Genomic DNA, 576,716 nt, shown 5'->3' on the forward strand with positions numbered 1-576,716 from the left:
CAGAGACTATGATCCCTTGCTAAGTGCACTGTGTTGGAGAAGCACCTGCCCAGGGCATTCCTTATATGAATGATGGGACACAGACTCTTGCACGGAATCTCTTCATGAGATATCACAGGACATGGCGATACATGAGTAGAATAGATTCAATACCTCAGCTTCTGGCACAGACCCTGCCAACCACACTTGGAATAAGTGTCAATCCAAATTGGGGGTGTAGTTTCCTTTAATTTAAATTAAGCTTTTTCTTTACAAAAGTAAAACCAAAGCTTGTGCACTTCCAGTGTCATTTACATTCCAGGAGTACATTTCACCAAAAGTGTAACTCCTGCCAGTAAAAAGTGGAAATACTTCTGTTCCGTAGGAAACAATGTCATATGCAAAGAGCTTCCATACTGGATCACTGCTAAAAGTCCTCAGTTATGTTATCAGTCAGGACTGTGCTCATGGATGTCCCCAGTACTGGGGTCACAGGGCCTGGTATTTATAGAGCAAATCATTCTCTTTAGTCTGTGATTGTGCTGTCTGGTTCTGTGGCATCTGGCAGTTGCACCCCCATGCTTAGCAGGAGGTTGGAAGTGGGCCCTGCCAGTCCAGCCTGGGCACTGTAGGATTCCAGCAGGTTTGTCACAAGGTTCAAATTCACATCCACTGTCCCAGAATCCTCAGAGCTCTCAGATGCAGCTCTCTCCAACGAACTGACCTGTGGTGAAGAGAACACAGTTATTACAAGCTAATTGAACATTGCCCATTAGTATCAAGTTTATTGCTTTATTAATATTTTATAGTAACGCACTTTGACATCCAAAAGGAACGGCAGGAAATCAAGTATAAACAAACAAATACATAAATACTAGCAGAAAGGTAAAAGCATGTCATCTGGACCCTGGAGCCATTCCTGAGCATGGAGCTTTCTCCTTTAACGGCAGGGTAGAGTGCTCCAGGGCCTCCAAGGGAGAAAGTAACCTGGGCACTGCTCTTAGGTTGAGGTTGGAGCACCAGCTGATGTGCAGCACTAATATTCTGAAGAAATTTACATCCCACTTACTTAACCAGAGGGAGGCACCGATGTTAAAGATATGCAGGTTGGGAGTACAGAAACTATGGCTCCCCCATCCCAACTTACCAGACCTCATGTCACATGGCTCTTTGGCAGCCAGGAGTGACTGGGGAGAGAGCAGTGCAGACAACTGGGGAAGGAAGTGCATACATGGGAGAATACAGCAGAAACAGCAACAAAACCTCCATTTTATGAACAGATATAGTCATTATGCAACAGAGTTTTGAAGGCTACAAGTTCAAAATACAGAATCCATATTGCTGCAAGAGACACCTCCACAAAAATCAAACAATTCCTATTCAAAACCCCAACCTTCATAGGAGAGAAGGGCAGACAAAAATCTTAATTAGCAATGACATACAAGGCTTTGGAGCTTCTTAGAAGTGCTGTGCTAGGGAGGACCCTTATTGCTACCATCTTTCTAAAGTAAAGTGAACTGGTGTGAAATGTAAAATTACCATAGCTGACAATGTTCAACAAAATATGGATGTATCACTTTTCAGCTATTTTAAGATATATAATCTACATATTGGATGGTCCTTACCACAATTCCTAGTGAAATTACATTTTTATGGTATATTTTTTACATAGCATATTTTATTTATATATTTATTTTTAATAAGGAGCTTGAAAAGAATGAAGAACAAAAACCTCTTGCAGTCTGAATTGTTTATGAAGAGAATCCTAGACTAGGTACTCAGCAATTCAAACATTACATACCTCTTAATATGTATGTTACCTTGAAACCTGCCCTGAACTTTGGAAGGGTGGGTAACAAATATGTTAAAGAAAGAAATAAAGACATTTGCATCAGAGGCCTATATCAAAGTATATATATTTTTTTTTAAATGTTCTTTTTTTTTTTTTTTTTTTAATAAGAATACATTTTTATTTCAGGTCTCACCACCAAAAGTGTGTTACAATCAATAAAATGTCAAATCAATACAATTCAAGCATATCAAGAAAAAAAAAAAAGGTAAAATCCCACCCCCCTTGACACACACAAGCCCTCCTTTACCCTACCCTCATTTAACCAGTCAACTCTCCATAATAAAACAACATGCTAAGAAAAGTACTGTAAAACAATGGTACCAGCCAGCCCAAAAACCTTTATTCTAAAATAGAGCTTAAATCAGCTGAATGCTTGAGAAAACATCCATATCTTTAGATCAGAGAGGAAGACAAAATAGTTTTATTGCACAGAAAAAGGAGAAATTACTACTTACCTGATAATTTCCTTTTCTTTAGTACAGAGAGGTGGCTCCAGATCCAGTGGGTTATGCACCTCTACCCGCAGATGGAGACGGAGCAAAGATGGCATCACGGTATATATACACACCCATGCACTGATATCAGCCCTCCAGTATTCTCTGCAAAAGCCAACTGTGGACAAACTAACAAAAACTTGATTATTAACAAACAACCACTCAAGTACTCAGTCAAGAGGAAACCACTGAGCTCACACAAGGTGTGCAATAACATTAGCCTAGGGAGTGGCTTGACACCTACCACAACTACCTGGAACACGCAGCCACACAGGACGACCATAGCACAACCATTTGGCAGACAGGGGTGGGAAAGTGGATCCACCTGTCTGTACTAAAGAAAAAGGAAATTCAGGTAAGTAGTAATTTCTCTGTTCTTAGCATTCAGACAGGTGGATTCAGAACCAGTGGGATATACCAAGGCTACTTCCGAACAGGGTGGGAGGCTGCCCGCGGTCCAGTCAAAACCACATGTACGAAGGCTGTCTTCTGCCAGGCCTGCACATCCAAGCGATAATGCCTGGAAAAGGTATGTAAAGAGGACCACATCGCAGCTCAGCAAATCTCGACTGGAGACAACTGCAAAATCTAGATGCCCAAAATTTAGGAATACGAATTTAGGTATGCAAAACTGTGCCTTAATGAGCGTCCAAAAACTGAGCTCCTATGAGGCTGTTCAGATTGCACGCGTAAATAAGCACGTACGTGTGAACACCCTGATAGATGCCCCACCAGGTGCCCAACTAGGCGCATGCACTAGCATGAACCGATGGAACTGAAGAGGGCAGCCTAATACACAGGAAAAAAACGTGTAAAAGACCACTACGGCCTACCATGCGGTGAACAAGAAAAGCCTGAGAGCAGGGCCTAACCAAAAGGCTGCTCAATCCGCCAGCCTGCCCACGTCCCCTAAGCGCCCCCGGAGGCGGGAATGAACATTGGATCGGCACGCCGAGCACTGAGACCAGAGGGAGAAGGAATCCCTACAAAACTCCCCTCCTTCTCTGTTTTTTTTAATCTCTTTACCTGAGCTCAGTCCGTCCCAGCCGAGTATAGAGTCTGTTTCCGGCTTCAGCGGGAGAGGGCATATACCTTCACCGCCTCGCTCGGCTTCCTGCACCCGCTTGCCTTTCAGCTGTTTATTTTTCAGTCCACGTCAGCTGAAAACCAGCTACTGGACCAAGGCATTCATCTGAGGGAGGGATAAGAAAATTATTCCTTACCTGCTAATTTTCGTTCCTGTAGTACATAGGATCAGTCCAGACCGTGGGTTATGTCCCCCGTCCAGCAGATGGAGTCAGAGCAAACTTCCGAGGGTGCTGACATATAAGCAGGTGCACCCTCTAGGGATCCTCAGTATCGAGAATATCAAAGCCCAGAGAAAACAACACTAGACAGAAAAGTAGGATGGATCAAGCACCAATCAAATTGTAACCACAGAACATCTAACCAATGCAACTTGCAAGGAGAACTGTGAAGAACAACAACAAAACCTCAGAATGTAGGAGTTGGAGGGACAGGAGATAGAACGTACACGAGCAGGTGTCTGACCATTACTTAAGAAACCCGGGTGGGCGTCTGGACTGATCCTATGTACTACAGGAACGAAAATTAGCAGGTAAGGAATAATTTTCTTTTCCCTGTACGTACTAGGATCAGTCCAGACCGTGGGATGTACCAAAGCTTCCCTAAACCGGGTGGGTCCCTGAAGACCCTGCTCGAAGAACCCTGTCCCCAAAGGAACCCGAATCACCTACCGGCAGTTGCAACCGGTAATGCTTCGAGAAGGTATGCAGCGACTTCCATGTCGCCGCGCGACAGATTTCCTGAATGGGAACATGTTGAGACTCAGCCCGGGACGTGGCCAGGGCACGCAACGAATGAGCCCGGACTACCTCCGGGGGCGCCTTCCCGGCGCCGATGTAGGCTGAGGAAACCGCTTCCTTGAGCCAACGTGCGATAGTCGTCTTAGACGCCTGCTGGCCTTTCTTATGACCGGACCAAAGCACAAAGAGATGGTCGGAAGCCCGGAACTCATTGGTCACCTCCAAGTAGTGCAGCAGAGAGCGCTTCACGTCGAGACGCCGGAGGGCCTGAGGCGCATCCGACGGGAAGGCCGGCAGTTCCACCCACTGGTTCAAATGGAAGGACGACACCACTTTAGGTAAGAATGAAGGCACCGTACGTATAGAGACTCCCGAATCCATGAAGCGGAGAAACGGTTCCCGGCACGAGAGCGCCTGAAGCTCGGAGATGCGTCTCGCCGAGGCAATGGCGACCAGGAACACCGTCTTAAGTGTGACGTCTTTGAGGGAGGCCTGCCGTAGTGGTTCGTAGGGAGCCTGTCCAAGGAGACGGAGAACCAGGTTGAGATTCCAGGAGGGATAGGGATGACGCACCGGCGGCCGCAGGTGCTTGACTCCCTTGAGGAAGCGCGAGACGTCCGGATGAGACGAAAGGTCTGGATGTCCCGTGGTACGAGCCAGGGAGGCTAGAGCCGAGACTTGCACACGCAGGGAGTTGTAGGCGAGACCCTTCTCCAGGCCCTCCTGGAGGAAGGCCAGGACCTGACGGAGCGAAGGCGCCGTCGCGGAGGCCCCATGTCCAGCACACCAGACCTCAAATACCTTCCAGACCCGTACATAGGCGACTGAAGTGGATGTCTTACGTGCCTTGAGAAGAGTGTCTACCACGGCTACTGCGTATCCCTTGCGCAGGAGACTCTGCCTTTCAAAAGCCAAGCCGCGAGACAAAAGTGTTCCGCCTGGTCCGAAAATACCGGACCCTGATGGAGTAGCCGCGGAAGGTGTGACAATCGCAGAGGTCCGTCCACCACCAGGTTGAGTAGGTCCGCAAACCACGGGCGCCGCGGCCATTCTGGCGCCACCAGAATGACCTGCCCTGGATGATCTTCTATCCTTCGCACCACCTTGCCCACCAGGGGCCACGGCGGGAAGACGTACAGCCGAACATGAGGTGGCCAGGGTAGCACCAGGGCGTCCACTCCTTCCGCCCCGTGATCTCTCCTCCGACTGTAGAACCGCGGAGCCTTTGCGTTGTCCGACGTTGCCATGAGGTCCATGGCAGGAGTTCCCCAGCGCCGCGTGATGAGCGACATTGCCTCGTCGGAGAGAACCCATTCCCCCGGGTCCAAAGTCTGCCGACTCAGGTAGTCCGCCTGAATATTGTCCACGCCTGCGATGTGGGAGGCCGCCAGGCGGTCGAGGAACCGCTCTGCCCAGGCCATGAGGCGGGCCGCTTCGAGGGCCACCCCCGGGCTCTTGGTGCCTCCCTGTCGGTTGATGTAGGCTACCGTGGTCGCATTGTCCGAGAGAATCCGGACCGCACGCTGCCGGATGAGAGGCAGGAATTGGATGAGCGCCAATCGGACTGCTCTGGTCTCCAGGCGGTTGATCGACCAGGACGCCTGTTCCTGTGTCCACTGCCCCTGAGCTGAGCTTCTGAGACACACTGCCCCCCAGCCGGTCAAACTGGCATCGGTTGTGACCACAATCCATTCCGGCGACTCCAGGGGACAGCCCTGCGCCAGGTTCCTGGGATCTAGCCACCAACGAAGGCTGAGTCTGGCAGCCGGCGGAAGAGGTAGTATCGCCTGATAGTCCTGCGAGACCGGTTTCCACCGCGAGAGTAGCGCCATCTGTAGGGGCCTCAGGTGTGCAAAGGCCCAAGGTACCAGGTTGATTGCGAAGGCCATCGAACCCAGGATCTGCAGGTAATCCCTCGCTATTGGGACCTGGAGAGCGGCAAAATGGAGGATTTGCTCCCTCAGCGACTGGGCCTTGTCCGGCCGCAAGAAGACTTTGCCTTGAGCTGTGTCGAAGCGTGCTCCGAGAAAGTCCAGCTGCCGAGACGGAAGGAGACTGCTCTTGCCGAAGTTGACTACCCAGCCGAGAGACTGCAGAAATTCGACCACCCGGTCGACCGCCTGTCGCCCCTGCGAAAGGGACTTCGCTCGGATGAGCCAATCGTCCAGGTAAGGATGTACTAGAATGCCCTCCCGTCGGAGCGCAGCCGCCACCACCACCATGATCTTGGTGAACGTCCTGGGTGCCGTTGCCAACCCGAAGGGGAGGGCCTGGAACTGGAAGTGCTGTCCCAGTATCTTGAAGCGGAGGAGCCTGTGATGGGCCGGATATATCGGAATGTGTAAGTAGGCTTCCGTCAGATCCAGGGAAGCTAGGAACTCCCCCGGATGAACGGCCGCTATGACCGAGCGGAGGGTTTCCATGCGAAACCGGGGTATCCAGAGGACCTTGTTGATTTCCTTGAGATCTAAAATGGGACGGAAGGATCCATCCTTCTTGGGCACCACGAAGTAGATGGAATAATGACCCGAGCCCACCTCTCCGGAGGGGACGGGTGAGATGGCCCCCAGGGCTAGGAGCAGGTCCAGCGTGCTTTGTACTCCTAGACGTTTGTGACTTGACCCGCAGGGCGAGAAGACGAATCTGTCTTTGGGGCGATGCCGCAAATCCAACGCGTAACCGTGCCTTAGAATATCCAGGACCCATTGATCCGTGGTGATGTTGGCCCACTCCTCGTAAAACCAGGCTAGTCGTCCACCGATCTTCGGGAGGGGGGAGTGGGCCGGCCTGACATCATTGGTTGGACTTGCCGGAAGCTCCCTGCGCCGAGGAATCCCTTGGTGGTCTGCGGCCACGAAAGGACCGGGTCCAAGACTGAGACCTGTTCGAGGGGTTTCTCGGACCCTGGGGCTTGGAGCTCCGAAATCGCCGTTGAGAGCGGGACCGATTCCTGGAGAAGGAATTGGACGGACGATATGACCTCTGGCGGTCCTCGGGTAACCTATGTACGGAGTTTTCCCCCAGGGATTTAATGATCTGGTCAAGATCCTCGCCGAAAAGGAACCTACCCTTAAAGGGTAGAGAACCTAGGCTGGACTTGGACGAGGCGTCCGCCGCCCAATTCCGAAGCCACAGCAGTCGCCTGGCGGAAACAGCCGAAACCATGGTCCTCGCCAGGACCCGCAGCAAGTCGTGGAGAGTATCGGCCCCGTAGGCAATGACGGCTTCCAGCCTGTCCGCTTGCGCCGCTTCCTCAGGTGGCAATTGCTGTGAAGTAAGGAGCTGCTGCACCCACCGTAGCCCCGCACGCTGGGTGAGTGAACCACAAATAGCTGCGCGGACCCCCAGCGCAGAGACCTCGAAGATCTTCTTGAGGCAGACTTCCAACTTCCTGTCTTGGACATCGCGGAGGGCCGTTCCCCCTGTGACGGGAATCGTGGTCCTCTTGGTGACGGCAGAGACTGCCGAGTCGACCTTGGGTACTTTAAGCAGGTCCAAGAAGTCTCCGGGAAGAGGGTAGAGCTTGTCCATGGCTCTGCCCACTCTGAGCGACGCCTCCGGCGTGTCCCATTCCCGTACCAAAAGGTGTAGGAAAGACTCATGAATCGGGAACGTTCGCGCCCGGGGACGTAGGCCCGCCAGGACAGGGTCCCCTTTGGAGCTTGCTGAGGCTACGGAGGGAGCCGGAGGCCCAGGCGGTTCGACGGGCGGGTCGAGATCCAATTCCTGGAGGACGTGTGGGATGAGGTCAGACAGCTCCTCCTTTCGGAAGATCCGGAGCACCCGTGGGTCGTCACACTCCAGGTGCGCTGCCAGGACCGAATCCTCATCAGCCGTTGAAGCCGGGTCACTTCCAGGGTCCTGCGGTGGGGTCGCTCCGCTGGGTGGAAGAGCCAGGAGCGTCTTCTGGCCGGCCCCCGAGGGCGCTGGATTGGCCCCCCCCACCCCCACCAGCCGGGGCATCTTCGCGGGCGTGGGGTTCGCTTGGCCACCGCCGGGCGACCCCCCCACCGGCTGCAGGCTCTGGCGGTACGCCTGGTGCATTAGAAGAACAAAATCCGCCGTAAACCCCCCTGCCGGTGGGGGGACGGCGAGGGCAAGGTCCGTGGAGGGGCCCGAAGCGATGGGGGGAGAGGATGGGGCTCGAATCGGCCTCAAGCGCGGCGAAAATCCATGCTGTGACTCCTCAGCTTCCGAGTCAGCAGCGCTCTCTAGCTCCAAGATGGCCGCCGCTCCCGCCAAAGGAGGGGGCGGGGCCCTTCCCTTCAAGCCGCGGCGCTCCGAGCCTGACGGCGAAAAAGGCGGGGAAGACGGCCCGGACTCCCCCCCGGGGAAAGCGACGCCGGAGGAGACATCCCGCGATCCGCCCTGCCCCGGGTCGGCGCCGGGAGCCCCCTGAAAGCGTTGCATGGCGTCCGGTCGGGAGGGAGAACCCCTTCAGGGACTGCCCCTGGGGCCGGATCCGGGGAAACCGCGCCGCGGGAGGAGCGGGCTCGTCCGCCCAGGCTCAACTCCGCGAACCCTCCCCTCAGGAGCAGCAGGGGAATGGGACTTCCCTGCTGCCGCGGCCCCGGGGAATGAAACTTCGCAGGGCCGAGGGGGAGGGGTTCGAATCGCGGCGCTCCGAGCAGGGGAGAGACTGGCTCCACCAGCGTGCCCCTGAGCCGTTCGACGGCGAAGCTGTGAAGAAAAAATTAACAGCAACACAAAAACTTACCGCCGGAGAGAGGAGGAAACAACAGAAGAACAGAAGGCAGACAAATGAGAAAGTAGTCCCGCTGGCAAGCTAACCAGGGCTGCGAGACCCGGGCAGGGGCTCAGAGAGACTCCCTGAGAAGAGAAAAATTTTTTTTTTTTTTTTAAACTCTATTTAATAATTTAGAACCCAGGCCTGCTTGATCCTGTCCTGAAAAGAAAAAGATAGAAATAGTGGGGCAGAAGCCACCAACTGGGGAAGCAAAGGTTCCCCCACTCGCATCTGCTGGAGTCAGAGAGATACTGAGGATCCCTAGAGGGTGCACCTGCTTATATGTCAGCACCCTCGGAAGTTTGCTCTGACTCCATCTGCTGGACGGGGGACATAACCCACGGTCTGGACTGATCCTAGTACGTACAGGGAACAAAAGATATCAGCTCAAGAATTCTTGACTGAGGGAGTAACCATAAGGTATCACCACAGAAGGCGGGGCAAATAAATTTCCTTCTCTTTTTCTCCTTTTAAAACTTTTAAGCAATCCCCAGTAGGAATGCATGTCCACCATCTGCTGGAGACTGAGAATATTGGCAGGCTAATGTCAATGTAGGGGTGTATATACCATGACGTCAGCTTCTCTGTGTCTCTATCTGCTGACAGAGGTGCATAACTCACTGGATCTGGATCCACCTTTCTGAACGCTAAGACAGACTGTTTTCCAGGTTGATACAAAATTCACCCTCCTTAGAGAAGGGGGTATCAATCGTGCATCTTGGGCAGACTGTGTCTTTATGGTCATTTGTTTGGGATATATTTTAATGACTCTATGATTGTTTACTTTTTTTTTTTTTTAATTTTTATTGTTGTTTAGGACTGAACACTACTTTGGATAGTCCCTTGGAGTAGGGAAGATGGTTAAATATTTTAAAGAAATTTATATTAATAAATCACTAACATGGGACACCTCTGTCTAGCCCTTCACTCAAGCAGCACATTAAAGGTCAACTAAAGAAATATTCTAAACGCAACTGGTAACTAATACAGTTTGTTTAAAATTAGACAAATATGAACATGTCACCTGTTATCAGACAAAACTCTGGCAGCAATATTCTGCACCAATGTTCATTTGTAGCTTGTGAGTATAATGCTAGAGGAGCAAGGCAGCTTTTGAGACTTGATGCCCTGCTTGGATCCCTCCCTTGTGATGTTCCCTGGTCTTTGGACAGATGGGATGTGCTGTGTGACACAGCGCTGCCCATCTGGAAGGAATCCACCCCTGCCAATGTCTGCCTAGGCCTCAGGAACATAAAGATGGAGGGCTGCCAGAAGCAGTTCATTTCTTGTGTTTTGCCTCCAAAAGAGCAATCCAAAAAGGATTATTCTTCTGTGGGCTTCTTTGGAGGCAACACTAAGAGCTACAAAAGTAAAAAGTGTGCAAGAGGTGTGGTCATTGTTAAAAAATACCATTCTAGAAGCACAGTCCAGATGTATTCCACACATTAAGAAAGGTGGAAAGAAGGCAAAACGATTACCGGCATGGTTAAAAGGGGAGGTGAAAGAAGCTATTTTAGCAAAAAGATCTTCATTCAAAAATTGGAAGAAGGATCCAACAGAAGAAAATAGGATAAAGCATAAACATTGGCAAGTTAAATGTAAGACATTGATAAGACAGGCTAAGAGAGAATTTGAAAAGAAGTTGGCTGTAGAGGCAAAAAACTCACAGTAAAAACTTTTTTAAATATATCCTAAGCAGAAAGCCTGTGAGGGAGTCAGTTGGACCGTTAGATGATCGAGGGGTTAAAGGGGCACTTAGAGAAGATAAGGCCATCGCGGAAAGATTAAATGATTTCTTTGCTTCGGTGTTTACTGAAGAGGATGTTGGGGAGGTACCCGTATTGGAGAAGGTTTTCATGGGTAATGATTCAGATGGACTGAATCAAATCATGGTGAACCTAGAAGATGTGGTAGGCCTGATTGACAAACTGAAGAGTAGTAAATCACCTGGACCGGATGGTATACACCCTAGAGTTCTGAAGGAACTAAAAAATGAAATTTCAGACCTATTAGTAAAAATTTGTAACTTATCATTAAAATCATCCATTGTACCTGAAGACTGGAGGATAGCAAATGTAACCCCAATATTTAAAAAGGGCTCCAGGGGCGATCCGGGAAACTACAGACTGGTTAGCCTGACTTCAGTGCCAGGAAAAATAGTGGAAAGTGTTCTAAACATCAAAATCACAGAACAAATAGAAAGACATGGTTTAATGGAACAAAGTCAGCATGGCTTTACCCAGGGCAAGTCTTGCCTCACAAATCTGCTTCACTTTTTTGAAGGAGTTAATAAACCTGTGGATAAAGGTGAACCGGTAGATATAGTATACTTGGATTTTCAGAAGGCGTTTGACAAAGTTCCTCATGAGAGGCTTCTAGGAAAAGTAAAAAGTCATGGGATAGGTGGCGATGTCCTTTCGTGGATTGCACCTGGCTAAAAGACAGGAAACAGAGAGTAGGATTAAATGGGCAATTTTCTCAGTGGAAGGGAGTGGACAGTGGAGTGCCTCAGGGATCTGTATTGGGACCCTTACTGTTCAATATATTTATAAATGATCTGGAAAGAAATACGACGAGTGAGATAATCAAATTTGCAGATGACACAAAATTGTTCAGTGTAGTTAAATCACAAGCAGATTGTGATAAATTGCAGGAAGACCTTGTGAGACTGGAAAATTGGGCATCCAAATGGCAGATGAAATTTAATGTGGATAAGTGCAAGGTGATGCATATAGGGAAAAATAACCCATGCTATAATTACACGATGTTGGGTTCCATATTAGGTGCTACAACCCAAGAAAGACATCTAGGTGTCATAGTGGATAACACATTGAAATCGTTGGTTCAGTGTGCTGCGGCAGTCAAAAAAGCAAACAGAATGTTGGGAATTATTAGAAAAGGAATGATGAATAAAACGGAAAATGTCATAATGCCTCTGTATCGCTCCATGGTGAGACCGCACCTTGAATATTGTGTACAATTCTGGTCGCCGCATCTCAAAAAAGATATAATTGCGATGGAGAAGGTACAGAGAAGGGCTACCAAAATGATAAGGGGAATGGAACAACTCCCCTATGAGGAAAGACTAAAGAGGTTAGGACTTTTCAGCTTGGAGAAGAGACGACTGAGGGGGGATATGATAGAGGTGTTTAAAATCATGAGAGGTCTAGAACGGGTAGATGTGAATCGGTTATTTACTCTTTCGGATAGTAGAAAGACTAGGGGACACTCCATGAAGTTAGCATGGGGCACATTTAAAACTAATCGGAGAAAGTTCTTTTTTACTCAACGCACAATTAAACTCTGGAATTTGTTGCCAGAGAATGTGGTTCGTGCAGTTAGTATAGCTGTGTTTAAAAAAGGATTGGATAAGTTCTTGGAGGAGAAGTCCATTACCTGCTATTAAGTTCACTTAGAGAATAGCCACTGCCATTAGCAATGGTTACATGGAATAGACTTAGTTTTTGGGTACTTGCCAGGTTCTTATGGCCTGGATTGGCCACTGTTGGAAACAGGATGCTGGGCTTGATGGACCCTTGGTCTGACCCAGTATGGCATTTTCTTATGTTCTTATGTTCACATGGAGTGCTAATACTCTAACCATTTTTTAGTCAGTTGGGAGGCTAGCTTGTGTGGTTGACATGCTGGGGCACCAACATGCCTTATGTCGCCTTGAATAAGATAAGTGCAATTGCATAAGACATTTTTTGAGTGAATCAACGGACTATTTTAAATGCATACATAACATTTTTTTCTAAAATATAGTGGATAGCATTAGAGAATAAAATTGTTGAAAATTGACAAATTGATTCCTATGATGATAGTGTTTCCCCCCAGCGACTTCGGTTGTTGAGGTGTAATAGTTTCAGGAATCGGGTCTTATATAGATTAGATTAAATGACCCAAGCGGGCTGCATCATGAGGGGCCCATGAATTGGCCTTGCTCCCCTTTTCCTCTTCAGGACTGCCTGGGATGCTGTTTAGCCCAGCGATGGGCCTGTGCTGGGGTCTTCATGGCTAATGTGGATGTGCATTGATGGGTGAAGGGATGGGTTTTAGTGGTTTTCCTACCTCTCTAAGGGGAGGGAGGATAGGGAAAATAGCTGGACCTCTAGGAGTTTAGTTTTTCTTGGGAAGGTTGATATAATAATGATGTATGCATTTTTGTTCATATTGTATATGCATTCATTTTTTTGACTATTTTGTATTCAAAGCTGTATTATTTTTATGATTATGTAATGATATAATTATGCATTATAATGTTGATTTTGCTATTGTAACACATACAGAGTATAATGAGAAAACTGTAGAAAGACATGATCCAAACCAATAATAGAAGAGGAGGCTTGCAACTATCTATGAGACTGATGTGCAAAGAACATACCCCTTGTTTTCTGGTGATGAAGCTTTTGCCAATGTTGGTGCCTGCCAATTCCTGGTCCATTGACTCCATGTATGACTGGATACTTTCCATGGACTCTGCTAGTAGTGCAGCTCCACCTTCTTCTTCACTGTCTAACTCTGGATCTTCTTCCTCATCAGAGTCCAGCTCTTCATGACCTACCTCAAAGGACAGGAAAATTGGTTCTTACCTGTAATACCACAGATCAGTCCAGACACGTGGGTTTTGCATCCCTACCACCAGATAGAGGCAGAGAACAAAACCTTTGAGGCACTGTTACATAACAGAGTGCCACCTGCAGTCCCTCACTATTGATCTGTACACGAGCCAAAAAGTAATAGCATTCTTCTTTCTAGGATGAACCGGAAACACAGGATTAGAATCCCCTGACCTGGAAGCACACATGCTTCCTAACAAAAAACAACAAAAAAAAAAATGGAAACACTGACAACTGCTGAATTTAAAAATTCTCAACCCCTGAACAGGTCGAAGCAACTCTGATATAAGGTGTACAACATTACCAGGAAATTCAGTCTTTTGGCAGCAAATGGGACAGGTCTCTGGACTGATCTGTGGTATTACAGGAACGAAAATTAGCAGATAAGAACCAATTTTCCTTTCCTATTCATACCCAGATCAGTCCAGAAAAGTGGGATGCACCTAAGAACCCCTACATTGAGCGGGAACCCAGAACACCTGCTCTTAACACACTTTCACCGAAGGTCACATCTTCCTGTGCCTGAATGTCCAATCGGTAATCTTTGGTGAAAGAATGAAGTGAGGACCACTCCACGACCTCCATATCTCTTGGGGGTGACACCAACTGACACTCCGCCCAAGAGGTTGCCTGAGCTCTAGTCGAATGCGCCTTGAGACCAGTCGAAATTTCGCAACCCTTACAAATATAGGCCGAGCACATGGTCTCCTTCGGCCACCTAGAAATCATAGCCTTAGAAGCTTTCTCCCCTTTCTTCGCTCCACCGAACAACATAGAGATGATCCAACCGCCGAAAGCTATTAGTGACCTTCAAATAACGCAACAGAGTGCAACGCACATCTAGAAGATGAAGATCTTTATCCTGCAGAGTCTCTCTAGACCATTCTAGAAAAGCTGGAAGCTCCACTATCTGATTCACATGAAAAGACACACCACTTTCGGCAAAAAGGAGGGAACCGTATGCAACGGCACCCTGCATCCGCAATGCGCAAAAATGGATCCCAACAAGACAGTGCCTGAAGCTCGGAAATCTGCCTAGCTGAACATATGGCAACCAGAAAAAAATGTCTTCAACCTCAAGTCCTTCTCGTTTTAAAGGCTCACCACAGAGAACTTGCAAAACTAAGTTGAGGTTCCAATCCGGACACACCTTCCGAACCGGTGGCCACAAATGCTTAACCCCCTTCAGAAACTAACTATATTGGGATGAGAGGCCAAAGACCTTCTCTGCAATTTGCCTCTAAGTAAATCCAAGGCCAAAATCTGAACACGGAGCGAATTATAGGTTAGGCCTTTGGACAAGCCCTGTTACAGAAAGGACAAAATGCGAGAGACTCCCACTGACAGAGGGTCCAGCTTCTGTTGAAGACACTAGGACTCAAACACCTTCCAAACTCTAACATACACCATAGACGTAGAAGGCCTCCTAGCCTGTAGCATAGTGGAGATTACCAGTTCCGAATATCCCCTCAGGCGCAACTGCTACCTTTCAAAAGCCAAGCCGCGAGACAAAAGCGATCCTCCCAATCTGACAATATGGGTTCTTGCTGCAGCAGTCCTGGAAGGTGAGCCAACCGAAAAGGACAGTCTATCGCCAGATACACCAGATCCATGAACCATGGATGTCGCGGCCACTCTGGCGCCACCAGCACCACTATCACTGGGTGTCTCTCTATGCACCGCAAAATTCGATCGATGAGTGGCCACGGAGAAAACACATATAGAAGAACCCTGGTTGGCCATGGGCACACCAGAGCATCCAGCCCTACCAAACCGGACTCCCTTCTGTGACTGAAAAATCTGGTCATCTTTGTATTAGCCCGCGTCACCATAAGGTCCAACTGAGGAACACCCCATCTGGCACAAATATTTCTCCAGGCTTCTGAGGACAGTTCCCACTCCCCAGGATCTAGCTGTTGCCTGCTGAGGAAATACGCCTGCACGTTGTCCACTCCTGCAACATGCGATGCTGCAATCCCTTCAAGATGGCACTCCACACAAATAATAGTTGAGTCTCCCAAGCCACAGCGTGACTCTTCATCCCTTCTTGGTGGTAGATGTATTCCACCATTGTCACACTGAAAACTCTAACCATCCGCCCCTCGATCAAAGGCAGGAACACCTCCAGGGCTCTGTGCATTGCCCTCAACTCCAGGCGACTGATCGACCACGACGCCTTCGCCGATGAACAAAGACCCTGGGCAGAATGACCTAGGCACACCGCCCCCTCCCCCCCAGCACTTGAGGCTGGCATCTGTGGTCACTACCACTCAGTCCAGTGCCTCCAGGTCGACTTCCTTTTCCAGGTTGTGCCTCAAGAGCCACCACAAAAGACTGGACCTGGATTCTTCTAGAAGAGGTAACGGCAGATGATACTCCTCTGATAACTGATTCCACCTGGCAAAAGCACCTTTTGCAATAGATGCATGTGAGAAAAAGTCCATGAAACCAAATCCAATGTCAAGGCCATGAAGCCCAGCACCTGTAAGTAGTCCCAGTCCTTTGGTATTGACAGACACAACAGACATGTCACCTGCGCCTGCAACTTCGACAACTTATCCACTGTCAGAAACACTCTGCCTTTCTGAATACCAAAGTGGGCTCTAAGATACTCCAATGACAGACTGAACCAGGTGACTCTTTGCTACACTGATCACCCAACCCACAGAACTCAGGGTGTCCATCACTCGTTGCACGGACTGACCGACCACACTCCTCCTCCATCTTTGCCTGAATAAGCCAAATCGTCCAGATATGGATATACTAGGATCCCTTCTTGCCTCAAGGCTGCCACCACTACCATAAATACCTTGTGAAGGTTCGGGGAGCAGCAGTCAACCCAAAAGGGAGGGCTTGAAACTGGAAGTGTTGACCCAGCACCATGTACCGCAGAATCTTCTGAATGGGAATATAGAGGTAAGCCTTGGTTAGGTCAGAGGACACCAGGAACTCTCCTCTGTGGACCGTTGCTATCACTGTATGCAACAATTCCATGCAAAACCGTGGAACCTGCAAGGCTACATTTACCTTTTGCAAATCCAAAATGGGCCGGAAACTGCCCTCCCTTCTTGGGAACCATGAAATAAATGGAGTACCTCCCCTGACCTTGCTCGTCCGGAGGGACTGGAACTATCTTACCAACCTCTGCAGAATCCCCTCCACTGTTCCTCATTTGCTTTGCAATGAGCAGTGGGACTCTAGAAAGAATTTTTGCACCTGGTCAGGGAGGCCTAAGGCATAACAGTCTCTTACCACCTCAAGAACCCACCGGTCAAGGGTAATCTTGAACCACTCCTCAAAAGCGAGAATCTGCCCCCTACCGCTTCCACCAAGGAGTGGGTGAGCCTCGCTTCATTGTGAGGACTTTTCTACTCTGGTCCCTTGACTGGCCCAGTCTCTGGAGGATCTATGGGAACCCCGAAAGGACTGCTGCTATTCCGATGACTGTTTCGGCCCAAAAGCAGAGGCCCCCTTGCCAGAACGAAACCTCCACGAACCTTGAAAATGGGACTGGGATGGAAAGACCTTTTTATTGCTCTTATCCTCCAGCAAGCGGTTCCTCTTTGGATTTTCCCAAAGACTTCATCAACTAATCCAGATCCTTGCCAAACAGAAGCTTTCCTTTAAAAGGCAGATTATACAGCTGGGACTTGGACCACATGTCCGCTGACCAATTGCGCAAGCACAAAAGCTTGCATGCCACCACCACTGAGACCATGTTCCTGGCAGACGTATGCACCAAATAATACAGCGCATTTGCCAAATAGGCCACTCCTGCCTCTAAACGGATGGAATGCATAGGACTGAGCGCCCCGGTAGAAGCCTGCTCCTATGCCTTCTGAACTCAGCACAAGCAGGCACACTGCATCATGCTGCCACACACCATGGCCCGCAGACTTAAGGCAGACACCTAAAACATGCGTTTCATTTGAATCTCCAGCTTGCGGTCCTGAACATCCTTCAGAGCAGCCCAACCCGCAACCGGGTTCGTAGTCTTCTTAGTCACCGCTGAGACTGCCACAACCATTTTAGGAATCTTTAGACGATCCAGGTTCTCCTCAATCAAAGGAGAGAGCTTTGCCATAGCCCTACTGACCTTCAAGCCTGCTACCGGGAAATCTCACATCCAGCTGATCAGCCTGTGAATCCTCTTAGGCAACGGGAAGGCACTGGGAGGACCATGCAGCCCATCCAAGACCGGATTCACTCCCTCATTGTCCGACTCCTCCTGAGTCATCTTAACACCCAATTCTTCCAACACCAAAGAGATGAGAGGATGCAGTTCCTCCTTTTTAAACAGAGAGACCACCCGAGGGTCATCCCCTTCTGTCATGGATCCCTCATCTGGATCAGGATCATCCTTGCTTGCATCATGATTGGGATTCTAACCCCCATCCGGGTCCACCCCTTGCATCTCAGAGACCTTCAGATATCTGGAGTCTCCCTCAGCACCTGCACACAACCCCAGGTGCTTAAGCAGATCTCCAGAACCTTCCACTGACACCATCCTTGGTCTCTTGGACGGGGTATTTGACCGCCTCTCTCTGGATCTCTTCTGCACCCTTCCTAGCCAGAAAGGCTCTGTGCAACAGTAGGACAAACTCTGGAGAAAACTCCTCCGGACCCTCGGTACCCTGCATGAGGAGACAGTCATCTGAGTCCGCTCCTCCTGCCTGATTCTCCTCAGCCCCCTACACCACAGAGAAGAGGGGAAGAGGGGAATTTCCAGACTCCTGGCAAGGTGGATTCCCCAGGATGTGATCTCCCATGGGTGCGACTGAAACCGCGGCCCCCCCCTCCGGGTCCACAGCTGCGGCCCCCGAAGATCGGGATGCCCTCCTCTCCTTTGAGCCATCTGCAGAGGTTCCTTCTTCACCCGGTGCAGAGGGAGTAGGAATTAAGGTGGACTGACCAGAGCACGCAGACAGCAAACGCAACGCGGCCTGAGTGCGCTGAAACTAAAGTAGGCCACGCCACAAGGCTGCTGTGCTGATCCGGGCTGAGCTGCGCGACTGTGGTGGCTTGAGCGGCATGTGGCGGCCCAAGCGACGCACAATCAGACTTTGCCTCACACACAAGATTTCCCCACCGGAGAAAATAAACAAGCCGCAGACTCCTTTAGCTCTCCCTCCTGTGGGCCCTGGCCAACTGTCCCGGTCACTGAGCTGCAGACTGAATCTCCCAGCCTAAGAATAACTGCTCTAGTTCCCCCTTTACTTTATCTTCTTTTCTTTTTTTTTTAAACTTAAATTTACAAAAACAAAAGTGTACTTCCCTGAGCAGCAGCTGGCAGGAGGAAATGTCTGAGGCAAAGAAGGAGCCAGTCTCCTGGCCACAAGGCTCTGGAAGCAGCGGGCTACAGCAGACAGGAGTTTCCAAACCCCTCGGTCACCTGGCTCAACCTCAGGGATGGCTCACAAAGGAACCTAGCACCTTGGAGAGCTAATCCAATTTCTCGAAGTCAAAAACTCTTCACTATCTCCAAAATGTAACTTTCAGTCAGAACTGCAGGTTTGTACCTCTACCATCTGCTGGAGACAGCGAAATACAGGTAAATTCTGAGGGACTGCAGGTGGCACTCTCAGTTATGTAGCAGTGCCTCAAAGTTTTTGTTTTCTGCCTCCATCTGCTGGGATGTAGGGATGTCTGGACTGATCTGGATATGAACAGGAAAATAAAACTAGCACACACAGTGTAGGAGGCGTGCTGACAGCTACAGGTAATAGACATTTAGTAGTGGCCAGATCCTGCAGCCTGCCTTCAAGAAAAGGCCAGGTGCAGAACCCCTGGTTCTGTAGTCTTGGGGCAGTGCTGATAAGGGCTGAGTGTAGATGGTGGCTACCTGGGTCAAAGGTACCCTTCGTTCTATGATCTGAGGCAATGTTGATTGGCTGAGCCTGGAAGAAAGGTTTCCTGGGATCAAGTACTGTCCCTAGTTCTTCTGCTCTCAAGGCAGTGCTGCCCCTGATTCTATAAACTTAGCCCATGTGCACTATCCTAAGTCTGGAAGCATTCTGGGTCCAGCACTATTCTTGGTTGTGAGGTTTCAGGGCAGTGTTGATGAGCCAAGTATGGAAAGAGTTTTCCCAGGGTAGATGTTGTCCCTGGTTCTTCTAGGCTTGGATAGTACTGACAGGCTGAGCCAGAGATGGGGATTGGGGGAGGGTAGCTGGAGATGGAAGAAGGGGCGAATCGAGGTTTCCCAAGACAAGTTCTGTTGCAATTGCCTCGCAACATTCAAAGGCAAGGAGGGAAGGAACACTGCCTGTGAATGACCAAAGCCATACTGCAATATACCATAACATGAAACCGGAAAGCAGAGTTGCTTACCTAAAACAAGTGTTCTCCAAGGACAGCAGGATGTTAGTCCCCACATGGGTGACATCATCAGATGGAGCCCGGCAAGGAACTTTGATCTCAAAGAATCTAGAACTTTTAAACATGCCCTACTGAGCATGTGCAGCTGTAGTCATCACCCTGCCCCCTAGGCAGAGTGCCTCAGTCCATAATATAGCTAATATGTGGAGAAACCAACTCTCAGGGGAGGCGGGTGGGTTTCATGAGGACTAACATCCTGCTGTCTTCTGAGAGCACCTGTTGCAGGTAAGCAACTCTGCTTTCTCCGAGGACAAGCAGGATGGTAGTCCTCACACATGAGTAAATCCCAAGCTATAGGTTGTCTGAGTAGGACAAAATAGGAAACCGCACCGTGCTGAAAGCACCGCCTCGCTTCCCTTTTACCTCTGAGGCAGCCGACCAACAAAGGGATTTAAGTGGGAAAAGAGTTGGTTTTATAAAGAGTAAACCATAGAAAAGACTGAGACAAAATCCTGATGCGTAGCAGAGGCATCTGCCAACAAGAAACACAGTCCACACCACAGAAAACATCAGAAGCAGGGTTTCGGATCAGTTAATCTTGACAACAGTAAGTCGAGAACCTCCTGAATTCAGGAAAAAGTCTAGAGATGTAAACAAGAGAAAGATTCTTGGATGAAGGCCGGATAACCAAAAAAACAATTGGGGCTCGAGAACTCCCCAGAAAGAAACTGCAGTCCACTGACATCTGAAAGACAGAATGCTTCTGCAGAAGTGTGCCCATGTTTGGCTAACAGACATAATGGGCAGAAAACCAAAGCAACGCTTGGAAGAATAATCAGTAACAAATGCAGGGTCTGTGACAGACCCCTCGTGCCAAAACACCAGACATAGCTGACCAGCGGGACAGCATCAAGAATTTCAGGGGATGAAAGGCAATCCCTGAATGGACCCTGCCACCCTGGGGAAGCCGCTGGTTCCCCAACTCTCATCTGCTGGAGTCAGAAAGATACTGAGCTCCTGCAGAGGGTGTACTGGTTTATATGGTAACGCCCCTCGAAGTCTGTTCTGACTCCATCTGCTGGACGGGGGACATAACCCACCATCTGGACTGATCCTGGTACGTCCAGGGAAGGAAAAAATGGTGTATCTTTCCCTGAAGATATACCACGAATGCTTTGGCTTTTCCTCCCCACCACCTGAAATTCCAGCTGGAAGTTGGAAGGAGCAAAGAACACAAGGAGGCAGACTTCTGGACTGCTGGGTTAAGCTAGATGGTACAAAAACCCCAAGCGAATAACTCACTGTCAATTCCAGTAGGGAGTTACCTATCAAGATAGATCCCTCAACCTGCTTGGAACAGCTGAAACAGATAGCAAATTCCACAGGGAAGGAATCCAGAATCACCCCACTAAGAGATAGGAAGCCAGGGTGCCGCAAGTGCAAACTCCTGTCGAACAGGATTTCTTCACCAGCCTGGAAACTCTAAGGGTACTAGGGCAGGGCAAAGGTGATCTCGGAACAGATTGCTCCAAACCTGGTTTAGATATTAATAACTCAGGCATGCTAGCACATACTACCCCCAAAGAAGCACGTGGTTCAGTAAATAGAACAATTGTTGCATGAACCAGGACTCCCCTGTCTGCAGTCAGGGTTATTCCTAAAATGGGGAAATATAGCTTGCAAGCCACTGCAACCAAAGAGCACCACTTCTGTTGCGGGGTACCTCGTCCCCCAACTCCCTCAGCCATGGAATGGCGATAGGTTAGAAGGCATACTCGCCAATTAGATGAATTAGAACCCTCCTCATTGAGGTAGGGTCCCACAGGCAAGAATGACTGGCAATATAGTGGTCCTTATCACAAAAAATGCCCATTGAGCTCAGAAGGTATCAAAGGAGACTCCTGGATGGGAGAAACCCCTAATCTTCACTGGGGAGCTACTTGAGAAATACTCCCTCGTAAAATAGACCTGCTGTGCCTTAGGATGACCTAAGGAGATAGCTCAACCTAATTTGATAGCCAGGAATTATGACAAACATAATAAAGGAAACTTCAAACAACCAATCTTGTTCATTCTGTAATCTGTTCAACTCTTTGATTTTTGTAGCAGTATAAGCTTATATTGTGAATACAACCAATAGTTAAAGTTTTACTTGCAAAAGAAAAAAAAAGACTTTGAAAAATAGTGTTTCTTTAGATTTTTCATGCAAATGATGTAGTGATCCAGGCACTGATGTGAAGGCATGCAGTCAGGCTTGCTGATGTGTAACTAAAAGCTTTATTAAGTTTACATTGTTATATATAAGCTCATACTGTTACAAAAATCAAAGAGATGAACAAATTACTGGGTGAACAAGATTGGTTTTTTTTCGAATTTCCTTTATTATGTTTGTTGTCACTAAGGAGATAGCTACCATTTGACCAGCTCTCATATCCCACGAGAAACCAAGAGCGACCAACAATCAGAAGCAGTGTCATGCCTTCTCTGAGAAACAGAGAACAAGGGACACCCCTTGCAGGGGTGGACAACCAGATATCCAGAGGGGACCCCAAAAGAGTTGCCCTGGAACGCAGTCAAATCCCCCCTTCCTGAAAGAACAGGGAAAGCAATGGGAATCGGAATCTCCCAATCCCAAAAAACCTGTCAACTCTCCAGTTGACAGTTGAGATTCAATTACTGATCACCGAGATTCTGACACTGGCAGTCACCCTTGGATGGGGAAGGCCACCACGGTAATCAACGAAGAGGCCACAGCAAAAACGGTCAGATGACTGCTTGGAGAAGAGACGACTGAGGGGGGGATATGATAGAGGTGTTTAAAATCATGAGAGGTCTAGAACGGGTAGAAGTGAATCGGTTATTTACTCTTTCGGATAGTAGAAAGACTAGGGGGTACTCCATGAAGTTAGCATGGGGCACATTTAAAACTAATCGGAGAAAGTTCTTTTTTACTCAACGCACAATTAAACTCTGGAATTTGTTGCCAGAGAATGTGGTTCGTGCAGTTAGTATAGCTGTGTTTAAAAAAGGATTGGATAAGTTCTTGGAGGAGAAGTCCATTACCTGCTATTAAGTTCACTTAGAGAATAGCCACTGCCATTAGCAATGGTTACATGGAATAGACTTAGTTTTTGGGTACTTGCCAGGTTCTTATGGCCTGGATTGGCCACTGTTGGAAACAGGATGCTCTGCTTGATGGACCCTTGGTCTGACCCAGTATGGCATTTTCTTATGTTCTTATGCTGCTGCTGTCCCCTGGTCTTGGCCTGCAAGGAGATGCACAGATTCAAAGAATCAAGGCTCCGGTTCAGCGACAAACCTGTTAGGGATGGAGCACCAGGGGCTTCCCCACAAAGGGGATTTGTGACACAAAAGGGATCGAAAGACAAATTCCTCTTATGAGGAAGAAGACTACTCTCGACACTACTCTCCTGGGATCTACTCCCCTTAGGGTTGGACCAGGAAATCAGTCCTAGGTCAGTCCTGTGGCAGTGGTGCACAACCTGTTGTGCTCGCCACGAGGGAAACCCACACACACATCCCCATACAGTAGAGGACAACTGGAGAATTCAGCCCTCCTTTGTAAAAGCACGCTGACCAGAACGCATCCAGTGGTAGCCCATCCTATGGATGGCAGCACAACTATGACCCCACTCACCATGCTTGTGGGTAGAATCCCATGGCACAGTAAGGACAGAGCACCACTTGCCAGAGTCGGTGGCTGTGCACTGCCAAAGGCAGTGTGTGATGACGCCTTCCTCACCAGTGCTCCCCAAAACTTTGTGGTGCAGAATTAAGAACATAAGAACATAAGAAATTGTCATGCTGGGTCAGACCAAGGGTCCATCAAGCCAGCATCCTGTTTCCAACAGAGGCCAAAACCAGGCTACAAGAGCCTGGCAATTACCCAAACACTAAGAAGATCCCATGCTACTGATGCAATTAATAGCAGTGGCTATTCCCCAAGTAAAATTGATTAATTGCCATTAATGGACTTCTCCTCAAAGAACTTATCCAAACCTTTTTTGAACCCAGCTACACTAACTGCACTAACCACATCCTCTGGCAACAAATTCCAGAGCTTTATTGTGCGTTGAGTGAAAAAGAATTTTCTCTAATTAGTCTTAAATGTGCTACTTGCTAACTTCATGGAATGCCCCCTAGTCCTTCTATTATTCAAAAGTGTAAATAACCGAGTCACATCTACTCATTCAAGACCTCTCATGATCTTAAAGACCTCTATCATATCCCCCCTCAGCCGTCTCTTCTCCAAGCTGAACAGCCCTAACCTAAGAACATAAGAAAATGCCATACTGGGTCAGACCAAGGGTCCATCAAGCCCAGCATCCTGTTTCCAACAGTGGCCAATCCAGGTCATAAGAACCTGGCAAGTACCCAAAAACTAAGTCTATTCCATGTTACCATTACTAATGGCAGTGGCTATTCTCTAAGTGAACTTAATAGCAGGTAATGGACTTCTCCTCCAAGAACTTATCCAATCCTTTTTTAAACACAGCTATACTAACTGCACTAACCACATCCTCTGGCAACAAATTCCAGAGTTTAATTGTGCGCTGAGTAAAAACGAACTTTCTCTGATTAGTTTTAAATGTGCCCCATGCTAACTTCATGGAGTGCCCCCCTAGGCTCAGACCTTGACACAACAATGGCAGAACCCGGACCACCTGTAATCACCCCCAGCGCCCAAGAAAAAGGAGCAAATAGGGCCACCAACCCCTGCTCCGGCTATGCCTGCTACCAGGGGGGATGGTCCCACCGGAACCTGCCAGCCCCCTGGGAGGCTCAAAGTCCTGCTTGTCCTGCCTGCACTGCAATATTAAGGCAAAAAGGCAGATGCAGATTTTCTTTCTTGTCCTGCTGTTTCTATTATTTATTTTTTTAAAGTGAGAGAAGATAGTCAGAACTGCAGGTTATGCTACCTCCAACTGCTGGAGACAGAGAAATACTGAGAGGATGCAGGTTATAGCCTGGACTAAGAGGGGGTGCTCTCAAAGTTTTTCTCTGTCTCCATCTGCTGGAAGGGAGGCAAAACCCAATAGTCTGGACTGATCTGGATACATACAGGGAAAGGGACTGTGTCAAGGTGGCAGGGTGAGGACTACAGCTGCACATGCTCAGTAGGGCATGTTTGAAAGTTTTAGATTCTTTGAGATCAAAGTTCTGTGCTGGGCTCCATGTGATGATGTCACCCATGTATGAGGACTACCATCCTGCTTGTCCTCGGAAAAACTCAACTCACCCAGAATCCTTTCCAAGGCACTGGTGAACGAGTCTACATCAAAGCTGACAGGGGCCTGAGATGTAGTCCTGAGAAGTCAGACACAAAGAACATATAATGTTATGCTCTGAAAACTGACTGGTTTCCAATCGAAAATGGGGAAAAATTCACAAGCTATAGCTATCCCAGGGTCTTCTCTCCCACCATGCTCACAAGGTTTGTTGGAAACTATTTCCCAGCATGCATATAAACAGTATGAGGGTTTTATACACCAGAAAAATCTACATGGATTGTCTGCTTGCAATTTGTGAAACCCCTGCCTCCAGTGATATGCAGCTGGGCAGAAAGTTTGTAATGAGTCCCCTGAGTGAAGCCAGTTTTTTGAAGACTATGTACAGCAGACCAGCTTGTGCTATTGTGGCAGCTTCCTCCCTTTTCCCAGGGCTTCCAGCATAAGGCCCTGCTCCCAAGGGGGAATGGGGTGGGGTGTGCAGTGAGCATAGCTGGATCAGAAGCAGAAGACTCACAGGCCTTCCATTATGGCTACCCATTTTATTTCCCTTATATAGCTTTTCTATACTCTTCATTAAGGGCAGAGCTTTCAGTAATATTCCTCTCTTAGGGAGACAGAAACGGAAGCTTACTTCAGAAATCCATGTACTCTCTTATCCTTGTTGCAACACTCACAGCCCCAGCCAACATTTTTCAGAGAGAAATCAGCTGCTTTCTCGCCACCACTACCACTACATTCATTCCCTCCCAACCTTGCACTCCCACAGGAGCATTTATTACACATACAGTATATGTATTTATTTATGTTCCCTTTATCCAAAACATGCACATATTGATTGTGGTTGTAAAACACTATCAATACAATCCAGATAAAATTATAAATACATAACACCCCCCTTAAAAACAGCCACCTTAACATACAATCATAGAATCTCATCTAGCTCAGTCTAATCCCTCCATAATAATTATGATAGTACAGCCCCCTCACAAGCTCCTAACCTCTCAAAACCTCAGCCATATACTTGCTGGAATAACCACATCTTCACAGGTTTATGCATACTCCACAATCTCTCACCCACATCTTCCTGGTCCCTTTCCACAGCATTCACAGACCTGACCAACAGTTGTAACAGAGGCACCCAGAGCTCTCTACCCTACTCCTTTCCACAGATTCTATCCGTGGCACTCACAGCTCCAGGCAGCAGTTATTACAGAGATATCTAACACTCACAGCCCTGGCCAGGACAGACTTTCAGAGGCACATTTATTCCATCTCAGTCTCTGCTGTGAAACCAGAGAATCAGACAAAAATGAAACAGTTTACCAGGGCATTTCTGCTCCCTCGTGCATGGAGACTTTTGATATGAATGCTTTCATGCTCTGTGTCACATCTGCCAGATCACATGGCTGCTCATCTTCAGCCACAGAGGGATGAGTCTCCTCCAACCCTGTCGCCTCCTGCAGAATCTGCTCCAATTGTGCAGGGGAAAGCTCCAGCCAGCTGTCATCTGAGGAAGGAAATATAGTGCTAAGTGAAGATTAAGAAGGGGCAAAGACAGCAGTCAGCACAGATGCAGAGTTAAGAACTGATAAGGCAGAGAAAAATCAACACCAGCATGGAGCTAAGAAAGGGCAAAACAAAGAGAAGATAATATGAATGCAGAGCTATGCACAAGTGAGGAAGGGAGAAACCCAACACTAGTGCAGAAATAAGGGCAGGAAAAGCAAAGGGCAGCCAGCACTAGTGTGATGTTAAGGATGGGTAAGGCAGACAAAAGCTAATGTCTGTGAAGAGCTAAGAATGAGAAAAGCAGAGAGCAGCTAACACCAGTGTGGTGCTGAAAGTGTCCGATTAAGGTCAACCAAGCCTGTACAATAACTGTACGGTGTGCCACTGCAGCACAGCTCCTGCACAGCATATTTCCAGGCTCTCTACATCTCTTTGAGAGTTTTCTGGCTGATTTTAGTGCCTTCCCTCTAGCTTTCAGCTCCTATTTCTTTAATTTACATTTTTTTTCCTGGTAGACTCCTCCTACTCTTTGTACTTCCAGCTCAAGAGACATTTTTTTGCTCACTAACAAGGTCATTTATCATTTCACAATAGGGACTTAACATGCATGTTAAGGCATTACTGCATGTTAATGTCCTAAAGCATGCGATAAATAACGCAACGCAAATACATATGCAAATTCACAATGGGTACAGCAACACAATATTTAGTGCTGGAAATAACTACACCTATTTTTCAGTGTGTTGTGCTTATGATAATCTTGCATTACGGTGAAAATATTTTTAGCGCATGGGGGAGAGAGGGAGAGCCTCTGTATAGAGTCAGTCTGACACGCTATATATATGTACCAATGTAGAGGGGCACAGAAAAGCAGGGTTTTTTTTGTTTACGTTGAGCCCTTGACACACGGGAAGACTTTATGCCTGCTTAGTATCGTTGTGATACTAAGTAGGAAGAACCACAGAAAGCAGTACCATGCAAAAAACACCAAAATACCAGTCTTAAGGTAAAAAAAAAAAAATACATTTCGGGGTGCTCAATATACACGCTCAGGGCAGAGTATATTGTGTGTATTGTGCCAGTAAATTAGCTGCTGTAGAATAAATTGAGCATCCATTTTGCTAACCTGCACACACAGGGCACATAATTTATTTACTGCTTCACTTACTGCCTGTCCATTCATTGTCATGTCAGTGAAAGGAACAATACCCTTTCAGAAGCCTGTCCTGCAAGGGGAGTGGTCTTTTTCAATTATACTCGTCAGTGAAAAGGACCAATCAGGAACAGCCCAGCCAGGGGTGGGGAGGGAGCTCTGTCCAGGCTGTTGTGGACGCACAGCCACTTCTGGGTGCCGGATGCAGAGCGCTAGGGACGCACAAATTATCCATTGTGTCCCTTTTAGTGCAGCAGCTCATTTGCCTATTGCATCGAGCGCCCAGGAAAGCTAGATGTGCACGCGTTCAAAAAAACATTCGCCCACTTTGGACACGTTTTTTGCGCACGATATTTTATTGGCCCCTTTGTCTATGCAGAATAAGCTTAGTAAATCACGCCCTAAATTTGTGGGGATTATCTATTTATTTATTTAAAGAGATTGTTGGCCAGTCCTAGTTTTTGAACTCCTATCCCAATGCATTGTGATATGTGCAATACTACTCCTTCCATTTGAAGTCAGCACTACAGGTACCAGAAGATATTAGATAAAAGTCTGAAAAAGCCAGGGCAACTTATTAAAGTATCCTGCTAGGTATTGGGTTATTCACCATCCCTGCTATCCCCAGGTCACTAAAGGCTGGCTGAGTTTCTCCTGGTTCTTTAAAAACTTTTGTCTTGGTGCATTCTGACCAAAAAAAGTGCCAGAGTGGCAATTAGCACTGCAGGGATACTGAGGCTCAACGGATGCAATTGACATCCTGTGCTGCTCAGCACTCTTTTATATGGGATAGTGTCAAAGGTTTTACTAAAATCCTGATAAACACATCAACATCAACATATCAACATGCGTTTGATACCGTAAAACACTCTATCCTGATCGACCGGCTCTCAGACATAGGCATCTCAGGATCAGCCCTGGAATGGTTCAGATCCTTCCTACACAATAGGACTTTCAAGGTCAGAATCAGCAACAAGGATTCCCTCCCGGTCAAATCCTCTTTCGGAGTTCCCCAAGGATCCTCTCTCTCCCCCACCCTCTTTAACATCTATCTTCTCCCCCTATGTCATCTACTCTCAAGTCTTAAGGTCACACACTTCATATACGCAGATGATGTTCAGATTCTGCTGCCAATCACTGACTCCATCTCCAGCACCATCAACTTCTGGAACAATTGTCTACAGTCCATAAACTCACTCCTATCTAGCCTTAACCTAGTACTTAATACGTCAAAAACAGAACTTTTGCTTATCACTCCAGATGAGAACCTTCAGCCTACCAACAACCTAACCTCACCACCAATGATCAATTCCACTCAAGTAAGAGACCTGGGGGTCACCTTAGACAAAAGGCTGAACCTCAAAGAATTTGTCAAGAACACAACGAAAGAATGCTATTATAAACTACATATTCTGAAAAAGCTGAAACCTCTCCTGCATTTTCAGGACTTCAGAACAGTCCTCCAAACAATACTATTTTCCAAGATCGATTACTGCAACTCTCTGCTTATAGACCTTCCAACCATAACCACAAAACCTCTACAAATGTTGCAGAACTCCGCCGCAAGGATTCTTACTAACACCAGCAGAAGTGAACACATAACACCCATACTAAAACACTTACACTGGCTCCCCATCAGATCCAGAATCATTTTCAAAGTGCTAACTATAACACACAAGAACATCCATTCACAAACGTCGCTAGATCTAAGCCTTCCACTTCGCCTACACGAGTCTTCAAGACCAATCAGAAACAGATACTTAGGCACCTTACACGTACCTTCAACCAAGTCCTCACTCAAGAAACGTGCATTCTCGACTGCCAGCCCCCTTCATTGGAATGCCCTCCCCACGGACATTCGCCTCGAAACGTGTACTCGAACATTCAAAAAGAAACTCAAGACCTGGCTCTTTACAAAAGCCTACACTTAAAGGTCTAGCTCAGAACCACATCCCAGAACTTGAATCATTCTCGCTTTTATAATCATATCAAACAACTCCTAATTTTATCCTTGGTCTCACAATTCCAAATCATTAAATATTTGAGCATGCTACACCAATACCTCTTAATCCAGATGTAACCTCAGTTTTTGAAGTCTTCACTCCTATAGAAATAACCGCCAGTTCTTATTTACTTAACCCTATTCTGTAGACGTAAACTTTTCATGAAGACTGTAATTTGTAAACACCTGTATTTATTATAAGAATTTGTATTTACTATTTATATTTATTATTTAGCCATTAACATTGTTCTGTTACCACTTGGTACTATTTCTCTCCTTTACCTCAAACTCTAAGATCCTACTAAGTTAGCCATGTTATTTATACCCAATTGTTGGATGTAATTGTATATTTGTTTAATTGTTCAATCTGTTTGATGTAATTTTCTGTTCCTTGTTCTGTGTAAACCGAAGTGGTATGCACAAGTGCATGAACTCCGGTATATAAAAGCCTTTAAATAAATAAATAAATAATAACTGCATACCCTTTAAACATAGTTCTTTAGTCACTTCATTAAAGAGATCGATCAAGTTTGTTTGACAAGATCTCTATAAGAAAAAAAAAAAAGCTGTACCTGGGTCAAATCAATGGTCCATTGAGCCCAGCATTCTGTATGAGAGCCTGATGTAGTACTCCTAGAATAGTGCTTTTCTATTTGCACTTACTTTTCTTCTTTAGTGAACCACAGTGGGCTCTTAGAGCCTGATTTTCAAAAGCCATTTACATGCATAAAACATGGTTTTATGCACATAAATGTTATCACAGCCCTGTGCTTGGTGAGCATAATAGCACATGTGTAATTTGGTGCTGCAGACAGACTCCATTTGTCAGTAGCAGGTCCAATGTCACCTTGCTATGAGTGGGCTCCGCAACTAGCAGACAGCCCGAGAGATTTCTTGGGATTCCAGTATCCCTCTACGTCTGGTTGATCCAACAGCTGGCACTCTCCAGTCTACATCAGAGTCCCCCATTAACAGCACCTTACCACTGCAAGCTATTGTTTGGATTGCTTCTATCATAACCATATCCTCCATCTTCCTCTTGTGATGATGGCCAACAGATTACACTTTTATAGTTATTTGAAAGGTTGGAAAAATCCCAGGTGCCAGGTCAATTATAAATTGGAGCTTAGCACCTGTGCCCAAGCTTGGGAGAGGAGCTGCTGCCACTGGGCTGCCTCCTGCTGAAATGGAAAGGCCAGAGAAGATGGGGAGAAAGAAGAGGACTAGGAAAGATAATACAAAAAAGCAAAATAAGCAAAACAAAGACAAAAAAAAAAGTTCAAACAAAACATCTTCAAAAAGCTATAAACATGTTTTTTACCCTGGTTCTTAAAAGTTTGGGCTATGCCCAAATTTTCCAAAACATGTTTCCACACCTGGTTATTAGACAAGTAGACAGGAGGAGGAGTTCATTTTGCCAGTGATTCGAACAACCTCTGTACAGGGAACAGGGAAAAATTATCCCATCTCACCTCATCCTCCTTAGACTATCATTATGGTCAGGGCTTGCTCAGGTATAAATTGACTATCTATCCCCTCAATAAAAAAATAAATAAATAAAAATAGTAAACAGCATAAGGGTCACATGATATCGAAGGCTCTGATTTACTAATTGCCTGTGAGGGATAATTAATGAGCTGCTTATCATCCAGAATAATTAATTCACTTAGGTTGCTGCCAGATTCACATATCCTATATGAAAAATTGGATTATGCGGCCTCTAACCAGGGATCTATAGGAGTTTAAGGAGGAGAGACATTGCTCCATGTAGATCACAATTTGGTTCTTCCACCAAAGGTGCTCCAGCCTACCTGCTGATTGCTTTGCTTGGAATAGCCCCCCTCCTAGATCATACCAATGTCCTCCTTCTACCATGGTGGCTTCTAGCTTGTTAAACAGACTACAAGTATTTGCATATGATTCTCCACATTGTTTTTCTACCTCTGTCTTGTTTTCTATTTGTTCTTTCCTAGACATTGCACCAGTCTCCTCTCCTCCCCCCCCCCCACCAACTGTTACCTGACTAGCTCCCTTCCTCTCCCCAATCTACTCTCTTTCAATTTCCCTAGAATATTTTAAATGACTTCATATTTACCGTTGTATCCATCTGCTAACACAGGACTCTGAATATCTTCCCAATGCCAATATTTCATTTCAGTTACTATATGTCCTGCTTACCTGTGTCCTTTTTCATCATCCTCTATTTCTCCTCCCTGCAGCATCACTCACCGTTCTCAGGAGGCAGGCTAGCTTCTTCCTCCCTAAGTTTCTGCAGACTGATTGGCAGCTTCTGTAACATAGACTGGATCTCCTCCCCAAGGCTCAATGTAATGGAACTATGGACAACAAAAAGAAACTGTCACAAAGTTTGAGCTGAAACCATACATGCACTCAATATTTGGGAGCATGTATCCTAGGAACAGCAAGCACCCATTGCACTGTATGGCTCAGGCAACGGGAGGGACGGAGTTCAGACATTGGAAGATGTGAACTTTTTTTCCTTGATTACCTCACAATCCACCTATTATAATGTGGTATCAATATATAATGCTTATTTTTATAGTACTACTAGATCAAACACAATGCTGTAAGTGTTCAGGTGCGGTAAGGTCACAGAGTTTACAATCTAAGTGGGTACCTGAAGCAACATGAGGTAAAGTGACTTACCCAAGTTCATAAGGTGTCTCAGTGGGAGAAACAGGATTGGAACCCCTATTTCCTTGCTTCCCAACCATTGGTTTAATCACTAGGCCATGCCTTCTCCCCAAAAATGCTCAAGCTGTAGCCAGCAGCATACAAATCTGCACAGGGAAACCCCCAATGGATTTCCAGTCCATAGCCTTATTTTACTACTATTCAAGGGGACTACTATTCTAGTGTATGGATACATATTTCCTTTTTGCATTTCCCCCAGTCTAGGCTGGGCATTACAGGATTCTGATATTATACTTCCTGGATGATAAAAGCATGAAGCTGTAGTCAGTGGTGATCTAGGACAGCGGTTCTCAACAGGTGTGTTGGGACACAGTGGTGTGTTGCGAGGTCTTGGGAGGCGTGTCACAGGGCCAGTAGATGGCTGCCTCCTTATCAGCCCAGGTGGGAGTTGGCTGACTTCTTACATTGGGCCTGATGAGAGGCTACTCTCACTTCCTTTTCTTCTTTCTGGCCCAGTGGGAGGCTGTTTCCTCCTTCACCCAGATCAGAGCGAGACATTGCCAGCTCTGGTTGTTCTGGGCCTGATGGGATGCAAACTTTATCCTCCCCCGCTGAGGATGGGAGTGATGCTGCTGCTGATCTCTTCACCCTGTGGAGGGTGGGGGAAAGGAGGTTGGGGATGCTGGGAAGATGAAAGTGGAATGGAGAGGGAGTGTGGGGGCTTCTGAGCAGGAAAGGATGGGAAACAGGAGGTCAGGGGTAGCTGGGCAGGCAGGGAGATGGGATGAAGGGGTTAGGGAGAGTCAAGCGGGGAGAGAGAGAGCACAGGGAAGAGAATGTGAGGGGTCAGGAATATGAGTATGAGAGGATGATTGAAAGGGAGTAAATGGGAAAAGTGAAGGATGATGGAGGCATGGAAGGGAAATAAAGTGCAAGAGCCTTAATATGTCAGCTTTGGGAATGCATTTCTTCTATCTTTATACTCTGCTTAGTGCAGGAGGATATGTATTTCTGTTTCTAGCTCTTCAGTTTTGCACTGCATGCAGAGTGACTTTTTTTTTTTAAACTATTTATAAACTTTTACAAAATACACAGTAGGAGGCAACAAAAAAAGCCCAAAGAAAAAACAAAAATCAAAACATAATCCCCATGTCCAGCCCCTCCCCCTAAAAAGGGTTTCAAGAGCATAGTCATACAGGAGAACAATAGGCAATCAATACAGAGTATTGGTATAATTCTGACAGAATTCCCAGTAAGGATACAAATGATACGCTAAACCATACAATAAAGTAATGTACGTGAATCAGGGGTTTTGGTTATTTCGATATTTCCAATAAGAACTCCATATTTTTTCGTAAAGTTTTACATTTCTTTTAAGCTGTTTGCAATGGTAGGTAAATTTTTCTATCTCATTTATTTGCTTCTGCCAACAACTTAATGTAGGAATCGACTTCCACATCAGTACAATAGTGAATCTCCCAGCATGAAAGAGATGATTAACCAGACAACGTTGTGAAGTAGTAAGAGAGTGTGTTCTCCCCATACATCCATCAAACACAATTCAGGTGTTTTATCTACGGGTTTTAATATTTTATGACACTCAGAAATAATAAGTTATCAAAAGGAAGCGACATGTGTACATGACCACCAGACATGAATGTATGACCCCGGAAGCCCATACCCCCTCCAGCAAAGACCTGAAGAGATTGGCCAAAATCTTGAATAAAAAAGGGGATATCTATATGCCCTGTAGAGCAATTGGCCATTACTTCTCTATGACGCATACAAATGGAGACATGATGTGCTTTCTTCCAGATATGCGTCCATTGTAGAGGATCCCGGTCTTTTTGCAAATCTCTATTCCATAATTCTATTAATTTTAGGGGTGGATTGAGCTTAAATCAACAGCTCTGCAGGGCTTTGTAAAACAAAGAGACACCCCTACGAGGGATAGTATCTTGAATAAGAAGTTGTTCAACAGGATCTGGTGGTAAGGGTTGCCAGCCTTTGCTCACAAAGCTTGTCAGTTCTATATTTAATTACTGATAGAAAACTTCAGAGTGACATTCTAGTTCAAATTCTTCCCAAAGACCTGGGAAAGATTTGAAATTGGTACTGTCATTTTCCCATAGTTGCCCAGGAATTTTAGACCTATCTTACTCCATTCTGCGGCATCTCTGTAAAGCATGGAAGTGACTAACTTACCATGCCCCCGTATAGAGAAATTGCTGAGAGGTGCTGTAATGGCCATTTAGTTTTTTTCCTCACAACCTTCCAGAGTTTAAGGGTATATGGGATGTGAGGGCTGGCACCATCAGCCCACTTGGTTCCTACAAAGAGGTCTGGCTGAGTGAGGAGCTCAGGTAAATCTATGGCCCCAGCTAGTCGTGCCTCTAAAGCATACCAAGGTACAGTCTTTTCCCTATGAAGCCACACCATGACCTCAACAAGCCCACAGCCCAATGGTATACCTGCAGATTTGGAAGAGTCATTCCTTAGGGCGCCAGAGCGTTCGAAATTTTATGCGTGTGAGTTTGCCTTTCCAGATGAAAAACCTCTCTGGTAAATAGATACATGAGCAGACGAAATATGTTCATTTTTATAATATTGATTCTACCCGCCCAGGAGAAAAAGTGATTGCCCCAGGCTTTGAGGTCTTTTTAAAATTTTATTGACCACTGGTGTGTAGTTAAGATAGTACAAATCTGCTATCTTGTGTGGTACCCTTATTCCTAGATATTTAAAGCCTTCCCTAGCTTTCTTGAAGGTGGTGAAACATTCCAGTATCCCATCTACATCCTGAGGCCCAAGAGGGAATATCTCAGATTTTGTGTATTTAATCTTATAGCCAGATAGTTTGCTGTATTCTTCCAGGATAACTAATAAACTAGGGCCAGAGACCTTAGGGTTGGTCAAAAAGATAAGGACATCATCTGCATAAAGGGATATGCCATGCTTCGTACCTCCTACCTGAAATCCTGCAATTTCTGGGTCTCTTCTATTTATGTGAGCCAGGGTTTCTATGGCGAGATTAAAGAGTAGTGGCGAAAGGGGGCATCCTTGCCCAGTGCCCCTAGTGGTAGGGAAGAAGTCAGAACAGTGGCCATTAGTTAATATCTTGGCTCTAGGGTAAACATATAAAATATGCATGAAATCTCTATACTTGGGTGGTAGGTCAGACTTCTCCAAATCTTTAAAAAGAAAGGGGCATTGAAGATGCTTTTTCTGCGTCCAATGAGACCACGATCCCTGCCATTCCTGTTTTCTTAGCCATAGCAATAATATCAAACAGTCTTCTCGTGTTCATGGTCGATAAGCGCCATTTAATCCTCATGGACTAAGATGGGCATCACCAATTCAAGCTGCAGTTGAAGTAATTTCACCAAGATTTTTATATCAGAGTTTAATAGGGAGACTGGGCGATAAGAACCAGGATCTAGCCTGTCTCTGCCAGGTTTCTGTAACAGTATGACCACCGCATCGGACATGGTGTGAGGGACTGTTGGGTTATTCCTAAGGTAGTTGTATTCTGTTTTTAGCAGATTGATTTTTTTTTTTTAATTTCTATTTCAGATTGCCAAATTTTTCCTTAGGGAGGCTTATAATTGCTCTGAAGACCTCACCTTCAGCGATGAGGGCTTTACGCCTGTCAATCTGTCTTTCGGTTAACAGTGGAAATTCTACATCCCTCAGATACTCATCTATCTCTTTTTCTCTACTGTCTGTCAGGGCTCTGAACAGTGTTTGATAACATAATTTGAAAGTCTTATCTATAGTCTGTATGTGGTGCGTGACCTCTCCTTTAGGAGTCCTGATACTGCCTGTTACTATCTGAGATTTTCGTTTCCTTAACACTCTAGGGAGTAAGGCACCCATTTTGTTCCGGTGTTCATAAACGTTTTGCTGAGAGAACTGGTACATTTTTTCGATTCTCTCGACTTGTATAGAACTGAGTTCATCTCTTGCTGTCTGAAGACAGTGAAAGATTTTGAGAGCATGTGGCTTTATGTTGCAGCTCCAATGTCTGGATTTTACGTTCAAGGGATTGCTCCTGTACCCGCCGAAGCTTATTTACATGGGAGGCATAGCTAATAATTTTGCCCTTCAAAACGGATTTAAGTGTTTCCCATAGTATCAATGGGGATTGTTCAGTGTTTTGATGAACATCTTGAAATTCTTTAAGAGCATTCCTGATCATTTGGCAGAAAGTTTCATGGCTAAGCAGTGAGGGGTTGAAACGCCATGTTTTACTAGGCAGGGAACCCTGGGAAATGCACAATGGAAGCAAGACAGGTCTGTGGTCAGATATGTGGCTGGTAAGGATGTCGGAGGGGCCCAATTTTGTTACGATGGAGGCTAACCATAGGAAAAAAATCTATTCTACTATATGAGAAATGGCGAGGAGAATAATAAGTGTAGTCTCTCCCCGTTGGGTACTGTGTCCGCCACACATCCAAAATGCCAAACCTGGACATTAGACTTTTGAGACCATCAGCAGAAGCCTATGCCATGTCCCGTCTCTTTGAACGATCATATGCAGGGTCTAAGCATACATTCCAATCCCCACCCACCACCAACCAGGGGGGATGATGAAAAACCTAGTTGTAATGACAGATCCTTGTAAAATTCTTTCTGGCCTATATTAGGCCCTTATATATTCACCAGGGTATGCTTCTCTCCATACAGTGAACATTCCAACATGACATAGCACCCCTCGTGGTTTTTCTGGTGCTTATATACTTGCATAAGAAGGTTTTTATGAATTAAAATGCTTACGCCCTACTCTTTGTGTTGTAGGAGGAATAGAATGTTTGGCCCACCCACTCTCTCTTTAGTTTTCATGTTCCTTATTGAGGAAGTGTGTCTCTTGTAGAAACGCGATATATACATCACGTTTCTTTAAATAATCCAAAATACGTTTACGTTTTACGGGAGTGCCAATTCCCCTGACATTAAATGTAACAATGTTAATTTCTTGGCTAACCATGGTCACTGAAAATGAGACCCCCCATGGTGAACTGTATTGATGAACAAATAAAGCTCCCTTCCTTAGCTCTCTCGATCCCTCCCCACTCACCCATCTAAACAAAACCTCAAACCACTTTCCCCGAAAAACCTGTGTCAGTCGTTACAGGAAGCATATAGAAACCTTCTCTCCCCCCACTATGTTTTGTCCCGCATCCTAGGCCAGCTGGGCTAGCTACCCATAATATACCCCAATCCAGAGTTCTGAGGTCAAAGCCATTGTTTAGAATTAGTATACTTAAGTCCAGTCTTGAAAGACTACTGCCAATAGCCCACCAGAGTGTAGCGATCTTTCTCTGTTGAACCACTTATCCTTGCAGGATCTTGGATCGCATTGTCCACAGGGACCTGTATGTCATAATATGCAGAGAGGATTCAAGGAGATGAGCAGTAAAGTCAGTTGATGTGTCTGGTTGCCCATTTAAGTCAATTAGAACGCTCTGGGTAGGTGCTGCTGGACCTTGTGGCGTTCCACAGAGGCGCAGGTAGTGATAGGCTGAAACTTTGCAATAACATTTACGTCTAACCTCTTGGAATTAAGTCAACTTAGTACCTGAATGAGATTAGCAACAAGAAAAAAACAAACCAACCACTGGAAAGTGTTCCTATTGTTCCTAAACAATTCCCTCTTTCCCCCTCTCCCCCAACTAACTAAGCTACCGCCAAACCAACCCTCCCTCCCCCATTCAAATCAGTTACCATCCTTCCACCTCCCCGCCATCCCCTAAGAGCCCCATCACAAGAATTAGACTTAGTAAAGGAATCAAAAAAGAAAAAAAAGTAGAAAAGCATTCCCCATGGAGTAGACCAGGATCTTAATACAAGAACAATTGTAAAAGGATATAAGAATATGCCATGGAGTCATGGCCAGCTCATAACTGCTTAGGTTGTTGCATACTTTCACTGTTAGCCTGTTCTTGGACACGCGTTTTCCCTTACCCCTTATTCAGCAAGGGGAGGAAAACGCGTGTCCAACCCGTGGCACCTAATAGCGCCCTCAACATGCAAATACATGTTGATGGCCCTATTAGGTATGCGCGCGGGATACAGAAAGTAAAATGTGCAGCCAAGCCGCACATTTTACTTTCAGAAATTAGCGCCGACATTTCTTCCAGTGCCGGGAAAGTGCACAGAAAAGCAGTAAAACTGCTTCTCTGTGCACCCTCCGACTTAATATCATAGCGATATTAAGTCGGAGGTCCCGAAAAAAAAAAAAAAAAAAATTGAATTCGGCCTGTGACTGTCGGGCCGAAAACTGGATGCTCATTTTTGCCGGTGTCCGGTTTCCGAGCCCGTGGCTGTCAGCGGGCTCGAGAACAGACGCTGGCAAAATTGAGCGTTGGCTGTCAAACCCGCTGACAGCCACCGCTCCTTTTCCCCCGTTTTTACCACGTCACCTAATTTAAATACAGAATCGCGCGCACCGGCAAAGGGCCGGTGTGCACGCCGGGAGAGCAGGCGTTCGTCTGTATCGTCATACTGTATCGGCCCGTTTGTTAGTTGTCTCCCGCTGCTAATTCTCTGTAGTTAGGTCGCGAAGTTCCTCATCGCGTGGTCATTCCCTTCCAGCGTGTCATGGTCCCCACGACATGAAGCATCTTCTGCTGCCCGCAAGGATCCATTGCGTGCAGTCTAACCGGGTCTAGCTCCCAATCGTTGATTTCCGTCCCAGGCTCTCTCTGGCACTGGAGGCCGAATGGGGGCTGATGCATGATGCCCCCTGTGCTGTTTCATGCGAGATTTGTGGCTTATCTCCTCCTTTTCATGGGAGGGGGCGAGGCGGCACTATGTTTCTTCCCTAGGTTTTCCAAAAAAGCCATTGCGGCCCCAGGAGCCTCATATGTGCGCCAGGTATTTTCTGTCCATACCAGCAACTTTGCAGGGTATATCAGACAAAATTGAATCTTCCAGAAATTCCGATCTGCATTTCTGGGTAACCGCACTGTAATCGGGGAAGACTGCCACGTGGCCCCCTCTATAGGTAAGGGGCGCAAGTTTGCACGTTTTGCTTACTATCCAGTCTTTAGCCACATGATGCATTTTAATAATAAAAGCACGTGACTGATTATTATTTTGGCAATTCACCTGGGATATCCTATGGCCTCTGTCGATAGTCAACTTCGGGTCGGTTTCCCCCAGAGTAAAGATCTCAAGCAGGAAAGCTTCAAGGAAGCGCTGTGTACTGCAGCCCTATGACCATTCAGGAATCTCCACCACACGGATATTGTTCCATTTGGACCTATCCTCCAAATCAACCATTTTCTCTTCTAATTTTTTAACTTGTTTTTTCATGGCCATAAGAGAATTCGCAGCAGTGGATTCCCAATCCTTTACACCTGAAACTCAGTTCTCAAGTTCCTCCATTCTAGGACCCAGACTTGAAGCGCGATTTTAGCTTTTCTATGGAGGTTTTCATGGTGCCCATGTCTTGGGCCATCTCAGCCCACAACGCTTTAAGTTCCCGCAATATTTTTTCCAAAATATCTTGGTCAGGAGTGTTGGATAAAGTTTCACCGTCACAAAGCCCAGAATTGCTTATGGTGGGCTCTCCTGCTTCCCTGTAGAAGTCTGTTATAGGCTGCTCCAAGGTGCTATGCGTACGCCGGGTCATCATAACCATAAGATCTTTTGCCCTTATAAAGCTATAAAAGTCGTGGAGGATCGTGCGATCACTTGCGGTAGTTTCCTGCTCATTTCCAAAATATATAGAACGTTTATGAAAGATAAACCATGGGGTTTATAGCGGTTGGGGCACTTGGGTTAGTGGAGCTAAGCTAGCACGCGACTGCTTCCATCGAGATGTGATAACGCCCTCCACAAGTGGCTTTTTGAGGTTTCCATTCCAGTTTTTGTCTTCAGATTTATAATTTGTGGTCTTTTATTCTGTATTTCGTGAAGCTCAGTTCTTATATGTGACTGAGGTGAGGTATTTTACTAGTAGGTAGGGATTTGTATCAATCTTTGTTACGTTTTCTCATTCTCAATAGGACATGCATTAGTGCTGCACTGCTGCCAGGTTCTTATGGCCTGGATTGGCCACTGTTGGAAACAGGATGCTGGGCTTGATGGACCCTTGGTCTGACCCAGTATGGCATTTTCTTATGTTCTTATGAGTTCTTGGAATTATAGTTCATGGCATGGAAGGTTTGCTACACATGTGCTATGTGTTTTTATTTTTCATGTTTTGTATTTTAAAATGCACCTGGTAATAAGGGAGTTTGTGTTTCTGTTACTGAGATAGCACCAGATTCAGAATATCTTTTTTATATCGCTAGTTGTATTTGAAATATCCTAGTTCTGCTCTGCATCCATTGTTTGGGGACCAGGGACGGGCTCCTGTAGGTACAGAGTATATGTTTACATTTAGCCTCTTGATGGTCAAGTGTTTAGTGTGTCACGCCTGCAAGCATTATCTGCCAGGTGTGTTCCAATAGAGAAATGTTGAGAACTACTAATATAGGAAACTACAGAGCAATGAGCCTGATGTCAGTGCCAGGAAAAATGGCTGAAACTATTATAAAGAACAAAATTACGGAACATATAGTTTAATGGGACAAAGCTAACATAGATTTATCTTTTTTCTTACAATTGGGGCACATAAGCTTCCTATTGTATCATAGGTAAGACGTTTGGGAGTTGTGATTGATAACTTATTTCGTCCTCATATTAAGGGGGTGATTAAGAATTTTTTTTTTAAAACTCAGTTTCTTACAGGGTTTGAAACCTTTGCTGAACAGCTCTTTAATATAAGGCTTGGGAGTAATGTGCATGGAGCGGCAATTACTACTCTTAACAGAAACATGGGGTAACCTGCACAGTTACTACCATAAGAAACTTGCTGGCAAGACTGAATGGACTATTTGGTCGTTTTCTGCCATCATTACTATGTTTATTTAAGAATTTCCATAATTACAATTCCAAGAATACACTTGAAAGGCAATGCATATAACTAAGAAAATCATACAATAAAGAAAGAAAAGCGAGGTACATAAATGTTACATGCTTCTCAAGTGACTTGGGGAATCCAAGAACAATCCTCAGTGGCAAAATATCAAATCCTAATACCAGGAAAAACTAGCTCATGGGGTAGCTTACAAATTATAAAAGGACTATTTGCTGGATTATGTGCTCAACATGCAAAAACAGGAGAAGAAGCAAGACTGACTTCCTACTTTATTTGATAAAAAAAAACCTGACAATTGAGAAAATTGATAGAAAACCTCAGACATTTTAACCACACATTTACACAGAAATTTAAGCAAAAAAAAAAAATGCTCCAAACTCTAGAACCTTAGGCTTCATTAAAAGAAATGGACGCCAAACGAAATAACACTTGATTCCCTATGGTCTGCTATTGTCTCTCTCGAAACTGCAATAATAAAACTAACACAACAAACTACAGATGCAAATCTGCAAACAAAAAATTTGGAATCTTCATTAGAAAAAATGAACAAGGAAAAACAAGGAGTGGAACTAAGATTGAATGCGCTTGAAACCTGCCATCAAAGGTTTACAAAAACAGAGATATTACACAACAAGAGATTAGAGATGATTGAGAATCAACAAAAGTACTTAAACTTAAGAGTACTCAATTTCCCTAAGCTCAATCTAGTCTCACCCTTGGACATGTTTAAGGAATATTTATCATGTATATTGAAATGGCCTGAAAAATCAATGCCTACTATATCTAAAATATACTACGTGGATATTAAGAGTAATACAGCTGAGGGAAAGAAAGAGGAGGGATTGTCATTAAATTTATCAGAAGTGTTAGAAATGACGTTAGAATCAAAAATTGAGGATAGAACTACCCTACATGTTAGTTTTGTTTTTGCAACAGATAGGGATGCTATATTCAGATTGTTTATGAAGAAAAGAACAGAACTCTTCCACGGTGGAAAGATCTGGGTTTACCCAGATCTTTCCAGAACAACTCAATTAAGGAGAAAAAAATTCCTAGAATTAAGAACAGACGTGGAAAGTAAAGGTGGGAAAATGATTGTAAAATATCCATGTAGGTGTGAAGTTTGGAGAAATGGTCAAAAATATGTTTATTTTGAGATAACACAGTTAAAAAAGTTTCTTGAATCTTCCCCCCCGTGAAAATTAGCAACAGGAACGAAGCAGAAAAAAATATATATCTAGGTTTGTCTTTTCCTTTTTCAATTGTAAAAGGTATTCCTGTTTTCCTTAAACCGCTTAAATTTCTCTCTCAATCCTGGAGCATTACCTCTCACATTTCTTATTGCAGATTAGAGATATATACCTCAGTTATTATTGATAACAGTATGGAAAATCTGTAACCAATTGTTTATTTTCTTCTATGTAAGATTGTTAAAATCAGCATAAATAAAAAATTTAAAAAAAGAAAAAAAGAAAAAAAAAAGAAATGGACGCCTTCTCTTCTGTGAGGACCTGGCAAAGTCGGGGAAAATTTGAACTCATCATTACTATGTTTAGATGTGTATTGCATATCCTTATCCTATCTGTGTTGGATTATTGTAACGCTGTCTATCTAGGACTACCTTACTGCACTCTGAGGGATTTGCAGGCTCTTCAAAATGCGGCGGCATGGTTTATATTAGGCTGTAGTAGCATCAGGGCCATATCATGCTGTTGTTATGTAAACGCCACTGGCAACCGACTCATCTGATTACGTTTAAAATTGCCCTTGGGGTCTGTCATCATTCCTCTGTGTAAATGCAATGTAACATCTATAACCATTATCACATGTCCGCCACACTGAGGTGAGAGAGAGGCCATTTACTGTCGTTGCTCCTACGATTTGAAACATGCTCCCTGCTGAGTTACATCTTTCTACCTGCTCAAAATTTTTAAAGTCTTCATTCAAGACATTTTTGTTCTGGCAGACTTTTATGTGAGCATTTTTCTTTTAGTAGTGGCAAAGCTGAATTTACAGTGGCTGTATTTTCCTATGCAGTTGCAGTGGCTATAGCTGTTTCTGTTATTACCATTTTCCAATATGGTTAGTGAGTTTGTCTTTTGATATTTGTCCCTTTTTTGAATTGTTTTGACGTTATAAGATAGTGGTTGATTTTATGATTGTTTTTATGTACACTGCCTTGGGCTTGTGCAACTGGCAACCAATCTCTGAAATAAATAATTATGGTTAAGTGTGCGACGCCCTCGAGTGGCAATGGAATCTGAAAATCCTCTGAGAGCGGGCTCCATCGAGACAAAAACACCCTGAAACTGAAAATGTTGTCTGATAATCTTGAATTGTAGAAAGCGCTGCAAGGCTTGATGAATGAGGATGTGCAGATAAGCCTCAGTCAAATCCAAGGACGCTAAAAACTCCCCTTTGCAAACTGCTGCCATCACGGACATGAGGGTTTCCATTCTGAAACATGGGAGTTTGAGTGCAGCATTCACCTTCTTCAGATCTAAAATTGGGCGAAAGGTCCCCTTCCTTCTTTGGGACCACAAAGTAAATGGAATACCGCTCCTTGCAGGGCACTGGAACCACCGCCCCCAGGAGTCGTAGGCGGTCCAATGTATCTCAAACGGCTGCATGCTTCTCTAAAGAGCCGCATGGGGAGACTAGGAACAAATCGGACAGGATGAGCAAATTCTAACATGTAACCATCCCTTACCACACTGAGAACCCACTGATCCTGGGTGATACTGGTCCACTCCTTGTAAAACAGCGTCAGGTGACCGCCTATAGTGGGAAAGAGAGTGGACCAGCCTCGCCCCACTGCGGGGGTTTAGTACTAGAAGTACCCCCTCCAATGGCTCCTTGGAAAGGCCATCGAGCCACCCGAAAGGATTGGCCTCCAGATTGACCCCGATAAGAGGGCTGCCTTTGGTGCCCAGAAAGAGGTCTTGATGGCCGTGATCTTCTATCAAGCCAAAACTGTGAACATGTCTGAAAAAACCACTTGCCCTTAGGCTTATCCTCCGGTAACCTGAGGACTTTATTGTCCCCAAGAGACTGCATTTAATTGTTCAAGGTCCTCCCCAAATAAAAGATGAATTTGAAGGGTAGGAAGCCTAACTGTGCCTTGGAGGAAACGTCTGCTGCCCAATAACAAAGTCAGAGCAACCTTCTGGCAGAAATCATAGATGCCATAATACAAGATGAGGTAATGGCCAAATCATACAGAGCATCCGCCCCATAAGCCACTGCCGCCTCAATTCTCTTGGCCCTGTCTGCATCCTTGCCTGAGGTGGAAAGGTTCTCCTGGGACTGTTGTACCCATCGGAGACATGTTCCCTGCATAAAACTAGTACAAATAGCCACGCGCAAGCCCAGAGCTGAGACTTCAAAAATCCTCTTGAGGTGGACCTCTAAAACTTATGATCTTGAACATCCTTCAGCCCTGTGGAGCCTACCACCGGATTGGTAGTTCTTTTCGTAACCACCGATACAGCCGCATCGACCTTAGGAAGAGCAAAAAGTTCCAGCGCTTGTTCGTGTAAAGGATAAAGCCACGCCATGGTTCTCCCCACCTGTAACCCAGAATTGGGAGAACCCCATTCCGCTTCCACCAACTTCTGCACCAACTTGTGATATGGAAAAGCGGTGAGGGGACCCTGCATCCCATCAAGGTCTGGATCCACTCCATCTAAATCAGATTCCTCCTGGGGGATTTTAGCCCCAAGCACCTGAAAAGCCAGTGGCAGCAAGGCATTGAGCTCTCTCTTAAAAAGATACACCCTCTGGTGGCGGGATCGCCGTAGCGACCCCTGTATCCGTATCTCCAGAAACAGGATCCCCTGGGGTCCGCCAGAACCACCGGAACCTGAGTGACTTCTGACACTAGAGGAGCCTCAGAGTCATCTGAGGCATCCCCACCCTGACCAGAAGCCGAGGGTGGCCCCGATAGCTGTGCACAAGAGGGTCCCTATGCTGGTTAGATCGAGACTGTTTCAGGTCGAGAAGACGCCCCCCCTTTAGGCTGGGCTGCTAAAACTCAAGGGTCCCTGACTGTAGTAACTGCCTGCTGCTTGGCTAAATAAGCTTCATGCAGCAGCAGTACAAAGTCTGCTGAAAAAGGCCTGAAAGAACTAGCTTTCTCAGGCAAAGGACCCGAAAGCGGCAGCCCAGTGGTCTCCAAGTCACCCCAGTCCTCCCATTCACGGGCGGATATGGATCAAGCCGGTGACAAGAGAGGAAGAGCATCCCCCACCCCCGACAGTGTGGGAACGGTTGTATGCAAATCCAAGATGGCCGCCATTCCCACGCTGATTGGGAAGGGGATCAGCACCCCGGTCAGCAACTCCATGCGAGTCTGGGACGGGAGCGGGGGACCCCTGGCACAGTTTCGCAGCGGTCAGAGAGGCCCTTCCCCCCCACCCCCCTCGGAACACACAGCCACGATAAGAGTCATGCCGCATGTGCAGCTTGCTGACCCTCGGCCCATCACTGCACAGTGCCAGTGAGCACCAGGAACACAGCCAGCAGAAAAAGAAACAAAAAACAAAACCTACCGCTGTGCAAGTAAAGGAGGAAGGGTCTGCCACTCAGCCAGAATCAAACACGAACAGCCAGAAGAAAAAACTGCTGTTTCTCTTTTTTTTTTTTTTCAAACTTTAATGAAAAAGTACCAATACTGAGACAGAGCCTATAAGAAAATAAAACAGATAGGCTGTCTCAGATAAAAAAAAAAGCGGCCTTGTGAAAGGGAGGGATCTGGACCACCAGATTTACACCCCACAGGCGCATGGGTCAGGCACACACAAGGGTCAACAACCCCTGGCCTGCCCGTCTCAACTGGACAGGGAGAACCCCTTAGGATTCAGGAAAATAATAATAAACCCTCAGGAGGAAGGCTCAAAAAGAAAAAAAAATTGTCTCAGTCACAGAACTGCAGGTGTGCATCATCTACCATCTGCTGGAGACAGAGAAATACTGAGGAACTGCATGTGTCACGTGTAGCAGTGTCAGAAACACTTTATCTGTCTCCATCTTCTGGAAGGGAGGCACAATCCAGGAGTCTGGACTGATCTGGCTACCTTCAGGGAATGCCAGATCCTCCCATGTTGGATTTAGTAATCAGGATCTCTGCTTGTTACACAATGGACATGGGTCAGCTATGATAAATTGCTGAGAAGTAGAGATCTGGGGGGCTGGATTTACCAAATCTTAGAATCTACAATGCAACTTGCCAGTTTCATTTTATTTGGAAGTGGTTCTCAGATGAGTACTCCTATTGTATGATAGGGCTTTGGACAGAATTGATACGACCATGGTCACCATTGTATCTTATACATTTGAATACTATCAACATACCACAAGCAGTAAAAAAGAATGCCTTGTTTCAAATTGCCATGTTGGCATGGAGGTGCTTCAGAAACTGATAGGGCATGGATCACAAATCTTCTGTGCTCTTACCCTTAACGGGTAAGCAAGATTTTTTTTGCCAGGTTTGGAATCTGAACCTTTTTGTTTTGGTATTAAAAAAAAAAAAAAAAAAGAGCTAAAATTTATAGCATAGTAATTTGATATTTGAAATGTCTGTATGAAAGCTTTTTCACAAATATGCAAGGCTTATGATCTCCCAAATTCTCTGTTTCATGCTTACTTATAGATAAGACACTACTAGTTATCACTAGATATTATCAATAAAGAACAGAAGCTGTTAGAGGATAGGTATAGTGTAGGAGATGGAAAGAACTGAATATCACAATCACATACATTCTGTAAACAAAAAACATCGACAATGGTGTTCGAAGAGCTCAGAGTTTATTGGTCTTCAACACTAGGTACTACTTTTATACTAGAAGATATTCAAAGATATTTTACTAACCTATATGAAGACAATACTGAAACATATGAGGGAAATGATATTTAAAATACTGTACATCACAAAGATAATGTAATTGGATGAATCACCAACCTATACAAAATGCAAAACAGAGTGTGGGGATGTTGTACATACATTTTTACTATGTCCTGAAGTGTCAACTTTTTTTGGGGGGGGGGGGGGGGGGGGGGGGAATCTTATAGATGCTTCATAAATGTGCAGGGATACTCTTACCCACTACAGGTGACGTGCTTCTTTTGGGAAATCTCTCCAAACTTTCAGAAATTAATCAATGTGTAAAGGAGTTTACCATTTTGGCCTTGTGGATCGCATGTAAATGTATATTATTAACCTGGATAGAAGATGACTACCCTAATGTGATTACATGGCAAGATAAGATGGCAGATCTCAAACAGGTTGAGAGAATGGACAAGAAATTTACCTAGTAGCGAATGAATGATCAATATGAAAACTATTTTGAATCTTTAAACGAAGAAGTGAAGAAAACGTTGATGGGACTGGGATATTCGGTAAATGCTTGTTTCATTGTGATCAAGAATGGAAATTTAGTTCCACAGGACCAGGTGAAGGATGGGTGGGGGATATGCTTTATGAGTGTGACTGTGTTGCATGTGGAAGAGAGGATGAGGCAGGAAAATTGTTAAGGTCTGGATAGGGGGATGTACAGTAGGTTTATAATTTGAAAAAAGTGTTGCATGTGCATAATTATCTAGAACATTTTATTTTTTTGATTCAAACATTCAGTTGCTTTTCTTAGAAATTGTACTTTTATGACTCATACCGATAGTCTGCACTATAATGTTTGTGCTATTATGGAATAAAAATTATAATTAAAAAATGTTCATGTGTCATGCAAGAACAGAATGCACAATAGTTCTGTTTTTAAAATCTAGCCTTACAAAGTAAAATACATTTGATTTCAATTCATTTCTCCAAGACAGGATGTGGGAGCCAGCAGCAAGCCCACAATCACCTGCTCAAAAGCTGGTGCTCTTGTCAGGGAACAGTTGCCTTCCATGGTTCATGCTCCCTTCTCCCTTGCAGCAGTAGTGGTTTGGTTGCATACCCAACAGGCTTCCAAGTGCTTCTGGGATTATGCACACCCCCAGGCTACATTCACTGTATAACTATATCACATATATAGTTCACAAATACAATCATCTGCTAGAGAAGCAGTATCAGCTGTTGGATTAAATCTTAGAGGTGGCTGCTTACCTTTCTGATTTGACCACAGACTGCTGGAAATAGTTCTCTGCCTGTCGCAGCAAGTCCATGTACCTGATGGAGCCTTCTAACTCTCCCTGTGTGATACATAGTAGCAAAGTTAGTATAGAGCAAGGGGATCAGCCATGTTTTCAGCAAAGTGCCAAATAAACTCTACTTAAAAAATGTTGGCATGCCAAGCAAGTAGGGGAGAAGATGAGACTTGATGCTTTCTTTCCATGTGTAGCCTCCATATTCTGTCACCCTCCCCTCCCTATGCAGCTTCCACCTTCACTCTCCTCACTAGCAACTTTCCCATTCAGACTCCACATTCTCCCCTCTCATATCCTACTCTTGGTGGTTTTCATTAGTGGCTGTGGCTCCAACTGTTACAACTGAAGGACTAGCTGGATACAGAGACTTCCCCCATAGGGACAGTACAGAACTTCAAGGCAAGGCAGAGTAGGGTCTTCTGCCTGACCAGCTACCTCCCCCTTGGGTTAAGCCAGCAGGCGCTGGAGACAAGGCAGGCACAGATAGTGGGATTGGAACCAGAGACAAAACTGGAACTGGAGGCACAGGTTGGAACCAGAGGCAAGGCCTGGAAATGGACAGCAGGAGCTGGAGACAGGGACTGGAACTGAAGACCCACCTGGAGGATCAGGCAGGACAAGGACTAGACTAGGATGGGACATGACTATGAGAACAGGGAAAAAAAATATAATCCACAGGCTAATAGGAATTATGAAAAAGCAAGGTATAGAAGACAAGACAAGGGAGAAACATATAAAGAGGCCTAGGTAGGCCACAAGGCAAGGCAGAGTGAGACTAGAAGGCTTGAAGGCCACAAGGCAGGGCAAGAAGTCCACAAGGCAAGGCAAAACAAGAAGGCCACAGGGACCTTGCAGTGGCAAGGCAAGGTGGGCCAAGGCAAAGAGCAGAGGTGACTCTGTGAAGAGGCATAGAACTGGGGGAGAGCAGGGCTAAACAAGGCTGGCCTTGCTGAATCATCAAATCATCGAGGTGGTGGTGAAGACAAGAGAAAGTGTGGGTCCGTGAGGACTTCTGCTGGGGGGGGGGGGGGGGGGGGGGAAGGCTGCCTAGCAGCTAGAATAATTTCACCAATGTTCCTGCCACAGATCTGCTCCCACATCCAACGCTGGCCCTATTCCATAGCCTTCCTCTCCCTGATGGTGTTCCAAGGAAAATATCTTAATGTGCCACAGGATTCTGACCCCTGATCTAGAGAAAAGGTCAGTGTACAGGCAGAGAATGGTTCTTCTGCTGGGCAAGAGGCACAGATCCTATTGCCAGTTAATCTTGCTATGGCAATAACCAGGCTTGTATGTCTCTAAAGTCTCTATTTGGGTTTTACATTGCACATGGCTGCCTTAAAAGCTCATGATTTTGCTTCTTTACCAAACCAGTCCCTTTTTTGTACTGCAAATGAGGAAACCAGGCTTCCAAGAAACTGTATGCCTGTAATAACATGGTTGCATTTCTATGGCTTTAGCAAAATCCAGCGCCACCATCACAGCACTGTAATAAAAGTATGTTTCTAAATCTAAAAATAAAAATGAACTTATTTTAAAATCTTTCCAAAATCCCAGTCTCCTACACATGATTACGGGGTTCTTTTATAGCAATAATCTTAAAGAAATGTGTGGAGGTGCAGATGTCCTTGTATTCCTGGGGAGAAAAGGGCATCAAATTGCTTCCCTATCCCTGAATTGTACAAGAAATGGCAAAGCTTTCACCTTGAAATACTCGTTTTTCTGCAGGCTTTGCAGGAAGCCATCCCAGAGTGGACCTTGCAAAGTCTGGCTGGCAGGGATTGAGGAAGTGCAGCCACTCTGCCTCGTACACAGAATTTCAAAGCCATGAGCCTGGAACCATGATCAATAAAAAACAAACAGGGCAAGATGTTACTAAGGCATCATTCATCCGTCACACCCCCACATGCAAGACCTTATTTGTGTCTAAATCTTCACACAGATCCTACTATGTGAAATATTGTGTAACTATTTCATGATTAATTCCACAAGGTTCAGAATCAAGAAAGCCTGGAACAGAGAAGCCCTAGCAGTATGTACATAAAGATCAAATAGAGGCTTCAGTATTGCAGTTGGAAGGAACAAAGGACAGATTAGATGGGCCTGGAAGCTATTTTATTTTTATCATCCCCAAGGAGAAATTAATTATTACCTGATAATATATCTTTTCCTTGAGTCCAGCCAGACCAATCCATATGCAACATGGGTTTATGCCTCCCAATCAGCAGATGGAAACAGAGACTAACAGGCTTGCTAATTTCACGTTATATAGGCTCCCATGTTTTGAATACACTAAACCTTTCCCTCACCACCTATGCAAAAATCAGAGGGCTTTCAAGGAAGAACAAACAGAAATCAGGAAATGGATATAGGACAAACATATCCTGCATTCCTTGATAATGTTTATTACCTTAATATCCATTGCACTGACTAGCACATACAAGCTGTTATTCTAAAAATGAATCAGGAGAATAATACACTTGGTAGAAAATGGAGGATCCTGGACTAGTCTGGCTGGACTTCAGGAAAGGAAATTATCAGGTAAGAATAAGTTCCTCCTTCTTCATCTAGTCAGATCAGTCCAGACACATGGAAATGTACCCAAGATATCCCTTTATTGGGAGGGACCATGCCAAGTCTGCTATCAAGACTTCTGAAACAAAGGAAGCCTTACTCGAAGGTCAAGATTATAGTGCTTTAAAGAAGGAAGGAAGACCAGGTTACCACTCTGCAAATCTCCAAAAGGTGACAGTAGGCTAAGCTCTGCCCATAAAACCAATTGTACTCTGGTACACCCTCAATTTCTTGGGAAGAGGCAATCCTCAGACATGTAACCTTCCCCTTACTTCTTTAATCCAGCAAGATAATTGAAGCCTTTGAAGCTGCTCCACTCTTTCTAGAACCACTACAGAGAACAAATGTGATGTTCCAAGGTACTAAAACTATTAATGACCACAGAAGAATCCTAACATCTAAATAATGAAGTTGAGAGTACTTTTCTTCACCTAAGTCCCTTTTAAAGGAAGAAAGACATACCTTTCACAGTTAAGATTAAAAGAGTGAAACCACCTTAGGGAGAAACAAAGACCATGCAAATCTTCACTGCCTCATCTGAAAAATCAAAAAATGAGGCCCTTACACCTCAGAGCTGAAATTTAGCCAGTGGAACAGACTGCTACCAAAAAAAAAACCACAGCCTTAAGATTAAGCACCTTAAGCAACACCTCTGAGGCTCAAATGGATAACCAACCAGGTAGGTCCCTATATGGAGCAATTATAAAAGCATCATCCATGCAGCTTCCTTTTCTGAATAGAATGACTAGGAAAAACCATAAAGTGTTTGAAATTCAGATTCCAGGCAGGTACTGACTCTCTCACTGGAGACTGAGTATACTTCCATCCCAAAATGAAACAAGACTCATTCAGATAAAATGAGAATGGTCTGCCCATCAACCAGCCTCTGTAATGAGCAATATCTGTTATTTGCATCTTTAGGAAGTTATGGGCCAACCCTTATTAGTCCCCCCTGCAGGAATTCTAAGATAGCCGGCATAGAAGTTCCTCTCGCTGAGGTGATCTGAACCAAGCACCAAACCTCAAATAATTTCCAGCCTTATATATGCCGAGGGTGTGGAAACTCTTATACCACAAAAAGGTAATTACAACCTTCTGAGAATATTCCTTCTCTGTCAGATGAGCCTGCTCAAGGGCAAAGGAGTAAGACAAAACAAAGATGGATCCTTGCGAACCACTGGCACCTGAACAGTAGGCCCTTGTCCAGAGTCAATAACAATAGCCGATTCTATCCAGTATCCTCACTAGATCCTTAAACCATGGACACCTTGGCCAGGTGGGAGCTATCAATTAATAGTAGCCCCTGATGCGTGGGAATCATCTGCAAGACACTGTACACCTGAGGCCAGAGTGAACACCTAAAAAAGACCCTGAGATGGCCAGTCTTGAATCAGGGCATCCACACTGGATAATCTTCTTACTTTTCTTCAGCTAAAAGCTTTGCACCTATGCGTTGCTGTTGACCATCATCAAGTCCACCACTCCAAGTTCTCCCTATTTAGATACAACCTGGGAGAATGCCTCTTGAGATACACTCTTCTCCGAGGACTAGCCTGTTGCAACTGAGGAAGTCTGTTTGTATACATTCTACTCCCACTATATTAGCAGTGGAGAGCCCTTTATCATGCTTCTCTGCCCAGTCTATCAGCAGATCTACCTCTTCTGCCACATGCCAGCACCTGGACCTCTAGCCAGGAAACATGTCACCGATGGAGCATTGGTTAATAAGATTCTGACCCTGAAGATTGGGAGCAAACTGAAGGAATGTCCTTCCTTATCGTTCTGATTTTCAGTTGTTGGACCACTTGGTTTCTTTTGGATTCCAAGTGCCTTGCGGCACTAGGTCTTGACAGTGAATGCCCACCCCAAAGACTAGCATCTGAGGTCACCTTTATCCAGACAGGAGATTCAAAATTTGATATCCACTACTTCCAGGTTCTTGCATACCAGAGCAAAACTCTCCATGGCTTACATTGTCAAAGGTAGCCTCATGTAATACACCTGGACTGAAGAGACCACTTCAAGAGTAAGGCCCTCTGTAAAGATTTTCTGTGTGCCCTTTCCCAAGGAACTAAATCCAAGGTAGCCACCATTAAACTCAATACCTGAAAATAAATCCATAATGTGATCTCTGAATCCTCAATAAACCCATGCATCTAGTTCTGCAACTTCTGGATCCCTACAGTCTGTCAACAGGATCTGGCCTTCCAGGTGCCTAACTGAACTCCAGATACTCCAGGGACTGAGTGGGTAATAAGTTGCTTTTTTTGAAACTGAAAACCCAACCCAGGTCCTGCAGTAACTGCATTATTCTGACCACTGCTGATTTGTTTTCCTGGGCTGACTTCACTTGGGTTAACCAATCATGCAGACATAAATATACCAAAAAAGTTTTTCTACATAGGGACTGCATATGGCATGTAGTGCTATAGAAATGTTAAGTTTAGGGAAGCCACCATCAGAACCATTATCTTGGCACCATGGCCAACCCAAAAGAGAAAGCCTGTCACAAAGTGCTCCCCCCATCACAGCAAAGCAAAGAATTTTGAAGCTTTTTTTTTTTTTTTTAAATCAGGAAATGTAGATATGTCCTCATCAGATCTAACATTAAAATTCTCCTATGAGGAAAGGCTAAAGAGGTTAGGGCTGTTCAGCATGGAGAAGAGAAGGCTAAGGGGGGATATGATAGAGGTATTTAAAATCAGGAGAAGTCAAGATTGGGTAAATGTGAATTGGTTATTTACTCTTTCGGATAATAGACGGACTAGGGAGCACTCCATGAAGTTAGCAAGCAGCTCATTTAAAACCAATCATAGAAAATTCTTTTTTCACTCACACGATTAAACTCTGGAATTTGTTGCCAGAGGATGTGGTTAGTGCAGTTAGTGTAGTTGGGTTTAAAAAAAGGTTTGGATACATTCTTGGAGAAGTCCAATAACTGCTTTTAATCAAGCTGACAGAGAATAGCCACTACTATTACTGGCATCAGTAGCATGGGATCTAATTACTGTTTGGGTACTTGCCAGATACTTGTAGCCTGGATTGGCCACTGTGGGAAACAGAATGCTGGGCTTGATGGACCCCTGGTCTGACTCAATATGGAAATTTCTTATGTTACCATAACTGACTTCAGAGTCTCCATATTGATGTGGAACACTGTCAGAACCTTGTCAATTTGCTTCATATCCAGAATAGGTTCCTTCTTAGGCACCCAAAGTAAATAAAATACCAATCGTGACCCCTATGAGAAAACGGGACCCCTATATGTAGCAATTGTAAAAGCATCATCCAGTTGGCTTCCTTCTCTGAACAGAGTGACAAGAGAAAAACCATAAAGCTTTTGAAAAATTTCAGGAAAACTCCAGAGTGTAGCCATCCCTGATGACCCCTAAGACCCATTGATTGAAGTAATGTGAACCCATCTCCTGAAAAGGCAGGCAACCACCCATCTAGCTTTTGTACCAAACCGTGGCCTCTCAAACGTTTATTGGAAGTTTTGGGAACTTCCAGACCTCTCCCCGAGACTCCAGCCTTACCTCCCTTCTTGGAGTTCTGAAAGGACTAGCACCTACTAAAGGGTTCTAGACCATTGGCTACCTGCTGACCATTCCTGGCATCATGTGCAACACAAATGTAAAAGACAAATAAAAATTATGAGATTTAAGTAAATCCATACTCCAAATGAAAATCACAAAAAAACTGAAGTATTACTCATAACTCCTGATAACAATCTCACAACCTCTCTGCCAAACAACCTACAAACCACTCATGTAAGAGATCTAGGTGTGCTAATCGACAATAAACTAAACTTCAAAGCCCACATCAATAAAACCACCAAAGACTGTTTCTATAAACTGCAAGTTTTAAAAAGGATAAGACCACTCTTCCATGCCAAAGACTTCAGAACCATCCTCCAAGCCCTCATTTTCTCAAAATTGGACTACTGCTGCTCCACTTTACTTGGCCTCCCCTCCTCATACACAAAACCGCTCCAAATGGTCCAAAACGCAGCAGCCCGACTACTGACAAACACTAAGAAAAGAGACCATATCTCCCCAGTGCTACAAGACCTCCACTGGTTACCAATTCATTTCAGAGTCATTTATAAATCCATCACCTTGATATACAAAATCATTCACCAACATACCACAATCGATCTACAAATTCCTCCCCGCTTCCACAAATCCACAAGACCGACCAGGGAAGCCTACAGAGGATGCCTCATTGTTCCACCCACGAAAACCACTAATCACAGCACCTTAAGAGACCGAGCCCTTTCCACCGCAGGCCCACAGTTATGGAATTCCATCCCTCCAGAACTCAGAAACGAACCATGTCTCCTAACCTTTAGGAAAAGACTCAAGACATGGCTTTTCAGACAAGCCTTCTCGAACTCTACCTAATATCACCATAAACAAACTCTCTACTCAGAGACTGTACATATGAGACTCCATATTTATATTGAACTTTTGTATATAATTATTCTCCTCTATCTCTTTCTATTTCTTACATTCCCAGTTCATTAGCCCTTGTTAATTGTAACTGCTTCTCTTCATCACGTTATTTATGTTTTTTGGTTGTATTATCCGCACCCCTGTTTTCTGTAAACCGACATGATGTGAACGAGTTCATGAATGCCGGTATAAAAAAACCTTAAATAAATAAATAAATAAATAATTAGGATTAAAAATACCATATGTGAATTATCTTCATGGTGCAAAATATCTACAATATTGCAAAAAGAGAATGAAGTTTAATTAGGTGTTCATAAAAGATGTATCTTCAAAAAGTGTTTCCTCAGCACTTTAAAATGAGTTATCTTTATGAAACAAAATAGTTCTAAAGCATTCCTCCATGGACTGTGTTTCACTGGAATGACTTTTCAAGGATGCTCAACACAACTAATGACGTGAAGCTTCTTAACTGAGTTGTTTTCAAGACTATATATGAACTGTTATGCACAATAAGGGAATGAGTTAATCAATTCAATAGAAACATTTTTAAACTGTGCATATTTTGAATTGCATGATTATAAATTTCTTGAACTATCTATATTTAGTTTATTGTAATTTATTTGATAACACTGAAGTACCATTGGACCTTTTGAAGTAATCTTTTGTTTATTTACAGTATTGGTCTCTGCTTTATTACATTTTGTTCTGTATAACACAATGCCTGCTACAGAAGTTATGATATAGAACTATAGGAAAATGCCAGTGACCCTAAATAAGGATGTGCAGCCTTGAACTTGAGACCTCTGCTATGCATACAGACTGAACCAAAAAGTGGAGGCCAAGCAACACAAAGATGGAGTCGTCAGCCACATGATGATCTTGGCAACTTCATATAAGAATGTGATTCCCACGAGAAGAAATTGCGATTATTCTTCCATATCAGACATTTGTCAGCACCTCACCATGAGAAGAGAAGCTTGGACAAGAACTGTGCTCATGTCCTTGGTGAAAACATTGTATCCAATCATTAGACCAGCTATGAAATGGGTAACGTTCCACACGTTTGCTGTTGAACTCTATGAATTTCATTAACCCGCAATGGGAATATTCATAGGCATCTGGACTCTGAGAAAATTATTTGCATTCCACAAATCTTGTGTCTATAGAAGGTATAACATCCAATCAAGAACAAAGCTGGATCCTATATAATCGAATATGCAATGAGGTTTCATCAGAGACAATGACTCTGAATTATACAGATTGCGGATTTTCCCCACAATTTACCCCAGAGCTTTGCTTCCACAACTTTGCTTCCAGAACTTTGACAACTATTAAACAAAACATTGAAATAAAGGAAATAATAAACTCATCTTGTTCAAAAGTTTGCATACCCTTGAATGTTTGTGCTGATAATATACATTCAAGTTGACATACAGGCTGAGATGGCAATGAAGGCTAGGTATCCACACCTGTGCCTTGTTTGATTGTAATAAGTGTCTGTGTATAAAAAGTCAAGGAGTTTCTTAGTTCTTATTTATTTATTTTATTTATTTTGTGATTTTTTATATACCGCAGCACGTTAATAACATCACCTCGGTTTACAATAAACAATAAATCAGCAACAAGCTTTACAGTCAATATGAAATAAGGTGTACATAATGGGGTAGATTTTGAAAAACTGCGCGATCGCGTACTTTTGTTTGCGCAGCAGGCGCAAAAAAAAGTACGCTGGATTTTATAAGATACGCACGTAGCCGCGTGTATCTTCTAAAATCCTGGATCGGCGCGCGCAAGGCTGCCGATTTTGGGCAGCCGGCGCGCGCCGAGCCGCGCAGCCTGCCTCCGTTCCCTCCGAGGCCACTCCAAAATCGAAGCGGCCTCGGAGGGAACGCTCTTTCGCCCTCCCCTCACCTTCCCCTCCCTTCCTCTACCTAACCCATCCCCCCGGCCCTCCCTTCCTCTACCTAACCCATCCCCCCGGCCCTATCTAAACCCCCCCGCTACCTTTATCCACGCGTGCCAGCGGGCTGCTGGCGTGCCGAGACCGGGGAGGTTCCGGAGGGGGTGGCCACGCCCCCGGAACGCCCCGGCCCGAAACCACGCCCCTGGGCCGCCCCCAAAACGCCACACCCCAAAACGCTGCATCATTCGGCCCCGCCCCGGCACGCTCCTTCCGAAAACTCCGGGACCTACGCGCGTCCCGGGGTTCTGCGCGCGCCGGCGGCCTATGGAAAATAGGCGCGCCGGCGTGCAAGGCCCTGCTCGCGTAAATCCGGGCGGATTTACGCGAGCAGGGCTTTGAAAATCCGCCCGAATATATATCAAAAAAGAACAAAAAAGAATTAAACTAAAGGTAATCATATTCCATAGTTAATGGCAAGTCTAATAATAAATGGGAGGTAAGAGCCCGATAAAGTAAAATTTAGCAGCGAGAGAAAAAATAATATAGGCGAGTGGTATTGGATCAGGGAAACAGGAACAAGTAATTGGCATTTCAGAAAAAGAAATGATCATTGAGTGTAAGCTTGTTCGAACAGCCAGGTTTTGAGTTTTGCTTGAATTTCTTATGGCAGGGTTCTAGACGCAGGTCTGTGGGCATTTTGTTCCAGATGTTGGTTCCGGCAATAGTGAATGAGCGGTCTCTTGTAGCAACGTGTTTGATGTGTTTAAGTGAAGAAGAAGCGAGTTTGGCTTGGTGCATTTTTCTTATTGGTCTCTTTGATGTGCGGAAAATAAAATGGATCGAAGAACCATTGCATATCTTGGTTATAAATCGACTTATGAATGAGGGTGAGAACTTTGAATAAAATCCTAGATGCTACAGGAAGCCAGTGCAGGAACATGAGAGCTGGTGTAATGTGTTCATGGCGGTGAGTATTAGTGAGTAAGTGTGCTGCAGCGTTTTGTAGCATCTGTAATGTTCTTAAGAAACCCTTGTGCATTTCATCCAGAGCTGCTCTGACTTTGGTTACTGAAGCATGGGGAATGCAAAAGAACTGTCAAAAGATCTGCAAGCAAAAAGTAGTTCAACTTTATAAATCAGAAAAAGGATATAAAAAAATATCCAAAGATTTGAAAATGCCAATCAGTACTGTTCAAACTGTGATCAAGATGTGGAAAATTATAGGTCTGTTAATACAAAGCCACGGTCAGGTAGACCAAGCAAGATTTCAGCCGACTGCCAGGAAAATTTGCCGGGATGCAAAGAAAAACCCACAAGCAACTTCTTTTTTGTAATTTAAAGATTTATTAACAGTGGCAAGTATACAAACCATCATACAGAATAGCACGGATACAGTCCAGAACAGTATCAGAAGGCAAAACAGAACAAAAAATACCAGAATGCACCTGTAAAATTAGTGTCATAATGGAGCTATATGTACTGTACAAGTCCCACTGTGTTTTCCTTCCCTAAGCCCCCCCCCTCCCCATAGGTACTTCAAAGAGGAAGTTGATATATTAGAGGAAAATCACAAGCAACCACCCAAATAAGAGACCACTCTACAGTAACAACCTCCGAGCGTATCAGAAAGAAGCAGTAGTTTGAGTGGCTTTCCATCTGGTATATGACTGCCAAGTTTTGTCAAATTTAGGCTTGGTGTTATGTCGAAGAGCCGTAATTTGAGTCAATAAATAAATTTTTTCTACTCGCTGTTGTATCTCTGCTTTATTTGGGGTCCGGGTATCCTTCCACGCCCTAGCTATCGCCATGCGTGTGGCCAGTAGGACATAATGGGCCAATCGATTGTGGTCATCAGATAAACCCTGAATCCTAAGCCCAAGGAAAGCCTGAGCGGGGCCGAAAACTGGGAAGCCCGGCAACATTTCCCCCAACCAATGACGGATAGCCACCCATAAGGTCTGTAAAAGGGGACAATCCCACCACATATGCATAAAAGAGCCCACAGACCCACATCGCCTCCAACAGCAGTCAGGAACCCGAGGCATAAATTTGTGCAACCGTTGAGGATACATGTACCAGCGATACATAATCTTATAAGAATTTTCGATCAGGGAAGTGGCTATAAAACCCTTCCCGCGGCCCTGAAATATCGTTTTCCACTGTGGAAGAGAGATATCCATACCCAAGTCCTTTTCCCATGCCAGTTGGAAGCTCGCTTTAGTCCTAACCTCCCTCGCCAGTAGTCGGTAGAGTCCCGATAACAGCTGACTAGAGGTGTCAGCCTTCTTACATAATTTTTCAAAAGAAGAGGGACCAAGCGCCAAATATGACCCCAACTGAGTAATTCTTGCAAAGTGAGCAAGCTGCATATAGGGAAAGTAGTCTGAAGCGGGTAGATGATATTGGTGTTGGAAATCGGGAAAGGATTTAATCCCAGTCGAACCCCATAAATGACCCCATTCCGAAATTCCCTTCCTTTTCCAAAGAAGGAGGGCTGGATTATCCCGTCCAGGACGAAAGTCCTTATGGTCATATAGACTGGAGCTAGCATGATACTCTCTTCGCTCAACAAGTCGGTCGCTATGCTGGTGCCATATCGCCAGAGTGTCCAAAATAGAAGGAGATAAAGCAGTCCCCGGGTCCACTATCCATGTCCTCTTGGGTTGCCAGATAAGAGACCTCAAAGGAGTATCCCCAAATAGCTCCTGATTAATTTGTATCCATTGTTTGGGGTGCCTACCCTTGTGCCAATCAACCACTTTTTTGAAATGGGCTGCCCAATAATATCGGGCAAGTTCCGGCACACCGAGCCCCCCCTGCGCCTTAGGCCGAAACAGGACACTCCGGGCCACCCGCGGCCTCCGCCCAGCCCATATGAAATTCATACATTTCCGTTGCCATAGTTTAAGTTGGGGGGTAGGCACAGGGATGGGAAGAGTTTGAAAGAGATACAACAATTTTGGTAACAAGGACATCTTAAACACCGCCATCCTCCCCATCCAGGAGATGTGATACCTGCTCCACTCTTCCATTTCCCCAACCAATTTTTTCCATAGGGGCCCATAGTTTAGAGTGAAAAGATCATGAGACGCACTCAACTGCACACCCAAATATTTGATATGGGACGAGGCCCAGCGAAAGGGAAACAAGCCCTTCAAATGTGCTACACTCTGGGGGGTGAGATTGATGTTCAATATCTCCGATTTCTCCCAGTTAACCCGGAAACCCGAGACCCTGCTAAAGGCCTCCATCTCCGACATCAACTGAGTGAGTGAGAGTTCGGGCTTGGTGAGGGTAAGTAAAATATCGTCAGCATAAAGGGATAGCTTAGACGAAATCCTGCCCATCGTGAGCCCTTGTATATTCTCCTGCCCCCTAATTTTAATGGCAAAGGGCTCTAAAAACAAAGCAAAAAGCAATGGAGAGAGCGGGCAGCCCTGCCTGGTTCCTCTACCAACTGTAAAAGTGGGAGAGTAACCACCATTGATCTTTAAACAAGCCTGGGGGCCATTATATAATTGCTTTAACCAGTGTAGGAAAGAGGCACCAAAGCCCATGCTTTCCAAAGTGCAAAACAGATATGGCCAATGAACCATATCAAACGCCTTTTCGGCATCTAGGGAAAGAGCTATAGTGGGGACCCGATAGCGCTTTGCAAACCAAATGCTGTCAAAAATCTTGTGCACATTATCCGCAGTTGTCCGGCCCGGGATAAACCCTGATTGGTCCGTATGGACAAGCTGCGAAATGAAGCAATTTAACCGGGTAGCCAAAATTTTTGCCAAGAGCTTTACATCGATATTAAGTAGAGAAATAGGCCGGTACGAACCACAAAGGGAGGGATCTCTCCCCGGCTTCAATAATATGGTGATCCCGGCCGTATTGGTCTGGGGAGATAAAGCAGAACCCCCTCTCAGAGAGTTAAAAAAAACAAGAAGAATGGGTGCCAATATCGTGGCAAACTTCTTATAAAATCGAGGCGTAAAACCGTCTAGCCCAGGAGACTTATCCGCTTTTAGAGTGTTAATAGCTTCCGTAACTTCCAACAAAGTAATTTCTTTATCCAGAAACTGCCGTTGGACAGCTGTAAGCTCTGGTAATGGGACATCCGCTAAATACTGAGAGATAGTCTCAACCGAGACCTGAGCATCCATACTGTACAATTGGGCATAGAATTGAAGGAATCGCTGTCTAATCGTGGAGTTATCGGTCAACAACACTCCATCTGCTCCCTTAATTTTTTGAATAGTAGCTTGGGCTTGTTTACGTTTCAGCGTTTGGGCTAAATACTTCCCCGCTTTATTCCCCCCCTCGAAGAACCGCTGTTAACTGGTGAGCAATCCTAGCTGAATCCAATTGCGCTATCTGATCTTTGGTCTCTTGGATTGCCTGTAAAATCTGAAGATTCGTGGGGTCGCCCATGTGGGAGTGCTCTAAACCTGCAAGATGCAATAACAACCCCTGCCGCTCCCCCTCAGTTCGTTTTTTAACAAAAGTGGCTCGGGAAATAAACGAGCCCCGCAGAACACATTTCAGACACTCCCAGAGAATCCCTGGATCCATCCCCTCAGTGTCGTTAGTATGCATATAGTCCTGAATATCCCTGGCAATCTGGCGTTGGAACTCACCATCTTCTAATAAGGAGTCATTCAAACGCCAGAACCGTTGTCCTTTATCATAATTCGTGATTTGTAGGGTAAACCAAATGGGAGAATGATCCGACCAAACGATCGGCTCAATATCCACAGCCTGAACCATATTCACTCGCAACCTATCCACCAAGAACATATCTAAGCGAGAGTAGCTACTATGAGGGTGCGAGTAAAATGAATAGCACCTAGATTTGGGATACCGAGAACGCCAAATATCGATCCCAGAAACCAGGGATTGAAGGCGTTTCAAGGCTTTCCGAACTGAAAGGGAGTCAGCACTACGCCCCGTTGAATTGTCCAATACCGGGTTCAGGGTCGTATTAAAATCACCACCCAGGATTACACTCCCTTCTGCTTTAGTGGCTAAAGTATCATACAGGTGAGAGTAGAAAACTTCCTTATGAGAAGTTGGGCCATAGATTGAAACAAGGGAGTACTTCTCGGACCCCACTCTAATATTCAAAAGTATATAACGCCCCTGCGCGTCGGCATGAGTAGCCAGTAGCTCATATTGTAAATCCTTTTTGAGAAGGATCCCCACCCCGGCATATTTATGATCTTTAGTGGCTGCAGCCCAGTATTGGTGCGGATATTGGGCATTTTTTAATAAGGTCTCATATCGTTTTCTGAGGTGTGTCTCCTGGAGATAGATCACATCAGCCTGTAGACGACCCATTTCCTGAAAGAGAAGCTTGCGCTTCCGCCCAGAATTTAGGCCCTTGACATTCAGAGAAACAAATTTAAGAGTAGCCATGATAAAGAAGTAGAGGACCCGCCCCTGTAAGCAGACAGGGACATCCCCCCCCTGAGCAAAAGAATCCAAGGCAGACATAGAAAATGGTATACCAACTGAACCCCAGGTCGGAACCCTCGAAATACCTATGAAGAAATTGAAACCCCCCCCTCCCTCCCCCACCCCCTCTGAATCACCTGGGAAGGATATAATCGTTCCCAGCAGCTACTGGAGGAAGTACCCATCCTGAAGCGAGAAGGACGCCCCCCCCCCTCACCCTAAATAGCGTAAAATACTATTGCGTTCGCGGCTAAATAGCAGAATCAGAGATAAGAATGCTAAAATATGAAACCCAAACAGGTAAGAACCACTGCGTGTAAAACTGTAACCAACATAGTAATAACGCAGATATGTCCACTAGGAGCCATGCCCATAGCAGGGCCGCCTGAAAAAGAAAAGGTTAGATATATAGTCACAAAAGTCATGGTGGTACGTTTTCCACCCGAACATCACTGGGGTTTCTTCTTAAGCGTTTGCCCCCCTTAGGAACCCGCTGCCATCTGGGTGGTTCCGTGCGTCGACTCTTAGGAGCCTTGAGACCCGAAGTGGGTACCTCCACAGTCAAGCCCACCTCCTTCGCCGCCTGTACGCCATCCTCAAAAGTGTGAGCCTTGTACGACTTCCCCTCCACCTGGAACCAGATCCCAAATGGGAAGAGCCATCTGTACCGGACTTTCGCCGCGGTGAGGGCCGTGGTAATGGGCTTAAACGCAAAGCGCTTCCGCAGGGTGGTGGCAGCCAGATCCGCATACACTGCAATATCGTGGTCTTCCCACCGCCAGATGCGTTGTCGGCGCGCCGCAACAGCCAGTTTATCCTTATACTGGAATGAGTGGAAGCAAACAATGATGTCTCTGGGGGTATTGCCAACCCTAGGCCCCAACAACCGGTGGGCTCTCTCAATCTGAGTACTGTAAGCGGGCTCTCCACCTTCAGGAGCCTGCTCCCCCAGGATCATAGCGCAGATCCGCTGGATGATTGAAGTACAGTCCTGGTAAGCCTCACCTTCTGGCACCCCTTTAAAACGCAGATTACAGCGTCGATTTCTATTTTCAATGTCTTCAAGCTTGTCAGCAAGCTCTGTCTGTCGGGCCTGCAAGGCGGATAAATCTTTTTGCTGTGCAGCCCAACGCTCATCGTGGTCGTCCAAACGCGTGTCCGCCTCCGCCAGCTGGCGTGCCATGGTAGCATGCTCCTCCCTCATCTCCTGCAGGGTAAGGGCAAGTTCAGCTTGAAAAGATTTGATGTCGGCACGAAGCTCCGTGAACCAGGAGCGCATTTCTGCGCGAAGCGAAGAGTCCACATTTAAATCGGGCAGGGTGCACGCCAGCTCCTCCGACTGCCGCTGCCCCGTGTCCGCCGCCATTTTGGGCGCCTCAGCCCCCGCCGCTTCTCCAAGCTTAGTATAGGAAAATTGTTGGAGATCAGGGGAAGATTTTTTCGCCGCCATGTAGCCCTCGTATTCCGCTTCCGAATGTGCCCAGTGGTGAGAAAAAGCGCCGCGAATAACGCAAAAGCTGCACCGAAAAACACCGTCGGGTGAGGAGCTCCGTTCTCAAGCGTCCAGCATGGGAAGTGACGTCACTTCCTCCCCACAAGCAACTTCTACTGAAATACAGGCTTCTCTGAAACAAAGAGGTGTCAGTGTTTCAGCATGCATAATAAAGAGATACTTGAACAAAAACGGGCTGCATGGTAGAGTTGTCAGAAAAAAGCCATTGCTGCATCCAGTCATAAACCAGTTCGCTTACAAAACACCAGACAGCACCAAGAGAAGCCTCAAAACTCTGAACAGGAACAAAATAATTTAAAGTGATGAGACTAAAATTGAACTTTATCATAACCATAAAACACTATATTTAGAGAAGAGTCAACAAGGCTTATGAAGAGAAGCATACCATCCCTACCGTGAAGCATGGAGGTGGATCTCTGCTGTTTTGGGGATGTATAAGCTACAGTGGCACATGAAATTTAGTCAAAATTGATGGCAAGATAAATGCAGCTTACCAGAAAATACTGGAGGAGAATTTGTATGCAGCAGCCAAGAACCTGCACATGGGGTGTACTTGTGGACTTTCCAACATAACAACATAACCAGACTGCTGGTGCTAACCTTTAAAAAGGAGATAGAGCAGCTTTTAAACTAGAACAAAGGGGAAAGCTGGCAGTCGCTCAGAAGTGCATGGTTCGGAGAGAGGTATCTTCAAAGGATACTAATGATGCATTAGAATTAGGGCATCCTGAGAGTGAGGTTCTAATAATAAGAAAAGTAGTCCAAGTGCCTGTAACTAAAAACTCACTGGAGCTAAAAAATTCTAACTTATCCATATCAATTAAAAAGCAGAATGAAAATACAAACAAAAACAAACTTTGAAATGTTTGTATGCTAATGCCAGAAGTCTAAGAAGTAAGATGGGAGAATTAGAATGTATAGCAGTGAATGATGACATGGACTTAATTGGCATCTCAGAGACATGGTGGAAGGAGGACAACCAATGGGACAGTGCTATACCGGGGTACAAATTATATTGCAAAGACAGAGAGGAGCGGTGTGGCGCTTTATGTCCGGGATGGCATAGAGACCAACAGGATAAACATCCTGCATGAGACTAAATGCACAATTGAATCTTTATGGGTAGAAATCCCTTGTGTGTCGGGGAAGACTATAGTGATAGGAGTATACTACCGTCCACCTGGTCAAGATGGTGAGACTGACAGTGAAATGCTAAGAGAAATTAGGGAAGCTAACCAAATAGGTAGTGCGGTAATAATGGGAGACTTCAATTACCCCAATATTGACTGGGTAAATGTATCATCGGGACACGCTAGAGAGATAACGTTCCTGGATGGAATAAAAGATAGCTTTATGGAGCAATTGGTTCAGGAACTGACGAGAGAGGGAGCAATTTTAGATCTAATTCTCAGTGGAGAACAGGAGTTGGTGAGAGAGGTAACGGTGGTGGGGCCGCTTGGCAATAGTGATCATAATATGATCAAATTTGAATTAATGACTGGAAGGGGGACAGTAAGCAAATCCACAGCTCTCGTGTTAAACTTTCAAAAGGGGAACTTTGATAAAATGAGAAAAATTGTTAGAAAAAAAACTGAAAGGAGCAGCTACAAAAGTAAAAAGTGTGCAAGAGGCGTGGTCATTGTTAAAAAATACCATCCTAGAAGCACAGTCCCAGATGTATTCCACACATTAAGAAAGGTGGAAGGAAGGCAAAACGATTACTGGCATGGTTAAAAGGGGAGGTGAAAGAAGTTATTTTAGCCAAAAGATCTTCATTCAAAAATTGGAAGAAGGATTCAACAGAAGAAAATAGGATAATGCATAAATTTGGCAAGTTAAATGTAAGACATTCATAAGATAGGCAAAGAGAGAATTTGAAAAGAAGGGGCAGTAGAGGCAAAAACTCACAGTAAAAACTTTAAAAAATATATCTGACGCAGAAAGCCTGTGAGGGAGTCAGTTGCACCGTTAGATGATCGAGGAGTTAAAGGGCACTTAGAGAAGATAAGGCCATCGCGGAAAGATTAAATTATTTCTTTGCTTCAGTGTTTACTGAAGAGGATGCTGGGGAGGTACCCGTACCGGAGAAGGTTTTCATGGGTAACGATGCAGATGGACTGAACCAAATCACGGTGAACCTAGAAGATGTGGTAGGCCTGACTTTCAAACTGAAGAGTAGTAAATCACCTGGACCGGATGGTATACACCCTAGAGTTCTGAAGGAACTAAAAAATGAAATTTCAGACCTATTAGTAAAAATTTGTAAACTATCATTAAAATAATCCATTGTCCCTGAAGACTGGAGGATAGCTAATGTAACCCCAATATTTAAAAAGGGCTCCAGGGGCGATCCGGGAAACTACAGACTGGTTAGCCTGACTTCAGTGCCAGGAAAAATAGTGGAAAGTGTTCTAAACATCAAAATCACAGAACTTATAGAAAGACATGGTTTAATGCAGGGGTCGGGAACCCATGGCTCGCGAGCCAGATATGGCTCTTTTGAGGGCTGCATCTGGCTCGCAGACAAGTGTCGCCATACTTCGCGGTTCCCCGCTGACCCAGCTGCTCCCCGGTCCTCCGCCGCCCGGGCTTAAAATGCTGTCAGCCCGGGCGGAACGCGGCAGGACAGCTGGAGTCAGCGGGCACCGGCGTGCTCTCTTCTCCTCCCCCCCCCCCCGCGGCCCGGAAGGGGAAGTGGAGAGCATCGGGTGCCTGCGCGGGAAGAAGAGACCACACTAGCGTGGTCTCTTCTTCCGCGCAGGCACCCGATGCTCACCACTTCCTCTTCCGGGCCGCGGGGGGGAGGAGAAGAGAGCACGCCGACTGGAGTCATCCGGGTGCCTGCGCGGGAGTCATCGGGTGTCAGCCGGGTGCCAGCGCTGGAGTCATCGGGTGCCTGCGCGGGTCTTCCCGCGCAGGCACCCGATGCTCTCCACTTCCTCTTCCGGGCCGCGGGAAGAAGAGAGCACGCCGGTGCTCTCTTCTTCCCGCGGCCCGGAAGAGGAAGTGGAGAGCATCGGGTGCGTGTCCGACGGGAAGAAGACTGCAGCGCGGCTCGGAGGAAAATGAAAATCTTCAACCGCGGCCGATGGGACTCCGCCTTCGCCTCCGCGAGGGCTGAAAATGAAGGAGGTTAGCGTTGGGAGGTGGCTGCTGCTGCCGCGAGTTCCCGGGGGGGGAAGGGGGAGAGAGAGAGTGAATGAGCGAGCAAGCATGTGTGTTTGAGATCCTGTGTGTGTGAGTGAGAGATTGCATGTATGTGAATGATTGAGAGCCTGTATATGTGAAAGAGAGTATGTCTGTGATTGAGATCCTGCCTGTGAGAGAGAGAGCATGAATGTAAGTTTACCATTGGGACCCTGTATGTGTAAGTTTGTAATTGAAAACCTGTTTGTTTGAAAGAGTATGTGTGTATGATTGAGATCCTTTGTGTGTGAGAGAGATCATGTGTATGTATGATTAAGAGCCTGTGTGTATAAGTAAGAGAGAGATCATGTGTGTCTGTGTCTGATTGACAGCTGGTTTAGGTGATGGAGCATGTGAGTATGTGATTGAGAGCCTGTGTTTAAATGAGAGAGAGAGACCATGTGTGTCTGTGTGATTGAGAGCTGATTTAGGTGAGGGAGCATGTGAGTATGTGATTGAGAGCCTGTGTTTAAATGAGAGAGAGAGACCATGTGTGTCTGTGTGTGATTGAGAGCTGATTTAGGTGAGGGAGCATGTGAGTATGTGATTGAGAGCCTGTGTGTAAATGAGAGAAAGAGAGGACATGTTTGTAAGCATGTGAATGAGAGTCTGTGTGTGAGAGAAAAAGACAGCATGTATTTATGTGATTGAAAGCCTGTGTGTGTGTAAGCGTGAAAAGATAGACAGCATGTGTGTAAATGTGTAATTAAGAGCCTATATGAGAGAGAAAAAACATGTGTATATGTGAGTACTGAGAGCATGTGTGTATAGGTGTGTCATTGAGAGCCAGTGTGAGAGAGAGCGCTGGTATGTGACTGAGAGAGGAGAAAGTTCCAAGCAAACCACCCCACCTCCTGCTAATTCAGAACAATCTCAGGACACCTGGATATCAAACGTTCCCAGGTATGCAGAGCAAAAAAATTTTTGTATCCTTATTATTTTTCATTACTGGATCTTTGTGTCTGCTATTTTGAAATATTTTGTTGGTATCTGGAAATGTTTTATATGAGTTTTTAATTATTGGATATTCCACTCATCAGCTGTTTCGAAATATGTTCTTTTTGTTAGTACAGTTTTACTGCTGATGATTTTATATTTCTTGATTTGTTTTATAAGGATGTGTGATGTTTCTTTTTTCTTTTGTTACACTGCATACAGAGACTCTGGCTTGTTGCAGTTTCCAATTCAGTTTTTGTCTGCATGCTTCTTGTTATGCGTTTTGGTCTCTTTATTCTATGTTAGGTGAGGGACAGCACGTGATTCAGGTGAGGTTTTCTGCTGGCGTGTAGTTTCTGTGTAGGACTCTATAGCAGCCTGACTTGGTCCGTTTTCCTAATAGGAGATGTATTGGTGTCTTAAGGCCTGGTGTAATATTTTCAGAGACTTATTGTACTTTAAAAGTGTGATCTTACATAAAATGCACACATTTACTTATATTTAGTTTTAAACATATTGTATGGCTCTCATGGAATTACATTTTAAAATATGTGGCGTTTATGGCTCTCTCAGCCAAAAAGGTTCCTGACCCCTGGTTTAATGGAACAAAGTCAGCATGGCTTCACCCAGGGCAAGTCTTGCCTCAGAAATCTGCTTCACTTTTTTGAAGGAGTTAATAAACCTGTGGATAAAGGTGAACTGGTAGATGTAGTGTACTTGGATTTTCAGAAGGCGTTCGACAAAGTTCCTCATGAGAGGCTTCTAGGAAAAGTAAAAAGTCATGGGATAGGTGGTATTGTCCTTTCGTGGATTGCAAACTGGCTAAAAGACAGGAAACAGAGTAGGATTAAATGGACAATTTTCTCAGTGGAAGGGAGTGGGCAGTGGAGTGCCTCAGGGATCTGTATTGGGACCCTTACTTTTCAATATATTTAAAAATGATCTGGAAAGAAATACGACGAGTGAGATAATCAAATTTGCAGATGATACAAATTTGTTCAGAGTAGTTAAATCACAAGCAGATTGTGATAAATTGCAGGAAGACCTTGTGAGACTGGAAAATTGGGCATCAAAATGGCAGATGAAATTTAATGTGGACAAGTGCAAGGTGATGCATATAGGGAAAAATAACCCATGCTATAGTTACACAATTTAGATTCCATATTAGGTGCTGCCACCCAAGAAAGAGATCTAGGCGTCAGTGGATAACACATTGAAATCGTCTGTTCAATGTGCTGCGGCAGTCAAAAAAGCAAACAATGTTGGGAATTATTAGAAAGGGAATGGTGAATAAAACGGAAAATGTCATAATGCCTCTGTATTGCTCCGTGGTGAGACTGCATCTTGAATACTGTGTACAATTCTGGTCGCCGCATCTCAAAAAAGATATAATTGCGATGGAGAAGGTACAGAGAAGGGCTACCAAAATGATAAGGGGAATGGAACAGCTCCCCTATGAGGAAAGACTAAAGAGGTTAGGACTTTTCAGCTTGGAGAAGAGACAGCTGAGGGGAGATATGATAGAGGTGTTTAAAATCATGAGAGGTCTAGAACGGGTAGATGTGAATCGGTTAATTACTCTTTCGGATAACAGAAAGACTAGGGGGCACTCCATGAACTTAGCATGTGGCACATTTAAAACTAATCGGAGAAAGTTCTTTTTCACTCAACGCACAATTAAACTCTGGAATTTGTTGCTAGAGGATGTGGTTAGTGCAGTTAGTATAGCTGTGTTTAAAAAAGAATTGGATAAGTTCTTGGAGAAGTCCATTACCTGCTATCAATTAAATTCACGTAGAAAATATCCACTGCTATTACTAGCAACAGTAGCATGGGATAGACTTAGTTTTTGGGTACTTGCCAGGTTCTTATGGCCTGGATTGGCCACTGTTGGAAACAGGATGCTGGGCTTGATGGACCCTTGTTCTGACCCAGTATGGCATGTTCTAATGTTCTTAACAATGATCCGACACGTAAGGCCAAGTTGACTCTTCAGTGGCTGCAGCAGAAGAAAATGAAGGTTCTGCAGTAGCCACAGTCTCTGGACCTCATCATTGAGCCACTTTGGGGAGAACTCAAAAGGAAAATTGGTTCTTACCTGCTAATTTTCTTTTCTGTAATACCACAGATCAGTCTAGATCAGTGGGTTGTGAATTCCTACCAGCAGATGGAGTCAGAGAACAATCAGAACTTTGGGCACTGCTACATAACGAGAGTGCCACCTGCAGTCACTCAGTATTGACCTATACCCAAGCCTAAACAACCAAACTTTACTTAAAAGGCAAAAGGGGTTGGAACCCAAAAAAACTTAACCTCTCACCCGGAACAAAAAAAAAAAAGCCACTAGACCACCTCGGAACTTGCCCCTTCTGGAGCATTTGCAAAAAGACCAAATTGTATCTTCAGGAAATACCACCTCTCAAGGTAGTCTTTCGGAATCTGAAAAGGGGGACGGGTCTCTGGACTGATCTGTGGTATTACAGGAACGAAAATTAGCAGGTAAGAACCAATTTTCCTTTCTTGAACATATCCAGACAGTGGGATGTACCCAAGCTACTCTACACTGGGCAGGAACCTGAAAGACCCGCTCACAGTACACCCTCCCCAAAGGACAATTCATCTTGCGCCCTCACATCCAAACGATAATGCTTGGTGAAAGTGTGCAGGGAGGACCAAACCTCCGCTTTGAAGATCTCCTGAGGTGACAGAAGCTGACACTCAGCTCAGGAGGTAGTCTGGGCTCTAGTGAAATGAGCTCTCAGACCCATTGGCACCATAAACCACAGTGATAGCCTCCTTAATCCACCGCGAAATCATCACCCTTCTTAGGGCCCCCAAACAAGACAATCAGATGGTCCGTACGCCGGAACTCATTAGTAACCTCCAAATAGCGCAAAAGAACGCGATGCACATCCAAAAGATGAAGTTCCCTCTCCTGAGGAGAATTCCTGAACAGTTCGGAAATCCTGGCAGATCCACCGCCTGATTGACACGAAAAGGAGAGACCACCTTGGGCAGAAAGGAAAGAACCGTGCGCAGCAAAACTATCATCGTAAATCCTAAGACAAGGATCTCGACACAACAAAGCCTGTAACTCTGAAATGCTTCGAGCAGAAAAAATGGCTACGAGGAAAGTGGTCTTCAAGGTCAAATCCTTAATGGGAACCCTCCGTAAAGGCTCAAAGGGGGCTCCGCAAAACACCCGAAGCATCAAGTTCAAACTCCAGTCTGGACATAACGAGCATACAGGAGGACGTAAATGCTTTACTCCTTTGAGAAAACGCGAAATGTCTGGATGCACTGCCAGTGACAGACTGTAAGCTCTGCCCCTTAAGGCACCTAAGGCAGGCACCTGAACCCTAAGAGAGTTGAAAGCTAAACCTTTGGCCAACCCCTGTTGCAGGAAGTCCAACATCTGGGAAATCTCCGTTGACAAAAGGATCCAAGGAGCGCTGGCGGCACCATGTCTCAAATAACTTCCAGACCCTAACATAGGCCATAGAAGTAGAAGGCCGACGCGCCTGAAGAAGAGTGGAAATGACCTGTTCGGAATATTCCTTCAATTGCAATCACCACCTCTCAAAAGCCAGGCAGCGAGAGAGAAGTGATCCTCCCGATCCAAAAATATGGGCCCCTGACGGAGTAGATGCGGAAGATGTGCCAGCTGTAGAGGATTTTCCAAGGCAAATCGCACCATGTCCGCAAACCACGGGTGATGCGGCCACTCCGGAGCCACCAAACTGCCTGGATGCCGCTCTGTGTGTTGTAGAAGCCAACCGATTGTTGTGTTTGAGGCATTGTGGACCCTTGGTTGCAATGGAGATGACTCCATCCACGGGGAGGAGCCCCGTGGGAAATCACTGCGATAGGCTGTCACAGACACAGAATGGATAGAGTCTTTATTGTAAATGCTGTAAATAGATGGTAAAGCAGGAAGGTAAGGCACTGATCCACGAGGTGCCAATACGTTCAACAGGATCAGAAGTATAGTCTCACCCAGATGTTCACGATAGGCAGGAGCCCACAGTGCAGGTAACGCTGTGGCTGGTGGGTGGAGTTGGAGCGCCGGTTTGTAGAGGTACTCACAGAGTGAAGGTGTCTTCCTGATGGTAGAATGGTGGAACAGGATATGGAGAAGATAGGCCCATGAGGAGCGAGTACGAATGGTCCAATATCCTGGAAATGAATAAGAGAAAGGACTCCCAAGGAACGGTTGTCTAGGTTAGTGAGGACCCCGAAGGGAGTTGGAAGCGAGAGACCCCAGAGGAACGGGTGTCTAGAGCTTCTACTGGAGCAAGGCCCTTAGCGAACGGAGGCGTCTAAGCTAGCAGCTTAAAGCAGGTAGATTAGCAAAGCAAAGTCGTTGCTAACTCAAATTGGTAGCGGAAGCGGAGGCTAGTTACACCCGGAGGTACTGATGTCATGTGGTGGTGCTGCCCCCGAGGTTCCCGCCATGCCGTGTATTTGAGCATCAGAAATGTGCGCACTCGCACCCTAGGAGGCCACGGGAGTGAGCATGGCGGATGGGGACGCCCATGCTGGTCTGAAAACGCAGAGGCCCGCAGCACTCTTGCCCAAAGAGAGGGAAAGGGAGAGGTAAGGCAGAGCAGTCGCAGCCGTCTGCGACCGAGGGACGCAACACCGATGAGAGGCCAGGGAAGAAAGGCATAGAGAAGAATGCCCGTGGGCTACGGCCATACCAGAGTGTCCAGTCCTACTGAGACTATTTCTCGACGACGGATAAAGAAAAGCTCCGTCTTCGCATTAGCTCGAGTTGCCAGCAGATCCAACTGAGGCACGCCCCACCTGGTGCAATGAGGTTCCATGCTTCAGGAGCTAACTCCCACTCTGCTGGATTGAGCTGTTGCCTGCTGAGGAAGTCCGCCTGTACATTTTCCACGCCCGCGACATGAGATGCGGAGATTCCTTTGAGATGGCGCTCTGCCCTAGTGAACAATAGCTTCGCCTCCAATGCCACCGCGAGACTTCGTGTCCCGCCTTGCCGGTTGATGTAAGCTACAGTTGTCGCGTTGTCTGAGAACATGCGAATCGTTGTGTCCTTGATCAGAGGAAGAAATGCTCGGAGGGCCAGCCAGACAGCCCTCGACTCGAGGTGGTTGATGGACCAGGATTTCTCAGTTGGAGACCAAAGCCCTTGGGCAGATTTGTTGAGGCAGACTGCATCCCATCCGGATAGAATGGCAGCCGTGGAGATAACCACCCAATTCGGAGGGTCTAAGTCTACTCCCTGGTCCAGGTTGCTGCGAAAAAGCCACCATGATAGACTGATCCTGGACTCTAGAAGGAGAGGTAACGGAACAGTTCCATATACCGATACCAGACTCCACCGCGATAACAGCGCACGCTGCAACGGATGCAAATGAGCAAACGCCCACGGGACCAAATCCAAGGTGGAGGCCATGGATCTCAGAACCTGTAAGTGATGCCAAACCATCGGATTCTTCCTCTGAAGCAGGGCTTGGACCTGATCCTGCAACTTTGTTACATGGTCCGCTGCCAGAGAAACCTTGCCTCGGAAAGTGTCCAAGAGCGCTCCCAAGTAGACTACTGACTGCGTGGACTCCAAATGACTTTTCTGGACATTTATGACCGAGCCGAGCGACTGCAAGGTGAGCATCACCCTCTGAACCGATCTTACGCAGTCCTGACACTTTGCTCGGATTAGCCAGTCATCGAGATTCGGGTGAACAAGGACTCCCTCCTTGTGCCGGAATGCCGCCACAACCACCATGACCTTGGTGAAAGTACATGGAACCGTCTCCAGCCCGAAAGGAAGAGCTTGAAACTGGAAATGTTGGCCCATCACTTTGAAGCGGAGGAACCACTGGTGAGCCCAGTGAATCGGGATGTGGAGGTACGCCTCGGTGAGGTCTAACGACGCGAGAAACTCTCCTCTGTGTACAGTGGCCACCACAGTTCTCAACATCTGCATGCGAAAATTGGGAATTCGCAAACAGCTGTTCAACTTCTGCAGATCCAGAATGGGCCGAAAGGTGTGCTCTTTCTTGGGAACCACAAAGTAGACCGAATTCCGTCCCTTGCCCTGTTCCGCCAGAGGAACTGGAACAATGGCCTGGAGATCGAGAAGCCATTTTAGGGTCCCCTGTACTGCCTCGTGTTTGATCCGCGAAGCGACGCAAGACTCCACAAAGGCCTCCTGTACCGGGTGCGAAAATGCGAGTGCTCAACTGTCCCAGACCACTTCCAAGATCCATCGGTCTGAGGCAATCTTTTCCCAATCCGTGTAGAAGCTTGACAATCTGCCTCCGACAGCTTCTACGACGGGATGGGTGCCCCTGATTTTGTTAGGTAGGTTTCCCACGACCAGCACCCTGGCCCGTTGACTCTCTGCCTGGGCGCTGTCCTCCACGAAACGACTGCTGATATCCCGAGCCCGGCCTGGACCCCGAAGGAGCCGAAGACCTACCAGGGCGAAATCTGCAAGAATCCCGAAAACGAGCCCGCGGGGTAAAAACCTTTCCCGAAGGTTTCCTATCCTCTGGCAATCGGATGCCCTTGGACTCCCCCCAGCAATTTCACCAACTGATCGAGATCCTCCCCGAAGAGAAGCTTGCCCTTAAAGGGGAGGTTACAAAGTTGAGACTTGGAAAATACGTCTGCTGACCAATTACGCAACCAGTGCAATCTACGAGCCATAACCACAGACACCATACTACGCGCTGAGGTACTAATCAAGTCATACAAATGCATCCGCGACATAGGCAACTCCTGCCTCCAAACACGTAGCTTTCAAGGGCCCTCCGCCATCGGGACTGAGGGTTGCGGCCGCCTCCTGACCCCAGCAAAGCCAGGCTCTCTGCATGACGCTGGCGCAAATCGCCGCTCTGAGACTCAGCGCTGAGACCTTGAAGACTGGCTTCAGATGAATCTCCAGTTTGCGGTCCTGAATGTCCTTCAGTGCAACGGCCCCGGCCACAGGAATGGTGGTCTTTTTAGTCACGGCAGACACCGCTGCGTCCACCTTCGGTATCTTTAGAAGATCCAAAACATCCTGCGATAGCGGGTAAAGTTTCGGCATGGCTCTTCCCACTTTTAAACCAGCATCCGGCGAGTCCCACTCTCGGGTCACTAGCTTGCGGACCTTATTAGGTAATGGGAAGGAAGTCGTCGGACCCCGAATCCCACCAGGACCGGGTTGACACCTTCACTGTCTCATTCCTCCTGTGAAACTTTGATCCCCAGGACCTCCAAGATCTGGGCAATGAGAGGTCAAAGCTCCTCTCACTTAAACAAGCGCACTACGTTGGGATCATCGCCTTCCGAGGGTGGGAGGTCATTTTGGTCCGGGATGTCCTGTATCACATCACCCATTTCCTGGTTGAGTCCCGGATCCTGATCCGCCCCAGCATCTGAGGGATTCCCGATTGGGGCAGGCAACCTATCCACACCTTGAGCCCCTTGGTGAGCCCCTCCCTGCAGGGTGATGGCGGTCCGGGGACCCCGTGGGTATCCGCTTTGGTGGAGGTTCTGCCAAAGGGTCCGGCTACACTGCTCTCTTCAGGATCTCCCGTTTCCTAGCCAGGAACGCCTGATGCAGCAGGAGCACAAACTCAGGGCAAAACTCCCCTGAATCCGCAGGAGGGTCGGGTGGCCCAGGGTCATCCCCAAATGCAGGAATTTGGTCCACTGGAGAAAGAATGGGAGGGGCGTCCTCCCCCCGCAGCAGCCACCCCCCACTGGAGGAGGACCGGAGTCCTTGCCTGCTTGCTGTTCCCCCCGAGGAAGTTCCCTCCTGCTCTGAAGAACAGGCAGAACAGAGGGAACTAGCATTTATGGCCTGCCCTGACGCACCATACGCGCAGCAGGTTCCCAACTTAGGCCGGGGTGCCATTGAGAAAAACGAACAGCAACGCAGTCGGCTAAAAAAAAGAAAAAAGAAAAAAAAATTCCAGGCAGAAAACTTTCGTGTGACTGCCTGGAATCTCCCTGCAGGCACGAAAAAAAAATAGAAAAACTCCCTGCAGGCACGAAATTGCTGTGAGAAGAGCTGCTGGCGTGAAAATAAAAAAAGAGGCTTCACACGAGCACGAAGGCCTACCCCCCCCCCCCCCCGCTGACCTACCCAGAGCTCCTGGCCATCATGAGGACCTGCGGGGTTAAGCTCACCACTCCAGCTGGCCTGCCGACGAAACGGCACAGCCCGTCCCCCAAATGAACTCCTCCTACCTTGAAAGGCTTCTTCCTTGCTTTCTTTCTGAATTTTGTTTTTTGAAGAAAACGTTACCCTGACAGAGTTGGAGTCTGAGAGAAAGAGTGAGAGGAGCCTCCTCAGTGCTCAAGGAAATCAGGAGCCCCTGGTTATCGAGACACTGGCACCGATGCGGGCGAGACACAGGCAGGGGTATCCAACCCTCCCAGACGCCAGACTTCAACTGAGGGATGGCACACGATCGTACCTAACACTTCAGGAAGCTACATTACCAATTACAAACTAGTCTATCCTAGAAAAAAAAACCTTTCCCTAATAAAAAAAAAAAAAAAAAGTTAACTGACTAACAGACTGCAGGTTTGCATCTCTACCATCTGCTGGAGTAGAGAAATACTGAGTGACTGCAGGTGGCACTTTCCTTATGTAGCAGTGCCCAAAGTTCTAATTGTTCTCTGACTCCATCTGCTGGTAGGCATGCACAACCTACTGGTCTGGACTGATCATGATTCAGGAACATGTAGTTTTAGCAAATTCTTTGGTTGACTAGCATGATCCGGAGGATTTTCTCCAAGAGGAATGGGCAGCTTTGCCACATGAGAAAATACAGGACCTCAATCACAACTATCACAGAAGACTGCAAGCCATCATTGATGCAATACACAATATTAAGAACTAAGGGTATGCAAACTTTTGAACAGGCCCATTTTATTATTTCCTTTATGACTATGGTTTGCTTAATGATTGTGTTATTATGTGATGCATAATAGTTTAATTCAAAACATATTAAAAGTAACAGACGTGCTTGGTCTGATCACTCATATTTTGCTTAAAATGCTACACATCTTACAAATTCTGCCAGAGGCATGTAAACTTATTAGCACAATTATACCTCACAGAGATGTCTGTAAGACCTTTGGGTTCTGTCATGCGCCATACTGGATTTCCCTGTGGCGTATTGAGACAGAAACCTGGACTTAAAGAGTGACCTGAACGGTGAAGGGTGAGATAAAACTGGCTTAATTACCTTTCAGCTAGGTTAACTGGTTTGGCAATTGCATAATTAACAAGTACAAAGTTGGGCTTGGAGACACATAAGTTCTGTTTATCTTTCCTTACAGTACTTTGCACAAAGAAACTGTAATCAACTAAAAACAAGAACAAAAAAAAAGGTAATATCTGTACTGTATTAAACCTTGCATACTTATGCTGCTACAATAAAACTGATTGAATACCTCACAAAAAGGGTAAGCAACTGTTCCCTTAAAACTAATGAATTGTATCATAAAGTTATCAGATTATTTGCCTCACTTACTAAGCATTTTCCTATAGACACAGAATGAGAGAAAAGCCATAGTAAATCAGGCCCTTTTATTTTAATCAATTGTAGATATCCACATCTGATATTCCTACAGAACAAATGAACTTGGAAGCAGTAAGAATCCTGCAGAAATCCTTACCAGCTTCATGCCCAACTCATGCGCTTTGTAATTGGGATGGCACAGGGAGGGCAAGTTATAGCCACTCCGACGGTCTGGCAGGAAACGCTGCTGCATCAGCTGTGCATATAAACACTTTGTGAAAGTAACCTGCAAACATAAAGAAGCACACGCTAGCAAGTTCAACTGAACTGGAGATATTCACACTACTGTCCTACAAACACGCAATACTATGCAGAGTCACTTTGACTCCAGTGGCAACAGGTCCGACAGCAGAACTCATAGGAACAATTAGGGCTGCAATCAGAGGGATAAAGAAAACTAGGCTGTGTTAAGAGAAGGGCTATAGCTTTATGAGATGCGCTGGTCTTCTGACTGTTCATCCATGGGATTCAACTGTATTTCTTATTGCTGTAATTAACTGGTTACAAACAGGACAGTACTGACAAACATAGTAGTGTATATGAATTCTGATACTACCTTTGGCAGGAATGATGGGACCAGCCTAATGGTGACATTTTTTTCTTGAAAAGGTCAGGTAAGGATCCCTACAACTATGAGATCCTTCTGGCTGAGCAAATAGCCACTAATATCTCTGTTGTCATCCATGTAAAATCCTTTATGGATTATTTCTTCATAAGCTCAAATGGTTCCCCTGTCAAGACTAAAGACCAAGTCTAGATTCCCCAGCGGAGTTAATGGCTTCACTGGCTGCCTAATCCAGAGTGCCCCTTTCAGGAAACAGACTACAGGATGTAAAAATAAGGGGACCCCCTATACATTTCCTCCTTTAGCATATGATCGCCAACTGTTCCTGCAATGATCTCATCAATAGCCCTTTATCTAGTTCACCCTGTAAAAATTGCAGAATACTGGATATAGCATTTGCTTACTGTAAATGGTATTTTCCAAAGATAGCTTGATGAATTAGCCATGATATAGGTGGATGACATCATCCAGTGGCACTGGACAGACTTGTCTATTCAAGCTAGTAGAGCTTTGAATTCTACTGAGCATGTGTGGGAGGTCCCGTGCTGGTACTGCCTCAAGAGCCTCATTAGTCTGTTTAAGAGCTAATTAGCTATGTAGTCAGGGAGGAGGGTGATTAAATTCATCCTATCTACAGTAAACACTATTGCGGTAAGCAAACTTGCTTTTTCCATCGATAAGCAGGCTGAATTAGCTATAATGTGTGGGGAGGACTAAGTTGAGATTTGCAGCATGGATTTGTCATGAGCTAAAATAAGGGCCCTGTAGTCTTTTGAGGAACTGCTGTGTTAATGTTTTTTCCAAGTCTTCAATTTTTGTAAGAAGATTCTATTTTGGTATGCAACCTGATCTTATTGAAATGATTCATGTAGGAAATTGAATCCTATTTTTGAGGTCTTGCTTTCTGACTGCTATAATGACAGGTAAGTGCATTTCCCACATTTTCATCTGCAGATGGCATGTGTTAGAAGAGCTACTGGGTATGATGGGATGTCCAAAATTTATAGCAGTCCATTACCTCAGTGCGAGGATCTTTGTCCTTTCGTATATTAATATTGGAGAATTGCCTAACTTTTCAATAAATTCAGAATAAAAAAAGATTTTCCAGAGGAGACATGTCTGGTGAATCAGGAAGCAGATCAGAAGGGATCCCTGTCAAACTCCCAGTTGAATACATTGGAATGGTATGCTTGGTCAAGACTGTGGTTATAGAGGTGGCTCCTCTTGATGTCTTGGCAAAGGAAAGAGTAGATGCTTAACTTCTGAATAAGAAGAGACTGCTGCAACCAAAGAAGAGGAATCGTGGAGTGGAGGTTCCAAGGAGGATGTGGTGCTCATAGCTTGGGACAGTGCCAGGAGAAATGAAGAAAATAATGGGGAAAATATTTGGCAGATTCTGCAGAAAGTGATGCAAAAAAGTTCCCAACTATTTCCATCACTTGCTCAATAATTTGCTTAGTCCTCTGAGCTGAGGGACATCCTCTTCTGATGCCAGAACTGGCACCTGTTCCACTATTGGAGGCCTAATGGAGGAAAGAAGAATAATCAAGCAGATAGGATCCAGTGGCTCAAAAATGCAAGCCTTGCACCAGTAGCTGCGAGACCGAAAGAGCCCTCGTAATGGGAAGAAGCAGACAAAGCACATCGGTTAATATCACAGGCCTGGTTTGTGCAGCATAAAGCTGAGTGGGCAAAGCAGCACACAGAATTTGGAATTCCAAAATTTCTATAGGCGTACAATGTTTGGATTTGGACAAATGCACTGGTAAAACTCAAGCAGAGATGGAATGCTTCCCAGATTTGGATTGTTTGGAGCAATGGATGAGGGAAGGAGGCAGAATGTGTTGATGTTGCATGTGGTGGGTGGATATAGACTCTTCCTATATTGGGTTCATATGCTGAAGAGGTATAGAACGCATTTGTTGATATCTTTGAAGAGTGGTACATCGAGGACCGAGTGCAGTAGATGTTCTTGCATCGATTTATTATGCTGTGCCAATGTGCCATGCGTTGGGTGTGTTACTGCGCCATCCGTTGGTGCTTGCATTGATCCCGAGACCGTAAAAAAGACTTATTAAAAATGATGTAACAGCCTCAGGAAGGGTAACCTCAGAGTCAGTAATGCCTGAAAGCAGCTTATAGCCTATCAAAGCAAATCAAATGGATATGTTCAATCCCACACTACAGGTCCCACCCAGCCAGCACATGACAGAAAGAGGTGTTGCTTACTTGTAACAGGTGTTCTCAGAGAACAGCAGGATGTTAAGTTCTCACACATGGGTGACATCATCAGATGGAGCCCGGCAAGGAACTTTGACTCAAAGAATCTAGAAATTTCAAACATGCCCTACTGAGCATGTGCAGCTATAGTCATCACCCTGCCCCCTAGGCAGAGTCCCTCAGTCCATATAGCTAATACATAGAGAAACCAGCTCCTAGGGGAGACGGATGTGTTTTGTGAGGACTAACATCCTGCTGTATTCTGAGAACACTTGTTACAGGTAAGCAACTCTACTTTCTCAGAGGACAAGCAAGATGGTAGTCCTCACTCACGGGTGAATCCCAAGCTATAGGCTGTCCGAGCAGGACAAAGTGGGAAACCGCACTGTGCTGAAAGCACCACCTCTTTCCCTTTTGCCTATGAGGCAGCAGAAACACAAAGGGGTCTAGGCAGGAAAAGAGTTGGGTTCTACAAGAAAAAAAACCATAGAAAAGACAGACACAAAAACCTGATGCGTAGCAGAGGCGCCCAAGGCAGGGAAATGATGCAAGTGCCAGCAAGACACATACTCCGCTTCACGGAAAACATTAGAAGCAGGGTTTAGGATCGGTTAAACCTGACAACGACAGTAAGTCTAGAACCTCCTGAATACAGGAAAAAGTCTAGAGATGTAAACAAAAGAAGGACTCTTGAATGAAGACCACACAGTTTCCTTTCGTGTTGCAAGACAAATGAAAAACCAACTGGGGCTCGAGAACTCCCCAGAAAGAAACTGCGTTCCACTGACAGCCGAAGGACAGAATGCCTCTTCAGAAGTGCGCCCATGTTTGACTAATAAGCATAAAGGGCAGAAAACCCAAGCAATGCTTGGAAGAATAATCAGCAACAATGGCAGGGTCTGTGACAGACCCTACGTGCCAAAACACCAGACATAGCTAACCAGCAGGACAGCATCAAGAGTTTCAGGGGATGAAAGGCAATCCCTGTATGGATTACTAGCCCAAACCCGAAAGCAGGGAGATACTTTAGGCCTAAAGCTCACCCACACTGCATCTTGTCAAGGGCAGGGCTATCCATCCTGTCTACAGGACAGTTCAGGTAAGCAGGAAGACACTTTGGGCAACCTAGTGAAGTGAAAAAAGCTAAAGGCAGTTTGGCCAGAGCTTGCCAAAAATATAAGGAAAGTGATGTATCTTTCCCTGCAGGTATACACTAAGATATACCACAAATGCTTTAGCTTTTCTCCCCTCCCCCCTAAATTCCAGCTGGAAGTTGGAAGGAACGAAGAACACAAGGAGACAGACCACTGTACTGCTGGGATAAGCACAAGTCACTAGGTTTTATAGCTCAACACCAAGCAAATAACTCACTACTGATTCCAGTAGCGAGTTAACCACTGAGACAGAGCCCTCAGCCTGCTTGGAATAGATGAAACTGAGAGCGAACTCCAAGGGAAGAAATCCAGAAACATTCCACTAAGACAGGAAGCCAGGATGCTACAAGTGCAAACCCCTGTCGAACAGGATTTCTTCACTGGCCTGGAAACTTTAAAGGTGCCAGGGCAGGGCAAGGGCAATCTTGGAACAGTCTGCCCCAAATCTAGCTTAGATATTAGTACCTCAGCCATGATAGTATGTACTTACGCCAAAGAAGCACACGGTTCAGTAAATGGAATAATTGTTGCATCAACCAGGCCTCCCCTGTCCACAGACAGAGTTATCCCTAAAATGGGGAAGTATTGCTTGCAATCAACAAGCAGCACCTCTGTTTGCAGGGTCCCTCGTCCCCCCAACTCCCTCAGCTATAGATATGGAGATAGGTTGAAAGGTATACTCGCCAATTAGGTGGATTAGAACTCTCCTCACTAAGGTACGGTCTCGCAGGTGAGAATGACTGGCAACAGTGGTCCTTATCAAAAAAAAAAAAAAGACACCCAGTGAGCTCATCTGGTATCAAAGATGACTCCTGGATGGGAGAAACTCCTAATTTTCCGCGTGAGCTACTCTGGAAAGGCTCCCTCACGAGACAAAACTGCTGTGTCCTAGGACGACCTAAGGAGAGTGCTACTGCTCGACTAGCTCTTGGATCCCACAAAGAACAGAGAGCAACCACCAAACAGAAGCAGTGACATGCTTTCTCCGGGAAATGGAGAACAAGGGATACCCCTTGCAGGGGTGGACAACCAGGTGTCCATAGGGGAATCCATAAGAGTTGCCCTGAAACCCAGTCAAATCCCCCCTTCCTGAAGGGACAGGAAGCAAAAGGAATCGGGACCTCCCCAAACAACCTGTCACTTCTCTAGTTGAGAGCTGAGACTCACTGATCGCTGAGGTTCAGAAGAGACCAATCTGCTACTGGAAGCCACCCTCGGATAGGGAAGGCCACCACAGTAATTAACAAATAAGCCGCAGCACAAACGGTCAGATGACCACCGCTGCCATCACCCGGCTCTGGCCTACAAGGAGATGTACCGATTCAGAATTGAGGCTCCGGTTCAGCAATAAACCTATCAGAGATGGAGCCCAAGGGGCTTTTCCACAAAGAGGATTTGTGACAAGACATATTCCTCTTCTGAGGAAGATGACGACTCCCGACACTAACCTCCTGATGTCTACTCTCCTTAGGGTTCAACCAGGAACATGGTCCTAAGTAAGTCCTGTGGCAGCGGTGCACAACCTGTTGTGCTCGCCAAGAGGGAAATACACAGATACACACCCATACCATAGAGGGCAACTAGAGAATAGAGCCTTTTGTGAAAGCACACTGACCACAACTCATACAGTGGTAGCCCATCCTATGTATGATGGCACACCTATGACCCCACTTGCAATGCTTGTGGGTAGAATCCCACGGCACAGCAAGGGCTGAGCACTACTCGTTAGAGTTTGTGGCTGCACCCTGCCAAAAGGAAAATCACAGAGTGTGTGATGACGCCTTCCTCGACAGTGCTGGTCAGCACTTTGTGGTGCAGAACTGACGAGGAGACAGAGACCTTCACACGACGATAGTAGAACCCTGGCAAGGCTGATAACTGCTCAGACATGGAGAATGCCACCTGCCATTACCTGAGCCGCTTGGAATAGATGCTTTGCCGTGCCCGATATCGCATGCTGCGCTCCACTGTTACAGTAATTCCCAGTGGAATGCATAGGAGCAATGTGACGACAATGTCCCCAGTACCACTGGGGTTTTGGGTATGTTATGTTATTCCACCCTCTGGAACTCCCTCCCCACCCTCCTACGCCAAGAGACATCCCTGCAAACTTTCAAGAAAGGAGTCAAAACATGGCTTTTCCGACAGGCCTATCCCGACACAAACCAAACCTAATCTCTCCCCAGCCCCCTCTGTTCGAACTTTCCCCACACCTTCCTATGCTTCCCCCGCTTCCCCCCGCACCACCCATGGATACCCTAGAAGAAACATCATTCCCCCTACGGCTTAATTTTATTTTTGATCATGATCGGTCAATGTGTCCTTATTGTAAGGAATAGTATTTTGTTCTAAGGTTACATCGTTATAACTTTACTTTTATTTTATTCATTGTACATTGTTCTTGTTATAATGTTTCAGTGTATCACCCACTTGAGTTCTTTGTAAACCGGCATGATGTGCTGCACGAATGTCGGTAAATAAAAGTTAATAAATAAATAAATAAATAAATAAATAAATGGTGATGAGTGGCTTTCTGTAGCATTGCCCCCTCCTGTATCTGATAACACTCCAAGAGACAGGACATAGCCCTTGAAACTGTGTCGGGAACGGCTCACCACCATTTCCCTCATGGAACGACAGTAGCAAAGGCCATGGCGACCGAAAGTGCCCAGAGTGATCTGTGGTCGTGTCCTGTGGCATCCAATCACGTCCACTGGTGCCCACAGTGGTGACTATGCCCGTAAGGCCCATAGCATTCGTGTTCACCGATGGATCACATCAAGGGCAAACGATCCAGCACCCAGGGCTTCAATGGCACTTGACCAAATCTTGATCCTTTCGACAGATTATTGCACCATGTAAACAAAAAGGAGGACTCTTGAATGAAGACCACACAGTTTCCTTTGGTGTTGCAAGACAAACGAAAAACCAACTGGGGCTCGAGAACTCCCCAGAAAGAAAATGCGGTCCACTGACATCCGAAGGACAGAATGTCTCTGGCATGGCATGGTGCTCACAGACCTCCACAGTCCGGCAGCACCAATAGAGAGCCCGGTGCCCAAAGGCATCGATGGACTGGTGGTAGCAAGAATTCTAGGGGCACCTGCAGGCAGAGGCTCTGCAGCCCTGACACGCCTCATCGGTGCCCAGAGGAACTAATGACTAACAGTGCCATTGACTGTTCCCCCGGCTCACCTATCCATTCAAGGACATCGCTGCTGCAAGCTTGATGGCATCCCTCACCAGTGGCTATGGCTGACAATAGCTTTGATAGTGCTCATTAACACTGATGGTGCACGAATCCATGTGGGGCCTCCAATGCCCCCTGAACCCAGTGGCTCAGGGTCCCCAAGATTACTGGCATTTATGGTGCCCAATAGCTGTAGGCCAGTGATGGGATAGTACAATGCTCCTCAGTGTCCTGTTGGGACACCACCAAGGAACCTTGAGGGCACCAGACCATGGCACTCGATCCGTTCAAGGCCAAAATTCCTGTCACTTGAGGGCTTCAGTGGCACTCAAGAGCCCCAGCTGTCAATGGCCTCAGGAATGACCAGGGCGCTCAATGGCGAACCCAGGCCTTGGTGGTACTTGATGTTGTCAAGAGCTGCAACAAAAAGCATCAGTGGCCAACACGCCCGATGGCCTGCATGGTGGCCCCACACTTCGATGGCGTGGAGTGCATTGATGGTATCGGGGAGACCATGGCGCTTGATGGCAGACCTGGACCCTGACACTAGAGGTCGGTGTCACTACTCTGCAACATTGAGGCCCAAGGCGCTCGATGACTCCAGTGCATCAAGACTCCTCGTCCACAGATGCCTTCGGCACAGAAGGCCCTTACAGCATCGAGGACTGTCACGCACCCTGATGGCATCAAGGGTGCCCCAGCACCTCTACAGCATCAATGGTAACCATGGCACTCAATGGCAGTCTTGGTCCCTGACACAGTCCTAACATTGATGCATCAGGTGTGCATGGGCAACTGTTACGGGGCATGGCACAGATGGTACGGCAGCAAACTGCTTGCCCAGGCTCCTGCTCACCCTCTCTCACCAGGAGACTGCACTGCCATCATCGGCAAGCAGGAGGGGAGGCTACATCATCCAGGGCTCCTGCCCATGAAGACTAGTTCCTTTGAATGTGAGGACAAATTCTTTTCCCCCTCAGGAACAGTGTGGTCCTCGATTCCTGCACTGTCTGAGCCTTAATCGATGACTATCGATTGCTGAAACATGGAACTCCTGCCCAGGTAGAACTCAGGCGAGTCCCCAGGCTCAGTGGTCTACATGGATCACCCACAGACTGCAGTCAGTCCTGCCAGCACCTGACAAAGGTATAAAACAGATAGCGCAAGGAGAAAACACAGATACTAAACTGCTGGTGTGCTTTTTTTAAATAAGGGATAGAAATAGTCTCTGCCAGACTGGACAGCGACTAAGGCCCGCCGTGTGGCTAGTACACAGAGGAAAGAAGAAGAAAAGAAAAAAAATAAAATTACCACAAGGTAAAGGAAAGAAAACAGCTACAGCTCTAGAAAAAAATCACCTACAAAAACTGCGATGAGAGAGTAAAACTGAATACTGTGAGACACACAGCTCCCACGACCACACGGCTCTGTGGAAAAAAAAAGGGACTGAGGGACTCTGCCAAGGAGGCAGGGTGATGACTACAGCTTCACATGCTCAGTAGGGCATGTTTGAAAGTTCTATATTCTTTGAGATCAAAGTTCCATCCTGGGCTCCATCCGATGATGTCATCCCTGTGTGAGGACTAACATCCTGCTTGTCCTTGGAGAAGCTCAATTCACCCAGAATCCTTTCCAAGGCACTTTCTGCAGAGAACAGGAAAACCTGTACAATACAGTCCAAGTGAAGCTAATTTCAACATGGAACCAGAGCCAGAGTTACCCGAGACATAGAAACCTGAAGTCTAAAAGTCAGAGAATGCCTGTAAACTTCTCTAATATATTTTTTTAACTTTTTATTTATGCAATTTTAAATATACAAAGCATCATACATCTTTGTACAAAGCAATAAGGGTTAATAAATGGCAACATAATAGCTATCATTATTAGTGATAATACAGTAAACTTAGGAAAATACAGGAAACAAAAATTATTGCAGTATTATCACTACCCCATAGAATGAGAAACAATTAAAGAAAGGTATATAATTCTGGGAAATGAAAAAAAAAAAGGAAAAGGCAAATAGCAAGAACAGGCTCCCATCTATTATAAACAGATTCTAATAACTAAGAATCAGTCGGGATTGGAGAAGAAGTAATCATGTTCCTAGCATTACGAAAGGATTGTAGCTGCTCAGGAGCGAAAAACCCAGAAGTATCAGAATGTAACTTGACAAAACATTTGATTGAATAATGTAAAACAAAAGAAGCACCCAAATCAAGAGTATATTTCCAAGAGCTAAAAAACCTTTCCTCCTCTGTTGGGTAGACCTAGAGATATCATGAAAAATACACAAAATTTGCCCACAGAAAGGAGAATTAAGATTCTGAAAGTATAAGGACATTACTTTAGAAAGATACGCTTCAGATATAAAAGACACGAGCAAAGTGGCTCTAACAACTATCTCCTGGCGAGATGTTTCAAGAAATTCTGTAAGATTCAAAGGGGGAAATTGGTTCCCAGTAGAAGGATTCACAGAAGGAGAAGATGGAAGAAAATTTAGCTTATTAATAGGATGATATTCTGCAGATGGAATACCAAGAACTTGGTGAAAGTAATTCTTTAAGGTAGCAGACAGAGGTTCCCCCAAAATCTTAGGAAAATTCAAAATTCTGAGATTAAATCAATGAGAGAAATTCTTCATTAATTCTACTCTAAAAGAAAGAGCTCAGATATCCTTGATGAAGAAAGATTGAATGACATGAATCTTCCCAATATCCTGTTGAACAGCTTCAAGTTGCCTGGAATGGTCTTGAATGGAATTTTCATGATGCAAAACCATAGGAGACAGTTTAGAAATCACCAAATCCACTTTAGAGTCAGAGGTGGACAAGAGCCTGGAAAAGTTCTCAAAGAGATTCTAAAGTTATAACCATCGGCTTTGCTGGCATCTGGAAGACGTCTTGTGTCTGTGAAGCCACCGAAGAAACAAAAGCCAACAGAGAAGAAGCCGATCCACTGTCCAGTCCAGTGTTGTCGGAAGGCAAACAGGAAAAGACGGGATCAGAAGCAGCCAAAGATGTTGAAACAGACACAGCGCGCCTTCAGCTCGCCACCCGCACAGATGCTTGCAAGGAGTCATTTGCAGGCGCTTCCACGGCATCATCAGAAGGTACCCATCTATCGGCCAGTGGAAGAGACTGTTCCTGGGGGCCGAGGGAAACCTTGTCCCCTGGAAGCGCCAACGTCCCTTCATCAAGGACTTCAGCATGGAGCATACCGCCTGGAGATTGAGGGAGGCCCACAGCCAATGCGAAAGATGTAATATACTGCTGGCCTGGAAATAAAGAGGGTTCGATGGAGAAAACCCTTCCTTTCCCATTCCTCTTCGGGGCCATGGGAAGTCAAAAGTGGAAACAAACGTGCAAGAAAAAGCCCAGCAGTAAGGCATGTAGCGACTTGCTGCCATCTTGTCCCAGAGGGATTTAACTTCTCCAACATTTCAAAAACACAGAGAAGACATTGTGGCAAAACAGAGATATATCAAAGAAAAAAAAAAAGAAAAAGAAGAGGTTATCACAGCTGTTATGCAGCCCTTATTTGCAGGTTCCTATATTCCCTCTGAAGATGTTAGAAAGTAAAAAAAAAAAAGGATTTGTCAACACTTGTGTTTGTCTAGCAAGTGGATCACATTGTTTGCTTTTATATATATATATATTTTTTTTTTTGCTGTTTCTGCACCACTCACCTTCTCCAAGAGCCCTTAGTGCACCTCTGCCTGCTGAGAACCTTGTGCAATAATTTCCATGTTTAGAATGGCTTCACTTTCATTTAGTTCTTCACAATTTATAACTTCCTTTTTTCTCCCCTTCTTTCTTCTCATAGCACCTTATATATAATTTTTCAATTTCTGATATATCAACTATTTCTTACCCTAAAAATCTGTTAAGGAGTATTAACACACACACAGGGTCTTTTAATAAATTAGCTCCTCATTTCTAAATACAAAACATTTGCCAGTAATAAAACATTCAAGGCCTTCAGATACAGCAGATCTGAGGAGAAGATGTTTCTCCTGACCTGGGTTCTTCCCCCATGTACCTGGATCCAAGGCCATGCTTAGGTCCAATCAGGAATTCTCAGAAACATAACTTGCAGCATCTCTATTATTCCAGTTTGGAGAGCTCACAAACTGTTCTGCATATGCACTTCCGTCCTGCTCTGCAATATCACTTGCTGTATCATTGCTGAGACCCCTATATACCTCAATTCTGACCTGCAATATCCCTCACTATGCCAGGAAAAGAGTAAAAACAAAAAAAAACCCAATATGATAAAAAAAATTGGGGAAGGAATGATGCAGGAGATTTCGAAACAAATTCAGCAAAGGAAAAAAATACTACTACAGAGAAGAAAAAAATAAGAATGGAAAATGAATACAGAAATTATATACAAAAGGAAACGTGTGAATTCAAAACAGAAATAAAAATACAGTTTTAGCTATGTAATTCTGAACTTATAGTTTTTTCTAATAACTTTTTTTTGGTTTGAACAGAATTTGGTAACTCTCATGCCACAGACACATTTATTAAACATAGGTTTTATGGTGCAGCATCAGCAGAGCCCGCAATCTCTGGGACCCACTTACCAAGCTGAGAACACGAGGTTCAGGAGGAAAATTGTGAAAGGTAACACAGGCCTTCAGGTCGATGGGATCCCGCAGGTAAAAGGCTTGCACTGCTGGTGCCACCAGCTGGGGGCGCTCTTTCAGGATGGCTACAATGCTCACTGGAAGGTAGCAGTAAGCCCGGTGTAGGAAATGCTGAATTTTCTCAGGATACCTGAAAAAAAAAAAAAAAAAAAGGGAGCTTGTAACCATGTACTACAAGCAGAAAAGGTAAGTTTGAGTGCAAACCAAGGTTTTTCAGCAAACAAGGAAGTGTTTTGTTGTACTAGCCAAGCCTTCCAAGCCAGGCATTTCAGTCATTGAGACTATAGCAGGATTGCCTACCAGGTGTGGTTATTAATTAAAATCTGGAAGAGCCCGAGACACAAGGGTTAAACAAATCCTGCTCGAGAAAAAGGCAGGAGAATGAGCAGGTAGGGTACTAAAGGAAAATTGGTTCTTACCTGTTAATTTTTGTTCCTGTAATACCACAGATCAGTCCACACCAGTGGGTTGTGCATTCCTACCAGCAGATGGAGTCAGAGAAAAATTAGAACTTTGGGCACTGCTACATAACGAGAGTGCCACCTGCAGTCACTCAGTATTGACCTGTACCCAAGCCTAAATAACCAAACTTTACTTAAAAGGCGAAGGGGGTTGGAACCCAAAACGTAACCACCAACCTCGAGCCCGGAACAGATAAAACAAAAAAAAACCACTTTAACCACCTCGGAACTTGCCCCTTCTGGAGCATTTGCAAAAAGACCAAAATTGTTTCTTCAGGAAATATCACCTCTCAAGGTAGACTTTCGGAATCTGAGAAGGGAGACGGGTCTCGATCTGTGGTATTACAGAAACGAAAATTAGAGGGTAAGAACCAATTTTCCTTTCCTGAACATACCCAGATCAGTCCAGACCAGTGGGATGTACCCAAGCTACTCTACACTGGGCGGGAACCCGAAAGACCCGCTTGCAGTACAACCTCCCCAAAGGACGCTTCATCTTGCGCCCTTACATCCAAACCATAATGCTTGGTGAAAGTGTGCAGGGAGGACCAAACCGCCGCTCTACAGATCTCCTGAGGCGACAGAAGCTGACACTCAGCCCAGGAGGTAGCCTGGGCTCTAGTGGAATGAGCTCTCAGATCCACAGGCACCTGACACCTGCAGGCAACATAAGCCGCAGCGATAACCTCCTTAATCCAGTGTGAAATAGTTATCTTCGAAGCCGTGTCACCCTTATTAGGACCCCCAAACAAGACAAACAGATGGTCCATAACGTCGGAAGTCATTAGTAACCTCCAAACAGCGCAAAGGAACGCAACGCACATCCAAAAAATGTTCCCTCTCCTGAGGAGAATCCCTGACCCAGTTCGGAAATCCTGGCAGATCCACCGCCTGATTGACATGAAAAGCAGAGACCACCTTGGGCACGAAGAAAGGAACCGTGCACAGCAAAACTATCGTAAATCCTAAGAAAGGGATCTCAACATGAAAAAGCCTGAAACTCTGAAATGCGTCGAGCAGAACAAATGGCTACAAGGAAAACGGTCTTCAAGGTCAAATCCTTATTGGGAGCCCTCCGTAAAGGCTCAAAAGGGACTCCACAAAACACCCAAATCACCAGGTTCAAACTCCAGTCCAGACATAATGAGCGTACGAGAGGACATAAATGCTTTACTCCTTTGAGAAAACACGAGATGTCTGGATGCACTGCCAGGGACAGACTGTGAACTCTGTCCCCTAAGGCACCTAAGGCAGCCACCTGAACCCTAAAAGAGTTGAAAGCTAAACCTTTTGGCCAACCCCTGTTGCAGGAAGTCCAACATCTGGGGAATCTCCATTGACAAAGGATCCAAGGAGCGCTGGCGGCACCATGCCTCAAATAACTTCCAGACCCTAACATAGGCCATAGAAGTGGAAGGCCGACGTGCCTGAAAAAGAGTGGAAACGACCTGCTCGGAATATTCCCTCAATTGCAATCGCTGCCTCTCAAAAGCCAGGCCACGAGAGAGAAGTGATCTTCCCGATCCGAAAATATGGGCCCCTGACGGAGTAGAAGTGGAAGATGCACCAGCTGCAGAGGACCTTCCAAGGCTAATCGCACCATGTCCGCGAACCAAGGTCGACACAGCCATTCCAGAGCCACCAACGCTACACTGCCTGGATGCTGCTCTATGCATCGTAGAAGCTGACCGATGAGTGGCCAGGGAGGAAAGGCATAGAGAAGAATGCCCGTGGACTACTGAGCCTATTTCTCGATGATGGCTGAAGAAGTGCTCCGTCTTTGCATTGGCTCGAGTTGCCATCAGATCCAACTGAGGCACGCCCCACCTGGCGCAAATGAGGTTCCATGCTTCGGGAGCTAACTCCCACTCTCCCGGATCGAGCTGTTGCCTGCTGCGGAAGTCCACCTGTACATTTTCCATGATCGCGACATGAGACGCGGCAATTCCTTTGAGATGGCGCTCTGCCAAAGTGAACAATAGCCTCACCTCCAATGCCACAGCGAGACTCCGTGTTCCGCCTTGCCAGTTGATGTAAGCTACCGTCATGTTGTCTGAGAACACTCGAACCATTGCATCCTTGACCAGAGCAAGAAATGCTCGGAGGACCAGCCGGACAGCCCTGGTCTCGAGGTGGTTGATGGACCAGGATTTCTCCGTTGGAGACCAAAGCCCTTGGGCGGATTCGTTGAGGCAGATTGCACCCCATCCGCATAGATAACCATTCAATTCGGAGGGTCTAAGTCTACTCCCTGGTCCAGGTTGCTGCGAGAACGCCACCATGATAGACTGATTCTGGACTCTAGAAGGAGAGGTAACGGTATACGGAACTGTTCCGACACCAGACTCCACCGCGATAACAGGGCATGCCGCAACGGACGCAAATGAGTGAACGGCCACAGGACCCAATCCAAGGTGGAGACCATGGATCCCAGAACCTGTAAGTGATAACAAACTGTCTGATTCTTCCTCTGAAGCAGGGCTTGGACATGATCCTGCAACTTTGTTACACAGTCCGTTGCCAGAGAAACCTTTCCTCGGAAAGTGTCGAAGAGCGCTCCCAAGTAGACCAACGTCTGCGTGGGCTCCAAATGATGTTTCTGGACATTTATGACCCAGCCAAGCATCTGCAAGGCTGAGCATCACCCTCTGAACCAATCTTATGCAGTCCTCCCGAGACTTTGCTCGGATTAGCCAGTCGTCAAGATATGGGTGAACAAGGAATCCCTCCTTGCACAGGAACGCCGCCACGACCACCATGACCTTGGTGAAAGTACGTGGCGCCATCGCCAGGTCGAAGAAGAGCTTGAAACTGAAAATGTTGGCCCATCACCTTGAAGCAGAGGAACCGCTGGCGAGCCTGGCGAATCGGGATGTGGAGAGGTGGTTAGTGCAGTTAGTGTAGCTGTGTTTAAAAAAGGATTGGATAAGTTCTTGGAGAAGTCCTTTACCTGCTATTAATTAAGTTGACTTAGAAAATAGCCACTGCTGTTACTAGCAACAGTAGCATGGAATAGACAGTTTTTAGGTACTTGCCAAGTTCTTATGGCCTGGATTGGCCACTGTTGGAAAAAGGATGCTGGGCTTGATGGACCCTTGGTCTGACCCAGTATGGCATGTTCTTATGTACGCCTCTGTGAGGTCTAACAACGCAAGAAACTCTCCTATGCGTACCGTGGCCACCACAGTTCTCAATGTCTCCATGCGAAAACGGGGAACTTGCAAACACCTGTTCACCTTCTGCAGATCCAGAATGGGACGAAAGGTGCCCTCTTTTTTGGGAACCACAAAGTAGACCGAATACCGTCCCTTGTCCTGCTCCGCCAGAGGAACTGGAACAATAGTCAGGAGATCGAGCAGCCGTTGTAGCATCCCCTGTACTGCCTCACGGTTGACCCGCGAAGTGACACGAGACTCCACAAAGGCCTCCCGAACTGGGTGCGAAAACTCGAGACAATCTGCCTCCGACAGCTTCCAAGATGGAATGGGTGCCCCTGGCTTCACTGGCTAGGTTTTCCACGACCAGCACCCTGGCCCATGGACTCTCTGCCTGGGCGCAGTCCTCCATGAAAGGACTGCTGATTAGAGATGTGAATCGGAACCGGAATCTGATCGGTTCCGGTTCAAATCTTAAAATTTTTATTGTCCGGCCTGATTGGGTTTTTGTTATCGGCTGCGCTTGATCCGATAAACAAAAAACCCACCCCGACCCTTAAAAACCGACCCCTTAGGTTCCCCCACCCTCCTGACCCCCCCAAAAACGTTTTAAAATTACCTGGTGGTCCAGCGGGGACGCAGGGAGCGATCTCCCGCTCTCAGGCCATCAACTGCCACTAATAAAAATGGTGCCGATGGCCCTTTGCCCTTACCATGTGACAGGGTATCCGTGCCATTGGCCGGCCCCTGTCACATGGTAGGAGCACTGGATGGCCGGTTGAAAGCCAGGGAAGCCAAAGTTCTAATTCCGCAGACACTCCTTGTGTCCTTAGGTAAGTCACTTCACCCTCAATTGCATCATGTACAAACAGACTGTAAGCCCTCTGGGAACAGGGAAATGCCTACAATATCTGAATGTAACTCGCCTTGAGCTACCAACGAAAAAGTGTGAACTAAATAAATAAAACTAACATAATTCTGTTTATGAGAGGTTCATTCCTGTCATGGTATGCACAAAATAAACCCATCTGGAAAACTACCCCATAACAGAAACTTCTTACACTGTAGCAACAAGAACAAGCTGCCCTAATCACTGAGCAGGTACAAACTATTTCACTCACCCGCTGATGCGCCTGCTCACTGCAGCACGGACACAAGGTGCAGCCAGGAACTTCCCTGGATGCGAAGATAACAGTTGTAGGGCCTGGGAGAGTGTGGGGCCAAGGTCTTCTGTATCCTGAGCTGTAGAGATAATGCAGAGTTCTCCATGGTGAAAGAAAACCTGATCAGGAATAGAGAAGCAAGAGACAGAGGGGATGAGCACTTATAATGGAATCAGCAGTATGGGGAAGCTGAGAAAGTACGCATGTTGCTGCTAAACCTAGCTGGACTGCCCTTCTGCAAGCCTGCCATAAATCTGCACTGATCTTCCATCACAAGCCAAGGTTTTTTCTGGTCCTGGAGCTTTGCATCAGTGCTGTACCAAGGGCCAAGTCCAAATCCTAGTGGGTTTCAGGTGAATGAAGAAAGTAAGGCCCTAGGTTCAGGGATGCTCTAATCTTGTGCAGCTTGGATGTTCCCAGCTGAACTTAAAATTTGCTCTTATAAAAAAAAAAAAAAAAGTCTTCATTACCAGCTACCAGGCGTATAAAAGGCCCCACAGAAAATAGTTTGAGTATGGGTAAAAAAGCAGGGTTGAAAATAAAAGAAAAATTAAGGTTCCCTGTACTAGCCACAAGTTTTATACCAAAGGCACATTTTTCTTAGCAATATTGCTGATTACCTTCCAAATGCATGCACCAGAGCTGAGAAAAAATGGTGCTGGTGGTGAGATAAAGAGGGTGGGAAAGAACAGGTAATGACATTCTGCCACTCCACTGAGCTGCAGTTACACCCATCAACCCTACAAATCTTCCACATTCTGGTTTCTTACTTTCCCAGTCTGCAAAATTTTTTTGTGCATAGAAGATGTAAAATATATTAATATACTCACATCCACATTGTTTTCTTAGGGAACACCTACCCGATTGGAGCTGTTTTCAGGAGTCAGCCACTTGGGAAGAACCTCAGCTGCTTCAATAAGCAGGAACTCCCCATCATTGTCTTCCACCCTATGTCAAATAAAATGTAAGGTTTTTTGCTCTGTTGGTCTGGCTTCCCCATGATTTCCAGTTCATCAGCCCCTGTTTTAGCCCCATTTTCATGAGGCGGGGTGGAATAGAAGTATCAGTGCAAGGCCATGGTTTGCAGCCACGCCATCCTACTAGCTGTCCAGTCACTGCACCAGTAGATATTTTGACATTCTGCTTTTTCAGGCACTTCAAAGCAGATTATATTCAGGTATTTTTCTGAACCCAGAAGGCTCACAATCTAAGTTTTACCTGAGGCAATAGAGGGCGACGTAACTTGCCCAAGGTGCGGCAACAGGTTTTGAACTGTGGCTTTCTTACTTCACAGCTCACTATTCTAACCACTAGATTACATCTCCATGCTAGAGCCACTGGCCACAGCTCCCCTTAGAGCCCGGGACAGTGGTGCTCTTAACAAGCCATTAGATAGCTAGCCTCCCTCTCTTTCTACTAGTTAAAAAAAAAGAGAGAGAGATTTGCATATAGTAGCAATTCTGTGCTGGGGTGTGCCCCTGGTTGTTAAGGTTCCAGGAATCAGATATTTCCATACCCATTCTCCAGGAAAGTGATTTTTTTTTTGGGAGGGGGGGGGGTGTAGTTGTGTCAGGCGATCCAATCATCTGATTACTCACCCCTCCACGTTCTTTCTATTTTATAGGATCAGTTTACACAATTATAGTTGATAGACTATCAAAGACTACAAATCAGTAAACACAACTCATGCCTGTACCCTAATGAGCTATCATGGTACTTACTGTACCATGATAGCTCATTAGGGTACAGTAAGTAACATCACATGATAAAACCCTGGCGCTATTGTACCTGGCTGCTAATTCAGGAAACTCCTTGGTTATCTGTTGCAGGAGATACACAATGAACCACTCGTCTTCTATGTTATCTCCAAAGTTGGTAGAACCACACAGATGGGCCGGAATGTCTCCTATGTGCAGACAAGGAAAGAGGCAAAATGCTTATTACAGTCTGTCAAAAGAAGTGGCAAATTACATTTTGCATGGGCTGAGAATGCAATGCTGCTATCTGTTACAAATAACACCAAGTCTGGTTTTCAGGAAATTCACAATGGGGTTGATGTAGAAATCCCTGCACTGAAACCACTTCAAAGTTTCCGCGCATGTTTTTTAGCACGTGTGGCAAAAGCAAATGCCTCCGTGGGATATAATAATGGGATGGTGTGCAAATTAGATATGCACAAGACCAAATTCATGCGACACCTGCATAAAGGGCCCAGATGCAGAAAGTTGCGGGAAAAACCCGCACTAAAATAGATGCAATTGAAAAAATGTTGCAGACTCGCAAGAGGTCCAACTTTTGCTGATTATATCGGCCCCATGTTATTAAAAAATAAATTGTTTCAGCTCCTATTGGTCTTTTTACTCCATTGCTGGCATTAGTGTAGTTTGTCAGTACAGCTTTTTCCTTGCCAGGTGCCCAAGGCCGCTTGGCATGGCTCAGTCCTCCCATGAGAGCGCAAAAGCCAGGACGGATGGTTTGGCAATCTCTGGGGGCTACAGAAAAGTGCTGACAATGCCAGGAGCCGCAGCACTTTCACTTAACTGCTGCCCTGACCCAGGCACTAAAAAACCTGCACTAACTGATCTCCTGCTAGCATGGCTCCCTATATAAGCCATGAATAGATAAATTACCTCCTTTGAATGCCATTTGCATGCAATCGCACACTTGCTCATGTTTTTTCCGTGCTAAACCCATTATTACATATGTGCATATGATTAGCGCAGAAAACCACTTATAATTACCCATGAAAAACCCCGTGGCAGGTTTTGCACAGCTTCTTACATCAGCCCCAATGAATGTACGTGAATTTGTAAATAACGACTTACTTTTTTTTGGTTTTGTACTTTCCCCCTGTTCCTTTGGCCTTCCATTTCAACAGGAACTGGCTCGTACTGGCAGGTTCCCTAATGGCACCATGAACCTTCACACTCAGCTATCCGGGGTTTTCTTTATTTTTCTCCACCTTCTGTCTAGCCCAGTCATCATGACGAGTCCACTGCTGAGAAGCATAGACCGGCTCCCTCAAGAAACCAATACAAGTGCACTCTTAGCCAGTCAAGTGTTGCTGTTCTCTGATGCCTGGGCCTCCCTCCCCACTGGGTGCCATTATTACAGCTTCTAGCATCCCCTTGACCCAAAAGCCAAACTTGGTACTCAAATCTGGACTCACCAAATCATTGGCTGGTCCCATGATGAGTAATATTGCCCAGAAGGGAAAACCAGTTTTCAGCCATAGTCGGCTGGTGCTGTCTGTGCTTGTTGTAGACCATCCTCTGGACAGTAAAGGTATTGCCTTGTTAAAGCGAAATGGCTTGGGCCTGTTCAGAGTTCAAAGCTCTGTCAGGTAGTGCCCAGTGTGAAAAATCTTTAATAAAGAGATCCCTTATAATTCACTCTCTCCTTAACACACCTTGCTATATGAGTTTAAAATATCATTGTTCCTAAGAGATTATGTGTCAGTGAAAACAAATATTTAAAAAGACAGAGCAAATCAAAATCATAGAAAGCAATAAAAAATATATGCTTTTATTATATACGAGTTAATTTGTCAAGCCTTTAAAAAAATAGATAGAGAAAGATAAAAAGAAGATTGTTATGCTTACCAGTGGGTTAAATCTGTAGCCTCAGACTGCAATCTGCTGATGCAGTTTGGAGCTTAGCAATCATAACATTTTATACATTTCATTTGTTTACATAAGACACCTTATAATAGCATTATGTTTACACAGAAAGCCTAACAACAACAACAATCCTACAAATATTTAATAAACACTGCTTATAATGGCTTTGTTTTTAAATTCTCAGACATTAAGTCTACCTTTTATTGATTATTTATGTTCGATGCCTTATAATGTCCCAATACCTGCATAACTATATCTCTATTAGGGAGCTTAATTTGCATGGAGGATTTTGATGTAACCTGTAATCTTATTGCTGAGAAGTTATTGATTACCTTTAGAAGAACGTAACATTCCTGATTAGCAATTAATATAGAATCTAGTATTCCCCTGCTATCTGGGCCACAAGCCAAATCTGGGAGAGGAGCCTTCAGAGATAAACGTACTGGGGAAGAAGACACTAGTACCTTATCTGCAAGACATTCCATTATCTGCTTTCAACTCATTTTTTGTTTATGTCTCTAAGTGAAAATGAAGAGCTAACTGATTGCCTCTCATTGTTGACTTTAGGCTGTGCTGTAAATGATTCAGGGACAAAAGTTGTTCTCTTTCTGACAGCAAATGATTTCAGATGTGGGGACCCCTGGGTTATGGACTGGGGTGCCCACAACAATCCATGAGTAACTCTGAACAACATTGGGTGACACCATAATGAATAATGAGGCAGAGATTTCTGCCTAATTACCTAGATACATTTTCATTAAACATGGTTTCAAAAACCAATTTCATTACAATTTCACAATTTGACCCACCATTGCCTCTTTAATGCCTTGTAACTTTCCTTCCTGTTTCCCCTTTTACTAGTATAGGGGATTCCCAAATTCAGTCCCTCAAGACCCACCCAACATGTTTGGATTTCAGGAGATCTACAACTGAATATCCATAAGATGCAGACATACATTTCCTCTAACAGCCAATTAATTTGCAAATTTTGGTTAGTCTGAAAACCAGGCTTGTGAGGGTTTCTGAAGACCTGGACTTCTGAAGCAATAAACTAGGGAATACCTTCTTTAGTTATCATAAGACTGGAAGAAAAATTCCTCCAAAGTTGAAGCCTTCAGTGCTTTCTACCAGAAAATTAACCTTCTCCTCCAGCAGTACCTGGATGGTCTTGTGTAAGCTGGCATTTCTGTCCTCCCGAGAGCTTCCCTTTCCAACCCTCTGAACCAGACCTGTTATGGCCAATACTCCCTAAAAGAAAGATGCTGGAGGCAGACTCCACTCCCCATTGAAGGGCTGCACAAAAGGGTATGCCCTTTCGTGTAGATCAGAGGATGATATGAAAGACCCCTGTACAACACCCCTAAAATATTTGCTCTACTAGCTACATCAACCTTCTCATACACCATCTTTTTTTTTTTTTCAATTTTTTATTTTTGCATTTCAGATATATATTACATCATATCTCAACAAGGTAATAAGAGATCCATCAATAAATAAACTAAAGAAAAATTTAACAGAGCAATACACTTTAAATTCTGGTCTCTTAAACTAAGGAAATCCTGGGGGCAAGATGTGACTCTTAGGCAAAATCGAAGCTCTAAATACTTATACAATACATCAATATAGGAATATACCGATATAGGGAAGCACTACCCTTTATATTCTCATTTAAGGCTCAGCACTACTACTCTTACCATCTAGAAACCCTCTTAGTTGATCAGGTTCATAGAAAATATATTTATTTTCCTGATATTTTAAGAGACATTTACAAGGGTATCTCAACACTAAATTAGCTCCACAACTTTGTGCCTCTGTTCTCATTGACAAAAACTTTCTCCTTCTCTCTAGCGTAGAGCGGACTATATCCGGGTAAATCCACACGAGTTGACCATAATATCGAACAGTTCTATTCCTAAAGAAAGCCTTTAAAACAAGATTCCTATCTTGTTCAAAGGTAAAAGTTATCAGTAGAGTGCCTCTTGTTTTAATCTCAGTATTTATAGATAGCTCAATCAACTCCGAGGTATTCAGAGATTGAGGTACTTCCTTCTCCTCCTCCTGTAACTGGCATATTTTTCTTTGAAACAAAAAATGCTTTTGTGACAACAGGTATGATATCTTTAGGTATCTTCAAAGATTCTCTCATACACCATCTTACCAAGACCTGGACCACCTGCACTAATTCACAACGACATCACTGTAAGGTTTATCTGGTGGCTTGGCATCATCTACTTAAGTCGACTGCCCTTTAAGAAACATCCTATATCCTATCCTATCCAATGTCACACTGCTCAGAAAACTAGGAAAATCCCACTCTGCTGGCTGACCCCACACCATGATCATCCATTAGTCCTATACACCCATAGAGTGCTCCCACACCATGACCACTTCAGGCCCACAATCCCCAGACTCCTATTTAATACAAATCATATACTTCTGTACCACTTACCAAAGGCCATACCAGCCCTACATTACCTCGATCACTCTACCACTAGCCATATGCATAATACCTAAAACCTTGGTCACTGAGGTGCTCACTGGGAAAGGGTGATACTCTCTGGAGGCTACCGTAACCAAAACAGAAGTCTATGCTCGAGCCCAACAACTAATGCAGATTACTTCAATAAAATCTAGACTACAAAAAGATTCCAGATCACATGATCTTAAAGTAAACCTGATCAATGTCCAATCTGTTAAAAACAAAGTGACCATGATCCGTTACTTCACCATTCAACAAAGCCTGGACATTATGTATATTACAGAAAATTGCTTAGTGCTGCAGATCAAATCACACTGAATTATATAATCCCCCACTTCAGACTACATCACATTCTTCTACTCCAGAACAAAGTGGTAGAATAGCTATTTTATTTATTTATTTATGCATGCAATTCTTATATACCGTTACACAGAACACAAGGTTCTATCTTTACGGTTTACATAATACAAACTATTAAATAACAGTTGGAAAACCGAAGAAATACAATAAAAACTTCAATAAAAATAGTAAGATAGCTAAAATCTACTCGTAAAATAAAACTAAAATAACATAAGTATAGATAAGAAGATAAAAGATAGAATCATCTGATGGACTGCAGACATATCAACCTGAGCATTAATTCCATATGCTTGCTGAAAGCACCATGTTTTCAAGTCTTTCTTGAATTTCTTCAGGTTATCCTGCATTCTAAGTTCCAATGGTAATTATTCCAGAGCTTCGGCCCTGCAATTGAAATGGACCTCTCTCTCTCACTTCGCTATGATTGCTTTAAACAAAAAACAAAACAAAAACCAAACAACTCTCTGTCAAACAAATCACCATTAGTCACCGACTGGACTTTGAATGCTGAACCACCTTCTTTTCTTTGGGGGGGGGGGGGGGGGGGGGGGGGGGGGGAGAATTCCAATAATCAAACCAACATGACCTTAGCATGCAGCACACTAAATTTCATGACATAGTGCTGGCTTACAATTTCACAAATATCACTAGCTCCTCTCTGTCCCCCCCAAACTCCATACACACACACAGTAAAAGGGACATCCTAATCTGATATTTTTTGCACTACCCCAGCCCCAGTATAACAATCCACTCTTAAATAGTCTCTCGCTCTCTGTTTTCTCAACTTCTTGCAGGTTAGGGCTCTGGTCAACACTCTCTGGATTATGCTCTATTGCTGGGAAAATATTCAGTTTACCATTATCTCATTGAGGCTTCTCTACAAATTCATGAAACGTATCACATACTGTTTGCCTTTGTCCCATATCTTATCACTTGTACTTTGCTTTCAAACCTTTCCTTTGGCACTAACCATTCTTGAACTTCCTCAGTCCAAATTTGGATGAAATCTTTTACATTATCCCCAACTTCAGACTCTTTCCTTCTTGGAAATCTCGAAAGCATGTCTGCATTCACATTGTTATAAGCCTGACAGATCCAAACTTCACACTGCAGCTCCGCTAGCTGAGCTAGCCAGTGTTTTTCCACAGCCTGTATGTTGGCATTTTATAAGTATCGCAAAGGATTATGATAATTTCTTGCAAGTTAAGTATTCACCGAACTTTGCAATTGCCGGCCATTTCAGTGCCAAAAGCTCCAACTTAAATGCACTGTAGATTTTATCATTTCTCAGACCCTGGCTGGCATAAGCAATGACTCTCTTCTGTTCATCTTGCACTTTACGGAGAATCTCAGCCAATCCATGGAAGCTTGAAAGGCAATTCAAAGATGGGAAATGCCAATACTGGAGTAGTAATAAGCTTGGTTTTCAAGGTGTCAAAGGCTACTTGACATTCTACTCATTGAATAACTCTGGTCCTTTGTGTTTCCTGGGCTTCCCAGTAACAGCATGCAGTGGGACAGCTATTTTTGCAAACCCAGGCACAAAACGGTGATATAAGCTAGTAAAGCCCAGAAACTGTCTTGTCTGTCACTGCTGTGGGTACTAATCAATCTTTTACAGTGTAGATTTTACCAGCGTCAACTGACAATCATCTTTTTGAAAAAAAACCAAAAACAAAACACATGGCCTAAGAAGTCTACTTCTTTGCACAACAAGCAACACTTGGAAGGCTTCAACTTCAGGCTCCTATCTGTAAGCTGCTGGAACACTTGTCAAGACACTATGTGGTTTTCAAAGTCATTAAAAAAAAAAACCCAACAAAAAACCAAAGATATCAAGGTACAGGAGTAGGATGTCAAAAATATGTTCTCACTCAGCACATGAACCTTTGAAAACTAACTGGAGCATTACACAGTACAAATGGCATATGGGTCCATTCAAAGAGGCCAAATGGAGTAGTCACAGCTAAATTTCAGAAAGTCATCCAATTGCATGGCCATCTGAAAATAACCTGATGTCAAATCTAAATGATAAAAACAATGTGTTATGTTTTTTTGCTTTTTGTAGAAACTTATTTGACATATTAGATACTCCCTGATGAAGCCTCTCTGGAAGAAACAAAAAGGCCTTTGTCAGGGTTTTCTTTGATGATTTGTATTCTTGTGTTCTATGTTAACGTTTCCTTCTCAACCAGACCGCCATCATTCTTCATTGTTGTCAGCATTTGATACATCATATTATTGGACTTACACCATTTGATTCGTCTACTCTCAACATTGTGGTTTTTCTTCAGTTATCCCTCATCAATAGTTTTATTTACTGAAAACTTTAGTTTTTTAGTTTTTGCCTTTTTTATTGTGTATATATATATATATATATAATATCATTTGAAAATTAGGAAAATCAGTTTTGTAAGTTATAAAAGAAGGTCACTAAACCCGCACTAAATCATTTCAGTTTGCTTGCAAAAGTTCCCACCTGGCCAGAATAGCAGCATAAATTTCAGTTAAATTTCACAGGATTCTTTTAATCCTTTTAGACGAGCTACTCTGAATGCATCAATGCAGATGCTTGAAGTCCAGTAATGGGCACAAATTCAGGATTCACTTGCTTCATGGGACTGAATGTCCCGATTTTCATACACAAAAAATGATAATTATTCCCTCTCTACTCTACATAAAATCGCAACCAATCTTCCAGATTCTCCTGCAACCGAGTCAGCCTGATACTGAATGTGTGCAGATACTATTCATAATACTGCTTTTTTAGCAAGAAATAAAGAGAAAATATCATGCAATATCAACTTCCCTTCCCTTTCCCTCACTACAAAATAAACAGCTATCCATCCCAGTACTGCTGTATAAGTATTTTTCTAATGATTACAAAGAAATACCTATCAGGAACTGCTCTTACTTTTAATACCGGAGAGAAGCTAGAATTAAACCCTCAAAGCTCCATCTCTAGATCTCTTCCTGCCTGCTCCTAAACAAAGGCAGCATTATCTTTTATACCCAATTTAAAAAAAGTTGATTAGCAATTGCTCCCCTGATTGTCATTGGCTCCAGGCAGGTATTACACACCTTAAATTATAATTCCAAGACCTACAATTGGTCCATTTGAATCAAAATGTTCTCTTCCGGAAAAATATTTTATTCTAGCAATTGTAATCATGACCACTAGCTGTCACTGAAATCCAGCAGGTATCATCACTGGATTCCAGCCACAGCAACACCCCACAGCCCCCCACCTTGCTGGGAAGATGGGAGATGAATAGACATCAAAGACGGCAAGAAACAACTCAAAGAAATGTTAAAGTGATTCCTGTTGGCTTCAAAAGGAAACATTTGCCATTAACATTTTTCCGACTAATAAAAGGAAATGCTTTGCTTCCCTTTCCTTTCAGCAGCAGAAGAGAAACATATCTAACAAATACTTTTAAGGCACTGAGGGGCCGACGCAATAAAGTGGGCCCAGCCTAGCGCATGGGTTTAGATGCGGTTGGACACGTGTCTTGGATGCACTAGGCTAGCACCAGATACAGTAAGATTAGTGCGTCCAAAAGGTGTACCTTAAATGCGAACTCGATAGCGCTCATCAGATCTTAATTGCATGTAGATGAAGGTATTAGCTATTTTTCCAATGCAGAAAAGCACTGGGAGCCCAATGCACACTTTTAAATGCAGCAAATTTAACTCCAGCCTTGGAGGTGGAGTAAAGTCAGCTTGCAGTCAAGAGCTGATGAAAAACAAATAGGTTCTGTGCATTGTGATAAGTGTCCTGTCCCCTAATATCATTGTGACATTTTAATTTACTGCTTTGGGTGGAAAAAAAAATTGTAATTTTTCACTTCATTAAAAGAAACCTACTTTTCTTATTGCCACACAATTTGGTTGTCCATAGCAAGGGGCACTTAATATTTTGCTGAGGTTGCTGAAGTGAATTATAGCAAAAAAAAAAAAAGAGGGATCAAAAGAGAAGCTCATATTCAGCGCCTGTTGCAATAAACTATCGAGCGCTACAGACATTCAATTCTCCATTAACCCGCCTTTTTTGGACACTGCCTCTCATTTAAATATTGCGTCAGGTGCCCAGGGGATGTGACTGCACACGTTACTGAAACAGGAGCTCAATAGGAGTGCCGGTTTTTAGCGCACATCTTATTGCATCGGCCCATGAGTTACAAAATAGTCAGACCTTGTCACAAGGCAGCTGCCTCACCTCTTGCAGCTTTATATTTGAGATTGAAGGCCTGATTCTGCCAGATGTATGGAACCAATGTAGATGCCAAACTGGCCAGTATCCTCTCAAGGAGCTGAAGAAGAGTTTCTTTGTGCTTTTCTGGATTATTTGGTTTGTCACATACCAAAAACAGTTGGTACTGAACGAGATCTTCTATCATCGCCGTTTTTGTGTCCCCATCCATCTTCTCTCTGAGGCAAAGCTTACAAAAGAAAAATGTACATGTTTGTTTACAGCATGCAAGGAGATACAAAGAATCTTTCAGACTCCCACCTCACTAATGGCAGCAAGTCAGACTTGACCTATAACTTGCTTCTCACTATGGGGGGAGAGAAAGAAAATTCATCCATGAAAGTTGGACAGATAACACTTCGACTCTGCATCTGAAGGACAGAGGCAAAAAGAGTAATTTTTTTTTGTGTGAACCAGAAAAAGAAAAGAACGGCTTTAGTGCAAAGGTTCTCAAACTAGGGAACACATAGAAACTATCCTTGGGGTGGGGATGACGCCTGATGACGGCAGAAAAAGACCATACAGCCTAATCCACAACAACTACTCAGCTCTACAATCTCTATCAAAAAGAGTAGCTGTAGCTGCTGGAGCCCAACCTTCCTGCCACAAAACTGAAGCTGCAACCAGTGGAGTCAGACAGGCTTACGGTATCAGCTCAGTCTTAAGGAAGGCTGAAAGAAGCAAGTAATAAATACGAGATAAGTGAGGAGAATGCTGAGTAAGGGAAACTTAGTAACAGTAAAGCCATCCAGTCTCGGGAGAAATATTTTAAAAAGTAGGAAAGAGAGATGGAGAAGAGGTGGAACAAGACAGAAAGACAGCTCTTTGAGCAGGCTTTCCTTCGAGCCTTATTTTTTGCTTTATCATGTTTTATTGGTAGAGAGGCAATATGTAATTATCTTTTCCATTTGTTGTGGCTCGCTTGGAGGGCCGAGTAAATGGGCAAGTAAGACATCTAATAAAATAAACAGGTAGGCGAGAAGTCGCAGATAGAGAAGAGAACGTACACTTGCTGTGCTAGGGAACTATGAAGCACGAGACACTCCTCCCCCCTTCTATGAGATCGAAAGCGAGAGGGTCGGCAGCGTACCTGGGAAATAAGCGAAAGTCACAGCCCTGAAATCTCGCGCTGAAGAAGATGTGGAGGCTCAGGGCCCGATCCGGCAGCCAACGGGCCTGTCACCTCGCGCCAAGATATCAGGACGCGAGCCTAATACTTTCTCCTCCCCGTCACAAGCGCGAGCTTGCTCTTCAGCACAAGCCCCGCCCCGGGTTCCGAGCAGTACCGCCGCCAGGACCCCAAAGAACCGTAACATCGGGTTGTCGCTGACGCTCTACGCCATGCCGCAGTACGGCTAAACTTGACGTCCATTCTACGCGTCAATCCTATGACGTCTATGGGAGTCCAGGCTACCGTGGGAGCGTCGTTATGGCGCTCCTAGAGAGGATATAGGGGAGAACCGGAAGAAGAGCAGCGACAACGGCCAGAAACGAGGCCTGGCGGGGGAGGGTTATCTGGAGCAGCGGAGAATAAGCCTGTGATTCACGGAGAATGATTTCTAGGTACAGACGGAAACCAGTGATTCAAAGCCCGGAGAGGTAAGAATAAAATTCCTCACCTGTTCCATCTTATCCTCTGATATCTTCTTACAACCCTGTCATATCCCCCTAGTATTCTCACCCTATGCTAATCTGTCTACTGACATTCTTAGCCTCTCCAACCCGATCCACTGATATTCCCATCCTCCCCACCAACACTCTACTCTATTGCACATCTCGCTGAATTGACTAGACAGATAGCTAAACTTTGTTCCCAACTCTAACCTTCAAAGCCCCGAGATGAAAAGATCCAGAGTACCTGAAGGACCAGTTTATCTCCCTATACACCAGCAAGGCCCTCAAAATCCAAGGAGATATCACGCCAGCAATAAAAGACACCAAAAGATCCAGCATCTACGGTAGCTGTGGGCCTCGGAGGGACAGCCCCACCTTATGAAACTTTGCTGGAAGCGCTTCAAGAGCTTCATCAGATCTAGGACTACCTGCAGTTTGGAAAGCAGATGAAAGCATTACTTTTCTGTCCAGATCTTTAATGAGCTGGGCTAATAATGCATTCCAGAATAGTCAAATTCTGGGCAGAGCCAGGTTAGGGCAAATGGTGCTCTGGGTGAAAATCTTGGATGGCAACTCCCCCTCCCTCACCTCTGGGTCTTGGTGTAGATTAGCAGGGCAGGGGTGGGGGGTTGCATCCACTTTCCTGCTGATTACCCACCCCTATCCCTAGCATCCATTCTCCTACCTCTTATTTTCCAGCAGCCATTCCTCTGCCTCTCACTCCTCCATTCCCCAGCATCCGCTTCTCCGTCTCACTCCTCCATTCCCCAGCATCCGCTTCTCCGTCTCTCTCCTCCATTCCCCAGCATCTGCTCCTCTGCCTCTCTCTCCTCCATTCCCCCAGCATCCGCTCCTCCGCCTCTCACCCCTCCATTCCCCCAGCATCCGCTCCTCCGCCTCTCACCCCTCCATTCCCCCAGCATCCGCTCCTCTGCCTCTCACCCCTCCATTCCCCCAGCATCCGCTCCTCTGCCTCTTACTCCCATGTTTTAGGTGCTGTTTGTATTAAAAAGAGAAATTGTGCCTCTAAGATGTTTCAGCTTTTCAAACAAGCATTTGGGTGCTGTTTGTGTTAAGTGCAAGTCTGCCATTATTAAGTTTAAGATTTAAAATTTCCCACATGTTTTAAATTCATAGAAAATGTTTCAAAAATATGACTGTGGACTTAAGACATTAGGTGGGTTATGATGATTAAATTGTGATGCTGTAAAAGATGATATTCGGTAGCCTGTTATGTGTACATTCCCTCTGCCTTCTATTTTTCAGCTTTGTATGGCATTTTAAAGTGGTTGTTATCTAAGTGATTTCTTGTTCTATTAAATAATGAATTACGGAGGTTTTAGATCTATGAAGAATCTTGCATTCTACAGAAAAAGATTTTTTCATCTTTCCTCATCAAACATATACTAATGTCGTCTAAGGCAAGAATTAATGATTAATTACATGCTAAAATTGTTTTTTTCACTGTGCACCTGTGATAGAATTTTTAGATTGTTGGGCTCTGCTGAAATTCTCTTTTCATGCATAGTGCCTATTTTGTTGTTCAATTTTTTTGTAATGGGTTTTGTTTCCTTAGTCATGGTTTTGTAAAGAGTGATTTAGAGGCTCACCCTCTGCCGGAGAGGTTGGTCGAGTCATCGCCAGGTATCCTCAGCAATGAGAGTTACTACACAGGCTCAGAATGCAAAAGGTAAGTGCTGTTCTACTGACTAAAGTGTTAACTATAGGCATAGCCCCTACTTTCCAGTGATCTGGCCTTTGCCGTGAAATTGAGTAAGCCCCATGGAATTAAGGGAAACTTGGACTGGAATGGTGTCAAGGGCAGCCAAGCACAATTAAGAGTCTTCCCTTAAACCCTGCCCCCCCCCCCCCCCCAATTCTTTTCTGTATTCTCTCACCCACTGAACCAGACAGCAGAAGTTGGTGGAAAATGGTGAGGTCTCAGGCTGTGTTCTTCTTTGCTGCTATTGGAAGCCAGAGTTGTGCAGGATACCATAGTGGTGGATGGGATGGGGAGAGAGGAATGTGTGTGTGTCTGAGAGAGACTGTTCCCTTTCCCTCTTGATCCAGGATCCTTTCTCCCTTTCCTCTACCTGTTCATCCCTGACCCATCTTTTTTCTCTAACCTCCCTGCTTTTCTTTTGCTCTCCTTTCCTCCTCTTTAGGATGAGCGCAAACACTTGGTAGGACAGAATACAACCTGCTCAGGACATCTCCTGCTTCCCTTCCTTACTTCTCACACACAACTGCCATTGTACAAATTATTTGCCGCATACCTGGAGCTCTTTTTTACACTCCCAGATGTTCCACATCATTGCTTCTCCTGGTGACACTACACAATAACTAGTGAGGCTGCTACATCACACCCCGCAATCCAGTCATGCTCCTCTTCCACTCCCTGCCCCCGTGATGCTCCTTCTGCACACTCTGCAACTAGGGATGCTCTTCCTTCACATACCTCCCCTGCATTCCCACTTCCAACCTCCTCTTTGATTCCATTCCTTCCTCTCCCCTCGCCTCTAGTAATGCTCATCCTCTGCACATCTGCCTCTTGGTGATATTCCTCATTCACATCCCTTCCCTTCCACACCCTACCCTAACTCACCAGTAATGCCCCTCTTCCATCCCACAATGCTTCTCCACTTGTGACACTCTCCATCACTTCCCCTGTCCTAATCCGTGACATTTCCTTTTCAGCACCCACTAGCGGCACACATCTACCTACCCACTCCACCGTTGATGCTTCTCTTGCAAGCCATTGCTACTTTTCACTTCTGTGAAACTCCTCCAAATATCAGGGCTTGCCTTACTTCCTCTTCTTGGTCTGTCTTTTTTTAGTGGCTCTCTTTGAGTGGGGTTAGTGACTCAGTAAGTCTACTGAGTTCCCAATGGAACTATATTCAGGTCTGGCAGTGGATTAATAGGTGCAGAAGCAGGCGCTGGAGCTGTAGAGACAGCCAGAGCTGCTGGATTGGTTTGGCATGGAATTTTTTAATTTTCTGGCATGGCCTGTAGCAGAGTCTTCTAAGGAGCTGGAGCAGTGGAAACCAGTTTCATTTGGGCAAGAGCCGGAGCTGTGAAGATGGTCAGCATTGGACAGCCAGTGCTGGACTACATGCAAGATGGAAAGTTAGGGACACTGGAACTAGATAGGAAGCTGGCGCAGTCTGGACAGCTGGCACTGGACTTGCTGGAGTCAAGAGTGGCACAGGCAGCAGGCACTGTAGATAGAGCCTTAAGTGGAATCTCTGGTGCATGCACTGAGGCTGCTGGGTCAGCTGGAATTACCGATATACAGACTGAGGCTGGAGCTGCTGGGACACCTGAAATTACTAGTGCTGGGACCATCTGAAATGGAGTCCATAGATTTGCTGGTGCACCCTGAAGCAGAGTCACAGAAGACTCTTGCTGTGGGCAAAGAACCCATTTTGTGAAGCCAACTGCAAATATAGTTATGTATGGCTATAGCTATGTGTTTTCTCATACCTCCATAGGTGACGAACATAACTTAGAGGCCTAGCTAAGCAGCCATGCCAGTAGTCTATAGGGCCTAGTAAATGTCAAAACTTTGTTTTGACAGATAGCCACACCCACCTCTAGTTTAAGGCCTGCCCCTTTTCCTGCCCTCAGCCAACCAGCATTCACTTTCGGGGTAAGGCCCATTCCTTTCTCCACCTTAGCCCTATCCCTTTGACATTTGACCTAGCTCTGCCCAAGCCTCGCCCCTTTTTCCATGGGGCTGCCATCTTGGGTAACATGGCTAAAAGGGGGCAGCCATCTTGGATGCCATCACTGGAAATTACATCACGGCTAAAAGGAGAGGCATCACATTTAGTGAATGACAACACAGCAGTGCTCCTCTTCCCCATACAAAAGGCCAAGTCTAGGCACGTCTTTTGAGAGCAGTAGGAGGAGTGGAAAAATGTAGGGCTAAATGCAGTATTTTTTGTGGGGTGATGATGATGATGATTTTTTTTTTATATTAAATGATGATGATGATTTTGAATGATACATTTCTTAACAGGATATTTATGTTCAAATAATTTTATTGAGCAAAATGAAATACACCAGGTCCCCACTGTGTTGACACTTCCACAGCCGCAGACAGGATATTTAAAGGCAAACCCCCACTTTTTTTTTATTTATCAATTTTGCAAATTAAATACAAAGACCTCCTTTGCATATGAAACACAGAAATAATAAATCAAGGTAATAATGTACATACATTCATCCATGTATATAACAATCTTAAAGAATCATTTTCCTTCTCTTAATTATGTTGGAAACTGGTGGGGGGGGGAAGGAGATAATAGGGAAAAAAAAAGTTTAAATCACAATATTTCTTTAACAGAATTAACAAAGTCACAGGCTTTATACCTTTATACCTATGGGTCTAGGCCCTTCCATTTAAGAACTGTCTCAGCTGTTCTGGTAGAAAGAAAATATAAGTATTCCCAGCTAATTTCAAAATACATTTGCATGGGAAACATAAAAGGAAATTTGTTCCCTTAGCTATTGCTTCAGGTCTCATCACACACTTTTTTTTAAATTCACAGTTTTAACGTGTAACCACAGAGCAGAATTAGGAGCTTCCCTACAGCCTGTACCCCCATAGCTCTGTAACATCACTCAGAATATCAAATTTTGGTGTCCTCCCTGATCTATTAGTTAAAATTTGTAACCTATCGTTAAAATCTTCCATTGTACCTGAAGACTGGAGGGTGGCCAATGTAACCCCAATATTTAAAAAAGGCACCAGGGGCGATCTGGGTAACTATAGACCAGTGAGCCTGCTTTCAGTGCCGGGAAAAATAGTGGAAACTATTCTCAAGATCAAAATCATAGAGCATATAGAAAGACATGGTTTAATGGAACATAGTCAACATGGATTTACCCAAGGGAAGTCTTGCCTAACAAATCTGTTTCATTTTTTTGAAGGGGTTAATAAACATGTGGATAAAGGTGAACCGGTAGATGTAGTGTATTTGGATTTTCAGAAGGCGTTTGACAAAGTCCCTCATGAGAGGCTTCTACGAAAACTAAAAAGTCATGGGGTGGGAGGCGATGTCCTTTCGTGGATTACAAACTGGTTAAAAGACAGGAAACAGAGAGTAGGATTAAATGGTCAATTTTCTCAGTGGAAAAAGGTAAACAGTGGAGTGCCTCAGGGATCTGTACTTGGACCGGTGCTTTTCAATATATATATAAATGATCTGGAAAGGAATAAGACGAGTGAGGTTATCAAATTTGCGGATGATACAAAATTATTCAGAGTAGTTAAATCACAAGCGGATTGTGATACATTACAGGAGGATCTTGCAAGACTGGAAGATTGGGCATATAAATGGCAGATGAAATTTAATGTGGACAAGTGTAAGGTGTTGCATATAGGGAACAATAACCCTTGCTGTAGTTACACGATATTAGGAGCTACCACCCAGGAAAAAAATCTAGGCATCATAGTGAATAATACTTTAAAATCGTTGGCTCAGTGTGCTGCAGCATTCAAAAAAGCAAACAGAATGTTAGGAATTATTAGGAAGGGAATGGTTAATAAAGCGGAAAATGTCATAATGCCTCTATATTGCTCCATGGTGAGATTGCACTTGGAATACTGTGTACAATTCTGGTCGCCACATCTCAAAAAAGATATAGTTGCGATGGAGAAGGTACAGAGAAGGGCAACCAAAATGATAAAGGGGATGGAACAGCTCCCCTATGAGGAAAGGCTGAAGAGGTTAGGGCTGTTCAGCTTGGAGAAGAGACGGCTGAGGGGGAATATGATAGAGGTCTTTAAGATCATGAGAGGTTTTGAACAAGTAGATGTGAATCTGTTATTTACACTTTCAAATAATAGAAGGACTAGGGGGCATTCCATGAAGTTAGCAAGTAGCACATTTAAGACTAATCGGAGAAAATTCTTTTTCACTCAATGCACAGTAAAGCTCTAGAATTTGTTGCCAGAGGATGTGGTTAATGCAGTTAGTGTAGCTGGGTTCAAAAAAGGTTTGGATAAGTTTTTGGAGAAGAAGTCCATTAACGGCTATTAATCAAATTTACTTAGGGAATAGCCACTGCTATTAATTGTATCAGTGGCATAGGATCTTCTTAGTGTTTGGGTAATTGCCAGATTCTTGTGGCCTGGTTTGGCCTCTGTTGGAAACAGGATGTTGGGCTTGATGGACCCTTGGTCTGACCCAGCATGGCAATTTCTTATGTTCCTTTTTTTTTTTAAAGGAAAACAATATTGTAGACTTGAAATAGCCCAATATGTGTTAGAAAAGTATTTTATTGAAACCCATAAGCCATTTTAAAACCTGTGCATGTTTGAAAACTAACAGCATATATATTTTTATCATTTTAAGAAAATGTAAAAAAAAAAAAGTCAAATTTAATTGTTTTCCTTCCCTCTGTACTGGGTCACATAGTTTTGTAGAATTCCAGCTGGGAGCTTTTTATTGCACTCTGGATTCCTGAGAGATTTGGTTTTTTTGGGGTTTTTTTTGTTTGAAATCCCTTAGTAAATATTGTAAAAGTTTCATGTTCCTTGCATCCTCTCAGCTTTTTAGATATTTTTACAAATAAACAATTACACAGAGCAGTCTTTGAGATAAGCTGTAACTGTCTGCCCATGAGGTGGGGAAATAGAGGCGCCATTCGTCCCTTCATCTGCAACAAGTCTGGACTTGTCTTTGTGACATCCAGGGGAAGTCAAGAATAAGACATGCCGGGGGATGTAGTCTTTGTCACCACCCCCCTTTCCTCTCTTATTTCTTGGAATAGGTGGACCCGATATCTAATCGGAGCCCACGGATTACCTGGGCTCGTGGAGGGCAGCCGGGTGTGTCGCGTGACGTCATCGGGACGCGCCGCAAGAGCACGGCGCGTCCCGATGACGTTGGGGCAGGGTGCAGCCCCAGTGGGGGCGTTCCGGGGCAGCGTCAGTGAGGAGGGGAGGCGCCGACGGGAAACGCCACCCCGTCCAGGGCGTTGGGGAGGCCGGCGCAGGCCGATGACACCAGCCGGGGTTTAAAGGGCCGGAACCTTGTGGCAACCGGCCCTTTTCTCAGGAGAGCCGTTTTGAGGATGCAGACGACCCGTTTTAAAGAAAACGCGGTCCGATCGGCAGGCAAAAAAAAAAAAAAAAATACTAAAAGCTACCAGTGGCCCAAGCCACACAAAGCAAAAAAAAAAAAAAAGACTGGGCCCCAACCACAGCAGCAGGACCAGGTCACAGCACCACCACAGACAGCAGGAGCAGGACCCAGCACAGGACCCCAGCCGGAACCAGCCCAGGACCGCACGGTCCTTGCCCTGGCCCCCGGACCCCCAGAGCAAGCGAAGGACCACACGGCCAGCTCCCCGGCTTACAGGACACCCCGGTGCCGGCACAAAAAACTGTGAGTAACCCATCCCAACGAACCCAGGTGCCGGCCTGGCCCCCCCACCCCAACTAAGGGTCCAAAGAGCGTCTCCCCTCCCCCCCCCCTGCCAACCCCAGCCACTCGCCATCCAGTGGACAGGGATCCAGCTCCGGAAGCTGACACCACCCCAGACACCAGCAGGGGACCCCATACAGGACAGATGGGGGTACAGGGCGGATCGGACCCCCAACGAGAGAGCCGGGTGACACCACAAGACCCTCCCCAGGGCTCACCGCAAGTCCACGGCCCCCACCTCGCGACCCCGCCGACGCTCGAGCAGCCAACCGGCATGACCCCGGCTTACCCGGGGTTCCCACTACCATGGGGCATCCCCCCTTGGATGCAAGCTGCCACCTGCATCTCAGGCGTAAGTCCACCCGGGCAGATCCCAGGCCACCATGCCCACCTGCAATGGATCCCGCCAGCCTACCCATACCAGATGTACCCGTGGGGGTACTGGCCCGGGCAACCAGGGGATTGCCCCACTCCGTTGGGGCTAACCAGCCCAATAGAGAACCCCACCCCCAACGATTCAAGGGACCCACAGAACGGCTCGGGGAGCGTCAAGATGACCCATGCTGACACACCACAGCAAATCACACAGGAATCGCCACCAAACCATGAACAGTCCACCCATCCCAAGAACGGGACAGCAGAGATGACAGCGCAGGAAGATCGTTCCCGAGACGACGAAGGGGCAAATGCAACACAGGATACAAGCAGAGGTAAGTTACCTGCACAAGTCGCCCCACCCCCACAGCCCATTCAGGGACCCGTAACTTCGCAAGCGATTAAAAAGAAAGGAAAAGCGAAGCGTAGGAGGAGGTACAGCTCCAGCGAAAGCAGTGCCTCTACGGATACAGACAGCGCGGATGACAATAATCAGAATCCGCCGGTGACACTCCAAGGAGTGGAGTTAACAGCGGCTGTGGCGCAGGGCATTCCACTATGGGAAAGCGTGCCAAGAAGGTTGCGAAAGCAGATAAAGCAGAGAAAATACATAAACATTTTCCGACTCATGGAAGGGAGGAGAGGTCCGCGAGACAGGAAGAGAGCTAAGACCAGCGACCCACCGCCAGACAACAGCGAGAAAATTGCACGCAATATCGTGAACTGGACATGCGCATATTTCCGCATGATGAGCATCATCACAAAGGACGATCCTGGGCAGTGTGGACCCATGCTAACCTATGGGGACACTATCCTAGAAGCGTACTGGGCGTAGGAGGGATGGGCCTGGTTGAATTACGACGAGCGTTTCCGTGATCGAATGGAGGAGAATGCGCAGCTATCCTGGAGAATGCCCGATGTGAACCTCTGGCTCAAACAAATGACCAACAGAGCCAGTGACGCCGGTGGACGGAGTCGAACAGCTGCGAGGCCATCAACGTCTGGACTAGGCTACCCAGGAACCGGAGGTGCATCTAACAGTGCGTGTTGGAGATACAAGGCTTCATGTAATTTCAAAGAGTGTAAATTCAAGCACATATGCCTGATTTGTTCCTCACCGCACCCGGCGAATAAGTGCACAAAAAAATTGGGGAGTGGGAGTTCTCCTATGGAAAAATGAAGCCCAGCACTACCGAAAAGCCGCCTTGCCAAAAAGATTAGAACGAATGATGCATTGGCTCGACAAATACCAGAGGAGAGAGAAAGCAAAGAAGATTTCAGCAGGTTTCCAGGAAGGGTTCAGGATCCCTTATCAAGGCAACATCGACATCCACACAGCAGGCAATGCGCCATCCACAACGCGGCACCCTGACATCGTCCGAAGCAAACTGGACAAGGAGCTCGAGTTGGGCAGAATTGCCGGCCCTTTCCGGATGCCTCCCTTCCAGAAGATGATTTCCCCGCTGGCAGTTGTGCCGAAAAAGGAACCGGGCAAATACAGATTCATTCAAAACCTGTCCTTCCCAATAGGAGCATCCGTAAATGACCACATATCACGAGAAGCATGTGCAGTGCAGTATGCATCATTTGACAGTGCCATATCCTTAAGGAGGTGTGGGAGGTCTGCAGCGATGGAAAAAAAAGACATAGAATCGGCGTTTCGCCTGTTGCCCGTTAATCCAGACAGCTTCCCGCTACTGGGTTTCAAGTTCCAAGGACAATTCTACTTCGACAAGTGCATGCCTATGGGGTGCTCAGTTCCATGCGCCTACTTTGAGGTGCTCAGCACATTTCTCCATTGGGTGACGGCGGAGAAAGCAGTTTTGGACAACATCATACATTACTTCGATGACTTTTTGTTCGTTGGCCTGGAAAGGACAGGTGCAGCGACTCGCCTACTGAGGACTTTCCAAGGAGTGGCGAAGGATTTCGGCGTCCCTTTAGCGATGGACAAGACCGAAGTGCCAGGGACGAACATGTGTTTTTTGGGTATTGAACTGGATTCAGAAAAAATGATATCCAGGCTTCCAGAGGACAAGATACAGAATCTGCGGAACCTCATCGAAACTGCAATGCGGGCGAAAAAGTTAACGCTGTGGGAGGTACAATCGATAGTGGGCACCTTTTAACTTTGCTTGTAGGGTGATCCCAATGGGCAGAGTTTTCTTGAGGAGACTAGCGGCCGCGACCACATCCGTACGGAAACCACATCACTACATAAGGATAACCAAGGCAATAAAAGACGACCTAGCGATATGGAAAAGTTTCTTGAAGGACTTCAATGGAATATCCATATGGCAAGAGCCCCTGATGTCGAATTGTGACCTGGACATACAATCAGATGCCTTGGGGAGGTGGGGATTCGGAGTGTATTGCCAAGGTGGTGGGCGGCTGCCCAATGGCCGACAGCATGGGTGCAAGAAGGTACAATACGCAATATAACATTCCTGGAACTATTCCCAATTTGGGTTGCATTGGTCATATGGGGATCCAGATTACAAAACAAACACACAATTTTCTGGAGCGACAATCAAGCCATAGTATACGTCATCCACAGGCAGACGGCAAAATGCTTAAAGGTTGCAAACCTATTGAGACAAATAATACTGAGCAGCTTGCGCTTAAACACTACCATTTGAGCGTGGCATGTACCTGGAATTAGCAATGGCATTGCGGATGCGTTATCACGTGCCAAATGGTCTCTCTTTCGCAAATAGGTACCCAACGCAGAGGAGGAGGGGACTCTGGAACCGGAACACTTATGGGCAATTGGAATGCAACTACCCTAGACTTGCTACGGAGATCGGTGGCGCCCGCTACATGGGGTGCGTATTCCAGAGGATACAAGAAAGTGCGAGCCTTCCTTAATCAGCACGGTTAGGCAAATGGTCCGGTGCTGGAGGACTTAGTAGTGGACTACATCGCTTGGGCCAAAGAGTCCAGACTGTCGAGGGGCATCATGGTAAAGCAGCTGGCAGGTCTGGCCGCCTTCACAAATGCTCAAGGATGGGGCGATCCCACCAAGGGATTTCTTGTTAAAAGACTAATGAAGGGTTGGGGAAGGCAGTTAGGGCACGAGAAAGTTGGGAGACAGCCAGTTACACACGAGTTATTAGCTCAGATATGCTATGCGCTACTGGAGATTTGTGACTCACAATTTGAAACGCAGTTATTTCAGCTAGCATTTTCGCTGGCGTTTTTTGGGGCCCTGCGCATAGGCGAACTAGTGGCAGCATCTAAGGAAGATACGGGTGATATGGGGATGCTACTGCGGAATGTACAGATATTGGGAAACACACTCAGAATATTGATACCTTGGTCCAAGACAGACCAATCAGGAAAAGGGGCTGCGGTGACATTAACTAGGTTAGACAACCAAGTCACCTGCCCGCTGGCTAATTTAGAAGCAATTTTGGCAATCCACCCCAAAAAGGGGAACCATCTGTTAGTACATAACAACGGGGTCCCTTGGCCAAGGTATCAATTTTCGATGGTATTTAGGCGTGCGTTAACCAAGGAGGGGCGGAATGCAGCGAACTTTGGGACCCACTCCTTTCGGATAGGGGCAGTGACAAGCGCCGCGCAGACAGGTTTGGCTAGGGAGACCATCCAGCAAATAGGAAGGTGGTGTTCATTAGCGGTTAATGCATACGTGAGACTGGACAGAATTAGCTCACAAAGTATAGATAACTAACAGGAATTGTTCTTAATTGCAGAATCGTCCACTAAACCGAAAAAGGTTTGGATCGTGGGGCATTCGGGCAGCGCAGAGGGCGCAACAGCGCAAGCACGGCGTGCATCTTGGTTTGGCCCCGCGGGGAGTACAGGTTACATGGATGGGAAAGCGAGGGATGCGGTGGTGGCAACTACTGCCTATGCTTCATGTCAGGGGGAAGAATTGTCAGCCCCAGACATGTTAATAATGCACCTGTGAGGCAACGATTTGGGAACATGGACTTGCAGGCAGCTGCTGCAAGAGGCAAAAAGGGATATGCGCAAGTTGCAGACATTGTTCCCAGGTGCGGTATTATGTTGGTCAGACATTATTCCCTGGATAAAATTTGCGAAAACCAAGTTATGGGGAAGGTGTCACAAGAAGCTCAATAGGCAGTTGGGGGCCTGTTTGGGGCGCCTAGGGGGTTATCAGGTACACCATCAGTGGATGGATGAGCAGTGCGAGGGCTTCTATCGGGACGATAAAATACACTTTTCGGACATTGAGTATGATTTGTTTATTAATGACATAATCGAAGCAATAGAGGCCGCAGCTAAAATACTGTTTCTGGTTGGGAGGCTCCGTACAAGTGTAGACATTGCTCGGTGCCGGTGGCGGGCACCCGGGCCAATAGGACTTAGGGTAAAGGGGTCAGCCGTGGGCTGACAAGCAGATTGCCAGAAGAAAAGGGGGGCCACGCCCGGAGGCAGGGCCCCCCTGCTTACTACGCAGCGGGGGGCCGGTGAACAGAAGTATCCTTGCTTGGAGCACGGCAGGCGGCGTGGGGTGGGTGTGGCCAGTTTTACCCAAGATACATTTTAGAGTGGGCATTCAAGCAAAGCAGGTGGGCGAGCACCCGGGGACAAAAGGTGAAGTCACGGGTCCCAGAGTCAAACAGATATTCTCTTGTTGTAACATGCCTAAGGACATCCAGGGCAAGTCAGGAATTAGTAGAATAAAAGTTCTTAACAGGATATTTTAAGGGTAAAAAAAACAACTTTTGTTCTAAGCTAATTAAGATGTTTTGTTGGTCCACTTTTTAAAAGCATTAACATTTATGCCTTATGTCATAAAGAATGATATAAATACATGTATAATAAAAAAGTTTCAATTGGAAAGTAGAGATGGTATGAAAAGGTTAGTTTGCATTTGAGGAAACATGACATTTAAATTAAAGCTGTGTTCACAGACAGGTACAGGAATGTTGCATACTAGGTATTGTAGTTGCCCCATGACTAAGACCTCATACAGCAAGGGGGGGTGGGTAGGGAAAAAAACTTTACTATAGGCTTGTGGTTCTCAACCTTTTTTCTGTCGGGACATACTTGATAGTTCCCACATCCGTGACACACTGAGCACATGACAGTCACAAGGCTAACCCCACCCCTGACCCTCAGTAATGGGTATAAAGCAGAACTAGAATATTTCCCATACAACTCACCATACTAAAAAGATATTCTGGTGTTATCTCAATAACAGCAACACAAACTCCCTCTATTACCAGGTGCAATAGCCCTACTTATAAAAAGACAGTAGTTCACCACCAATGCATGACTTCTCTCTCTCTCGCACATATACTCTCTGAACAGTTTCTCTCTCTCTCTCTTGCGCACGCACATGTCTCCTCTCTGGCCAAGCTCTCTCTCACACACACATGCCCCCTTTCAGCCACAGCCAGCTAAAAACATCACCTATCTCGCGCACACACATTGATACACACAGAAGCACCCTCCCTTCTCTCTCTCTCACTCTCTCTCTCTCTCACTCTCTCACTCTCTCTCTCTCTCACTCTCTCTCTCTCTCACTCTCTCTCTCACTCTCTCACTCTCTCACTCTCTCACTCTCTCACTCTCTCACTCTCTCTCTCACTCTCTCTCTCACTCTCTCTCACACACACACACACACACACACACACACACACACACACACACGTACTCTCCCTGTCTCACTCACACATACACACCGGCCCCCAGCTGAACAGTTTGTCTTCGGCATGTGTTATTCAGCACAGCCTTCCGTGCTGTGGCTAGAGCCACAGCCAGTATCATTCACAATACTATGCGTCTGATATAAGCAAGAAAAATGTAGAAAGACATTGGTTCACAACCTTATGGTGATTCGGGAGACACTGAACAGCACCGTGTGCCGCGTGAGATAGCTATTTGCTAAATATCAACATTTCCCTGTACGTACCTGGATCAGTCCAGACTCCTGGATTTTGCCCCCCTTCTAGAAGATGGAGACAGAAGTTTACCAATAAAACTCCGCCTTATATAAGTTGGTGCCACCTACAGTCTGGCAGTATTCTTCTGTCTCCAGCAGTTGGAAGAGGTGCAAACCTACAGTCTGTGTTAGGGCCTAAGATAGGTTTTGTTTTTAGTGACAGTGTTAGTTAATTTAAAAAAAAAAAAAAAAAAGGAATAATAGCAGTGATTCCTAGAGTGAGACCGCAGTGACTGCCTGCAGGTTGGAGTCTCCTGCCTCCCATGGGGTTGTGAGGTCTTGAGGGGACCATCCTCCCTGGTTGAAAGAGGCAGCTGAGGTACTGGGTGGAAGCCCTTTTCTTTCCAGCTCATCCACTACTGGGGGTAATACCGGGGAGCCTGGCTCACTCTCCCCAGTAGGGCCAAGACCCGGAGGCTAGTGGCAAGCATTTGCTTAAAAAAAAAAAAAGGACTGTCATTTTTTACTTGGCAGCTCCACTCTCCCTTCCCTTCCGATCACGGGGAGGGTGTTTTCCCGCTGTTTCGCCACGTTTCCGGGGGGGGGGGGGGGGTAAAATTAGATTTTTAATTGTTATTTTTGGGTTTTTTCCACATGCTGTGTCGGACTGCGGGTTGGGCCTGTGGCGCCGCGCGAGTGCGCTTGTCACGAGATGGGCTTTGCACAAATTGCCTTTCTGGGAGAGAGGGAGCTTCCACGACCCCGCGGAGGGTCGTGGTGAGGGTGCAGTCCATAACAGGAGCATTTGGGGAGCTGTCCTCGTCGATTTCGGGCCTGTTCCTGCAAAACACGGGACCGGCTGCCATCTTGGATCCTCTCAGGTCCGCGGCATCTGGAGCGGGCGCCATTTTGGGCCCGTTGCTGTCAGCGGCCTCAGCAGTGCGTCCAGCACAGGAAGGGGAGCATCTCCCACCGAGTCTCTCACCGCAGCGGAGGGTCCCTGAGGGAGACCAGCCCATGGGTCCAGACAGCCAGGGCGCTAGGGCGACCCTTCAGCGGATGAGGATGATGTATCCTCGGATTCATCATTTTCTTCAGATTTTTGTTGTTCTAATGCATAAGGCCTTTAAGGCCTGGAAGGCGAGCAAGAAGAGGCCCCTTGGGATGGAATCCCACCCAGGGGCCCTGAAGAGGGCCAAGACCGTACAGGACCAAGGTCCTCCACCAGGCCAGAGGCCCCTCAACTTGAGAACTCCATTAGCGGATCCGGATACCTCCATGGATTCGGAAGACCAGGATAACCGGGAGTTCCCTTCCCAGCCCTCAAGAGGGGTGGAGGGGGAGACGGAGCAATTTCAGAGCGGTATCCAGGGGTCTCATGGGGCAGACGGAGGTGACCCGAAGGTTGTCAGTCTGTTTCGAAAAGATGAGTTGGGTCTGCTCATTCCAGCTATTTTAGGGGAGTTGGGCATCCCACTTCCCCAGGAAGAGTCCCATTTGGGGGCTACGGATCCTGTGGTATGGGGCCTACGGGGTCCTCCGTTCTCTTTCCCGTTTCATTTCTCGGCTACGGATGTACTTTTCAAGGAATGGGATATACCGGACTTGGGCTATAAAGTGGCTAAGGCTATGGATAAACTCTATCCGCTTCCTGAAAAGGCGTTGGAACTTTTAAGAGTTCCTAAGGTGGATGCAGCGGTGGCTGCGGTCACAAAGAAGACCATCGTTCCAATCACTGGGGGGACGGCCCTTAAGGATTTACAGGATCGCAAGCTGGAGGTTTAACTTAAGAAGATTTTTGAGGTTTCTGCACTGGGAATCCGTGTGGCAATGTGTAGTAATTTTTCGTTGGGTGCAGCAGCTCTTGGCTAACGAATCACTCTCTCAAGAGGAATCTCTCCAAGTGGGGCGTTTAGAGGCAGTGATGGCCTATAGTGCTATTGCTTTCTACGATTTGCTTTGCGTGTCGGCTGTATCTGCAAGGCATTTGCTGTGGTTACGCAACTGGGCGGCGGATGTGTCTTCAAAATCTCAGCTAGGTTCCTTGCCATTTAAAGGAAAATTGCTCTTTGGAAAAGAGCTGGAAGACCTAATTCAGTCCGTGGGCGAGAATAAGGTGCATCGCTTACTGGAGGATAGACTGAAGTCGAGAGGTTCCTTCACTTCCAGTGTTCGTTTTCGTGGAGGCCGGAGGTCTAGGATTTCTCGGTGGTCTGTTTCTTCCTTTTGTCACAACGCCACCAGACAGCAGACGTACTCTGTCCTTTCGAGGGCGGCATTTCGGTAGACCTGACTCCGGCCCAACCGCTTTGGGCGGAAAGCCTTCACAATGATGTGCGGTCGGCCCATTCCTTGGTTCCTGTGGTGGGAGGCAGATTGTCTCTGTTTCACAAGGAGTGGGTCAAGATCACTTCGGATCAGTGGGTTCTATCAGTGATAAAACACAGTTACATGTTAGATTTTGCACGTTGGCCCTGTCAGAACTTTCTTGTCTCTCCATGCAGTCATGCAACAAAGCGTCTGGCGGTGAAGGAAACCCTGCAGCGCCTTCTCGACCTCTGTGCTGTTGTGCCGGTTCCTACGGAGCTTCGAAGGGGTCGTTATTCCATTTACTTCATGGTGCCAAAAACGAAGGTACTTTTCGGCCCATCCTCGACCTCAAGCTGGTCAACAGGTGTCTTCGAATCCCTCGCTTCTGAATGGAAACGTTAAGGTCCGTCATTGATCAGTTCGGCAAGGGGAATTCCTTGCATCTCTGGATCTAACGGAAGCACATAGGGATTCGGGCCGATCATCAGAGGTTTCTGAGGTTCTCCGTTTTGGGACAGCATTACCAATTTCAATCCCTCCCGTTTGGTCTAGCCACAGCACCTCGGACTTTTACCAAGATTATGGTGGTTGTGGCAGCACAGCTCCGGAAGGAGGGGTTCTTAGTACACCCGTGCCTGGATGATTGGCTAATTTGGGCGAAGTCGGAGGTGCTTTGCCAGGAGGCGATACGCCGAATACTTCAGTTGTTGAGAGCCCTCGGCTGGATAGTCAACATGTCCAAGAGTCATCTAGTACTGTCTCAGTCATTGGAGTTTTTGGGAGCTGTGTTCAACACTCGTCAGGGACGGGTGTCCCTCATGGAGGAACGGATGTTCAAGCTTCAAGATCAGGTGCGAGCCTTGTTGGCCAAGCGAATTACAAAGGTTTGGGATTACTTACAAGTCCTAGATTCCATGACTTCGACATTGGAATTAGTCCCATGGGCATTTGCGCATATGTGGCCTTTACAATCCACTTTGCTTTCCCAATGGAGCCCTGTTTCGGAACAATTTCATCTTCCTTTACCGCTGACGGAGTATGCACGGGCCAGCCTAGATTGGTGGCTGCTTCCGGACAATTTGAGATGTGGGGTTCCTTTAGCGGTTCCCGACTGGACTTTGGTCACTATGGATGCCAGCCTGTAAGGTTGGGGAGCAGTGTGCCTGCAGAAATCAGTACAGGGGCTGTGGTCCCAAGAGGAAGCGCAATGGTCCATCAATCGCTTGGAGACCCGAGCAGTGAGATTGGCACTACAGGCGTTTCTTCTGATTCTTCACGAGAATCGCAAGTCGGTCAGCGTTCTCTCCGACAATGCAACCACAGTGGCTTACATCAATCGCCAGGGTGGAATCTGGAGTCAACGGTGGCGTTGGAAGCTAGTCTGTTGATCTCATGGGCGGTACCGAACTTGGTCAGCATAGCGGCATCTCACATAGCCGGAGTAGAAAACGTCCATGCGGATTTTCGGGGTCGACATTTTCTAGATCCCGGAGAATGGGAGCTCTCGGAGGAAGCTTTTCAGAGTCTCTGTACTTGGTGGGGCACGCCAAGTATGGATCTGATGGCGACATTCAAGAAATCCAAGGCTCCTTGCTTCTTCGCTCGTCAGCGGGACACAGGAGTGGAGGGCGTGGGTGCTCTGGTTCTTCCTTGGCCCACCGATGTTCTTCTGTATGTGTTTCCACCTTGGCCTCTCATCCATTGTAGGTAATTCTGATAGCTCCCGAGAGGCCGAGATGCCCTTGGTTTGCAGATTTAATCAATCTGACCATAGATGGCCCCTTACAGTTCCAGGACCTGCCGAACCTGCTTCATGAGGGTCCTGTTTGTTTAGACCAGGTTGAGCGCTTTTGTCTAGCGGCATGGCTTTTGAGAGGAAGCGGCTGAAGTCCAGAGGGTACTCGGATGCCGTTGTGACTACGTTATTGTGGTCACGGATGACTTCTACGTCTTTATCTTATGTACAAGTGTGGAAGATCTTTGAGGCGTGGTGTCTTGACCGGGGTTTCCTACCTACTTGGGCGGGGATACCAGACATTTTGAGTTTCCTTCAGACTGGTCTGGCAAAGGGCTTGTCGTGTAGTTCTTTGTGGGTGCAGGTGGCTGCTCTCTGTTCTTTACGAGGTAATATTCAAGAAGCGTGATTAGCGGCACATCCCAATGTCACTCGATTTCTGCGAGGGGCAAAGCATTTGCTTCCTCCAATGAGGCAGCCGTGCCCATCTTGGAATCTAAATTTAGTTCTTAAAGCCTTGTGTGCGGCCCCTTTTGAACCCCTACGTAGAATGACTTTGAAGGACCTCACCTTGAAAGTGGTGATCCTGGTAGCGATTGCCTCTGCGCGCCGGCTGTCGGAGATTCAGGCCTTGTCATGTAGAGAGCCCCTTTTTGAGAATTTCGGACTCTGGTGTTTCTCTGCTTACAGTGCCTTCTTTTCTTCCCAAGGTGGTGTCCTTTCATTTAAATCAGTTTGTGGAGCTTCCATCCTTTTTGGACTTGGATAGGGGGGATCCCTTGTCTAAGGATTTACGGAAGCTGGATGTTTGTAGGGCTTTGATGCGCTACCTGGAGATTACCAATGGTTTTCGAGTTTCTGATCACCTCTTTGTGCTCTGGAGTGGGCCAAGGAGGGGCAACATGGCGTCTAAGACTACCATTGCTCAGTGGCTGAAGGAGGCCATAAATTCGGCTTATTTATTGAGCAGTCAGTCTTTGCCCGAGGGTCTTCGGGCTCATTCAACTCGTGCCCAAGCTGCCTCCTGGGTGGAATGTCAACTGATTTCACCTGAGGAAATTTGTAGAGCGGCTACGTGGAAGTCATTACATACTTTTGCCAGGCATTATCGCCTAGATGTCCGGGATTCTGGGACAGCTGGTTTTGGAGAAGATGTGCTCAGAGCGGGCCTCTCTGGATCCCATCCCAAGTAAGTAAAGCTCTGGTATATCCCAGGAGTCTGGACTGATCCAGGTACTTACAGGGAAAAGAAAATTGGTTCTTACCAGATAATTTTCGTTCCTGTAGTACCACAGATCAGTCCAGAGTCCCGCCCATTTGATACTTGAAGGTAATGGAGAGTCCGCACTGTTTTTCAATCTTTGCTTTTTTTCTTGTCTCAACAGTTCATTTGAGTTTTCCGAATAGCACGGGTTCTGTACCCATGTGGGGGGTTCATGAGCTGGTTTACGGTTGTTAGGTTACTGTACATAGTTAGTTTGGGTTGTTCTGGATCCATTCTGCTTTGACATTAAGTAATACTGCCAGACTGTAGGTGGCACCATCCTATATAAGATGGAGTTTTGTTGGTAAACTTCTGTCTCAATCTGCTGGGGGGAGGGGGGGGGGTAAAACCCAGGACTTTGGACTGATCTGAGGTACTACAGGAACGAAAATTATCTGGTAAGAACCAATTTTCTTTTTGAAGCATTCCCTGTACGTACCCAGATCAGTTCAGACCGTGGATTGAACCTCCTGTCCAGCAGATGGAGACAGATCAAAACTGAAAGGGTATCCTATAATCAGGACAGAGCCTACCCTGAACCCCTTCAGTATTTGTCTCCAGCAGATGCAGGCAGCTGAACCTGTGGTTCCCCCCCTTCTCTTGAATTTCTTCTCCCTGTGGGGTTTTTCTACCTTTTATTAGCAGGATCAAGCAAGTATTAGTTTGATATTTAAAAAAAAAAAAGAGAAATTGTTGAAAGACTTGTTTGTTTTTCTACAGGAGACAGTTCTGTCTCCACGCTCTGCTGGGGGCCTAGGGGAGCTTTGCCCCTTGATTCATCAGCCAAGGCTCCCCATTTCCTGGTGACCTTAGGGGCGATACTGGTGGTCCATCACTCCCCCTTGCTGGCTGTCTTTCCCTGAGATGTACCTTCCTCGGGCCCTCTGTTCCCCTGCCTTTGCTGAGAAAAAAAAAAAACCTCAGAAGAAAAGGTTTAAAATCAGCTGAGCTCCTCAGCAAAGTTTTAAGCACAATGGACAGCTCCGGCAGCGTGCAGAGTTCAGTCTCTGCACTCGCTTGCCGGCAGGGCTCAGCTCAGCTATTTTTTTTCTCCGCGGCGGATTTTTCTCCCCTCTCATGCCATGTCCCAGCGCTTGCACGGCCTGCAGTGAGCCTGCCATGCGGCTCTCCCGCAGCGGACTGTGCTCCGGGTGGGGAGGGCCCCTCCTCGGCACCAGCAAAATCAGCGCCCCGGGATCGGGCTGCATGCCGTGTGACCATGCCGTTCCCTGCCCGACAAACCATGGGAACGGCGGCCATCTTGGGTGCAGTTTCAGATGCTGAATCGGGACTGCAGGAGGAAGATGAGCCCAATTTTCTGGTTTCCCCTCCCGATTTGAGGGGAAACCCGTCTCTGGAGGGGGTTTCTGAGCTTCCTCCCCCCCCCCCCCACTCTCCTCCTCGCTCCCCAGGAAGTCTAAGCCTCGTTTCTCCACGGGGTTTGTGCTTCTCATGCACAACTCCTATCTTGCTAGCCTGCAGGAGGAGGAGGGCACCCCCAGCTAAGACCAAGCAGGTGTCTTCTCCGCAGCCTCCTGCAGCGCCTGAGGGGCAAGGTACCATCAGGGTCAGGGTGGTGCCAGGGGTGTCACCACCTCCGGACCCCCCTCAACCTCTGCTAGTGCCTGATCCAGATCAGGACACTGATCCACTGCTTCCCAGCCCCCCCCCCTTGAGGGGGATGACCCACGAGTGCTTCGCCTCTTTCAAAGGGAGGAACTTGAACCACTCATTCCCTTCGTTTTGGAGGAGCTGGGAATTGAGGTGTCCCCTGAGGATACGGTTACAGCCGCTATGCCCGCGAACATGGACCCGGTCCTGGCGGGACTTAGGGCTCCTTTATTTTATTTATTTAAGGTTTTTATATACCGGCAATCATGAAAACATATCTTGCTGGTTTACATAAAACAGGAGTGCAGTAAATACATCAAACTGGAACATCCTTCATGTATGTTCCCGTTTCATCCTATGCACAAGCTGATGATTCTTCGGAAATGGGAGTCTCCAGAGGCGGGACTCCGCGTGGGTAGGGCTATGGACAAGCTCTACCCTCTCCCTGAGGTCTGCCTGGACATGGTTAAGATTCCCAAGGTGGATTCCTCCGTCTCTGTGGTTACCAAGCACACCACCATCCTGGTGGTGGGAGCCACGGCATTAAAGGATGTTCAGGACCGCAAACTTGAACTTTATCTCAAGTGCATCTTCAAGGTCTTGTCCTTAGGAGTCCGGGCAACAATCTGCAGCAGTCTCATGCAGCGGGCAAGCCGCAGGTGGGTCCAACAGTTACTCAGCACCCAGGACCTGCCGGCTGCAGAGGTGGAGCAGTCTGACCGACTAGAAGGCACAATTGTGCATGGAGCTGATGCCCTTTATGATCTTCTGCGGGTGCAAGCCAGAGCCATGTTCTCCACGGTCACGGCCAGGCGTCTCCTCTGGCTGAGGAATTGGGCTGTGGATGCCTCTTCTAAAGTGCAGCTGGACACTCTCCCTTTCAAGGGCCAGTTGCTTTTTGGTGAGGACCTAGAGCAGCTTATTAAAACTCTAGGGGAAAACAAGATTCATACGCTGCCGGAGGACCACCCGAAACAGTCTAAGTCCTTCTTTCCTTCCCACGCTTGCTTCAGAGGTCAACGTCGATATAATAGCAGAGCTCAGGATTCCTTTCTGAGAGGCAATGCTTCCAGGTCCCAATCCTGGTCTCATTCCTTTCGGGGACTTCAGCCCTTCCGGGATGGTAGCCAACAACACTCGGCCGCAAAGTCCTCTTCCCATTGAAATGCGGCCGGCCCATTCCTCCGCTCCAAACTTTGATGGACGGCTGTCCCTTTTTCTCGAGGAATGGGTCAAGATTACGACAGATCAGTGGGTCCTAGAGGTGATAGAGGCTACATGTTAGAATTTGCCCAACACCTACCGGACCTGCATCTAATCTCTCCCTGCGGGAGTCGAAAGCGACATGCAATTGAGCAGACTCTGAGCAGGCTGCTGGAATTGGGTGCCATAGTTCCAGTCCCGGTGGAGGAACAAGGGTTCGGCCAATATTCCATCTACTTCATTGTCCCCAAAAAAGAAGGCTCCTTTCGTCCAATTTTGGATCTCAAGTGAGTCAACCGGGCCCACAAGGTCCCCCATTTTCAGATGAGGGCTGTGACAGCGGCGGTTCGCTCCAGCAAATTCCTGGTATTGCTCGACCTGACGGAGGCTTACTTGCACATTCTGATTTGCCTCGAACATCAGGGGTATCTTCAGTTCGAGATCGTGGGCCAACATTTTCAGTTTCGGATGCTACCATTTGGCCTCGCCACGGGACTGCACACTTTTACACCGTCGAAAAGGAGTTCTGGTCCATCCTTACCTGGACGATTGGCTCATCCGGGCCAAGTCTGAGTCTCTTTGCAAGCTTGTCTCACCTCCCTTGGGTGGATAATCAACTTTTCCAAGAGCATGGTCCAGCCATCCCAGATCCTGGAATTTCTGGGGGCGCGATTCAACACGCGAGTAGGCAAAGTGTTCCTTCCAGACGCTCGGGTGCTCAAACTCAGGGAACAAGTGCGCAATTTTCTCTCTTTCTCTACCCACGGCCTGGGAGTATCTTCAGGTCCTGGGGTCCATGGCCTCCACTATCGATCTGGTTCCTTGGGCCTTTGCGCATATGCGTCCAAATACTACGTTAAGACCACTTCAAATACTTCAGAACACAGCAGCTAGAATACTAACCGGAAAAAGGAGGAGGGACCACATAACCAAAACCCTAGCGGAACTACATTGGTTACCGATTGAACACAGAATTAAATACAAAACCCTATGTACCATCCACAAACTAATTTATGATGAGAAATCAGACTGGCTAAACACAGCATTACAGGTACACGTCCCACACAGAAATCTTCGATCAGCAAATAAAGCACTCCTAACCATCCCTTCAGTTAAAACAGCAAGACTAACCCAAGTGAGGGAAAGGGCCTTATCATTAGCAGGACCCACAATTTGGAACACAATGCCTCCAGAGATCAGATTACAAAGTGATCTCAAGGCATTTAAGAAAAGTTTAAAAACATGGCTTTTTAAACAGGCATTTTACAAGGAGACGGGAGAATAGAAATTATTCAGGAATAAGCAGATAAGCACCGACACACAGTACTTAGGACAACACAGTAGAGTAGTCTATGAACCCCACATCACAACTAGCATATTGATAACACTATGTATGATAAATTTACCCGTAAAAGTACTTTCAGTACACTCGGTCATGACCCACTTCTCTAAAAATTATTCTGTCTAATGATATATTGTAACCGAACCTTTGACGGCACCTGTTAGAATGTACTATAGTACACTTTTACCTACATTATATATGTGCCTACATGTAAACCGTTGCGATGGTATATAACTTAGCGACGGTATAGAAAAGATTTTAATTAAATAAAAAATAAATTACAGAAAGCTTTGCTATTCTGCTGGAAACCAGTGTCTGAACAGTTTAGGACATCTCTCCCGCTCTCTGAGTCTACCATCGCCGAGCTGCAATGGTGGCTCTCACCTGTCCACCTTCTGAAGGGGGTGTCCCTTCAGACGCCGCAGTGGATCATTGTCACGACGGACCTCAGCTTCTCTGGCTGGGGAGCAGTGTGTCAAACCCAGTCTACGCAGGGATACTGGTCCCCAGTCCAATCCCGCTGGCTCATCAATCAGCTGGAGGCTCAAGCGGTCCGTCTGGCGCTCAGGGTTTTCTTCCATTGCTCCATCGCAAGGTGGTGCGGGTTCTCTCGGACAACACCACCACGGTAGACTTATATCAATCGGCAGGGAGGCACCAGGAGTCACCTGGTGGCCCTGGAAGCCAGCAAGCTCTTTGCATGGGCTGAGTGTCACCTGGATCGCTTGGCAGCTTCCCACATTGCGGGGAAGGAGCATGTTCAAACCAGTTTCCTCAGTTGCCAGCGGCTAGACCCCGGCGCGTGGGAGTTGTCAGACAGAGCAATGAACTTGATCATCCGCAGGTGGGGTCCCCCTCACTTAGATCTGATGTCCACAATGAACAATGCGAAAGCTCCCAGGTTCTTCAGCCGCAGAAGGGAGCATTGCGTGGAAGGAGTGGATGCACTGCTCCTTCCCTGGCCTCACAACCTTCTTCTGTATGCTTTTCCCCCTTGGCCGCTAGTGGGAAAGGTACTCAGACAAATAGCGCTCCATCGGGGTCCTGTAATCCTAGTGGCACCCGAGTGGCCCCGCAGACAGTTGTTCGCGGATCTGGTAAACCTCGCCACGGACGGCCCTCTCTGCCTTGGTCATCTCCCACACCTTCTTCGGTAGGGTCCCGTATTTTTCGATCAGGCGGATTACTTTTGTCCAGGGGCCTGGCTTTTGAACAGCAGAGATTGAGAAAGAAAGGCTATAAGGAAGAAGTTATAGCCATACTTCTGAGGTCGTGGAAACAATCTACCTCTTTCGCTTATGTCAGAGTATGGAAGGTCTTTGAAACTGTGTGTGCCAAGTCGGGAGTGTCTGCTCGTAAGGCTACAGTATCCCAGGTCCTTTCCTTTCCCCAGAACAATCTTTCTAAGGGTTTGTCTTTCAGCTCCTTGCGGGTGCACGTTTCCGCCCTCGGCTCCCTCTTAGGCAATATTGACATTATGCGCTGGCAGCTCATCCGGATGTCCTTGTTTCTTCAAAGGAGCCGAGCATCTGAAACCGCCGGTCGGGGCTACTTGTCCCTCGTGGAGTCTTAACTTGTTTTTTTGGTTTCTCTGCGAGGCTCCCTTCGAACCTTTACGGAAGGCTACACTTAAGGATCTGACTCTCAAAACAGTCTTCCTGGTGTCCATTTGTTCAACCAGAAGGGTGTCTGAGTCCAAACTTTGTCTTGCAGGGAACCTTTTCTACGTTTTTCAAATTCGGGGGTATCCCTTAAGATGGTACCCTCCTTTCTGCCAAAGGTAGTGTCTTCTTTTCACGTCAATCAGTCAGTCAGTGGAACTCCCGGCCTTTCCTTCTGAAGACATAGCAAACTCGTCTGGCGGTGATCTCCGGCACCTGGACGTAAAACGGTTCTTACTGCGCTACCTCGAGGTTACTAATGAGTTCCAAGTATCGGATCATTTGTTTATCCTCTGGGGTGGTCCAAATAAGGGTAACAAGGTTTCTAAGGTCACGATTGCTCGTTGGCTAAAGGAGGCTATTGCGTCGGTGTATATCTGTAAGGGCCGACTGGTTCCGAAGGGCTTAAAGGTCCATTCCTTGCATTCTCAGGCCACTTCTTGGGCAGAGAGTCAGTCTGTCTCTCTGCAAGAAATATGCAGGGCAGCTACTTGGAAGCCTCTGCATACCTTTGCTCGTCATTACCGCCTTGATGTACAGGCTCCAGTTTTTGGCTCCTTCGGACGGCAGGTTCTTCGAGCGGGACTGTCTCTGTCCCACGCTATGCAGGGAAGCTTTGGTACATCCCATGGTCTGGATTGATCCGGGTTCGTACAGGGAAAGGAAAATTGGTTCTTACCTGCTAATTTTCATTCCTGTAGTACCACGGATCAGTCTAGTCACCCTCCTGTGCTCAATCTCTTCTGCCGCTCGAAATTTCTTTCCTTACAGGTTCCTGGATATTGGATACCTGAATCTCTTATTGCTTAAAGGCACCGGAAGCATCTACCAGATGAAAATGATTTTCTTTGCAAGAGCGATATACAGAATTCTTTCAATGGTTCAATTTATCAGTTTCTGGTTACTTGCTTGATCTTTTACGAGTTAAAGCTGCTTTGATAATGTTTATACTGAAGGGGTGCAGGGTAGGCCCTGTCCTGATTATAGGATACCCTTTCAGTTTTGGTTTGTCTCCATCTGCTGGACAGGAGGCTCAACCCACGGTCTGGACTGATCCGTGGTACTACAGGAATGAAAATTAGCAGGTAAGAACCAATTTTCCTATATTAACCGAAGTTTGCATCTGTCTGTGATTTTTGGAGATGTATTGACCAGTGATTTATGTCTAGCCACACATTCTTTATATTGTATACTGAATAACATTAAGACATAGTGGTTACTGCCGTCGTGGATTGTGACCCATGTCACCATTATCGCCTTGAAGATTTAAGAAAGAGGAACATTAATGGCTAGGTTTTAAAGGGACATCAATGGTTATGTACTTGTTTAACTATCCTGACGCAGCTATGCGAAACATGTCGATACGTTAGATTGTTTAAAGAAGGTTTGTATTTGAAGATCCTTTTTGTAAAGGGACTTGGTTAATCGCTAGTACTTTTTAGTAATTTGCAATTTTTAAAAGTACTTAGCTATTGAATATTCGCTAGAGATTTTAGCATTTTTGTATGGCTGTTTCCTTAACTTCCCAGGGCCGTGGGTTCAAACCCATTGGTCCTGACACAGTTCTCTTCTCTTTCCTTTTGCTGCTCGCTAGTCTACTCCACACTCAGCTGTGAGTGTTTTTTTTTTGTTTTTTTTTTTTTTAATATGGTCACATCACCATCCTGCCGCAGCTCTTCACCCTGTAGATATTACTGCCCTACCCTCAGCTCCTCATCATGCAAGAAATACTCCTTTCTCTATCTTGTTTCCTCAGTTCCTCCCCACTAGGGCAGTCACTAGAAAAAATGGTGCCCCAAGCAAGGATTTCTTTTGGTATGCCCTTTCCCTTTTGGTCTTTCAAGCTCACAGACTTGCAGACTGACTCAAATAGATGGCTTGGCACCTAGGATAGTCCATCCCTACTTTTGAACTCCAGCTCCCTCTATTTGTAGGTGAAATTAGAAGTCCTTGCAGTGTGGGCCACTGCTCTGTTATCTTGGCTGCTAGAGTTCCTCCACTGCTGCTGCTCCCAGCACTCAGAGTAAGTCGTCTCTGGTGCTCAGTGCTGCTGTCCCTGAAGATAGAAACTGGAAGAACTCAAAGAAGGCTGCTCAGAAGGGAGGGAAAGGAGGAGTTGCCCTAGGTAATGAGTGTGTTGCACAGATCAGGACTTGAATATCTCCACTCTGCCCATTAATTCCCACATTCTGGGGGTCATGCTGTAGTTAGGAAGGAGGAGTATGCATGACTATATATGTGATCAGAATTGAGCTCCTACACTCTGGTGGGGAAATACACTGGTACACAGTACCCTGACTAGTCTCCTGATCAATTGGGTACTTTGTTCAATTTATATTCCATGGAAAATGTGGTTATTTTTAATGTTTATGATAAAAGGCCTCCATGCATTGGTGATGTCCCTTTTTAAAAGAATATCATCATACCCCACTCTTCTGCCTTAGGTCAAAAGGGATTCTTATACTAAGGATGTTGGTCTAATTAATTTAAAAATAGAGGGAAAGAGGCAGAGGGCAGGAGGAAACTTAGAAGAAAGTGTGATTTCTTGTAAAAAGTGACTCTTCTGTATAGGATATCACTTTGTGTAGCATCTCTTACATTTATCTCCAATTCATAAGTGTACTTGAATAAGAAATGAATGATGGTTTCTTTATTCCTTTCAATCCGGACCTCTCAGTGAGTCGGAAATCTCAGGTGACTCTCGGTGCCTGACGGTGGCTGTGGCAGATGGCAGGATCTCCTGGTGGAACCAGCAGAGCTGCACAGGATTATCCACAGAAGGCAGCTCTGTTCTGTCCTGGGGCTTTGATGTGAGTACACAATTGCGATAGCCTTGAAGTTCTTCGGACTACAGCAAAATGTTACTGTGCACTTCAAGTTTATTCTATTCAGTAAAGATATGTGAAGCAGGCGAAAAGGGAGTCCTGGGATAGTTGGTTAAGGTGTGCTGGGGTTGGAGCAATGAGGGTCAAAAGTGGGGAGGAGGGATTGCTGGGTTGAGGCTGATGAGGGGGGGGGGGGTCAGAATGTGTTGGGATCATGTTGGGAAGGAGGGGATTGGGATGTGCTGAGGTTAAGCTGGGGATAAGTGGCCAAAATGTGCTGGGGTCATGAGTGTACCTAGGAGGGGGTGACTGGGCTAGTCAGGTGAGGAGTGCTGGGATCAGGTGGGGCAGTACGGCTGGATGTGCTGGGGTCAGTGTATGCTGGGTTTGGGATGAGGTGTGTGTTAGGGTTGGATTAGGGAGCATGATCAGGAGTGTGCTGGGGCCAGGCTGGGCAGAAGAGAGTACTGGATTGGACTTGGGTAGGAGTTTAGGGAGTACTGGGATCAGGCTGGAGCTATGGCTTAGGGATAGGGTGTGCTGAGATTGATTTGGGAAGGGGGTCAATGTATCAGAACAAAATTACTATTCCTGTGTATGTACCCGGATCAGTCCAGACAGTGGGTTGAGTCTCCTTTCCAGCAGGTGGAGACAGACTAAAACTTGCAGGATACCCTATATCAGGACAGAGCCTATCCTCTCACCCTTCAGTATTCGTCTGTCTCCCAGCAGGTGCAGCATCTCCCCTTCGGTTCTCTGCTGTAGGCTAGTCAGCCTCTTTATTCTCTTTAGGTTCAAGCAAGTACTTCTTTTGGTTCTTGTTTTTAAAAAAAAAAATAAAATTATAGAAAGTGAATCTCTGAAGGAATTTTGCCTTCTTTAGTGCTTTTTTGTGTGGGAGACGTCCGTCTCCCAGCTCTTGCCCGGCTCAGGGGGGCTTGTCCCCTTTTGCAGGAGGGGGTTCCCTGCTTAGTCCTGAGACTGTGTACGCTTCCAGGTGTGGGGACCGACGCTCTCTGGGCCTCGTTCCCCCTCTGGCTGCCGAGAGGGTTTTGAAACCGCTGCTGCGCTCAGTAAAAAAAAAAAAAAAAAAGGAGTTTCAAAGTTTTTTAACTTTCAATAAGTTGCAGGTACTCACCTACCTCTAACTTATTTGCAGCAGTTGACCAGCTTTTTTAACTTTTTCTGGTCAGTATAGGATTAGAACCGGCAGTCAGAAGCAGAAGGCAGCAGGTTTCCCGCCTGCTCTCTCCTGCTGTGCAGGCTGTCAATCAAGCTTTGTTTTTTCAGCTTTTTTTTCCTCAGCCGAGGTTGCTATGTCCCGGCTGACAGCCTGTGTTTCTTGTGGGCTGTCTTCCTCGCGTTTTTCGCGGCAGGGCCTCTGCACTGCTTGTCTGCCGGGTGGGGAAGGTCCCTCCTCAGCAGGACAAACAAATTTAGCCCGGGGCTCCACTCCTCCCGGCAAGGCTAGGCCTTTCCCGGGTCGGCAGAGCCCCCGTCTAAAATCCCTCGCTCAGTGCCGTTGACCTCTGGACTGGCTGCGGAGCCTCAGGGACCAGTTCGGGTGCGGGTGGTCCCGGGGATGCCCTCCCCCCCCCCCCCCCCCTCCCGGTGTCTCCTGGGTCCTCTGACCCCGCTGCTTCCTCGGATTCGGCGGATGCCCCCCCCCCCCCCCCAAGAGGGGGATGACCCCAGAGCCCTTCGTCTTTTTCGTAAGGAGGAGCTAGAGCCCCTCCTCCCTTTTGTTTTGGAGGAACTGGGTCTGGAAAGTCCCTCCGTGGATAAGCTCATGGCCTCACTTCCTAAGGATATGAACCCGGTTTTGGGAGGGCTCCGGGCTCCGGCCTCGGCCTTTCCCTTCCACCCTATGCTTAAGCTCCTTATCCTACGGGAATGGGAGGCTCCTGAGGGTTCGCTCCGGGTGGGGCGTGTGATGGATAAGCTCTATCCCCTCCCGGAAGAGGGCTTGGAGCTGTTGTGATATCCATCAGTGGATTCTTATGTTTCTGCAGAGGCCAAGCACACCACGATCCTGGTGGAAGGTTCCACAGCCCTAAAGGATTCGCAAGATCCGTAAGCTGGAGGCTCACCTGAAGTGCATTTTCGACGTCCTGGCCCTCTGGGTTCGGGCGTCTTGCTGTAGCAGCCTCATGATGCGGGCAGGCCTCCAGTGGGCCCAACAGTTACTCTGTGCCCGGGAGCTTCCGCCAGGTGAGGCAGAACAGGCCGAACGTCTGGAGGTGGTAGTCGCTTACGTGTCGAACGCCCTCTACGATTTGGTCCATGTCCAGGCGAAGGCGATGGTTTCAGCAGTGGCTGCCCGGAGGCTCCTTTGGCTTCGCCACTGGTCGGCTGATCAGTCCTCGAAGACCCGGCTGGGCACGCTTCCCTTCAAAGGTAAGATGCTCTTTGGCGAGGACCTCGACAAGCTTATGGACTCCTTGGCTGACAACAAGGTCCATATGCTTCCAGAGGACCGCCCTAAGGCTTCTCTGTCCTTCGCGGCCTCTCTCTTTCGCTTCAGGGGTCAGCGTCGCTTCGCTTCTCGAGGGCGGGGCGGTACTCCTAGGGGGTCTTCTCGTGCGCAGTCCTGGTCGCAGTCCTTTCGTGGCAGGCGGCCCTTTCGCGAGGGCCAGCCCGTGTGTACTACCGCTAAACCTGCCACACAATGAAGTTCAGCCGGCCCATCCCTCGGTCCCTTACCTCGGCGGACGCCTCTCCCTGTTTTTCGAGGAATGGGTCAAAATCACTTCGGATCAGTGGGTCCTCGACATTATCAGAGACGGGTACGCTTTCGACCTCGTCAGGGAACTTCCAGATCTCTTTCTGTTCTCACCTTGCGGCTGGGCCAAGAGGGACGCGGTGGTCCAGACTCTCTCCAAGCTTCTGGATCTGGGGGCGGTGGTCCCAGTCCCAGAAAGGGAAATTAGCGCCGGCCAGTATTCTATTTACTTCACCGTGCCCAAAAAGGACTGGTCCTTCCGCCCAATCCTGGACCTCAAGAGGGTCAATTGGGCCTTCAAGATCCCCCACTTTCGCATGGAAACCCTGCGGGCGGTCATTGTGGCGGTCCGCCCAGGAGAGTTCCTTGCTTCCCTCGATCTCGCAGAAGCATATTTTCATATCCCCATCCACAGCGACTACCAGAAGTTTCTCCACTTCCACATTCTCAACCAGGACTTCCAGTTTCGAGCTCTCCCCTTCGGCCTCGCGACTGCTCCTCGCACCTTCACGAAGGTAATGGTAGTAGTGGCTGCGGCCTTGCGCCGGGAAGGGATTCTCGTCCATCCCTATCTGGACGATTGGCTCATCAGGGCCAAGTCGGAGACCTCTTACCGGCGGGCGGTGGATCGAGTCCTGGAGCTCCTTGCCTCTCTCGGGTGGATAGTGAACTTTTCCAAGAGCAAGCTTCAGCCCTTCCAGGAGTTGGAATTTCTGGGAGCACACTTCGACACCCGAGTAGGCAAGGTTTTCTTACCTCGGGCACGAGCCCTCAAACTGATCGGTCAGGTTCAGAATTTGATTGCGCTATCTTCACAGACGGCCCGGGATTATCTCCAAGTCCTGGGCTCCATGGCTTCTACCATCGATCTGGTCCCCTGGGCTTTTGCTCATATGCGTCCATTACAGAAAGCTTTGCTGTCTCGTTGGCAACCAGTGTCGGAGCAGTTCCACGTAGTCCTTCCCTTCTTGGAGTCTACTGCCGATGAATTACAGTAGTGGCTGTCCCTTCCTCATCTCCTATAAGGGATGCCTCTTCAAACTCCACAGTGGACGATAGTAACCACGGACGCCAGCTTGTTGGGCTGGGGTGCTGTCTGCCTATCTCAGTCCACCCAGGGGACATGGTCCCAGACTCAGTCGCGCTGGCACATCAATCGACTGGAAACTTTGGCGGTTCGCCTGGCCCTTCAGGAGTTCCTTCCTCTGATCCGCGACAAGGCGGTACGAGTCCTGTCAGACAACTCCACCACAGTCGCCTACATCAATCGCCAAGGGGGCACTCGCAGTCCCCTGGTAGCCTTAGAAGCCAGCTGCCTACTCGCTTGGGCGGAGCGTCACCTACGGTGCCTTGCAGCCTCTCACATCGCCGGAAAAGACAATGTTCAAGCCGACTTCCTCAGCCGGCAGTTGCTCGATCCGGGAGAATGGGAACTCTCGGACGCGGCCATGGCTCTGATAGTAGACAGGTGGGGTCCTCCTCATCTTCTCATGGCGACTCTGCGCAATGCCAAAGCCAATCGGTTCTTCAGCCGTTGGAGGGAACACGGCGCAGAGGGCGTGGACGCTCTGGCTCTCCCTTGGCCGGCGGACGTGCTTCTGTACATGTTCCCCCCCGTGGCCTCTGGTAGGGAAAGTTCTCAGGAGAATCGAACTCCACCGGGGTCTGGTGATTCTCGTCGCTCCCGAGTGGCTGCGAAGGCCGTGGTTTGCGGATCTCATCAATCTAGCGGTGGATGGGCCCCTGCGCCTCAGTCATGTCCCTCGTCTCCTCCGGCAGGGGCCTGTATTTTTCGACCAGGCCGATCGCTTCTGTCTAGCGGCCTGGCTTTTGAACAGCGTCACCTGAGGCGCAAAGGTTATAGAGAGGAGGTCATCTCCACCCTGCTGCGAGCACGGAAGCAGTCGACTTCTCTGGCCTATGTGTGCATCTGGAAGGTCTTTGAGTCCGCATGTACAGAGGCGGGCATCCCAGCGCGCTCCGCCTCGATTCCTTTGGTTCTTTCTTTCCTTCAGAAGGGTCTCTCTAAGGGTCTCTCCTTCAGTTCCTTACGCGATCAAGTCTCTGTGCTTGGCTCTCTCCTGGGTCGGGTGGATGGTCATGCCTTGGCTGCTCACCCGGACGTCATTCGTTTCCTGAGGGGCGTTAGACACCTCCGCCCTCCCTCTCGGGTCATGTGTCCATCTTGGAGTCTCAACCTCGTCCTTCATGCTCTCTGTGCGGCTCCCTTTGAGCCTCTTCGCCATGCTACGCTCAAGGATCTTACTCTTAAGACTGTCTTTCTAGTCTCTATCTCCTCAGCTCGTCGTATTTCCGAGCTTCAGGCGCTGTCCTGTCGGGAGCCCTTCTTGCGTTTTTCTGATTCCGGGGTCTCTCTCAGGACGGTTTCTTCCTTCTTGCCTAAAGTTGTCTCCGCTTTTCACGTCAACCAGTCGGAACTCCCCGCGTTCTCTCCGGAGGAGATTGCGGGTATGGCTGGGGGTGACCTCCGTCGACTGGATGTCAAGCGAGTCTTGCTTCGTTATCTTCAAGTCACCAATGACTTTCGCATTTCGGACCATCTCTTCGTCCTTTAGAGTGGTCCCAACCGGGGTAAACAGGCTTCTAAAACCACGATTGCGCGGTGGTTGAAAGAAGCCATTTCCTTGGCATATCTTTGTCAGGGTCGTCCACTTCCTGAGGGTCTGAAAGCCCATTCTCTGTGTTCTCAGGCTACTTCTTGGGCGGAGAGTCAGTCTGTCTCTCCGCAGGAGATTTGCAGGGCTGCCACTTGGATGTCTCTGCACACTTTTGCTCGGCACTACCGTCTGGACGTACACGCTCCGGTGTTCGGTTCCTTTGGGCAGCATGTGCTTCGAGCAGGACTGTCTCGGTTCCACCCAGTTTAGGGAAGCTTTGGTACATCCCACTGTCTGGACTGATCCGGGTACGTACAGGAAAGGAAAATTAGTTCTTACCTGTTAATTTTTGTTCCTGTAGTACCACGGATCAGTCCAGACGCCCTTCCCTGTCTGTCTTCTGTCCTCTCAAAGCTTGTTTTCTTGCAGGTCTGCAGATTTCATATTTTCCTTGGTGCAAGATTACTGAGCATTTACACCGGAAGCCTTGGTGGTTATTTTATACCAAGTTTATGCAAGAGCGTATAGGTTTACTATGCTTCTACATTAATCTATGGTTGCTCCGTTGAGCTGTTGGTTACTTGCTTGATCCTATTCTTGGTTTTATTGTTTTCTGCTTTGACATACATTATATTGAAGGGTGAGAGGATAGGCTCTGTCCTGATATAGGGCATCCTGCAAGTTTTAGTCTGTCTCCACCTGCTGGAAAGGAGGCTCAACCCACTGTCTGGACTGATCCGTGGTACTACAGGAAGGAAAATTAACAGGTAAGAACTAATTTTCCTTTAGATGATTTTCATAGATCAAAAAAAATAAAATAGTGAATATGGCATGTGCAGAAATTTGAACACCCTACCAATTGGTTCATAACCACTTAAAAAAAAAAAAAAAAAAAAAAAAAAAAAAGTTACCCATGTTCGCAGAAAGGAATTTCTTAGGCTGTGACCTGAGGTATTGAAATTGGGAGCTCACTTTGTCTTGAAATATCCCTGCAAGGCATGTATTTGATACTTGAATGAAAATGTATGGTTTTTTTATGATCCCGTACAATTGAGATCATTCTTAGCTGGATGGTCCCCAGTAATAACCCCCACAGTCCCGGTGTAAGAAGTGTAAAGATGGTAACAGACTGGAGAATCTATCTATTTTTTGTTTCTGAGATAAATTTATTGAGAATGATGCTCTATTCTGTCCCTACTTACTATTATATTTTTTTATAATTTAAATGTCATTATAAATGGAAACAAAATGTATATTCTTAATTTTCCTATTGTTACTTTTTTTTTTACATTGATTTTCTGTATACGAATGTTGTATTCCTAGTTGAAATTTCAAAAATTTTGAAAATAAAGAATTAAAAAAAAAAAAAAAAAAGTTGTTAAGCCCCAAAAAGTTGGTGAATTTGTTAGACCTTTTATTTACTTATTTATTTAAAACTTCTTATAGGGAGGGAAGGGGTTCAGAGGGAAACACCCGAACTCTCCCTTTTCTCTTTGCAGGCATTTTACTGTTGCAATAATAATAATAAGGAATAGAAAGTTTTTACCGGAGCAGTTTTAGTCGGTGGTTCAGCGTTTGAGAGCGGCGTGTTCTCCCTCCTATCCGACCTATTCCGGACTAAGCCGGACAAAGCCGTGCGCACCCCTTAGGTGTGCACGGCTTTGGCGGCGTGCCGGCGTCGACGGGGCGCCGCAAGCGCTCAGGTTTTCACTGCGCTCCGGCTCCTCCCCTCACGTGGGCCTTGCGTTGTTCCGGGCTGAAGCAGGGGGTATCAGACGCCGTCCTCCCGAACTTCTCGGCAAGCGCTCAGGTTTTCACTGCGCTCCGGCTCCTCCCCTCACGTGGGCCTTGCGTTGTTCCGGGCTGAAGCAGGGGGTATCAGACGCCGTCCTCCCGAACGTCTCGGCAAGCACTCAGGTTTTCACTGCGCTCCGGCTCCTCCCCTCTGAACCCCTTCCCTCCCTATTACAACTGGAAATAGATCGTTTTATGCAGCAATTAGAAAAGGAGGGCCCCAGTGAAACCGTTGGAAGTATCTCGATAGAGGAGAGGGGTACATCCCTGGTTGAGACGTCCCTCAGCCCTGTCCCACGTCCCCCTCCAGCCCAACGATCCATAAGCGAAGGAGCAGCAGCATTGCCTACCGATGAGGTCGGTCAACAGCCAGCTACTGAGGGAGCTACCTCCGTTTTGGTAGAGGAGTCTAATGAGGGAACAATAACACAGGCAGCAATGAATATTGCTGAGCAACAACGTGAAGTTCCACAAGGAGAGCTACTGGAGGTTGTGGAACAACCGACATCTAGACCGGAAACGGTAACTTTGGGAGCACTGTGGGATTTAGTTAGCGGGCTATCTGTGACGGTCAACAGGTTGGAAAAAAAAATTGACTCTGTATCCTCAAATTTGTCTAAACGAAATGATGATATACAACAACAAGTAAATAATTTAGATGCTAGAATTGTTACGGTAGAAGGCAATGTTGAAGCTATACAAGCAGTTAACATTGCCTTAATAAAAGATCAGTCTTTAGTCTCAAGAAGGTTAGAAGCGATGGAAAATAGTACTAGACAATTGAATGTAAGAATTATGAACTTTCCTAGGATAGCCGGGGAAATACCATATGTTTCTTTAAAAAAATTTCTTTCGGAAGTTCTGGAATTTACAGAAAATAATATGATTTCAATTAATTCCTGTTTTTTCTTGAAAAAGAGAACTTCTGGCCCAGTAGTATCTGTCCCGGCAAACTTAACAAGCTTTTTGGAGAATTCAGCTACACAAATTTTGGAAAGAGAAACGTTAGTAGTATCATTGATTTCAACAGCTGATGTAAGTTCTTTAATGAGAACATACTTTCAAAAATTTCCCATACAATATTTTGGACAAAATATAAAAATTTTTCCAGATTTATCATTAGTTACTCGTACTAAACGTAGACAGTTTCTGGAACTAAGACAAAGAATTTTGACAATGGGATTTTCCTTCACCTTAAAATATCCTTGTCGATATGTATTAAAGAGAGGTATGGAATCATTTGTGTTTACGCAAATAGAACATTTAATTCAATTTGTTGAATCACGATTGCCTGCAACCTCATCTCCGGTAGAACCAAATGGGTATAGGGTGTAGAAACAGAGTAAATTGCAAAACGGAGATTGCCTAATTATTATATTTTCTTTTATTTTTATCCTCTTATTGAATAGTCAGGATGGTTCAGATTTAAAAAAACTTTTGTTTCCTGTATCATGCTTAAAAAGTTGATGTCAAGCTTTTGAGATTTTTTGCCAATTGCAAATGTTTCATAGAATGAACCATAACAGTAAAGTTTTCTTTTTAGCATTTGGTAAAAATTGAAAATGTAAGTATAAAGTGTAAAATGATGTATACTGAATTATGTAAAACTTGAAAACTTAATAAATAAATAAAAAAAAATAAATAAAACTTCTTATATACCGCTTATTTTGAAAGTTCAATGCTAAGTAGTAGCAACTTATTCCAAAGGATGGGGCCAATTACTGAGAAAGACCTATTTTGGGTGACTTATAATCGTGCAGCATTAAAAGGCCTTTGTCAGCAGACCTTAGTACTCACAGAGGGACGTACCTTGACAACTTACTGGACAAACAGGCTGGTCCATCCTCCTGAAGAGCTTTAAAAACTAAATTTATCATTTTGAATTTAATTCTCTGCTCAACTGGCAGCCAGTGTAGCTGTTTTAAGACAGGTGTTGTGCTATGTATGCTGTTTAAAGGCAAGATTCTATCAAACATGCGGAAGCATTCTGCAGTAATTGTAATGCCCGCCATGTGTTTTGGTAGACATATATTCAGTGAATTGCAATAGTCTATAGTGGTCATAAATACCTGTACAACTGTCCTAAAGTCTGCTTTAAAGGATGTATCAGTCTGAGTTTATAAAGGTAGATATTATGACAGCACTCAACTGAGGTTTCAAACTAAAGGTAGTATCCACTATATAAAGCCAAAATCTTTAATGAATTGGGAAAAGACTAATGATTCCTTCAATAACTAGCTTATGTAACTGTAGCAGAATAGCCTCAGTTTGTTTAAGATTCAGATGTAAACTGGAATCTAAGATGGCCGCCACGTGAGAAGGGTGGTGAAACTGCTCTCTCCCTGATTTCTTTGAAACTTCTAAAAAAGAAAAATGTCGCATTCAAAGAGAAAAGCTAAGCTTAGAGAATTAACTGCTTTTCATCGCCAGTATTGGAGGATGGACAGAAGAGGATTGAGTTGTTTTTCGCCACCGTGGTAGAAAGGGAAACGCGGCATGGCCCAGACTCAAGTACCGGCTGTGGCACGAACCTCAGGGGCGTCCCCCTGAGATGACATCATCATCGCCAGATAGTTAAGGTCTCTTGTTTTGCTAGCTAATCGACAGGCCGATACAGTACAGTGCACTCCGGAGCTCACTGTTAGATTGCTCTTGGACGCGCGTTTTCCCTTACCCCTTATTCAGTAAGGGGCAGAAAACGCGCGTCCAACCCGCAGCACCTAATAGCGCCCTCAACATGCAAATGCATGTTGATGGCCCTATTAGGTATGCGCGCGGGATACAGTAAGTAAAATGTGCAGCCAAGCCGCACATTTTATTCTAAGAAATTAGCGCCTACCCAAAGGTAGGCTCTAGTTTCTGCCGGCACCGGGAAAGTGTACAGAAAAGCAGTAAAAACTGCTTTTCTGTGCACCTCCGACTTAATATCATAGCGATATTAAGTCTGAGGTCCTGAAGGGTGTAAAAAGAAAAAAAAATTTAAATTGGGCCGGTGGTTGTCGGGCCGAAAACCGGACACTCAATTTTGCCGGCGTCCGGTTTCCAAGCCCGTGGCTGTCAGTGGGCTCGAGAACCGACGCCGGCAAAATTGAGCGTCGGCTGTCAAACCTGCTGACAGCCGCCACTCCGGGTCAAAAGGAGGCGCTAGGGACACGCTAGTGTCCCTAACGCCTCCTTTTGCCCGTTTCTACCGCACCACCTCATTTACATACTGCATCGCGCGCACCGGTGAGTGGCCGGTGTGCGCACCAGGAGAGCAGGCGTTCGTCCGCTCTCCCGCGTTTTTACTGAATCAGCCTGCGAGTTAGCAAAGGGTTTCCTACCTAGCTGCCTCCAGGTATCGTTGCGGATGGGATTCGCTCTCTGCGTACCTTGCTACTCTGCCTCCTCGGACTTTACCAGGGGTATCTGCTCCTCAGAGGCCTCGCTCTCTCTGTTGCTTTTCAGGTCGCAGTCTGGAACTGGTATTCGCTTCTCGAGGGCCCACGTTCCTGGACCTGCTACTGAATATACCTTCTGCCAGGAAGTGAGTTACCATCTCTCTCTCGGAGCTTTCCCTGGAACCAGGTACTCGCTCCTCGAGGGCCTACTTCATTCCAGCTTCTGGGCTGTTCCAAGAGACTATTGTGTGAGTGTTACCATCAAGGTTCTGTTCCTGAACTCTGCATACTCTGCCTACTCACTATCTTCAGTTTCTCTACAGCTCAGCCATCCTGGGATCGCTGTTCCAGTGCCTGAGGGATTACAGCCCAGCCGGGCTCTTCCAGCTCACTACTGCCACCTCTTGTGGCTCTCTAAAACAGTTTAACAAAAGAACTAAGTGTGTGTCTGTCTCCCAACTCTGAGCCTGACCGGTGGTCCCTCTCGGGATCTTCCCCTGTGGGCGTGGTCATCTGCCACCGTCCCAAGGATCCACCCACAATTATCACAAATAATAACAGGGGCGGATGTCTGCGTTGCTGGCCGAGGAGATCACCCTTAGTCCCAGCGCACCGGTTACCCCCCACCATCTCCGGTCCCACCTGACACTGTGATTGTCAGGGTAAGTCCTCAAGGATTGTGCTCCTTGCCAGGATTACCTACAAAAACTTTTAAAACAAGTGACTTACCCAGAAGCAGTGAAATAGGGGAAATGGAAGCTATCGATGAGATGGGAGAGGGAACATGGCAGAAAGGGAGAAGGTGGCTCTGAAATCTTCTTTGGAAATGCTCGTTCTGATGAAAAAACCCACAGTCATAACTATGGATTCCTTATGATATGCCATGAAAAGTCTTGAAAATGCTATTTTGAATTTGACTAAAATAGCAACACTCGAGTCAAACCAAAGATTTCTAAATTTAGAGAAAAAAATGAGCCTACAAATAACTAAAACACAACAGATTCATGTTTGAGGAAAATGGAGAATATTCAACTAGAAGTACTAAAGAGTGGAGGATGTAAACCTGAAAAAGCTTGAAAATATAGAAAACCAAATAAAGTATTTGAATTTACATATCTTAAATTTCCCCTTCATTAAAGAAATTTCTGCGTATGAGATGTTTAAAACTTATATGATCAAAGTTTTAAAAATACCTGTGGAAGGACTACCAGTAATTTCTAGACTTTACTACTTGCCAGAGAAATCTGAAAGAAATTTGAATCAAGAGAAAGATAATCAACTAAACTTGACTCAAATTCTAGAGCTCTCGATGGAATCATGCACCTTTGCAGCGGATAGAGAATTGATTCTGAAGAGATTTATGCGAAATCGTTCTGAATTATGTAAAAAAAAATCTGGATTTATCCAGATATTTCTCGCATAACTCAAGAAAGGAGAAAACAGTTTCTAACTTTAAGACCAGAAGTGGTGGCAAGAGGAGCTACTTTTAGCCTCAGATATCCCTGTAAATGTACCATAAGACATCAGAATTCAAAATATATATTTCTTGAACTGATTCAGCTACAAAGATTTCTGGAACCAGCTAACCCATAATGTCCTATCATGTAACGGTGCTAGTTAAAGATCCTTTCTACATCATGTGACGTTACCATTTTTTTTTTATGATTTGAGTATAAATGTCTTTGTTATCCTCTTATTAAAGATTCCCCCAAGAATTACTTGGGAAAAGTAGATATGAATCTGTTACATAAAAGTTTTGTTGAATACTAGAATTGTTAAATTTAACTGTATTCTATCTGCGCACTGTAAAAATGTTTACTATCTATAAATATTAGGAAAATTCAATAAATAGTAAACTGCAAAAAAAAAAAAAAAAAAGATTCAGATGTAAACTATATTGCCCAAACCAGAGATTAATAGCCTGTAGACTATTTAATATGGCTCTAGTAACAGAAGGCAGACATGATTTGACCAAAAAAAAACTGTAATCAGCATAAATTTTAAACTTATCCCTAAAAAAAAGAAAGAATTGAGCAGAGAGGTAACATATACAGATTGACTAGCATTGAAGAGAGAGAGCAGATCCCTGTTGAATACAATCCCACACCTGAACAAGTACTCTGACCTTGCTAATCTCTCAAATTTCAACAACCATGGGCTCCTCAAAGCAGCAGCTTACTGAGCATTTAAAAAAGATTATAATGAACACTTACAAATCAAGGGAAAGCTATAAAATCTTTAAATGCTTTCAGATAGCAATTTCAACTGTCAGGATCATTGTTAAGAAATGGAAGTTCTCTGTATGTACCCGGATCAGTCCAGGCTCCTGGGTTTTGCTTCCCTGCCAGCAGATGGCGACAGAGAAAGTTTCACTGATATTGTACATAATCCAGTGTGCCACTTGCAGACCCTCAGTATTTCTCTGTCTTCAGTAGATGGTAGATGGCGTAAAACCTGCAGTCTGGAGAGAAAAGAAAAAAAAAAGATTAAAAGTCAAAATTTCTGGATCCCCTCAGGGGGTTGAGAGGTCCTGGTGGGGCCATCCCCCCTGGTTTGAGGCGGACAAGTATGGCGTTGGTGACCCTTCTAATAGCTCGGTCTGGAGGTCCGTGAGGTTGCAAGTCTGGTGGTACAGATCTCTCATCCCCCATGAGATAATGGTGGATTCTGCTGACAGTTCTGCACTGCAAGCCCAGAGGAGTAGGGAAGTATCCCTTTTATACAGTTTGTCCTGGGCTGAGTCACTAAAGTTTGGCAATAGAAGACTGATATAACCAGTGGTCTGGCTCTTTTCTGATCTGCCATGAAGCCTGTGCTTCTGGAACCTGAACCTCTGTACCAAAGGAAAGTATTGGTTTCTATGTATCTTTATTAGTTCTCAAAGTGTAAAAAAAAAAGAAAAGAGAGATAACAAGGAACTATGTAGAAGAATCTGTGCAGCAGAGAGGTTCCAGGAGGGGAAGCTACTTCAGCAGCTCGGGGAACTCAGCGATGGAGTTTTTCAGCAGCTTCTTTGCCTGCAGAGGAGACCAGGTGTTGGCTCCATGGCCCTCACGGTCTGTTCCCCTGCTTGCTGTTGAGGTGCTGTGGGTGTGAGGAAGAACAGTGGGTGAGTGCAGCAAAAGTGTTCGGGGATCTGCATCAAGCGAGACAAACTGAAGAGTAGTAAATCACCTGGACTGGATGGTATACACCCCAGGGTTCTGAAGGAACTCAAAAATGAAATTTCAGATCTGTTAGTAAAAATTTGTAATCTATCATTAAAATCATCCATTGTACCTGAAAACTGGAGGGTGGCTAATGTAACCCCAATATATAAAAAGGGCTCCAGAGACGATCCGGGAAACTACAGACCAGTTAGCCTGACTTCAGTGCTAGGAAAAATAGTGGAAAGTGTTCTAAATATCAAAATCACATAACATATAGAAAGGCATGGTTTAATGGAACAAAGTCAGCATGGCTTTACCCAGGGCAAGTCTTGCCTCACAAATCTGCTTCACTTTTTTGAAGGAGTTGTTAAACATGTGGATAAAGGTGAACTGGTGGATGTAGTGTATTTGGATTTTCAGAAGGCATTTGACAAAGTTCCTTATGAGAGGCTTCTAGGAAAAGTAAAAAGTCATGGGATAGCTGGCGATGTCCTTTCGTGGATTACAAACAGATTAAAAGACAGGAAACAGAGAGTAGGACTAAAACAATTTTCTCAGTGGAGGGGGGTGGGCAGTGGAGTGCCTCAGGGATCTGTAATGGGACCTGTGCTTTTCAATGTATTTGTAAATAATCTGGGAAGGAATACGATGAGTGAGGTAATCAAATTTGCAGATGATACAAAATTATTCAGAGTAGTTAAATCACAAGCAGATTGTGATAAATTGCAGGAGGACCTTGTCAAACTGGAAAATTGGGCATCCAAAAAGCAGATGAAATTTAATGTGGATGTGCAAGGTGATGCATATAGGGAAAAATAACCCATGCTATAGTTATAGATGTTAGGTTCCATATTAAGAGCTACCACCCAGGAAAAAGATCTAGGTGTCATAGTGGATAATACATTGAAATTGTTGGTTCAGTATGCTGCGGCAGGCAAAAAAAGCAAACTGAATGTTAGGAATTATTAGGAAGGGAATGGTGAGTAAAACTGAAAATGTCATAATGCCTCTAAATTGCTCCATGGTGAGACCGCACCTTGAATACTGTGTATAATTCTTTCTCCGCATCTCAAAAAAGATATAGTTGCGATGGAGAAGGGCGACCAAAATTATAAAGGGGATGGAATAGGTCCCCTATGAGGAAAAACAAGAGGTTAGGGCTGTTCAGCTTGGAGAAGAGATGGCTGAGGAGGGATATGATAGAGGTGTTTAAAATCATGAGAGGTCTAGAATGGGTAAATGTGAGTCGGTTATTTACTCTTTTGGATAATAGGAGAACTAGGGGTCACTATGAAGTTAGCATGTAGCACATTTAAAACTAATTGGAGAAAGTTCTTTTTCACTCAATGCACAATTAAACTCTGAAATTTGTTGCCAGTGGATGTGGTTAGTGCAGTTAGTGTAGCTGGGTTTAAAAAATGTTTGGATAAGTTCTTGGAGGAGAAGTCCATTACCTGCTATTAATCAAATTGACTTAGAAAATAACTGCTGCTATTATTAGCATCAGTAGCATGGGATACACTCAGTTTTTGGGTACTTGCCAGGTAATTATAGCCTGGATTGGCCACTGTTGGAAACAGGATGCTGGGCTTGATGGACCCTTGGTCTTATGTTCTTAAGACCGCACTGGTAGAACAAGCCTCACGGATAAAGGGATCTAGTGCTGAGGCTTTCCCCCATCCGCGCGGAAACGGCAGCCATTTTCGATTCCCTATCAGCGTCGGCGGGAGAGGCAGGGGAATCCACTCCTCAGCTATCGCTGGTGGTTCCCTGTCCCACAGAGGTGCAGAGAGGCACTGACAGGGAGGAGGAGACTCTGGTTCTGGTAGATGTCTTCTGCTGGTTTTAATTTGCTTATGCATAAGGCATGTTTAGCGAGATGTTGGCTCTTGGCCCTAGTCTCCATGGATTCTCGGCCAGTAAAGAGACCTGAGCTGTTGAGAAGCTCTTCAGGCTGATTTTCAGTGGCGGATGTTAAAAAGATCCAGGCCTAAACGCACTGAAGGTGCAGGCAGGCTTTACTTAGCAGTGTAGTAGGCCATTGCAGCGGTTCTTTTCTCATGTGCGTGCATTCTCACCCGCATGGCTGTTGCATGTGCTGTGACCTAGATTTGAACATGTATGGCTGAACCTAGACTTGAGTGCGTATTTGCGCAGGTACTTGAGCATGTAAGGCCGTGATCTAGACTGGAGTGCGTATTTGCGCACGCGTCCTGGAGGGGTGTGTATGTATACCCAGGTGGTGTTGGTGTGCGCACAGGAGGCCGTCTAGAGCTAAAGTTCAGGAGAGCTAGGCGCCGGGGGACAAACAAGTCCAAGCACTTTGCTATCTGTGAGGCAAGTCAGCCCTCGTTCTCAATTTGTGTCGGTGCTGTTTAGATGCTCAAAATGATTTGACTACTACAGCTTTTGCCCATATTGGGACATCCCCTCAGCCTATGATGTCTCTGGAGGGGGAATGGAGTGGAGGCAAGGCAATGGTCAGTTTTCCTCCCTTGTTCCCGTGGGCAGAAGCTTCCCCGAGAGAGGTTAAAGAGAGCAAGGTTGGGCCGATGAACTCCGGTATAGATCCAGTGTCCTCCTCCTGAACAAATTCAGTCATACATAATTGGTTGCCGTAAACAGTAATACTTATCTTGTGTACAATCACCGGATTACAAACAGTTCAGCAACTATTGAACAGTATTATAGCATTCTGTCTTGATGTGTGCAGAGTCTAAACGACTTGACCAAAATACTTCACTTCTTTCTTCCCTTTTTCTTCCCTCCCCTATCCCCTCATTGCTAGTTATCCTTGTCAATATATAACATTATAGAATATCCAACCATTTGGTGCTCCTCTCCTAGGTTATCTGATCTGCAAGCCGCAAAGATACCGAAAGCGGAAACAGACAGGTATCCAACTATCATAATGCATAAGTGATATAGAATATATGCAGTATATAAGTAGCTTCCTAGTTCACACAGAGGCCTGCCACACTTCATATGGGGCCCACATTTTGGAGAATATCTGCAGGGTCTTGGTTTTACATGCGGTTATTTTCCCTAGTCTATAAATGACAGATACTTTGCGTTGTACCTCAAGCAATGTTGGAATATTAGGGGGTAGATTTTCAAAGGGGTACGCGTGTAGGATACGCGCGTACCCCCCGAAAACCTACCCCAAACCCCCCTTGCGCGCGCAAGTCCCGGGGCTTGCATGGAGAGGCGTGCCGGGGGGCGTGGCGGTCGTGACGTGGCGTTTCAGGGGCGTGGCGCGGGTGACGCAACGTTTCGGGGGCGGTGCTGCGGGGCGTGGTTTCGTTCCGGGGGCGTGACCACGCCCTCCGGAACAGCCTCCGGGTCGGGTGATGGCGCGCCAGCAGCCCGCTGGCGCACGCAGATTTACGTCTGCCTCCGGCAGGCGTAAATCCGGCGATAAAGGTTGGGGGGGGGGGGTTAGATAGGGCCGGAGGGGAAGGTGAGGGGAGGGCGAAAGATAGGGCCGGAGGGGAAGGTGAGGGGAGGGCGAAAGAAAGTTCTCTCCAAGGCCGCTCCGATTTAAAGTCAGAGTTCATGAACCCGTACAATTTGGAGATGACTTTTGAAAGTTTATTTGCCCCTCTACATAACCCTTCAAAAAAGGTTACCCCTCTCAGCAAGTTATCGGATTCCTGGGAGGAGGATAGAAAGTGCTTAGCTTGAAGATACTCATATCTTTCTTTACCAGATAAATCAAACGAGAGCACACCTCTGCAAAAGTTAAGCCGGAGGTCAATTTTAAGTTAAGCATCCTGTTTTCTCCCCTGTATCCACTTCAAAAGATATTGGATTTAAAGAAGATAAATGCAGTTCTCAAGGTTCCCCGTCTCCGCATGGAAACTTTGAGGTCCTTCAAAGCGACGGAATACAAGGGAGAGTTCTTGACATCTCTCTCCTTGATAGAAGCATATCTGCACAGAGCCATCAGGCCAGAGCACCAGAAATTCCTGAGGTTCATGGTCCTAAAGGAACATTTTTGGTTTTCGAGTCCTGCCCTTCCCTTCTGCTGGTGACTGCTCCACGTACCTTCACCAAGGTGATGGTGGGGGCAGCTGCATTGCAAAAGAAGGGTGTGTTGGTATATCCATATCTGGATATCTGGCTTATTTGTGCATAATCAAATGACCTCTGTCGACAATCAGTACAAAAGGTACCGATGCGCTTGAAGTATCTGGGATTGGTGGTGAACTTACCAATGAGCCATTTAGTACTCTTACAAACTCTGGAGTATCTGGGAGCTCAGTTCAACACACTGGCAGAGAGAGTGTTTCTGACGGAGAGAGGTTGCTTAAGTTGCAGAATCAGATTAGGCTTCTGCTAGAGCTTTCGGTGCCCAGGGTCTGGGACTATTTACAGGTCTGGGTTCTAAGGCATCAATATTTATTTATTTATTTATTTATTTATTTATTTATTTAACAGTTTTTTATACCGACCTTCATAGTAAATAACCATATCGGATCGGTTTACATTTAACAGAGGGTATAACTGAAGGAACAATTCAGGTAAACAATAAATAACCATAGATAGGAATAAGTCAAAAATTACAATCAACGGGAGTCAAGAACTTGGAAGCTTAAAAACAAGCTGGAAGGAAGATAAAGGCAAGTATTAATTATGAAAGATACGATAGAGAGAACGGGTTAAAGCTTGAAAGTGCTTTAACCTGGAGGTACCAGAGTCCATAGTTCATGAAAATAAATGCCAAGGCCGGATGAGAGTGGAAGCCATTAGTGATTGTCTGGAGTTTTTTTATTGGAATTAATGCACTGGGTGTTCGCACATATGCAGCTTCTGCAGGGGGCTTTTCTTCCACTGGGATCAATTAGTGGAAGAGTTTCATTTTCCTCTTCCATTAGAGGAGGAAGCCAGGAACAGTCTTTCGTGGTGCTTACTCTCACCAGTCTCAAGCATGGTGCAGAACTGGAGATTCTGAATTGGATAATAGTCACCACCGATGCAAGCCTCTTTGGATGGAGGGTAGTGTGGCAAGATCAGTCGGTGCAGAGCCAGTGGTCGAAACAGGAGGCTTCATGGCCTATCAATCGATTAGACGCGAAAACAATGCATTTCACATTTGTCTGCCAAGGTTACGCGGCCATCCAGTATGGATCCTATCAGATGGTGAGACAACGGTGGACTACATCAACCGTCAAGGTGGAACCAAGAATCAGGCAGCGACACAAGAGGCCTGGGAGTTGATTCTCTGGGCAGAACAGCACTTGGAGCAGCTGGCAGCATCTCACATCGCTGGAGTGAATAACATTCAGGCGGATTTCATCAGTCTGAGAAAGTTAGACCCCGGGAGCTGTCGGAGGCAGCGATGTATCTCATTCACAGAAGATGGGGATATCTAGACCAAAGAGAATACCAAGCTGTTGCGGTTTTACAGCCACTCAACATAACACGGTACAAAGGAATCTGAGCTCTGATGCTGCCGTGAACTCGAGGAATTTTTCTTTTTTTTCTCTCTCGTGGCCTCTTGTGGACAAGGGATTATGGCGGATAGAGAAACATCCCGGCAAAGTGAACTTGGTAGCTCCAGAATGGCCACATGGACCATGTTTCTCAGATCTGATCAACATGGCCATAGACAGGCCCCTGAGGTTCGGACATCGGTCGACTGTTTTCCACCAGGGCCCCATGTTTTTGGGTCAGGCGAGTCACTTCTGTCTCGCGACTTTCGCTTCTGAGAGGAGACAACTGAGATGGAGGGGATATTCCAAAGTGGCTATTTCCGCCTTCTACATCCTTGACGTATGTGTGAATTTGGAGGATCTTTGAGTTCTGGTCTGCTGTTGACAAAGTGCAGCCTCAGCTTGTTCAGGCTACGATGTCGCATATTTTGGTTTTTGTACAGAGAAGTTCTGGTCAGGGGACTGGCCTTTAACTCTCTGAGTGTCCAGGTAGCAACACTGGGTTGTCTCTGGGGTAAGGTGCAAGGGTATCCTCTGTCTGCACATCCGGATGTTCTATGGTTCCTTCAGGGAGTTAAGAAGTTGTGTCCTCCAGGTGTGGAACATTTGTCCATCATGGAACCTGAATCTAGTCCTTAGAGGATTGTGTGAGGCTCGGTTTAAACCACTAAAGAGAGCTACAATTAAGGACTTGTCTCTTAAAGTGGTTTTCTTGGTGCCTATTTGTTCATCCAGGAGAATTTCGGAGCTCCAGGTACTGTCGTGTCGAGATCCCTTCCTACTGATGTCTGAATCGGGGGTATCTTTATGCATGGCGCCTTCTTTTCCGCCTGAGGTAGTCTCAGCATTCCATCTTAGACAGTATAACTTCCAGCTTTTATGGATTTGGATTCCTCTACGCTTCATGCAGGGGCACTTAGGCTCTTAGATTGGAGGCATGCATTATTGAGGTATCTAAAGGTCACTGACTATTTCCATAGATTTCATCATCTTTTTGTAATATGGAGTGGTGCAAAGAAGGGAAATAAATCATCTAAGGCTACAATTGTGCAGTGGCTGAAGGAAGCAATTGAGTCAGCTTACATTTTTAAATGGAGCCTGCTGCTGGGCAGTTACTACCTTGGGAAGCTTGCTGGGCAGACTAGATGGACCATTTTGGTCTTTTTCTGCCGTCATTACTATGTTACTATATGTTAGGGGCGCACTTGATGCCTTCTCAGGCAACTTCCTGAGCTGAGTCACAGCAGGTGTCTCCGCATTAAATTTGCTGGTTGGCTACTAGGAAGTCGTTGCCCACTTTTTTGCTAGGCATTATCACTTGGATGTCGGGGCTCCAGCTTCCATTTGCTTTAGTAAGAGTATTCTACGAACGGCTCTCCACGTTCCACCTGTGTTAAGTGTAGTTTAGGTACATCCCAGGAGTCTGGACTGATCTGGGTACATGCAGGGAAAGGAAAATTGGTTCTTACCTGCTAATTTTTGTTCCTGTAGTTCTACAGATCAGTCCAGAGACCCGTCCATTTCCTGAGGGGGTGGAGTCCGCCACTCGTACTGTTGCTTTGTATGTAGTGTGGAGTTGTTGGAGGTTTTCAATGCTGATCGCTTGTGTTAAATTTGGGAAACAAGTTTTCCATTGTCTTTTTGGGCAGCTTCACCTTATTTCAGCTCGTTGGAGAGGGAGCGAGTTTGTTAGAAGCTTGCTTAGAAATTTGGTTGTTCCTGTCATCTTGCTTTGGGTACAGGTCAATATTGAGGGGACTGCAGGTGGCACACTGGGTTATGTACAGGTTCAGTGAAACTTTCTCTGTCTTATCTGCAGGCAGGTAGGCAAAACTCATCTGTGGTACTACAGGAACGATAATTAGTAGGTACAAATCAGTTTTCCTTTACATAGACCTGTTGAAATCAAAGTAAGAAAAATCTCTGAAAAAACTGTCTGAAAATTGGTCAGAACTGCAAAGCATACTCCTTAGATCACTGCAAAGGACCTTGCTTAAATGTTTAGCTGACATTGGAGTAGTTATCAACAGAATAGTGTTGCTCACGCAGCAATGTTCTGCATGGGAGAGTTGTCAGAAACCTTTTCTATGACCTCATCACAAAGATCATTGTCTAAAGCAGCGGTTCTCAACCGGTGTGTCATGCACCTGCTGCTCTTCCCCTCCCCCTCCCCCCTTCACCTCAGCGAGACGAGTACTGCTGCCATTCCTGCCCGGGCTATCAGCAATTCAAGCCCCGAGGGGAACGGCAGCAGTGTTTGTGGAAGCCGGCAACAGGAACGTGACCTTTTCTTCTTCCCACCCCTATGGCCTGGAAGAGGAAGTGATGTTTACCGGGCATGCAGGAAGAAGAAAAGGCCATGCATACATGCTCCTGCTGCAGAAATCGTATTCAATGCTGGCTGGCCACGTTGCCAGGGACCTGTAGGAGTACGGCACCGCCCCTTCTCTCGCCAGCAAGAAAATATAAAATTAATAATAATAATCAAACTGCAAAAAAAAAAAAAGGCTGGGGTGGGGAGAACAGCATAGAATTATTCTCAACTGATTGCTCTGTGCCGCGATCAATCGCGGCACAAGCAAACAGCTGAGTGCTGCCTTCTTAGCGAGTGGGGCTGGGGAGATCACTCCTGCTGCAGTTTCCAGCCTGTCAGGACGCTGCTTTTAATAGCAGCATACCGGCTACCTTGTGCTGTAGCTGCTATGTGTGCTGTGGGTGGGGTGAGTGAGATAGAGAGTGAGCCATCATGTGTGTAAGAGCAAGAGACTGCTCAGGAAAGTCACTGGTGTGAGTGAGAGAGAGATTGGTCAGGCAGGTGACTGGTGTGTGTGTGTGTATGTGTGTGAGAGGGAGAGAGATTGGTCAGGCAGGTGACTGGTGTGTGTGAGAGGGAGAGAGATTGGTCAGGCAGGTGACTGGTGTGTGTGTGTGTGTGAGAGAGATTGGTCAGGCAGGTGACTGGTGGGTGTGTGTGTGTGAGAGAGAGATTGGTCAGGCAGGTGACTGGTGTGTGTGTGTGTGAGAGAGAGATTGGTCAGGCAGGTGTCTAGTGTGTGTGTGTGTGTGAGAGAGAGATTGGTCAGGCAGGTGTCTAGTGTGTGTGTGTGTGAGAGAGAGAGATTGGTCAGGCAGGTGTCTGGTGTGTGTGTGTGTGAGAGAGAGAGATTGGTCAGGCAGGTGTCTTGTGTGAGAGAGATTGGTCAGGCAGGTGTCTGGTGTGTGTGTGTGTGTGTGAGAGAGATTGGTCAGGTGTGTGTGTGTGTGTGTGTGTGTGAGAGAGATTGGTCAGGCAGGTGACTGGTGTGTGTGTGTGTGAGAGAGAGATTGGTCAGGCAGGTGACTGGTGTGTGTGTGTGTGTGTGTGTGTGTGAGAGAGAGAGAGATTGGTCAGGCAGGTGACTTGTGTGTGTGTGTGTGTGTGTGAGAGAGAGAGATTGGTCAGGCAGGTGACTGGTGTGTGTGTGTGTGTGTGTGAGAGAGAGATTGGTCAGGCAGGTGACTGGTGTGTGTGTGTGTGTGTGAGAGAGAGATTGGTCAGGCAGGTGACTGGTGTGTGTGTGTGTGAGAGAGAGATTGGTCAGGCAGGTGACTGGTGTGTGTGTGTGTGAGAGAGAGATTGGTCAGGCAGGTGACTGGTGTGTGTGTGAGAGAGATTGGTCAGGCAGGTGACTGGTGTGTGTGTGAGAGAGATTGGTCAGGCAGGTGTCTGGTGTGTGTGTGTGTGTGTGTGAGAGAGATATTGGTCAGGCAGGTGTCTGGTGTGTGTGTGTGTGAGAGATATTGGTCAGGCAGGTGTCTGGTATGTGTGTGTGTGTGTGAGAGATATTGGTCAGGCAGGTGTCTGGTGTGTGTGTGTGTGTGTGAGAGATATTGGTCAGGCAGGTGTCTGGTGTGTGTGTGTGTGTGTGAGAGATATTGGTCAGGCAGGTGTGTGTGTGTGTGTGTGTGTGAGAGAGATATTGGTCAGGCAGGTGTCTGGTGTGTGTGTGTGTGTGTGAGAGAGATATTGGTCAGGCAGGTGTCTGGTGTGTGTGTGTGTGTGAGAGAGATATTGGTCAGGCAGGTGTCTGGTGTGTGTGAGAGAGATATTGGTCAGGCAGGTGTCTGGTGTGTGTGTGTGAGAGAGATTGGTCAGGCAGGTGTCTGGTGTGTGTGTGAGAGAGATTGGTCAGGCAGGTGTCTGGTGTGTGTGTGTGAGAGAGATTGGTCAGGCAGGTGACTGGTGTGTGTGTGTGAGAGAGATTGGTCAGGCAGGTGACTGGTGTGTGTGAGAGAGAGAGATTGGTCAGGCAGGTGACTGGTGTGTGTGTGTGTGTGTGAGAGAGAGAGAGAGATTGGTCAGGCAGGTGACTGGTGTGTGTGTGTGTGTGTGTGTGAGAGAGAGAGAGAGATTGGTCAGGCAGGTGACTGGTGTGTGTGTGTGAGAGAGAGAGAGATTGGTCAGGCAGGTGACTGGTGTGTGTGTGAGAGAGAGAGAGAGATTGGTCAGGCAGGTGACTGGTGTGTGTGTGTGTGTGAGAGAGAGAGATTGGTCAGGCAGGTGACTGGTGTGTGTGTGTGTGTGTGAGAGAGAGAGATTGGTCAGGCAGGTGACTGTGTGTGTGTGTGAGAGAGAGAGATTGGTCAGGCAGGTGACTGGTGTGTGTGTGAGAGAGAGAGATTGGTCAGGCAGGTGACTGGTGTGTGTGTGTGTGTGAGAGAGAGAGAGAGATTGGTCAGGCAGGTGACTGGTGTGTGTGTGTGAGAGAGAGAGAGAGATTGGTCAGGCAGGTGACTGGTGTGTGTGTGTGAGAGAGAGAGAGAGATTGGTCAGGCAGGTGACTGGTGTGTGTGTGTGAGAGAGAGAGAGAGATTGGTCAGGCAGGTGACTGGTGTGTGTGTGTGAGAGAGAGAGATTGGTCAGGCAGGTGACTGGTGTGTGTGTGTGTGTGTGAGAGAGAGAGATTGGTCAGGCAGGTGACTGGTGTGTGTGTGTGTGAGAGAGAGATTGGTCAGGCAGGTGACTGGTGTGTGTGTTTATGAGATAGACTAGTCTTGGGTCCTAAGGAAGAAGAGCATGAGGGCAGAGCTTCAGCAGTCCTTGCTGCTTCTGATATGTGCTATTGGTCTACAAGGGAAAGGAGTAGGAGAGTTACTGGAGAGGGAAAGTAAAGGTGGCTTTTTAAGTTTATCTTTCTTGATTGACTGCCATTTTAATTATTGGGTATTATGTGATGTCTGCTGATAGAAATATTTTATTGGTGTTTGGAGAATTTTTAATAATTTTGAAAATTTTTAATGATTGGATGTTCCATTTGTATTGGAACATTTATTATATTCTAGTTTTAGAATTATTTTATATTTCTCGGGGAATGTATAAATAGAAATGTGGAGACAAAATCTGAACTGGAAACAGCAAGAAGCCAAACTGTATACAATAAAACACAAAAACAGCTTTATGGTCACTTTATTCTATATTTGGTGAGGGTCTGTCTGTGTTCTGTGAGCTTGTAGTTTCTTGGTAGGGATTTATAGCAGTTTGGCTTGTTCTGTTTTCCTAATAGGAGGTGTATTGGTATTTAGGGCCTGGTGTAACTTTTGCAGTGCTGCCTTTTCATAGGTAGGGTTGTTACTATTTGAGTTCCATAATGCAGGTGTAACTTTGTGCACATTAGTTTGCGTACATTATTTCAGATCCTGAAGTCTGATAGGTGCTATATTTTTGTTTTGCACAGAATGCAGAGGAATTTTTTTTGGGTTTCCATTCCAGTTTCTGTTTCCATATTTGTAATTTGTGGTCTTTCTGTACTTGGTGAAGGTTAATTCTATGTGTGTGACTGAGGTGAAATATTTTACTAGCATGTAGGCATTTGTAGCAATATTATTTGTTGTGTTTTCTCAATAGAACATGCATTGGTGGTAAATTACAGTTTTTTCATAAGGAGGGCTATTGCACCTGGTAGGAGAGGTTGTTTATGTTGCTGTTATTGAGATGCCACCAGAAATATCTTTTTTTGTATGGTAAATTGAATGGGGAATGTCCTAGTTCTGATCTGCACCCATTGTTGGGGGTCGAGGGGGTTCCTGTAGAATGCAGCGTGTTTGTTTACATTTAGCCTGGTTCAGTGTGTCATGCTTGTGAGAACCTTCTGTCAGGTGTGTCCTGACAGAAAAAAGGTTGAGAACCACTGGTTTAAAGTATGTGAAACAAAACTTTTGATATTTTTGAAACATTTTGGAATAAAATGCTTTGAACTGAGATAAGGAAAATTGTACTGCATAACTCTTAACAATGTTTCTCACATTTGAAATTGCTAGCCAGAAGCAATTCAGGAGGTTTTTTATAGCCTTCCCTTCTTTGTAAGTGTGAATTATTTTCTTTTTCAAATGCTTTAAACAGCTGACTAGAGGAGCCCATTGTTTATGAATGTAGATAGAAGAACGATTATAACCTGAGATGTTATAAGGCTCAGAGTATTTATTCAACTGTGGATTGTCCTCACCTGATCAGTTGAAGGTCTGAGTCATTCAGCTTTTTTGACTTTATTAACAACTTAAAAAAAATAGTATTATCCCAGGACAAGCAGGATGCTAGTCCTCACATATGGGTGACGTCATCCACGGAGCCCTTAAGCGGGAAAAACTTCTGGCAAGTTTCTAGAAGTTTTAACTGGCTGCCTGAGGCTACTGAGCATGCCCGGCATGCCATGATATTCCCTGCCACAGGGGTCTCACTCCAGTCTTCTTTTTTCCGCGCTGCTAGCTGCATCGCGGTTTCCAGGAGCCCCGTGAGTTACCTCACAACGACTAACTTTAATTCTCAACTTTTTACCCTTTACGGGTCTCGCTCGGTTTGTCACCGGCTGGTGACAAACTTCATACTCTTTTTTGACAAAAAGGAATCCGAATTCATCGACGGATGTCGACGGAGAAAACCTCCGGATTCAAAAAATGTCCGGCCTGCAACCGGACTATGTCCATCACCGACCCGCACGTGGAGTGCGTCCGTTGTTTGGGAGGAGACCACGACATCGCTTCTTGTGCCCAATGTCAAGAAATGACGGCGAAAGGTAGGAAGCTTCGCCATGAAAGAATGGCTCAGATTTTTCAAATCAGAGCACCGACATCGCCGTCGACCTCGACTAGATCTTCCCCGATAGGCGTATCGAAGAAGATACTTCTAAAGAAAGTCCAACAAGGTTCGGGAGATGCTTCCTCGCCAACCCCGTCATCGTCCAGATCCGTTTCTGAGATCCGTCCCAAACATAAACACCGGAGACATCATGCGATTCCTCCGTTGCCATCGCCGGAAGAACCAAGGGCTAAACAGCGGAAGTTGTCATCGACCTCGGTAATCCCTTCAGAGGAATCGACACCGTCGACGTCCGTGGCAGACTTAACAACCTTGATTAAGAAGCTTGTCGCCGATGCCATGAAAGAAGCCATCCCGGCTGCATCTCCAATACCGGCCCTGGTAGGACCGATGCCGACCTACGGGTCGATGCCGACTCCCCAGTCGATGCCGGCCATCGGGCCGATGCCGATGACTCCATCGATGCCGGCCATCGGGCCGATGCCGATGTCTCCATCGATGCCGACTACCGAGTCGATGCCGGTACCATCGTCCACATCGATGCCAGTGCCGATGCCAACGTCATCGTCCATACCGATGCCAATCTCGGTGCCGATGACTGCTGCAGCTCTATCTATTCCGATGGACGTGCCTATCTGCGCTCCAACGATGCCTGCTGCTCCATCGATGTCAACAGCCTCATCTTCGATGCAAATTGCACATCCTTCGATGGAATCGACGAGTGTACATTCTACAATGTCCACAAGTGCTTCCAGACCAATCTCCTCATTGATTCCCATCTCCATGTTTTCCTTTCTCACTACATCACTTTCTACGGCGGCACAACCACCTCCACATTACACTGTAGCTCCTTCTGCAGCTTCAAGCCGGGGAAAAAAGGCAACAGGAAAGTCCAAACATCCAGAGATTCCCTCTGAGAAAAGATTACATGCTATCCTCACTAAAAGATATCATGATCTTTTATCTTCCTTGCCTTCATACCCGGCGGAAAACAGTGATACCAGTGATGGGGCACCGGACATCCAGGATCCTTTACCAGGACCCTCGGGGGTTCCTCCATCTACAATTCCAAGCCATCCTTCATATCCTCAACCAGAGGATACATGGTCTGACACACAATCGGAGTATTCTTCAGAAGAATTTTTATCAGAAGGTACTCCGCCACAAACCAAGAAGCAATCCCCTCCTGAGGATTTATCCTTTGCTTCTTTCGTTCAAGAGATGTCGGAATCCATCCCTTTTCAACTTCAGGCAGAGAAAGATGACAGACAGCAAACACTGGAGATTCTACAATTTGTAGATCCTCCAAAACATAACCTAGCAATTCCAGTTCATGAAGTACTACTCCAACTTCAGCAACGGATTTGGGAGCACCCATGTACAACACCGGGAGTTAATCGTAGAATTGATTCTACATATTTAGTCCAAGCGGCCCCAGGCTTTGAGAAGCCACAACTACCACACAGTTCATTAGTTGTGGAATCTGCGCAAAAGAAATCAAGAAGGTCAAGAACTCACGCTTCTATCCCTCCTGGGAAAGATAACAGATTCCTAGACCTTATGGGGCGTAAGATTTACCAGGGAGCGATGCTAAATGCGAAAATTGCTGCGTACCAACTGTATATAACACAGCATCAAAGAAACCTGTGGAAGCAGATTGAGGAATTTCTTCCCTCTCTCCCTCAACAGCAGCAGGAGGCAGCACAACACATTGTGCAGAAAGGTCTGGATGCGGGCAAGCATGAGGTGCGAGCGGCGTACGACGCATTTGAGACTTCTTCCAGAACGGCAGCTTCAGGCATCAGTGCTCGAAGATGGGCCTGGTTGAAGGCGTCTGACCTACGTCCAGAGGTCCAGGATAAACTAGTGGACTTGCCTTGCCTGGGCGACAACTTGTTCGGAACAAAAGTACAAGATGCCGTAACGCAGCTTAGAGAGCACTCTGAAACATTAAAACAGCTCTCTACGTTGTCCCACGATGCTCCTACTCACCCTGCCCGCAGGCCGCCACGGCGAGACACCAGACGGCCTTTCTTTAGACCAAGAAGGTATTACCCCCAGACCTCAAGGCCACGCTCTACAAGGCCTCCACAGCGCCCTCAGCAGAGACAGCAGAGAGCTGCAAGGCCACAGCCTCCGCCCCAAACTGCTTCCACCTCTGGCTTTTGAAAGCAGTCCCGGAGAACAGAGCCAACCCAACCCCTTTCCGAATTTGCCAGTGGGGGGAAGGATTTCCCACTTTTACAACGATTGGGAAAATATCACCACAGATCAATGGGTCTTATCCATAGTTCATCAGGGTTACCACCTAGACTTCACAGCTCCCCCGCCGGAGTGTCCACCACAAAACTCCTATCTCGATCACATACCTCAATTACAAATGGAATTATCTACTCTTCTGAAAGCAAGAGCGGTGGAACACGTACCACGCTCACAGAAGGGAAGAGGATTCTATTCCCGGTATTTCCTCATTCCAAAGAAAACCGGAGGACTGCGTCCAATTCTAGATCTCAGAAATCTCAACAAATTTCTAAGAAAAGAAAAATTCAGAATGGTATCCTTGGGCACCATTCTTCCTCTCATACAAAAGGGGGATTGGCTTTGTTCTCTGGATCTCCAAGACGCTTATACTCACATACCTATTTTCCCACCTCATCGCAAGTACCTAAGATTCAAGGTGGGACGCCAGCATTTCCAATACAGAGTCCTACCATTCGGCCTAGCCTCAGCTCCCAGAGTATTCACAAAATGCCTAGCAGTAATAGCAGGACATTTGCACAAACAAGGTGTTCATGTCTTCCCTTATCTAGACGATTGGCTTATAAAAAGTCAATCTCAACAAGGGGCGCTTACTTCTCTACATTACACAATAAAGGTACTGCACACACTGGGATTTCTCATCAATTATCAAAAATCCCACCTACAACCATCTCATCTACTCCAATACATAGGAGCAGAATTAGACACAAACCTCGCACAAGCTTTTCTTCCAGAAGACCGTGCACATACACTGTCCCAGTTAGCGTACGCCATGTCCACACAACTGCAAGTGACAGCTCATCAGTTCCTAATCTTACTGGGCCACATGGCATCAACGGTTCATGTCACTCCGATGGCACGACTTGCCATGCGACTTACGCAATGGACTCTCCGGTCGCAATGGATCCAAGCTATTCAACCGCTTCATTCTCCCATCCAAGCAACCCACCAACTTCGCTCATCGCTAAACTGGTGGACAATCAAAGACAATTTACGCAAGGGCCTGCTTTTCCAAAAGCCGATCCCTCAAATAACGTTAACTACAGATGCATCCACCTTGGGATGGGGAGCTCATGTACACTCTCTTCAAACTCAAGGAACTTGGACAAAACTCGAAGCCACATATCAAATCAATTTTCTGGAACTTCGAGCTATACGCTATGCGCTGCATGCGTTCAAGGACTGCCTTTCACACAAGACTGTGTTAATCCAAACGGACAATACGGTGGCCATGTGGTACATCAACAAACAGGGAGGTACGGGCTCGTATCTCCTTTGTCAAGAAGCTGCGCAAATTTGGGACTGGGCCTTGAATCACTCAATGTTACTACAGGCCACTTATCTAGCAGGAATTCAAAATGTACTAGCAGACCGACTCAGTCGGCAATTCCAACCACACGAGTGGTCTCTGAATCCCTCGATAGCGACCAAAATATTCCAATGTTGGGGACAGCCAACAACAGACCTCTTTGCGTCGCACCTCAACCACAAGGTGACCAACTTCTGTTCCCTGCACCAACAGAAGCACCAACCAGCCAAGGACGCCTTTGCTCGCCCTTGGAACTCAGGCCTCCTATATGCATATCCTCCAATACCGCTTATCACCAAGACACTGGTGAAGCTACAACAGGACAAGGGGTCCATGATTCTCATAGCCCCATATTGGCCTCGACAAGTATGGTTTCCCACACTGCTAGACCTGTCAGTCAAGGATCCAATTCGCCTGGGAGTAGCTCCCAATCTCATCACTCAGGATCAGGGCCGGTTGCGCCATCCCAACCTTCAATCCCTATCCTTGACAGCATGGATGTTGAAAGCTTGATCTTACAATCACTTAACCTCTCAACTAATGTATCTCAAGTGCTTATAGCTTCCCGCAAACCTTCCACAAGAAAGAATTATTCTTTCAAGTGGAAACGATTCACTTCCTGGTGCAAGCAAAACAATACAGATCCTTTCACTTGCCCCACAACTACTCTGCTAGATTATCTGTGCTATCTTTCAGACTCTGGACTTCAGACATCGTCAATCAGAGTACATTTGAGTGCAATCTCAGCTTATCATGACAAGATAGGAGATGCACCTATCTCCACACAACCTCTCGTCAGTAGATTCATGAGAGGTCTAACTCAACTTAAACCACCAATTCGGCCCCCAGCTACGCAATGGGACCTGAATCTGGTCTTAACAGGTCTAATGCGTTCTCCCTTTGAACCCATAGATACCTGTGACCTTAAATTTCTCACATGGAAAACTATTTTCCTCATAGCCATTACATCAGCTAGGAGGGTTAGTGAATTACAAGCACTTGTCACATACGAACCTTACACAAAGTTCCTCCATGACAGAGTGGTTCTCCGAACACATCCAAAATTCCTTCCCAAGGTAGTTACGGAATTCCACTTAAATCAAACTATAGTTCTACCCACATTCTTTCCAAAGCCTCACTCTCATCAAGGCGAAAGAGCTTTACACACTTTGGACTGTAAACGTGCTTTGTCCTTTTACTTGAATCGCACGACGTCCCTCAGAAAATCCAATCAGCTTTTCGTCTCATATGACCCAAATAAGCCAGGTAAAGCAGTGGGAAAGCATACTCTATCCAATTGGTTAGCAGACTGCATACAATTTTGCTATACAAAAGCAGGCCTTCCTCTCCAAGGGCGAGTAAAGGCACATTCAGTAAGAGCAATGTCAACTTCAATAGCGCATTTTCGTTCAGTGCCAATCGTTGACATTTGTAAAGCAGCAACATGGACTTCTCTCCACACTTTTGCAGCTCACTACTGTTTAGACAAGGAAGGACGACAGGATTCAGCCTATGGACAATCTGTCTTAAAGAACTTGTTTCCAGTTTAATCCCAACTCCTTCTACATCCAACCTGCTGTGTACTTCGGCTGCATCATTTCCACAACAACGCATCACTGCTACATGCACGGACAATGACTCAGCCTCTAGCTTGCTAATCACCCATATGTGAGGACTAGCATCCTGCTTGTCCTGGGATAAAGCAAAATTGCTTACCTTGTAATAGGTGTTATCCCAGGACAGCAGGATGTAGTCCTCACGGAACCCACCCGCCACCCCGCGGAGTTGGGCCTCAGACTTTATTATTATATTTTTGCTTACGCTTATTGCTACATACAAGACTGGAGTGAGACCCCTGTGGCAGGGAATATCATGGCATGCCGGGCATGCTCAGTAGCCTCAGGCAGCCAGTTAAAACTTCTAGAAACTTGCCAGAAGTTTTTCCCGCTTAAGGGCTCCGTGGATGACGTCACCCATATGTGAGGACTACATCCTGCTGTCCTGGGATAACACCTATTACAAGGTAAGCAATTTTGCTTTTCTTAGCGTCCAGACAGATGAATTCAGAACCAGTGGGTTATGCACCCCTACCAGCAGATGGAGACAGAGCAAAGCTGACATTACAGGATATATACTCCTGCAGTGACATCAGCCTATCGGTACTCTCCATCTCCAGCAGATGTAGATGTGCATCTCCCTACTGGGGATTGCTTCACGTTTTAGAAAGAGAAAGAAGGAAATTTAATTTGCCCTGTTCTCCTGCAGTGATATCAAATGGGTCCCTCCCCCAACTGAAAATTGCTGAGGTGATTTCCATGGTCCCTCCGATGAGTGCCTTGGTCCAGTAGCTGGTTTTTTCAACCAGTGTGGACTTAGCTGTTGAAACAGCTGAAAGGCAGCAGGTGCAGGAAGTCGAGCCAAGCACTGTGATGATGGTATATGCCCTCTCCCCCTGCAGCCAAAGACCATCTCTACTCAGCCGGGATGGGTTGAGCTCAGGTAAAGCTTAAAATCAATAAATAAAAAACAGAGAAGGAGGGTTTTTTTGTAGGGCATCCTCCTTCCTCCAGTCTTCATGCTTTGTACACCAATCCGATGTTCGTTCTTGATCCTGATGGAGGTTAAGGGAAGTGGGCAGCCTGGCAGGTTGAGTAGCCCTTTTTGGGCTAGGCCCAGCTCTTAGGCTTTTCTCTGTGTGCTGCGTGGTAGGCTGTGGCGGGGTTTTCCTGCATGTTAGGCTGCCCTCTTCAGGACCATCAGTTCATGCAAGTGTGTCTGGCTGTGCATCCAGATTGTGCATCTAGTCTTTGCACGCTTAGTTGGACACTTGCTTGGGCATCCAGGTGGTAGCAGTGTCTGTTTTAGGTACATGCTTGTTTGCACAATCTGGGCTGCATTGAGGGCGCTCAGTTTTTTGGGCGCTCATGAAGCACGGAGTTGTGCGCCCAAGTTTGGGACAAATCGATTTTACAGCATGAATTCAGCTGTATGCACACCTTTCAGTCACCTGTTAAGCATCCTGACAGACTGATGGCACCTATAGCTAAGAAACCTAAACGCCTTTCCCCCTGTGCTGCCTGACATATTTGACATCTCAGCCTGGCGTGCCTTCTAACTTGTGCCAGCACTGCTTAGTGGCTCAGGGAGAATTACCTTCATCTGATTTTACTAAGCTCAGCTCTTCCCAGCCTAATAAAGGCCTCTGTGAAGACCTGTCAGGAGGGGTGCCTGACCTTGGAATTCCCTTAAATGGTTCATCAGCGGGGGAAGGTAGCTCAGTGAGCACAGCACAGGTGCCTTCTGGTTTTGGCATGGATCCTGCCTTTTGTTGGGTAGAAGTTTTTCAAGGATTGTAATCCTTTCTTCAGGTGCCTCCTTAGCCCCGACATATCTTGCCAGGTCAGAGTCGCAAGTGGTGACCTCCCACATGCCAGGTTCTGCTGTTATGTGCCAAAGTACACCTAGATCGGCAGCCGGTCTTTCAGATAGGGATCTGGATGGCACAGATGATGAGGCCAATCCTTACTCTCTGGAGGATGGGGAAATTCCTCCAGGACACGAACTGTTTAGGACTCTGTTGTGGTTCTTTCATAGAGATGAGTTGCCAGCTTTGATTTCCCAGACAATGAAGATGCTGGGAGTTCCTGGGGCTGATTCCATGTCTGAGCCAAAGAAAAATCCCATTTTGGTTTCTTTGCATAAAACCTCTTGTTTTTTCCCTGTTATGGAGGCCATTCAAGAATTGATTGATCTTGAGTGGGGTGCCACAGAGGCTTATTTCATAGGGGGGTCGAGTCTTGGAAGGTCTATACCCCCTGGATCCAGTGGCGAGAGAGCGGTTGCATTTTCCGAAAGTGGACGCACTTGTGTGTGCCGTCTCAAAGTGGATGACTATCTCCATGGAGGGAGGCGTGGCCTTGAAGTATGCACATGATAGAAGGATTGAGGGCATCCTTAAGCAAGCATTTGAAATAGTAGCTATGACGTTGCAGATAGCTTCTTGTTGTTCCCTGGTGGCTTGCTCCTGTTTTACTTCTTTCTCAGGAGGTCGATGAATCTGGAATGAATTCCAGGGCAGTTTTGGAGCCAGCAGCCGCCTTTTTGGCAGAAGCGGGCTGCGATTTGGTCTGCACCTCAGCCAGAGAGGTGGCTTCAGTAATAGCGGCCAGGCGTAGGTTATGGCTGAGAAACTGATCATCCAATGCAACCTCCAAGGCTAACTTTACAAAAGTGCCCTGTAAAGGCTTGCCTTGTTTGGGAGTGAGTTGGAGAAACTGGCCAATAAATGGGGCGAGTCCACAGTTCCTCGGTTGCTGGAGGATAAGAAGCAGATGCTGCATTCCTTTGACATGAGAGGTTCTGCTAGGGGATCCAAGAGTTTTCGACCCTACAGAGGAGCAACCTTTCAGAGGTCTCTCCCTTTCAGTAGATCTCTGTCCTTTCATTCCAGACAGCCGAGATGGGTGCACAGACTTCAAGTAGGGGAACCTCCCAAGCCTCCCAATGAAGGTGTGCCAACCCACCCCTGGGAACAGGAGAATAGGGGGGATGCCTCTCTTCATCAAAGGTGGGTTGAAATCACATCAGAACAGTAGGTCTTGGAGGTGATACGAGATGGATATGTGCTGGAGTTGACAGTGTTCCTCAGGACATGTTCATGGTGTCTCCTTGCCACTCCCCGCAAAAGAGGCAGGTGGTGGAGTGTACATTATCAAGGCTTCTCCTGAGGGCTGTGGTTCCAGTTCCCATGTCTCAAGAAAATATGGGACGATATTCCATTTATTTCGTTGTGCCCAAGAAGGAGGGCTCCTTTCATCCTATTCTGTATATCAAAGGGGTCAATCACCATTTGCAGATGACTCATTTTCACATGGAACCATTGCGCTTAATCATAATGGCCATGTAGTTGGGGGAATTTCTGACCTTCCTTGGATTTGTCTGAGTCATAGCTGCATGTTTCCATCCAGCTAGAGCACCAACGTTGTCTGTGATTCGCAGTTTTGGGACATCATTATCAGTTTCGAGCACTGCCTTTTGGTCTTGCCACTGCGCCCAGAACTTTTTCCAAAGTTATGGTGGTGGTGGCAGCAGAGTTGAGAAGATGGGATCCTGGTACACCCGTATTTGGACAACTGGCTGATTCAGGCCGAGTCTCTGGAAGAGAGCCTCCTGGTGATGCGCAAGGTGATCTCCTTGTTGCAGGAGCTTAGTTGGGTGGTGAACCTAGCCAAGAGTAGTCTTCAGCTATCTGTTGCTAGAGTATCTCTGTGTTTGTGTTTGTTTCAGCACGAAGTAGGACAGGATGCTAGAGGGTCGCATTCAGAAGTTGTTGGTGCAGGTACTATCTACATATAATCTGTTTGGCAGTGACCCTGGAAGTGGTGCCGTGAGTGAGAGCACCTATGCATCCTTTTCAGCGCTCCCTGCTTTCTTGTTGGAGCCCACGGTCTCAGGACTATTTGATTCGGCTCCAACTGCCAATGGAGGTCTGCTCTCAACTACAGTGGTGGTTACAAACAGATAATCTAAGAAAGGGGGTTTCTCTAAAATCAGATGTGAGTCTCCAGGGTTGAGGAGATCATTGTCTGGAATTGACAGCTCAAGGGCGCTGGAGTGCAGAAAAGTTTCTCTGGAACATCAGTCTGTTGGAAACCCGGGCAGTCTTATAGTTCGGTGATAGGTTGCAGAGTCAAGCAGTCTGGATAATGCAACGACAGTGGCTTACATCAATCAGCAGGGAAGAATCAAGAGCCAGCAAGTGTCGCCGGAAATAGACCAACTTATGGAATGGGCGGAAGTACATCTTCAGGAGATCTTTACCTCGCACATTGCAGGAAAAGACAATGTAAGAGCAAACTCTCTCAACAGGCAGAAAATAGATCCAGGAGAATGGGTATTGTCAGATGAGGCATTTCAGCTGATGGTGGATTGCTGTGGCTTTCTGTTTCTGGACCTATTAGCAACTTCTTGCAATGCAAAGTTTCCTCGATTTTTCAGTTGTAGGAGAGATTCAAATTCATTGGGCATTGATGCTCTCGTGCAAGAATGGCTGGAGGACAAATTGCTGTATACCTTTCCCCTGTGGTCCATGTTGGGCAGAATGGTTCAGATGGTTGAAAGTCACAGAGGGGATGGTGCTTTTGATGGCACCAGATTGGCCCAGGAGACCATAGTATGAAGATCTGCGGAGGCTCCTGGTAGACTCTTCCCTCCGGTTTCTGGCACACAGGTATCTGTTGCAGCAGGGGTCTGTTCTCACAAAGATTCAACTCTATTTTCTCTTACAGTATGGCCCTTGAGAGGGCTCACTTGCTGAAGCATGCATATTTTACTGCAGTGGTAGCTACCTTGCTATGAGCAAGAAAGTTCTCCACTTCCTTAGCCTATGTTTGGGTTTGAGTGTTTGAAACTTGGTGAGAAGATCAAGGGATTCTTCCTCATTCGTTCAATTTGGAATTTTTGCAGGATGGATTGAATAAAGGGTTGGTGCCTTAATTCCTTAAAGGTACAGGTAGCAGCTCTTGCCTGTTTTTAGGGGTCAGGTGAATGGTGGTCCCTTGTCTGCTCATTCAGATGTGGCCCATTTCTTGAAAAGAGTGAAACATCTTCGTCCTTCTTTGCAGTTACTGGTGCCCTTGTGGAGTCTTAATCTGGTTTTGGATTTCTTAGCGGGCCCTACTTTTTGACCCATGCATAACCTTTCCTTGAGATTGCTGACATTGAAAACAGTGTTTCTTGTGGCAATTTGTTCTGAGCATAGACTATCCGAGCTGCAGGCCTTGTCTTGCCGGGAGCCCTTCCTTCTAGTGACTCCAGTGGCAATACAGCTATGTACCTTTCCTTCTTTTTTGCCAGAAGTGGTCTCAGATTTTCACTTGAATCAGTCCATTTCCCTGCCATCTCTGGATAGGGAAGGAGATGCAGAGGAACATCGCCTGTTGCGACCCTTGGATGTCAAGAGACATATCATGAGGTATCTGGAGGTTTCTAAACCTTTCCGGAAGATAGATCGCCTGTTTGTCCTCCACGGTGGAAGTAGACAGGGTGAACTGGCTTTGTGGGCTATAATAGCTCGCTGGATTAAGGAGGTAGTCTTTGCTGCATATATGGATGCTGAAAAGCTGTTACCTAGTCAGGTTAGGGATCATTCCACTAGGATTCAGGCAGTGTCGTGGGTGGAAGTTAGATTGTTGTCTCCCATCGACATTTGCCGAGCTGCGATGTGGTCTTTCTTACCACACCTTTTCCAGGTAGTATCGTCTGGATGTGCAGGCCCGGGAGGATGCAGCTTTTGCACTTGCGGTTTTGACTGGACCACGGGCAGCCTCCTGCTCTATTTGGAAGTAACTTGGGTACATCCCACTGGTTCTGAATTCATCTGTCTGAATGCTAAGAAATAAGAAATTACTACTTACCTGATAATTTCCTTTTATTTGGACCAGACAGATGAATTCAGCTTCCTGCCCTTGGCTTCCAAATGACTGTGCTATAGTGGTCCTGCATGGCTACGTTTTTCAGGGTTTACTGGTAAGTGTTAGTCCATTCCCTAGACTAGTGTTGATACATTCTTTGTCTGAGCTCAGTGTTTCCTGTTGGCTGAATACTGACATGGTTATCTGTTATTAATCAGGTTTTTACTAGTCTGCCACAGTTGGCTTTTGAAGAGAATACTGGCAGGCTGATGTCACTGCAGGAGTATATATACTGTGATGTCAGTTTTGCTCTGTCTCCATCTGCTGGTAGAGGTGCATAATCACTGGTTCTGAATTCATCTGTCTGGCCTAAAGAAAAGGAAATTATCAGCTAAGTAGTAATTTCTCATTAATGATCAACTGGAAAGATGTTCAAACTTTTGTACTTGCCATATTAACTTTATTAATTTCAATCTGTTAAAATCAGCAAATAAATAGTAGTTGTACATTAAATATTGCAGAAAGATTTTGTTATTTAACTTTATGTATCACATCAGATCTTCCACACCAATCTCAAAACTCAATATAAAAAATATATCTGCAGTTCATGTGCATATGAGAGACAGGGAATGTCATTGTTTATCCAATCATTGGTCAAAAACCTCCATCCTTCCATAAATCTTTAATCAACATGAATTTTTATTCTTTTTTTTTCTTATTTTTTATGTTTTAATAAAATTGAGAACTTGTCTTTATATGGCAGTTCACTGCAAGCAGTCTTTCTTCTTAGTTTTTGTGTTTTAATAAAATAGAGAACTTAATCATTACGTAGCAGTTCCCTTTAGATGCAAAGGTAGTGTCAGTTTCTTTACACTTAAAATTGTATGTTTCAATAAATTGCTATTAGAGGTGCCTAAACCTTTGCATACAACTATACTATGTGCATGGCTGCATCTTGCTTTAGTGGGCACAGGATGCCACTTCAGTGTTTGATGTACATGTAACCAGTAATGTGGTATCAAATGAAGAAAATGCCTGATGGGAAAGACTATGGTGAGAGGTTGTGTGGAATGGTTTCCTGATGAGGGCTATATAGGAAGGCATTTGGAAGAAGCTGTGGATAAGTTCCAGGTGGATGGCAAGCAGTAATCAAGATCATGCATGATGGTTGTCTGATGAGAACTGGATGTTAAAGAGGAAAGATATGAACATTCTTCCTTGTTTGTCATGTTTTCTTCATGCACAGGAGTTTGATGGGGCTGCCACTCGGCAGGTACAGCAGATCTTCCAACATATCGATGAACTCTTGTATGAGCAGAAAACAAGTATCCTAACCACAGGCCTGCAGGAGGAATGCCAGCAATGGTCAGCATGTTTTCCCCACCTCAGGTATCTCATGCATGATAAAGAGAGTTTAAAAGATGTATACCCATTCAGGGGCTGTTCCTGGCAACAGCCAAGGGCTTGAGACAAAGGACTAGATTTAAGTTTTGGTCAAAATAAGTACACACAGCCTGCAAGCCAGTGTGACTGCACAGTTTTGAAGTAGTGCATTTTTTGTGTAAGGATGTAATTTTTTGTAACTTATTTTCTGTAACTTCTGTAAGGTGGAAAAAATGCACAGAAAAAGTTGTTCAAGGAAAGGTTTTTGCAGAGTACTATGGTTCTCCCTTTTTTTTTTTTTTTTTTAAATTATATCAGGACTAAATTGAAGAATTGAACTCGAGTTCCACAATGCTTTTAATTGAAAAATGTGCTTGTGGTAATTCCCCCCCCCCCCAAGGGGGGGGGGATTTTTTCTTTTATGTAGTTACACAAAATTAAAGCTTTGTACAAAAGATATGCTTTTTTTAAGTTGCACAACAAACTATCTGATTTTTGCATTTTTGCCTCTCTTTTGCCTGAAACTTAAATCTAGCCCAAAAATGAGTGTCCTAAACTCATAGGACTATTAATGAAAAGAAATACCCAGTTCTAGAAATCATTATAAATTATAAATCTGTCTCTGCAGTTTTTAAATGTAAATAAAGTGAAAAAAGTCTTTTAAAATGGCCAGTTTATTATTTTCAAACTGTTCCAATGTATATTTTGTTTCTTAAAGAATAAGTACATCTAGTAGATTTACAGGAATGAGATTCATATGACTTCTTGCATGTCCTAATGGCTAACACATATCTTATACCACCTCGCCCTGAAATATTTCTTTCTTGAATTTCGGAGCTTTAAATGTATGACTCTGGCAACTAAAATTAATTGCAAATAAGTGCACTCATGAAGCTGTCTTACCTCCATTTTTTTTGTCATTTTTTTCTTAAAGAAATAATCATTCCCAGTATGTACCCAGATCAGTCCAGACTCCTGGGTTATGCCTCCCTGCTAGCAGATGGAGACAGAGAAAGTTTAACTGACACTGCTACTTAACCATATGTGCCACCTGCTGTTCCTCTGTATTTCTCTGTCTCCAGCAGATAGTAGATGGTGCAAAACCTGCAGTTCTGCAGTCTGGGCAATTTTTTCTTTTGATCCTTCCTCCCACGGGTTTTTTGAGAATCCTAAGGGTTCTTCCCTGTCCAGTGAACCGGGGGTTGGTGACTCTTGTGTGTGCTCGGTTTGTGCACCCGTGGGGTGTAAATCTGGTGGTCCAGATCTCTCCCCTTCATGAGACTGCTGAGGCAGCTGCAGGCTTGGGATATTCTTTTATTCTGAGGCAATCCTTTTCCTCTTTGAAGCCTCTAAGCTTTGGGAAGTTGAATAAAGTTTAAAAAAAAAAAGAACTTAAGGCAATACCACAGCTCTGCTGTGCGGGTGGCTTCCTCCTCATTCCTTTGGCGGCTGGTATGTTTATTTTTGTTTGTGGGGCTGTTTTAGTGCTGAGGTAGGTTTTTTTTTTTCATTGTTTGTGCTCTGACAACTTTTTCCCTGATTGCGATGGGCTGCGTGTCAGCATGCTGTGTGTGCAGCTCAGGTTGGCACCAGATGCTCGGAGGGCGGGGAGGGATCGTCGGATGTACCGGTGGACACAAAAAAAGTATCGTACGTACACCGCTCCTGCCTCTGTGCTGGTTTTGGGGTTCAGGCTGAGGTGCTGATCCCTTCCCACTCAGCGCGAGAACTGCAGCCATTTTGGATTCACTTTCAGCCGTTCCCGCTCAGTCGGGGGGGGGGGGGAATGATCCCTCACACTTGTCTCTGGGCATGATCAGGGGACTCAGAAGAGGAATGGAGTCCCATGCTGCTGGTCCCTAGCTCCTATCCTACGAGGGCTGGGACATCATCCTATTTCAGCGGACTTTGTTTTACTGCTCCATGAGCTTATATTGCCAAGCAGCAGGCAGCTTGTACTGGTATGGATTCTCAGTCCCAGCCAATGGGGGCTGTTCTGTAGGACCAAGGGTGAATCGTTTGGTTAGAAAATGTTTCCCCTGTCAAGAGATTGTGGGGCCCTCCTTTGGGATCAGGCCCAGGTGGGAATGAGTCAGAGGATTCTAACATAGCTCCAGTGGGGACAGGGGACCCACCTGGCCAGGATTTACTGGTAGATCCGGTGGCAGGAGATGTGGGGCAAGGGGATGATCCTGAGGGAACCCAGGTCCCCGACAGGGATAACCTGAAGGTAGTCTGTCTCTTTAGGAAGGAGGAGCTAGATGCCTTACTTCCTCAGGCTTTTCAGGTTCTTGGGGTTAAAATGCCCCAGCAGGGGGGCGTATCTGGTTCTGGACGCAATTTGGGGTCCTCAGACAACTTTCTATATCACAAGTCTGTTAGGAAGCTGGTAGAAACAGAGTGAGGAACTCCTTATTCTGGTTTAAAGGTGGGAGGGGCCTCTGCAAAGCTTTATCCATTGCCTGAACAGATGTTGGAGCTTTTTGCCCTGCCTAAAGTCAATGTGGTTTCGGCGGTTACTAAAAGGACGACTATGCCAGTGGTAGGGTTCACTGCATTGAAAGATGTACAGGATCGTAAATTGGAAGTACACCTCAAGAGGATGTTTGAGGTCTTGGCTCTAGGTTTGTGTGCTGCTGTTTGTACTGGCTTTATGCAATGTGCTTGACTGCACTGGGTGCAACAGATGCAAGAAAGCCTGCCAAAGTCGGGTGAGGAGGCAGACAGGACTGAATGTGTTGAGGCGGCAGTCGCCTATTGGGTTGGATGCTCTGTATGATTTGGTTTGTATGTCATCTTGGATTATGGGAGCAGCGGTTTCCGCCAGGAGGTTGCTCTGACTGCGTAATTGGTCGGCTGACGTTTCCTCCAAGCCGCAGTTAGGCTCGCTGACTTTTATAGGTCGGCTGTTTGGTGAGGACCTCAAGCAGTTGATGAAGTCTCTGGGGGGACAATAACGTCCTCAGGTTACCGGAGGATAAGCCTAAGGACAAGAGATTTTTTCAGGTGCGTTCACGTTTTCAGGTCAACAGGATGACTTGTCCAGCAAGAGTAGCGCTAGGTCCGCAAAGGCATTTTTCTCTTCAGGGACAGTCCTAGGGTCAGTCCTTTCGGGGTGCCCAAAGACCATTTCCAGGTATCGCTGGGGGTGGTACATCCAGAGTTAAGTCCTCGCAATGATGCGAGACTGATCTACTCCGTCATTCCTATTATAGGAGGTTGCCTGGCTTGGTTTTACGAGGAGTGGGCCAAGATTACTCAGGACCAGTGGGTTCTCAATATGGTGAAGAACAGCTACGCTTTAGAATTTGCTCGTCCCATTTGCAACTTGTTTCTAGTTCCGCTTGCAGTTCTTTAGACAAATAGCTGGTGATTCAGGAGATATTGGACCATCTGCGACGGCTGGGGGCGGCGATTCTGGTTCCCTGCGTCTAGGTTCTCATGGGAAGATATTCCATTTACTTTGTAGTGCCAAAGAAGGAAGGCACTTTCCGGCCGATTCTGCTAACGTGATAGCAGTTCACAAGGGAAAGTTTCTGGCATCTCTGGATCTAGCGTACCTACACATTCCCATGCATCCAGATTTGCAATGTTTTCTGCACTTTATGATTCTGGGACAGCATTTTCAGTTTCAGGCTCTTCCTTTTAGGTTGGCCACGGCATGCACCTTCACCAAAATGATGGTGGTGGTGGCAGTGGCTTTGCATCAGGAAGGGGTTCTGCTGCATCCTTATCTGGACGACTGGCTTATCAGGATTATGCGTTTCTCTTTTACCTTGCACACATTGTTAAATGTAAACCGGTTTGATGTGATTCCTGTCATGAAAGCCGGTATAGCAAAATAAATAAAAGGATGAAGTCAGAGGTTCTTTGTCACCAGTCGGTTCAGAAAGTTATTGGTATTCTTGAGTTGCTTGGCTGGGTGGTGAATTTGGTGAAGTCACCTACAACCGTCATAGTCCCTGGAGTATCCGGGAACTTGATTAGACACTCTGACAGGCAAGATCTTTCTTTTGAAGGAGTGTGTTCGGAAGCTGCAAGAGCAGATTCAGCGCTTGTTAGAGTTGACTATGCCCAAGGCCTGGGACTATTTGCAGGTTCTAGGTTCTATGGCTTCGACACTGGATTTAGTGTCATGGGCATTTGCTCATATAAGACCCTTGCAGAGGGCTCTTTTGGCACGGTGGAACCCGATCTCTGAGGAGTTTCATCTTCTTTTGCCACTTGAGGTAGTCACTCGGGAGAGTCTGTCTTGGTGACTTTTAGGCTCTAGTCTCCTTTGGGAGATAGACCCTGAAATTCCAGATTGGGTTTTGCTTACTACTGATGCTAGTCTTTCTAGTTGGGGAGAAGTTTGTTAGCAGCAGTCTGCTCAGGGTTGCTGGTCCATGAAAGTCTGCTTGGTTTATCAATCTGTTAGAGACCAAAGTGGTACACTTAGCCTTACAGAAATTTCTGCCATTAATGAGAGGTTGTTCAGTGAAGGTTCTCTCGGACAATGCGATGACAGTGGCTTATATCAATCGGCAGGGCGTAACCAAGAGTCGAGCAGTGGCCCAGGAATCTCAAGAGTTGATTCTTTGGTTGGAACAACACTTGGAGCGAATAGTAGCATCACACATTGCCAGGGTTGAAAATGTTCAAGCGGATTATTTGAGTTGCACAGTGTTAGATCCGGGTGAGTTGTCAGAGTCCATGATGCAGCTCATTCACGAGAGGTGGGGCTCTCCCCACGTGGACTTAATGGCAAATCGTCTGAATGCCAAGGCATTTCGGTTTTTAGCCAGTTAATAGAGCATGGGGCCGAGGGCATTGATACGCTGGTGCTGCCTTGGCCTCAGGAGGTTCTACTTTGTCTTTCTTCCCTGGCTGCTCGTGGGCAAGGTGTAACGTCGAATAGAAAATTATGAGGATGAAAATGTTGAGTATGAAAATGTCTTGGTGGCTCCAGAATGGCCACGTCATTCGTGGACCTAATCAACTTGGCCATGGACAGCCTGATTTTGCTTCGGTCACCTACTGGGCCTTCTTTGTCAGGGACCCATATTTTCAGACCAGGCTGCTCACTTTTGTCTTGCAGCTTGGCTTTTGAGAGGTGGCAATTGAGATGTAAGGGTTATCCTGAGGCTGTCATTGCTACGTTCTCGCAGACCAGGAGAAATTCTACTAATCATTCATATGTGAGGGTATGGAAGGTTTTTGAGTCCTGGTGTTCAGCTTACGAGATTCGGCCTCTCAGGTCTTCAGTTCCTGATATTTTGGCTTTTCTTCATGAAGGTCTGGCCAAAGGGTTGTCTTTGAGCGCGCTTATGCATGACAGCTGTGGGTTGTCTTCATGGCAAAATAGAAGACTCTACTATTTCTGCTCATCCGGACATGATTTGGTTTCTTAGAGATACGAAGAATTTACGTTCGCTGTTGCAGAGTTTGTCCATCCTGGAATCTTAATCTTGTCCTCAGAGGTTTGTGTAAGGCCCCCTTTGAACCGCTCAGAAGGGCAATGCTAAATGACTTGACTCTTAAGGTTACTTTATGGTGGCCATATGTTCGGCTAGGAGAACATCTGAATTGCAGGCTTTGTCTTGCCATGATCCATTCCTTCATATTTCAAATTCGGGCGTGTCACTGAGGATGGTACCTTCCTTTTTACCTAAAGTGGTATCGCCGTTTAGCACGAATCAGACAGTGGACCTTCCAACTTTTCCTGAGGTGGACTTGTCCACTTCTCACACGAGGGAGCTCAAGCTGTTAGTTGTAAGGAGAGCGTTGAGGTATCTGTGGGAGATGAGTGAAATCCAGTTTGTACCCATGGGAGATTATATTGAGAACCATTTGATCAGTTGTGATCTTGGACCAGGCATGGAAAAAAGAAGATATCCTGCCCTCTACCTGCAATAGGTGTTATGACTGATTCTTCCTCAAAAACCCTACTGTTGTTTTTGGGATTGTGTTTGCTGCAGTTTTTTTTTTTTTAATATTTAAATATATTTTATTAAATGATTGTACAGAAGAAAGCCTTACAATCAGACTTGTCAGAACAATAAAGCAAATAATCGTCAGATCGTACTAAACGCAAGACAGTTTGTACCGACAGAACAGCAATCATCATAACAATGAAAATAGTAATATAACCCTCAACCCCCCTCCCACCCTGACAACAGAAGTAGAAATAACTATTGAATGTGTGACAAAAATACATAACTTCAAGTGTACTGGGCACCAGAGCACATTAGGACCGTTGGGGGATCCCAAGCCTAATGAGAGAAATCAAAGAATGGGAAGATCGAACTAATCAGGCCAGACATCATTGCGGAACACCCGAGCCATGAGCTACAGGCTCCCCCTGGGCCTGATCCGCCATACAAGTAATATAGGGTTCCCAGATTGCAGAGAAGGGTTTCACATATTATAATGTACTGACGTAAGGCGCTCCAGTTGGTAAACGTTGTGTAATCTATGGAAAACTTGAGCAAGACTGGGAATGCCACTTGCCTTCCAATGTATTGTTATTGCAATCCTAGTGACAATAAAAACTTGTATAAACCTTTGTTGTAATTTATTCACTGATGCCAATGGCATAGTTAACAGGGCATGCCACGGCTTGACCTCTAAAGTTTCCCGCAGGATGTGAGATAGCCACTTAAGTATCTCAGCCCATAAGCTGCTAATTTTCCCACATTGCCACTAAACATGATAATAGTCTATCTGTCCGCACTGTTGCCAACATGCATCATATATGATGGGTTTGAATCTATGAAGAAGCAAAGGGGTATAGTGCCATCGATTCTAGCAGTTTGTAACAGTTTTCCTGAAGATTAGCGGAGATGGAGCACTTGCGTGCTGTCAAAAAAAATTTGGGACCATTCAGCCTCATCCAAAGGGTGGCCAAAATCAGCCGTCCGTGCCTTCTGTTGGCAGAACTGGCCCGGTGCCCTCCCCGTCAAAGTATAAGTTTTGGAAATAAGACCCCTCATCTTGTGTACATTGAGACAGTAATGTTCAAGCAATGTGACAGTGAGGCGCAGAGTACCTGTCTTACGGCCCTTTTAAGGAAGTGATATATTTTAGCGTACAATAAAAAGTCCACATCTATAAGATGGTAGTGAGAGCAAAGTGCCTCCTGTGTCATTATAGAACCCTGAACAAGAATGTGTTCTACATATCTAATACCAGCTGCAAGCCATGGTCTCGATGCCTCGGCAACGGTGGCACGGGGAAAAATAGCATTATCAAAAAGATGAGTGAGGGCAGTATAAAGCTCCTTCCCAACTAATAGGGACTTCCACCATTGCCAAAGACAAAGAGTGGTACCCAGGGCGTAGGGCATGTAGGAAACTACGGCCCACGAGGACTTAGGCTGCCACGGGAGTGCGGAGAGTGGGAAAGCCCCCGAGTATTGCCTGTTCCAGAAAGACCCATAGCGGAATGTTATGTGTGGTATGAAATACAATTAGAGCACGGAGCTGGGCCGCGCAGATTCGGGACTCCCAAACCACCTCTATCTTTAGCAAGATACAGAGTGGCACGTGATACCCGGGGCGGTCTTTTGCACCAGATTAACCCAAAAATCTTCTGCTGCCACCTGCGAAGGATAGATGGTGAAATCAGAATTGGGATGGTGGTAAAAAGGTATAAATTGGGGGAGAACATTCATTTTAATAATGGCTAATCGTCTGGACCATTTGTGGAGATCAGCTTCAGTAGATTGTAAGAGGGACGTGTAGTTCAAGGTAAATAACTGGCTAACTGTAGCTCCTATATGAACTCCCAAGTATTTCAACGCTGTTTTGGTCCATTTAAAAGATAGGCTGTGTTGTAAGATCGCTACGTCCTGAGGGGGAAGATTAACATTCAAAATTTGACTTATCAAAATTGACTTTAAGCCCCGAGACAGCCCCAAAAGCCTTCAATGCAGACATCACACCTTGCAGGGAAGTAATCAGGTCAGTTAGGGTAAGCATAATATCATCCGCGAACAGCGAGATTTTTAAAGTGGTGTTGTCCAATATGAACCCCAGCTACAGAGGGAGTCTTCCGTATACGAGTAGTTAAATGGTTCTAGAAACAGGGCAAATAATAAGGGAGATAAGGGGCAGCCCTGACGCGTGCCCCGACCAATAGAAAACAGTGGGCCATAGCTACCATTAATTTTGACTCTAGCCAAAGGATGATCATAGAGTTTCCATAGCCAGGTAATTAAAAAAAAAGTGCCAAATCCCATATGTTCCAATGTGCGAAAAAGAAAGGGCCAGTGAACAAGCTCAAACGCTTTTTCAGCGTCCAGAGATAGCAAAACAGTTGGGATATTGTCATGTCGAACCAGACCTATGATGTCCACAATCCGGACGTTATCCGCGGCCAAATGGCCTGGGACAAAACCCACCTGATCAGGGTGAACTAGATTGACAAGAAACCCCATTCAATCTCTCTGCAAGTACTCTGGCCAAAATCTTTAAATCCATGTTAATCAGCGAAATGGGCCTATAGGAGCCACAGGATGTCTGATCCCTACCTGGCTTTGCTATGACTGAAATCCCAGCTGTGTTTGCATTATTAGTGATGGTATCAGTGTCTCTAAGCACATTAAACATATCAATGAAAGGCTGTGCCAGTGCTGGTGTAAACTGCCGATAATATTCCCCGGTAAAGCTATCCAACCCCGGCGCCTTACCCGGCTTCAAGTTCTTAATGGCAAGTGTGACTTCATCCACTGCAATAGGAGCGTCTAAAAAAATGCTGTTGGTCCTCCGTAAGTGTTGGTAAGGACACGGAGTCTAAATAGTTGTCAATGCCAGCATCATGTATAGATGCCTCTGGGATAAATAACTGGGCATAAAAATTAGAAAAGCATTTGCGAATGCCCTCTGATGTAGTTTCCATTGTGCCCTGGGAATTATAGGTCTTGGTGACTATGGTTTGTGCCCTTATCGCCTTCAAGCTCTGCGCCAATAGGTGACCCGCCTTATTACCCCCCTCACAGTATTTTTGTTTAATCATGTTCAACTGGTGACTTACATAAGCGTCATCTATTGAATGTAACATATCTTTAGCCCGTAAGAGGCGTGTATAAAGTGCAGGCGACTCGGTAGCAGCGTGCTGGCATGACAGCTGAGCAATTTCTAACACCAGTGCCGACCTTTTGCCCTCTCGTTCCTTATTGCAAAAAGTCGCTTGAGATAGTAAAAGCCCTTGGACCACAGCCTTAGAACATTCCCAAAGCGTGATGTCAGACAGGCCGTCTGTTTTATTTAAACTGAAGTATTCCCGTATGCGGGAGTCTAACTGCTTGGTAAAGTCCGCATCTTTCAGCAAATTACCGTTAAGACGCCAAGTGCGCATACCTCCGTGTGTGTCCATTAAAGCCAGGGTAGCCCAAACAGGCGCGTGGTCAGACCACGTTGTGTCAATACCCACCGCCCTCACCAGGTTCTGAATATGAGCACCAATAAAGAGAGAATCACTACGGGAATAGGAATTATGTGGTCTAGAAAAGAATGTATAGGACCTCGAGGTTGGGTGTCTGTCCCGTCAAATATCAGCCAGATGCCAGCGAGTCAAGAAGGAGCGCCATGCTTTGCACAACTCAGAGAAAGCAGTGTTGGTCTTGGAGGAATTATCAACCTTAGGGTCCCTGGACATGTTAAAATCTCCCCCTAATATAATATCTTCCTCTGCTGACTAAGCAATAACTGGTCCACCTCATTCAGAAATGACGCTTGGTTCACATTAGGAAAATAGACATTAACCAGGGTCAGGACACGACCGCCCACCTTCAATTTAAGTAATAAATACCTGCCCTGTGGATCCAGAACCTTATGTATCAGATCGTGGACTAGGGTATGAGAGATAAGAATCCCCACCCCTGCGTATCAGGAAGTTTTTGTGCTGGCTGCCCAATAGGAATTGGGATAAGAGGGGAAAACTAGCAGTTTCTCAAAACGCTTCCGGATATGCGTTTCCTGTACGAAGGCTAGGGCAGCTTGGTGCAGTTTTAATTCTTTTTTTGAGAAGCACCCTTTTCCGGGGAGTATTTAGCCCCTTCACTTTCAGGGATATCAGTTTAGAAGCCATGGTAAATCAAAAGGTAATACTCCTAGATGGAATAGGTGCACGTGTGGCCAATCCCAAAGCTCACCAGGTCCTGGATCCACACCATAATCAGTATATGCCCTGGATCCACACCATAATCAGTATATGCCACTCATGGTTCACATAGCAATAGAAAAATACCCTGTTGTCATCCCCAGGTAGTGGGATGCATTCCACCATTCCTAGTGGAAACAAACCTTCAGGAGGCTTTAACTACACCCGGCACACTGGGAACTCCCCGTGCTGAGGCCGCCCCCCGTTGTAGGTAATAAGAATATGACATAACATGAAATACCAAAATGCAAGTAATTACGTAACCCCATATGACTCAGTAGAGCATAAGAAGAATCCACCCAAGCATCTGTGAAAAATGAAAGTGCCCCAAGAGAAAAGGGGGCGATGAGTCAAGTTCCAATGCCAACTCTGTGCGAAGAATACTGGTTAGAGGAACCAAGAAAGGTACCAGCAGTTCAACCCTGGTCGGACATGGAGGCTCCAGCATCTCCCGATTGTTGGTGGAGGCGACGTCCTCCCTTTCCAACCCTGTGCCAGCAAGGCATGGTGTCCGATTTGGGATGGGCAATGGCCGGCCTTGGTACCTGGAACGTGACTGGTAGCTGAGCCTGCTGGAATGCCTCCGCTGCTTCCGGTAGTGTCTTGACACGACCGTCACGCCTTGAACTTGGAATTGCAGGCCATATGGGAAAGTCCATCTGTAACGTATTTCTCTTGATCGTAGGGCTGCTGTGCCAGGTTTTGAAAGATTAAGGAGTGAGACTTCCACAAAATGTCATGCTGCTTTCTGGCTGCTTCATAGACCTGTGTTTTCTGCAGAAAACTGTGAAAACAAATTATTATGTCCCGTGATCTCTGCTCTTTGCGCTGTCCCAAGGCCCAATGAGCTCGTTCCAGCTGAATTGCAGAGGCCTCCACAGAATTATCCTGATCCGTGAGCTCAGTTTGCAATATGGAAACACAGATTTGCTGTGCGATGCTATGGGCATCTTCATACTCCGGACTGCACTTTATACACGCCTCTTACGGGCTAAAGATACGTTACACTCAATAGATGATGCTTATGTAAGTCACCAGTTGAACATGATTAAACAAAAATACTGTGAGGGGGTAATAAGGCGGGTCACCTATTGGCGCAGAGCTTGAAGGCGATAAGGGCACAAACCATAGTCGCCAAGACCTATAATTCCCAGGGCACAATGGAAACTACATCAGAGTGGCACACCTCTGATCCAGAGATTGCATCTCCTATTTCTGTTTTCCAAGTCTTCCAGTTTTTCAGAGGTCAGATAAATCTTTGGTGAACTGCTGCTGTTAAGCCGCCATTTTGTTCATGGTTTCCCCATGACCATCCACCTGCACTTCTACCTCATCCACACGATGTCCTAAGGCAGCTAAGTCCTCCTTAATGTCAGCAATGGAGGACATAAGGTCTTGTTTGTACTGCTTCATGTCGGCGTGAAGCTTCATAAACCACCCTCTCATCTCTTCCCTTGTTACTGCATCCCCCGCGGCGGGCTGGGTCTGCTGGGGGAGGGCTCCGATCACAGCACCTGATGCGTCGGCAGCGTCAGAATTGAGGCAGGTATGGTCCGTGTCCGCAGGCCCCTCATCAGCGCTCAATTTCCTGTTGGAAAATTGCTTAAGGTCTGTCTGTTTCTTTTTCGCCGCCATGAGAGCTGGTGCGATGTGGACAGCCGCTGCCGCGCGATCCGAAGCAGCAAAAGTCGGAGTAATTAGATGTTTAAAAGGTATTTTCAGCACGTGGGGAATGGAGCTCTGCACTCACACGTCCTTTCCCATTGGCCGCGGAATAGCGCCCCCCCCCCCCCCCCCCGCGTTTGCTGAGGTTTTTGAGGTCTCTGACCTCTGTCCGTTCCTTTATTGAGGCTGTTGCATTTGAGGCCTTGTTTTCTGATAGGAAGGTGATCTATATGGATGGTAATTTCTGTATGGCCTAAACTAGTAGAAAATCCTCTTATACGGGGAATAATACCTCCTGGTGTCAGATTGACTGACTGTCATTGAGGTTAATGACTGCACTGCCACGTTTTGCTCTTTTATACGAGAGACTGTTTCTCAGCTTCTCTTCAAATAGCTTGTCCCTTTTACAAGGCAAGTTTGCTAACTTGTCATGAACGTCTTCACGAATTGCGCTGGAGCGGAATGGTAATAGGTAGGATCCAGTGAAGGGTTTCTGAGGAATGGTATGATACTGACATGTTGGAAAGCAGTAGAAACAGTTGCAGAAGAATGCAATAGATAGAACATGTGATGGAATGGACAACAGCAGAGGAAACTGATTAAGGAGCTGGGTGAAAATGAGGTCAGAGGAACAAGTAGTTTGGAGGAGGAGAGAAGATGGGCAATTTACTGCTCTGAGATTTCAGAAAAAGAAGAGAGGGGGCGACAGGGATGAGAGATGGTGGTGGCCTAATGGAATAAAAATTAATTTAGTGAACCTTATTATGAAAGTAGTAAGCCAAAGTCTGGGCAGATAGAAAAGGTAAAAAGGGAAGTGAATGTGGGAGATGACTGGGGTTGGAAGCAAGGGTGTTTATCAGATGGAAATAGTAGGCTTGCTTGGTGAACAAAAAAGCACACTGGAAGGAGATGAACATGAACTTGAAATATATGAAGTCAGCGAGACACTCTGTGGCATGGATGCAGGAATGCTGGAAGCAAATTGTAGAAGTGAGCAGAGGATGGAATTAGATACATTTTAAAGTGCTAGGGGGAGGAAAGGAAGGGGCAAATCTGGTGATTCCTATTAGTTCAAAGGAGGAGGTTAAGGCAAAGGAGCTTTGAAGGATAAAGGTCAGAAGTTTCAGACTTGTTCAACCCCTTTATTCCTTACAGAAAGCTCATAAAGAAGATGAGCATCCTGGGGGTGAGTCCTGCATTCATGAACTGGTTGAATAATAAGCAATAGAGGATAATGATAAACTGAGTTCACACCAAGGAAAGGGGAGATAGAGTGCCTTTAAGGATCAGTCCTTCACAATATTTTTATATGTGACACTACAGAAAAAGGTTGGTTGAAAAGGTTTGCCCTTTTACAAACAATACACAGATCTACAACAGGGTACACACAAAGAAAAGAAGTGACGAGCAATTCCTATGAGGGAATATTTTTCTTAAGTGGGTAATTTTCAAAGTAATTTAGTGGTAAAACCAAGTTTTGTGTGCAAAAAAGCAGGTTATAAAATTGGCCAGGCAGGGACAGTAACTTTCAAACCAGCATGCAGGCGCGCCTGTGTGTCGGCCAGCGCCCAGGGGCACGGCTACTTTATAATCTGCGCATGTATATGCACGCATGTTATGTGGTTGTGGCTCACTTACGAAAATGGGGAATCAGGATTTTGCCGTATCTTAACGAGTGGCTCATTTTCTCCAAATCCGCAAATTCTATGGGAGCAGTTGATCGAGATAATTTGATGCCTGGAAAAACTGGGTTTTATCATAAATTACGAAAAATCCCACCTAGACCCTTGCCAGATTTTTCAGCTTGTAGGAGCAAGGATTCACACCCCTTTATGCAAGGCGTTCCTGCCAGACGACAGGGCTCATACTCTGCGTTCTCTGTGCCTACTTTTTCAGCAGCAGACCTTTACTACAGTACACAGAGTACTAGTCTTACTGGGACCCATGGGAGTAGCAATACATGTAGTCCCTTGCACTCATCTTCATATGAGGCAATTGGAATGGGACTTAAAGTCACAATGGAATCAGCGCAGGCAGCTCATGTCGAAGAGAATTTACATTGCGGCCTCAATTAAAACAGATATTTCGTGTTGGCTAGTGCCCTCAATACTGATGAGGGGGATGCTGTTTAGGAATCCTTCTCGCCAATTAATAGTCACAACAGATGCTTCAACAAAAGGTTGGGGGCGCCCATCTTCTTCATTTGAAAACACAAGGCTTATGGACCCCAGCAGAATGCTAATTCCAAATAAACCTATTGGCATTGAGAGCAATAAAGAAAGCAATGCATACCTTCGCTCCAACGCTGCAGGGAAAGTCTGTAGTGATCCACACAGACAACCAAGAAGCCATGTTCTATATAAACAAAGAAGGAGGGTCAGGTTCCAAGATTCTCTGCAAAGAAGCAGTGCAGATTTGGGAATGGGCAGAGAAAAACAAGATAATCTTTCAGGCATCTTATCTGCCAGGAACGGCAAATATGAAAGCAGACAGACTCGGCAGAATCTTCTACCCACACAAATGGTCCCTAGTCCAAGCTATAGTGAAGGATCTTTTCAACCACTGGGGAGCTCCATGCATAGATCTAGTCGCATCAGAGCACAACACAAAACTAAACACCTTTTGCTCAATTCTCCTCAGCAAACAGAGTATCTCAAGATGCGGTTTTGATCTCCTGGTCCAATTGTACAGGTATCCCCCAATTCCACTAATATCATGCATGATACATACAGAAATGTATATCTGATAAGGCAGACATACTTATTGCTCCATCATGGCATGTCTAATACATCTCATCAGTCATCCACCAATATTTCTGGGGGATAGCATACAATTACTAACAGAACGGAATGCTTATTCACCCGATGCACTCCTCCCTCCAACTGTCAGCAATTGAGCAGGATATCCTAGAACATTTCCATCTCCCACCCATCACTGATGTTTTGATAGTGATTACAAAAACCATCCACCAGGATATTCCAGTTGTTGCTACCAGTGGGAAATTGACCCTTTCACTTGCTTCCTAAAGGGTTTACTAATGTATCTCACTCACTTTTCACCTCAGGGTTAGTAGTGACATCCATGCGTGTACTCCTAAGTGCATTAGCAGCTTATTGCACCACAGGAGAAAACCCCTCAATCTCTTCATATCCCCTGATTTCGCACTTATGAGGGTTCTACTTCGTGTTCACCCACCACTACGGGAACCTCCTATACTGTGGGATATAAGCATTGTCCTGGAAAGCCTAATGGGTGCTCCCTTTGAACCCATAGAATCCGCATTCTTGAAGCACCTAACTTGGAAGGTACTTTTCCTTATTGCAGTCACATCAGCTAGGTGAGTGAACTTCAAGCCCTAGTGACCAATTATCCTTATTTGTAATTCCACCACGACAAGGTTTTACTGCGTACACACCCGACCTTTTTACCTAAGGTGGTGTCAGCTTTTCATTTGAATCAAACAATTTCATTACCCATCTTCTTTCCTATACTTCACATGATTAGAAGGGAAAAAACACTTCACAAATTGGATTGCAAGAGAGCACTGGCATATTACAAAAGAAGAACTCAAGCAGTTGTTAGATGCACATACCAACCTTTTGTCTCTTTTATTCCGAATGACCCGGGAAAAGCAGTACCAAAAAGGACTCTATCCAATTGGTTGACTCAATACATTCAATTCTGTTACACATCACATTCAATGGTGCTCTGTAATCCAATTAAGGCGCATCAGGTCAGAGTGACAGCAACTTCGTCAGCACACTTACAAAATGTATCAATTCAAGATATTTGTAAAGCAGCGATGTAGTCATCAATTCACACTTTCACATCCCACTACTGTCTCAATCAACAGTCAGTGGCTGACAGTGCATTGGAATCAACAGTGTTGCATCATGTCCAACTAAAGTAGTGGCTGTCCACAAGCACCAATAATCATTACTAACACAAGCGACCTTCAACTTGGGATGCCCAGACAGCATGGCTAAATAAGCCTGCTTATCAATGGAAAAAAACAAGTTTGCTTACCGTAAACGGTGTTTCCATAAATAGCAGGATAATTTAACCATGCGAGCCCTCCCTCCCTGAACAGCCATCTGAATTTTACTCTTCATGGATTGGCTTTATAATCAACTGAGGAGACTTGCAAGAGGTGTGTGGGAAGAGCACATGGTTAAACCGTCCTGCTATCTACGGAAAACACTGTTTACAGTAAGCAAACTTGCATATCTTTTAACTTAATCTGTTCTTTACTTATAGGCACATGGGCTACTTTTGCTTTTATTGGAACCTCTTTATCGGGATGTTCTCTATTATTTTAATATCCTTTTGAAGATACTTCCCTCTAAATTATGTGCTGCTGAGTAACTATTGGTTTTCTGCCATTTTCTAGTTTAAAAGCTGCTCTCTTTTTTTTAAAGGTTAGAACTAGCAGCCTGGTTCCATTCTGGTTTAGGTGGAGCCTATCCTTTCGGAATAGTCTCCCCACTTCCCCAAAATGTTGTCCAGTCCTAGTAAAAGTAAAGCCCTCTTCCCTGCACCATTGTCTCATCTGGAGCTCTTCCTGCCTCTGGGGTCCTGGAACAAGGAGCACTTCAGAGAATGCTACCCTTAAGTTCTGGATTTTGGCTTCTAGAACCTCCCTCCCACATCTTCCTGTGTCATTGGCACTCACATGTACCACAACACCTGGCTCCTCCCCAGTATTGTCTAAAATTCTATCTAGGTAATGTATGTGATCTGCCAACTTTGCACCATGTAGGCAAGTTTCCAAGCGATCCTCATGTTCACCAGCCACCCAGCTATTTATTTATTTATTTTATTTATTTAAGGTTTTTTTATACCGGCATTCAAGAACTCGTTCTCATCATGTCGGTTTACAGAAAACAGGGGTGCAAAAATATAACCGAAAACATAAATAAACGTGGAGAAGAGAAGCAGTTACAATTAACAAGGGTTCATGAACTGGGATTATAAGAAATAAGAGATAGAGGAGGATAATTATATACAAGTGTACAATGTAAATAAGGAGTCCTCTGTATGTACAAGAGAACAAAATAAATATGGGGTCCACTATATACAGCTACTTAGCATAGGAGTCATTGATGGATCTTGTTAGGTGGAGTTCGGGAAGGCTTGCCTGAAAAGCCATGTCTTAAGTCTTTTCCTAAACGTTAAGAGGCACGGTTCGTTTCTTAGATCTGGTGGGATAGAGTTCCATAGCGGAGGGCCTGCTGTTGAAAGGGCTCGGTCTCTCAAGGTTCTGTGATTAGTAGTTTTTACGGGTGGAACAAGGAGGCATCCTGTGTAGGCTTCCCTAGTCGGTCTTGTTGATTCGTGAACACGGGGAGGAATTTGTAGGTCGATTATGGTGTGTTGGTGAATGATTTTGTATAATAATGTGATGGATTTGTAAATTACTCTGAAGTGGATTGGTAACCAGTGGAGGGCTTGAAGGACAGGAGAGATGTGGTCTCTTTTTCTGGTGTTTGTTAGTAAACGTGCTGCTGCGTTTTGGACCATTTGGAGTGGTTTTGTATATGAGGAGGGGAGGCCAAGAAGAGTCGCGTTGCAGTAGTCTAATTTGGAGAATATCTAACCCTTCCCTCCTGGGTACAAGCCCTTGAGACCTATCCTCTGTGCGAGAGGATAATGTATCACCTAGAAATCAGGTCCTAGCTACAGGATCACTTCCTCTATATCAAGGTGATGCTCTTCATCCAGGTGACCTTGTTCATCCAAGGCAGCACATGGGCTGCCAAACTGGAGTTGGCAGCCCATGTGCTGCCAACAGGGTCCATGAACGTTTCCTGTAATATACCTCTGTCTACCTCAGCTCCTCCAAGTCTACGACTCTAGCCTCCTGAGATCAGACTTGTTCTCTGAGAACAGTAACTCTTTGCACCAGGCGCACACATACAACTTCTCACCAACTGGTAGATAATCATACAAGTGTAACTTGGTGCAAAAGACTTGAAGGCCCCCATCTCACTGCTGGACTGCTATTGTGTTCTTAGTTAATTTAGGTGGCTAAGGGAGTAGGAATGTGTAAACTAAATTCCTTTAAATTTGTGGTATATTTAATGATAATTTGGCACTGATTGCAAGGGGACAATAATTCATCTATTGATAAAGGCTAGCTCACTCCTTTGTTTTAGATAAATCCTTGATAGATTTTTGGTGTGAAAATGTCTGTTGTCCTCTTAAATGGAATAAGAATCTATACATCAAAGAATGTGCTTATGAGTGGGAGGGAGGGAAAGAAAGACACTCAAAATCACCGACCTTCCCTTCCTTTTTATTGGGTGCACACATTGCCTTTCCTTTCTTTTTATTAGGCATACCACACTAAAAATTACCTACCTTTCCTTTTTAATAAAGCACACACAGATTAATTCACCCCACAATTTCACTCTCCCCCAAACTTAAAGTACCAAAATTACCTAGTAAAGCAATACTCGTTGATCCTTTTCAGCCACCAGAAAAATCTTCTGCTCTCAGTGCGCCCTCAGACTTTTACAGAGGGATTGATGGTATATGATGCCATACAGTGAAACTTTAATGTGTGGGCTTTCGAGAGCACATTATATTAATTTACCTACTATAAATCCTTATGAAATTCTACTAATTTCAATTAATGTTTTAAATATTTTATTGGTTTATTGTCCCCCTGGATTAATCCATGCTGATCCTTCCACACTTATTGAAATTATAAACATGCTTTCTTTGGATCTTACTAAAGCGTCATCGCTGGAGACTTCAACTTCCACTTTGACTCTCTTAATCAACACACCTCGGCAACAGCGTTCATAGACTATTTTTCTGGTCTAGGGTTGAAACTATATATTACTACTCCAATTCATAAATTTGGTCACATTTTTTGGATTTAGTTTTCTGCAACTCCGAATTTATAAAATCAGCATTTACTATGACTTCTGTCCTCTCTATCCCTTGGTCAGATCACAAACTGATCCATTTACAAACAGACCTCGAAACGAAAGATATTATTTCCAGTCAGAGCTTTGAACCCTGCTTCATCTTTAGACGTAAGAAAATCTGTTCAGATCTGTTATTGGAACATCTCACATAATTTACCCTGTACCATCATACCAGACACTATCTCCACCATTACCCTCTGGAATAATACCATTGTTAAGATCTTAGATTCCATCGCTCCTATTTCACGATTTTGAATTAAACCAAAATGTTCCGCTCCCTGGTATTCTGCTGATCTCCGGTTAAAAAAGACAAAACTGAGACAATTAGAACGTTCTTGGAGAAAACACAAAACAGTAAACTCCAAAAATAGCTACTTCATCTGCTTAAGAAAGCATAGAAAATAAATCTTCTTTGCAAAAAATAACTTTCTTAAAATTAAAGCAGCTAATGGCAATAACTCTGTATTATTCAGTATTGCAAAAATTTAACTACATCACAGACATTGCCTCTTTCCAATCTTAATGATTTTTGCAATCAAATTGCATCCCACTTTAAAAACAAAATAGTTTAACATCTCAAACTGTTTTACACATTTACCCTATCCTAACGACTCTAATCTTCGGATCGACTGCACATGGTCAATCTTCTCGCCTGTTCATGCTGACGCAATATCACGTGTACTAAGTAAGATAAATTTCTTTCCTAGTGTGTAGCAGATGGACTCAGGACCAATGGGTATAGTGTATTCCTGATAGCAGTTGGAGACTGATCAGATTTCAATCTGACGTCAGCCCTAGTACATATACCCCTGCAGGAAGTGCAGCTCTTCAGTATTTTCCATCTCCATAGCAGTTAGGGAATCTATGCACGCTCGCACAGCGTTAGAGTAATTTTACCAAAGAAAACCAAAATAAGAAGAAATCTTACCTCTACAGATGAGCTCTGCTCTCCTACGGTGACACCCATTGGGTTCCTCCCCCTGTTGAGAATTCCTGAGGTGATTTCCACAAAGCCTCAGTCTGGCGGCCGACCCTCAGCGGGGAGGCTGAGAGGCAGCGGGTACAACTTTGAGCGCGGTGGTGAAGGTATTTTCCCTCTCCCCCCCCCCCCCCCCCTGCAGCCGGAGACCGCCCGGAATGAGACCGGGAAGCGCCGAGACAAGGTAAGGTAGAAATCTATTTAAAAGTCTCTGGTCTCCGAAGCTCGAGGAATCGCACAGATCGCCAGCCGGCACCAGTGCCACCGGGTTGACCTGCCCTAGCAGGGTTAGACACCGGTCGGATCCGAGGTTTCTCCCATGTGGAGACCCTCAGAGGTGGTCGCCATATTGTCCGCGTGGTCGCCGTCACCATTTTGATCTGTTCGCCGCCCTGTCCGCAGTTCCGATCCGTGCGCACAGAGGCGAGCCGTGCGTACAAATACCTTGTGCACACGTCGTCGCTTGCCCAAATACCATGCGCATAGCCACACGCTTACTGTGCCGGGCGCATAACTTCGTTCTGTGCGCATAACAGCACGGACATCTCCCTGAGCGCTCACCAAACCTAAGCGCACAACTTTGACGCACCGGAGCGCACAACTGTATCTTACGAGCACAAGTTATGGCACCACCGGAAAAGAAACTCAAAGCTCAGGGCATTTGCCCAGTATGCCACATTAGAGCTGCACAGCAGGAGGAGGCCATGGCCCTGTGTATACAGTGCGAAGAGGCCCTATGGGATCCAACTCATGGCCCTCCCCAGCCTGTACCAAGTTCCAGCCTCTCGAGCAGAAGGCCAGACCTAGCATTGCACAGCTGGACCCCCCCACCTCAAACAGGGCTCCCCAGGGACACGGTGCCCCTTAGTCTAGACCCAGCATCTATCTCCTGGGTGAAATTCTTCAAAGGTCCACATGCAACCTTCTTCCTCATAATACGGCCACAGGCTCCACCAGAGGACATCAACATCCTGGGTCCCTCTATGCCCAGAGAAGTGATCCCACTGCCCAGAAGCTCCACCTTCGGGGACACGGACAACTTGGATGAGGATTCAGAACCCCTGGAGGGAAGGGGGAACTCCCTCCGGGGGCAGAGCCCCACCAAACCATGAAACGCTTCTTCACCAAGGACGAGCTTCCAGACCTGGTCACACACAGCTTAAAAGAGCTTGCTATCCTGGGCACAAGTGTCTCGTGGGAACCTAAGACGAACCCAATACTAGAGGGACTCAGTCAGACCTCCCGCCATTTCCCACTATTACAAGCTGTCCAGCAATTGACCTGGAATGGGATGCCCCAGAAACTACGTTCAAAGGGGGCCGGGCTCTGGCAGCCATGTACCCTCTGGACCCAGCCGCCAAAGATCTCCTGGCATGTCCGAAAGTGGACGCCATGGTCTGCGCAGTCTCTAAGTGCACTACTTTCCCGGTGGAGGGAGGAGCAGCACTCAAGGATGCTCAAGACAGATGTCTGGAATCTATCGTCAAACAGTCCTTTGACGTCTCCACTATGTCTTTACAGATCGCAGCCTGCTGTGCTGTGGTGACACGCACCTGCTTAGCACAGACCAGGAACAACACTCCTGGGGAGGCCCTGGAACCAGCAGTATCATTCCTCGTGGAAGCCGCTTCTGATCTGGTACGCACCGCAGCTAGAGGAGTGTCATCCGCCGTGGCGGCCAGAAGACAAATCTGGCTCCGAAACTGGTCGGCCGATGCATCCTCCAAAACGAGAGTCACAAGGATGCCTTTCAAGGGAACACTCCTGTTCAGAAGCGAACTAGAGAAACAAGCCAACAAATGGGGCGAGTCCCCATTGCCGCGGCTATCGGAGGACAGGAATAAGAGAAACCAGCGATCCTTCCCTTGAACCTCCAGGGGCAGAGGATCACAGCGCTTCAACCCATATAGAAGCACATATCAAGCGGCCTGCCCCGCAGGCCGGAGCCAGTTCTTTCAGAACAAGTACAACAAAAGGGGAGCCAGCTCGGGCTCAGGCCCCAGCCGCACCCCCCAATGAAAATCAGCCCACCCGTCCAAAGGAAGAAGCCATAGGGGGCAGACTTGCCCTATTCTACCAAAGATGGGTCGAGATAACTTCGGACAAGTGGATCTTAGCCATCATTCGAGAGGGATATTACCTGGATTTCCACCACTTCCCTCTGGACATGTTTGTGGAATCTCCCTGCCACGACCCTTCCAAGAGGATGGCAGTGGAAGCTACACTGACCAGATTGCTAGCCTTAGAGGCTATAACACCGGTGCCTCCACAACAAATAAATGCTGAACATTATTCCATCTATTTCATCTTCCCCAAGAAAGAAGGAACGTTCAGACCTATCTTGGACCTCGAGGCGGTCAACCATCACCTGAAGATTCCTCGCTTCCGCATGGAAAAACCCTACGTTCTTTAATAAGGGCGATACAACCAGGAGAGTTCCTTACATCCCTGGATCTGTCGGAAGCCTACCTACACATTCCGATCCATCAAGAGCATCAGTGTTTCTATGCTTCTCGATCCTGGACCGTCACTACCAGTTCCAGGCACTACCTTTCGGTTTAGCCACTGCACCCTGGACGTTCACCAAGATCATAGTGGTGGTGGCAGCAACACTAAGGAAGGACGGAATCCGCGTGCACCCTTATCTAGACGATTGGCTGATCAGGGTGAAATCCCCAGAGGAAAGCCACCAGGCAACCAACAGAGTCAAAACTCTACTGGAGAGCTTCGGGTGGGTGGTCAACACAAATAAGAGCTGCCTGCAGCCCTCCCAATCCCTAGAATACTTGGGAGTCCGGTTCGACACCAAACAAGACAAGGTCATCCGACAAGGAGATAAAAAATGATGACCCAGTTACGAATCCTGTTGAGCGAACTTCGCCCCACAGCATGGGATTACCTACAAGTCCTCTGCCTCATGGAATCCACACTGGAATTAGTGCCATGGGCACGAGCTCACATGAGCCCATCTGAGCCAGGGAACGAGACTATCCTCACCAACCTGGATCCTACTCACCACGGATGCCAGCCTACAAGGATGGGGGCACACTGCCAGGAGCTAACCGCCCAAGGGCAATGGAACGAAGAAGAGTCAGGATGGAACATCAATCGCCTAGAAGCCTGGGCAGTCAGACTAGCCTGCCTAAGGGTCGGTCCCAGACTCTGAGATAAAGCGGTCAGAGTAATGTCGGACAACGCCACAACAGTGGCCTACATCAACCGTCTGAGGAACCAGAAGCCAACAGGTGTCTCTGGAAATAGACCTCCTAATGTCATGGGTGGAAGTGAATCTTCAAGAGATCTCGGCTGTCCACATTGCCAGGAAAGACAACGTCATTGTAGACTACCTCAGCAGAGAAAGTCTAGATCCAGGAGAATGGAGGCTGTCGACCACAGCATTCCAGTTGATAGTAAACTGTTGGGGAACACCAACCATGGACCTCCTGGAAAACCGGTCCAACACCCAAGTACCCAGTTTCTTCAGCCGCAGGCGGGAAACCCAATCCCAGGGAATAGATACCCTGGTATAGACCTGGCCACAGGAGACTCTGTTATATGCCTTCCCGCCGTGGCCCCTATTGGGCGCAATCATCCACAAGATAGAACACACAGGGGACCAGTACTTCTAGTGGCCCCGGACTGGCCAAGAAGACCGTGGTACGCAGACATGCGAAGACTGCTGACAGGGAGACCCCTTCCGCTACCTCCACACAGAGACCTGCTCCAACAGGGACCAATCCTCCACGAGGATCCAACTCTATTCTCTCTTACGGTCTGGCCATTGAGAGGACTCGCCTAAGGAAGTGCGGATACTTGGTGGCATAATAGACACCCTACTCCGAGCATGCAAGTTCTCCACATCCCTAACATACATAAGGATTTGGAGAGTATTCAAAGCCTGGTGCGAGGACCGCGACATCATACCACGCTCAGTCAAAATTCCTGCGATTTTGGAATTCCTGCAGAACGGCCTACAGAAGGGAATGTCTCTTAACTCCATCAAGGTACAGGTGGCCACATTGTCATGCTACGGAACCAAGAGCGAGAGCGGCAGCATAGCCTCTCACCCGGATGTCTCCCGCTTTCTGAAAGGAGTCAAGCAGATCCGACCACCCCTGAAGTGGCCGGTGCCTCTGTGGAACCTCAACCTGGTCCTAGATTTCCTAGCAGGAACCTCCTTCAGACCTCTCTGCGGCCTGTCTCTCTGACTATTAACACTGAAGACAGCCTTCCTGCTGGCAGTCTGTTCGGACCGTCGTACTTCCGAGCTTCAAGCACTGTCCTGCCGAGAGCCGTTCCTCAGACTCGCCCCAGGAACCATCTAGTTACGCACAGTTTCGTCGTTCCTCCCCAAAGTGGTGTCTCACTTCCATCTCAACCATGCTCAACTTATGCTCATCTCGCTACCATCCCAGATGAGCATAAGAATTCGGAAGAGGCTCAAAGCCTACGCCATCTCATTGTTGGCAGGCTCTTAGTCTGATACCTGGAAAGGTCGGAATCCGTACAAAAGACGGACCATCTATTCGTCCTTCACAGCGGGAAGAAGCAAGGGGAAGCAGCCTCGTGAGCAACCATAGCCTACTGGATCAAAGAAGTCATCAAGGCGGCCTATGTAGAAGCAGGCAAGCCACCGCCTTTACAAGTCAAGGTCCATTCTGCTAGAGCCCAGGCAGTGTCCTGGGCGGAAACCAAGATGCTGTCACCTGCCGAGATCTGCAGGGCGGCGACATGGTCCTTCATCCACACCTTCTTCAGGTTTTACCACCTGGATGTTCAGGCTCCGGAGGACACAGCATTTGCAAGGGCAGTACTAAGTGGGTCACGGGCAGTCTCCCACCCAGTTTGGGAGTAGCTTTTATACATCCCATTGGTCCTGAGTCCATCTGCTACACGCTAGGAAATGGAGAAATTACTTACCTGATAATTTTGTTTTCCTTAGTGTAGACAGATGGACTCAGCATCCCACCCACGGCTGCCGTTACTCATGGAATTCTCATGGGACATCCTCGGGAGCGAGTGATTCACGGATAAGCCTTGCTTTCCTTCATCTAGGACACCCATCCTACCGGGTGTCGATGTTTCTCAGATGAGGGCACTGGCGGTCTCCAGCTATAGCCAATTGAACAGGTTCAAATTAAGTTAAACATATATCTCCCTTCAATGGGTTCACTACAGGTATCCTATATCATAGAATTATACACAATATACCCGTATTTCCTCAGTAAATCTAAATGCTTTATTTCAATATTCATTAAAAAACATGCATTGCACACCCTAAATTACCATTCACCCTCACGTTCATTCCTCTAAACAATACATAATAAATACACACTAAAACCTCCCCTTAACATCATATACATAATGTGCATTAAGTACTATTGTTATTAATACAATGTGTTTTTATTTATTTATTATTTTTATATACCGGCATTCGATCTCAATTGAGATATCATACCGGTTTACATTCAGGTACTGTACCCAATTACATATTTTCAGTTCCATTCAATCATTTGAAAGAGGGAGAACGGGATAATAATCAAAAGAGGGAAAACTGAGAGAACATCAAACAAAGGGAGAATTGGGAGAATATTTTGTGATGAATAAGTTGAAAACTGTATTGAAATAATTCAGTATTTGTGAAAAAATTTGTGATAAATAAGCCACCACAAATGATTGAATGGAACTGAAAACATGTAATCGGGTGGGAATGTTTACATTGTATTAATAACAATAGTACTTAATGCACATTATGTATATCAAATTAAGTTAACCAAGTTTATAAAGTTAATCAAGTTATTCAAATTATTCAGTCATGCATATATCCACAATGCTTTTCGAGGAGAATTCTGAAGAGCTGCACTTCCTGCAGGGGATATGTACTAGGGCTGACTTCAGATTGAAATCTGATCTGTCTCCAACTGCTATCAGGAGTACACTATACCCATTGGTTCTGAATCCATCTGTCTACACTAAGGAAAACGAAATTATCAGGTAAGTAATTTCTCCATTCCTCCCCATTTGAGCCATGTCACGGACAATACCTGAAAACCTCTGTAGACCTGATAAGTGATTTTCTTGCCAATTTAATAAATCAGTCATTCAGTTCGGGTGTTTACCCCGACCATCTCAAATTGACCTCTGTATTACCTATCCCTAAAAAGAAAAATGAGGAATTTACCATCTTAAATAATTTATGTCCTATAGCCTCCCTTTTCACTCTGGCCAAAATATCTGAATCAACTGTACTTCATCAATTGAATAACTACTTGAATGACAATGAGCCCCTTCATCCCAACCAACACAGCTTTAGAATAGGACATAGCACTGAGACCCTGTTATTATCTTTTGATACAATATTCAGAAGCTTTGATGCTAATATAGATTACATACTAGTACTCCTTGACATGTCTGCCATGATTGACACTCAAGATCATTCCATGTTTCTTTCTAGATTATATTCTTTCGGTATAACTGATTCAGTACCCAATTGGCTCCATTCATTCCTCACTGATAGTCTGTATTAAATCAACATCAGTTCTTATTCTTCTGCTCAGTATTCTATATCCTCGGGTGTACCGCAAGGTTCAGCTCTCTCTTTAATATCTAACTACTACCTTTGTTATTTGTTAAACAGTCTAAACAATTCAAAATCTTCGCCGACTATATTCAGTTCTTTATTCCCTATTCAATGTCTTGGTCCAACACCCTCTCCCTTGTCTGTTTATATATAAACACCATTTAAACCTGGCTTTCCCACAATCATCTAAAACTCAGTACAGCAAAAACTGAAATTGTTCATCTATCTATTCCACATTCCGCCTGCAGCCCCCCTCACATTTGGATCTTGATGGCACATTACTGCCTATTACATCTAAGGCTCGTAATCTAGGTGTCATAGTTGGTGCCAGTCTCTGTGACCCAACATGTATCTCTGACTGTAAAAAACCCAACTTTCTTTAAGCTCCACATGCTGAAACGACTACGCCCTTTATTACACTTCCAAGAATTCAGAACCATCTTATAATCTTAAATTTTCAGTGGCCTTGACTATTGCAATGCTCTGTTATTCAGCCTACATGATAATGCGATTCTCCCTCTACAATTAGTTCAGAATGCCGCAGCTCGCTTTTTAACCGGCACATCTCACAGAGACCATATCTCCCCCGTCCTTTATTCATTGTATTCGTTACCTATCGAACTGAGAATAAAATATAAAATTCTTACAATGGTCCATAATCTTTTATATAACGACTCATCAACCTGGCTAAGTTCACAACTTTGCATATATAAGCCTAACAGAAGTTTACGCTTTGCTCAAAAACCTGTTACAAGTACCCACTATCAAAATTGCCTGTCTTGATATCATCAGAAGACGTGCATTCTCCGTTGCTGGCTCCCAACTCTGGAGCACTATCCCAGAAAATCTGAGATACCTAGCCAATTTGAAAGATTTCAAGAAGAGCCTAAAAACTGTCCTCTTTAAATGCACTTTCGATCCTTTTCCAACCATTTAATCATCCCTCCCTTCCTACCAATCCCATCCTGTTCTCTCTCTATTTATCTCTCGATACTTTCCAGATTTTGTTCCTACATATTATGCAGTATCTTGTATACTTTTTACTATGATCATGTTATTTTTACTTTTTTCTAATTTTTTAGACTTTGTGTATTGGATTTTTATTATGTATGTTTTTATGCTGTAAACCGCTTTGACTAAGACTACGTAAAAAAACAGTATGTAAATAATTATAAATAAATTATGGTACCACAACATACATATTTTTTATTTAGTTGTGATACTCCTCTTTGGGTTTTGATGTTTCCTATATCATTTCTACAGTAATTTCTAAATTATTTCAGGATTCAGGGGAAGCAGATTTTGATCCCTGCAGAAGATGGTTATGGCTGGTATTTCAGTAATTCTTCAGAAATATCTGTCTCATCAAATCTCAGCTTTGCCCTGGGAATGGACTCTGGTAGGTAAGTGTCAGTGGAAGGCACTGCTGCTTTACAGATAGTGTAAAACTTAAAAAATCATTTTCCTGAAGCAGATGATGCTTGCATGTCTTTCTTTTAGCCCAAGACATATTTTTTTATGTTTCTTTATATGCTTATTGTACAGTATGGGCCAGATTTTAAAACCTATGTGCACGGCCTACATTTGTGCACGCTACCCGGTGCGCACAAATGAACGCCCAATTTTATAACATGCGCGCACAACCGTGCACATGTTATAAAATCAGGGGTCGACACGCGCAAGGGGGAGCACACTAGTGCAACTTGCACGCGCCAAGCCCTCGGGGAGACCAGCTGGCTTTCCCCGTTCCCTCCCCCTACCTGTCCCGCCCCCCAGCCCTAAAGAAAGCCCCCCCCGTACCTTTGTCGTAGAAGTTACGCCTGCCAGTTGACTGCTAGCACGCGATCCTGCAGCCCTGCAGAGGCCTCTGGCCCCGCCTATTTTTTCAAGCCCCCCAGCCCTAAAGAAAGCCCCCCCGTACCTTTGTCATAGAAGTTACGCCTGCCAGCTGACTACCAGCACGCGATCCCCCGGCCCTGCAGAGGCCTCTGCAGAGGCCTCTGACCCCGCCCATTTTTTCAAGCCCTGGGACTTATTCGCCTTTTGAAAAAAGGCCCGGTGCAAGTAACCCCCCTACATCCGTAAATCTTTTAAAATCTGCCCCTAAGACAGGCAATGGAGCTTGAGATTAGAGAAGTGTACTGATTCATTAATATGTGAAATAGATTCTTCTAAATTATTTTTTAAAATGTCCATCATCTTATCTTCTGCCTTGCCCTTTTTCCTTTAAAATGGCAAAGAGGATGGTACTCAGGAAATAGCACAATTTCATGCGTTTTCTCCAAGAAACATTGCTAAATGAGCCATTTTAAAGTATAAATCTGTACAGTGCAGGCAACTAATTTGGTTAATTTGATTACCGCATGGAGCTGCTTTTCCCAACTCCGAGTGAGTCACATCTGGTGCTCTGTGCACACACTCCCCATCTCGCTCAGCCTGGGAATCAGATAGAGGCTGGAAGGACTCAAAGGAATGCAGCTCAGTAGGGGGAAGAGGAGAAAGTGATTATGAGTAACCTGTGTGCTGCACAAAGCCTGGCTATCTATGTTCCAAAAACTGCCCATTAAGGCATACACTTTGGGATTCAGGTTTTAGCTAGGAAGGAGTAGCATATGTGACTATATACGTGCTCAGAAAGGAGTGCCAACATGTTTAAGAACCACCACTGATGTCTCTTGTTGCTGCAAGATGCTGAGAGCAGATCCCAGGTACTGGTCTGGACATGAGCATCAGGCAATGATGACTTTTCCCTGGCACAACTGATAAGTTCTGATGGCACACTATTTGGGAAAAACTGATGTAGAGTTGGGTGAAAGTAAATAGCCAGAGACAGAGGACACGTAAAGAGAATTGAAGAGGTATGCCACTTAAAAAAAGAAAGGAATGGAGAACTGGAAACTGCTGAGGGTTGTAGTTCCAAGGAGTTGTTTTAATCTGAAGCCATTCAGAAAGAAGGTATTGAGCTCCAGAGGAACGTGATAGTAATTAGGGAATACAGGTCAGACTAGGCATTTATTTAAAAAGAGTAGGTTGCTTGGGTTAGCAGACTGCTGGGAGCAGGAGGCTGCTAGAGCCGTAGAGGTCAATTCGAGGAGATTGTGGTAGGCCAAGCCTAAGAAGGGACAGTAGAGAAGGGTGGTTGGTTGCTACAGAGTTTGACAACCTGATTCTTTGAAAAGTTGATGGAAGGTTCATCTGTAAGGGACACTCTCCTAGTAATATTTGTATTGGAGCCTAGTTACATTTGTTTTGTTTTTTTTAGGAATAGAAAGAATCTGTTCCTGGATCACAAAATCTGGGTATACCCAGACTTTTGGAAGGCAATACTAAATATTTTTTGATAACTGTTTAATAAAATATGGAGTTCCTGAACGTAACCGGATCAGTCCAGATTGTGGGTTGAGCCTCCTTTCTAGCAGGTGGAGACAGACTAAAACTGAAAGGATATCCTATATGAGGACAGAGCCTATCCTGTAACCCTTCAGTAGTCGTCTGTCTCCAGCAGGTGTAGCAGCTCACCCTTCGGTTTCCTGCTCTAGGCTAGTCAGCCTTTCTTTTCTTCCTTTCTTCGTGGATCAAGCAAGTACTTATTCCTTAGGGATCTAGTGTGATCATCTTCCTGTAAAAAAAAAAAAAAAAAATATATATATATATATATATATATAGATAGAGATAGAGAGAGATATATATAGATAGAGAGAGATATAGAAAGGGAGTTTTAGCGCTTGTTTTGTGCAGGAGATGGTTCCGTCTCCTGGCTCTTGTCAGACTCAGGGGAGCTTTGCCCCTTGTGCACTGCATAGCCTGAGTCCGTAGCCGCTTCCAGGTGTGGGGACCAAGTCTGGTGGTCCAGTTCTCGTCTCCCCCTCCTCTAGCTGCCGAGGGGGCTTAGTACCCCACTGCTGTGCTCAATCTGTAAAAAAATAAAAACAGTGTAAAGTTAAAAGTATCAAAGTGCTCTTTTTTTAACTTACCTTACAGCAGTAGACCCATTTTTTTCATTTTGGCCTTCAGAGGGCTTGAACCGGCAGCCAGAAAGGCAGGAGTCAGCAGGTTTCCCCCCTGCTTCACTCCGGGCCTGCAGTTTTTTTCTTCAGTGCGCCTCTCCCTATGCCGAGGCAGGCAGCCTGCCTCTCTTGTGGTCAGCCCTCGTTGCGAATTTTGAGAGAGGGCCTCTGTTCTGCTTGCCTGCCGGGTGGGGAAGGTCCCTCCTCGGCAGGGCAGGCAAATTTAGTCCAGGGATCGAGTCCCCACAGCATGGCCAGGCCGTTCCCGGCTCGGCAAAGCCCGGGAATGGCGGCCATTTTGGATTTTTCAGCAGCTCCGTTTTCGGAGCGGCTTGGAGCTGGGGGGCCGATTTTTTTTCAGATTCTCCCCCCGATTTGAGCCCCACGGACCCCCAGGAGGGGATCCCTGACCTCCCCTCGCCTCCCCCCGGGAATTCTAGGGCCCGTTTTTCCACAGAATTTGTCCTCCTCCTGCATAAGTCTTATTTAGCTAGTCTGCAGGAGGAGGAGGAGGAAGGTTCCCCCTCAGATCCCCCTCCCCCGGCAAAAATTCCCCGCTCCACGCCATTGACTGCTGGCCCAGTTGCGGAGCCCCCGGGGTCACTTGATGTGCGGGTGGTCCCGGGAGTGCCCTCCCTGATCTCCCGGTGGACCCGGTACTCCCGGATCCTGACGCCATCCCTGATGCAGAAGGTACCCTTCCTCCCCTGGAAGGGGACTATACCAGAGCCCTACGGATGTTCCGCAGGGAGGAGCTGGAGCCCCTCATCCCCTTTGTCCTCCAGGAATTGGGGTTGAAGGGGGGCCCCCTGTGGACACCCTCACGGCCTCTTTGCCCAAGGATATGGACCCGGTCCTGGCGGGAATCAGGGCTCCGACAAGCGCCTTCCCTTTTCACCCTTTTCATCCCATGCACAAAACTGTTGCTCTTGCGGGAATGAGAGGCTCCCGAGGCGGGACTCCGGGTGGGGCGGGCTGTGGACAAGCTTTACCCCCTCCCGGAGGAATGTTTGGAAATTTTGAAAAGTCCCTCCGTGGACTACTCAGTCTCTGCGATCACAAAACATACCACCATACCGATGGAGGGTTCCACGGCTCTGAAGGACGCCCAGGACCGCAAGCTCGAGGCACATATGAAGCATATTTTTGATGTCCTGGCGCTGGGGGTTCGTGCGACTATCTGCAGCAGTCTCATGCTGCGGGCAGGCCTCAGGTGGGTTCAACAGTTACTCTGCACCCAAGACCTCCCGTCGGCAGAGGCGGAGCAGGCTGAGAGTCTCGAGGCCGTCATCGCTTATGGGGCTGATGCGCTTTACGATCTCCTCTGCATCCAGACAAAGGCGATGGCCTTGGCGGTGTCCGCCAGACGACGACTCTGGCTGCGCAATTGATCGGCTGATCCGTCCTCCAAAGCCCGGCTGGGCACGTTGCCTTTCAAAGGTAAGTTGCTTTTTGGTGAGGACCTTGAGAAGCTTATGGATTCCTTGGCGATCAATAAGGTCCATAAGCTCCCGGAGGACCGTCCGAAACCGTCCCACGCCTTTACACCCTCTCGTCTTCGCTTTTGGGGTCAGAGACGGTATACCCCGCGCGGACGGGGTGGCTCCTCGAGGGGTTATTCTTCTCTGTCTCAGTCTTGGTCGCAGCCCTTTCGTGGGTGTCGGCCCTTTCGCGAGGGCCAGCCCGCACGCTCCGCCCCTAAGCCTGCCACACAATGAATTTCAGTTGACTCATTCCTCGGTCCCCTCCCTAGGCGGCCACCTCTCCCTGTTTTTCAAGGAATGGGTCAAAATCACGTCTGACCAGTGGGTCCTCGACATTATCAGGGACGAGTACGCCTTCGAGATTGTTTGCGACCTACCAGATCTTTTTCTCTTTTCCCCCATGCGGGCGGTCCAAGAGGGACGCGGTGGAACACACCCTCGCCAGGCTCCTGAATCTGGGCGCAGTGGTCCTGGTCCCGGAGAGGGAGCTTGGCGCCAGCCAATATTCTATTTACTTCATCGTTCCCAAGAAGGACGGGTCTTATCGCTTGATCTTAGACCTCAAGAGGGTCAACCGGGCCCTCAAAATTCCACATTTCCGCATGGAAACCCTGTGAGCGGTCATCGCAGTGGTTCGCCCCGGAGAGTACCTCACTTCACTCGATCTTGCAGAGGCGTACTTCCATATTCTGATTCACCGTGACTACCAGAAGTATCTTCGCTTCCACGTCCTCAACCAGGACTTCCAGTTTCGGGTGCTTCCCTTCGGCCTTGCAACCGCACCTCGCACCTTCACCAAGGTCATGGTGGTGGCGGCGGCTCTTCGCTGGGAGGGAATCCTTATTCACCCCTACCTGGACGACTGGCTCGTCAGGGCCAAGTCGGTGGCTCTTTGCCAACAGGTGGTGGATCGCGTTTTAGCTCTCCTCGTGTCTCTCGGGTGGATAGTGAATTTCTCCAAGAGCAAACTTCAGCCCTCCCAGGAGTTAGAGTTCCTGGGAGCCCACTTAGACACCCGAGTGAGCAAGGTCTTCTTGCCTCGTGCGCGAGCTCTCAAGCTGATCGAGCAGATTCAAAATCTGATTTCGCTGCCTTTCCCGATGGCCTGGGACTACCTGCAGGTCTTGGGATCCATGGCTTCCACCATCGACCTAGTCCCCTGGGCTTTTGCTATTATGTGTCCGTTAAAGAAAGCTTTGCTATCCCGTTGGCAGCCAGTGTTGGAACAGTTTCACATGGTCCTTCCGTTCTTGGACTCTACAGTTGCCAACTTGCAGTGGTGGCTGTCGCTCCCTCATCTCCTTCAGGGAATGCCTCTCCAAGCTCCACAGTGGACGATAGTAACCACGGACACCAGCCTGTTGGGCTGGGGTGTGGTCTGTCTCTCCCAGTCCACCCAGAGGACCTGGTCGCCAACTCAGTCTCGCTGGCACACTCTGTTGGAGACCTAGGCGGTACGCTTAGCTGTTCAGATGTTTCGCTCCCTGATCTGCGGCAAAGCGGTAAGGGTGCTGTCCGACAATTCTACTACCATGGCTTACATCAATCGCCAAGGGGGCACCTGCAGTCCCCTAGTGGCTCTAGAAGCCAGCAGTCTCTTCGCATGGGCGGAACGGCCATCTGCAGTGCCTGGCGGCTTCCCACATCGTGGGCAAGGAGAATGTTCAGGCCAATTTTCCTCAGTCAGTCGCTCGATCCGGGGGGAGTGGGAGCTCTCTGACACGGCCATGACTCTGATAGTGGACAGGTGGGGTCCCCCCCACCTGGACCTCATGGCAACCTTGCACAATACCAAGGCAAATCTGTTCTTCAGCCGCTGGAGGGAGCACGGCTCGGAGGGCGTGGATACCTTGGCTCTCCCTTGGCCAGTGGACGTCCTTCTCTACGTGTTCCCTCTGTGGCCCCTGGTGGGAAAAGTTCTCAGAAGAATAGAGCTCCACCGGGGACCCGTGGTTCTGGTAGCACCCAAGTGGCCACGAAGGCCGTGGTTTGCAGATCTCATCAACTTGGCGACGGACAGACCACTCCGGCTTTGTCATCTCCTTCTTCGGCAGGGGCCTGTATTTTTTGACCAGGCCGATCGCTTCTGTCTAGCGGCCTGGCTTTTGAAAGGAGACTCCTGAGGCGTAAGGGCTATAAGGAGGAGGTCATCTCCACCTTACTGCGGGCCAGAAAACAATCGACTTCTCTGGCTTACGTGCGTATCTGGAAGGTCTTTGAATCTGTGCGGAGTCAGGTGTCTCAGCGCGCTCCGCCTCAGTCTCGTTGGTCCTTTCTTTCCTTCAGAAGGGTCTTTCCAAGGGCCTTTCCTTCAGTTCTCTGCATGTGCAGGTCTCCGCTCTCTGCTCCCTCCTGGGTCCGGGTAGAAGGTCATCTCTTAGCGGGCCACCCGGACATGATCCAGTTCTTGAAGGGCGTCAAACACCTACGTCCGCCTTCTTGTACCACTTGCCCGTCATGGAGTCTTAACCTGGTCCTTCGGGCCCTCTGTGCTGCTCCGTTCGAACCTTTCTGTCACACTATGTTAAAAGATCTTACACTCAAGACTGTTTTCCTGGTCTCGATCTCCTCCACTCGGCGGATCTCCGAGATTCAAGCGCAAAAAAGGTTGGGAACCTTTTTGCGCTTTTCCGATTCAGGGGTATCCCTCAAGACTGTCCCTTCCTTCCTTCTTGCCAAAGGTTGTTTCCAACTTCCATGTCAACCAGTCGGTAGAACTCCCTACATTTTCCCCAGAGGAGATTGCGGGTACGACTGGGGGCGACCACTGTAAGCTGGATGCCAAATGAGTTCTACTTCGCTATCTCCAGGTTACCAATGGCTTTCGGGTCTCGGACCATCTTTTTGTCTTCTGGAGTGGGCCCAATCGGGGTAAGCCAGCGTCTAAGACCACTATTGCGCGGTGGTTGAAAGAAGCGATCTCCTCGGCCTATCTTTGCCAAGGAAGGGCGGTTCCCAAGGGCCTAAAGGCTCATTCGCTACATTCTCAAGCTACTTCCTGAGTGGAGAGCCAATCGGTCTCTCCGCAGGAAACTTGCAGGGCCACCACATGGACGTCTTTGCATACTTTTGCTCGGCACTATCGTGGGTTGAGCCTCCTTTCTAGCAGGTGGAGACAGACTAAAACTGAAAGGATATCCTATATGAGGACAGAGCCTATCCTGTAACCCTTCAGTAGTCGTCTGTCTCCAGCAGGTGTAGCAGCTCACCCTTCGGTTTCCTGCTCTAGGCTAGTCAGCCTTTCTTTTCTTCCTTCTTCGTGGATCAAGCAAGTACTTATTCCTTAGGGATCTAGTGTGATCATCTTCCTGTAAAAAAAAAAAAAAAAAATATATATATATATATATATATATAGAGAGAGATAGAGAGAGATATATATAGAGAGAGAGAGATATAGAAAGGGAGTTTTAGCGCTTGTTTTGTGCAGGAGATGGTTCCGTCTCCTGGCTCTTGTCAGACTCAGGGGAGCTTTGCCCCTTGTGCACTGCATAGCCTGAGTCCGTAGCCGCTTCCAGGTGTGGGGACCAAGTCTGGTGGTCCAGTTCTCGTCTCCCCCTCCTCTAGCTGCCGAGGGGGCTTAGTACCCCACTGCTGTGCTCAATCTGTAAAAAAATAAAAACAGTGTAAAGTTAAAAGTATCAAAGTGCTCTTTTTTTAACTTACCTTACAGCAGTAGACCCATTTTTTTCATTTTGGCCTTCAGAGGGCTTGAACCGGCAGCCAGAAAGGCAGGAGTCAGCAGGTTTCCCCCCTGCTTCACTCCGGGCCTGCAGTTTTTTTCTTCAGTGCGCCTCTCCCTATGCCGAGGCAGGCAGCCTGCCTCTCTTGTGGTCAGCCCTCGTTGCGAATTTTGAGAGAGGGCCTCTGTTCTGCTTGCCTGCCGGGTGGGGAAGGTCCCTCCTCGGCAGGGCAGGCAAATTTAGTCCAGGGATCGAGTCCCCACAGCATGGCCAGGCCGTTCCCGGCTCGGCAAAGCCCGGGAATGGCGGCCATTTTGGATTTTTCAGCAGCTCCGTTTTCGGAGCGGCTTGGAGCTGGGGGGCCGATTTTTTTTTCAGATTCTCCCCCCGATTTGAGCCCCACGGACCCCCAGGAGGGGATCCCTGACCTCCCCTCGCCTCCCCCCGGGAATTCTAGGGCCCGTTTTTCCACAGAATTTGTCCTCCTCCTGCATAAGTCTTATTTAGCTAGTCTGCAGGAGGAGGAGGAGGAAGGTTCCCCCTCAGATCCCCCTCCCCCGGCAAAAATTCCCCGCTCCACGCCATTGACTGCTGGCCCAGTTGCGGAGCCCCCGGGGTCACTTGATGTGCGGGTGGTCCCGGGAGTGCCCTCCCTGATCTCCCGGTGGACCCGGTACTCCCGGATCCTGACGCCATCCCTGATGCAGAAGGTACCCTTCCTCCCCTGGAAGGGGACTATACCAGAGCCCTACGGATGTTCCGCAGGGAGGAGCTGGAGCCCCTCATCCCCTTTGTCCTCCAGGAATTGGGGTTGAAGGGGGCCCCCTGTGGACACCCTCACGGCCTCTTTGCCCAAGGATATGGACCCGGTCCTGGCGGGAATCAGGGCTCCGACAAGCGCCTTCCCTTTTCACCCTTTTCATCCCATGCACAAACTGTTGCTCTTGCGGGAATGAGAGGCTCCCGAGGCGGGACTCCGGGTGGGGCGGGCTGTGGACAAGCTTTACCCCCTCCCGGAGGAATGTTTGGAAATTTTGAAAAGTCCCTCCGTGGACTACTCAGTCTCTGCGATCACAAAACATACCACCATACCGATGGAGGGTTCCACGGCTCTGAAGGACGCCCAGGACCGCAAGCTCGAGGCACATATGAAGCATATTTTTGATGTCCTGGCGCTGGGGGTTCGTGCGACTATCTGCAGCAGTCTCATGCTGCGGGCAGGCCTCAGGTGGGTTCAACAGTTACTCTGCACCCAAGACCTCCCGTCGGCAGAGGCGGAGCAGGCTGAGAGTCTCGAGGCCGTCATCGCTTATGGGGCTGATGCGCTTTACGATCTCCTCTGCATCCAGACAAAGGCGATGGCCTTGGCGGTGTCCGCCAGACGACGACTCTGGCTGCGCAATTGATCGGCTGATCCGTCCTCCAAAGCCCGGCTGGGCACGTTGCCTTTCAAAGGTAAGTTGCTTTTTGGTGAGGACCTTGAGAAGCTTATGGATTCCTTGGCGATCAATAAGGTCCATAAGCTCCCGGAGGACCGTCCGAAACCGTCCCACGCCTTTACACCCTCTCGTCTTCGCTTTTGGGGTCAGAGACGGTATACCCCGCGCGGACGGGGTGGCTCCTCGAGGGGTTATTCTTCTCTGTCTCAGTCTTGGTCGCAGCCCTTTCGTGGGTGTCGGCCCTTTCGCGAGGGCCAGCCCGCACGCTCCGCCCCTAAGCCTGCCACACAATGAATTTCAGTTGACTCATTCCTCGGTCCCCTCCCTAGGCGGCCACCTCTCCCTGTTTTTCAAGGAATGGGTCAAAATCACGTCTGACCAGTGGGTCCTCGACATTATCAGGGACGAGTACGCCTTCGAGATTGTTTGCGACCTACCAGATCTTTTTCTCTTTTCCCCCATGCGGGCGGTCCAAGAGGGACGCGGTGGAACACACCCTCGCCAGGCTCCTGAATCTGGGCGCAGTGGTCCTGGTCCCGGAGAGGGAGCTTGGCGCCAGCCAATATTCTATTTACTTCATCGTTCCCAAGAAGGACGGGTCTTATCGCTTGATCTTAGACCTCAAGAGGGTCAACCGGGCCCTCAAAATTCCACATTTCCGCATGGAAACCCTGTGAGCGGTCATCGCAGTGGTTCGCCCCGGAGAGTACCTCACTTCACTCGATCTTGCAGAGGCGTACTTCCATATTCTGATTCACCGTGACTACCAGAAGTATCTTCGCTTCCACGTCCTCAACCAGGACTTCCAGTTTCGGGTGCTTCCCTTCGGCCTTGCAACCGCACCTCGCACCTTCACCAAGGTCATGGTGGTGGCGGCGGCTCTTCGCTGGGAGGGAATCCTTATTCACCCCTACCTGGACGACTGGCTCGTCAGGGCCAAGTCGGTGGCTCTTTGCCAACAGGTGGTGGATCGCGTTTTAGCTCTCCTCGTGTCTCTCGGGTGGATAGTGAATTTCTCCAAGAGCAAACTTCAGCCCTCCCAGGAGTTAGAGTTCCTGGGAGCCCACTTAGACACCCGAGTGAGCAAGGTCTTCTTGCCTCGTGCGCGAGCTCTCAAGCTGATCGAGCAGATTCAAAATCTGATTTCGCTGCCTTTCCCGATGGCCTGGGACTACCTGCAGGTCTTGGGATCCATGGCTTCCACCATCGACCTAGTCCCCTGGGCTTTTGCTATTATGTGTCCGTTAAAGAAAGCTTTGCTATCCCGTTGGCAGCCAGTGTTGGAACAGTTTCACATGGTCCTTCCGTTCTTGGACTCTACAGTTGCCAACTTGCAGTGGTGGCTGTCGCTCCCTCATCTCCTTCAGGGAATGCCTCTCCAAGCTCCACAGTGGACGATAGTAACCACGGACACCAGCCTGTTGGGCTGGGGTGTGGTCTGTCTCTCCCAGTCCACCCAGAGGACCTGGTCGCCAACTCAGTCTCGCTGGCACACTCTGTTGGAGACCTAGGCGGTACGCTTAGCTGTTCAGATGTTTCGCTCCCTGATCTGCGGCAAAGCGGTAAGGGTGCTGTCCGACAATTCTACTACCATGGCTTACATCAATCGCCAAGGGGGCACCTGCAGTCCCCTAGTGGCTCTAGAAGCCAGCAGTCTCTTCGCATGGGCGGAACGGCATCTGCAGTGCCTGGCGGCTTCCCACATCGTGGGCAAGGAGAATGTTCAGGCCAATTTTCCTCAGTCAGTCGCTCGATCCGGGGGAGTGGGAGCTCTCTGACACGGCCATGACTCTGATAGTGGACAGGTGGGGTCCCCCCCACCTGGACCTCATGGCAACCTTGCACAATACCAAGGCAAATCTGTTCTTCAGCCGCTGGAGGGAGCACGGCTCGGAGGGCGTGGATACCTTGGCTCTCCCTTGGCCAGTGGACGTCCTTCTCTACGTGTTCCCTCTGTGGCCCCTGGTGGGAAAAGTTCTCAGAAGAATAGAGCTCCACCGGGGACCCGTGGTTCTGGTAGCACCCAAGTGGCCACGAAGGCCGTGGTTTGCAGATCTCATCAACTTGGCGACGGACAGACCACTCCGGCTTTGTCATCTCCTTCTTCGGCAGGGGCCTGTATTTTTTGACCAGGCCGATCGCTTCTGTCTAGCGGCCTGGCTTTTGAAAGGAGACTCCTGAGGCGTAAGGGCTATAAGGAGGAGGTCATCTCCACCTTACTGCGGGCCAGAAAACAATCGACTTCTCTGGCTTACGTGCGTATCTGGAAGGTCTTTGAATCTGTGCGGAGTCAGGTGTCTCAGCGCGCTCCGCCTCAGTCTCGTTGGTCCTTTCTTTCCTTCAGAAGGGTCTTTCCAAGGGCCTTTCCTTCAGTTCTCTGCATGTGCAGGTCTCCGCTCTCTGCTCCCTCCTGGGTCCGGGTAGAAGGTCATCTCTTAGCGGGCCACCCGGACATGATCCAGTTCTTGAAGGGCGTCAAACACCTACGTCCGCCTTCTTGTACCACTTGCCCGTCATGGAGTCTTAACCTGGTCCTTCGGGCCCTCTGTGCTGCTCCGTTCGAACCTTTCTGTCACACTATGTTAAAAGATCTTACACTCAAGACTGTTTTCCTGGTCTCGATCTCCTCCACTCGGCGGATCTCCGAGATTCAAGCGCAAAAAAGGTTGGGAACCTTTTTTGCGCTTTTCCGATTCAGGGGTATCCCTCAAGACTGTCCCTTCCTTCCTTCTTGCCAAAGGTTGTTTCCAACTTCCATGTCAACCAGTCGGTAGAACTCCCTACATTTTCCCCAGAGGAGATTGCGGGTACGACTGGGGGCGACCACTGTAAGCTGGATGCCAAATGAGTTCTACTTCGCTATCTCCAGGTTACCAATGGCTTTCGGGTCTCGGACCATCTTTTTGTCTTCTGGAGTGGGCCCAATCGGGGTAAGCCAGCGTCTAAGACCACTATTGCGCGGTGGTTGAAAGAAGCGATCTCCTCGGCCTATCTTTGCCAAGGAAGGGCGGTTCCCAAGGGCCTAAAGGCTCATTCGCTACATTCTCAAGCTACTTCCTGAGTGGAGAGCCAATCGGTCTCTCCGCAGGAAACTTGCAGGGCCACCACATGGACGTCTTTGCATACTTTTGCTCGGCACTATCGTCTGGATGTGCAAGCTTCGTTTTTTGGTTCCTTTGGGTGGCAAGTGCTTCGAGCGGGGCTGTCTCGGTCCCACCCGGTTTAGGGAAGCTTTGGTACATCCCACAGTTTGGACTGATCCGCGTACATACAGGGAAAAGAAAATTAGTTCTTACCTGTTAATTTTCGTTCCTGTAGTACCACGGATCAGTCCAGACGCCCTTTCCTGTCTTTCTTTCTGTCCTCTCAAAGCTTGTTTCTTGCAGATTCGCAGATTCTAATACTTCATTTTTGTGCAAGAATACTGAGCAATTACACCGGAAGCCTTGGTCGTTTACTTACCAAGTATATGCAAGAGCTGTTAGTCATACCATGCTTTCTTACATTGTTCTACAGTTGCTCCATTGAGCTTTATGGTTACTTGCTTGATCCTATTCTGGTTTTGTTATTTTCTGCTTTGACAATGGTTATACTGAAGGGTTACAGGATAGGCTCTGTCCTCATATAGGATATCCTTTCAGTTTTAGTCTGGCTCAACCCACAGTCTGGACTGATCCGTGGTACTACAGGAACGAAAATTAACAGGTAAGAACTAATTTTCCCTTGGTTGGTATATTTTATACATTTTATAATCCAAGATACCAGGTAGAAATTCTTTTTTGCTTAGTAGAATTGTTGTAAAGGAAAGAGTTGGCAATGTGGCTTCTTGTAAAAGCACCTTAATAAAAGGTGAATTTTAAAAGTCCGGCACACACCAAAATTGGGAGATATGTGCACAAATCAGGCTCGCGCACACCTACCAAATTTTGAAAGCTGCCTAGATGTGCGCATTATCTCCCACTGCGCGCACATCTCATTTGATTTTTTTAAAAGGGGCGTGGTGTGGGCAGGGAAGGGGGATTTCGGGTCATGGTCAAGAGATGTGCACATACATAACTTTCGTGCCCCGGCATGCATCCAGGTCCACTGCCGTGTAATTTTACTTCTGCTATGGAAGAGGTATAACTTAAAAAATAAAATAAACTAGCCATTTCTGCCAGGTTTAAAGGGTCTGGAGTAACTGGGGGAAGTGCAAGCTATCAAACCAGATTCTTAACTGGTCGAACTGGAGGACAAACCGGCGATGGCGTGGATGTGCACCTGTTATAAAATACCCTGAATCGGGATTTGTGTGCCTAGGTGCTCACGTGCATGCAGCCAGACTATGTTATAACATGCGCACAAGTTACAAAATGGCCGCATATCTGGGCGCATGCCAATACAAATGTGCCAAAGTGTGTCTGCACACCGTCTTGAAAGTTACTGTCTAAGGTTGTGAATGTTGCTGCTGCAACTTTACTTTTTTCTTATGTTTACTTTTGATTGTTGAACTCCTGTAGTTACTAGATTCCCCTAAAGTCTTATTGGATACTGCAAGAGAGAGAAATGTAATTTATAGGAAACATCTCACTTCTCTATAATAGGGGGGGGGGGGGGGGGGGAGTCCTTTATTCCTTAATAGTTAGAATTTTTTTAATTTTTTGTTTATAATTTCATAACATATCTTCAAGATAAATCTTGAGAATACAGAACTGAACTAAAAATCAAATGTTATAACACAGGAAAAAGTTATGAGGAAAAAAACCGTATACAGCTCAAAACGAAGTCCACTGTTAAGGAGGATCCAATAACACAACCATTAAGAAATAAAACAAAGCCAACGCGAATAAAGCAGCAGCCACCTAAAGTTATTAATAGCAAAAAGCACAGGCTAAAATTCAGAGTTAACCTATGTCAGATGGAGGTGTTAAGGGGTTTTGTTTGAACCATCTTATCACTTAGAAAAAGATTCAGCTGAGTAGGCTCATAAAAAAAAACAAAAAAAAAAAAACTTAATTTGCAAGGGAATTTCAGAAGAAAAAATAATTCTCCAAGCTGTAATGTTTAGGGGGTTTTAAATTTTATTTTCAGTTGTCTGCCTGTACATTCTCTCTTATTTCAGTTGACTTTAGAATGTATTCTTGTAAATTGCATTGTCTGTACATATATGTTTGTGTGTATGTATATGAAGAAAGCATATATCCGAAGCAGAAAGCCTGTGAGGGAGTCAGTTGGACCGTTAGATAATAGAGGGGTTAAAGGGGCACTTATGACATATGCCGAATTGTTACTAGTTGTCTATACACGTTTCAGTATATTAGTTATGAATGCGTTTTATGTATGATGTTGGTTACATTGTAAATCGGAGTGAAGGCACCTGCTATACTTCGGTATATAAAAGAATCTAAATAAATAAAATGAAATTTCAGACGTCTTAGTAAAAATGTGTAACCTATCATTTAAAATCATCCATTGTACCTGAAGACTGGAGGGTAGTTAATGTAACCCCAATATTTAAAAAGGACTCCGGGGCGATCCGGGAAACTACAGACCAGATAGCCTGACTTCAGTGCCAGGAAAAATAGTGGCAAGTGTTCTAAATATCAAAATCACAGAATATATAGAAAGATATGGTTTAATGGAACAAATTCAGCATGGCTCTACCCAAGGCAAGTCTTGCCTCACAAATCTGCTTCACTTTTTTAAAGGAGTTAATAAACATGTACATAAAGGTGAACCAGCAGATGTAGTATATTTGGATTTTCAGAAGGCATTTGACAAAGTTCCTCATAAGAGGCTTCTAGGAAAAGTAAAAAGTCATGGGCTAGGTGGCGATGTCCTTTCATGGATTACAAACTAGCTAAAAGACAGGAAACAGAGTAGGATTAAATTGACGATTTTTCAGTGGAAGGGAGTGGGCATTGGATTGCCTTAGGGATCTGTATTAGGACCCGTACTTTTCAATATATTTATAAATGATCTGGAAAGAAATACGACAAGCGAGGTAATCAGCTTTGCAGATAATACAAAATTGTTCAGAGTAGTTAACTCACAAGCAGATTGTGATAAATTGCAGGAAGGCCTTCTGAGTCTGGAAAATTGGGCATCCAAATGTCAGATGAAATTTAATGTGGATAAGTGAAAGGTGATGCATATAGGGAAAAATAACCCATGCTATAGTTAGTTACACAATGTTAGGTTCCAGATTAGGAGCTACCACCCAAGAAAGAGATCTAGGCGTCATAGTGAATAACACATTGAAATCATCGGTTCAGTGTGCTGTGGCAGTCAAAAAAGGAAACAGAATGTTGGGAATTATTAGGGAATGGTGAATAAAACGAAAAATGTCATAATGCCTCTATCGCTCCATGGTGAGACCACACCTTGAATACTGTGTACAATTCTGGTTGCTGCATCTCAAAAAAGATATAGTTGCGATGGCGAAGGTACAGAGAAGGGCGACAAAAATGATAAAGGGAATGGAACAGCTCCTCTATGAGGAAAGACTAAAGAGGTTAGGACTTTTCAGCTTGGAGAAGAGACTGCTGAGGGGGGATATGATAAAGACGTTTAAAATCTTGAGAGGTCTAGAACGGGTTAATGTGAAACAGTTATTTACTCTTTTGGATAATAGAAAGACTAGGGGGAACTCCTTGAAGTTAGCATGTGGCACATTTAAAACTAATCGGAGAAAGTTCTTTTTCACTCAACACACAATTAAACTCTGGAATTTGTTGCCAGAGGATGTGGTTAGTGCAGTTAGTATAGCTGTGTTTAAAAAAGGATTGGATAAGTTCTTGGAGGAGAAGTCTATTACCTGCTATTAATTAAGTTGACTTCGAAAATAGCCACTGCTATTACTAGCAACAGTAACATGGGTACTTGCCAGGTTCTTATGGCCTGGATTGGCCACTGTTGGGAACAGGATGCTGGGCTTCATGGACCCTTGGTCTGACCCAGTATGGCATGTTCTTATACCTTGGCTTAGGAGAAAAAATATATATTGGTAAAGCTTTTCAAAATATTCTGCTCTGTGCCATTTGTGATCACATGACCCAACTGGGTGACCAGTTAACTGCTGTGTTCAGAGAGCACCTGCTAGACTCCTCGCCGCTCGGAGGAAGGGAGGTCTGCGTGATCGGCGCCCAGACCCGCTGGGGTAAGGCCTTTTAATTACCCTACCCTCGGCGAGCCCAGACGCTGACCACGAGGCAAGACCACCGTGCCGCCACACCGTCCCTCCTCACGGCCCTCCAGCCCACCTCCTGCAGCCCGGCCGGCCAATAGCAGCGCAGAGAGGGAGCTTTAAATCTGAAGCTCCTCCGGCGCCGCTCCTGCTAGACTCCTCACTGCTCGGAGGAAGGGAGGCCTGCGCGATCAGCGCCCAGACCCACTGGGGTAAGGCCTTTTAATTACCCTACCCTCAGCGAGCCCAGACGCTGACCACGAGGCAAGACGGCCGCAACGTCCCTCCTCATGGCCCTCCGGCCCACCCCCTGCAGCCCGGCCGGCCAATAGCAGCACAGAGAGGGAGCTGTAAATCTGAAGCTCCTCTGGCATCGCGCGCCGAAGGAGCGCGTCAAAGGGGCAGGCCCTTTTGTGCACCCCTTCGTGCAGCCACTGAGAGAAGGGAGAAGAGAGAAACCGCAGTCCACCTATCCACCGGCTCTCTCTCAGTCTTTTGGAGACAACACCACGCCACCTAACAAACAGTGTGACGGAAGCCTACACAATTCCTATCATCGGCAATCCCTCCTCTCACCACTACCACCACCAACCTACCTCTCAGCTCCTATACTCGCACAGCAACCATCCAGCTCTTCTAGCCTCCAGTAACCACTCCTCTCCCCGCTGGCTCAAATTATCATCCCATCTCTTACAATAATCAACATGATACAAACCTTCCCTATCCCTATTATCCCACACTCATCCCTCAGAGTTAATTCACCCATTTTCAATCTACAACGATCGAAGAGATCATTGATTCCCATCATGATTTCCCCTCTAACCCAATTCCTAGGCCTATCTTTAATCACACTAACCCTCCTCAACTCCCAATCCCTGTCAAAAAATCTCACTTGCTCAACGACTACTTACTGGACACCCAACCGGACCTGTGTGCAATCACTGAAACCTGGTTGAAAAACACGGACACACCCCTAATCAACCAATTACCGACACAACTATATGACTTTTTCTCTATTCCCAGACCATAAAAAGAGGGGGAGGATTACTGCTAGCCGCAAAAAAAGAACTGAGACTAGCCCAGCACGCAATTAAAACTTCGACCAAACTTTAAATCGGACTATTCAAATCCATCCAGCTCCAAATCTGTCTGATCTACGCCCCGCCTGGGCTCCTAGAATCTGACCCATCGCCTCTCATAGAAATTGTAGCTAAACACATTAATACTAACTCACCAGCTATCCTGCTAGGAGACTTCAACATTCATGTTGACTCCCCTTCTCCCTCCGCCAATTGCGAAGCCCTCCTTTCTTCCTTCCTGGCCATGGGTTTCAAACAAATTATTAACAAACCCACGCACAAAGCAGGACACACGTTAGATATAATATTCACAAACTATCATATCTCGCCCACTTCTCAGCCTTCTTGTACCCCCATCCCTTGGTCAGATCACTCGGATAGAAACTGAACTATCCATAAAGAAAAAACCGACCACCAACATCCCAAAATCCTCGATCCAATTCAGAAAACCATGTTCCATGGAAGCCCTCAGCGACACTCTCACCAAGGACCTAACTAACTTGGACCTCACAAATGCAGACCACCGCCATGAACTCTTGGCTAACTATCACCCGCTCAGCAGCTGATAAAATATGCCCCTTGACATCCAGATATCAATCCTGCCCGCACTAACAAAAAACCCTGGTTCTCAACAGAATTAAGAAAACTTAAACAAGACCTACAACATACAGAACAACGCTGGCGGAAGGATCCCTCCACTACCACACTGGCCTCCTACAAAACCGCAATGATCTATTATAGGGCCACCATTCTTCGTACCAAAAGGGATTTCTACACCAAAAAAAATACACGGCTTCCTATACGACCCAAAAACACTATTCTCATATGTTGCAGCACTCACCACTCCTATTCCTCCAATCATCCCTGAAGAGGCACAAAACAAATCCACTGAGCTGGCAGTTTTCTTCAACAACAAAATTAAAAATTTACTTATTCCGCTGACATCTTCCAACTCTAATTCAAACTCCCAGCCTCCACCTAGTCATAACCGCTACCCAATGATACGCAAACAGTCTCTAGAATTTTTTTATCTTACATCATCCTTGAAAATCGAATCTATCATCAAGAAAATGAAGCCCTCATCGCACCCAATAGACCAAATTCCAACCAAACTCCTTCTCACAATCCCTAACACCATCGCCAAACCTCTGGCCGACATCATAAACTGTTCTCTCACTCACGGAACAGTCCCGGACGCTTTAAAAATAGCCTCTCTGAAACCATTACTAAAAAAACCGAACTTGGACCCATCCAACCCCATAAATTTCCACCCCATTGCCAACCTACCTTTCATAGCTAAGCTAATGGAAAAACTGGTCAACACCCATCTCACTGACTACCTCGACTCCCACGACATTCTATACCCATCACAATTCGGATTCAGGAAACGCAGAAACACAGAATCGCTCCTACTCATTAACTGATAACATCTTGATTGGCCTCGACAAAGGTCAATCCTACCTACTAGCTCTGCTAGACAACTCTGCAGCGTTAGACACAGTTAACCACACAATACTCAACCATCTGATGGAAATAGGCATCTCAGGCTCTTCACTCCTCTGGTTAAAATCCTTTCTAAGTGACAGGTATTACCAATTAAAAATAATCAACAGAATCTCCCCCTGTAGTGTCCAAACAAGGAGTTCCTCAGGGTTCCTCGCTCTCCCCGACCCTATTCAACATCTATCTTCTCCCCCTATGCCAACTATTCAACAACATCAACCTCACCCACTTTATTTATGCGGACGACGTGCAGATCCTAATCCTCATCAAGGATCCCATCTCAGACACTCTAAACTATTAGAACAGCTGCCTTCACGCTATCAATCTCCTTCTCACGAGCCTCAGCCTGGTTCTCAATACATCCAAAACCGAACTGCTGGTCATCTCCCCCAATGATAATAACCCACTAGCCAACACCACAAATATACCATTAGTAAATCAAGTGAGAGACCTTGGAGCCACCCTAGACTCCAGAATGAACCTTAAAAAATTCATTAACACCACAACTAAAGAAGGCTTTTATAAACTACAGGTCCTAAAACAGTTAAGACCTCTCCTACACTTCCATGACTACCGCTCTGTCCTTCAAGCCATACTATTCTCAAAGGTTGATTATTGCACTGCTCTTCTGCTTGGTCTCCCGGCCTCTTCTACCAAACCTCTTCAGATGCTGCAAAACGCTGCAGCCAGGATCCTCACAAACTCTCGCCGTATGGACCACATCACACCGATTCTGAAAATACCACACTGGCTACCCATCCACTACAGAATTCTCTTCAAGACACTGACCATCATTCACAAAACCATATTTCAGCAATCCTCTCTCCAACTTACCATACCCCTCGAACTACACTTCTCAGCAAGACCAACCAGATCTGCATACAGAGGCTCCCTCCAGGTTCCCCCTAGCAAATCGGCTATACACAATTCCATTGAAAAACTAGCGCTATCAACTGCTGGACCGCATCACTGGAATTCTCTCCCGCCAGATTTACGCCAGGAACATTGTCATATCACCTTCAGAAAAAAATTGAAAACATGGCCGTTCGCCCAAGCATATCCATGAAGAAGTCTTATGATAACCCACACGGACCAACACCCCTCGGTTGTGTCCTCTTTCCGCCTCAAAAAGGAACTGTTATGCTAGAACTGCTCTTGCATATAACTTGTCAAATTTACTCCACTATGTAAACTGTATATAATTTTACCATGTAAGCAATTGTTCTCTGCTTACCTGCACTGCTCTCCAGTTAGAAATTGTTAATCTATCCCTTATTCTTCTAATAGCCTTCCCTGTTATAATGTAACTTTCGCTTTGTGTTAACTGGTTTACCCCCCTAGTTTATTGTAAACCGGTACGATAAGACTTGGTCTTGAGAATCGGTATATTAAAAGAACTTAAATAAATAATAAATTACAGATAAGGAAGTTTTTACTTTTGTACAGCAATTCCCATAGTATGCTTGGGAGGCTGATATGGGGAATTCCTGCAGGATCTCCAATTGGATTCCTCAAAACAATTCTCCCAGAGTGCCACAGGGCAGTTCTGTTCCCCCATGCCACTGTCCTTCCCGCAGCTTATAAAGAAGAGGATGTTTTTGTAATGATTTTCTACTGCAAATGTCTGAGGAATTAGATTTGCTCTTATTACTGAGCCAGTAAAGTAGAATATAATGGCCAATCTTGTTCAAGTTCAACTAAATTCAAGCAACTATGTGGCACTTCCTTTTTAACTTACTATGCTTAACATAATACTACTCATTTCTATAGTATTACTAGAAATATGCAGTGCTGAACAGGTGCAGCGCTGTGGGGATTTATAGTCTAGTCCAGACAGGCTTCAGGAAATGTATTTATTAGAATGATCAAGTCTATGATTGGGAAGAGCAAGAGTTTAAAATTTGAAAGTAAACTAATAAAGATGGGACTTTTGAATATGCCAGAGAAGAGTACATGACACACCAATTCAGGGAGGCTGTTCCAGGCATATGGCACAATAAGATAAAAAGCATAGAGTCAGGTGTTGGTGATAGAGGAGAAGGACATAGATGAGAGCATTTAACCAATGCATGGAGGTTATAAGGAAGAGGCTAGAGGTTCTAAAGAGCTGCAGAGTGAAGGCACTTACCGAAATGTATGTAGAAAGTAGATGGCGAACCAATGTAGTGACTTGACAAGAGGTGTTATCTGCCACATTGGAGGAACACAAGGATAAGGAAACAGACTGTAAAATGCTAACAGATTAAATGGGCTATTAAAAATGGCAAAACAAATAATGGGAGACTTAAATTATCCAAGTATTGATTGGGTAAATGTTCAGAGTATGCAAGGAAGGTAAAGTTCCTGGATGCCATCAATGATTGCTTCCCAGAGCTGTTGGTCCTGAAACCAACGAGAGGAGGAACTACATTAGATCTAGTTCTCAGTAGAACGCAGGACCAGGTGAAAGAGATAAAGGTGGTGGATCCACTTGGCAACAGCGATGATAATATAATTAAATCTGACATAATCGAGGGAGGCGAATACTATGGAAAAATGCTATAAAAGGGGAAGCTATGATAAAATGTGGAAGTTTGCTAGAAAAAAAACTAAAAGAAATTTACAAGGTTAAAATCTTGCAGGAGACCTCGATATTGTCTAAAATTACTATCCTTAAGGCCCAGACAAAATGTATTCCATGCATTAAAAAAGATTGAAGGAAAACCAAAAAACTGCCATCGTGGTTTAATAGTGAGGTGGGAGAGGCAAATAAAGCCTAAAGGGCGTTTTTCAAAAAAAAGGAAAGCAAGCCCAAATGAGGCAAGTGGGACATAAGCACTGGCAAGTTAGATGTAAAAAAAAGTTAAGCAGGCTAAGAGAGAATATGAAAAAAAGCTTGCCACAGAGATAAAAACAAGTAGTAAAAAAATTTTCTCAAGTATATTTAAAGCAAAAAGATTACAAGGGAGTCAGTGGGACTGCTAGATAACTGAGGGATAAAAGGGGGTGCTCAGGAAAGACAAGGAAATAGACTTTGTTTTTAAAGGTGGGATGTAAATAATAATACTGAGAAGGATTTTGGGGTCATACCCTCACCTTAAACATTGTTTTGATGGTGATAGCTCTGAGTGACTAAATGAAATGGCTATGAAAATGGAGGATGTAATAAAGCAGTTTGACAGACTAAAGAATAACAAATCACCAGATCCTGATGGTATTCACCCCAGAGTTTAGATGCAATCCAAACATGAAATTGCAGGCTTCTTTCTAATGATTTGCAAATTATTATTTAAATCGACTACAGTACCTGAAGCCTGGAGGTGGCCAATGTGACACTACTCTTTAAGAAGGCTCCAGGGGGGATTCGGGAAACTATAGACAGGTGAGCTTGATGTCAATTCTAGGCAAAATGGTAGAAGCTATTCTTAAAAACAAAATTACTGACCATACAGACAGACATGGTTTAATGGGAGAGAGTCAATATGGTTTTTGCAAAGGGAAGTCTTGCCTAACCAATTTACTAGACTTTATTTTTGAAGGTGAACCAGTTGATATAGTGTGTTTGGATTTTCAGAAGGCATTTGACAAAGTCCTTCATGAGTGACTCCTCAGGAAATTGGGAAGTCATAGGATAGGAGACAGTATCCTAGTGTGGATTAAAAACTGGATAAAAGAGAGGGTAGGACTAAATGGTCAGTTTTCCAAATAGAGAAAAGTCATTAATGGAGTGCCCCAGGCATCTATATTGGAACCTCTTCTATTTAGCATATTCATAAATGATCTAGAAAAATGAACAGCGAGCGAGGTGACCAAATTTGCGTAACATTATTTCAAGTTGTTAAAACAGCAACAGATTGTGAGGAACTACAGAAGTACCTTGTGAAACTAGGTGACTGGGTTTCTAAATGACAAATGCAATTTAATGTAGAAAAGTGAAAAGTAATGCACATAGGGAAAAATAATCCCAACCTCAAATATCCAATGCTGGGATTTGTATTAGCAGTCGCCACCCAGAAAAAGGGCCTCTGAGTCCAAGTTGACATTTTGTCTCAGTATGTCAGTGGTCAAAAAGGCAAATAGAATATTAGGCATTATTTGTCCAGGCAGGACAGTATGTCAAGGAGTAGATCATGATTGATGATATTGAAAGCAATGGATAGGTCAAAGAGGATGAGGAGCAACTAAAGGTACCTGGGCTTAGCCATGAAGTGGTCACTTTTGATTTTGTCATTGTCAATCAGCCGTTTTGGGGTTTTTTTTGTGTTCATTACTATAAGGTCCTGATTTTAAAAAGCATTTGCATGCTTAAAATTGGGGTTTACATGGGTAAATGCAATTAAAGAGATTTTAAAAGGGCTGCGCCCGCGCCCATAAACGCACATGTCTCACTGTGCATAAAAATATACTATATTTTATAACTTACGTGTGTAGGTTATAAAATACTCTCCACATGCGCATGTCTGGAGCTGTATGCACATATGTGCGCCACTTTACTACTGCTCCTTGTTAGACGCAGGAGTACATCATGGGTTGGAGGTGGGGGGAGGCAGAGAGACTTTTTATAGGGCTCAGTCTGATACTCTATATATGAACCATTGTAAGGAGGCACTTTGATTCAGGGGGAGGTGAGTTGGGGTTAGGGGGCTGTTGTTACAGACACATTCAGAGGTATCCATTGTAAAATTGACCTTGAGGTTACTGTGTGCGGTATTGATGAGGGGTTAGAGAAAGGTATTGTAAGAAGCATTGTTAAAGAAACCGGGATAACATGATGGATGTCCTTGGTGAAGGGTAAGTCAAAATTATGTGGGTTGGTTGTGTTGCACTAGTATAAATTAAATTTTGCTAGTTTTTATATATCTTTTTGAAACAACCAATCTGTTTTTCAGGTTGGGTATTTTTGGAACCAGGCTTCCTCTTTCCATGTCTCCTGTTAAGGATGAGGCTGAATTCCTGAATCTGGAAATGCCGTGTGACATGGAAGAGGAGGAGGAGGAGGAAGGTGGTGAAGAGGTCATTGTATCAGAAGGAATAATGGAAGAATACTTGGCATTTGACTTCAGAGACATGTAGGTATTTCTCACTTAGCCCCCAGGCAATATCATTCTTCTTATGCATGTCTGGGAAACTATTTTGATTGTGAAATTTCTTAAGTTATCGCTTAGTTCCTGTTCATACCCCAGATGAGTCCAGACAAATGGGTTTTGCATCCCTACCAGCAGATGGAAGCAGAGAACAAAAACTTTGAGACACTGCTACATAACTCTGGAATTTGTTGCCAGAAGATGTGGTTAGTGCAGTTAGTATAGCTGTGTTTAAAAAAGGATTGGATAAGTTCTTGGAGAAGAAGTCCATTATCTGCTATTAATTAAGTTGACTTAGATAATAACCACTGGTATTACTAACACGGTAACATGGAATAGACTTAGTTTTTGGGCACTTGCCAGGTTCTTATGGCCTGGATTGGCCACTGTTGGAAACAGGATGCTGGGCTTGATGGACCCTTGGTCTGACCCAGTATGGTATGTTCTTATAACCAAGAGTGCCACCTGCAGTTCCTCAGTATTTCTCTGTCTCCAGCAAATGGTAGAGGTGCAAACCTGTAGTCTGGTTAGAGTAGTTAAAAAAAGATTTAGAGACAGAATCATCTTCTGGAGCTCCCAGAGGTATTAGATACCTTTTGTGGACTATCCCTCAGATGGAGCTAAGTGAGTGGGGGGTTGGTGATCCCTGGACTGCTCTTGCCTCATCATCCCAGGAGTCTGATAGCTAGGAGTCCTGGCTCCCTCTTTCCCTTGAAGAGCTTCTTCCCCTTTTGGTGGCCAGCAATAGGAGAATATTGGGTTTTACTTTTCCTTTCTTTGTCTGCAGCTCCTTAAAAAAAAAAAAAAATAGAGATCGGGATGTGGTAGGCCTGATTGACAAACTGAAGAGTAGTAAATCACCTGGACCAGATAGTATACACCCCATGGTTCTGAAAGGTCTGAAATTTCATTTTTTAGTTCTATTAGTAAAAATTTGTAACCTATCATTAAAGTCGTCCGATGTACCTGAAAATTGGAAGATTGCCAATGTGTAACCCCTGTATTTAAAAAAGGATCAGGAGTGATCCGGGAAACTGTAGACCGGTGAGCCTGACTTCAGTGCCAGGAAAAATCGTGGAATCCGTTTATAAAGAATAAAATCATAAAACATTTAAATGGACATGGTTTGTTGGGACACAGCCAACATGGATTAACCCAAGGGAAGTCTTGCCTCACAAATCTCCTACATTTTTTTGAAGGGGTGAAAAAACATGGACAAAGGTGAACTGGTAGATGTAGTGTATTTGGATTTTCAGAAGGTGTTTGACAAAGGCCCGCATGAGAGGCTTCTAAGAAAACTAAAAAGTCATGGGATAGGAGGCGATGTCCTTTTGTGGATTGCAAGTTGGTTAAAAGACAGGAAACAGAGTAGGATTAAATGGACAGTCTTCACAGTGGAAAAATGTACTTGGACTGGTGCTTTTTAATATATTATAAATGATCTGGAAAGGGGTACGATGAGTGAGGTGGAGAACGTGCAGAGAAGGGCGACCAAAATAAGGGGCATGGAACAGCTGCTCTATGAGGAAAGGCTAAATAAGTTCGGGCTGTTCGGTTTGGAGAAGAGACGACTGATGGGGGGGGGGGGGGGGGATTTGATAGAAATCTACAAAATCATGAAAGGACTTGAAGTTAATATAAATCAGTTATTTACTCTCAGATAATACGGTAGAAGGTCCAGGGCGCACTCCATGAAGTTAGCAAGTGGCTCATTTAAAACAAATCGAAGAAAATTCTTTTTCACTCAGCACATAGTTAAGCTCTGGAATTTATTGCCAGCGGATGTGGTTACAGTAGTTAGTGTAACTGGGTTTAAAAAAGGTTTGGATAAGTTCCTAGAGGATAAATCCATAAACTGCTATTACAGTAATTAAACAGCAATAGTAACTTGTGATCTGTCTAATGTTTGGGTACTTGCCAGGTACTTGTGACTTGGACTGGCTACTGTTGGAAATAGGAAACTAGGCTTGATGGACCCTTGGTCTGACCCAGTATGGCATATCTTATGTTCTTATGGGAGCAGGAGCTGGCTGAACTGTTGCGAGCAGGGTAGCTGCGGGGCTCCTGGTGTGGAGGAAGAGTTGTGCCACTTTTCCAAAGTTGCTAGTGGTTCCGGGATGAGTCGGGGAAAGCCCGTCAGGGATGTTGTGGGGATCTCCTTAGGCATCCCTGAATCGCGGGGTCCAAATGTTAGGCCCGATGACATCCCGTGGTCCCTGATCCTGATCCAGACTCTGATTTACTGCTTCCAGGTCCTCCTCTCGAGGGTGACTATCCGCGTGTTCTCCGTTTGTTCCAAAGGGAAGAGCTGGATCCACTCATTCCCTTTATTTTGGAGGAGCTGGGAATTGAAGTGCCACCTGAGGATACTGCTGCGGCCTCTATGCCAGCTAACGTGGACCCAGTCCTGACGGGGTTTAGGGCTCCCTCACGTACGGTCCCATTCCATCCTATGCACATATAGCTGCTCCTCCGGGAATGGGAGTCTCCCGAGGCAGGGCTCCGAGTGGGTAGGGCGATGGACAAGCTCTATCCCCTCCCTGATCAATGCCTAAAGATGGTTAAAGTTCCCAAGGTGGACGCTTCCATCTCAGCTGTCAAACACACCACCATCCTGGTGGTGGGAGCCACGGCGCTGAAAGATGTTCAAGACCGCAAACTCAAGCTTTATCTCAAGCGCATCTTTGAAGTCTTGGCCTTAGGAGTTCGGGTGACAATTTGTAGCAGTCTCATGCAGCGGGCAAGCCTCAGGTGGGATCAACAATTGCTGAGCACTCAGGACCTCCTGTCTGCAGAGACGGAGCAGGCAGAATGGCTGGAGGCGGCAATTGCGTATGGGGCTGATGCCTTATACGATTTACTCTGCGTGCAGGCCAGGGCTATGGTTTCAGCGGTTTGGCCAGATGTCTCCTCTGGCTGCGCAGTTGGTCTGCGGATTCCTCCTCCACGTCGCAGTTGGGCACACTTCCCTTCAAGAGTCAGTTGCTTTTTGGTGAGGACCTTGAACAGCTTATTAAATCCCTAGGAGAGAACAAGATTCATAAGCTGCCGAGGATCGCCCGAAACAGTCTAAGTCCTTCTTTCCTTCACGCTCTCGTTTTAGAGGTCAGCATCTGTATAATAGCAGAGCGAGGGGATCCTTCCCAAGAGGTACCTCCTCCAGATCCCAGTCTTGGTCTCATTCCTTTCGTGGCCGTCTTTCCTTCCGAGATGGTAACCCACAACACTCGACCACAAAGTCCTCTCCCCCAATGAGATACGGCCGGCCCATTCCTAACTTAGGTGGACATCTGTCCCTGTTTCTCGAGAAATGGGTCAAAATTACAACGGATCAGTGGGTCCTAGAGGTGATAGAGAGAGGTTATGCATTAGTTTGCTCGGGACTTGCCGGATCTTTACACAATCTCTCCCTGCGGAAGCTGGAAGTGGCCAGTGGTCTGCCAGATACTTGGCAGGCTACAAGAGCTCGGCGCCATAGTTCCCGTCCCAGTGGAGGAACGAGGCCAGTATTCCATCTACTTCATCATTCCCAAAAAGGACAGTTCTTCCATCCAATCTTGGATTTCAAGAGAGTCAACCGGGCCCTCAAGGTTCCCCATTTTCGAATGGAGACCTGAGGGCGGTAATAGCAGCAGTTCGCTCAGGCGAATATCTGGCCTCGCTTGACTTAAACGAAGTCTTACCTGCACAACCATCAGAAGTATCTCAGGTTCAACATTCTGGGACAACACTTCCAGTTCTGGGCGCTCCCATTCCATCTCGCCACAGCGCCATACACTTACCAAGGTCATGGTGGTGGTGGCGGCCACTTTCCACCGGGAAGGAGTCCTGGTCCATCCTTACCTGGACGATTGGCTCATTTGGGCCAAGTCTGAGAATCTCTGCAAGTTGGCGGTCGACAGGGTCTTTGCTTTCCTAACGTCCCTCGGGTGGATAGTCAACTTTTCCAAAAGCAATCTTCAGCCCTCCCAAGTCCTGGAATTCCTGGGAGCACGCTTCGACACCAGGGTCAGCAAGGTGTTCCTGCCGGATGCTCGCGCGATCAAACTTATGGATCAAGTGCGAAGTTTTTTCTTGCTCTCGCTACCCATGGCCTGGGATTACTGTCAGGTCCTGGGGTCCATGGCTTCCACTATCGACCTGGTTCCTTGGGCTTTTGCGCATATGCGTCCATTACAGAAAGCTTTGCTGTCCCGCTGGAAGCCGGTGTCTGAGCAGTTTCAGATGCTCCTCCCGCTCTCCGACTCTACCATCGCCGACATGCAGTGGTGGCGCTTTTCACTCATCTCCTGAAGGGGATGCCTCTACAGCAGAGCTTTCCAAAGTGTGTGTCACGACACTTTAGTATGTCGCCTGCAGTGTGCCGGTGTGTCGTGCAAGCCCGGTGCACGTGACACACCGGCAAGTGAGAGCCAATGCAGCCGCCGGTGGAGCTCATCCCACTGGCGGCTGAGCAGTGAAATATCGCTGTGCTGTGTGCAGGAAGATCGGCAGGGCCGTGGTGGAGCTCACGTCACCATGGCCTGAAGAAGAAAAAGGTCACGTCTATACGTGCAGGTGCTCCTCCTCCTTCCTGCCCATGCGGCCCCGGAAGAAAAATGTTGCCGGAGCCGCACGGGCAGAAAGGGGGAGGAGCGTCAGCCGCGTTCAGAAGAGGAGCAGCAGCGTTGTTGCAGCGGGCGAGAAGATGAGGGGGCTCGATAGCAGGGTCCCCACTGCGGATCGGCCCGAGAAGATCAGGGCCGCTGCCATTGCCGCGATCGGCCCTAGAAGATCAGGGCCGCTGCAGAGCCCATCCTGCAGCGACCCGTGAAGAGGAGGCCCAGAGGTAAGAGAGAGGCTGAGGGCCCGAAGAGTGCGTGTATGAGGTGAGTTGAGCGATTGTGTGCGTGTATGAGGTGAGTTGAGCGATTGTGTGCGTGTATGAGGTGAGTTGAGAGATTGTGTGTGGGAGTGAGGACCTGAATGTTTGCAGAGACAGCATGTGAGAGCCTGTGTGTGTGTGTGAGAGAGACAGCATGTGACAGTGAGAGCCTGTGCTTGAGCAAGACAGAGAGAGCCTGGGTGTGTGAGAGTCAGACAGCATGTGCAAGAGAGAGACTGTGTAAATGATTGTATGAGAGAGCCTGTGTGTGTGTGTGAGAGAGAGAAAGCATGTGAGTGAGAACTTGACTGAATGTTTGAGGGAAGAAGATAGATGGAGAGAAAAGAAATAGAAAAAAAGACAATATGAAAGGAATTGGCAAAAAAATAAGAAAGGGGAGGTGGAACAAAAAAGCCTGTGACCAACCGATTAGAAAACTAAGATCAGACAGCAAAGGTAAAAAAAAGAAATAAATTACTTTTTACTGATTGGCACATGTAATCTTTGGTAATGTGCAAGAGTAGCATTTTCTCTATGCTGATTTCACAGTGTATGAGATCAACATGGAGGAAGTGGAAACCCACGGGGCCTGCACAGAGGAGGCAGCAGAATGGGCTTCAGTGCCAATAGCAGCAATCAGCGCCTCCCCAATAGCCATGCGGCATCAGTGACAGTGGCAGCAGAGGAATGAGAGAGGCTCCGAGGTTGCTGGCAAAAGAAAGAGAGGGAGTTTGCCTTTAGTGTGTGCCTGCCTGAGGGTGTGTCTGTGTATGAGAATGTATGGGTGTCTTCCTGGGGTTTGTATGTGTGAGAATAGGTGCCGGCCTGTGTGTGGTGTATGTGTGTGTGAGAATGAATTGGTGCCTGCCTGGGGGTCTGTGTGTGTGAGAATGAATGTGTGCATGCCTGGGGGATGGTGAGGGAGTGGTGTGAAAATGAATGGAAGCCTGCCTGGGGGTCAGTTTCAGTGTGTGAGAATGACTGGGAGCTTGCCTGGGTGTATGTGTTTGTGTGAGAATGTTTGGGAACTTGCCTGGGTGTGTGTGTTTGTGTGTATGTGAGGGAGCCAGAGAGAGTGTGTATGAGAAAATCCAGGGGAGTAAGAGTTTGTGTGGGGGGTGTGTGTGGAGGGAGAGAGAGTGTCTTAGAGCTTGAGAGTGTGTCAGTGTCTGTGAGAGTGAGAGGTTATGGTGGGTATAAGAGCATGAATGTGTATGTATGTGACAGTGTATGTGTGAGAGAGAATGGAAATGTGAGTATGTGTGAGAGAGAGGATAACCTCCTAATCCTTCACAATATCAGGGTGACTGGAAATCAAGAGCTCCCACGTATGGACAGCAGGGGCTTTTTTAAATCCTTATTAGTTTTAATTATTGGGTGTTATTTGATATATGTGCCGTTTTTAAATATTTTATTGGTATTTGGGAAATTGTAAAAAATGTATATGATTTTAATTAATAGAAATTCTATTTATCAGTAGTTTTAAAATATTCTTTTATTAGTATGGTTTTACTATTATAACTGATGCTTTATGTTTCTTGATTTTATTTGTTTTATGAGGAATGGTGGTTCTGTTTTTCCATTATTAATACACAGAGTCTGGCTTCTTGGGGTTTCCATTTCAGTTTTTGTCTAATTTGTGCTCCTTTATTTTGTATTCTGTATTTGGTGAGGGTCTGTCTCTGCTCTGTGTGTGTGACCATGATGAGAGATTCTGCTAGCATGTAGTGTCTGTATAGGGATCTATATCAATCGGGTTTGTTTTGTTTCCTCAGTAGGTGGTGTATTGTTATACTAGGACCCAGTGTAATATTTTCCCTTGCTTTTTCACAGGTAGGGTTATTGTTGTTTGAGTCCTTGGTGTTATTACTGTTATGTTATGATAGGATTGCAGTATAGATTTTGAGTGTCTTTTTTTTTTTGCGAGGTTTTATTTTCGTTCACAGTGTGCCTGGCAGTGGAAGGTGTTTGTGCTGCTGTTACTGTGAGGTGACACCAGAATTTGAAAATATCTTTTAGTATGATGAGCTGTAAGGGAAACATTCAAGCTCCATTGTTTGGGGGAATTTCAGTGGATGCACAGAGTTACAGAATTGGAGGTGCAGGATTTATATTGACATTCTGTCCCTTCCTATAGATTCCAGACTTCACTCTCATAGCCATATAGAATTAGTTGAATGAGGCTATCAAATAATTATATAGTGTGAAACTGGCCAGCTTTTTAAAATTACGCAGAAGACCCTTTGGACTTTCTTATTAACACCAAATATTCAAAAGCTGTGTTCATCCCATCAAGCTCATATATCTCATTAAAGAGGTAAATTGAATAACACAATAACTTTGTTTTATTATTGTTACTCAAATTATAACAATAACATTAATCTTGGAATATTATATATTTTTAATATAAATGAAAGGTTTTCACAAGATAGGTTGTGTCGTGAAACATTTTATTATGTATATATTTAAGGAAACATATGTAAATTGTCGAAATACATTTCGTTCGTTTAACCTTTAACCTCTGGTTTGCTAGTAGACTGAATTACTGTGTCGTGAAATTATGTTTGTCTAAAACGTATGTCACCAACATGAAAAGTTTGGAAAGCTCTGCTCTACAGACTCCTCAGTGGATCATTGTTATGACGGACGCCAGCCTCTCAGGTTGGGGAGCAGTGTGTCAAATCAGTCTACGCAGGGATAATGGTCCCCAGTCCAGACCCGCTGGCACATCAATCGCCTGAAGGGCCCGAGCAGTCCGTCTGGCACTCAAGGTCTTTCTCCCTCTGACCCGTCGCAAGGTGGTGCAAGTGCTCTGACAATGCCACCACGGTAGCCTATATCATTCGGCAGGGGGGCACCAGCAGTCGCCTGGCGGCTCTGGAAGCCAGCAAGCTGTTCATCTGGGCGGAGCATCACCTGGATCGCTTGGCAGCTTCCCACATTGCGGGGAAGGAGAATGTTCAAGCTGACTTCCTCAGTCAGCATCTAGTCCCCAGAAAGTGGGAGCTGTCCAACTGAGCGATGGATCTGATCGTCCACAGGTGGGGTCCCCCCTACTTAGACCTGATGGCTAGTCTGAACAGTGCCAAAGCCCCCAGATTCTTCAGCCACAGAAGGGAGCACTGCTCGGAAGGAGTGGATGCCCTGGTCTCACAATGTTCTCCTGTACATGTTTCCTCCTTGACCTCTGGTGGGAAAGATACTCAGGCGAATAGAACTTCATCGGGGACCCATAATTCTCGTGGCACCCGAGTGGCCCCGCAGACTATGGTACGTGGATCTGGTGAACCTAGCGATGGACGGTCCTCTTCGCCTCAGCCTTCTTCCACGCCTTCTCAGACAGGGTCCCATATTTTTTGATCAGGTGGATAGCTTTTGTCTAGCGGCCTGGCTTTTGAACAGTGGCGAAGTTATATCCACTCTGTTGCGGGCCCATAAGCTTTCTACCTCTCTCGCTTATGTCCGGGTTTGGAGAGTCTTTGAGAATGTGTATGCCGAGACTGGAGTGCTGGCACGCAAGGCCTCGGTATCTCAGGTCCTCTCCTTTCTCCAGAATGGTCTTTCCAAGGGTTTGTCTTTCAACTCCTTACGGGTGCAGGTCTCCACTCTCGGGTCTCTTTTAGGCAGCATAGATAGTTACGCAGTGGCGGCTCATCCGGATGTAGTTCGATTTCTCAAGGGGGCCAAACATTTGAATCCGCCCATCTGGGCTACTTGCCCCTCATGGAGCCTTAACCTAGTGCTTAGAGTCCTTTGCGAGGCACCCTTTGAAACCCCTCTGGCGGGCCACGCTTAAGGATCTAACCCTTAAGACAGTTTTTCTCGTCTCTATTTGCTCTTCCAGGAGGATGTCCAAGCTCCAAGCGTTGTCTTGAAAGGAGCCTTTTCTCCGTTTTTCGGATTCGGGGGTTTCCCTCAAGACTGTCCCGTCGTTCTTGCCGAGGGTTGTGTCTTCCTTTCACCTCAATCAGTCTGTGGAACTACCTGCTTTTTCTCCTGAGGACATTGTGTACATGTCTGATGGTTTCCTCCGGCGCCTCGATGTCAAGAGTTTTGCTGCGATACCTACAGGTTACTAACAACCTCAGAGTCTCTGATCATCTCTTTGTCTTATGGAGTGGCCCAAATAGAGGAAACAAGGCTTCTAGGTCTACGATTGCTCGTTGGTTAAAGGAGGCGATTGTGTCGGCATATATCTGTCGGGGCCGGACGGTTCCAGAGGGCTTAAAGGGCCCACTCTTTCTTCACAGGCTACTTCTTGGGCAGAGAGTCAGTCGGTCTCTCCGCAGGAAATCTGCAGAGCAGCTACTTGGAAGTCTCTGCATACTTTTGCTCGTCATTATCGCCTCGATGTGCAGGCTCCAGTCTTTGGCTCCTTCGGATGGCAGGTGCTTCGAGCGAGACTGTCTCGGTCCCACCCTGTCTAGGGAAGCTTTGATACAACCCACTGTCTGGACTGATCCAGGTACGTACAGGGAAAGGAAAATTGGTTCTTACCTGCTAATTTTCGTTCCTGTAGTACTAAGGATCAGTCCAGACTCTCTCCCGTACACTGTCTGCTCCGTCTGCTAGAAGCTCTTTTCTTTACAGTTTCTTGGATCTCTTTGCTTCCTATCAGAACTTTAAGGCACCGGAAGCATCTATTAGATGGATCTGGATATATATGTAAGAGCGGTTATTTACAGAGTTTTGAATTGTTCAAATTATCAGTTACTTGTTGCTTGCTTGATCTTATGCTGGTTATCTTTATATTTATCTGCTTTGATAATGTTCATACTGAAGGGATGCAGGGTAGGCTCTGTCCTGATATAGGATACCCTTTCAATTTTTCTCTGTCTCCATCTGCTGGACAGGAGGCTCAACCCACTGTCTGGACTGATCCGTGCTACTACAGGAACGAAAATTAGCAGGTAAGAACCAATTTTCCTTTGGTGCATGGCGGCAACAGCTCAGTTCAGCAGTGTTATGCTGGGTTTCTGCCTCAGGAAGTGAAGGAACCTCCGTGGAGGCTGCGGGTGCCTGGAGGTTCATTCATCGGGAGCAGCACTGAAACATAGAAATGACGGCAGAAGACGACCAAACGGCCATCCAGTCTGTCCAGCAAGTTTTGCACTTTTTTTTCCTCATTCTTATCTGTTACTCTTGGCTCTTAGTAACCTTTTGATTCTATTTCCCTTCCACCCCCACCATTAATGTAGAGAGCAGTGTAGGAACTGCCTCTAAGTGAAATATCTAGCTTAATTAGTTAGGGGTAGTAACTGCTGCAATAAGCAAGCTATACCCATGCTTATTTGTTTACCCAGACTAAATAATTCAGACCTTGTTGGTTGTTGTCTGTATATAGATCTACTTTTCTTCATTCCCCCTGCCGTTGAAGCAGAGAGTTATGCTGGATATGCATTGAAAGTGAAGTACCAGGCTTATTTGGTTTGGGGTAGTAACCACCGTAACAAGCCGACTACTCCCCGCTTTTTTTTGTGAATGCAAATCTTTTTCCACGTTTTCTCTTGCAGTTGAAGCTTAGAACAGTGTTGGAGTCACATTAACCGTGTGTATGTTTATTGAATAAGGGTATTATCTCCAGGCAGTAGCCATCATTCCCGTCTCCTATGGGGACTGAAGATACAGCTCCGGCCAGGGAGGCATGTGGCAGATAAGCAACAGAGGCTGCAGGATCTAGGGATTCTCCGGTGGTGGGAAAAGTAATGGAGTCACTGTTGAAAGAGAGAATAGTGAACTATCTACAGTCGGGAGAATTGATGGACCAGAGGCAGCATGGATTCACCAGGGGAAGATCCTGTCAGACAAATCTGATTGACTTTTTTGACTGGGTAACCAAGGAATTGGATCGAGGAAGAGCGCTCAATATCATATACTTGGATTTCAGCAAAGCTTTTGATACGGTTCCGCACAGGAGACTGGTGAATAAAACGAGAAGCTTGGGAGTGAGTGCCGGAGTGGTGACCTGGATTGCAAATTGGTTGACGGACAGAAGACAATGTGTGATGGTAAATGGAACCTTCTCTGAAGAGAGAGCGGTTTTAAGTGGTGTACCGCAAGGATCGGTGTTGGGACCGGTCCTGTTCAATATCTTTGTGAGCGACATTGCGGACGGGATAGAAGGTAAGGTTTGTCTTTTTGCAGATGACACTAAGATCTGCAACAGAGTAGACACGCCGGAAGGAGTGGAGAGAATGAGACGGGATTTAAGGAAGCTGGAAGAGTGGTCGAAGATATGGCAGCTGAGATTCAATGCCAAGAAGTGCAGAGTCATGCATATGGGGAGTGAAAATCCGAATGAACTGTATTCGATGGGGGGGAGAAGGGCTGATGTGCACGGAGCAGGAGAGAGACCTTGGGGTAATAGTGTCTAATAATCTGAAGTCGGCGAAACAATGTGACAAGGCGATAGCTAAAGCCAGAAGAATGCTGGGCTGCATAGAGAGGCATATAGAGTAAGAAAAGGGAAGTGATGATCCCCTTGTACAGGTCCTTGGTGAGGCCTCACCTAGAATACTGTGTTCAGTTCTGGAGACCGTATCTCCAAAGAGACAGAGACAAGATGGAGGCGGTCCAGAGAAGGGCAACCAAAAAGGTGGAAGGTCTTCGTCGAATGACTTATGAGGAGAGATTGAAGAATCTAAATATGTACACCCTGGAGGAAAGGAGGAGCAGAGGTGATATGATACAGACTTCCAGATACTTGAAAGGTTTTAATGATCCAAAGACAACGACAAACCTTTTCCGTCGGAAAAAAATCAGCAGAAGCAGGGGTCACGATTTGAAGCTCCAGGGAGGAAGACTCAGAACCAATGTTAGGAAGTATTTCTTCACGGAGAGGGTGGTGGATGCCTGGAATGCCCTTCCAGAGGAAGTGGTGAAGACGAGAAGTGTGAAAGACTTCAAAGGGGCGCGTGGGATAAACACTGTGGATCCATAAAGTCTAGAGGACGTGAATGAATGTGGAAAAAAAGATTTGCATTCACAAAAAAGTGGGGAGTAGCTTGCTTTTTTACGGCAGTTACTACCCCAAACCAAATAAGCCTGATACTTCACTTTCAATGCATATCCAGCATAGCTCTCTGCTTCAACATCAGGGGAGAAAGACTGATACTTCACGCATATCCAGCATAACTCTCTGCTTCAACGGTAGGGGGAATGAAGAAAAGGGGATCTATATACAGACAACCAACAAGGACTGAATTACATAGTCTGGGTAAACAAATAAGCATGGGTGTGGCTTGCTTATTGCGGCGGTTACTACCCCTAACTAATTAAGCTAGATATTTCACTTAGATGCAGCTCCAACACTGCTCTCTACATTAATGGTGTGGGTGGAAGGGAAATAAAACCAAGAGGTTACTAAGAGCCAAGAGTAACAGATAAGTATGAGAAAAAAAAAAGTGCGATACTTGCTGGGCAGACTGGATGGGCCGTTTGGTCTTCTTCTGCCGTCATTTCTATGTTTCCTCCTCCTTTTTCCCCAATGGGACTCACCATGGCTGAGGAAGGTGGGTGCAAGGGTGATCTGTAAGTGGAGGATTTCTCCATGGATCTCCACAGTGCGTACTTGGCCAGACGGGGAGCTGGGGGGAGAAGTGGCCCCTGGAGGGGATGCCGCAATGTCCCTTAAAAAGGTCCAAGGCGGCCTCCCTGGAGGTTTGGGGGCCTTCAGTGTCTTGGATTAGCATCTCCCTCAGTGGAGAGAGAAAATGGAGAAGACAATGACTCAGTCAAGATTCAGAAGACTTATTTGTGGTTGGAGGTGATCTGATGGATGATCTGGAGGAATAACCTCACAGCGGGTGGCCCAGCTAATGACCCAGGGGCGTTTAAGGATGGGATTGACCAAGATGAAGCACTAGTGCGGCTGTACCAGAAACAGGAATTAAGATCACTCATTCCCTAGGTTGTAGGGGAACTTTGTATCAAGGTTGCCCAGGAAGATTTGGATAATGAAGGGGTGGATCCTGTGGTGGATGGCCTACGGGGACTGCCGAAAGTGTTTCCTTTGCCCAAGAAAGTGAAGAAGCTGATAAATCAGGAATGTGAAACTAGACGCCGGCTTGAAAGTCAGCAGAGCAATAGCAAAGTTGTTTCTGCTAACAGAAGAGACCTTGGAGTTACTGAGGCTTCCTAAGGTGAATGCGGCTGTCTCAGCAGTTACCAAGAAGACCGCTATTCCAGTGGCAGGGTCTGCTGCTTTGAATGATGTGCAGGAACGCAAACTGGAGATCCACTTGAAAAGAATGTTTGAATTTTCAGTGTTAAGCCTCCAGGCCTGTTTGCGCTGGGTGCAGAAGTCACAGGAGAAGGGGTCCTGCTTATGGGGTAACTAGTCAGGTGGCATGGCTGGAGGCAAGGGTGGCCTAAGGAGTGGATGCACTTTGACTTGGTCAGGACCTTGGCCAGAAATATAGTATTTACAGAAGCAGCAAGGAGGCTTCTGTGGCTTCAAAACTGGTTGGTGGATGTATGGTCCCAATTACAATTTTGTAATCTCCCTTTTAAGGAAAAGCTGCTCTTCAGCGAGGACCTGGAAGAATTGATGAAAGTTCTGAGTGAGTCCAAGGGCAACAAGTTGCCGGAGGATAAGAAAGTGGCCAAGAAGATTTTTCCCCCGTGCTTCTATTTTTGGAAGATATGAGGCATTTTCGTTCAAGCAAGAGTGTCTTGGGCTTGGGGCAGAAGCAGACCTCAGGAAGGCAATAGTCTTTCAGGGTGCCCACAGGACTCCAAGAGATGGCTCTGGTCTGTCAACTGGAGGTAGAAAAGCCTTGCAGTGAGGTCATACATGTTCACTCTTTGATGGAAGTGGTAGGAGGGAGGTGGTCCCTTTTCTACAAAGAGTGGGCCAAGATCATGTTGGACCAGTGGGTTCTGGAGGTGATAAGAAACAGTTCCATCTTAGAATTTTCTTGTCCAGTAAGGGAAGTGTGACGCTTTCACCGGTCCGTACATCATCAATTGCGTCAGTTCCAGGGTCCAATCCCTGAACGAGCGTTCCTGATCCCTTGAAAACTCAAATAGAAGTTCTTTGTAGTTTATCCTCACAACTCCCCAGGCAGGGTTTGAACCCTCCTGGCCTGGATGGAAGGCAGAAGCCCTCCCCACTGAGCCAGCGACTCAATTTCCAAAGGCTGGCTTCAGAAGTTCATCTCAAAGTCCAAAGTCTGGCCCCATGGGCCTAACTGCCACCTCCCTCCGTACCTCGGGATATCAACTCTTCCCCAAAGGTACAACCACCCACAGGCAGTCTCTCAAACAAGATCCTTTTTAAGTCTGTACATCTGGACAGTCAAACAGCCTGTATCTCCCAGCTCACCTTCCTGGAAGTCACACCAGTCATCCATCTTTCATCTAAGCAGGAGCACCAAAGTTCCAGTCTTGCAGAGCAGCAGGTAGCCTGGTCCTTCTCCTTCAGTCCCCAGCAGGAGACTGAAACTGCTGGGTTAGTGAGTCCCTTTTATACTCTACAAACTCCTCCTCCTCTGCCAGCTGATTGGCTCTGGGGAGGTTCCACCCTTAACCTCCCACACCTGTGTTTGTCTCCATGGTTACAGGGGAAGCCACCAGTGTATTGACTGTGTCGCCTGGGTTTTCTTCCCCCTCCTTCTAGAACTTTGGTTCCAGGGAGTTTTTGTTTCTGGCTTTATTCTACCTACTCAGACTGGCATAGTGACCCCGTCATAGGAAGCTTTTATGATATCTCATTGCGCATCCTGAAACAAACGAGAGGGCATCTGGGATACACTCCACTGCTTGCAGAATCTGGATGCTATTGTGCCAGTGCTTACTCCAGAGAGGGGCGAGGAAGATATTTCATTTACTTCGTGATTCCTAAGAAGGAGGGCACATTTTGGCCCATTCTAGATCTACAGAAAGTCAACATAGTACTACAGGTTCCATATTTTTGAATGGAAATGCAACGGGCGGTAATTGCGGCGGTCCAGAGAGGAGAGCTTCTTGTGTCCTTGGACTTGACGGAAGCCTAGCTGCACATAGCCATTTGGCAGGAGCATTAGAAGTGTCTGCACGTCATGATGCTGGGACAGCATTTCCAATTTTGGGCCCTTCCTTTCAGGTTGGCTACAGTACCACACACTTTCATGAAGGTGATAAGAACATAAGAACATGCCATACTGGGTCAGACCAAGGGTCCATCAAGCCCAGCATCCTGTTTCCAACAGTGGCCAATCCAGGCCATAAGAATTGGCCCGTTTGGGCAAAGTTCAAAGAGGAGTGTTCACAGGCAGTATGCCAGGTGACGGAAACGTTAGTCACTCGGCTGGGTGATAAACCTGGCCAAGAGTCACCTGGTGCTGACTCAGTCTTTGGACTGCCCAGGCCGAGCAGGGTCTTTCTCACCCCGGAGAGGGTAGAAAAGATTCAATCAGATGTACTGCAGTTTTTACATCTGCCAGTTCCCAAAGCCTGGAATTATTTACAGGTTCTGGGTTCTATGGCATCTACACTAGATTTGGTGCTGTGGGCATTTGCCCACCTGAGGCCTCTGCAGCAGGACCTGATGTCCCGGTGGAGTCTGTTTTCAGATGAGTATCAGCAGTGTTACTGTTACAGGAGGAATCCAAGTTAGTCTATTGTGGTAGCTTTCTCATCACAATTTAGAGAAAAGGGTGGACCTAATAGACTAATAGACGCAACCTGGTCAATCAACAAGGATGGTATGCAGGGTGCTGTTGGTTTTCCTTCCTCAGGTTTGAGGTCAAGTGGTATGAGTATTCTCAGACTATGTGACGATTGTGGCATATATATCTTTCACTTCCCTAGTCCTAAACGTAAAGGCGGGGGACTACTAATAATCTGTAAAAAGGAACTTAAACTTAGGCCTTACAAAGCACAGATTAATCCACTCTACGAGGTGGCAATATCAAAAACACCACACCTAAACATAGGAATGGTCTATTGCCCCCCTGGAATACTTCAAAAAGATTGCTCACCTTTGATCAAACTATTCACTAAAGCGCTTCCATCGCCTGAAACTACACTAATTATAGGAGACTTTTAACCTACATGTTGATAGAACTCCAAAAACCACAGCATATGAAACCTTTTTAGATACAATGGAAACATTGGGATAGTCACAATATGTAACCAACCCCACTCGTAAAGCAGGTCATGTCCTCGATCTAATATTTGCCAACCACAACAATTGTCTAACACATCCCACAAAATATTGCTCTCGTCAGATCATCAACTAATTAAAGCGGACATAATCCTCCACAGTGCTAAGCAAACAAATTTCATCAATAACCAAATCTTCACCTTCAGAAAAAAGATACAACCTTATGTATTTGAAGAAGCAATTAATGATAAGCTAATTGATTTTAACCAAGCTAATGCCTCCTCAGCTTTTGACTAATGGAAAATAATTGTCAATGATATTGCAGATAACCTAAGCCCAATACAGACAAAAACATTCCAAAATGAACAGAATAACTCTAAACCAAAGAAACCATGGTACAATGAAGAACTAAGGCAAACCAAACAGACACTGAGAAAATCTGAGAAACAATGGCGAAAATGCCCATCTGCAGAATCCCTAAGCAAATACAAATCCCTCCTAGAAAAATATCAGCCAGAAATCAATACAGCAAAAAAAAAGACTACTATGCAAAACAGATTCACAGGGTAATATTTAACTCTAAATTTCTCCTCGAAACCATCAAACACTTAATCAAGGACCCATCTTCCTCCATCTCAAATAACTACAACTTCTCAAAGAATGCCTGCAATGAATATGCCACCTCCTTATTAGATAAAAAAACAAAGGTTAAAAACACAATTCTCCACTTACTCGCCAACTAATGAAACGGAAGATAAGCTTCGGCAGCCTAAATGGAACACTTTGAGCACTTTCAACATAGTAACAAAAATCGAAATAAATCAAATCATTTCCAAAGTTAAGCCAGCTATATACACACTAGACTCAATCCCTGCGAGTTCCCTTTAAATTAGTACACAGCATAATCATGCCAACAATTGCAACCATTCGCAACCACTTGCTCTCAGAAGGATTAGTCCCCTATGGGGGCAAAACAAGATGTGATCAAACCAATCCTATAAAATAAAAATGGAAGAATTGATGATTGGAACAATTACTGGCCAATATCCAACTTGCCTATTATCATTAAAATTCTAAAAAAAAGTAGTGTTATCACAACTGGAAAACCACCTAGAAGACAATGATATCCTATACTCAAACCAATTTGGATTCAGAAAAGATTGTTCAACAGAAACTTTACTAATATCTTTATTAGAACCCATACTACAGGGGTCTGACAATTTTTATTTACTTATTTATTTTATTTATTTAAAAACTTTTATATACCGGTATTAGTATGCATACATCATACCGGTTTACAATGTAACTTTAAAGGTAGAAATTACAATGAACAGGGAGGGCGAACAAGGAGGAGTATACAAAGAGCAGGAGGTGGAGGAATTAAAGCAATAAATAAAAACTGCAACGGACTATTTACAGGAATATACAAGGCGTAGGCAAGATACTTGCAGAAGTCGGTGTACTTAATCAGGGTAGGCTTGTCGGAAGAGCCATGTTTTAAGTTTTTTTCTGAACTTGGCGTAACATGGCTCTAGCCTGAGAGTGGTAGGGAGGGTGTTCCATTGTTTATATTTTATTTAAAAAATACTTTTATTCCACTACCTCCACCAAATGTTTGGCGCGGATTACAAAGTAACAATCATAAAATATATAAAAACAGACATACACATTCAATGTAATACATAAACAGACAAATACTAAAATGTATAACAATTATTAAAAAAGAAAAAATGCCTCAACTTTAAGCAACGTCATAAAATACTGCCTTCAATGCCTTTCTGAAAATTTTAATGTACTGTAACTGTCTCACTTCCAGTGGGAGTTTATTCCACTCGCTGGGAGCAACAACAGAGAAAACACGCCCTCTAATTCTGGCCAGCCTAAACTTCTTAACTGGTAGGATCTCTAACAATTGAGTTCATAGATCTCAAGGAGCGTGCTGAAATATAAGATCTTATAAGATCTCGTACTACTCATGATGAGAAATTGTGAAAAAGTTTATAAACTATGGTTAGCAACCTAAATTTATCCCTCTACTTTATTGGAAGCCAGTGTAAATCTCTTAAAACTGGGGTTATGTGCTTTGTTTTTGAAAACCCTGTCAAAACTCACGCAGCCAAATTTTGTATTAGCTGCATCACACGCAACAACCTATCCAGTAGCCCAAAATATAAAGTACTACAGTAATCCAAATGGCTAAGAGCCACAGCTTACAGCACTGTTCTAAAAAAAAATATTGGGGGTAAAAACACTTTCAATGGACAAAGCATCTTAAGTTTATAGAATGCTGTCTTTGACATGGCAAACTTGCAGCTTCATAGACAATTGAGAATCCAAAAGAAACATCTAAACTCTTAATCTCTAATTGCAGTGGCACTGAGAAGTAATTAGATAGCCACACTTGATTCTCGATCTTCGAATCACCATCTTTTCCTACCCATAAGATCTTTGTTTTCTTCATATTTAAAAATAAACAATGGGCAGCCAGCCAAACTTGCAACTTTTTAATCATCTCTTGTAATCTATCTACAGGAATTTCATCCTTAGTTACATGGCAAAAAAAAATTGAATATCATCTGCATAAATAAAATATTTGACATTCAAAGACTGGAAAATTACTCCTATGGGCGCCAGATAGAAATTAAAAAGCGTTGAAAATAGAGCTGAACCTAATGGCATGCCCCACTTAATTTCATATCATTCCGTACCTTTACAGGACACTATTTCAATAGACAATTTCTCATTTTCTCTTACTAAACCTATCAAGAGTCTAGGTATCATGATTGACTCTACCTTATCTTTTAAACCTCAAATAAAATCGCTGATTAAAACAGGCTTCTTTAAACTTCGGTTGTTAAGAGGCCTTCGTCATTTGTTGTATGATAAAGATTTTCTGATGGTTGTTCGTGCCATTATGTTTCCGCACATTGACTACTGTAATGGGTTATATATTGGTTTACCGAAGTGTTTAATTCAATCAGTACAACTTTTGCTAAACTCAGCCGCTAGGCTGGTTTCTCACACAAAGCGCTTTGAAAAGATCTCGCCGACCCTATGTAGACTTAACTGGTTACCAGTGAATGAATGTATAGTGTTCAAGATAGGCATGTTAGTTTACAAGCTCCGTGTTTCAGATTCTACCTTTTGGTTTAATGCATTGCTACGGATTTATAATCCAGTTAGATGTTTGAGATCTTCACAAGTTAATTTGCTAGAGATTTCCTCAATTCGTCATGCCCGTTTATCCTGTACTAGGGAGACTTCTTTGTCTATAGCGGCACCCACTCAATGGAACCTCCTTCCTTTTGACCTCAGATCTTTAGAAGACGTTAAAAAGTTCAAAACGGCATTTAAGGAATATCTGCTCCATCGTGCGTTCAATGATAAATGAGGCGGCATGAATGTTCTTAATCTGCTTATTAAAGTAAATATGATTTAATAATTGAATATTCCATTTTTGGAATATGCTCCTATGCCTAAAACAGTAAATGTACCATTAATATTTGGTATTTTGCTTCTTGGTTTCTGTGAAGCTGAAATTTGTTGTTTGTATTTTATTTTGTTTTTATTATGTATTATTCTTGTATATCGCTTAGGCCTTGTTAAGTGTTAGGCAATTAATAAATTTTAATAAATGAAAATGAAAAATATCAGTCAGAATGTTGTGTCCCAATTTGAATCCTTTGTTCCCTTCCAATCAAGTAAGATCAAAACCAATTAAAAACGGTACCTCCCATACACACTGAATGCAGAGTAATCAAGAGAATATCATGATGGAGAGCCTAAAGCTGCGCACAAATCTAACTGGACCAAAATACCAGATCCATCTTGCTCAAGACAACCCAATAAAGTATCCATGACAGTAAGCAATAAATATTCAATCGAGTGATTCTTGCAAAACCTGAATTGATATTCATCCAACAGCTGCTGATGAATCTTATATCCTGGTTCTTCTAATAATCTAACTTAGATCTAACAGCAGCCTTCGACACTGTGGACCATACCCTGTTATGCCACCAGATGGAAACAACTGGAATAGATGGAAGTGTTCTAAAATGGTTCTCCTCCTTTCTAGCTGATAGGATGTTCCAAGTCAAACTGGACAACTACATATCTGACACATTCCATATCGATACAGGTGTCCCACAGGGCTCAGCACTCTCGGCAACACTTTTTTCAACATCTATATGCTTCCTCTGTGCACACTAGCAAAACTAGGAATCAACTTCTCCTTATATGCAGATGACATACAGTTCTACATTCCATTCTCTAAATCAATTGCAAACACAGTATCTACTCTTTCAACATACATATGAAGGCAATAAGCAAGAACTGTCACAATTCAAGCTAATACTAAACACAAAAAAACCCTGAAATTTGTATGACTAAAGAGAAACTCCCCCCATAGTTAATCCGACACCTATAAACCTGGGTAACTTTCACATTACCCCCTCCGAACAAGTACGGGACCTTGGAATACAGATTGATGAGAACATCACAATCAAAAACCATATAAACAAATTAATAAAAACAGGATACTCCAAGCTGCGACTATTACATCTGCTGACATTACATCTTCTAACATTCCAGGACTTCCGCACTGTTCTCCAAACTCTAATATTCTCAAATATTGATTACTGCAACTCCCTATTACTAGGTCTATCATTGGGACTTTTAAAACTACTAGTTACTTTAGAATGCCTCAGCAAAACTTTTATTAGGAACAAGGAAATTTGACCACATCACCCCATCGCTGGTAGATCTGCACTGGCTGCCAGTACAATCCAGAATCCATTATAAAGTATTTGTTATGACCGCCGTCCGCGGCTGCCTGTGGCCGGTTCATATCACATCATATCATGCTTGACTCTCTGCTGCCGATACACTCGCGGCTCTGGCCAGCCGCTGCCGCCATGTTCCTCCTGGGTCCCTGTGCTCCATGTGGCGGCTGAGACGCTGCCGCCACCAGCGTTCCAACCCTGGGCCTCCCTAGGCGCACATGCCATCTGTCCTCCCTTTAAAGGGCCAATGGTGGGAACTTCAGGCTTGTCCCCGGCTGATGACATCACAGGCCCGGGATATTTAAGGACTACCTCCAGCCTTCACTAACCAACTTGGCAACGAGTTCCCTGGTTCCTTTCTGATACTTGCTCCAGTACTCCGGACCTGTTGTTTCTGCTCTACAGATCCCTGTGCTTCACTTCGGGATTCAGTCTCTGCACTTTTCGCTCCTCGGGGCTTGGCTCAGCACTTCTACATCTGAGATCCTGTTTCAGTGCTTTCTCTCTTCACGACCTGGCTCAGTGCTGTGACATTACTGGACTGTGTCTCAGTGTCCCCACTCCTCGGGGCACCCCTCAGCGCTTCCACATTGCAAGGTCCTGCTATTGCGCTGCCATGTCTCAAGCAGTGTCTCTACACTACTACTCTACTCGTACCTGCTACAGTGGATTCCCCGCTCTAGCCCTACTTCAGCATATCAGAGTGTACAAGCCTCTAATTCTGCATCTCCTCTCCTCAGGGGCACTCCCACGTGGTCCTGCCCCATTGTCCTCGGAACTGCAGTGGCCTTTCACCCATTGAGGCCTTCTCTCCCTTTCCCTCCGAGAGTACCTCGGTCTTGGATTATACCTAACTTACTAACACTCCTTGCCTCCAGCCGCCTCCTCTCTCCAGTACCAGCCACATAAGAGGTGCGCCTAAGACTAGCCAGCCCTGGCACCCAAGGGCTCAACCTGCGGGGAATAAGGGCCAGTACTAGCGAAGTTCCTGTTTGCCTCTGTTCCCGGCCAGCCTCACCTCCTGATGGTGGGGACCTGCGGGGCTCAACCCCTAAGGTAAGGTTAACCCCACCTCGGGCCAAGAGTCCACAAATCCTAATAGTACTAACCTTAATTTTTAACATCATCAACAACAGAAACCCCTGCCTAATAGGCATGAATCTTCATTCATACATATCACAGCGAAAACTAAGATTGCAAAACAAAGGACTATTAACTGTGCCAACAACAAAGTACTCATCTAACACAAATAAGGACTTCTCTTCCAAAGACATTACATCTGATAACAGACAGAGCTTCTGGCTCTTCAAAAATGCATGATTTTACATAAAATTTCAATATGCAGAAAACTTAGCACTGTAAATAGAAGAATGACCGATGTGCATTATGACAATTCTATGATCAATATGTATTAAGACTACTGGAATAGAAATTATGTGTATCAAATGATTTTTCATTTGAAACACATACTTTAGACGTTGTGTCACTATATTTTGAACATCAGTTTTTTGTAAACCGTTGTGTTCTTCTTTTGGAAAGATGATATATAAAATGCATAAATAAATAAATATATTAATTGCCAGGGCGGAATAAAGAGTCACGCTGTAGCTCTCAGGGCCCAGGAGCTTTTAATTTTGGTGGACGGGCATCTACAGGGGACCGCAGCATCATATGTGGCTGGAGTGGACAGTGCGCAGGGGGACTATTTCAGCAGGCAACAGTTGGACCTGGAAGAATGGCAATTGTCAGGGGAGGCCTTTCCCTCATCCGAGCTCACTGGGGCAACCCACAGCTGGATCTAATGGCATGCAATGCCAAGGTTCTTCAGCCGCAAACGGGAAGCCAGGGCTGAGGGCATAGATACCTTGGTTCTTCTGTGGCCAGCAGGGACTCTGCTGTATATTTCCTCTGTGGTTGTTAATAGGTTGTATGGTGTGGCGCATCAAGAGACATCCGGGAAGGGTGATTCTGGTGGTGCTAAAGTGGCCATGGTTCACAGATCTGATCCAGCTCGCTGTGGACAGACCCCTCAGGCTATCTCCTCTGTCAGAGCTGTTGAGGCAAGGTCCTATCATCTTGGATCGGATGAATCACTTTTGTTTCGTGGCTTGGCTTTTGAGAGGAGGTGTTTAAGAATGAAAGTACTCTAAGCCGGTAATCACCACTTTACTTCAGGCCAGGAGACTGTCCGCTTCCATGGCATACATCAGAACATGGAAAGAGTTTAAGGCATGGAGTAGGGAGGAAGGCTTAGACCCGTTGAGGGTGGATATTCTTCATGTTATAGTCTTTTTACAGCAGGGCTTTTCTAAAGGCACAGGTGGTGGCTTTGGAGTGTCTGAGGAAAGCTGCAAGAGAGGACTTTGGCATTGCATGCACATGTCCGGTTTTTGAAGGGGGCCAAGCATTTGCAATCACCGGTTCGCAGGAGCTTGAATTTGGTGCTCAAAGTGCTATGAGAGCCTCCATTTGAACCATTACGGCGGGCATCATTAAAGGACCTCTCCTTGAAAACTGTTTCTGGTGGGGATTTGTTCAGCCAGGCAAATTTCAGAGCTGCAGGCTTTGAGAATTTCTGTAAAATGTAAATTTAAAATGTTCCAGGCAAAATGTTACATGTAAAATGTTCAATGTAAAAAATACAATGCAAAATGTTCAATGTGAAATGTCACAGATTTCAATGTAAAATGTTAAAAATGTTTAGTCATAGGCGACGCAATGTTCCATTGTAGAACGGGAGGTCCACTCCAGCAGACTCCTCTGTTTCCAGTGTAAACCGGTGTGATATGTCCGATTAACATCGGTATAGAAAAACAAATAAATGATCGTTTGGAACGATACTCTCATTTTTGCCCAAGGTTGTTTCCTCGTTGTACCTTAACCAGACTGTGGAGCTTTCTGCGTTTCCAAACTGGTCTGCTGAATCTCCAGAGGAGAGAGAGCTCCATTTGTTGGAGGTTCTACAGGTGGTGTTGCAATACCTGAAGGTCGCCAACAGCTTTAGGTGGTCGGATCACCTATTTGTATTCTTTGGAGACCAAGGAAGGGAAACAAAGCTTCAAAGGGCACAATTGCCCGCTGGTTGAAGAAACTATCTTTTTATAAGAACATAAGAAATTGCCATGCTGGGTCAGACCAAGGGTCCATCAAGCCCAGCATCCTGTTTCCAACAGAGGCCAAACCAGGCCACAAGAACCTGGCAAGTACCCAAACACCAAGAAGATCCCATGCTACTGATGCTACTTTCTAGTCAACTTAATTAATAGCAGGTAATGGACTTCTCCTCCAAGAACTTATTAAATTAACAAATTCATGGGCTGAGTGTCAGTTGGTGTCAACACAGGAAGATCTGTAGGGCAGCAATGTGGTTGTCACTACACACTTTCTCCTGGCATTATCGATTGAATGTTTGCGCACCAGAGGAGATGAGTTTTGGCAAGATTGCATTGAAAGAGCAGGTCTTTCAGGCGCCCTCTCAGCGCAGGAGTGCTTTGTTACATCCCACTTGTCTGGACTGATCTGGGGTATGAACAGGAAAGGAAAATTGGTTCTTACCTGCTAATTTTTGTTTCTGAAGTATCCAGAGTCCCAGCCCATTGTGTGTGAAAGACCATACTGATTATGATTAGCAAGATCTGATGAGATATTCAGTGTATATAGTTTCAGAACCTATAGGATGACCAGGTTTGGCTGGTTCCTTGGGATCAATGTCAGGCTCCAGTTCAGAGGGGTTCGAATCCTATGTTTCATACTTTCACGTTCACCCTGGGAGACTGGGGATAGTTGAGTTTGGTTTAACTCTAGTTTGTCTTGGGTACAAGTCAATACTGAAGGACTGTAGGTGGCATTCTCAGTTATGTAGCAGTGCCTCAAAGTTTTCGTTCTCTGCTTCCATCAGCTGGTAGGGATGAAAAACCTACTTGTTTGAACTGATCTGTGGTACTTCAGGAACGAAAATTAGCAGGTAAGAACCAATTTTCCAATGTAGGGCATATTATAACAAATGTTTCTTGGTCCCAAACTATATGTAGTATGTCAAATCTCCCCCTTTGTGGGAGAAACTCTCATGGAAATCCAATCTTTTGCATGAGAGCGGGAAATCTGTGAGATGGGAATATTAGGTATTTTGGCCAACAGAACGTAGCTCACTTGATGCACTGAGGATATGTTTGTTGGCTAGTAGAGTCTATCCTGCTGGCCACTGAGTAAAGCAGACAAGTTCTGGTGGCCATAACGAAGCCACACTGGCAGCTGGTAAGAATCTCTTGGCATGAGAGAGGACAAGAAAAGTAGAGGCGAAGGAAGGAAGAGGGAATCTGTATTGAGTGCCCCTCTTCTTCTATTGTCTCTTTTTTCATCCTGGAATCCTGCTATACTTCTCACAAAACCGATTTTCAAAGTTGGCATCTCTGCTTTTAGGACCTCATTTCCAAAACCTTTTATGCACATAAAAACCAGTTTTATGCATGTAAATGGCTGTACTAAAATAATCTGATATATTTTTTTTACTCTAACTGCAGAAAGGCATTAAAGGGAGCTGGAGCTGGAACTTATTTATTTAAAAAAAAAAAAAAAAAAGTATGCATGTAAACTATACCCACTGAAGAGGAGGTGTAACATTATGCAAGGTTATTTGTGCATGTACTAGACTAATTATCCAAGGATTTTCAAAGCACTTTGAAAATTCTCGGTAGAGTCTTCATATACAATGTACATGCACTGTGTGGGGCATTATAAAATTACACTGCCTATGCTGGTACCTTGAAGTTTTTGTTGGTTTCTTATTTCCATGCTGCCTACTCTTTCCTTTCATTTTTTTTCCTAGGAAATTTCTTACACCTTTTCTCCCAGGACAAGCAGGATGGTAGTCCTCACATATGGGTTACATCATCGATGGAGCCCTATCACGGAACACTTTTGTCAAAGTTTCTAGAACTTTGACTGGCACACTGAGGATGCCCAGCATGCCACTAACCCTGCAGCCAGCAGGGGTTCCCCTTCAGTCTCTTTATTTCCACACAGCAGTTGCCTTGCGGTTTGGGAGCTCTGAGAAATTTCTCATAACTTTCCTCACAGAACTATTTGAAGTTTTTCTTCTCAAAAAATTCCTCAGCGGGGTCCCCCATTGCACTCCGTTCCCTCTGACGCTCGGTAAGTGTTTTTTCCGATACTTGTGGTCGGTTCCCAGTGGCTTACCGCTTCGGTGCTAGACGGTCACCGACCACGCGTCCGCCAAATTTTAACATGGCGACCGGGTTTAGAAAATGTTCCGAATGTCCGAGGACCATGTCCATGACGGACCCACATGAAGTATGTGTTTTGTGCTTAGGCCCCTTGCATGATGTTCATCGATGCCCTAGTTTGCACAAATGATCCCCAAAGGCTGTCACGCTCGCCTGGACAAAATGGAGCAGTTGTTTACTTCAAAATAGACTGCTCCATCGATGCCAGTTCAAATGCCACTGACTGTGGAGGGTCCATTGATCTCAGAGACGATTCGCCAGGAGCACAGTGGAAAGGGTGACAGTCCATCACAGACTCCATCGATAACATCGGCATCATCGTCCTCGGTGCCGGGGTAAGACCGGACCGAGCACAGAGGGAAACACCGACACAGACGGGCGTCCCCGACCGGTGCCGGCACCGATACCGCAGCAGCGTAGACTTCCATCGAGCCGCCTGCGAAGAGGGCCCGGGGAGAGGAGCCCCCATACTCCTCTGGACCTGGGACCCCTAGGCATTCCCTACCGGAGACGGGCACCGAGCCCCTCCATAGGCCCACATGGAGGCTCCAATGATGCCTAGCCTGCCTCCTACCCCGATTGCCATGCCACCCATGCCGGCTTCCCGGGAGGAATTGGACTGCATGGTCCAAGAGGCAGTGCTTAAAGCCTTATGAGGCTTCCAATCGCTGCCGCGAGCACCAGCCCCCATGCTGGCCCCGGAACTGGCTCCCTCAATGGTGGCACTGCTCCTCAAGCGCCTCGATATGCTCATCAGTGCTTTATTGACTCCTCTGTCACCGGATTCGCTGGCATCGAGTCATCCATCAAGGCCTCCACAGGTCCCGATTCCAGTACTGGGTTCCTTGGAGGAGGAAGGATCAATTCCCGGCCACGTCCCTCCGCATGAACCATCGATGCCGGATCCCATGCCAGGGCCATCAGGGCTACTGGTACCCAAGTGCACGCATCTGCCCTGATGCTCTCTATGCCGGCATCGATGCCATCGATGCCTTCCCGCCCTCTCAGCTTTGGCATGCTTCCTCCATCGGGAACTCCACTGGGAGAAGGCGAAAGTCCCTATAATCCATGGGGTGATGCATCCTCAGATGATTCATCACAGAAATCCAAGGACCTACTCTCAGAGCCTTCACCGCCGGAGGAAAGGCGAAGATCTCCTCCAGAAGACCTCTCCTTTGCCAGTTTTGTCAGAGATGTCTGAGACTATACCTTTTACACTGGTCATGGAGGAAGATGCTCGCCATAAAATGTTGGAGGTCTTACAATTTGTAGATGGTGCAAAAGAAATAATGGACCTCATGCACTGCCTGTGGGAACATCCAGGTACGGTACACCCAGTCAATAAAAAGACAGATGCTACCTACCTGGTTCAACAAGCCCCAGGTTTTCAAAAGAGTCAACTGCCCCACCACTCTGTAGTTGTGGAATCAGCTCAGAAAAAAGCTAAACGGTCGCATCCACATTCTTCTGCCCCTCCTGGTAAGGAACAGAAAACATTGGAAGTTATCCCACATTCTAACTCTACCTTTCCCTTATAGATTAATCTCTTTCAGCCTTTAAACTATTGTAAAGCTTATTACTATGCCATGTTATACTGTGAACCGATATTTATACTCATTGTAAAGCTTGTTGCTATGTTATGTTACACTGTGAACCGAGGTGATGTTATTTACGTGCCCCGGTATATAAAAACTCTTTAAATAAAAAAAAATTAAAAATTGGATGCGTTGGGACAAAGGATTTTCCAAGGGTCCATGTTGATATCGCGAATTGCAGCATATCAACTATACATGACCCAATATAATAGAAATCTTTGGAAACAAGTCCAAGAGATTGCAGAGACACTACCACAGCAACAACAAGAAGCCTTGTCCTCCATTCTACAAAAAGGAATGGAAGCAGGTAAACATGAAGTCAGAACTGCTTACAATTCTTTTGAAACAGCATCCAGAGGCTCGGCAGCGAGCATAAGTGCTAGACACTGGGCCTGTCTTAAGGCCTCAGACCTACGCCCGAAAGTGCAGGACAAACTGGCAGATCTACCCTGTAACGGAGACAACCTTTTCGGGGATAAGATCCAGGATGCAGTGGCCCAGTTAAAGGACCATCATTGAGCCCCTGCGCCAGTCTCCCCAGATGTCTCCCCAGATGTTCCCTCCGTACCCCGCAGGGCCACATATAGAGAACCCAAGAAACAATTCTACAGGCCATGCAGATATTACCCTCCTGCATCCCGTGCACGACCGGCTGTCACTTCAGAGGGGACATGCGCGCCAAACTAGAACATCTAGACCACAACCAGCTCCACAAGCTGGCCCTGTGACTGGATTTTGACTCTTTCCCAGAGAGCAGCAGCCATATTCCAGTGGGGGGCCGCTTGTTCCACTTTGCAACAAATTGGCATCCGATCACCATGGACCAGTGGGTACTATCCATCAGAATACATGGTTACCGTCTAAATTTTTCAAAAATACCCCTGGACTTCCCACCCAATCAATCCTGGAGTTGGGACAACTACACAGGAAAATTCAAGTCAGAGCTCTCAACCCTTCTGTCGGTCAGAGCCGTGGAACCGGTTCCACCGAATCAGCAGGGAAAAGAGATCTACTCCAGATATTTCCTTATTCCAAAAAAGACCAGTGGCCTCTGGCCTATTCTGGACCTTCGTGCCTTAAATACATTTCTTCGCAAGGAACGGTTCAGGATGGTATCCCTGGGCACCATGCTTCCTCTACTTCAACAAGGAGATTGGCTCTGCTCTCTGGACCTTCAAGACGCATACACCCATATTGCGATCTCCCCTTCTCATTGCAAATATCTGCGATTTGTGCTGGGCCACAGTCACTATCAATACAAGGTACTACCATTTGACCTAGCCTCGGCGCCTCGAGTCTTTACGAAGTGCCCGGCAGTCATGACTGCGCAGTTACACAGCAGAGGCTTATACGTTTTTTCATACATGGACGACTGGCTCATAAAAAGCCAGACAAAACAAGGAGCCCTTGACTCTCTCTCGGTCTCACCATAAGGCTTCTAAACTCATTGGAATTTCTAATAATTTACCCCAAATCCCAATTGACACATCTCATTTTCTCTCCTTTATAGGAGCAGATCTAGACATGACATTGTCCAGAGCATTCTTACCCAACAATCGTGCGATTACGCTGTCCACCCTTGCCAGCTTTATCCGTCATCGGAAAAGAGCATCAGCTGGCCAGCTACTCAGGTTGCTCACCCACATGGCATCAGCTGTCTATGTCACCCCTATGGCATGCCTTGCCATGAGAGTGACCAAATGGACTCTGAAATCCCAGTGGTGACAAGCTACTCAGCCACTGTTGTCCATACACATATCCAGCCAGCTTAGTCTGTCCCTTGCCTGGTGGACACACAAAGCTAACTTACAAGTGGGTCTTCCTTTCCAGCAACCGGCTGCTCAGGTGACCTTAACTACGGACGCCTCCAACCTAGGTTGGGGAGCCCACGTCCAAGGCTTTCTAACTCAAGGGACTTGGACAAAAGCCAAAGCGACCCATCAAATCAACTTTCTGGAGCTTCGAGCGATGCGACACGCCCTTTATGCATTTCAGGATTACCTCTCCAACAAAGTTGTCCTGACTCAAACAGATAACCAGGTTGCAATGTGGTACCTGAACAAACAGGGGGGCAAGGGCTCTTATCTGCTTTGCCAGGAGGCGGCATAGATTTGGGCCTGGGCCCTGTTGCATTCCATTCTTCTGCGAGCCACTTATCTAGCGGGCACACGGACCACCTTGCTGGATCCTGCGGTTTCGAGCAGAATCTTCCACCGGTGGGGTCATCCAACCATCGACCTCTTTGCATCCAGTCAGAACCACAAAGTGGAAAGCTTCTGCTCCCTGCACAGGGACCCGGCATGCACCAGCCAGGAATGCCTTTGCCCATCTCTGGAACCTGCTTTATGCATATCCTCCGATTCCGCTAATATAAGCAAGACTCTCGTGAAGCTACAAAAGGACCGGGGCTTAATGATTCTCATATCCCCGTACTAGCCGCACCAAAGTTGGTTTCCCATACTTCGCAACCTTTTTGTCCAGGACTCTATTCGCCTGGGCATGTCACCCAACCTCATAACACAATCATGGCAAGTTACACCACCCGAACCTCCAGGCCCTCTCTCTGATGGCCTGGATGTTGAAAGACTGATACTACAACCACTCAACCTTTCAAGTGACGTATCTTGAGTCCTAGTAGCTTCACGGAAGCCTTACCGCCCTAAATGGAAGAGATTTTCCTTGTGGTGCACATAAAAGGGCTTGGATCCTTTTTCTTGCCACACATTGAGTCTGTTGGATTATCTTTGGCACCTCTTGGAATCTGATCTCCAGACATCATCATCTATCTGAGTGCACCTTAGTGCCATCTCTGCTTTAACATCAAGGAATAGGGTATGCCCCGATAATGGCTCAACCCCTGGTGAGTCGCTTCATGAGAGGCTTAGTTCAGCTTAAGCCTCTTCTACGGCCACCGGTTGTGGCATGAGACCTCAGTGTCGTACTTGCACGGCTCATACATACTCCTTTTGAGCCCTTGCACTCCTGCAAACTCAGATACCTTACATGGAAAGTTCTTTTCCTAGTAGCCATCACATCTGCTCGCAGAGTGAGTGAGTTACAGGCCCTTGTGACCTACTCACCCTACACAAAGTTCCTCCATGACTGGGTGGTTCTCCGCACTCACCCTAAATTCCTTCCTAAGGTGGTAACTAATTTCCATTTAAATCAGTCCATAGTCTTGCCCACTTTCTTTCCAAGACCTCACGCTCACCCAGGTGAGCAAGCTCTCCACACCTTGGACTGTAAGCGTGCTCTTGCATTTTACTTAGACCGCACTGCAGACCACAGGAAGTCCACCCAACTCTTTTTGTCTCTTTTGATAAGAACAAACTTGGGAATGCGGTGGGCAAGCAAACACTGTCAAACTGGTTGGCAGACTGCATCGCATTCTGTTACCAACAAGCAGGGCTTCCACTACAGGGCTGAGTGAAGGCGCACTCAGTCAGAGCAATGGCAACGCCAGTAGCACACTACCATTCAGTACCGATTGCTGACATCTGCAGGGCTGCGACATGGAGCGCTCTCCACACCTTCACAGCTCACTACTGCCTGGACAAGGCTGGATGACAGGATTTCGTCTTTGGCCAGTCTGTCCTAAAAAAATTTGTTTCCAGTGTAGGAACCCAACTAGTCTACCTCGACCCGCTGTGATTTTCAGGCTGCCTCATCCTCGCCAACAGCACCCCAGTTGTTGTGCCTGTTGCACATGTTTGGTGCTGCTTGGCCTCATACGTATGACTCAGCCTGTAGCTTGCTATTCACCCATATGGGAGGACTACCATCCTGCTTGTCCTGGGAGAAAGCAGAGTTGCTTACCTGTAACAGGTGTTCTCCCAGGACAGCAGGATGTTGGTCCTCACGAAACCCACCCACCACTCCGCGGAATTGGGTTCGCTTACGTTTTATTATTTTATTTTTCGCTCGTACTTTTGCTAGAAACGAGACTGAACAGGGACCCCTGCTGGCTGCAGGGTTAGTGGCATGCTGGGCATGCTCAGTGTGCCAGTCAAAGTTTTAGAAGTGTTCCGTGACAGGGCTCCATCGATGATGTCACCCATATGTGAGGGCTAACATCCTGCTGTCCTGGGAGAACACCTGTTACAGGTAAGCAACTCTGATTTATAGCAATAGTCCCTTTGTGACTAGGATGACCAATTCTGGTGTGCCAGTTTGTGTGAGCCTGCTAACAGGATTTCCCAGTCCCAGAGGAGATAACATCCCTGCAGGAGGTTCTTTTTCTTGGCAACCTGTCAAAATCCTCCTGATCCCTCCCCACCCCCACACACACACTCTTCCATTGTGCTGTTAAAAAAAAAAAAAAAAAAGAGATAAAGGCAAACCTGAAAGTCAGTAGGAGAGCAGCAGTGGCCTTTGTCAACAGGCTCGAGAAGAACTGGTTTCTAATTTCCCTGTGGGGTAAATGCCTGTTTGAGGGGGCTTTGTGGCTCTTGTGTCCACCGGAGCTTAGCCAGGGGGAGCCTGCTTGGAGAAAACACGGACAAAGCTGTAGGTGGTTTGCTTGAGCTGCATCACTGCCAGGGAAGTCCCACAGGAATTTTCTGTGGCTTCTGGTGGGATTTTCCGAGGCTCCTCCGGAATTAGGAAAGCTTGTTGGTTCTGATTCCTAGCTGGGCCTACCACATTTCAAGGCCTATGAGACTCAAGCAGTTTTGCCATGCTCCTGCAGCTGTCACCAATTCACAGCACAAGCAGGGGACCGCAGTAATGGATGAAGGTGATCTTTCAACTCTTGTACTGGGTTGGGTATCCCCGATTCTGGCCTCTCCAGGTCAGAATACACCATCTTCTGATTTTTCCCAGGATTTTTTTTACATCTGGCTTGCTTTGTTCTTCAGAAGCCTGGTATAAAGCCCATTCTCCTAGTACAAGTAGCATGGTAGTCCTCACACATGGGTAACATAATCAGATGGAGCCCGGCACGGAAACTTTGACTGGCAGACTGAGCATGCCACTATCCACATGTCCATGTGGGGTCCCCCTTCAGTCTCTTATTTTCTGCAGAGTCATTGTTTCACAGCTGTGGAGCTCTTCTTTTTCGCAGTGTTTTCTTCAAAATCTCAGTAGGTTCCGATTTCATCTGCGTCAGGGTCCTCTTTCTCCCTGCCTGGTAGTTAGTAAGATTATAAGAAAATGCCATACTGGGTCAGACCAAGGGTCCATCAAGCCCAGCATCCTGTTTCCAACAGTGGCCAATCCAGGCCACAAGAACCTGGCAATTACCCAAAAACTAAGTCTATCCCATGCTAGTAATAGCAGTGGCTATTTTCTAAGTCAATTAATAGCAGGTAATGGACTTCTCCAAGAATGTATCCAATCCTTTTTTTAAACACAGCTACACTAACTGCACTAACCACATCCCCTGGTAACAAATTCCAGAATTTAATTGTGCGTGTAGTGAAAAAGAACTTTCTCCAATTAGTTTTCAATGTGCCACATGCTAACTTCATGGAGTGTCCCGTAGTCCTTCTATTATCCGAAAGAGTAAATAACCAATTCACATTTACCTGTTCTAGACCTCTCATGACTTTAAACACATCTATCATATCCCCCTTCAGCCGTCTCTTCTCCAAGTTGAACAGTCTTAACCTCTTTAGTCTTTCCTCATAGGGAACAGTTCCACCCCCTTCATCATTTTGGTCGCCCTTCTCTGTACAGTCTCCATCGCAACTATATCTTTTTTTGAGATGCGGCGACCAGAATTGTACACAGTATTCAAGGTGTGGTCTCACTGTGGAGTGATACAGAGGCATTATGACTTTTTCCGTTTTATTCACCATTCCCTTTCTAATAATACCCAATATTTTGTTTGCTTTTTTGACTGCCGCAGCACACTGAGCTGACTATTTCAATGTGTTATCCACTATGACGCCTAGATCTCTTTCTTGGGTGGTTACTCCTAATATGAAACCTAACATTGTGTAACTATAGCATGAATTATTTTTCCTTATATGCATCACCTTGCACTTATCCACATTAAATTTCATTTACCATTTGGATGCCCAATCTTCCATCCTTGCAAGGTCCTCCTGAAATGTATCACAATCCGCTTGTGATTTAACTAATCTGAATAATTTTGTATCACCTGCAAATGTGATAACCTCACTTGTCGTATTCCTTTCCAGGTCATTTATAAATATATTGAAAAGCACCGGTCCAAGTACAGATTCCTGAGGCACTCCACTGTTTACCCCTTTTCCACTGAGAAAATTGACCATTTAATCTTACTCTCTGTTTCCTGTTTTTTAACCAATTTGTAATCCATGAAAGGACATTACCTCCTATCCCATGACTGTTTAGTTTTCTTAGAAGCCTCTCATGGGGGACTTTGTCAAACGCCTTCTGAAAATCCAAATACACTACATCTATTGATTCACCTTTATCCTCATGTTTATTAACCCCTTCAGAAAAATTAAGCAGATTTTTGAGGCAAGACTTGCCTTGGGTAAAGCCATGCTGACTTTGTTCCATTAAACCATGTCTTTCTATATGTTCTATGATTTTGATGTTTAGAACACTTTCCACTATTTTTCCTGGCACTGAAGTCAGGCTAACCAGTCTGTAGTTTCCCGGATCGCCCCTGGAGCCCTTTTTAAATATTGGGGTTACATTTGCTATCCTCCAGTCTTCAGGTACAATGGATGATTTTAATGATAGGTTACAAATTTTTTCTAATAGATCTGAAATTTCAGTTTTGAGTTCTTTCAGAACCCTGAGGTGTATACCATCTGGTCCAGGTGATTTACTACTCTTCAGTTTGTCAATAAGGCCTACCACATCTTCTAGGTTCACCGTATCTGAATTATTACCCATGAAAACCTTCTCCGGAACGGGTATCTCACCAGTAAACACCGAAGCAAAGAAATCGTTTAATCTTTCCACAATGGCCTTATCTTCTCTAAGTGGCCCTTTAACCCCTTGATCATCTAGCAGTCCAACTGACTCCCTCACAGACTTTCTGCTTTGGATATATTTTTTAAAGTTTTTACTGTGAGTTTTTGCCTCTACAGCCAACTTCTTTTCAAATTCTCTCTTAGCCTGTCTTATCAGTGTCTTACATTTAACTTGCCAAGGCTTATGTTTTATCCTATTTTCTTCTGTTGGATCCTTCTTCCAATTTTTCAATGAAGATCTTTTGGCTAAAATAGCCTCTTTCACCTCACCTTTTAACCATGTCATTAATCATTTTGCCTTCCTTCCACATTTCTTAATGTGTGGAATACATCTGGATTGGGCTTCTATGATGGTATTTTTTAACAATGTCCACACCTCTTGCACACTTTTTACCTTTGTAGCTGCTCCTTTCAGTTTTTATTGAACTATTTTTCTCATTTTATCAAAGTTTGCCTTTTGAAAGTTTAGCACAAGAGCCATGGATTTGTTTACTGTCCCCCTTCCAGTCATTAATTCAAATTTGATCATATTATGATCACTATTGCCAAGCGGCCCCACCACAGTTACCTCTCTCCAAATCCTGTGCTCCACTGAGAATTAGATCTAAAATTGCTCCCTCTCTCGTCTGTTCCTGAACCAATTGCTCCATAAAACTGTTATTTATTCCATCCAGGAACCTTATCTCTTTAGCATGTTCCAATGATACATTTACCCAATCAATATTGGTGTAATTGAAATCTCCCATTATAACTGCACTACCAATTTGGTTAGCTTCCCTAATTTCTCTTAGCATTTCACTGTCTGTCTCACCATCTTAGCCAGGTGGACGGTAGTATACACTTATACTCTTCCCCAATACACAAGGGATTTCTACCCATAAAGATTCAATTGTGCATTTAGTCTCGTGCAGGATGTTTATCCTGGTCGACTCTATGCCATCCCAGACATAAAGCGCCACAACGCCTCCTGGATTCTCCTCTCTGTCATTCCGATATAATTTGTACCCCAGTATAGCACTGTCCCATTGGTTATCCTCCTTCCACCATGTCTCTGAGATGCCAATTAAGTCTCTGTCATCATTCATTGCTATACATTCTAATTCTCCTATCTTACTTCTTAGACTTCTGGCATTAGCATATAAAATTTCAAAATGTGTTTTTTGTTTATATTTTCATTCTTCTTTTTAATTGATAGGGATCAATTAGAATTTTTTAGCACAGGTGAGTTTTTGTTACAGGCACTTGGACTACTTTTCTTATTATTGGAACCTCACTGTTAGGATGCCCTAATTCTAAATCATCATTAGTATCCTTTGAAGGTACTTCCTCCAAAGCATGTGCTGCTGACTGACTGTCTGCTTTCCCCTTTGTTCTAGTTTAAAAGCTGCTCTATCTCCTTTTTAAAGGTTAGCGCCAGCAGTCTGGTTTCACCCTGGTTAAGGTGGAGCTCATGCCTTCGGAAAAGACTCCCCCTTCCCCAAAAGTTTCCCCAGTTCTTTACAAAACTGAATCCCTCTTCCTTGCACCATCGTCTCACCCATACATTGAGACCCCCGGATCTCTGCCTGTTTCTGGGGACCTGCGTGTGGAACAGGGAGCATTTCAGAGAATGCTACCCTGGAGTTCTGGATTTCAGCTTTCTACCTGAGAGCCTAAATTTGGCTTCCAGAACTTCCCTCCCATATTTTCCTATGTTGTTGGTGCCCACATGTACCATGACAGCCGGCTCCTCCCTAGCACTATCTAAAATTCTAACTAGGTGACGTGTGAGGTCCGCCACCTTCACACCAGGTAGGCATGTTACCAGGTGATTCTCACGCCCATCAGCCACCTGGCTGTCTGTATTCCTAATAATCGAATCACCAATTTTAACAGCCGACCTAATCCTTCCCTCCTGGGCAGTAGCCCTGGAAGACACATTCTCTGTGCGAAAGGATAATGCACCTCCTGGAGAGCAAGTCCTTGCTCTATAGGATCCTTTCCTACTACACCAGGTTGATGCTGTCAGATCATGAGACCTTCTTCCTCCAAGACAGCATCAGGGCTGCCAGTCTGAAGTTGGGACTTGGCTATGTCCCTGAAGGTCTCATCTATATACCTGTCTGCCTCAGCTCCTCCAGGTCTGCCACTCTAGCCTCCAGAGATCAGACTCATTCTCTGAGAGACAGGAGCTCTTTGCATTGAATGCACACATACAACTTCTCACCAGCGGGTAACAAATCATACATGTGACACTTAATGCAAAAGACTAGGAGGCCCCCCTCTTGCTACTGGACTTCTGCCTTCATCTCAGATTTGTTCAGTTCTTAGTTAAGGTTTAGGTTGCTATGGGAGTAGGAATGTGTCTAATTAGCGTCCTTTAAATATATTAGTGAATTCACTGTATGCCTGGTAGTGGCCTACAGGGGAATGATCAAACTCTCAATAAGGTGTGGGGAGTTCATGAAGTGAAGTTAAAAGGCTGATTTTTATTTTATTTCTTTTTTTAGTGTGAAAATGGCACCTGCCTATAAATTAAAGAAAGGATGAGCTGGGGTGGGTGGGTGAGGGGTGAGAGGGTTGAGAAATACAAACACACTAACTTCTGTTTATTAGCTGCCTTACTGGCTATTAAAAGCACAAACACACTAAAGAATATACCCCAATAGTTTACTTCTCCCCAATATATAAAAAAAAATTCCCAAGCAAAACTTACTGATTCTTTTCAGCCACCAGCAAGGTGATCCTCTCCTCTGTGCTCTCACTGCATTGTCGGCACGGTAAGTTTCTTTTTCCTTCTTAGCGGTCAGTTACCAGTGTGTCTCGCCTTTGGTGTACACTGGGCATCGACTACTTGACGGATACTTTTTGCGATGGCATCACAGGGTTTTCACTGGTGCCCCCAGTGTCCGCGGACCATGTCCATCACGAACCTGCATGAGGTTTGTATCCTTTGCCTGAGGGTATGACGTCTAGGGGTGTCATTTTTGCAACCAGATGACCCCCAAAGGCCGTCACGCTTGGTTAAATAAGATGGAAAAACTCTTTGATTCCAAGAAATCTGAACCTTTGACTCCAGCGTTGGGGATGTCAACTCTGAGAGGCCGCAGGGAACCGATGGACACCGAGCCCTTGCTGTGCACTCACCCTCTGTAGCCCCCTCTGGAGAGAGGGGCTGAAAAGCGGTAGTCTTTTGTGTCTTCACGCTCCAGGACATTGGGGTCGTCTCCATCCACCTCGGCACCAAGGAAAGACCAGGCCGAGCACTGGGGGAAGTCACAGAAGCATCGTCGCTGGTCTCAGTCTTCACATGGCACCGGGTTTGGGCTAGCACAGGCACCTGTTGTGAGGCCCCTGAAGTGACCCCGCAGAGGGGAGGCATCCATCTCCATTGAACCCGAGAGTCCCAGGCATTCCCTACTGATACCAGTGCCAGGCACTGGTCTCCCTCCTGATCTGGTGATGCCTCCCCTCCTCCATCCATTCTGTCCTCTGCGGACTTCCAAGATGAGTTGGATCTTAGGGTGAAATTAGCGGTGCTCCGAGCCCTTTAGAGGATTGAGCTGGCGGCCCCACCGGTACTTCCACTGGCGCCGGAGCCTGCACCCTCAATGCTGACACCGCTGCTAGAGTGACTTGCTGTTCTTCTAGGTATCTTCCCCACGCAGCCACTGCTGATGCCCGGGGGTCCATCGATGCCGCTACCATTGCCTCCTCCATCCGGGGTGATTCCCATTGTGGGTTCCTCCTCCGAGGAGGGCCCAGCGCAGCCAGGGACACCGCCGAGGACTTTGGTTCCACAACAGCATTCTTGGGTCCAGATCCAGATCAATTGGGGGCCCCTGTGCCCGCTGTGCCCTCTGTGCCCTGGACAGGGGTCCTCCACTGGTGTTTCCGGTTGATCTCTGTGAAGAAGATGCCCCATATGACCCGTGGGGGGATGATACCTCCAAGTCCTCATCCAATGACTCCTTCAGACCTGTCTCCTCCAGAGGAGTGGCGCCAGTCCCCACCTAAGGACATATCCTTTGCGGGTTTTGTCCGGGTCATGGCAGAAACCATTCCGTTCCAACTTATGAAGGAAAAGGATGCCAGGCAATAAGATGCTGGAGGTTCTGCAGTTCATTGATGCCACTAAGGAAGTGGTAGCTGTTCCCGTACATGACATCTTCCAGGAGCTACGCCTTAGAATTTGGGAAGACCCCCATCTCCATGCCTCCGGTGAATAGGAAGGCGGATGTGGTCTACCTGGTGCAGCAGGACTTGGGGTTTGAGAGGCATCAACTCCCTCATCAGTTTGTTGTGGTATGGTCTGCACTCAAGAAGGCGAAACATTCCCATACCCACGCCTCTACTCTTCCAGCCCAAGAGCACAGAACGCTGGATGTGCTGGGCAGGAAGGTATTTTAGGGCACCTTGCTGATTACCCATATTGCTTCCTATCAGTTATATATGACGCAGTATTTTCGGAACCTCTGAAAACAAGTCCAGGAGTTATCAGAGCATCTGCACCAGCAGCAACAGGATGCTTATATGGCTCTTGTCCAGCAGGGCTTGGAATGTGGCAAGCATGAGCTACGCTCCACCTATGATGTATTCGAAATGTCTGCTAGGGTAGCACCAGCTGGCATTTTGCCCACGGAAAGGCCTGGCTCCGAGCCTTGGATCTCCGGCCGGAGGTCCAGGAGAAGCTCATTGACCTCCCATGCACTGGTGAGAACCTGTTTGGTGACAAAGTCAGAAATCATGTGGCTCAGTTGAAGGACCCCCATGAGACCCTCCAGCATCTGTTGGCCAGTACATCGGAGCCTCTGTCCTCTTGTCAGGAAATCCTCGCGACAGGGCTCGCAGAGATCCTTTTACTGCCAGAGGAAATATTATCCTCTGGCCTCCCATGCCTGTGCTCAACTGGTGAGTTCTAGGGGCTACTGTATACAGCAGCAGACTCCCAGGCCTCAACCAGTGCCCTAGTCAAGCCCCACTACAGGGTTTTCACTGGCTACAGGGGAGCATAAGCCAACTGACCATCCCCTCGACACCAAGCCCTCCAGTTGGAGGCCAACTGCAGTTTTTTGTGGACCACTCACCCAGTGTCACCTCAGACTGGTGGGTCCTCTCCATCGTTCGTCAAGGGTATTGACTCAATTTTCTGGGTGTTCCCATGGACACTCCCCCATGCTCCTCTTTGGATTGGTGCTCGCATCAGGAAATACTCTTGACAGAGCTCTCCACCCTCATAACAGCGGAGCAGTTGAACCCGCCCTACTGTGGCAGCAAAGGAAGGGGTTTTGTTCTCGCTATTTCCTGATTCCAAAGAGAATAGGGGAACACTGCCCTATTCTGGTCCTGAGAGCTTTGAACCGGTTTCTAAAAAGAGAAAAGTTCAAAATGGTCTCTCTGGGCACCCTGATTCCCCTCCTGCAAGGGGGGAGGGGCTAGCTTTGCTTCCTCGATCTCAAGGTCACATACACCCACATTGAAATCTTCCCCAGCCACAGGAAGTATCTTTGGTTTGTCATGGACAAGAGGCTGTTTGGCCTAGCCTCAGCCACTCATGTCTTCACCAACTGCCTGGCAGCAGTGGGAGTGCACCTACACCATCTAGGGATGCAGGTGTTCCCCTGTTTGGACGACTAGCTGGTCAAGAGTGACTCTCAGGAGGAGTGCTTTGGTCTCTGCACTTGACCATTTGGGTGCTGGAGTCCCTCGGGTTTGTCATCAACTACTCAAAGTCTCATCTGACCCCGTTGCTGCAGTTGAGCTTCATCGGTGCTCGGCTGGACACAGGCCAGAGCTTATCTGCCCCACGATCGGGCACTTACCCTGGCATCCCTCACGGGTCTGGTTCGCCAGAGCTGGCAGGTTTCCGCCTACCTCATGCTCTGCCTTCTGGGTCACATGGCGGCCACTGTCCATGTTATACCTCTGGCTCGCTTGCATATGCATAGAGCTCAATGGACCCTGCAGTCTCAGTTTTGGCAAACCACCCAGGCCCTCCACGTGTGCATCTGCATTACTCCGCTGCTCCAGGCCTCCTTGTCTTGGTGGGAGTGCCTGCCCAGCTTGGAACAGGGAGGTTCGTTTCCAATCTCCCCCCTTCTCAGATTGTACTACCATGGATGCGTAAACCCTGGGGTGGAGCACCCATGTGAAGGGTTTTTGCACACAGGGCCTGTGGTCTGCTCAGGAGGCTCAGTGCCAGATCAACTTCCTGGCGCTTTGAGCGATTCGTTAATGTGCTTTGGGCATTCTGGGATTGCTTGTCCAACAAGGCGGTCTTGATCCAGACAGACAACCAAACAAAGAGATATGGGATCCGTTCCTCCTGTGTCAGGAAGAAGTTCAGATTTGGTCATGGGCTCAGTCTCAGGACATGCTGCTCGGAGCCATGTACCTTATAGGGACATAGAATGTGGTGGTGGACTGCCTCAGTTGGGCCTTCCGACCCCACAAGTGGTCCCTGAATCCGGAGGTGGCGTACTAAATCTTCCACCTCTTGGGAACCCCAGATGTGGATCTCTTCGCCTCCCCCTGCAACAGCAAGGTGACACAATTCTGCTTCCTGTACAGGGGGCTTGGCAAACCAGCCACAGACGCCTTTACCGCCATTGGGGCAGGGACCTTCTGTACACGTATCCTCCATTTTCTCTGGTGATGAAGACTCTCCTGAAGCTCCAGCAGGACAAAGGAACCATGATCCTTATAGCCCCTCATTGAACGAGGCAGATTTGGTTCCCGCTCCTGTGGGATCTCTCTATCAGGGAACTGATCAGTCTGGGGACCTCCCCAGACCTTGTCATGCAGGATCAGGGCAGACTATACCATCCCAACCACAGGGCGTTGTCTCTAATAGCCTGGATGTTGAGAGGCTAATCTTGCAGCCCCTTGACCTGTCAGAGACTGTTTCTCAGGTCCTATAACCTTCAGGAAGCCTTCCACCAGGAAGTCATTTGGCCTCAAGTGGAGGTGGTTTGCCGCATGGTGTGAGCCATGGGCTGGATACATTCTCCTGCTCTACACCGAAACTGCTTGACTATCTGCCAGACCTGTTGGATGCTGGCTTAAAAAACAACTCCGTCAGGATACACCTGAGTGCCATCAGGGAGTGGATAGTTCACTCATTTCTCTGCAACCCATAGTAGAGTGCTTTATGGGAGATCTGCTTCAATTAAAGCCTCCTCTGCATCCTCCTGCTGGGTCCTGGGACCTTAAAGTTGTATTCGCTCAACTCATGAAGGATCCTTTTGTGCCACTGCACACCTGTGATCTGAAATACCCAATCTGGAAGGTCGTGTTCCTGGTGCGAACACTTCAGCATGCAGGATTAGTGAGCTTCAGGCATTGGTGACATATCCACCATACATGGAATTCTTTCATGATAGGGTGGTCCTCGTACACACCCTAAATTCCTGCCTAAGGTGGTGACTGGTTTCCATCTGAACCGGTCAAGCATCCTGCCCACATTTTTTCCCAGGCCTCATTCGCACCAGGGTGAATGGGCACTGCACAGCTTGGATTGCAAGAGAGCCTTGGCTTCTACCTAGAGCAGACAGCAGGCCACAGGCAATCCATTCAACTCTTCATCTTGTTTGATAAAAACAGGTTGGGAGTTGCAGTTGCTAAGCAAACTCTAACTGGCTGGCAGATTGCATCTCCTTTTGCTATGCGCAAGTGGGACTGCAGCTAGGGGCCATGTCAAGGCTCATTCAGTCAGAGCCATGGTGGCTTCGGAGGCCCACCTGAGGGTGGTTCCTGTGACTGAGATCTGTAAGGTTGCAACGTGGAGTTTCCTCCACGTTTTCGCTGCTCACTACTGTTTGAACAAGGATGGCCAACACAATAGCAGCTTTGGCCAGTCTTCCTGCCTAGGGCCCTTTTTTTGGGGTTTAGGCTGTCTCCCTCTGTTCCCAACAGCACCTCTGTTGTTGTGCTTGTTGGCACCTGGTTGGGTGCGGGTTGGTCTGGTTTGTATTCGTGAGCAGCCTGTAGCTAGGGATACACCCATGTGTGAGGACTACCATCCTGCTTGTCCTAGAAGAAAGCAGAATTGCTTACCTGTAACAGGTGTTGTCCTAGGACAGCAGATATTAGTCCTCATGAAACCCGCCCGCCACCCCGCAGAGTTTGATTTCTTCTCTGTTTGTTTAATTTTTTCATAATTCTATGTTACAAGACTGAAGGGGAACCCCATGTGGCTGTATGGATAGTGGCATGCTCCATATGTCTAGAAACTTTGATATGTTTTCCATCTGATTACGTCACCCATGTGTGAGGACTAACATCCTGCTGTCCTAGGAGAACGCCTATTACAGGTAAGCAATTCTGCTTTTTGTCTTCTGAGACATCCAAAGCTCTTGTAAATGCTCCTGCTCTGTTGAAACATACTCAGAGGTCACCAGAGTTTCCCTCCCCAGACCTGGATAACGATCTAGAAGATCCTGAAGACTGGGCTGATTTGGTGAGCAGTGCTTCTATGGAAGAGGGGGAGATGGTTTCTGGCAGGGAGGAAGACTTCGTCAGTCACTTCTTTCATAGAGATGTGCTTACAGCCTTGTTTGTTCAAGTGGTATCCTGCCTCAGAATAGTAGAGGTTCCAGATGAGGAAACTCCAATATGGGATCCTGTTGTTAAAAAGATACGCAAGTCCATGAAAGCTTTCCCTTTCTTTCTAATGAGGAAATGGTGTTAGTGTAGTGAGTTTTAAAGGTATGAAGACTTTTCTGAAGCCATATCATCTTCTCCAGAGACGGTTAAGTATTTATTTCAGGTGCCATGAGTGCACATTCTGGTCATGGTCATTACTAGATGGACCACTATCCTGGTGGAGAGTAGCATTTTTCTTAAGGACCCTCAGGATAAGAACATACAGAATTCTTTGAAGCATTTGTTTACTTCTTGGCTCTGGTGATTCAAATTTCTATTTATGGTAGTTTTGAGGTCAGAGTGCTTTTGTGCTGGATACAATAGCTTCTAGTGAGTGAGGAGGCAGCTAGGATGCAGTCAGCTGTGGATTTTTTTTCCAGATTCATTAAATGATCTGCTAGATATCTTCTTGTTCATTTGCTTCAACTATGACAGCCAGGAAGCTTCTTTGGCTTTGGAACTGGTCTGCAGATTCTTGATCGGTGTCGACTGGGAAAGCTTCTTTTCAAGGGAAACTTGTTATTTGGGGAGGATCTGGAGCAGCTGGTCAAGGACCTAGGAGAACTAAAACATCAGCGGTTGCCTGAGGATAAACTGTTCTTTCTTTCTTCAGTTCTGCTAGAGTTAATAATCAGTTCTGTGACTCTAGGATGGGGAAGCAGACTCCTTTCTCTTTCAAGGGTTCTCAGGCTTTGAGGGGCAGGGGTTCCTTTTCAGAGTTTCCGAAAACCCAAGCTTGACCCCATCATCGCCTCGGCAGCTGATTGGGCTTCTTAATGAAGCTCAGTGAGTCTACTTGCTGGTTCTTCCTGTGGGCTGTTGCCTATAGCTGTTTTACCAGGCATGAACCTGCATAACCTCAAATCGGTGGGTGTTGGGAGATGATCCACCCAGAGTTCTGTGGTCTAGTTCCTGATGCCTTTATGATCTCTCCCTGTTCTTCTGCCATCAAAATGAAGGGTGGTGGTTGAGATCGTTACGTCTCCAGCTTTTGGGGGCTGTGATGCCAGAACTTTTTCCAGAGAGGGGAAGCAGTCTCTACTCCCAAGAAGGATGGTCCATTCAGATTTTTTCGAAATCTCAAGGAGATGAACTTCAATCTCTGGGTTTCTAGTTTTCAGATGAAGACTCTTCTCTAGGTGCTTATGGTGATTTGCCAGGGTGAGTTTTTCTTCCCTGTATCTTTTGGAGGCCTATTTTTATATCCCTATATCACAGAAGGATCAGAAGTATCTCCAGTTTTGTGGTTCTCAAGGAGTATTATCAGTTCAGGGCACTCCCTTTCGGATTGGCCATGGCTCCTTGGGTTTTCACCAAAGTCATGATTGTAGTGGCAGTGGCATGGAGGAAGGAGAAGGGATCAAGGTTCACCCCTGTCTGGATGATTGGCTAATCAAATCCGATTCATATCAAGAAGATATTGAGATGTCCCAGAGAGTACTCCAAGTTTTAGAAAACTTGGGCTGGGTAGTCAGTTTTGCAAAGAGCAATATGGCTCCTTCACAAACTTTGGAGTATCTGGGGCTCATTACAATACCAAGGCAATCCAGTTCTATCTGATCACGGAAAGGGTGAACAAACTGATGTCTCAAACATGCAGGTTTCTTGATTTTCCACTTCAAAGAACTTGGGATTATCTTCAGTTCTTGGGATCCATGGCATTCACTCTGGAATTAGTTCCCTGGGCCAGAGCCTATGAGACCTCTCCAGAATTCCTTTCTATCTCGGTGGTTACTCCAGTCTCTGGATTAAGATCTGCATCTCATCTTGCCAAGAGTCGTGGATGGTTCCTCAGAATCTTTGAAGGAATCAGTCTGGTGTTGCCATTGTGAGTTCTGGTTATAATAGATGCAGGCCTGTCCAGCTGGGGGATTCGTTACCTGGACTAGATGTCACAGGGAGGTAGGTCAGCATAGGAATCAATTGGTTCTTAAACATATTGGAAACATGGGCCCTTCTTCACTTCTTTCTCTGATTCGGGGGAAAGCAGTCTGGGTTCTGTCCAACAATGCAATGGCAGTAGCGTATGTGAACACACAGGGTGGCACCAGGAGTCAGGGTCTCAGAGGAGATTAATCTTCTTTTCCTTGGATGGAGAGAATCTACAGCTGTTGTTGGCAGCTCACATTGCAGATCAAGAGACTAAGCAAGCAGACTTGCTAAGCAAAAATCTCAATTGTGAAGAGTGGGAGCTGAGTCCAGACACCTTTTGACCCATTGTTTGCCAGTGGTGTTGGCTTCAAATGGATCCAATGACAAGAACGCCAAGATCTTGTGTTTCTTCAGTCATTGCCAGAAGTTTGACTTCCATGCAATAGATGCCTTGGTTCAGCCTTGGCCACAAGGGAAGCTTCTGTATGTGTTCCCTTTTTACCCTCTGGTTGGCAGAGTTCTGCAGTGAATAGAGATGGAGAGCAATTGCTTGATTCTAGTAGCACCGGATTGGCCACAAGGCCTTGGTATGTGAATATGATGAGGTTTCAGTTCGACCACCCTTTGCGACTTCCAGATGCCAAGGGACTTCTGGTTCAGGGCCTGATTCCCATGAATTACTCTTCTCTGTTCTTGCTGACAACTTGGATCTGGAAAGGGCACACTTGAGGAAGAAGTGCTATTCTTCAGTTATTTCTGTGCCTTTTGAAAGCTCATGAGAGTTCCACTTCTTGGCTTATTTTAGGATCTGGCATGTTTTTGAGAGCTTTTGATGAGACCGGTGTATGTCTCATTGGCGTTCTGATGTTTCTGGCACTTTGAGCTTTCTCCAGCAGGGTTTGGAAAAAGGTCTGGCTTTAAGCTCCCTTTAGGGTTCAAATTGCAGCTATTTCTTGTTGCAAGGGAAAAATTTGCACAATATGGATGGCTGCTTATCCGGACATTGTCAAGTTTTTGTGGGAAGTTGTCACATACACGCACCCCCCCCCCCCCTACTTTTCATCCTTTGGCTCCTCAAGTGGGATCTCAGTCTGGTTCTAAGGAACTAGTTCCTCCGTTTAAACTAATGAGCTAGATTTCTTTGAGGGGCCTTACCCTGAAAGTGATTTTTCTGGTTACCCTTTGCTCTGCTGCACATATTTCTGAGATCCAGGCTCTGTCCTTTAGGGATTCTTTTTGGATTATTGGCTCTGATTGTGTGTACTTTTGGCCTGTTCCCTCTTTTTTACCAAAGTGGTGTTAGCATTTCTTCGGAATCATCAATCTATTATGCTTCTGGCATTTTTGAGGTCTGAATGTAAGGATGCTAATAGATCCTTGAGATTTTTGGAACATCATCGGGTACTTGGAAGTATTCAATCCCTTTTGTAGGACAGACAGATTGTTCATTCTCTCTGATGGACGGCATGAGGGTGAAGTGAACTCTAAAAGCACTATTGCTAGATGGATTTGAGGTATGATAGCTTCAGTGTATTTGCTTAAAGATTGTAGAACTCTTGAGATTATTCAGGCTCATTCTACAAGGGCGCAGTCTGCATCCTGGGCAGAAGTAGCAGCAGTTTCTCCTGAAGATATTTGCAAGGTGGCACTTGGTTGTCTTTACATTCTTTTGTCAAGCATTACAGTCTAGACATCTCTGCTAAAGGGGCTACAGCTTATGAAGCTGAAGTGGTTCTTATTATTTTCTTCCTTGTGTAGTGGGGCACTGGTATGTCCAATCTGTTTGGATTGGACTGGTGTAGCAGGATGACAAGAGAGGATACATTTTTACTTCTTATTTTTCTTAATTTTCTTTTCATTAGTCTGCTATGCCAGTCCAGGATACTCCTGGAAAGCAGAGCCTTTCTTTGTGTCGTGCACTCTATACAGCACAGATCTTTATAGTGCTGTTTGTATGTTTCCAGAAGATTCTGCACAAGCATTCTATTTGATGTGTTCTGTTCCCATCCCCTTTTTATTGCTGTTCATAACAGGCAGGTGGAATTGTGGGATTTCCTGCTGTTCTCATTTTGTGAATTTATTCATGTTAACTCTCTTGTTTGTTTTTTGGGGGTTTTTTGTAGTAATTTTTTCGATGCTTTCTCATGAGGATGCCGCCACCTATACATAGGTGGCACAATGTCATGGGAGAAATCAGTTTGCTCTCCCTCCATCTGCTGGTAGGTGGACCTAACCTAACTATTTGGTCTGGACTGGACTGATATAGCAGGACTAATGGGAAAAATGACAAGTAAAAAATGTCTCCTTATTGCATAAATAAAATGAGATTGTTTTTGCAGGGAGGAAGAGCTGCATGAAAAGAGCTGGGCCTTGTCCTGGGACAGAGAGGAGAAGCAGGGGTACCCTCCCATCTCCCCACTGAGCTGCAAGAAGATGGCAGTGTTTGAACACCTCTTTGATGACATATGGAGAGAAGTGGTGTGCTGCACAGCAGACCTGGTTCATAGGCATTGGGAAGGATCAGCCTTAGGTAAAAACTATTGGGAGAACTTTCCAAACAATCTACTTGCAGTCCCAGAAGTGGCTATAAGCAGGACTAAACTTTTATACTATAAAACAATAAAAATCCAAATAGTTATACAGCAGACATTACCTGGTCAATTTTTCTAGCATAATTTGTTTTTGTTTGATTTCAGAAGAGGAAATGTTTTAAATAGTTGAATAAGAATGCACAGAAAAGGCATTTTTGAAAAAGGCAGAATAATACATATACAAGAGAATATTTTTAAAAATTAATCCTTCCTGTTCATACCCCAGATCAGTCCAGGCAAGTGAGTTTTGCCTCCCTACCAGCAGATGGAGCCAGAAAACAAAAACTTTTCTGAAACTGCTACATAAACTAGAGTGCCATGTTCAGTTCCTCAGGATTTCTCTGACTCCAGCAGATGGTAGAGGTGAAAATCCTGCAGTCTAGAGAATTAGATTAAAAAAAAAAAAAAAGAGATGGAGCAGGATTCTTGTGTGTGCTTCCTGAGATGTTAGGCAGCTTCGTGGGCCATCTCTCAGGTGGAGCAGGGCAAGCAGGGGGTTGATATCCCTGGTTTAGCTCAGCCTGAAGTCAACAAGGGGTCTGAAAGCCAGTGGTTCTGACTCCCTCCGTCCCCTGGAGGTCAACAAGGGGACTGAATGTCGATGGTTCTGGCTCCCTCCCTCCTCCTTGGACTGCTCCCGCTGGCCTTCTGGCATCTGAATCACCATCAGGAAAATATTCCCATCATTTTCACAGGCCTGTCCTTTAAAAAAAAAAAAAAAAAAAAAAGGCAGTGTGGGTGCTGATGCTGACCAGCTGGTCGTGAGACAGCCGGGGGAAGAGGAGGAGAGCGAGCAGTCAAGGCCCACTGGGCACCCAGGTTGGGGGGGGCTTCAGTGGCAGGTGGCTTCCCATCGAGCATGAGGCACATCTGGTTTGGACGAGCACGGAGTATGTGTATGAAGGCAGTGGCTGTGAGACGAGGCAAGTGCTGCAGGACCGACACAGAGAAGAGTGCACGCCTAAAGTGTGCCTAAGGCAGGTGTGCACGTAACAGCAGTGGCCGCGGGACGCTACAAGACATGTGGAGAGAGGTGTTTGTGCCTCAGGAGGAGAAGCTCATGGGGCAGCCGCTGAGGCAGCACAGGATAAAACCGTCACCCGTTCGGCTGCAGCAGGCAAGAAAGCTTGGCTGACAAACATGGAGCGGTGGCCATTTTGTCATCTCATGGCAATCAGGCAGAATAAGGGAAAGGGAGAGATTCCCCACCCCCTTTATAGCCAGACAAGTATGATTTCCCTGCGGACCCAGAGAGGCGGTGATGAGGCTAGGAAGCTCATGAGGGAAGATTCCAGCGGTTTGGCAGGAATTTCCTCGTACTATGTCTTCTTAAGGCATAAAGCTTATTTAGCCAAAAAGGAGAACAGCAGGCAAGTGTGCTCCTCCACTGGGGCCCCAGCGACAGGCTAAGGTGGGCAGGCAAGACTCTCAGTGAGGATTGAGTGCTTTTTTCGATCTGCTAGACCTTCAAGGTCATTGGAGTGGTGATGCGGATCCCTCAGAGGGGTTCAAGGGTCAAGATGATGACTCTGGAGGGAGCCCTTCGGGGGCAGCCAAGGTTAAGGTGGTTCAGGAAGGACAAACTGTGGCTTTTGATCCCTCATGTGCTGAAACAGTTGAAATTTCTCAGCTGGGATTCAACCATGAAGGGGAGGATCCTTTCAGGGCAGGCCTGTGGTGGCCTCCAAAGCCTTTCCGTTTCATAGAACAGTAAAGAAATTGGTTCTTGGGGAGTGGGATACTCCACAAGCAGGACTGAAGATGGGGAGATTTATGGCTAAGCTCTATCTCTTGCTGGAGGCTGATACTTCAGTCTGTGCGGTTATGTAGAAAGCCATCTAGGTGGAGCATTCGGCCACGTCAGAGGTAGCACAGGTTCGGAAATTGCCGATCCACTTAAAAAGGATGTTAAATGTTTCGACCTTGAGCATGTGGGACTGGCTGCAGTGGGTGCAGAGCTTGCAGGCAAAAGGACAGGTTTCCTCGGCCTCCATTAGGCAAGCAGCACGTCTGGAGGCAGCCGTGGTTTATGTGGCATATTCACCCTATGATCTGTTTCGGACGTTAGCCAGAATTATGTTTCAGTGGTATCGGCTAGATGTTTTCTTTGATTATGCAATTCATCAACAGTCGTGTGGTCCAAGTCCCAGCTCCGTAATCTCCTCTTTAGGAGAAGATTAGTGTGTGGCTAGGATCTGGAGCAACTAGTACAGCTTTTTGGGGAGTCCAAAGGACTAAAGTTGCCTGAAGATAAGCCGAAGAGAGGGTCTCGCTTCAACATGGCGTGGAAAAGAAATTCTCAATCTTCTGTTGACTAGAGTCCATATTCCCTGAAGTAAGTAAATTTTCACGAAGTTTAGCTTTTTATTTGGTATGAGGCATTATTTGAGGAAATTAGCTAAAGGAAACAGCTAGCAAAGCAATCAGAGAGAGAAAGCTCCACTCCTCCTCCTTATGCGTTGGCCATTTTGGATCCTGAACATACTGGATTCTGATGAGGTCACGTGATATGGTGAGCGTGTGAAGACGTGTTCTTCAGTTGCTCCGGGGCCCCACATCCGCTTTAATCAGCTCGCTTATTGCAATTTTTTTCGCTTCTTGATCGGTTTCGGTGTGGCTCCTGCTCTTCTTGCTGCGGAGATACCAACTTGAGGGTGTTTGTACACTGTGAATGGCCTCTAAATCGCTCCATAGAGAGCAGCCTAAGCTACCTAATGGCAAGATGGTGAACGCGGCCTGCAATCTCCCCTCCCCTGCCCCAACAATTAAGGAATCTGGAGATTTAGCTACTATTATTTTATCAGCGATGGATGAAAAGCTAGGTAAGCTCCAGTCCTGTTTTGACGAAATTCAAATACTATTGCATGATAATACCTGCCGTATACGAGAGGCCGAGACTCGTGTTGCGGCGGAGGAGTGGGTGCAGACGCTGGAATCTGAACTGACATCAGTTAAAGCATTGCTGGAAAAAACCGATAATAAGCTTGAAGATCTTGAAAACAGTTTCAGGCGGAACAATCTGAGATTTATTGGCCTGCAGAAAAAACAGTATTAGACCGTGATCTGCGAAACCTGCTGGAAACATGTCTGCCGCACGCCTCTGGTTTGGAGGGAGAACTCGGGACCTTACAGATAGAGCGAGCGCATCGCTTAGGAATTAAGGCAAATGGACAAAATAGACCTCATGCAGTATTTAGCTATATTTCTCAACTTTCGCCATAAAGAACTGCTGCTCTCTCACTACCAGCAGCATAGCATGCTGGAATATGAGGGCCAGAAAATCTTGCTCTTTGTGGATTACTCTGCAGCGGTGTCTGCTAATTGCAAAACTTTTGCTAATATTTGTTCCACCTTGGTATGCCATCGGATGTGATTTACTCTCCAATTTCCAGCCTGCTTGAAAGTCACCCTTAATAATGTGGTGCATTTTTTTGAAATGGCTGTGGAGGTGGAAGCTTTCCTTCACCCCAGGCTGAAAGGAATGGAAGATTTACTTTCTTCTGATGCAACAGCTGATTGAGATACTCTGGGGGAGGAATTCTGTGATTTGGGTTGTACAGACCAGCTGAGGATGTTTCTTATTGACTTTTGCTGTTTCTCCTATTGCACTGCTGCTATAGATGTGCAAATATAGAGGGAGGTTTCCTGGCCTCGATCTTTTCTTCCCCCAAGTCTGCTATACATTGTGGGGAGTGGGGCCCTGCCACAGTTATGTATGGTGCCCTTTTGCTCAGTAGTGAGTCTGTTAGAATTCAAAACTGTTCCTTTGTTTTTATGGTTTAATGGGGGGTTGAGGGTGGAGCAGGAGGTGGGTTTAGGAGCGCTAGGGGGAAGGGAGGGTGGGGAAGGTCACCCTATGCGCAACATTTTCATATTCATGTTTTTCTTTGGTAGTAATTCTTTCTACGAGAATTGCAACTGGGACTTAGCCTGGGGGGACCCTGGTTGATTGGGTATCATGACTGCGAATGTCTGATCTTTTTATCCAGTGGCACCCAGGCAATGACTAGTAGCTTCCGCTGTGTGACTTGGAATATTGGGGGTATTGGCTCCATAGTTAAAAGATTTAAGATACTACATGCTTTGCAGTTCTGGAAAACACAAGTGGCTTTACTGCAAAAAACACACTTAGAAGCCGCGGAACATCAAAAATTATGTAGACAGTATGTTGGGAAAGTATATACTGCACATTCTAGTACCCGTAAAGCTTGAGTGGCAAGATACTAAAATTATTTCAGTTGAGATAGGGAGATATCTGATTGTGGAAGGGAAATTATTTGGTAAACCGATAGTATTTTGTACAGTATATGCCCCAAATGTTTACGATCACTCTTTCTTTAGATGATTGTCACAACTATTGCTACCTTACAATTCTTCTTCTTTGATATTGGGGAAGATTTAAATAGTTTACTAGATTCCCAATTAGATTGTTCTAACCCTCGTATATGCGTATCCGCTAGTAAGAGAAAGGGTGTGGGTTATTTATGGAACAATTTAAACTTAGTGGATGGCTGGCGTTCTCTCCACTCCTTGGTTAGGGAATTCACCCATATTTCCTGGGCCCACGGCACGCACTCCCAGATCGATTATATTCTCCTCTATCCTGGGACCTTTTCTAGAACTCTTAACTGCCAAAATTGGGACACAAATGATTTCGGACCATGCCCCTGTTTGGGTTGAAATGGAGGATTTTTGCCCAGCGGATACCTCTTTTGCTTGGCAATTTCCTAGATACTTGTACAATGGCTTGGCCTTTCATGAATATCTCTTAAAGAAATGGGAGGAATACAGTCAGCATAATCAGGAACATCAGGACTCCCCAGTGTTGTACTGGGAGACTGCGAAAGTGGTTTTGAGAGGGGATATTTCCTATGTTATAGCTAAGCTTAAAACGGTTACGGCGACTATTTTGGGGTTGGAGAGACAGCTTTATAAGGCTAATGCCAATTTAAGCATCACTCTACCAAGGAAACCAAAGCAAAATTCTGGTTAACACAATAGCTCTAAATGAGCTGCTTCATCAGCAAGCAAAGAAAACCCTTGCTTATTATAAGTGTTGTTTTACCAACATGGTATTAAGGTCGGGAGAGTACTGGCGAATCTAACAAAAAATTGGACTAGCAATAAATGTTATTACTCTACACTCATTTGAGGGGAAGTTAGTTAATTCTGGCAAGGATATCTGTGAGGTGATTAGATAATATTATCAGACTTTGTACACAGCAGAGGTGGGCCACCCCCAAGACATCGGGGATTATTTGTCAGCGGCTGGTTTACCCCACATTTCTCCAGATCCCTTGTGGATGTTGAACCAACTGCAGGAAATAGTGCAAGGTATATAAAAAGCCCCATTACTAAAGTGCCCTGGACGAGATGGTCTCCCTGCAGAATTTTATAAATTGTTGATTTCCAAAGTGGAGACCCCCCTAAGGGATAGATATGCTTCCTTGGTTACTTTGGGCCATTTTTTCCTTTTTCACCTAATCATGCGGTATCGTTGTGCTCCCTAAACTGGGGAAAAATTCCTCTTTCCTGGTCTCCTACTGCCCAATTTCCTTGTTAGATTTCGATACAATACTGCTAGCTAAAAATATGGTTAATCACTTGTCCACCATTTTTCCACTGCTGCTAGGGGAAGAGCAGGTGGGTTTTGTTAAGGGTCATTATGCTATCCGCGATATACGTAAACTTCTTGCTTCCATAGAGTGGTGCCAGTGGCTATAACTGTTGTCTCTGTTAAGCCTTGATGCAGAAAAGACATTTGACCGCTTGGATTGGGGATTTGTATTTAATACTTTGCATGCCTTTGGGATAGAAGGCTATTTTGTCCAAGTAATCTAAACGCATATGTGCGGGTCAATGAATACAATTCGCCAGACTTTTCTTTAGGTAAAGGCCCAAGACAAGGCTGCCTGCTCTCCCCTCTGTTATATATTTTGTCTCTCGAACCTTTACTCTCACATTTGAGAGGTAATTCCCTTATTAAAGGGGAGTGCCTTTTGGGGAGAGGTCCTCTCAGCAATTTAAACTAACAGTCTTTGCAGATGATATTTTGTTGCATACTGTGGATCCTCAATCCTCCTTTAGTTGTCCTGGAAGAATTTGCCCTGTATGGTCGGTTAGCGGGGTTGAAGCTAAATTTAGACCCCTCCCATGTCCGATTGACATGGGAGGGGTCATTCCTGATGTGTTGGGTCTCTGATTTCTTTATATATCTGGGTATAATTTTGCATAGAGATTTGAATCGTTTTTACCTGGTAAATTTCTAAAAATTGCTTGATGACTCAGAGATACTATTACATTGTTGGCGGGACTTCCCATTGTCTTTGACAGGGAGGGTTAACCTCTTTCAAATGATTATTTTGCCTAAATGGTTGTATATGTTTTAAACCGTTCCCTGTTCCTTACCCAGATGAGATGTAAGTCGCCTGGAAAAATTATTTAGCTGGTATCTCTGGAGACAGGGTAATCCTCATATTGCCTTAGTGAACTTTATGCGTAAGTGGGAAAATGGGGGTTTAGAGTTGGTGGACCTTTGGCTGTACAATATTGCTTGTAATTTGTGCCATGTAGCTGATTGGCTTCTGGGGACTCAATTTTATACCCTAATTTCCTTGGCACGCATGTTGCTAGCTCCTTTGGGGTTAGGATATAGCCTTCATTCCAAGCTCTTGTGCTACCTAACCAATATAGACAGAGCCTGCTGGGGGTTCCTTTCATACAAGCCTGGAGATTCTTTTGATGTTCTATGTGTTTGGACTAGCATGTGTCTCAATTCCTGCCTTTAACAGGTAATAAGGCCTTTCCATCGGGATTATCTCAGCAAATATTTGCTCTATGGTTTGCCCAGGGGCTAACCTGGATTGCGAAATTTTTGACAGAAGGAATTCTCCCAGGACAAGCAGGATGGTAGTCCTCGCAGATGGATGACATTATCAGATGGATCCCTGTCACGGAACACTTTTGTCAAAGTTTCTAGAACTTTCACTGGCACACTGAGCATGCCCGGCATGCCATTAACCCTGTGGCCACACAGGGTCTCTCTCTTCAGTCTCTTTTTTTTTTCCGCACAGCAGTTGCTTCGCGGTTTAGGAGCTGTGTGAGAAATTTCCTCATACCTTTCCTCACGGAAAATTTGAAGTCCATCTTCGTTTTTTCACCTTCACCGGGGTCCCCAATCGCGCTTCGTCTCCTCTGACGCTCAGTAAGTGGTTTTCTGCATTTTGCGGTCTGTTCCTGGTGGCATACCCTTCGGTGTCCGATGGCCACCGACTGTATGCCACTTTTTTTCAACATGGCGATTGGGTTTAGGAAGTGCCCAGAGTGTCCGTGGACTATGTCCATAATGGACCCGCACAATGTTTGTGTTTTGTGCCTCGGGCCTTCCCACGACGTCCGTCGCTGCCCGAGTTGCGCACAGATGACCCCCCCAAAGGTCAGTGCGTCCAACTGGAGAAGATGGAGCATCTGTTTGCCTCAAAACGTGCTGCTCCATCGACCCCCGGTGCAGAGTGCTCCGAGTCTAGGAGGCCCATCTATCTCAGAGTCGCCTCGCCAGGAAGACCGTAGAGCAGGTGACCATCCATCACCGACTTCGACCCATTCTAAAATATCTGCGTCCTCGTCCTCAGTGCCAGAGAAAGACCAGGCCGTGCACCGTGGTAAACAGCAGCACCGACATGCATCCCCGTCCGGTGCCGACACCGCAGCAGCATCCGCAAAGAGGGCCCGGGGAGAGGAGCCCCCATCCTCCTCTGGACCCGGGACCCCGAGGCATTCCCCACCGATATCGGTGCCGGGTACTGAGCCTCCACAGACTCCTGTGGAGACTCCAGTAACACCTAGCCTGCCTCCTGCCCCGGCGCAGTGTTATCCACACCAGCCTTTAGGGAGGAATTGGACAGACTAGTCCAACAGGCAGTGCTGAACGCCCTCTGGGGCTTCCAATCGCCACCAGCGCTGGCCCAGGCACCCTCGATGTTCGCACCACTCCTCTAGCGTTTTAGACACCCTCATCGGTGCCCTACCGACTCAACCCGTGCCATCGGATCCGCTGGCACTGAGTCAACTATTGATGCCTCCACCGATCCAGATTCCAATTCCGGGTTCCTCGAAGGAGGAAGACTCGGCCTCCGGCCCAGCCCCTGCACGGGACCCGCCGATGCCGGAACACATTCCAGGGCCATCAGGTTTATTGGTACCTCGGCATACCTCACTAACCTCTGTGTCCTCTGTGCCAGCACCGCCTGCCTTGTTGCCACCTCGCCATCCATCGATGCCGCCTTCCTGCTCTCTCGAGTTTTGTGTTTTCCCTCCCTCTGGTGAAGGGGAGACTCCCTATGATCCATGGGAGGATGCATCCTCTGACCACTCCTCACAAGCTTCTGAGGAACTTCTCTTGGAGCCTTCACCCCCAGAAGAAAGGCATCTTTCTCCTCCAGAAGATCTCTCCTTTTCCAGTTTTGTCAAGGAGATGTCTGAAGCTATCCCATTCCAACTGGTAACAGAGGAGGACGCTCAGCACAAAATGTTTTACAATTCTTAGATGCTCCAAAAGAGGTAATGGCAATCCCAGTGCATGAAGTTCTTCTTGACCTCTTGCACCGCCTATGGGATCACCCAGGTACTGTACCTCCAGTTAGTAGAAAGACAGATGCCACATACCTGGTTCAACAAGCCCCAGGGTTTCAGAAGAGCCAATTGCCCCACCATTCTGTGGTTGTGGAATCAGCTCAAAAGAAGGCTAAAAGATCCCGTCCACACTCCTCTGCTCCTCCTGGAAAGGAACAGAAGGCATTGGATGCATTAGGGTGCAGAGTGTTTCAAGGGTCCATGTTAATTGCTGGTATAGCAGCGAACCAACTATACATGACACAATTATAAAAGGAATCTCTGGAAACAAGTCAAAGAATTCTCAGAGACCCTGCCACAGCAGTACCAGGAAAGCTTAGCCTCAATCCTACAGAAAGGATTGAAAGCTGGGAAACATGAGGTCAGAGCAGCTTATGACTCTTTCGAGACAGCATCCAGAGTCTCAGCAGTGGGCATTTAATGCCAGACACTGGGCCTGGCTGAAAGCCTCGGACCTACGCCCAGAGGTACAGGTAAAATTGGCTGATCTCCCCTGTACAGGAGAAAATCTGTTTAGGGACAAGATCCAGGACGCAGTGGCCCAGCTTAAAAACCATCATGAAACCCTGCATCAACTATAAATTGCCGCCTCAGATGCCCCTTCCGTAGCCCGTAGGGGAATACGTAGGGACACTAGAAAATTTTATAGACCATGTAGATACTACCCTTCTCTGTCCCATGCTCGGACAACTCTCTGGCCCCTCAGAGAGGGCACACACATCAAACGAGGACTCCTAGAGTGCAGCCAGCTCCCCAAGCTGGACCTGCAGCTGGATTTTGACTCTTATCCAGAGAGCAGCAGCCACCCCCCCACCCCCGACCCCACAACCCAGTTCACCAGTGGGAGGCCGCCTCTGCCACTTCACAACCAATTGATGCCCAATTACCACCGAATAATGGCTACTGTCCATCATAACCCACGGTTACTGCCTAAATGTTTCAGCTGTGCCCCTGGACTCCTCACCCATTTCGGCGTGGAGCTAGAACGAACACACAGTACTTCTCGAGTGAGAGGTCTCAGACCTTCTGCGTGCCAGAACCATAGAACTGGTTCCTCGACTCAGCAGGGGAGAGGGTTCTACTCCCAGTATTTTCTAATCCCAAAAAAGACTGGCGGCCTCCGACCTATCTTAGATCTTCGTGCCTTAAACAGGTTCCTCAACACGGAACTGTTCAGAATGGTGTCCTTGGGCACCATGCTCCCACTCCTATAGCAGGGGAATTGGCTCTGCTCTCTGGATCTACAGGACGCTTACACCCATATTGCAATCTTTCCTCATCATCACAAATACCTGCGATATGTAGTGGGACACGGACAATATCACTACAAGGTTCTGCCATTCGGCCTTGCCTTGGCGCCCCGAGTGTTCACAAAATGCCTGGCAGTTGTGGCAGCATAGTTATGCCGCAAGGGCATCCATGTCTTTCCTTATCTGGACAATTGGCTCCTAAAAGGCCTGTCCAGAGAAGGAGCCCTCGATTCCCTCCACCTCACCATACGACTTCTCCAGTCATTGGGGTTTCTGATAAATTACCTGAAATCCCATTTGACACCATCTCACCATTTGTCCTTTATTGGAGCAGACCTGGACACCACCATGGCCAAGGCGTTTCTCCCCAATGAACGTGCAACCATGCTGTCCAACCTCGTCAGCTCGATCTGCCGTCAGCAAGCAGTCTCGGATCGCCAGCTACTCACGTTGTTAGGCCATATGGCGTCAACGGTCCACATCACCCCAATGGCCCGCCTAGCCATGAGAGTCACACAATGGACCCTGAGATCTCAGTGGAACCAAGCCATGATACTGTGTAATGAGGTTGGGTGCCTGCCCAGGCGAATGGATTCTTGGACAGAGAGATCGCAAAGAATGGGAAACCAGACTTGGCGTGGCCAATAAGGGGCTATGAGAATCATTGAGCCTCGGTCCTGTTGTAGCTTCACGAGAGTCTTGCTTATCAGTGGAATCGGAGGGTACGCGTATAGGAGACCTGTAATTCAGGGGTGGGCGAATGCGTCCATTGCTGGTGTCCTTTGGTCCCTGTGTAGGGAGCGGAATCGTTCTACTTTGCGGTTCTGGTTGGATGCAAAGAGGTCGATGTCTGGTTGACCTTACCGGTGGAAGATTCTGCTTGCAACAGAGGGGTCTAGAGTCCATTCGTGGGGCTGGAATGCCCGGCTGAGGCAGTCTGTGACTACATTCTATGTACCTGCAAGATACGTGGCTTGCAGTAGTATGGAATGCGACAGGGCCCAGGCCCAAATCTGCACCGCCTCCTGGCAGAGCAGGTAAGAGCCCGTACCCCCCTGTTTGTTCAGGTACCACATTGCTACTTGGTTGCCTGTTTGAATCAAGACGACCTTGTTGGACAGGCAGTCCCAGAATGCTTAAAGGGCGTACCGTATTGCCTGAAGCTTTAAGAAGTTGATCTGACAGGTTGCTTCGTCTTTTGTCCAAATCCCTTGGGTTTGCAGGCCTTCAACATGGGCTTCCCAACCCAGGTTGGAGGTGTCCGTGGTTAAAGGTCACCTGAAGAGCTGATGGCTGGAAGGGGAGACCTTTGCGCAAGTTGGCCTTGTGCATCCAGCAGGCGAGGGATAAACGAAGCTATTTGATTATTTGGATTACGGATGAGAATGGCTGAGTGGCTTGGTTCCACTGAGATCTCAGGGTCCATTGTGTGACTCTCATGGCTAGGCGGGCCATTGGGGTGATGTGGACCGTTGACGCCATATGGCCTAGCAACCTAGCAACCTAGGTGTGAGTTGTTGTGCCTGTTGCAAATTTTTGGGTGCCGTTGGCCTGCTATGTTCTAAGGCAGCCTGTAGTTTGCTATTCACCCATCTGCTTGCCCTGGGAGAAAGCAGAGTTGCTTACATGTAACAGGTGTTCTCCCAGGACAGCAGGATGTTAGTCCTCACGAAACCTGCCCGCCACTCATACTTTTTTGCTATAAAACGAGACTGAAGGGGGACCCCGTGTGGCCACAGGGTTAGTGGCATGCTGGGCATGCTCAGTGTGCCAGTCAACGTTCTAGAAACTTTGACAAAAGTGTTCCATGACAGGGCTCCATCTGATGTCACCCATCTGTGAGGACTAACATCCTGCTGTCCTGGGAGAACACCTTTTACAGGTAAGCAACTCTGCTTTACAGTCCTTCCAATCCTTAAGGGAGGAATATGGGTTGAACCACACACATTTGTTTGATATTTACAGGTCAGATACGATATCCACTCCTTAGGAGTGTGAAATTGAGGTAATGAACAGAGAATGATTCTCTCTGAGATCTTTGATGTAGACAATCTCTCCCGGCATTCGATTTCATATTTTTATACCATCTTAAGTAAATTGAAACCAAAATTGGATTTTGGGCTCCTTTTGGATAGATTGTGCGCTGAATTGGAATTGGAATTCTCTGTGACCCAATTTGAGAAATGTTTTGGGAGGCTTAAATCTCTTACCAGCAGTATCGCTCTCTGTGAAGTACAATATAAGTTTTTAATGTGTTACTATCCCCAACAGATAGCGTTTCATTTAGGGATTGCTCCCTCTGACTTATATATTAAATGTACAGCGGCATCTGGAATTTTGGGACACCAGTTTTGGTCATGTTCCACAGTTCAGATCTTTTGGTGAAATGTTGTCCAATATTTGCAAACCATCACAGAGTTTCTTTTACCTTTGCAGGCCACAGTGATTATTTTTGATAGCTTGACAGGGGTAGCGATAGGCCATATGTATGGCCGCCTTTGGATTCAAAAAGTATTGTTACTGCTAAACGAGCTATTTTGCAAAGCTGGCTGGGGGAGAATCCTCCTACTTTGCGAATTGAAGAAATATATGGAAAAGCTGACTTTTCTGAAACGTAGACGAATTTTCTTGCTCATATGGGATGCTTATCTATAGACGTTATCGCCTCATGCCAGAAGTCTAATTCTCAATGATTATAATGTTCCCCCTAGCGGGTATTAATTTGGTAGAGATGTGCACAGGGACTGTGGGGAGGAGAAAGAGGCAGGGAGTTTTCAGTGGGGGAGGTTATACAGTTTGTACAGGGCAAGCATTGGAAAGAGCACACCAGTGCTTTGCATACCTTTTGGTTACTTGTCTGTAATTTTTCTTTTGCAAAACTTTAATAAACAAATTTGAAACATACTGCATTCTAGTATCTGGATGCAGCAGACCCAGAGAGTTACACTTTATTTATTTATTTATTTATTTATTTAAAGGCTTTTATATACCGGAGTTCATGCACTAGTGCATACCACTTCGGTTTACACGGAACAAGGAACAGAAAATTACATCAAACAGATTGAACAATTAAACAAATATACAATTACATCCAACAATTGGGTATAAATAACATGGCTAACTTAGTAGGAACTTAGAGTTAGAGGTGAAGGAGAGAAATAGTACCAAGTGGTAATAGAACAATGTTAATAGCTAAATAATAAATATAAATAGTAAATACAATGTTGAATGTAACAAGTAAATACTTGTTGAATGTCCGTCAGTGTTTACTTTGGTGTCTGAAGGTTACCAATGAATTTTGAAGGTCTGTTCAGTAGAGTAAAGAAGACTGAAAGAGACCCTAATTTTGTATTATATTTGAAAGGGAAGGGCACTTACTGAAGGGGCCAGAGGGAAGGCAGCTTTCTGGGCGGAGTATCAGTTGGTTTTTCCATAGGACTTCTGTCATGCAGCAACTTGGTCGTCGATTCACGCTTTCACCAGTCATTACTGAGTAGATGTTCAGGTGCCTGATGAGTTTCTGTTTGGGAGCATGTGCTACAAATTAGTCTTTCAGGTTTCCACTCAGTTTAGGGGAACTTGGGAACATCCCACTTGTCTGGACGGCTCTGGAGGATGAACAGGAAAGGAAAATTGGTTCTTACCTGCTAATATTCGTTCCTGGAATATCACAGATCAGTCAATAGCCCCATCCTATTGAAAGACCGATAAATAAAATAAAATAAAATAAATAAATAAATAAATAAATCTCAACTATGTGTAATCCAAAGAAGACTGAAAAGTCTTGTCATTATTGTTTAACTTTCAGGGCTTTCAGTCTTTGCTGTGGACATAAGGTCTCTTGTTGAAGTGTTCTACCTTTATTCCCCTGCTCATGTAGAGGAGGAAGTTAGGTCAGCTTTTGAATTTGTCTATATCTTGGCTTCGGTACAGGTCAATATTGAGGGACTGCAGGTGGTACCCTAGCTTATGTAGCAGTTTCAGAGACATTTTTGTTCTCTGACTCCATCTGCTGGTAGGGATACAAAACCCACTTGTCTGGACTGATCTATGGTATTCCAGGAATGAAAATTAACAGGTAAGAACCAATTTTCCTATACTGCTAAAAAATAAAGTTGAACCAAATAAGAACTAACCAAAATTATAGTTATGAAAAGTATATTTGTAAAGACAAAATATAAAAGACAAATATAGTAAACATGCAAAATCTTTAAGGGAACTTATTAGTTTACCAGGGTTAATACTGTGTTCCTTATCTCAGTAAAAGTTGCAAATGACAGGGTTTTATTTTACTTTTTAATAGTTTGTAAGCTTTGGGACCTGCATTCTCACAGGTTTCTTGATACTTTCCCATTTGCTAGCAAGAGTGATATCAGAGCGTTGCAATGTTCATCAGGAATCACTGCCAATGTTAGTAACTGACTCCAGTCACCGCTCATCAGATGCCTACCTTTCTCCACCTGCCATCATTATCCAGGTCCCACCACTTCTAGCCACAGCTGTTTCCAACTCCATACACTCCCAGCTGCAAGTCCATTTACTGTTGCTTCAGCTTTAATGCATCTCCAGCCACTGCTGCTCTGGTCTTCAACTTCTGCACCTCCAACCACTGCTTCTTTTGTCTCCTACACTTCCAGTTACTATTGATCTTGCACCCACACTGCACCTTTAGTGGCAGCTCCTATACTCTGTTCTCTGTACCTCTGCTCCTCCCATTGCCACAGCCTCCAGCCACTATGCCTTCATTCCCTGCACATCCAGTCACCACTGCAGCCATTCCTCTGCCCCACTTCAACTTGGCTGTCACATCTAGATCCCCCCCGCCCCCCCAGCCGTCTTATGCCACTGTTGCAGCCATTATTTGGGTCCCTACCCTGTTCTTTCGGCTTCCCCCAGTTCATGCCATTGCTAATGTTCCTTAGTCCATCCCTCAGATTTTCCCACCTCAAGCATTTGCTATTTCATCTTCAGCTTTGCAACCACCATCTCTTACCCTGCCACCATTCCTTAAGTCCTTCATCCCTTATCTCATTATACTGATGCTGCTGCTGCTCCTTGAATTTTCTGTTCTCTAACTGCTACTGCTCCTTGAATCTACCCACCACCTCCTGCTGCTACCTCTACTCCATAATGCATAAAAATAACACAGCTGCCTTTAAGTGCTGCTGCTTGCCTTTCACTGATATTGGTCCCCTAATTCTTGCTGCCTGTCTCACATGTACTCCTAGCCTTAACAGTGGCTCCAGCCTGTACCTACTGCATGTCTCCTTCCTCTGCTTTCTTTTTCCTGTATGATGCTTTTGCTTGATGGAGACTAAACAAAGCACTGTGATGTCATTTTGATCTAACAACCCTTGCAAAGAGAAAGAGAAAAAACTGAATTGGGTGTGACTCAGACCTGGGCAAGGTAATCAGAGCAAGGGAGCCATTGTTAGCCATTGTTGTCCTGTGCACATGCTAGAGGGATTTCTCTTGGTGGAACTGTTTACTGCATTGTGAAATCTTCATTGTGGCTAAGTATTTTCTGCTTATTTTTGCTTATTGCTCTGAAGTTGTGTAGAAAGCTTGTGTAGAAAGCTTCTGTGATTATTTCCTGTCTGTTTTAACTTTCTTTATAGTCTGTTTCATTTCTTATAGTAAGTTATTATTCTAGTAAGTGTGTGCTGTTTGCTGAATAACTTTAGAAAAAACAAACAAACCCACAAACAAAGCTATCAGCTTTTAAACTGGTAAAATCTCTCTAGTTTGGGGTTAGCTAGCACAAACTAAATAAATTGGGGCATAAAGACTGTTTTTTAAAAAAGAATTGACCAAAACGCAAAGACAACAGTCCAGAAGTGCCCTGCTTTACCCAGCTTGTCCCAGGCTAAACTGTTTGACTTAAAGGATGGGAGAACGAGAGAGATGTGGATCAGCAGTGGACCAATCTAAAAGGAGCAATCACCAAGGCAACTGCTCTATATGTTAGAAATGTAAAGAAAAGCAAAAGAAAACTGAAACCTATCTGGTTCTCAAAGGAGGTGGCTGACAAAATTAAAGCTAAAAGAACAGCATTCAAGAAATATAAAGGATCCCAAAGGGAGGAGCACAAAGAAGAATATTTGTATCAACTGAAGGAGACAAAGAAATTAATCAAGTTGGCAAAGAGTCAAGCAGAAGAGAGGATTGCCAAGGAGATAAAAAATGGTGACAAAACATTTTTCAGATACATCAGCGAAAAGAGAAAGGTCCAAAGTGGTATAGTGAAATTGAAAGGTAGTAATGATCAATGTGTGGAGAGAGACGATGAAATGGCAGAAATATTAAACGAATACTTCAGCTCTGTGTTCACTAAAGAAGACCCTGGAGAAGGACCATCTCTACACAACAAGAAACTGGAGGGAAGTGGAATAGATGAAAATCCTTTTACAGTAGAAAATGTGTGGGAAGAACTAAAGAACCTGAAAGTGGACAAAGCCATGGGGCCTGATGGGATTCATCCAAGGATATTGAGGGAGCTCAGAGATGTTCTGGCGGGTCCGCTGTGTGACCTGTTCAATAGATCCCTAGAAACGGGAGTGGTGCCGAGTGATTGGAGAAGAGCGGTGGTGGTCCCGCTTCACAAGAGTGGGAACAGGGAGGAGGCAGGCAACTACAGACCGGTTAACCTCACGTCGGTGGTGGGAAAAGTAATGGAGTCACTGCTGAAAGAGAGAATAGTGAACTATCTACAGTCTGGAGAATTGATGGACCAGAGGCAGCATGGATTCACCAGGGGAAGATCCTGTCAGACAAATCTGATTGACTTTTTTGACTGGGTAACCAAGGAATTGGATCGAGGAAGAGCGCTCAATATCATATACTTGGATTTCAGCAAAGCTTTTGATACGGTTCCGCACAGGAGACTGGTGAATAAAACGAGAAGCTTGGGAGTGAGTGCCGGAGTGGTGACCTGGATTGCAAATTGGTTGACGGACAGAAGACAATGTGTGATGGTAAATGGAACCTTCTCTGAAGAGAGAGCGGTTTTAAGTGGTGTACCGCAAGGATCGGTGTTGGGACCGGTCCTGTTCAATATCTTTGTGAGCGACGGGATAGAAGGTAAGGTTTGTCTTTTTGCGGATGACACTAAGATCTGCAACAGAGTGGATACGCCGGAAGGAGTGGAGAGAATGAGACGGGATCTAAGGAAACTGGAAGAGTGGTCGAAGATATGGCAGCTGAGATTCAATGCCAAGAAGTGCAAAGTCATGCATATGGGGAGTGGAAATCCGAATGAACTGTATTCGATGGGGGGGGAAAGGCTGATGTGCACGGAGCAGGAGAGGGACCTTGGGGTGATAGTGTCTAATGATGTGAAGACAGCGAAACAATGCGACAAGGTGATAGCAAAAGCCAGAAGAATGCTGGGCTGCATAGAGAGAGGAATATCGAGTAAGAAAAGGGAAGTGATTATTCCCTTGTACAGGTCCTTGGTGAGGCTTCACCTGGAGTACTGTGTTCAGTTCTGGAGACCGTATCTCAAAAAGACAAAGACAAGATGGAAGCGGTACAGAGAAGGGCGACCAGGAAGGTGGAGGATCTTCATCGGATGACGTACGAGGAGAGATTGAAGAATCTAAATATGTACACCCTGGAGGAAAGGAGGAGCAGAGGTGATATGATACAGACTTTCAGATACTTGAAAGGTTTTAATGATCCAAAAACAACGACAAACCTTTTCCGTAGGAAAAAAATCAGCAGAACCAGGGGTCACGATTTGAGGCTCCAGGGAGGAAGATTCAGAACCAATGTCAGGAAGTATTTCTTCACGGAGAGGGTGGTGGATGCCTGGAATGCCCTTCCGGAGGAAGTGGTGAAGACCAGAACTGTGAAAGACTTCAAAGGGGCGTGGGATAAACACTGTGGATCCATAAAGTCAAGAGGCCGCCAATGAAGAGTGGGTGACTCGCCAGAATGATGGCTACTGCCTGGACACAATACCCTTATTCAATAAACATGCACATGCTTACTGTGACTCCAACATCGCTCTAAGCTTCAACAGCAAGAGGAAATGGAAAAAAGGATTTGCACTCACAAAGAGGGGAGTAGCTGGCTTGTTACGGCGGTTACTACCCCAAACCAAATATGCCTGATACTTCACTTTCAATGCATATACAGCATAGCTCTCTACTTCAACGACAGGGGGAAGAATAACTGATACTTCACACATCCAGCAGAGCTCTCTGCTTCAACGGCAAGGGAGAAGAAAAAGGGTTCGCACTCACAAAGCGGGGAGTAGCTGGCTTGTTATGGCGGTTACTACCCCAAACCAAATGTGCCTGATACTCCACTTTCCATGCATATCCAGCATGGCTCTCTGCTTCAATGGCATGGGAAGAAAGACTGATACATTGCGCATTTCCAGCATAGCTCTCTGCTTCAACAGCAGGGGGAAAAAAAAAAAAACCAAACAAAAAAAACCCAAACTTCACGCATATCCTGCATAGCTTCAACGACAGGGGTGAAGAAAAAAAGGATTCGCAATCACAAAGCGAGGAGTAGCTGGCTTGTTACGGCGGTTACTACCCCAAACCAAATGTGCCTGATACTTCACTTTCAATGCATATCCAGCATGGCTCTCTGCTTCAACGCCAGGGGAGAAAAAAACTGATATTTCACGCATATCCAGCATAGCTCCCTGCTTCAACGGCAGGGGAGAAGAAAAAACAACCAACAAGGGCTGTACAACATAGTCTAGGTAAAACAAATAAGCATGGGTGTAGCTTGCTTATCACGGCGGTTACTACCCCTACTACCCCTAACTAATCAAGCTAGATATTTCTCTTGGATGCAGCTCCATCACTGCTCTCTACATTAATGGTGGGGGTGGAAGGGGAATAGAACAAAGAGCTAAGAGAAACAGATAAGTATGAGAGAAAAAATGTGTGAAGCTTGCTGGGCAGACTGGATGGGCCATTCGGTCTTCTTCTGCCGTCATTTCTATGTTTCTATAAAGAAACTAAGATGCGACTTCACAGAGAAATGGAAAATTTCTTCTATATCATTTTGCTTGCCAGATACTAGCAAATGAAATATATAATAGTTTTAACATTGGCAATATCCAGGTCAGTCAGTAAGAAGGTACTTAAATCTTGAAAAAACACTTTTATGGTAACTTTGCAAATGTCTTCATGATATGTCAACAAAATCTCGCCAAACAAACTCGATTAAATTATTTTAGCTAACCATAGTAGTGGATCAGGAGGATGCAAAGTAATGCACTTAGGGAAAAGTAAACCAAATTATAGCTAGACAGTGCAAGATTCCACATTAGGAGTTACCATTCTGGAAAAGGATCTAAGTGTCATTGTTGTTAATACATTGAAATCTTCTGCTCAGTGTGCAGCAGCAGCCAAGAAAACAAATAGAATAACATGGGATAGGGAGGCTCTGTCCTATTGTGGATTGCCAACTGGTTAAAAGATAGAAGACAAGAGAGTAAGGCTAAATTGTGAATTTTTCCAATGGAGAAAGGTGAATAGTGGGGTGCCCCAGGGATCTGTTCTGGGATCAATGCTTTTTAATATATTTATAAATGAACTGGAAATGGGAATAAACAAGTGAGGTGATCAAATTTGCAGATGAGTCAAAATTATTCAAAGTTGTTAAATCACAAGAGGATTGTGAGAAACTAGAACATAAGAACATAAATGCCATACTGGGTCAGACCAAGGGTCCATCAAGCCCAGTATCCTGTTTCCAACAGTGGCCAATCCAAGTCACAGGTACCTGACATGTACCCAAACATTAGATAGATCATAAGCTACTATTGCTTATTAATTACCGTAATAGCAGTTTAACCTCTAGGAACTTATCCAAACCTTTTTTAAACCCAGTACCTCTGAACTGCTGAAACCACATCCTCTGGCAATGAGTTCCAGAGCTTAACTATGCACAAGAAGACATTGCAAAACCGGGAGACTGGGCATGCAAATTACAAATGAAATTTAATGTAGATAAGTGCAAAGTAATGCACTTAGGGAAGAGTAACCCATATTATAGCTACACAATGCAAAGTTCCACATTAGGTGTCATCATTCAGGAAAAGGATCTAGGCGTCATCATTCATAATACATTGAAATCTTCTGCTCAGTGTGCAGTAGCAGCAGCCAAGAATGTAAATATAAAGGTAGGGATTATTAGGAAAGGAATGGAGAATAAAACGGAGAATATCATAATGCCTCTGATTTGCTCCATGATGCAACCTCATCTTGAGTATTATGTTCATTTCTGGTGGTCACATCTCAAAAATGATATAGCAGAAAAGGTACAGAGAAGGGAGACCAAAATAATAAAAGGGATGGAACGATTCCCTTATAAGGAAAGGCTAAAGAGATTAGGACTCTTGAGCTTGGAGAAGAGATGGCTGAGGGGAGATTATGATAGAGGTTTATAAAATAATGAGTGGAGTTGTTTACTCTTTCAAAAAGTACAAAGACTCTGGGGACACACAATGAAGTTATTAGGTAATACATTTAAAACTAATAAGAGAAAATATTTTTTTACTCAATGCATAATTAAACTCTGGAATTTATTGCCAGAGGATGTGGTGAAAGCTATTGATGTAGCTGCGTTTAAAAACGGTTTGGACAGGTTCCTGGAAGAAAAAGTCCATTAATCATTATTAAGGTGGAGTTGCAGATATCCACTGGTTATTCTTGGGATAAACAGCTTGGAATCTATCTATCTCTTGGGATCCTGCCAGGTACTTGTGACCTGGATTGGCCACTGTTGGAAACAGGATATGGGATTTGATGGACTGAGGTCTGATCCAGCATAGCAAATCTTATGCAGTAGATGTGGTCTCTTTGGATTTCACAAAGACCTTTGTCACTGTTCTTCATAGAAGACTAGTGAATAATTTAGTCTGGGAGTGAGAGCAAAAATTATAAGCTGGGTAAGAGTTTTTCAACCAACAGGACTTGGAGAACAGTGGTTAGTTGAATCTATTCTATTGAAGGGACGGTACTAGCAGGATGCTACAAGGATCAATGCTAGGCCCAGTTTTCTTCAGTGTCTCTTTAGGTGACACTGTGAAAAGGCTAGAAAGAAAAGTGTGCTTGTTTTGCAAATGATATGAAAATGTGCAAATGGTCAAAGGCTTGATGACTGCACTTTAATTTTAAATAGTGCGACATCATGAATTTTGAAGTGCAGAAATTCAAGAGCCACCTACCATTTGTGAACAAAACCATTGGTAGTTCCCAAACTAGATAGAGACCTGGGGTTCATTATTTCTGACAACCTGAAATTAGCTCAAAACAAGTGTGACTAAGCAGTTGAGAAGGTTGCCTCTTGGCCTCTTTTTTGGCTAAGAAAAAATGTAAGAGCTTAATTTATAAGTTGAGAACCGTCCTTTTTGGCATTGTGGCTGGGATTGAGAACCTGTATAAAATGGGTTAATGCCCTGCCACCTGAGCCCACTAGGTACATAAAACTGTTTGGAGCCTGGCCAGACTGGGAAGACTAAACCTACCATTTAAAAAAAAAAAAAAAAAAAGTATCTTTGGGTGTATATGGAGAAGTCTGACTAGTAGAAAGAAACAAGTAATACTTTTTCTATAGACAAGCAAGATGAAATTCAGCCACACAAGCAGAGTGATGTCATCCAACAACAGTGATACAGACATGCACTCTTAGGGGCGGATTTTCAGAGCCCTGCTCGCGTAAATCCGCCCAAAACCGGGCGGATTTACGCGAGCAGGGCCCTGCGCGCCGGGAAGCCTATTTTACATAGGCCTCCCGGCGCGCGCAGAGCCCCGGGACTCGCGTACGTCCCGGGGTTCTCGGAGGGGGGCGTGTCGGGGGGCGGGGCCGGAGCGCGCGGCGTTGCGGGGGCGTGTCGGCAGCGTTTTGGGGGCGGGTATGGGGCGTGGCTACGGCCCGGGGGCGTGGCCGCGCCCTCCGTACCCGCCCCCAGGTCGCGGCCCGGCGCGCAGCAGGCCCGCTGGCGCGCGGGGATTTACGTCTCCCTCCGGGAGGCGTAAATCCCCCGACAAAGGTAAGGGGGGGTGTAGACAGGGCCGGGTGGGTGGGTTAGGTAGGGGAAGGGAGGGTAAGGTGAGGGGAGGGCAAAGGAAAGTTCCCTCCGAGGCCGCTCCGATTTCGGAGCGGCCTTGGAGGGAACGGGGGGAGGCAGCGCGGCTCGGCGCGCGCAGGCTATACAAAATCGATAGCCTTGCGCGCGCCGATCCAGGATTTTAGTGGATACGCGCGGCTCCGCGCGTATCTACTAAAATCCAGCGTACTTTTGCTTGAGTCTGATGCGCAAGCAAAAGTAGGCTGATCGCGCTTCTTTTAAAATCTACCCCTTAGAGCCCAGAAAGGCCACATCTTTCTGAGCATGCATAAGAGTTCGTGCACACCTGTTCTGCATGAGGCTTTTTCTTTTTTTCTTTCATCAAAGCAAAAGAACTGAATTTCTTTTTCTTGTTGCCCATGTTTTTGTTGAGTTCTTTGGTTGTGTTTGTTTTTGTATTGTTTATTCTTTTTGAATCTCCCAAAAAATAATTGATTATTTTTTCTCTCATCATGGCTGATTAATAGCCCTTCAAACTATGTGCCAGTTGTAAGCATAAGATGGGTATAGCAGATCTATATGCGCTGCCTTGGTTCTACACATGATGAAAGTAACTGTGCTGCAGGGCTTTTAAATTCAGGGTGTTCAAATTAAAATATGATTCCCCTCCCCCTGAAAAAAGAATAGAACCAAATCTTCGTAAAAATCAGAAACTCATAAGAAAAAGAGGTCATTGTCTCTATCCTGCGCCAACCATAGAAGGGTAAATCTTTAGGACATAGGCCCATTCACCACACAGTCAAATCCGCGCAGAAGACTTTAGTGCCAAGAAACCCCATACTGTTTGTACTGTCTATTTTTTCCTTTCTCTCAGTGTAGAATCTTTGGTGCCACCTACATTGACTGCATTTGGTGCTGTCACTCCCAGAACCTTCAGTTTTTTCGAAAGGAAAACCAGGTTCTTCACATATTTTAGACAGATCTTCAGTAACACTTCACCCAGAATTGGAGCTTTATTTATTTTTAAAAATTTGTAGCCTGAGGCAGCTCACAATATCAAAACATTCTGTTATAGGAACGCTGGGAGGCAGTCCCAGTTCTGGGTTTTCGTGTACCCTTGGCCACGACACAACCGCAGAGGAGCTCCAGGAAGCGCCGAGGCAGGCGAGGAGTGTCCAAGCTCAGGCTGGAAATGCTGGACCCTGGCCTCTGCTGAACCTGGTCGCATAGAAAAGACCCAGCAACGCAATGTTGGTCTCTGGAGTAGCTCTCTGGCCACTCAATAGCCCTTTCGGACCTGTCATATGGGAACGGAAGATGCGACAGGTTGGACAAAGGCTGAGGGCTGGAACATGCAGACGAAGACTTGGAGTGAGACAAGACTCAGGATTTGTGGAGAGAGATGAGACTCAGGTTGAAGATGATGAGACAAGACTCAGATTGTTTGGAGAGAATGTCTCTGGAAGAGTCACAAGTTGCTCGAAGAGCCCTGAGTAGGTACTGCCACATCACACGCCCTACTCAGCCAGTCAGGGCTGGTCGCGGACCACGCTAGAGGTTCCCCGCACAGGTTGGTTGGAGAAGGTGAGACGAAGATGAGACTGGACTCAGATGAGTTGAAGAAGAAGACTCCAAAAGAGTCACAATATCCACAATGCTAAATTGGTACTGCCATACCACGCGCCCTACACAGCCAATTAAGGCAGGTCGCGGACCACGCTGATGGTTCCCCACTCAGGTAGCTTGGGGATTCAGGGCGAGGACTCCGGCGAGGTCTGCACCGTGGCACGCCCTCCACAGCCAGTCAAGGCCATGCCCGGACCGCACCAACGGAACAGGTTAGAGCAGAGTTCATTCGAGGACGGAAGCAGGCGCAGAGACTCCGAAGACCCGGTAGGATACGGGAATAGGAGGAGAAGCTCAGAGACAGAACTCGGAACCAGGAACACTGAGACAGAGCTCAGTGAAGGAGGATTAAAAACCGGTAACTTCGGGAGGTTTTGCTGCCGAGGAAAGGGCATCTGGACGTGAAGACATCAGAAGGTCAAAACATCAGGAATATCTGGAACACAGAAGCTTAACAAGACGAGAGACCAAGGGGACGATGAAGACAAGGGATCCCACATGGAACGAAGTGCCTAGGAGAAGCTGGAAGACGTGAAGTCCTAAGGAGGACTGGCTCCTTGCGAGGGCAAGGTTGAAGTGAAGTCAGGCCCTTTTTATAGGGCTGAACAGGAGGTTCCCACAATGACATCATTGCTGACCACTCCCACGCTGGCCCTTTAAGTATGGAGAGGAGGCGTGGCCCCGCACCTAAGGAAGGAAGTGGGCAGGGTCAAGGAGAGCGGAGCCCCTGCCGCTGAGAGTGCAGGAGCAGGACTGGGCCATGGAACAGGCCCCAACGCTGGAGTGCCGGCGTGCAAGCCGCAAGAAGCTGAGAACGGCCCCCTGCCGCATGAAAGACTGGTGGAGACCCCTCCCTCTGGCAGGAAGAAGATGATGTGTGTGGCCTCCTGGCCACATAGTGATGCCGTCGGCGGCAGGGGCAGGCCCTGGGCGGCTCCAGCCGCATGAAAAAGATGTCGGCGGCTTCCAGCTGCAAAGGCTGTACCAGGGCAGCTCCAGCCGCACAGAAGGGACGTCGGCGGCAGTGAAACATAAAGTCAGATATAAAGGTGAAAGTTCACTGCACTGGATGTAGGAAATTCAAGTGAAGGTTGTTGAAAAAAATAAAGTTTTCAATGCTTTTTTGAAATGTTTGCAGGAGGGAGGTATCTTGCAAATTTTCTGGAATTGAGTTTCAAAGTCGCAAGCCAGTGATGGAGAATGCCATGATTTTTTTGCAGAAAATGTTTCTGGAATTTGTGCAAATATACATGTGAGACATTCTGTTCACCAGACCACAACCATCCCAGCAAGTACCAGTCTTGGGAAAAGACCGCCATTCAAGTCTCAATCCTCTATTCTCCCTTATTAAAAGGCTCTGGTCACTCAGCCAGAAAGGTTATAATCAACTACATCATCTAAGAAATGGTCTGCATCACCAAAATGATTGGATATGGATACAGAAAATGAATTTAATATTTTTTGGATCATACTTCTTTCAATCTGGTGCTCCTGGACTTACCCCTGGACTCGCATTCTGAAACACCTAGAAGATTTATCCAGCATTTTATTTTAAAAAAGGCTGAATCTGTTTCCTTTTAGCCGCAAAAGGAAACTGAATCAACTGAAGATTTAAAATACATAAAAGTTCCAAAGCAACCCTGTGTTATACCAGTTTGTAAGGAATTGCTAGATCCTCAGACCAAGATGTGGGAAACACCGCTATCTACTTTACTTATTTTTAGAAGAATAAACTTGAAGGTAAAAATTGTCCAGGGCATTACAAATTTCAACTACTGCATGACTCTGTCTTGGTAGAATCAGCTCTCAAAAGAGCGAAGAAGTCAAACATCTTTTCCAACATTCTCTAGGAAAGGACCAAAGATTGCTGGACAGTACCAGGAAGATGTTTTTTTAGTCTGCCATGCTCCAAAGTAGACTCTATTCACCAATTCTAGATTGTACAATGTAAAAACTAAAAGACTCTGGTTCATCTTCCAAATGCCCTTCAGAATACAATTTCTACACTTCTTAAGGCTGATGAGTGCACAAAACATCTAATCAGGTCTATATCTTATTCCTGATGCCCTTAGCCAAGCTAATCTTCTGGAAGATGTTTCAAAACTGTCACATATAGACCTGCCCATGATCTAATGCTCTTCTAAAAATCTATAAACCATCAAGACAACCGAAATCTTCCCAATGAGGTTTGCTTGACATTCCATCTGTTTGTCATGCCCGCCTTGCAACTACACGTAAGTCAGCTTTCTCTGTAGCTGTTCCAATTTTCTGGAATACGCTTAACTTTGAGCTTCAGCTAGAAGACTCCTTAAAAAAAATTCAGAATGTATTTAAAAAATTACTTACTGAACTTAGTCTTCCTTTACTGCATTAAATAAGACTTCCTGCGACTGTTTGCTGCAATAGAACAAGGTTTTGTTGATTTATTATTTGTATTTTATTTGTATTGTACGTTTTCAGTTTGTGAATGGAACACTTGTAAATTGCTTAGACCAATTTGCATTAAGTGATTAATACATTTTAATAAATGAAATGAAAATGAAAGGAGATATCGACCACATTTATACAGGAAGCAACATTATGTTTGCAGACAATACCAACCGTATCCATATCAAATACAGCATCTTCAACAGCAACAGCCTCCACAACATCAACAACAGCAGATATCTAGATCCCATCCTAGAAAAAGGCTGCAAAAAAATCTTTGCAGGAGCAAATACAGAAATTGACTCCTAGTTTTTGACTACAGTATTTCCTGTTTTCCTTGGAAATCTTCCAATGGGGGGAAGCCTTCAATATTTCCAACCCCATTGATCTCTTATCACTACACCATTTGGTTCTAAACATAATTCTCAAGGGGTATTGTAAATTTTCAAGATCATCCAGCCTTGGACTTCCAGTGATGATGTAGGTCTAAACGGCTGTACCTGAGACCAGCTCCCTTGGAATCAGCAGAGATTAACACTAAATCTGCACCTACCAGCATTGGAATTCCTTTTTTTTGTTGATTTTTTTTTTTTTATACCAACTTCTTAGGGCAGCTTTCATGGACAATTTTGTGGTTAAAGGGCTCAGCACGTAAAAATCAGCATATGTGGAAGACAAGATGGTGCTGGAGCCTGGCCCAGTAGTAGAGGGTTTATTGGAAGTGGCCCTTAAAGACCCAGCACATGCAGTATCTGCTGTGATTATTGATCATTTACAGAAATTACAAACATCTGTAGATGAGCCGTGAGAGAAAATTGCATGAAGATCATAAAAACATAGAAATGACGGCAGAAAAGGACCAAATGGCCCATCCAGTCTACCCAGCAAGCTTATGGTAGCATAAACCTACTCATAACCGCCATACTTAGTTTACCAAACCATTAAAGTCAGGGCCCTTGTTGGTTGCTGTCTGAGTCCAATTCTCCGTTATCTCTTGCGACTGAAGCAGAGAGCAAAGTTGGAGTTACATCATAATTATAAGGCTTGTTGGTTAAGGGTATTAACAGCTGCATCAGCAGTTACCCTCATGCTTATTTGTTTTCCCAGACTGTAAAATTCATGTCCTTGTTGGTTGCTGTCCGAAATTAATTCCCCTTTTCCTCTCTTCCCTCTGCTGTTAAAACAGAGAGCAATAATGAGTTGAATCAACAGTATGAAAGCTTGTTAGTTAAGGGTAGTAACCGCTACCCTCATGCGCTCTTTTCCTCATTTCCATCCTCTAGCCTTTAGGGATCCACAGTGTTTATCCCATGCCCCTTTGAAATCTTTCACCGTTTTTGTCTTTGCCACCTCCTCCAGAAGGGCATTCCAGGCATCCACCACCCTTTCCGTAAAGAAATATTTCCTGATGTTGGTTCTGTGTCATCCTCACTGGAATTGCTTTCTTTCCAACGGAAAAGGTTTGTTTGTGCATCATTAAAACCTTTCAGGTATCTGAAGGTCTATATCATATCTCCCCTGCACCTCCTCCAAGGTATACATATTTAGATCCTTCAACCTCTCCTCATAAGTCATTTGATGGAAACCCCCCCACCATTTTTGTCACCTTTCTCTGGACCACCTCCATCCTGTCGCTTTCCTTTTTGAGATATAGTTTCCAGAACTGAACACAATACTCCAGGTGAGGCCTCACCAAGGACCTGTACAAGGGGATTATCACCTCCTTTTTCTTACTGGTTATTCCTCTCTCTATTTAGCCCAGCGTTCTTCTGGGTTTAGCTATCGCCTTGTCACAATGCTTTGCCGTCTTCAGATTTCTAGACACTATCACCCCAAGGTGCATGACTCTGCACTTCTTGGCATTGAATCCCAGCTGCCATATCTTCGACCACCGTTCAAGCTTCCTTAAATCATGTCTCATTCTCTCTACTCCTTCTGGCGAGTCCACTCTGTTGCAGATCTTAGTATCATCTGCAAAAAGACAAACTTTACCTTCTATCCCTACCGCAGTGTCAAAAAAGCAAACAGAATGTTGGGAATTATTAGAAAAGGAATGGTGAATAAAACGGAAAATGTCATAATGCCTCTGTATCGCTCCATGGTGAGACCGCACTTTGAATATTGTGTACAATTCTGGTCGCCGCATCTCAAAGATATAATTGTGTTGGAGAAGGTACAGAGAAGGGCTACCAAAATAAGGGGAATGGAACAGCTCCCCTATGAGTAAAGACTAAAGAGGTTAGGACTTTTCAGCTTGGAGAAGAGACGGCTGAGGGGGGATATGATAGAGGTGTTTAAAATCATGAGAGGTCTAGAATTGGGTAGATGTGAATTGGTTATTTACTCTTTCAGATAATAGAAAGACTAGGGGGCACTCCATGAAGTTAGCATGTGGCACATTTAAAACTAATCGGACAAAGTTCTTTTTTACTCCACGCACAATTAAACTCTGGAATTTGTTGCCAGAGGATGTGGTTAGTGCAGTTAGTATAGCTGTGTTTAAAAAAGGATAACATCTGGCATTCCATGTCATCAAAAAAACCATACACCCCGTGGTTCTTGGATTGCCCTGGTTCCAGCAACATTCTCCTTAGTTTGATTGGGCCTTCCTACAGTTGATCTGGTGGGGTCCTGACTGTCATACAACCTGCTTGGAGAAGCCTGCAATCCCAACAATGTTTTTCAACTTCCGTTCCTGCTGGCTTCCTCCACAGTATGCACAATTTGCTGATGTCTTTTCCAAAAAAGGTGTGGACACTCTGCCTCCTCATTGGGACTGCCTCCTCAATGAATCTCCTACCCGGTACCTGGTACTAAACACCCACAGAGTTATCATTGCCAGAGACCAGGACTATGTTAGAATATATACAGGAACATTTGCACAAGGGGTTTATACGCTGCCCAACCTCCTCTGCAGGCGAAGGCTTCTTTTTTGTGGGCAAGAAGGATGGGAGCCTCTGTCCATGTATAGATTATCGTAGCTTGAATGCCATTACTCTGAAAGATCGTTACCCCTTACCTCTAATTTCGGAACTATTGAATCGCCTGCAAGGGGCCAGGATCTTCTCCAAGTTGGACCTCTGGGGAGCGTATAACTTAATCCAGATACAAAAGGGAGACAAGTGGAAGACTGCTTTCAACACCAGAGGTGGCAGTTACGAATATTTAGTCATGCCATTCGGATTGTGCAACACGCCAGCTGTCGTCCAAAATATGATGAATGAGATTTTCAGAGATCTCCTCTATGAAGACGTGGTCGTGTGCCTAGATGACATCTTAATTTTCTCCAAAAACCTGCAGAATCATTGCCAAGGTGTCTCTAGAGTTCTCCAACTTCTTCAGGAGAGAAGGTGTGAGTCTGCACTTGCCACATCCGGCTTAGAGTCCCATCAGTGCAGCCTGCTCCCCAATACATTGGTCCATTTCCTGTACTCCGTCAGCTGGGCCCAGTGACGTACCAACTCTGCCTACCCGCTTCACTTAGGATACATAACTCCTTCCCCGTCTCTCTGTTGAAGCCCTTGGTCCTATCCTGGCGCTCTCCAAAAAACTCCAGAACCACAAGAAGTAGCATAAGAACATGCCATACTGGGTCAGACCAAGGGTCCATCAAGCCCAGCATCCTGTTTCCAGCAGTGGCCAATCCAGGCCATAAGAATCTGGCAAGTACCCAAAAACTAAGTCTATTCCATGTTACCGTTGCTAGTAATAGCAATGGCTATTTCTAAGTCAACTTAATTAATAGCAGGTAATGGACTTCTCCTCCAAGAACTTATCCAAACTCTCCCCTGCACATCTGAACACCATGTTGCCTCACAGCTGGGATGCCACCGACTCTCCTGCAACCTTGCTTCCTCTTAGGCGTGCACACACGCCTCTTCTCCAGATTTAAAGGGTCCACGGCGGGAAAATGCCGTAGCCTTCCCTATGACATTATGGCTCAGGGTCTATATAAGTTAGGTCCCTGCCTCCAGCTGACGCCTTGGCAATAGGTCTCCTTGCTCCTGTGAAGTGAGTTGCCTTTCCTGAGATCCTTCCTTCATTCTTCGGATTGATTTTGACTTTGACTTGGACTGGTCTTGATCACGATATATGCCACCTGCCATGCCCCTTGCCTGCAGCTGGACTATGAGATACGCTGCCTGCCCCGACCATTGCCTGTATCCTGACCTTGTGCTTTACTGCCTGTTCCTGAACTTGGCCTACATCTCTGTATCTCCTCTTCCTCCTAATCATCCATGCAAGTCCAGCTGGCCCCGGCATCTGAGGGCTCAACCTAAGGGGAACGTGGGCTGGTAGTGGTGAAGCTCTAGCTGGGTCTGTGTTCTTCACCAGCCTTGCCTACTGACGATGGGGACCTGTGGGGCTCCTCCCCCTCGATCCAAGGGTCCACCAGCATAACAATAGGCTCAGTATGGCCATATCCCAAGCATGAGAATCCATGAACCATGTCTTCGTAACAGCAGCAATGTCCAAGTCTGCCTCCAACATTAGGGCTTGCAAGTCTGGGATTTTATTGCCCAGACTTAAGAATTTGTGCTCATCGCTTTCCAGCTTCTCTCGTTCAGGTTACTGTTTTTCTTGGTCTTGTTTTGTGCCTTATTCAGCTGACGTTTATCTGCTTCACCCATTTTCTTTGTATTTATATTTGGGGGGTGACATTCCAATGTCCTTCTGCCACCTCAGTCGTCTAGTTTAAATTCTTTATGGCAAAGGATTTGAATTTATCTCTTAGGATCTTTTTTCCTGCCACAGATAGATGTAAGTCATCTTTGACATAGAGCTTTTTACTGCCCCATAAATGGCCCCAGCCTCCAATATATCCAAACCTTTGTTCCTTACACCAAGTTTTGAGTCATGCATTGAAGTTATCCTGAAAAGGCAATAGTCTTCACTATGTGACTAATCTGCTTTGCCAGAGACTGGAAATCCCTCTGTACCACTTGGATGTTGTTTCTAGCAAGGTGTTGGTTTCCAGATGGATGATGATATAAGCTTCAGAGTCCTTGCTTTCTTCTTTGATCATATTGACTATTTGAATTGCATTTCTACCAGCCAATGATCCGGGAAAGCTTTTAACTATAGTGTTTCTCTTGAAGAGAGTTCCCAAATTAGTGCACAGAAAACTTATGTCAAAGTTTCTGGAACTTTGACTATGCCTACTTTGACATCGTTTTCTGTGCCGGGCTGTATCTAATGATGACACCCATGTGTGAGAACGAACATCCTGCTGTGCTAGGAGAACACCTGTTATAGGGAAGCAGCTCTGCTTTACTGACAATCCGGTAATAGATTGTAAACCAGCGAAAACCCCCCAAAAAAACAGAACGAGATAGGAGTAAGTTTCTTGTGTAATGAGTTATGCTTATTAGACTCATGGTGGTTTTTTCTTTTAGAAGATAGTAAATATTAATGTTATTCCCATGTTCACGATGTATATTTGAGGTTAGATTACCTTTTATTTGCATAATCATTGTTAGACAAATTGCAATCTTGTGAAATGTTAGAACTTCCCTTTTCTGATCATTCCATGATACTAGCTTGCTTGCAGATAATGACCACTGCCTCTTACTCGTCAATGTGGAAGATGTCTCTTCTTTTGTTCGAAGATAAAGACTTTGTTCATTTCCTGTTGGACCAATGGAAGGAATATGGGCAGCTCAGCTCCTCCCCTGACATTGGACCTGTGCTTTTTTGGAATGCTGCTAAAGTGTTATTGTGAAGCCAAATTATAGCCTATCAGGTGTGTAAGCGTAAGGAACACAATGGTAGACTTCTTAAACTTAGCCGAAAACTTTTTTCCTTGCGGAGAACTCATGTGAATGATTTCACCCCTAAAATTAAACACATTTTTAGTGTTAGAAAAAAGTTTGATGCGCTGATGGATTATGCAGCCCAATGCGATATTTTATTTTTCTATTACAAACTTTTTCAATGGGGCAACAAATCTGGTAGATTATTGGCCAATCTGCTAAAATGTTCTAATCCTAAAACTTTTGTAACTCAATTATATTATAAAGTATTAACTTGTGTGTCCACCTCTTCTATCTTGAAAGCATTTTCATCATTTTATCATAACCTTTACACTGCTGATTTTTCCTCCACCCAGGGCCCAACAATGTTTTAATGATTTGCAATTTCCTCAGTTAAAGGAGGAACTTAAAGAAGAGCTAGAGATTCTCTTACAGGAGTCATTGCCCAGTTAAAATTGGCTAAGGTACCAGGACCAGATGGATTCAGGACAGAATTCTACAAAGTCTTGGGAGATTCTGTCCTTACCCCATTAAAAGACAAGTTTCATGCAGCACAAAATTCAGATTTGTTTGAAAGGGGACAAAATCTAGCCACGATAGTTTTAATTCCAAAGCCTGGAAAAGATCCTCCTTACCCAGAATCTTATAGACCAATATCCCTTCTCAACCAGAATATGAAAATTCTGGCTGCCGTTCTAGCTAATCGCTTGAATAATGTTATCCAAACTTTAGTCTTGTCAGTTCGAACTAGTTTTATTAAGGTTTAATCCTTGTTCAAATGTTCTGAAAACTTTAATGGATCAGATCCACAATAAGCAGGGGAGAACTGTTGCTGCACTCAACATCATTAATACACAAGAAAATAGGTGCAGAAGAGTTTATTGGTCCACATATTCATCAATAGAGATTAGATATTTCAAAGATGGCAACACCACTGTATGCATATAAGTCTTTGGAAGGGTCCCCCAACACGGACCTCGTGTTTCACATAAGGCTGCGTCGGGAGAGAAGTAAACTTTAACAATCTGTAAACAAATATATAGAAGCAAGTTATACTAAAAATGAGACCAACAAATGGGTAAAGCCTATATAATACATAAAGAATGACATACCTATGTCTGTAGTTATGTAAGTTCACAGGGAGCGCACAGGTATAAGGAAAAGAAGGAACTTTAAACACTGTCAAATTGGCATGAAAAACATCAGCCAATCAGCAATGAGGAAAAGGTTAGCCAATAAGATCGCAGCAAAAAGACTAAGGTAAAAAAGGGGACTTAGGTAAAAAAAACTCCACTCATTCTCATTATTTAAACCATATGGAGACAGACTGTTCAGCTTGTAAATCCATTTTTGCTCTTTCCAAATTAAGATTTCAGAATGGTGCCCTACCTGAAGAATTTGTTTTGAACAGAGGAACTTGCCAAAGCTGTCGCCTGTCCTCACTATTTGTTTTGTCCTTAGAACTATCAGCCATAAAGTCACGTAGCATGTCCACATTCTAAGGCATTGGGGTGAGGAAAATTATGATTAAATTGAATCTCTTCGCAGATATGTTATTGTTTATTGATGGACAACTTCATTGTTCTTGAATTTTTTGGTTCTTTTCTCGGTTAATATGTGGGGCCATGGCCCCATGCCCGAAGCCCACCTGTAACCGTAGGTGGAAGCCCAGTGATGGATGGATGGCTGGGGACTTTGGCCCTGCGTCAGGGCGGCAGAGCCTCCAGTTCTCTCTCGTCTCTCCTTCCTCAGCCGTCCCCCTCCAATGACGCGGGAGGGGGAGAGCAGTCGCAGGCTGATGTCACGGCCTGTTTAAAGGGCAGTGACCAAGGTGCATTTGGCCTCTTTGTTCCTGGCCAGCTTTCCCACCCTAATTACTATGTGCGGCAAAAAATGTCACGATTGTTAATGCTAAATGTTGATTATGTTGAAGTGCTAGACACTGTTTAACATGAATAATATCTGTTGCTGTCTATGTTATGGCTTGTGGATATGATATATGGCATCCAATGGTAGTTAGTGATGCATGTTCTGTACGTGAACAATGTAGCTAGCAGTATGTTAGTCATACAATGATGAATGTACAATTGCATGGTAATGCCACAGCAGGGAGGGGGAGCCGGTTACCCTGGCCAGTAGGGGAATTTTGGACGTGGTGCAGGCGTGCATCATGGTCCAGAAGTCAGCAGTGGATTGGTGCTTTGGTGGTGTGTGACAAGGTGGGGTGCCCAGTTTTCGATGCTGCCTTGCTTGGTTATTATGGCGGACGGTGAAGGTGGTGGTGTAGCCTGGTCTTTGGCAATTACCATATTGGCTTGGGTACTGGTTTTTAGGGGTGTATATATTACTCAATAAAGCTGTGGCCTTTTTTATCCAATTTCTATTTGTCTGTTATTGCATTGTGTTAAAGGATGTATACATTTATGGCAGTGGGTTATTAGAGGTGATGTGAAGAGTAGGGGTTTTGGGAGTGGGAGGAACATAGACGTGGCTGCTAGAGTTAAAAATTGTGTTAAATCTGAGACCTTTCCTCTAGAGCCATCATTGAAAGATAGATAGGCGAGTCCCTTTCCTTTGTTATGGGCTTCAAATCATATGAGATATCTGGATATACAGATAACTCATGGGATCCAAGAGCTGCATCTTGCAAATTTTAAAGCAATTTTGGAAAAGCTTAAAATGTTGCTGCAGATTTGGAGGTCCTTTCTATTCGCTTTAATGGGCAGATGTGCCATCATCAAAATGGTGCCTCTTAAACTTTTATATTAAGAACATAAGAACATGCCATACTGGGTCCATCAAGCCCAGCATCCTGTTTCCAACAGTGGCCAATCCAGGCCATAAGAACCTGGCAAGTACCCAAAAACTAAGTCTATCCCTTGTTACTGTTGCTAATAATAGCAGTGGCTATTCTCTAAGTCAACTTAATTAATAGCAGGTAATGGACTTCTCCTCCAAGAACTTATCCAATCCTTTTTTTAAACACAGCTACACTAACTGCACTAACCATAACACCAATTTGGATTAAACAAATAGATATTAAGGTTTTTCATTCTACGATCTCTTCCTTCATTTGGCAAGGTAAAAGAACTAGACTTAAATTAGATCACCTAATGTGTGATAAAAAAAAAATATACCGTAGGTGTCTGGCCCTTCCTGATATTCATCTGTATAATGTAGCTTGTTTGTTATGATTTATACAAGATTGGGTCTTACTCCATAATAAATTCGATATTGAGGATCTAATGTCAGAATGGACTTCCTGACAGGAAATATTTCTTCATGAAGAGGTTGGTGAATGCTTGGATGTCCTTCTGGAAGAGGTGGTGAAGAAAACAGTCAACGAATTCAAAGGGGCATGGGATAAACACTGTGGATCCTGTAAGCACTCTGGGACTGCCAGCCTGAGACAGTGGTGTTAACATCTCTCCACCACCAGGGAAAGAGCCTTCACCATCGCAGGCCCTGCCCTCTGGAACTCCCTCCCGACACATCTCCGCCTTGAACCCTCCCTGACCAACTTCAAAAAAGGCATCAAGACCTGGCTCTTCAGACAGGCCTACCCTGAAACCAACCCCCCGTAAACTTTCCCCTTGAAGTATTCCCCTTGAAGTATCCTCCCCCCTCCCACCACATTCCACCCTCCCCCCCCCCCCCCCACCGCATCCCATTGCATGCCCACCTGGAATTATCGTTCCCATGCCGCCTATTAGACTGCTCCTCGCGCAATCTGTTGTAAATAAGTTACTATGTATAGAATTTAGAAGTAAATAAGTGTCTATGTATAGAATTCAGAATGTAAGTAAATTAATATGTATAACCCCCCCCCCTTAGTTATCACACCCCCCGCAGCCCCCTTGCTGTAAACATCTCCACCATACCTATGGCTACGTTCCTTTACTTTTCACAGCTTCTTTACTTTCCTCCCCTTTCCTTTCCCCCCACACCCACCCCGTATTTTCTAGCCTGCTCCCACACCCGCGCCCTGTTTTTTGTAACTTTCCTCCTTTCGCAAGTTTTACTGTAAACCGGCGTGATGTGCCCGCACGAACACCGGTATATAAAAGCTGTTAAATAAATAAATAAATAAATAAATAACCTGCTGTTTTGCCTGCCAGAGGTCCAGCTGGCTACTCTCCCTACCAAGACAGGACTCTGATTCTCCAGAAAGATGACTTGACTGCAGCATAATCAACATAAGATAACTGGCTAAATTACCACGTTAAGCTGTAGTAGTTTAATTGGCATTGTATTTGAGAAATACAAGTTGACTTTGAGCTATACACAAAGGTTTATATAACCATATATAAAACCATTGTATATGTCATATTGCGCCAATAAAAGCTCTTTATCCGTCTCAAGAAAGGTGTAGGCATTCTGCTCTCTTTACATGAACTTGGGTCTTATTTTCTTTGATTTAAATGTCAGATAAACCATGTAAGACTAATTATGCATTACATGATGGTCATAGGTGTGACTACTCACATCTAAGAAGCAGATTCCACCCCTCATGCATTGTTGGACTGAAAGACCTCCTCCTCTGAAACAGAGCTATACTTGTCACCTAAGGACCATTCTCCAGGCTTCGAGCAGTTCTTATGTATAACATTTGAGGCTACGCCAGTCTTTCCTCTGACACTTTGAATGTAAGCAAAGAGAATGATCTTTAGAGGTGTTTGACACCTCACATATGCTGATTCGCTTATATCTGGCATTTGCATGTTGATGGCTGTGTGATGCGACCCACCTCCAGTGATGCCTCCATGGTTGCAGGCACGTTTAATGTTGAATCCAGGGTAGTTCTCTGAACCAGCAACAGCCATGTCAAGGTTGAAATCTACTTCCTTGACATCAGTAGCTGCAACTATTTCCATCACCACCTCAATTCTGGATAGGTTTACTTTTAAACCTGTGCCCGGGCTAGTCTGTCCTCTTCAACTCATAGAGCAGTAAAAGTCTGAATAATTTGATTTCTGAGCTCTCTACTCCTCTGAGATCAGAGCTGGACAGGGCTATTCTCTAGTCCTCTGTTCATTGCCATCTCTGAAATTAGCAGGAAATATTTTCCCTCTGGAAATTTCCATTCACAATTTTATGCAGAGATTGGCAAAAACCATTCCATTTGATTTCTAAGTCTCAGGAAAGTCCAGAGCCCCATTTTTTTTTTTTTATTTCTGAAGTATCTGGATACATTTAATAGATAATTACCTCAGAAGATGTGGTAATAATTTCTACTCTCAAAAGATCCTGGAAGCTTTAGATGATAAGGTTTTGAGCCTAAAACTCTAGATGGATAACTCTCTCATAAAATATGACAGTAGATAAGGATCGTAAGGCCCATCTAATCTACACAATTTACTTCCTGTTTGTTGCATCCGTTGCTGCTCGATGCCCTCACTCCACCCTCTTTACCTCCGTTGCAACTCCCTCCAGGTCTGATGGACAATTAGCTGCCACGGCGTCTTCTTGACGTTTCCCTCCAGCGTCCCCAGACTGGCGCGACGCTGCAGATCCGCCATGTTCCTGATGACGTAGGGCGCGCGCTCCGATTGATGTACCAGCAAGGGCGCAAACCTCGGGGGCATCCCCCTGAGATGACATCATCCGCTTCCAATATAAAAGGTCTCAGTATTCGCTAACGAATCGAGTTAGCAAGGGTTACTCTACCTAAGCTGCTCTGCCTCCTCGGACTTACCAGGGGTACCCGCTCCTCGGGGGCCTCGCTCTCTTTTCTTTATTTCAGATTGCAGATAGGAACCGGTACTCGTTCCTCGAGGGCCCATGTTACTGAACACTCTGAAGATTCTCTACTGCCTGGAAGCTATCGCAATAAGACATTGGGAGTTACCATCGCTCTCTCAGAGCTTTCCCTGGAACCAGGTACTCGCTCCTCGAGTGAGTTTTGTCATCCAGTTCTGGCTATGAACACAGCATATCCTGTCTACTCACTATCTATAGTTTCTGCCATCAGCCCAAGGATCCACCTATCTACATTCCTCTACAGCTGGGTGCCCTCTTCAAGCACTCCGCTGATAACAGATTGCTATTCCTTCTCCATCAGGAGTCTTCAGCAACAGATTCATAACAGATTGCTGTTCCGCAGTCTAAACCCTAATAGATTGTTTACTACTCCCTCTACAGGAGTTGAGCATATCAGATTGCTAACTCCTCCTTCCACAGGAGCAGATTCATTACAGATTGCTAACTCCTCCCTTCTTGAGTAGATCATAACAGATTGCTAACTCCTCCCTTCCTCAGGAGTCGAAGCGTAACAGATTGCTAACTCCTCCCTTCGTAGGAGCTAGTTCTAACCGATTGCTAACTCCAGTGGATCCGGCTTTAATTTGGAGAAGCAGTACTCCTGGGAATCCAGCTTAAGGTATGAGATGTCATAACCCCATGGACCCGGCACACCTCTCCGCCTTGCAGGCTATACCGAGCCTGGCTCAACGCATCTCAAAACAGCAAGAAACCTTGGAGAAACTTACTGCAGCATTCCATCAGCCTCACACACACAAGATATAAGGCACAGCTTCTACCCAAGAAGATCAGTTACAGGAGGTAACTTTAAAGACTGCTGTTGCACTGGCTGCTCCTATTCGTTTCTCCGGAGAACTCCAGAAGACTCAGGGCTTTTTGAACCAGGGCAGCATGCATTTCACCTTTCAGCCTTCATTGTTTCCCACAGGCCTCTCTAAGACCACTTACATCCTGTCATACTTGGATGGGAGAGCCTTGTCATGGGCATCTACCTTGTGGGAATGCAAGGACCCCTATTTTGCAGGACATAGAAGGATTTATGGACATGTTTAAATCTGCTTTTGATGACCCTGCTCGTATGTCTGTGGCCGGGTTTGCTTTAGTGGACTTTGAAGCAAGGCAACAGATCATTGGCTGAATTTGCCATAGAATTCAAGACTCTTGCAGCGGAACTTCACTGGGACCCCAGATGTCTCAAGACTCTCTTCTGCAGAGGCCTGGATACCCGCTTGAAAGATGAACTGGCTGCTCGCCAGACACCTGAATCGCTGGAAGAATTGTTAGCCTTAGCTACTCAAATTGATTGTCTGCTCCGAGACAAGGTGAAGGAGCTCTGGCCTAAGTTGTTAACTGGGTTGAAACAGGCCAGTACCCCTGCACCTCGGATGGGTCCAGCAATTCCTGCTGTTGATACAGATGAATTGATGCAACTTGGTCATGGTCACTTGACCTCAAAGGAAAGAAGATTTCGGAAGAAACGCGCCTGTGCATGTACTGTGGTCAGCCAGGCCATGATGTCCCTACATGCCCCATTCGTCCGGGAAACGGACTGGCCTAAGTCCCACGGGAGGACTCTTCTTGAGCCATACCGCGTTATCTCCTCCGCTCTCTCGTTCAGTCTTTGTGACCTCTGAACCAGCTACGGTTCGGACCCCTGCCCTGGGGAACTCAGGGGCAGGAGGCAGCCTTATTCTCAGACTTCTTGTGGAAGACCTGAGGAGTCCCTTCGTCAAATTAGAAGATCCATATTGCATCACAACTTGAAGTGGGCTTGGACATTCCTTTACATCGCCACTTCTCTTGAGGATCTTAATGACGTCCACAGCTGTTCTACTCCTGGCTGTTGATATTCATAGCGGTTGCTATGTTCGCCATGACTAGATGGCGCTCTACATCTTAAACGTCTTCACGGACTATAATTTAGAGATATCTGCTATTATTGTTTCACTCGGAAGTCGTGTCTGAAGTTCTACAGCACTATTAGATCCGAAGAAGATATCTCTAGCTATCAGCCTGTTTGATTTGCTGGTGCTGCCACCATCTCTCTTCCAGCAATTCTACGGAAGAGTTATCCAGAAGTGGGTTTTGGACGTACCCCAACATTGCCACTTCTGTTGAAGGTTCTGTGACGTCCATAACAGCTAGATTGCTGCAAACTTCAACACCTCATTCTGTTACTTACTGAAGAGATACCTTTAGAAGTGGGGTTGGACGTGCCCCAACATCGCCACTTCCGTTGAAGTCACAGCGGCGTCTATAGCAGTTAGCTATTGCTGCTATACTACCATCTCTCATCCAGCATCATCTACTGGAGAGTCATCTTTAGAAGTGGATTTTGGACATTCTTCAACATCTCCACTTCCACTGAATTCCTCAGTGACGTCCACAGCAGCTGTACCCATTGCTGCTGATATCATCAATATCACTCTGAAAGATTCTTCCAAATCTCAAGATCCATCTGTCACCGTTGCAGAAGACAATTAGACATCAAGATCAAAGAGATTCTGGATGTTCGCTACAGAGGCAAGACTATTGAATACCTTCTGATTTGGAAGGCTTCGGCCCCAATTTGATCACTTGGGAGCCTCAGACCAATATCTTAGACAAAGAGATGCTTCATCAGTTTCACCTTGCGCATTCTTTGAAATATAAGCCTGGTACCCGAAGAGGAGATCGCCCTTTGAAGGGGGGTACTGTTGCGTCTGTCGCTGCTTGACGCCCTCACTCCGCCCTCTTTACCTTTGCGGCGACTCCCTCCGGGTCTGATGGACGGTTAGCTGCCATGGCATCTTCTTGCCGTCTCCCTCCGGCGTCCCAGGACCAGCACGACGCTGCAGATCTGCCATGTTCCTGATGATGTAGGGCACGCGCACGCTCTGATTGATGTACCAGCAAGGGCGTGAACCTCGAGGGCGTCCCCCTGAGATGATGTCATCCGCTTCCAATATAAAAGGTCTCAGTATTCGCTAATGAATCGAGTTAACAAGGGTTACTCTACCTAAGCTGCTCTGCTTCCTCGGACTTACCAGGGGTACCCACTCCTCGGGGGCCTCGCTCTCTTTTCTTTATTTCAGATTGCAGATAGGAACCGGTACTCGCTCCTCGAGGGCCCATGTTCCTGAACACTCTGAAGATTCTCTACTGCCTGGAAGCTATCGTAGATACAGACATTTGTGAGTTACCATCGCTCTCTCAGAGCTTTCCCTGGAACCAGGTACTCGCTCCTCGAGGGCCTAACCCTTTCCAGCTACTGAGCTTCCTAAAGACCTTATGTGAGTTTTGTCATCCAGTTCTGGCTATGAACACAGCATACCCTGTCTACTCACTATCTATTGTTTCTCTACAGCTCAGCAACCCTGGGATCACTGTTCCAGTACCTGAGGGACTTCAGCCCTGCCGGGCATATCAGCTCACTACTGCCACCTTTGTCTAATAAAGAATTATCTGTGTCTGTCTCCGTACTCAAGCCTAGCCGGTGGTCCCTCTCAGGATATCCTCCTGGGGGCGCAGCCATCTGCCATTGGCCCAAGGATCCACCTATGTACATTCCTCTACAACTGGGTGCCCTCTTCAAGCACTCTGCTGATAAGATTGCTACTCCTTCTCCATCAGGAGTCTTCAGCAACAGATTCATAACAGATTGCTGTTTCACAGTCTAAATCCTAACAGATTGTTTACTACTCCCTCTACAGGAGCTGAGCAATTCAGATTGCTAACTCCTCCCTTCTTGAGGAGTAGATCATAACAGATTGCTAACTCCTCCCTTCCTCAGGAGTCGAAGAGTAACAGATTGCTAACGCCTCCCTTCGTAGGAGCTAGTTCATAATACTGTTTCAATGCCATAGCCCACTATTCTTCACAAGTATTTTCCCATCCTGCCAGTGCCTCCCTAAAATATTCCCTCTTCTTAACTCTTGAAGACTGTTGATCCTGACATTTTGTGAGGCCCGTCTATGCTTTTGCTTTTATATTAAACCACACTATCTGGTGGTCACTGGAGCGTGGGTGATCACATACCTAAACATTAGAAATACTTCCTTGTTTGTAAGTACTAGATCCAGTATCATTCTCTCAGTTATGGGTTCTATTATTGCCTGAAGAGAGCTCCTTGAAGGGAGTCTAGGATCTCTCTATTTCTAACTTTTCTTCAGATGGGATGTCAATCAACATCTAGCAAGTTTAAGATCTTTCCTCAGCAATACTTCTTCCTTCATTACAGTCTTATCTACAGTGCTGAGAAAGTTTGTGAACCCCAAGTATAATAATGATAATTATAAGTTCTTACCATAATATCCTTGTTTAATTGAAACCAATCTTTTCTTATGCAATAAAAGGGTATAAATTAAACAATGCTGTGTTTTTTGAAACCAGTAATGTACAAAATAGAAACAATAAGACTTGTGAGAATCAGTGTGTGTAAAATATTAAGTGAACCCCTAATAAGAACTTAAGAACATGCCATACTGGGTCAGACCAAGGGTCCATCAAGCCCAGCATCCTGTTTCCAACAGTGGCCAATCCAGGCCATAAGAACCTGGCAAGTACCCAAAAACTAAGTCTATCCCATGCTACTGTTGCTAGTAATAGCAGTGGATATTTTCTATGTGAATTTAATTGATAGCAGGTAATGGACTTCTCCTCCAAGAACTTATCCAATCCTTTTTTAAACCCAACTGCACTAACCACATTCCCTGGCAACAAATTCCAGAGTTTAATTGTGCGTTGAGTGAAAAAGAACTTTCTCCGTTTAGTTTTAAATGTGCCACATGCTGACTTCATGGAGTTGCCCCCTAGTCCTTCTATTATCCGAAAGAGCAAATAACAGATTCACATTAACCGTTGTAGACCTCTCATGATTTTAAACACCTTTATCATATTCTCCCTCAGCCGTCTCTTCTCCAAGCTTGAACAGTCCTAACCTCTTTAGTATTTCCTTATAGGGGAACTGTTCCATCCCTTTTATCATTTTGCTTGCCCTTTCTGTACCTTCTCCATCGTAACTATATATTTTTTGAGATGCAGTGACCAGAATTGTACACAGTATTCAAGGTGATACAGAGGAATTATGACACTTTCCGTTTTATTCACCATTCCCTTTCTAATAATTACCAACATTCTGTTTGCTTTTTGACTGCCGCAGCACACCGATTTCAATGTATTATCCACCTTGACACCTAGATCTTTCTTGTGTGGTAGCTCCTAATATGGAACCTAATATTGTGTAACTATAACATGGGTTATTTTTTTCCTATACGCATCACCTTGCACTTATCCACATTACATTTCATCTGCCATTTGGATGCCCAATTTTCCAGTCTCACAAGGTCTTCCTGCAATTTATCACAATCCGCTTGTGATTTAAGTACTCTGAATAATTTTGTATCATCTGCAGATTTGATTACCTCACTCGTCGTATTCCTTTCCAGATCATTTATAAATATATTGAAAATATGGGACCCAGTAGAGATCCCTGAGGCACTCCACTGCCCTCTCCCCTCTACTGAGACAATTGTCTATTTAATCCTACTCTCTGTTTCCTGTCTTTTAGCCAGTTTGTAATCCACAAAAGGACATCACCTCCTATCCCATGACTTTTTCTTGAAGTCTCTCATGAGGAACTTTGTCAAATGCCTTCTGAAAATCCAAATATACTACATCTACTGATTCACCTTTATCTACATGTTTATTAACTCCTTCAAAAAAGTGAAATAGATTTGTGAGACAAGTCTTGCCTTGGGTAAAGCCATGCTGACTTTGTTCCAGTAAACCATGTCTTTCTGTATGTTTTACGATTTTGATATTTAGAACACTTTCCACTATTTTTCCTGGCACTGAAGCCAGGCTAACTGGTCTGTAGTTTCCCGGATCACCCCTGGAGACCTTTTTAAATATTTGGGTTATATTAGCCACCATCCAGTCTTCAGGTACAATGGATGATTTTAATGATAGGTTACAAATTTTTGCTAATAGATCTGAAATTTCAGATCCCAGATTCCCAGAACCCTGGGATGTATACCATCCGGTCCAGGTGATTTACTACTCTTCAGTTTGTCAATTAGGCCTACCACATCTTCTAGGTTCACCGTGATTTGGTTCAGTCCATTTGAATCATTACTCATGAAAATCTTCTCCAGTACGGGTACCTCCCCAACATCCTCTTCAGTAAAGAAATTGTTTAATCTTTCCACGATGGCCTTATCTTCTCTAAGTGCCCCTTTAACCCCTCGATCATCTAACGGTCCAATTGACTCCCTCACAGGCTTTCTGCTTCGGATATGTTTTTAAAAGATTTTACTTTCAGTTTTTGCTTCTATGGCCAACTTCTTTTCAAATTCCCCCTTAACCTGTCTTATCAATGTCTTACATTTAACTTGCCAACGCTTATGCATTATCATATTTTCTTCTGTTGGATCTTCTTCCAATTTTTGAATGAAGATCTTTTGGCTAAAAGAGCTTCTTTCCCCTCAACTTTTAACCATGCCGGTAATCATTTTGCCTTCTGTCCACCTTTCTTAATGTGTGGAATACAAACAGTCTAACTTCTGTTTATTTGCTGCCTTACTGACTATTAAAAGCACAAACACACTAAATAATATTTCCCAATAGTTAACTTTGCCCCAATACTTTAAAAAAAAAATCCTAAGCAAAACTTACTGATTCCTTTCAGCCACCAGCAAGGTGATCCTCTCCTCTCAGTGCTCCCACCTAATAGAATGACTGTTACTGTTCTCCTCAAACTAAATTCCGATCTCCCAAGTCTGGACTCATACTATCCTATATCTTTGCTCAATCTTGATATTAAACTATTAGCAAAGCTTATGACTGACAGGTTAGCAGGGGTAGCCCCAGTGTTGATTGGTACAGATCGTTGGTTTTGTTTTGGTATTCACTGTTAGAAGTTTTCTAACATTTTATTAAATTCTGCACATTGAGACAGGTTCCCTCCATTTTATTAAGTTAAGATGTGGAAAAAGCCTTTCATAGGTTAAATTGGTCTTATGCTTGAGGCTTTATGTGCCTTTGGACTTGTGGGCTTTACAGGTGCTTAAAGTTTTATATATTGATCCTTGAGCATCCATCTTATGAATGTTATAGTGTCTGAAATGTTACTCTTACAAAGGGGCATTGATCAGGGTTGCCCTTTATCTCCTTTTATTCTTTTGCTCAAACCCTTTTACAGACGATTCAGACCAATGATCATATCGTGGGCATCCCGATGGGCTTCCCTAAGGTAACCCCCTTTAAACTGTTAGCTTTTGCTGATGATATTTTATTAAACATCATGGAACACATGCCCTCTTTAGAAGCACTATTAACAGAATTCAATGGATATGGTAGGTTAGCCGGTTTAAAACTAAACTTGGATAAATTGGAGACCCTATCAATGCATGATTTAGTGCTCCAGATGTGGGGCTCTGATTTTCCTATGAAATGGGCTTCAGTCTTTTAAATATCTCAGTATTGTAATTTTCAGCAGCTATATACATCTACCCAAACCTTGTTTGGTCTCATGGAAGAATCTACCTTTGTCACTAGTGGGTAAGATAAATTTATATCATATGATGATTTTTGCTAAGTGGCTGTACTTATTTCAAATACTACCTATTTATCTTTTAAAAAGGGATGGAGACAAAGTAGAGAGATTGCTCAGGCAATATTTATGAAAAGGTATGAAATCTATGATTGCTGTTTCTAAACTAATGGGTAAATGGGAAAAAGTTGGGTTAGGGCTTACTAATTTGAAGCGCTACAGCATTAGCTTGCAGTCTCCAGCACGTGGGAGATTGGTTGCTCGATACTATGTTTTATTTGCCAGTGCCTATGGAGCGAGTCTTATTTCACCCATTTAGCCCTAGTTGTGTTTTACACATGGCAACTAGTCGGCTACCTCTACAGCTCCATAATAACCTCTAGTGGTACCATTGGTAGAACTTGGCAGTGGCTTTGTGAAGTTCTGCAAATTCAAGGTAAGGTTTCCCATTTCTTATCACTTTCGGGTAATGGAGACTTTCCCCCTGGGATTCATTCAGAGGTATTTTCTTTTTGGGAAGCTGAAGGGATGACTCATTTCTCAATGTCTAGATACAGAAGAAGGCATACAGTCTTATCAGGATTTACAGCTGGAATATGCATTGGATTCTAAATATTTTTACACATATTTACAACTTAGACATTATCTCTTATCTTTGGATCTTAAAAATTGGAAACATACAGAACAGAAGTTTTTATCTGATTTATTTGATCTTCAAGATGGAGTGTGTCATACCATCTAAGCTCTATATACCTCGCTGATGGGTTTATCTAAATCCCCAGATTAGGGGAAATTATTGAGTGCTTGGCAACAAGAATTGGGAGTTTCCTTTACTGAAGCAATGTATGGTAAATTTTTTAGACAGATTCAGTCTTTCTCTAGTAATATTTCCTTACCGGAGTCTCAATTCAAATTTTTAATGAGGTATTATTTTTCTGAAAGATTGTCACAAATGACAATCTTTGATATATATGTTAAATGTCAAGGTGCAACTGGAACCTTAGAGCATCAGCTTTGGTTGTTCCCACATATTGGAGTTCTGGGGAAAGGTAATGAATTATATTCACAAGCTGATAGGTACTCAGATACCCTTAGAAGCAGAGAACATTATTTTTTATTTGTTGCCTGCGTTCACACGTGGAGACCGGTTTACCAAACTAACCCTGGGATTCATCATTCTGCTGTAATTATAGCGGAATGATGAGTTGCGAAAAAAGGGGCGGGGACAATAATGTGCACCCAGCTGCATTGCAGTGGTGAGTTTTCACCCGCTGCGGTTGTGGCCCCGGCGCACACTATTGCCTCCATACTGCCAATGGTAAAGGTGGTGTTATTTCTGGCGCTACTGCCAGCGATAATGTCTAAAACATTATCACCAGCAGCAGTACCAGAATCAATAGTTTTCTAACCCCACCCAAACCCTGCCCTAACCCTTCCTCTTTCCCTCATTTAAATCTTAACATCGGGATGCAGTAGTTATCGCGTGAATTAGGGCATTATCATATGCGATAACGCCCTAATGCATGTGATAACAGCGCATTGTGTTTTATTGAGTGACCCTGTATGCTTGAAGAAAGCTTTCCTGTTGGCAAAGAAAGTCATCTTGCAATCCTGGTCAGTTGAGAATCCTCTGTCTGTGATAAAATGGAGGCGTTAGCTTCGCCAAGTTTTTCTATTCGAAAAATAGATTGAAAAAAATGGATATCTTTAATAAGAAAAAAAGAACTTTTGCATGCTTGGGATAAATATTTATAGTCTTTATCTCATAGAGCATATAGCATGATTTTGAATGATTTTTAAGTTTGTACGTGAGTGTTGATGTAATCATTATAACTACAGAATCAGTTTGATTATCTTTCAGCGGGAGGGGGATTACTGTATATGGTAAAATGATATTGCTGTGTTTAACCTGGATTGGCTGGGAAGTAACCTGGATTGGCTGGGAAGTAATTGGCTGGGAAGTAACCTGGATTGGCTGGGAAGTAAATTGGCTGGGAAGAAATTTTCCAATCCCTCTTGTCTATTTTGTAGATACCTAATTCATAATTGACTCATTTTAATTCGCCTGTATATAACTTTTCTATTACTACTGTTGTTGTTTTAATGTTATTTGTTATTAGTATTTATTCAATTTTCTCCAAGTTCATTTTCCTGTTCCATGTAAGACACACTTGTCAAGTCACCCCAATGTTATATGTAAACCGAAGTGATTAGCAACATTGTTGCTAGAACTTCAGTATATAAAAAATGTTAAATAAATAAATAAATAAAGTGTCAACCAGCCAAAAACAAAAACAGGAGCAATAGGTGGGAAAAAATTACTTTCCATTTTTGTTCTTGTTGTAATAAACAGTGATATATTCCCAGGAAACATAAAATAAAAACTGAAAATGAAGGTTCCTATTACTAACACATTTCTTAACAATAGCTTCCACCATTTTGTTGTGCACCATCATCAGGATCAATGAACTGAAGTTTCCTGGATCACCCTGGAGTCTTTTTATTTTTAAATTAGTATTTCTTTAGCTACCCTTCAGTTTTCAAGTAGAGTGACAGTATTTCAAAAATATATTTCTATTTATTAATATTTTCAGACCATATCTACAAAAGAGCATTCATAAGGTGGAGACAATTGAAAGGAGAATCACAAAAATGATGTATGGCCTGAGAGACTTGTGCTAAAGATGTATCCTCTAGAAGAAATAAAGGAAAGAGGAGATAGAAACATTCAAATATCTTACAGAGCTCAATAAGATACTAGAAGGTAGGGATGTGTATTCATTTGAAATGAATGGGTAAAATGCAATGAATGAGACCATTTGCATTTCATTAGTGGCCCCCCAAAATGAATGGAGGTTGCCCACAACAATAAACAAATATTTTTGTTTCATTCATTTGTTTCCCATTCAAGTCTATGGCCCATGTAAAACTGCAACAGTGAGACTGGTGACTTTCTCCTGAAGGCAATTATATCAACCAAGCAATGTCAGTGAGCTAACAGTCTGAACAGATCTGAAGTGGCAGAAGCAGGCAAGTAGTCAGGATAGAATGTAAGGAATTTTACTCCACAAAAACAAAGAGCACTTCAAAAGGGTCCTGTCAATCAAATACAGTAAGCAAAAGGCACCCCTCTCTTAATCTATTCAGCTTGTTGACTCAGAATCAATTGTTAGCGAAAAAAATTGTTCCTGTTTTTCAAGTCTTTACCGCTGCGAGACCTGGCATACAGAACAAGGAGGATAATTGACCCCTGAAGAAGTTGCGCTGTTGCAGTGAAACACCGGCCGCTGTCGGGTAATTACGGAGACATCTGCATATTTTCAACAAATGGGACAGACCATGCACAATTACTGTTATAGGCTTTCTTAGCCGTGAGTAAAAATGTACATTTCTTCATCTTTTGGACAGGCTGCTTCAGCCGCAAGGACTGTACTTTCTCCTTGAGCTATTGATCCGGGAGATTTTCTCAGTGATTTCTGACGGAACATCTTTTAAGCAATTCAAATTTCTGCATTTCAAAACACCTTTTCAGGCTTTATAGCTGGTAAGAGCCACAAATGAGGAGTAGTCTGGACGGTCCAACTTTGCACAGTTGGACACGTTGGCAGGCATGCTGATGCGGCATCTTACATTTATACAAAAAATATTTTCACTAATTGATTCTGAGTCAACAAGCTGAATAGATTAAGAGAGGGGTGCCTTTTGCTTACTGTATAGGAATTTTACTCCTACATGGTTTATATGACATTTTAACTCGGATAAAAAAAGGTACAAGTTTGTAGTAGTAATATAAAGAGAGCAGAATGCCTATACCTTTCTTGAGGTCAAGAGTAGTTATATTGTAACATAAAATATTCATTGGTTTTATATATGGTAGGTACTGTTTTTAAGTTTCTGGTTTAACAGAGCAATGCATTCTTGTTACAAAAGTTATAAAAACTCCTGCATTTAACTCAGTTAAATTCCACTTGTCAAATCCAATGCCAATTAAACTACCCTGGCTTAAAGAAGTTATCTTACACTGTCCAAGTGTGCATGAAGATGTCTCACGCTCAGATCTGTTCTGTTAAATCAGAGTCCTGTCTCAGCATGGAAGGCAGCCTGCTAGATTTCTGGCAGGCAAATGACATGTTAACTCAGTTTCAGGGCGTCAGACTCAGAACTTATAGATGCCTCTATAAGTTATTCAGGAAAGGTCAGAGCGAACATGACTCGGCTTGCCAGGACTTAGGCAAGGATAGGATTGGCAAGTACTCCACAATTAATGGAGCAGAGCTAGGCTGAGCTGGGTGCCCATTCCCAAAGCTTAGCTTTCTTTGTGAAAAGTTTTGAGTGCCAAGTTCACAGGTATTGGGTGCGTGTATGGCAGCAAGTAGCATGGTGTTATGCTGTGGGGTCCTGGAATCTGTAAGGACAAAGTCCTTTTCTTTCTTCTCTGGATTTTATGCATGTGGTCCAAAAGTTAGTATTGTCAGGATGTTACCACAGTCCATTGTCATGGATTGTAACCTTCTGATATGGTCACCTTCTGATATGACTTAATGTTAGTTGGTATGTATATACATATTCTCACGAAACTGCTGATGTAAATTAGAATATATCTGTGAGCAATACCAAGCTTCATTGCTAGATACAAAGTTTAGTCAAGGTCACAGCTTTAAGAAAGTTTGTGGCTGGCGGTACCAACAAAATTATAAAATGAAGACAGATGCCTGTCATGAAAAGCAATAGCTTATTCTCCTCTGTGTAGTTCCCATAGGCATTCACGTTAAAATTGCAGGGGCTATCGTGGCTGGACCTCATTCTTGTGTTGCTCAGGTTTGCAAACTTTGGTTCAGTTGCACACTCCTTTTTAGGGGATTGACTTATCCCTACAGAAGGACTAATCATGGTGAAGCATTTTTTTAAATTAGCCTATAGCTAGTACTTGGATCAAGTGATACTGATGTCCTCCCACTGAAAGATCTGAGCATGTGCAAAGAAACCCTATTTTCTCTGTTGGATTTCACAGGGAAAAGTTATCTTTTTGGAGGCTCTAAGTAAAAAAAAAAAAAAAAAAAAAAAGGTTTGAAAAGTTATTGAAAAGGAGGACAGGGAAGAATTTAAACATTGGCAAAGGCTTTTTGTTATCTTCACTGCTGCAGTTACAGTGCTTTCACTGTGAGAGAGAGACACAAGCACTGCATTCTGTCTGTTCACTAGGGCAAGGAAGTGGAACAAAGCAGCAATGAACAGCTTTGAATTTTTTTTTGTCTCTGATGCTGCGCAGTGTACCGCTTATCTACAAAATGCAGTGGACAGAAGAAGCAGTCTTGACAATTTCTTCTTTAAGAGCTTTTTTGTGTGTAGGCAAAAGGAGTCCATGTGTGTGAAAGAGTCATTTTTGCACATACTGTGAAGGATAGCGAGACAGCTTGTGCCACTGGTAAGCTGGTAACTCTTAGTAGTGCTTGCTAAGCACCGAAGTGCACTCAAGTTTGTCAAGTTCATTGTGTAGGTGTGTCAGACATATAGTCAGTATTCGTGGTATTTGTGAGTGGTATAGTATAGTAATAAACTATATTGTGACATCAAAAGCCCCAATAGCCACTGCCAATTTCATCATGCCACTTCGAGGAAAGGGGAGAGGAGGGAATTGCAGTGGGCAGAAGAATGGCAGGGGCAAAGGATTGTGTATTCCTACAGAGCCTGCCCAGCATGTAGAAGCACAAGCAGTATAACAGAAAAAAATGAGTCCTGCCCCTAAACCTTAGAGACTTTTTTTGGCTGCAGAAAGCCAGGAGTAGAAACTGGCACAAGTCATAAGAAATTAATATTGGGACTGCATGTGCCACTGCTGCCTTTTTCTCTTGCTTTGGATCAGGGATGAAAGGTGACAGAGTCATTTGAAGCCAATATTAGCAGGGTAGAGTAAGAGCAGGAGTACCAGAAGTGCAACACTTAAAAGTAGGAGGGTGATCCTCCATGATTACTGCTTCTACCTTGAGCAAAAAATTGGATAATTAATTTTTTCATTCTAAATTATAAACAGTTATTCTTCCATAACAAAATTTTCCTATTACACTGGTCCTGAGTCCACTAAGAGATGACATATTAGAGCCATTCATTCTCTCTCCCCCCCCCCCCCCCTCCCCCACCCTTGTCAGTTTGGTGTGGCACTCCTTTCTAATATGGTCCAACATCTCACATGAATAATATACCATCTCATGTGTGCTGCCTGGTCCCCTTGAATGGGCAGTGAGTAGAAATCTGAGTTCTTGAATCCCTTAGGTTTTTCATCTTTCCTAGATATCCTAGATTGCTCAATATTCTGCTTAGCTAAGTACTAATTTTTCATCCTGTCAGTCATATTTCTAGTGAAATGATAAGCCCTCAACATTAACAAAGTATTATCTGGAATATGAGAGCCTGCCTGATTAATTATCAAGTCCCTGAAAAGTAGGTTTGAATTCTATAAAGTGAATCTAAACCTTTCTAATGCTACATATGTTGAAAAGATTCGATTAATAAAGACTGGGGGGGGGGGGCATTCTTTGCCATCACATGTAACTGCTTGAACCTTGTCCCAGTCAAGTCCAGTATAGCAGTTCATTCTTCTATGACATCTTCTCTTTTTCCCATGTCTGCTCATGCACAATTATGCCACTTACCTTGATCTTCAACCCCAAGAACTTGGCATTATCATCTCTTTTTTTTATTCTGCTGGTTATTCCTCCCTCTGTGCTGCCCAACATCCCTCTGGCTTTAGCCACCGCCTTCCCACATTGCTTTGATGCCTTCAGGTCTCCAGCCACTATCACCCCAAAATCACTTTCATGGTCCATGCACATAAGTATAAGTGTTCCACTGTTGATCTACTTCTCCCATCTCTTCCCAGTTTCCTAATTCCTCCTCCAGGTATGTCCCCAGTTGACCAAAGTCTGTAGTTTGAAATCTAAAACATGGATCTAGAGTGAATTCTCTGTCTTTGCAGCTCCATCAAACCATATTGTTTGATGATCACTGGTGCTCAGTTGAACACCTACCTAGACATTAGAGATCATATCTCCATTTGTAAGCATTAGATTGAATATCACTTCTTCCCTCAAGAGCTCCATCACTATTTGTTTGAGCATAGACCCTTGAAGGGCATCCACTATCTCTTTACGTCTTGCAGATTCTGCAGCAGGGATACTCCCGTCCACATTAGATAGATTAAAATCTCCAACAAGCATCATTTCTTCCTTCTTTCCCACCTTTTTTGTCTTCTGCCAGATCTTTGTCCAGTTCTTCCATCTAATTTGGAGGCTGTAGACCATTCCAATGTAAATGGAAGCACCATGTTCCTTTTTTTTTTTTTTTTTTTTTTTACAGCCCACAACACTTCTTCTTTTCCCCATGCACCCTGTATTTCAGATGCTCAGATACTGCTTTTGACATAAAGAGCTATTCCTCCCCCATTTCTGTCTTTTCTATCCTTTCTAAACAGATTGTAATTCAGTATGGCTGTATCCCATTCATGAGTCTCAGTGCACTATGTTTTTGTAATAGCAACAATATCTAAGTTTTCCTCTGCAATTAGGGCTTACAGATCTTGAATTTTATTGCCCAGACCTTGAGCACTTGTGCTCATAGGTTTCCAGTTTTTCTTATTCAGTTTTTCTTATTCAGCTTGCTGCTTTTCCTTATCTGCAGTATTAAGCTGATTATTATTAATTTTTCTGCCCACTTCACAAATTTGTTGGGGGTGACATTCCAACTTCCTTTTGCCAACCCCATCCTCTAGTTTAAATGTCTAATGATATATGATTGAAATTTCTCACTTAGGATCCTATTTCCTGCCACTGTCGAATATAAGCCATTTTTACCATATAGTCTTTTATTGTTCCATACATGACCCCAACTTCCAATGTATCTAAAACCTTCTTCCCTACACCAGGTTAAGCCAAGTATTGAAGTTGTCGATCTGGATTAGCCCTTCCTTTCCCTTTCCATGAACATGTAACACTTCTGAAAAGGCAATAATCTTGTCATGGGTCAAATTTGTTTCCCCAGAGTCTAGAGCTCACTCTGAACTGTGAATGCTGTTTCTAACAAGGTCATTAGTCACCAAATGGATGATAACTTCAACTTTATTGTTTTTACTTTCTTCATTAATTGCATTGACTTTCTGGTTTACATTTTTACCAGCTGAGGATCTTGGAAGGTATTTAACTGTGTTCTCTTTAAAATGAATTCCTAGATTAGTTCTTCTGATGTCAGTTTCCCAGCACACAGAGCTTTCTGCTGTGAATTTTGACAGTGTTGTGGGATTTCTGTGTGCTTTAGGTATATACGTTTCTTTTAGATACCACTTCACTATTGATTGTTAGAGCATCTTCATTTTCCAATAAAGAAAAGGCATTTTGTACCAATATCTTTTGTCAGAGTGAGTGCCTCTTTATCACAGGTCTAATCTTATCAGAGCCCACTGTAATCCATTTATTCCTGGGGTTCTGAATCTTCTGATATAGTGAGGACAAGATTTCTGAATGTTTTAATTTGGGGGAAGTTTCTTTGGAGGTTGCTAATTACTTTTTAATTGTAGCTAATTCAGCTTTAATTTGTCAACTCCTTTTTCAATGAAGAAAACTGTGAACAAAAGGGGCAAGCTCTAAGTTTACAGATGGTATGCCTCTAGACAAAGGCACCACAGTTATTACACTGAATCATAATCAATCATAATCAGATCCTTTAATATGATAAAGATTTGCTATGTTAGATTATAAGCAAACAATAACAAAAATAACTTTGCCTTATATGCAGTTATTGGGATCTTGTCTAATCCACGGTATACTTGGGTGAGATTTTTATCCTATGCTTTTTCTTCAGCTAACAAACAATAAAAAATCCACACTTTATGCCCTGTAGTGTTTAAATTTAAATTTAAGCAACCCCCTCCAAAAGGTACACAACAATGCAAATATAGGCAACTTGTCTGCTAGATCACAGATATTTAAGACAAAAAATGTATATAATTAGTAGGGATGTGAATCGTGTCCTCGATCGTCTTAACGATCGATTTCGGCTGGGAGGGGGAGGGAATCGTATTGTTGCCGTTTGGGGGGGTAAAATATCGTGAAAAATCGTGAAAAATCTAAAAATCGAAAAACCGGCACATTAAAACCCCCTAAAACCCACCCCCGACCCTTTAAATTAAATCCCTCACCCTCCCGAACCCCCCCCAAATGACTTAAATAACCTGTGGGTCCAGCGGCGGTCCGGAACGGCAGCGGTCCGGAACGGGCTCCTGCTCCTCAATCTTGTTGTCTTCAGCCGGCGCCATTTTCCAAAATGGCGGCGAAAAATGGCGGCGGCCATAGACGAACACGATTGGACGGCAGGAGGTCCTTCCGGACCCCCGCTGGACTTTTGGCAAGTCTCGTGGGGGTCAGGAGGCCCCCCACAAGCTGGCCAAAAGTTCCTGGAGGTCCAGCGGGGGTCAGGGAGCGATTTCCCGCCGCGAATCGTTTTCGTACGGAAAATGGCGCCGGCCATACGCGTATGGCCGGCGCCGGACCTCCAGGAACTTTTGGCCAGCTTGTGGGGGGCCTCCTGGCCCCCACGAGACTTGCCAAAAGTCCAGCGGGGGTCCGGAAGGACCTCCTGCCGTCCAATCGTGTTCGTCTATGGCCGCCGCCATTTTTCGCCGCCATTTTGGAAAATGGCGCCGGCTGAAGACAACAAGATTGAGGAGCAGGAGCCCGTTCCGGACCGCCGCTGGACCCGCAGGTTATTTAACTCATTTGGGGGGGGGTTCGGGAGGGGGGGGGATTTAATTTAAAGGGTCGGGGGTGGGTTTTAGGGGGTTTTAGTGTGCCGGCTCACGATTCTAACGATTTATAACTATAAATCGTTAGAATCTCTATTGTATTGTGTTCCATAACGGTTTAAGACGATATTAAAATTATCGGACGATAATTTTAATCGTCCTAAAACGATTCACATCCCTAATAATTAGGTTGGGAGCTCTTCTGTATGGGATAACCCTGCAAGGAAATAGCATTATCTAGGCTCACCCCCTCCCCTTCTCTTTTCTGCAGTCTGCCTGGAGTGGAGGGGTTGAAGAAGAATATCCTTGCTGCTCTGCCTCTTATATCTGAAAAGAAGTCCCAGAACTGCATTCCTGGCCATTCCCTGACAAATTAAGCCTTGGCAATACTCCTCCCTTGTTTGCAACAACTTCTGCAGAATGCCCTTTCAAATATCATGTGTCAAAATTAACTTTTCCTTACTTGTTTCATAGCCGCAGAAAAGCATCATGTAAACATAACTTTTCATTTTCATTTGCTGATTTTTAACCATCCACTTCTAGTTATTCTCTGTGAGAGCAGTATTCTCTACCTTCAACTCAACAATCTACTCTTCAGTATCTTTTTTAAATATTCAGGAATACATTTCTCACTTTCCTTTTTACTTTGCATTAATGCTGGTAATAAATCACATGTTTTTCCTTAGTTTCCTTTAACTGAGCATTATGCTCCCCTACCTTAGCAAAAAGAAATGACGACACTAGTTCTTCTCCACAAAGGTCAATTAGGGACAGTTTACTTCCACTCCTATATTCAACTATAAATTCCATTAGTAATTTCATCATCCTTTCATAGGCAGATACCTTTGTCTGAAAATTAAACATGGCAGTATCTGCCCAAACAGGGAATGCCAATATAACCAAATGTAACTATAACATGTTACCAAATTCCAGTAACTTCTTTTTCTAAAACCCATTGCAGTGTATATTTCTTAGGCAATCACACTTAAGATCTTGATCTAGAAATCAAGGAATAGAGACAGAGTATAATAAGTATACAATTATCTGGAGATCAGATGACTAGACTGAAATTCCTCCACTGTCTTCCTTCCGAATATGCTGCAGGAGAGTAGTGACTGAATAATATTTATATGGTACCTGTCTATGTATCCCCCTGTCTGGATTCTCCTCTTCCACCTAAATTCACAGAACAAACTACTGGGATCTGCCCTTGATCTCACACATTCTTTCTGTATCATGTCAGACAAGATGTCTGCTGCAAAATAAGGATGTGACCACTGTTTACCAACTAATGACAAAAATCATGTTATCAAAGAATCTGACTTTGCTCCATTGTCCAGCCTGCAGACTATTTGCACAGCTATGGAAACTAGTTTTTGCATTGTTCTTGGGATGATGATATATTTGCTTGCTGTATTTCATCATTATTTGCACACAAATCTCAATAGAGATGTTTGTGCAAGTTATGGGGATAGTGACTGCCACTTTGAAAGAGACAAGTGTTACAATGCATAGGTGTCAGCTCCATGGATGCTTGAGCACCTCCCAGTATTGAGAAGATCCAGCCTCTATCCTTCCCATGATTCTTCACCTCTGATCTCCAATCCCCACTCTCAACACTACTGCTATTTCCCTCGGAGCCTGCAAGAGGAAAAGACCAGTGATACCTTAGGCCACATCTTCATGCTGAGAGTTGGAGTGTTGCATTTGAAATTGTGTAGCACTATGATATCCTTCATTGCTCAAAACATGACTACACCTTCCAGTGTCAGAGGATGATGTAACTTGATGCACCACTGCTCTACTGCTCTTGCCCAACTCCAAGTGGCAGCAGTTTGTAAGAGGTAGAATGGAAGGTTAACTGGCTTGGGTAGAAAACTAGAGCGGGAGAAGAAATTATCAGCCGAGGTATGTGAGGGGAATGAAAAGGAATAAGCTGGGGTGGTTGAGGAGAGGGGGTAACAAAAGGGTTCAGTTGGGCGTATGTGAGAGAGGTGTTGGAAAGGGTGAGATAGGGCTGGGAGGATGAGAGCGTGGATAGCTGGAGGGAACATGAGAGAGGGGATTGACACCAGGGTTTGTGCATGGTGAGAAAGAGAGAGCATTAGTGCCAGGGTGAATGTGTGTATGAGGTAATGCAGGTTTGAGGGTGCAGCATTGTTAACATCCTTAATCATTTTGAAAAGCTGGCTCCTATGTCTAATATGCTGCTGAGAGCACAGAACTGTCTTTCAAAGTGAGAAGAAACTGCACCAAGATGGGACTTTTTTCCATCTTTTTCTGGAGAAATCCTTTGGCTTCAGTTCTGGTGTCATGGGTTAGAGGAAAGGAAGAGTGTGAAAGTCATTCTCTGCCAGGGCTTTCTGTAGAAAGGAAAGGAAACAATTCCTTCCATAGAAAACAAGGGGAGATATTTGTTCTGAAGGGAGGCCACTTGGAGTTATTCCTATCTTGACTAGGAATACATTTATTTGGGATGGGAGGGCTCAAGAGAGGCAAGTAAAATCTGTGTATTCAGAGGAGAGCAGGTTAATTGCCATTTGTGGGTGGGAACAGGAGCAAAGTTGAGCTCTGTGATAGAGAGTATAGATGGAATCCAACTTTTACATGGGGCAAATTGTTTCATGATAGTGTCTGTATATATTTTTTATAATAGGAAACATTGAGAAATCCTGTCTTTCAGCTGCTATTGACCAAAATGAGACCCGAACCTCTTGGGGTGAATTGAGCCTAAAATCCTTAGGAGGATTCTTTGGAACAGAAAAACAGATGAAAAGGCCAGCTCAATTTGTCCAATGAAAGATATGTTGCCATAATGGTGGTTCAGTTCCTGGCTCAGGTCTTTGTTCCTTTGTTGGGGAGCCACATTCTATCAAGAGGCCATCAATTCTGCTAAGAAAACTTATATCTACACGAAATTGGCATCTATGCTAAAAAAACAAAACCAAACAAAAAACAAAAAAAACCCCTAAGAAAATGCCATACTGGGTCAGACCAAGGGTCCATCAAGCCCAGCATCCTGTTTCCAACAGTGGCCAATCCAGGCCATAAGAACCTGGCAAGTACCCAAAAACTAAGTCTATTCCATGTAACCATTGCTAATGGCAGTGGCTATTCTCTAAGTGAACTTAATAGCAGGTAATGGACTTCTCCTCCAAGAACTTATCCAATCATTTTTTAAACACAGCTATACTAACTGCACGAACCACATTCTCTGGCAACAAATTCCAGAGTTTAATTGTGCGTTGAGTAAAAAAGAACTTTCTCCGATTAGTTTTAAATGTGCCCCATGCTAACTTCATGGAGTGTCCCCTAGTCTTTCTACTATCCGAAAGAGTAAATAACCGATTCACATCTACCCGTTCTAGACCTCTCATGATTTTAAACACCTCTATCATATCCCCCCTCAGTCGTCTCTTCTCCAAGCTGAAAAGTCCTAACCTCTTTAGTCTTTCCTCATAGGGGAGTTGTTCCATTCCCCTTATCATTTTGGTAGCCCTTCTCTGTACCTTCTCCATCGCAATTATATCTTTTTTGAGATGCGGCGACCAGAATTGTACACAGTATTCAAGGTGCGGTCTCACCATGGAGCGATACAGAGGCATTATGACATTTTCCGTTTTATTCATCATTCCTTTTCTAATAATTCCCAACATTCTGTTTGCTTTTTTGACTGCCGCAGCACACTGAACCGACGATTTCAATGTGTTATCCACTATGACACCTAGATCTCTTTCTTGGGTTGTAGCACCTAATATGGAACCCAACATCGTGTAATTATAGCATGGGTTATTTTTCCCTATATGCATCACCTTGCACTTACCCACATTAAATTTCATCTGCCATTTGGATGCCCAATTTTCCCTAGAGAATTATATGTCTCTGTCAAGAAAGTCATTAACCCCAGCTCAGTTTCTTCTACCTTACCACCCATACCCCCTGGGATGAACATTGCGGAGACATTTGCATCTTATTTTAATAATAAGACAGCAACTGTAAACAGTACCTTTAATAATTCCCCTACTGAAGAAACCAATGAATTGACCACAGATGGTCCAGTCTGAGAATGTTTCAACCATATCACAACATCTGATACTATTGAGATTATGAATAACATGAAACCATCATTTAATCCCCTTAACCCATGTCATACTACATTACTTAAACTAATTAAACTTCACATTGCTCCTTTTATTACTAATTTCATTAATTTGTCAATACAACATGGTATTGTTCCTGACCTATGTTCTATTTACACACCTACTAAAACACTTCAGTCCAGCCCATAATCAAAAAACCATCAGCTGATCCAACTCTTATCTCCAGTTACTGCCTGATCTCCCCTCCATCATTCATGGCCAAAGGCATAGAAACAGCAGTTCTTCACCAATGCTTCAACTTTATTGACTCTAATAATATCCTTAACCAATATGAATTTGTGTTTAGGAAACATCACAGCACTGAATTACTGTTGCTTTCCAGCTTTGACACAAACGGTGTTTTGATCGGGGTTCAACTTTCCTCCTGTCTCCTTGACATCTCTGCATTTGACACAGTAAATCATCCCATCTTACTTTCCAGATTGCATTCAGTTGGATCTGTTCTGTTCTGGTTCTCTTTGTACTTCAATAACAGAACCCAACAAGACCATATTGATTCTTTTACTTCCTCCATGATGTCACTGAGTTCTGGGGAACCCTAAGGGTCTGCTCTCTCTGCTGCCCTATTTAATGTCTACTTAATACCATTATGCTGCACCCTTGCTGGCTTTAGAGTTCATTATAAGATTTATGCTGATGATATCCAATTCTTTTTTTCCTCTGAAAGAAATATGGGCCCTTACAGAATCATTCCTTACCCACTGTCTTATAACCATCCAAAAATGGTTCCACAATAATAAATTAGCTCTCAACATCTCTAAAACAGAAATTGTTTTATCACGTTTTCCGGTTGAAAACACACACAATTTTTCATTCGATACTCATTCCATCACAATCTCCCAAACTGTATGCAATTTGGGAGTCACAATTGACCCCTCTCTCTCTATGTGCGACCATATAAGAACCATTACCAATGCATCATTGTCTACTCCATCACCACAAGCCCCTTCTTGAGCACTCTCATTTCCGGTCAATCCTTCAATTTTTATTGTTCTCCAGGATAGACTATTGTAACTTTCTCTTAGCAGGTCTACCATTATGCATGATCTGTCCACTGCAGATTATACAAAACTCAGCAGCAAGACTTTTAACTAGCAGTCTCATTCATGAACATATCACTCCAGTCTTCTGATCTCTACACTGGCTCCCAGTCTCACACCGTATACAATACAGGCTTACCATGATCATACACTCCAATATTTACAATTTACACTCCCCCTGGATTTCCTCTATACTAAAAATCCACACTACCTCCCGGCCCCTAAGAGAGCAAACCTAATGTTTATTAGAGGTGACGTCTCCAAATTGTACCCACTTTGATGAAACCATAGAGCATGCTTTCTTTTCTGCAGGTCCTCTCCTATGGAACAGCCTATCAAAGGAAGTAAGATGTCTCCAAGAAAGAATATTCTTTAAAAAAGCTCTAAAAACTTTCCTTTTAAAAAAAAAAGCGGTCCTAAGCAATGTATTTCCCCCCAGTGTATCCCTCCTCAGGGAGTTCTATGTAGCTGACTATTGGCCACACTGTTGGCTTCTCTGTCGTGATAGAGTAAACTCCTATGTTTTTATGTGTTGCTCCCCCATATTGAAGACTTATGTAATGTGCTGTTTTATCTTGTTTGTTTGATTTATGTATATTCATATTGTACCCCACCCTGAATATAAGAAGGGCGGGCAATAAATGTTTTTAAATAAATAATCAGAGTAGCCACTGATCCTATTCTAGGTCTCAGAAAAGTGTCTTTCTAGTGGTAGCTGTGCATCTGTGAAACTTCTAATCAACCATGTCTCTGGTTTTCTTCAGATGCTGAGAGAAATGACTTTAGCGAAGGAATGAGCAGAGTGGAGTCTTTCAGCCCCTTTCATCAGTTTGAGCCTCTACCATTGCTTTTTCCTCGGGTTCCAACATCCAAAATGCCCTTCATCCCCTCCAACCTGGTAAGTTACACTTGCAGAGAAGTTGTTGGCTGTTCAGGTGGACTTTGTTAGGTGTTTTAGTACTATCAAGTTGAAAACTTTCCTCCCCAAATGCTCAGATTTGGACATTTCCATAAAACAGAGTTGCTTGGCTGTAACTGGTGTTCTCCATGGACAGCAGGATTAACAGTCATACATGTGGCTGGAATAGTCTAGACTTTTTTGCACACGTGCAGTAGCCCTGCACCCAGCAGCCCTTTGCTAAGCCCCCTCAGAATATAAGATAGCTTACAAAAAGAATAGAGTTGATTGAATTTATGGAGATGTGGGCAGGTATGAGCATCAAGATGGCATCAGTCGGGTCCATTTTCAGCCGCTGTGCAGCTTGGCTAGTTAGCCAATAAACATATCTGGCTAACTAGCAGGATAAGTTCAGCAGCACAATCGCACCACTGAATATACCCAGTTATCTTAAACTTAGCCAGTTATGTATAAACTGCTAACTTTAGGACAGCTCTATGGCCTGACCATAGTTGGCTGCATTAAGTGGCTAATTCCAAATATTGGAGTTAGCCACATAACTTATGCGACTAACTCCATTTCTCCCGGAAGCACCTCAGGCCTTTCCCCAATTTATGTTGGAAACAGGATGCTGGGCTTGATGGACCCTTGGTCTGACCCAGTATGGCATTTTCTTATGTTCTTATGCAGCTACATTCTAGCCACATAACTCCGTTATGGATCTAAATGGCTTTTGAATATCATCCTCCTTCAGGCTTTTTCCCTACTATTGAATTGTTTGATTTCACCTTATTATTTTTTCACCCAAAGCTCCAGAAAGAGAAGGCCAGTAGCTTCGACAAGTACTTCTTGTGTGAAAGGGTCATGTTTATCACTGATCCCCCATGATAGATGTGTCCTTTGCCTGGGAGCTGACCATGACATCTTGGGTGATTCCCTCTATGGGACTAGGACCCTGAGAGTGTATCATTCCCTGCTGGAGCTTATGGAGAAACTTAAACCCAGCCCATCAGTATTGGCATCGGAGGCTTTAACATTGAGGGACCCAGTAGCTGCACCAACTGTGGGCAGTATATCAGAATCAGGAAGGCATCAATGCCCCATAGACTTTGAGCATCAGAAAAGACTGGAAAGGTAAAATATCCTCTCCTCCTTCAGCCTGAAGAAAGTACAGGATTCTACTTCTTCAATTCTGACATTATGGAACTCCAATGATGTGTACCAAGCGAATACAAAAAAAGCATTGACATCTCTCTCCATCGGTATGTGATGCCTGGAACGGTAACACTCTGCTGGCAGCCTGATTCTTCTGAAGCATTCCTGTGATGAAGAGAACTCTTCCTCATCACAGCCCTAGAAATGATGCCAGTCTGAGGGCCCATTTGTTAGCTACCAAGTCACCTCTGGTATCCCAGGAAGACATGGCCTTGCCCTCTGCCTCCCAGTTTTTTTTTACATCAGCAGTTTTTGAGGAAGAGCTGGGCAGAAATATCCAGGAGGTCCTAGACTGAAAGATGCAGAGCATCGATGCCCCAACATCAACGGCATCAGTTGGTGCAGACTGATCTCCAGCCACTTCTGGAGAGACTAGAAGCACCCAGTGGCAGGATCCTGATTCTCATTTGTGGATTTCCAGTGAATTATGTAAGGAAACTTCCACGGCATGCAGAAGTTCATCAGGGTCTAGGCCCCAATAGTCAAGTGCAGTCCTCTCTGAACCTTGACTGCTAGCCGGGTGAAATCATGATCCATATCCCTGACATACTTGTTGGGTTCAGATTCTGAGTATTCTTGGGGGTATGTTTATGGATCTGAGGATTTCTCTTATTAGGAGTCAACAGGTCTTTCCTTAAAGGAAATCTTCTTTGCTGATTTTGTAAGGAGAATGGTGGATGCCAGTCCATCTAAGTTGCAGAAGGAGAAAGAGTACAGGACCAAGATGCGTGATGTTCTCCCGTTTATGAACTCTCTCATCGATATCATAGCAGTGCCCATCCTTGAAATCCTTCAGGAGAACCAGATGAGAATGTGACAGACTCACACACACACACACACACACACACACACCCTTATCTGTGGCTTCTGTTAACAAGAAGGTGGACACTATTTACTGAGTCCAAAAGACTCTTGGGTTTGAGAAGCTGCAGCTACCAAATCAGTCAGTGGTGGTTGAATCTGCCCTCAGGAAGTCCAAGAGGTCTATGACCCCACTCCTCAGTGTTTTTAAGGAGGGACTGTCATACCCTTTACACTCTTGGAAAGAAGGTTTATCAGGGGGCCATGCTCAATGCCTACATAGTCTGCTGTCAGGTCTTCATGAGCCAATACTTGTGAAATGTTCTGAAAGACATCAAGAGCATGTCAGAGCAGCTTTCTCAAAAGCAGCATGACACCTTGGAATCACTGATGGTTAAGGGACAAAGTGCGGAAAACACATGGTCTGTTCAACCTTTGAAGCTTTTGAATCAGCTTTGAAAGTCTACACAGGTGGGTATTGGTGCCCACAGACTTCCTACAACAGGATGTCCAGGATAGACTCACTGATTTGCCATGCAGTGGGGTGAATCTCTTCAGAGATGAGGTCAAGGAAGCAGTATCTCAGATAAAGGACTACTGTGATACTTCAGACTCTCTCCACTGCCACTCCCCAACCATAAACAGATAGTTTGCATTTTCTATTCCAAGGAGTTATTTCTATCCTCAGGAAATGCTTCTTGCTACCCTCTTGTACCAGACAGCAGAGAGCCCAGCAACCACAACTTGCATCCCATTCAAAGCCTTGGATGGGGATTTGACTGGATCGGGGAGAACTTTCTTGTCAGTGAAAGGCTGAAGTTTTACATAAACCATTGTCCCAGAGTAATCTCAGACACTTGAGTCTATTGGATATGTCTCCAAATTGTCTACTGAGAAGTGCTTGGGCAGTGTCTCAGCATCAGGATCTGTTACAAAAGGAGCACTTTTGGAGGCCAGTGCAGTCAAACTTATTCCAATTATTTCTTGATTCCCAAACATACGGGGGGACTTTGTCCCATCCTAGACCTGAGAGTGTCGAATAAGTACCCAATATAGGAAAAGTTCAAAATGGTTTCCCTCAGCACCCTGATTTTTTTTCTAGAAAAAGGGGACTAGCTATGTTTTCTACATCTAAAGGTTGCCTACCCTCATATAAAGATAAGTCCAGCTCACAGGAAGTATCTCAGATTTATAGTAAGAAACAACCACCTCCAATATCATGTTACCATTTAGCCTTATATCAGTACGCCGTGTGTTTATAAAATGTCTTTTGATGTTGGCTGCGCATCTATGTAGATTGAGGGTGCAAGTGTTTTCTTACCTGGACAACTGGCTAGTCAAAGACATCTCAAGGAGGTGTTGCAGAATCAATAAACACAACTATCTGGGTGTTGTAGTTGCTAAGATTCGTCATCAGTTATCCCAAATCCCATCTGAGCCTGTCATCTAAATTGGAATTTATAGGAGCACTACTAGACACGAGTAGAGGAAAAGCCTTTCTCCTGCATGAGAGGACTTCCATGTTGTTATCCACTGCAAAAAGGATAAAGACCAGTCAGCAGATAGCTGCTTGGGACATGTTGAGATTGCTGGGCTTCCTTGCACATTACCCTATGGCACATCTTCAAATGCAAAGAGGCCAATGTACAAGATCTCAGTGGCATCTGCATCATTCAGCCTCTGAGGGCTTCTTGTGCTGGAGGCTGATTCATGCCAATCTGACCAAAGGAATACCCTTCTAAATTCTGAGAATGGATGCATCCAACCTGGGTTGGGGAGTTCCCCTAGAGGGAAGCCAAACCCAAGATCTTTGGTCTGCTTGGGAAAAGTATCATCAGATAAACTTCTTGGACTTATTTGCAATTCAGTATATTTCAAAATCTTTCAGAGATATATTCAACAGGCACCAAGGAACAGGCTCTTGTGTCAGGAAACTCCAGATGTGGCACTGGGTCACTTCCCATGGAATGGTCCTCAGAGCCACAGACCTGACATGCATTAGTATCCTGGAAGATTGACTGAACCAGGTCCTGGAACTTCATGAATGGTCCCTGTACAGGGAACTAATAAACCAGATATTCCACAAGTAGGGCACACCTGAGGTAGATCGGTTTGCATGTCCTCTAAACTGACCTTCTGCTCCAGGAGGAGGATGCATAGCAAATTAATTTCAGATGCCTTTCCCTGAAATGGGTCTGGGTTGTTTGTATGCATATCCTCCAATTCCTCTAGTGACAAAAACTTTACTGAAACTCTGAAGAGACTGGGGAACTAGCTCTCTATTGCCTGAAACAGATTAGGTTTCCACTCCTTCAAGATATGTCCATCAGTATCCAATCAGGTTGAGGAATTCCCCAGCACACATCACTCATAATCAAGGGCTACTGCAGCACCCCAACATCATGTCCCTGACCCTCACAGCCTGGATGTTGAAACATTAAACCTGAATCTGTCTGAGGCTGTCTCTTGTATTCTTCTGGAGTATAGGAAGGATTCCATGAGGAAATCCTATAGTATTAAGTGGAAGAGGTTTGCCATGTAGTGTGGGAAAGAGGCTCTAGATTCTTTCTCCTGTTCCACACAAAAATTGCTTGATTACCTTTTACATCTTTCGGAGTCCGGTTTAAAAACCAACTCCATTAGGGTTCATCTCGATGCAATTGGCGCTTACCATCACCATGTAGAAGATAAACCCATCTTCATACAGCCTTTAATTGTTCACTTCATGGGGGCTTGCTTTATTTGAAGCCTCCCATTGTGTCATGGGACCTCAATGTAATGCTGACCTAGCTGATAAAAGCTCCCTTTGAGCCTCTCAACTCCTGTGAACTAAAGTACCTGATCTATAAGGTCATATTTTTGGTGGAAATTACTTGGGCAAGCAGATTTGTTGAGCTTCCAAGCCTCAGTGAATTGTCCACCTTATACCTTCAACAATAGGCTGTTTCGGTACACATCCTTCCTAAGGTAGTATTGAACTTTCATCTTAACCAGTCAATTGTTCTTCCAACTCTTTTTCCCAGGCCACATGTCCACAAAGGCAGCCCCTCAACAGCACTTTTTAGTGCTACACACAAAAAAAAAGCTGCCAGAACCTAAGAAGCCGACCATTAGTGGCTTTAAGGTCTGCATCTGTGGTTGTAAAATGTCCATCACAAATGGACACGACCCATGCTACAAATGATTAGGCCCCTACCATGACTCCACCAACCATTATGATTGTGGTCAGATGTCTCCTAGGATGCAGAAGAACCGGGATTACAAGATAGCTGAGCTCTGAGGCCATAGAAGCTCCTCATCATTGGTGAGCTCTGTGAGTGCTGAGTCACGCAAAGGCTTTGTCTAGGGTTTCCCCCACTATGAGTGCAGCATTGGGGTCAAGCGGGTTGAGGCAGCATTGGGCTTTGGGTCCATCAGTTTAAAAAGCAGGTGCGAGATTCCTCAGTGCCATCAGTTCAGGACCCTGATACATCAGCTAAGCAGAAAGCTTCTGCCTTCTCAATGTGCAGTGCCTCTTCACCATTGACGCACAGTGATCTGGCATGATCAGTACTATCAAAGTATAGACTCCCTCCCCCCCCCCCCCCCCCCCACCTTCCAATCCCCCTTCCAACCCCCTTCCAATCCCTCATTCCTACCCCCTCCCTCGGAATACCTTGTTACCCCAAAAAGCCAACTCTTATCTGTTCTTACCAGTTTTGACACGTTACTCCCCATGCTTAAGCTGTATCCAAGTTTTTCTCTCCCCCTGTTCTATGTAAGACAACTTTGTCACTGTTTTTATGGTTGCAATGTAAACCGGAGTGATAATTAACTCAGTTATTTGAACTTCAGTATAGAAAAGTTATAAATAAATAAATAGAGACTCAGCAAGGTCAGCACCATTGAAACACAAGACGTCGATGCAGAAATGTCCAGTGCCTTCAATACACTTGGCCTCATTCAAGGCCATTGGCATCATCAATGCATCTGACTCCAGTGGCACTTTGAAGCTTAAGCATTTGGCTGGCAAAAAAGATACCCTCAGTGGTGACACAGGAGCTTTTGGCGCCAGCAACCAAATGAGTGTATGTGCAGATTCTCCAGGCCCTTCAATGTTGGCAGGATCAGCGGGTGATTCGTTCCAAGTCCCCTCATCTTTTTTGGCCAAGAAGATTCCTATATCTCCTTCTAATTTTTCTTTCTAGATCCCAGGTTCAGAGAAACTCCAGTGGCATTGGAGAAGAGCGCAAAGTCCAGGACACCGTAACCGGAAATCCCAGCTCCCATCTGCTCCATCTTACCCTTTGTTTCCACAGCAGGTGGTCCAATCTGGAACTTCTCTGTGGAGTTCAGGGAAAGCATCCCAGACTGACGATCCTTTACTGGTTTCACAAGAGAACATGTCTTCGCCAACACCAGTCCATAGAACACTTCAGTCCGCAGACCACATGGTGGAGTTGATCAGGAATTTCTTTACCTCCTTAGCTGCTAGTGGGCAGTGCTTTTTCTCAAGGAGGAGTCCCAACCACTTTTGCCCCAGTATAAAAGCTACCTAATCTTGGGGGTAGCCCTCAGGTATCGGATCTGTTGCTAGCATTGGAAGAATGCCACCAACTATTGAGGGTCAAGGGCCTCAGGGTGACTGGTTTGTGCTTACCCCTCCAGGATGATCAAGGTCTTCCTCTTGGTTGCCTTTGTTTTCATCAGGTTCTTGATGAAGTGTCCCTTCCTTATTGGATTTGGAAGAGGGCTGTAATCCATCCTGTATATAAAATATGGAAGAGGCGGAATAAAAATTGTTTTAAATAAGTAAAATACAGACATCCCTTCTGACTCCTTACCAGATTCTCTGGAGCACTCATCTCCACTGGAAGATCTCTCATACTTTCAAGTTTCTCAATAAGCTAGGAAAGGCCATCGGTGTCTGTGTGCAGAGAGATAAAGATGCACACAAAGAATATTTGATATCTTTCATGTGCTTGGAGACTCCTGGACCAGGAGTCTCCAAGCACATGAAAGATATCAAAAATTCTATAGGACCTGAAAACAAGAATATGGGACAATCTAGCTACTTGTCCACTGATTGTAAGAGATCTGGATTTTAGGGTGCAGCAGGCACCTGGTTTTGGGGTGGTCCAGCTTCACCACAAAGTGAAATTTGCAGAAAAGATAGCGAAGAAACAGAGATTTCTCCAAAACCCTCCCAGGAAGGACCTGAGACGTCTTGATTCATTTGGCAAGAAGTTCTTCCAAAACTTGATGCTTAATGTCCATATAGCTAACCAGTAACTTGCATGATTGCATCAACAAATGAGGTCCTTCATGTATTCTCTGAGGGGCGGATTTTAAGAGCCCTGCTTGCCTAAATCCGCCTAAATCCGGGCGGATTTAGGCGAGCAGGGCCCTGCGCGCCGGTGCGCCTATTTTACATAGGCCTACCGGCGCGCGCAGAGCCCCGGGACTCGCGTAAGTCCCAGGGTTTTCAGAGGGGGCGTGTCGGGGGGCGGGCCCGATCCGCGCAGCGTTTCGGGGGTGGGCCCGGGGGCGTGGTTACGGCCCGGGGCGTGGCCTCGCCCTTTCGGACCCGCCCCCAGGTCGCGGCGCGCTAGCGGCCCGCTGGCGCGCGGGGATTTACCGACAAAGGTAAGGGGGGGGGTTTAGACAGGGCCGGGCGGGTGGGTTAGGTAGGGGAAGGGAGGGGAAGGTAAGGGGAGGGCAAAAGAAAGTTCCCTCCGAGGCCGCTCCGAAATCGGAGCAGCCTCGGAGGGAACGGAGGTAGGCTGCGCGGCTTGGCGCGCGCCGGCTATACGGAATTGATAGCCTTGTGTGCGCCGATCCCGGATTTTAGTGGATACGCGCGGCTACGCGCGTATCTACTAAAATCCAGCGTACTTTTGTTGGCGCCTGATGCGCCAACAAAAGTACGCCAAATCGCGCTATTTGAAAATCTACCCCTGAATGAAAAGCACAGAGTCTGTCATCAGACACAGCTGGACATGGAAGAATGTGAGCGATATCTCATTCAATCCATCTATGAATCTTTTGATTTGGCAGTTAGGGGTTCTGCTGCCACCATCAGAGCCAGAAGAATGGTATATTGCAGGCTAGCGACCTGCGAGAGGATGTACATGACAAACTGGCAGAAGTCCTGTGTTAGGGAGATAAGTTCAGGGAGACCATGGTACAGATTAAGGAGCAGCATGAAGTTCTTCAGTCCTTGTTGACCACTTGTAATGGACGTGATTAGCTTGAGTTTGACTATTCTGGCTAAGGATGTATTCAGAAGTTAGGCTGTAATGGATTCAGAGTTTTCACACTGGCACATATCATGTGATTGTACAACTATAAGAACTGTGATGCTTTGGTGGTAGTTCCTGCATAAAAGAGGGACTTGCACTTTAAAAGCAGCATTTTTCTTCTTATCTGAGAATAATAGGGGTAAGAAATTTATTTATTTAATTTATTATTTTTATATATCGACATTCATCTCAATTGAGATATCACACCAGGTAAAGTGACTTGCCCAAGGTCACAAGGAGCAACAGCGGGACTTGAACCTTGGTCTCCTGGTTCATAGTCCTTGGTCTCCTGGTTCATAGTCCAAATTTGCAGATGACACAAAATTGTTCAGAGTAGTTAAATCACAAGCAGATTGTGATAAATTGCAGGAAGACCTTGTGAGACTGGAAAATTGGGCATCCAAGTGGCAGATGAAATTTAATGTGGATAAGTGCAAGGTGATGCATATAGGGAAAAATAACCCATGCTATAATTACACAATGTTGGGTTCCATATTAGGTGCTACAACCCAAGAAAGAGATCTAGGTGTCATAGTGGATAACACATTGAAAGCGTCGGTGCAGTGTGCTGCGGCAGTCAAAAAAGCAAACAGAATGTTGGGGATTATTAGAAAAGGAATGATGAATAAAACGGAAAATGTCATAATGCCTCTGTATCGCTCCATGGTGAGACCGCACCTTGAATACTGTGTACAATTCTGGTCGCCGCATCTCAAAAAAGATATAATTGTGATGGAGAAGGTACAGAGAAGGGCTACCAAAATGATAAAGGGAATGGAACAACTCCCCTATGAGGAAAGACTAAAGAGGTTAGGACTTTTCAGCTTGGAGAAGAGACGACTGAGGGGGGATATGATAGAGGTGTTTAAAATCATGAGAGGTCTAGAATGGGTAGATGTGAATCGGTTATTTACTCTTTCGGATAGTAGAAAGACTAGGGGGCACTCCATGAAGTTAGCATGGGGCACATTTAAAACTAATCGGAGAAAGTTCTTTTTTACTCAACGCACAAATAAACTCTGGAATTTGTTGCCAGAGAATGTGGTTCGTGCAGTTAGTATAGCTGTGTTTAAAAAAGGATTGGATAAGTTCTTGGAGGAGAAGTCCATTACCTGCTATTAAGTTCACTTAGAGAATAGCCACTGCCATTAGCAATGGTTACATGGAATAGACTTAGTTTTTGGGTACTTGCCAGGTTCTTGTGGCCTGGATTGGCCACTGTTGGAAACAGGATGCTGGGCTTGATGGACCCTTAGTCTGACCCAGTATGGCATTTTCTTATGTTCTTACTCTAACCACTAGGCTATTCTGTGTAGAACTACATCCCCCAGAATTCCTTGCTGTCTGACTTTGGCAGAGAGCCAGCAGGATGACTCTGAATTGGGTAGTATTAGCAGTGATTTCAGGTGTATAAGAGAGGCTTCTGCAGTAGCAGAAGAGGAGAACAGGCAGTGTAGCAGACTCAAACAGCTCCTCTCCAGCCCCAGTTATGGAGGAGGCAGCAGAGGAGGAGGAGGAGATTGATGATGACACTTCTGAGTCTTAGTGGATAAATCACCACTAAAATTTAAGTTAAATGCTATAATTACACAGGAAGAGACTATCTTAGTTTAATTACTGAAGACTGACTTTAGGGAAAAGCCAAAGTGATCTGTGTACAAGTCTTTTGACACAAGACATGTTGAAGAGCAAAAGAACAAGGAGACTAAGTTTAGCTGTGCAACATTGAGAAGCTTGGTTTGGTTCACAGCACAGCTCAGACTGGTTGCAGCTGATCAGGGGATTGGTAGGGAATTGCCTGCTAGAAAAACTGTGAGCTACTCCCAGAGTAGTGCTCTAAAATGTTTGAAACTAACAGGGACTTATCAATGAGTGGCTTATGAAAAGAAAGTGTATGTTTAATCCAAGAGTACTGCTTCAAAAGGTTTGCAGTTAACAGAACCTTTTTAATTGACAGTCTTCTAAAAAAACCAAACTGCATGTTTGGGGTTGTACTGATTAGAGGGCATGCAGCTAATGGAGCTTTCTTAATTATCTGCTATCTATTCAATATTGTTTCTTTTGACCCACACAGGTGTGATATTGCTGTAGTGAAAGGCACAGTCTTTAATTAGATAGCAGATTGCATCTTCTTTTGTTATGCCAGGCAAGTCTGAATGTAGAAGAGCAAGTCAAGGCTTATAAAATGAGAACTGGTGTTGGTGGCCCATTTACAATCCCCTCCATCAAGGAGCATTGCAGGGCTGTAATGTGGCATTCAAGCCACATAGTTACATCTCACTAATGTCTACATATTGACTACTAACCCAACAGTAAGTTTGATCAGTTAGTCCTCCATGTTCTGTCTGTGGGGTAGAATCCAACTCCATCTCTCCTAAGGTCAGCTGCTTTTATTTCAGGGTATCTCTTGAAAATAAAAGTAAAATCCTAAATGGGTTTTCACCCCCCAAAAATATTTCTGTGCCTGTTGGCAGATTAGTTATATTTTCCCATTTTTAGTTAAAAGCAACCCTAAGCTAGGGGTTCTCACTTTTGTGGTTGATATATCCTGCATGTCTTGGAGAAAGAAAAGTTGCTTACCTGTAAAACATATTCTTTGAGGACAGCAGGGGATAATCTGCTACCCAGACTCTCCTTCCTCCCATTATAGAGTCACTCAAATAAGTAATATTATAGAATTGGGGGGGGGGGGGGGCTCTGTGAGGTGTGTGCTCAGAAATATCCATGTCTGCCCACTTCTGTAGCTGGTTATCCTACTGTCTTGGGAGAACACTTCTTACAAGTAAGCAACTTTGCTACATTTGTAGAACAGTTTGACATAGTTGAATTTTGAAAGGTTGCTTTTAGCATAGCCCAACAATATGTAACTGTGGTAAATTTCTGCTTTAAAAAGGGATTTTGAGAGAGTGGGTGGATGGGAAGCTTAGTAAAACTTAATTCTTTTCCATGATTGACAGATGAATCGTCCTTACGGAGCAGGCAGCGGTCCCCAGAGGAACCTGAACGGTCTAATGATAATCCATAGTATCCCCTTGCAGCAGAAGAATCTATCTCACATGGACAAAATGCAGTAAGAAGAGAAGACATCTTACATAGATAATTACATAGTTGTAAGCTCATGTGTCCTTTTATTAACTTAGTGAACCTTCTTTAACATTTGAATAACGTTTTGAGGACGAATGACCAACATACTCCACATGTGTTCTGACAAATGCCTTGTACAGTGGAAGGGTAATATCCTTCTTCCTTGTTTGTTTCCTTCCTGATAATTTTCCAACAGGCTGCATAAATTTGCAGGTGCCCAAGTTATACCAGTTTTCAAAGTGAACATACGTGTGTGCTTTGAAAGTCATCCCAGCAAAACTACACGTACACAATTACACTTGCTATTTGTTGGGTGTAGTTTTGCAGAGAGAATTTCTGTGCATACTCCAAAATCCATTCAGACTCCATGTGGCACTCGAGAAGTCAAGGACTTGGATACAGCCAGAGGAATCACACTTAGACTCTGCTGTAACTTCAGTGAATTTATTTACATTGCCACACTTAATACAATCAGGATTGGCAAACAGTTGCAAACACAAAGACTACTCTAGTCTCAACTAACCGGGAACATCCCAGAAGTCTGCCTGTTCTCCACAGTAACTCTTAGGCACTTCCTAGAAATCTGCCTACCTTCACAGTCCTTAGGCACATCCCATAATTCTGCCTACCCTCTCCCAGAAAGAGGTCTGGAGCTCCCACTCAGACAGGATCTGGAGCTCCTGATCCCAGATCCACAGGGCCCATCCTCTCCCTGCTGGCTCAGCAACTTTTCCTCCACTATACTGGGCATGCCCTCCAAGCACCTGCTGCTCGGCAGGATCCTACCCACAGTCATTTTCCCTCTGGGGGGGGGGAATACTAGGGCCGCTGCCTCCATACTGCCCCCCCCCCCCCGCAGCTTAGGCCCATCGGGCCAAGTGTCCTTACCCAGAGCCCCACCAGACCAACTGCCTTTTGTAGTGTGCTTCCCAAGCCACACTCTCAAACAAACTTTTCCAACAAACATGCTTCTCTTCTTAACAAACCTTTCCTCTTCACTCTGTATGTCTCCAGAGCTACGAAGCAGGTCCAGCCGCCTTCTGCAGTGTGTGCTCCCAGAGCCACCACATCCCTCAGCAGTGCTGTTCAAAAAAAAAATTCTTTACCTCAGTCTTTTCTTCTGGAAACTGTTTCCTCCCTCTGTGCCTTGCTTAGAGGGATCTCTCGAAGACACCATATGTGGCACTCAAGCAGTCAAGTGCTTGGATACAGCCAGAGGAATCGCACTAAGACTCTGCTGTAATGTCAGTGTATTTATTTACAGTGCCACACTTAACACAATCAGGAATGGCAAACACAAAGACCACTTTCTAGTCTCAACTAACCAGGCACTTCTCAGAAGCCTGCCTGTTCTCCACAGTAACTCTTAGACACTTCCTTCACAGATCCTTAGACACTTCCCAGAATGCCTAGCTCTGGAGCTCTTGATCCCAGATTCACAGGGCCCATCCTCTTCCCGCTGGCTCAGCAACTTATCCTCCACTGTACTGGGCATGCCCTCCAAGCACCCTGTCCAGCAGGGTACCTCCCACAGCCATTCTCCCTCTAGGGGATTTAAAGGGGACCAGGCTCTGAGCCTTGTCCTGCACATGCTCACAAGGGAACACTAGGTTTTCTGCCTCACAATCCACCCCCTGGAACACCTCTCCTTTATGTGTATAAAAGTACATGCATACACTGTATGTGAGTGTTATTGTTCACACAATTTTTAAAGGTCCATTTCTGTGGGTAAAGCACTACTTTATCCACAGAAGTCCCTTGGAAAATTGTTTCCAGTGCCCATCAACATACAGAGTTTGCTGCTGCTTGGCTTTCTGTACTCATTCACAGTTTATTATTAACGAATATAACCAGGTCTTTTTCACTGTCAATGCAAGTGTCAACCCATTCAAAATATATTGCTCAGGCCTATTCTTGTCTCCTAAATGCATTTATTTATTTATTTACTTATTTATTTACTTAATTATTTTTACTGCATCAGCTTATATACTGTCGATCCCAAAAAAGGCTCTAGGCAGGTTCACAAGTTATATAACAAAATATAATAAATTATTAAAGCTTGAAATTGTAACAAATAAAACAATACAAAGTAACATGACAAAAAGAATAATTAGAAATATCAGCAAAACATAACTCTATAAATCCAAACAAACCCACAGAACTTCCTACTTCCCTAAAACTATAGTCACTCAAAGGCTAAAGCAAAGAACAATGCTTTACTCTGCTTACGAGAACTCAAATAATCTGTTACTTGTCTGAATCACTTTTTTTTTTATTTGCAATTTTTATTGCTGTCAATCAAAAACATTTATAAACAATGTCATCAATAGGCAGAAAACAAACAGCAGTTTACAATTATAGCGTACAATTCCCCCCCCCCCCCGTTCATGCTATACAAAGAAGAGTACTGCCATTATAGAGATTCACTATGTGAGTTGAAGTTATATTAAGATATGTCAGAGTCTATATCTATGTAGTTTAGAGATGTGATGAGAAAGTCAATTGTCTCCACGAGATGTAGGGATTCCAGATGAGATTAAATTTAGATAGGTGTTGATACTTTAGCGCAGTTATACGCATGTATCTCCTGCTACGTGCACAAATGAAAAGTTCCGAAAAAGGGGTGGAGCATGATCTGGGTGGGGCATGGGTGTTCCTAGATTTCACCTTGAAATTTGCGCGTAAATATGTACTCGCACAGGCGTGTTCTGGGGTGCCTTGCCAAAGTACCTTTACATCCCAGCCCAGCGCTTTCAGCATTTCCTATTTAAGCCATGCTGGAATGTAAGCCACCAGTGTTGCTGTGAATGCACACCACTTGTAATGCCCCTCTCCTTGGCGTGAATTCCATTTACTTTTGGCACCTCCCACTAAACCAGCTTCTAACCCAGACAGTCCCTTTAGAACCCATACCAAGATGCTAATTTTTAACCTGCCTATGTGGAACTATGTTAAAGGTCTTACTGAAATCTAGTACATTGCATTAGATTCATCTGACAAGACCTACTTCTGGTAAAACTATGCTGCCTCTGATCTTGTAATCCATTGGATTCAAGAATCTGAACTATTCTCTGTTTTAGCTGTGATTCTGTTAACTTACCACAGAGGTCAGACTAACCAGCCTAAAGTTCCTAGCTTCCTCCTTTCTTCCACTTTTGTGAAGAGGCACAATATTCACGTATCTCCTGTACTCTGGAATTGCTCCCAACTCTAAAGAAGCATTAAGTTCCCTCAATATACTTGGAAGTTTCCCATCCAGCCACATCACTTAATCTATTTTTAGTTTAGCTAGTTCCTTGTGTACACAGTCTTTGAAAATCATTTGAGGTTTACCTCGATTCCAGTCCAATTTGTGTCCATTTTCAGTGGTCCTACTCCTGACCTTTCCTCTGTGAGCACCAAACAGAAATATTTAAGCAATTCTGCTTTTTCCTCATCAGCCTTTACATATTCCTACCTTTGACCTCTGTCCTACAATGCCGTATTTGCACTACCACCTATCACTAATAAAGGCCACTGATCATTTTAGTAGCCATACTCTGGACTGACTCTATCTGGTTTATATCCTTTTGAAGAGGCAGTCTCCAGAACTATAAACAGTATTCCAAATGAGGTCTCACGAGGGATTTATATAGGGGCAATGTCATCTCCTTTTTTTCTGCTTACCATTCCTCTCCCTGTGTAGCCTAGCATCTTTCTGGCTTTTGCTGTTGCCTTATCAATGTTTGGCCACCTTAAAATTATCAGATGCAATCACCTCCAGATCCCGCTCTTCTTTTGTGGTTAGAAGAATTTCACTCCTTATTCTGTGCATCTCCCTTGGGCTTTTGCTGCCTAAAAACATAACTCTGCATTTTTTAGCCATAAATATTAGTTGCTAGAACCTAGATCATTCCTCGAGCTTCACTAGATACCTCTCAAGTTTTCCACACCCTCCTAGATGTCTACTGTGTTGCATATTTTAAAGACAAATGTTTCCTATAATTTTTCCGCAGTGTCACTCACAAAAAGGTTGAAAAGAACTGGCCCAAGGACTGATCCCTGAAGCACACCACTAGTAATGCCCCTCTCCTTGGTGTGAACTCCATTTATGACTACCCTTTGTTACCTTCCACTTAACCAGTTTCTAACCCAGTCAGTCACTTTAGGGGCCCATACCAAGGGTACGCAATTTAGTTTTAAGTTGCCTATGTGGAACCCAGTGGTGTAGCCACGGGTGGGCCTGGGTGGGCAGCTGCCCACCCAATTTGGACCCAGGCCCACCCACCTGAAAGGCTGTCGCAGGATCCCATCTCCATGCGACAAAGAGGAGGACCCAGGGCCGGCGCGCCATTTCTGCATTTGCACGTCTCACATGGGGAAGCAATCCTGCGGGCATATGCTCCACCGATCTTCCTATTTTGGGGTGCGGAGGGAGCAGAAGTGCCACATACAGCTTCCGCTTCCTCCCCCACCCCCCCAAGCAGGAAGATCAGTGGGCCATACGGCCCAAAGATAGCAGGAGGCCAGTGGTAGCAGGAGAGGCCAACTGATCTTCCTGCTTGGGAGTGGGAGGAAGCGGAAGCTGTGTGCGGGCTTGAATGTGTATGTGTGGGTGAGAATGGGAGCCTGGGTATATGTGTGTGTGTGTGTGTGTGTGAGAGAGAGAGAGAATGGGAACTTGAATGTGTATATTTGTGGGTGAGAATAGAAGCCTGGGTTTGTGTGTGGGTGAGAATGGAAGCTTAAATATGTAGGTGAGAATGGGAGCCTGGGTTTGTGTGTGGGTGAGAATGGAAGCTTGAATATGTGGGTAAGAATGGGTGCTTGAATGTGTGTATATGTGGATGAGAATGGGACCTTAAATGTGTGTGTTGGGTGAGAATGAGAGTCTGGGTTTGTGAGTGGGTGAGAATGGGAGCTTGTATGTGGGTGAGAATGGAAGCTTGAATATGTGTATGTGAGGGTGTGAATGGGAACTTGAATATGGGTATGTGTGGGTGAGAATAGGAGTAAGAACATAAGAAAATGCCATACTGGGTCAAACCAAGGGTCCATCAAGCCCAGCATCCTGTTTCCAACAGTGGCCAATCCAGGCAAGTACCCAAAGTACCTGGCAAGTACCCAAAAACTAAGTCTATTCCATGTTGCCGTTGCTAGTAATAGCAGTGGCTATTTTCTAAGTCAACTTAATTAATAGCAGGTAATGGACTTCTCCTCCAAGAACTTATCTAATCCTTTTTTAAACACAGCTATACTAACTGCACTAACCACATCCTCTGGCAACAAATTCCAGAGTTTAATTGTGCGTTGAGTAAAAAAGAACTTTTTCCGATTAGTTTTAAATGTGCCACATGCTAACTTCATGGAGTGCCCCCTAGTCTTTCTATTATCCAAAAGAGTAAATAACCGATTCACATCTACCCGTTCTAGACCTCTCATGATTTTAAACATCTCTATCATATCCCCCCTTAGCCATCTCTTCTCCAAGCTGAAAAGTCCTAACCTCTTTAGTCTTTCCTCATAGGGGAGCTGTTCCGTTCCCCTTATCTTTTTGGTAGCCCTTCTCTGTACCTTCTCCATCGCAATTATATCTTTTTTGAGATGCAGCGACCAGAATTGTACACAGTATTCAAGGTGCAGTCTCACTATGGAGCGATACAGAGGCATTATGATATTTTCCGTTTTATTCACCATTCCCTTTCTAATAATTCCCAACATTCTGTTTGCTTTTCTGACTGCCGCAGCACACTGAACCGACGATTTCAATGTGTTATCCACTATGACGCCTAGATCTTTCTTGGGTTGTAGCACCTAATATGGAACCCAACATTGTGTAATTATAGCATGGGTTATTTTTCCCTATATGCATCACCTTGCACTTATCCACATTAAATTTCATCTGCCATTTGGATGCCCAATTTTCCAGTCTCACAAGGTCTTCCTGCAATTTATCACAATCTGCTTGTGATTTAACTACTCTGAACAATTTTGTGTCATCTGCAAATTTGATTATCTCGCTCGTCATATTTCTTTCCAGATCATTTATAAATATATTGAAAAGTAAGGGTCCCAATACAGATCCCTGAGGCACTCCACTGTCCACTCCCTTCCACTGAGAAAATTGTCCATTTAATCCTACTCTCTGTTTCCTGTCTTTTAGCCAGTTTGCAATCCACGAAAGGACATCGCCACCTATCCCATGACTTTTTACTTTTCCTAGAAGCCTCTCATGAGGAACTTTGTCAAACGCCTTCTGAAAATCCAAGTATACTACATCTACCGGTTCACCTTTATCCACATGTTTATTAACTCCTTCAAAATAGTGAAGCAGATTTGTGAGGCAAGACTTGCCTTGGGTAAAGCCATGCTGACTTTGTTCCATTAAACCATGTCTTTCTATATGTTCTGTGATTTTGATGTTTAGAACACTTTCCACTATTTTTCCTTGCACTGAAGTCAGGCTAACCGGTCTGTACTATCCCGGATCGCCCCTGGAGCCCTTTTTAAATATTGGGATTACATTTGCTATCCTCCAGTCTTCAGGTACAATGGATGATTTTAATGATAGGTTACAAATTTTACTAATAGGTCTGAAATTTCATTTTTTAGTTCCTTCAGAACTCTGGGGTGTATACCATCCGGTCCAGATGATTTACTACTCCAGTTTGTCAATCAGGTCTACCACATCTTCTAGGTTCACCATGATTTGATTCAGTCCATCTGAATCATTACCCATGAAAACCTTCTCCATTACGGGTACCTCCCCAACATCCTCTTCAGTAAACACCGAAGCAAAGAAATCATTTAATCTTTCTGCAATGGCCTTATCTTCTCTAAGTGCCCCTTTATCGGTTTGTGAGAATGGGTGCCTGGATGTGCGTCTGTGTGTGCATAAGAATGTAAGCCTGGGGAGATGTGAGAAAGTGAGAGCTTGTATGTGTGTCTGCAGAGAATGTGAGCTTGTGTGTGTGAGGTGAAGAGCATATGAGAGTCTGTGAGAGAAAGCATGTATGTGTGTTTGTGTGTGTGTGGAAGGGAAGAAGACAGTAGGCGAAAAAAGACACTGAAAAGGAATTAGGAAATGAGCAACAAGGGAAAAAATAGGAAAAAGAGACCAGGACAAACTGATTAGAAAAATACAAAGATCAGACATCAAAAGTAAAAAAAAATATAAATAAATAAATAAATAAATTATTTTGAGATGTTGGATATGCCATCTTTGGGAATGTGCATTTCTTATATTTTTGTATTTTGCTCTTTCTTCAGTATTCCACTGTTCAGAGACTTTAGTTTCTCAGGCTTTCTATTTTGGTTTTATCTGCATGTTTCTATTTCTAATTTGTGGTCTCTTATTTCTATATTAGGTAAAGATCGGTCTCTGTTTTGCCTGTGTGTGTGACTGAAATGCAGTATTTTTGCTAGTGTGTAGTTTCTCTGTAGTAGTAGTCTAGCTTGTTCTATTATTCCCGTAGGTGATGTATTAATGTTCTAGGGCCTAGTGTATTATTTGCATTGCTGCTTTTTCATAAGGTTGTTGTTATTTGAATCCTGAGAGTCAGTTCTGTGACTGTATGGCAAGGTTCTAGATGCCTCTTTCTTTGCAAGAGTTTGTATTACTTCACAAAATAGCAGCGGAGGATTATTTTTTGCTGAGGTGACACCAGAATTTGAAATTTTTTTTCATATTAGTGGTTTTTTCATGTTGTAATGTGAATTGCCCTAGCTCTGCGCTGCATCTGTTCTGATGATTAATTATATTTTATTGTATTTATGAAGATTTCTGGTTTTCTGCAAAGATGGTTCGTGAAAGAATACATTAATTTTTGTTTTATTACATGATTGGATCTGATTGTTTTCTATACTTGTGCATTTATAAACTGCAATAAATATAAAATAAATTCTGATTAATAAGGAATTTTTAATGCTGGTAAGTGCTTGAAATAATTGAGGTAAAATGTTTTAAAGTTTCACGCATGATGCATAATGCTGTTGCAAATTACTTAGTCATTCTAGGGTGCAGCATATGGCATTTCCTATCAATAAGAAAACTAGTAAGTCTCAGACCTGCATGCCTACAGCCCACCCATGTTAACCTTGTGCCCACCCAAAAAATCAATTCTGGCTATGCCACTGGTGGAACCATATCAAAGGCCTTACTGAAATCCAAGTTTACTACATCTATTGCTCTCCCCTGTCCAGCACTCTGGTCACCCAGTCAAAGAAATTAGATTTGTCGGTCAAGACTTACCTCCAGTAAAGCTATGCTACCTCGAACCATGTAATCCAGGGGTTCCCAATATTTCAGGGGAAGGGCCACGTAGGACACTTGAAATCACTGAGAGGACAGGACTCATGTCTGGCCCGTTCATTGATTTGAAATGTTGGGAAAGTGGGAAAGCAGAGGGAAAAGTCCCTCTGAAGGTCAATAATATTTCTTGCTTTCTTTGAAGGTGGCAACTGTGCCACACCCCAAGGAACCCTGCCACCTGCATTTCTGTCCTGAGGTGCATGGTGTGTGTCTGTGTGACATATATACCAAAACAACCCCAGTAGTATACTCTTTTTAACTTTTAACAGGTAATTTGTAGGACCTTCATGACCTCAGCTTGCCAATGACAACAAGCCGTATTGACCTCTGGTCCAACTTTATTTTAATTTAATTATTATGCTCACTCGGAGTCAAACATACTTTTTTTTGTAATATTTTACATTCTTCCTAAAAAGTCATGAAAAGTCCACGGGGCAGGGAGATCTTGTAAAGCAATTTTTTGCCCGAGTCCAGGAGCTAAATAAGTAACCGGTACTTAACTTTAATGTCAAACACTGTACATCACCCCGACATGGCCATGTTTTGATCGCATTCTGCATCTGGGGGTCTTCTCATCCGATTTCCACTTGCTCCTGTTAATGCTTTCAAACTCTTGATGTCTCCAGTACTCCCCGGTACTTTTACCTGTATAACTTTAGCGGTTATATAGAAAAACTTACAAAATGGCGTCAATCTCACTCTCATTCATGACAGCAAATTGATGTCAGAGTCTTCAAATCAGGGAATACCAGTTAATGATTTCATTAAGGCCTCTAGGTGCAATCACATCCAACTTAAAAATCCAAAATTGCTCTTTCTTGTTCAGAAATGCAGATGTATCACCTCCCCGGGTGGACAACTTCACTTGTTCCAAAATGAGCCATCGCAAATCACTAAATTGATGATTTTTTTCGATACAATGAGCCGCTAAAGGAGCAGTCAATTTTGGGGTTTTAATACAGCTCTTATGTTCCACTAATCTTGTTCGAATTTTTCGCTTCATCCGGCCCACATATATTTTGTCACAAGGATATTGTACAGCATAAATCACACTTGATGAATTACAATTTGTAGTGTGGTGCAAAAAAATCTCATGATTCGAACCAGGGACCTGCCATACTGATCCTTTCAAACAAAGAGCACACATATCTCACGCGCCACAGGGTGAAGTTCCTGAATGGTATTCCTGGGGTATGTTATTTATTAAAGGTGGCATCAATGCTCGAACTAATTTATCACGTAAGTTCCGATGTCTAGAAAATGAGACACGGGGAACAGACTGTAACCCTGGATGTAAGGCTGCTATTGCCCAATGATTACGTATAATATTTACAACATCCTGCGCCCTATTACTGAACTGGAGGACACATACTGTGCCTTCAAAATCCCTGATAGATTTGTATCCCAAGAGAAGCTCCCAATTAGTGAAAAGAGCACGTTTATATGCTCATTTAATCACAGCCCGAGGGTAACCTCGTTGATCAAATCTTGTCCACATCGTTTTAGTCTGGATCTTGAACTCATTCACTGAAGAGCAAAGCCTTCTTAAACGCAGAAACTGGCTAATGGGAAGACTATCTTTTAAGTGTCTCGGGTGACAACTAGAATACTTCAAAAATTGATTTTGATCCGTCTCCTTTCTATACAACGTAGTAGATAAACGATCTCCACATTTAGAAATAGTGATGTCAAGGAATGCCACAGAGTATGCACTAAATTGTGCCGAAAATTTTAAATGGGGGCTTTGATCGTTCAACCACTCAACGAATTTCTTCAATTCTGTGCAAGATCCCAACCAAATGAAAAAAATGTCGTCGATGTAACGACGCCAAAGTTTAATATTTTTAAACCATTCAGAAGGATAAACCACCCTTACTTCAAAGTCCGCAACAAATAAATTTGCTATGTCTGGGGCTACGGTGGCACCCATAGCCACTCCTTTTACTTGAAGATAGAACTTCTCATCAAAGCTAAAAAAAAATTCTTGAAAAGCACCAGTTCAAGGAGGGATTGCAAAAAACCTGTCTGAACCCTATGGGGGTGTTCACGAGATTTCAAGATCTTTATCATCAAGTCAAATGCTTCTTGTTGGGCTATGTTCGTGTACAAAGATTCAACATCAAGAGTCACTAAGATGCAGTCCTGTGGTAACGATATCACCTCCTCAATGAGGGCAAGCATTTGGGTAGTATCCTGAACAAAAGACTTGGTCTGTAAAACAAACGGCTTTAGAAAAAAATCAAAAAAATTTGATAGCGGTTCCAGAATGGAACCATGGCTTGCCACAATAGGCCGTCCAGGTGGATCTTGTAAATTCTTATGTATTTTAGGCAAGGTATACATAACGGGACAAACCGGATTTTCCACTTTCAAAGCCCGCACTTCACGATTAGATAAAAAACCTTGATCAACAGCTTGATTAGTGATCCCTTCTATACACTTCTTTATTTCATTCGTGGGATCACTGATTAAAGGCTGATAATATCTGATGTCAGACAATTGACGAAGTATTTCTTGCATGTACTTGCCTCTGTCTTGCAACACAATTGCACCACCTTTATCTGCTGCCTTCACTATAATATCTCTGTCCTCAGCCAATCGTTTGATGGCTCTTTGTTGAAGCTGAGACCATTCATAAGATCTAAACCATGTTTTAAAACTGGGCTCATTTTCCATCATGAAATTGGTGCTCCATGATGTTCAGATGATGGAATTGGTGCTCCGGAAGTACTCCCGCTTCCATAATGGCTTGACCTGCTGGGGTCATCGTCAGAACCTGACTGGTTGTGTATTCCTGTTTGTCCCCATGTACACAGATGTCTCTCTTCTCTTGTGATTGATGCACTCTTTTTGGAGGAGGTCCTCACAAGCGAGAATCTTCCCAGACCCTGAATCCACCAAAGCGTGAGTGGGCCCTTCATCCAGTTCCACCTGAATCACAAACTCTTTATGACACTGATGAGGAAGATCCACTAAGCTACAATTTTGCAGTTTTATGAATGTTTTCACCCAGTCTTGTTCCCATTTTCTGTTCTCATTCTGAGAGTCTGCTATTGCTGCTTGCTTTTTCATGCACTGATCCTCCAACTTGCATTTGTACTCCATGTTGTCTAACCAAGGACACTCTTCAACGTTATTGGGCTCTTTATTTTCGGCCTTTCCAAATGGGTAGCAGTTCTTCTGATCACCATTCCCCACATTGAGGGCAGAGAATGAAAAAATGTCCACAGTTTCATTCCTGGGGTGGGTTGAATTCCCTGAGGTTCCTTTCTTCTGGGGTGAGATTTTTCCTTCTTTGGAGTTTTTTCTTTATCCCCAGAGACTTTACATTCTAGTGTTAGTTGAGTCACTAAGCTGATGTCCATAACTTCAGGTCCTCCAAATTGACAGTCCCTTGCCAAATAACCTCTCCGACCACTGTTAAAGCATGTGGAATAGACTGTGGCCTGAGTTCTAGGTAAGGAAGATGAGCTATCTGCCTTTGAGGAATGTTCCTATGGATTTCTGTGTTTCACTAGGGAGTTTGTGCAGGATGTCTTTCTAGCCTCCTTCCCATGTCATGCATTAATTGCACCTGGTGGAAGGTGTCCACTACTTCCAGAGCTCTTTCCAACATAAGCCGTGTGTGTCGGCAGACCCAATTCCGCTGGGCCGGTCAAGCCAGTCTAAGAATTGTTCCAGAAGCACCTGTTGGGCCTACTTCTAGGCCAGTCTTTGCCTCCGGCTGTAACCACTTCCAGCCGACATCCTTCAAGCTATGAAACTGGTTTCAGGGACTCTCCCTGAGCAGCAGGAACCCCCACCGGAACTGCTGCCAATATATTTGAGGTGTATCCAGCTCTCTCCAGGATATAGTGGCCAACACTTCCACATAGGTAGTCCTCCCATCGGGTTGGCTGCCTAGAAAATCACTTGGGTTCTGCCCATGAGCAAGTTAGCCAAGTACATAGTCAAACTGGCTTCAGGCCAAGCCAATAGGTGTACAGTCCTCTCAAAGTTTTTCAGGAAGACTTCTGTGTCCTTGTCTGCCTTCATTTTATACAGGATGTGAGGTAACAGATTCACCTGGGGTGTGTTTTGGTTTTGAGGTGTTTGAGTGGATTCTTGGGTACTTTGGAAGATGACCATGCCCACAGGGAGGAGCCCTGGGGAGCCACAGTACTGGGCTAGACTCAGGACACACAAACACAGGGTTTTGTCTTTTATTGTACAGCTGATGTATACCACCAGAAGTGGCAGTAGTGAGGTGATCCAGAGGTAGCAGTTCAGGGACCCTCGGCAGAGGGAAACCGTCTCACCAAAATGGTATAGGGAGATCCAGGTGTAGGTTTCCCAGCACGGCAGAGCTGTAGATGAGACAGACTGAGAATTAGATTACTCACTAGATGGTAGCTGTAAGGTTGGCGATTCCAACAGGCAGAAGTAGATAGTTACAGGCACCGAGGCAGGGAGAACAGGCCCTCGAGGAGCGAGTACCTGATCCCAGTAAGGCACCTGAAAGAAAGCAAAGGGCCCTCGAGGAGCGGGTACCTAGGTAAGAGAATACCCCAAAGGGCAGAGAGAGCTTCCAACAGCAGCACGGAAGCGGCAGAGTAGCTTAGACCGGACGAGTCCAATCCTTGCTAACTCAATGAGCTAGCAAACAAGTGTAGGCTAAATACCCGGATGGCATCACTTGAGGGGGATGCCCCCGAGGTTCCCGCCACGACGTGGATAAAGATGTGGGTGGTGTGCATCCGCGCACCCTAGGAGGCCCTTAGGAGAAACATGGCGTGAGGTTTTGCCATAGCCGTTCCGGGGACGCCGGAGAACACGGCTTGGAGACACGGCGGTAGCCATCTTCCCAAGGCTAGCGGGGAGAGCAGAGAAAAAGGTGAGGCACAAGGGTCGAAGCCATCTGAGCCCGACAGATGCAACAGGGTGGCCTGGTCATAGCGGTCTGAATGGCCTGTGCTACCTGAGTTAGCACTGTTTTGCTGCATAAGTTGTTCTCTCTGCACCTGCTGCTGGTCAGCTTGTTTGTAGGGCATTCTGCAATTGCTGCTGCCCTGTAGGAAAGACCTGGATCACTTGCTTCTTCTTCCCTGCTTTATGAGCAAACTGGGTAACTCTGGAGAAAGGAGAGGGGGGATAAAAAGTAAAAAAGAACAAAAAACCTGCTGGCCTATCTGTCCCTGACTCACTGCTTGATCCCTGACTGCAAAGGTGGGACTACCCCCCCCCCCCCCCCCTACACACTTGGCCTGTTGTAGCTTCAGTTAGGTGAGTGGAACTGGGAGGTCTCAGGAGAAAAGAAGAAAAACACACTGTAGGGGGGTTTTTTTCTTCTCTGTTGTGGCTGTGGGCCTCTGCCTGTGCCCTTACTTAGGCAAGAGACCCCCTTCTGCCACCATATGTGATGCCAAGCAGTCAGGACTAGCCAAATAAAACTCCAGACTGGACTCTGGCAAAAAATCTTTATAAGCTTCTTTATTGGTGTAGAATATTAAAACAACTTAGATGGTTTGTTTAGTTAAATAAAACAATGGTAACTTTCAGTTCGTTATTTTGAGGCTTCCGTCTCTCTCTGAGGCCTCCCTCATCCCTTGGGCCCTAGCCTCTTATCCCTGCTTGCTGAAATCCACTCTAGCCCAGAATCCCTTGCTGGATTGGGAGTTAAGGGCTAATACAGATAGCTGTAGCCAGTCTTTTAAGCTCTTCTGAGGGAGTTTCTCATGTGCTCCCTCACATGGTCCTACTCCTGGCCCATCCACAGTTAATACCAAACAGAAATATTTGTTAAGCAATTTCATTTTTTTCCTCAGCCACTACATAGTCTTCCCTTTCACTTCTGAGTCTCACAATTCCACTTTTGCACTTTCTCCTAACACAAATATATGTTTAAAAAAAAAAAACTGTCCCCATTTTACCGTATTTGCTATTTTTTCTTCCATTTGCTTCTTTGCATTTCTAACTGCTTTCCCAGCTTCTCTTAGCTTTTCCAGATATTGTCGCAATTTCTTTAGTTTATGAATGCATACTTTTTTTTACTTTTTCAGCAACTTTAGAAAACTGTAGCGGCCTCTTTACTTTATTTACTTTTATAACAAAAAGGTTAGTTGCCTTTACAACATTTCCTTTTAATTTTGCCTACTGCTCTTCTGTTTCTTCTAGGTTTTCCCATCCAGCTAATGATTCCTTGAGGTACTCCCATATTTTAACAAAGTTAGTTTTCCTGAAGTCTAGGGCCCGTGCCTTTGAATGAACCATCATCGCCAGTCCTCTGAAAGTAAACCACTCTGATGATCACTGGATCCCAGATAAATGCCCACTAAAACATCAGAAACACTGTCCCCAATGGTAAGCACAGATCCAGTATCGCCCTCTCCTATGTGGGTTCGGTTATCAGTTGACATAACAGATCTCCCCGCAGCCAGGTTGTCCCAGTCAACATCTGGCAGATTGAAAACCTCTAGCAATAGCACCTCCCTTTCTTAGCAATTTCTGAATATCCTCCATTAAATCTCTATCCATTTCTTCTGTTTGTGACGGAAGTCTTTCCAGATTAGCCCCCAATGTCTCCTCCTTACCTTGTAAACCCTGCAATTCTGTTACTTTAATATTTTCTATATAGTGCCACTCCTGCTCACTTTCTTCCTACCCAGTCATTCCTGAATAGATTGTAATCCAGTATATCTATAAGCCCAATAATGGTTTTTCTTGAATTATGTCTCTATGAGAGCTACTACATCCAAGTCAGCTTCTTCCATGATGGCCTCTAGATCCGGGACTTTATTTTCCATAGTATGAGCATTAATGTATATAGCTTTCTCTTTGTTCCCATTTCTTACAAGTTTTTAATGTTTTACTTGCCTTAGGACTTTCACTTAAATTAAGGCATTTTTTACTCATCCCCAAAGATCCTATCTTAAAGCCTTCTTCAATAGGTTTGCCCGTCTGTACTGGAAAACATTGTACCTCTTCTTTGATAGGTGGACCTCCATGTCTGATCAGCTGTACTTGAAACATCATCCACTGGTTCAGGAAGCCAAAAGACTCAGTCACCATCTACACAGCCATTTAATCAGGATACGAGCTTCCTTGCCTGGGTCTTTATTCTTGACAGGAAGGATGGAGGAAATACCACCAGTGCTTCTATTTGTTTTACCCTCTCTCCTAGAGCCATGAAGTCACTTATGATACGATCTGATACCAACAATGATGCTCAGGGTCGAATAGTAATCAGTAAGCTTGAGGATTTTCAGCAATCTCTCCATAATGTCTTGGATTTTGGCACCTGGCAGACAGTATATGGATTCCTCTGTACCCCTTAGAAGTGAGTCATCCACCACTACTAACTTCCGCTTCCTAGGTGTAGTGGTTGTTGAGCCCACAACTTTTAAGGTTTGCAAGTTTCAGTTCCTCCTCATCCTGGGAAGGTTTTTCCTCCACTGCTTCCAGGGCTGCATGCCAGTTCTTCAGATCGAGTTAAATAGGAGTCTGGATGTAGGAACTAGTGGCTATAGTATTTTGGATACAGCTGTCATCTTGTGGTCCAGTTTCACCTTCCCCTCTGTTAGAGTTTTCCATCTTTAACACCTTGATAAGCATTTCATCAATGTAATCCTTATTCTGCTGGCTGCTTCTCAGTCTTACCACCTCCTCTCTTGAGTTCTGCCATCTCTTTCCTGAGGAAGTCCAATCTGCAGATATTTTTCACACTAAACCAGTTCCTCAGTGTGGAGAAGGACATCTGTCTGGTCAGCAGTAGAAGTGGTAACAGCGGTGACAGCTTTGGTGATGCAGTGTTTCCTGGCCATCCTTCAGCTGTCGGGAGCTTCTGGTACCTGTTGAAAGAAGTGAAAGTCCCTACCCTTTCCTCAACAGTCCTGCAAATAAAATTAGCTAGTCTGTGGAATTTAACTTACACCTCCACACTCAGAAACCCTGTTTGCTTGCTTACTTGTTGCTGGCAAGTATGAAGTATCTTATTTTATTCTTTCAGATTACCATATGTATTTATAAATCTGTGAGGTGTATAGTTTAGTGTAGCTCCCTTTCTAGACTTTTGCCACTTATGATATAAAAGTAAACCAGAGCCAGAGCAACTAGAAATAATTACCACAAAGATCAAATATAATGCTACCAATCAAGCTCCCCAGAAACGTACTTAATTTGTTCTATTTGCATATGACAAAAAATGTGTTCTAAATCACTTGCTGTCCTGCTCTTTTCTTGTACAAAGCAGTACTTTCTCCAATTGTATTATGGGCTGGGGAATCAGCTGGATGGGGATTTCCCCCACTGGAGCAGGGCTAGACTCTAGGGCAAGGCTGGACAGGATCTTCTGTCTGACCCTCCACCTGCCCCACAGGTTGAGCCCTTGATTTCTGGTGGTCAGCAAGACTTAGGCTGTAACTGGAGCAAGCTGGGTCTAGAAGCAGGGGCTGGAGACCGAGCTGGAACAGGAGGCAAGGCCTGGGACTGGAGACAAGGGCAAGGCCTGGGAACTGGGGCCACAGGGAGGGCTAGACAAGAGAAGACAAGGAATGCAGAGGACCCAAAGGCCAAGGCAGGATAAAGAAGTAGTAGAAGGCTCGAAGGCCAAGGCAGGGCAAGGAAGTGCTAGAAGGCCCAAAGGCCAAGGGCAAAGCTGAGCAGGACAAGAAGGCTCAAAGCCACAGGGCAGAGTGATGAGGCCAGAATGGCCACAAGTAAAGCAGAAGGCCATACAGCAGGAAAGTAAGGTAAGGTGGGCCAATGCAAAGAGCCAAGGTGACTCAATGAACAGGCCCTGAGTACTAGGAGAGGCAGGGCTAAATAGGACTTGAAACTGCTGTGTTAATGGGAGCATCAAGGAGTTGGCCTTCACAGGAGAGAGGGCAGCTAGTGAGGACCCCCTCTGTCAGGGAGGCTATCTGGCAGCGAGGATCATGACAAATTGTTGTCTAGCAATGTATCCTAATCTATGTTCTTAATCTGTTTACCTGTGATCTCTAATAGACCTATTTCTTTTAATTTTGGTCATGGTTAATTTTGCATTTATTTGTGTGAGGTCACTAATAAATAATATTATACACAATTATTATCCCAAATCCCCTTTTAGTTTATAAAATGTGATTTGTATCTAACTATTATGTAAACTATAATGAATCCTGCTGCCTTGGCTACTAAAGATCAGACCAACAAAAAGTAATTACTAGGATATACTATGATATTAATAGTTAAGCTCCCCCTGATCTTTACTTAAGTGTTCTGTTTTCATAAATGACTAAATTTATCTAAATGCCTTCATTATATTTCTCTGCCAACAAATGTCAAGTTATTCTGTTTATTCCAACCCCCTAAATAGAGGGTTAGTCTACATAGTTAGAATGTAAGGTGGGAGTTGAGGGGGAGAGGGCTCTAAAGACAGAAGAAAAAATCATAATAACAAAGTAGTAATTTCCCTTCTAAAATTCCTCTTTATAAACCTAGGCAGTAGTAAAGCCCAGCAAACAGAACAGCAATATAAACAATATCCCTTTTTAAAAAATAAAATGAAACAAAAGCAATCAAGAAAAAAATCCCCCTTCAATATAAATCACTGCCCTTGAATCAAGCCATAAAAATTACCTCTGTTTGTAATTGAGCTCCTTCAAGAACTTGAAGAGGAAACCAGCATGTCTGTTAGCACTGAGTGATGAAAAGGCATTTGTATTGTATTGGGGAAATTCTTGTTTCATATAATAAGAGAGTTCAACTTTGGTGCTAGCTTCAAATTCATAAATACATATCTACTAGCTGAAACCCATTGAAATTCCCTGGAGTCCCATTTACTGTTCTGCTCCCTAATCTGACCCTAGAACTTCCTTTCACCCTCCTTAGCCCTACCCTAGCACGTCCTTCCTTTCCTTCTTAACTTGTCCTCAGTCCACCTTCAGAACACTATGATCCCCAGGCTGGTGCTAGTTTTTTTTGCTGCCCTGTACGAACAATTACTGTGCTACCCCCCTGACCCTGCCCCAGTCATTCAGTTTATGTCCCGGGCCGATGAAAAATAGCCCAGCTCCCTCCAGCAATATTTATTTTTAAAAACTGACTTCTTCCCACAAACTGAATCCAAGGTCAAGGGAAGTGTATTAGGTACCCTAGGCAAACCTTATAACCTTGCACAAACACACATACCTTCTACAGATGCATACACACACAATTCAATTATGCATTTATTACAGATTTTACATGAAAAAAAAGTACATTCAAAAGTACAGTCTTCTGAGGCAAAAATATCACAACATGCATATTATATTTAACTACACTGCTGTGGTACCAATCAGAAAACACTACAAAAAAAAGACACTTGGAACGCCTATAGAATTAGCCTTTTTGTAATGCGTGCTGGGTGTGGGCTTGGCCCTCAGAAAGCCATGAATAAACAGAATTACGATTACAATATAGTAAGCCTCCCATACCAAAACAACCACCAGCACTCAAATAGTAATAACCTTATCTATGAAAAGGCAACACTGCACATATTTCACCAGGCCCTAGAACACCAATACACCTTCCATTAGGAAAATAGAACAAATCAGACAGCTGTAGTTCCCTACAGATAAATGATAGTTGTGCTTATAAGTTTACATACCCTGGAAGAATTTGTAAGATGTGTAGCATTTTAAGAAAACATGAGTGATCAGACAAAACATGTCCACTATTTTTAATGTGTTTTATATTAAACTATTATGCATTACAGAATAGTACAATCATTAAACAAACCACCATAGCAATAAGGTAAATAACAAAATGGTCTTGTTTAAAAGTTTGCATACCCTTAGTTCTTAATATTGTTTCTTGCCCCTTTTTGCATCAATGACAGCTTGCAGTCTCTTGTAATAGTTGTGAATGAAGCCTTTTATTTTCTCATGTAGTAAAGCTGCCCATTCCTCTTGTCAAAAAGCCTCCAGATCCTGTAAATTCTTTGGTTGTCTAGCGTGAACTGCATGTTTGAGTTCTCCCCAAAGTGGATCAATGAATTTGAGGTCAGGAGACTGATGGCCACTCCAGAGCCTTCACTTTCTTCTGCTGTAGCCACTGAAGGATTGACTTGGCCTTATGTTTCAGATCATTGTCATGTTGGAAAGTCCAAATGGATCCCATGTGCAGCTTCCTGGCTGATGAATGCAAATTCTCCTTCAGTATTTTCTGATAAGATGTTACATTCATCATGCCATCAATTTTTAATAAATTCCTTGTGCCACTGTAGCTCACTCTCCCTAAAACAGCAGCAATCCACCTCCATGCTTCACAGTAAGGATGGTGTGCTTCTCTTCAGTGTTTATGGTTATGACCATAAAGTTCAATTTTGGTCTCCTCACTCCAAATTATTTTGTTCCAGAAGTTTTGAGGCTTTTCTAGGTGGTGTTTGGCATATTGTAAGTGGGCTGTTTTGTGGCATTGTTGGTGCAGCAAAGGCTTTTTTTCTGGCAACTTTACCATGCAGCCCATTTTTTTGTTCCAGTATCTCCTTATTGAGCATGCTGAAACACTCACACCTCTTTGTTTCAGAGAAGCCTGTATTTCAGTAGAAGTTGCTTGTGGGTATTTCTTTGAATCCTGACAAATTTTCCAAGAAGTTGTCTGAAATATTTCTTGGTCTACCTTGGTATTAAGAGAACCCATAATTTTCCAAATCTTGATCAGAGTTTGAATAGTACTGATTTGCATTTTCAAATCTTTGGATATCTTTTTATATCCTTTTCCTGATTTATAAAGTTGAACTACTTTTGCTCACAGATCCTTTGACAGTTCTTTTGCTTTCCCCATGCTTCAGTAACCACCAAAGTCCGTGCAGCCTTGGATGAAATGCACAAGGGTTTCTCAAGGGCTACGAAACCCATTAACTATTTACGCACAAACTAATTACAATCAAACAAGGCACAGGTGTGGATACATACCCTTCATTGCCATCTCAACTTATTGTATCAACTTGAGTATATATTATCAGCCCAAACATTCAAGGTTATGTAAACTTTTGAACAGGACCATTTTCTTATTTCCCTTATTGCTAAGGATTGTTTAATGGTTTTGCTATTGTGTTATGCATAATAGTTTTATTTGAAACACATTAAAAATAAGACATGGTTTGTTGATCATTCATGTTTTCTCAAAATGTTACCCCTGGCAGAATTTGAAAGATGTGTATGTACAATTATGAGCACAACTGGTAATATGGTAGCAGAATACCTCACCTCTGACACACATGGAGAACATAGACAATCCTGACCAAATACAGAATAAAGAGACCAGTAAGTATAAATAGAAATATGCAGAGAAAAACTGAACTGGAAGCCACAGCAAACCAGCTTCTATAAGCAGAGCAACAATGGAAGAACAGAAACAATACAATTCTTTATAAAACATTAAACAATAAAATCAAGAAATCATCAATCGTAATGGTAAAATCATAGTCATAAAAAGAATAAATATTTCAATAGAAGATCCAAAATTTCCCAAACTCCAATAAAATATTTCAAGACAACTGATGAATAAAAAAAATCCAATTAAAATATTCTAATTTTCCCAAAAACAATAAAATATTCAAAACAGCAAAAACATCAAATTACACCTGATAATTAAAACGAATAAGGATTAAAAAATCTGCTCTCTATCTGGGATTTTTTGATTTCCAGTCACCCTGAGATTGTCGTGGATTGGGGGAGATAGGGCCGCACAAACTTTAGCGACACAAAGACACACACACACTCTCACATATTCCATCTCTCATAAACATGCCTATGCTCTCTTACACATTCCCTTTCTCTCACATATACAGGCTGTCCCTCACAGAAACATTGTGTGTGTGTGTACATGCCTTTTTAGAGTTTATATGTGACACACACACACACACACACACACTCAAGCTCACACACATGCACACAAGCTCTGATACTGACACACACACACACACACACACACACACATATATGCACACAGGATCTCACACCCATACTGCCTCCTTTCTCCAGGTCATGCTGGAATGAGCTCCACTGTGGTCCCCCTCTGTCCATTTTGGGCCGTGGTGGGATGAGCTCCACCATGACCTCGCGAGCTATTGTTTGTTTCAGTCCTGCCAGGCTTCCTGAGATTTGGGGGGGGGGGGGCCGGAAAGCTGTGAACAATGCATGCAGCTAAGAGAGAAAATTTCTGCGGCATTTCCTCATTTTCAGCTGCTGGCAGGTTGAGTTCAGCCGGCGGCCCCATATCCTTTCCTGCTGCTGCCACTTCCCCCAAGTATAGCGCACAGTGTAAATGCATGGTGTGCACACAGTCGCGCTGGACCTGCTGATCCCCCTCCCCAGCTCCATCCCAGTACACTCTAATCCCAACACTCCTCTTGCCCCTTCCTAGCCTGATCCCAGTATACTCCTGTCTACCTTCCCTAACCCTACCCCAGCACACTGCTCACCTCTGTTTCCTAGCCCAGACCAACTCGGCACACTCTGATTTACCACTCCCTAGCCTAACCCCAGCACACGTTTTGATCCCCTGCCCTAGTTTGACCCTCAGCACATCTTTCTCCCTCCCCAACAAACCTTTAGCCCCTTCCCAAGCCCAACGCCAGCACTTCCTTCTTTCCCAGTCTGACCCCAGCACAATCTTCCCCCTGCATCTGCCTGATCCCAGGACTTCTTTTCATCTGCCCAGCCAGATCTTCTACCTAAGAGGACCCAGAACACTGTGACCCCTCCCCTCTGCTGAAGCCCAGCACATGCCATGCTCCCCATCTCCAGCATGTTCCCAGCACACTTAGCACCTCCTCATCAGCTCGACCCCGGCACACTTGGCCCTCCTTCAGCTCGAGCCCAGCACTCCCCCCCCCCCCCAAAGCTCAAAACCAGTATACTGAGCGCACTCCCTAGCTTGACCCTAGTACACTCTCTCCCCCCCCCCCCCCCCCAGCTCAACTCCAGCACACTCAGCCTCCCTCCCAGCTCAACTCCAGCATATCCTGACTCCCTTTCCCCCTCACTGGCCCACCCCCAATACACTATGCCCTCTTCCCCATTCCAACCCAGCACACCCTGAACCCTTCCACAGCCCAATCCCATCACTCCCTTCAGCCTGCCCAGTGCAGTCTCAGAACATTCCCAATCCCCCCTCTCTCCCCCCTCCACACAGCCTGAATTAATACATCTATTCAAACTTCTCCCCCACCTGATACCAGCATACTCCACCCTTCCTACCCAAAAGGAAGAAACACTGAATATCCTAAAATCCCCCTTAAAAATCCAAAGAAATTAAAGTACCCTATCCAGCCTTCAGGACACCCTCACCAACCTCTCCCTACTCCATCTCTTACCAAATCATGGGTCTGTGGGCTTCTGCCCTAGTTCTTTCAGATTATGCTATACAGCATAATGGCACCTACTCTTTGGTTGACCAGTGGCCATTTGCTAAGCCAGAAGAAGGATAGGAACAATGCTTCTGCTCCTGAAAGCCCCGTGGGCCAGAACTTGGTAAGGGCTAGGGTGGGGAGGGATCAGTGGGGGGTCCTGAGGGCCGGGGTCGTTAAGTGAATTGTTTCAGGGGGAGGGGGTAGTAGGGTTGGAATCAGGACTGGACTGGAAGCAATACTTAGGTAATAGACTAAGGTTTGCTAAAAGCTGACAACAGCTATCCTGGCACATGGAAGAGGTAATGGGTGGATAATAGGGTTTCAGCCAGGGGTGGGGGAGGGGGGACAACTGTGGGAGGAGGCAGAGGAGGGAAATTTTAAAATCTTTTTCGGGGGGTGGGGGCCTGGGTCTGCGATGATTGTTTTATGAAGTTTAACAGTTTTAAAGGATTTTGCAACTTGTTGGAACAGCGGAGCGGGAGGAGAGGGTAGGTACATATGGTGGTGGCGGGGGATGGGCTTCAGGCCCGTGACTTGGTTTATTTTTTGTGTCTAAGATGCACTACTTACTCGGTTGTTTCTGAGGATATCCAAGCAAGTTATCTGGCCACATGAGGCTTTTTAGACCTGCTCTGAAGCAGGTCTAAAATTATCTGGCTAACCTTGCTGAATATACCTGATATTCGACTAGGTTAGCTCCTACCCGAAACGCCTCTTTTTTTTTTTTTTTTTATATGACTAAATTGTAGTAGGTAACTAGTTACCTAGCTAGAAAATAGCTAGATAAGGGCTGAATGTAGCCGGGTAAGCCATTTGGATGGATAACTATTAAGTGCATGGAACAGCAGAAGATTATATGGTAAGAATAGTCTACATTTGTCCTTAGCAGGAAAGAGGATGCTAAGCGAGAAATTCAGATCAAACTTTATCAGACATTAACTAGAAGACAAGGGAGACAAGAGGTGGTCAATGAAATTGGCAAGTCCCTCCCAAATGATATAGGAAGCGAAAGGAGAAAATAATAAAAATCAATCAGCTAAAAAAAGGAGATTAAGAAGAGCAGCAAACCAAGGGAGAAAAGTTGGAAAGCTATGACCACAAATGCTTATAGTCTGGGCAATAAAATCCCAGACGTGAAGGTGGACTTGGACATTGTTGCTGTTACAGAGACATGGTTCACTGAGTCTCATGATTAGGATGCAGCCATCCCTGGCTGTAACTTAAGGAAGGACAGAGAATGCAGGAAAGGGGAAGAGTCAAAAATATCCAAGCAACTGAAATGCCAGGTAAATGGGATAGGGAAGAAGCATTAAAGGCTGTCCTAAAAAAAAAAAAAGATGGTGCTTCCATTTACATCGGTGTGGTTTTACAGGCCTCCAATTCAGACAGAAGAGCTGGACAGAGATCTGGTCGAAGACATCCAAAAGGTGGGAAAGAAGGGAGAAGTGTTGCTTGATGGAGATTTTAATCTGCCGGATGTAGGTTTGAGTATCCTTTCTGCGGAGCCTACACAAAGTAGAGAGATAGTAGATACCCTTCAAGGGGCTCTGCTGAAACAAATGGTAATAGAACCCACAAGGGGAGGGTGTGATACTCAACCTAGTGCTCATAAATAGGGTTAATGTCTCTGTCTGCATAGGTCCCCACCTGAGCACTAGTGCTCATCAGACTGTATGGTTTGATATCACAAACATGCCCATTTTAACTTTGTCAAAATGGGCATGTTTTTGGAGGATGAACTAGAAGACTGGGAGAAAATGGGTGAGATGGAACAACAGTGGGTCAAATTAAAAGGAACTATTACAAAGGCAACAAATCTATATGTTAGGAAAGTAAACAAAAGTAAGAGGAAAAAGAAACTGATCTGGTTCTCAAAGGAAGTGGCTAAAATAAAGGCAAAAAGAATAGAGTTCAAGACATATAAAGGATCCCAAAAAGAAGAACACAGGGAAGAATACATGGTGAAACTAAGGGAGACAAAGAAAACAAAAAAGTAAAAGGTCAAATGGAGGAAAGGATTGCCAAATAGATAAAGCAAAGTGACAACACATTTTTCAGATATATCATAGAAAGAAGGGAGGTCCGACGTGGAATAGTGAAATTGAAAGGTGGCAAGGAGCAATGTGTGAAGAGAGACAAAGAAATGGAAGAAATATTAAACAAATATTTTAGTTCGATATTCACAGAAGAAAACCCTGGAGAAGGACCATTGCTGATTGAGAAGATCGAAGATGGGGGGTGGTGTAGACAAAACTCCATTTACAGAAGAGCGTGTATGAGAAGAACTAAGAAAACTGAAAGTGGACAAGGCCATGGGGTGGGATGAGATATATCCCAGGATACTGAGAGAACTCAGAGCTGTTCTGGCAGATCCTGTTCAATAGATTCCTAAAAATGGGAGTGCTAACGTGTGACTTGAGAAGAGCTGTGGTGATCCCGCTTCGCAAGAGTGATAGCAGAGAGAAGGCTGGAAACTATAGGCCGGTTAGCCTCACCTTAGTGGTGGGAAAATGTTTAATGGAGACACTGTTGAAGGAAAGGATAGAGAACTATCTACAATTCAGTGAGTTGCTGGACCCAAGGCAGCATGGATTCACCAGGGGAAGGTCCTGTCGAACAAATCTGATTTTTTTGATATGGTGATTGAGGAAGATTGCTAAATGTGATTTACTTGGATTTCAGAAAAGCTTTTGATACAGACCCTCATAAGAGGCTCGCAAATAAAATGAGAAGCTTAGGTCTCTGTGCCAAGGTAGTGGAGTGGACTACAAACTGGTTGACTGACAAGAGACAGCGTGTAATGGTAAATGGAACCTACTCTGAAGAGAGAACAGTGTTAAGTGGAATGCCACTGGGATCGGTATTGGGATTGGTTCTGTTCAGTATCTTTGTGGGCGACATTGCAGAGGGATAGAAGGTAAAGTTTGTTTATTGGCGATTGATACTAAGATCTGCAGCAGACATACCTGAAGGAGTACAGAGAATGAAAAGTGATTTTAAAAAAGCTTGAAGTGTGGTAAAAGACTTGGCAGCTGGGATTCAATGCCAAGAAGTGCAGTAATCCAAAAGAGCTGTATGTGATGGGGGTGAAAGACTAATGCATACATGTATGTAATTTATATGTAATTTAACTGTTTATATCTGTTCTATGTAAGGGCTCCGCCCAAAAGTTATTGTTTTTTGTGAACCGATGCGATGTGCGAACGGACATCGGTATATAAGAGACTTTAAATAAATAAATAAATAAATAAAATACAGACTGGGAGAGGGACCTCTGAAGGCAGTAAAGCAATGTGACAAGGTGGTAGCTAAAGCCAGAAGAATGCTGGGCTGCATAGAGAAAGGAATAACCAGTAAGTAAAAAAAAGAGGTGATAATGCCTTTGTACAGGTTCTTGATGAGGCTTCACCTGTGTTCAGTTCTGGAGACCATATCTAAAAAAGAATAGAGATAGGATGGAGGTGGTCCAGAGAAGGGCAATCAGAATGGTGCGGGGTCTGTACTGGAAGACTTATGAGGAGAGGCTGAAGGATCTGAATATGTACACCCTGGAAGAGAGGAGGTTCAGGATAGATACAATACAGACCTTCAGATACCTGAATGTTTTAATGATGCATTTTCCTCAAACCTTTTCCAGAGGAAAGCAAACAGTAGAACTAGGGGTCATGATATGAAACTTCAAGGGGGATGACTTAGAACCAATATCAGGAAATATTTTTTCACTGAGAGGGTGATGGATGCCTGGAATGCTCTTCAGGAAGACGTGGTGAAAACAGAAACAGTAAATGAATTAAAAAATGTATGGAATAAACACTGAGGATCCCTAAAGGCTAGAGTTGAAAATTAAGAAAAGAGTGCATGGGAGTAATCAGCATGGAGTGGCAGCTGCTACCTCTAAAAGAAAGTATGGGGATTACCACCCTTAATTAGCTTACATGATTTTTTTTCTTTTAAACTTTGTATTTATTAATTTCCGTCATAATACAAAGAAGATATTTGCACAGAAACATCAGCGAGAAGAGAAAAAGAAAAACAAATTACAAAATAATCATTATTCAAGGAAACAAGAGATTTACAAATCATCATTCTCTCAAATGTAGTCCTTCCAACCATGGAGGGAGAAGTGAAAAAGAAAACTTAACAAAAAGGGAAAAAGACTTAGGAAATGACCATAGCATGAAACCTGTTCCTATATCTTATATGATAGACATTGTGGACACAAGTGGAACAGCCTACTTGCTTATATCCAAGAAACTCTTGAACTGCTCTGGAATAAAGAAAATAGCTCTCAATTAATCTATACGCCTACAAGGGTATCTTAATAAGAAGGATGCTCCAAGAGCATGTACGTTCTGGTTTAAAGCCAGGAAGCCTCTCCTCCTTGTGTTACCTTTGCCAAGTCAGGATCAATTCTGACTGGCCCAGGAAACTCATTCAGATTTTTAAAGTAACATATTAGATATTTTCTCTGAGTTAATTTTAGAGATTCACCAATAACTTTGGGAAAGTTAGTAAATCGGAGACTCAAATACCTGAGACAATTTTCCACATACTCTTATCATTTGAGTCAAAAAACTTTGTTCCTGAATGATTGTAACATTTACAGATTCCACTTTTTGAACAGCCTTTTCAAGCAATTGAATCCAGCTAAGCCTATTCATGCTGAGTTTTGAATTGATCTTGAGCAAGAGAGTCAACTCTTAAAGAAAGGGTATTAACTTTGTTAGAGCACCCAGAAAAAGAGGTAGACAAGCTGACCACTAGAGTCCAAAGTAACCACCAGCGACTTAGTTGAAACAGCAAAATGAACTGGGGCAATAGACTCACCCGGAGCAGAAGAGTCTAAGGGTTGATAGTCCGAGTCATCTGAAACCACCACTGATAACAATTATGGGGGAAAAAATCCATCCTTCTGTCCCATGGTTAGACACCTACATCAGGTATGATCAAAGAAAAACTACTGGCCACTTCTTCCATCGAGGCACCCTCTATGAGGTCATCTCTCTGTGCCTCAAAGTCTCCAGCAGTAGCCTGATCTCACTCTACTGGTGGTAAACTACTATAGAGTGAACTAAGCGATGCCTCGTTCCCGGTTGAATAGGGCTCTCCTCCACCCGAAATGACAATGGGAGTAATTTTCTGCTCATTTGCAGAAACAGGAGTTGCAAACTCAAGACTGGTATACTGCTTCAGGGAAAGAGAGGGGTTGGAAGGAAAAACCCTTACTCGCCCTTTCCGTTTAGAAAGCATATCTCATAGTTTGAGGAAATCGTGAAGCAACCATGAGTTGTGTGTTCATGTGGGCCATCTTGGCTCCAGCTTATATGATTTTGACACATGGGGATTGCTACCCTTAAGGAATTAGCATACATGATTTTGACACAACTGCAGCATCGCTGTCCGCTTCAATGGCAGGGTGTGGGGGCGGGGGAGAAAAGGGGAATTGGATTCAGATGACAACCAATGCTGGGCCCTGGCTTTTATGGTCTAGGATACTGATGCGCAGATATGGAAAAATTGCAGGATTCCTTCTATGGCCAAGTCCAAAAGCAAAGCGTTGTATGAATTATCAGGAAGGCTGCTCACTCTGTTAAAATGTTGCTAGCAGTAATTTTGTTGTGGGTTTGACAGTTGTTTGGTTTTGATCTTTAATATTACTACCCTTAACAGAATCATGGGGGTAACTTGCACGGAGCAGCAGTTACTACTATATGAAGTTTGCTGGGCAGACTGATGGACCATTTGGTCTTTTTCTGCCATCATTACTATGTGAAATATATATTTAGTCCACATATGGGGGAGAACGTAAAAAAATTTATATAAGTAAAGCAATGCAAATATAATCATTAAGCCTTAATCCAAATAGGATTATGAAACAATCTCTTCTAGAACACTATGGGCTAGATTTTAAAAGCCCTGCGCCGGCGCACCTATTTTGCATAGGCCACTGGCGCGTGCAAGTCCCGGGGCTTCGTAAAAGGGGCGGTCCGGGGGCGTGTCCCCTGCGGCCTGTGCTGGGGGATGCCGAGGCGGCAGGCGTAACTTGCACAACAAAGGTAGGGGAGGGGATTTAGGTAGGGCCGGGGGGTGGGGTAGATGGGGGAAGGTGGGGGGACACGGAAGGAAAGTTCCCTCCGAGGCCGCTGCAAAATCGGAGCGGCCTCGGAGGGAATGGAGGCAGGCTGTGCGGCTCGGCGCTCGCAGACTGACGATTTTGCGCGCATATCTTATAAAATCCGGCATACTTCTGTTCGCACGCGTACTTATTTAAGATCTACCTCTATGGTTTTAAAGAAAAGCATTTAGCTGCTTTGGATCAAATAAAAGTATTTAGATCCTTCATATTTCACAACATATTTACATGGGAATTTTAATAAAAAGCTTGCATCACGAGCAGTCACACTCTGATTCTTTGAAAGAAACAATTTCCTTCTCGGAGTTTCTTACCACATCAGGAGATGACATTTTGATATTTATTTCAGACCATGCTGCTGTCACTCAGCATTATGGAAATCCTGAGGAATCTGTTGGGCTTCTCCATAAACTCCAACAAATCAGAAATATTACCTTTTGAGAGATTTACAAATTGATCAGAGAGGTAACCCAGCTTTTTGACATCAATAGGCCAGTAGTCCCTATGACAAAATTATCATCCTTAAATTGTGTAGCTCATTTCATTTCTCTGTGTTACTCCCTTGCAGATTTGCCCTTTAAGAGGCACATCAAAGCCCATACATTTAGACGATGATAACATTATTTGCCAACTTGAGGTCTACCTCCTCAGAAAAAATTTCCAAGACTGCAACATGTGATTCAGTCCCTACATTTACTAAATATTATTGCCTTTAATACTGGCTTTTGTTAGAAATAAAATTTGGTATTAGATCTTTCCTTAGAGTAAAGCCCAACTCGCACCTTTCTAGTCCCAATTTCCGTTGCTTTTCTAGGGTTATCTTCACTTCCTTTGTTCATGTTTTCTGTTAAATATGAAAAAATAATTTGAAAAAAACTGAATTGTTCACAATGGCAAATATGTTTTTTCTGCCATTAACATTATTTTTGTCTTTCCCACTTTTTAAGACAACTCTTAGTAAGTACCAAATGTGTAACTCCTATTGAGCCTACTTATGAATGAAAAAGTAAAGTGTCTTCCCTTTAATACTAGCATCTTAATGGAGTCAAATAACTGATCTGCCTCCCTTTTTGAGAGTTGTTTTCTCCCCTTTTTGTATTTCTATGGTGATCATTAAACTAAGGGACAGTTAAGCTAGTGGCATGCCAAACCCTTTCCATCTTTGTGTGTAAGCTTTTTTAGAGGTGATCTAGATAGTCTCCAAATGGCATGCAATTCAGTTTCCTGATTCAGGTGTGTGACTGTAGGGAGTTATCAGAGAGCAATTCCAGGTAAGTAATGTCACTTTCGTCAGGACTAATGTGTCTAAGAGATATTACACTGTCTAATTATTGCATATTATTTTCTCCATGTTTCTGTAGACCTGCTATGTGCATGTGTTTTTCTTGTATTGGTCATTCCTAGGGACTGCGATGAAAAGATACCTGTGAGGTCTGCCCCTGGAGTTTTCCTCTCCAGCAGAGCCTGGCCATCTCGCCCCTTGGAGCACAGCACATCCTCTGTCTCCCATTCTGCACAGTCTTCCCGGAGGCGCAACCCACCCCGAACCTTACATCCAATCAGCACCAACCCTTCACGCTCCAGCACTCCCAAATCCTTGGAGGAAGTCGTTCGAGGAATACGTCTGTAAGTTCCAGGAGAGCTTTGCCCTTCACATTCTCAGGACTGCAGACTCAATGCTGTCACTTACAATGATCTGCTGCTTTTCTCACCCCCATGGTTGTCACTGAAAATCATTGCTTCTTGCTGTCTAATCGTCATGTTAGCATGACCAAGCCAAACAAAGAATATTTCTCCCCCGTTCATATGCTATCCAATTGTACAATATCGAACATCCTGTGGAAGGGAATGCTACATTCAAAAATATTTATAGCCTTTCATTTTTTAACTTATAAGATCAAAATATTCTTCCTACCCTCAATGGATCTCTTACTCTTCTGGGTCCTGTCAGACTACAAATATATCAAGGGCTGTTCCCCTAATGGGATGGGGCACAGGGCATCCAAGAGCTGTGAAAGCAGAGCGAGCTTGCTGCTAATTTAGAAATGTAATATAATGGTCATACCCATAACTGAATTATTGAATTCATGATTGTTCTAATTTAGAAATGTAATATAATGGTCATACCCATAACTGAATTATTGAATTCATGATTGTTCTAATTTAGAAATGTAATATAATGGTCATACCCATAACTGAATTATTGAATTCATGATTGTTCTAATTTAGAAATGTAATATAATGGTCATACCCATAACTGAATTATTGAATACATGATTGTTGACCAGCTTTGCTGGAATTTGCTTTAAAGCCATATTTTAGCTTTTCAGCTAGGCTTCAGTATGTATGCGAGAATGATTAACACTGTACTGCAGAGCTATGAGCTTTGGAAGAGGAGACTATAAATACACTAATAAACCCTTCAAAGAAGTAATGAAAGGTATTTGGGCTGTAATTTTCATTGTCTTGGATGGCTTCCTGGGGAGGATCTGAAAATTGTTTCAAGAATGAGGGGTGCTTGACAAGCCCATGGAGGTAACACACAGTACGCTGGAGTGTGTCAAATCCCAAAATGTATAGCAGCTAATATTTTTAAATGTTAACTGAAAAAGCTTTATTTAACAGTGCACTATTGTATGTCGGGGTCACTGTACAGCTGCAACACTAACTGACGCAATATTATTTTATTATTTTATTTAATAGCTTTTTTATACTGATATTCGTGGGTACATCATATCGGTTTACATATAACTGAAGGAAAATACAAAAAACAGGGAAGGGGGGGGGGAGAGGGAGCAGCAAGGAAATAGTATGAACCGGCAATAGAGGGTGAAAAAGGACAGAAAAAAACTAATGTAGGAACAGTACCTTGGAGTAAAACAAAGTAGAAAGTTACATCAACTTGCCAATAAGCACAATATACAATCTTGCAAACTATACAAAAAATATACAATAAAAATTTGCCAATCAGCACAATATGCAAACTTGCAAAATATACAATAATACATGGCATGAGGTCTTGTAAGAGCATGGGGGGAGGGGGGTAAGGGGGGGGAGGGCTAAGGTTACTGGGGCAAGACAAAGACGAATAAGAACAGGCGGGGAAGGAGAAAAATGGAAGAAATACAAAAGACAGGGACAGGGAAGGTGGAACAGGGGGGGGAAAACAGCGAGGTACTACTTTGAAACCGGAGGAGAGAGAGAAAAAATGGCAAAGGAGAAACTGAGGAAGGAGAAGTACCTTGCGGATAAACAAAATGACAAGGTACAGGAACTTGCGAATAAACAATATCATAACAATATACAATCTTGATAATTATGAGATATAGAATGGCAGTTAGTCTTGGAAAAAGTACAATGGAGTGATTAGTGGGGGGGGAGGGTAAAGGTTGTGGGGGAACAACAGTGGCGTATAACCAAGGGAAGAGGAAGGAAGGCGGACAGGAAGAGAAGGAGGGGGAGGGAGGGAAACTGAAAACTGGAAGGAGACAAGAGAAAAAAGTGCAGGGATAAGGAGGGGACTAAGTGGAGTCCAGTTCCGGATATGCCTGTTTAAAGAGCCAAATCTTTAGCTTTTTTTTGAATTTCAGAGAACAAGATTCTAGTCGGAGATCAAACAATATGAACACCAGTGTGTGTCAGATGTATAATAGAGACCATTGCTAGCTATCTTCAGGGAGGAAATATTACAAAATTAATCAGAGAAACAGAATATGATCCCAGTTTGTTTCCTTTTGTAGTGCCATATACCACAGTTGATATCTGGATTTCCCTTCATTTCTTCACAAATAAAAATCTTCTGTGCTTATTTCACACACTCTTGAAGTCTGATACTTCACGCATATCCAGCATAGCTCCCTGCTTCAACGGCAGGGGAGAAGAAAAACAACCAATAAGGGCTGAATAACATAGTCTGGGTAAAACAAGCATGGGTGTAGCTTGCTTATTGCGGCGGTTACTACCCCTACTACCCCTAACTAATCAAGCTTGATATTTCACTTGGATGCAGCTCCATCACTGCTCTCTACATTAATGGTGGGGGTGGAAGGGAAATAGAACCAAAGAGCTAAGAGAAACAGATAAGTATGAGAAAAAAATGTGTGAAGCTTGCTGGGCAGACTGGATGGGCCGTTTGGCCTTCTTCTGCCGTCATTTCTATGTTTCTATGTCTGTTGTTTTTTGGCTCCACCAATTCCACTAAGACTATTTCATGCATTCACCACCCTATCTGGGAAGAAATCTTTTCTAATGTTAGTCTTGAGTCTACCCCATTTGAGCCTCATATCATGACCTCTTGTTTTAGAACTTCCTTTCCACTGAAAAATGTTAGCTTCTAATGCATAACGCATTATATCTTTGGGGTATTTGATTGTTGTATTATATTCTCTCTTCTCTTCTCTAGGGTACACATTGTGAAGTCCTTAAGTCTCATTTCATAGTGCTTTTGGTATAGATACCATCATTCTACTATTCATCCTTTTGATTCCTTCTATTCTGTTTTATTTGCTGTTGGAACCTCAAGAACTGGACACAATATTCCAGTTGAGGTTTCATTAATGACCTGTACAGAGGCATTATCGCCTACTTTGTTTCTACTTGTTATGCCTCTTCTTGTGCACCCTAGCATCTTTCTGTTCTGGTTACCATTTTGTTAGTATTTTGCTACCTTAAAACCATGAGAAATGATTACCCCCTTGGTTTCTCATCCTTTATTCCATCATGTACTGGGGTCTCTTGGATTTTTGCTCCCTAAAACTGCATAACTTTGCGTTTTTTTTGTGTTGAAACTTAACTGTCGTGCATATGACTACTCCTGAAGCTTTCTTAGATCACTCCTTATTCTGCTGCTCAAGGACATCCACTCTGTTACAGATCTTAGTTTCATTTGCAAAGACAAGACTTTCCTATTAACTGCTTTGCATTATTGATCACAAAAATATCGGACAGATCCCTAAAGCACTCCACTGATCACCCTTCTTTCCTTAGCATGAATTCCATTCACTACTATTCTCTGTTTATCATATCACTCATCCAGTTGCTAATCCAGTCAGCCACCTTGGCTGTTTAGTTTATTTTATGAGTCTCTTTTGCAGAACATTATCAAAAATGTTACTAAAATACAAATATACCAGATCCATGGTACATCCCTGATCTAATTCTCTGGTCAGACCAGAGTGGTTTGGCATTACCTTTTTCTGTTAAAACCATGCTATCTTGGAATCTGCAACTTGCTGAATTCAAGATTTGGAGTGATAAAATGTAATTGTAACAGCCTTCCCATCTTTTGCATTCCAATTGAGCTAGGAAACTGGTGAACCTTTCTGCCCATGTTCTATAGCAGGTTAAAATTAGAGAGAGAACATTTTCAGGAGTCTCCTCCACTACCCTTGAAGGAGATCGCAAATTATCCACTGTTTAGGTGACAACTAAAAACGTGACCATTTAACCTTCATCCTACCAACATATTTCACCTGGATTTTTTCACTTCCTGGCCTGCGGCCAAAGAAAAGAAAAGGGGGATGATGTGGCCTGAAGAAAAACTTGGCAGAGCCGCAGCCCAAAGAGAAACCTGCAGGGCCGCATCAGAGCCAATTGTTATGTGACTGGAAGAGAGGTCTGCGAGGCCATACTAGAGTTCATCCTATTGTGGACCAAAGAGAAGCATGTGATGGCCATGTCAGAGTGGCCTACAAGGCAGCGGCAGAGCACATTCTGCCAATACCTGAAGAAAAACCTGCAGGGCTGGAGCAGAGCCCATACTGTCGCAGCCAGAAAAGAGGCCTATGAGGCCGCAGCAGAGCCCATCCTGCTGTGGCCCGAAGAGAAACTCGCAGGGCTGAGGCAGAGCCCATTCTGCCATTGCTCTCTCCCTCCCTCACCTTGCAGGAGCAACACAATAGCAATGGCCTCCTTCCAACTCTCTTCCAGCAGAGAGGAGCAGCACTGCCATCCCATAGCGGCCAAAGACAAGGCCTGGAAGAAAAGGGAAGCCTGGAAGCTGTATGTGTGTATGCTTGTGTCTATGTGAGAGAGAGACTGCATGTGTATGTGAAAGAGTGTTTGACTGGGTATGTATGTGAAAGAAAGAGATCATGGGTGTGTGTATGAGACAGCCTGCATGTATGTATGTGAGAGCTTTTGTGGTTATGGGAGTATGAGAACCTGTATATGTGCATGAGAGAGTCTGCATGTGTGTCAGAATCTGTGTGTATATGAGAGAGCCTGCATATGTGTGAGAGACTGCTTATGTAAGAGAGAGTGAGCTTGCATGAGTATATGAGAGCGAGAAAGACTGTATGTGAGAGAACAAGAGCGTCTATGTATGTGACAGCTATATGTAAGTGAGTGAGAAAGTCTGTGTGTGTGATGTGTTTGTGTGAGGGGGGAGAGGGAAAATAGATTGTGAGGCCCCCTCCCCCAATCCACAACAATCTATGGGTGACTGGAAATCAAAGATCCCAGGTATGGAGAGCTGGAGATTTTTAATCCTATTATTTTAAAATTTGGGGTGTTATTTCATGTGTCTATTTGAAATATTGGGTGTTTTGGAAATATTAGAAAAATTTGTGAGCTATTTTAATTACTGGACATTTGTTGGCTGTTGCCTACTTGACATATTCATTTATTTATATGGTTTAATATTTTGAATGATGATTTGTATATCTTGACTTTATTGCTTAATGTTTTATGAGGAATGCTGTTTCTGTTTGTCCATTGTTGCACTGCATAATAGTCAGGCTTGCTGTGGTTTCCAAAGCATGTGTTTGAGTGAGAGAGAATGAGTGAACCATTTAAACCAGTGAGCATGTGTGTGAGCATAAGAACATAAGAAAAGAAAATAAGAAAATGCCATACTGGGTCAGACCAAGGGTCCATCAAGCCCAACATCCTGTTTCCAACAGTGGCCAATCCACTACAAATCTACCAGCAAAAGCGAGCAAAAGCGAGTCAGTAAATGTGTATGAGCCAGACTTTGTGAGCCAGTCAGCATGTGTGTGTGAGAGAACATAAGGGAGATTATATGAGAATGAACATATAGAATGTATATATGAGAGAGAGAGAGAGAGGAGAAAGTTTGTGCATTCCTCCCACCCCTGTCTAAATCACAATAATCTCATGGTGACTGGAATCTAAAGTTCCCAGGCATGGAGAGCAGGGGATTTTTTTTAGCTTTAGTTTTAATTAGTGGGTGGTGTTTGATGTATCTGCTGTTTTGTAATTTATTTATTTATTTATTTATTTATTTAAGGTTTTTTTATACCGGCATTCATGAACTCGTTCACATCATGTCGGTTTACAGAAAACAGGGGTGCGGATAATACAACCAAAAAACATAAATAACGTGATGAAGAGAAGCAGTTACAATTAACAAGGGCTAATGAACTGGGAATGTAAGAAATAGAAAGAGATAGAGGAGAATAATTATATACAAAATATTTTATTGATGCTTGGAAAATTAGAAAAAAAACCCCAATGTATTATGTTTCTAATCATTGAATGTTCTATTTATCAGCTGCTTTGAAATATTTATTCTTTTTATGAGTATGGTTTTACTATTATGATTGATGGCTTATATATCTTGCTTTTATTGTTTGATATTTAATGAGGAATGATGTTTCTGTTTTACTTTTGCTGCATTGCATATGGAGTCTGTCTTATTATGGTTTCCAATTGAATTTTTATCTGCATGTTTCTAGTTATACTTTCTCTTTATTTGTATTTAGTGAGGGTCTGTCTGTATTCTGCATGTGTGACTGAGGTGAGGTAGTTTGCTAGAATGTAGTTTCTGTGTAGGCATCTATTACAGCTTGACTTGTTCTGTTTTCCTAATATCAGGTGTATTGGTGTTTTAGGGCCTGGTGTAATATTTGCAATGTTGCCTTTTCATAGGTATGGTTGTTGCTGTTTGAGTGCTAGCAGTTAATGCTGTTTTTGTATGGGAGGCTTACTATATTGTAATTCAGTTTACTCAAAGCTTTTTGAGGGCTGACATGCTTTACAATAGTCCTAATGCCATAAGGGGCGGATTTTAAAAGCCCTGCTCGCGTAAATCCGCCCGGATTTACGCGAGCAAGGCCCTGCTCACGTAAATCCGCCCGGATTTACGTGAGCAGGGCCTTGCGCGCCTATTTTCCATAGGCCCGCCGGCGCGCGCAGAGCCCCGGGACTCGCGTAAGTCCCGGGGTTTTTCAAGGGGGGCGTGTCGGGGGCGGGGCTGATCGGCGTGGCGTTTTGGGGGCGGGACGCGGCGTTTCGGGGGCGGGCCCGGGGGCGTGGTTTCGGGCCGGGGTGGTCCGGGGGCGTGGCCGCGCCCTCCGGAACCGCCCCCGGGTTGCGTCTCGGCGCGCCAGCAGCCCGCTGGCGCACGTGGATTTACTTCTCCCTCCAGGAGGCGTAAATCCACCGACAAAGGTAGGGGGGGGGTTTAGATAGGGCCGGGGGGGTGGGTTAGGTAGAGGAAGGGAGGGGAAGGTGAGGGGAGGGCGAAAGAGAGTTCCCTCCGAGGCCGCTCCGATTTCGGAGCGGCCTCGGAGGGAACGGAGACAGGCTGTGCGGCTCGGCGCGCGCCGGCTGCCCAAAATCGGCAGCCTTGCGCGCGCCGATCCAGGATTTTAGCAGATACGCGCGGCTACGCGCGTATCTGCTAAAAGTATGCGAAGGCGCACTTTTTAAAAATCTACCCCTCAGGTTGCAGGTGTCTTTTTTGCAGAGTTTTCTGGTTGATACCATAGAGGTGCATGTAAATAATATACATCTTGCAAGTGATATTTTTACCTTTAGAAAATTTAATGTTCTTTTTCATATAAAATCTGCTACTATAAATGCATAATTTGTAATTGTTTGTGGGAAGGGTGGGACCAGAAATGTGTGCAAGTCTTTAAAGTTTGCCTATGACACCCAAAACCCTTGCACCAGCCCTGGCTGCACTGGCTCCAAAGAGAAACAGGATTCCATCTGGAACTGTGCTGCTTTGGGTTAATGTCTCTCCCCAGTCTCAGCCAGGGCTTATTTTTCACTTTTTATAAGCCCAAGGAACACCTCCCCTGGAGTAGGTAGGTAGGTAGGTAGAGCCCTGTAGTCAATGGGAATGTACTGGAGTGATAGGAGGATTGTAGAGGCAAGCTAAAAACATAGAAGGAAGGAAGGGGGTAAGCCAGGAGGGAAGTGCCTTTGCAATGTTGGGGAGACTTCTAAGGTGACAATACTGAACTCTGAGAGAAGCAGCTGGCTGTAAAACCAACGAGTCTCCTAGAGAGTGGGACTGGAAAGGGAGGGCACTGCTGAAGAATGGGGAAGGGCTGGCAGCAAGCAAGAACTTTACACCATGATGCGGCAATGCTGGGCTGGGAACTCTCGTTGTCAGGCCGATACAGTACAGTGCGCTCTGATGGAGCGCACTGTTAGCCTGCTCTTGGACGCGCGTTTTCCCTTACCCCTTATTCATAAGGGGAGGAAAACGCGCGTCCAACCCGTGGCACCTAATAGCGCCCTCAACATGCAAATGCATGTTGATGGCCCTATTAGGTATGCGCACGGGATACAGAAAGTAAAACGTGCAGCCAAGCTGCACGTTTTACTTTAAGAAATTAGCGCCGACCTTTGGGTCAGCGCTAATTTCTTCCGGCACCGGGAAAGTGCACAGAAAAGCAGTAAAAACTGCTTTTCTGTGCACCCTCCGACTTAATATCATGGCGATATTAAGTTGGAGGTCCCGAAGAATAAAAAAAAGTTAAAACAAAAAAAAAAATTTGAATTTGGCCCGCAGCTGTCGGGCCGAAAACCAGACGCTCAATTTTGCCGGTGTCCGGTTTCTGAGCCTGTGGCTATCAGTGGTCTCGAGAACCGACGCCAGCAAAATTGAGTGTCGGCTGTCAAACCCGCTGACAGCCACCGCTCCGGGCTAAAAGGAGGCGCTAGGGACGCGCTAGTGTCTTCACTGCTTGTAATCTGAGGTGCCAATAACGTTTCTGCAATCTAAAAATCTGTTTGACTGAGTGTATGTGTATCTGACACTGACTGGAAGTGTCACTGCTTGCAACTGGTTCAAGAACCAGACAGGAAATCCAGATTATATCTCTATAAGAGATATAAGCAGATGCGTAGGGGTACCCAATCAGTTTGCATGGACAGAATGGGGGCTACAGCTATGTTCACCCGTGGTCTAGAATATGCTCAACTTCTTAGTTATTTAGGAAAGATGAAGATTATTTTGAAGCTTTTGTGGCTAATTTTGCCAGGTTCCACAGTCAATTTGACTTGCTTTTTGGGAGGTGTTGACACGTGCTGCAGGGAAAGTGCATGAAGGCATCAGATACCCCATGGGCTGGTTTTGAAAAAATTCCCCAGCCTGATATTTTCCTGTAATCTACTCCTGTTCATCTGCTATTTAGATGCTCATTTCCCTATTCTGCCATTTGTGCTTACAATCTTCCATGAATATATAGTTTTTCCTTGTTTTCCCTTCATATATCTTAATATCTGCCCCATTGTCCTCCTGTTCTTTACAGTTAGCTCTGTGAGCTATGGACCTTTGTGTATTTCTGTGCTAATCTCATTTGTTTTGGGAATGACAGGCTGCTTCTCTCAGCTTGTCTGCCACCCTCTTCATCTAGTTTATATTTCTATGAATGTATGATCTGAACCTTTCACCTAGGATCTTGGTTCTCCAAACATTACCCAATTTATAGTACTCAAATGGTCTTAAACTATTGTAACCCACACCAAAGGAACAAGAGTTCAAAAGGAAGGAAATAAATACTAATAAGTAAATACAGATGTAACAATCTCTGCTGTATAGTCTGTTTATCCTTCTGTGTACAACTCAGGCCTGCAAGATATCCAAAACCATCTTCCTCTTCATTCAGTCAAACCAATCCGGAAGAATGGATTATGCCCACCGACCAGCAGATGGAGACAGAAATGAACAGGTTCAGCCAGTATATGCATCCATGCCGACTTCAGCCTGCCAGCATTCTCTGTCTCCAGCAGATGGTAGGCAATCCTGTGCTGTGGACTCAGCCCTGGTAGGCCGAAAGGAAAGATTTGGAGGTAGCTCCTGAGGTGAAAGACTAGTTCTCACTCCCAGTTAAGCAAGCCTGGACTAAGGAGCTTCCAGGAGTCTTTTCTTTGTCTGGGGGTCTGCACTGGGAATCCTCCCCCCTTCTCCCCTCCCTCTTCTTTCTTCATTTCTCCCCTCAAACCATCTTTTTTTTTTTTTATTTGGCAGTTATCCTGTAAGAGACTTAATTCGCCTGCAGTGGAGGAAAAATAAAGTGTAAAAAAAAAAAACCCAAAACAAAACCAGAGCAGCTTAATCAGACCAGTGGAACAGTGAGCTAGCTACTGAATATTGAGACTTCATCGGGGTGCAGAACCTGGATCAGTCGACGAAAAATGTTTTTGTTCAGATTGTGAGGAGGCCCATGCTAACAGGTAGTGATGGCAACTGCTGCAGAGCATAGGAAGGAAACCATGCTTGTAATCTGAGGAGGATTCAAGCTGGTTGGGGTCAAAAGTGTGCCATGATTGTACTAAGGCACAGGGGAAGCTCCAGAGCTTTGAGTTTTGGATTGGGGGGGGGCATGGACTGCACTTGGACACTCTGTCAAGCATCCCTAGTGCTTTTGGACCCCGAATGGTGGAGGCAGGACTGACTGAGGACCATCTTAAAGTCACAGAGCACTGAAGAAGAGCTGGGGGCCTCCTCTTAGCCCTAAAGGCCAAGTGGGAACTGCAGCAGCTTCTAATGCGGTAATTTCAGTTCCTCTAACTGTGCAGGCCTCCTTACCATGGTCTGTGATTTCAAAGGAGTTTTTAAAATGTTCTGTGACCTGGGCTTTGTTGTTTGCACTTTTATTAGGTGCTTACAGCAGATTTGTAATATGGGACATAGTTTGGTCCCAGGTTCCGCTCTGGGTCTTCCTGCTCCCTCTGAATCTGCAAGTGGCTTATAAAAAAAACAGGTCCAGGGTGCAGCTCTGAGTATCATCACTTGGAATTAAGAATTCCCTGCTTGGCCTTAAGGTTCCAAAAGGCAATATCAATAAAGAGGTGTTGCAAGAGGGAGAGGTCCCCTTTGAAGGGGAGACTGGTACTGCAATAGTGTGCTTATCCACATGGAAGAACTCTCTGAACTTATTTTTTTGTTTTTCCAGTCCTTGCAAATTTGACTTTTTGGAGGATAAGAAGGAGCCGAGGATCCTCTTATAGTCATTATTAGAAGACTCTCTCAGACATTTCCTCCACATAAGTAGTTACAAATTTGATTAATCTAGAGTTGGTTTTTTTTCCCTTGAGCCAAATTTTAAGGGAGGTCGCGCTCTGGCCAAATTAGTATACGTTGGTCGCTCGGGATAAGGTAAAGTTGAGATTTCCAAAGGTGGGCACTTTAGTTTATTCTGTGATCAAGGACTTCTATCCTGGCAGAAAGAAATGATGATAAATGATGGATGATCATCTGTTTTGAGGCAGACTGCTAGTATGCTGCTACAGTTGATGAGTTCCAGTGATCTAGTTTGCAGTTGTTTCAGCGTTCTTAAGCTGAGTCAGTTTCGAAGTGGTGTCTTTGTTTTCTGACCCTAGAGCCAGAATGTTTTCTCCTGAAGAGGAAGATGGTGCTGCTATTCATATCCTTGATTTCTTAGTCCCTATGTACTTGAGTATTGTGGAAGGTGGCGAAAAAGAGTCTTCCAGCTTGATTAATGGTATTTAACTTCCAGAAGGTTGGAATTAGGAGCACTTTCTCTGGGACACGTGGCACAGGGTCAGTTGTCCATAGAGGGACAAGGTGGTTCCTTTCTTGCTTGGGTCCAAAGCAATTCAGTTGGCTCTTCTGCCATTGGCACCTCTGCTAAGAAGTCGAGCAATCAAGATATTGTTTGGAATTGCCAAGACTGTGGCATGTGAACCATCAGGGAGGCACCATAGTGTTCCAGTAATACAAGATGTAGTTTTGTTGAAGGGCAGAAAGGAATTGGGAAATATGTTTGGCCTTGTCTCCAGCAGGTGTGGAGAACATCAATGCAGATTTTCTCAGTTGCAATGTTATTGACACCATGGAGTGGTCTTTCTCTCCGGCAGCATGTAATCGGATACTGGCCAGTGGGAGTTCCACTATTGGATCCGGTGGCAACTATCAAGAATACAAAAGCACTGACCTTTCAACAGGGAGAAAGTGAAACTTCTTACCAGTCTTGAGAATCTAGTTGAGAGCTGCCTGGCAGAGGTGATTCGGTATGTATTTGAATCACTCTCCCCATTAAGGGTCATGGAAGAAGAGGGTTGTTTTTTTTCAGGGCATCTGGGTATGGCTTCACACTGACCAGGTTGCCATTGGTATACGATGATATATTTTTTTTTGCATGGGAAGCCATTGCAATTCCCTTGGTGCAGAGAATTGCTATCTTGGGGTCGTTTTCTGCTTCAGGAACTGGATTGGTCTTGCCTTGCGCCTATTCCTTGTAAGGGATTGTCTAGCAAAAAATAAAATAGGAGGTAATTCTCAAGAGGTAATAAATACTCTTTTCAAAACTTGGAGGTCATCTCAAGCCTGGAGAATTTTTGAACAATGTTGCACTGGATGCTAGTTGTCCCCTAAGAAAGTGTCAGTGTCAATGATTCTAGAGTTATAGCATGGAAGCTTCTCTAAGGGTTTGATGCTTTTTTTTTTTTTTTTTTGAAGGTGCATGTTCCTATTATTGCATGCTACATGGGGTGTATATTGATTAAGCCCTTATCCTCTCTCTCAGATGCTTGTGTTCCTGGGGGGAGTGAGGCACTTTAGGTACCCAGTTAGGATTCCTGTTACATCTGGGGCCCTCAAGTTGGTTGACTTTTTTGTCAGGTTTGACGTTTAAGCCTATTGGGGAACTTGCTTTCAGGCTGTTTCATTGAGGGCTGTATTTATTTTGTTTTATAATTCAGAAATGAGTATCGTGAAGTTGCAGGTGCTTTTTGCAGGGAGACTCTTTTGGTGTCACCAGGGATATGATCATGTTTAATATGGTTCTATCCTTTCTTCAGAAAGTGGTTCTGTCTTCTGTTGATTCAGATTATTTGTTTGCCTTTGTTTTCTAGGCATTTTGTCAAAGAAAAAAATACAAATTGCTGCATTATTTGGTCATGACTTCTCTCCTAGTTTAGTTCAGTAGAGCTCAAAAGGGTTAGGCAGCATCTAAGGCTTCGATTGTGCATTAGATCAGGGAAGTCATCTCAGCAGTGTGTGTGGGTTTCAGTAGGTCTTGCCTCTAGATCTGGGACTTTATTCCCCATACTATGAGCAATAGTGTGTATAGCTTTCCAAATATTGCCTTTTTTTCCCATGTTTTCCATTTCTATATGATTATTTAATGTTTCAATTACCTTAGGGTTTTGTTCACCCATCCCCAATGATTCTAGTTTAAAGCTCTCCTCAGTAGGTTTGCCATTCTGTGTAGAATCTTTACTATGTTAATGTATTTAAGGTTATCGTTCCCCAGTTTTATGTAAACCGACATGATATGACTCCGTCATGAATGCCGGTATAAAAAAAAAAAAAGCAATAAATAAATAAAATAGAAAGATACTGTGCCCCTTCTTTGACAAGTAGATCCCATTTCTGCTCAACAATCCTTGAAATATCATCCCATGATCAAGGAAGCCAAAATGCTCATGTCGACATTCATTTATCTCCTGTATGCAAGCTTCCCTGCCTAGGCCTTTATCCTTAACTGGGAGGACTGAGGAGAATACCACCTCTGCATTTATCTGCTTTACCCTTTTTCCCAGAGCCCTGAAGATGGAGTTGTGGTGGTGTTTCTACTGGACACATGCAAAGTGGCAACTTGGTTTTCTCTGCATGAATTCCTTTCTATTTGTAAATTTAATTCTGTGTGCGCTTGTTTTTTCTGGTTGCTGTTGAACAAAAATGTCTTTTTTTTAATGTCGAATACAGATGTTATAAAATCCACAGTTAGCTTGTTTCAAGTAGTATTGGCAGACTGAGGTCAGCACGGATGTGAATAAGGGATGACATCAGTGAACCTGTCACTCTATCTCTATCTTCTGGTTGGTGGGCATAATCCGTTCATTTGTACTGGTCTGACTGGATTCAAGGAAAGGAAATTATCAGATAAGAACTAAATTCTCCTCCTTTGCACCAGCTCTTCTGCTATGTGTTGAAAATTCTGGTGCAACTTAACCTGACCTTTCACCATACACAGGTAATACCTCAGAAAATGCTGCTGATTTTGCTTGCTGCCTAAAACCCTTCCCTAATTTCTCCAACTCCTGTACTATGCTGATTTGGTTGTATCTAAGTGAACTATTATATCAACCTCGCCTTCTCTTCTTTTTGCTCCAGCAATGGGATTTGTATGCGTTAACCTAGGCTGCTATTGGTAGTTGATTTTCTTGTTGCCCTCCGTCTTGCTGCCAGATCTATTTCTCTGATATTCAAGTCCCCTACCAGAAGAAATGTCTGCCTCTTCAGGGATCCTCTGACATTATACTTGCATTCTCTTTTATGGTGTATCTCCTTCTTTAACTCTCTCCACATCAGACCCCTTTGCAGGACTATCTTTTATTGCCAATGTCATGAAAGTTTGTTGTTTTTTTTTGCAATATTTATTTATTTAGTGTTTTTTTTATACCGGCATTCATGATAGGCATCACATCATGCCGGTTTACATTAAACAAGGGGTGAATAAAATGAATAACTACAATAGAACTATGACAAGTGCGAAACTGGAAATGTTGCAGTTACAATAAAACAGGGATGTTCACAACTGGGAGTCGAAGAAGAAAATAGGCGATAGGAATTTTAACAGAAACAGAAAGAGCAATTATTTACAATGGTATGTTTTACAGTGTAATGTTAACGTCTGATAGTGAATTGATGGTGAGTTAGGGTTCAGTTGGGGTCTGGAAAGGCTTTCTTAAATAACCATGTTTTGAGCCTTTTCCTGAAAGTTAGTAGGCAGGGTTCCTGTCGCAGGTCCGGTGGGATGGAGTTCCATAGAGGTGGTCCTGCTGTGGAGAAGGCTCGGTCTCTGAGAGATTTGTGTTGAAAGGTTTTAGAGTGTGGTACATGAAGTAATTCTCTGTAGGACTCTCTAATGGGTCTGGAGGAGGTGTGTTTTTTAAAAGGGAATTGTAGGTTAAGCGTAGCGTGGTGATGGATGGTTTTGTAAATGGTAGTAATGGACTTGTAAATGATTCGGTAGTGGATTGGCAGCCAATGTAGGTCTTTGAGGATTGGAGAGATGTGGTCTCTTCTCCTGGAGTTAGTCAGGATTCTGGCTGCCGTGTTCTGCACCATCTGCAGAGGTTTGGTATGAGATGCGGGGAGACCTAATAAGATAGAGTTACAATAATCTATCTTAGAGAAGATTATAGCTTGCAGAACTGTTCTGAAGTCATGAAAGTGGAAGAGTGGTTTTATTCTTTTGAGGACATGTAATTTGTGAAAGCAATCCTTAGTTGTATGGTTGATTCCTTTTGGGAGAGTAGCATGATGACTCAGTTTATCCTACCTGCGCCCAACTTAATCCATCTATATAGCCTGTCCTTCAGGTTCTTTATAGGAGTGGTGCAGATTTGCAAGACTCTGGATATGAGGGGGAACAACGTTAAATCTGGTCAGTTCTACCTTGAGCTGAACACCCTCAGTAAAGAGAGTTGAAAACAAATGAAGCAGCTACCTCCATAAGGTCTCATTATAGAGTCATGCCCCCACTGCACCAATCCCACTATATTTCTGATTTTTCTGATTATGTTTTGAGATTTATTATGAATATATTTTTTAATTTAGCATGCAGTTTCAAACTATCCATTTTGCTGCAAAGTTTGAGGATATTTTTCCTTGCAGAAATTGCACCAAATTTCAAAGAAAAAGTATGCAGTGCTCAGGAGTAGGCATACCTTCGTGTATGTATGTCTGCGGAAGAGTTTACCTAGTAAATGATGGCAGAAAAGATATAAATGGCCTATCCAATCTGCCCGGCAAGGTTTTTTAAAGTTGCAACTGTTAGTCCCACACCTTCTGTTTAGCTTCATATCATGCTCCTGGTTCCAGAACTTCCTTTCCATTGAAAGTTAGCCTTTTGTGCATTACTAATACCTTTCAGATATTTAAAAGTCTGTATCATATTCTCTCTCCCCCCCCCCCCCCCACTCCCCCCGTCTTGCCTCTCCTCTCCTCTCCTCTCGGATATACATTTTTAAATCCCCCAAGTTTCATCTCATATACCTTCTGCTACAGATTTCACATCATTTTAGTTGCCTTTCTCTGGACTCTATCCTTTCTGAGATGAGGTCTCCAGAACTGACCACAGTATTCCAGGTGAGGCCACCTAATGACCTGTGCAGTGCCATGCTCAGTTCTTTTTTTTTTCTCTGCTGTGAATAGGCTTCTCTCTATGCATCCCAGCATTCTCCTGGCTGTAGCTACTGCCTTGTGATCATCAGACACTGTCACTCCCATGGCTTTCTCCTGGTCAGTACATATCAGCTTCTCACCCACAATCTTATAGCTCCTTTGGATTTCTACACCCTGAATTCATGGCTTTGCATTTTGATTTCTGTGCATAAGTCCACTTTGAAAATTCGAGCTAAAGTACCCACAGACTTTAGCTCCACGTGGGCTGTTTGAAAATGACCCTGCCTAAACATTGCAATAACTTCCCTTTGCCAACAGGTCCATGTAATCTATCAGAATTGAGGACAGGGAGTAAAGTTATGGAATAATGTGGTCGTCTTACTTAGCAGAGTGTATATAAGAAAAATAAGTGGAGTAGACTACAGTTAGAAAACTAAACTTTTAAACCAGAACAAGTTAGATTTATTGTTGCACGCAGATACCAGAATGATATGCACATAGTCCCTATGTCTCGATAACCGCTCGTCACATTTTCTAAAATGGGTATTTTGAACAAAAGCAATGTCATTCTGAAGCCTTTTCATTTATTTATTTAGATTTATATTCCGCTTTTTTCAGCACTTCAAAGTGGTACTTCAGGTACTGTAGGTATCTCCCTATCCCTAGAGGGCTTACAATCTTAATTTTGAACCTGAGGCAATGGAGGGTAAAGTGACTTGCCCAAAGTCACAAGGAGCGACAGTAGGTCTTCTGGTTCATAGCCCACTGCTCTAACCACTAGGCTATTCCTCCATTCCACTTTTAATTCTTTAAATAAAATTTGTCTTTTAGTAGATATATTAGACCCCTGACATGTAAGGATTACTATCCTTTTAGTTGCCATTGACCCCAATATCCCCAGAATGTCCCTTTCACATCATAGCCAGAGACCTCCCCAAACTTCCCTGCACAACCACTGTCAACAGACATTCTATCCACATAACTACATTTCTTGACTTCCCTCCCCTTTCAGAAACCCCCCCCCCCCCCCCCAAAAAAAAATTGCCATGCCCAGTAATTCCTTCATCCCCTCCCACTATAGTAAACAAACCTTAATCCCATATCTAAAGAGGAACGACCTGAACTCTCAGATGTGACCCGACCTGTAAGCCAATATCATTTAACAATAAAGAGCCCAATTATAGACTTAGGTCTAGCAATTCCATGTGCAATTGTCATACATCTACATCTCGATATCTCATGTTTAAGTCTTTTGTTATTTCTTCCCTGGCCCTACTCATTGCCAGCATGAGAAGGCCCGCTTAATTGAAGAAGAAAGTACCACTGACTTTTTAGTGGCCATCTATGGTAATTCAGTAACTTCCAGACCTGCTGATCTCATCGCTGCTATGGTTCTCCACTATCGTTTTGGCTCTGTAACTGTTGCCACTTCCAGTGAACAAGATGCCAAAAGGAAAGACCCATCTATACCGAATGTTCTCTTTTCTTATTTTATTAGTGACTTCTTTCATTTCCACTCCCCACTTCAGTGTAGCAGGGACTAGGTCACTGTAAACAGCCAATGTATGTCCTCGCCAGGAAAATGTACCCTGCACCCCGGCTTTAGAGATAATCTTCTCTTTATAGGGAAATCTTTCAAACAGGCCACTATATATCTTGGAAGATTGCCCCTTTGTGGTTGCAGTGCACGGTGCAACCACAAAGGGCCTTGCTTACTTGCTACATCATTAATATGGCGTCCTCATAGTCTCCTCCCTTGGGCACACTTCTAATTCAAATATATGTTGCTTAGATCGATTCTCTAGATCTTCCATTTTATCAAATATCTCAATATGTTGTTGTACCGTGCTGAGATCCTTCCTTAGCTCTGTTATCGCCCAGCATGATCTTCCAGTGTTTGTTCTGCCTCATGCACTCTCCCGCCAAGCTCCATTAGCTCCCCTCTCATCTTAGACATCATCTCCATGATCTCATTTTTAATAGCTCAAATATCATGGCAGAGGTCATGGAGCCAGCTCTTCATTTCCTTTTGAGAGATCATCTGTTCATTGGTCTTTGTTTTGCCCAGCAAGCTTTTGGCATCTAGCTCTGACAATGAGGGCTCCCACGAGATCTGCAAATAACTCATGCACCTCGCAACCTCTCTGTATGGCTCAAAAATCTGCTTACTTTCCAGGTTTTTCTTTCGGGTCACTATAATGCCAATGTGATAGATTTCTGGAATCTTGCTTATTAAAGTCTTTTAGTCACTAAGTCCCATGAAAAACTCTTTAGACTCACATCAGATGGGAGCATGCGGATTAGGCTACTGTCCCAGGAGATGATGTCACTTCCTCCTTAGAACAAGTTAAATTTAAATCTTTACATACTGTTTAATTGCTAATTCTAAGCTGTAAACTGACCAATTGGAAGAACAAAGATACCACCTACCTACTGTTGCTAAGTAAAGCCACACCTCTGTCCCAGTGTAGAAATTAGTAATTTAAAAGCCAGTTCAAACAAATTTAAACCTCTAAAGCAATAGTTTAAGTAGTAAAATTTTAAAAAGACAGAAAATAGGAAGGAAAAAGGAAGGAAAAAGGAAAAAAAATAATCTCTTCATGGGAAATTATATACCTAGGAGCTAGTATATTATAGAGGCTGATTGTTTAAGACTCATATTTATATTACTAATTGTAAACTGGTTTCTGTTGTTTTATTGTTTTAGCCAAGTCTAGTGAACATTACTGAAGTATTAAAAGATGTGGTGTGTTGTTTTTTGTTTTGTTTTTTTTTGTGGTGGGATGGATTCACAGCCCAGCTACCACTGACCAGTTGCCCTGCTCTCCAGCACCACTGAGCCGGAATAACCTGCTGCCCCCTATCAGCAGCATTGACTTGGAGCGCTCCAGCACCCTGGCTTCACGCATGCAGACGGTGAGCATATTATTCTGTGCCCTAGCATCATGCATGCAAGTGAAGAGTTTTACACTACATCCTGTTTTCAGACTGTGAAAGGATAGCGTATGTTGTTCTGTGTCCCAAAATACCATATGAAGGCAATGAGTGTTAACCTGCAGTATATTACTCTGTACCTCAGCATTTCACATGCAAACGGTGAGAATTAGTCTGCATCCCAGTGTCCTACATGCAGATGGTAAGTGCTGCTCATAGTTTATTTCCCTCCTATGTCTCTGAGTATGTGGGAGAACTTTTTATAAGCCTTGCAAATATTTTCATTTTCTTTTTAATTGCTATGTAAGTGGGGGGCCTAGGGGACTGCTATCTTTATTTTTCTTGTTTCTTTTTGTTTCTTCTTTATTTTGAAAATGTTATTGTAAAACAACATAATTAGAAAATGAGCAGAACAAGACAAGAAAAAACCACAAAGTATAATCAAACAGAATACATACCCCACATGTCGCAGATACTCGATACCTCCTAAGTTACATCTTCGCTCAAATAAAAAGTACAATAAAAAAAAATGTAAATAAATGAATAAACCCTCATACATGTATTTCTATGTTTTTTAATTCCTTACTATGTCAATTGGCTCTTGGTAATCAAGATTCCCTACTGCAAAGAGGCAGAAAGGGACTCCTTCTCCAAGGTCTAACCCTCCAGGTGGGCTGTAGGATTTCTTGTCCTGTGAATGAATACTGAGCCTTAGGAGATCACTCGAGGAAGGAAGACAGATACAGAGGTCCTGCTTAGCATGGAGACAGGAGGGTGAAGATGCCAGGGCCTATGTGAATCATCTCTGGAATAAAAGAAAGGCATAGGGGCTCTACTTTATTTGGGTAGAAGAGGGTGGGAGATCTTGTGACCTGAAAAGATCACCACTAGAAGGAAGACAGGCAGAGGAGACCCTGCTTGTGGAGAAAGAGGGCTTTGGATTATAGAGATCAGGCAGATGAACGCTAATGGGGAAAAAGTACAAGGGATCCTGCTGTGTCTGAGGAGCAAAGGGAGATGAACCATCTCTGGAATGTGTAGGAAGAAGACAATGGAATCCTATGAACTAAGTGGATCAACATTTGAGACATAAGAAAACTGCAGAGGCCCAAGGGAGATTAAAGTAGGGAATCCTATGCAGTGAGTGTATAATAATCCTATTTAATGATACTGATGCTTTGTGGATATTTGAGGCCCAGCCCATTGAAGCCCTGATTGAAAGGAACTGTGAAGAACAGCAGTGTTAGCCAAAGAAAAGATTTAGGGATAGAATGAATCAAAACACAGTGATCATATGAAATATGTTCTTTCCTTTCTCAGCCAGATATTCCATTTCGTCGTTCCTACACGGTTATGGATTATGCTACTCAGTCTCGCAGCAGAAAAGGGTCTGGGGGCCCAGGTAAGCACAGACAATAGCTAATTTGTAAAGGATCTTTGGAAGTCTGAAACAATCATAGATCCATCTGATAGCATAAATTCACTACTGATATGCCCCCTATTTAGATTCTGTTTACAGGGAAACCCGGCTCAGCCACAACAGTAAATAGTTCAAAGCAGGGTTTACCTCAAGCAGCCTTCAACAACAAAGAAACATAGAAGTCCCTATTCAGCCATTAACTGGCTGCCTAAGTTACACGGATAAACTTATCCAGCTAACTTGACTGAGATATTCAGCGGTGCAGCCATGCCACGGAGTATATTCAACTATCTGAATATATATAAGATTATCTGGATAACTTTAGGACAACTGAATAGCAGTCCAAAACTTACCCAGCTAGCTAAGGATTATTAAGCCACAATTTTTATTTGCGGGATGGGTCCTAATATTGTGGAGGAGAGCGTACCCCTGATAGTGTGCCTTCCCTCTGAAAAAATATCACAGCCAGATTAGCACATTGTTCTGCCTCGTGGTAAAAGGCTATGAGGCAAAACAATGTGGCATAGCCTACCACCGTGTGATGGAGGCCCCCAGTGCACAGGGCAGCCATTGCCTTAAAGGGCCCAAGTACCTAAACAAAAAGTAGCCAAATTGAGGTGGTCTTAACAAACGTTTAAAAGTAGATGTGCAAATGTGTGTGACAACGCCCGCCCCCCCCCCAGCCACAAAGAATTAACAGTGTGCAAATGTTATCCCCCCCCCCCATCCCTTCTTTCCATAACAAAATTACATAGATTGGGCTCCCTCTATCCCTTTCCTCCCTGCTCCCCAACCCCAAGATTAGAAAAACCTCGTTGATGGTTAACTGTATAGTAGGGCTCCCCTTCCACCCCAGCCCCCTGCAGCCTGTGGCAAGTTCATAGCCTACAAGTGCCAGAGCTGCAGGTTCAAACTCTTTTTTAAATTACAAAAAAAAAATCTTTTTAAATAAAAAAAAAAAAAAAAAAAAAGTTTATTGATAACACAACTTGACATAATAAGCAAATAATATTAACATAATATATATCTTTCATGTAAACCTGTCATACATCATGTAAACAATACAAAAGATCCAGTTCAATATAAAGGAGGGAATATCTCATATAGAGCCTCTGAGGGCTATAACCTAGTGCAAACAGCTCTATAAGGCGCTAGGGCTTTGTAATCATTGGAATCCCAGAGTTAGTGATTCTTTGAAAAGCTATCATATAAGTGTTACTAGTCCTGTGTGGCTCTGTATTTAAAGGTGCCGGTATGTAATCGCATGGAACTTCTTATACATGCTGTGTATTACCCGACATTGCAATGTTTCAGGGAAGCCGGATAGGTTAGATGCCGGCAGATGCGACTGGTAGACAGCCTGAAAGCAGAATATTATAAACAAACAGTTCTTTCCTGTACGTACCCGGATCAGTCCAGACAGTGGGTTGAGCCTCCTTTCCAGCAGGTGGAGACAGACTAAAACTTGAAGGATGCCCTATATCAGGATAGAGCCTACTCTCTAACCCTTCAGTATTCGTCTGTCTCCAGCAGATGCAGCATCTCCCTTCGGTTCTCTGCTGTAGGCTAGTCAGCCTTTTCTTCTGTCTTCTTTTAGGCTCAGCAAGTACTTCTATTAGTTCTGTCTTGTAAAAAAAAAGTGACTGTTTTACTTTTTTACTGGTTTTTTCTTTTTTCTGTGTGAGAGACGGCTCAGTCTCCCAGCTCTTGCCGGGCTCAGGGGGGCTTTGCCCCTTTTGTGCTGCATAGCCTGAGTCCGTGTACGCTTCCAGGTGTGGGGACCGAGGCTCTCGGGGTCTCATTCCCCCCTCTGGCTGCCGAGAGGGTTTTTGAACCCACTGCTGCGCTCAGTAAAAAAAAAAAAAAAAGAAAAGTTTTAAACTTTAAATAAGTTGCAGGTACTCACCTACCTCTAACTTATTTGCAGCAGTTGACCAGCATTTTTTAATTTTTCTGGTCATAGCAGGCCTAGAACCGGCAGCCAGACAGGCAGGAGGCAGCAGGTTTCCCTCCTGCTCTCTCCAGCCCTGCAGGCTGTCAATCAAAGCTTTTTTTCTTTTTTTTCTTCAGCCGCGGCTCTGCTATGCCCCGGCAGGCAGCCTGCCTCTTTTCTGCAGCCCCCTTCGAGTTTTTTTCGAAGGGGCTTTTTCTATGCCTCCCTGCCGGGTGGGGAAGGTCCCTCCTCGGCAGGGACGGCAAATTTAGCTTGGGGATCGAGTCCCCAGAGCTTGGCTAGGCCTTTCCCGGGTCAGGAAAGCCCGGGAACGGCCGCCATCTTGGATTTTTTAACGGCTCCGTTTTCGGAGCTCCCTGGGGCTGGGGGGCCATTTTTTGACTGCTACCCCCCGATTTGAGCCCCCCTGACCCCCAGGAAGGGATTTTTGCCACCCTGCCTCCCCCTCCCCCACCCGGGTTTTTTGGGCTCGTTTTGAGGTGCTGCTCTCCCCCTGCGTAAATACTTAGCGTGCAGGCAGGGGAAGGTGGAAGGTCCCCCCCCCGACCCTCCCCCGGGACAAAATAGTGTTTACGGAAAAAAAAAAGATTTTTTTTCTCTGGGTAACTATTCATATATTTTAATTCCCCGCTACATGCCATTGCTAGGGTGGCCGGCTATGGAGCCCCGGAGTCTCTTGGTGGTCGCGGGTGCTCCCCCCCTCCTTCGTGACTTTCCGGCGGTTCCGGTATTACGGATCCTGCCGCTAGTCCGGTTGCGTCAGTTACCTTTCCTCTCCTGGTACCGCCTCGTTGCCCACGGATATGACCCCGGTCCTGGTGGGATCCCGTGATTTTTTTAAGCGCTTTCCCCTCCTCCCACGCCCGCACGTTTGTCTCTGTGGTGCTAGCAGGCTCCCCAGACGGACCGTGCCCTGAACAAGTTCCTCTCCCGGTGGTATGCTTCGTTTTCAAAACAAAAAAAAAAACACAGAAACGGTCCTCCCTCCGTGGATTATTATGCGGTCCCGTTTCAGGAGGTTTACCTGGCTTTCAAGCGGCCCTGGTACGCCTCCTCGAGGCTCATGTGCGGTGTATTTTGTTGTCCTAGCGCTGGAGGTGTGTACCACTATTTGCAGCAGTCGCCGGCTGCGGGCAGCTCTCCGGTGGGGTCCACGTTAACTTTGCCCTGCGCCGGACCCCCCGTGGCCAGAGGCTACGCCTGCGACCCTTCTCCCCCCCAGACAACAGCCATAGTCTCGGCTATGTCCGTCACTCGGCCCTTTAGCTGCGCCACTGGTCGGCCGTCTTGCCCTCCACAGCCCGATGGGGTACATTGCAGCCCGAAGGTAAGCGTTCCTTGGCAAGGACCTTGTATAACTAGTGCTTCCTTAGGGGAACGTAAAGTCCATCAGCTTCCGGAAGACTGTCCGAACATCTCGGTCCTTATACCTTCTCGTCCACGTTTTGGGGCCATGACGGTATACCCCACGCGGGCACGATGACTCCTCAGGGGGTCTTGTTCCCTCTTGATCGCGCTTTTTTGTCACAGCCTTCTCGTGGGCGCCATTCCTCTCGCAAGGATGGCCTACGCACGCAGTCCTCACGCCTGCACACTCACCGGAGTTTTCCATGCCTCATTCCTCGGTCTCCTTCTTAGGCGATCGCTCTCCTTGTTTTTCGTGCACTGGGGCCAGTTCCTGCCGGACCTGCGGGTCTCCGACTTCCTACAGACGGTACGTCCTCGTTTTGTTCCATAATTGTCGGGATTGTTTCTGTGTTCCCCATGCGTTTGTTCATGCGGCGCTCGGTGGAGCATACCCCGCCAAGCTCTTGTGTCTGAGCGCGGAAGCCCCGGTTCCAGGCAGTGTATTTCTCGCGGGCCAGTATCCTAGTTTCTTATTGGTTCCTTGCCTCACCAGAGTCATCCAGGCTCTCCAGATCCCGCTTCTCCGCACGGACACCCTGGGAGCGGTCCTCGTTCCGTTTTGCCCCAGACCGTTCCTCGTCCCACTCGTCTTTGTTGGTGGCATTTTCCATTCTTCGGTTCATCGTGGTTGCCATAGTCTCTTCGTGTTCACGTCCTCCGGTATTTCTAGGTCGGGCGCTTCCTTTTGCTCTCGCGACAGCACCGTGCACCTTCACCATTGCCTAGGTGTTGGTGGCGGCAGTTCTTCGCCGGGAAGAACTCCTTGTCTATTCTTTTCTAGATGTCTGGCGCGTCAGGGCCATGGCGGAAGTTCTTGGCCGGCGGGCGGTGTGTCGCGTGCTAGCTCTTTTCGCGTTCCTCGGGTGGATACTGTTTTCCTCAGAGCAGTCTTTAGCCCTTCTTGGACTTAGAGTGCTTGGGGGTCCTCTTGTTACCCGGGTGGGCAAGGACTCCTTGCCTCCTGTGGGGGTCCTCAGGTTGTTCGACCAGTCTTCTTTGTCTGCTCTTGCTGCCTTCTTCAACAGCTTGTGAATGCTTACAGTTCTCGGGCTCCTTGGCTCCTCCCTTGCCTGGTCCCTTGGGTTTTTGCGCATATACGTCCGTTCCAGACAACTTGCTGTCCCGTTCGATGGCGCTGGCGGCTCGGTCTCACACAGTTCTCCCGTTTCGGGCTCAGCCGTCGCAGACTTCCAGGGGTGGTTCTCCCTCCCTCACTTGCTTCCGGAAATGTCTCCCAGTTCCTCAGTGGACAGTTGTAACCTCGGACGCCGGTCCCTTAGGCTGGGGGGATGGTCTGCCTTTCCCAGCATACCCAGGGGATCTGGCCAGCGGCTGTCTTGCTGTCTCATCAAGCGGTTGGGGACGTATTCCTAGTCCTTTTGGAGTTTCTCTCCCTTCTCCGCGGCTAGGCGCTCCTGCCCTTGCCCGACAACTCTACCATTGTGACTTGCATCACTCGCCCAGCTGGCGCTCGCAGTCCGCGGGTGACCCTGGACATCTGTCTTCCCTCCGCCCGGGCAGTGAGACGTCTTCAGTGCCCGGCGTCCTCCCGCCCGGGCTAGGGGCATATTCAGGCCGAATTCCAGTCGGCAGTGCTCGATCCCGGGGAGTGGGAACTCGCTGATACAGCCATGGCTCTCTCTCTCTCTCTCTCATAGACAGGAGGTCTCTTACCACCTGGGTTGCCTGACAACTATTCGCGATCCCACTGGCCTATTGGTCCTTCCGCTGGAAGCTCCGCGGCTCGGCGGACGTAGATACTCTGTCTTTATCCTGGCTGGCGGATGTTCTTCTCCCCCGTGGTCCCTGGGCGGGAAAGCCTCAGAACGATAGATCTCCACCGGAGCCCCGTGGTTCTGGTAGCACCAGAGTGGTCGCGCCGTCCCGTGGTTCTGCTACCACTCAAGTGGCCGCTCAGGCTCTGCTTCGCGGTTCTCTACCCTAGCGACGGCCTGACCTCTGCGGCTCAGGTGCCGGTATTCTTCGACTAGTCCGATCGCGCTTGTCTTGTGCCCTGTTTTTCTATGTGGCAACGTCTCCACTGCGAGGGTTATTAGGAGTAGGTCTTCTCCACCTTACTGTGGACCCGGCATGGTCGACTTCCTGGCGTATGGCATCTCTGGTTGTGAGTCTGTTTGTCTGGCATTGGTTGTCTCGGCGTTCTCCGCTCCAACTTATGGTCTTTTCATCTTCAAGTCAGTCTCCTAGGGTTCTTCCCTTTCGAGTTCGGCTCGTACAGGTCCACCCTCTCGTCTTCTCCTCAGTCGGTTGGGTGGTCATCTCTGAGCGGTCACCCATCTGCGATTCGGTGTTTCAGGGGCGTTAGGCATCCATGTTCCTCTCTCGCCCACTTGCCCATCGTAGATTTTTAATCTGGTTTTTCGGGTCCTCTATGCGGCTCTGCCTGACCCCCTCCATCGCGTTCCCTTACAGGCTCTTATGCTGCAGACTTTCTTTCTGGCCTCTAGCTCCTAGGCTCGTCGGAGTTCGGGTTCCAAGTGCTGTCCTGTCGGGACCCTTCTGCGTCCTCCCGACTCCGGGGTATCCCCGTACGCTCTTTTTTCTTGGTGACGGTTCTTCTACCTTCCCTGTCCACCAGTCGGCTGATCTCCCCGTATTCCCCTGTGACCGGTGGCGGTCTCCGTTACTTGAGGCCATACGTGCTCCTTCTCGTCCCTCCTGGTTACCAATGACCTTCGTGTATCGATCCATCCTTGTCCCTTGAGGGGGTCCGCTTGGTGTATGCCGGCCTCTGTATCCACTTTAGCACGCTGTGAACGGACGCATTCTCCTCGGTTTTTCTTTGTCATGGTCGGACGGTTCCCGAGGGTCTGTATCTCACTCACTGCGTTCTCGAGCTACTCCCTGGGCTCACAGTCACTGGATCTGTCCTGGGGGATTTGCAGTGCCGACACACTTTGGACGTCCTTCCTTTTCTTTGATCGACGCTATCGCCCGCATGTCTAGCTCCGCTTTGGTTCTGTTGGGCTACGAGTGCTTCGAGCGGGTCTGTCTTGGTCCCACCCGGTTTAGGGAAGCTTTGGTACATCCCACTGTCTGGACTGATCCGGGTACGTACAGGAAAGGAAAATTAGTTCTTACCTGTTAATTTTCGTTCCTGTAGTACCACGGATCAGTCCAGACGCCCTTCCCTGTATGTTGTCTTTTCTGTCCTCTCGAAGCTTGTTTCTCTTACAGATTCCTCTATTTCCATGTATCTTTTGGGCATAAATACTGAGCAAATACACCGGAAGCCTTGGTTGCACATGCGCCAAGTATATGCAAAAGCGGTTAGTCATACCATATACCTTACATTGTTCTCCTTCTGCTCCATTGAGCTTTCTAGTTGCTTGCTTGATCCTAATTGGTTTTGTTGTTTTCTGCTTTGACATGCGTTATACTGAAGGGTTAGAGAGTAGGCTCTGTCCTGATATAGGGCATCCTTCAAGTTTTAGTCTGTCTCCACCTGCTGGAAAGGAGGCTTAACCCACTTCTGGACTGATCCGTTGTACTACAGGAACGAAAATTAACAGGTAAGAACTAATTTTCCTTTTGAAGATGAGAACATCTTTAACCAACGGCGGAGAAAGTTATATATCTGGACACTTACTTATGAGAAGCGGTCAATTGTCAATGCGATAAGACCTTTTGAAAATGTTGAAACGATATAGGCAAAGAAGCAATGGATTATACAGCATTGAGGCACCCAGTTATGAAAGGCGGAGCATTTGGAAACCGAAATAACTTACGTGTGCAGTGTGACCCTACTGCATACACTGGGTCCGTAGTTGACAGCAAACTGGAAATGAATGCTGACATTTAAGGCTGCTGGAGCCCACCAGTTTCGTTGATTGACAGGCGGAAATGACATACATAAATCCGTAAAAGGACTTGTACGTCATAGGGCGGCCATTTTGAAGGGGCTAGGGAAGCCTTATCTATCCTTAAATGGAAAAGTACGTCAGTGGATTGCCATGGTGTTCGTAGATAACGAACGGGCTGACGTGCAATGAAGACTTGAATGTGTCCAAAAAAGGGCACATACGTCATGGGGCGGCCATATTAGTTTGGATTGAGGACATCTTATTTTCTTTGAACCTGTTGTAAATGCTGAAAAACTGTGGCCACAAAGCGCTGTTTGTGGGTGAAGTTCAGATAGAATTAAATTAGGGAAAACCATTCAATTTTTTCGTTAAGGCCTGTGGGTTCCATACATGAAGGCGTAAAATCCATTAATTTTCCTTGTAGTTAAGTGTAGATTGCCGGTCTTCTCCCTTCTGCCTTCATGAACATCAGTATACGGCACCAGGGTCTTATCTTCAAGTAAGTCGAATGTACATCCTTGGTGTGTTTGAAAATCCACAAAGACAGGCACCATCTGCAATCAGCCCGGCCAATCTTTCAGATGCATGTAACCGCTGGAGTGGCGCCGCAGCCGTTTGCCTCCCTTTTCAACGTGTTGCCATCTTGGTGTTTCACCATGAGGTTGACTGGGCTTCTCGTTTCCAGCAGGGGCATTGGAGCTAGTAGAATGAAGATTCATATCTGCCGCTTGCAGTATATCTCCCACTTCCTCTGGTGTAGAAATCCTGGAAGTTACTCCAGAAACAGTGAAGCTTAGTCCAAAAGGGAATAACCATCAATATTTAACATTATGGGTACGAAGCACAGTTACCACCTCTCTGAAATCCCTTCTCTTGCGAATGGTTGTAGGAGCCAAGCCCTGATACACCTCGATGTGGTTTCCTTTCCAATGAACTGGACCTGTCTTGCGAGCTTTCATGGCTATTTCTTCTTTCTGCATATAGCTGTGGAAACAAACAGCTATATCTCTTGGCCGGTTAGCCCATGGGGGCCCCAATGCCCTGTGGGCTCTTTCCAGTTTCACTACCACTGCAGGTTCAGAGCCCTCAGATGCAAGCCCCAGGATTTGAGCGCAAATGCCATTCACCACATTGTTTGCAGTCTGAATAGTCAGGATGATTCAGGGACTCCTCTAAAATGCAGATTAGCCCTCCGTGACCTATTCTCTAAGTCCTCCAGCATGTTTTGCAGCTCCCCATTCACTTTTAATAGTTTGTCTTGTGCTATCCTGCAGTTAGCGAGTTCTGAGGCCTGGTCCTCCAAACGGTCCTCCACCTCCTCCACTCTGCCCCCCAGAGCTGCGATCTCACTGGCTATCTTCAAGCATAGTTCCATGATGTCCTGTTGCAGCCTGGACATGGCTCCCCTGAGCTCGCTGAACCAGCCTAGAAATTCGACCCGACTCGGCGCTGCACCTCCCGCGCCGTCCCCTTCGGCTGCGCTCACCTCGGATTCCACATGGCCTGTCGACTCCCGATCCGCCTCTCCTGCCGCCATCTGCACCACAGCGCTGGCAAAGGAAAAGCGCTGAAGATCCACTTTTTTCCACGGCAGGGACATCTCTGCTATGTGAGCGGGTGAGGAGGATGCTGAAAACCGGCAAATTTTAGCGATTCAGGGCTGGATAAGGAAGGATTGATCTGAGCCAGGGCAGGAGCCCAAAATCAAGCGGCCATTGCTGTTGATGATGTCACTTCCTCCTCCAGGGTCAAACTCTTTTGACCCTATCAGAATGCTTTTGATCAATGACCTCTGGATACCCTCCAAAGACCTCTAGGGTCCCACACCCAACCAAGGGGGGAGGGGGAGGTACAGTCCTGAGTAGAGATGGATCAAGGTCTGGCCTGTGGTCTGCTGGATTCATGGACACTGGAACTAAAGCTGAAGTTGCAGAGACATCTAGATCTGGATTCATGGATGAAGAAACTAGAGCTGAAGCAGTAGAGACAGACAGAGCTGGATTCACCAGTACATGAACTGGAACTAAAGGTGGAGAGATAGCTAGAGCTGTATTCACTGGTGCAGAAACTACCACTGGAGCTATAAAGTTAATTGGAGCTGACTTCAGTGGTGTAAGGGCAGGAACTGGAGTTAAAGAAGCAGGTGACAGAGTTCATTGGTGCAAAAGCAGGCACTGAAGCTGTGGTGACAGATGGCACATTGAAATCGTCTGTTCAGTGTGCTGCGGCAGTCAAAAAAGCAGAATGTTGGGAATCATTAGAAAGGGAATGGTGAATAAAACGGAAAATGTCATAATGCCTCTGTATCGCTCCATGGTGAGACCGCACCTTGAATACTGTGTACAATTCTGGTCGCCGCATCTCAAAAAAGATATAATTGCGATGGAGAAGGTACAGAGAAGGGCTACCAAAATGATAAGGGGAATGGAACAGCTCCCCTATGAGGAAAGACTAAAGAGGTTAGGACTTTTCAGCTTGGAGAAGAGACGGCTAAGGGGGGTTATGATAGAGATGTTTAAAATCATGAGAGGTCTAGAACGGGTAGATGTGAATCGGTTATTTACTCTTTCGGATAATAGAAAGACTAGGGGGCGCTCCATGAAGTTAGCATGGGGCACATTTAAAACTAATCAGAGAAAGTTCTTTTTTACTCAACGCACAATTAAGCTCTGGAATTTGTTGCCAGAGGATGTGTTTAGTGCAGTTAGTATAGCTGTGTTTAAAAAAGGATTGGATAAGTTCTTGGAGGAGAAGTCCATTACCTGCTATTAATTAAGTTGACTTAGAAAATAGCCATTGCTATTATTAGCAACGGTAACATGGAATAGACTTAGTTTTTGGGTATCTTGCCAGGTTCTTATGGCCTGGATTGGCCACTGTTGGAAGCAGGATGCTGGGGCTTGATGGACCCTTTGGTCTGATCCAGTATGGCATGTTCTTATGTTCTTACGTTCTTACTCAGTGTGTAAGTTTGTGATGTGTTTATTGTAATCCACCTGGACCATTTTTATTGGAATAGAAGCTGTTTTAATAAATAAGGTGCTTACCACCTCCTTGTTGCACAGCCTCCTTCCCCTTCCTTGACTTGAAAGGCACATCTTCCTCATGTTCCTTTGGGTCCATTTTCCTTACGAGTCCCTCCTTCCTCTCCACCGTGCCCTGCCTCCTAATTGCCACCCCTTCCTTCTAGATCTTCTGGACTTTCCTCTTTCTAGTGATCTCTCACCTCTGTTTTTTGCTATTGCTGCACTCCCCACATTTTCACCATTAGCCACACTCAGCAGCTCCTCATCGCCCCCAAATATTGATAAAGCTCATCTTTCCTCCTAAGGAATACACATAAAATACAAAACAGAATTCAAGAAAGCATAGGCATAAGCACAGAAGTTACTAGTTGCAAAGACGCTCAGAGATCAATTATGCTCTGGTGGCACAGCACCAGAAAGTAAATTGAGCAGACTAAATGGCCTTAACAGTCCTTCTCTGCCGTCATACTTTGTGTTTCTAAATTGTACCAGTGATTGGCATAATGATTTGTACAATTGAAACTGGACAGACTGATGAGCCAATTTGATCTTTATCTGCCATCATCTGCTAGGTTATTATGCAATAATCTAGTTTCATTTAGTCAGTGATTGTTTATTTTTTGTGATAGATTCCATCAACATAAGCATGAGTTGGGAATAACTGGCTCATCTATCTCAATTCTATGCCCTATCATCCTCTGGGCTACTTGGCCTCCTGAGGATGAGGAAGAGAGGGGATCCTGTGAAACTAGGGTACGGAAAACAGACAAAAAGACAGATATCTTTGCAATAGGGAAATCTAAAAATATGCTTAGTAGTATGAGGTAGAGATATCAGTAGGAAAAGGGGAGGTCAATGTTGCCCGTGCAGGGTCATGGGTGAGATCCCCCCCCCATCTTGAGTACTGTGTTCAGTTCAGCAGGCCATACTTTTAAAAGACTTTGAGAGGATGGACCTGATTCAAGGAAGGGCCTACAACAAAGCCTTACAAAGAAAGGAAGGATTATTGGAAGAAAGACGGGAAATGCAGGGGAATATGATATAAAACAGTTAAATAGTAGACAATCTTCAGTAAATCATAGGACATTTTCCATAGAAAAGGAATTTCAACGATAAGGGGTCATAATATGAAGAGGGAGGAAGTAAGATTCATAGGAAACTTAAATTACTACTTTAATGCGAAGGTGGGTAAATGCCAAGAATAATCTACCAACAGAGGTGTTAGAAACCAGTACTGTGATAGAATTCAAGAATACTTTGGGGGTAGATAGAGGGACAGTGGTGGAAACAGGATTGGGAGAGTATAGTATTGTGTACAACCCATTCTTCACTCCCTCAGGAGCAGACACAAGGAAAAGGTGATAAGGAGAAAATAAGGGTCAAATAAAAGAAGCGTGTCATAAGCAATACTGCAGCTGGGTTCTCCTTAGACTGCCAACAAGACTAAGGAGAAAACAGGGGCGTAGATACATATACGCCATATGGTAGATGAGTTGGGATCAGCAGACTACATCTCCCCACAAACCAACCAGGTGGTACTGACAGGTTGGTGGTATTCAAATACCACCTGGCAAGGCTAAAGCAAGGAATTTGTAGAATTTGTAGCTGCACTCGTCCAATATTTTTATCCTATGTACTCCGCCCTGGTTGATGTAATATAACGAAATTTTGTAAATAAGTTCCCTCTGCTGTTATGGTTATGGTTATGGTTGCTCCTCTCTCCTCATTCATTTCTGCCCTTTTTCTCCTTCCTCTCTTCTGTCTCTCCCGACCCCCTTTCCCCTTTCTCGCCTGCTCCCTCCCCTGGCTCCTTGTTCATTATAATTCTTCCATCTTTTGAGTTAATTGTAAACCGGCATGATGTGTCCTACGAACGTCTGTATATAAAAAGTTATTAAATAAATAAATAAAATAAAAAGGCTATGGGATACCTAGGAAGACAGATGTTCAGGCATCAGCATCCCTAGTTATTTGTTGGTAAAACATTTGCGGAGGAGGGCTCAGGCTGAGTATTGAATTAAGTATGGGATTTTGTATACTTATATATCTAGGATGGCAGAGAACCAATGAGAAAGACAACAAAAATGGACTTGGATAAGGAGTGATTATTCTACAAATGGTTAAGCTTCTATAGCTGGCAGCTGGAATCCATCCATACCAGTGTGGACAAGAATAACTGAGTAGAATGGATGGGCTAACTGGATATTTTTCTGCTGGCATCTACTAAATTACTAATGTATCTGTCTCATGCTTGTAGACCTTGCCCATAATCCAGATGGGCAGGGTTTATAAGATCATGATCACATTCCACAATAATAAGTAAGAAATTGGGGAATAAGTGACAAAAGCCTTTATCACATCAGGAACATTGTAATTTACAATTTATCACATCAGGAACATTGTAATTTACAAAAACAATAAATAAATAAATAAATAAAATAAAATTTTTCTTCTGTCTGCTTCAGCAGTTATACTGAGAGCACCACCATTGTGTATGGGGTCTATGTTCATGATCTTAAGGCTCATCTATACTTTAGGTTTCTAAATTGTACCAGTGAACTCCTTCAGTCAATAAGAAGCCACACACTGTAACTCAGTGTATTTGAAACACACTCTGTGGTCCCTCCCGATGCAGCCCTCTGGACAAACAAGGTTGCTATGTTGGGGGACATTATTCTATTTTAATGGACCTTGTTTTTTGCCAAGAAGTTATGGAGTTTCACCATTGCAGTAAAGATTAATTGTTTGCACTACCACGTTTAGTAAGGACTACTTTAATTGTTTCATGCTTTCCTCCTTTGGTTAATTTTTTCATCTATACTACTGCCATTGTTTGCCCCAAACACTACTGTATAATCAATGAAGCTGGTTGTATTTGTTCCACACATTGCTGTCAGTTCTGTGTAATTAGAGGCTGGTTTTGTTTGTTTTCTCTCTGCTGCTCAGGTCTTCCTTTGCATGCTCCTGTAAGATCTCAGAGCCGTGGTGCAGTACTCAGCAGAAGCAGACAGGGACTCTAGTGCAGAATGGAATCATCCAGTGCTGGAGGCAGAAAATGCAGTCCCACTCTTCAGGAATCTTCAACTCATCATGTGAAGATGGTGATGGTTTAGGGCTTAGAGCTGCTTGCTCTTCTTTATAGATTATTTTTTTTATTGTAGTCTTCCATGGGATAAACCGTGTATACCAAAGACAATGGTAACATTGCTGGAGCTGCTCTGCATTCTCCTACAGACTAATACTTGACTGATGAGTATGGCCAGTTTCTGCAATCACTGTGAACTGGAGGGGCTGAAGCACATTACAGTCTTTCACTGATCAGGCCTAAGAAAGTACTTTCAGATCCTCGCATCTGCAAATGTTCTGAGTTCATCCATCACTTAGATTGTCTTCCTGATGGCCACATGCAGACAGGCATCAGGTACCTCAGGACACATACAGACAGGTGCATGATATATGTAATGGAAAGCACATGCAGATTGGCACCAGGGATTGCAGCAGATGGAAAGGGAGACAGGTGATGAAATGCACAACATCTCTCATGGTAGTGAGACATATCGATATGTGTCAGATATCTCAGATCACGTAGTGAGGGCCATGTGTAGACAGACATTTGTAATGGGAGATATGCCAACATACAATCGATATCTCAGGACAGGTTCAGGTAGATGATGAGTATTTGATCAGACAGGCCATGACCATCTCTGGACATGTGTAGTTAAGGACACCTGTATATAGGTCAGGGTTTCAAGACATGTAATGGGAATCAGACAGAGAGATGCACCAGGTATCTCAGGATATAGACAGTCAAGGAAGATGTATAGATAGATATTAGGTAAAAAAAAACCCCAAAAAACATGAGCAACTATGTTACAGTAGTTATTTTATTTTTTTTTACTGTGCCGCCTCCTTTACAGATGTGGAGGTCCCAGCTGGAAACTGGCATTGATGAATGATCAGGTCCCAAGCTCTGTATTTAGCATTAGGGGACAGGGGTAAAGTAGCTTGGCACCCTCACATTATGAGCTAATTTGACAGACTTTTTCATGTGGTGAGAATGGGGACAGAGATGGTCCGAAATGAATAAAAAAGCATTTTCATATAAGCTAGTCAAGGTCTAGTGTGGTTTGACATTAATAAAAACAAAACAATTGATGATGATCGGGTGGCTGCTGCTCTTGCTTTCTGCAGTAGTAGTTCACTTTGTGACAATCCAAGAAACAGCTGCTGTTTGTGTAAGAGAAACAAATGGATGCCATGAATTAGTCACTACATCAAACATAATTTTTCTAGTACTCTTTTTTTCAGATTTTTAAAAATAAAAATACCTAACTTCAACTCACTTCTTGTTAGTGTTTAAAAAAAAAAAGAAACTGGTCTCCTCTCATTCTGGAAATTCTCAGCTCTACACAGGAAGAGCGATGGGTAAAATACCAAATACACAAGAAAGCACTGACCCTGCCTTTTTTCCACAGGATGAGCATGATCATGGCGCACCAGCCTACAAAAACTGAACACCTGGTTTATCAAAGGAATGGAAAAACCCTTAAGAAATTAGGTCCAACATTTGGAAAGAAATAAAACCTTAGGGGTTTTTAGAGGTTGCTGGTGGATTAAAGTTACTCTCCAGGTAAGAAACAGACTTGCGCAACTATCCATTCCTTCTATAAAGCTGAGGTTTGCAATTTTTTATATTTACAAAAGAACAGTTATCTTACTTTGAACACAACTGCTACAATGTAGGAAAAATTCCTAAGGGTAGTGTTATCAAAAAATATTTCCCATTGCTCTGTTCACAAGGCATGCTATTACCAATGTAGTGTAGGAAGAAGACTTGATGTTACAAGTAGACTAGGATAGTTCCAAGTTACATGAACCTATACAATGACAGACTGTTCTTGTCAATGCAAAATCCAACTGACCCTCAGTGGCTAAATGTCCAATGACAGAGGTGGGGTGTGTGTATGTGTATAAGAACATAAATCTTGCACTACTGGGTCAGACCAAGGCTCCATCAAGTCCAGTATCCTGTTTACAACAGTGGCCAAGCCAGGTCATAAGCATCTAGTAGGATCTCAAGAGGCAGATAGATTCTAAGCTGCTTATCCCAAGACTAAACAGTGGATTTCTGCAACTCTCCATTAATAATTGTTAATGGACTTTTCCTCCAGGAACTTGTCCAAACCTTTTTTTAAATGCAGTTATACTAATATCTTTCACCACAGCCTCTGGTGAAGAATTCCAGAGTATGTATGTGGTTGAATCTGGTACACATAATAAGCTATAGCTCTCTTGCTGCCCAAGGTATGAAGGACTCTCTCATCCCTATAGGCATACAGATTTGGGAAAAAGAGCAGTAAAACAAGCATTTGGCTTGATTTATATGAAAGGTAGACACAATCCTCAGAAGAAATCTTGGATGAATATGTAGTACCACCCTGTTGTGAAAAAATTACAGATAAGGACAAGACCAGGACTTATAACTTATTTACTCTTTTCCCTGAACTGATTACTACTACAAATATCACCTTCCAAGGGAGAAATCTCACTAGACCCAAATCCAACATTTTATTTATTTCCCAAATTTTCTATATCACACAAACAGAACTCTGGTCAGAGTGGTTTATAACAGAACCAAATAATCAATATACAATAGATCAATTAAAATAAAAAATTCCGAGAGAGTGACGTGAGGCAGTGAAGGAGACAGATGTAGGTCTCCTTCCCGGTGCTTGGCCTCTAGATCTAACCCCATCCACGACCACATACAACAGCCAAGAATCTCGGATATAGCTCGTCTTGCTCCTCTCACCATAGAGTACACAGCTTTGGCTCTGATGGCAGCGCGAATGGTTAGGAAGGAGAAGGAAAAGGATCGCGATCAAACTCAGGGCCCAGACATGCCGTCGTCACCGACAAAAACTTCCACCGAGCCGGCACAGACCCAGCTCCAGATCACGAACATAAAGATGCCATCATGGAAACTTTGGGTCCGGAGCTCAAAACTATTGCTGAAAAACTAACTGAGCTCTCAACTACCTTAACGGGATATGAGACGCGGTTTCAGGAGATGGAACAACGCACCTCAGACCTTCAAGATGGCCTCCATATGGCTAACACTGACATCGTGGCTTTAAAGGTATCTCTCTGTAAACATGCGGCACAGTTAGAGGATTTAGAGAACCGTTTGCGTTGCTAAACTTGCGGCTCATCGGTATCCCGGAAACTGTTCTGGATTCCGACTTATCAACTACCCTAGCAACCTGGCTGCGGGACGAGTTGGGGTTTGCGACGGCCTTCGGACCCCTGCAGGTGGAGAGGGCGCACCGATTAGGTTGTAAAAGTGGCACGCAGACGCGTCCCCGAGTCGTTCTCCTGAAGCTGCTCAACTGCGCTCACAAAGTTGAAATTCTGCGAGCCCTTTGTTCTGGCCGCTCCCTCTCCTTTGAAAACACCACCGCGTTCTGCTTTTTCAAGACTTTTCAGCCGGGGTGGTCGGCCCAGAGGTGGTTGATGGCCCCCCATTGCTCCCAACTAATAAAAATGGGTATTCGAGCTATCATGGTATATCCAGCCAGGCTGAAAGTGCTTACCAATACCGGACCTAAATGGGTAAAAACTGCAGAAGAGGCGAGAGCATTTGTGCAGGAGCAGGAAAAGTTACGGCCTGAGAAACCTGACTGACTGGTAATTACTTGTGTCACATTTGTTATTTGTCTGAGGCCGCAGAGTGGAGATTTCCTCTGATCTTCTCTCCTGAGTTATTTTTTATTTTTTATTTTTTTCTTCTTCTCCAACTGTTAATCCTCGGGCACCGTAGCGCTTCAGTTTGCATTTCGGATGGAAGACACCGGCGGGGCAACCGCCAGACTGACTGCGACATTTCCATTTTTTCTTATTTTTTTTTATTGTTTGTCGTTCTCTTTCTTCCGGCATGACTTTGGGATCTTTACGGAGATTAGTTCCCGCCCTGCTCATTCATTCTGTGGAGTGTTTTACTGGCTTCCAAATGGAGGTGGGGACTTTCTTATTTGACTTTCGTTTACATGATGGTGTCTAAGACCTCCTCGAACATCGGAGTTACAGTTTTTTGTTTTTTTTTTCTTTTCCTTTCAGTGTTACTTCCAGATTATACTTTGCTGCTTTGTTTGAAAGGGCTAGTGAGTGCCCACTCAAATTGTTTACTAGTATTTGTTACCATTGATGGTATTCTGAAGGCAGTTTTTTTTCTCAGGGTACAACTTTGGTATTTCTGGGGAAACACTCTATTGTGCTAGACCTCCACAGTTCCTATTTTACTGCTACGAATGCTGTTTTTTTTAATGTCATCTTCTCTGCGATGCGATGTTTCCAGCAATCAGACCTAGGCAACATTAGGATTAGCATCCATTTGGTGACTCTCATGGACTATTTTTTTGTCTTTCTTCTCTTTCAGTCTCTAGATGTGGATGGATGGGGTTGGTGGGGGGGTGGGGGGTTGGACTGCGGAGTGGTGATCTCTTATTAATAGTGGGGAAGATTGGGGCTGGGATCGGGTTGGGATGTCTAAGGGAGGGAGGGGACATGGGCGGACTACGGGAAGGGGAAGGAATGGGGTGAGTATGGCAAATAGAGATCTCAGTGCACACAGGTCATGGTGGATGGTACATGAATATGACACAATCATAGTGCTCATTGACAATGGCGAGGGCCTCATCTGGGAGGGCCTTCGCTTGATTCGACTGAATAATCTGCATAGGTACTCATTTATTTTTTGGGTCCCCTGATTCCTCGACTCGCATAATTTCATGGAATGTTTGTGGGATACATTCGCCTGTTAAACGTTCTAAGATGTTGACTCTGTTGAAATGGAAGTCTGCCGATATAGCCTACCTCCAGGAAACAAATCTCTCTGACACGGAACATGTAAAACTGACTAAACATTGGGTGGGGAGTACCTATTATGCCTCTGCCACGTCTAGGTCTGCCGGGGTAGCTATACTTATTAACAAACAACTGCCCATTACTATTCAGCAGGAGATCAGAGACCCAGAGGGCCACTTTCTTATTCTTATAGCAGAGCTGTATGCCCAGAAGATGGTTCTCTGTAATGTATATGCCCCCAACAGTTATCAAGCCGGGTTCTATCGAAATATTTATCAACACTTACTCCCACACCTTGCAGAATCTATAATTATGGGGGGGGGGGGGGAATTTCAATACTATCCGCGACACCCAGCTAGATCCTATCAACATCAGGTGGAGTGGGGGATGGGACAGGGCCCCTCCTTCTTGGAGATGGCTTTACACCTCATAGATACTTGGCGCACTCTGCACCCAGGAGAGAGGGACTTTACCCATCTGTCCCGAGCTCACACGACATACTCTTGCATAGACTATTTTCTCACTAGCAATTCATTGTTCCCAAAAATACAAGCAGCAGGAATCTATGTTATCATGGTCTCTGATCACGCCCCGGTCTGATTAGATATCCACTTGAAACAATCAACCTTTGTTAATCGACTGTGGAAATATCCCTATTATCTGGCAGAGGACACATATATTTCCTGCGCTATCTGGCTGATAGGTGGTCGGATTATGCACAATCAAATCAGGAACACAAAGAGCAACCTACCTTATTCTGTTATACTGCTAAGTCAGTTTTAAGAGGTGATATCGCCTACATTGCACACAGACGGAAATCTTTAAACCAACGCATCTTACAGTTAACCAGACAATTAGATAAGGCTAAGGTCCAGTTAATACATTCAAACACGAGGAGTGCCCGAGATGAATTTCTCTCTATACAATGCACACTGAACTCCCTTATTCACCAACGGGCTACCAAAAGTTTGCTATATTATCAATTCAAACTATTCCAATATAGCAACAGAGCGGGCACCATGATGTCTCACTTGATCCGATCCTCTCGACCATCTTGGTATATTCCTGGGCTACAAAACCGGGCAGGCCGGGTAGAGACTAAAACCCAATCCGTTCTCCGTATTTTCCGGGATTATTTCTCCAAGTTGTACGGGTCAGAGAGGTGGAGGGAGGAAGCATGTGCAAATTTTTGTGCTCCTTTGAATATCCCCTGTCTTACAGACTCTCAGAAAGAGATTCTCAACTCTCTGATTATGATGGCAGAAATTAAAACAGCGATTCTCAAGTCTAAACGCCTTAAGGCCCCTGGTCCCAATGGGTATTCTGCAGAGTTTTACAAAAGTCTAGTGGATCAAGTGGCTGACCCACTGGCACGTCTATATTCAGACCTCATCTCCACTGGGACATATCCCCCGAATGAGAATAGGGCACATATTACTCTGATCCCCAAGGTGGACAAAAATCTTCTGCTACCTGAGTCATATCGCCCGATCTCGCTTATTAACTTTGATCAAAAGTTATTAGCTAAGATTATGGCTGATCGATTGGCTGATATTTTACCCCTTTTGATCAACCACAACCAAGTCGGTTTTGTTAGGAAACGTTATGCGCTCTCTAATATTAGTCGGATTTTGACCGCTATGGAAATGTGTTGGCACACTCACACTCCTTATCTGGTCATTAGTTTCGATGCCGAAAAGGCCTTTGATCGGATAGAATGGAATTATTTGTTTTTCATTCTACGCCGGATGGGGTTTTTTCCCCCAGGTGATACATCTACTATACCATCAACCAGAGGCTATTATTCTTACTAACCAAGAGAGATCAGAGCCTTTTCAGATAGGCAGGAATGTCCTCTGTCTCCCCTTCTTTTTTTACTGCAATTGGAACCCCTTTTGTTAGCCGTACAAGCTACGACGACAACTAGAGGAATACGGTTTCAGTCGGAGGTTTTTAAATATGTGGCCTTCGCTGATGACCTGCTTGCTTTCCTCACTGACCCTCATGCTTCACTGCCTTCACTTCTGTGGCTCTTCAACACCTTTGGGACCTTTTCAGGGTTATGTTTGAATGTAGACAAATCCTTCGCCTTAGCATTCCCAGACACCTTGCGAGGCAGTTGGCCGGACACCTTCCCGCTAAAATGGGCTGATGATTCCATTCGATATTTAGGGGTTCAGATATCTAGTGATCCTAGTCGGATTTATCAAGCAAACGTTCCTTGTTTAATTCAGTGGATACGGGAACTCTTGATCGCCTGGCGGAACCTGCCTCTAAATTTGTGCGGCTGAGTAAACTTATTCAAAATGATTCTCCTTCCTAAATGGCTGTACTTTATTCAAAACTTACAAATACTACTCAAGGTACAAGACTTGTCCTCCATTGATAAATGTCTGCGGCGGTTCCTATGGAAAGGTGGGAAGGCGCAACTGCCTCTGCAATGGCTGCAGGAGCGGTGAGGAGTGAGAGGCTTAGGAATCCCGAATCTCACGGTTTATAACTTAGCCAGTAACTTGCAGATAGTCCGGGATTGGTTGTTGGGGACTTCTTTCTACACCAATCTGATGGCAGATAGTGCGCTGGCGGCCCTGATTGATGTCAAATATGTGCTTCAGGTGGAAGAGATCAAACTCCCACCTTTCTTTTCACATTCTTGGATGATTACACCGCTTCGACAAACATGGGTCAAATTGACTAAACATTTACAAGTGCCTCGGGTGTGTGCATACCTGCTACCTGTCGCGGGGAATACGGAATTCACTCCCGGCTCCCAGTAATCTGGCTTTCAGGCCTGGAAGGAAAAAGGTATCACTCAATTGGGTCATGTTCTTACTAAGGAGGGATCTCCTATACCCTTTTGAGAACTGCGGGCCAACTACGGTCTAGGGCAATCCTCTGTATTCTCCTATTTACAGATTAACCATTATATACACATTATACCCATAGCTTTCCGACAACAATCAACATTTCATAAGTTGGAGAAATTTCTGGGGCTCACTAGGACCCAAGCCCCCATTCTCTCCACCTACTATAAAAGTTTGAGGATATCTGGAACGGTGGAGATTTTCACTATATTGGCAGATCGTTGGACTAGCGATGGGGAATTCATAATCACCCCGTCAGTTCTCCAAACTTGTTACAGCAGAGTAGCAAGGATTTCCTGCAACATGTACTATAGGGAATTACAATTCAAATTCTTGGGAAGGGCGTATGTGTCCGCACAAACGGCACATTGTATGCATATCTCTCCTACTGACAAATGTGAGCGATGTAAGAAAGGTATAGGTACACTGGCACATGCTTTCTGGTCTTGTCCCACTGTTAAATGGTTTTGGAGCCGGATTGCCGGTTATTTGGCAACTATCTTACAAGTCTCTATCCCAGTTGCGCCACTATGGCTTCTTTTTGGGTGCATTCCCCCTCTATGCTTACAAGATCCTGATACTGGCCTGTTGGTCCAAAAGGCTACCTTGATAGGGAAATGGGTAATATTGTTGGGGTGGCGAAGTGCAGACCCTCCCTCCTTTTGGTCTTGGAGAAATTTATTTCACTCTATGATGACTATGGAAAATTTACTGTCCCGCACTTCTCCAAACAAAGACAACGCTTTCTGTTAATCTGGGACCCATATATACAGGCACTTCCACATCGGGCGAGGAGCCGTATTCTTAATGATTAAAGCTTGGGAATCTACTGCTGTTGGGTATACGCAGGATGTGTTAGTGCACACGTGGCTTAACATTTATAACTAACAGGATACTTGCTAGGGGTTGGGCATGGGGGGAAGAGGGAAACTGCAGGGGGGGGAGAAGGGAGATAAATGGGTGGGAAGGTGGTCAGTTTGGGATAAAGAAGTGGGGGGATGTTATTTGAGGAGTCCTGTACACGTGAGTTGGGGATTGGTAAGGGAACCCCATTCCCCTGAGACCTTTAGTGGCATTATTTGTCAGGTCAGGTCTCTTGTTTCATCAAGGTCTATGTAACGGATTGGAGGTGGGTATGTTTAAACATATGTTAAATCACAAAATGGAATTTACCACGCACTGTTTGCTAGTTGTATATTTCTTGTTTGTTCAATAAACATATTCAACATTAAAAAAAATAATAAATTCCAGTTTAAAACTTTCAGTGCTACTATTACTTAAAACTACTCACTTATTCTTATTACAATTTAGGATAAAGGCATGCCTTTGCTTTCTTTCTGAATGACAGTTCCTTGCCAGCCTAATATCCACAGGGGCTGAGTTCCAAAGCAACAACCCAAACACTGAGAACATCCTTCGAAAGGCTTCTTTTTTTATCATTTTATCCCCAGGGACTATAAATAGTATGCCATTTGATGATTGTAAATTATGTCCTGGGATATTTCTCTGCACTTGACTGGTTAGATATTCTGCTCCCTTGTTCTGGTTACTTTATCAACAGTGCAAAGACCACCTTGAGATCCCACAGAACTTTTGGGTTGGAGACTAGGGCTTTCGTATGCCATAATTTCTTTATGAACATTGAGACCAATGGGTAGACATTGGCTTTCCATTGATGTAGGGGGTGACATGCTGCAATTGCATGAAAGTACATCCTCACTGCAGCTGAGGGAGATAGGGATCTTCTTCAATACCTATACTCCCCAGGTGGCAAGCAGAAGGTTCCAAGAAAGATATATAGTACTAGTCAAAAAATCTTTTCAGTTTAAAAGCATACAACCTCCTGGTTGCTAGTTTTCTTGCATACTCTCCACCTCCTTAGGGTAGTGCCCATGGAATCAGTTTGAAGTAGGTTTGGAATCTACAACCAACCCTTCTGGGTTAAGAAAAACAGTAAGGTTTCCAAAGGAATTAGAGAATATACCAAAAGTTGAATCATGTAAGAGAGCTGCACCTGGCTGGGCCAGGTTGGCACAATAAAGATCATCTCTGCTCAAGCCCGAATTACATTTTGAATCATTCTGGCTACTAAAGGTAGCGGTGAAAAAATGTACAGATCATGGACATTGCCTCTGAAAAAGTGGCCATGCAAATCTGAAATCATTTGGAAGCATGGAGTAGTCACACTCCACTTTCCGATTTATCTCTGATGCAGACAGGTGCACGGTCAGCCACCCCAATAGGCTGTTCACTAGCTCTTAGTCCATGTATGTTTGAAAAATTCAATTCAGGCAGTCTACCACAATGTTGACCATTAGGAGGAGGTAGGACACCTGAAAGTAAGCCCCACAATTGAGAGCCCATGCCCATATTTTTTTGAGCTTCCTGACTTGAGAATTCAGTAACCTGTTCCACCTTGATTTGTTTATATAAACATTGTGTCTGGTGGTTAGAGCGGGGCTCTTAAACTCTAGGGTATGTCCTAAATGTTCTTCTGATTAGGGGTACTTTGGGTTATTATTTTTGGACATGCCCAGTAATCCAAGCCTTTTGGGACAAATTGAAGAGATATTTACATGTTCTGCAGTGCTTACGTTCCTTAATGCCGGAAGGAATGCTGTTTGTCTGTAAGGAAGCGTTTGTTAATATGGGAAGAGGGGATTGCCTCTTTTTGCAGAAGGCTTGGTTACTGTGAAAAAAGAGAATCCCGTCCATGTGTGGAACTGAAACACCAGCATATTGGGCATGGCGAAAGTTTACATGTTTTAATGCAAATGGAGAATATGGACACTACCAGATTTTTTAAAAGTAAAACGAGATTCTTAACTATATGAGATAAGTATATCTAATTGCTCTCCCCTAAAGCAAGAAGTATGGTGCTCAATTATCCTTAATGGTGGGCGACTTTATCTGATGCTGAATGCAATTATATTTATAAGGGAAGATTTGATCAGCTCATATGTTGTTATTCTTTTGCTTTGTTATTCTTCTCTTTGCTTTCTGGTTGAACTTGGGTGGCGTCTGTTAGAGAGTGGGGTTTGAATGGGGGGAACAATGTATATGAAAGCTGTCATTGACCTGGTGTATATCAGAACTCCATGTCCAGCACTGTTGCCTGGTTTCTTTGTTCTTGCTTATAATAAAATGTTTCAAATAAAATATTGTGTTTGAATTAGAATGCGCTTGGGGAGGCGTCAAGATGGCTGCCTGAGCAGACACACTCACCACTGCTCCACATTTATTTTCTGATTTCTGCTGTGTCTCCTAAGAGGATGAGTTTGGGCTTACCCTTCTGAGCCCTCCTCATCCATGAGAGATCGTATCATTTGTCAGTGTGTGCTTCCCATTCTTGTGAAAGAGCTGGACCTGAGCCCAAGCCCCATTGTCACTGTGGGTGGAGGAGAATGCTCTGCGACTGGGAATGAAGTATCTTCAAGTCTGCTAGATAGTTGTTTGTTGTCAGCTGAATGAGGGCAGGATCCTGCCAATGCGATCAAGGCACAAAGTGTTGACATCACAAGAGGCACTTCTGTGGAAGGTGCAATTGGGGTGTTGTCTTTGCTAGTGGGTGAAGCTAGTCATGAGGCTGAATTCCATGTGCCAGCTCTCTCTGAGGGAGAACTTCTTCCTCCATGTTCACCATCTGCACTGATGATGGAAGAGAGGGAGTAGCAAACCCCTGGTTTCCTTGGGGGTGAGTTTTTGGCAGCGAGGTGCTTCATTCTTCCACCTAAGCTGGCTACAATAACACTTAATTCAATATTACCAGTCTCTCTCTTTGTTTTCGGAGTGTCATTTTCGAGTTGATACTCTTTTCACTTGAGTGAATACTCTTGCTCAGAATCATCAGAGAATAGTGAGCCTCGCGTTTAGGAGCTCTGTGAGATTTTTCTCACAACTTTTCCTCAAGGAAACACTTGAAGTTTTACTTCACAAATAATTTTTCCCTACACCGATCTCCCTTCGCGTACTTTTCATTGATACTCGGTTAGCACTACGCCCTGTTTTTCAGTCTGTTCCTGTCACCACACTATCTGTTCCCCCGAGTTACCAACTGAATTGCAGCCCTCTTTTCTCCCTATGTCTATCACCCTCGGTCCACCCCACGATGCCCGCGAGTGTCCTTGCTGCGATCTTCCACCAAGTCCATTGGGGCTAGAGGGATTGGGACTTCTACGGTTCCCGTTGCCACCTTCGATTCCGCCTTCTATGCCTTCATCTATGCCCTCGACTAAAGAAAACACTCAATACTTCGGGTTCTAAACCAGAGCCCCGTGTAATCCTTGGGCGACAAACAATGCCAAGAGCAGTAGAGGCATGGTGACAGTCTGTCACCAATGCCATCCGGGACAGCGAGGGCATCTTCCTCGGTGCTGGAGAATGACTGGGCCAAGCACCGTGGGAATCATAGTTGCTGACACGGTGACCGTCCATCACAGTCGCCATCCATGACATTGGTGGCATCTTCCTTGGTGCTGGAGCATGACTGGGCCGAGCACAGAGGAAAACATCATTACTGCCACAGTATCTGTCCGTTGTCGACGCCGTTCTGGACATCGGTTACAGTTTCCTTGGTGCTGGAGAATGACCGGGCCAAGCACCGAGGAAAACCGTTGCCACCACCGACGTGGTTCCATGTTCGGTGCCGGCACGGATACCGCACTGGCATCAATGTCCATTTCATCAGTTGTGAAACGGGCCCAGGTACAAGAGTCTCCATGCTCCTCTGCATCTGAGGCACCGAGGCGTTCCCCACTGACACCGGTGCTAGCTACTGAGCCACCACAGATTCATGTGGAAGTACCAGTAACACCTAGCCTGTCTCCCCCTGCAGCTGCGCTACCCATACCAGCTTCCAGGGAGGAGCTGGACATCTTCCCTCAGGCTGTCCTCGATGCCTTCCGGAATCTGCTAACACCGGAGCCATCGATATTTCCACCGTTGTGGCACCGCCTCGTTGTGGCACCTACCAACGACAGCCTAAGACATAGATGCCGACTCGTCCGTCTGAGCCTCCACGGGCCCCGATACCTATCCCGGGATCCTCAAAGGGCGATGGGCACTCTAATCCCGCTTCGGCACTGATCCCATAGAGACCTGGTCACTAAAACGAACCAGACGTTTTCGGGAGGTTCTAGGTCGTAACATCTTCCAAGAACCATATTGGTGTCACATATTGCTATTTACCAGTTATGTTTAACACAACACCATGGGAACCTCTCTGCCATCAACATGAGATTCGAGCAACATGGGATTGCTTCGAAAAGTCCTCCCATTGCCAGCAACAGGACTCTATACCAGATAGCCCTGATTTACGGCCCAAAGTCCAAGAGAAACTAGCTGATCTACCATGGACTGCAGATAATCTCTTCATGCACAAGGTCCAACAGACAGTTCTTCAATTGCAAGACCACCGCGAGACCCTGCGACAGCTCTCTACGGTTCTTGCACAGCAGAGAGGATCTTTTACTGCTCATGTTCCTGCGTGAGACCAACTGATATCCAGATCACACCAGCTCCGCCAGTCGGGCAGGCTCCTGGATTTTTCAACCTTGCCAGACAGAGCAGCCATCCCACTAAGGACCAGGGCTTGGGATACCGTTCCCCAGACGCAACAAGGCAGAGGTTTTTAATCCTGCTATTTCCTACCTTCAACAGAAAACAGGTGACCTCCGCCCATCCTGGACCTCAGAAATCTCAACAAATTTCTTCAGAAAGAAAAGTTCAGAATGCTGTCTCTTAGCACCATGTTTCCCTTACTACAACAAGTGGGTTGCCTCTATTCTCTGGACTTTCTATACGCTTCATAGTGAGTCAACATTTTCGATACCAAGTTCTGCCGTTCGAACTAGCTTCGACAACTTGTGTATTTCACCATATGCCTAGCAGTGACTGCCACTCATCTACAAAGAACAACAGCATTCATGCCTTTCTTTACCTGGACAACTGCCTTATAAGGAGTCAATCCAAGCAAGGAGCTCTAAAATCTCTAAGACTCACTATAAATATACTACATTAGGCTGGGATTTCTGATCAATTACCATAAATCCCATATGGAGCAGATCTGGGCACTACAGTCGCAATGGCCTTCCTGCCCAACAACCGCGCAGACATCCTATCAGATTGTCCACATCTCTGCACGCATGCAACATAGCCTCAGCCCATCAATTCTTTCATTGCTGGGCCACATGGTTTCCACTATCCATGTCACTCCTATGGCCAGACTAGCCATGAAAAAAAACTCCATTCAACCGCTTTCGTCCCTGATCCATATCACCGATCCAGTACCAAATCCTCAGATGATCTTGGCCACGATCACATGCAACTTGGGTTGGAGAGCTCAAATCCACACCCTCCAAACCCAAAATGCGTCTACTCCGCTCCATGAAAATTCTCAGATCAACTTCCTGGAGCTTTGACTCATGCGTTATGCCCTTTATGCCTTCAAACACTGCCTCTCACATAAAACTTTGTGGATACAGACAGACAACATAGTGGCACTGTGCTACTCTAACAAACAGTGACGCACAGGCCTTTATCTGCTCTGCCAGGAAGCCGCGCAGTTCTGGGCCTGGGACCTTACATACTCCATGCACCTCCGGGCCACTTATCTAACAGTCATACCAAACACCCTAGCAGACTATCTCAATCGATGTCTCCATCCCACAAGTGGTCTCTGAATCCATGTGTAGCGAGCAAAATCTTCTAGCACTGAGGTCAACCAACCATCGACCTCTTGTGTCCGAATCGAACCACAGAGTGGACAGATTCTACTCCCTACATATGCATCGAAATGCGTTATCATGGACGCCTTTGCTCGCCCCTGCAACAAAGGCCTCTTATATGCGTCTCTTCTGATACTGCTCATAGCCAAAACTCTCGTGATGCTACAGCAGGACAGATTTTCAATGATTCTCATAACCACGTACTGGCCTTGACAAGTATGCTTCCCATACTTCTCAACCTATCACTCCAGTAACTGATTCACCTGCCCACAGGTCAATCTCATAACACAGACTCACTGATATTCTCAGGTACTTGTAGCTTCATGACAACCTTCCACACGTAAATCTTACCATTTGAAATAGGCAAGTTTTACCAAATGGTGTGCACAAAAAGGTATTGGTCCCTTTTTTCTGCCCCACTCCATCTCTATTAGGCTATCTAGGATACCTTTTGGATTCTGATCCCCAGACATCCTCTGCACGAGTACACCTCAGTTCCATCTCAGTGTACCACCAGGGAGTAGGGGATGCCCTATTAACGGCTCAACCCTGTATAAGTCGGCTTATCATGGGTTCTCTACAAATTAAGCTTCCTCTATGATAACCGGTTACGGAATGGGGCCTAAATGTAGTGTTTACATTGCTCGTTCAAATCTTTGCATTCCTATAACATTAAAATTCTAACATGGAAAATTATTTTCCTTGTAGCCATCACCTCTGCTAAAAAAGGGTCAGTGAGTTACAAGCCCTTGTTGCATACTCACCGACACTAGGTTCCGCCGTGACCGACTCGTCCTCCATACTCACCCTAAATTTCTTCTTAAGGTAGACACATCCTCTCACCTTACTCAGTCTATAATCTGCCTACTTTTTCCCAAGGCCTCACTGACGAGGGCAAGAGGGTTTTGCACACCTTGGACTGTAAACGTGCACTTGCATTCTATCTAGACCGCACTGCACTCCATAGGAAATACACCCAACTCTTTCCTTCTTTGACAAAGACAAGCTGTGAGTTCCAGTGGGCAAACATACTCTCTCCAACTGACTAGCAGACTATATCGAATGCTGCTAGAGAGGAAGCAGGCCTTCCTCTCTAGCAGTAAGTGCAAGCACATTCTGTAAGGGTCATGGCAACAGTGGTAGCACACTATCGTTCAGTACCAATTGCCGACATTTCCTAGACTGTGACATGGAGCTCTCTTCACACATTCGCAGCCCTCTAGTGCAGTGGTTCTCAGCCCTGTCCTGGGGACCCCCCCAGCCAGTCGGGTTTTCAGGATATCCACAATGAATATGCATGAGAGAAAATTTGCATACACTGCCTCCATAACATGCAAATTTTCTCTCATGCATATTCATTGTGGATATCCTGAAAACCCGACTGGCTGGGGGGGTCCCCAGGACAGGGTTGAGAACCACTGCTCTAGTGCTTAGATAAGGAAGTCCGTCCAGACTCTGCCTTTGACCAGTCTGTCTTGAAAAGCTTTCTTCCTGTATAATCCTCAACTCCTTCCACAACCACCTGCTGTGATTTCAGGCTGCCTCATCATTGCCAATAGCACCCCAATTATTGTGCCTGCTGCACGAGTTGTCTGCTATTGGCCTGTTGTAATACGAGTCAGCCTGTAGCTTGCTAATTACCCATATGTGAAGACTACCATCCTGCTTGTCCTGGGAGAAATCAGAGTTGCTTACCTGTAACAGGTGTTCTCCCAGGGCAGCAGGATCCAGTCCTCACAAAACCCATCCGCCACCCCGTGGAGTTGGATCCGCTTACGTCTCTTTTTGCTACAAACGAGACTGAAGAGAGACCCCTATGGACACAGGGATCATGGCATGCTGGACATGCTCAGTGTGCCAGTCAAAGTTTCTAGAAACTTTCACAAAAGTGTTCTGTACTAGGGCTCTGCCTGATGTCACCCATATGTGAGGACTACATCCTGCTGTCCTGGGAGAACACCTGTTATAGGTAAACAACTCTGCTCTCCTGGATACAGGAAGATCCCAGAGGTGTAGACTCTTGGAAAAAGACCACAAAGTTTCCGTCGGTGTTAAGACAACTGAAAAACAAAACTGGGGCCCGAGACCCCTCCCAGAGAGAAATTGCGGTCCGCTTACATCCGAAGGGCCGAATGTCTCCACAGAAGAGTGCCCAGGTTTGGCTGGTAGGCATAATGGGCAGAAGAAACCCAAGCAACACTTAGAAGAACAAGCAGTGAACTACGGCAGGACCTGGGACAGACACTGCGTGCTGAATCATCAGACCTAGCTGACCGTGTAGGACAGCGTCAAGGGTTTCAGGGGCTGAAGGGTAATCCCTGAAACAGACCTGTAGCCCAAAAGCTCCTGAACAGGGAGATGATAGGCCTGACGCTCACCCATGCACACCTGTCAAGAACAGGTTCATCTATCCTGTTCAGAGGGGAGCAGGAAGGCCCTTGGGGAATCTAGAGAAAGGAGAAAAGCTAAAGAGCTAAAGGCAGTATTAGCCAGAGCATAGTGAAAATATATGGAAAAAATGTGCTGTATTTTTCCTTGCAGCTATACAGAAGATATACCATGAGTGCCTTAGCTTCTCCTCCCCACCCCCCCCCCCCCCCCTCCGATAATTACACCGGAAGTCAGAGGGAGCAAAGAACACAAGGAACCAGACTTGTGGACTGCTTGGGCAATCATAAGTCATCTATGCAGGTCCCTATGAACTGGATTCTTTGGGTTGGAACTAGAATTGAGTTGCTGAAGTTGTTGACTTACACCAGCGATGGAAGCCACCATCTCATTTGGCCAAGCAGTGTCTGAACTCCTTTTCTCCGTTGCAAGCCAATCATCTAGATAGGGAAAAACCAATAGGTCCAAACAACTAAGGTGGGTCACTACTACAGCCATGCACTTTGTGAACACTCTTAGAGCTACTACTAGGCCAAAGGTTAGAACCTTATACTGATAGTCTATCCTGAATGTGAAGTATTGCCAGCAAGACTGGTGAATTGGAATGTGTACATAAGCTTCCTTCAAACCAGAGCACCTTGAATTTCTTTTTCTTCAGGTGCGGGCTCAACTGTAATAAATCCAAGATGGAACTTAGACATTTCCCCCCCCCCCTTGGGCATAAAGAAGTCTGAGGGGGAAACTAGTTCTATTGCCCATTGGTGAAGGAGCATGTCCACTTCAAAAGGAAGTTGGTGGAAGTCAGATAGATCTGGATTGAACGAGCAAGACTGTTTTGGGAAAACTGGTAGTACCCACATTTCACAATTCTGAGAACCCAGCACTGTCTTGTGATTCTCTTCCATTCTTGGAGGAACAGTTGAATCCACCCTCACTCCTGGAGAGATGGGGATTGGGGCTTCAGCCCTGTCAAAAACTGGGATCAGGCTTCACTTGAGGCTGTTGAACAGTCTTCAGCTGGCACCACTCCCTTAGCCTTCCTCTAGGAGGAAGTTGCTATGGTTGGTGCATTGGAGGAGCCTGGTAGCTGCAGAAGGAGTGACACTAGAAATATGGGCATTTGTATGAGAAGTACAGGCATAACTGAGACTGGAGTACCAAGTGCTATTCCCTGATTGTGTCATGGTCTCCGTGACCTTTTCAGCAAAATGGTTATCTTCTGGCCAAAGAACATCCATCCAACTTGTCATGGATGTGCTACCATCACCCACTAAGTTTTAGCCAAACTATTCGTTAGGCCCCAATAGGCCCTAGCTGCTAAATCAAAAAGACAAACTGATTGAATTAGGTAACGTTCACATTCTTCCACTTCCAGGAACTCCTGGTGATGAGCCTTATGTTCTTCACCCAGGGAGCCCATGATCAGTCTTATCCTATTGATGCAAGTGTGCATTATATAAAGTTGGTGGTTATCAATTTGAGCATTTCTTTCCTCGCGCGTCAATCAGCTTTGGGTCCTTTCACGGAGGGACATTCAAATAGAATCTTTTCTTCACGTTCAAGGCTGATTTCATCACCACTGATTAATGGGGAAGTTGGACTACCCCACACCCAGGTGATTGCTGGAGCCTGTACTGCAGGTCCAGTTTCCTTGCCACTGGAGCACAAGAAGCGATATCCAGCTACAGCTGTAACAGTTATAGATGACTGGAGCCATACCGTGAGTCCTCTCACATAGATCATGTCCATCTATGAGGGACATCTTTCACGGACAGAGCCAGTCCTTGAAACCTCTGACCATAAACTGCATGGACACTTTGCATGTTCTCTCTTTTTTTTTTTTTGGTAGCACTAAAAAGTGCTCTTGGGGCTGCCCAGGCAGAAAAAAAGTTAGGAAAAAACTACAGTAATAGAGAAAAATGTAACAAGAGAGGTGCACGTCTGGACTGAACTATGTCCAGGAATACTTGAAACCAAAGGGGTAGATTTTCTAAATCTATGCGTGCGCATACCTTTGTTCGCTCACCAGGCGCGAACAAAAGTATATCGGATTTTATAAGATACGCGCATAGCCGCGCATATCTTATAAAATCCGGGGTCAGCACGCGCAAGGGGGTGCACATTTGTGCAACTTGCGCGCGCTGCCCGTTCCCTCCGAGGCCGCTCCGAAATCGGAGCAGCCTCGGAGGGAACTTTCCTTCTACCCCCCCGCCCCCCCGGCCCTATCTAACCCTTCCCCCTACCTTTGTTGGCAAAGTTACGCCGGCCGGAGTCAGACGTAACTTTGCGCGCGCCAGCAGGCTGCTGATGCGCCATCACCCGACCCGGGGGCTGGTCCAGAGGCCTCGACCACACCCCCGGGCCGGTGCCATGCTCCCGACATGCCCCCGACACGCCCCACCCGGCACGCCCCCGATATGCCCCCCTTGTGAAGCCCCGGGACTTATGCGCGTCCCGGGGCTTGCGCGCGCTGCCGAGCCTATGCAAAATAGGCTTGGCGCATGCAGGGGGCTTTTAAAAGGGTTACGTGCATAACTTATGCACGTAACCCTTTTAAAATCCGGCCCAAAGTGTCCACTGTTTAGTTTCCCACCCACCCCTAGGCTTCTTCTAATATAGTCCACCTGACTAAAGCATTGGAAATAAGATAATTTAGAAATTTAGCAGTTCCTTAGGTTCTCCATCAAATTAATTGAGCAAAATGAGGACTATCCAATGTAACAATTGTGGAGCCTTTATTTTGAGGCAAACCATCTGGAAACTTAGGACTTGCCCCATTTGTTCAGCACTCTTCCATGAAAGAGGAATTGGCTCACCTTAAGGCTGATTTAGCTTCAGTAAAGAAAATATCAGAAACTAATAACGAATCAACACCCACTCTACAGTATAATTCAGGAACCATTTCACCATTAGCAAGGAGAACTCAAAAGCCCATGAAAAGTGTTTTAGAGTGGCCATAGTTAGGACAAGACATGTGACCCAAAGACACTCATCCTTCACAAGTGTAAAGCACACATGGCTCCCCCCCCCACCTCCATTACCACTACCTCCACCACCACCATCACATACTTACAAGAAGCAAACAGCAACCCAGGAACAACTAGATTACTGTGGGCTCTGGTAGAGTAAGACCTGTGATGAGGGGAGACACGCCCTCTCAAGTGATACAAATACAAAATGCCTTCTCTGTACTACACAATGAAGAAGCTAAAACAATAGAGACTGAAGAGGCATCTGACAAGAAGGAAAAAAAGCCCACTGCACGCAAAAATTCCAGAATACAAACCGTCATCAGACGAAGCTCATTGTGCTGGGAGACTCAATCATCAGAAGCACTAATTTGGGAACTCTTTGCAAGGGGCACACTATAGTTAAAAGCTTTCCGGGATCTTCAACCAGTAGAAACACTATTTAAAATAGTCAAAGCGATCAAAGAAGGAAGGCAAGGACGATGAAGTTGATATCATCCATCTGGGAACCTTGCTAGAAACAGCATCCAAGTGGTACAGAGAGAGATTTCCAGTCTCTGGCAAAGCAGATTAGTCACATGGCGAAGACTATTATTGCCTTTTCAGAAGTCTTACTTGTTCGTGGAAAGGGGAAAGAGACTAAGCAATATACATAAATTCAATACATGGCTCAAAACTTGGTGCAAGGAACAAAGTTTTGGATATATTGGAGGCTGGGACAATTTATGGAATAGAAAAGGACTCTATGTCAAAGATGGCTTATATCTGGCTGTGGCAGGAAAAAGGATACTAAGGGATAAATTCAAATCCTATACCATAAGGTATTTAAACTAAACAATAGGGGTGGCAGGAGGACAGTGGAGCATCACCCCCCGACCACAAAAATGAAATCAAATACAAAAACAAAGGAGAAGGGTGAAGGGGAGGACAAAAGTCAGCTAAATAAGGCAAAAAAAAAAAAAGTCCAAGAAAAGCAATAAACAGAACGAGAGAAACTGGAGAGCTATGAGCACAGATTTCTCATAGTCTGGGCAATAAAATCCCAGGTGGACTTGGATGTTGTTGTTGCTGTTATAGAGACATGGTTCACAGAATCTCATGATCGGGATACAGCCATACTGGGCTATATCAGAGAGGGGAGGAATTGCTCTTTATGTAAAAAAACAAGACCCAAGCAACTGAACTGCAAGGAATAAGGGGTAGAGAAGAAGCATTATGGGCCATTCTAAACAAAAAAAAAAAAAAAAGGATGGTGCATCCATTTTTACCAGAGGGTTTACAGGCCTTAGACTCAAACAGAAGAACAAGCCAGAGCGATGACTAAAGACATCCAAAAGGTGGGAAAGAAGAGAGATGTTGATTGATGGAGATTCTAATCTGCCAGACGTAGACTGGAGGATCCCTTCTGCGGAATCTAACTGAAGTAGAGAGATAGTGAATGCCCTGCAAGGGGCTCTTTTCAAACAAACTGTAATGGAACCCACAAGGGAAGGAGCTATTCTTGACTTAGTGCTCACAAACAGAGATAGCATCTCAAATGTCTGGATGGGGGCCCACCTTAACACCAGTGATCATCAACCAGTATGGTTTGATATTGCAAATAGGACACGGAGAAGACACTTGAAGCCCCGAATTTTGAACTTCAAAAATACAGACTTTGCTGAAATGGGAAAATTCCTGGAGATGAAACTTGAAGACTGGGAATCAGTGGGAGAGGTGGAACAACTGTGGGCCAAACTAAAAGGAGTGATCACAAAGGCAACTAATCTTTGTTAGAAAAGTAAAAAAAGCAAGATATATAGGAAACATATCTGGTTCTCAAAGAAGATGGCTGATAAAATTAAAAAAGAACAGTGTTTGAGAAATATAAAGGATCACAAAACGAGGAACATGGAAGAATAGTTAAACAGAGAGATGAAGAAAGTAAGCAGAAAAGCAAAATGTCTGGTGGAAGAAAGGATTGCCAAAGAGGTAAAGAGAGGTGACAAAACTTTTTCAGATACATCAGAGAAAGGTCCGAAGTGACATAATGAAACTGAAAAGTGAAACGGATCAATGTGTGGAAAGAGACCAAGAAAAGGCGGAAATATTAAACATATACTTCAGTTTGGTGTTCACTAAGGAAGACCCTGGGGAAAGAAAGTCACTGATTAATAAAGCTGTGGATGGTGGTGGATTTGATGAAACCCTGTTTACTGAAGAGAATGTATGGGAAGAGCTAGGAAAACTGAACGTGGAGAAAGCCATGATGCCTGATGAGATTCAACCGAGGATACATAGGGAGCTCAGAGATGTGCTAGGGGGTCCGCTGCGTGACCTGTTCAGTAGATCCCTGGAAATGGAAGTGGTGCCGAGTGACTGGAGAAGAGCGGTGGTGGTCTCATTTCACAAGAGTGGCAGCTGAGAGGAGGATGGAAATTACAGACTGGTTAGCCTCACCTCTGTGGTGGGAAAATTAATGGAGACCATGCTGAAAGAAAGGATAGTAAACTACCTACAATATGGTGGTTTGCTCGATCCGCATCAGCACAGATTCACCAGGGGAAGGTCCTGTCAGATGAATCTGATTTCTTTGATTGGGTGACTAGAGAATTGGATCACGGAAGAGCGCACTGTGCGATTTACTTGGATTTTAGTAAAGCCTTAGCTTTGGTCCCACATAGAAGACTCATGAACAAAATGAGAAGCTTTTTAGTGAGCGCCAAGGTGACATGGATTATAAACTGGTTGACAGATAGAAGACAGAGTGTGATGGTAAATGGAATCTACTCTGAAGAGAGAACGGTGTTAAGTGGAGTGCAGCAGGGATCAGTGGTGGGACTGGTTCTGTTCAATGTCTTTGTGAGTGACACTGCAGAAGGGATAGAAGGTAAAGTTTGTCTATTTGTGGATGATACTAAGATCCGCAACAGAGTCGACATAGCGGAAGGAGTGGAGAGAATGAGCCGTGGTTTAAGGAAGCTTGAAGAGTAGTGTAAGATATGGCAACTGGGATTTAATGCCAAGAAGTACAGAGTCATGCATCTAGGACAGTGATGGCCAACCTTTTGAGCTCAGTGTGTCAAAATTCATTAAAAAAAAACCGAGCATAACTCGGGTGGTGTGTCACTTCTAGAAAAATCCATAATTTTGTGATATTTGTAGCTCTAATCAATAGCAAAAAGTTATAATTTTAATATATGTACTGTATTTATTAAAAAAGCAAAAACAAATAATTCTTTACCTTACCTGCTTAGTGACTTTTTTGTTGCTGAATTTCATTGGCTAAATCTTCAATTGAAGGTTGGTATTTCATACACTTCAAGTCCAAGCAAGCGTTACAAACTTCATCTGTCAGTTGGTTTCTTTTATTGGCACCCATTCATTTTCACACCACTCCCTCCCCATCCCCCAGGCATGCACACATTCATTCTCACACACACAGACCCCCAGGCAGGCACCTATGCATTCACACACATACACCCCCAGGCAGAGTCCCATTCATACACATGCACACAGTAAAGGCAGACCCCCCTCTCTTTTGCCAGCAATCTCGGAACCTCTCTCATTCCTCTGCTGCCACTGTCACTGCTGCCACATGGCTATTGGGAAGGTGCCGATTGCTGCTACTGACACTGAAGCCCATTCTGCTGCCTCCTTTGTGCAGGCCCCGTGGGCTTCCACTTTCTCCATGCGGATCTCGTACATTGTGAGATCCGTAGAGAAAGTGCTATTCTTGCACATTCCCAAAGATTACATGTGCCAATCACTAAAAAGTAATTTTTTTTTTTGCCTTTGCTGTCTGATCTTAGTTTTCTAATTGGTTGGTCACAGGCTTTTTTTTTCCACCTTCCCTTTCTTATATTTTTGCCAATTCCTTTTATATTCTTTTTTTCTGTTTCTTTTCTCTCCATCTTCTTCCCTCAAACACACAGGTTCTCATTCTCACATGCATTTCTCTTTCTCACACACACACACAGGCTCTCATTGGCACATGCTCTCTCTCATACAATCATTCATACACACAGGTTCTCACTGGCACATGCTCTCTCTCTCACAAACACACAGAGGCTCTCACATGCTGTCTCTGCAAACATTCAGGTCTTCACTTCCACACACAGTCTCTCAGCTCATCTCAAACACACACACATGCACACGCTACAGACCCTCAGCCTCTCTCTCACCTCTGGGCCTCCTCTTCGCGGGTCGCCGCAGGATGGGCTCTGCAGTGGCCCTGATCTTCTCAGGCCGCGGCGGCCCTGCTACTGGGCCTCTTCCTCCTCTCGGGCCGCTGCGACTTGGAATTTGCGGCGGCCCGTAAACGCAAATGCTGCTCCTCTTCTGCACGCGCTGATGCTTCACCTCCTTCCTGCCCACGCGGCTCCGGCAACGTTTACTTCTGGGGCCGCACGGGCAGGAAGGAGGTGGAGCAACAGCGCGTTTAAATGCGATCTTTGTCTTGAGCCTCATCGCTGCGCCGCATGAGCCTACCTGTGCCCGGGGGCATTGGTGGAGGGGTCCAGAGGGTAGGGGGATACTAAAAAAACAAATTTTAAAGCGTCGGCGCAGCTGAAAAAGAAAAGGCTCGGCACAGCCGATTAAAAAAAAAATAAAAAAATTCCCGATAGTCCTTGAAACACTCAGCGTGTCACCTCTGACACGCGTGTCATAGGTTAGCCATCACTGATCTAGGATGTAGTAATCCAAATGAACTGTATGCAATAGGAGGTGAAGCACTGCTTTGCATGGAACAGGAGAGAGACCTTGAGGTGATAGTGTCTAGTGATCTAAAGATGGTAAAGCAATGTGACAAGGTGATAGCTAAAGCTAGAAGAATGCTGGACTGCATAGATAAAGGAATATCTAGTAAGAAAAAAAAAAAGTGATAATCCCCTTGTACAGGTCCTTGGTGAGGCCTCACTTTGGAGTACTGTGTTCAGTTCTGGAGGAAGTCCAGAGAAGGTGAACAAAATGGTGGGAAGTCTCCATCAAATGACCAAAATGGTGGTAAGTCTCCATCAAATGACTTATGAGGAGAGGTTGAAGGACCTAAATCTATATATGCTGGAGGAGAGGAGGACCAGAGGAGATATGATACAGACCTTTAGATACTTGAAAGGTTTTAATGATGCATGATCAACAACAGACCTTTTTGGCTGGCATGAATCCACTAGAACTAGGGGTCACGAATTGAAACTCTGGGGAAGATAACTTAGAAGCAATGTTAGGAAATATTTCTTCACGGAGAGGGTGGTGGAGCCTGAAATGCCCTGCCGGAGGAGGTTGTGAAGACAAAAATGGTGCAAGATTTCAAAAGGGCATTGGATAAACACTGTAGATCCCTAAAGGCAAGGGGAGAGGAATGAAGTAAGGGCATGGGGCATCTTGCTGGTGTGGCCAATACTATCCTTAACAAATAGCCTTCCAAAAGTGATGCAAACTCCATCATTGCTCGCTACTTCAATGGCAGGAGGAAAAGAGGAATTGGATTCAGACAACAACCCACAAAGACATTGAACTGTACGGTGTGGGAAAACACATAAGCACGGGGGTAGCTTGCTTGATGCAGCAGTTACTACCCATAACCAAAAAGCCTAATACTACACAGGTGATGCAACTCCAACATTGCGCATTACTCTCTGATTCAACAGCAGGGGGGGGGGAGTAAATTAGACTCAAACAGTAACAAACAAGAGCCCTGACCTGTGTGATGTAAGAAACTGATAACTATGGGAGCTTGCTGGGCAGATTGGATTGGCCATAGGGACCTTTTCTGCCATCACTTTCTATTTTTCTATGAGCAGAAATTGACTAGGGGCTCACAAGGTAGTGCTGATGAAGGAACTCCTACACCTGTGGCAGACACTCGTCTAAATTACCAGTAGCAAGGAAATTAGATATCACATGCAACGTTCAACCTTGTCTTGGTCCTCAAAATGTACAAATCCCTCAGATAACGAGTCCAATCTCTGGAAGCTAGAGTGGCAGACCTGGAGGAGCTGAGGCAGACTGAGAGGTATATAGATGAGACCTTCAGGGAAATAGTAGCCAAGTCCCAACTCCAGTCTGGCAGCCCTGGTGCTGCGTTGGTAGGAGGAAGGTCTCATCAGAGCATCAACCTAGGGCAGCAGGAAATGATCCTGTAGCAAGGACCTGCTCTCCAGGTGGTGCATTGTCCTCTCACACCAAGGATGTCTCACACAGTGCTTCTGCCAAGGAGGGTTAGGTCAGCTGTCATAGTTGGGGATTCGATTATTAGGAACGTAGACACTTTAATCCCTAGGATTCATCATCAGTTTCCCAAAATCAAATTTGAGCTGACTTCATAGGAGTCTGCCTGGACATCACACAAGGGAAAGCATTCTTTCGTCAAAGTACACAAACTGATCAAAATAATCCTGACTCTTTCAAGTCAAACATGTTTCTGCCCAACTCTTTGTAAAAACATTGGGCCACATGGCAGCAACAATCCACTTTACTCCTTTTGCATACTGAGAGCCTCAGAAGCACCTGAAGTTTCAATGGAACCAGTACCTACAGACACTTCCCTAAAAATATATATATATATCCAATACTCATCCATTCTCAAACATAGTGAATGGATCCTGCAAATCAATTGAAGGGTCAGTTTTTTCAGCAACCTCAGTTTCACATTACAATAATCATATTGCTCCACATAAATGCGAGGTCGGGCAGGCTGCATGCCTGCCCGGCCAGGATAATATGGCACCAGGCTCATTGATGCAAGCCTGGTCATTGCCGTGCTGGGGGGAGCTGTTTTGTGACCGGATGGTCACCTGAGCCCTCGTGCAATTTGCTGCACTGGGATTGGGTGGTTCTTTGAACCACATCGTGGAGGGAGTTGATTGGCTCCCGATGGGTTAGTGAAGGGGAGGGGGGAGGAGGTGATAGAAGGATTATGTGAATCCTCCTGTTCTGCCTCTCTTCACGGCTGGGCATCTGGCTCTGCATCCCACCCGCCCGCCCTTGTTGTTACTGTTTGTTGTTTGGGGCCTTGTTGTCATCGCAGCTGTTGTAGGGGGTAGTGGGTAGCCCGAGCCAATTGGTGGGGGGTTATGTTGTGGTAACTGATGGCGGACCTGAATGGGGGCAGGTCAGTGTTCCATAGCCAAACAACTGGGTGCAGTTGTGGCTGGTACGGCTCCTTGCTGAATGGTGGCGGGGGTCGATTTATTCAACTCCTTGCTGAATGGCGGCAGGGGTCGATTTATTCAACGCCTTGCTTGATGGCGGCGGGAGTTGGTCTCTTCGACTCCTTGCTCGATGGTGGCGGGAGTTGTGGAGATGTGAAAAGGGGCAGCACTTCATACAGGCTGGGTCAGCCTAGGGAGCGTCCCTGGCAGACTGGGACAGCCTGGGTTTACATGTTTCAGGCTGGGATAGCCTGGGTTGCCCATCTTGCTGACTTGTGGCGGATGGGAGAAAGGGGGAATTCAAGATGTATACATTTGCCTGGCTCGGGCTCCGGAGTGTTTAATAAAGCTGCGGCCTGTTGACTCCCAAAAACAGTGTCTGTGAATTATTGCTTGTAAGGGGGCGGGCTTGGGGCAGAAGAGTCTGTCCTGGCTGCCCATATTATCATCTAGAGCCGAAGGCAATATTCAGTAACCTAAAAGTATTCAAGCTATAGTTAAAGGAGAAAGTGGTGTTGATCAAAGCAGACAACTATGTGGCAATGTTCTATATAAACAAGGAGGAACAAGGTCTTTCAATCTCTGCAATGAGCAATTTCTCAAAAAATGTATCTGATAACTGTATCTTACCATGGAGCTAAAGTCAAACAGCAGATATGCTAAATCACCAACTAAAGCCACATGAATGGTCATTAAACCATTAGGTAGCACAGGAACTATTTCAATTTTGGGGCATTTCCACAGATGGAAACTTTGTGGTTCAATGACATTGCAAAGAGATCTATCTGCTGCTCTAGGAGGCCAACAAAGAACAGGCTAGTGACAGATACCTGTTCAATCCCATGGACTCAAAGGCTTCTATATGTCTTCCCTCCAATTCCATGTATACCCAACACAATTCAAAAATTAAGAAGAGAACAATTGATTTTAATAGCCCCTTTTTGGCCACATCAGATTTGGTTTTCTGTGGCTTCAATGGCCAACTGTTCAGCAATCAATTCAATTCAGATCACTCTGTGCACTGGGAATCTTCTTCATCCCAATCTTCAGGTTTTAGCTCTGCCTGCATGGATGTTGAAAGTCAGCTAGTCTCTTCTATGTAATTGCCTGCTAAAGTGAACATAAAAAAGTGCTCTACTATAAGGTTTTCAACTTTCAGTGGAGAAGATTTTCTAGAACTGAACGAAATCACTGTGAACCTGGAAGATGTAGTAGGCCGGATTGACAAACTAAAGAGTAGCAAATCACCTGGACCGGATGGTATGCATCCTAGGGTCCTGAAAGAACTCAAAAATGAAATTTCGGATCTATTAGTTAAAATTTGTAACCTATCATTAAAATCATCCATTGTACCTGAAGACTGGAGGGTGGCCAATGTAACCCCAATATTTAAAAAAGGCTCCAGGGGTGATCCAGGTAACTATAGACCAGTGAGCCTGACTTCAGTGCTGGGAAAAATAGTGGAAACTATTCTCAAGAACAAAATTGTAAAGCATATAGAAAGACATGATTTAATGGAACATAGTCAACATGGATTTACCCAAGGGAAGTCTTGCCTAACAAATCTGCTTCATTTTTTTGAAGGGGTTAATGAACATGTGGATAAAGGTGAACCGGTAAATGTAGTGTATTTGGATTTTCAGAAGGTGTTTGACAAAGTCCCTCATGAGAGGCTTCTACGAAAACTAAAAAGTCATGGGATAGGAGGTGATGTCCTTTCGTGGATTACAAGCTGGTTAAAAGACAGGAAACAGAGAGTAGGATTAAATGGTCAATTTTCTCAGTGGAAAAGGGTAAACAGTGGAGTGCCTCAGGGATCTGTACTTGCACCGGTGCTTTTCAATATATATATAAATGATCTGGAAAAGAATACAACGAGTGAGGTTATCAAATTTGCAGATGATGCAAAATTATTCAGAGTAGTTAAATCACAAGCAGACTGTGATACATTGCAGGAGGACCTTGCAAGACTTGAAGATTGGGCATCCAAATGGCAGATGAAATTTAATGTGGACAAGTGCAAGGTGTTGCATATAGGGAAAAATAACCGTTGCTGTAGTTATATGATGTTAGGTTCCATATTAGGAGCTACCACCCAGGAAAAAGATCTAGGCATCATAGTGGATAATACTTTAAAATCGTCAGCTCAGTGTGCTGCAGCAGTCAAAAAAGCAAATAGAATGTTAGGAATTATTAGGAAGGGAATGGTTAATAGAACGGAAAATGTCATAATGCCTCTATATCGCTCCATGGTGAGACCACACCTTGAATACTGTGTACAATTCTGGTCGCCGCATCTAAAAAAAGATATAGTTGCGATGGAGAAGGTACAGAGAAGGGCAACCAAAATGATAAAGGGGATGGAACAGCTTCCCTATGAGGAAAGGCTGAAGAGATTAGGGCTGTTCAGCTTGGAGAAGAGACGGCTGAGGGGAGGATATGATAGAGATGTTTAAGATCATGAGAGGTCTTGAATGAGTAGATGTGACTCGGTTCTTTTCACTTTCGAATAATAGAAGGACTAGGGGGCATTCCATGAAGTTAGCAAGTAGCACATTTAAGACTAATCGGAGAAAATTCTTTTTCACTCAACACACAATAAAGCTCTGGAATTTGTTGCCAGAGGATGTGGTTAGTGCAGTTAGTGTAGCTGGGTTCAAAAAAGGTTTGGATAAGTTCTTGGAGGAGAAGTCCATTAATGGCTATTAATCAATTATTCTTAGGGAATAGCCACTGCTATTAATTGCATCAGTAGCATGGGATCTTCTTAGTGTTTGGGTAATTGCCAGGTTCTTGTGGCCTGGTTTTGGCCTCTGTTGGAAACAGGATGCTGGGCTTGATGGACCCTTGGTCTGACCCAGCATGGCAATTTCTTATGTTCTTATGTTCTTAGATTGTGTTCACGAATCAGTCAGGACCACTTAAAAGTCCTGTTCCCTCATACTTCAATTCCTCTTAAACCTGACTTAGAAATTAACACTAACACAGTGAATTTGCCTACAGTAACCAGATTCATGAAAGGCTTAACTCATCTTAAACTTTGGTTGAAGATCCTCCTACAGCTTGGGCTCTAAACAGTTCTTGATAAGCTATGAAATCTCTGTCCAAGCCTCTAGCAACAGTCAAACAAATACTTTTCTTGGAAGGTTTTCTTTTGCTGGCTGTTACTTCTGCATGAAGAGTAAATGAGTTGCGAGAACTAGTTTCATACGTGCCACATATATACAAATTTTCCATAACAGGAGTAGTTTTGAAAACTCACCCTAAAATTTCTAATAAAAGCCCCTCCATTACACTTAAATCAATCCATTTTTTCTGAGATCACACACAAAAATAAAGGTGAACAGTTCTTCATATACTGGACTGCAAATGAGCTTTATTGCTATATTTGGAAAGAACACGATGTTCACAACTATTAATGTCTCTCAAGCCAGTCAAATGGGTTTTCACTTACAAAAAACTCTTTCCACATGGATTTCCGATTGTATCTTACTGTTATAATCAGACAAGACAGCTTCAAAGTAAAGAGGAAGCCCATCACGTCAGAACTACAGCAGCTTCCTTAGCCCATCTTCATTCCACTTAAAAAAATATTTGCAAGGCTGCAATCTGGTCTTCTGTTCACGTATTCCTCCTTAGGAGATGCTTCACATAAAGAAAATTTTGGTCACCAGTTTTAAAAAACTCATTTAATTCCTTTAATTCTATTCACCATCTCTTCAAAATCGAGGTTGATGTTATTCACTGCTCAACAAGAGCACAACAAATATTTTCATGCACCCCTCTACTTAGGAGTCCCCACTTGTAAATTAATGTCCTGCTTCTAAGGAGAAAGCAAAGTTACTTACCTGTAACAGCTGTTTCCCTAAACAGTAGGACAAATTAGCACACAATCCCACTCTCCTCTCCTTAGAGTTGAAGATTAATTTAATACACACAGAGGAGACTCCCATAATGGTGCTAGTCAGAGCTTTTTTTGTCTCGGATTTATCAGATGTGGTCACTCATTTGTGGATGATTTGTCCTGTCTATGGCAAACACCTATTACAAGTAAGCAAATTTGCTTTCTCAGAATATGTTCTTGATGCCCTGAATAGATTTCTGATCTGATTTGATGTTATTTACCTATATATATTTAAGCCCCCTCCAAAAACCCTCTGCATAATATCCCATAACAATACATTTCAAGGTTTTTCAAGTAGATTAATAGTTGAAGTGAGGAATTTGACTGGGGGAGGGGGTGGAGGAAAGGGGGCAAAAAGTGGCTTAAATGTTATACAGAAACAAATCCAAAACTTTATGGAAAGAAATTTTTATTGAAATGCTTCCAAACTATAAATACAACAGAATGTATTTTTACATTGTTTAAATTTAAAAACAAATGAAGATACTGAAAATTGACACTGGTACAGCCGAAGACCTGCATGATTCCATAATTGTCCACTCATCACTTTAAACGGAGTAACTTTCTTCCACTGCTGTCATTGCAGCACCTCCATTTTCTCTGTCTAAATCACTGGCAATGCTTATTGGTTCAATTTCAGAATGCGTATGAGGCAAACCTGACCTACATTTTCACTACATGATGGCTTTACCAGCCCTATGGGCAAGAGAAAGCAAAAAAAGCTTAGCACACTGCATCTTCTTCAGTAATTGTGCTGCAGATTCTCCAAGAGCAAGAGCTTCTGAGAAATAGAAACCACCTTCATTTCTTAATCTATGCTTCTATTAGGTTTGCGTGAAAAGCCGTCCAGTTTCAGTCACAAGAAGTTGCTCACGATGTAACACTTAGGACAGTAGGTGGGTGTTAAGAGAAGCTCTTCCACATCTGAGATGAGTCTCTGCTGCCTTTCAAATGTCTTTACTCTAAAGTAGTTTTTTTTTTGTGTGTGTGCAGTATTCAGCAGTGTGTCATTACTGCTATTTCCTTTAGTGTTGGGAACATTTTTAGTTACTATCATGGTTGCATTGAGCAATAGAGCAGAACTTCTCAACCAAGGTGTCATGACACTGGTGTGTTACCAAAACTTTCACATATACATAGTAAGTCTGTGCTTTCTATGACCAGCCACAGGTATCTGCTAGCTGACATTACAAAAAAGTAGGGAACCAGGTAAATGAAATCCCCATTGCCACTTCCCACCACTAGAAATCCTGCCAGCCTCTGTTGAAAATGTTGCAGGAATGCAGTCTTCCCTCTCCCCCCATGCCAATCACCACTGGCATATCCAATGTGCACCCATACTGCCACAAGACCACTGCCTGCACCAGCCCCAGCTTAAACTACTGGCTCCTGCTCCTTCCCCCAAACCCATGATTTCTGCCTCCTACCTGGCTGGAAAGGTGGTGGTTCTGCAACCTTCCCCATGGCGATATAGCAAGGAGATAGCTGAAGCGTGCCATTTCCCCTCCTTCTGATACCTTCTCTACATTCTGATTAGAGTTCAGTATTGACAGAATGGTGAGGGGAGGGCTATAGAAAGGGGAAAGAGGGGGGGATGAAGGTTGAGATGTGAGCGAGGGGGGCACGAGAACAAGAGGATGAGCCTGGTGCAGCTGTATTACTAGGGGGCCATGAGTGGCAAGTATCTCTCCTCCAGAAACATTATTTGCAGGATTAAGATTAAGTGGAAATGGGGAGAACTCCATAATTGAAAGGGGAATGAGATTGACTAGGGGGTAGTGGGTACTAAGACAATCAACAAAAGAAAAATGTGGAAGTTCCTAGCATCCAGACACATGAATTCAGTACCAGTGGGTTATGTACCTCTAGCAGCAGATGGAGACGGAGCAAAGCTGACAGCACCGTATATATATACCCCTCCAGTGCCATCAGCCTGCTAGTATTCTCTGTCTCCAGCAGATGGTGGACATGCATCTCAAGAAAGATATAGCTGGGATGGAGAAGGTACAGAGAAGGGCAACCAGAATGATAAAGGGGATGGAACAGCTCCCCTATGAGGAAAGGCTGAAGAGGTTAGGGCTGTTCAGCTTGGAGAAGACACAGCTGAGGGGGGATATGATAGAGGTCTAGAACAGATAAATGTGAATCGGTTATTTACTCTTTCAGACAATAGAAAGACTAGGAGGCACTGCATGAAGTTAGCATGTGGCACATTTAAAACTAAGCTAAGAAAATTCTTTTTCACTCAACACACAATTAAGCTCTGGTATTTGGTGGCAGGGGATGTGGTTAATGCAGTTAGTGTAGCTGGGTTTAAAAAAGGTTTGGATAAGTTCTTGGAGCAGAAGTCCATTACCTGCTAATAAGCAAGTTGACTTAGAAAATAGCCACTACTATTACTAGCATCAGTAGCATAGGTTATACTTAGTTTTTGGGTACTTGCCAGGTACTTGTAACCTGGATTGGCCACTGTTGAAAACAGAAACCTGTGTTTGATGGACCCTTGGTCTGACCCAGTATGGTAATTTCTTATAAGAAAATGCCATCCTGGGTCAGACCAAGGGTCCATCAAGCCCAGCATCCTGTTTCCAACAGTGGCCAATCCAGGCCATAAGAACCTGGCAAGTACCCAAAAACTAGCAAGTTCTAATGGGCATTGCTTTAGTTCTAGAAGGAGAAAGAAAGAAAATGAAATTATGCACAATGCTATCCTGCAGTGATACCAAATGATCCTGCCCCCATTGAGAATTTCTGAGGTGATTTCCGTGGTCCCTCAGATGAGTGCCTTGGTCCAGTAGCTTTTTTTCAGCTGGCGTGGACTCAGCTGTTGAAACAGCTGAAAGGCGGCGAGTACAGGGAGCTGAGTGAGGCGGTGACACTCTCCCCCGAAGCTGGAAACTGACTCTGTACTCAGCTGCGACAGGCTGACCTCAGCTAAAGCAAAAAAAATAAAAAAAGAAAGAAAACAAAAAAGGAGGGGTTTTTTTGGGGTTTTTTAAATGGCTTCCTCCCTCCTCTAGTCTCTCTGCTCATCCCGCTGATCTGACGTTCATTCCTTCCTCCAAGGGCGTTTAAGGGATCTGGGCAATCTGGCGGGTTGAGCAGTCCTTTTTTGGGCTAGTCCCTATTCTTAGGCTTTTCCCTGTGTGCCACTCACAGCAGTGTTTTCGCACATTTTCCTGCGCCTTAAGCTGCCCTCTTCAGGACCAGTGCATCCGGTTGTGCATCCAGTTTGTGGGTCAGTTTTTGGACGCTTAGTTGGGACGCCTGCGTGGGTGTCCAGGTGATAGCATCTAATTTGGGGGCATGCTTTTTTCTGTATGCGCAATCTAGCTAGCTTGAGGGCGCTCCTCAAAGGCACAGGGTTGTACACTTAGATTTTGGATACCTATTTTTTTTACAGCGCAAATTCAGCTGGACACACACCTTCAGTCGCCTGATAAGCATTCTGGCAGTCTGATGGCACCTATAGCTAAGAAACCAAAGCGCTTTACCGTCTGCTCTGCATGTCATATTTGGACATCTCAGCCTGGCATTCCCTCTTCCTTGTTCCAGTGCTGCTTGGAGACTCAGGGACAATTGCCTTTGTCTGATTTTACGAAGCACAGGTTTTCTGAGCCTATGAGGGCCTGGGTCAGAAGGGGCCTATAACCTTGGACCTCCCTTAAGTTGTTCGTCAGCAGGGGAAGGCAGTTCAGTAGGCACAGGATAGGTGCCTCCTGATTTTGGCGTGGCTCCTTCTGCCTTTTCATGGGTGGAATGTTTTTTCAAGGATTCCAATCTTTTCTTCAGGCACAGTCCTTGACCCCGTCCAATCTTGCCAGGTCAGAGTTGCAAGTGGTGACCTGCCACACATCTGATGCTGCAATTAAGCACCAAAGTACACCTACATCGGCAGCTGGTCTTCCTGATGGGGATGCAAATGGCATGGATGAAACAGCCGATCCTTACTCCCTGGCGGATGGGAAAATTCCTCCACAATTGGAAACATGTTGTGGTTCTTTCATAGAGATGTTAGCGGTTCTGATTTCCCAGGACTTTAAAGATGTAGGGAGTCCCTGGGGCTGAATCCATATCTGAGTCAAAGAAAAATGAAGGCCATTAAAGAGTTGATTGATCTTGAGTAGGGCACCCCAGAGATTAATTTCAAAGGGAGATGAGTTTTGGAAGGCCTGACCCCACTGGATCCAGTGGCAAGGGAACAGTTGCATTTTCCGAAGTGGATGAACTGGTGTGTGCTGTCTCCAAGTGGATGACTATCCCCACAGAGGGAGGAGCAGCTTTGAAGGATATACATGATAGAATTGAAGACATCCTTAAGCAAGTATCTGAAGCAGTGGCAATAACTTGCCGTTAACTTCAAGTTGTTTGCTGGTGACTCACTCCTGTTTGCTTCTCGCCAGTGAATTCCAGGGCAGTAATGGAGCCAGAAGCTGCCTTTATGGCAGATGGGGGCTGTGATTTGGTCTGCATCTTAGTCAATAGAGGCTCGGGCAATAGCGGCCAGGTGTCAATTATGGCTGAGGACTTAGTTGGCCAATGTGACTTTCAAGGCTAACCTTATGAAGTTGCCCTTTAAAAATGTGCTTTTGTTTTGGACAGAGTTGGAGAAAATTGTCAGTGGGGCAAGTCCCTCAGTTGCCAGAAGATAAGCAGACGCCGTGCTCCTTTAGCATGAGAGATTGTGCTAGAGGATCCAAGTGTTTGACCCTTTCAGAGGACTCGACCTTGCGGTAGATCTCGGTCCTTTTGTCCCAGATCGCCCTGATGGGGGCACAGGCTTGGGTAGTGGAGCCTCCCAGTGAGGTGTGCTGACCCAGCCCTGGCAAATGAGATACGGGTTACCTCTCTCTTATCAGAGGTGGGTCTTGGAGGTGATATGGCGATGTATATGCACTGGAGTTTCACAACATTCTTCGGGATGTGATCATGGTGTCTCCTTGTCACTCTCCGCACAAGAGACAGGTAGTGGAGCGTATAGTAGCAAGGTTTCTCACTCTGGGGGCTCTAGTTCCAGTGCCCATGTCTCAAGAAAATACAGTCAGATATTCCATTTATTTCATTGTGCCCTAGGGGGGGGGGCTCTTTTTGTCCCATTCTGGATCTCAAGGGGTAAAAAGTCATTTGCAGGTGACTCATTTTCAAATGGAGACCTTGTGCTCAGAGATAATGGCCTTACAGCTGGAGGGAGTTTGACATCCTTGGATCCATCCAAGGAATACCTGCATATTTCCATCTGGCTAGAGCACCAACTTTTCCTGCAATTTTCAGTTTTAGGATGGCATTATCAGTTTCAAGCACTGCTGGTCTGGCCCCTGCACCCAGACCTTTTTCCAAGGTTGTGGTGGTGGTGGCAGCAGAGTTAAGGATGGTATTCTGGTCCACCTGTAATTCCATGACTGGCTAATTTGGGCCAAGTCTATAGAAGAAAGGCACCTGCTGTCACATAAGGTGATCTCCTTGTTGCAGGAATTTGCTTGGGTGGTGAACCTGGCCAAGAGCAGTCTTCAGCCATCTCAGGCACTGGAGTATCTTTGGGTTCACTTCAACATGAAGCAGAGCAGGGTTTTCCTGCTGGAAGGTCGTATTCAGACAGTGTTGGCACAGTTGGCTCTGTTACTAAACACAATATACCTGACAGTGTGGTCCTATTTACAGCTGCTAGGATTGATGGCAGCAACCCTGGAAGTGGTGGCAGAGACTAGGAGCATATGCATCCTCTTCAGTGTTCCCTACTGTCTCAGAGCCCCCAGGCTCAGGCCCTATTCAATTCAGCTGCACCTACCGCTGGAGGACTGCTCTCAACTACTGTAGTAGTTACAAGAAGATCATCTAAGAAAAAGGGTGTCCCTAAAACCACCAGAGGGGAGAGTACTTATGACAGATACGAGCCTCTAGTGTTGGTGAGGTCACTATCAGGAACTGAAAGCGCAAGGGTGCTCAGGGGCAGAAGAGTGCTCTGGAACATCAATTGGCTGGACAGGCTGAAGAGGGGAGCGGTCTGTGTAATGTCAGACAATTCACAGTGGCCTATATCAATCTACAAGGAGAAAGCACAGTTGCTTGCCTGTCACAGGTGTTCTCCTAGGACAGCAGGATGTTAGTCCTCCCAAGTGGGTGATATTTGCTGGAGCCCAGCACCAAAAACTTTTGTCAAAAGTTGTAGAAGCTTTGAGCAGCATACTGTGCATGCCCAGCATGCCACTATCCACACGAGGTCCCCCTTCAGTTTTGTAACATAGAAAAAAATACAGTGAAAAAAATAAAACCAGAAGAACCACCCACCTCCATGGGGAGGTGGGTGGTTCTGAGGACTAACATCCTGCTATCCTATGAGAACACCTGTTACAGGTAAGCAACTGATTTCTCATAGGACAAGCAGGATGATAGTACTCACAAGTGGGTGAGTACCAAGCACCAGGTTGTCCCCGTACCAAACAAGATGCCAACAGGCACAACCATGGTGCTGTTGGTCAGCAGGGGACTGCCTGGCTCACACCAGGGGTAGTAGACCAGAAAAGTTGGGGTTAGGACTAGAACAGATTGCACAGGACAGCTTGACCAAAGGCACTGTCCTGGTGCCCATCCTTGTCCAAGCAGTAGTATAAAGAGAACTCATGTGGCAGCCCAGCAAATTTAGTCAACAAGGACTGCTCTCAGATGAGCCACAGAAATCACCATGGCCAGCACAGAGTGAGCTTTAACTCTGCCAGTTAGCGAAAGGCCAGCTTGTGCATAGCAGAAGATGATGCAAGCTGCCGGGCAGTTGGATAAGGTCTGTTTACCCACTGCCACTCTCACACAGCTTGTCTCAAAGGACACAAAGAACTAAGTGGACGGCCTGTGACAGGCTATGCGATCTAAATAGAAAGGCAGGGCCCTCGTGCAGTCCAGGGTATGACAAGCCCGTTCCTCCAGCTGGAAATGAGGCCTAGGAAAGAAGGTGGGTAGAACAATGGACTGATTAAGGTAGAAATCAGTCACAACCTTAAGCAGAAACTTAGGGTGCGTACGCAAGACCACACAATCGTGAAAAAAAAACCTCATATGGCAGGTATGTAAACCAAGGCCTGAAGCTCACTGACCCCTAAGAGGTGAAGTAATCACCACCAGGAATATAACTTTCCAGGTGAGGAACTTCATGTCGCAAGAATGCAGCCATTCAAAGGGAGGACACATGAGCCATGCCAGGACAATGTTGAGGTCCCAGGACACAAGAGGGGGCTTCAGCTAGAGCAGGCCCCACCGATATGGGTATGCCAGCAAGGCCCTGATGTTACACACTCACAGAGCTGAGATGAACCCTAACTGAGCTAGTTTGAAGCCCAGACTCGGAAAGATACCACAAGTAGTCCAACAGCTGGGGAAGGGGGCATGAGACTGGATCCAAGCCCTGCCCCATGCACCAGATGGAGAAGATTCTCCATTTCAAGCTGTAGGACTTTCTAGTGGAAGGTTTCCTAGAAGCCACCAGGACCTGGGAGACATTGTCTGAGAGGACCAGGGCTTGAAGGACTAGGCACTCAACATCCAAGCAGTCAGGGCCAGTGCCTGGATGTTCAGATGGCAAAGGGTGCCCTGGTTCTGCACAATCAGAGTGGGTGCAGGCCCCAGCTGGATGGGGGGGGGGGGGGGGGGGGGGGGGGGGGGCGGCCCTGATACAGGTCCACAATAGAGGGAATCAGGCCTGTCAGGTCAAAAAGGTGCCCTGAGGATCATGGTCCCTCAGTCCTGTTGAAGCTTCAGCAGAGTCTTCAGGAGGAGCAGGAGATGAGGGTATGCATACAGTAGTCTCCTCCCCCACTGGAGGGAGACGGCATCACAGGCAAGATGCAGAACCTGCTCACTTTGTGATTGTGTGGGGAGGCGAAGAGGTCTACATCTAGCATCCCCCATAGACGAAGCAGTTCAGTCACTAGCTCCGGGTTGAGGGACCATTCGTGTAGCTGGAAGGAGTGAATTAGCCAGGCCACCAGCATGTTCAGAGTCCTGGGCAGGTACATTGTGCGCATCATCCTCCCCTGTGACAGGGCCAAGGTCCATACCTGTACACCTTGTGACAGAGGAGGAACAAGCCCATGCCCTTCCATTTGTTGATTATAGCACATTGGCACCTGGTTGTCCATCTGGATCAGGCGTGCTTTGTGCGACAACTGGTCTCTGAATGCCCATGGGGCTAACGATTCAACCGAAGCGCCAGAAACGTTTGTCAGTGGGCTTCGTAAGCAGGCCAGACACACTGCCTCTAGAAGCCATCCACATGGGCTCCCCAGCCCTAAGGAGAGGCATTAGTAGTGAGGATCACTTGAGGAGGAGCAGATGTGTACCCAGCAGGACAAAGATGCCCACAGCAGTTCTGTGACTGCAATTCAAGTCTTGAGGTCCTGAGAGGCCTGTCACCACTTGCAAGGTCCATTGAGCCCTCCACATGCACAAACAGGCGAGAGGGGTAATGGATGGAAGCTTCCATGTGGCACAGTAAATGGAGCAGAAGATGGGCGGTCATCTGCCCGTTGCTGTGGACAGCAGCCGCCAACAAGGTGAGGGCAAGAGCCCGATCGCATAGCAAAAATGCCTTTGCCTGCACCATGTCCAGTCTAGTGCCCATGAAGGCCAGCTAAGGAGACAGAGGTGAGATTTTGGATAGTTGATCACGAACCCCAAGGCTTGTAGAACCCACACTGTCAAGGCTAGAGCACTCAGCACCTCTGCCCAGGTATCACTCTTGCTTAACCAGTCATCTAGGTATGGGAAGACATGCACCCGAGATACACAGCCACTACTGCCAGGCATTTGGTGAAGATACGAGGGGCTAAGGCCAATCCAAAAAGCAGCACCATGTACTGATAGTGAGCCTTCCCCACCACAAAGCAGAGGTATTGCCTGTGGCTGGGGAAAATGGCTGTGAGTGTAAGCTTCCTTCAGATCAAGATAGCAGAGTTAGTCTCCTCTTGAGGAGGAGAATCAGTATACCCAGAAAGACCATCTTGAACTTCTCTTGAAACTTGTTCAATGCACTGAGGTTGAGGATGGGGCATAAACTGCTGTTTCTTTTCGGAATTAGGAAATACCTCAAATAGAACCTTCGGCCTCACTGGGGACGAGGGATAATCTCTACCACGCCTGCTGCGAGAAGGGCAGAGAATTCAAATTGAATTATGACCTGCTGGGCGGATGAAGCCCACAATAGACATATGGGGGGGGGGCGCCCTGCAATCCAACTGAAGTTGGACAGTACCTGACGGATTATGGTAAGTACTCATTTGTCCAAAGTGACATTCTCCCAGCAAGGCCAGGGAGGCAGTCATCATGGGTGCACTTGACTGACTCATGTTCCCTCACCCCGTCAAAAGCCTGTAGTCGGGGCTTGCTGGGGTCTAGGTGCTCACAGCTAGTGGGGGCAGCCCCTGGAGCTAGTACATGGTGTGTGAGCCCAGGAGGCCAGAGGATAATACTTCCTCTGCCTACAGAAGGGTTTCCAGGATACCAGCCTGGAGGATTTCCTGGCCAAGGCCAGGACATCAGAAGCACTAGCAGAGAGCTGTTGCAGGACCACCTTGACACCCTTCAATTGGGGTAAGGTCCAGGATGCAGTAGCACAAAGAGGTTGTCACTGGTGCAGGGGAGGTCAGCTAGCTTCTCCTGTACCTCTTGCCAGAGCTCAGAAGCTCTGAGCCAGGCCATCCTATGGGACCTGTCACCATCCCCAAGATCCTTTGAAGAGGCAGAGAGGAACAGAGAGAAGGAGCATATCCAGGGGCTCCCCGAAACTTCAGTGTTGAGGGGTCCAACACAGGTATGGATGGAGCAGATGTGGATGAACCACAAAGCTTCTCCATCTTTATCAAGACATGCTCGACGGCCTTTGGAGGGGGGAGGGGGTGTCATCTGATCATACAGACATCATGCAAGGCCCCCAGGCAGAGGATAGAGACCTCATGCAAATCAGTAATGGACGTGGTCCTCTGGCACCAGGGGCACCGATGAAAACCAGACACCGACATAAAAGCTAAGCGGCATACAGTCAATGACTGGCAGACACAATGAGGCGAGGTGTCAGGAATCAACTGCAAGGAATGAAAGAGGGCAATTTAACTTATCACGCCAAGGAGACACCAACCACAAAGGGGAACCAGACAATGGAAAAACAGGAAAAACTTGATACTTTTGAGAAAACAAAAAACAGGAGCTCCACAAGCCACGAGGCAACTGTACTACAGAAAAGAAGAGATTGAAGGGGGACCTCTCATGGACAGATAGTGACCTGCTGGGCATGATGTCACCCTCTGAGGACTAGTGTCCTGCCTATCCTAGGAGAAACCAAGAATCAGAAAGGGTTGCAGGAAATAGACCAAGTTATGGAATGGGCAGAAGTGCATCTTCAGGAGATCTCAGCTTCGCACATTGCAGACAAAGACCATGTAAAACCTCTCGGCAGGCAGTCTTGATCCAGGAGAATGGGTATTGTCAGATGAGGTATTTCAGCTAATTGTGGATCACTGGGGCCTTCTGTTTCTGGACCTGCTGGTGACTTCTTGCAATATAAAGGGTTCCTCAGGTCTTCAAGTGCAGGATAGATCCAAAGTCATTGGGTATCTCTGCTCTCATGCAGGAAATCCAGAGGATAAGCTGCTGTATGCCTTTCCCCCATATGGTATGGTGCTTCTGGTGGCACCAGATATGCATACCATGGTCTCCTGGGCCAATCTGCAATGGCTCCTGATAGATGCCTCCCTCTGGTTACCGGTGCATAGGGATCTGTTGCAGCAGGAGCCAGTTATTCACGAAGATATGACTCGATTGTGTTTTTACAATATGGCCCTCGAGAGGGCTCACTTGCTGAAACATGGAAATTGAGATTGCCAACTTGCTACGAGCAAGAAAGTTCTCCACGTCCTTAGCCTATGTGCAGGTTTGGCGAGTGTTTAAGGCTTGGTATGAAGATAGAGGAGTTCTTCCTCATTTGCTTAAGATCCCACTTATTTTGGAATTTTTGCAGGATGGATTGAATAAAGGTTTGGTCCTTAATTCCTTGCCTGTTTCAGGGGTCAGGTGCATGGTGGACCCTTGTCTGCTCATCCAGATGTGGCTAGTTTCTTGAAAAGAGTGAAACATCTTCATCCTCCCTTATGGTTACTGGTGCCCTTATGGACAATCTGGTTTTGGATTTCTTAGCAGGCCCTACATGTTGACTGATGCATAACCTTTCCTTGTGATTGCTCACAATGAAAATGGTTTCTTGTGGCAATTTTTTCTGCATGTAGAATATCAGAGCTACAGGCCTAGTCTTGCCAGGAGCTGTTCCATTGAGTGACTCCAGGGGCAATGTAACTGTGTACTGTTCCTTCTTTTTTGCCAAAAGTGGGCTCTGGATTTTCACTTGAAGCAGTCCATTTCCCCGCTGTCTCTGGCTAGGAAAAGAGATGGAGGAATATCGCCTATTTAGATTTTATATTCTGCTTTTCACGGTTTTTTCAGCACTTCAAAGCGGATTACATTCAGGTACTGTAGGTATTTCCCTATCCCCAGAGGGCTTACAATCTAAGTTTGTACCTGAGGCAATGGACGGTAAAGTGACTTGCCCAAGGTCACAAGGAGCGACAGCAGGACTCAAACTGCTCTCCTGGTTCATAGCCCACTGCTCTACCCACTAGGCTACTGCTCCACTCCTGTGACCCTTTGATGTCGAGAGGTATCTAGAGGTTTCTGAACCTTTCCGGAAAATGGATCACCTGTTTGTCCTTCATGGTGGAGGTAAACAAGGCAAACCAGTTTTGTGGGCTACAATAGCTCGCTGGCTTAAAGAGGTAGAGACAGCCACATATGTAGATGCTGAACAGCCATTACCTAGTCAGGTTAGAACTCAGGTAGTATCTTGGGCAGACGTTAGATTATCTCCCATTGACGTTTGCTGAGATGTGGTCCTCTTTACACATCTTTTGCAGGAGGACCTGATGCACACAGAGCTCTGGTGAGCAGGAACAGCCATGGGAGTACCTGCACACCGCTTCCTCCATTTTGCAGCTGCCAGGGGCATAGATAGTCCCTCTTCCCCCAATACGCAAGCTGTAGAGAGCCCTAGGAGGTTAGACGCATGGCACACAGAGCCACGCACCAGTCTAGTTGGCAGGAAAACACCCCCCTCCCCGCCCAAAATGCAGCAATGTGTGGGTGAAGCAAAAGAAGCCCTTCTACTCCCAATGACCAGAGAGGAGAGAGCTGTAAGCCAGAGACCTCAAATCACCCATGTCTTACCTCAGACCTGGGCCTCCTTTAGTTATTCAAAAAATAAACCGTAAACAAAACTAGCAAATCTCCCTTCAAGATGGAAAACAGAGCTATCAAGACAGGATCAACCAGATTTAAAAAGGAGAGAAAAGCTGCACTAAAAACAGCCAAAATTCAAAAAGGAGAGGTAAGCTGAGCAAAAAAGAACCAGCTGTCCCGAGCCCACAGACGCCAGAGCAGCCTCGTGAAGAGGAGGGATCTGGACCACCAGATTTACACCACATGGGACAACAGAGCAAGTATACAAAAAGGTCCCTGACATCCAGCTCATCCACCTTGACCAAACAGGGAAGGATCCACCAGGACCCAAAAATCCCTGGGAAGAAGCTCACAAAAAGTTAAAGAACCCTCCAGACTGCAGGTTTTGCAACAACCATCTGCTGGAGACAGAGAAATACTAAGGAACTGCAAGTAGCACTAGGGATTATGCAGTAGTGTCAGAACTCTGACTTCTGCCAGCAGAGATGCATAGACCCAGGAGTCTGGACTGATCCAGGTATGTACAGGGAACCTGCAATACTCCTTGGGAAGTGAAACAATGTACCCAGGGACATGAAAATCCTCATGTACTGCATTATTTTATTGCTTATATGCTGTGCCGACATCAACTTATTAGTAGAAATAAAATGAAATTCCTCCAGCACAAAACGACCAGTCTAATAGCGAAAAATAGTGATTGGTACTATACTTTCAAAACAAGTTATGTTGAAAGCTTCAAAATTAAACTTAAATATTTAAGAGGCAACAAAAAATGTACTTTAAAAAGTTTATTACATTTCAAACATAATAAATGAACAAATTAACAAACCTTAATAGTCAACAATGCTCAATACACTCAACATAGCACATCAACTCCATTCTCACATTCTCCCACAAGTATCAGGGTCTGCTCCACTTATATAAAGGGGGAAAAAATGAGCTCATCTTCATACCCTTGTATAAAGTTTCTGCTATTAAATGTCCTTTGTATTTTGTCCTTTTAGGAGTAATACTTCATTTCTAGCATGCCTGGTTTTTCTCAATTAGAACAGTGACCTAAGCTTGGAAGGCCCTGCCTTTCTCCACACACTCTTCAATTGCTAGCATTTAGGCAATTTTCAAAGTCATTTACCTGGGTAAAAAAAAAAATATATATATATATAAAGCAGCCTGACAAGCAGCTAAAGATACACATGGGTTTCACAGTGCACATGCTTTTAGCCAGATCAGAAAGGGGTATTTTTGTGGATGTGTTTAGGTCAAGGGAGGAAGACAAGGCCATGCACATGGGACTTCCAAAGTAGGCCCTCTGCCACCTGCACAGCACGCAGTTTTCCTTTGAGATGAGGAAATGTAAATAGTCTAATAGAGCCCATGTGTTTTGTGCACGACACAGCGCTATTACAAATTGCTACCCACTTTTCTCCCTTCAGTTGATCCTGCTGCTCCTCCTCACACTTCTAAGACACTCTGTATAATAGTCTGGCACTACTGTAGCTGCTGTGATGCTGTTTCTATGTAGAATGGAGTCCCAAGGATTTAAACAAAAAAAAAAAAAAGCCATGCACAGATGGCCCTACAGTGGTAGGAGGGTCTGCTTCCATACCCCTTACTGTAACTGCTGGACATTTTTAAAAAATGTATGGACTACAACTGCTGTTTCAGTAATACTAAAAAACAGCATAATGTGCTGCAGAGGCAAGAAAACATTAAGGCTGATTTTAAAGTAGAATAAAATATGAAAAGTCATCTTGCCTCTAAAATAAACACACACAAGAGCACTTAAAAATGTAAACTTTTAAGTTACTGCTAACATGCAGAAGTGAAGAACAGAGGGTAAATATACATGATACATATTTAGATAAATAACAGGCAACAGTAAAGCAGAAAGCTATAACCAGGGCCACCAGTTGCTTGTGGCAGCTCAGTAAATTTTGCAGCAAGAGTTAGAAAATTGTGGTGTGTGCCATACAGAAGGGTCTTCTGCACCTCAAGATGGCCATAGCTGAGGATGCTGCAGATGCCACATTCACAGCCCCTGGTTGGAAGTGAATTGTGACTAAGGATTACACCTCATGGCTAGAGGGTTCTGAAAGGAGCTTCAATGCATGGCTGCAAGCCTGGAGATAGTTACTGCAATAAGCAGACTGAAAACCATTAGCATCTTCTGAGTTATGAGAAAAGTCTCCAGGTAGTTATGCATGCAGTTATTCATGGTGCCAGGACTTTAGCACTGTTATGAAAGAATCGGAAGAACAAGGATAAAGGATAACTTTCTGAAGCAAAAACTACAAATTGAGATCAGGTTTCTGAAATTCTGCAGCACATTTACAAGATATTGCATCATTTTGAACTTAAAACAATGGAGATATGCAATAAAAAGGTAGTTTTTCAACCTGTTTTGTTCTTTTGGGGATGGAGATGGAGAATCTCAGGGATCGGGAAGAAAAGAGGAGTTGGAGAGGTGGGGATGGGATGATGAACAATGCAGAAGTATCAGCAAGAGAAAAGGACAATATTCTGAGTTTAGCAGATTAGGGGTAAAAAGAGAAGGGGCATATTCAATTTAAGGGGGGGGGAGGGGGATCGAGAGGGGTCCTCTGATCTGCAGGGGGAGAGAAAGGCAAAGAAGCTGCTGCTGGGGTTTGGGAGGATTGGGGTGGGGAAAGAGGAAAGGCTCTGGAATGTGAGGTAAGAAAGGGAAGGTGTCCCTCCAGTTTCAGTTCTACTTCACTTGCATACCCCTTTTTCCCCCCATCCACACTTCTTGCTCATCCCTACATTTCCAGCATCCTGTTATTCAGCCACCCCAGTTGTCAATCCTCCCTTTTATACTTACACAAATCTGTTCTCTCCCACTCCCCCCATCCCCCTCCCCCACCCTGATCAGCCTGGCAATAGCTGCATTGGCACCTCCAGATACTTCCTCCTCCTCTGCCATGGAGAGCTAGTCAGGCTTTGAAAACGTGAGACCCTGTGGTTCAAGGCACAAATCTGACTCTAGTCTTGCTGGCCCTATTAGCATGTGGGGGAGGGAGGTGCACACCTGCTTCAGCCCAGCTCCTGCTTTCCCACAATTCCACAGCAAAAAAAAAATCAGATTCTTCAGCTCTTGCCATGGCACTGCATGAGACCATGAGGCCTGGCTATAATACAACAGCAGATTAAAGGACCCCTGTGAAGAGTTTATAGATATACTCCATTATCCTACTACAATGGAAGTGATGCTACTTATAATACAGTACATACACACGTTTTCCTTACACTGAAGGACTGAGGAGCTGCCAGGTTTCTGCTGAATACCCTTCTTTCTCCTGATCTTATTCCTTACAGTCACTGCTCCTCCTTAGCCTCCCAATTAGTTTTACTGCCACTGCACAGCCCAAAATCCATTTCATGAAATTCTGCAACCCCATTCTGATATGCGTAATGTTTTGCTTTTCTCACCTCTAGCAAATAATGTGAATTGCTTTTATGCTTTCCCTTCTCTCAGATGGCTGAGAGTGACCTGAACAAATGTTGACCACCTAAAAACAGCACCACCATATACAGACAGCCACAGTGCTAAGAGGTACCACACAGCACTGTTAAGTCCATGGCTGCAGCTGAGCCAGTTGAGACCCCATTCTGTGCAGGAAAGCTTAGGCACGTAGAATGTGGTACTACACATCCACCCTTTCATTAAATCTTGAACCGGGCATATGTTGCTACTGTAGCAGTAAGGTTTATATATAAAATCACTTAGAAATTCTCAAACTATGCCAAGCCCGACGTGTCCGTAAACAGTTCACTTCCTGCACCGCTTATTGACAGGAGCTTTCTTGTCACCTCCTCTTTTGGATGGCTTGCAGTACTTCGCTTCCATGTCTGCTAGGAATTTATCCATTTCCTGTTCTCTATCCTTGTTCCTGTTCTGTTGGGGGGCACAATGAGAGGGAGAGCAGCTGTCAGTCACAATCATCCCAATGGGAACACAGAGAAACATGTATAACAACTTCATGTTACTCAGTTAATAAACCCAAAGTTAACAAAGCAACAAGACACTGCCGTTTCAATGTGTTTATAGTGAAAGGAAAAGAATGCATAGCCTGTCTGTCTGGGAAATGAGTTGTGTGTGCTCAAATAGCATCAAGAAGAATTTCTTCAGGGACAGTTGCATTTTATTTATAATCCGCTTTTCAGCCACTTCAAGGTGGATTCCATTCAGATACTATAAGTATTTTCCTGTCCCCAGAGGGTTCACAATCTAAGGGGGTCATTTTTCAAAACAAAGTGGGCTGTTAGCGCAAGCAAAAACGACCGCATTGCGAAGATAAGTTAAATGAGGGAAAGGGGGGAGGGGTTTGGGGACTGGTTGCACTGTGGGCGATAATGTTTTACACATCGCCGGCAGTAGCACCAGAAATAGCTACACCTTTTGCAGGGATGCTAAGAGGCGACAGTGTGCGCCAGGCCTGCTACTGCTCTAACCACTAGGCGAGTACACCACTCCTGATTGTGTCCTATCAGTCTCACTGCTCTGCTGCTGCTGCTAACAAAATGAATTACTTCCAGTGCTAGTACAGCTGCAGGGATTGGTGCATGAGCTCAGCGTTCAAGTGGAGCTGAATTATTGGCTCTTCAGCACAATTCTGCAGTTCATCTAGGGAATGAGGCCCAAAGCAGCTTCTGCTGCTCTTTTCTATTTTTTTTTAAACATATTCCCAACATAAGCATGGCGACACCAGGTAGAAGCTTTGCCCCTCAGTATCAAGAGATGGCTAAACCTAGAACCATTCACCAGTACTCCATGATGGGTCACAAGTACCTAGTGGTGGGGCAGCTGAGAAGTACCATGGTCTTTATGAGCACATTTTAACCTGGAAGGGAGGGGTGGTATAGAGCAGGAAGGGAGATTCGGGCAGACACTGTATCCTCCCTTGATGTGCTGTCATGACTGGAGAAGCTACATGCCTTTGCAATAAGTTTCACCATATCTCTCAGCCTGACCCAAATCATTCCTGTACAGGGAGTCCCCAGCTAAGAAACAACTCTACAAACCACTTTTCCTGGCATACCCAGATCAGTGGGTTTATGCATCCCTACCAGCAGATGGAGGCAGAGAACACAACTTTGAGGCACTGCCACATAACAGAGTGCCACCTGCAGTCCCCTCAGTTTTTCTGTCTCCAGCAGATGGTAGAGGTGCATTACATGCAGTCCTGACTGAGTGTGGAGACAGTTTAGAGTGGATTCTGCTCCCTGAGGTATTAGGTTCCATTTTACAGGCCATCCCTCGGGTTGAGCCGGGCGACCAAAGGGTTGGATTGTCCCTGGCTGCAGTGGCCTGCTGTTCTGGGGACCTAGATAGCCAGGGGACTGGCTCCCTCTGGGTAGCCTGAAGACCTCTCCTGTGCTGGCTCCATCCAGGAAAGCACCCTGTTTTGCTCTGTGGTTTCTGTCGGCTGCATTAAGTTTTGATACAAAAAAAAAAAAAAGAAGAAGAAATCAGTATGAGGGAAGGGGCAGGAACCTCTGCTTGGAGAGCAGTGCTGAGGCAGCTGACCGGTTGGGCTTCCTAGTGTCTCGCTGAAGTGGGAGACAGTTGAGTGGCAGATTTGTTTTTCCCTTGGGGGGGGGGGGGGGGGGGGCTGCAACAACTTTGTGCTGCAGGCCGCAACGTTCGGGCCTAGTTTCTCTGCTTTCCCACACTCCGGCCTTTCAGCATGATCGTGGGCGGCGTCTCCTGGGAGTACGCACTAAGCCTGTTTTCCTCGCAGGCCTCATAGCAGAAGAGCCACTAATGGAGGCCTGCAGGCTTTGGTCAGCTCGATTGAATGCCAGCTCCCTCTACACCAGGTGCGCATCAGGAGGGGATAGGTACACCCTCAAGTCCACGAGATCCAGGAAGGCTGCCCAAGCTGCGGGGACCACGACAGCTTTAAAATAGGGGGGTTTCTTTGGGGCCCCTCCCTGAGGGAGAGGACAAAATTTTCAGCCCAGCCGAGACTCAGATGGACTTCCTCTTCTGTTTTCTCCTGGGGGGCAGGAGTCTGAACAGGTTCAGGAAGAGGGGGAGCTGGAATCAGGGCTCCCTGATTCGGCTCACGAGGGCACGAGGGCGGTTCTCCCCCCCCGAGTTCATCCTCTTGATGCATGAGTCCTTTTTGGCTCAAACTGGGCGAGTGGGCTTCCTTGGAGAGGAAACCAGGACTTGTCAAGCATCCTAGATTGACTCCAGCGCCGTCTGGACGTGGGCACCTGTCCTTGGGGTCCCGGTACTGCGGGTGCTGACCCTGACGTTGCCGCATCGCCATGTGGCATAGATCCGGATGAGGATCAAACCCCGGATCACGACAGGGACAATTCAGACCTCTTGGAGCCGAACACCAAGGGAGATGATCCTCGGGTGGTTCAACTATTTAAGGAGGAACTTCGACCTCTCATCCTACAGGTCTTGGGAGAATTGGGGGTGAAGCTGACTCAGGAAGAGTCTTGATAGTGAGGGCATCAATCCGGTCCTGGATGGTCTATGGGGCCCACCTAGTGCCTTTCCTGTGCCTAAAAAGATTCAGAAACTGATCCGCCAAGAATGGGATTCCCCGGAAGAGGGTTTGAAGATAGGCAGGGCGATGGCAAAGCTTTAACTCTTGTTGGAGGAGTATTTGGACTGCCTGAAGATGCCAAAGTTGGACACTGCGGTCACCAAGAAGACAGATTCTGCTGGCGGGGTCTGCTGCTCTGAAGGACGTTCAGGACCGCAACCTAGAGTTGCAGCTGAAGCGCATGTTTGAATGGAGAAATTACTTACCTGATAATTTTGTTTTCCTTAGTGTAGCCAGATGGACTCAGGAGCAATAGGTTGTGTTTCAGGAAACGGTTCAAGTCCAGATGCATAGCTAAGCGGGCTCCATTCGCCTCTGAAACAGGAGAGAGCTGCAGCCTTTTGTTTAGACCATCTGTAAGAATTCCAGAATCATGAGGCTCTTTGCCGTCAGAAGGGGCACCCCGCATTCATCACACCAGGCCTCAAAAACTATCCAGATCCTCATGTACGGCAAGGATGTCGAGACTATCTGCACATGAAGCAAGGCTGCGATTACACCCGCAGAGTATCCATGCTCCTTTAGGCGAGCCCTTTCAAGGAACAGACCATAAGACAAAATAGAGTCTGGTCCTTGTGGAGGATTGAATATTGTTGGAGGAGGTCCTTGTGCGGGGGAAGGTGTAGGGGGCTCTGCACCAGAAGCTTCCGCATGTCTGCATACCATGGGCATCTGGGTCAGTCCATGGCCACCAAGAGGACTAGCCCTCTGTCATTCGATCTTGTGGATGATCTTGCCCAGCAGAGGCCATGGAGGGAAGACTTACAGTAGGCCCTCCTCTGGCCAGGTCTCAACCAGGGTGCTGATCTCTTCTGCAACTGAAGGAACCTTTGTATTGAGGAGTGTTGCCAACAGGTTGATGGAGGCCCAGCGATCTACTAGGAGCTGGAAGGCCCTGGCTTAGTGTCCATTCTCTTGGATCCAGAGACTCTCCCTGCTAAGGAAGTCTGCCCGGACATTGTCTTGTCCCACTATGTGGGAGGCTGAAAACTCGCAGATTTAGTTCCACCCATTCCATAAGGGGGTCTTATCTCCAGAAACACTTGGTGGATTTTGGTTCCTCCCTGGCGGTGGATATAAGCTACCGCTGTCATGTTGGCAGACATCACACAGATGGTTTGACCCTGGAGCCTGTGGCTAAAGTGTAGACACGCCAACTTGACCGCTCTGGCCTCTAGGCGGTTTATGGTCCAGCGTGTCTCCTCCTTGATCCATCGGCTCTGGGTTGTCAATTCCTGACAGTGGATTTCCCATCCTCATAGACTTGCATCCATCGTGAGGACTAGCCATTTTTTTTCCCTGAAATACTGCTTCCTCCAGACCACAATTTGTCCAACACCCATTCAGTGATGCAGCTGTTTCCCTGCAACAGAGGGTTTTTCCCCCTCTTTCACTAACCTAAAGGTTGCTTCAGTCATAACCCAGGACCAAACCAAAACATCAGGCTATGTTGGCCCTGCCCCACAGTTGCTCTAAGGGGGTACCACCTCAACAGCCTGATGTTCAACGTGCAGATGCGCCTAGCAGTGAAACAGATCCATTTCCAGTGTTTCAGATTTTAAACAAATCAGAAGCTCTAATTATACTACACTACCTAAACTTCAAATAACATGGAAGGCACTCATAAGTATTTCATTTTCATACATATTTTATGAAATTGTGGTTAATGAGGGGGGGGATGTTGAGTAAGAATTTTTAGTTTATATAATTACAAATATCAAATGAGTAATCACATATACTTAGTCAAGCTCTGGATTTATTCTGTAGTGTCCCCAGGGCAAGCCAGTGGCAAAAAACCCCACAAAAACAAAACACAAAAAACATTTTACCATTTTCAGCTGCATGGTTGCCTCTGACGACTCCTGTAACTAGCTCATGCCCAAGTCCTTTTCTTTTGGGACTCTGCTTGCTGGCTTGACATGGCAGCAGCACTCATTTTCTGCCTAACAATATATGCAATTACTGGTGCCAGAAGAAGTCTTACATTAGTACATTTCTGAAACAGAGGATCAATGCTGCGGATCCTTAAGGATAGGTTTGTAAATCTTACCAGAATCAATGCTTTTAGATCCTCCGTGCTCTCACCAAGCCCTAAATCTGCTTTCATCTTCTCTGCCTCTTTAGCTTCTCTCTGGGCCTGAAAGAAAAAGGCAGTTAGGAAACCTGATAAGTTGTGGATTAAACAGTATATTGTTCAAAGGATATGCAAGATGAAAATTTTGTTGAATACTCAACACAACCAGCTAAATACAAAGCAGTATAAAAAAAAAAAGTGCCAGAAAAGTCACTCACCCTTGTTCTCTTCTTTACTAAATCACCTTGTATGTTTAATCTGCATTAGGTTGGTCCATCACTGCTGCTACATTAAATTGTAGAATGCAGCACATAACAGTGAAACATCACTCCCCCTTCTTGCTACCACACCATCTCCAGCAGAAGTGGAACACCCCTGAGAGCGCATGATAGCAAGCTGGGAAGAAATGCCTTGGTAGCATTCTGGCAGGAAAAAGTGTTTAGCATGAGTACCTCTGCTACAAAAGTTATAGTAATTTGATCTACAGTGTACATTTCTAAAAACAGAGCTCTGTAGAGGGGTTTCTGAGGTAGTTTTCTCCAAAAAAAAAGTTACAGTAAGAATAAGCAAGTTTGCTTACCATAATGCATCTGGACTTGAACTGTGTTTCCGCAGATAGCAGGATGCATTAGCCATGCTGTCTGGGTGCACTTGCGACCCAAAATAGGCGGAGTTTCCTCGGTGAGTTACAGAGCTTTGACTGTGCGGTGATCTTCCCGCGTGTTTCCCCTCAGTTTCTTTGTAGCCAAGCGAGAGGTAATAAAAAGGTGTCCTCTGTGGGACTGTCTAGGGAGGAGGGAGGGATCACATGGCTAATTCATCCTGCTATCTACAGAAACACCATTTACGGTAAGATATCAGGGCTGAATTAGCCATGCTGTCTGGGAGTCCCAAGCTCCCGGGTTGTGTCCATTTAGTATGTTTTGTAGGTCAGGACAGCAACCCATATGGTAGTAGACAGTCTCATCAGTTTTGAAGAGTCGACTAGACTGCTGTGCCCAGCGCTGCATCAGAGGTTGCTTGCTGTTGTAGACAGTGTGACATGAAGGTATGGATGGACGACCAAGTTGCCGCTTTGCAGATATCCAGTAATGGAACCTTGTTCAAGTGGGCAACTGATGCTGCTGTGGCGTGTATTTGGTACACCTGAGGCTTCTTGTGAAGTTTGATTGATCGTTTGTTGTAACAAAATAGAATGCACTGTGATAACCAACTGGCGATGGTTCTCTTAGAGACGGGTTGACCAGGATCATTTGGATTATTTATTTATTTTATTTATTTATTAACTTTTATTTACCGACATTCGTGCAGCACATCATGCCGGTTTACAAAGAACTCAGGTGGGCGATACAGTAAAACTATGTACAAAGAATAGAATAAAAGTACAAAGGAAAGGAAGAGCCGAGAAGGTCTCAGAGGAGACAGAGTCCTTTGTTTATAGTAAGCCAGAGCCAGTTTACAGTCCAGCGAGTGCAGAAGTTTTCCACGATCATTGTTATGAGGTTTTGGCATGAAAATGGGCAGAGTGATAGTTTGATTAAGAAGGAAAGCAGAGACCACCTTAGGAAGGAAGGTGGGGTAGAATTCTAAATAAGGAGAGTAGTGAATTAAGGCTTGAAACTCACTCTCCTGGCTGATGTGATGACCACCAGGAATACTGTTTTCCATGGTAGATTTTATGTGACTGGTGTCTAATGGTTCAAAGGGGGGCAGCATTAGCTGATCCAAGACAAGACAATGTTCAAGTTCCATGTACAGGTGGCTTTGTCACCGGTGGTCTGAGGCGAAGCATGCCCTTCATGAATCTGGAGATCAAAGGATGGTTAGAGATGGGCAGGCCATTTTGAGAGTGATTAACAGCTGTGATAGCACTGATATGTACTCTGACGTAGTGGCCAAATCCTCGATAAAGCGTATGAAGATACTCCAGTAACTGTATGGCGGTAGAGAACGGATCTAGGTTCCATAGATAGCGATGCCATTTGCCAGCATAGTTACGTCTGGTTGAAGGCTTCCTCAATGAGATAAGGATATCTTCTACTTGCAAAGTTAGGCCTAGGTGGTTTAATATTTGCCTTTGAATCTCCATGCCATGAGATGGCGGGAGCCGCCTCCTTGTGTTAACAGTCTTGGATGGTTCTCCAGCAGCATTGGTGGGTGTATGGAAAGTCGCATGAGATATGCATACCATGATTGTCTCGGCCATGCTGGAGCTATGAGGATCATGTCTGCTATGTCTTGAATGCATTTCTGAATTGTCCTTGATATCAGCGGAATGGAAGGGTAGGCATACAGTAAGTCTGTTGTCCATGGGATGAGGAAGGCATCCGAGGCATATCGAAGTTTGCTGGGGTAGATTGAGCAAAAGATCCGCGTTTGATGGTTGATTTCAGTGGCAAAGAGGTCAAATGTTGGGAAGCCCCACTGTTGGAAGATTGCGAGGGCCACATCGCGATTTAAAGTCCATTTGTGTGGGTGAAAAACCCTGCTTAGGCAGTCCGCCATTACGTTGTCCATGCCTGGAGGGATACCTGGGCTGTATTTGCCCATTGGAGTATTCGAATTGCTTCGACACAGTATCCATGAACTGGACCCTCCTTTGTTTATGTAAAACATGGCAACTTTGTTGTCTGTGTACACCATCAGACTTTTCCATGGACTTGAGAAGAGAAGGTCTGAAGCGCTCTCCAGATTGCACGTAACTAGGAGATTGATTTGGTATGTGGATTTTTGTGGAGATCAAAGTCCCTGAGTTTTTAAGTCATCGAGATGGGCTCCCCAACCTTTCCTGAAGGCATCCATTATGAGCATTAGCTGATGAGGGGGCAACCTGAAGGGAGCTCCTGAGGATAGGTTGCTGGGAGAGAGCCACCATTGAATGTCTGCTTTCATTGGTTTGGTGAGTTGAACTCTGGAGTTAAGGGGCTGCAGGAACTGTGACCATTGAGTTTTGAGGCCCCATTGTAAGCGGCACATGTGCAGTCTCTTGTGGGGGAACTACATGGATGGCTGCCACAATATGGCCCAAACACTGAAGAACCTGGTGTGCTGATGCTTGATTTTGGCTGAATAAGTTCTGCGCTATGCAGCATCTGCATTCTGTCCTGGGGAAGGTAGGCTCTCCTCTACGGAATTGATGACAGTTCCTATGAATTGCAGAGTTTGCGTAGGTTGTGTGATTTCTCGTAATTGATGAGAAACCCCAGTGTCTGGAGACAGTTGATCGTGTGTACCATATCTGGATCCAATGCCACTAGCAACCAGTCAACTAGATAAGGGAATATTTGGATTGATAGTTGTCTGAGATGAGCCACCACCACTGCTAGACATTTCGTGAATACTCTTGGGGCTGAGGACAGGCCAAAACGGCAGACCTTTGTATTGACAGTGTGTGTTCTGAACTTGAAAGCAGAGGTAGCGCCACGAAGATGGGTGCATGGGTATATGGGAGTATGCATCCTTCAGGTCGATAGAGCATAGCCAATCATTGGGCTATAACAGAAGTAAGATGTTCTTGAGAGAGGTCATCTTTAACTTCTCTCTTTCTAGATATGTTTGTTGAGGTTTTGTAAATCTAGAATGAGGCGGAGACACCTCACCCCGATTTCTTTGGGATGAGGAAGTATTGGGAATAGAATCCCTGATTTTGTTGTTGAAGAGGGATTGATTGAATAGATTTCTGAATCTGCAGATTTGTAACCTCTGCGTTGAGGGATAAGTGGGAAGATGTACTCCGTAGAGGAGGTATGTGGGGAAGAGATGGGAGGGTCAAGAGGTTTAGGCGATAACCTTCCTTGATTATGTTGAGCACCCAATGATCTGTGGTGATGGACTCCCAGTTGCTGAAAAAGAAGCACAGACGTCCTCCTATAAATGCTGGTGGGGGTGGCTCTCTGACAATCAAAAAGCAGGCGGTTGCTTTTGCGGAGGTGCAGCTGTCTGTTTCGGTTGTCGCTGTTGACGAGACCTGCCCCTTGGATTGAGTGGGTTACGATTAAGGTCTTGGTTGACCATATTGCTGAGACCTATAAGGTATGAACAGTCTGGAGTGTGCTCTTTGATAGGACCTCCTGCAATAGGAAGGATAGAATCTTTGATTGGGTCTTGTGTGTGCCAGAGGAAGTGGTGAGAGTACTGCCGTGCCCTGTTCTTTTAGATGGGACACTGTTTCCCCGAACTTGTCACCAAATAAGTTATCACCCACATATGGGATATCTGTCAATTTTTCGTGAACATTGTCACGAATCACACTTGCTTTTAGCCAAGCAAGTCGCCTGGCTGCTATGGCCATTGAGGAAGCTCTTGCAGAAGATTCAAAAGCCTCAGACTAATCTAAGTAAGTGTCGGAGACCTTCGTCGATGTCTAGGAAGGCCTGTGGGAGGGTGTTATCCTCAGCTAGGCAAATGGGGTGCAGTTTTTGATGACACTTGTATAGATATTGTGTCATCTAAAAAACTGATGTTATTTGTAGACAACATTGTGGAATTGTATACTTTTTGGCCAAAATCATTCAAGCATTTTTTATCCTGTCCCGGGGGTGCATTTGCATGTATCTTGGAACGCTTTGCCTTTCCTAATGCAGACTCAACTACGATGGAGTTATGGGGAAGTTGAGTGGATTAATAGATGGCAGAATTTCTCATTCTGTATTTTAAATTTTACGAGATGCGATGGTGGAAAAAGGGGTTTCCCACATCTTGTGCAGGACCCCATCAAAACCGAATGAGGGGGTAAAGCCGTCAGTTCTGGTGGCATTGCGAATAATTTTAAGAATTCCCAGCATCTCAGCTCTGGGATCGGGAATTTTACCTGTCTCTGCTTGAAGAAGATTCCCCACCTTCTCAATGAATTTTGTGTATGAGAGGTCCTCCGGCAGTGAATACGGTTCTGGGAAACCTTCCAGCGGGTCAGAGGGCATTCCCATAGAGGAATTTGGGGAGGATGAGTTGTTATTTGTGAATCCAGATTGTATGGGAGAGCCGGTGATGGAAAGTCAGCTGGATCAGGTCTAGGAGCAGGCAATGAAGGTGGAGAATGGTGAGGAGATTCTACCGGTGGATCTGATTTTGCATGTTCAAGATCTTCAAAAAATGAACTTAAAGCCTGCGAAATTTTTTTTTTTTTTTTTTTTTTTTTTTTATCATGGCCGTGGATGCCAGGGTTCCTGGTTGTGATGGTCTTGTAGGTAATGCAGCCAACAAGATACCTTGTGGAGTTGTTCTTCTGTTCTGAGGTGTAGGTGGAATGACCGGCAATGGTCTGTGCCTTTTCACAAGGGGTATTTGCAGTTGAGGAAATAACCTTTTGCTGTGAGATACCAAAGACAAATCTGAAAAAACTCCACTGATTGATGCCTCCTTCGAGGACTGGGAATGCAGGTCAGAAAGGAGCTTAATATCTATATCTGGTCTGTCACATGGATGTTTAGGTGTTGTAGAGCATCCAGAGTGAGTGGATGAGGCTCTGGGTGTGTTTGTCTTTGAGACTTTTTGTGGAGCAGTTGTTTCTGACTTGATTGCATCAGTGACCTCAAAGCGTGCGTCACAGCTTATGTCGGATGCTGGGGGTGCGTCGTAGGAGTCTAATGTTTTTCATGCGCCGAACACTCAGGTCGCTCAGTGCGTCCATAGAGTTGAGTGCGAAGGTGTGCCGTTTTTCTCTTATGCTTCGAGGAGTGGGGGGGGGGGGGGGCGACCGGGTACAGAGCCCTGTGGCCCGATCAACGCACCGACTCTTCACTGAGGTACCTCTGCCAGCGCCCCGGCTTTTTTGGGGGCTCTAAGGGTCTGTCGAACCCAGGACCGGTACCTGGATCGGTGCGGCGCATCTCAGTTGGTCCAAGGGAGGAAGTCTTCATGGACGCTTTGCCCTTCTTCTCTGGTCCCATGGGCTGTTGAGGCATAAGAGCCTGTTTGGAGCCGCTCCATCTTTTCAGCGATCTGGCACTGGGCCCTCAGACATCAGACCACAGTCTCTACATGAGGCTTGGTCGTGGTCCGGGCCTAAACAAATGTAGCAATAGTTATGTCCACACTGGCAGTATTTAAATCCTGATGGCTTCGAAGCCATCTCCGATCGAAAAAATGTAAATCACCAAAAAGATTTCCTGACAGGAAAAAAAAAGGGTTGAGAGGAAAAGCCTTGCGTGTGACTGGCTCGTAGAAAAAAAAAACTGAGAAGAGGGGAAACGCGCGGGAAGATCACATGGCTGCACACAGTCAAAGCTCCGTGACTCACTGAGGAAACTCAGTCTACTTCGTGTCACGAGTGCTCCCAGACAGCATGACTAATTCAGCCCTGCTATCGACGGGAAAATTTTGTGTATTGATGTGAAAGTCAGACATTTGGGAAATGCTCTGTAAGGAAGGGTAGTCCATGAAGACTTATGTCCTTTAAACAAATTGTTAGTTTGGCTAGTAACCCAGGCTAAAGGGGAGATGAACTAAAACTTGTATGTAAAAGCACCAGAAGGTGCTCAACCAGTTACATCTGAAACTAGAAGCATAATAATTACAGTGAACTTTTCCAGCAGAAGTGAATCCTCTCCTGTGTCTTGTAAAAAATTAAATTAGCTTATTTGTGATGGGGGCATGGAATATGGGGATTCTCAAATAGAAACTCAATGAATCATACAGATGGCAACATGGTGCAGATCAAGCAGCCTCTCAAGCTTTGTGAATTCACCGAGGCTCTTAGAGAAAAAGGCACATCAAGCAAGCACCAACCATTTCAGAAGGGTAACTACTGAAAGTCCCTCTTAAGGGATGCAAACAAATTCTGTATGAGAGAAAGGGATAAATTCCTTTTGCTCACGTGTGCCCCTCAAATGTGTGGAAGACTCAGAAGTGATACCCCTTCTGACTAAGGTAAGCTCATCCGTGATAGTGCTGGTGGTTGCACAGTACAGACCTGGACAGCATTCTCTAGTTCTTCCTCTGGCCTTAATCCCCATGAGAGCCATTAGTTCACACTTTACTTAAAAAAAACAAAAAACAAACAAAAAAACCACCTTAGCATTCCCTAGAGTCTGAACTGTCATTTATCAATATGACCATGGCAGCTAAGGTAAACAACCTTGAAGAGAAGGTTTAAGAGCCTGCTTCTGATACAGTGTTTGGAACAGATAGTGAGTTGGAAGGGCCTATAAACAGAAGAATGTCACTTCAGTCAGCAGCATACCCTCTTTTTCCTTCGATCCTGCTTTTTCTTAGACTCCTTTACAAAAGCATTGTAGACAGGAACCTCTTCAGAATCTATGGCTTGTTGAATGATCTTTCGAATCCTGGGCTCATCCTCTGTTTCTACGGCACACAGGACAGACTGCATGATCTTGTCCATGTCTCCATGAAAGTCCAAGTAGGCCTGTTTCACATCTGTCACTTCTTCCTCAGAACCTTTATACGTCTCTTCAAAGGCTTTAATATCTTCCACGGTAATCTGGAACAAGCAAGCATGCTGATAAAGTACAAATTTATATGCATCTCTCAATACTGGACAAAAATGGTAAATGCTTGTACTTCTACAGAATTATTTTGCTAATTTCTCACATCTGAATGATTATTCAAATGACATCTGTAGACTAGGAAGCAGAAACAATCTACAGGTGCTTCACAAATTGCCTGTGTACCTCCACTTGAGTACCTAGACATGAAGAGTCAGCTATCAGATCACCAGTGAAACTGTATAACAATGTATTAAATATCTTGGGCAAATTCAAATTATTTTTTATAAGTCTGCCCAAGTATTTTGGGATGGAGACAAGAAGATAGTGTGGTAGCTTTAATTAGCAAAGTTGTCTTTCTAGATCAGTGGTTCATGGGACCCTACATCTGGTTTCCAAGGTAAACAAAATAAAATCATGTTCAGACCAAAATGTAAGCTTGTATACAGAAGGCAAATAATTTTAGATTGTGAAAATCAAACAGATTGGAAAGAGGCCAATTTTGAAATCACCAATGTAGACATTCAAATCAACTTGCACATTTCTCAGTTCTCAAATTTTATTTATTTTTTTAAGTAAAATATTGTTAACCTTGAATTGTTCCTTCACATTGCCACTCTTCCTGCCTTTAAAAGTCTCACTCCCAGAACTTACCCAGCAGCTATCCAGCACAGACAAAGGACCGGGGTTCTGATGAGGCGCAGTACCTCAAATTTACTTAAGACTAATGATGGCAAGGGCTAAGCTTTTAGAACTAGTATCTTCTCAATTAAATTAAAAAACCCTAACACACAGAATATGGAGAATCTAACAACTTATTCTAAACAAGTGGACCCCTGTGAAAAGTTGCAGCTCAGGTTCCTCCCTTTCAGCCTCTCTCATACCTCCTCCTCTTGGGTTCCTCCTGCCCCACCATGCCCTTCACCCTCTTTTCCCCCTCCCAGAAACATTTTACTTTTGCCAGAAGTAAAATGAAGGTGGCCACATCCTCTTCTAGAATCACTTGCCTGGTGCTAGGATAATGGAAGGTCAGTCAGACATAGAACGAATGTTGCTGATCTATTTTCATCACAGGCCTCTTGATTACTCTTTCCCCATCATACTACAGAGACCTGAGCCTGCTGTGTACTGAGATTTACAAAGTGACAGCTCCTGCAGATTACAGAGTGCTGACAATACCAAAATTACTCTACTCTCATACAGTTTACACCCCAAAACCTGTACTGGCATTCCTGTGCAAACTGTCTCACACCTTGTTTCAGAGGACTCCAAATGAAGTTAAGAATTCAGCCTGAACTATTCAGATGGTATGGTGAATAGGCAGAGTCTGGTAATTAATAAAATGGAAAATCATGTGGATTACACACAGAGATAAAGGGCAGGCATTACTGTACAAGATGCTACTTATTCAGGAATGACAGTCATTTACTCAACTACTCTGCAACCCAGTTCCAGAAAAGGCCATCATCTATTGTAAAGTGTTTCAACCTGACTAATTTGCTACGTTATTAAACGCAGCGCCCCAGCTAAGTCCACCATGCAGTCTGGAACCAGAGACCATTATTTTGACTGACTGCTCAATATTCAGCTATCTGAAAATCTGAACGAGAGAAAAAAAAAAAAAAAAAAAAAGTGAGTGCACCAGACCCCATGCATGCAAATGTATCTCATGCACATTCATTCTGGTTATCTAGAAATCAAACTGGGTCAGTATGCCTCCAGTTCAGGGATGAAACAAATCTGACAACCAGGCTGTAGACAAGTAGTCAAATATTCAAGCTCTCTGCAGATCAAACAAATGAAGCTTTTCTAGTTAGAATATATAAAGGCGAGGTTTAGAAGTCAGGCACGTGCATTAGAGGTTGTGTGAATAAGTCAGTCAGGCTTGTACGTGTCAAGCAGGTTTTAAAAGCCACCTGGATATGCGAATATCTCTGCAGTGCGCCTACGACTACAGTTTTCAAAAAGGGGCACGAACCAGCGATGCGTGCGTAAATACTTAGTGCCCTAACATGTGCCGAAGTCCCCCGCTGGGTAACTACTTCTGCTATGGATAAGGGGGTTAAAGGGTCTGGCGTAACTGGGTGGGAGGAAGTGTAGGTTTGCAAACCAGGGGTGGCAGTGGAGGACCTATCTGTTAATTGGGCAATCTGGTGGATGAACTGAAACATTTACGCTGTAGAAGAGGGATTTTTGCACGTACGCCCTCATGTACATGCAATGAGACTAACAAGCATGCATATGTTATAAAATGGCCACGGCCTTGGGCACAGGCCAACTACGTGTGCCAGTTTGAAAGCAATAATTTTTACACAGCTTATTTATACATATCATGCTACTGCAGTTGAATTTTAATAGAATGATTCCCCACCATTTATAATAAAATCTAGTGGCTCACATTTAAAAATAAGTATAACAAACATACAATTAACCATTTTAAAACCCCTCCAATACCAAATGACAACTTAAAAGAACCCATAAGACACCTAATACTATACAAATAGTAGCAGCCTAACTCCACAATAAGTATTTTTTTTTAACTTTTTCCAGAAAATAGGACAGACACGGCTCATGACACTGCAAAAGAGATACATGAAGTATATAGCTGACAACTACCAAACAGTGGACCAACAAGGTTTGAACAGCACATCAGATGTTGTTCAAAAATTATACAGAATTCTAATTTGGGGTATGCCACTTCCACAATTTTCCCCTCATAGCATCATAGCCACTATGATGCTATGATACTTTTAAAGGCAAATGTAATGCAATCTAAAACTGGCTTAATGCCACAATTTTATGTCGCCAGAGACAAGAAAATTATTCCTTACCTGCTAATTTTCGTTCCTGTAGTACCATGGATCAGTCCAGATGGTGGGTTATGTCCCCCGTCCAGCAGATGGAGTCAGAACAGAGCTCGAGAGTGGCACCTCATAGGCTAGCGCACCCTCTGCTGGAGCTCAGTATCATGAATAACAAAGCTAAAAATAGCAAGGTAAAAACCAAGTTGGATCAAGAAACCTGACGTGAGTGAAACATCAAGAACAATAACAAGTGCGACCAGCAACCCAGGTCGCAACAGGCAACTTGTGAGGAGCTGCAACCTCGAACAAAACAAGGTAGACGAGGAAAAATAGAAAACAAGACAGTTATACAGTCAAAACCCGAGCAGGAGCTTAAAATCCCAGAGTGGTGGGCGTCTGGACTGATCCATGGTACTACAGGAACGAAAATTAGCAGGTAAGGAATAATTTTCTTTTCCCTGTACGTACCAGGATCAGTCCAGACGGTGGGATGTACCAAAGCTTCCCTAAACCGGGTGGGCCCCTGAGAGCCCTGCTCGGAGGACCTGATCGCCAAAGTGGCCAGATCCCGAAGGAGCCAGGTGCAACCGATAGTGCCTGGCGAACGTATGCAGCGACTTCCATGTCGCCGCCCGGCAAATCTCCTGTGGCGAGACGGAACGAGACTCAGCCCAGGAAGTTGCCTGCGAGCGAGTAGAGTGAGCTCGGACGCCCCTGGGTGGATCCCGACCAGAACCAATGTAGGCCGCCGAGATGGCATCCTTGATCCAGCGGGCAATGGTCGTCTTTGACGCGGCGGCACCCTTCTTAGGTCCCGACCAGAGGACAAACAGATGATCGGAGACCCGGAAGTCATTGGTAACCTCCAAGTAGTGGAGGAGCACTCGCTTCACGTCCAGGTGTCGGAGAGCCCGAGACTCCTCTGTAGAGAATGCCGGGAGTTCAATCGTCTGGTTCAAATGAAACGGAGAAACCACCTTCGGCAGGAAGGCAGGCACTGTACGAAGCGAGATCCCGGCCTCCGAGATACGTAGGTAGGGCTCCCTGCAAGATAGCGCTTGCAGTTCCGAGATACGACGGGCGGAGCATATCGCTAAGAGGAAGACCGTCTTCATGGTGAGATCCTTGAGAGTAGAACCTTGAAGAGGTTCGAAGGGAGCCCCCGCCAGGGCCCGGAGCACTAGATTAAGATTCCACGACGGGCAGGGATCCCTGACCGGAGGCCGGAAATGCTGAACTCCTTTCAGAAATCGGGCGATGTCCGGATGTTGAAGGAGAGAAGCCGTGGTCCGTACCAGGACATTCAAGGCCGCTACTTGCACTCTGAGAGAATTATACGCGAGGCCCTTATCCAAACCATCCTGTAAGAACTGAAGGATTAGAGAAACAGTCGCCTCCGTGGGCCGGGCCTCATGAGTGGCACACCAGGCCTCGAAGACTTTCCACACTCGAACATAGGCAACCGAAGTGGAAGTCTTGCGGGCCTTAAGCATCGTCGAGATCACCGCCTCCGGATATCCCCTGCGGCGGAGGCGGCGCCGCTCAAAAGCCATGCCGCAAGACAAAAGAGTTTCTGCCTGGTCGAAAAATACCGGACCCTGGTGCAGGAGCCGGGGAAGGTGACCCAGACGAATCGGTCCGTCCACCGCCAGGAGGAGCAGGTCCGCGAACCAGGGACGTCGCGCCCATTCCGGGGCCACGAGAATCACGAGGCCCGGGTGGTTCTCTATCCTGCGAATGACCTTGCCCACTAGGGGCCAGGGAGGAAAGACATAGAGCAACTGGTCCGCTGGCCACGGCAGCACGAGAGCATCTACTCCCTCCGCGCCGCGCTCCCGTCTGCGACTGAAGAAGCGCGGGGCCTTTGTGTTGGCGGCCGTCGCCATTAAATCCAGTCGCGGCGTCCCCCAGCGGTGAACAAGAAGTTCCATCGCGTCGGAGAGAGACCACTCGCCGGGGTCCAGCCGCTGCCGACTGAGGTAATCCGCTTGGATATTGTCCACCCCGGCAATGTGCGAGGCCGCGAGCCGGGCGGGATGGAGTTCCGCCCATGCCATCAGGAGAGTGGTTTCTGCGGAGACGTGCTCGCTCCTCGTTCCGCCCTGACGATTGATGTAAGCCACGGTGGTCGCGTTGTCGGAAAGAATCCGCACCTCCCTGTTCCGAACCAAGGGGAGAAAACGCTGGAGCGCTAGTCGTACCGCCCTGGTCTCCAAGCGATTGATCGGCCACCGAGACTCCTCCGAGGTCCACAGTCCCTGTGTGGCGCTGCGGTCGCAGACGGCGCCCCAACCCACGAGGCTGGCATCCGTGGTCACCACCACCCAAGTGGGAATTTCGAGCGAAACGCCGCGAGCCAGATGGGACGGCACCAACCACCACTTGAGGCTGTCCCGAGCCGCCTGAGGAAGAGGTAGAATCACTTGATACTCCTGTGAGACCGGTTTCCAACGAGAAAGCAGCGACGCCTGCAGGGGACGCAGGTGTGCAAATGCCCAGGGCACCATGTCGATCGTGGAAGCCATCACACCCAGGAGCTGCAGATAATTCCAAGCGGTGGGTTCCCCCAAGGACGCGAACTGACGTATGTGCTCCCTTAAGGAGAGGGCCTTGTCTGACCGCAGGAACACCATGCCCTGTTGCGTGTCGAAGGTCGCGCCCAGGAAGTCCAAGCGTTGAGACGGAACGAGGGAACTCTTGTGGAGGTTCACGACCCAACCCAGGGAGCGCAGAACCTCTAAGACCCTGGCCACCAAGGCCTGTCCATGCGAGAAGGACTTTGCCCGCACCAGCCAGTCGTCCAGGTAGGGATGCACTAAGATCCCCTCCTTTCGAAGGGCCGCCGCCACTACCACCATGATCTTGGTGAAGGTCCGAGGAGCCGTCGCAAGTCCGAAGGGTAGGGCCCGAAACTGGAAATGCTGTCCGAGAATCTTGAAGCGAAGGTAACGCCTGTGGTCCGGACGTATGGGAATGTGTAGATACGCCTCCGTCAGATCCAAGGAAGCCAGGAACTCCCCCGGTGCACTGCGGCAATTACCGACCGCAGTGTCTCCATGCGAAAACGGCTGACCCGCAGGGACCGGTTGACCTCCTTCAAATCCAGTATGGGCCGGATCGAACCGTCCTTCTTGGGAACTACAAAGTAGATGGAATAATGCCCCGAGCCCACCTCGGCGAAGGGGACGGGTACAATAGCCTCTATATCCTGGAGTCGGTCTAGAGTCTGCTGGACCGCCATTCTCTTGAGCTCGGAGCCGCATGGGGAGAAGAGAAACTTGTCCCGTGGCGGACGGACAAACTCCAATGCGTAGCCGTGCTGGATGGTGTCCAGGACCCACTGATCTGCGGTAATATGTGCCCACTCCTCGAAGAATTCCGTGAGTCGACCCCCGATGGGCGGACCGGAGGAGTGGGCCGCTCTGGCATCATTGGGTGGATTTGGCGGGGGGGGTTCCCCTGCCCCGAGCCCTCTCTCGCGGGCCTCCGCCCGCGAAAGGAACGCGACCAAGGCTGTGGCCTGCTGGGGGCTGCGCGAGGGCCCGGCTGCCGGTACGACCGGTAACGTCGCTGTGCCCTAGCTCTGGTTCTGGTGGAGGCAAACGCCCGATAGGGTCGCTGTCTATCTTCGGGTAGACGATGCACTGAGTTTTCTCCCAGCGATTTGATGATTTCATCCAGATCATTGCCAAAGAGAAACTTCCCCCGAAAAGGCAGGGATCCTAAACTCGACTTAGAAGAGGCGTCCGCCGACCAATTTCGAAGCCATAACAGCCTCCGAGCGGCCACCACCGAGACCATGGACCGGGCCAGCACACGGAAGAGGTCATACAGAGCATCCGCCCCGTATGCAATGGCAGATTCTAGGCTGTCGGCCTGAGCGGCCTCATCCGGAGGCAACTGCTGAGACGTCAAGAGCTGCTGAACCCAGAGCAGACTAGCCCTCTGAGTCAACGAAGTACACATGACGGCACGCATGCCTAGGGCCGAGACTTCAAACACTCTCTTGAGGAACGTTTCCAGCTTGCGGTCTTGCGTGTCCCGTAGGGCCGTACCGCCAGTGACCGGGATCGTCGTCCTCTTCGTCACCGCTGATACCGCCGAGTCCACCTTGGGAAACCGGACGAGATCCAAGAAATCCTCCGGCAGCGGATACAATTTTTCCATGGCACGGGAGACCCTCAATGCAGCCTCGGGGGCGTCCCATTCCCCCGTAAGTAGCTGCAGGAAGGATTCATGCACCGGGAAAGCCTTCGCCCGAGGTCTGAGGGCGGCTAGAACTGGATCACCTTTCTTGGAACACGTCGCAACCGCCGGAGCCACCGGTGCCAGAGGGTCCGGCGGCGGATCCAAATCCAGTTCTTGCAGAGTCTGCTGGAGCAGATCCTGCAGCTCTTCCCTGTGGAAGATTCGTAGGGCGCGCAGGTCGTCGCCTTCCGCTTGGCCATCCAGTTGCGCCGGATCCGGAGGGTCCGCGGGGTCACATCCCGTCGAGGAAGCCGCTCCCACAGCTCGAGGCGGGGATGGCAGAGCAGAGGTCCCTGGAACCGCCCCAGCCGGAATCCGAGGCCCGGAGGGTGGTAAAGCTAGCTTAGGGATCTTGGGAGGAGAAGGACCTGCTGGAGCACCCCCCGGATCCGCCAGACCCTGTAAATATGCCATATGCATTTTTAAAATAAAATCTGGCGAGAAAAACGGCAGACCGGGAGGCGCGCCCGAAGTAGAGGCCTCCTGAGGTAGACGAACCGGCAGGCCCTCCTCGGAGCTACGAGGGAGGCGAGGTACGCCCCGAGCTGCAGCTTCCTCCTCCTGAGCGCTTGCCGCGCCAAGATCCCCTCCAAAATGGCCGCCATTCCCGCCCTCGGCGAGGAAATGGCCGGCCCACGCTTCCCGGGCTGCGGGGAGGGGGGCGTCGGGAGCGAACCCGAGCCGTGCGCGGCGTCTTCCTCTTCTGGAAGGCAGCGCGGGCAAACCCCCTCCCTCGAGAGACGAGACCCCTGCTCTCCGCAGGTCTCGCAACGAGAAAAGCACGGCATCGGAACGCCGCGACGAGAAGGACGCCTCGGGGGGGGGGGCCGAAAAAGATCGCACCGCGGGGGGGCCGAAAAGGCCTGCACAACCCGCCCAAACAGTCCTCAGGCACCGGCGGGAAAAATCCCTGCCGGCGCGCCCAGGCCCGAGAGAGATGTGCCGGGCCGCGGGACTGACAGTAAAGGTCGCAGGAGCCGGCTCTGCCGGCTGAAAACGCTGAAAGGCAAAAGCACAAAAATCAAAACTTACCCAAAACGTGAGTAGAGAACAGCAGGAGGAGGCAGAATAGAAATCGGAAGGCACGCCTCCTCAAAAATTAACCTGACAAAATTTGCCTTGAAAACTTTTTTTTTTTTTCCAACTAACTTGATCCAACCTGTTAACAGAAGAAAGAAATGACAGGGAGAAACTCAAAGAAGAGCAAAATAAGTCCGAAAACCTGTCACTCTGGGGAAGCTCTGGTTTCCCCAACTCACATCTGCTGGAGTCAGAAAGATACTGAGCTCCAGCAGAGGGTGCGCTAGCCTATGAGGTGCCACTCTCGAGCTCTGTTCTGACTCCATCTGCTGGACGGGGGACATAACCCACCGTCTGGACTGATCCTGGTACGTACAGGGAATTTTAGTTAGGTTTTCCAAAAATACACAATTGTCAATCGTCCAGCTTGCAATACATGAGATAACAGCCTTCTCTCGTTTGACAAGTCCTGTTCAGACAGTATGATATCAGGCCCAAAATGTATTTTATTTATTTAAAAGTTTTTTTCTATACTGTCATTAAGTTATTTACCATCATAATGGTTTACAATAGGGCACAAATATTAAAAAAAAAAAAATAGCTAAAACTTTACAAAGAAGGTGCAATCGGTAACAATTGAATCGTTCTAAACTATTTGATTTCTGACTTAAGTTATCCATTGGTACCAATTATCTAAGTTAATCTCAAAAACTTCCCTACTTCCCCACCACATATGGATATTGCTCTCCTGCTCACCACACTGTAGCCAACACAGGACTTGAAGCACTAAATCAAGAAAATTGATATGTACGGTGTAATAACCGGTATGTCAGCTCCAGATTTTATTGCAAATAGATAATTTGAAGATGGAGCTCTGGTCAATTGTCAGTCTCATCAAGAGCTGTATCAAGATCTGCATTCTGTTTGTCATTCGAACCAGAGCCAGTGGTTTGATCATCACTAAAAGTAAACAATTCAGCTTTGTGATGATCTTGAGGACTAAAGCAGATTGTATAAACACTCTCCACCCTCATCTTATATCTCAAAAAGATTGGCCCCATAGGGACTCTAAACATATCTCTCCTCAGCTGAAAGTAAATATATCTAGTATGACTTGGAATACCAAGCTTGTCTTGCAAGGACTGAACATTTTTAAAAGCCTTGACCTCCCAGAATTGTGCCAAATACCGGACACCTGCCTCTTTCCAAAGTATCATGTCTACTGAATATGTAACCCGAGAAAGTTTAGAATTAGCTAATAGATGTGAAATCTGAGAATATCATTCTGAGATTCCTTGTACTTTCCAAAACATATGCCATACTGTCAAAGTAATCGCTAAATGGGAGCATCATGGAGTATATTGTAACTGTGCATCCACATTGTCCCCCAAGCTTGTCAGACTCCAGTTGTACTATCTTTCCACCACATCTACCCCCATCCATCCCCCACAGGCATGTGAGGCATGCTGCAATGTAATAGTAAGAGATTCAGAATTCAAGTTCACCACTGTCCTTAGGGAGCTGTAAAGTAGAATATTTAAATGTGTAGCACTTTAAGACAATAAGTTAGCCTGCTGCCACCCTAAAAAAAAACCAAACCACAACTCAGAAGATATAGGGACTTATGTTTTCAGTTCTAACTTACTGTTATTATAACGAATGAAAAAATGGTGGGAGGCTGAAGTGACTATTAATTTTCTCCCATTTTCATTATAAACACAAATTCCTGGGAAAAATAAAAACTGAAAAAGGAGGGCTGGAGAAATATTTAGGTACCAGTCCACATTTTAAGATAAAGAAATTCTAAAGGACAAAAAAATATCCTCAAATGTTTAATCTATTTTGTCTCTTTTTAAAGTTGTATAATTTTTGCCCTTTTCTTTCCCCATACATCAGTTCAGCATCTCCCCTCTCACAGAAGCCTCGCTTCAATGCAGCCCAGAGACAAGAGGGTGCCTTAAGTGCAGAGACTGGTGCCAAATGTAGGCAACAGCAGAGGATGGAAATATTTAAAAATTAGGCACCAGCCAAAAATGTTTAGAAGTCAGGGAATTCTCTTTTGCAGTTTTTTGGGTTTTTTTTGCTTCTTTGCTCTCCCCCTTTCACCTCCACACCTTGAAGACAAATCAGGGTGGAAAAACGTAAAGAGGCATGTCTCAGGTTTTCCCAATCACACCCCCCTAATACAGGAGAAGAGCTATCAGATAAAGTAAGAATGAGGAAGGAGGTCCAGGGATATTGCATATGCACTGGACAGAAAGAATATAGTATGACAGACCTAGATCTAAGTGGGAGTGAGAAAATGCAGAACATTTTTCAGGGAATGGTGCTGGCGACGTCTTTTCAATTTTTTGGAAATGTTTTTAGAAGGCACGGAGGGCATAAAACATCACATGAGCACAGAAAATAAAGATGTGTGGCAGAGGCACTCCCATTCATGCTCAGCTTGCTCCTGCTCCTGATTCAGAGTGATGTCAGTCTAGTGTGCCTTTTAAAAACAGAAAAACATATCCAGAACACCAGCAGTGAGGCAAAATCTACAATACGGCCCGTCAAAGAGAATCTTGGCCAACAGACCAGTGTGCCTTTTGTCTATAGTGAAGTCCTCTGGTATGAGAACACAGTAAGAGAGAAAGCAAGAATCCTTAGGATACAGCTCTATCTTGTTATTGTCTGCTTCTTCTCTGATCTGCCACTATCTCTCGAGAAGGCAGATTATGAGAAGGGGAATTAGTTATCTTTAAAGTCTCAAACTGCAATGAAGCTAAAATAGACAAGATGCCATAATAGAATGACCAATTTGTAAAATGTTCTCTTCCATGCCAAGAAGTTTTCTAACTGCCCAATAAAACAATAGATCAGCTCTGCCCCATGTAGCCAGCCATAGCAATGAGCTCCCTTCCCCTCCACCACCCATGGGAGCTGCTACAGCGCCAGGTCCTTTCCCCCTAAATTCCCCCCCTGCACTTTTTCCAGGGTCCGCACCTTTTTGAAGAGCAGCCTCCAGTACTCTTCCCAGTCTCTGTCCCGATTGAGGTTTTCTCCTTCCTCATCAACAGTGCCCAGCTCATCGTACAAAGTGCGCTGTTCTTGGTCACTCAATATAGAATAAACTCTTCCCAGAATCTGTAACAAATAAAGCAATTAACAGTCTACATACACAGTGAAAAAGTATTACATGCTAAACAGTTAAGGATATAATTAATACTTACTCCTCCAGCTCAGGGGAATTCATTTGAGAAAACACACAAATTAGTTTTCAAATCCAGTTTTTGAACATGTATTTAAGAACTGAAAATAAATGCTTGCTGGAAGAAAGAAGAGACTGGGGGACAAGAGAAACTTATTTCAGTGGCTTTAATAAGGTGCAGGAAGGTGAAATCTTCTATAAAAAAAATGAAATTTGAGGCCTAGAGATCATGCTGCAAAACGTTCAGGGATGAAAGTACAAAAGAATCATGAGAAAACACTTATTACCAAAAGGGTGGTAGCTGCTTGAAAGCAGAGTTGCTTACCTGTAAGAGGTGCTCTCCTGGGATAGCAGGATGGTAGTCCTCACACATGGGTGACATTAGATGGAGCCCGGCACGGAAAACTTATGTCAAAGTTTCTAGAGGAACACTGTGCATGCCTAGCACGCGTCCATATGTGTCTCACTTCAGTCTCGTAACAGGGAATTACAAAAAATGAAAAAGAAACCCAACTCCGCAGGGTAGTGAGTGGGTTTCGTGAGGACTAACATCCTGCTGACCTAGGAGAACACCTGTTACAGGTAAGCAACTCTGCTTTCTCCAGGATGGTAGTACTCACACATGGGTGAATCTCTAGCTACAGGCTGTTCCCAAATACATACCAGACCAACACACATCCAACCAGGTGCTAACAGGCACAACAGCCTGAACCCGAAAAAAAGGGCCCTAGGCAGGAAGAGTTGGGTTCCACAGCTGGAAGAGATTCCGGAGGACAGACTGGCCGAAACTGCTAGCATGTCAGCGATCCCTGTCCAAACAGTAGTGAGCAGCGAAAGTGTGGAAGGAACGCCATGTTGCAGCCTTGCAGATCTCAGACAGGGACCACCTTCAGGTGGGCCACCAAAGCCGCCATGGCTCTGACAGAATGAGCCTGGACATGGCCCCCAAGCTGCAGTCCTGCTTGCGCACAGTAGAAGGAAATCAATCTGCCAGCCAGTTAGAGATTGCTTGGCAACTGCAACCCCCAACCTGTTTTTATCAAATAAGATGAAGAGTTGTGTGGATTGCCTGTGGCTCCAGGTAGAAGGCCAAGGCTCTCTTGCAATCCAAGCTGTGTAGTACCCAGTCACCCTAGTGCGAATGAGGCATGGGAAAAAAGGTGGGCAGGGCTGACTGGTTCAGATGGAAATCTGTCACCACCTTAGGCAGGAATTTAGGGTGTGTACAGAGGACTAACCTATCATGAAAGAACTTAGTGAATGCTGGATATGTCCCCAATGCCTGAAGCTCAATGACCCTGCATACTGAAGTGATTGTAACCAGGAACATGACTTTCAGGTCAGGTACTTCAAGGTCACAGGTGCACAGTGGCGCAAAAGGATCCTTCATGAGTTGAACCAACAACATTAAGGACCCAGGACAGAGCAGGATGTAGGGGAGGCTTTAATTGAAGCAGAACTTGCATAAAATCTTGACTCCCCTGCTATAATCCTGGGCGACTTCAACTTACATGTTGACAAAGTCCCTCTTTCAACAAACTGTGAAGCTTTCCTCACCGCAATGTCAGCAATGGGTTTCAAACAACAAATCAACAAACCCACTCACAAAGCAGGCCACACGCTCGATCTCTTCTTTACAAACTCCGGTATTTCTCTTACAAATCAACCAAATTGCAAAAAAGTCCCATGGTCTGACCATTCGCTAATCTCCACCAGCTTCTCTTTACCAAGATCAGACTCCAATCTAAACTCAAGACCCTCTTTCTTATACAGAAAACCTTGCTCCTCGGAACACCTCAGCAACCTTCTTACTTCAGATCTACCACTCATAGATGTCTCTACGCCCAATTCGGCCCTCCAATCCTGGTCCAAAATAACTAAATCTATAGCAAACACTCTCTGCCCACTGACAACCAAAACAAGGTCTTCTAATGCATCCAAAAAACAACCCTGGTTTAATGATGAACTGCGAAAGCTCAAACAACTACTTCGGCAGAAGGAAAGAAAATGGCGTAAAGCCCCCTCACCGGCCTCACTATCTGAATACAAACGCTCACTCCATTTATACAAAAGTACCACACTGAAAACAAAAAGAGACTATTACGCCCGGAAAGTTCATCATCTAATCTTTGATTCAAAAGCCCTATTCGCCTTTGTCTCCAGCCTCACTAAACCCATCATTCCAGATATCCCACCAGAGTTAGCCCAGACTAAAGCAGATGAATTGGCTCTTCATTTCAATAAGAAAATATCGGATCTCCTCAATCAGCTGATTACAAACATTACTGCTCCAGATATCACATATCTCCCCCAAGACAAAAACATCCAACTTAACGCTTTCGAACTCATCACAATCACAGAGATACATTCGGTGTTAAAGAGAATGAAACCGTCATCACACCCATTTGATCAAATCCCTTCCAAATTGCTTCTTCTCATCCCTGATACTATAGCAAAAACACTGGCAGAAATCATTAATTGCTCCCTATCACATGGGATCTACCCAGATGACCTAAAAACAGCATCAATCAAGCCACTGCTAAAAAAAACCTAATCTAAATGCTTGTGATCCCAATAACTTCTGCCCGATTTCCAACCTCCCATTCATAGCTAAAATCATGGAAAAATTGGTAAACACCCAACTATCCAACTACTTAGAGGACCACAGTATTCTGTCCCCAAACCAATATGGTTTTCGCAAAGCTGCAAGCACCGAAACCTTACTACTCTCTCTCACGGACTTCCTCATTTCTGGAATTGATAAATGCCAAACATTTTTACTAATCCTCCTTGACTTCTCGGCGGCCTTCGACACCGTCAATCACACCCTACTCCTAAAACAACTGGCAAACATTGGATTGACAGGTGCTACACTAAACTGGTTCAAAACATTCCTAGAAAACAGAGGATATAGAGTCAAAATTCACAATAAAGAATCCCAATACCACCCTTCTAACAGAGGGGTGCCGCAAGGTTCATCACTTTCACCCACGCTCTTTAATGTCTACCTGTTACCACTATGTCAACTTCTTACAAAATTAAACCTGAAACACTTCCTTTTCGCAGAAGACGTACAGATCGTGATTCCCATAAAAGAAACAATCTCAAAACAATGGAACACTGGGACAGTTGCTTATTAGAAATTAAACTTCTCCTCACCAGCCTAAACCTCGTACTTAACGCTTCAAAAACGGAATTCCTGCTCATATCACCGGAAAACAATAACACACTTCCAAAACCAACCGCACTCCTTCAATCTACCCATGTAAGAGATCTAGGAGCTATCTTAGACAATCGTCTCAACCTTAAAACATTCATTAACCAAACCACCAAAGATTGCTTCTACAAATTACATATTCTGAAAAGAATCAAACCACTTTTCCACGCTATGGACTTTAGAACAATCTTGCAAGCAATAATTTTTTCAAAACTAGATTATTGCAACTCTTTACTATTAGGCCCTCCCAGCTTCTTATATCAAACCCCTACAAATGGTTCAGAACTCCGCAGCCAGAGTCCTTTCAAATTCCAGGAAAATGGACCACATCTCCCCTATCCTCCAAAAACTCCATTGGCTACCAATACACTATAGAATCATGTATAAATCCATCAACATCATATACAAGACCATCAACCAACTCACGCAACTCGATCTTCAAATACCATTTAAAAAATACACTTCCGCCAGACCTATCAGGGAATACTACAAAGAGTCACTCCAAATTCCAAATGCCAAAACCTATCAACATAAATCCTTGAGTCTCAGAGCCTTCTCTACAGCAGGTCCAGTTCTGTGGAACTCTATACCACCTGATCTAAGACAAGAGCCATGCGCTCTAACATTTAGGAAAAGACTAGAAACTTGGCTTTTCAAAAAAGCATTTCCAAGCCTTGAATAAAACGCACTCAACAACACAAACTCCTATGTAACATCTGGATCCAAATAAGAATCCACCTATCACAAACTTACACTCACTATGACCTTTTGAGTTTTATCATATCACCATGCACTACTGTGTCATATTTATTCTCATGTTTATTTATATTACCGCTCATATTTATGTACCGTCACATTCATTCAAATAGGCTCATTTACTTACTCTGCTACACTATCACTTTAATTGTATTAAATGTAAATATTGCATTGTTTAACCTCTCTCCTCTTCCAGTTCCAAGTTAATTTTCCCTGTTTTATTGTAACTTTCTCACACCTTTTAATTGATTCTCTGTATTTAAAGTTCAAATTTGTATTGGAAATATCTATTACGTTACGCTATACTTTGCACACATTGTTATTTGTAAACCGGGTTGATGTGATCCCTATCATGAAACTCGGTATAACAAAAATAATAAATAAATAAATAAAATAAATAAATAAAATGCTCTGCTATGGGTTGCAGCGAGATAGGCGAACCATCTACCCTCTGAAGGGAGTTGGTTTTTAAGCCAGCATCCAATAGGTGCAGCAGATAGTCAAGCAGTTTCAATGTAGAGCAGGAGAACGGATCCAACCTGTGACTCACACCACACAGCAAACCTCATCCACTTCAGGCCATACAGTTTCCTGGAGGCTACAAGGACGCGAGAAACATCTTCTGTCAGGTCAAGGTGCTGCAAGATTAGCCTTTCAACATCCAGGCCATTAGGGTCAACGTCCTGAAGATGGGATAGTGTAGCCTGCCCTGATCCTGCGTGAAAAGGTCCAGGGAGGTCCCCAGACTGATTGGATCCCTGATAGAGAAATCCTGCAGGAGTGGGAACCAAATCTGCCTCAGTCAATGAGGGGCTATGAGGATCATGGTTACCTTGCCCCGCTGGAGATTCAGGAGAGTCTTCATCACCAGCAGAAGCAGAGGATACGTGTACAGGAGGCCCCTGCCCCAAATGACAGGCAAAGGTGTCTGTGGCTGGTTTGCCGCCCCCCCCCCCCATATACAGGGAATAGAATTGTCACCTTGCTGTTGCAGGGGGGAGGCAAAGAGATCCATGACTGGGGCTCCCCAGAGGTGGAAGATCCAGTCTGCCACCACTGGATTCAGGGACCACTCATAGGGTCGGAAGGTCAGACAGAGGCGGTCTGCCATCACATTTTCCGTCCCACAAGGTACATGGCTTGGAGCAGCACGTACCCAGACTGAGCCCATGACCAAATCTGAACTGTGTCAGGAAGCAGGAGGAACGATCCTGTACCTCCCTGTTTGTTGATGTACCACATTGTCACCTGGTTATCAGTCTGGATCAAGACCGCCTTGTTGGACAAGCAATGCCGGAATGCCCAAAGCGCATAACGAATCGCTGAAAGCTCCAGGAAGTTGATCTGGCACAGAGCTTCCTGAGCAGACCACAGGCAATATGCAGAGGCCCTCCACATGGGCTCCCCACCCCAGGGACCACGCATCCATGGTGAGTACAATCTGGGAAGGGGGAGACTGGAAAGGAACCCCCTGTTCCAAGTTGTGCAGTCTCCCACCAAGATAAGGAGAGTAATGCGGATGCACACATGGAGGTCCTGGGTGGCTTGCAGCCACTGGGACTGCAGGGTCCACTGAGTCCTGCACATATACAAGCGAGCCAGAGATGCAACATGGTCAGTGGCTGCCATATGACCCAGGCGGCGGAGCACGAGGCAGCTGGAGACCTACTGGCTCCGGCGAACCAGACCCATGAGGGATGCCAGGGCGAGCACCCGATCTCAGGGCAAATAAGCTCTTGTCTGAGTCGTGTCCAGCTGATCACCGATGAAGCTCAACTGCAGCGATGAGGTTAGATGGGACTTCGGGTAGTTTATGACAAACCTGAGGGCCTACAGCATCCGAATGGTCAAGTGCAGAGACTGAAGTGATTCCTCCTGGAGTTGCTCTTGACCAGTCCATCATCCAAATAGGGGAACACCTGCACCCCTAGACAGTGGATGTGTGCTCCCACCACTGCCAAGCACTTGAAGACACGAGGGGCAGAGGCTAGGCCGAACGGCAACACCTTGTATTGGAAATGTCTCTCGCCCCCAACAAACCAAAGATACTTCCTGTGGCTGAGGAAGATTTCAACGTGGGCATATAATTTCTTGAAATCAAGGGAGCAAAGCCAGTCCCCCCCATGCAGGAGGGGAATCAGGGTGCCCAGAGAGACCATTTTGAACTTTTCCCTTTTTTAGAAACCCGTTCAAACCTCACAGGTCCAGAATAGGATGGAGTTCTTCTATTCTCTTTGGTATCATGAAATAGCAAAAATAGATTCCCTTCCCTTGCTGCCGCAAGACAGATTTGACTGCTCCAGCTGTTATGAGGGCAGAGAGCTCTGTCAAAAATATTTCCTGATGTGAGAACAGATTCCAAGAGGGGCATGGGGGAACACCCAAAAAATTGAGTCTATACTCTCAACGAACAATGGAGAGGACCCATCAGTCCGAGCGGACACTGGGCCAGCAGTCCATGAAGAACCGCAGCCAGCCTCTGACTGGAGGGCTGTGCATCAAGGGTATGGTCAGTTGGCTTATGAACCCTCACAGGCAGTCAAAACCCCGTAGCAGGGATTGGCTGGGGCACCAGCTGAGGCCTGGTGGTCCGCTGCTGTCTAGAAAGGTCCATAGAACTCGCCTGAGGAGCACAGGAGGCCGGGGATAATATTTCCTCTGGCGGTAAAAGGACCTCCGCAAGCCCTGTCACAAGGATTTCCTGGCAGAGGACGGAGGGTCCGATGTACTGGCTGATGGATGCTGGTCCTTTAACTGAGCCACAGCATCTGACTGTCACCAAAAAGGTTCTCGCCAGTGCACGGGAGTTCTGCGAGCTTCTCCTGGATTTCCTGTTGGAGATCAGAGGCTCAGAGCCAGGCCATTCTGCAAGTACCATAATATGATCAAATTTGATTTAATGACTGGAAAAGGAACAGTGTGCAAATCCAAGGCTCTCGTGCTAAACTTTCAAAAGGGAAACTGATAAAATGAGAAAAATTGTTAGAAAAAAACTGAAAGGAGCAGCTACAAAAGTAAAAAATGTCCAAGAGGCGTGGTCATTGTTAAAAAATACCATTCTAGAAGCACAGTCCAGATGTATTCCACACATTAAGAAAGGTGGAAAGAAGGCAAAACGATTACCGGCATGGTTAAAAGGGGAGGTGAAAGAAGCTATTTTAGTCAAAAGATCTTCATTCAAAAATTGGAAGAAGGATCCAACAGAAGAAAATAGGATAAAGCATAAACATTGGCAAGTTAAATGTAAGACATTGATAAGACAGGCAAAGAGAGAATTTGAAAAGAAGTTGGCTGTAGAGGCAAAAACTCACAGTAAAAACTTTTTTAAATATATTCGAAGCAGAAAGCCTGTGAGGGAGTCAGTTGGACCGTTAGATGATCGAGGGGTTAAAGGGGCACTTAGAGAAGATAAGGCCATCGTGGAAAGATTAAATGATTTCTTTGCTTCGGTGTTTACTGAAGAGGATGTTGGTGAGGTACCCGTAATGGAGAAGGTTTTCATGGGTAATGATTCAGATGGACTGAATCAAATCATGGTGAACCTAGAAGATGTGGTAGGCCTGATTGACAAACTGAAGAGTTGTAAATCACCTGGACCAGATGGTATACACCCCAGAGTTCTGAAGGAACTAAAAAATGAAATTTCAGACCTATTAGTAAAAATTTGTAACTTATCATCAAAATCATCCATTGTACCTGAAGACTGGAGGATAGCAAATGTAACCCCAATATTTAAAAAGGGCTCCAGGGGCGATCCGGGAAACTACAGACCGGTTAGCCTGACTTCACTGCCAGGAAAAATAGTGGAAAGTGTTCTAAACATCAAAATCACAGAACATATAGAAAGACATGGTTTAATGGAACAAAGTCAGCATGGCTTTACCCAGGGCAAGACTTGCCTCACAAATCTGCTTCACTTTTTTGAAGGAGTTAATAAACATGTGGATAAAGGTGAACCGGTAGATATAGTATACTTGGATTTTCAGAAGGCGTTTGACAAAGTTCCTCATGAGAGGCTTCTAGGAAAAGTAAAAAGTCATGGGATAGGTGGCGATGTCCTTTCGTGGATTGCAAACTGGCTAAAAGACAGGAAACAGGGAGTAGGATTAAATGGGCAATTTTCTCAGTGGAAGGGAGTGGACAGTGGAGTGCCTCAGGGATCTGTATTGGGACCCTTACTGTTCAATATATTTATAAATGATCTGGAAAGAAATACGACGAGTGAGATAATCAAATTTGCAGATGTCACAAAATTGTTCAGAGTAGTTAAATCACAAGCAGATTGTGATAAATTGCAGGAAGACCTTGTGAGACTGGAAAATTGGGCATCCAAATGGCAGATGAAATTTAATGTGGATAAGTGCAAGGTGATGCATATAGGGAAAAATAACCCATGCTATAATTACACAATGTTGGGTTCCATATTAGGTGCTACAACCCAAGAAACAGATCTAGGTGTCATAGTGGATAGATAACACATATGCAGTGTGCTGCGGCAGTCAAAAAAGCAAACAGAATGTTGGGAATTATTAGAAAAGGAATGATGAATAAAACGGAAAATGTCATAATGCCTCTGTATCGCTCCATGGTGAGACCGCACCTTGAATACTGTGTACAATTCTGGTCGCCGTATCTCAAAAAAGATATAATTGTGATGGAGAAGGTACAGAGAAGGGCTACCAAAATGATAAGGGGAATGGAACAACTCCCCTATGAGGAAAGACTAAAGAGGTTAGGACTTTTCAGCTTGGAGAAGAGACGGCTGAGGGGGGATATGATAGAGGTGTTTAAAAATCATGAGAGGTCTAGAACGGGTAGATGTGAATCGGTTATTTACTCTTTCGGATAGTAGAAAGACTAGGGGGCACTCCATGAAGTTAGCAAGGGGCACATTTAAAACTAATTGGAGAAAGTTCTTTTTTACTCAACGCACAATTAAACTCTGGAATTTGTTGCCAGAGAATGTGGTTAGTGCAGTTAGTATAGCTGTGTTTAAAAAAGGATTGGATAAGTTCTTGGAGGAGAAGTCCATTACCTGCTATTAAGTTCACTTAGAGAATAGCCACTGCCATTAGCAATGGTTACATGGAATAGACTTAGTTTTTGGGTACTTGCCAGGTTCTTATGACCTGGATTGGACACTGTTGGAAACAGGATGCTGGGCTTGATGGACCCTTGGTCTGACCCAGTATGGCATTTTCTTATGTTCTTACCAATGCCTGCTGCTGCCACCCTAGCAGATGTAGGTAGAGTGCACCTCATGCTTGCCACATTCCAAGCCATGCTGTACAAGGGCCATAAAAGTGTCCTGTTTGCTGCTGGGGCAGACGCTCTAATAACTCCTGGACTTGTTCCAGAGCTTCAGAGAATATACTGTATCATATATATAAATGGTAGGAAGCAATATGGGCAGTTAGCATGGTGCCCTGAAATTCCTTCCTGCCCAGCACATCCAGTGCTCTGTACTCTCGGCCTGGAGGGGCGAAGGCATGGGTATGGGAACGTTTGGCCTTCTTGAGCATGGACTCTACAACAGACTGATGTGGGAGTTGATGCCTCTCAAACCCCAAGGCCTTCTGCACCAAGTAGACTGCATCTGCCTTCCTATTCACTGGAGGCACAGAGATGAGATATTCCCAACTTCTAAGGAGTAGCTCCTTAAAAGATGTCATGTACAGGAACAGCTACCTCTTCCTTAGGGGCATCAAACTGGAGAACCTTCAGCATCTTATGCCTGTCATCCTCTTCTGTCAGAAGCTGGAACAGAATGGTTTCTGCCATGGCCTGGATAAAACCTGCAAAGGTTAAGTCTTGAGGCAGGGACCGGCGCTGCTCCTCTGGAGGAGACAGGTCTGAGGGAAGATACCTCAGAGTCCTCGCACGATGACTCCAGGGATCATCCCCCATGGATCATAGGGGGAATCTTCACCAAGATCCCCAGGAGACACCAGTGGAAGGCCACTGCCCAGGCCCTTTAGTTTGGGCACCGCAAGCACTGGGGCTCCCAATGGACCCAGACCATGCCGGTCATGGAACCAAAGGCCTCAGCAGTGCTGCGGACTGCACCAAGCCCTCCTTGGAGGAGAAACCCACAATGGTAATCGCCCCAGATGGAGGAGGCAATGGTAGCTGCGGGGACACTGATGGACCCCCGGGCACCAGCTGCATGGAGAGGACGCCTAGGACATCGAGGCGCTCCAGCAGCTGTGCCAGCATCAAGGGTGCAGGCTTCGGAGCCAGTAGAAGCACCAGCAGGGCTGGCTGCTCAATTCCCTGAAGCAGTGGTTCTCAACCTTTTTTTTGGCCGGGACACACCTGACAGATGGTTCTCACATGCGTGACACTGAACATGTGACCATCACGGGGCTAAATGTAAACATGCACTCTGCATCCACAGGAATCCTCTCAAACCCCAGCAATGAGTGCAGAGCAGATCTAGGGCATTACCCTGTACAACTCGCCATACAAAAAAGATAATCTGGTTCTGATGACATCCCAGTAAAAGCAAAACAAACTCCTTTTACTACCAGGCAAAATAGCCTTCCTTATGAAAAGACAGTAATTTACCACTAATGCATATCCTATTGAGAAAACACAACAAATAAGATTGATACAAATGCCTACAAGCTAGTTAAATACCTCACACCTCTGTCACACACCCTTCACCAAGTACAGAAAAACCACAAATTATAAATATGGAGACAAACTGGAATGGAAAACTAAAAAAGCCACTCTGCATGCAGTGTGAACCTGGAGAAATGGAAAAAGAAATATAGCACCTAACAGACTCTCAGGATTTGCAATAATGCACAGCATAGAATGAAAAAGGCTTCCCATTGGGCAATAGTGGTAAGAAGAAAGGAGGCTTCCAATTGGCCCGCGGGGGCTGGAAAAAGGGAGAAGGGAAGTGCAATGTGACACCGGGAGACGCGACACCTGCCGGTGTTTGGCGACACACTGGTGTGTTGCGACACACCGGTTGAGAAGCACTGCCCTGAAGGGCTTGGAACACTGCCAAGGGCACCCTATGATCCAATCCCTCTTGGAAGTCCGCAGAGGATAGAATGGATGGAGGAAGGGGAGGCATCACCAGATCTCCCTCAGAGCCCCAAAAGAGACTGGTGTCTGGCACCGGTATCACTGGGGAATGCCTGGGTTCGATAGAGGTTGATGCCTCCTCTCCACAGGGTCACTTTGGTGGCCTCACAGCAGGTGATGGCCAGAGTCCAGTGTCATGCGAAGAAGGCGACCAGTGACGATGCTTCCATGACTTCCCCTGGTGCAGAGGTGGATGGAGGGACCCCAACATCCTGGAGCATGAAGACACCGCTGACAACTGATCTTCAATCCTTCTTTCCAGAGGGGGACCCGGAGAGAGAGTGGACAGCAAGGGCTTAGGGTCCATCAGTTCCCCATGGCCTCTAGAAGAAGACACCCATAATGCTGGAGTCCAAGGTTCAGATTTCTTGGAACTGAAGAGTTTTTCAACCTAACCGGGCACGACGGCCTTTGGGGTCATCTGGTCGCAAAAATGACATTCCCTGGATGTCAAGCAATGCCCTCAGGCAGAGGATGCAAACCTCATGCAGGTCCATGACGGACATGGTCTGCGGACACCGGCAAAAACCTGACACCATCGCAAAAAGTATCTGTCGAGCAGTCAGTGCTCAGTGGACACAGAGGGCAAGACACGCCGGTAATAGACTACAAAGAAGAAAAAAAAAGCTTAACGTGCTGCCTACTAACTACAGGGAAAGACAAGGAGGACCCCCAACACAGACAAGTCGGAACAGACCAAGATTTTGAAGAAAACACTGCGAAAATTTAGAACTCCACAACCACGAGACGATGGCTCTGCGGAAAAGAAGAGTGAACGGGGACCCCACATGGATGCGTGGATAGTGGCATGCTGGGCATGCTCAGTGTGCCAGTCAAACTGACATACGTTTTCCATGCCTGTTCCATCCGATGTCACCCATGTGTGAGGACTACCATCCTGCTCGTCCTAGAGAAATATCCTACCAAAGGTAGCAGCAACTAAAACCATGACAATTTAAACATGCCTGGGACAAAGAGCATAGTGGCAAGGGTAGGTAACAGGTTATATAGATATAAGGGGGAAAGAGGATGACAAGTGGAAGAATTGGGGGGGGCTTGATTGTTTGTTCAGGCATATACCAATTGGAAAGCCAAGCAGGGGAATACAGGCCCTCAGAAAATAGAGGCACATGGTTTGGTTAAACCAATGGTTCTCAACCTTTTTTCAACCTGGACACACCTGACAGATAGTTCTCACATGCCTGACACACTGAACATGTGACGGTCACAGGGCTAAAAGTAAACATGCACTCTGCATCCACGGGAACCTCGACTCCCAAAGGGTGCAGAGCAGAACTAGGGCATTACCCATACAACTCACCATACAAGAAAGATATTCTGGTTCTCACGACATCTCAGTAAAAGCAAAACAAATTCCCTTTACTACCAAGCACAATAGCCCTCTTCTTGGAGGAGAAGTCCATTAACTGCTATTAATCAAGTTTACTTAGGGAATAGCCACTGCTATTAATTGCATCAGTAGCATGGGATCTTCTTGGTGTTTGGGTAATTGCCAGGTTTTTATGGCCTGGTTTGGCCTCTTGGCAACAGGATGCTGGGCTTGATGGATCCTTGGTCTGACCCAGCATGGCAATTTCTTATGTTCTTATGAAAAGACAGTAATCGACCATTAATGGATGTCCTATTGAGAAAACTCAACAAATAAGATTGATACAAATGCCTACATGCTAGTAAAATACCTCACTCACACAGAACTGACCTTCACCAAGTACAGTAAGAGCACAAATTATAAATATGGAGACAAACTGGAATAGAAAACCAAAAAAAGCCACTCAATGCAGTGCAAATCTGGAGAAATGGAAAGAGAAATATAGCACCTAACAGTCCCATGATCTGCAATAATGCACACAAACTAATCCACGCAAAGTTACACTTGCATGATGGAACACACTCAAACCGTGACAACCCTATCTATGAAAAGGCAACACTACAAATATTAAACCAGACCCTAAACACTAATACACTTCCTATTAGGAAAACAGAATAAGCCAAGCTGCTATAGATCCCCACACAGAAATAAATTGTAAAGCTATACTAATAAATGTTACAAAAACAGCTGCTGAACAGAACATCCAACAATTAAAAACTCATAAAAATTAAAAAATGGCCAAATATCAATAAAATTTCAAACCGCAGATCTCACATAATACTCAATAATTAAAATGGCAGTCAATCAAGAACAATAAACTTAAAAATCCACCTTTACTTACTCTCTCCAGCAACTCTCCTACTCCTTTCCCTTACAGGCCAAAAGCGCACAACAGAAACAGCAGTGGCTGAAGCTCTGTCCTCAATGTCTTCCTTCTTTAGGGCCCACAACCAGTTTCTGTCTCACACATGCGCACACCCCCTCCCCCCAGGCTGCCACCCATGCACATGCACACCCCCAGGCTCCCATTCACATATGCATGTACTGGGCTTCGCTGCCAAACCTCTCTTTCCTTTGCCGCAGGAATGGGCTCCAGTTGCGCCGCAGCTTTACTTTGGTGGGCCTTTTTCGCCACCACAGGGATGGACTCCCGTGACGGCCTTGCTGCAGCGGGATCAGGCTTCCTCTTTGCTGCCATGGGGATGGGTTCCCATAGCGGCCTTGCTTCATGGGGTTGGGCTTCTTTGCTATGGGATGCCCCTTCTTCCTGACAGTGGCCTGTGGGGACAGGAGGAAGGCTTCCCAGTGGCTCGCAGGGGCAGGAAGAAGGGAGGAGGGAAACAAGTGGGGCAGTGGGACACCGGGAACCACGACACACCTGTTGGTGCTTGGGGCTACCATGGCTAAACCATGACTACCTTGTGGTAACTTGCACAGAGCTATGGTTATAATTCTAACAAGGAGCAGTGTAACTGGATCAGGCGTCCTAGCGGGCGGGGAACTTGTAGGGACTGACCATGTTTAAAATCCAATGGTCAATGACACAGGGGAGCCCAGATGTTTTTGGATAATGGCCTCTCTAGTTTTGGTGGCTGTATGGATGTTACAAAGCTTGGTGGTTAACTAATGGAAGAGAGTTTAAATACTGAAGTATGGGATTGTAAGAATTAAAAGTATAAGATCAATATTATAAGTCTGGAAAAGCCTACCAGCAGAAGACCGAGGAGGCCACCAGCACTTGTAAAGTAATTTGGTCATGCTTGGATCAGATAAGAAAGGCAATGGTAGGAAAAGGGTTGAAAGGCTGAGTAAACCTTGTTACATTGCAGGCCATAGGGTAGCCAAGTTGATGCTAGCAGGCTACAGCTCCCCAGAAACCAACCAGGCTGGGACCTGCATGTTGGTGGTGGCTAGGTACTATTTGGCAAGGCAACAGGAACCTAGGCAGCTGAATGTTTGGGCAGTAGTCTCGCTGGTTTTGGCAACTGCTTGGGTTGTTGAAGGGCTTGGGGTGGGGGGCAGGGGTGACATGAGGTAGAGGGAAAAGTTAATGGTTTAAGTATGGAACTTGTTTACAACAGCCTGGAAAGTGCAACCTCCACGTTACCTATGTTCAATGGACAAAAATTACTTGTCAAAACTGCTAGATTAAATCTGACTAGAACTTGTGCCTTCTCTGTGGCAGGACCCACTATCTGGAACTCCCCTACCCAACTACAGGTCGACAACTTTTCTCTAACAAAAAATTCAAAAAAGCCATCAAAACAATCTTTTTTCATTAGCCTTCCCTGAACCTAAAACCTAACCTTGGGTCTCATTTTAATGAAATGTTATTTTTAAATTTTTTCGGAGTTTTATATTTTAAATATGTACATTTCAAGTAAACTGCTTAGATCCGCAAAAAGCTTGTATAGGCGGTATAGAAAAATGTTTAAATAAATAGAGGAACACAACAAAAACTGATTTGGATAAAGAGCAATATCCTATAAGCAGTCAAGCTTTTGCAGCTGGCAGCTAGAATATACCCATAGCAATGTGGGCCAGAATAAGTAGGCAGACTGAATGGGACAGCTGGTCTTTTTCTATCATCTATTTTATAATTTCAAAGTTTCTGTAAACCTAGATTACTCCTTTCACTTCCTAGATCAAAGCTAGGCTAATAGTTCAGAAAAAAACAGGTTTTTAAGAAACCAACTTGTATATCATGAAAGCATTGCTTCTCATATTCTTCTTTAAAAATTCAACACATCATTAAAACCTTTCAGATATCTGAAGGTCTGTAGCATATCCCCCCCACACCTTCTCTCATCCAGGGTATACATATTTAGACCCTTTGCCTCTCCTCATAAGTCTTCTGATACAGACCCCACATCATTTTGTTAACTCTTCTCTGGATCGCCTCCATCCTGTTTATCCTTTTTGAGGTATGAACTCCAGTACTGAATGCAAAACTCCAGGTGGGGCCTCACCAAGGACCTGTACTAGGACATTATCACCTTTTTCTTACTGGTTATTATTCTTTAAAAGCCAGACGAATGCTGGGCTGCATTGCTTTTTCACATTGGCAGACACTATCACCCCAAGGTCCCTCTCCCACTCTGTGCATGTCTTTCATCCCCCCGCCCCAATCACATACAGCTCTTTTGGATTACCGCAACCCAGATGCACGAGTGCACTTCTTGACATTGTATCTCAGCTGCCAAATCTTCAACCATTCTGCAAGCTTTTTTAAAATCACTTCATATTCTCTCTACACCTTCTGGTATATCCACTGTTGCAGATCTTCATACCATCCACAAAGAAGCTATCTTCTATCCCTTCCACAATGTCACCCACAACTATCTTGAACAGAACTGGTCCTAGTACTGATCCCTGTGGCACTCCATTTAACATTGTGATCTCTTCATATTTAAGTTTTTCCTTAATTTCTGGAATCAAGGGTTCTTGATATTATATAAAATAAACATTTATAAAAAAAAAAAAGAAGATGAGATCTACAATATAAAGATCTTCTTGACCAAAGGGATATACAGTAATACTCTGTGTAAAAACAAAATACCCCTGCACAGCACAGGTTAACTAGCATACAAAACATCCTTATGCCAAGCTCACCAGTCTCCACAAAATCAACATCTGTACCACCTTTAAAAAAAAAAAAAAGGTGAGGGAGAAGTCTTACATTTCTCATTGAAATAAATGTAGTAAGCCAAGTAACAACCTTTAAATATATTTTTTTATTCTGCAGAATTTCATATTTTGTACTTAAACTAATCACCCTGTACACAAGACAGACGTCTGATACCCAAAACATGAGCATCTAAGCATTGTTCAGTCGCATTTTATAGCTAAGGATATTAGAAATTTTGGGAGTAAACAATGGTAAGGGAGGGGGTGCAGACGGAGTACACAGTGCTATACACCCAGTTTAAATGGACACTCAGTCCCTAATCCTTCGAGTTTACATCTAGCTAAAACCAAGAGAAGCCATGCAACAAGAGGCAGGCTGTGAGTTTTTGAGTTTAAGAGCACGAGGGCATCACCGAGGAGGTTTACAGTAGGTGGGCTAAGGGTGCTGTTAAACTGACGAGGATCATCATCATCATCATCAAGGCTAGATTTAGGCAAAGGCAAAATTCTGAGGATGCCCCAAAGCTGGAACTCCCTCTGGTGCTCTCCGATTTCCAGGGGCAAAACCCACGCCTTTCCGATTACCTGGCTATGGGCGCCATAATCAGATCCAGCCCTGCTCATCAGATAAAACGCTGGGGGGGGGGGGGGGGGGGGCAGTTCTCTTCGGGACTGGCCTCCCTCCCATACCTGGAATTTCCGCGTGGCCTCTTCCTTCTCAGCCTCCGGGACCCGGTCCGGGTGCACCTGCAAGGAGACGCGGTGATAGCCGCGCCGGATCTCCCCCGCCGAGGCCGCTTCCCGCCTGACTCCTAGCACCTGGTACAGGTCAGACGTGCCGAAGGAGCGCTGACAGAGCTGGAGCAGGCCCGACATGGCGGCGCGAGGAACACTATTGCCAAACAGACGGATTTCCCGCCAAAGTCCCCAGCTTGGAAATTTATAGACGATTTTTTTTTTCCCCCTGTGGCGGCTTTTCCTCACTGCGCCGACTCCTTCCCTGCTCGCTTCCTCATTCAGCGCTAGGGGCCGGAGGCGGGGGCGAAGAGCGGGACTCAGCGCATGCGCACTAACGCAGAAACGTCACACAGTGGGAGCCGAGCCCGCTAGAATCTCGCGACTGACAATGCAGCGCGTGCGACTCGCGGGCTGTTGCTGCACTTATTCGAGCATCATCTCCTGGCTTTAGACTTTAGAGACAAATCAAGTTTACGTTTTGAAACAATAGTGGGCTCAGATAAAATACCTTAAGGGTGGATGAGATGAATTTACCCATCCTTATTGTACACACTAAGTTTTTGCATGACGGATGCTGTCAATACGCAATTCGCGCTGCCAGAACGCTGTTGGAGAGGAAGGGGAGAAGTGGGGTAGTTGACTGAGACTGATCAAGGGTGGAAGGCCCGAAGCTTTGGTGAAGGATTGAGAGACCAACGGGATCGGGAGCCACTCTGAGCCGTTTATTCTGGGGGGAAGCTGTGGTGGGTTCTTGGGCGGATGAAGAGGGCATGGCCACATCGCTGGAACTGATGGCCTGTGGGCCAGTGGTTGCAGTGGGAACGTGAAGAGTACTGATAGGCATAGAAGCAGTTTGAGGCAGCGCAGCGGTATCTCCCTCCCTTAAGCTAAGCAGGCAACCTACACTTGTTCACTGAAGGTCGCTTGCTACAATCGCTGACTCCGGCAGGGGTTGTGCACTATTACATACTGGAATTCAATATTTTTAAGGGGGGGGGGGGGGTTAATTAGAAAACGTCTGTGGGGCCTCCATCTCTGGAAATATGCCTATGCATGTGGAAGGTAGAATAATGTTAGTACTGGAGTTTTGAAGGAAAGAAAAATGTTTTTGAAGGGTAAGTTATACCTTGAGGGTAGGGAGAGACTGCTTTGTGCATAAGGTGAGAGCTGCTGAAAAGGGTATTTAGGACTGATTCAAAGTGAAAGAATTGCCTGCCTGCAAAATGTGTTTTGTGGGACAGCAGGTTGCAATACACATCGGTGACATCATCAGGTGAAGTTTGGTTCAGACATTTAATAATGATTAATTAGAAACACCAAAGAGCCAATAAATTACCCACAATAATCAATCCAAAAATAACAAAGGGAACCAAACTGAAAATTTAAACAAAAACGGGTGCTCATCCCTGTCCTCTTAAGGAGAGTTTACCTGTCAGTCAATGTTTAAGGCTTCCCCGAGTTTGTACGTCTATGATTGACGTTCAACATCAAGCACAGCTTATGACAGACAGATTTTTAGTGAGGGAATATCCCAAAACAGTTGTACGAAAAGCATTGCTTAGAGCAAAGTACAGTTATCGGGAATGGCTATTTTTACCATCTGTTTTATCATCTTCACACACGACCTGTACTTTACCTTTTTCTCCTCAAGTTCATCAAGTACGGGCCTCTATTTTACAGAACTTGCATGTGTTACAGATTGATGATATCTTCAAAGATTTACCAAGCATCACTTATACTAGAGGTCCCAATTTTGACTTCACAAGTTCTCAATTGGTTGAATCTACTAGGAAAAATGGAGCTCATAACCCTTGTGGCAATTGTTCTGTGTGTCATTTATCCATGAATACATCTTCATTTACAATCTATGTGATAAACTGGACTGGCAAGTTGAAACACATTACTGCATACACTTCATCGTCAGTGATTTATTTGATTGAACGCCCTTGTAAAATAAAGACCTCATGTATGATAAAAATGCATATGATTGAACATCATTCTGATTAGAAAGCAAATGCTCCATTGGTTCCTCATTGTGAGGAGACACAGAATGTATTTGATGATCTACGGTTTTGGTCATTGATCAACTCAGGATCAGGTGGTGGGAGGTGATTTCTAGAGATGCGATTCGGCCGAACCTTTTGGTTCGGCCTTCGTTATCGGCCCGCCACGGGAAATTTCGTTTCCCCCCACGCTCCTGACCCCCCAAGACTTACCGAAATGCCCTGGTAGTCCAGCGGGAGTTCCGGGAGCGATCTTCCCCTCTCGGGCCAGCGATTGCCAGTAATCAAAATGGCACCGGTGGCCCTTTGCCCTTACCATGTGACAGGGGCTACTGGTGCCATTGGTCGGCCCCTGTCAAATGGTAGGAGCAATGGATGGCCCCTGTCACATGGTAAGGGCAAAGGGCCACCGGTGCCATTTTGATTACTGGTAGCCGACGGCCCGAGAAGGGGAGATCGCTCCCGGGTCCCCCTCTGGACCACCAGGGATTTTCTGTAAGTCTTGGGGGGGGGGTCGGGAGGGGGGGTTTGTAATTAATTTAATTTGAAGGGTTGGGGGGGGTTTGTTGTTTTTTTTTTAAATGTGCCCTTTCTCCCCTCCCCCCCACAAAATTTCGTGGGTTTTCCTTTCGTTTCGTCAGTCCCCCGAAATGCAACGAAATAGGAAATAAAGATGATATTTCCTATTTCATTGCAAACGAATGCACATCCCTAGTGATTTCAATTTACAACTACTTCGCTTACAGAACGTTGGATTCACAGATTACAATCAGTCCATATGTATTCCACACATTAAGAAAGGTGGAAGGAAGGCAAAACGATTACTGTCATGGTTAAATGGTGAGGTGAAAGAGGCTATTTTAGCCAAAAAATCATCCTTCAAAAACTGGAAGAAGGATCCATCTGAAGAAAATAGGATTTATTTATTTATTTAAACATTTTTATATACCGGCATTAGTTGTGGACATCATGCCGGTTTACAATGAACAATTAAGCTTAGAAATTACATTTTAACAGGGAAAGCAAAACTGGGAGAGGGGGTAACGAGGTAGCTGAGAAGAGAAAGGATAACATAACATGGTTCCTCAATATGAGGAGAAGAGTATACGCAAAGTGGTCTACTTTGGAAACGGTGTGATAGCCTTCTATTCTGGGTAGGCTTGCTTGAACAACCATGTTTTCAATTTCTTTTTTAAGTTGTTCATACAAGGTTCGAGGCGCAGGTCAGGTGGTAGGGTGTTCCAATGAGCGGGACCTGCAATCGAGAGTGCACGGTCGCGTGTAGAGGAGAGATGGGCTGTTTTCAGGGATGGTACAACTAGGGTGCCTTTTTTGGCCGTTCTAGTGGGTCGACTGGACTGAGGAGTTGTGAAAGGGAAATCTAACCAGTTGGAGTTGTGGGTATGAATTGCTTTATGCATAATGGTGAGGGTTTTGTAGATAATACGGGAGGCTATGGGGAGCCAGTGTAGATCTCTAAGGATGGGAGTGATGTGATCATATTTACGGGAGTTTGCAATGAGTCTCGCTGTAGCATGTTGTAACATTTGTAGAGGTTTAATGGTAGAGTACGGGAGTCCTAGGAGTAGAGCATTACAGTAGTCTAATTTGGATGAGATGGTGGCCTGGATAACTGTACGGAAATCTTGGGTGTGTAAGAGAGGTCTGGGTTTTTTAAGCACATTAAGTTTGAAAAAGCAGGCTTTGAGGATGGAGTTTACGTAGTTCTTCATATTTAATTGATGGTCAAGGAGGACTCCAAGGTCCCTCACAGCTGGTTAAAACATAAAGGATAAAACATAAGCATTGTCAAGTTAAGTGTAAAACATTGATAAGACAGGCGAAGAGAGAATTTGAAATGAAGTTAGCCATAGAGGCAAAAACTCATAATAAAAACTTTTAAAAATATATCCAAAGCAAGAAAATTGTAAGGGAGTCGGTTGGACCATTAGATGAGGGGTTAAAGGGGCTCTTAGGGAAGATAAGGCCATTGCAGAAAGACTAAATGAATTCTTTGCTTCCGTGTTTACTAATGAAGATGTTGGGGAGATACCAGTTCCGGAGATGATTTTCAGGGGTGATGAGTCAGACGAACTGAACGAAATCACTGTGAACCTGGAAGATGTAGTAGGCCAGAATGACAAACTAAAGATTAGCAAATCACCAGGACTGGATGGTATGCATCCTAGGGTACTAAAGGAACTCAAAAATGAAATTTCTGATCTATTAGTTAAAATTTGTAACCTATCATTAAAATCATCCATTGTACCTGAAGACTGGAGGGTGGCCAATGTAACCCCAATATTTAAAAAAGGCTCCAGGGGCGATCCGGGTAACTATAGACCAGTGAGCCTAACTTCAGTGCCGGGAAAAATAGTGGAAACTATTCTCAAGATCAAAATCGTAGAGCATATAGAAAGACATGATTTAATGGAACACAGTCAACACGGATTTATCCAAGGGAAGTCTTGCCTAACAAATCTGCTTCATTTTTTTTGAAGGGGTTAATAAACATGTGGATAAAGGTGAACTGGTAGATGTAGTGTATTTGGATTTTCAGAAGGCGTTTGACAAAGTCCCTCATGAGAGGCTTCTACGAAAACTAAAAGTCATGGGATAGGAGGCGATGTCCTTTCGTGGATTACAAACTGGTTAAAAGACAGGAAACAGAGAGTAGGACTAAATGGTCAATTTTCTCAGTGGAAAAGGGTAAACAATGGAGTGCCTCAGGGATCTGTACTTGGACTGGTGCTTTTCAATATATATATAAATAATCTGGAAAGGAATACGACGAGTGACTTTATCAAATTTGCAGATAATACAAAATTATTCAGAGTAGTTAAATCACAAGCAGACTGTGATACATTACAGGAGGACCTTGCAAGACTGGAAGATTGGGCATCCAAATGGCAGATGAAATTTAATGTGGACAAGTGCAAGGTGTTGCATATAGGGAAAAATAACCCTTGCTATTAGGAGCTACCACCCAGGAAAAAGATCTAGGCATCATAGTGGATAATACTTTATAATCGTTGGCTCAGTGTGCTGCAGCAGTCAAAAAAGCAAAAAGAACATTAGGAATTATTAGGAAGGGAATGGTTAATAAAACGGAAAATGTCATAATGCCTCTATATCGCTCCATGGTGAGACCACACCTTGAATAATGTGTACAATTCTGGTCGCCGCATCTCAAAAAAGATATAGTTGCAATGAAGAAGGTACAGAGAAGGGCAACCAAAATGATAAAGGGGATGGAACAGCTCCTCTATTAGGAAAGGCTGAAGAGATTAGGGCTGTTCAGCTTGGAGAAGAGACGGCTGAGGGGGGATATGATAGAGGTCTTTAAGATCATGAGAGGTCTTGAACGAGTAGATGTGACTCGGTTATTTACACTTTCGAATAATAGAAGGACTAGGGGGCATTCTATGAAGTTAGCAAGTAGCACATTTAAGACTAATCAGAGAAAATTCTTTTTCACTCAATGCACAATAAAGCTCTGGAATTTGTTGCCAGAGGATGTGGTTAGTGCAGTTAGTGTAGCTGGGTTCAAAAAAGGTTTGGATAAGTTCTTGGAGAAGTCCATTAATGGCTATTAATCAAGTTTACTTAGGGAATAGCCATTCCTATTAATTGCATCAGTAGCATGGGATCTTCTTAGTGTTTGGATAATTGCCAGGTTCTTGTGGCCTGGTTTGGCCTCTGTTGGAAACAGGATGCTGGGCTTGATGGACCCTTGGTCTGACCCAGCATGGCAATTTCTTATGTTCTTACATCTATTGGATTCAATATAGAACATGACCTAAGAGGTTTTTTGAATTGATTGTGCGTTTTAGGTCATTTATTGACGCTTTCTTTTAGGTCTGCGTGCGTCAGATGTTACATCTGCCAATTTTATGATAATTTAGGGCAGTGGTTCTCAACCAGTGTGTCGCCAAGCACACACAGGTGTGTCACCACACTTCCCATTTCCCCGCTGCTCCCATTGCCCCAGCGAAATAGGGACTTATCTTCTGCCCGGGCTTAAAATGCTGATAGCCCGGGCAGAATACAGCATGAGAGCTAAGAGTCAGTGGTACCAGCATGGTCTCTTCTTCCCACCCCCCACGGCCCAGAAGGGGAAACAGATTGCAGCGGCCTTGTGCACGGGAAGAAGAGACTATGTTAATGTGGGTAGCATCGGCCCAAAGAAGAGAGGAGCAACGTCAGCCCCCATCAGAAAATTGGCCAACAGGGCTCCTTCCTCAAGGCCACAAAGGCTGAAAGTGTAGGAGGCTGCTGCTGCCGCTTGTTCGGTGGGAGAAGAGAGAGTGAGTGAGTGAACTTGAGCAAGCTTGAGCAAGAGAGAGTGAGTGAGTGAACTTGAGCAAGCTTGAGCAAGAGAGAGTGAGTGAGTGAGCTTGAGCAAGCATTTGTGTTTGAGATCGTTGGAGAGAGAGATAGCATGTATGTGAGTGATTGCGAGCCTGTACGTGTAAGTGTGTGAATGAAAACCTGTTTGGGTGAAAGAGAGTATGTGTGTGTGTGATTGAGATCCTTTGTGTGTGAGAGAGTGTAAGGGGTATAAAAAATTGATGATCATGTAGACTCCACTTTGTATCAGCAGGAATGACTCCATTTCATTCCATACAGAATAGCAGATAGGCACTGGTACAAACAAGGTAAACTTGTTATCGCAGAAACTGTTTCGCAATGTATTTTGCAACATACTCGATAAGTTGTTTTTTCGGGTTATGCAACACACTCAAGCGTTTTTTTCCAGGTTTTCAGACCAGGTGTTGTCTGTCCACTGCTGAGCCGGGGTCTTATGACTGACTTACTCGGGCTGGAAGCTGGCCACTTTCAGCTTAGAGTGAACGGGGAAAATAACACACAGGCTCTGATCATAAGGTATAAAAACATCGGGACTTTCCAGGGTGGGCAGAAACTCATTATCTGCGGGAAGATGGATACCTCCCCATAGCTGGTGTTTCCCGGACAAGTATCTCTGCCCACGCTGAAGGAGCTTCCCAGCTGATGTTAAATGGACAGATGATGCCTACTCTCTAGTGATGTTAAGTTTTTGATCCTTTGTATATTGATAATCATTGCAAAAGAGAAGCTTTACATCTACTTGAGGAGTTGTAATTAAAAATCACTTTCTTTTAAAGCGTAACTCAGACCTGTTCTTTATTTGGCAATAGAGAGAGATAGCATGAATGAAGTGTATGATTGAGAACTTGTATGTGTGAGAGAAATCATGTGTATGTATGATTAAGATCCTGTGTGTATAAGAGAGAGAGCGTGTGTGTGTGTGTGTGTGTGTTTGTGAATGAGAGCCGGTGTAGGTGAGAGTTTGTATGTGATTGAGAGCCTGTGTATAAGCGAGAGAGAGCATGGGTGTAAGTATGTGAATGAGAGTCTGTGTGTGTGAAAGAAAGAGACAGCATGCATGTGTGTGATTGAACGCCTGTATGTGTGTATGTGTGAAAAGACAGCATGTGTGTAAATGTGTGATTAAGAACCTATAAGTAAGAGAGAAAAAGCATGTGTATGTGTGTGTGTGTGTGACTGAGAGCCTGTGTAAATGAGAGAGCATGTATATATGTGTGTGATTGAGAGCCAATGTGAGAGAGAGAGTTTGTGTGTGACAGAGAGAGGAGAAAGTTGCAAGCAAACCATCTCTCCTAATTTAAATCAATCTCAGGGCACCTGGAATTCCCAGGTATGCAGAGCAAACTATTTTTTTATCCTTATTTTTCATTATTGGGTCTTTGTGCCTATTTTGAAATATTTTATTGGTATCTAGAAATTTTTGATATGAGTTTTTAATTATTGGATATTCCATTCATCAGCTGTTTTGAAATAATCTGTTCTTTTATGGTTTTATTGCTGTTGATTATGTATTTCTGGATTTGTTTTATGAGGACAGGTGATGTTTCTCTTTTTCCTTTGTTACACAGCAGTCTCTGGCTTTTTCTGGTTTCCAGTTCAGTTTTTGTCTGCATGTTTCTATTTTTGCTTTATGATCTCTTTATGCTTTGTTAGGTGAGGGTCTGCACATGTGACTGAGGGGAAGTATTCTGCTTTCATGTAGTTTCTGTGTAGTTTCTATAGCAGCCTGGCTTGTTCCGTTTTCCTAATAGGAGGAGTATTGGAGTTTTAAGGCCTGGTGTAATATTTTCAGTTTTACCTTGTAAGGTAGTTGCTTGAGTGCTGGAAATTGGTGCTGTTTTGGTATGGTATGTTTACTATTTATGCATTTTCTGTTCAGACAGAGTACTTATCTTTCTCTTATGTCATTCTTAATAAAAATAATACTGGGCCTTTATTTTTTATTTCCAACGTGAATTGTAATGAGCAGTGTGTCACACATATAAGCGTTGTCTATCAGGTTTGTCATTTTGGGAAAAAGATTGAGAACCAGTGATTTAGAGTGTGGTCTAATTTTTTCTGTTGCACGACTGGGCCTACTCACCTTCAGCGCCTGGCTCCCGGACCTGGCCCGTCCTCACTGGCGGCCGTGGGCAGCTGCCTGCGCTCCCGCACCCCCGCTGCCTCCTCAGGTGCTCCCAGTTGCTCCGCGGACCCCTCTAGCTCCCGGTGGTCTCCCCACGTGTGCCGCAGGGAGAGACCGCCGTTCAGCGTCCTGCCACCTCCTAGGCGCGCGTGTCCTGTCGGCATGATATCATCGGGCCCCGCTATTTAAGGCAGGGCCCACTACTCACTCCTTGCCTTGGCAACAGGTCTCCATGCTAGTCATGTGCTCCGTTGCCCGTTCCTGTTCCTGACTCCGTTCCTGGTTCCTACCTAGCCTCTGCCCAGGACTGATTACTGGCTTTGATCTTTGCTTCGAAGGACCACACTCAGGACTGATTCCTGGCTTTGACCCTTGCTTCTTTGGACCACACTCAGGACTGATTTCTGGCTTTGACCCTTGCTCCGCTGTACCTTGCCTAGCACTGCCGCCTGCCCCAACTCCAGCCTGTTCCTGACCTCGCCTCTGGTATCTCTTCAGACTTGGCCTTGTTAGGCTTCAGCCTTCTACTCCCCAGGCATCACCTATCCTTGCACTCTGGTCTGTCATTGCCGCCCGGGCCTCTGGACTTTTGCCTTGTCCGGACCTGTCCAGGTCCCTCCAATACCTCTGCTGGTCCCTGGCTGCCTACTCTGAACATCCACCAGGACTCATCTGACGGAGGCCTGCCTAAGACCAGCCAGCCCCAGCACCCAAGAGCTCAACCTCGGGGAACGAGGGCTGGTATTGGCGAAGCTCCAGTCGGCCTCCGTCTCCCGGTCTGCTCCACCTCCTGACACTGGGGACCCGTGGGGCTTGCCTTATGGGTAGCATCAACCCAACCACCAGCGCAACATTTTCTGCAGCGATTATGCACAATGCACGTTGCTTATTTATGTTCTTTTTCAGGTCCGCATGGTCAGACCTTACATATATTGTCACCATGCTATAAAGAGTCCTTGCCTCTTTCTGGTTTCATACATCCTTGAATCACTGAGACCTGGCGGTCCGATTGATGGTATATCTTTTGGCATACAAATAAGTACATTATCAAAACTTTTTTATTTGTTTATTCATTTGATATTTCTCATACTTTTTAGTGGATATAAACTGTGGAACACTCTCTACCCCGATGAAGCTTTTCTAAGCGAAACACTGTCTGTGCTGGGCTTTTCTCTCAGATTTACATCATCAGGATTTTCATTTCTCTTATCATGCACAGTATTAAGGATTATAGACTAAAGATTCTATATCATAATTACTCAGTGTTGCACAAAAAATAGCTTTGCACAAGGTTTATGATTGAAATGTCCAGGCTTGCAGACACCTTCACTTTTAAATTTTATATTATGCCTTGTTGACCCATTTTGGTTCCCTTTGTTATTTTCAGACATTTAATAGCAATTTTTGGTAACTTTTGAGCATGTTCACAAAGGTTCCCAACAGTCTCATCTTTTCGATGGAGCCCATAGGTCACAGATTTTTGTCATGCCTGTTGTGAAGGAACCTCAGATTTCCTGGAAGGACAGGATTCATCTCTCAAGGGGCCTCATGCTCTATATTTATTCGCTGTAGTCGCCATAGGTAGGTTTTTGGTCTGTTTTATAAACTGTCCTTCTTTTACAGTAGCTGTGGTTCACTGGTACTGGTGCAGTGAGGAAGTACCGGTTGCGCTCGTCATCAAATCATTTGATTTTGCTGCACCAGTTTTTTTTGCCAGCTGCCCTTATTACAGAAAGTCAACAGCTTCAGAAAGTGCCAACTGTGAGAGAGGGTCATGTTGATCATGGACCCCATGATAGATGACAAGCAGCAGGTGCCACATGCCTCTTGTCATATTTGCTATACCAGACTCGGATGGCTATTCCTCTGAAGATTTTCACCCCATGATAGATATGCCCTCTGCCCCAGGGATGTCCCCTTTGTGCAATTATAACCCCTAATAAGCATCAAACTCAGCTTGACTTCATGGAAAAGCACTTTGCGATGTATAAGTCCTGTCCCTCAGCATCAGCATCAAAAGATCCGAGAGCTGCATCAACCGCTAGCAGTGTATTGATATTGGGAGGGCATCGATCCCCCTTCACTCTGAGCACCAGGAAGGACCAGGGATAGACTATTATCTATCCACCTTCTATCCAAAGGCAGCAAAGGATTCAGCCTTTTTGATTCCAGTATCACAAAGGGGCAATGACATGCATCAGGTGACGGCCAATATGTATTGACATTGGTCTTAATTGAGGCATGATGTCAGCAGTTTTGAATTCCCAAAGCGATTCTGGGATGAGGAGAGCTCATCCTTAGTACAACTGTGGGATTTGCATCAGCCTCCAAGGATCCACCGATACATCTCTGTATGGAAGTATGGAAGTCACATGGTCAGGTCAACTTTTGATGTTATCAAGACAGCATTGAAAGTCTCTTTAGTGGATACTGTCATCCATGCATTCACTTGGCTGTAATCCTCAGATCGCATCTCCAGGAAAGACTTGCAGACATGCTATGCAATGGGGAGAATCTCTCTGGGGATAAATTCAAATGGTAGCTTAAAGACCCCTATGCAATGCTTCAGACCCTCTCCACTGCAGATCTGCCGTCCTTAATCAGGAGTTAACAGAGTGGAGCATCAAGGAGGCATTTCTTTCAAATGAGGAGACATTTTCTTCTTTCTCTCAGTCCTGACAGCAGCAAGGCCTTCCTGCTTGCCCCTGGCAGCTAAAATCCCAGCCAAACATTGGGATGGGGTTTTGACTGGAGAATATAGCTGAGATCCAAGTACAGGTGTTAAGGGACATACATTCCTGTCTAAAGGCAGGCTGAAGTATCACATGAATCATTGGCTAGCATAACATGAAACACTTAGATCCTTGGTGTAATATGAAATATGTACAGACTACATTTATTGCACATCCTTCCAAATCCCATTTAGGAGTTATCTCGGCAAATAGAGTTCTCTTCCCTCTTGGAGGCCAATGCGATCATGTTTCATCATGGGAAAGAAGGTGAGGATGAGGATTCCATTTCAGGTATTTCCTAACTCTAAAGAAAACAGGGACTCCATTACATCCTCCCTCCTTTTCCTGCCAAGAGTCCTGATGCACCGAAGGAATTTGAAATCTACCTTCTTCCACTGCTTGCTGCTGAGTGCCCCATCTTTGCCCCCTCACCTCTACCACTGTTGAGCCTGGTCTCCTCTCACCCATGTCAGCTGCTACCAAGACTTGCCCTCTCTCCATCACTCCCACCTTTCTGCTGATACTGAAAGCTCTCTTCTCCTCCCATAATCCTCTACAGTTGCCAGGAAAGCCCTCTTTTCTCTGCCATTGGCAAGCTATGCTCCCTCTTACCTCTTACAGCAGTCAATGTAACTGCGTTTAAAAAAGATTTGAATAAGTTCGTAGAGCAGTGGTTCTCAACCCTGTCCTGGGGACCCCCCAGCCAGTCGGGTTTTCAGGATATCCACAATGAATATGCATGAGAAAAAACTTGCATGTTATGGAGGCAGTGTATGCAAATTTTCTCTCATGCATATTCATTGTGGATATCCTGAAAACCCGACTGGCTGGGGGGGGTCCCCAGGACAGGGTTGAGAACCACTGTCCTAGAGGATAAATCCATAAACCGCGATGACAGTAATTAATAAGCAATAGTAGCTTGTGATCTATCTAATGTTTGGGTACTTGCCAGGTTCTTATGGCCTGGATTGGCCACTATTGGAAACAGGATATGGGCTTGATGGACCCTTGGTCTGACCCAGTATGGTATATCTTATGTTATGTCACCGTTTACTGCTGAAAGTTGTGCCCTGTCTCCCTCCAGCAAACCACATTCCCTATTGCTCAAAGTTTTGACCCTCAGCTCTCTTTGTTCCTGGGATAATGAGAACCCCACTCTTCCTTCCTCTTTCCCACCCCGCCCCCCATGAGGCCACTGAGCCCCTCACCATGCTTACCCTCAGGGCCAGAGGAACCACTAGGCGACCTAGGCCTGTGCCTAGGGCGCCGAGACTCAGGGGGCGCTGTGGCAAGTGGCAGAATTTTGAAAGGGCAAAAAGTGCCTTTTCAAAATTCTGCCAGCCCCTGACTCGCCCTGCCTCCCCCCCCCCCCCCCCAGTGCCACCCTCCTGACGCTCCCCTGGTGGTCCAGCGGAGGGCCTGGGAGCGATCTGCCCATCCCGGGGCCTCAGCTGCCACTAACCAAAATGGTGCCATGGCCTTCAGCCCCTACCATGTGACAGGAGCCAACCAATGGCACCGGTAGCCCCTGTCACATGGTAGGGGCTGAAGGCCACCGGCGCCAGGGGCAGATTGGCCTAGCAGGGGATCGGGCTTCCTCCGGTGGGCCGGTCTAGCTGATCCCATGGCCGAAGTCTCCGACTGTGCTGATCTTCTTTCTGTGTGTGTGTGGGGGTGTGTGTTTCTGTGTGGATGTTTGTGGTGTGTATGTGATGTGACAAAGGAATGGAGCTTCTGTGTGTTTGTGTGGTGTGTATGTGAGAAAGGAATCTGCCAGTTTAAAAAAAATGAAATGTGATAATACATATACCTGAACTTTTGTGCTGGTAGCGCGACTTTTGAAAAGTTGGATGAAAGATGAAATTACTGAATGTTAAGCATCCCTCTTCTGGAAAATAAAATTTAACTTAAAGTGGGTAGAGACAAACACTAAAGCAAAAAAAAATTAAAGCATTTAAAAAGTTCATCTCAGCAAAATCACAAATTTAAGATACTGGTGCCAGGTGGGGTTTTTTTGTTTTTTTTTAAGCATAATTTAAGCATGAAGACTAGAATAGTTCCAATCTGAAACTGTTTTGCATTTTTTTTTAAGCCTTTAGAAAATGTATATTTTTAAATGACTAAGACTGGCATCTTCCTATTTAAAAGGGAAGCTAAGGATGTCTTTCTGTTCTATATCTCCCACATGAATAATCATACGACTGATAGTTTGAAGAAAGACTCTTGCTTTATTGCCTGAAAGCGTAAAACAAGATAAACTGTACGGTATGGATGGCTGTCCCTTGGGAGGACAGAACCTGAAGGAAGTATGTCATTTCGCCTTCTGATAGGAATGTGTTTTTCTTATTTAAGGGTTGGGAGCATCACTTTCACTTTTAGTAAAAGTGAGAAATCATGTAAGTCTGAAAGCAAGGTGCTTCTGTGCGAGTGTAATGTGTATGTGAGACAGGGAGGGTGCTTGTGTGTGTCAATGTGTGTGTGCGAGAGAGATGGAGCATGTTTTTGGCTGGCTTGTGGCTGTGAGAGAGGGCATGTGTGTGATTGAGTGCTTGTGTGTAAGTGAAATAGAGAGAGCATGTGTGTGATTGAAAGCCTGTGTGTAAGTAAGGGAGAGCGAGAGCATTGTGTGATTGAGAGACTGGCCAGAGAGGTGATGTGTGTATGTGTGAAAAAGACTGATCAGGGAGATGACAGGTATCTGTGAGAGAGAGACTGGTAGGGGAGATGATTGGTGTGTGAGAGACAGAAACTAGTCCTGAGGGTGTGACGTGTGTGTGTGTGTGTGTGTGAGAGAGAGAGAGAAGACTGGTTGTGGTCCCTAAGGAAGAGGACTGTGAGGACAGCTTCAGCAGCTACTGCTGCTTCTGATGTGGCCTGCAAGGGAAAGGAGTAGGAGAACTGCTGGAGAGGGTAAGTAAAGGTGGCTTTTTAAGTTCATTTTTCTTGATTGACTACCATTTTAATTATTGGGTAGTATGTGATGTGTCTGCTGTTTGAAATATTTTATTGGTGTTTGGTAAAGCTTTCAAAATTTGCATGTCTTTAATTATTGGATATTCTATTCATCAGCTGTTTTGAAATTATTTTATTTGTATGATTTTATAATTATGATTAATGATTTATATATCTTGATTTTATTGATTTGTTTCACGATGAATGGTGAAATTTTTGTTTTTCCATTGTTACACTGTATAGAGTCTGGCGTGATGCGTTTTACAGTTCAGTTTTTGTCTGCACATTTCTATTTATACTTTATGTGGCTATATTCTGTATTTGGTGAGAGTTTGTGTTCTGCATGCAAAGACTGAGATGAAGCATTCTTTTAGCATGTGGATTCTCTATAGGGATCTGTGGTGGCTTGGCTTGTTCTGTTTTCCTGATAGGAGGTGTACTGATATTTTAGATTCTGGTGTAATATTTGTGGTATTTTTTTTCATAGGTGGAGTTGTTATTCTTTGAGTGTTGGCAAATAGTACTGTGTTGATATGGGAGGACCATGCCGAAATATATCACAATAGGTATGATACCACATGAATTCTATGATGCAAAGTTTTCTTGTTGGCATCACAACAGTGCATGAAATTATCACAATAACTTGTATATTAATTTTACCTCAGAATGTAATTTTTCATGTAAAATATGTTATAAATGCATAATTTAAAATTGTGTATGGGGAGGGGGTGCCAGACTGTAAGGTTTGCCTAGGGTGCCAAATACCCTTGCACCGGCTCTGCTTACCCTATGATTCTGCCAAGGTCTACCTTATCCCATCCACTTCTTTATGCTGCCCCACCCCATGGTGCCTCCATCTCCACCTCCTTTCCCACACTTTATGCTTTGCCCCTTCCTTCTACAAACTGGTTAAAAGACAGGAAACAGAGTAGGATTAAATGGTCTATTTTCTTAGCGGAAAAGGGTAAATAGTGAAGTGCCTCAGGGATCTGTACTTGGACTGGTGCTTTTCAATGTATTTATAAATGATCTGGAAAGGAATACATTGAAATCGTCGGCTCAGTGTGCTGCAGCAGTCAAAAAAGCAAACAGAATGTTTGGAATTATTAGGAAGGGAATGGTGAATAAAATGGAAAATGTCATAATGCCTCTGTATCGCTCCATGGTGAGGACCCCACCTTGAATAATGTGTACAGTTCTGGTCACCGCATCTCAAAAAAGATATAGTTGCACTGGAAAAGGTACAGAGAAGGGCAACCAAAATGATAAAGGGGATGGAACAGCTCCCCTATGAGGAAAGGCTGAAGAGGTTAGGGCTGTTCAGCTTGGAGAAGAGACGGCTATGGGGAATATGATAGAGGTCTTTAAAATCATGAGAGGTCTTGAACGAGTAGATGTGACTCGGTTATTTACACTTTTGGATAATAGAAGGACTAGGGGGCACTATATGAAGTTAGCAAGCAGTACATTTAAGACTAATTGGAGAAAATTCTTTTTCACTCAATGCATAATTAAGCTCTGGAATTTGTTAGTGCAGTTAGTGTAGCTGGGTTTAAAAATGGTTTGGATAAGTTCTTGGAGAAGTCCATTAACTGCTATTAATCAAGTTGACTTAGGGAATGGCCTCTGCTATTACTGGCATCAGTGGCATGGGATCTTCTTGGTGTTTGGGTACTTGCCAGGTTCTTGTGGCCTGGTTTGGACACTGTTGGAAACAGGATGCTGGGCTTGATGGACCCTTGGTCTAACCCAGCATGGCAATTTCTTATGTTCTTATATTCTGCCTGCCAAACATGTTCCTTCTCACCTTTTTCATGATGCTCTTCTCTAGACAACTATATGCATAAAATCTTTCAAAAAGGCCATCTTTTGAAGCAGAGTGTGTTTGTGGTATTTATTGATTTTATGTATGTTTGATTTGTAATCTGCCTCAAACGTCTTGTGACAAGTGCAAAGAATGAATTTTAATAAAATCAAATTCTCTTCTTCCCCCATTTCTCTCCTCCACAGTCTCCCCTCAGGTGATGTTCTTTTTCACCCTTTCCCAGTACTGATGCTTCTGTGTCACCCCCACCTTTCCATGATAATTTATTTTTTTCTTATCATCCTGCTACACCAGTCCACTCATGTGGATTTTCTCCCCCTACTAGCAGATGGAGACAGAGGACACAATTTTTTTTTTGTATCATCATCAGTGGTAGTTACCATGGTGCAGCTCCAGCAAAAAGCCAGTATTTGTTTGTTTTATCTTCAGAAAACGGCAGGACGTACTGATCTGGTGCAGCAGGAACTTGAGTCCCAGGCTTTGGCCTTTGCCTGACAGCATGTTTTTGGGCTGTTCTGCATTTGTCAGTACTTTCTGCTTTATTGACAGCAAACTGCCAATCAGCCTTCTCATGTTTCCCAGTTAAGCAAAGAGCTGTGAAAAGCTCCCAGCCCCACAGGTGGAGTTGTAGAGCTCAGAGGGTAGGAGCTGGTTTTGGCTGAGTAGGAGCTTCTGTTTGAAGTTGTCTTCCCACACTCCCCCACCCCCTTTTCTCCCTCCGCTTTATTAAAGCTTTAAAAAAAAAAAGAAAAGAAAAGGTGAGGTCAGCCACTTTTGCTAAAGCAAGCAACTGGAGGATAAGTCTCCGATGGACTGGGGATGGAGGTGGTCTCTTTGAACTGGTTTTGGAGCAAGACTCACCAGCCATCAGTCTCCTTATGGTCCGCACAGCTTTTAACTCTGTTGTAATGGAGCCCAATCAGCACTGGAGTTGGTCTAGGATGGGGCCTCTACTGCAGTGAGGCTCCTACTCTCCCATTTGTGTTGGCAGCAGCGATTCTTCAAAGAAGCCTGTGAAAGCACCTCTGCCCGTGCGGCAGAACAAATTCAGCAGTGCTTGCGTCAGGCCCTTGGATCAAGGCATAGCAGCATTTAAGTCTAGTGCTGGAGTATGTCCCTCCTCAGAGGCGACTATTTTGGCAGGAACAACTACCATTTTATACATATTCCATAAGTCATTCCCACCCGTTTCTCCTCCTCTGCTGAGTCTTTGCGTCCTTGCTTCCTTGTGGGAAGAGTCCATGATGTTCTCTCATGAGGGGGAAATCTGTGCTAAAGTTATGCTAGGCCCCTCTAAAGAATTTATCCCAGAAATTTTGTTTTTCTTTCGCATTTTACAACAAGCTTTTTGTGTTTACCAAGGCCTGGTGAAGGAGGAAGCTCACAGCCACAGCCCTGGCTATTTCAGCTGCTGTCTGTGGCAAAAAAAAGCCTAATTATCCACAGTGGTATTAGAAGCAGGGGACTCTGGGGGGAGAGTTCCCCTTTATTCTGTCCTCCATTTTCTGCATCCTAGAAAAAGAACTTTCAGTTCAGGGCATGCCCATTTTGGCCTTGCTATGGCTTCAAGATCTTTCCAAGGAAATGATAGTGGTGGCAGTTTTATGCAAAATAAATGGATATGGTTTGTCCACACCTCTGTGATTGCTTATCAGGACAAAGTCCCACCAGGAAGGCCTTTACTGTGTCTAACAGAGTTGTGTAAGTTTAGAAAACTTGGGCTAGGTAATAAACATTGCCTACAGCAAACTGTTTTCTTCCCAGTTTATGGAATGCCCGGGATCTCTCCTTTTGATGCCAAAGCAGGCCACATTTATCTGACTCAAGAAAGAGTGGTCACAATTTTGAGGTAGGTAGAGAATTCTTTTGCTCAAAGGGTACCAGAGTTTAGAATTTTCTACAGCTCCTGGGTTTCATGCAGCCTCTGCAGATTTCGTTCAGTGGGCCAATGCGTCCAGTGCAGTTTTTCCAGCTGTCTCGCTGCTCCCCTCAATTTCAGGACTACAAAATTTGTCTTCCTCTCCTAGGGCTGGGGACGGAATACCTCTTGTGGTGGGGGAAGTGTCGATGCCATTGAACTTGTTGAGAATGAGTCTAGAATGGTTTAATAACTTAAAACATATTAACCGCTTCAGTGAGTGCTCCTCAAAACAGATACAAGATTGTTGGGGTGAGGAGCCCATAACCAGGACTGTGTTGCTCAAGGGGCTCCGATTACAGGAGGAAAGCTCATGGTCCATAAACAGGCTGGAAACTAGGGCATTCAGCTTGGTTTTTCTGCATTTCCTCCTCTGCTTCTTCTGTCCTTGGTGAAGAAAACAGCAGTCTGGGTTCTCTCTGATAATGCCATGGTAGTGGCTTATGTGAACAGCCAGGGAGGCACCGGGAATTGAAAGGTCTCCAAGGAAACGAGCCTTTATTTTTCAACGAGCAGAGCAGAATCTTCTGTTATTTTCATGACTCATATTGCAGGACTGGGACACATCCAGTCCATCTCTCTCTTCAGAGATGTTTTGGTTCCCAGGGTGTGAAAGTTTAGCCAGGAGACCTTTTAGAAGATAGTGGATCAATGGGAACCTCCACATATTGTCCTAACATCAACTCACAAGAATGCCAAGGCCTTCTGGTTCTTCAGTTGTCAGTATAGATACTGCTCCAACAGGCTGGCCATTCAGATCCAGCTATGGTGGGAGAGAGAGCTGTTGTGATTGTTTCCTCCCTGTCTTCTGAGAGGGAGGACCCTGAGAAAGATAGGTCAATCTTTCTCATGGCTTCAGATTGGCCAAGAAGTCCTTAGCATGCAAGTCTTGTGAGGCTACAGGTTGAGTCTCAGATATAATTCCTAGGGGATCAAGGTCTCCATAAGAATCTATGCTAGGCCCCTCTGTGGAGTTCAGCTTCATTTATCTTAGGGTATGGTTCCTGAAAGGTCACAATTGCATAATAAGGGATATTTCCTCTCGGTAATATTTACACTGTTGAAAGCCCGTAAGAATGCCATGTCACTTGCTTATGTTTGAGTCTAGCACCTGTGTGAAGCATGCTGCAGGGAGTGGTCTGTATCACTGTGGCAATCAGATACTTCCAATATTTTGGCCTTCTTTCAGAGAGGACAGCATTCATGTTTGATCCCAAATTTCTCTGAAGTTGCAAGTGGCTACCGTCTCCTGTTATTCAGATACAGTTAGAAGGTTTTGTCATTTTTCATCCAAATTTCATTTTCCTCAGAGGGGTGTAACATCTTCGACCTCTTTTTAGGTTTTTGGTTCCTCAAGAGGATCTTAACTTGGTTCACAGAGCTTTAGTGGGCGAAAATTCTTTTTCACTCAACACACAATAAAGCTCTGGAATTTGTTGCCAGAGGATGTGGTTAGTGCAGTTAGTGTAGCTGGGTTCAAAAAAGGTTTGGATAAGTTCTTGGAGGAGAAGTCCATTAATGGCTATTAATCAATTTTACTTAGGGAATAGCCACTGCTATTAATTGCATCAGTAGCATGGGATCTTCTTAGTGTTTGGGTAATTGCCAGGTTCTTGTGGCCTGGCAATTACCCTTGGTCTGACCCAGCATGGCAATTTCTTATGTTCTTATGTTCTTAACATTCAAGCTTCTTAAAGGAGCTTCTCTATAGGATTTATTGCTGAAGGCAATTTTTCTGGTGATCATTTGTTCAGCTAGAGGCAATTACAAGCCTTATCTTACAGAAATCCTTTTTTTCCTATCGTGTAGACAGATGGACTCAGGACCTGTAGGTTTATATTCCCTGCCAGCAGATGGAGATGAAGCAAGCTGACATCACTATATATATATAGCCCTGCAGTGATCCCAGCCTTCCAGTATTCTCCATCTCTAGCAGATGGTGGACATGCATCGCCCTATGGGGTTTGCTTCAAGCTTTTTAGAAGGAGAAATCTGAAATTCTGAATTCAGGATATGAAAGTCCCGATCTCCTGCAGTGATACCTAAAGGTCCTTCCCCCTGTTGAGAATTCCTGAGGTGATTTCTGTGGTCCCTCAGAGGTGTGCCTTGGTCTGCTAGCTGGGTTTCCCGGTGTGGACTTAGCTGCTAGTTCAGCTGAAAGGCAGCAGTTGCAGGAGGCAGAGCGTGGCGGTGTCAGCAGATGCCCTCTCCCCCAGCCGTCTCTGTATTCAACCAGTAAACGATGAGCTCAGGTAAGGTTTAAAAAAAAAAAAAAAAAAAGGAAAGTTTTACCTTCATTCAGAGGCAGTTAAGAGGGGTTTCAGGACTTCCTCTGGTCTCTGTGCTTGGCGTGCTGTACCGACGTTTGTTCCTGCTCTTGTCGTGGTTGGGGAACTGGGCAGCCTGGCGAGTTAAGCGGCCCCCCGGGGCTAGGTCACACACTTAGGCTTTTTTTTTGCATGCCGCATGGTAGGCCACGGTGGCCATTTCTGCACGCTCTTGTGTGTGTTCTGCTGCCCTCTCCAGGCCGGTGTGTGTAGTGTGTTGGCTCTGGGCACATGTTGTGCACTCATTTTTTGTGTGTGCTTTTACACGCACAAAATTTTTCACTGTTACCACGCTTACCTCGGCTCACAAGTTGTGTGTGCGCCCTGCTGTGCTTTCTTCTAGGTGCTTAATTTTTGTGTGCATTCCACTTTGAATGCAAGCCGTTCCGACACACGTTTACTGCCTTAATGGAGCTGGTAAGCAAGAAGACTAAACACACATAAAATTAAGGTCACATCTAACTATCACGGACAGAGTTTTTCGATTACTGATTGTTCCACTACCAATGACAATATCCCTCTGTTTAGAAGTTTAAAATGTTAACTATTTACTAACGGCGATGTACTATGGTTCAATGTTGCAGTTTATTTTATCTTATAAAGTATGGTTCTGACCAACTAGATTGCAAAGTCATAATATACATTGTAGCACCAGCTATAGTGTTAAATCATGTATCACGTCTCACCAGTTCTATTGTTAGACTTTTATATTGTTGCACCAATTATACTCTCTTGTAATACGTTGTTTTACCTGTAAACTGGAGCATCCAGCTAAACTTCTGTATATAAAACACATAAATAAAGACTAATGTAAGAGCGGACTTTCAGCAGGGAAAGTCTGGACCCAGGAGAATGGAAGTTGTCAGACAATTTGTTTCAGCTGATTGTGTATCGCTGGGACTTTCTGTTCCTAGACCTCCTGGCGACTTCTTAAAATGTGAAGGTTCCTCGATTCTACAGTCGCAGGAGAGATCCGTGGTCCCTGGGAATAGACACTCTTGTACAGGTCTGGCCAGAAGACAGGTTGCTTTATGCCTTTCCTACGTGGCCCTTGCTGGGCAGGATAATTTGCAAGATCGAAGGCCACAGGGGGCTAATATTTCTGCTGGCGCCAGTCAGACCCAAGCATCTGTGGTATGCAGATTTGCGACATCTCCTGGTAGAAGCCCCTTTTCGTCTTCCACTGCAATGAATCTGTTATAGCAGGGACCAGTTCTTCACGAGTATCTGACTCTGTTCTGTCTTACAGTTTGGCCCTCTGCAGTGATTGCCATCTTACTCTGAGCTCGCAAGTTCAGAGTAAGATGGCATATATTGTATATAGTATATATACTATATACAATATATATGCCATCTATCTTTGTTCTCCCCCTCTTTTTTTCCTTCTCCCAGTTAAGGCTACCTTGTTAGAATGTAACTTTCATGCTCCTTCAAATTGTCACTTGTTATATGGTTGGTTATATTTCTACTTTGTTCAATGTAAACCAAGTTGATTTGATCTGTATCAAGAAAGTCGGTATATAAAAGCCTTAAATAAATAAATAAATAAGTTCTCCACTTCCTTGGCTAATGTGCAGGTTTGGAGAGTTTTTGAGGCCTGGTGTGAGGAGCGTGGTGTTCTTCCTTATTCAGTTAAGATCCCTCTCATTCTAGATTTTTTGCAGGATGGGTTGATTATAGGATTGGCCCTTAATTACTTGGAGGTGCAGGTTGCGGCTCTTGCTTGTTTCAGAGGCCTGGTGAATGGTGTTTCTTTGTTGTCTCATCCTGATGAGGCCCATTTTTTAAAGGGAGTAAAACATCTTAGACCTCCTTTGAGGTTCCCGGTTCCATTGTGAAGTCTTAAGTTGGCGCTGGATTTTTTTGCGGCCCCTACATTCCGACCACCTGCATAGCCTTTCCTTACAATTGTTAACTTTGAAGACCGTGTTCCTGGTGGCTGTATGTTCTATGCATTGAATTTCTGAGCTGCAGGCCTTGTCTTGCTGGGAGCTGTTCCTTCGGATGACTCCAGAGGCATTACAGTTACGTACTGTTCCACCTTCTTGCCCAAGGTAGTCTTGGACTTTCATTTGAATCAGTCCATCTCCTTGCCATTCCTGGATAAGGTCAGGTATGTAGAGCAGTATCGCCTCTTACGCTTCTTGGATGTCAAGTGACTTGTCGTGGTGTATCTGGAGGTCTCTGAACTATTTCGAAAGACAGATTGCCTGTTTGTTCTCCATGGCGGGAATAAGCAGGGTGCTCTGGCTTTGCAGGCTACCATAACTCGTTGGATTAAGGAGATAGTCACGGCCGCATATGTGGATATTGGAAAGCTCTTGCCTACTCAGGTTAGGGCTCATTCCACTAGGGCTCAGGCACTGTTATGGGTGGAGGTTACTCTGTTGTCTCCCATCGATATCTGCCGAGCTGAGACGTGGGCATCCTTACACACTTTTTCCAGGTTTTATCATCTGGATGTGCAGGCCTGGGAGGATGCAGCCTTTTGCAGTATTGATTGGAACACAGGCAGCCTCCCACCTTGTTGGGGAGTAGCTTTGGTACATCCCACTGGTCCTCAGTCCATCTGTTTACACGCTAGGAAATGGAGAAATTACTTACCTTATAATTTTGTTTTCTTTCGTGTAGACAGATGGACTCAGCTTCCTGCCCTCGGCTGCTGCATGGGTGAGTCAACAGTCCTCCTGTGGGGCTCTGGGTCTCAAGGGATTACTGGTACGTGTACATCCAGTCCCTAGCTTGGGGTACCTAGAATCTTACATGAGTTCAGTGTTTATGGTTGGTTGAGTACAGTTCTGGTTACCTGTTTTTTTAATCATGATTTTTTAACCAAATGTTTTGCTAGTCTGTCCACAGTTGCTTTTCAAGAGAATAGGGGCAGGTTTGGGTCACTACTGGGTTATGTAAACTGTGACATCAGCTTGCTCCGTCTCCATCTGCTGGTAGGGAAGCATAAACCCACTGTTCTTGAGTCCATCTGTCTACACTAAGGAAAACGAAATTATCAGATAATTTCTCTATTGGTCTTGCAATTGTTTTCAGTATCTTATAGACAGACCAGTCCTTTTTACCTAAACTGATTTCTGTGTTCCACTTAAATCAGACACTATGTCTATTGGTGTTCACAAGAGGAGAGTGTCTTGGTAAAGAACAGTTGCTCTGGTACCTGGATATCCATTGGGTTCTTCTTAGGTATTGAGCAGTCTCTACTCCTTTTTTGGAAATCTGATAGATTCTTTTAATTGCAGGGCTTTGTAAGGGTGACACAGCTTCTAAAGTATCTTTGGCTATATAGGTAAAAAAAAAAAAGCAATTGATTCAGCTTATTTATTGAAGAGTTGGCAACCTCTAGAAGTCCTTCAGGCAAACTCAGTGAAAGTTTAAATTTCTTGAATAGAACTTCTGCTCTTGCACCGGAGGGTATTTGTAACAACTTGTAACAACTTAGTCTTTGTTACACTCTTTCACTAAACATTTCAGTCTGGATGTTCTCAAAGTAGCTCCAACTTCCTCCTTCCCAGATTCATTGGGCTTAGGTACTTCCCGCATGTCTGGACTGGTACAGCAGGATGATAAAGAAGGAGAAATGTAGTTTTACCTGATAATTTTCTTTCCTTGAATCCTGCTACACTAGAGTCCAAGACCCTCCAGAGAAGTTGGGCCTGTGCAGTCTATGAAGCAGAGTACCTCAGTTTACAGAGACTGTTAAGATGCAGCAGGAGCTTTACTTCTTACTTCCTCTTTTCCTTTTTTTTCCTCTTCATTAATTCAAGAAAAGTTTGGAAGAATCATTTCTTTGGAGGATCCTTTGTTAAGTGTTTCAAATTATATACATTTTAGTTAAGAGCCTGAATCAGTCAGTTTTTTTTCCTATGGCTTTGACTCAAGTCTACTGGCTTTTTGCTGGAGTTGCACCATGGTAACTACAGGTGACAATGTTACAGAAAAAGGTGAGTCCTCTGTCTCTGTCTGCTAGTAGGGGGAGAAAACCCACACATCTGGACTGTTGTAGCAGGATTCAAGGAAAGATAATGATCAGCTAAGAATAAAGTTTTCCTCTCTTTCCTCCTAACACTGGTGACTCTTTATCTACCTGTCTTAGCTGCCTTGCCTTGCCCTTCCAGTGCTGATGCTCTGCCTCCTCTGCCTTTACACTCTTTCCTGCTGGCAACACTCTATTTACTTATCATAGGCATGGTCTGTTTTAGGGTCCTGTGGATGGAAGTGTGGAGGCGTATCATCATTGAGGATTGAAGACAAATATCCCCTGTTAGGGGCAAAGAATGAGGAAGAGATCAATGGGATGACTAGATCACCAGTGTTAGAATGCGAGGAAGCATAAAGAGCATTGCAAGAATCAATTATGGGGATAAAAGGGGCATCAGTGTGAAGGAGTAGGGGCATCAGTGGGGGGAGGGCAGAATGGAGGATCACCACCATGGCAGAGGGGAGATGAAGGGAAGTATGGATGGGTATCAGCATTGCTAAAGGAATAGGGGAGGAGCCTTCCTACTTTCATAACCCAAACTAGGCGACACCAATGGTGAGCAATTTTATTACCTGTTCTGAATTAATTGTATAATAGTTAACTTTCACATGTATGAGTTGTTAAAATGCATTGGTGTTATGTGAATAAATAAAACTTCAAAACAAAATATATAAAAATATGTATAGAAGGAGTACTGAAATACTGTATCAGTCGAACCATCTCACTCTCTAAAGAAGTATATGGTTGGGATTGACTGGTTTGAGAAAGCTGCAGAAATGTGGGGAAAGGTGTTATATCTGCTGGCATACTGAAATAAAGATTTTTTTTTATATAGTAAAGAACCTGATATGAGTATCTTGTGGCTTTTTTTTTTTCACTGCTACATATGGCTCTACTAGACATGGCTACCTTTGGTGAAGAATATAGTTTCAGGAACCAGCAAACATCCTTAATGGACGGTGTTCTTAATATCCTGGAGATGATTAGAAAAGTCCTGTTGACCTTACAATGTTACAAATCTCTAGTAGAGCAGTTCCACAGAAAGCACTTTGATCTGCTGCTTTAATTTTCACAAACTCCTTTAAAGTTTGAAGTACTTTGTTCAGCTGTCAGAAGTGAAGCACACACTAGGTTCCCTCCCTCTTATCCACTATCTGTGTCTTCTTTATACAGGAAGGGCACACCCACAATAACTTTTGGCACAAGAACACACGCTGGTTTCATCATTTGTGTATTATTTCTTTAAAAATAATTAATAGCAATAAAAAATTCATAGAAACCATTATACAATAAACAAACATTTGACAGTTACCACTCTCCATGGATAAGTCACCTGTCCTTGCTTCTAGCTGCTTGCTACTGAAGTTACCAGAAGGTTTGCGCCGTGTTGAAAAAAGTATTATGGGCTTGTGTTAGAAACTTTATAGAGACTTTCTTCTTGTTCTTATAAGGCAAGAGGCTTACGGCCTACTAGAGTGAGAAAGGTCAAGAGAAAATAGAAAAGCAGGAGTCTAGAATCAGAATTTGTTCAAATCTTATCATCACAACATTCACCTATATTACAAAATAAAGATTTTCTTAAAAAAGTGCTAGATGCTTGTCTGATTCGTTTGTCTTTGGGCCAGATGTACTACACATTTTCCCTAGAGACACAGAACTGGAGAAAAGCCTTAGTAAATAATAGTCCAAAACAGGAAAATCCTTCTAATACATCTGGCCCATAAAATGTAAAGCATACTCTCAAATTTTCCACCTCTGAGTAACATATTGGGGGTAGTGGTATCAGTAAACTGAATTCTTTGAATGAAGGTCTTTATGCCTATTTCTCCAGTAATCCTTGCCGAAGGGCTGAACCTGCTCCCATTTCAGAGGCTTAAGACTGTAGGGACCAGGCTCTTCCAAGCCAGTGGTGCCAGAAAGCAATGCTTCATTTATCCCAGATCTGCTGCATTTCTTTCTCCCACCAGTCACTAATCATCTGAGGAACAGAATTGTCTTAAGATAATGTAGCCCCAATAAACTGTAGTTAAGAAATACACAGTGGTGCATTTACAAACAAATCCTCAAAATACGTAAAAATAAAATGTTAAGCTTTCATGTGTGAGATGCTTTTCCTCTTCTTAAAGTCAATTCTACATTAAACAGTCTTTTGGTTCTTCTGAAATAAAGAGACAGAAGCAAACCAGAAATGATATCACACATGCAGAATCACAGCCCCGCAGTCCTGAGGGTCCCTGTAAAGCGAGGGGTTTGTGTAATGGGGGGGAGTTGTATAATGCAAAGTGTGTGTATCTGAGCGGGGGATTCCCAGCACATCTTTACTCTCACAGCTAGGCTCCAGTAGTGCAGGTTTCTCAGAAATCGGCTTTTTGCTGGTCTCGGGGCAGTTTTGCACATAAATGACTCTGTTGTAAGCCTTTAGTCTCTTCCACAGCTGCACGTACACCTTGCATTGGACATACATGAACAGAAGGCCTCCGGTAAAGCCAATAGCTACCACCACTAACTTAGTCCAAAAGGGCCACTCCAGTATGCCTGTGGGGAAGACAAAGCAGGATAATGGTGATCTATGTGAGCAGTCTCTTTAAGACATATCAGCACAGCAGAGCAATGAGGGGCTACCTCAAGATATATCTTCAAGGACAATGATCATATATGTGAGGAACCAGCTTAAGACACAAGCATAGGCTGACTAGAGCTATACAATTAAGACAATCTCTAAGTAAAATTATTGATCCTGAGCTAAAAGCCATAAAGTAATTTCTGACCAAACACCTAGTTTGAGGATATTATTACGAGGAAGCTGATTTTATCACGGTTCTGAAAAAGAAAACTCCTTCCACAAGTAACTGGGTCAGGAACACAGCAACAGGCATGGCAACTCTCTCTCTTTTTTCCTTGCCACAATCTCAGGACCTCACTCCCCATTGTAGGATTTTGTATACTAGCGTATCTTTTCTAGTACTTTTGAAAATGATTCTTTTGTTGAAAAAGTCCTTTTGCTTGCCTTGTCCTGGATGTGTCCATTTTTGGCTTGTGCGCATATAGAATCTTATCAATACAGAGGTTAATATATATTGTTTATTAAACAGAGATGGGAATCCTTGTTGTCCCAGTGAATATGTAACCGATAGTGGAATTTAGTTTTTAGGAGCTATACTATCAGTAGTGATAAGAACATAAGAACATAAGAAATTGCCATGCTGGGTCAGACCAAGGGTCCATCAAGCCCAGCATCCTGTTTCCAACAGAGGCCAAATCAGGCCACAAGAACCTGGCAATTACCCAAGCACTAAGAAGATCCCATGCTACTGATGCAATTAATAGCAGTAGCTATTCCCTAAGTAAACTTGATTAATAGCCGTTAATGGATTTCTCCTCCAAGAACTTATCCAAACATTTTTTGAATCCAGCTACACTAACTGCACTAACCACATCATCTGGCAACAAATTCCAGAGTTTTATTGTGCGTTGAGTGAAAAATAATTTTCTCCGATTAGTTTTAAATGTGCTACTTGCTAACTTCATGGAATGCCCCCTAGTCTTTCTATTATTCGAAAGTGTAAATAACCGAGTCACATCTACTCGTTCAAGACCTCTCATGATCTTAAAGATCTCTATCATATCCCCCCTCAGCCGTCTCTTCTCCAAGCTGAACGGCCCTAACCTCTTCAGCCTTTCCTCATAGGGGAGCTGTTCCACCCCCTTTATCATTTTGGTTGCCCTTCTCTGTACCTTCTCCATCGCAACTATATCTTTTTTGAGATGCGGTGACCAGAATTGTACACTTCCATCCTTTTGTTGTCTGCTGCAATTTGGATTTAATGCTATTGGTTGGATTAAATAAGTTATGTGATTTAAGGTTTTTTAGCTAAAATATAGTTAGCATATTTTTCTTGGGAACTATAATTCACATGTTTTTTTTAGTGATTCAAAAGGAAGGTCTTCTTTGTGATATGACAGTGTTGTTCATGCAATATAATGAACTGTGTCTGGAATAGATCTTTTGGCACAGTTTTTAAACATTCAGAATGTCTTCCTAGCACTCAGATAAACTATATTTGATAAGATATTTTGAATTAGCCTACTCTGGTGATATGAAGCAAACTTGATTATATCCTGCTAGCATGATTCCTTTAGTGCTTGCAATTCAGGTGCTCTGAAGTGATTTAAGAGCAAGGCCTTTTCTAAGATGCAATAAGTTTACCAGTCTGAGAGAGAAGTGTGACTGTTTTTTGGCTGATGAATGTGCCTTCTTATGTCATTACACTTTTGGTAAATATGAGTGTTCAAAGTGGATAGAGTGAGCTGTTTGATGGGCTTCGCCAAATCACGTAATTTTTTTTTGGCATGTGTGTTTCCCCGATATTCAGAAAATATAATATGTAAGGACTTTTGGTTTCCTTCATCAATTGACTATGTGAGGTTTTCCTGAGTAGTTACCTACATGGCATTTTCTTTTTTCCTACCATTCTTATATATATAGATTGGTTCTTATGTTTATGACACCATGAGATGTGATTTACTAATTAGGTCTATGTTCAGTATATATTGTTTGCAGAAACTCAAAACATGAAGCTTTCTTTAGTGACATTCTTTGTTAGCACTACCTTGTGAGATATTCTACAAGGCAGATGGTGTATCACTATTTTCTCGACATTACAAAAGCTTTTTTTCTTGCCCTTTTAAAAATAATTTTAGAGGTGAATAATGATTGTTATAAAACCCAAGCATACTCATGCAAAGGTTTTCTTTATAATGGCACCAAAAGAAAGTCACATGATCATGACTATGTCAACATTGGACACACCCACAGTTCTGGTGTCTAATACAAATGGATGAAAAGCTTCCTATAAGACATCCTGTAGTGATACAAAGAGGATTGTCCATCAAAAACAGTGAACCGCCTCAAATAGTGGCTTCTAATGTGGGTGGGGATTACATAAAAAAACATGGCATACTCAGAGGAACAAATAAAAATAAAAAAATGACAGTAAATCAGTGAAAATAAGAATAAGTGAGGTAATGGCGGTAAAAAGGCCAACAGTGGAAGAACAGAGGATCGAAAAATGTGTACACCCATATCCACAGACCCCACACTGACCCAGCAAGACCAGATTTCAAAACTAGTCTCTGATGCTGTTGATACCAAACTGATCACTACCTGTGAAGCTAATTTTCTAATTGAGACTTATCCATGGATACCAGTATTCTATATTTTACACTGAAGATACACAAATCACTTTCTAATCCACCAGGTAGACCGATTGTCTATGGGAAGGTCAGAGCCCTTATCGCGATTTGTGGACCTTTTTTTGAGACCTTTGGTACCACTTGCGCACTATATATGAAACACAGGCCATTTCATTCAACTGCTTCACCAATTGTCTCTTCCCCACTCCCAGTTATTTCTAGTCACTGCAGATCTAGAATCCTTATATTCCAATATTCCTCAAACTGAAGCAATCACTGAGGTAGCCACCGCCCTCTCTGAATGCATGGATGTTCCCCAAGCTCTTATTCCTCTGTTGGTCACTTTTACTGGACCAGCTTTAACTAAGAACCTTTTTGCTTACAATGATAAACTCTATCAACAAATTAAAAGCATAGCAATGGGGGCCACTATGGCCCCCAACATTGCTTGACTCTATGTGACCAATGTTGAGAATGAATATCTGTATTCCTCAACATTTTGGCTGTTTATTAAAGTAAGGCTGTGTTACACTGATGATACCTTCCTAGTATGGGAAGGTACCATCAATAGAGATCCAATTCTACATGTTCCTGGATTGGCTAAACTCATGTAATCCCCATTTACGGTTCTCTGCCACAATTCATTCATTAGAAATCAACTTTCTAGATGTTAAAGTGCGTCTGATATACTACAAGTTTGTGACCTCCATCCATAGAAAACCTACTGATAAAAATACCCTAGTACTGTATAATAGTTGTCACCCACACCACTTATGCAACAACATTTCGGTGGGACAATTCTTCTGCCTGCATCGTCTATGTACTACATGCAAAAAATTTATTTTTCAAGTTCAATCTGGCGAAAATTACAAAACGCACCTACAAACTAGCCCTGTATGTTAAATCGCGACTTTCTTTTTATGAAATATACCTCTGCCGATGATGACATAATCACTTGTGTACTTCCTTACTCATCTGCAAGCAGACACATCTGCTCTCTGATTTGTCGCTATTGGCCTTGCTTACATCCTCATTACATATTTCAAAAACATTTGCACTTTTCTTTTACACATGCACAAAACCTCCGTGATATGCTGATATCTTTGGATTTAAGGAGCCAGCCCCCTTCCATCCATTCGGTGCCCTCCAGTCACTCCCCATGTGGCCAGTGGAAGGCATGCCCATTGTCACTGACTGTCTCTCATTTTTCACATCCGTTTTTTCAAGAAACCCCGTCAGTTAAATTTTACCTCAGACTGTTCAACTAAAGGCGTAGATCACATTATTCAATGCCCGTGCTCGTTGCTTTACATTGGTAAGACCACACAAAACATCCGTACATGTATCTATGAACACTGCTCATGCTTACGTCTAAATTGTGAGAACGCACCACTAATTAAACATTGGCAGGAGGCTAAACATGCGATACATGATTTACAGTTCTTTGTTGAGGAGGTGTGTTCACCCTCTTCCCACGAGGGGGGAATTTTTCCCAGTTTTTGACATAGCGTGAACAACGCTGGATTCATAATTTGAACACCATTTCACATAGACTGGTCTGTTTTCTTTTAAAGAATATTTCCAACTACATTTTTCAGTCCTCTATTCATCCACTGTTGTCCTTTTTACCTCTGTTTTGTTACCTCAGTTATTCTTATTTTCACTGATCTATTTTCATTTTTTTATTTTTATTTGTTCCTCTGAGTATACCATGTTCTTTATGTATTCCCCGCCCACATTAGAGGCCGCTGTTTGGAGGTGGTTCGCTGTTTTTGATGGACAATCCTCTTTGTATCACTACATAATGCCTTATAGGAGGCTTTTCATCCATTTGTATTAGAAACCAGAACTGGGGGTGTGTCCGAAGTTGACACAGTCATGATCATGTGACTTTCTTCTGAGGCCGTTTTGCCCTCTCAGACTTAGCTTTTAAACGCTGACGGCACATCAGTTTCCCCCGATGTGTCACTGCTACATTTTGCTCTGAAACGCTGGTAAGCTTTTTCAATATTTTCACATTTACTCGCACTGGACAGGTTTATTATATTTCGGGTTTTGCCCTATTTGTTTTCTGCTCTCTTAGGGTGTGATATTAACTGGATGTAAACACCTTTAAAAAAAGAAAAAAAAAATTGCCTTGCTTTTGATACATCCGGTTCACACATTAACTACTGGTGGGTAAGTTAAATATCTCTCAAAGATAAAGATACTGGACAACCTGAGATTTCACTGCCCCATCATTTGTTTCAGAAAAGTACAAAGCCCAAAATCAGGCCAAAAAAATAGAGAGAGAGAGAGCCAGAGAGAATGTGAAGATATCTGTTCGAACAAAGACAAGTCTGATGGACTCACAAGGTAACTTGCACACATGGGAACTCCCATGCATGCTGAGAAAGATGTTTTCTGAACTCTGAGAGCTGGATCCATGTCAGTGCTCTGGGATAATACGACCTGCGCATTATGGCTGATTCCTGTACACGCTCTCTCACACCAGACATATGATATACATTCAAGTAAATGACAGCAAGGGGGTTCCTTGCAGTCCCCTAAAATTGTGTTAGGGCCCTGAGGGTGCTGGCACTTACTAACAATGGGAACTTTGAAAGCAGCCATTTGGACAGGGGCCGAAAGCACAGGGGACGTTAGCGTAGTGTGGCATTCAGTCAGGAGCCCCTTTATAATTACTGTTATATAGAAAGCACTGTAGTGCACAGCACATTGGGGACATTTTCAAACTATCTGCATTGGGACAAAAACTGTACGAACCTTTTACGCATGGGCTCCGCACCAGTTTTCAATGAGAAAGTCTTATATGTACTTTTGCTCAAGTATGCGCGAAGATTTGAAAATTCCATCTACACATGTATATTTCCTTCTCTGAGCTAAACATGTCCCCAAAACACCTCAATTTGGCTAAAAGCTTTTTACCCACAAAAATCACTTAGAAAATTGTCCTTATAAGGAATTTCACTCCTCCACAGCGCTTGCTCTCTCAGACTCTTCAAAATAGAATTCCTTTGGACTGGGAAATGTTAACTTTTTATAACTGAAAAGATTCACTATTGTTTTTCATTCATCTCTGCTTTCAAGCCAAAAAAAGAGACGAGATAATCTAGCCATATACTGTCCCAGTGTGACCCATGTAGGAGGGGTCACACTGGGACAGTATATGCTGTCCTAACCTAGTCTAACCTTGGACAAGAGAGAGACCAGGGTGACCTACCTGTGCTCTGGCCCAGTTTGATCTCCTCAGCTGTCCTGTCTATAAGAACATACAAGGACCAGACAACGCAAGTGATAGCGATGATGTGGAATGTAACTGAGCACATTATCTTCCTCTTCTCACTTGATGTCATCTGTAGCACTTCCCACTGACAGGGTACAAGAAAATGAAAAGCATTTTGCATATTCATCATCATGAGCACAACAAGATAAGATTTACCAGAGTGCATCCAGATACATTTGTTAAATTTGCCTTTTGAAGAGGGGTAACCGCTTTTAATTTGGACAGAGGATGAACATTTTTTTCATTTGCTTCTTCATTCACATTCCTTTTTTTTCAATGCAGTTATGCAATGCACAGGTAACGCAGAGTTGCTTACCTGTAACAGATGTTCTTCTAGGACAGCAGGATGTTAGTCCTCACAAGTGGGTGAATACCTAGCCCCGGTAGGGACTTGGGCAATGCTGGCCATGGGGTCGGCATCGGGAGAGGCACCACCAGGCCCAAAGGTACCCCCTCATTCGAAGACTCGGCAATGGGGATGGCTCTCCATTGGAGGCAGCATTGGTAACCCCCAGGGAATCAAGGGCACCCATGGCACTGGCAGCAGTTGTGTTGGCAGGGCAAAAAAGAGAATATCCAAGCGCTCCAGCAACAGTGCCAGCATCACCAGCGCCAGCTCCGGCATCGGTGGCGGCCCCAACAGGACCGGCGGCTCCATGCCTTGTAAGGCTCAGCTGACCACCAACAGCACCCAGAGTTCTAACTCCTCTTTGAATGCCGATGACAAGAGGACAGCTGGAGGAGGAGGAAGCCGGGGGGGTGGGTTAGGTAGAGGAAGGGAGGGGAAGGTGAGGGGAGGGCGAAAGAGAGTTCCCTCCGAGGCCGATTTCGGAGCGGCCTCGGAGGGAACGGAGGCAGGCTGCACGGCTCGGCGCGCGCCGGCTGCCCAAATTCGGCAGCCTTGCGTGCGCCAATCCTGGATTTTAGCAAATACGCGCGGCTACGCGCGTATCTACTAAAATCCAGCGTACTTTTGTTTGCGCCTGGAGCGCGAACAAAAGTACGCGAACGCGCCGTTTTTAAAAATCTACCCCAGTGAGCTTTAACTCTGCTGGCCAGTGGAAGGCCTGCTTGTGCATTTTAAAATATATCCAAAGCAGAAAGCATGTGAGGGAGTTGGTTGGACCGTTGGATGATCAAGGTGTTAAAGGGGCACTTAGAGAAGTTAAGGCCATTGTGAAGAGATTAAACAATTTGTTTGCTTCAGTATTTACTGAAGAAGATGTTGAAGAGATACCTGTTCCGGAGAAGGTTTTCTTGGGTGATGATTCAGATCAACTGAACCAAATCACCCAGTGAACCTGGAAGATGTGGTTGGCCTGATTGACAAACTTAAGAGTAGTAAATCACCTGGACCAGATGGCATACACCCCAAGGTTCTGAAAGAACTAAAAAATGAAATTTCAGTCCTATTTCAATTTGGGGTAGATTTTTAAAAAATGCGCGTTCGCGTACTTTTGTTGGCGCACCAGTCGCAAACAAAAGTACGCTGGATTTTAGTAGACATGCGCGTAGCCGCGCGTATCTGCTAAAATCCAGGATCGGCGCGCGCAAGGCTGCCGATTTTGGGCAGCCGGCGCGCGCCGAGCCGCGCAGCCTGCCTCCGTTCCCTCCGAAGCCGCTCCGAAATTGGAGCGGCCTCGGAGGGAACTCTCTTTCGCCCTCCCCTCACCTTCCCCCCTCCCTTCCTCTACCTAACCCAGCCCCCCGGCCCTATCTAAAACCCCCCCCCCTACATTTGTCCACGGATTTACGCCTCCAGGAGGGAGACGTAAATCCACGCACGCCAGCGGGCTGCTGGCGCGCCGAGACGCAACCCGGGGGCGGTTCTGGAGGGCGCGGCCACGCCCCGGACCGCCCCGGGCTGAAACCACGCCCCCGGGCCCACCCCCGAAATGCCACATCGATCGGCCCCGCCCCCAACACGCCCCCAACAAAAACCCCTGGGACTTACGCGAGTCCCGGGGCTCTGCGCGCGCCGGCAGGCCTATGGAAAATAGGTGCGCCGGCGCGCAAGGCCCTGCTCGCGTAAATCCGGGCTGATTTACGCGAGCAGGGCTTTTAAAATCCGCCCCTTAATTTGTAACCTATCATTAAAATCATCCGACATACCTGAAGATTGGAAGAATGCCAATGTAACCCCTATATTTAGAAAGGGATTTAGGGGTGATCTAGGAAACTATAGATCGGTTAGCCTGACTTCAGTGCCAGGAAAAATCGTGGAGACTGTTATAAAGAATAAAATCACAAAACATTTAGATAGACATGGTTCTATAGGACACAGCCAACATGGATTTACCCAAGGGAAGTCTTGTAGTCCATCTGGCTACACGCTAAGAAATGGAGAAATTACTTACCTGATAATTTCGTTTTCCTTAGTGTAGACAGATGGACTCAGCATCCCACCCACGACTGCCCCAGAGAAGGAAAGCGAACCTCGAGACTAAGCAAATACGGGTAAGCTGCTGCCTACACTTAGTTCAAGACATCCGGTGTCGGCGTTAATTGGTTGAGTGCACTGGCGTGTAGCCAGATGGACTACAAGAATCAGTTGAACCAGTTCAATCAAGTTTAAACTAGTTAATTAAGCAAAGATATATCCACAATGGCTTTTCGAAGAGAATACTGAAGAGCTGAGGCTACTGTAGGGGTATATCTAGAGTGATGTCAGCTTTGAAATCTGACTCCGTCTCCCATCTGCTAGCAGAAGAGCACATAACCCACTAAGTCCTGAGTCCATCTGGCTACACGCTAGGAAAGAGTGAGGTCATCAAATTTAAGATGACACAAAATTATGCAAAGTAGTTAAATCTCGAGCGGATTGTGATGAATTGCAGGAGGACCTTGCGAGACTGGAAGATTGGCTTCCAAATGGCAAATGAAATTTAACGTGGACAAGTGCAAGGTGTTACATATAGGGAAAAATAACCCTTGCTGTAGTTATACAAAGTTAGGTTCTAGCTTAGGAGCTACCACCCAGAAAAGAGATCATAGTGGATAAATACATTGAAATCGTAGGTTCAGTGTGCTGTGACAATCAAAAAAGCAAACAGAATGTTAGGAATTATTAGGAAGGGAATGGAAAATAAAACGGAGGTTGTCGTAATGCCTCTGTTGTGAGACTGCACTTTGAATACTGTGTGCATTTCTGGTCACCACATCTCAAAAAGGATATAGCTGCATTGGAGAAAGTGCAGAGAAGGGTGACCAAAATGAAAAGGAAAGGCTAAAGAAGTTAGGGCTGTTCAGTTTGGAGAAGAGACAACTGAGGAGGGATATGATAGAAGTCTACAAAATAATGAAAGGACTTGACAAGTTAATGTAAATCAGTTATTTACTCTCTCAAATAATAAGAAGGACCAGGGGGCACTCCATGAATTTGGAAAGTAGCTCATTTAAAACAAATCAAAGAAAATTATTTTCCCCTCAGCACATAGTTAAGCTCTGGAATTCATTGCCAGAGGATATGGTTACAGCAGTTAGTGTAACTGGGTTTAAAAAAGATTTGGATAAGTTCCTAGAGGTTAAATCCATAAACTGCTATTACGGTAATTAATAAGCAATAGTAACTTGTGATTTATCTAATGTTTGGATACTTTCCAGGTATTTATGACTTGGATTGGCCACTGTTGGAAACAGGATACTGGGCTTGATAGACCCTTGGGTCTGACCCAGTATGGCTGTACCCAGCTTTTTCTTCTGGTTGTGGTTGCTCTGTGGGTGAAAAATCTCCCACTTTTCCTTTACTAAAACCATAACCATTTTCCAACTACAGGGAAGGAAGGAAACCTTTAGGAAGCAGACATTGGAAATTGGAAGCATGAGTGTGTCTTTACCAGATCTCGCTCTCATGAACTTCCAAATACTGAGATGCACACTCCAGGCCCAGTCAGCAGCAGCGTGCTGTATACATCCTACGCACAGAGCTTGCTTCATGTTTTGGCTATGAGTGAACGAGTACATAGAATGTGCACCTACTTTTCTTAAAGGCTTCAGTTTAGTCTCCATTATGAAGTCATATTTGCAGAGCTCACAGCATCGAGTGTCCGAGCTCTTAATCCATTGCTGCAGGCAGGCTTGGTGTACAAAATGCAGGCTTCCTGTGCAGTGACAGGGCGTAATCAGAGGGTTTTCGTCGTCGCCTTCACAATGACATATCCTGAAGCAGAAAAAAAAGTGCATTAGCTACAAGCATACAGTACAGCTTCATTTCTCTAAACTGCACAGGGGAGACAGCTGAAAATGTTCCTTCTCATGCAGCTTTGTCCCTGAGACTCTAGGCATTGGAGATTTTTAGGAATCTTTAAAAAGCCTATTTGAGGACCTTTTTTTTTTTTTTTTTTTTAACCAGGAACATTTATAGCTGCCACCTCTCTTAGACATGGAAAATAGTGCTGCCCCTTTATAAGGCTCTCTCTGAAAAGTTAACTGATGCGCCAACTACAAGAAATCAGTCATAAACTCACTGGCTCAAGTTCTGGTGTAGTTAATTTTCCCCTCATAGTCCCATAAAAGTAATTTTGAAGCTTCAAAGAACAGTGTTTGTTTATATGGAAAAATAATCCTGTTAAGACTATCTAGATGTGTGCTATATAAGAGCAGGTCTGAGGGAGGTATGAGTGTACTGAATTTGCTGGAATATTAAAAAGCCTGTCAACTGGAAAAAGGTGTGGAATGGTTTGCCTTCCAGGAGGTTAAACAATGGGTCCATACAGAGCAGTGGTTTATGAGCAAACAATGCATGTCACTGCTTCCATGGATTCCAAGAACATCCTGACCTATTAAACCCTGGTAAAACCCCTTTCTTAACTTTACACTCTGCCAATGCCCATAAAGAAAAATGTTCTAATTTTCCCTAGACTCAAGATCCTTCAAAGGACAGAGGAGGCAGGCCCTGAGAACCCTAGGACAATTGTTTAGTTCGTTCAAAATTTGTGATTTCACAGATCTATAGCAGAGATGTAATCTTTCAAGTTTGTATTAGTTTTAGAAAGCAAGTTGTCTTAGCTCTTCTGCCAAGCTGTTATCTAAAGGTTTGGACAGAGATCAATGAAACCCAGAATGACAAATTTCTTTATGTCTATGGTTGGCCCCTTTCATTGCTAGTACGATTTGTGCTATTGCTTGCATAAATTAGGCATATTCTATTATCTTTTGTGCTTGCATGTTTTGTTTTGTTGGTTGTAACTTTCCATGTATCTACTGTTTATAGTCCCAAGGGCGGCTGTCTCGGGGACTATTTAGTTATTACCTGCCTTACCAGCAGGGCAGGGACTTTACTAGTTGTTAGACATTTTATGAAATTAGCTTTGCACTCACTAAATGGAAATGCGAAATATCAAGTGTAATAAATAAATAAATATATACATAAATACTATTTGTATATGTTAGTTCAACATTTTATAAATCAAGATGTCAGAGACACATTGATGGTTTCACCATTTCCAATGTGAAAAGAAGCAAAAAAGGTCTAGTTTCAAATATATATCTACAGTACAAGGCAAAACATTTTTCGTCTAATAGAAAACAATGTTAGAGAGAATGTGGTAGTAATAGAACCGTGATGCACGTGTGGTGGCTCGGCTTAAAACTGCAACATATTGGGGAAGATTGGACAATTGATAACAAGAATCCTAGAACAGCATATTCCATGAAACCCAGGGATTTTTATCCTGGGTTTATCCCTTGAAATAGGGAGCTCATGTAGGAGGAGATTGGTTCTGTACTTATGTTGAGAGATAAAAGGCTTTTTAAAAGTGAAATGTGTTTTATCTTTTTCTTTTTTTAAATCAATGTCTTAGACATCTTGGGAACCATTTTTAAACTGTTTGCAGTTGGATAAAAACCCTTGCATACTTTTGACCCATGGCCTTTGCGCCAACTTTTAATGCAAACATATACATATACTTTCAGTTTGAAAGTTGCTAGGTCCTCCAAACCCCCTGGGGTACTTTAGCGTGCACTTCCCCCAGTTACCCCAGACCCTTCATACACGTCCCAGATGACTGTAAAATTAAATTTTTCAGACTTACGCCACATTCATAGCAGAAATAAAGTTCCGCAGCACTGGATCTAGAAACGCATATGTAGCTACTTGGGCGCAAACCTCTTGGCCATGCCCCAAAATGCACATGCCACGTCCCTTCTTTAGCTGATGCAAGATATTTGTGCATTGGCACTTGTGCACGCATCTGGCCACCTTATAAAATTGGGTGGACATATGCTAGATGCTCGTCAATCTCCTGATTTCCATGCACGTCCAGCTTTTAAAATCAGAACATAAGAAATGCCATACTGGGTCAGACCAAGGGTCCATCAAGCCCAGTATCCTGTTTCCAACAGTGGCCAATCCAAGTCACAAGCACCTGGCAAGTACCCTAATATTAGATAGATCACAAGCTAATATTGCTTATTAATTACTGTCATCGCAGTTTATGGATTTATCCTCTAGGAACTTATCTAAAACTTTTTTAAACCCAGTTACACTTAACTGCTTTAACCACATCCTCTGGCAATGAAGTCCAGAGCTTAACTATGCACTGAGTGTAAAAGAATTTTCTTTGATTTGTTTTAAATGAGCTACTTTGATAACTTCACCCTTTAGAGGGTCATTTTCTAACAGCCCGTATAAATTTGTAGCCTGTTATGTGCCCAAATTACACCAATTGACATTTGTAAGTTCACTATGAAAATTATCCTGGCAACACTGTGCACACATAATTGCACCTGCTATTAGGAAAACATAGTTTTGTCAAGAGATGGGCTGTGAACCAGGGAAGCTGAGGTTCAAATCCCACTGCTGCTCCTTGTAATCTTGGGCAAGTTATTTCACCCTCCATTGCTTCAGGTACAAACTTAGGGGCTCATTCACTAACAGGTCAATGCAGTAAAGTGCGCTCAGGCTGAGCGCACCATTAGCCCCCATTTGGACGCACGTTTTCGATGCTCTATTTTTTTACCCCTTATACAGTAAGGGATAATAGCGCGTGGAAAACGCACATCCAACCCCCCCCAAACTAATAGCGCCCGCAACATGGAAATGCATGTTGATGAGCCTATTAGTTAGTCCCGCGCGATACAGAAAGTAAAATGTGCAGCCAAGCTGTCCATTTTACTCTCAGAAATTAACGCCTGCCCAAAGGCAGGCGTTAATTTCGGCCGGCACTGGGAAAGTGTACAGAAAAGCAGAAAAAAATGCTTTTCTGTACACCCTCCGACTTAATATCATAGTTAAGTCAGAGGCCCCAAAGATTAAAAAAAAAAAAAAAAATCTGCCCGCGACCCGTGGGTTGGAAGACGGACGCTCAATTTTGCTGGCGTCCATTTTCCGAACCCGTGGCTGTCAGCGGGTTCAACAACCAACGCCAGTAAAATTAAGCGTCGGCTGTCAAACCCGCTGACAGCCGCTGCTTCTGTCAAAAAGGAGGCGCTAGGGATGTGCTAGTGTCCCTAGCGCCTCCTTTTTACCGCTGGCCCTAATTTGCATAGCTTTGCTTAGCGAATCGCGCGCCCAGGAGAGTGGGAGCTCGCCGGCTCTCCTGCGAAGTTTTCTGTATTGGCCCGTAAAACAGATAAGGCCGGGTGGTGCCATTTGGAAAAAAGGCAGTCGCTGGGCCTGAGTCTAGATGGTGCTCTGGGCCCTCTGGACCTCCAGGGTGATTTTGTGAATAAGAGGGAGGGTCCTGGCCTCTGGGGGCTGAATATTTTTTAATGAAGAGGAAAGGTTGGGGGGCTGGCACTAATATTAAAAATGTATTTTGACAAAGGGCCATTTCTAGGGATGATGAGGGAAAGGGCGGGACAAGGGAATCTACCTAGACCCCAGGGTTTTTCAGTACTTTCGGGGATGGGGGGGGGGGTTACCTGGGACCATCAGTCCCAGAGCCGCCATCATGTGATCTTTGGGGCATTTACTCCTGCAGTTAATTCTCCCCATGGTATTTAACCATGAGGAAAAATATTGCGGGAATCACAAAGTGGCAGGGCCCATTACCGTGGCTCTGTGACTCCTGTGGTATTTTTCTCGCGGGAAAAAATACAACTGTTTAGACTGTAAGCCATTTGGGGATAGGGAAATATCTACAGTACCCAAATGTAATTCGCTTTGAAGTACAAAAAGGCAGAACATAAATAAATAACAGTGAACTTCTTTTACTACCACTCTTTGTTGTCTATCACTGAATGAATTTCTAATTCAAATCACTATCTTGGGGCCCACTCCCATGCTAACAGTATAAAAACCTTTGCTGAACTCTGAAATCTATATCCAGTGCATGGCCATGGTCTAATTCTTGGTCACCTAATTAAAGAAAGTGATTAGATATGTCTGACATGACTTCCCTCTGGGAAAACCATGCTGCCTTGGATCTGCGTTCTGCTGCATGCAAGATCCCTCTCTATTCTGTAGCAGAGTCTCCATTAATATTTTCACCACCTACGTCAAAGATTTCATTTACCAATGAAAGCTTATCAGGGATGGAAAAATCCCAGATGACCTAGTGCTGGCCCAGACCTGAGGAGAAATACTGCTGCTGTGACCAGCCCAGGCCAGAGTGGAGCCACCGAGCCCCAGAGATGCATCCTGCTGTTGAACTGTCCAGAAATGGAAAGCCTGGGAGAGAGAAAGGGGAAAGGAGACTGACAGCATGGAAGAGAAACATGAGAAGGGGAAAGAGAGGCTGGAAAGGAAAAAGGTGGTAGATGGGAAGGGGGAAGAGGCTGAAGGGGGAAGCTGGAGGAGAAGGCACAAGCTTAGGGAAGGAAACGAGACTGGAAAGGACAAGGAGCAGGGAGAGAGGCCAGATGGAGGCAGAGTGGGGAAAGTGACTGGGGGGAGGAAAGAGCAAAGAAAGTCAAAATGTAAAAAGCAAAAGCAGTAAAATCACAAAGAAACATACAACAAAGATCAAGCAAAACAAGCAAAAAGATAAAAATAAGTAAAATAAGCAAAAAAACCCTGAATAGACAGACAAAAAAGAACTATAAGGAAATATAAATTCCCCTGGCTCCTAAATATTTTTCTAGCCCTGGAAGTTATTTTAACGTGAGGATTTGAAAAAAAAATTGAATCTTCGACATTATATCCATATACATTGCCATAATTAATGGACTGGTATATCACCAGATTTTACTCATAATCTGTATGCTTGATCTTTAAAAGCATTCCTAATTTTGAAATTAAGATGTTTTCCTGTTAGATTCATACTCAACTGGCATTCAAGCTAGAAAGTCTTGCCCAGTACTGTTTCACTGTATGAACCTCTGATGTTCAGTCATTACCATCTCACCCTAAGTCAGCCAAACAGGCTGATTCAGTTCTGATTTTGCCCCAATACATGGATGGAAATGTAGTTTTAATTTTATTAGAAAAAGAACTGACAAAATCAGAACTACAAATTGTGGCATGTAATGGGGTGAAAACAGGACTGGATCAGACTATTTAGTTGATCTGGGATGAGGTAGCAACCCTAAGGTAAGCAAACCTACTCAGTTCCCATATGTTTTAACTTTTTAACTTCTACAGCTAAGAAATGTTATAACTAAGACAACTGAATTTCCTGAATGTCCATGTCCAATGGTGTTTTTCCTTTATTTTTTTTTACTGGTTCCTATCTCCCTAATGCTTTTGCTTTCATTCAGATGGTTATTTGTCAATAAGTTGCCTATTTAAACAGCTAGGATAGACTAGACTGCCTGAAAGCTAAACATGTCTATAAGCTTTGTACACCTGCCAGATATCCACTAGTGGGCAGACCACTGCCTTGGCTACCTGACAACAAAAGTTTGAGACCCAAATTGTGGTAATGCATAATGGCTTTTTTTTTTTTACTGGCTGACTCAGCTGTGTGTCACTCTTTGTGACACTGGGTAAGTTACTTCACCTTCCATTGCCTCAGGTACAAACTTAGGAGGTCATTTACTAAGTATTCGCAGGATTTACAAAGCTATAGTACCAAGATTAGCAAACCCTGTAGTATCGTCCCTGATGTTAAAATACTGCAAGCAAAAAATGAGAAATAACTACTTACCTGATAATTTCCTTTTCTTTAGGACAATCAGATGAAGCCAGAACAAGTGGGTTATGCACCTCTACCAGCAGATGGAGCAAACTGACATCACACTATATATATATATATATATATATGTGTGTATATATATATATACACACACACACACATATATATATATATATATATATATATATATATATATATATATATACACACACACACACACACACATATATATATATATATATATATATACACACACACATATATATATATATATGTGTGTATATATATACACACATATGTATATATATATATATACATATATATACATATACATATGTATATACCCCTGCAGTGACATCAGCCTGCCAGTATTCTCTTCAAAAGCACCTGTGGATAGACTAGCAAAAAAGTTGATTAAAAACAGATAACCAACAGGCAACACTGAACTCGATAAGAATATAACAACATTAGTCTAGGGTCTAGACCAGGGGTCGGGAACCCATGGCTCGCGAGCCAGATATGGCTCTTTTGAGGGCTGCATCTGGCTCGCAGACAAGTGTCGCCATACTTCGCGGTTCCCCGCTGACCCAGCTGCTCCCCGGTCCTCCGCCGCCCGGGCTTAAAATGCTGTCAGCCCGGGCGGAACGCGGCAGGACAGCTGGAGTCAGCGGCACCGGCGTGCTCTCTTCTCCCCCCCCCCCCCCGCGGCCCGGAAGAGGAAGTGGAGAGCATCAGGTGCCTGCGCGGGAAGAAGAGACCACACTAGCGTGGTCTCTTCTTCCGCGCAGGCACCCGATGCTCACCACTTCCTCTTCCGGGCCGCGGGGGGGAGGAGAAGAGAGCACGCCGACTGGAGTCATCCGGGTGCCTGCGCGGGAGTCATCGGGTGTCAGCCGGGTGCCAGCGCTGGAGTCATCGGGTGCCTGCGCGGGTCTTCCCGCGCAGGCACCCGATGCTCTCCACTTCCTCTTCCGGGCCGCGGGAAGAAGAGAGCACGCCGGTGCTCTCTTCTTCCCGCGGCCCGGAAGAGGAAGTGGAGAGCATCGGGTGCCTGCGCGGGAAGAGTCCGATGGGAAGAAGACTGCAGCGCGGCTCGGAGGAAAATGAAAATCTTCAACCGCGGCCGATGGGACTCCGCCTTCGCCTCCGCGAGGGCTGAAAATGAAGGAGGTTAGCGTTGGGAGGTGGCTGCTGCTGCCGCGAGTTCCCGGGGGGGGGAGAGAGAGAGTGAATGAATGAGCGAGCAAGCATGTGTGTTTGAGATCCTGTGTGTGTGAGTGAGAGATTGCATGTATGTGAATGATTGAGAGCCTGTATATGTGAAAGAGAGTATGTCTGTGATTGAGATCCTGCCTGTGAGAGAGAGAGCATGAATGTAAGTTTACCATTGGGAACCTGTATGTGTAAGTTTGTAATTGAAAACCTGTTTGTTTGAAAGAGTATGTGTGTATGATTGAGATCCTTTGTGTGTGAGAGAGATCATGTGTATGTATGATTAAGAGCCTGTGTGTATAAGTAAGAGAGAGATCATGTGTGTCTGTGTCTGATTGACAGCTGGTTTAGGTGATGGAGCATGTGAGTATGTGATTGAGAGCCTGTGTTTAAATGAGAGAGAGAGACCATGTGTGTCTGTGTGATTGAGAGCTGATTTAGGTGAGGGAGCATGTGAGTATGTGATTGAGAGCCTGTGTTTAAATGAGAGAGAGAGACCATGTGTGTATGTGTGTGATTGAGAGCTGATTTAGGTGAGGGAGCATGTGAGTATGTGATTGAGAGCCTGTGTGTAAATGAGAGAAAGAGAGGACATGTTTGTAAGCATGTGAATGAGAGTCTGTGTGTGAGAGAAAAAGACAGCATGTATTTATGTGATTGAAAGCCTGTGTGTGTGTAAGCGTGAAAAGATAGACAGCATGTGTGTAAATGTGTAATTAAGAGCCTATATAAGTGAGAGAGAAAAAACATTTGTATATGTGAGTGACTGAGAGCATGTGTGTATAGGTGTGTCATTGAGAGCCAGTGTGAGAGAGAGCGCTGTATGTGACTGAGAGAGGAGAAAGTTCCAAGCAAACCACCCCACCTCCTGCTAATTCAGAACAATCTCAGGACACCTGGATATCAAACGTTCCCAGGTATGCAGAGCAAAAAAATTTTTGTATCCTTATTATTTTTCATTACTGGGTCTTTGTGTCTGCTATTTTGAAATATTTTGTTGGTATCTGGAAATGTTTTATATGAGTTTTTAATTATTGGATATTCCACTCATCAGCTGTTTCGAAATATGTTCTTTTTGTTAGTACAGTTTTACTGCTGATGATTTTATATTTCTTGATTTGTTTTATAAGGATGTGTGATGTTTCTTTTTTCCTTTGTTACACTGCGTACAGAGTCTCTGGCTTGTTGCAGTTTCCAATTCAGTTTTTGTCTGCATGCTTCTTGTTATGCGTTTTGGTCTCTTTATTCTATGTTAGGTGAGGGACAGCACGTGATTCAGGTGAGGTTTTCTGCTGGCGTGTAGTTTCTGTGTAGGACTCTATAGCAGCCTGACTTGGTCCGTTTTCCTAATAGGAGATGTATTGGTGTCTTAAGGCCTGGTGTAATATTTTCAGAGACTTATTGTACTTTAAAAGTGTGATCTTACATAAAATGCACACATTTACTTGTATTTAGTTTTAAACATATTGTATGGCTCTCATGGAATTACATTTTAAAATATGTGGCGTTTATGGCTCTCTCAGCCAAAAAGGTTCCTGACCCCTGGTCTAGACTAACACTTCCCAGTAATCCCTGAAATATGTAGTCACACAGGAGGACCATACTATAAACATTCGGCAGCCAAGGGAGGGAAGCTGGATTCATCTGAATGTCCTAAAGAAAAGGAAATCATCAGGTAAGTAGTAATTTCTCATTTCTTAGCGTCCAGTCAGATGAATCCAGAACAAGTGGGATGTACCCAAGCTACTCCCGAATAGGGCAGGAGGCTGTCCACGGTCCAGTCAAAACCGCACATGCAAAGGCTGTGTCCTTCTGGGCCTGCACATCCAGATGATAAAACCTGGAAAAGATGTGTAAGGAGGACCATGTTGCTCCTCAGCAAATGTCAATGGGAGGCAGCAACCTAACTTCCACCCATGACAATGCCTGAGCCCTAGTGGAATGAGCCCTAACCTGACTAGGTAATGGCTTGCCAGAATCAACATATGCTGCCTTGACTACCTCCTTAATCCAGCGGGCTACTGTAGCCCAAAAGGCCAGTTCTCCTTGTTTAGTACTGCCATGAAGAAAAAACAGGCGATCTGTTTTCTATAAAGTCTTAATAACCTCCAGATCCCAGATGATATGTCTCTTGATATCTAAGGGTCACAACAGACAATACTCCTCTACATTTCTCTCTCTCTGTCCAGAGACGTCAGGGAGATGCACTGATTCAAGTGAAATTCAGTGACCACATTTGGTAAAAAAGGAACTGTATGTAGTTGTATCGCCCCTGGAGCCACCCAGAGGAAAGGTTCCCAGCAAGGCAAGGCCTGCAGCTTGGAAACTCTCCAGGCAGAACAAATTGCCACAAGAAACACCGTTTTCAAGGTCAGTAACCGCAAGGACAAGCTACACATTTGATTAATGTAGGACCCGCTAAGAAATCCAAGACCAAATTTAGATTCCATAAGGGTACTGGAAACTTCAAGGGAGGACGAAGATGTTTCACTCCTTTCAGGAAATGGGCCACATCAGGATGAGCCGGATAAGGACCCACCATTCACCTGACCCCTGAAACAGGCGAGAGCCATTACTTGTACCTTTAAGAAATTACAGGCCAAACTTTTATTTAAGCTATCCTGCAAAAATTTCAAAATGAGAGGGACCTTGGCCGAATGAGGAAGCAAACCTTGATCCTCACACCAGGCCTCAAAAACTCGCCAAACATAGGCCAAGAAAATGGAGAACTTTCTAGCCCTAAGCAAAGTGGAAATCGCTGCCACCGAGTATCCATGTTTCAGCAATTGAGTCCTCTCAAGGGCCATACCGTAAGACAAAACTGAGTTGGATCTTTGTGAAGAACCAGGCCCTCACTTAGCAGGTTCCTGTGTGCCAGAAGTCGAAGGGGAGAGTCTCCCAGGAGCTGCTGCAAATCCGCATACCACGGCCTCCTGGGCCAATCTGGAGCTACCAAGAGCACCATCCCTCTGTGGGGCTCGATCCTTCGGATCAATCTGCCCAACATGGGCCATGGAGGAAAGGCATACAGCAACTTGTCTTCCAGCCACTCCTGCACTAGGGCATTGATTCCCAATGACTTCATATCTCTCCTGTGACAAAGAATCATGGAACTTTCGCACTGCGAGAAGTCGCCAGGAGGTCTAGGAATGGGGGGACCCAGTGATCCAGAATCAGCTGAAACACCTCGTCTGACAAGGCCCATTCTCCTGGATCCAGACTCTCCCTGTTGAGAAAGTCTGCTCTTACATTGTGTCTTTTCCTGTTATGTGTGAGGCTGAGATCATCTGGAGATGCACTTTTGCCCATCGCATAAGATGATCTATTTCTGCGACTCTTGCTGGCTCTTGGTTCCTCATTGCCGATTGATGTAAGCCACAGTGGTTGCATTGACCGACATTATCCAGACTGATTGACCCAGCAGCCTGTCGCTGAACTGCAAACATGCCAACTGGACCGCTCTGGCTTCCAGATGATTGATGTTCCAGAAAGACTCCTCTGTATTCCAGCGTACTTGGGCTGTCTGCTCCTGACAGTGAGCTCCCCAACTAAGGAAGCTCGCATCTATTGTCAGTACTAGCCAGTCCGATAGTGCTAGGAAGGAGACTTCTATCGGCAGGAAGAGCTGAATCAAATAGTCCTGAGACTGTGGGTTCCACAGAGACAGCAGGGAGTGCCAAAGAGGATGCATATGCGCTCTCACCCACGGGACTACTTCCAGGGTCACCACCATTAAGCTAAGTACTCGCAGGTAAGACCAAACGGTTGGTATCAGAGTGTTCAATAACAGATGGAGCTGTCTCATCAACTTCTGAATGCGTGCTTCTGGCCCAGTCTCGTGTCAAACCAAACCCCAAGGTATTCCAATGACTGACCAGGCTGAAGACTGCTCTTGGTCAGATTCACCACCCAGCAAAGCTCCTGCAACAGGGAGATCACCTTGTGGGACACTCTGCAGCTCTCTTCCAGCAACTTGGCTCAAATCAGCCAGTCGTCCAAATATGGGTGTACGAAGATCCCATCTTTTCTCAAATCTGCCACCACTACCACCATTACCTTGGAAAAGGTCCTTGGGACAGTGGCCAGACTACAGGGCAGGGCCCGAAACTGGTAATGGCATCCCAGAACTGCGAACCATAGAAAGCGTTGATGCTCTAAACTGGATGGGAATATGAAGGTACACCTCGGACAGATCCAAGAAGGTCAGAAATTCACCCAACTGCACGGCCATTATTACCGAGCACAATGTTTTCATGAGAAAATGTGTCACCTGCAGATGACGGTTGACACCTTTGAGATCCAGGATGGGACAAAAGGAGCCCTCCTTCTTCGGCACAATGAAATAACTGGAACAACCACCTGTATTTTCTTGAGACTTGGGGACTGGAACCACAGCCCTCAGACTGAGGAACCTTGCCACTGTAGTTTCCACTGCCTGCTTCTTCTGTGGGGAGTGGCAGTGAGACACCAAGAACATGTCCCAAAGAACACTGCAAAACTCCAGTGCATAGCCTTCTCGTATCACTTCCAGGACCCATGGATCCGATGTGATCTCGACCCACGTCTGATAAAAGAGAGAAAGGCATCCCCCTATCTCCTGTTCCCAGGAGTGGGTTGGCAAATCTTCAATTGGGAGGGTTGGGAAGATCCACTACCCGACCCCGCGCTCCTTCTTGGCTGTCACGGACGAAAGGACTGAGACCTACCAAAAGGTTGAGGTTGTTCCTCTATAGGGACGAAAATGCCTGGATCCTCTAATACGACTTCTCAAGTTAAAAGAGCGTGGAGTCTGCTTCTTATCCTCTGGCAAACGAGGAACCAGGGATTCGCCCCCACTTACTGGCCAATTTTTCCAACTTGCTTCCAAATAAAAGCAAGCCTTTAAAGAGCAATTTGGTAATGTTAGCCTTGGAGTTGCATTGGTTGACCAATTTCTCAGCCATAATTGACACCTGGCCACTACAATGGAAGCCACTCCTCTGGCTCAAGAGTGGACCAAATCACAGCCCACATCTGCCAAAAAAGCAGTAGCTGGCTCCATAATTTCCCTGGAGTTCACCCCGGAGTCATTGACCTCCTAGGAGAGAAGTAAACAAGATTGAGCCACTAGGGAACAAGAAGCAGCGATCTGCAAGGTCATTGTCACTGCATCCAATGCTTGCTTAAGGATGGTCTCAATCCTTCTATCATGAGCATCCTTCAATGCCGCTCCTCCTTCCATGGGAATAGTGGTCCGCTTGGAGACTGCACACATAAGTGCATCTGCCTTTGGAAAACGTAATCTCTCTCTTGTCATTGGATCCAAAGGATACAGGCCTTCCAAAACCCGACCCCCTTTGAAATTAGCCTCTGGGGCGCCCCACTCAAGATCAATTAATTCTTGAATGGCTTCCATCATGGGGATAAAAACAAGAGGACTTATGCAAAGAAACCAAAATGGGATTTTTCTATGGCCCAGTCACAGCGTCTGTTCCAGGAATGCTGAGCATTTTCAAGGTCTGGGAAATAAGAGCTGGCAGCTTATCTTTATAAAAGAGCCGTGGCATAGTTCTATACGGTTCTAATCTTGGAGGAATTTCACCATCCACAAGGGAATCCGGATCGGTGTCATCAACTGTGCCATCCGGACCTTCATCAAGAAGTCCTGCTGTCGCACTAGCAGTACTCGGGCACTTAACAGTAGGTCATAAAAACATAAGAAATTACCATGCTGGGTCAGACCAAGGGTCCATCAAGCCCAGCATCCTGTTTCCAACAGAGGCTAAACCAGGCCACAAGAACCCGGCAATCACCCAAACACCAAGAAGATCCCATGCTACTGTTGCAATTAATAGTAGTGGCTATTCCCTAAGTAAACTTGATTGATAGCCATTAATGGACTTCATATCCGAGAACTTATCCAAACCTTTTTTGAATCCAGCTACACTAAATGTACTAACCACATCCCCTGGCAACAAATCCCAGAGCTTAATTGTGCATTGAGTGAAAAATAATTTTCTCCGATTAGTCTTAAATGTGCTACTTGCTAACTTCATGAAATGTCCCCTAGTCCTTCTATTATCTGAAAGTGTAAATAACCGATTCACATCTACTCATTCAAGATCTCTATCATATCCCCCCTCAGCCTTCTCTTCTCCAAGCTGAACAGCCCTAACCTCTTTAGCCTTTTCTCATAGGGGAGCTGATCTATCCCCTTTATCATTTTGGTTGCCCTTCTCTGTACCTTCTCCATCACAACTATATCTTTTTTGAGATGCGGCGATCAGAATTGTACACGGTATTCAAGGTGTGGTCTCACCATGGAGTGATACAGAGGCATTATGACATTTTCTGTTTTATTAACCATTCCCTTCCTAATAATTCCTAACGAGGTTCCTACCTGTGACTCTGCTTTGGGTGTGTTAGAGAGGGTTGAAGATTGCACCTGGAGAAAGGATTACAATCCCTGGAAAAACTCTACCCATGAAATGGTAAAAGCATCTAATCCAGGAGGTACTTGAGGCATACAAACTGGGCTACCATCCCCTGCTGAGGAACCAGTTAGGGGAGTTCCAAAAAATGGCACCCCACCTGAACTGTCTGTACCCAGGCCTATATCTGGCTGGGAAAAATCAGGCTTAGTGGACTCGGAAGAAGGCAATTCTCCCTGAGCTCCACACAGCGCTGGCATAAGTTAGTGGACACTTCTGGCTGAGATGCCCGAATATGACAGGCAGTGCAAAGAGAAAGGCACTTAGGTTTCTTAGGCATAGGCGCCATTATGACAGACAGTGCGCTTAAGCTGCAGCCGGAGGCGTGCGTCTAGCTATTTTTTTTTTTTATACGTCCAAAAACACTAGACATCCAACCTAGCCATCCAAAAATTAGGCATCCCAAAACTAAGTGCCGTAAAAACAATTTAAGCGCACGATGTAACTTGGGCGCACAGGTAAGCGTGCAGCCACTTAAGGCGCCACTTAACTTAAATGCACGGAATACAAGGCCCGATGAAGTGTCCAAAAACTGGACGCACAACCTGGACTCACAGCTAGATGCACACGCCAAACAGACAATCCTATAGAAGGCAGCCTAAGAAAAGCGAGCAAAACACTGTTGCGGCCTACCACACAGTGCGCAGCGAAAAAGCCTCAGAGCAGGGCCTAAACTACAGAGGCTGCCCACCCCACCAGGCTGCCCACATCCCTTGATCTCCCACAGAGCAGGATGAATGTCAGAACGGTGCGCCGAGCACAGACACTGGAAAAAAAGGAAGAAGCCCTGAGCTACAAAAGCCACCTTTTACGTCTCTGTAAGTATATTTTATTTCTCTCTTTTTTTTTTTTTTTTTTAAACTTACCTGAGCTCAGCCTTACCTGACTGAGTACAGAGACGGTCTCCAGCTGCAGGGGAGAGGGCATATGCTGTCACTGCCATGCTCGGCTTCCTGCATCCGCTGTCTTTCAGCCGCTTAAGCAGCTAAGTCCACACCAGTTGAAAAACCAGCTACTGGACCAAGGCACTCATCTAAAGGACCACAGAAATCACCTCAGGAATTCTCAACTGGGGGAGGGACCTTTTGGTATCACCGCAGGACAGCGGGGCAATGTAATATCCTTATAAAATGAAGCAATCCCCAGTAGGGAGATGCACGTCCACCATCTGCTAGAGACGGAAAATACTGGCAGGCTGATGCCATGGCAGGGATATATATGTACTGTGACATTAGTTTGCTCTGTCTCCATCTGCTGGTAGAGGTGCATAACCCATGTGTTCTGGATTCATCTGACTGGACACTAAGAAATACCACAATTTAGCTGAGCCCCATCAAAACTGCATGACAATGGCCCTGGGCTGTGGGGTTGCAGTGAATAAAACGGGCTGATTTGCCTGAAGTAACCCCCCCAAATGTTGCAAAGACCCCTTGTCCCACACCTTGCCACCCCTTGAGGCAGCCAACAATAAACTTTAAACTCCTTGAAATTATAGTGCAGATTATACCCCCAAAGCTCTCCTTTAAAAAATAATCCCCCTCCCCAGCCACTGGAGACTGACTCTTGCACTCCCAATCCCCTCCTCCCCCAACCTGAATTTATCAAACTTGCCCTTGTAATCCAGTAGGAGCCTGGAGGACATCCTAGGCTCTGGACTTTGTGGTGGCTATTTTCTGTCTCGGCCAATGTGGGCTATGAGGATCATGGTTCCCCCATCCTCCTTGAGCTTCAACAAGTCTTCACTACAGTGGAACTGAAGGATATGCATACAGAAGGCCCTGTCCCCTATGAAAAGTGAAGGCAACAGAGGCTAGCTTGCTATGTGCACTGTGTGTGGAACAGAAGAGGGGAACCTTCCTGTTCCAAGGAGCTGTGAACAGATCCACTTCCAGGGTGCCAGCCACACTCACCCCCAAGATGCCGAAGCAGAAAATGCTACCATAATGCTCCTCCTGTGAGTCCTCCTAGGCACACACCGCTACTTAAAGGACCCATGGTGGGAAAGCGGGGCTGCCAACACTCACAGATAACACGCAGCTAGGTATATAAACCCCAGCCGTACTCCCTAGCCTTGCCTCAGCAACAGGTCCTCCTATCTTGAGCAGTGCCAGTTGCTATGTCCAGAAGCCTTTTTCCAGCCTGCCTTACCCAGTCTTTCTTGTCCATTCTACCTTGTCCCAGCTTGTCTCATCACTACTTCCTGCCTTGCCCTGTCCTGGTCCTATGCTTGCCTGTCTGATATTGATCTCTTCTATGGACTCGAACTACTCTTTTGCCTGTTGCCTGGTACTGACCTCTGCCACAGATCCGGACCACTCTCTTGCCTGCCACCTAGTACTGACCTCTGCTTCAAACCCCAACTACACCTTGCTTGCCGCCTGCCCAGACCCTCGGCCTGTATTTGATAACTCTCTGGTCGTCGCTTGCCCTGACCTCAGCCTGCCTTTACACATTTCTTCTCTGACTGCCCACAGGGACATTCACCTAAGTCCTGCCGGACCCTGGAACCCAAGGGCTCAACTTGCAGAGAACAGGGCTGGTATATGTGACGGTCAGCTCAGTCCCAGCATAGGGCGTGTTTGCCAGCTGTTGGTATTGGCCTAGTAGGTTTATCTCCTAGGCTGTGTCAACCATTCTACAGCACAAGGTTCACTACCATTACAGAGTGCCAAGACCATGAACTCAGTGGATCCACCCTTAGTCCAGGCCATACTCGGACTGGCTTAGCAAATCCAGCAGCAGCAGGAGCTGCTTAACTGATCTACTTGAGGGTCTTGTTGTTCGCATGGACACTATGCAAGTCCAGCTACCTGTGCTGACAGAAGCACCAGTCCCTGTGCCTCCTCTTACAGCTGCACCTGTCCATGTTCAGGGACCCATGCTGTATTTCCAGCTGCCTCTCAAGTATGGTGGTGACTCCAAAAGGATGCAGAGGGTTCTCAATTTCTGCAAAATGCATTTTGAACTCCAGGCGGCCGACTTCCCATCAGCCCGCACTAAGGTACTCTCCTTGTTGGATGATCCTGCCCCTTGCCTGGGCTTCCTCCTTGTGGAAACAAAATGATCCACTCCAGCAGAACCTGGATAATTTCCTACAGCAATTTCATCTGATATTCGACGAGTCTGGCTGCACCTCATCAGCAGCCAAGGACCTGCTACGATCTGACAAGGCACCCACAACATAGGCATGTATGCAATATATTTTCCCACCCTGGTCTCTGAGCTCTGCTGGGGTAAAGACAACCTAACCACCATATTCTGGCAGGGTTTAGTAGAGCGAATAAAAGATGAGATGGCAGGTCAAGATACTCCTCCCATGCTGGAAGGTCTTAAGCCAAGGCCATCTGGGTGAACTTAAGGTTCCAGGAATAAGCTTGGGAGAAAGGAGTACTCAGATGACCTGTCCCAACTGGTGCTGAAATTCCAGCATCCCCTAGTGTCCTCCACCGATCCACTGATGGCAACACATTCAGAAGAGCCCATGCAATTGGATTGCTCCCAGGCTCCTGGATAAGGAAAAATGGAGATGAAGACAGCTTAATCTTTGTTTCTACTGTGCTGGCCAAGGGAACTTCGCAAGCCATTGCCTCAAGAAGTCAGGAAACTCTCAAACCTAGGGTTGGTCGAAAAGATAACCTAGACCAGTCCTTCTCCTCCCCACAACTGGTGGTACCTGTGCCTCACCTTTGGAGAAATGATAGTTCAAACCAAAGCATTTCTAGATTCAGGGGTGGGTAACAATTTTATTGAGGAGTCATTGGTTCATTGATTCAACCTGCCTATGACCACTTTGCCACTGCACTCACCATTCAAGCCCTGATGCTTGACTATGTCCACCTTGCTCCTTATCATGCAGACAGGCATTCTCCACCACAAGAACACTGTGTTCTACGTGTTACCCTGCGTAGTCAACCCAGTTATCCCTGGTCTACTCTGGCATACAATACACCAACCTTCCATACTGAGGTGCTTTGCAAATCACCCACTGGGGACTCTCCTGCCGGGAACATTGTCTTTAGCGGGTCCTACCACCCATCAAGGTAGCCTGAGCTACTGCACCAGCCCCACCAGGCCTACCACCTCAGTATGCTGATTTTGCCAACATTTTTAGCAAGCAGCAGGCCAATATCCTGCTACCTCACAAGTCATATGACGGTTCAATAGACTTTCTTTCCGGGAATATGCCTCCTAGTGGTAGAGTCTATCCATTATCTGCAACTGAGATGGATGCCATGTCCATCTACATATAAGAAAACATGGAGTAGGGGTTCATTTGACCTTCCTCATCCCCTGCAGGAACAGGCTTCTTCTTCCTAGGGAAGAAGGATGGCTCGTTAAGACCATGAATAAATTGCCGGGGTCTGAATGCAATTACTCGGAAGAACTGTTATCCATTGCCTCTCATTGCCGAGTTGTTTGATCGCCTCCAAGGAGCACACATTTTCTCGAAGCTGTATCTCTGTGGGGCATATAACCTTATCCATATCCAAGAAGGTGATGAACAGAAGACAGTCTTCAACACCAAAGTCGGCCATTATGAATATCTAGTCATGCCACCCGGCCTCTGCGATGCCCCTGACATTTTCCAACACATGGTCAAAGAGATTTTTCAGGGCCTCCTGAATTCCCATGTAGTGGTTTATCTGGTTAACATCCTCACCTTCTCTCGCTCTATGGAACAATACTGTGGGCACATAAGACAAGTTCTGCAAAGACTTTGGGAATACTGCTTATAAACCAAATTACAGAAGTGCACATTTGAGCAATTGGAGCTGCATTCTTGGGCTATATTATTTCTTGGAACGGTCTATGCATGCACCCAGAGAAGGTAAAAGCCATCCAGGACTGACCCCAACCTGTTGGTCTCAAGGCATTGCAGTGCTTCCTTGGCTTTGCAATTATTACCAACAGTTTGTGCTGGCAGCTCCCTGGCTTTCCATTTGCACCCAAATTGACCTGATTATTCGTCCAACATATTTTCAGGTTACACAGGCTTCCTTCCCACATTCTCTCGAACCAAAGCGTACAGTTTACAGCCCGCTTCTGGAAAAGCCTCTGTATGAAATTTGGCATTACCTTGGACTTCACCTCAGTGTATCACCCATAAAGCAACAGACAGACAGAAAGAGTCAATCAAACTCTCAAGGGCTTCTTGAGAGCCTATGATAATGAATGCCAAGATGTTTGGGCTTCTCTCCTCCCTTAGGTTGAATTTTGCCATAACAACCATGTGGGAACATAAGAACATGCCATACTGGGTCAGACCAAGGGTCCATCAAGCCCAGCATCCTGTTTCCAACAGTGGCCAATCCAGGCCATAAGAACCTGGCAAGTAACCAAACACTAAGTTTATTCCATGCTACTGCGGCTAGTAATAGCAGTGGCGATTTTCTAAGTCAACTTAATTAATAGCATGTAATGGACTTCTCCTCCAATAACTTATCCAATTCTTTTTTAAACACAGCTACACCAACTGCATGAACCACATCCTCTGGCAACAAATTCCAGAGTTTAATTGTGCGTTGAGTGAAAAAGAACTCTCTCCAATTAGTTTTAAATGTGCCACATGCTAACTTCATAGAGTGCCCCTTAGTCTTTCTATTATCTGAAAGAGTAAATAACTGTTTCACATTAACCCGTTCTAGACCTCTTATGATTTTAAACACCTCTATCATATCTCCCCTCAGCCGTCTCTTCTCCAAGCTGAAAAGTCCTAACCTCTTTAGTCTTTCCTCACAGGGGAGCTGTTCCATTCCCTTTATCATTTTGGTCACCCTTCTCTGTACCTTCTCCATCGCAACTATATCTTTTTTGAGATGCGGAGACCAGAATTGTACACAGTATTCAAGGTGTGGTCTCACCATGGAGCAATAGAGGCATTATGACATTTTCCGTTTTATTCACCATTTCCTTTCTAATAATTCCCAACATTCTGTTTGCTTTTTTGACTGCCGCAGCACACTGAACCGATGATTTCAATGTGTTATTCACTATGACGCCCAGATCTCTTTCTTGGGTGGTAGCTCCTAATATGGAACCCAACATTGTGTACCTATAGCATGGGTTATTTTTCCCTATATGTATCACCTTGCACTTCTCCACATTAAGTTTCATCTGCCATTTGGATGCCCAATTTTCCAATCTCAGAAGGTCTTCCTGCAATTTATCACAATCTGTTTGTGATTTAACTACTCCGAACAATTTTGTATCATCTGCAAATTTGATAACCTCACTCGTATTCCTTTCCAGATCATTTATAAATATATTGAAAAGCACCGGTCCAAGTATAGATCCCTGAGGCACTCTACTGATTACCCTTTTCCACTGAGAAAATTGACCATTTAATCCTATTCTCTGTTTCTTGTCTTTTAATCAGTTTCTAATCCATGAAAGGACATTGCCTTCTATCCCATGACTTTTTAGTTTTCTTAGAAGCCTCTCATGAGGGATTTTGTCAAACGCCTTCTGAAAATCCAAATACACTACATCTATTGGTTCACCTTTATCCACATGTTTATTAACCCCTTCAAAAAAATGAAGCAGATTTGTGAGGCAAGACGTCCCTTGGGTAAATCCATGTTGACACTGTTCCATTAAGCTATGTCTTTCTATATGCTCTGTGAGTTTGATCTTTAGAATAGTTTCCACTATTTTGACGGCACTGAAGTCAGGCTCACTGGTCTATAGTTTCCCGGATCACCCCTGGAGCCCTTTTTAAATATTGGTGTTACATTGGCCACCCTCCAGTCTTCAGGTACAATGGATGATTTTAATTATAGGTTACTATCCCTAGCAGGACCCACAACATGGAACAATATGCCATTAGAAATCAGACTACAAAGTAACATCAAAACTTTCAAAAAAAGTTTAAAAACATGGCTATTTAAGCAAGCATACCACAAAGAGAACTGAGAGCAGAAAAACAGGGAAATTTTGGTTGCAGTCAGTTTAGCTCCCTCTCACACACCTAGTTTCTTTAAGTGTGTGCTTCTCATTACTTTATCCTAAACTATTCCTTTTTTTTTAAACAACAAAGAACCAAAATAAAGTAGTACGATATCTTATAGCTGAGTAAAAGGTAACTGGACATGACTTATAACACTCAAACTAAAATTTTTATGAAACTTTGTTACAGTAAATTAACGGCACCTGTTTAAGAGTTTAGAATTCCAGATACTGTATTCAACACAGTTTTTGTGCCCTATTGTAAACCGTTGTGAAGGCATCCGCTTAACGACAGTATAGAAAAGACTTTAAATAAATAAATAAAAATAAATAACTAACAGATCTGAAATTCATTTTTTAGTTCCTTCAGAACCCAGGGATGCATACTCCGGTCCAGATGATTTGTAACTCTTTAGTTTGAATTGTGATGGTTAAATATTGGTGACTTAGGGTTTTATTCATTTATTTTGTTTCTATTATTTTGTTTATTAAACTCTTATTGAATGATTTTTTTCTTTTAATGCATTTATAGTTTTAATTTTTGCTAAAACTGTATGTTTTTTTATATAATAGATACATTTGTTTAAATATTTATTTATATGATGCAGTACATACAATAACAACTCTAACCAGATATACCCTGTCATATGCAAGGAAAGAAATGTACCAACATTTCAACAAAAAGATATTATATTATATTTATTATTGTATTGATTCTATTATGTTGAAACTTCTTGGATTGAATAATTTTATGTAAACAGCATGTTTTTAATGATTTTGCAGTTAATAAATAAAGTAAAATTAAAGTAAAGAAAACAGAACAAGCTAGGATTATTATAGATCCCCACTCAGAACCTACACACTAACAGAATACTTCACATCACTCACACACATAACAGACTGATTCTCACCAAATACAGAGTAAGAGGTCAATTTCCAACAGCCCAGTTTAACCCTGCCCTGAAGCAGCTAAAAGTACCCAGGGCTTTCATAGTGTGCACACTTTTAGTCACATTAAAGAAAGGTGTTCCTGTGGGCATGGGGTGCATTTAGGAAGGAAAAATAAACAACGTGCTTACAGGCAATTTTCAGCTGTACGTGCGTTATTTTGCCTCTGCTCAGCCACCCACACAAATAGTATGAGGACTCTTAATGAATGCACTTTGCAGCTACTAATTTTCAAAGGGAAAATGTGTGTAAAGTGTATGTTAGAAGTGCCCACAGAGTTTGCAGCTATGCAGACTATTTGAAAATTGCCCCCAGGTGACTAGAAATTAGAAGCAATAATATGTAAACAAAAAGTGAATTGACAACCTAAGAAGCCTGACTCTGTATGTAGTGCAACACAAGAGAAAGAGACACAGGAAGGCATTTGCCTGCTGTGTATGCAAAATGCAAAGAGATTAGAAGTGCACACTTCCCAAAACGGACAGAGAAAATCAAAGACTTCTCACAAATGAATGAGCAGGAAAAACTCAATAAAATCCTAGGGGGAAAAGGAAAAGCAGCAGCTATGGTCAGCAAAATATGTAGCATTGTGCCACCTAGCCAGAAACATAAGCGGGTGAATATTCAAAAGATTCACCTTGCAAAAACCAGGTTTTAGCTGGGCAAATCTTTCCCATTGAAAATTCTCCCCTTTACCCAGCTAAATTTGTGTGGGTAATATCACTACCTGCATAGATTTAGTCAGATAAGAAAGGGGCATTCCCAAGGGAGACTTAAAATTTAGCCAGTAAGTGCGATATCCAACACTATTTGACTTAGGGGGTCATTTACTAAGCCGCAGTATTTTATCACAGGGAGGACAAATACCATGGGGGGAGGGTGCATTTTCACAGTAGTTTTCCTCTCTCACGAAACAATATTGTGGGGAACCGTGAAAAACATGCAATGGTAGCCCCCTATGCCCAACATGCCATCGTCTTAAAGGGTCATGAATGGCCCAAAACACCCTCCCCAGCCATGTAAAATGTCCCCTACCCAGGAGTCTGGCTAGACCCCTGCCACCTGTGGAAGCAGCCCAAAGGTATATAAAAAATAGCTGATTGCCCCACCTCTTCCCAAACTCCTCCCCTTGAAACTAAGTCACCCACTCCCTCGATCCAAACCCTCCCTCACAATCAAAGGGGCAAAGGCCGGGCAGTGCGATTTTGAAAGATGGCTTTGACCGGCTTAGAGCCTAGGAGGCGCTCTGGGCCCCACTGTACACCAAGGATCTACTGAAAGATATGGGGGGAGGTAGTCCAGATTGGGGGCCTTGGTTACTTAGATTCAAGGGGAGGGATTACAAAAACTCTTTAAAAAATTTATTTTTTTTTTTACCTTCGAGCTGCATCTACAAGCAGTGTGTGTGTGTGTGTGTGTGTGTGTGTGTGTGTGTGTGTGTGTGTGTGTGTGTGGAGGTGGCCTGGGGGGGGGGGGTATGCAAGGGTCTACCCAGACACCCGGAAGCAATATTACACTATTACATGGTGGGGGGTGTTGTTGTTTTGGGCCATTGCTGGCCCTTTGTCATTGTCAGATCACTGGGACTGGGAGGTGCATTAACATCACTATGCTCCCTGAAAAAGTTAGCTATAGCTCCTGAGTTGTAGTTAAACTTTTCAGCAAATAACGTGGCTCTGGCAAGCCGTGTTTATTTGCTTTACATAGAATTATCTAGGCATGAGCTGCTTTGCATATATTTGAAAAAATTACGCAGGCAAAACAGCTCATTATAATAGGGGCAGGTTTTTAGGGAAAATATCACACGATAAACGTGTTATACCATTATCACAGCTTAGCAAATATATCACTAAATTTGTGTGTTCAGCAGGTTTTTAAATATCAACCTCAGTCTGACCAGAGACAATATGGCAATTGTCCTGTTACTGTCTTTTCAGTACTTATTAATTTTAGTTTACCCTTATGAGGTTGATATTCAAAGGTTTTGTCTGGGTAACTTCTGGATAACTCATTACCCACACAAAATTTAGCCAAATAAAGGGGCAGTGATGGAAGTGTTCCGGGGCAGAGTTACATTTTAGCCAATGAGCACCGATATTCAGTGTTACCCAGCTAATGTGAGCTTGATAAGTCTGGTTGGAAAAATACCTGTCCTAAATTTAACTGGGTATATTCAGCCACAGACTTACCGAGCTCCACGTAGCTGCCTATCTACCTCTATTTTTTCGTCTTTGATTTTTTTTGTAACCATGTGGGCAATTCTTTTCTGAACAGCCTCCATAAATTTTCATTCAAATAGACACATAAGTTACATCAGTTTCAAAATTATCTGATCAAATCTACCTCCACACAATTTTTTTTTTTTTTTAAAGGAAATTTATGTGCATACTTTTGAAAATGCAAAAGTAAGCATGTAAGTGCAAGCCCCCTCCAACCTTGCCACCAGGAACGCCTCCTGCTTACTGCAGGTAAACTTATGCACATACAGATTATACAGTGTAAATTTAGCCACATATTGGGTGGGCAATTTTTTATTAAGCCATTTTCATAGGTAATGTTCTCTAGTACCTGCAGAAATGCCTTTGAAAATTGCCCTTCCTATGTATTACTTTGGCAGCACATGTACAAATTGCCATGCCAATAAAGTTTCTTCAATCTGAATCAATACTGCTTTCAAGCCAACTTCAGAATTACATAGCAGGCCCCATAGCACTCGCTTCCAAACAAACCTTGTGACAGGATTTCTGAAACAACGGTTCATAGCTCAGCCTTGGCTGCGGAGCTCTGAGAAGACATCTTAGCCAGCAAAGTTCATTGCACTAAAACCACACTCAATAGCTTTAATATATGGAGTTTATTCTTTTGAAGTGTATCTTTTTATTCCATTTCCAATTTAGCAAATTTTTCTTAACAGCAGGACTGGCAATATTCACTATGGGGGAGAGAGGTAAACACCACCCCAAGCAGAGCCATTTATAGGGCCTTATTCAAAAAGGACTTTTCCCCCCTGGGAAAAATCCTTATTGAAAAAGGCCCATAATGAGCTTATTACTCCTGAAACCCAAGTATAGCAACAGAATATTTAACGTTTGAGACATCACTTCTAACTCATGCTGCTTTCAGGAAATTGTGAGAGTCTTTTCTTTTTATATTATTAATTAGTTTTGTACTTTATTATGTTCCCATTATAATAAGTGATTGTTTCAACTAGAAGAGGATTTTCACAGCATACAAAAAAATGCTGGAGGAAAAGAAGACTACTAATAAAGTTAACTATGTCAGAATTTTTACTATAAGAGGGTTCCAGTGCATTAAATCCAGAGACTACTTAAAAGCTGCATTTTCTATTGTTAAACTTCACATATCAAGGTTTGAGGTGAAACTAGAAGCAGAGCAGGGCAGAACCAATTCAAGAGACTTGGGAAGGGAGAGGCTTTCATAAACCAACCTGCATGCATCTCCAGACATTGATATGGGGGATATAGGAGACACCTTTTCGGAGGCAGGAGAATGGCACTCCAGGTCACTGTCCTCCACAGAGCACAGTGGTGCCCGCTGCCCTCTTGCCTTCCATCTGACTGCTGCATCCTCTTCAAACACATCGTCATCTCCCATGTCAGCAGAGCAGAAATCTCCACTCCCTGCCAGTGTGTGAGAGGGATAGCCCTCTGGCTCTGGGAATCTGCGGCTCCTGCTGGTGCTTGAGCCCTGGGAGAAGGAAAACAGATAGCGGAGCAGGGTCTTGCCCTTCACCTCTTCGCTGCCCACCTTCTCCAGCAGAAGTGGGCTCCTGTGGTTGACCCCAGCCTCTGAGGCGCCGGAGCGGGTCACAGAAAGGGACAGAGCGGCAGCATTGCATCTGGAGTCATTGACAGGCTGGTCCTTCATGTGGATCATGTTTTCCTTATGGGGAAAGTGGCCGATTGGCAGCTGTGGTTCTGGAGCCGGTGCCAGCTTCCCTTCAGACTTTGTGGATTCGATGAAGGCAAGGTTCTTGTGAGCCTCCTGCTCCACGTTATTCAGGGATTTGGAGATGGTCAGAGCTCGACTGGTGTCTGTGGACTTCAGTGCACAGGCCGCCCCTTTCCTGACCACCGGCTGTGATGCATCAGGACAGATTACGGTCACAGTGACCCCTGTGGTCAGACCGTCAATGCTTCTCAAGCTAACAGCACACTGCACGGGACTGTGGTGGCGACAGTCAGAGTGAGCTACACCAGCACTGCATGCACAGTGCATGGCAAAGCGTGGAGTGGAAAACAAAGAGAATGAAAAAGAGACAACAGTCATTAAAGCAAAGCCATGAAAAGTAAGAGAATTATGATAACATGGTGAAGAACATAATGAGAGCTGGTAGTCACCAGAAGCGAGAAGCCCCAGAGTGCCATAGAGCATATTGGCCAAAGATGCCCACATTTAATACAGCACCCAAATATTGAAACAGCATTGGATATGACCCAGGATGGGGGGGAACAGGGGGGGAGGGAAGGAGCAGGGAAATGACTGTTTCCTCAAGCTTATAATAAATCACAGTAAATAAAATAAGCCTCCAATGCCCTCTGCTGCTGGAACCTCGGGTGGTAACAAAAGTGTAGATTATCTCAGCAGAGACCATCAGTATTGATTCTCAGCTCTGGGAAAGCTGGTTGAATGAATCAGAGGTGCTTTGAAGAAAAGGGGAAATAGTCATGGGGAGACAGAGGTGCCCAGAGGGAAAACATGGGCTCATTGTGCTTCCAACACATCCCAGAGGGGCTGGGGGAGAGAAGCAAAGTTTTCTAAAAATATGTCTAACTTCCAACAAAAGAAAAGTGTCTAGAGGAGATGAGTAAGATTTTGTTCAAATGGCATAGAGAAACAGTCATCCCTGGGGATAGGATTTAGGACAGATGGGCATGAGGGTGATTAGCATAAGCTTGTGTTAGGACTCACTGCTTAGCAGACCTAGGAATGAGAATGATGAGTATGTGTTAGGGTTAGGATTCACTCCCTTGGAAAGATGGAAATAAGAGCAGTGAGCATAAACGTAGATTAGGACTCACTGCTTAGGAACAGGAGGAAAAGAGCAATGGATATGGAATGGGGTTAGGACACTTCCTAGGACAGAAGGGCAAGAGGGCCATCAGCATGAGCTGGGGACAGAACTCACTTCCTGGGACAGACGGGAAAGGGAACAATGAGCAGGTTTGGAGAGCTGATAATAGTGCAGAAAAATTACAGTGCACCTTCTGAGGCCTAGAACTCATTCCAGGAACAGGAGGTTTTTCAATTACCTGCCACTAGCAGCTATAGACTTTTTTCTGAATTTAATTTCCTGAATACTGTATACAATTCTAGGGAAACAGCACTCTACTGAAGCAAACTGGAAATACAGAATCAAAATGTAGGTTATTTGGTTGACCCCCTAGCTCAGGTCACAGTGCTATATATCATGGTAGAGGTAGTCTGGGTTCTCATCCGCCATCCATTTGGGCCTGGATTGAGCCGCGTAGGGAGGGAAGACAGCTGCAGCTGCTTTGGTGGCTCCTGCCACCAAACGATATCAGTGTGTGTGCCTTGGAGAAGGAACCTCATTAGCTCCTGGGCCAGAAAGGGTTCCCTGAGCCATTTGGGCATGCAGTGTGGGGATGAAGTGTAGGCTGAGTGTGAAGAGGCTGAAAAAAATACCAAAATAAATGCAGGCTACATTTACAGTGTCAACCACTGCAAATCCCCTAGTCCATCTATTAATATTAATGGAACTGGGTCTCCTGCAGCCCACCACAGGGAAGCAAAACTCTTGTTAGTGGACTGCACTATATTTAATGGAAGACAATTTTCAAAAACCATTTACTTGGGTAAAAGATCAGTCGGAAAATTGCCCACTGTTAACTTGGTTAAACATGTGTGTGGTTCCACGGTGCTTTCAGCCAGGTTAAGGGGAAGGTGTTCGGGTTGGGTGGGGGGGGGGGGGGGGGGAGAGGGGCACAAGGTTTGGGAAATAGTGTGCATACATTACAATTTCAAATGTGCCATGTGCTATTTCTCTATAAAATTTAGAAAGCACAAAGCAAATGCAAAGTCTGCAGGCCGCTTGTACCAGGGAAAGTGCATGCAGACTTTGCAACCGGGTGGGCAGTTTTGAAAGTGATTTCCCCCACCTTACGGGTTATTTTCTTTCATTGTAAAAGGATGAGATTTAGACTCTGCATTTAGGTACACATCTTGCACAGAGAAACAACCAGAAAAGATCAAGCTGGCTAATTAGCCCCTCTCTGATCCTGATGGGCGAGTCTGAATCAATCCCAAAAAAAAGAATCTCTCCTGCTCAACGAAGAAGTAGCACTTTACCTGCAAATATCCTGATTTGATGGGGTTACCGAGGTCCGAGGGAAGCTGTGAGGAGCGGAAACAGAGGTTGGACTTCCAGCCTGGAAACAAAAAAAAATCAAATATTAATGTTGAGAGAAAGACCTAGACCCAGAAACAGCATCTAATTGAAGCCCCAATAAATGCTGAGGCTGCTTTTGCTAAACGCAATATCATTTAATAGGGTCTTTACTTGGGGAATTAGATTATTTTTATCAGTTTGATGAATTTGTTTAAAAATACTGTTCTATATTATTGCCTGTTAAGCTTTGTAAAGCTGCCCAGAACAAAGGATGGAGGAGCACAGAAATATTTTAAATATAAATAAATAAATGGCTTAGGGAATTGGAGCTCATCTGCCCTGTCAGAGCTACATCAGCGCTACAATGAAAGTGGCAGCAATCCTGCTGGGCAGATAGCCAGGAAGCACTTGAGCCAGCTTCACTCTTCCTTTCACGACAGCAGGCAGCGCCAGCCTCCACCACACTCTCCATCTGGGGCTCCAGTGCCCAGCTCTTGCTGTTGCAAGGGAGCCTGTATATCAAGAGAGCAATTTCAGTGGCCACTAGGTACAAAGGCTGTCTGAAAACTTTCCACCCTGTATCCAGTAGAAGGCAGATAAACAAATTCAGGCTGGGTCTATTATGTGGCTAGGTTCTTCCGGAGTGTCTTCAGGCTCGAAGGTTCGTGATAGGGCATCTGCCCGGATATTTTTTTTTTTTTTTTTGAAATTTTTTATTTAAGCTCTGACAGAACAATAAATACAGCATATCATCAAGAGAAGAATATGCAACTGCACAGACAAGAGAACTACAGATCGTCAGAAAGAGAGCATTCAACGGCACCAACAATATAACACAGCCTGTGGTACACGTGTACTGATATGATGCTCATTACAAGTGCAATTGTTACATATTTGTGCACCCACAAAAATAAAATCATCTAAACCAATTCTGAATAGTAACATGTGTGTCATGTGTCATCGAGCTTCCCCCCTGTTTTTATCCCTCCCTAGGTTCCCCCCCCTACCCCCCACCCCACCCACCCCGTTGTCCATATTGCGCTACTCCAAGCAGACCCGCAGTCAGAAAATTAGCTCTGCTGGTTACGATTGGTTGTGTTTCCAAACTCGGTACGGCTCCCAGGTAGCATGGAATGTACGGACCCGGTCATGGGTTACTGCTGTCAGATATTCCAGCTGATATACTCTGTCCAATCTGGATAAGACCTGAGTCAAGCTAGGCACGGTATCCCCTTTCCATTTAAAGGCAATTTCACACCTGGCGGTTACAAAGATATGTAAAGCAAGTCTCCTCTGAGTTTCACCTCCAAATCCTCCCGTCAGGCCTAGCAGGCATCCCTTAGGGTCGAGCGGCACTTCTACTCCTAGTAAGTCGGATATGAACCGGGTCACTTCGGTCCACAACCCCTGTATTTTATTGCATAGCCACCACATATGTTAAAAGGTTCCCTTCTCGCCACACTGTCGCCAGCACCGGTCACTAACCTGGGATAATATACAATGCAATCTTTCCGGAGCCATATACCACCTGTACAGCAGTTTATAACCATTCTCCTTAATAGAAGCAGAAACCGAACCCCGCCCCATAGTCATATGGCATTGATCCCATTCTGCATCCGAGAGAGATGCCCCCAAATCTTGTTCCCATTTAAGTTGGTACCCCAGCTTTACCTTGGGGCCACTGTTAATAAGCATATACAGGCGAGAAATGGGCTTAGATACCGGTCTAGCCTGCTCACAAAGCGACTCAAAGAGGGTCTTGCCCTGCGACCATGCACCGGGGGCTCCCGCTGACCAGAGGAAGTGAGTAATTTGGCGATAAGCATACCAGTCCCCGGGGGAGAGATCATGAGTTACTTGAAAGACTGGTGCGGGGATCCACTTAGACCCAAGAAAGAATTGACCCACCGTAGTGACCCCTAATTGGCGCCAGCGCCGGACAAAACCAGGATCCTGCCCCGGTAGAAACCGAGGATGCAGTAAAAAAGTAGTAAGTGGATAGATACTCCGGTGTCCTACCAGGCGCCCCCTCCATTTCCCCCAGTGCCGTAAAACCATTTGTGTGAACGGGGTGAGTGTTTTGAGCGTGCTCTTTCCCATGTCACTCCACCAAACCCGCGCTGTTAATGGTACAGGATCAGATCTCGCCTGCGCTATGACCACCCACGGTTTGGGGTTGCCCTGATGATGCCAACTAATAATGGCTCCTAATAGGATGGCGGAGTAATACCATTGAAGATTAGGCATATTGAGGCCTCCTCGTGCCTTATCTCTATATAGAATATTGCGGGAAACCCTAGGGGGCTTCCTCTTCCAAATAAACTGGAAGATTTTTCGTTGCCAAATTCTCATGGCGCCTGCCGAGATCGCTACAGGTAACGTTTGGAACAAATAACAAAAGCGGGGCAAAATATTCATCTTTATTGCCGCCACCCTCCCGAACCAGGATAAGTCTGACCTGTCCCACCTGCCTAGGTCCTGTTGAATGCTGTTCAATAAGGCATCATAATTTAATCGATATAAATCAGCCAAGTGCGTCCCTATTTTAACCCCTAAGTATTTTATGGCCTCCCTAGCCAATCGAAAAGGCAACTTGCTCCCCAACTCTGCATACTGGTCAGTAGACAACGAAACATTGAGCAGTTCAGACTTATCGGCATTAACTTTAAACCCCGATATGCCACCAAAGATGCGCATTTCCTCCAAAAGAGGCTGCAGAGAGACCTCCGGGTGAGCGACTGTAAATAACAAGTCATCAGCGAAGAGCGATAATTTATAGGATATATCCTTGATGGGGATACCCTGGATATCTGGGTGACCTCGAACATGCTCCGCAAATGGTTCTAATGATAGGGCAAATAACAACGGAGAGAGAGGACATCCCTGTCTCGTACCCCGTTTCACCTCAAAGGGATCTGAGTACGCCCCATTTATTTTGATTCGGGCATGTGGGTTCCCATATAATTTAGAAATCCAAGTGATAAAATGTTCCCCCAATCCCATAGCCTCCATGACTTTAAATAAATAAGGCCAGTGAACCCGATCAAACGCCTTTTCGGCGTCTACAGTGAGTAATACTGTCGGAATACTATTAGTCTGGGCCCACCACATCAGTTCCACCACCCGTCTCACATTATCTGACGCCAAACGGCCTGGGATAAACCCCGACTGATCACTATGAACCAGCCCCGTCGCAACCCTCCCAAGCCGAATTGCCAAAGCTCTCGCTAAAATCTTCATATCTATGTTAATCAAGGATATGGGGCGGTAGGAGCCACACAAGGTATGATCTCTGCCCGGTTTGGGCAATATTGTAATGCCCGCCGTGTTGGACTCCCGGGAAATCCCACTATCCCCGCGTAAGGCGTTAAACATAGAGACTAAGAGAGGTGTCCAAGCTGAAAGTCTTATAGAATTTCCCAGTTAGCCCATCCAGGCCCGGGGCTTTCCCCAATTTAAGATCTTTGATAATGAGGGATATTTCCCCCTCTCTGAGCTCTTCATTAAGCTGTGTCCTCTGTACATCTGGCAATACCGGGAGAGGTACGTCCCGGAGATACTGGTCAAGCTCCGCCGGGGTACTCAACTGCTCCGAATCATAAAGGGTTCGGTAAAATTGGTTGAAGCATTGCCCTATTTCCTGCTGGGTGTAGACGTATTGACCCTGGGGCCCCTTGATCTTGATAATATTAGACTGCGCTTCCCTTTCTTTTAATTTCCTGGCCAGTTGCCTCCCTGCCTTATTACCCCATTCATAATGTTGCTGCTTCAATTTCTGGAGCACAAAGGCTATCCTATCTTTGTCCAGAGCCTGCAGCGCCCCCCTAGCCTCCCCCAATTTCCCCAACAAGCCTGGGTCCAGGGAACATTTATGTTGCAACTCCAAATGGGCTATTTGATCCATTAGCAAGCAACGCGCCCTTTCCCTTTCCTTTTTCACATACGAAGCTCTAGCGATAAGAAGGCCTCTCACATAAGCCTTCAAGCTATCCCATAAGACACCCGGTGAGACCTCTCCATTATCGTTAATTTCTATATATTGAGCCAGTTGAACCTTAAGGGTATCCACAAATGGCTTATCGTCCAATAACCGGTCGTTCAATCTCCAGAACTTTACCCCCGCCTGTGGACTGCCTAGGTAGAGCTTGATCCATATCGGGGCATGGTCCGTCCAAGAGATAATCCCAATGTCCGCATCCCGGATAAGGCCCACCAGATCTCTATCTACTAGAAAGTAGTCAATCCTAGAGTAGGATTGATGGGGCTGGGAAAAGAAAGTGTAATTACGAGACGTAGGATTGCGAAGCCGCCATATATCTACTAAACCCCTGTCAGCGATCAGGTGTTTTAGGGCTTGCCTGATATTCTTACTCCCCACTCCTCCCCGTCCCGTATTGTCTAAGTAAGGGTAGCGAGTGAAATTAAAGTCACCCCCCACTACTAAGTGCCCTTCCGCCCATTCACTGAGGACTGTAGACAGTTTATTAAAGAATGAGGACTGGTCCGTATTCGGGGCGTAAACATTCATCAAGGTAAACACCACTTCATTGATTTTAGTCTTCACTAATATGTATCGTCCCTCCACATCCCGGATTACCGACATAACATCTACAACCATAGCTTTAGCAAAGAAAATTCCTACGCCAGTGTATTTGTGTTGTCCTGACGCTGCAGCATGGAACACCTGGGGGTACGCCGCAGAAGTAAGCAAACGCTCGTGGCGTTTCCTGATATGAGTTTCTTGACTAAAAATAATGTCAGCCTTTAGTAAGGCCATTTCCTTAAACAAAAGCTGACGTTTATGATAAGTGTTTAGGCCTTTGACATTCAGGGAAGCGATATTTAACACCCCCATGCTAATAGTGAAGGAAAGTAAGCGGAACAACAACCACCCCGAAGGACCCCTATCTCAGGTACTCCTGTATACCCATAGGCACATAACCAGAGGTATGCAATTCGCAATATTTGACAACATTCTCCCCCCCAGTATCCCCCCCGCCCCCCCCACCCCTCCCCCCACCCCATCTGATAACCACTCTCCACTGCGTGGTTCTGCACCATGAGAGAGCCGACGTTTCCCGTCATCCCATGACCCGCCTCCCCCCCACCCTCTGATAGTATATATAGAAAGTATATGAGTTCTATGAACTCTATGAACTCTCCCCCCTATGAACTATGGAACCAAGTAGTTCCAATCATAACCTTTTCTTAGAACAACCGTTATAACTTCACAAAAAACTCTGACTAGCCTGCTTTTTATAAAACTTCGCAGGCTGACCGTATCATAAAAAACACCCTCCTATCCAGCACGGCTATAGTAACCAGGCATTAGTACTGATAACCCAATGTACACCCCCACTGTCCTTATCCTGGGGCTTCCAGCGTAGTAGTGCCTCCGGATCTCCGACACAGCCGTCCTCTGCCCGTCTCCACTCTCTGCCATCTGGGTCGTTGTCCTCTGCGAGTGCCGCCATCCGCGTCCTTCTCTGCAGTCTCCTCCGAAGGTTGAAGTGGGAGTCTCGCCGCTCTAATAATGTCCTCTGCTTCCATGACCTGCTGGACGCAGGATGTCACCCCGCTAATTGTAAACTGTAGCCCAAACGGAAAAAGCCAGCGGTACCGCATATTATTGGAGCGGAGAATGTGTATAATGTCACGGAAGGCCCTCCGCTTCTTGATGGTGGATACGGCCAAATCCTGAAAAATCTCAATCTTGTGGCCCTTCCACTGTATAGATCCCAAAGCTCTTGCTGCTTGTGCCACCTGCTCCTTTACCAAAAAGCTATGGAAGCAGACAACAATGTCTCTTGGCAAGTTATTCCGGGGAGTACCAAAAGTCCTGTGGGCCCTCTCAAGGACCACCTCCCGAGGCCTCTCTGCCTTACCCTCCGGGTCCAGTAGCTGAGCACAAATGTTCTGTACCACCTGTGCACTGTCTCTGTAATCCTCCCCCTCTGGGACGCCTCTGAAACGGAGGTTTACCCTCCTGGACCTGTTCTCTAAATCTTCTACATGCCGTTGCAATTCTTCCTGGTAATCTCTGAGTCGTCCCTGCTCCTCGTGGACCCGCTCCAGCTCAGTCTGCGTCTCCTGCATTCCCGTCTCCGCTTCATCCACCCGTTTTTCTAGCGCCTGGACCTCCTGTTTAATACCTGTAAACATGCTCCCCAGTTCCTCTCTATAGCGTGCCATATCGCCGCGCAATTCCTGGAACCAGGCACGGAACTCAATCCGGGTGGGCACCTCCAGATCGCCGGACTCCTTTTCCCCCTCCGGGGCCTCCGCAGTATCGCGGGCCGGCGCCATCTTGTCTCCTTCATCAGGAGCGAGGGCTGCAATCGCGGCTGCCGATGTGAAGGAGAAGCGGTTCAAATCCGGTTTTTTCTTTGGGGTGGACATCGCTGCCTGTTCGCGCGTCAGCTCCGCTAAATTTAGGTGAGAGATATGCGGCTGTTCCCGCGATGGGGGGAGATTGCCCGCGAGGGAAGGGAGAGCTCGGGGCTCAGGCGGCCAGCGTAGCGGGTGACGTCACCGCTCCTCCTGCCCGGATATTTTTATCGGCTGGGTGGTAACAAAGCTCAAAATCGAACCAGGAAAAGAACAGAGCCCTTTGAGCTTGACGGGCGTTGAGACGTTGGGCTTGGCTCAGATGCTCCAGGTTCTTATGATTGGTGAACACAGTGAACGTGAGTGGCGCACCCTCTAGCCACGGGCGCCATTCTTCGAGAGCCAATTTTATGGCAAGTAACTAATGATCCCCTATGCTGTAATTTTGCTCCGCAGATGAAAATTTACAGGAGTAGAAGGAGCACAGGACTGTAGAGCCGGAAGCGGTGCATTGACCCAGGACCGCCCCAGCCCCAATAGCAGAGGCGTCCACTTCCACTAGAAATGGATGGTTCGGGTTGGGATGATGTAAACAAGACCCCTTCTGGAAGGATTCTTTGAGGCGCTGGAAAGCTGTGACGGCCTCCGGAGTACAATTTCGTGTATCTTGACCCTTGCGAGGTAGGGCCGTCAAAGGAGCAGCCAGAATAGAGTAACATGGGATGAAATGGAGATAGTAGTTGAGGAATCCCAGGAAGCAATGGAGAGCTTTAAGACCCACGGGCTGTGGCCAATCCCGGATTCCTTTTAACTTAGCTGGGTCCATGGAAAACCCTTGTTGGGAGATAATATAACCAAGGAAAGGCTGACTGGATTTCTCGAACAAGCATTTGTCCAATTTTGCAAACAGGTGGTTCTCCTGAAGGCGTTGGAGGACAGTTTGGACATCAGTGCGATGTGTGTCCAGGTCTTTAGAAAAGACAAGGATATCGTCTAGGTAGGCCATGACTTTGGTATACAGCAAATCTCTAAAAATTTTGTTAATCATTCGTTGGAATACTGTGGGTGCATTACAGAGGCCGAAGGGCATCACCAGGTATTCGTAGTGTTCTTCCCAGGTGTTAAAGGTGGTCTTCCAAATGTCGTCGGAATGGATTCGTACCAGGTTATACGCTCCGCATAGGTCCAACTTTGTGAATATAGATGCTCCCTGAAGACTATCAAATAGTTTGGAGATTAGTGGCAGGGGATACTTGTCTTTATGGGAGATGGCGTTTAGGCCGCGGTAGTCAATACACGGCCTAAGTGACCCATCTTTCTTTGTCACAAAAAAGAATCCCGCCCCAGCAGGAGTAGAGGGGTGGATGAATCCCTTCGCAAGGTTTTCTTGGATGTACTCAGTCATGGTCCTCGTCTCGGGTAGAGACAGAGGGTAGGTACATCCTTGAGGAGGTGTGGTCTCTGGAAGGAGATCAATAGGACAAGCAAACCTCTGAAGAGGCGGTAGAAGGTCTGCTTTTTGCTTGGAGAACATATCCTCGAAGTCTGCGTAAGGAGCAGGTATGTCAGAAGAAGTAACAGCCAAAGGAACCATGGATGGTGGTACCACTTTCTGGAGACAGGACTGGTGGCAGGCGGGACCCCACTCCATCAGTTGCAGCGAACCCCAATTAAACTGGGGAGAATGCTTCTGTAGCCAGGGGAGTCCAAGAACTACCGGATGGATGGATTTCTCCAACACTAACAGTTCGGGTTTCTCAGTATGTAGGGCGCCAGTGTGCAGCTGGACAGGTCCTGTGGTAAGGGAGATTCGGCCGGGTAAGGGCTCTCCATAAATAAGTGCAATACATAAGGAGGTCTCACGCGAGCGGGTCTTTATACCCAGGAGCTGGACAAGGTTCTTGAGAATCAAATTACCTCCTGCTCCGGAATCTACCAGAGCAAGAACTGGAAAGGACCGGGAATCCCAGATCAAGGTAATTGGTTCAGATAGCTGTGGGGCCGGAGAGGTTGTGCCCAAGTTCAGGGCCCCTACTGAACTTAGGCTGGGAAGTTTCCCAGACAGGTAGGACAAGTCTGTAGATGTTGGCCAGGTGCTCCACAATAGACACAGACCGGTTTGTCTCCGCTGGAGGCTCTCTTCCAGTGTCAGCCACCCACGACCCAACTGCATGGGCTCTTCCGTCTTTGTCACCATAGTGTCCCTGCTCGGGGCAGGGTTGGTGGTCGGTGGCGAACGGGACTGAACCCAAGACAGCTTCTTGGGCATCCGACTCTCCCGGTGACGCTCTTGGAGATGGTGATCGATTCGGCCTGTCAAGTCTATAAGGTCCTCAAGAGAGGAAGGGAGCTCCCTTGCAGCCAGCTCATCCTTCAGCTGTGAGGAAAGTTCATCCAGCCAGATGGCTCATAGGCAGTCTTCCTGCCAGGCGAGCTCAGTAGCCAAAGTCCAAAACTCGATGGTATAGTTGAAGAGACTTCTTTGACCTTGATGGAGTTGTAGTAGGCTGGTGCTTGCCACGGCATGCCGCCAGGGATCATCGAAGGTCTGTCGAAATACAGCCACAAACAGACAGTTCCCTTAGCAGGGAGTCCAAGCGTTCTCACAGGGGGGAAGCCCAAGGCAGCACCTTTCCCTCAAGATGGGATAAGATGCCAGTGACTTTAGTCGATTTATCCTGGAAGATGGAGGGCTGCAGAGCGAATTGCATACAGCATTGGTTAATGAACCCTCTGCAGACTCTGGAGTCCCTGCTGAAGTGTGGGGGCGCTGGTAGGGCCAACAAGGCTCGAGGCATAGATGGAGATGTCTGTGGATGAGGAGGAGCCGGAGTAGAAACTGGATTATTAGTGAGGGCATCAAGCCAGGCGTGGAGACGATCCATGGAGGAGGCCGATGCCTCAAAAAACTGCAGCTGTTCTTGTACCTTGGATGCTAGGCCTAGGAAGGCCTGGAAGGCACGCGGCTCCACCGAGTCCATGGCCTTTGCAACCTGTTGCATCGGAGGTGGACCCTTGGGCCGAGGTGGGGTTGATGCAATCTGTAGGTAAGGACCCACGGGTCCCCACCGTTGGCAGGTGGAGTGGGGGCTGATAGGCAGCAGCCGCTGGAGCTTCACCTATACCAGCCCTTGTTCCCCGTGGGTTGAGCCCTTGGATGCCGGGACCGGCAGGATTTAGGTGGGCCTCGATATAGAATAGCAAGAGAAGTTGGTTCAGCCCAGAGACAGCAGGCAAGGGATGATGTGTCCTACTCCGGACTGGGTAAGGTTCTGGAAACTCGGGTGCCAATGAAGCGAAGGCAGACTGAGGGCGCTCGAGCAAAGGTAGGCCGAAGCCTGGTAAGTCCACACTCAGGGAGTAGGCAGAAGAGGTGTTCAATGGTAGGCTTGAGTCAGGGCTGGCGGCAATCCAGGGGCTCTGGCAAACAATGCTGAGGTCTGATCATGGAGATAGTCAATAGCGTAGTCAATTGAAGCTGAGGTTTGATCACGGAGATAGTCAATAGCGTAGTCGGATAAGCGAAGGTCAGGGTCTGGAGATAGGCAATACGTGGTCAAGCAAAGCAGAGGTCTGGGTCTGGAGATAGGCTGTAGCGTGATCAGGCAAAATGGAGATCTGGGTCTGGAGATAGGCTGTAGCGTAGTCAGGCGAAGCGAAGTCAAAGTCCGTGTAAAGAATCCGAAGTATAGACAGGGCAGGAACAAGGAAACAGGAACAATGAGGATCAGGAACGTAGAGACGAATCTCTTAGTAGCAACAAGTACTCGACCAGCGAGGAGACCTGTTGCAAAGGCAATGATATGGAGCGGGGCCTGAGCTTAAATACTATGAAGAGATTGACGTCATCATCTGCGGCCGCGGCCAGGTTCCCACCGCAGTCCCTATATAAGGATCAGCGAGGGGCGAGGCGCGGGTAGTGGCGTCTCTCTGCGGGCCACGTGGGGAGGCCCGACAAGGAGTAGCAGCATGACCAGGAACGCTGGGGACTGTGGCAGAGCTGGAGGTACCAGGAGAGGCCCGAGGTCGGAGCTGGCGGCCCACCACCGCTAGCAAGGAGGAACCAGAGGCTGGAGTCCTTGTAGAAAGGTGAGGGGGCTGTGCCGCGGGTCTGCCGTGGACGGCACGCGTAATAAGTTTCTTCCCTTCACCAAAAATAGTAGCTTTTAATCACTACCCTAAGTAAGCCTTTAGTCTTTCAGAGTCCAGGACAAGTAGGTATTCAAACAAGGATTTTATTTCTTTGGATTGTATATGACTAGTTCATTTTCAAATTCATCACTTTCACCCTTTTTCCAGACAGGAATATACATATTAAAGCAGTAATTACAGTTCGTTTGGTTAGACCCAAATCACAACAACAAAAATTTCAATGCATGATATCTCAGCTCTTCAGGGTCTAAACAAAGCAATTGATATTCAATTAATGATGGATCAAACTAGCCTGGCTTAAAGAACAACTTGTAAGATACAAATGGAAGCATTTCGGAACAAATCCCTTAATGCCCAGTTCCTGTAGGCGCTGCAGCAATCAAATCAAATGCTGCATTCATATCAAGTAAAATCAATAGAGCATCCTTTCCAGAGTCAACCTTTACTCTTACTTATCTCTTTAGTCAGTGCTAAAGCCTGATTGTTTTGAATGGAGAGCATTAACTTTGGTAAAAAAAAAAAATCTAATAATCGGCTTAAAATCATCTTTCTAACAATTTGGATAGGAATGGTAAATTAGAGAGGAATCTGTAGTTAAAGTTAGCTGCATTCAATCTATCATCTTGGCCTAATTAGTGCTTGTTTTAGAAAAAGTGGCACAATATAGGTGACAACTGTTGCTGAGAGTCATCTTTTACAAATTCATTTTGTATATCCTCAATCTTGTCAGTAAGCAAAACATTTTTCAGTTGCAGGGCCACTGAAGTTAACTGAAAGATGAGAGACAGTATTACCTGAAAGATCCAAAATTAATTTAAATAAAGGCTGAGGATGATTGTTTGCTGTTCTTAATTTTTTAGCTAATCATTTTTTTGCTTGTCTTACTGCCTGCTTATAACTCTGAATGCTGGCTTTACGTAATTGAAAGCTTCATGGGTTCTTGATTTTTGCCATCACCTTTCCAGTTAATTTTGTCTTTTTAGCATTACTAATCCTGAGTGAATTAGCACCAATAGACACTACATAAGTAGTTAGAAGAACTACTGCATCCATTGCATATTAAATTACCTCATTCCATGCTGCGTCTTGATATTCTAATGGTAGATTAGAAAAGTTAAGTGGAAAGTGCTCCCAAATTATTATTATTTTATTTATTTTTAGATTTTTATATACCGGTGTTCCTATATGAAATAAAGATCACATCGGTTTACATTGAAACAGAACATGAAAATTGCCAAAAGGCAATTTTTATTTAAATTCTTCTCACAGGGAGCATTCACTTTCCAAAGCCATAAATAAAAAAATAAAAAAAACTAACTTGTAGCTTAGGGCTTCCAAAACATTTAGCCAGTGAGACCCGAATTTAGTACTTAAAAGCACATGACCCCAGAGAATGACCAAAACAAATTAGCAGAGGTGTCGTTTCCCTCCAAATCATTCTACTCACTGCACTCCAGCTGATACTCTCTCTCTCAACCTCCACCCTCTCCAGAGGCCTCTTCCCCTCCAGTAGACTCCCTCTCATCCTCCATGCCTCAGCTGATCCCCTCTTACATCCCCTAGCTCCTCTCACCTCCCCAGGCCAGCCTCTCTTTCACCTTCTTCAGCTATTTTTGCATTTCCCAAGGATGATCCTCTCTCACCCCCAAGCCCTTCTCATAAACTCTAATTTATCCTTTGTGATCCCTACCCTCTAACTCATCCCCTTCTCAGTTTCACATCCTCCTCTCCAACCCTTCTTTCATATTCCCTTGGTAAACCTTCTTTCATTTTCCCTCTTACCCTCTATAGCCAAACCTCTGCAGCTCATCTAAACCTCGAACCCCTCCATCATCTTATCCTTCCTTTCAAACAGCCCCTTCTCTAAACACTGCTCTGAGCGAGGGCCAGAGGTAACATTTTCCTTTCGGCCTCAAGCCAAAGGTGGATGATAACTGGTGAGAAGAAAGGGCAGGTTGACTACAGAGGCAACATTTTTCTCTTGGGTGGGTGAGGAGAAAGGAACCATGGCAATCTTCTCCAGCCCATGCACACTCAGCACTTCCCTCCCCTCATGGGAGGGAAGTGCTGAGTGTGAGCAGACAACATGAGGCCTGTGAGCCAGTGCAAGCTCACAGGCCCAGCAGCAGCCACAATTCCTCTTCATGCAAGGCTTCCTTTACCACAAGGACTCATGCGAGGGCAGGGCCACTACAGGGCCTGAGAGTATGGTTTGAAGGCCCATACTGCCTTCGACCATAATGCTGCTGCTTCCAGAGCCTAGCGAGCACTGCCATTTGAGGCACTTGTGACCCCCATCTGGGGGTCCTGAGTCACAGTTAGGGAAGCCCTGCTGTAGAATAAATGACCCAATAATGTTAAAATACTACCTAAATGCAATGCATTAAGGCATGCCTTTCTGCACAGACCCTCCTGGAAGGCAGCCCTTTTAAAATCAGAGCTGGTTGGGGACTGGATATCTGCAGAAAAGTCAGGGCTTCTTTTCTACATCCTCATTGGACTCACAACAGTCTCTCCATGGAGGAGAGAGAAATAAGGATGCTTGGGTAAAGGGCAAGAGTGCAGCAGTGCAAAACTTGACAGGTTTCTGAAGGCAGTCCTTTTAAGATCCAAATCAGCCAGGGATTAGATGTCACCTGCGGAGTGGGCAGGTGCCAGTCCCACCTCAAACTGGCAGTCGTTCATGTGCTGCTCACCTTGAGCTTAATAACATCTCTATATTCTGGATGCTCAACCACAGTAACACTGACTTAACTAGTTGGGTTTTTTTTTTAATCAATCATCTGAAATTTCCTGGAGGTAACAGGATGTGGTGCCAAAGGTTACTCTGGAAAGTAGCGACAGCCTTTAGTTTATAGCGGAGTAACCTTCGGACCTCTGGCACAGACAGAAGATTTTGCAGAGATCTAATCTAATCTCATCATGGTTGGATCATGCCTTTTTATAAGAAATCCATACTCAATATGCATCACAAACATCAATAAATTAACAGTATTAAAAATACATAAGATTGCAATGAAGGAGAGATGTTATTGGTAGGAGATTTTAATCTCCTTGTTGACTGGACCATCCCATGTGTGGAATCACTTAGAAGTAGAGAGATCCTAAACTCCAATCAACGGACTGTCTTCCAGGCAAAGGGTCATAGAACCCATGAGGGGAGTGGCAATACTGGATTTTGTGCTTACAAATGAAGAAAGGTTTTCTAATGTACAGCTAGGTGGTCACCTGAACTGCAGCGACCATCAGATGGCATGGTATGCTTTAAGATAAGAATCAAAGCAGAGAACAGTCATACAAAACCAAAGCCTCGGACTTCAGGAACATCACAGCAATGTAGTAAATGATAGCAGATAAAGACCAAAATGGTCCATCCAGTCTGCCCAGTAGAGATTCATCCAATTTAGGTAAATGCTTACACAAAATCCCTTATACAACACACCACCTAATCCCTCCTTCCCCCAAGGCTTTTAACCTATCTTTCTCAACCCTTTTCCCACCACTGTCTTGAGCATGCTAAACATCCGTCACAGTGATGGCCTCCACCTCTTCAGTAATAGCTCACTGCAGGCCTTCTACATCATCTGTTACGATGAGAGGAGTACAGGGGTTGATTGGCCTATCGGGGCTTCGGGCATGCCCTGGTGGGCCTGTCAGAGCAGTCACATGACCCTGGCATTGCTCGCAGCGGCCCCATGCCTGCGGAAGCAATGCAATTAACACCTGGCCCGCAGCAGTTATTCTGGTGGAGCAGGGAGCCTCCACCAAGGCTCTCCGGTCATTTCTAGGGATTTGTTTTTTTTTTGTTTTCTTTACTTTTCCCATGGCTGCAGCCACGGTTCCAAAGGCCAATGCTTCTTTTACTTTGTCTCTGCAGCTGTGGCTCTATGGGCCTGTATGTCTTTTTTTTTGGACTTTGCCTGCACAGTGTCGCCAATTGCTGTGGGACTGGTCTCCATCCCCCCCCCCTTCTCTGACTACCCCGACAGTGAAAATGCTCTCGCAGTCTTCCCTAACCCAACTTCGTCTCTTTTTGCCAAGGGAGGCAGCCAGCAGACATCCTGCTGCTGCTTCACCACGACTGAAAACCTCTCACCGATTTCTGCTGATGGCCCCCTTTTATTGAGGCTGTGGCCCAAATAACCCCACCCCCTGCATCAGGAAGGCCTCTCTCTTCCCACACCAGTCATCAGCTTATAACCCTGCCTGCATCCCACCTGACCATCAATGTAAGTATAATTTTTTTTTTTTTTTTTTTACATATTCAGAGGCAGCAGGGGAGAAGAGAGAGAGAGTAGGAGTGTGCAAGAGAGCCAGCAAGTGTGTGTAGGTGTCAGCTGGTGAAAGGGAGCGCATGTGTATGTGTTGCAGAAGATCTAAGGGAGTATGTGTGTGTATGTATGTTATGTGTCAATGGGAATGAGGGAGACTGTATAGATGTCAGTGGGTGCAAGGGAGCATGTGTGTGTAGGTGATGTGTGAGAGGGAGTGTGTGGGGGTCAGTGAGTGCGAGGAAGCGTGTGAGTAGGTGTTGGGTGTGAGGCATCATGTGTGTAGCTGTCAGTGGGCATGAGGGAGCATGTGTGTATATGAGTAGCTGTCAGTGGATCCAAGGGAGCGTGTGTGTGTAGGTATCAGTGGGCGCAAGGGAGCGTGTGTATGTGTGTGTGTGTGTGTGTGCAGGTGTCACTGGGTGTGAGGGAGCGTGTGTGTGTGTGAATGTGTCAGCACGCACAAGGGTGTCTGTGTGTGAGTGTCAGCATGTGTGTGAAGGAAGAGAAAGTTTCTGCATTCCCTCACCTCCACTAATCTAGAACAATCTCAGGGTGACTGAAAAGTACAGAAAGGGGGAATTTTAAAAATCTTATTGTTATTAATCAGATGTGTCTGCTGTTTTAAAATATTTTATTGGTTTTTGGGAAATTTTTAAAAGTTTTATATGAGGTTAATTATTGGATGTTCAGCTGTTTTGTAATATTTATCCTTTTTATTTATATAGCTTTACTATTGCTGATTTATATTCTTGATATTTTATGAGGAATGATAATGTTTCTCTTTTCCCATTGTTGCACTGCATACAGGATCTAGCTTGTTGCGATTTCTAATTCAGTTTTTGTCTGCACATTTCTATTTATTCTTTATGGTCTCTTTATTCTGTATTTGGTGAGGGTTGATCTGTGTTCTGCATATGTGACAGAGGTGAGGATTTCTGTTAGCATGTAGTTTCTGTGCTGGGATCTATAACAGCTTAGCTTGTTCTGGTGTTTTAGAGTCTGGTGTAATATTTGTAGCATTGCCTTTTCATAGGCAGAGTTGTCACTGTTCGAGTGCTGGCTGTTATTGCTATTTTGGTATTGGAGTTTTACTACATTTTAATTGTAATTCAGTTTACCCAAGGCTTTCTGAGTGCTGAACCCATACCCACCATGTATTAAAATAGACTTAATGCAATCTGAGATCCACGTGTCTCTTTATTTTTATTTTGCAGGGTTTTCTGGTTGGCACCACAGCACTGCATGTAAATATAATGTACATGCTGTACGTGAGACTTTTACCTCATAAGACTGTACTTTAAATGTCCTTTTAATGTAAAAACTATTATAAATGTATAATTTTAATATGCTACAAATGGTACAAATTTATACTCACTCCCCTATGTATTCATATGTTACAATGTTTTTTTATTTCAATAGTTTAATTAATTGTTATCTTGTTAAATGTAAAATAGGGCAGACCCCGCCCTATTCAACCTGTTACCTGGAAACCGATGTGATATCTCGATCGAATGTCGGTATACAAAATAAATAAATAAATAAATAAATAAATAAATTTTTAATTGTGTGTGAGGAGGGAGGGGCTGGAGGGGAATCATGGCTGTAAGCTT

General features: G+C 45.2%; 4 protein-coding genes across 31 annotated transcripts in view; 1 reads left to right on the forward strand and 3 right to left on the reverse strand.

Annotated features, from left to right (window-relative positions):
• Nucleotides 1–208: 208 nt before the first annotated feature.
• On the reverse strand, nucleotides 209–106,536 carry ECD (ecdysoneless cell cycle regulator). Of its 3 annotated transcripts, XM_029609178.1 has the most exons (14): nucleotides 106,398–106,536; nucleotides 105,275–105,497; nucleotides 96,385–96,502; nucleotides 95,457–95,544; nucleotides 94,555–94,715; nucleotides 89,755–89,947; nucleotides 78,138–78,266; nucleotides 50,183–50,311; nucleotides 48,438–48,523; nucleotides 31,981–32,087; nucleotides 26,411–26,594; nucleotides 25,096–25,163; nucleotides 13,283–13,458; nucleotides 209–703 (listed from the first exon to the last, which is right to left on the reverse strand). In XM_029609178.1, exons 2-14 carry the CDS (start codon nucleotides 105,477–105,479, stop codon nucleotides 506–508), a joined length of 1,842 nt encoding a protein of 613 aa, XP_029465038.1. In that variant the 5' UTR covers nucleotides 105,480–105,497; nucleotides 106,398–106,536; the 3' UTR covers nucleotides 209–505. The 3 variants fall into 3 exon arrangements, with proteins under 3 accessions (XP_029465038.1, XP_029465039.1, XP_029465040.1); XM_029609179.1 differs by lacking the exon at nucleotides 50,183–50,311; XM_029609180.1 differs by lacking the exons at nucleotides 209–703; nucleotides 13,283–13,458 and adding an exon at nucleotides 22,978–23,101.
• A 231-nt stretch (nucleotides 106,537–106,767) lies between these two features.
• FAM149B1 (family with sequence similarity 149 member B1) lies at nucleotides 106,768–409,706 on the forward strand. Of its 7 annotated transcripts, none has more exons than XR_003857796.1 (14): nucleotides 106,768–106,906; nucleotides 108,498–108,611; nucleotides 134,417–134,549; nucleotides 172,961–173,103; nucleotides 200,683–200,802; nucleotides 224,625–224,804; nucleotides 272,133–272,323; nucleotides 333,157–333,290; nucleotides 344,545–344,657; nucleotides 374,852–375,073; nucleotides 393,599–393,719; nucleotides 395,058–395,139; nucleotides 405,998–406,121; nucleotides 408,316–409,706. XR_003857796.1 is itself a non-coding variant. In XM_029609181.1 (13 exons), the coding sequence occupies exons 1-13, from the start codon at nucleotides 106,860–106,862 to the stop codon at nucleotides 408,386–408,388; spliced, it is 1,674 nt and encodes a 557-aa protein (XP_029465041.1). In that variant the 5' UTR covers nucleotides 106,768–106,859; the 3' UTR covers nucleotides 408,389–409,706. The 7 variants fall into 7 exon arrangements, 5 of the variants coding, with proteins under 5 accessions (XP_029465041.1, XP_029465043.1, XP_029465046.1 ...); XR_003857797.1 differs by having other exon boundaries at nucleotides 395,062–395,139; XM_029609181.1 differs by lacking the exon at nucleotides 405,998–406,121 and having other exon boundaries at nucleotides 408,315–409,706.
• A 42,548-nt stretch (nucleotides 409,707–452,254) lies between these two features.
• On the reverse strand, nucleotides 452,255–495,970 carry DNAJC9 (DnaJ heat shock protein family (Hsp40) member C9). Its single transcript, XM_029609187.1, has 5 exons — nucleotides 495,622–495,970; nucleotides 478,639–478,779; nucleotides 467,320–467,577; nucleotides 460,116–460,202; nucleotides 452,255–455,394 (listed from the first exon to the last, which is right to left on the reverse strand). The coding sequence occupies exons 1-5, from the start codon at nucleotides 495,805–495,807 to the stop codon at nucleotides 455,269–455,271; spliced, it is 798 nt and encodes a 265-aa protein (XP_029465047.1). The 5' UTR covers nucleotides 495,808–495,970; the 3' UTR covers nucleotides 452,255–455,268.
• Nucleotides 495,971–521,127: 25,157 nt separating this feature from the next.
• Nucleotides 521,128–576,716, reverse strand: part of MARCH8 (membrane associated ring-CH-type finger 8) — a 376,426-nt gene continuing 320,837 nt past the window's right edge. For 15 of the 20 annotated variants that reach the window (XM_029609208.1, XM_029609210.1, XM_029609205.1 and 12 more), the window contains 5 exons: nucleotides 560,314–560,393; nucleotides 557,432–558,205; nucleotides 532,371–532,551; nucleotides 528,330–528,477; nucleotides 521,128–522,448 (listed from right to left, as the gene is read on the reverse strand). In XM_029609208.1, coding sequence (XP_029465068.1) covers nucleotides 522,108–522,448; nucleotides 528,330–528,477; nucleotides 532,371–532,551; nucleotides 557,432–558,205; nucleotides 560,314–560,393 — 1,524 coding nt within the window. In that variant the 3' untranslated portion in view covers nucleotides 521,128–522,107. The remainder of the gene's footprint in view (nucleotides 522,449–528,329; nucleotides 528,478–532,370; nucleotides 532,552–557,431; nucleotides 558,206–560,313; nucleotides 560,394–576,716) is intronic. The other 5 variants (XM_029609221.1, XM_029609219.1, XM_029609220.1 and 2 more) reach the window with 2 other exon arrangements.

This window comes from Rhinatrema bivittatum, chromosome 7, assembly GCF_901001135.1.
Source record: "Rhinatrema bivittatum chromosome 7, aRhiBiv1.1, whole genome shotgun sequence".
NCBI classification, from domain to species: domain Eukaryota; kingdom Metazoa; phylum Chordata; class Amphibia; order Gymnophiona; family Rhinatrematidae; genus Rhinatrema; species Rhinatrema bivittatum.

Bases quoted from the DNA above. Each gene is read 5' to 3' on its own strand.
- FAM149B1 (XM_029609181.1), top strand. From the start codon at position 106,860: ATGATTTCTAGGTACAGACGGAAACCAGTGATTCAAAGCCCGGAGAG. The intron at 173,104-200,682 runs GTATCTCATGCA...AAATTATTTCAG, and splicing joins GCATGTTTTCCCCACCTCAG to GATTCAGGGGAAGCAGATTT. The intron at 395,140-408,314 runs GTAAGCACAGAC...TCTGCTGCTCAG, and splicing joins AAAAGGGTCTGGGGGCCCAG to GTCTTCCTTTGCATGCTCCT.
- DNAJC9 (XM_029609187.1), bottom strand. From the start codon at position 495,807: ATGTCGGGCCTGCTCCAGCTCTGTCAGCGCTCCTTCGGCACGTCTGAC. The intron at 460,203-467,319 runs GTATGCTGCTGA...TTTTTCTTTCAG, and splicing joins AGGATCGAAGGAAAAAGAGG to GCCCAGAGAGAAGCTAAAGA. The intron at 455,395-460,115 runs GTAAGATTTACA...GCCCCCCAACAG, and splicing joins ATCTAAAAGCATTGATTCTG to AACAGGAACAAGGATAGAGA.
- ECD (XM_029609178.1), bottom strand. From the start codon at position 105,479: ATGGATGGGGACACAAAAACGGCGATGATAGAAGATCTCGTTCAGTAC. The intron at 26,595-31,980 runs GTGAGTGATGCT...TTCCTTCCTCAG, and splicing joins TAGCCTGCCTCCTGAGAACG to ATGACAGCTGGCTGGAGCTT. The intron at 25,164-26,410 runs GTAAACTGTTTC...CTGACTTCTCAG, and splicing joins GAGGGAGCAGAAATGCCCTG to GACTACATCTCAGGCCCCTG.